General features: G+C 47.8%; 2 protein-coding genes across 7 annotated transcripts in view; both read left to right on the top strand.

The window, feature by feature from the left end:
- Positions 1-50,723: 50,723 nt before the first annotated feature.
- Positions 50,724-400,154, top strand: MYO18B (myosin XVIIIB). Of its 5 annotated transcripts, none has more exons than XR_014519475.1 (44): positions 50,724-51,481; positions 97,246-97,372; positions 98,169-98,318; positions 102,016-102,789; positions 103,284-103,350; positions 104,256-104,368; positions 105,084-105,260; positions 109,679-109,877; positions 110,152-110,294; positions 110,556-110,656; positions 121,784-121,847; positions 131,207-131,351; positions 168,808-168,981; positions 172,826-172,916; positions 193,208-193,400; positions 196,445-196,525; positions 199,168-199,315; positions 208,845-209,004; positions 211,570-211,753; positions 213,705-213,909; positions 216,551-216,660; positions 218,493-218,558; positions 218,693-218,821; positions 220,296-220,439; positions 222,690-222,779; positions 226,332-226,451; positions 234,992-235,100; positions 247,290-247,414; positions 252,825-252,979; positions 268,659-268,782; positions 269,542-269,742; positions 270,608-270,718; positions 272,366-272,470; positions 281,567-281,722; positions 305,268-305,381; positions 315,097-315,213; positions 316,020-316,103; positions 318,204-318,341; positions 320,042-320,227; positions 340,041-340,174; positions 366,414-366,554; positions 395,095-396,389; positions 399,709-399,762; positions 399,970-400,154. XR_014519475.1 is itself a non-coding variant. In XM_083476631.1 (43 exons), the coding sequence occupies exons 2-42, from the start codon at positions 97,334-97,336 to the stop codon at positions 396,386-396,388; spliced, it is 7,161 nt and encodes a 2,386-aa protein (XP_083332757.1). In that variant the 5' UTR covers positions 50,725-51,481; positions 97,246-97,333; the 3' UTR covers position 396,389; positions 399,970-400,154. The 5 variants fall into 5 exon arrangements, 3 of the variants coding, with proteins under 3 accessions (XP_083332757.1, XP_083332758.1, XP_083332759.1); XR_014519476.1 differs by having other exon boundaries at positions 50,725-51,481; positions 97,246-97,376; XM_083476631.1 differs by lacking the exon at positions 399,709-399,762 and having other exon boundaries at positions 50,725-51,481.
- Positions 400,155-468,042: 67,888 nt separating this feature from the next.
- SEZ6L (seizure related 6 homolog like) overlaps positions 468,043-534,481 on the top strand; it is a 148,786-nt gene continuing 82,347 nt past the window's right edge. Inside the window, exon 1 of one of the 2 annotated variants that reach the window (XM_083476679.1) lies at positions 468,043-468,256. In XM_083476679.1, the coding sequence (XP_083332805.1) occupies positions 468,172-468,256 (85 nt within the window). In that variant the 5' untranslated portion in view covers positions 468,043-468,171. The remainder of the gene's footprint in view (positions 468,257-534,481) is intronic. The other variant, XM_083476678.1, reaches the window with a different exon arrangement.

Raw genomic sequence — 534,481 nt, 5'->3', positions numbered from 1 at the left:
GCCGGCGGTTTGTGCACTGGTTTGGCCCTCTGGCAGGTGTCGCACCTCGCCACGTAGTCTGCGACCTCCCCTCTCATTCCAGGCCACCAGAAATCCCTGGCTACTAATTCCACCGTCTTCTCCTTGCCAAAGTGCCCGGCCGTGGGCGCGTCGTGCAGCTGCTGCAGCACCTTGGCTCGAAGTTCGTCTCCCGGCACGTAGATGGCCCCTTTTCGGATGAGCAATCCATCTCGTAGCCGGAAACCGTCGGCCGCTGCCTTGCCCCTTTGCACCTCTGCCATCTTTGCTTGTGCGAAGGAGTCCTCCTGCAACGCACGTCGCACCGCCTCTAGGTCCACGGTCGCCGCGGCGCACGCCCACACTGCTGGTGCGAAGATGTGCATGGCGGCCGCTGGCGTTGCGTCCTCCAGATACTGTGGCTTACGGGAGAGAGCGTCTGCCATGATGTTGGTGTCCCCCGGGACATACTCTATTCGGAAGTCGAAGTTTGCAAAGAACTCAGCCCAACGTATCTGCCTCTGGTTCAGGAACTGTGCCGTGCGCCAGTGCTCTAGATTCTTGTGGTCCGTGCAAACCTGCACCGTGTGCTTGGCGCCGATCAGAAAGTGCCTCCACGCCTTGAACGCTGCGTGAATGGCCAGCAACTCCCTGTCCCAGATGGTGTAGTTCTGTTCGGACTTGCTGAGCTTCCTGGAGTAAAACGCTCCCGGTCGCCACACCCCCTGCGGGTCTTTCTGCAACAGGACCGCCCCCACGGCTCTGTCCGAGGCGTCTGTCTCCACCCTCATCGGCTTGCTGGGGTTGACATGAAGCAGCTGCTCTTCCGACGCGAAGAGACGCTTGAGTGCCTGAAAGGACTGCTCCGCCTGCGCTGTCCAAACGAACTTCTTCTTCTTGGAGCTAAGCGTGTCAGTGATGGCCGCTGTCTGCATCGCGAAGCCCTTGATAAACTTGCGATAGAAGTTCGCAAAGCCGACAAACCGTTGGACCTCCTTCCGGTTGCGCGGACTCTTCCAATCCAACACCGCTCGAACCTTGGCGCTGTCCATGGCGAGCCCCTTGTCAGACAGCTTGTAGCCCAGAAAATCCACCTCCGGCACGTCAAATTGGCACTTCTCCAGCTTGGCGTAGAGCCTATGTTGCTTTAGCCTGCTCAGCACTTCCTTGACGTGTCCGTCATGCTCCTGCTGCGACTCCGAAAAGATCAGGATGTCATCTAAGAAACAGACGCACGTCTTGTAGAGAAGTCCCGCCAACACGTGATGCATAAACGCTTGAAAAACGTGGGAGCCATTTTGCAATCCAAAAGGCATAACTCTATATTCGTAGGTCCCCAGTGGCGTGAACATGGCTGTCTTCCACTCATCTCCTTCCCGCATGCGAATGAGGTTGTACGCCCCCCGCAGGTCCAACTTGGTGAACACTCTGCCCTTCCGTACCTTTGCGAGGAGGTCGTCAATACGGGGCATGGGGAAGTCCGATGGCCTAGTCAGACTGTTCAAAATCCTGTAATCCACTACCAGTCTTTTCTGGGGCGTGTCCCGCTTCTTAACAAAGAATACGGGACTGCCCCCCACTGCCCTGGACTCCCGGATGAAGCCGCGTTGCAAATTATGGTCAATGAACTCTTTGAGTTCCTGCAGTTCGTCCTCTGACATGGAATACAGTTTCCCTTTAGGCAGCGCCGCCCCCGGCAGCAGGTCAATTTTGCAGTCATATGGTCTGTGAGGGGGTAGCCTGTCTGCCTCCTTCTCGCAGAAAACTTCCAAAAATTCAGCGTACTTGTGTGGAATCGCTTGCAGCGTGCCTAGCAGCAGCTGTGACTCCTCTTCCTCTCCTTCCTGCCTGGGCACGATGCAGTGTTCAGCACAAAAGGAAGAGCCGAAGGTCAGCTGCCTCTGGTACCAAGCCATCGCTGGGCTGTGCTTGTCCAGCCAACTCATGCCCAATACAATGGGCGTGTCAGATAGTCGAGTGACGTTGAAGCTGATGATTTCTCTGTGATTCCCAAGTCGCATCACCATTGGTGGCGTCTGCTTCACCACTTGCCCCCCGAGCAGCTCCCTGCCATCCACCGTGACAACCTGCAGGGGCAGTGTGGCCGGCAGCAACTGCACAGCGTGCCTGTCGACAAAGTCCTGCCCTATAAAGTCCGCATTGCTGCCTGAGTCAATGGTGATTGGCACGTCCATGGTGATTCCATTGGGCAGTTGGAGAGACGCTGTGAGCCTCACTACTGGTTTGGGCGGGAGGGGGTTCACGGGCTGTAAAATCGCTGGGGACTGCGTCACTAACACGTCTGGCTGGGCCCCAGTGCCTCTTCCTCCAGCCAGACAGCCTCGTTTCCCTGCTGTGGTCCTCCTTGCTGTGTTGCTGCAGTCACCATTGCTGAGGCTGCAGTGAGCTTGTGGGGCCTCTGGGGACACTCTTTCGCCATATGCCCTGGCTCCTCACAGACGTAACACTTCCTGTTCCCTCTAGGAGGCTTCGCTTTCACTGCTGCTGGTGCTAGGGCTCTGGTTGCTGACTGAGCCCTTGCACCTCCCACCTCCATAGGTTCGGCTCCTCCTCCTGGCGGAGGCGTGGATTGCGCCCGCGCTGCTTCCCTGGGAAAGAAGGAGGGGCCCCCGGCTGGTTCGCGCCCTCCACGCCCTTCGTCCCTGTTCCACGGACGTCCTTCCAGCCTCACCCCCACTGCCAGTGCCCTCTGAACGACCTCCTGGGTGGTTCGGGGTCTCTCCCCCCTGGCGATCTCATCTTTAATCGAGTTATGCAGCCCCTCCCAAAAGAGGTCTCTTACAGGAGCCGAATCTCTGTCCCATTCCAGGGCACTGACCAAGGCGAAAAAGCGGGCATGGTACTGCCTGACGCTGGCCCTCCCTTGTCTCAGCCCATGCACCTCCTTCCGTGCAAGATCCACGTCAATACTTGATAAAAAACACCCATCCATTGCTTTAATAAAGGCATCTGCATTCTGTAGCGCCGGATCCTTATCTCTCCATAAATTGCGTAGCCATGCTCTCGCATCCCCATGCAGATGGGACATGATGAACCCCACTCTCTCTTGTTCATCTCTAAAGTCTTTATGCAGCAGTTGCAGTGCGCACAGTACGTCGGCTCTAAAGTTGGGATACTGTTGCAGGTTCCCATCGAAGTGAGAGACCAGCCCGCCTGTCCGTCTCGCCAACCCAATGCCCTCCTGCCGGGGTGTCTGCTTTGTCAGCACGTCTAACCTGACCTGGAGATCCCTGCAGGCTGCGGCTGCTTCCTCCTCCCTCTTCCTGGATGCTAGAGCCTCGGCGTTCAGTTGTGCCACCGCGTTTCTGAGTTCCTCTATCTGCTGCTCAGCCGTCATGTCGTCTGCCGTTCGTGAGCTTGCTAGTAGGCACCTGTGTCTCTCCCCTCCTCGAGGCTGTAGATGCCCACAAGTGGAGACGGAGCTTACTGTCAGAGCTGCTTGAAGATCCTAGCTCACAGAGGATCACGCTAGCCAGCGGTCATTAAGTAAAAGTCTTTATTGAATTACAGTTTCCATTCTCACGCTGCTGCGCGCAACTCTACGCCTAGTAGCTAGGTCGGCGAAGCTCCGTCTGAGTCTCCGCCCTGTGTGCACCAACTTAATATCCTAGCCTTGCTCCACCTTTTCCTCCTGACTGTCCTCCTCTGGGTCCCTCTACCCCCCGGGGCTTCTTCCTTCCGGGATTCTTCTGACGCTGACCCAGACCCTCCTGCCTCCTTGCGCCGGGCTTTAGGACCTGGCTCTCTTTCGGGGCTGCTTACTGCGCCGCCTTCCTCTGCATTTGAACTTGGCGCGCGCGCCCAACCTTCCACTTTCCTCTCAACCGTTTCTTCGCTCCCCGATGGAGGTGTGGCCATCCCCGACTCATGTCCTCCCTCCTGTGGAGGTGTGGCCACTCCTGACTCATGTCCTCCCTCCTGTGGTGAGCTGCCAGCGCTTCCCCCCTGGCTCCCTTCCTCTTCCCTGCTTCCTGGCGGTGACGCTGGTCCCGATTTCCAGCTGCTCCCCCCTGAGTCCTCTCTGGCTCTGTCTTCCTGGGGTGCCCCCCTAGACTCCCCCCTTGCCCTCGCCACTGGTGCTCCTTTCTGTGAATCCTCTGATTCACTGGAAAGACTAGGAGATCTCGGGTCGTCGTCGTCACTCATCTTTTCTTCTGCCTCCTCCCCTTCGCTCTCTGTTTCCTCCCTTGCCCGTGCTTCTGCTCCTAAACCCCTGACAATGTCATTCTGCGATTTTTGGTTGAATGTGCATTCTAACCCCAAAAACACCAACTTGAGCTTTATCACCAATCAGAGCTTTATCATCTTCTTTTTATGTAGATGGAACCTGTCAGGGCTGCCACCCAGTCCCAGCTCACATAGGACCAAGTCAGCCAGCGTTCAGTTTCAAAGAGTCTTTATTGGATTACAGGTTCCATTTCCAAACTGCAACGTGCAGCCCTACTTCTTCTAGGTCAGAACGACGAAGACCCGTCTGAGTCTCCGCCTCTAGCGCACCAGCTTAATACCCTAGCCTTGCTCCACCTCCTGCGCCTTTCCTTCCGTCTCTGGGTCCTCCTGCCCCCCTGGGTCTCTCCTTTCCTACTCTCTTCTGACGCGGACCCCCCTGACCCTTCCGCCTCCTTGCGGCGGGCTTTGGGACTCGGTTCACTCTCTGGGCTGCTGGCTGCGCCAGCTTCCGTTACATTTGAACTTGGCGCGCGCGCCCAACTCTCCACTTTCCTCTTGATCGTTTCCTCGCTCCCCGAGGTGGGCGTGACTACTCCTGACTCATGCCCTCCCTCCTTCTGAAAGTCTCCGGAGCCCGATATCTGGTCCCCTTTCTCCCCGCTGCTCCCGGCTGGGAACGTGGGTCCCGATCTCCAACTGCTGCTTTCTGATCCCTCTCTGGACCCTTCTTCCTGGGGTGTCCCCCTGCTCTCCCCCCTTGCTCTGGCTGCTGGCGCTCCCTTCTGGGAATCCTCGGACTCGCTAGACAGGCTCGGTGATCTCGGGTCGTCATCCCCACTCATCCTTCCTTCGTATTCCTCCCCCTCGCTCTCTGTCTCCTCCCTTCTCTGCGTCTCTGCTCCTGAACCCCTGACACATATGTTTACCTGTCCTTGATTTAGGCTGGTGTCAGAGCTGCTTAAAGATCCTAGCTCACAGAGGATCACGCTAGCCAGCGATCATTAAGTAAAAGTCTTTATTGAGTTACAGTTTCCATTCTCAAGCTGCTGCGTGCAACTCTACGTCTAGTGGCTAGATCGGCTAAGCTCCGTCTGAGTCTCCGCCCCTTGTGCACCAACTTAATATCCTAGCCCGGCTCCACCTTTTCCGCCTGACTGTCCTCCTCTGGGTCCCTCTACCCCCCGGGGGAGGAAACAGAGAGCGAAGGGGAATAGGCAGAAGAAAAGATGAGTGATGACGACGACCCGAGATCTCCGAGTCTTTCCAGTGAATCAGAGGATTCACAGAAAGGAGCACCAGTGGCCAGGGCAAGGGGGGAGTCTAGGGGGGCACCCCAGGAAGATAGAGCCAGAGGGGACTCAGAGGAGAGCAGTTGGAAATCGGGACCAGCGTCACCGCCAGAGAGCAGGGAAGAGGAAAGGAGCCAGGGGGCAAGCGCTGGCAGCTCACCACAGGAGGGAGGGCACGAGTCAGGAGTGGCCACACCTCCATCGGGGAGCGAAGAAACGGTTAAGCGGAAAGTGGAAGGTTGGGCGCGCGCGCCAAGTTCAAATGCAGAGGAAGGTGACGCAGTAAGCAGCCCAGAAAGGGAGCCAGGTCCTAAAGCCCGGCGCAAGGAGACAGGAGGGTCCGGGGGGTCAGCGTCAGAAGAATCCCGGAAGGAAGAGACCCCGGGGGGTAGAGGGACCCAGAGGAGGACAGTCAGGCGGAAAAGGTGGAGCCGGGCTAGGATATTAAGTTGGTGCACACGGGGCGGAGACTCAGACGGAGCTTCGCCGATCTAGCTACTAGACGTAGAGTTGCGCGCAGCAGCGTGAGAATGGAAACTGTAACTCAATAAAGACTTTTACTTAATGATCGCTGGCTAGCGTGATCCTCTGTGAGCTAGGATCTTCAAGCAGCTCTGACAGTAAGCTCCGTCTCGTAATTGTGGGCATCTACAGCCTCGAGGAGGGGAGAGAAGCAGGTGCCTACTAGCGAGCTCACGAACGGCAGACGACATGACGGCTGAGCAGCAGATAGAGGAACTCAGAAAAGCAGTGTCACAACTGAATGCCGAGGCTCTCGCATCCAGGAAGAGAGAGGAGGAGGCAGCTGCCGCCTGCAGGGATCTCCAGGTCAGGTTAGACGTGCTGACAAAGCAGACACCCAGGCAGGAGGGAATTGGGTTGGCGAGACGAACAGGCGGTCTGGTCTCTCACTTCGATGGGAACCTGCAACAGTATCCCAACTTTAGAGCAGACGTACTGTGCGCACTGCAACTGCTGAATAAAGACTTTAGAGATGAGCAAGAGAAAGTGGGATTCATCATGTCCCATTTGCATGGGGATGCTAAAGCATGGCTGCGCAATTTATGGAGAGATAAGGATCCGGCGCTCCAAAATGCGGATGCCTTTATTAAAGCGATGGATGGGTGTTTTTTATCAAGCATTGACGTGGATCTTGCCCTGAAGGAGGTGCATGGACTAAGGCAAGGGAGGGCCAGCGTGAGGCAGTACCATGCCCGCTTTTTCGCTTTGGTCAGTGCCCTGGAATGGGACAGAGATTCGGCCCCTGTAAGAGACCTCTTTTGGGAGGGGCTGCACAGCTCGATTAAAGATGAGATCGCGAGGGGGGAGAGACCCCGGACCACCCAGGAGGTCGTTCAGAGGGCACTGGCAGTGGGGGTGCGGCTGGAAGAATGTCCGGGGAGCAGGGACGAAGGGCGTGGAGGGCGCGAACCAGCCAGGGGCTCCTCCTTCCTTCCCAGAGAAGCAGCGCGTGCGCAATCCACGCCTCCGCCAGGAGGAGGAGTGGAACCTATGGAGGTTGGAGGTGCAAGGGCTCAGTCAGCAACCAGAGCCCTAGCACCGGCAGCAGTGAAAGCGAAGCCTCCTAGAGGGAACAGGAAGTGTTACGTCTGTGAGGAGCCAGGGCATATGGCGAAAGAGTGTCCCCAGAGGCTCCACAAGCTCACTGCAGCCTCAGCAATGGTGACTGCAGCAACGCAGCAAGGAGGACCACAGCAGGGAAACGACGCACTGGCTGGAGGAAGAGGCCCTGGGGCCCAGCCAGACGTGTTAGTGGCGCAGTCCCCAGAGATTTTACAGCCCGTGAACCCCCTCCCGCCCAAACCAGTAGTGAGGCTCACCGCATCTCTCCAGCTGCCCAATGGAATCACCATGGACGTGCCAATCACAGTTGACTCGGGCAGCAATGCGGACTTTATAGGGCAGGACTTTGTCGACAAACACGCTATACAGTTGCTGCCGGCCACACTGCCCCTGCAGGTTGTCACGGTGGATGGCAGGGAGTTGCTAGGGGGGCAAGTGGTGAAGCAGACGCCACCGATGGCGATGCGACTTGGGAATCACAAAGAAATCATCAGCTTCAATGTCGGATACGCCCATTGTATTGGGAATGAGTTGGCTGGACAAGCACAGCCCAACGCTGGCTTGGTACCAGAGGCAGCTGATCTTCGGCTCTTCCTTTTGTGCTGAACACTGTATCGTGCCCCGGCAGGAAGGAGAGGAAGAGGAGTCACAGCTGCTGCTAGGCACGCTGCAAGCGATTCCCCACAAGTACGCAGAATTTTTGGAAGTTTTCTGCGAGAAGGAGGCAGACAGGCTACCCCCTCACAGACCATATGACTGCAAAATTGACCTGCTGCCGGGGGCGGCGCTGCCTAAAGGGAAACTGTATTCCATGTCAGAGGACGAACTGCAGGAACTCAAAGAGTTCATAGATCATAATTTGGAGCGCGGTTTCATCCGAGAGTCCAAGGCAGCGGGGGGCAGTCCTGTATTCTTTGTTAAAAAGCGAGACACGCCCCAAAAAAGGCTGGTAGTGGACTATCGCATTTTAAACAATGGGACCAAGCCATCGGACTTTCCCATGCCCCGAATCGACGATCTCCTCGCAAAGGTACGCAAGGGAAAAGTGTTCACCAAGTTAGACCTGCGAGGGGCGTACAACCTCATTCGCATGCGGGAGGGAGATGAGTGGAAGACGGCCATGTTCACGCCACTGGGTACCTACGAATATAGAGTTATGCCTTTTGGATTGCAAAATGGCTCCCACGTTTTTCAAGCTTTCATGCATCACGTGTTGGCGGGACTTCTCTACAAGACGTGCGTCTGTTTCTTAGATGACATCCTGATCTTTTCAGAATCGCAGCAGGAGCATGACGGACACGTCAAGGAAGTGCTGAGCAGGCTAAAGCAGCATAGGCTCTACGCCAAGCTGGAGAAGTGCCAATTTGACGTGACGGAGGTGGATTTTCTGGGCTACAAGTTGTCTGACAAGGGGCTCGCCATGGACAGCGCCAAGGTTCGAGCGGTATTGGATTGGAAGAGTCCACGCAACCGGAAGGAGGTCCAGAGGTTTGTCAGCTTTGCGAACTTCTATCGCAAGTGTCAGGGGTTTAGGAGCAGAAGCACGGGCAAGGGAGGAAACAGAGAGCGAAGGGGAGGAGGCAGAAGAAAAGATGAGTGACGACGACGACCCGAGATCTCCTAGTCTTTCCAGTGAATCAGAGGATTCACAGAAAGGAGCACCAGTGGCGAGGGCAAGGGGGGAGTCTAGGGGGGCACCCCAGGAAGACAGAGCCAGAGAGGACTCAGGGGGGAGCAGCTGGAAATCAGGACCAGCGTCACCGCCAGGAAGCAGGGAAGAGGAAGGGAGCCAGGGGGGAAGCGCTGGCAGCTCACCACAGGAGGGAGGACATGAGTCAGGAGTGGCCACACCTCCACAGGAGGGAGGACATGAGTCGGGGATGGCCACACCTCCATCGGGGAGCGAAGAAACGGTTGAGAGGAAAGTGGAAGGTTGGGCGCGCGCGCCAAGTTCAAATGCAGAGGAAGGCGGCGCAGTAAGCAGCCCCGAAAGAGAGCCAGGTCCTAAAGCCCGGCGCAAGGAGGCAGGAGGGTCTGGGTCAGCGTCAGAAGAATCCCGGAAGGAAGAAGCCCCGGGGGGTAGAGGGACCCAGAGGAGGACAGTCAGGAGGAAAAGGTGGAGCAAGGCTAGGATATTAAGTTGGTGCACACAGGGCGGAGACTCAGACGGAGCTTCGCCGACCTAGCTACTAGGCGTAGAGTTGCGCGCAGCAGCGTGAGAATGGAAACTGTAATTCAATAAAGACTTTTACTTAATGACCGCTGGCTAGCGTGATCCTCTGTGAGCTAGGATCTTCAAGCAGCTCTGACAGTAAGCTCCGTCTCCACTTGTGGGCATCTACAGCCTCGAGGAGGGGAGGGACACAGGTGCCTACTAGCAAGCTCACGAACGGCAGACGACATGACGGCTGAGCAGCAGATAGAGGAACTCAGAAACGCGGTGGCACAACTGAACGCCGAGGCTCTAGCATCCAGGAAGAGGGAGGAGGAAGCAGCCGCAGCCTGCAGGGATCTCCAGGTCAGGTTAGACGTGCTGACAAAGCAGACACCCCGGCAGGAGGGCATTGGGTTGGCGAGACGGACAGGCGGGCTGGTCTCTCACTTCGATGGGAACCTGCAACAGTATCCCAACTTTAGAGCCGACGTACTGTGCGCACTGCAACTGCTGCATAAAGACTTTAGAGATGAACAAGAGAGAGTGGGGTTCATCATGTCCCATCTGCATGGGGATGCGAGAGCATGGCTACGCAATTTATGGAGAGATAAGGATCCGGCGCTACAGAATGCAGATGCCTTTATTAAAGCAATGGATGGGTGTTTTTTATCAAGTATTGACGTGGATCTTGCACGGAAGGAGGTGCATGGGCTGAGACAAGGGAGGGCCAGCGTCAGGCAGTACCATGCCCGCTTTTTCGCCTTGGTCAGTGCCCTGGAATGGGACAGAGATTCGGCTCCTGTAAGAGACCTCTTTTGGGAGGGGCTGCATAACTCGATTAAAGATGAGATCGCCAGGGGGGAGAGACCCCGAACCACCCAGGAGGTCGTTCAGAGGGCACTGGCAGTGGGGGTGAGGCTGGAAGGACGTCCGTGGAACAGGGACGAAGGGCGTGGAGGGCGCGAACCAGCCGGGGGCCCCTCCTTCTTTCCCAGGGAAGCAGCGCGGGCGCAATCCACGCCTCCGCCAGGAGGAGGAGCCGAACCTATGGAGGTGGGAGGTGCAAGGGCTCAGTCAGCAACCAGAGCCCTAGCACCAGCAGCAGTGAAAGCGAAGCCTCCTAGAGGGAACAGGAAGTGTTACGTCTGTGAGGAGCCAGGGCATATGGCGAAAGAGTGTCCCCAGAGGCCCCACAAGCTCACTGCAGCCTCAGCAATGGTGACTGCAGCAACACAGCAAGGAGGACCACAGCAGGGAAACGAGGCTGTCTGGCTGGAGGAAGAGGCACTGGGGCCCAGCCAGACGTGTTAGTGACGCAGTCCCCAGCGATTTTACAGCCCGTGAACCCCCTCCCGCCCAAACCAGTAGTGAGGCTCACAGCGTCTCTCCAACTGCCCAATGGAATCACCATGGACGTGCCAATCACCATTGACTCAGGCAGCAATGCGGACTTTATAGGGCAGGACTTTGTCGACAGGCACGCTGTGCAGTTGCTGCCGGCCACACTGCCCCTGCAGGTTGTCACGGTGGATGGCAGGGAGCTGCTCGGGGGGCAAGTGGTGAAGCAGACGCCACCAATGGTGATGCGACTTGGGAATCACAGAGAAATCATCAGCTTCAACGTCACTCGACTATCTGACACGCCCATTGTATTGGGCATGAGTTGGCTGGACAAGCACAGCCCAGCGATGGCTTGGTACCAGAGGCAGCTGACCTTCGGCTCTTCCTTTTGTGCTGAACACTGCATCGTGCCCAGGCAGGAAGGAGAGGAAGAGGAGTCACAGCTGCTGCTAGGCACGCTGCAAGCGATTCCACACAAGTACGCTGAATTTTTGGAAGTTTTCTGCGAGAAGGAGGCAGACAGGCTACCCCCTCACAGACCATATGACTGCAAAATTGACCTGCTGCCGGGGGCGGCGCTGCCTAAAGGGAAACTGTATTCCATGTCAGAGGACGAACTGCAGGAACTCAAAGAGTTCATTGACCATAATTTGCAACGCGGCTTCATCCGGGAGTCCAGGGCAGTGGGGGGCAGTCCCGTATTCTTTGTTAAGAAGCGGGACACGCCCCAGAAAAGACTGGTAGTGGATTACAGGATTTTGAACAGTCTGACTAGGCCATCGGACTTCCCCATGCCCCGTATTGACGACCTCCTCGCAAAGGTACGGAAGGGCAGAGTGTTCACCAAGTTGGACCTGCGGGGGGCGTACAACCTCATTCGCATGCGGGAAGGAGATGAGTGGAAGACAGCCATGTTCACGCCACTGGGGACCTACGAATATAGAGTTATGCCTTTTGGATTGCAAAATGGCTCCCACGTTTTTCAAGCGTTTATGCATCATGTGTTGGCGGGACTTCTCTACAAGACGTGCGTCTGTTTCTTAGATGACATCCTGATCTTTTCGGAGTCGCAGCAGGAGCATGACGGACACGTCAAGGAAGTGCTGAGCAGGCTAAAGCAACATAGGCTCTACGCCAAGCTGGAGAAGTGCCAATTTGACGTGCCGGAGGTGGATTTTCTGGGCTACAAGCTGTCTGACAAGGGGCTCGCCATGGACAGCGCCAAGGTTCGAGCGGTGTTGGATTGGAAGAGTCCGCGCAACCGGAAGGAGGTCCAACGGTTTGTCGGCTTTGCGAACTTCTATCGCAAGTTTATCAAGGGCTTCGCGATGCAGACAGCGGCCATCACTGACACGCTTAGCTCCAAGAAGAAGAAGTTCGTTTGGACAGCGCAGGCGGAGCAGTCCTTTCAGGCACTCAAGCGTCTCTTCGCGTCGGAAGAGCAGCTGCTTCATGTCAACCCCAGCAAGCCGATGAGGGTGGAGACAGACGCCTCGGACAGAGCCGTGGGGGCGGTCCTGTTGCAGAAAGACCCGCAGGGGGTGTGGCGACCGGGAGCGTTTTACTCCAGGAAGCTCAGCAAGTCCGAACAGAACTACACCATCTGGGACAGGGAGTTGCTGGCCATTCACGCAGCGTTCAAGGCGTGGAGGCACTTTCTGATCGGCGCCAAGCACACGGTGCAGGTTTGCACGGACCACAAGAATCTAGAGCACTGGCGCACGGCACAGTTCCTGAACCAGAGGCAGATACGTTGGGCTGAGTTCTTTGCAAACTTCGACTTCCGAATAGAGTATGTCCCGGGGGACACCAACATCATGGCAGACGCTCTCTCCCGTAAGCCACAGTATCTGGAGGACGCAACGCCAGCGGCCGCCATGCACATCTTCGCACCAGCAGTGTGGGCGTGCGCCGCGGCGACCGTGGACCTAGAGGCGGTGCGACGTGCATTGCAGGAGGACTCCTTCGCACAAGCAAAGATGGCAGAGGTGCAAAGGGGCAAGGCAGCGGCCGACGGTTTCCGGCTACGAGATGGATTGCTCATCCGAAAAGGGGCCATCTACGTGCCGGGAGACGAACTTCGAGCCAAGGTGCTGCAGCAGCTGCACGACGCGCCCACGGCCGGGCACTTTGGCAAGGAGAAGACGGTGGAATTAGTAGCCAGGGATTTCTGGTGGCCTGGAATGAGAGGGGAGGTCGCAGACTACGTGGCGAGGTGCGACACCTGCCAGAGGGCCAAACCAGTGCACAAACCGCCGGCCGGACTGTTGGAACCGCTGCAAACTCCGGTCGAACCTTGGGAAAGGGTGGCTCTGGACTTTGTCACGGATCTGCCCAGCTCAAGGGGCAAGACGGCAGTGCTGGTGGTGGTGGACCTGTTTTCCAAGATGGCGCATTTCATTCCGTGTGCGAAGGTGGCCACGGCGGAGCAAACCGCCAAACTGTTCATAGACCACGTGTTCAAGGTTCATGGTCTGCCACGGTCTATTCTGTCCGACCGGGGGCGGCAGTTCATCTCGAATTTCTGGCAGAAGCTGATGGGCTTCCTGAACGTCAAGATCAACCTGGCGTCGGCGAGACACCCGCAGACCAACGGGCAAGCGGAGCGGGTCAATGCCATCATGCAGCAGTACCTGAGATGTTATGCAAATCAACAGCCTGCGACGTGGGTGGATTACCTACCGCTTGCCGAGTTCGCCTACAACAACACGAAGCACGTGTCCACGGGGGTCACGCCGTTCTTCGCCAACAACGGGAGGCACCCCAGAACCTTCCCGGGACTGGAAAGAATGGGGGAGGGGGAGCCGCAGACAGCAGATGCGTTCGCGTCGGAGCTGCAGGAGGTCCACGATCAGCTGAGGCGCCACCTGGAGCTGGCCAAGCACGCATACAAGGTACAAGCGGACAAGCACAGAAGGGTTGGAGAAGAGCTCCACGTGGGAGACTGGGTTTGGTTAGCAGCCCACGCAGTGCCGGCCAGGTCGTTGGCCAAGAAGAAACTAGGGCATAAGCAACTGGGGCCCTACCAAGTCGAAGAGCAGGTCAACCCGGTAGCTTTCAGACTGGCACTTCCGGAGGGTTCCAGAATGCATCCGGTATTCCACAGATCGGTGCTCACTCCCTACAAGGCACCGCACAGGTTCCAGGAACCCGGAACAGCGCCGAGTCCGGTCAGAGACAGAACAGGGCACGCGGAAGTGGCACAGAAGGAGCGCATCAACGAAGTCACTGAGATTTTGGACTCCAGATGGGGGGAAGAGGGGGTAGAATACTTTCTCGCCAGGGAGGGCACCCCGGCCAGTGCGAACAGCTGGGTGCCGGGCTACGCCTTGGACGAACCTCTCCTCAAAGACGAGTTTCATGCCCTCTTTCCCCATAGACCTATGCCAGCAGAATATTTTGACGACTGGCTTTTCACGCCCACACTTTCGGCCAGCACTTTCCGGGGGTTCGACTCGGACGAGGACCCGACACAAGACGTCCGTTCCCCGGAGGGGTCACCCTCGGGATCTGCATCAGAACCCTCGTATTGGTGGGACGATAGGCCAGAGGAGCAGTGGCGCAGACGGTGGCTGGAAGGCCCAGGACGAGCAACACCGACAGGAGGAAGTGAGGGAGAGACGGACATGGACGTTTTCGGGGACGACCCTGGTTTCGAGCACGGCGGCACAGAGATGGAAGCGGAGGTGACTGTCGTCGACGAGAGCGGGGAGGAAGACCCGGGAGACTTCAGATGGAGGCCTGCCACGGGAAGCGACCGATACCCGACGTTCGTCCCTTTGCAACAGCAGCCCCCAGCTCCAGCACCGGAAGGAGGGGAGGGGGGAATGGGGGGCTTCGAGGGGGGATGGATGTCAGGGGTTTAGGAGCAGAAGCACGGGCAAGGGAGGAAACAGAGAGCGAAGGGGAGGAGGCAGAAGAAAAGATGAGTGACGACGACGACCCGAGATCTCCTAGTCTTTCCAGTGAATCAGAGGATTCACAGAAAGGAGCACCAGTGGCGAGGGCAAGGGGGGAGTCTAGGGGGGCACCCCAGGAAGACAGAGCCAGAGAGGACTCAGGGGGGAGCAGCTGGAAATCGGGACCAGCGTCACCGCCAGGAAGCAGGGAAGAGGAAGGGAGCCAGGGGGGAAGCGCTGGCAGCTCACCACAGGAGGGAGGACATGAGTCAGGAGTGGCCACACCTCCACAGGAGGGAGGACATGAGTCGGGGATGGCCACACCTCCATCGGGGAGCGAAGAAACGGTTGAGAGGAAAGTGGAAGGTTGGGCGCGCGCGCCAAGTTCAAATGCAGAGGAAGGCGGCGCAGTAAGCAGCCCCGAAAGAGAGCCAGGTCCTAAAGCCCGGCGCAAGGAGGCAGGAGGGTCTGGGTCAGCGTCAGAAGAATCCCGGAAGGAAGAAGCCCCGGGGGGTAGAGGGACCCAGAGGAGGACAGTCAGGAGGAAAAGGTGGAGCAAGGCTAGGATATTAAGTTGGTGCACACAGGGCGGAGACTCAGACGGAGCTTCGCCGACCTAGCTACTAGGCGTAGAGTTGCGCGCAGCAGCGTGAGAATGGAAACTGTAATTCAATAAAGACTTTTACTTAATGACCGCTGGCTAGCGTGATCCTCTGTGAGCTAGGATCTTCAAGCAGCTCTGACAGCAAGTTTATCAAGGGCTTCGCTATGCAGACAGCGGCCATCACAGACACGCTTAGCTCCAAGAAAAAGAAGTTCGTTTGGACAGAGCAGGCGGAGCAGTCCTTTCAGGCACTCAAGCGTCTCTTCGCGTCGGAAGAGCAGCTGCTTCACGTCAACCCCAGCAGGCCGATGAGGGTGGAGACAGACGCCTCGGACAGAGCCGTGGGGGCGGTCCTGCTGCAAAAGGACCCGCAGGGGGTGTGGCGACCGGGAGCGTTTTACTCCAGGAAGCTCAGCAAGTCCGAGCAGAACTACACCATCTGGGACAGGGAGTTGCTGGCCATTCATGCAGCGTTCAAAGCGTGGAGGCACTTCCTGATCGGCGCCAAGCACACGGTGCAGGTTTGCACGGACCACAAGAATCTGGAGCACTGGCGCACGGCACAGTTCCTAAACCAGAGGCAGATACGTTGGGCTGAGTTTTTTGCGAACTTCGACTTCCGCATAGAGTATGTCCCGGGGGACACCAACATCATGGCGGACGCTCTCTCCCGTAAGCCGCAGTATCTGGAGGACGCAACGCCAGCAGCCGCCATGCACATCTTCGCACCAACAGTGTGGGCGTGCGCCGCGGCAACCGTGGACCTGGAGGCGGTGCGACGAGCGTTGCAGGATGACTCCTTCGCGCAAGCAAAGATGTCAGAGGTGCAAAGGGGCAAGGCAGCGGCCGACGGTTTCCAGCTACGAGATGGTTTGCTCATCCGTAAAGGGGCCATCTACGTGCCGGGAGACGACCTTCGCGCCAAGGTGCTGCAGCAGCTGCACGACGCGCCCACTGCCGGGCACTTCGGCAAGGAGAAGACGGTGGAATTAGTAGCCAGGGATTTCTGGTGGCCTGGAATGAGAGGGGAGGTCGCAGACTACGTGGCGAGGTGTGACACCTGCCAGAGGGCCAAGCCAGTGCACAGACCGCCGGCCGGACTGTTGGAACCGCTGCAAACTCCGGTCGAACCTTGGGAAAGGGTGGCCCTGGACTTTGTCACGGATCTGCCCAGCTCGAGGGGCAAGACGGCAGTGCTGGTGGTGGTGGACCTGTTTTCCAAGATGGCACATTTCATTCCGTGTGATAAGGTGGCCACGGCGGAGCAAACCGCCAAACTGTTCATAGACCACGTGTTCAAGGTTCACGGTCTGCCACGGTCTATTCTGTCCGACCGGGGGCGGCAGTTCATCTCGAATTTCTGGCAGAAGCTGATGGGCTTCCTGAACGTCAAGATCAACCTGGCGTCAGCGAGACACCCGCAGACCAACGGGCAAGCGGAGCGGGTCAATGCCATCATGCAGCAGTACCTGAGATGTTATGCAAATCAACAGCCTGCGACGTGGGTGGATTACCTGCCGCTTGCCGAGTTCGCCTACAACAACACGAAGCACGTGTCCACGGGGGTCACGCCGTTCTTCGCCAACAACGGGAGGCACCCCAGAACCTTCCCGGGACTGGAAAGAATGGGGGAGGGGGAGCCGCAGACAGCAGATGCGTTCGCGTCGGAGCTGCAGGAAGTCCACGATCAGCTGAGGCGCCACCTGGAGCTGGCCAAGCACGCATACAAGGTACAAGCGGACAAACACAGAAGGGTTGGCGAAGAGCTCCACGTGGGAGACTGGGTCTGGTTAGCAGCCCACGCAGTGCCGGCCAGGTCGTTGGCCAAGAAGAAACTAGGGCATAAACAACTGGGGCCCTACCAAGTCGAAGAGCAGGTCAACCCGGTAGCTTTCAGACTGGCACTTCCGGAGGGTTCCAGAATGCATCCGTTGTTCCACAGATCGGTACTCACTCCCTACAAGGCACCGCACAGGTTCCAGGAACCCGGAACGGCGCCGAGTCCGGTCAGAGACAGAACAAGGCACGCGGGAGTGGCACAGAAGGAGCGCATCAACGAAATCACGGAGATTTTGGACTCCAGATGGGGGGAAGAGGGGGTAGAATACTTTCTCGCCAAGGAGGGCACCCCGGCCAGTGCGAACAGCTGGGTGCCGGGCTACGCCTTGGACGAACCTCTGCTCAAGGAAGAGTTTCATGCCCTCTTCCCACATAGACCTATGCCAGCAGACTTTTTCGACGACTGGCTTTTCACGCCCACGCTTTCGGCCAGCACGTTCCGGGGGTTCGACTCGGACGAGGACCCGACACGAGACGTCCGTTCCCCGGAGGGGTCACCCTCGGGATCTGCCTCAGAACCCTCGTATTGGTGGGACGATAGACCAGAGGAACAGTTCCGCAGAAAGTGGCTGGAATGCCCAGGACGAGCAACGCCGCCAGGAGGAAGTGAGGGAGAGATGGACATGGACTTTTTCGGGGACGACCCTGGTTTTGAGCACGGCGGCACAGAGATGGAAGCGGAGGTGACCGTCGTCGACGAGAGCAGGGAGGAAGACCCGCGAGACTTCAGATGGAGGCCCACCACGAGAAGCGAACGATATCCGACGTTCGTCCCTTTGCAACAGCAGCACCCAGCTCCAGCACCGGAAGGAGGGGAGGGGGGAATGGGGGGCTTCGAGGGGGGGATGGATGTCAGGGGTTTAGGAGCAGAGGCAAGGGCAAGGGAGGAAACAGAGAGCGAAGGGGAGGGGGCAGAAGAAAAGATGAGTGATGACGACGACCCGAGATCTCCGAGACTTTCCAGTGAATCAGAGGATTCACAGAAAGGAGCACCAGTGGCCAGGGCAAGGGGGGAGTCTAGGGGGGCACCCCAGGAAGATAGAGCCAGAGGGGACTCAGAGGAGAGCAGTTGGAAATCGGGACCAGCGTCACCGCCAGAGAGCAGGGAAGAGGAAGGGAGCCAGGGGGCAAGCACTGGCAGCTCACCACAGGAGGGAGGGCACGAGTCAGGAGTGGCCACACCTCCATCGGGGAGCGAAGAAACGGTTAAGCGGAAAGTGGAAGGTTGGGCGCGCGCGCCAAGTTCAAATGCAGAGGAAGGTGACGCAGTAAGCAGCCCGGAAAGGGAGCCAGGTCCTAAAGCCCGGCGCAAGGAGACAGGAGGGTCCGGGGGGTCAGCGTCAGAAGAATCCCGGAAGGAAGAGACCCCGGGGGGTAGAGGGACCCAGAGGAGGACAGTCAGGCGGAAAAGGTGGAGCCGGGCTAGGATATTAAGTTGGTGCACACGGGGCGGAGACTCAGACGGAGCTTCGCCGATCTAGCTACTAGACGTAGAGTTGCGCGCAGCAGCGTGAGAATGGAAACTGTAATTCAACAAAGACTTTTACTTAATGACCGCTGGCTAGCGTGATCCTCTGTGAGCTAGGATCTTCAAGCAGCTCTGACACGGTGTAACAAGACTAAACAAAGCCAAACAGGTTGTTTTCGTTTCGAACTACATAGATAAAAGAATCTTGGATTGCGCTTACTTCATGTCGTGTTCTTTGCTGTTAAGGCACATTGACACAGAAATCTCAAAGTGTGTGCAATGAGACCAAAATAACACAACACCATCTTTTCGCTTCCATATGCGTAGAAAGCAGACGAATAAGCTTTGATTGGGCTTTTTTCAATTCGCATGGTGTTATTTGGGTGTGCACCAGAATCACACCAAAACCAAAGCAAAAGATCTTTTGGGTTCCATCTACATAAAAAGAAGATGATAAAGCTCTGATTGGGCTTATTTCAAGATGGTGTTTTTGGTATTAGAATGTACATTCAACCAAAAATCGCAGACATGTTTGTTACCAGCCTAAATCAAGGACAGGTAAACATATGGTAACATCTCAATAAAAAAGGATGAAGAAGCTTCGATTGCTCTTTCGTTCTTCATGTGCATGGCGGCCGCTGGCGTTGCGTCCTCCAGATACTGTGGCTTACGGGAGAGGGCGTCCGCCATGATGTTAGTGTCCCCCGGGACATACTCTATGCGGAAGTCGAAGTTCGCAAAAAACTCAGCCCAACGTATCTGCCTCTGGTTTAGGAACTGTGCCGTGCGCCAGTGCTCCAGATTCTTGTGGTCCGTGCAAACCTGCACCGTGTGCTTGGCGCCGATCAGGAAGTGCCTCCACGCTTTGAACGCTGCATGAATGGCCAGCAACTCCCTGTCCCAGATGGTGTAGTTCTGCTCGGACTTGCTGAGCTTCCTGGAGTAAAACGCTCCCGGTCGCCACACCCCCTGCGGGTCCTTTTGCAGCAGGACCGCCCCCACGGCTCTGTCCGAGGCGTCTGTCTCCACCCTCATCGGCCTGCTGGGGTTGACGTGAAGCAGCTGCTCTTCCGACGCGAAGAGACGCTTGAGTGCCTGAAAGGACTGCTCCGCCTGCTCTGTCCAAACGAACTTCTTTTTCTTGGAGCTAAGCGTGTCTGTGATGGCCGCTGTCTGCATAGCGAAGCCCTTGATAAACTTGCTGTCAGAGCTGCTTGAAGATCCTAGCTCACAGAGGATCACGCTAGCCAGCGGTCATTAAGTAAAAGTCTTTATTGAATTACAGTTTCCATTCTCACGCTGCTGCGCGCAACTCTACGCCTAGTGGCTAGGTCGGCGAAGCTCCGTCTGAGTCTCCGCCCTGTGTGCACCAACTTAATATCCTAGCCTTGCTCCACCTTTTCCTCCTGACTGTCCTCCTCTGGGTCCCTCTACCCCCCGGGGCTTCTTCCTTCCGGGATTCTTCTGACGCTGACCCAGACCCTCCTGCCTCCTTGCGCCAGGCTTTAGGACCTGGCTCTCTTTCGGGGCTGCTTACTGCGCCGCCTTCCTCTGCATTTGAACTTGGCGCGCGCGCCCAACCTTCCACTTTCCTCTCAACCGTTTCTTCGCTCCCCGATGGAGGTGTGGCCATCCCCGACTCATGTCCTCCCTCCTGTGGAGGTGTGGCCACTCCTGACTCATGTCCTCCCTCCTGTGGTGAGCTGCCAGCGCTTCCCCCCTGGCTCCCTTCCTCTTCCCTGCTTCCTGGCGGTGACGCTGGTCCCGATTTCCAGCTGCTCCCCCCTGAGTCCTCTCTGGCTCTGTCTTCCTGGGGTGCCCCCCTAGACTCCCCCCTTGCCCTCGCCACTGGTGCTCCTTTCTGTGAATCCTCTGATTCACTGGAAAGACTAGGAGATCTCGGGTCGTCGTCGTCACTCATCTTTTCTTCTGCCTCCTCCCCTTCGCTCTCTGTTTCCTCCCTTGCCCGTGCTTCTGCTCCTAAACCCCTGACACACCGCCTTGCTATTTCTGGGTGAATGAACACCGAAAGAGAAATTGAAGCTTATTCATCCTTTTTCTACTGAGATGGAACCAAGACACCTTTACTTGATTTGGGCTGATAACAAACATGTCATTCTGCGATTTTTGGTTGAATGTGCATTCTAACCCCAAAAACACCAACTTGAAATAACCCCAATCAGAGCTTTATTATCTTCTTTTTATGTAGATGGAACCCAAAATACCTTTTTGCTTTGTTTTGGTGTGATTCTGGCGCACACCCAAATAACACCATGCGAATTGAAAAAAGCCCAATCAAAGCTTATTCTTCTGCTTTCTACGCATATGGAAGCGAAAAGATGGGCTTGTGTTATTTTGTTGTCATTGCGCACAATTTGCGATTTCTGTTTCAATGTGCATTAAGAGCGAAGAACACGACATGAAGTAAGCGCAATCCAAGATTATTCTTTCTATGTAGCTCGCAACCAAAACAACCTTTTTGACTTTCTTTAGGGTTCTTACACTTTACTTTGCTATGTGGCTGAACAAATGAAAGGGCAATCAAAGCTTATTGGTCTTTTTTCTACGCATATGGAAGCGAAAAGATGGTCTTGTGTTATTTTGGTCTCATTGCACACACTTTGAGATTTCTGTGTCAATGTGCCTTAACAGCAAAGAACACGACATAAAGTAAGCGCAATCCAAGATTCTTTTATCTATGTAGTTCGAAACGAAAACAACCTGTTTGGCTTTGTTTAGTCTTGTTACACCGCCTTGCTATTTCTGGGTGAATGAACACCGAAAGAGAAATTGAAGCTTATTCATCCTTTTTCTACTGAGATGGAACCAAGACACCTTTGCTTGATTTGGGCTGATAACAAACATGTCATTCTGCGATTTTTGGTTGAATGTGCATTCTAACCCCAAAAACACCAACTTGAAATAAGCCCAATCAGAGCTTTATTATCTTCTTTTTATGTAGATGGAACCCTAGAAACCTTTTTGCTTTCGTTTTGTTGTGATTCTGGCGCACACACAAATAACACGATGCGAATTGAAAAAAGCCCAATCAAAGCTTATTGGTCTTTTTTCTACGCATATAGGAGCGAAAAGATGGTCTTGTGCTATTTTGTTCTCATTGCGCACAATTTGCGATTTCTGTGTCAATGTGCATTAACAGCAAAGAACACATGAAGTAAGTGCAATCCAAGATTCTTCTTTCTACGTAGTTGAAAACCAAAACAAAGTTTCTGCCTTTTTTTAAGGTTTCGTACACTTCGCTTTCATATTTGTGGGTGAATGAACACCGAAAGAGCAATCGAAGCTTCTTCGTCCTTTTTTTATTGAGATGTTACCATATGTTTACCTGTCCTTGATTTAGGCTGGTAACAAACATGTCCGCGTGTCAGGGGTTTAGGAGCAGAGGCACGGGCAAGGGAGGAAACAGAGAGCGAAGGGGAGGAGGCAGAAGAAAAGATGAGTGATGACGACGACCCGAGATCTCCGAGTCTTTCCAGTGAATCAGAGGATTCACAGAAAGGAGCACCAGTGGCCAGGGCAAGGGGGGAGTCTAGGGGGGCACCCCAGGAAGATAGAGCCAGAGGGGACTCAGGGGGGAGCAGCTGGAAATCGGGACCAGCGTCACCGCCAGGAAGCAGGGAAGAGGAAGGGAGCCAGGGGGGAAGCGCTGGCAGCTCACCACAGGAGGGAGGGCATGAGTCAGGAGTGGCCACACCTCCATCGGGGAGCGAAGAAACGGTTAAGAGGAAAGTGGAAGGTTGGGCGCGCGCGCCAAGTTCAAATGCAGAGGAAGGCGGCGCAGTAAGCAGCCCCGAAAGGGAACCAGGTCCTAAAGCCCGGCGCAAGGAGGCAGGAGGGTCCGGGTCAGCGTCAGAAGAATCCCGGAAGGAAGAAGCCCCGGGGGGTAGAGGGACCCAGAGGAGGACAGTCAGGCGGAAAAGGTGGAGCAAGGCTAGGATATTAAGTTGGTGCACACGGGGCGGAGACTCAGACGGAGCTTCGCCGACCTAGCTACTAGGCGTAGAGTTGCGCGCAGCAGCGTGAGAATGGAAACTGTAATTCAATAAAGACTTTTACTTAATGATCGCTGGCTAGCGTGATCCTCCGTGAGCTAGGATCTTCAAGCAGCTCTGACAGTAAGCTCCGTCTGACTCTTGTGGGCATCTACAGCCTCGAGGAGGGGAGAGAAACAGGTGCCTACTAGCGAGCTCACGAACGGCAGACGACATGACGGCTGAGCAGCAGATAGAGGAACTCAGAAACGCAGTGGCACAACTGAACGCCGAGGCTCTCGCATCCAGGAAGAGAGAGGAGGAGGCAGCCGCCGCCTGCAGGGATCTCCAGGTCAGGTTAGACGTGCTGACAAAGCAGACACCCCGGCAGGAGGGAATTGGGTTGGCGAGACGGACAGGCGGGCTGGTCTCTCACTTCGATGGGAACCTGCAACAGTATCCCAACTTTAGAGCCGACGTACTGTGCGCACTGCAACTGCTGCATAAAGACTTTAGAGATGAACAAGAGAGAGTGGGGTTCATCATGTCCCATTTGCATGGGGATGCGAAAGCATGGCTACGCAATTTATGGAGAGATAAGGATCCGGCGCTCCAGAATGCAGATGCCTTTATTAAAGCGATGGATGGGTGTTTTTTATCAAGTATTGACGTGGATCTTGCACGGAAGGAGGTGCATGGGCTGAGACAAGGGAGGGCCAGCGTCAGGCAGTATCATGCCCGCTTTTTCGCCTTGGTCAGTGCCCTGGAATGGGACAGAGATTCGGCTCCTGTAAGAGACCTCTTTTGGGAGGGGCTGCACAACTCGATTAAAGATGAGTGCGAGGGGGGAGAGACCCCGAACCACCCAGGAGGTCGTTCAGAGGGCACTGGCAGTGGGGGTGAGGCTGGAAGGACGTCCGTGGAGCAGGGACGAAGGGCGTGGAGGGCGCGAACCAGCCGGGGGCCCCTCCTTCCTTCCCAGAGAAGCAGCGCGGGCGCAATCCACGCCTCCGCCAGGAGGAGGAGCCGAACCTATGGAGGTTGGAGGTGCAAGGGCTCAGTCAGCAACCAGAGCCCTAGCACCGGCAGCAGTGAAAGCGAAGCCTCCTAGAGGGAACAGGAAGTGTTACGTCTGTGAGGAGCCAGGGCATATGGCAAAAGAGTGTCCCCAGAGGCCCCACAAGCTCACTGCAGCCTCAGCAATGGTGACTGCAGCAACGCAGCAAGGAGGACCACAGCAGGGAAACGACGCTGTCTGGCTGGAGGAAGAGGCACTGGGGCCCAGCCAGACGTGTTAGTGACGCAGTCCCCAGAGATTTTACAGCCCGTGAACCCCCTCCCGCCCAAACCAGTAGTGAGGCTCACAGCATCTCTCCAGCTGCCCAATGGAATCACCATGGACGTGCCAATCACCATTGACTCAGGCAGCAATGCGGACTTTATAGGGCAGGACTTTGTCGACAGGCACGCTGTGCAGTTGCTGCCGGCCACACTGCCCCTGCAGGTTGTCACGGTGGATGGCAGGGAGCTGCTCGGGGGGCAAGTGGTGAAGCAGACGCCACCAATGGTGATGCGACTTGGGAATCACAGAGAAATCATCAGCTTCAACGTCACTCAACTATCTGACACGCCCATTGTATTGGGCATGAGTTGGCTGGACAAGCACAGCCCAACGATGGCTTGGTACCAGAGGCAGCTGACCTTCGGCTCTTCCTTTTGTGCTGAACACTGCATCGTGCCCAGGCAGGAAGGAGAGGAAGAGGAGTCGCAGCTGCTGCTAGGCACGCTGCAAGCGATTCCCCACAAGTACGCTGAATTTTTGGAAGTTTTCTGCGAGAAGGAGGCAGACAGGCTACCCCCTCACAGACCATATGACTGCAAAATTGACCTGCTGCCGGGGGCGGCGCTGCCTAAAGGGAAACTGTATTCCATGTCAGAGGACGAACTGCAAGAACTCAAGGAGTTCATTGATCATAATTTGCAGCGCGGCTTCATCCGGGAGTCCAGGGCAGTGGGGGGCAGTCCCGTATTCTTTGTTAAGAAGCGGGACACGCCCCAAAAGAGACTCGTAGTGGATTACAGGATTTTGAACAGTGTGACTAGGCCATCGGACTTCCCCATGCCCCGAATTGACGACCTCCTCGCAAAGGTACGGAAGGGCAGAGTGTTCACCAAGTTGGACCTGCGGGGGGCGTACAACCTCATTCGCATGCGGGAGGGTGATGAGTGGAAGACAGCCATGTTCACGCCACTGGGGACCTACGAATATAGAGTTATGCCTTTTGGATTGCAAAATGGCTCCCACGTTTTTCAAGCATTTATGCATCACGTGTTGGCGGGACTTCTCTACAAGACGTGCGTCTGTTTCTTAGATGACATCCTGATCTTTTCGGAGTCGCAGCAGGAGCATGACAAACACGTCAAGGAAGTGCTGAGCAGGCTAAAGCAACATAGGCTCTACGCCAAGCTGGAGAAGTGCCAATTTGACGTGCCGGAGGTGGATTTTCTGGGCTACAAGCTGTCTGACAAGGGGCTCGCCATGGACAGCGCCAAGGTTCGAGCGGTGTTGGATTGGAAGAGCCCGCGCAACCGGAAGGAGGTCCAACGGTTTGTCGGCTTTGCGAACTTCTATCGCAAGTTTATCAAGGGCTTCGCGATGCAGACGGCGGCCATCACTGACACGCTTAGCTCCAAGAAAAAGAAGTTCATTTGGACAGAGCAGGCGGAGCAGTCCTTTCAGGCACTCAAGCGTCTCTTCGCGTCGGAAGAGCAGCTGCTTCATGTCAACCCCAGCAAGCCGATGAGGGTGGAGACAGACGCCTCGGACAGAGCCGTGGGGGCGGTCCTGCTGCAGAAAGACCCGCAGGCGGTGTGGCGACCGGGAGCGTTTTACTCCAGGAAGCTCAGCAAGTCCGAGCAGAACTACACCATATGGGACAGGGAGTTGCTGGCCATTCACGCAGCGTTCAAGGCGTGGAGGCACTTTCTGATCGGCGCCAAGCACACGGTGCAGGTTTGCACGGACCACAAGAATCTAGAGCACTGGCGCACGGCACAGTTCCTGAACCAGAGGCAGATACGTTGGGCTGAGTTCTTTGCGAACTTCGACTTCCGAATAGAGTATGTCCCGGGGGACACCAACATCATGGCAGACGCTCTCTCCCGTAAGCCACAGTATCTGGAGGACGCAACACCAGCGGCCGCCATGCACATCTTCGCACCAACAGTGTGGGCGTGCGCCGCGGCGACCGTGGACCTAGAGGCGGTGCGACGAGCGTTGCAGGGGGACTCCTTCGCACAAGCAAAGATGGCAGAGGTGCAAAGGGGCAAGGCAGCGGCCGACGGTTTCCAGCTAAGAGATGGATTGCTCATCCGTAAAGGGGCCATCTACGTGCCGGGAGACGAACTTCGAGCCAAGGTGCTGCAGCAGCTGCACGACGCGCCCACGGCCGGGCACTTTGGCAAGGAGAAGACGGTGGAATTAGTAGCCAGGGATTTCTGGTGGCCTGGAATGAGAGGGGAGGTCGCAGACTACGTGGCGAGGTGTGACACCTGCCAGAGGGCCAAACCAGTGCACAAACCGCCGGCCGGACTGTTGGAACCGCTGCAAACTCCGGTCGAACCTTGGGAAAGGGTGGCCCTGGACTTTGTCACGGATCTGCCCAGCTCAAGGGGCAAGAAGGCAGTGCTGGTGGTGGTGGACCTGTTTTCCAAGATGGCGCATTTCATTCCATGTGCTAAGGTGGCCACGGCTCCCCCCTTGCCCTCGCCACTGGTGCTCCTTTCTGTGAATCCTCTGATTCACTGGAAAGACTAGGAGATCTCGGGTCGTCGTCATCACTCATCTTTTCTTCTGCCTCCTCCCCTTCACTCTCTGTTTCCTCCCTTGCCCGTGCTTCTGCTCCTAAACCCCTGACATCCATCCCCCCCTCGAAGCCCCCCATTCCCCCCTCCCCTCCTTCCGGTGCTGGAGCTGGGTGCTGCTGTTGCAAAGGGACGAACGTCGGATATCGGTCGCTTCCCGTGTCAGGCCTCCATCTGAAGTCTCCCGGGTCTTCCTCCCTGCTCTCGTCGACGACAGTCACCTCCGCTTCCATCTCTGTGCCGCCGTGCTCGAAACCAGGGTCGTCCCCGAAAACGTCCATGTCCGTCTCTCCCTCACTTCCTCCTGTCGGTGTTGCTCGTCCTGGGCCTTCCAGCCATCGTCTGCGCCACTGCTCCTCTGGTCTATCGTCCCACCAATACGAGGGTTCTGATGCAGATCCCGAGGGTGACCCCTCCGGGGAACGGGCGTCTCGCGTCGGTTCCTCGTCCGAGTCGAACCCCCGGAACGTGCTGGCCGAAAGCGTGGGCGTGAAAAGCCAGTCGTCGAAAAAGTCTGCTGGCATAGGTCTATGTGGGAAGAGGGCATGAAACTCGTCTTTGAGCAGAGGTTCGTCTAAGGCGTAGCCCGGCACCCAGCTGTTCACACTGGCCGGGGTGCCCTCCTTGGCGAGAAAGTATTCTACCCCCTCTTCCCCCCATGTGGAGTCCAAAATCTCAGTGACTTCGTTGATGCGCTCCTTCTGTGCCACTCCCGCGTGCCCTGTTCTGTCTCTGGCCGGACTCGGCGCCGTTCCGGGTTCCTGGAACCTGTGCGGTGCCTTGTAGGGAGTGAGCACCGATCTGTGGAATACCGGATGCATTCTGGAACCCTCCGGAAGTGCCAGTCTGAAAGCTACCGGGTTGACCTGCTCTTCGACTTGGTAGGGCCCCAGTTGTTTATGCCCTAGTTTCTTCTTGGCCAACGACCTGGCCGGCACTGCGTGGGCTGCTAACCAAACCCAGTCTCCCACGTGGAGCTCTTCTCCAACCCTCCTGTGCTTGTCTGCTTGTACCTTGTATGCGTGCTTGGCCAGCTCCAGGTGGCGCCTCAGCTGATCGTGGACTTCCTGCAGCTCCGACGCGAACGCATCTGCTGTCTGCGGCTCCCCCTCCCCCATTCTTTCCAGTCCCGGGAAGGTTCTGGGGTGCCTCCCGTTGTTGGCGAAGAACGGCGTGACCCCCGTGGACACGTGCTTCGTGTTGTTGTAGGCGAACTCGGCAAGCGGCAGGTAATCCACCCACGTCGCAGGCTGTTGATTTGCATAACATCTCAGGTACTGCTGCATGATGGCATTGACCCGCTCTGCTTGCCCGTTGGTCTGCGGGTGTCTCGCCGACGCCAGGTTGATCTTGACGTTCAGGAAGCCCATCAGCTTCTGCCAGAAATTCGAGATGAACTGCCGCCCCCGGTCGGACAGAATAGACCGTGGCAGACCGTGAACCTTGAACACGTGGTCTATGAACAGTTTGGCGGTTTGCTCCGCCGTGGCCACCTTAGCACACGGAATGAAATGCGCCATTTTGGAAAACAGGTCCACCACCACCAGCACTGCCGTCTTGCCCCTTGAGCTGGGCAGATCCGTGACAAAGTCCAGGGCCACCCTTTCCCAAGGTTCGACCGGAGTTTGCAGCGGTTCCAACAGTCCGGCCGGCGGTCTGTGCACTGGTTTGGCCCTCTGGCAGGTGTCACACCTCGCCACGTAGTCTGCGACCTCCCCTCTCATTCCAGGCCACCAGAAATCCCTGGCTACTAATTCCACCGTCTTCTCCTTGCCAAAGTGCCCGGCCGTGGGCGCGTCGTGCAGCTGCTGCAGCACCTTGGCTCGAAGTTCGTCTCCCGGCACGTAGATGGCCCCTTTACGGATGAGCAATCCATCTCTTAGCTGGAAACCGTCGGCCGCTGCCTTGCCCCTTTGCACCTCTGCCATCTTTGCTTGTGCGAAGGAGTCCCCCTGCAACGCTCGTCGCACCGCCTCTAGGTCCACGGTCGCCGCGGCGCACGCCCACACTGTTGGTGCGAAGATGTGCATGGCGGCCGCTGGTGTTGCGTCCTCCAGATACTGTGGCTTACGGGAGAGAGCGTCTGCCATGATGTTGGTGTCCCCCGGGACATACTCTATTCGGAAGTCGAAGTTTGCAAAGAACTCAGCCCAACGTATCTGCCTCTGGTTCAGGAACTGTGCCGTGCGCCAGTGCTCTAGATTCTTGTGGTCCGTGCAAACCTGCACCGTGTGCTTGGCGCCGATCAGAAAGTGCCTCCACGCCTTGAACGCTGCGTGAATGGCCAGCAACTCCCTGTCCCAGATGGTGTAGTTCTGTTCGGACTTGCTGAGCTTCCTGGAGTAAAACGCTCCCGGTCGCCACACCCCCTGCGGGTCTTTCTGCAGCAGGACCGCCCCCACGGCTCTGTCCGAGGCGTCTGTCTCCACCCTCATCGGCTTGCTGGGGTTGACATGAAGCAGCTGCTCTTCCGACGCGAAGAGACGCTTGAGTGCCTGAAAGGACTGCTCCGCCTGCTCTGTCCAAACGAACTTCTTTTTCTTGGAGCTAAGCGTGTCAGTGATGGCCGCTGTCTGCATAGCGAAGCCCTTGATAAACTTGCGATAGAAGTTCGCAAAGCCGACAAACCGTTGGACCTCCTTCCGGTTGCGCGGACTCTTCCAATCCAACACCGCTCGAACCTTGGCGCTGTCCATGGCGAGCCCCTTGTCAGACAGCTTGTAGCCCAGAAAATCCACCTCCGGCACGTCAAATTGGCACTTCTCCAGCTTGGCGTAGAGCCTATGTTGCTTTAGCCTGCTCAGCACTTCCTTGACGTGCCCGTCATGCTCCTGCCGCGACTCCGAAAAGATCAGGATGTCATCTAAGAAACAGACGCACGTCTTGTAGAGAAGTCCTGCCAACACGTGATGCATAAACGCTTGAAAAACGTGGGAGCCATTTTGCAATCCAAAAGGCATAACTCTATATTCGTAGGTCCCCAGTGGCGTGAACATGGCTGTCTTCCACTCATCTCCTTCCCGCATGCGAATGAGGTTGTACGCCCCCCGCAGGTCCAGCTTGGTGAACACTCTGCCCTTCCGTACCTTTGCGAGGAGGTCGTCAATACGGGGCATGGGGAAGTCCGATGGCCTAGTCAGACTGTTCAAAATCCTGTAATCCACTACCAGTCTTTTTTGGGGCGTGTCCCGCTTCTTAACAAAGAATACGGGACTGCCCCCCACTGCCCTGGACTCCCGGATGAAGCCGCGTTGCAAATTATGATCAATGAACGCCTTGAGTTCTTGCAGTTCGTCCTCTGACATGGAATACAGTTTCCCTTTAGGCAGCGCCGCCCCCGGCAGCAGGTCAATTTTGCAGTCATATGGTCTGTGAGGGGGTAGCCTGTCTGCCTCCTTCTCGCAGAAAACTTCCAAAAATTCAGCGTACTTGTGGGGAATCGCTTGCAGCGTGCCTAGCAGCAGCTGTGACTCCTCTTCCTCTCCTTCCTGCCTGGGCACGATGCAGTGTTCAGCACAAAAGGAAGAGCCGAAGGTCAGCTGCCTCTGGTACCAAGCCATCGCTGGGCTGTGCTTGTCCAGCCAACTCATGCCCAATACAATGGGCGTGTCAGATAGTTGAGTGACGTTGAAGCTGATGATTTCTCTGTGATTCCCAAGTCGCATCACCATTGGTGGCGTCTGCTTCACCACTTGCCCCCCGAGCAGCTCCCTGCCATCCACCGTGACAACCTGCAGGGGCAGTGTGGCCGGCAGCAACTGCACAGCGTGCCTGTCGACAAAGTCCTGCCCTATAAAGTCCGCATTGCTGCCTGAGTCAATGGTGATTGGTACGTCCATGGTGATTCCATTGGGCAGCTGGAGAGACGTTGTGAGCCTCACTACTGGTTTGGGCGGGAGGGGGTTCACGGGCTGTAAAATCTCTGGGGACTGCGTCACTAACACGTCTGGCTGGGCCCCAGTGCCTCTTCCTCCAGCCAGACAGCCTCGTTTCCCTGCTGTGGTCCTCCTTGCTGTGTTGCTGCAGTCACCATTGCTGAGGCTGCAGTGAACTTGTGGGGCCTCTGGGGACACTCTTTCGCCATATGCCCTGGCTCCTCACAGACGTAACACTTCCTGTTCCCTCTAGGAGGCTTCGCTTTCACTGCTGCCGGTGCTAGGGCTCTGGCTGCTGACTGAGCCCTTGCACCTCCAACCTCCATAGGCTCGGCTCCTCCTCCTGGCGGAGGCGTGGATTGCGCCCGCGCTGCTTCTCTGGGAAGGAAGGAGGGGCCCCTGGCTGGTTCGCGCCCTTCACGCCCTTCGTCCCTGCTCCACGGACGTCCTTCCAGCCTCACCCCCACTGCCAGTGCCCTCTGAACGACCTCCTGGGTGGTTCGGGGTCTCTCCCCCCTCGCGATCTCATCTTTAATCGAGTTGTGCAGCCCCTCCCAAAAGAGGTCTCTTACAGGAGCCGAATCTCTGTCCCATTCCAGGGCACTGACCAAGGCGAAAAAGCGGGCATGATACTGCCTGACGCTGGCCCTCCCTTGTCTCAGCCCATGCACCTCCTTCCGTGCAAGATCCACGTCAATACTTGATAAAAAACACCCATCCATTGCTTTAATAAAGGCATCTGCATTCTGTAGCGCCGGATCCTTATCTCTCCATAAATTGCGTAGCCATGCTCTCGCATCCCCATGCAGATGGGACATGATGAACCCCACTCTCTCTTGTTCATCTCTAAAGTCTTTATGCAGCAGTTGCAGTGCGCACAGTACGTCGGCTCTAAAATTGGGATACTGTTGCAGGTTCCCATCGAAGTGAGAGACCAGCCCGCCTGTCCGTCTCGCCAACCCAATTCCCTCCTGCCGGGGTGTCTGCTTTGTCAGCACGTCTAACCTGACCTGGAGATCCCTGCAGGCTGCGGCTGCCTCCTCCTCTCTCTTCCTGGATGCGAGAGCCTCGGCGTTCAGTTGTGCCACCGCGTTTCTGAGTTCCTCTATCTGCTGCTCAGCCGTCATGTCGTCTGCCGTTCGTGAGCTCGCTAGTAGGCACCTGTGTCTCTCCCCTCCTCGAGGCTGTAGATGCCCACAAGTGGAGACTGTCAGAGCTGCTTGAAGATCCTAGCTCACAGAGGATCACGCTAGCCAGCGGTCATTAAGTAAAAGTCTTTATTGAATTACAGTTTCCATTCTCACGCTGCTGCGCGCAACTCTACGCCTAGTGGCTAGGTCGGCGAAGCTCCGTCTGAGTCTCCGCCCTGTGTGCACCAACTTAATATCCTAGCCTTGCTCCACCTTTTCCTCCTGACTGTCCTCCTCTGGGTCCCTCTACCCCCCGGGGCTTCTTCCTTCCGGGATTCTTCTGACGCTGACCCAGACCCTCCTGCCTCCTTGCGCCGGGCTTTAGGACCTGGTTCCCTTTCGGGGCTGCTTACTGCGCCGCCTTCCTCTGCATTTGAACTTGGCGCGCGCGCCCAACCTTCCACTTTCCTCTCAACCGTTTCTTCGCTTCCCGATGGAGGTGTGGCCACTCCCGACTCATGTCCTCCCTCCTGTGGAGGTGTGGCCACTCCTGACTCATGTCCTCCCTCCTGTGGTGAGCTGCCAGCGCTTCCCCCCTGGCTCCCTTCCTCTTCCCTGCTTCCTGGCGGTGACGCTGGTCCTGATTTCCAGCTGCTCCCCCCTGAGTCCTCTCTGGCTCTGTCTTCCTGGGGTGCCCCCCTAGACTCCCCCCTTGCCCTCGCCACTGGTGCTCCTTTCTGTGAATCCTCTGATTCACTGGAAAGACTAGGAGATCTCGGGTCGTCGTCATCACTCATCTTTTCTTCTGCCTCCTCCCCTTCACTCTCTGTTTCCTCCCTTGCCCGTGCTTCTGCTCCTAAACCCCTGACACCAAGATTCTTCTTTCTATGTAGCTCGCAACCAAAACAACCTTTTTGGCTTTCTTTAGGGTTCTTACACTTTACTTTGCTATGTGGGTGAACAAATGAAAGGGCAATCAAAGCTTATTGGTCTTTTTTCTACGCATGTCAGAGCTGCTTGAAGATCCTAGCTCACAGAGGATCACGCTAGCCAGCGATCATTAAGTAAAAGTCTTTATTGAGTTACAGTTTCCATTCTCACGCTGCTGCGTGCAACTCTACGTATAGTAGCTAGATCGGCGAGGCTCCGTCTGAGTCTCCGCCCCGTGTGCACCCCGGACGCTCTCTCCCGTAAGCCACAGTATCGGGAGGACGCCACGCCAGCGGCTGCCATGCACATCTTCGCACCAACAGTGTGGGCGTGCGCTGCGGCAACAGTTGACCTGGATGCGGTGCGACGAGCGTTGCAGGATGACTCCTTCGCGCAAGCAAAGATGGCAGAGGTGCAAAGAGGCACGGCAGCGACCGACGGGATCCAGCTGAGAGATGGATTGCTCATCCGTAAAGGGGCCATCTACGTGCCGGGGGACGAACTTCGCGCCAAGGTACTGCAGCAGCTGCACGACGCGCCCACTGCCGGGCACTTTGGCAAGGAGAAGACGGTGGAATTAGTCGCCAGGGACTTCTGGTGGCCCGGAATGAGAGGGGAGGTCGCGGACTACGTGGCGAGGTGTGACACCTGCCAGAGGGCCAAACCAGTGCACAGACCGCCGGCCGGACTGTTGGAACCGCTGCAAACTCCGGTCGAACCATGGGAGAGAGTGGCCCTGGACTTTGTCACGGATCTGCCCAGCTCGAGGGGCAAGACGGCCGTGCTGGTGGTGGTGGACTTGTTCTCCAAGATGGCACATTTCATTCCGTGTGTGAAGGTGGCCACGGCGGAACAAACCGCCAAACTATTCATAGATCACGTGTTCAAGGTTCACGGTCTGCCGCGGTCTATTCTGTCCGACCGAGGGCGACAGTTCATCTCGAATTTCTGGCAGAAGCTGATGGGCTTCCTGAACGTCAAGATCAACCTGGCGTCGGCGAGACACCCGCAGACCAACGGGCAAGCGGAGCGGGTCAATGCCATCATGCACCAGTACCTGAGATGTTATGCGAATCAACAGCCTGCGACGTGGGTGGATTACCTGCCTCTCGCCGAGTTCGCCTACAACAACACGAAGCACGTGTCCACGGGGGTCACGCCGTTCTTCGCCAACAGCGGGAGGCACCCCAGAACCTTCCCGGGACTGGAAAGAATGGGGGAGGGGGAGCCGCAGACAGCAGATGCGTTCGCGTCGGAGTTGCAGGAGGTCCACGATCAGCTGCGGCGGCACCTGGAGCTGGCTAAACACGCATACAAGGTACAAGCAGACAAACACAGAAGGCTTGGCGAAGAGATCCATGTGGGAGACTGGGTCTGGTTAGCAGCCCACGCAGTGCCGGCCAGGTCATTGGCGAAGAAGAAACTAGGGCATAAACAACTAGGGCCCTACCAAGTCGAAGAGCAGGTCAACCCGGTGGCTTTCAGGCTGGCGCTTCCGGAGGGTTCCAGAATGCATCCGGTGTTCCACAGATCGGTGCTCACTCCCTACAAGGCACCTCACAGGTTTCAGGAACCAGGAACGGCACCGAGTCCGCTCCGAGAGAGAACCGGGCACGGGGGAGTGGCACAGGAGGAGCGCATCAACGAAGTCACGGAGATTTTGGACTCCAGATGGGGGGAAGAGGGGGTAGAATACCTTCTCGCCAAGGAGGGCACCCCGGCCAGTGCCAACAGCTGGGTGCCGGGCTACGCTTTAGACGAACCTCTGCTCAAGGAAGAGTTTCATGCCCTCTTCCCACATAGGCCAATGCCAGCAGACTTTTTCGACGACTGGCTTTTCACGCCCACGCTTTCAGCCAGCACGTTCCGGGGGTTCGACTCGGACGAGGAACCGACACGAGACGTCCGCTCTCAAGAGGGGTCACCCTCGGGATCTGCTTCAGAACCCTCGTATTGGTGGGATGATCGACCAGAGGAGCAGTGGCGCAGAAAGTGGCTGGAGGGTCCAGGATGAGCAACGTCTCCAGAAGGAAGCGAGGGAGAGACGGACAGGGACGTTTTCGGGGACGACCCGGATTTCGAGCACGGCGGCACAGAGATGGAAGCGGAGGTGACCGTCGTCGACGAGAGCAGGGAGGAAGAACCGGAAGACTTCAGATGGAGGCCCGCCACGGGAAGCGAACTGTACCCGACATTCGTCCCCTTGACACGGCAGCACCCAGCTCCCGCACCGGAAGTAGGGGAGGGGGGAAGAGGGGGCTTCGAGGGGGGGATGGATGTCAGGGGTTCAGGAGCAGAGGCGAGGGCTAGGGAGGAAACAGAGAGCGAGGGGGAGGAGGCAGAAGAAAAGATGAGTGATGACGACGACCCGAGATCTCCGAGTCTTTCCAGTGAATCAGAAGATTCACAGAAAGGAGCACCAGTAGACAGGGCAAGGGGGGAGACTAGGGGGACACCCCAGGAAGATAGAGCCAGAGGGGACTCAGAGGGGAGCAGTTGGAAATCGGGACCAGCGTCACCGCCAGAGAGCAGGGAAGAGGAAGGGCGCCAGGGATCAAGCGCTGGCAGCTCACAACAGGAGGGAGGGCACGAGTCAGGAGTGGCCACACCTCCATCGGGGAGTGAAGAGACGGTTAGACGGAAGGTGGAAGGTTGGGCGCGCGCGCCAAGTTCAAATACACAGGAAGGTGGCGCAGTAGGCAGCCCGGAAAGGGAGCCAGGTCCTAAAGCCCGGCGCAAGGAGACAGGAGGGTCCGGGGGGTCAGCGTCAGAAGAATCCCGGAAGGAAGAGACCCCGGGGGGCAGAGGGACCCAGAGAAGAACAGTCAGGCGGAAAAGGTGGAGCAGGGCTAGGATATTAAGTTGGTGCACAAGGGGCGGAGACTCAGACGGAGCTTCGCCGATCTAAGCATAAGACGTAGAGTTGCACGCAGCAGCTTGAGAATGGAAACTGTAACTCAATAAAGACTTTTATTTAATGATCGCTGGCTAGCGTGATCCTCTGTGAGCTAGGATCTAGAAGCAACTCTGACAGAAACGAAAACAACCTGTTTGGCTTTGTTTAGTCTTGTTCCACCGCCTTGCTATTTCTGGGTGAATGAACACCGAAAGAGAAATTGAAGCTTATTCATCCTTTTTCTACTGAGATGGAACCAAGACACCTTTGCTTGATTTGGGCTGATAACAAACATGTCATTCTGCGATTTTTGGTTGAATGTGCATTCTAACTCCAAAAACACCAACTTGAAAAAAGCCCAATCAGAGCTTTATTATCTTCTTTTTATGTAGATGGAACCCTAGAAACCTTTTTTCTTTCGTTTTGGTGTGATTCTGGCGCACACACAAATAACACGATGCGAATTGAAAAAAGCCCAATCAAAGCTTATTCTTCTGCTTTCTACGCATATGGAAGCGAAAAGATGGTGTTGTGTTATTTTGGTCTCATTGCACACACTTTGCAATTTCTGTTTCAATGTGCATTAAGAGCGAAGAACACGACATGAAGTAAGCGCAATCCAAGATTATTCTTTCTATGTAGCTCGCAACCAAAACAACCTTTTTGGCTTTCTTTAGGGTTCTTACACTTTACTTTGCTATGTGGGTGAACAAATGAAAGGGCAATCAAAGCTTATTGGTCTTTTTTCTACGCATATAGAAGCGAAAAGATGGTCTTGTTTTATTTTGTTCTCATTGCGCACAATTTGCTATTTCAGTGTCAATGTGCATTAACAGCAAAGAACACGACATGAAGTAAGTGCAATCCAAGATTCTTCTTTTTATGTAGTTGAAAACCAAAACAAAGTTTCTGCCTTTTTTTTAGGTTTCGTACACTTCGCTTTCATATTTGTGGGTGAATGAACACCGAAAGAGCAATCGAAGCTTCTTCGTCCTTTTTTTATTGAGATGTTACCATATGTTTACCTGTCCTTGATTTAGGCTGGTAACAAACATGTCTGCGATTTTTGGTTGAATGTACATACTAATACCAAAAACACCAATTTGAAATAAGCACAATCAGGGCTTTATCATCTTCTTTTTATGTAGATGGAACCCAAAATACCTTTTTGCTTTGTTTTGGTGTGATTCTGACGCACACCCAAATAACACCATGCGAATTGAAAAAAGCCCAATCAAAGCTTATTCGTCTGCTTTCTACGCATAAGGAAGCGAAAAGATGGTGTTGTGTTATTTTGGTCTCATTGCACACACTTTGAGATTTCTGTGTCAATGTGCATTAACAGCAAAGAACACGACATGAAGTAAGCGCAATCCAAGATTCTTTTATCTATGTAGTTCGAAACGAAAACAACCTGTTTGGCTTTGTTTAGTCTTGTTCCACCGCCTTGCTATTTCTGGGTGAATGAACACCGAAAGAGAAATCGAAGCTTATTCATCCTTTTTCTATTGAGATGGAACCAAGACACCTTTGCTTGATTTGGGCTGATAACAAACATGTCATTCTGCGATTTTTGGTTGAATGTGCATTCTAACCCCAAAAACACCAACTTGAAAAAAGCCCAATCAGAGCTTTATTATCTTCTTTTTATGTAGATGGAACCCTAGAAACCTTTTTGCTTTCGTTTTGGTGTGATTCTGGCGCACACACAAATAACACGATGCGAATTGAAAAAAGCCCAATCAAAGCTTATTGGTCTTTTTTCTACGCATATAGGAGCGAAAAGATGGTCTTGTGTTATTTTGTTCTCATGGCGCACAATTTGCTATTTCAGTGTCAATGTGCATTAATAGCAAAGAACACGACATGAAGTAAGTGCAATCCAAGATTCTTCTTTCTACGTAGTTGTCAGAGCTGCTTGAAGATCCTAGCTCACAGAGGATCACGCTAGCCAGCGATCATTAAGTAAAAGTCTTTATTGAATTACAGTTTCCATTCTCACGCTGCTGCGCGCAACTCTACGTCTAGTAGCTAGATCGGCGAAGCTCCGTCTGAGTCTCCGCCCCGTGTGCACCAACTTAATATCCTAGCCTTGCTCCACCTTTTCCGCCTGACTGTCCTCCTCTGGGTCCCTCTACCCCCCGGGGCTTCTTCCTTCCGGGATTCTTCTGACGCTGACCCGGACCCTCCTGCCTCCTTGCGCCGGGCTTTAGGACCTGGCTCCCTTTCGGGGCTGCTTACTGCGCCGCCTTCCTCTGCATTTGAACTTGGCGCGCGCGCCCAACCTTCCACTTTCCTCTTAACCGTTTCTTCGCTCCCCGATGGAGGTGTGGCCACTCCTGACTCATGTCCTCCCTCCTGTGGTGAGCTGCCAGCGCTTCCCCCCTGGCTCCCTTCCTCTTCCCTGCTTCCTGGCGGTGACGCTGGTCCCGATTTCCAGCTGCTCCCCCCTGAGTCCCCTCTGGCTCTATCTTCCTGGGGTGCCCCCCTAGACTCCCCCCTTGCCCTGGCCACTGGTGCTCCTTTCTGTGAATCCTCTGATTCACTGGAAAGACTAGGAGATCTCGGGTCGTCGTCATCACTCATCTTTTCTTCTGCCTCCTCCCCTTCGCTCTCTGTTTCCTCCCTTGCCCGTGCCTCTGCTCCTAAACCCCTGACATCCATCCCCCCCCTCGAAGCCCCCCATTCCCCCCCTCCTTCCGGTGCCGGAGCTGGGGGCTGCTGTTGCAAAGGGACGAACGTCGGATATCGGTCGCTTCCCGTGGCGGGCCTCCCTCTGAAGTCTCGCGGGTCTTCCTCCCTGCTCTCGTCGACAACGGTCACCTCCGCTTCCATCTCTGTGCCGCCGTGCTCGAAACCAGGGTCGTCCCCGAAAACGTCCATGTCCGTCTCTCCCTCACTTCCTCCTGGCGGTGTTGCCCGTCCCGGGCCTTCCAGCCACCGTCTGCGGAACTGCTCCTCTGGTCTATCGTCCCACCAATACGAGGGTTCTGATGCAGATCCCGAGGGTGACCCCTCCGGGGAACGGACGTCTTGTGTCGGGTCCTCGTCCGAGTCGAACCCCCGGAAAGTGCTGGCCGAAAGCGTGGGCGTGAAAAGCCAGTCGTCGAAAAAGTCTGCTGGCATAGGTCTATGGGGAAAGAGGGCATGAAACTCGTCTTTGAGGAGAGGTTCGTCCAAGGCGTAGCCCGGCACCCAGCTGTTCGCACTGGCCGGGGTGCCCTCCTTGGCGAGAAAGTATTCTACCCCCTCTTCCCCCCATCTGGAGTCCAAAATCTCCGTGACTTCGTTGATGCGCTCCTTCTGTGCCACTCCCGCGTGCCCTGTTCTGTCTCTGACCGGACTCGGTGCTGTTCCGGGTTCCTGGAACCTGTGCGGTGCCTTGTAGGGAGTGAGCACCGATCTGTGGAATACCGGATGCATTCTGGAACCCTCCGGAAGTGCCAGTCTGAAAGCTACCGGGTTGACCTGCTCTTCGACTTGGTAGGGCCCCAGTTGTTTATGCCCTAGTTTCTTCTTGGCCAACGACCTGGCCGGCACTGCGTGGGCTGCTAACCAAACCCAGTCTCCCACGTGGAGCTCTTCGCCAACCCTTCTGTGCTTGTCCGCCTGTACCTTGTATGCGTGTTTGGCCAGCTCCAGGTGGCGCCTCAGCTGATCGTGGACTTCCTGCAGCTCCGACGCGAACGCATCTGCTGTCTGCGGCTCCCCCTCCCCCATTCTTTCCAGTCCCGGGAAGGTTCTGGGGTGCCTCCCGTTGTTGGCGAAGAACGGCGTGACCCCCGTGGACACGTGCTTCGTGTTGTTGTAGGCGAACTCGGCAAGCGGCAGGTAATCCACCCACGTCGCAGGCTGTTGATTTGCATAACATCTCAGGTACTGCTGCATGATGGCATTGACCCGCTCTGCTTGCCCGTTGGTCTGCGGGTGTCTCGCCGACGCCAGGTTGATCTTGACGTTCAGGAAGCCCATCAGCTTCTGCCAGAAATTCGAGATGAACTGCCGCCCCCGGTCGGACAGAATAGACCGTGGCAGACCGTGAACCTTGAACACGTGGTCTATGAACAGTTTGGCGGTTTGCTCCGCCGTGGCCACCTTAGCACACGGAATGAAATGCGCCATCTTGGAAAACAGGTCCACCACCACCAGCACTGCCGTCTTGCCCCTCGAGCTGGGCAGATCCGTGACAAAGTCCAGGGCCACCCTCTCCCAAGGTTCGACCGGAGTTTGCAGCGGTTCCAACAGTCCGGCCGGCGGTTTGTGCACTGGTTTGGCCCTCTGGCAGGTGTCACACCTCGCCACGTAGTCTGCGACCTCCCCTCTCATTCCAGGCCACCAGAAATCCCTGGCTACTAATTCCACCGTCTTCTCCTTGCCAAAGTGCCCGGCCGTGGGCGCGTCGTGCAGCTGCTGCAGCACCTTGGCGCGAAGGTCGTCTCCCGGCACGTAGATGGCCCCCTTACGGATGAGCAAACCATCTCGTAGCTGGAAACCGTCGGCCGCAGCCGTGCCCCTTTGCACCTCTGCCATCTTTGCTTGCGCGAAGGAGTCATCCTGCAACGCTCGTCGCACCGCCTCCAGGTCCACAGTGGCCGCGGCGCACGCCCATACTGTTGGTGCGAAGATGTGCATGGCGGCCGCTGGCGTTGCATCCTCCAGATACTGTGGCTTACGGGAGAGGGCGTCCGCCATGATGTTAGTGTCCCCCGGGACATACTCTATACGGAAGTCGAAGTTCGCAAAAAACTCAGCCCAACGTATCTGCCTCTGGTTTAGGAACTGTGCCGTGCGCCAGTGCTCCAGATTCTTGTGGTCCGTGGAAACCTGCACCGTGTGCTTGGCGCCGATCAGGAAGTGCCTCCACGCTTTGAACGCTGCATGAATGGCCAGCAACTCCCTGTCCCAGATGGTGTAGTTCTGCTCGGACTTGCTGAGCTTCCTGGAGTAAAACGCTGCCGGTCGCCACACCCCCTGCTGGTCCTTTTGCAGCAGGACCGCCCCCACGGCTCTGTCCGAGGCGTCTGTCTCCACCCTCATCGGCCTGCTGGGGTTGACGTGAAGCAGCTGCTCTTCCGACGCGAAGAGACGCTTGAGTGCCTGAAAGGACTGCTCCGCCTCCTCTGTCCAAACGAACTTCTTTTTCTTGGAGCTAAGCGTGTCTGTGATGGCCGCTGTCTGCATCGCGAAGCCCTTGATAAACTTGCGATAGAAGTTCGCAAAGCCGACAAACCGTTGGACCTCCTTCCGGTTGCGTGGACTCTTCCAATCCAATACCGCGCGAACCTTGGCGCTGTCCATGGCGAGCCCCTTGTCAGACAACTTGTAGCCCAGAAAATCCACCTCCGTCACGTCAAATTGGCACTTCTCCAGCTTGGCGTAGAGCCTATGTTGCTTTAGTCTGGTCAGCACTTCCTTGACGTGTCTGTCATGCTCCTGCTGCGATTCCGAAAAGATCAGGATGTCATCTAAGAAACAGACGCACGTCTTGTAGAGAAGTCCCGCCAACACGTGATGCATGAAAGCTTGAAAAACGTGGGAGCCATTTTGCAATCCAAAGGGCATAACTCTGTATTCGTAGGTACCCAGGGGCGTGAACATGGCCGTCTTCCACTCATCTCCCTCCCGCATACGAATGAGGTTGTACGCCCCTCGCAGGTCTAACTTGGTGAACACTTTTCCCTTCCGCACCTTCGCCAGGAGGTCGTCGATTCGGGGCATGGGGAAGTCCAACGGCTTGGTCCCATTGTTTAAAATGCGATAGTCCACGACCAGTCTTTTTTGGGGCGTGTCTCGCTTCTTAACAAAGAATACTGGGCTGCCCCCCGCTGCCTTGGACTCTCGGATGAAACCGCGCTCCAAATTATGATCTATGAACTGTTTGAGTTCCTGCAGCTCGTCCTCTGACATGGAATACAGTTTCCCCTTAGGCAGCGCCACCCCCGGCAGCAGGTCAATCTTGCAGTCATATGGTCTGTGAGGGGGCAGCCTGTCCGCCTCCTTCTCGCAGAAAACTTCCAAAAATTCTGCGTACTTGTGGGGAATCGCTTGCAGCGTGCCTAGCAGCAGCTGTGACTCCTCTTCCTCTCCTTCCTGCCGGGGCACGATGCAGTGTTCAGCACAAAAGGAAGAGCCGAAGATCAGCTGCCTCTGGTACCAAGCCAGCGTTGGGCTGTGCTTGTCCAGCCAACTCATTCCCAATACAATGGGCGTATCCGATAGTTGAGTGACATTGAAGCTGATGATTTCTTTGTGATTTCCAAGTCGCATCGCCATGGGCGGCGTCTGCTTCACCACTTGCCCCCCTAGCAACTCCCTGCCATCCACCGTGACAACCTGCAGGGGCAGTGTGGCCGGCAGCAACTGTATAGCGTGTTTGTCGACAAAGTCCTGCCCTATAAAGTCCGCATTGCTGCCTGAGTCAATGGTGATTGGCACGTCAGTGGTGATTCCATTGGGCAGCTGGAGAGATGCGGTGAGCCTCACCACTGGTTTGGGCGGGAGGGGGTTCACGGGCTGTAACACCTCTGGGGACTGCGTCACTAACACGTCTGGCTGGGCCCCAGGGCCTCTTCCTCCAGCCAGACTGCGTCGTTTCCCTGCTGTGGTCCCCCTTGCTGCGGTGCTGCAGTCACCATTGCCGAGGCTGCAGTAAGCTTGTGGAGCCTCTGGGGACACTCTTTTGCCATATGCCCTGGCTCCTCACAGACGTAACACTTCCTGTTCCCTCTAGGAGGCTTCGCTTTCACTGCTGCCGGTGCTAGGGCTCTGGTTGCTGACTGAGCCCTTGCACCTCCAACCTCCATAGGTTCGGCTCCTCCTCCTGGCGGAGGCGTGGATTGCGCCCGCGCTGCTTCTCTGGGAAGGAAGGAGGGGCCCCTGGCTGGTTCGCGCCCTTCACGCCCTTCGTCCCTGCTCCACGGACGTCCTTCCAGCCTCACCCCCACTGCCAGTGCCCTCTGAACGACCTCCTGGGTGGTTCGGGGTCTCTCCCCCCTCGCGATCTCATCTTTAATCGAGTTGTGCAGCCCCTCCCAAAAGAGGTCTCTTACAGGAGCCGAATCTCTGTCCCATTCCAGGGCACTGACCAAGGCGAAAAAGCGGGCATGATACTGCCTGACGCTGGCCCTCCCTTGTCTCAGCCCATGCACCTCCTTCCGTGCAAGATCCACGTCAATACTTGATAAAAAACACCCATCCATCGCTTTAATAAAGGCATCTGCATTCTGGAGCGCCGGATCCTTATCTCTCCATAAATTGCGTAGCCATGCTTTCGCATCCCCATGCAAATGGGACATGATGAACCCCACTCTCTCTTGTTCATCTCTAAAGTCTTTATGCAGCAGTTGCAGTGCGCACAGTACGTCGGCTCTAAAGTTGGGATACTGTTGCAGGTTCCCATCGAAGTGAGAGACCAGCCCGCCTGTCCGTCTCGCCAACCCAATTCCCTCCTGCCGGGGTGTCTGCTTTGTCAGCACGTCTAACCTGACCTGGAGATCCCTGCAGGCGGCAGCTGCCTCCTCCTCTCTCTTCCTGGATGCGAGAGCCTCGGCGTTCAGTTGTGCCACTGCGTTTCTGAGTTCCTCTATCTGCTGCTCAGCCGTCATGTCGTCTGCCGTTCGTGAGCTCGCTAGTAGGCACCTGTTTATCTCCCCTCCTCGAGGCTGTAGATGCCCACAAGAGGGAGACGGAGCTTACTGTCAGAGCTGCTTGAAGATCCTAGCTCACAGAGGATCACGCTAGCCAGCGATCATTAAGTAAAAGTCTTTATTGAATTACAGTTTCCATTCTCACGCTGCTGCGCGCAACTCTACGTCTAGTAGCTAGATCGGCGAAGCTCCGTCTGAGTCTCCGCCCCGTGTGCACCAACTTAATATCCTAGCCTTGCTCCACCTTTTCCGCCTGACTGTCCTCCTCTGGGTCCCTCTACCCCCCGGGGCTTCTTCCTTCCGGGATTCTTCTGACGCTGACCCGGACCCTCCTGCCTCCTTGCGCCGGGCTTTAGGACCTGGCTCCCTTTCGGGGCTGCTTACTGCGCCGCCTTCCTCTGCATTTGAACTTGGCGCGCGCGCCCAACCTTCCACTTTCCTCTTAACCGTTTCTTCGCTCCCCGATGGAGGTGTGGCCACTCCTGACTCATGTCCTCCCTCCTGTGGTGAGCTGCCAGCGCTTCCCCCCTGGCTCCCTTCCTCTTCCCTGCTTCCTGGCGGTGACGCTGGTCCCGATTTCCAGCTGCTCCCCCCTGAGTCCCCTCTGGCTCTATCTTCCTGGGGTGCCCCCCTAGACTCCCCCCTTGCCCTGGCCACTGGTGCTCCTTTCTGTGAATCCTCTGATTCACTGGAAAGACTAGGAGATCTCGGGTCGTCGTCATCACTCATCTTTTCTTCTGCCTCCTCCCCTTCGCTCTCTGTTTCCTCCCTTGCCCGTGCCTCTGCTCCTAAACCCCTGACAGACACCCAGTCTCCTCCTACTCTCTCTGCACGGAAGCCTTTTGCACAGGGTGGGCGTGGGTAGCGGAGGACCCGTGCTCTCCCCGCTGGTGTCTGGTGAAGAGTCCTGGAGCCCTCTCACTGATTCCCCCATCAGCCCCTCTATATTCCTGGTGTTGCACTGATTTGCTTCCCCATCTGCGGAGCTGCCTCTCTTCCTGCTGGGCCCTTCTCCAGCATCATTTGAGAGCCTTCCCTCCGCCTCTAGCTCCGATTTCAGTTCCCTGACAGGATCCAAATGGTCCGCTTCTTCCAGGCATGCCTGGAGTTGTTCATCAACCACCCGCTCAATCACCTTGCCCAAGAATGGAAGATTTGAGACTGGGCGATAGTTGGCCATATTGGCAGCATCTAAAGATGGTTTTTAAATTTGAAGCTATACTATGAAGCCTCGTGCCTTTGCTGGGTTAAAGATTAGATTGTTATAAAAAACACAGACCTGTTGGACTTGGAAGGTTTCAACATCAGATTCGGCTGGCACGCATATTTGTGGCGCAATAAGGAAAAGGTCCACAAAGGATTTTCTAATCATATTATTAGAGGGCCACTGCTGGAAGTATGGGAGAGAAATAAAAAATTATTGGAAAGAAGCACTCCCTGGTGGTTATCGCCAATCGACATCTTAACAACAACAACAACAAAAATATTAAAGGAGAAAGATGGATTTATGAAGTTCTGTTAGTAAAAACAGAAAAAGGATGGAAGATCAAACCATATGAAGAGATAAAGAATAAACTAACAGGTTGGATTCAATTTCATCAAATTAATGCTTTGTGGACCGAAGACAAAAAGATTGGGATGAACGGGAAAAAAATAATCCAGATTCCAGGTAGAAATATTGGAAGGCAAATCAAAACTCCTATCCATAATGTACAACCAGCTACTAGAATGGGATACTAAGGATGAAGAAATAAAAGAAGTAATGGTGAAATGGGTGATAGACTTTGGATACAATCTAGAGTACGATAGTTGGAAGAAACTTTGGAATAAAGGCATGAAATTTTCAGCTTGTATAACACTTAGAGAGAACATGGAAAAAATGATGTACAGATCACACCTGTAAAATTAGAAAAAATATATAAAACAGTAGATAAAACATGCTGGAAATGTAAAATTAAGGAAGGCAATTTCTACCACATGTGGTGGACTTGTGAGGTAATTAAAAAGTTTTGGGAACTTATTTATAATGAATTAAAAAATATTTAAATATATTTTAAAAAATATTTAAATATTCTCAGAACCACTGGCAGTCATCTTTGAGAATTCCTGGAGAACAGGCGAAGTCCCGGCAGACTGGAGGAGGGCAAATGTTGTCCCTATTTTCAAAAAGGGGAAAAGAGAGGACCCAAATAATTACCGCCCAGTCAGTCTGACATCAATACCAGGGAAGATTCTGGAGCAGATCATTAAGCAAACAGTCTGTGAGCACCTAGAAAGGAATGCTGTGATCACCAATAGTCAGCATGGATTTCTGAAAAATAAGTCATGTCAGACTAACCTGATCTCGTTTTTGGCAGAATTACAAGCCTGGTAGATGAAGGGAACACAGTGGATGTAGCCTACCTTGATTTCAGCAAGGCATTTGACAAGGTGCCCCATGATATTCTTGTAAAGAAGCTGGTAAAATGCGGTCTTGACTATGCTACCACTCAGTGGATTTGTAACTGGCTGACTGACCGAACCCAAAGGGTGCTCATCAATGGTTCCTTTTCATCCTGGAGAAGAGTGGCTAGTGGGGTGCCACAGGGTTCTGTCTTGGGCCCAGTCTTATTCAACATCTTTATCAACGACTTGGATGATGGACTCAGTGGCATCCTGATCAAATTTGCAGATGACACCAAACTGGGAGGGGTGGCTAACACCCCAGAGGACAGGATCACACTTCAAAACGACCTTGACAGATTAGAGAACTGGGCAAAAGCAAACAAGATGAATTTTAACAGGGAGAAATGTAAAGTATTGCACTTGGGCAAAAAAAAAAAATGAGAGGCACAAATACAAGATGGGTGACACCTGGCTTGAGAGCAGTACATGTGAAAAGGATCTAGGAGTCTTGGTTGACCACAAACGTGACATGAGCCAACAGTGTGACGCGGCAGCTAAAAAAGCCAATGCAATTCTGGGCTGCATCAATAGGAGTATAGCATCTAGATCAAGGGAAGTAATAGTGCCACTGTATTCTGCTCTGGTCAGACCTCACCTGGAGTACTGTGTCCAGTTCTGGGTACCACAGTTCAAGAAGGACACTGACAAACTGGAACGTGTCCAGAGGAGGGCAACCAAAATGGTCAAAGGCCTGGAAACGATGCCTTATGAGGAACGGCTAAGGGAGCTGGGCATGTTTAGCCTGGAGAAGAGGAGGTTAAGGGGTGATATGATAGCCATGTTCAAATATATAAAAGGATGTCACATAGAGGAGGGAGAAAGGTTGTTTTCTGCTGCTCCAGAGAAGTGGACATGGAGCAATGGATCCAAACTACAAGAAAGAAGATTCCACCTAAACATTAGGAAGAACTTCCTGACAGTAAGAGCTGTTCGACAGTGGAATTTGCTGCCAAGGAGTGTGGTGGAGTCTCCTACTTTGGAGGTCTTTAAGCAGAGGCTTGACAACCATATGTCAGGAGTGCTCTGATGGTGTTTCCTGCTTGGCAGGGGGTTGGACTCGATGGCCCTTGTGGTCTCTTCCAACTCTATGATTCTATACCTTCACAAAAAAACCTGAGGCCTTCCTTTTGAGGATAATTGGAGAAGAAATTAAAAAGGAAGACCAAATATTATTCCAATATGCAACAGTAGCTGCTAGAATATTAATAGTACAAAATTGGAAGACACCAAAAACCCCAACTGTAAATGATTGCCAAATTAAATTATTTGAAACCGTATTTTTCGCCCTATAAGACGCACTTTTCCCCCTCCAAAAATGAAGGGGAAATGTGTGTACGTCTTATGGGGCGAATGCAGGCTCCTTGGCTTCAGCGACAGCAACGTGAAGCCTCCGAAGCCTGCGCTCCAGAGGCTTCGCGTTGCTTCCGCTGAAGCCAGGAGAGTCTGCTCTTTGAGGCTGGCAGTGGGGGAAAGCAACGCTTCCCCCATCGCCAGCCCCAGAGGATGGGGGGCAGCGGGAAGGCGCACGACGCCTTCCCGCTACTCTCCAACCCGGCTTTGAGGCTGGCAGTGGGGGAAAGCAGGCTTTTCCCCAAGGAGGGAGAAGGGACTGACGGTCTGAGTCCTTCCCTTCTCCCTCCTGTGGGCTTTTGTGGGAGATGGGGGAATTCTCCCACCTCCCGCAAAAGCAGGCAAAAGCCTTGCGCTCTTTAAAGGGGCAGCGCGGCTTCTGCTGGCTTTTCTAGGAGGTGGGGGAATTCCCCCACTTCGTAGAAAAGCCCGTAGGAGCCGCGCAGCCTTTAAAGAGTGCTCCGCTCTTTGGGGCTTTTCCCCAAGGAGGGAGAAGGGACTGACTGGCCATTTCAGTCCCTTCTCCCTCCTGGTCGAAAAGCCCGCAGGAGTCGCGTGTGGCTCCTGTGGGCTTTTGCGGGAGGTGGGGGAATTCCGCCACATCCCTCAAAAGGAGGAAGAAGGTCTTGAAATAGTGCACAGGCTGCGTGCAGCCTGTCCGCTCCTCCCAGAGCTGCGGGGGGGGGGGAATCATATTTCCCCCCTTGATTTCCCCCCCTGAAAACTAGGTGCATCCTATGGGCCGGTGCATCCTATAGGGCGAAAAATACGGTACATAGAATTGGCAAAAATGACACAAAAAATAAGAAACCAAAAAGGTACAAAGTTTAACAATGAATGGAATAAATTTTTGACATATATTGAAACAGATGTAAGAAATTTAAAAATCACAGTAGGCTCGATATAGCGCCTGCGACGTAAAGAGATTTAAGAAAGTGAAACTGCAGAAAGAAAACTTTTGTAACATAGTCCAAAACTGAGTTGAAGGGAAGTCAATTATTGTTGTGTTATTTAGTTATTGTATGTTTAATTTGTCGGTGTATTTTGTTATGTAATGTGTTTTCTTTTCCTTTTTGTTCTTTCGTTTTATCTTTTTTGTTTTATTAGTGTATTAAAAAAAAAGAAGATGGTTTTTTAAGAAGCGGTTTGATAACTGCCTCTTTCAGCGGGTCTGGGAAGGCTCCCTCACAGAGGGAAGCATTCACCACCCCACGAAGCCCATCACCTAGCCCTTCCCGGCTAGCTTTTATAAGCCAGGATGGGCAAAGATCAAGGAGACAGGTGGTTGGTTTCACTCGTCCAAGCAGCCTGTCCACATCCTAGGAAGTAACATCCACAGAGGATTGAGGCCTCTACTGCATCTGCAAGCTATGCCATGAAGCACACATTGCAATCAATTTTTATTGACTGGAAACAGAGCAATTGCTGCCCTGGGATCATTCCCCTCTCCTAAAATGGTGCTGGCGGCGCTTTGTGCCCTCTTCCAACATGGAGGCACTTCTGCTAGCTATTTCCCTCTCCTAAAATGGCGCTGGTGGTGCTTTGTGCCCTCTTCCAACATGGAGGCACTTCCGTTGGCTATTTCCCTCTCCTAATATGGTGCCCGCGGTGATTTCTGCCTAAGGTCCCATCCCTCGCCGCCGGGGCTCGAAGCAGGGGCTGTCTACCCACCGAGCGCGGAGCCCTGGCACTGGACTTCCTTCGATCTCCTCCCTGTCCGCGGGGACTCTCTTCAAAAACCTCTTTCCCCTTGCCCTGCCCCAGCCCCAACGAGGTCCAAAGGCAGGCACCTGCATTGGCCCTTTAAGGCACAGGGTCTGCCTTGGGACCCCCTGGAGCTGCCAGGTAGGACTGGCTCCAGGGAACCTTGGCTTCCTTTGAGGGTTTTTTTGGGGTGGAGTGGGGTGGGATTTTTGCAGTCGTCACCTTCTCTCCTCTCCTCTCCCCACCCTGCCCCCTGCAGCGCAGAGCAATCCTTTTTGTGTTTCACATCTCCCCAGAAGGTGGTACTTTTGTTGTGATACGATCGTATTTCTAGAGCAGATATTCAAAGTACAAATTCTTGAACCTGAGAAGATGAGTAACGTTATTGTGATAGTTGGCTGGAATGTAATGACACATCCCCCTTCCATATGATTTTATGGTTTTTACATAATTTGGGGAAGGTGTTAATCCTTAGAGGCCAATGCACACTGGACATTACTTCACAAATATCAATAGTAAATGTCTTCATGTCATGGTCTCTTTCTGGTAAAGGTAAAGGGACCCCTGACCATTAGGTCCAGTCGTGACCGACTCTGGGGTTGCGGCGCTCATCTCACTTTATTGGCCAAGGGAGCCGGCGTACAGCTTCCGGGTCATGGGGCCAGCATGACTAAGCCACTTCTGGTGAACCAGAGCAGTGCACGGAAATGCCGTTTACCTTCCCGCAGGAGCGGTACCTATTTATCTACTTGCACTTTGATGTGCTTTTGAACTGCTAGGTGGGCAGGAGCCAGGACCAAGCAACGGAACTCCTGCTGGGCTCCCCAGGCTTGAGTAGCACTCCCCGGGTTTCGGGCTGCAGGCTGCTGTCCGCAAGCCTTGGGAGCCCAGCGGGAACTCCCGAGGGCTCCCAAGGCTTGCGGATAGCTTCCTGAAGCCTGAAGAGCGAGAGGGGTCGGTGCACACCGACCCCTCTCGCTCTCCAGGCTTCAGCAAAAGCCTGCATTCGCCCCATAGGACACACACACATTTCCCCTTCATTTTTGGAGGGGAAAAAGTGCGTCCTATAGGGTGAAAAATACAGTAATTTGTATGTTATGTTACATAGTTTGCAGGTACATCATGTTTGTTTAATTTAGAGTATACATGGCTGACGAAGCCAGGTTGGGCGAAACAAGGTATTATCCCAGAATCCTTGTTGTGCCATACCTTCAAGTTTTCCATCTGATCTGATATCTACATACAATGCATGTTAGACTCCTCAAAGCAGCGATACGTGGAACATCATAAAATAAGCATACCATATTGTGGTTATTGCCAATATGCCAATTTTTTTTAATAAAATTTTTTATTGGTTTTTCACAGTTTTTATAAACACAAACAATACACAATACAAACAAACAAACACACAAACATGTATAATTTCATATCCCTTTTTCTTAAACCTTACTTCGCCGACTTCCCCATACCTCCCCTTTCTACATCCCCATTTCCAAAATTATTTCAGCAAATTCTAACACTTGGTTTTATCAAATTTTCCCTTATTTTTTTCTTTTACTTAAACTTTTACAGCTGTAGTCTCCTTCCCCCCCCTAAAACCACGACATTTTAGCATTCATTAATTTTACAATGTTTCTTAAGATAAACTTTAAATTTCTTCCAGTCTTCTTCCGCCGTCTCTTTCCCCTGATCACGGATTCTGCCGGTCATTTCAGCCAGTCCCATATAGTCTATCACCTTCATCTGCCATTCTTCCAAAGTGGGTAGATCTTGGGTCTTCCAATGCTTTGCGATAAGTACTCTTGCTGCTGTGGTGGCATACATTAAAAAAAATTCTATCTTTCTTTGACACCAATTGGCCGACAATGCCCAAGAGAAAGGCCTCCGGTTTCTTAGGAAAGGTGCATTTAAGTACCTTTTTCATTTCATTATATATCATTTCCCAGAAAGCCTTAATCTTCGGGCACGTCCACCAAAGGTGATAAAAAGTACCGTATTTTTTGCACCATAACACTCACTTTTTTCCTCCTAGAAAGTAAGGGGAAATGTCTGTGCGTGTTATGGAGGAAATGCCTACGGGTGGCATGCCTACGGATTTTCCTCCTCTAAAAACTACGTGCGTGTTATGGTCGGGTGCGTGTTATAGAGCGAAAAATACGGTACCTTCAGTTTCTTTACATTTCCAACACTTATTATCAGGCAAATGGTAAATTTTTGCTATCTTGTCTGGGGTCATGTACCACCTATAAATCATTTTCATAATATTTTCCTTTAAGGCATTATATGCCGTAAATTTCAAACCGGTGGTCCACAACTGTTCCCAGTCAGCAAACATAATATTATGACCAATGTCCTGTGTCCACTTGATCATAGCTGATTTAACTGTTTCATCTTGTGTATTCCATTTCAGCAACAAGTTATACATTCTAGACAAATTCTTAGCATTAGGTTCTGACAATTCTGTTTCTAATTTTGATTTCTCCACCTGGAAGCCAATTTTCCTGTCTGCCAATATGCCACTTTAGGAACCGAATGGACTTTATCTCCTGACCATTCATTGGACTTTAATTTCTCTTGATATGTTCTGTTTGCATGATGTGTTGGTCTATGGAATTACACTTTGTGAGATATTATATGTTGAATTGTGTTTGAAATAGAAGTTACATAGTAAAAAACAGCCTATTACGTTGTGTGTGTTGTAACCAGGATTGTATTTACGCAACCTAAGGTTTAGTAGTATGTTCCATTAGCTAGGCCATCATAAGTTTGGACAAGGAAACTCTTGAAAGTACAATAAGCTATAGTAGAGGGTCGGTTTGTGGTGCTCTTGTGTATGTTTGCATACGTCTCATTATCTGCATGCTTACTCATGAGTGAACTCCATTCTGTTTAATGAGTCATCCTTGTTTTTGGTGCTTGAGCAAGGGCTCGCTGTGTGCAGGCCTGGAGGATCAAGCTGACCCTTGAGATGTGCTCAGAGGGGAGGAGAGCAAGGGCTTGGCTCAGTCAGCTGGCTGGCTGGCTCTTCCTGGCCCTGTCACTCAGCCATCCCCCAGTCCTGATGCCTGGGCATATTTATAGCCATGACCTGTCCCCTCGACTCAGCTGCTGGTTCTCATCTGCGGTGGGAGGGAAGGGAGGGGCCCCCTTCTTAGCCTCTGCCCTCCTACTCTCCGCTTTTCCTGTGCTTGGTAGGAACCTGTAGCTGCTCCTAGAGCCTGGGAGGCTCTTTGTGTAGAAACTGTCCCCCTCCTGTTGCTGGCAGTGCTGAAAATAGAGAAGGTAGACAATGCCTGGGCTTGTTTGGTTGGGGAGGAAATTGGGGAGTGGGTTCTTGGGGAGTGATTGGGAAGGGGATTAATTGGGCAGGGGGCTGCTTTGGGATACAAAATGTCTTTCTTTCAGTGTGCTGCTTGCTGGGTGTGAGGGGCTATTTTTAGCCAGGTATGAAGAAGGCCTGGAGGAACACGAGGGGACATCAAAATGGCTGGAGCTGATCCCTTCAGCATATGGCTGTGTGTGCGCACACCATAGGATCATATATGTTGAGCAAGACATGATTTAAGTGGGCAGGAATGTTCATTTATTGATTCTCTGAATTATCCATTCATCAAAAGTGAGCTGCCAGGCACTGATGAAACTAGGAGCATCCTGTTAGGTAGGGATGGAAAATTCTTTTTCTGAATATTGATTGTTTTTGCAAAGGTGGCATTGAGGCCCCTTCTGGAACCAAGACGTTTTGAGAAGAGTGCCAGTGTGGTGTAGTTGCTTAGAGTGCCACCAGGGTTCAAATTGCCCTGGAGCTCACTGGGTGACCTTGAAGGTCAGCCACACTGAACTCTCTCAGTCCTAACCTACCTCACAGGGTTGTTGTGGAGATTAAATGAGGAGTTCCTTGGGGGGGGGGAGAGAAGGATAGAAATGCAATAAATACATAATCTAGGAACTGACAAAGATGAAGAGAGCAAGATCTAAAGTGTGAAAATGAAAAAGAAAAAATCCTGATTCAAGTTTTAATCTGCTTTTATTGTTAACATTGCTTTAATTTTTTGGAAGTCTTAAATTATTGTTGTTAATATTGTTCTTTTCATTGATATTTTTAAGTTGTCTTTTTTTGGAAACTGTTTTGAGGTTGTTGTTTTACAATCAAGCCATGTTTAAATTTTATGAAAATAAAATAAAAATAAAAATCCCAGAAGCCCAACTTGGTGGGATGAAGGAATGTTTCCTTTTAAATAAATCAAATGGGGGGACTGTAATGGTGGTGTTTACTTACTCATTGATAGGAAATGCAGAAATTTAGTCTTTGAGCTCTGAAATGCTATAGAGACTGCTAGCAAAGCAGGGTGTATCTCTGCACCCCATTCATATATTCAGCATATCCATTGGTGCATGAGAATTTAATCATAGCAAGGCATGTCTGAATGAGTTTGAATCTGCTGATCGGGAGTGTCTGGTTTTTGGTTTGCTGGGATGCAAGTGCTGGAGAAAATCCGGCATTAACGACTGTGATCCTGACAGCTGAACATTGTGAGATCCAAATTCCTCATTCCTTTCCTTTCTTTCACTTAATGCCACTCACACAGAGAGCTCTCAGCAGAGGGAAACGGCCGTGGATTTGTGTGGAGAAGGCCCTACCAGGAAATCCATGGTGTGAGGAAAACTAAGAATCTGAAAATTTGTAACCATTTTATGGAGAGAGCAAAAGAGGTCCCTTGTGCTTCAAACAGCTGCATAAGTCAGAAACTGAAAGGTGAAGCTATTCCTGGTATGGAGGTGCAATGGTGGGAAAAGCTTCATCTAGGTGCATGCACCTGTGTATATGTATGTGAAAGGCAAGGGGGCAAAGAGGCCATGACCCTGAAGGAGGGAGCCAAGTGGGTAGGGGGGTGGCGGGTGAAGTCATTGACTTAGAATAATAGAATTGTAGAGTTGGAAGGGACCCCAAGGTCACCTTACTAGGTGTAATGCAGGAATCTCAACTAAAGCATCCATGCCAGGTGGCCATCCAACCTCTGATTAAAAACCCCCAAGGAAGGAGAGTCCACAGCCTCTCCTTCCTTGAGGGAGATCGTTCAGCTGTTGACCAGAAGGTCTTTCTGATGTTTACTCAGAATCTCCTCTCTTGTAACTTGAAGCTATTAGTTTGAGTCCTACCCTATGAGTCTCCTTCAAGAGATCCTACTCTGCTTTCCTTGTTTTTCAGAAAGGACCCACCGTGGTGTAGGGCATGTGGAGATGTGCTTTGCTCAGGGTTAGATAGAAAGCCCTTTAAAGCAGGAGTCGGAAGCCTTTTTTAGCCCAATGGGCACCTTCCAAAGGGCACCCTCCAAAGGGCTGCATGCCAGCAGTGGTGGTGGGGCCCATAGGAAAAAAAGGGTGACTCCACTAGGTAACCACTCAAAAGCCAAAGGTTCCTAAACATAAACACCCTCCCCTATTTATTAATGTGATAAGAGGCAGTGTTGTGTAGTGGTTAGAGTATTGGATCAGGATCCAGGAGACCAGGGTTCAAATTCTCCCCCTTGACCATGAAGCTCACTGAGTGACCTTGGACCAGTCCTTGCTTCTCTCAGCCTAACCTACCTCGCATGGTTGTTATGAGGATAAAATGGGGAGGTGGGGAATGGTACAAGCCACCTAGGAGGAAAAAAGTGGGATATAAATGCAATAAATAAATATTATCCATCCAGGCATGATCAGAGCTTAAGGGGACATTCCGGCCAGCCAGAAGCAGGGGAGGGGATGGGCCTGAGGAAGGGCCAAGCCTGGGGAACAATCCTCCAGGCCTGAGCTTCCTCGTGCCTGCTTTTTGAGACAGCTTGGCTACTGGGAAAATGACTTGACCAAAATTTCAGAGAGTCTCTGGTGTTCAGGGTTAAGGCAAATAAATAATGGTCTTTCAAGTGTTGAAAGCATGTTGCCCTTCATGATCTTTAACAGCTTTAACATCTTTAACAGTATAAATATTATGGGAGAGGGGCCATAGCTCAGTGCTAGAGCACCTGCTTTGCACAGAAGCTCTCCAGTTCAATCCCTGACTGCTCCAGATGGGGCTGGGAATGTCCTCTGCCTGAAACCCTGGATTTCTATGGGGTTTAAGGCAGGGATTTTCCCTGGATCCTACCTGGAGCTGGCAGAGATTGAACTGCAGTCCTTCCTTCTGCATGCAAAGCAGATGCTCTGCCACTGAATGACTGCCCCATAGGAAAGAAGGATCTGCAAACCATGTCTTTCTTCACAGATTCCTGGTAAGGAAATATGCTTTTGATTTGCTCCCTGGCTAGACTTTGATCAAACTGACTTGTAGGCAGCAATTCTCCATGGTTGTTAGTCACCCATCTGCAAGAAGACAGTCCAGGTTGCTTTCTGGAAAAGGTGCTTGAGCTGACTGCAGTTTCTATAGCTAGGAGTCCCTGGAATGATCAGATTTCTCCTGAAAGTCCATCCCTGTGGAATCCAGCCAGCCAGCCAGCCAGGGCATGTCCAGGTGGCTCCAATTTCAGGGTCTCAGGCGCTTCTGATCCTTCCTGGCAAATGTGCTGAGCTCTGCAGCCCTGGGTGATTTTTACACTGGGCCACACAGATTGGATCAACAAAGGGTGCAATGGTGGTAATGGGGGTAGACTGCTTGGGGTAAGTGGAGGCAAAATATGCTGGCTTTTCTGTGGTTGTGTGATGCTATAGCACTGAGTTTGGCAATGTGTGGAGCCACTGGATAGCACATGCTTTTCTTCTCCTTGGACATTTTGCCAAAGACGCAGGTATGACTAACTCAAATGCACGTCGGAGCTGCTGTTCTTTTTTCATTATTATTAAATATTTATTAAAATTTTCAAAATTTTACAAAAAGAAAAAAGAGAAAATAGCAACAAAAGAAAATACAAAAAAACCCTTCCCCCCGTGTAAAAAAGAAGAAAAAAGAAAATTCCAAAAAAGTGACAAAATTGCAAAAATCCCAAACTTTAAAAGAAAACATTTAAAAACAAGTTTGTTATTCTCAGACCCTTAACTGTCATTACCTTCTTTCTTAGACCTCCTCCTCCTCCCTTCCTTTGTATCCTAGTTGTTAATTATCCTAGCAAATCCTTTCCTTTCCATGTTTCATAAAATTCTATCATTACATTACCCTAGACTATTTTAATCCTATCTTTCTATAATAAAATAAACCTTAAAAATTTAAAACTTAAGTCTTATCCTTGCTAGCTTCTTATAATCATAATATTCTTTCATAATTCTTTGAGCATCTTTGCTAAAGCCAGGTGATTTCTTCCAACATTTTTCTATCCTTCATCAGCCTTATAAAACAATCTAATAATGAGAAAAAAAGAAAAAGAAAGGTATAAACAAGTCCAATCTTTATCCAACGCCCCTTCCTCCTGGTTCCGGGATTTGTCAGTCCTTATTCCCATCAGTCTAGCCCGGTAACCTCAAGTCACTTCCATGGCCCTTCCGCGGCTCTTCTTCATATTTGTAGTTGTAATTTCCCTTATCTCCTGCTCGTGGTAACTCCAGCTTAACAATATCTCTTGCTCGTGGTAGCTCCAGCTTAACAATGTTTTTGACTCTTCTCGACAGATCAGACCCTTTTCCATGTTCATCGCTGCATTCCATGTGGTAATTAAAAGCATATTTCAAGGGCCCTCCAAAGTTGAGAGCCCCGACAGTCCCAAACATTTCGCAGCCCATTACCATATTTGAAGAGTCCAGACATCCCAACATAGACCCCCCTTTCCAAACCACACCAAACTTTTCCTTTCCAAATCTGGCTTTTTCCAAATTCATTTGTTCAATCCAAAAGATCATACTCCTGTTGGGTCTGTTCTGCCAAAACACACTCCTGATTAAATGCCACAAACTCCTGTTCTGTCAAAACACACTCCTGGTTTAAATCCTGAGTGTGCTCCACATATTTTCCCACTGTCTGGTCAAAACATTCCACTGCCTGTTTAAGATTTCCAGTCGAAATGACCATCCAGTTCACCTTTTCGTGTAATTCTTCCAGTAGAGCATTTGTTTTGTAAAAAGCACACACCAAGGCTGGATACATTGTCCTACAAGGTCAAATACTTTCCCACGGTTATTCTGTAACAGCTGTCAATTCCCTGGAGTTAGTTACAATTTCACAAGCTCCCCCTAGGGGGAAGACTTCTGTTTATTCTTGCTACAGAGTTTCCTTTTTTAAAGATGCTTTAGATACTTTGTCCATATATATTCCTTTAAAATGCGAAAGGGAACAGTGGAATCGCAAAGTTTCTCTTCTTTTAGCTATCTGTCAAAAAGCGATTGTCTTGGTAAACTTCCACGTCAGTCCTGACACCCCGATCCAGGATCAGGACGGAGGAAAGTTACTTCCCCTTAAAATCACTTTGAACAGTCCAAAAAAAAAAAAAGGTTCACAATTTAAAATGTTGAAATCCAATCTTTTAAAGACAGTTTTCTGAGCTCTAGTATAAATTGCCTTTGCTTTATTCTATTTACAAAAGAACGGAAGGGTGACTTCCTGTTTAGCCCTTCCCGCTCCGTACCCAATTCGATAGATTTTTTTTTTATAGTCCGATTCTGTCCTTCTCACAAAATCTTTGTTTAATATCCAATTGTTCAAATTCTAAGTACTCACGGGTGCTTATTTTTAAAGTCCAAATTGTCCCAGGAAAAAAGGCAGCGCTCTCCGGCAACAGCTGTGCGGCTTCGCTTCACGGAAATAGCGATTGACTCACAGCACCGCGCCACTTCCCCCTCCTCACTTCGTAGCCTGTTGGTGGGTTCCTTAGCGGATTGGGGGGGCGCTAAAGGTGCCCGCCGAGTCCCATGGTCACAGGCTTCATCCGCCTGTGATTTTAAAAGGGTCCCCGCTTCGCCGTAGCGGAGAAGACCCTGTTTACCACGGAGCCAGTCCCTCTAGTTCAGAGGGAGTCCGCCATTGCCGGTGGCGCCACCCCGGAAGTCCCCGGAGCTGCTGTTCTAGGTCTGTCTAGCTCAGCAACATGGCAGTCAAGGACAGTGGATTAATATCTTAAAGATAGTAAGCTGTGCTGGTTGGGACTTATAGCAGCTGTAGTCCAAAGCATCTGGCAAACAAAAGGCTGCTGTTGTTGACAATACTGAACTGGATGGGCATAAGACAGCTTCCTGCAAGAGACCTTTGGGGACAGAGGGATGGAGAACAGACAAAACAAGTTGCAGGAACTGTGGTGATACTTACAGGATCTGTACAGAGAAGGAGGCAACTTCCAAGCCTTCTCTTAGGGCTGGCTGGTTTTAGGAGGAAAGATCAGATGCTTTCCTCTAGTCCTAATTCCATTGTTAGGTGACACTCTCAATCTGCAGATCCTTAGTCCCAAAGCAGGGGCTGCATGGATGAAGCTGTGAGTAAGGAACGTTCTACATTTGCCTGTCAAAGCAATGATGGCTGTTAGTGGTTTGAACACGTTGGGGTGGGGAGATCAAGTGAAAGAGGGGGTCTGGGTCCAAAAGAGGTGGAAATATAGATCTGACCCATGGGTGGGTAATTAACAAAAGAATCAGCTGGGTGTCTAGATTCAAAAATGGGGATTTGCACACTCTTTAGTGGGAGAGAGCCTCCAGATTTAAAAACACTTTCAGAGTTAACAGCAGCTGCATAGTGCGGAATATAGGTTGTTAAACCCTTTTGCATATCCCATTTAGTCTGCCTTAAGATGCTTGCCCCTCCTCTCTACCCCTCTAGCAATAAACAGACCATACACTGTTAAGTAAGTTTAAAATTCTTTTCTTACTAAATCCAAAGGTCTGATTCATCCGTTATTCCATGCAGCAGCAAGGAGCACACAGATAGATTACTATTGGGTTTAAAATACAGCATAAAGTTTCAAACATGCAGGCTAAACTTTGGAGCAAGTTCAGACATGCCCATCCTACTTGGTTACATGAGGAAAGGAAATAGAAGACACTTCACTTCCTCCCTTGTGGGGGTGAGGGGCCATGACCTAGCTGAGTCTAGGAACAGAACTCTGCTGTTAACCCCTTCATGCACTAACTAGCGCTCATGCAATCTCTCACAACTCAGAAATACACTCTCTCTAGATTTGGGAAGGTCTGCTTCTGTTTATCATAGCAGGAGCCCAGCAGATCGGACTAGAGGCTCTCATCCTGTCCTCACAGGGACTAACCAGATCCCACTGGGAAAAAGGAAGCTGTGAGCACAACAGCATTCCCAGCACCTGTGATTTCCAGCAAGTGGGATTCAGAGACATGTTGCCCCTGTTTCTAGATGTAGTGCATAGCCATTGTGGCGAGTATGCATTGCCAGCTTTATCTTAATAAAAGCGAGCTGGGAAGGGCTGGGCAATGAGCTCTGCGGGGTGGTGAATGCTTCCCACTGTGAGGGAGCCTTCTCAGACCCACTGAAAGAGGCGAAAATTAAACCGCTTCTTAAAAAACCATCTTTGAACCCGGCCAATATGGCCAACTATTGCCCAGTCTCAAATCTTCCATTCTTGGGCAAGGTGATTGAGTGGGTGGTTGCTGAACAGCTCAAGGCACACCTGGAAGATGCAGACCATTTGGATCCCTTCCAATCCAGATTCAGGCCTCATCATGGGACTGAAACTGCCTTGGTGGTGCTGGTTGATGATCTCTGGCAGGCTAGGGACAAAGGTGAAAGCTGTTTCCTAGTTCTGCTGGATTTCTCAGGGGCCTTTGATACAATTGACCATGACATCCTTCTAGAGGAGCTGGAAGCTGGGGGCACTGTTATACAGTGGTTCTGCTCCTTCCTCCTGGGCTGTGTCCAGAAAGTGGTTTTGGGGGATGAGTGTATAGACCCCTGGACTCTCACTTGTGGGGTGCTTCAGGGTTCTGTCCTTCCCCCCTTGCTTTTTAACATCTGTATGAAGCCACTGAGAGAGATCATAAGGGGGTCTGGGCTGGGTGTTCATCAGTATGCGGATGATACCCAGCTCTATCTCTCTTCTAAATCAGAACCAGTGAAGGTGATGAAGGTCCTGTGTGAGTGTCTGGAGGCGGTTGGAAGATGGATGGTGGCTAACAGATTGAGGTTAAATCCTGACAAGACAGAAGTACTGTTTTGGGGGGACAGGGGGTGGACAGGTTTGGGGGATTCCCTGGCTCTGAATGGGGTAACTGTGTCCCTGAAGGACCAGGTGCGCAGCCTGGAAATCATTTTGGACTCACAGCTGTCCATGGAGGCACAGGTGAATTCTGTGTCCAGGGCAGCTGTCTATCTGTCTATCTGGTACGCAGGCTGAGACCCTATCTGCCTGCGGACTGTCTCGCAGTTATCTCCCACTTGGACTACTGCAATGCACTCTCTTCTACCTTTGAATGTGACCTGGAAATAACAACTAATCCAGAATGTGGCAGCTAGACTGGTGACTGGGAGTGACTGCCGAGATCATATACCACCGGTCCTGAAATACCTTCATTGGCTCCCACTACGTTTCTGAGCACAATTCAAAGTGTTGGTAAAAGGTAAAGGTAAAGAACCCCTGACAGTTAAGTCCAGTTGTGAACGACTCTGGGGTTGCGGCTCATCTCACTTTACTGGCTGAGGGAGCTGACGTTTGTCCATAGACAGTTTTTCCAGGTCATGTGGCCAGCATGACTAAGCCACTTCTGGCGAAACCAGAGCAGTGCACGGAAACGCTGTTTACCTTCCTGGTGCGGTACCTATTTATTTACTTGCACTTTGGCATGCTTTTGAAATGCTAGGTGGGTAGGAGCAGGGACAGAGCAACGGGAACTCACCCTGGCACAGGGATTCGAACCACTGACCTTCCAATCGGCAAGCCCTAGGCTCTGGTTTAGACCACAGCACGACCCACGTCCCATAAAGTGTTGGTGCTGACCTTTAAAGCCCTAAACAGAGCCTGTAAGACAGAGTTGTTCCGCCTGGCCTTTGGCTTGGAGTCAATTTGATCCCCTCCCCCTCTTTCTTTTTTCCTTTCACCTCCTGTGATGACGCTGCATTTTAACGTTTTAATGTTGTATTTTAATCTTGTTTTTAAGTTGTATTCGTTCAACTTGTTTTTATTATTGGTTGTTAGCTGCCCTGAGCCCGGCCTTGGCTAGGGAAGGCGAGGTATAAATAAAATTTATTATTATTATTATTATTATTAAATGGCCTCAGCTCGGTATACTTGAAGGAGCATATTCCCCCCCCCCCGTTGTTTTGCCTGGACACTGAGGTCCAGCTCCAAGGGCCTTCTGGTGGTTCCCTCACTGCAATAAGTGAAGCTACAGGGAACCAGGCAGAGGGCCTTCTTGGAATGCCCTCCCAACAGTTGTCCTGTGGAATGCTCTCCCAACAGCTGTCAAGGAAATAAACAACTATCTGACTTTTAGAAGACATCTGAGGGCAGCTCTGTTTAGGGAAGTTTTTAATGTTTGATGTTTTGCCACTTTATTATTATTATTATTAGCAGTATTATTATTAATTATTATTATTCTGTTGGGAGCTGCCAAGAGTGGCTGGGGAAACCCAGCCAGATAGGCGGGGTATAATATGATAATAATAAATAATAATAAATAATTATCATAATTATAATAATTAATATTATCTTCCATGACTTTATCAATAGGAGCCAACTCCTAGGGGCTTAGGGGGCTTCACTCCCCCAATAAAATATTTGAGCCCCTCCCCCCAAGTTGATAGCCATTGTCATTCAAAAGGCGTGTGTACACTGTGTCATGTGATCAATTACAGAGGGCAGGGCTTATCTATCCCCCCCATGGCACCCCTGAATTTGTCTAATCCTCTGTTAAAGCTATCCAGATTGGCAGTCCTCATTACAAGCTCATGAGAAGAAGCCACCCACATACTTGTGATAGTATGACTGATATAGGAAATTAAACACAAAGGCCCAAACTCCATTAACTAACTAACTAACTAACTAACTAACTAACTAACTAACTAACTTACTAACCAACCAACTAACTAACTAACTAACTAACTAACTAACTACCGTATTTTTCGCCCTATAGAACACACTTTTCCCCCTCCAAAAATGAAGGGGAAATGTGTGTGCGTCCTATGGGGCAAATGCAGGCTTTCGCTGAAGCCTGGAGAGCGAGAGGGGTCGGTGCGTACTGACCCCTCTCGCTCTCCAGGATTCAGGAAGCTCTGCGCAGCCCTCGGGAGCCCTGCGCGAAGTCGCGCTGGGCTCCCGACGGCTCCACGGAGGTGCCTGCAGTCCCGGGCTTCGCCCAACTCCGCGCAGCCCTCCAGAGCCCGGCGCAAAGTCGCGCCGGGCTCCCGACTGCTGCGCGGAGCTGCCTGCAGCCCCGGGCTTCGCGTAGCTCCGCGCAGACATCCGGAGCCCCGCGCCAGCCTTCCCCCGCCCCAGCCCCGCACCTGGGGGAAAAATAATTCCCCCCCCAAAAAACCTAGGTGCGTCCTATGGGGCGAAAAGTACGGTAACTAACTAACTAACCAACCAACCAACCAAGCAACCAGCCATCTCCATTAATTTCATTGGGCCAACATTGGCATACAGCACAATATTATTTAATTTTCTTGATATATTTCTTCCACTATAAAGTGTATTCAGTATTCTAAACAGAGCAAAAATAACCTAATATAGATTGCATAGAAAAGTTGCAATATTCCAAAATCCAAAAATCATGCCTGCCCATTTGTTTTTTTTTTCAAATGATATTTATTCAGAGTTTCATCAATACATATGAAAAAGCCCAACCCTAACCCAAAAAAGAAAACAGTAAAGAAAGAAATAGAAAAAGAAAAAGAATATATATATATATACAAGTCTCAAATTACAGTTTTCATTTGCTTAATTCTTGGACCTCCTCACACCTCCCTTTTTGTATTCTAATTTAGTTCGTTATTTCAGCAAATTCTTCCCATATTTCTCAATTTTAATTTAAATAGTTAATCTTCACGCTCTATCTTATTTATTAATCAACATAGCCTTTCCCTCTTTTAGCATAATCTATTATTCAATTTACCTTATTCCATTTATCCTTATCTTATATTGAAAGTCTTAAAATTTCAGAAACACATCACATTCCTACTTTTCTCCTTGAAAACATTTCTACTAAAGCCAATTTAGTTCCTTTCCGACAAAACCCTCAAATTTCAATAATTTTACACTGATTCCAAAGTTAACATTAAAAAAAATAAAATTCCTTCATATTTCTAATTTTCATCCAACGTCCCTTTGTCTGGTTTCGGGTCGTATCAGTCCTTTCTGTCATTTACTTAGTCCATCAATCTGGAGTTCTGATGTCCGAGGCCCTTAAGTCCCTTCTAGGCCCCTTCTGCAGATTTTTTTGTTCTTGTTTGTACTTACGCAGTTCCTTGTCTATTGTTGGATTATAAGGAAGTGGCTCTCCGGAGGGTTCCATCCAATAATAATTTCCATTTTTCTTTGTCTGGTTGTCTCCTTCCCCCCGGTTCCACTCCCAGTCTTCATCTTTGTAGTCCAAAAAGTATTTGTCCAAATAATTATTCTCCTGTTTCACAGTCCCACCAGAGTAAAGAGCTTCCTTAACTTCAAATACTTCCCAGCACTCTCCAAATTCAATCTTCCAAGGCAATAGCTTTTGTTCCTGTAGAACTTTGTGTCTTACCATTTGTATTGTGTAGGATATAGCTACCACCTCTTCCTTCTCCATCTGCCCTTGAACTTGCCTTGTCAAACCGGATTCCTGAGTTGATCGCAGTGTAACTTCTTTATCCTTGTTCCCTGGTAGATCATCTTCACTGGCCACCACACTCACAAAATCCAATTTTTCATTCATCAGGCTCATTTTCACAGACAGCTGCATCAACAGAGCGTTGATCCTATCAAGGGCAGACATAAAGCCTTCCTGCCAAAACATTTCTGTTCCAAAACAAGGTTGAACGGCTGTTCCGACGGTGCAGACCTCACATATGTACGCTGAAACCACAAACTGACAGGCTCCCTCTAGGGGACACAATTTCTATTTGTTTCCATTTTTCAGAAAAATATCAGACAAAGAAAGTTACTTTCGATTTCAAAGTCCTTTCAATTTCAAATACTTTGTTTCTTTAAAGAGCAGAAATGCAGAAGGTGGCATTGAAGTTAGTTTGTTTCTCTTTTCTTTTCTTTTTTCTATCTGTCAAAGTATTCCACTTTCAATCGATGGACGTCTCAAGCAGATTCTGTCCTGATACCCTGTCCCCAGGTTTGGGACGGTAGAAACTTATATTCCTTCTCTCACTTCCTGCAGGATTAAACAGTCAAATTCCCCCCCCCCTTTTCTCCTGCTTCCAAGGGGGGTTTTGTTGATTATGGGTGCAAGAAATTTCCAACTTTAAAAAGACTTTTTAAGCTATTAGGTTGCAAGGTCTTTGCTTCAATCTGTATACAAAAACGGGAGGCGGACTTCCTTTTTATACCTTCCCGCTTCGTGCCTAATTCATAAAATTTGCTAGTTCTTAGTCCGATTCTCCGTTTTACTCACGGGTACTTGATTTAGAGTCCAAATGTCATCAGGAAAAAGTCAGCGCTCTCCGGCGATGGCTACGCGGCTTCACTCCATGGAAATAGTGATCGGTTTGATGCACCGTGCTGCTCACCCCGCTTCACTCCGGACCCCCAAAAATGGGTTTCCTCGTGAGTAGGGGAGGCACTCTTGGTGCTCTGCTGAACCCCATGTTCCCAGGCTTCCTCTGCCTGGGATTTCTAGCAGGCCCCCACCTTCGCCGCGGTGGGAAGCCCTGATTTCCACGGAGCCCGTTCCTCCAGTCAGAGGAACTCCGCCATTCGCTGATGGCGCGAACCCGGAAGTCCCTGTTTTAATCTATTTGCATTTTTGTACCCCTGCCTTTTCTCAGATAGGGCTGAAAGCAGCATACATAAAGCAAAACACCCCTCCCCCAATTAATAATGAAATCAACAATTTTCAATATATGAAAAGCATAAGAGAAAACTATAGGGTTTTGCACAGATAAGATATTTACCTCCAAACTCACTTTCCTGAGTCAGGTGATGGGCAAAAACTTGGATGTCTTCCTCATTTACTACAAGGTGGAAATCAAGAGAAGCCTTTCATTTTTTGTGTGTATTTTTGCAGAATTGGATGAAATTTTCCAGCATAGCAGTCTGTTCAGAGGGGGCAGAGCCTGCAAAATTTCAGTCAAAGAGATGCATTTTCTTTTTGTACTAAGTACCGTTAAAGTTTGAGTGTTTAAAAGAACGATTTATTGCTCTTCTTTATGCGCAATTTGCCTGAATGTGACATCCCCCCATCTCCCCCCCCAAATGTCTCAACAAATGAAACTGATTTGTAAAAATGTTACATGGAAAAAATACGAGAGACATTACACATACTTCTGTAAAACAAGAAAATCTTTAATAAAAAGAAAGGGGAAAAAAAGAAATCTAGTCAAGTTCCCTGCAAAATTTCAGAAGCATAGAGAAAGGAGTTGGGGGAGGGTGCTATGGGGGAGAACCAATTCTCCCCCATTTTATTTTAATTATTTTGTTTTCTGCTCAGATTGCAGCAAAGCCACAGTCTTCCTGTCATTGTTGTGACTGGAAATTGAAAGAGAGACTGGGTCAAGTGGTTCTGTCTGGCAGCTTGAGGAATCAGTAACAGAATTGCACCCATTTCCTCTGCCTCTCTCCCTTCTATCTGCCTAGTGCTTTACATTCATGGAGACCTTTTTGGGAGGTTTCAATGCTGGTCTGTGTATCCTTGCATGGAAGCAAATACTTTTGGTGGAGCAGTTTTTAATCTGCACTGAGCTGGGCATTCCAAAGGCGTGGTGCCACCACCAGTATGCCCTCTTTCTGATCAATATCCTACAGTATTTGCAAAACCTATTGGTGTTTCGCAACTTTCTGACTAGTTGCAGGACCTTAGCCAGACCTAGCAAAGTAAACGCAGAATCCACGGAAGCAATTGGCAACTTGGCTGCAGACAGGATAGATGAAGCAGGAACCAGGAACTTGTAGTTAGGTGTTTATTATATACAGTGGACTATATACAGGAACGGGACGCGGGTGGCGCTGTGGGTAAAACCTCAGTGCCTAGGACTTGCTGTTTGTAAGGTCGACGGTTCGAATCCCCGCGATGGGGTGAGCTCCTGTCATTCGGTCCCAGCTCTTGCCAACCTAGCAGTTCGAAAGCACCCCTAAGTGCAAGTAGATAAATAGGAACCGCTTTATAGTGGGAAGGTAAACGGTGTTTTCGTGTGTGGTGCTGGTGCTGGCTCGCCAGATGCAGCTTTGTCACACTGGCCACATGACCCGAAAGCGTCTTCGGACAGCGCCGGCTCCCGGCCTCTTGAGCGAGATGAGCGCGCAACCCTAGAGTCGGTCACGACTGGCCCTGACGGGCAGGGGTACCTTTACCTTTATATATATGGATCTTTAGCTTGCTCTCTCATACACAACTCACAACTCACAACCTCCAACTCCTACACTGATACACAGAACACTGAACTATTCCAGTTAGTAGGCCATTAATTATCACTCCCTTGAGAGAGCTTGACCAATCATGGAGCTGTCTCCATGCCTCTGTATCACCAGGCAGACTTATTCCTTCAGATTGCCTTCTGGCTGTCTGCCAAACCTTAATTGACTCTGTGTGAGTAGCTGCACGTATTCAGATTCCCAACATATCCATTGTACCACAATTGGTAGAGGCACCAGGATCAGAGATCAGCTTTGGGCTTACCCGAGGCAGGCGCAGCCCAACCCGTTTTACCACCTGAGACGAAATGGGAATGTTCTCCCCTGCCTCCCAACCATGTGTATTGGTAGGCTGGTTTTGAAGACGTGAATCTACACCAGCCAGAAGCAATCAATCAATTGACGGACTAAACCAACTGACTGACTGATGAAGCTTCCATTTTTATTTTTATTTTAAATAATATTTATTAGAGTTTCAAAAAAGTTACAAAAAAAGAAAGAAAAAGAAAATAAAAAAATGAAAATAAAAAAGAGGAGCATCATGATGGCTGACTGGGAACAGTTATGGACCACAGGTATTAAGTTTACGGCATGTAATGCCTTAAGAGAGAATATAATGAAAATGATATGCAGGTGGTACATAACACCAGTCAAGCTTGCAAAAATCTATCATTTGCCCGATAATAAATGTTGGAAATGTAAAGTGACTGAAGGTACATTCTTTCACCTTTGGTGGACGTGCCCAAAGATTAAGGCTTTCTGGGAGATGATCTATAATGAAATGAAAAAGGTACTTAAATATACCTTCCAGAAGAAACCAGAGGCCTTTCTCCTGGGCATGGTTGGTCAATTGGTGCCAAAGAAGGATAGAACTTTTTTTATGTATGCAACAACAGCAGCAAGAATACTCATCACAAAATACTGGAAGACACAAGATTTACCCACTCGGGAAGAATGGCAGATGAAAGTAATGGACTATATGGAACTGGCAGAGATGACTGGCAGAATACGAGACCAAGGTGAAGAGTTGGTGGAAGAAGATTGGAAAAAATTTAAAATTTATTTACAGAAACATTGCAAGATCCAGGAATGTTAGAAGGATGTTGGAATGAAGCAATGTGGTTTTAGCAGAAATGATATAAAAGATTAGGTAAAAAATGATTTTTTAAGTGGTGAAATGAGAATGTAAAATTATAGTACACTAAGATAAATTATTAGGATAAAAACTAAGCGGAAAGGATTTGCTGGAATATTTAATTGAACTAGAATACAAAAAAGGGAGGTGTGAGGAGGTCAGGGAAACAAGTGAATGAAAGATAAGACATGGAAAGATGGAATTGTTTTTAATTGTTTATATTTTCTTGTATTTTGTCTTTTATGCTCTGATGAAGCTTCCAAATGACAGACGGGAAAGGGTAATGCAGACCCTCCCCCATGCCCTTTCTCCACTAAAAGTGGTAGGTGGGGAATCAGTGGGAGACAGCTCTTTCTTTCTTTCTTTCTTTCTTTCTTTCTTATATCACCTTATACCCATGGATCTCAGGGCAGTTTACAACATAAAATTACAATACAGAAAACACAAAATACATTATAAAAATAAAAGCAGAGGCAACCCAATAACCCTCCCCCCTTCTATAACAGCACTGACAGCTTCAGGGGTTTCAAGCAGGAAACCTAGGCTGCTTCTGTCCAGAATAGATCTAGATCTTTGGACAACCCAGAGATGATCCCTGCACCAGGTGCTTTTTCAATTGGCCAGAGATGGGGCATTTTTGGTGATGGCATTGCATCTTCAGAATGACCATTCCAGGGATTCCTGCTCTACTAATCAGTGGCAGAGGTCACCAAACTTTTTCAGCAGGGGGCCGGTCCACTGTCCCTCAGACCTTGTGGGGGGCCGGACTATATTTTGGAAAAAAATAATAATGAATGAATTCCTATGCCCCACAAATAACCCAGAGAGGCATTTTTTTTAAAAAGCACACATTCTACTAATGTAAAAACACCAGGCAGGCCCCACAAATAACCCAGAGATGCATTTAAATAAAAGGATACATTCTACTCATGTAAAAACATGCTGATTCCCAGACCATCTGCGGGCCAGATTTAGAAGACAATTGGGCCAAATCTGGTTCCCGGGCCTTAGCTTTCCTACCCATGGTGTAGAGCAGCCTTTTTGCAAACTGCTGTTAGAATCATAGAATCATAGAATCATAGAGTTGGAAGAGACCACAAGGGCCATCGAGTCCAACCCCCTGCCAAGCAGGGAACACCATCAGAGCACTCCTGACATATGATTGTCAAGCCTCTGCTTAAAGACCTCCAAAGAAGGAGACTCCACCACACTCCTTGGCAGCAAATTCCACTGTCAAACAGCTCTTACTGTCAGGAAGTTCCTTAAGAGAGAATATAATGAATATAATGTTCTCCAGATACTGTTCGACTCCAACTCCCATGAGTCCCCACCAACCTGGCCAGTGATCAGGGATATTGGGAATTGGAGACCAACAATTTATGGAAGACATCAGGTTGGGGAAGGCAGTTGCAGACTATGCTAAAATGAATGGAGCCAATGATCTTACTAATGCAGCTTCTTTTCTCCCTAAGATGGCAACAATTGAAAGTGGCAAGACAGAGGGTCTTTGAGGAATGGTTTACAACATCTCCATTCAATAGCTGAGCTACAGGATCTTTTTATCTAGCAGTATTTTTTTAAGTTCTTACAATTCATAGAGGATATGGCTATCATTGGCTATTAGCCAAGATGGCTCTGCCCTGCCTCTATGTTCAGAGGCAGTAAATGCTTCTGAATGTCAGTTGCTGGAAGCCACAGGAAGGAAGAGGGATCTTGTGCTCAGGTCCTGTTTGTGAGTTTCCTATTGGGGGATCTGGTTGTCCACTGTTGGCCATTGGCCTGATCCAGCAGGTTCCAGTGATGGTGGTGATGATGATCATGATGAGGATGAGCATGTTATTATTTCTACCCCCAGTTCTGAATGGGTTGCTCTAGCCACTCTGGGAGGCTTCAAGCATATACAAAAACATTTGTTGTTGTTTAGTCATTTAGTCGTGTCCGACTCTTCGTGACCCCATGGACCAGAGAACGCCAGGCGCTCCTGTCTCCCACTGCCACCTGCAGTTTGGTCAAACTCATGTTTGTAGCTTCGAGAACACTGTCCCACCATCTCGTCCTCTGTCGTCCCCTTCTCCTTGTGTCCTCAATCTTTCCCAACATCAGGGTCTTTTCCAAATAGTCTTCTCTTCTCATGAGGTGGCCAAAGAACTGGAGCCTCAGCTTCAGGATCTGTCCTTCCATTGAGCACTCAGGGCTGATTTCCTTCAGAATGGATAGGTTTGATCTTCTTGCAGTCCATGGCACCCACCCTGTGGAACGCCCTTCTTTCAGATATCAAGGAGATAATTAATTATACAACCTTTAGAAGACATCTGAAGGCAGTCCTGTATACAAAAACATAATTAAACATTAAAAACTTCCCTATAGAGGACTGCCTTCAGATGTCTTCTAAAGTTTATATAAGACTTATCTCCTTGATATCTGATAGAAGGGCATTCCACAGGGTGGGTGCCACTACTGAGAAGGTCCTCTGCCTTCTTAGATCATAAAGTGCATGCACATATGAACCCGTACGCCATGAGTTCACCTTTGGACTTGCAGCAAGTGGAATGGGAACTAGCACCTTGGGACAGGCTCTTCAGCAGAGAGGGCAGCTTGTTTTCTTCGCTCACACCTTGCTGCTCTCTTTGGACACTTTTAGGCTGCTAATGCTGACAGGTGGGTTGAATTGGATATAGCACAAACTGATCCCTATGAGTCAGATGTACTTTCTAATTAGGAAGAAGTGTTTTAGACATTTATCCAACTTTTACAAGAGCTTTCAAAGGTGTGTTTAACCTCTTTTTGTTTGTGTGCAAAACCTTCCTTTAATACCCTTTCAGCTCTAGAAGATGCCTGTGAAAAGAATACCAACTTTTAAAGCCCCTCCTTTCCCGCTAAATACAAATGCCTCTGAACCTCTGAACACCTCTGAATGATTTGAATTGCCTCTTAAAACTCTGCATCTTCTCCCTTACACCCCTTTTAACACAGGAAGTGGTGGTGAGCTGCATACCTTGACTATGCACTGTGTGAAGAAGCAATTCCTGCATTTGCAGGGGCTTGGGCTAGATGACCCTTGGGGTCCGTTCCAACTCTCCCATTCTATAATTCTGTGAGCATGAACACTAGAACTGTGTGAGCTATATTTGTCATAATATCACACAACATCACAATTTTGATGGCATTTAATTATCCTTTCGTTGTGGTTCTGAAGTGTGCAGGATGTTTGGAACTGACTTAAGTATTTTGCAAGACATTTGCTGATTCGGGATGCATGTGGCATTTGTGTGATAGAGAATGAGAGAGAGGCAGAGAATGGTGACCATTTTGATTCCATTCTTCCTGGGCCCCCTTCCCATGAACCTTGATAAAATCAGGCCTGCTTCTGGATGGACTTTGCCCGGATAAGTCTATAAGGACATATAGAAAATATTTGAGTGGTTCTCAGCTCTAGCTGTCTAGAAAACAACCAGAGCATGACTTTTTTTAATGAGGCAGCACAGGGTTGATGCCTTGGCATTCTGTGGAGGGAGGCCCAGTACCTGTACAAATCAAAGGACCCGCGTGAACAGCCTTTAGCTTCATGCAGGAATGGTTCATTGTGTTTCTTGGTCTGTGGGCTTCTCTTGCTCGGTGATTCTGTGACCTCAAGAGCTGGCGCTGATGTTCCTCTTACCCCCAAACTGCTGCTATGCACACAGGTGAGGGACTTGCCTGCAATCAGCATTGCTTGAGGGCTTCTGATTAGAGAGAGAGGCAAATATGCCAATTTTGGTTCCTCAGTTTGGTGAGCCAGTGTGGTGTAGTGGTTAAGAGTCTCGTAATCTGAAGACTTTGAGAGATTACTTTGAGATAAATCTGAAAACAGAGGTGGAAAAAAGAACAATTTGGGATGCAAGTAAAGCAGGGGGTTGGACTCGATGGCCCTTGTGGTCTCTTCCAACTCTATGATTCTATGATTCTATGATTCTATGAAAGCCGTGATGCGAGGTTTCCTAATACAACAGAATTCTATAAAGAGGAAGAAACAAAATGAGAAGAAGGAGAAAATTTTGGGAAAAATAAGAGAAGGGGGGGGGGGACTGAGGTCTAAACCAAAGTCCCAGGAGATTCTGAGAGAAATTAAGCTATATCAGACGCAATATTTGGAACTGATGAATCAAGAAATAGAATGGAAAATTAAACAAATGAGACAAAGGACTTTCGAATCTGCAGATAAATGTGGGAAACATCTTGCATGGCAATTGAAGAAAAGACAAAAATTAAATACAGTCACAAGTTTAGAGGTTGAAGGAAAGAATATCAATAAGCCAAATGAAATTAGAAACTGTTTTCAGAGCTTCTTCAGAAGATTATATTCACAAGGGCCGGTGAATGAAGGAGACATAGACGAGTTTCTCAAGAAACATGGATTACAAAAAATTTCACAACAAAGTAAAATAGATCTGAACCAGAAAATAACTGAGCAAGAAATAGAGGGTGCCATTCAAAATATGCAACTGGGAAAATCTCCAGGACCAGATGGACTGACTTCCAGATATTATAAAGCTTTGAAGGAGTGGTTGATACAACCTTTGAAGGAAGTCTGTAATGAAATATTAGAGGGGAAAAAGGCACCTGAATCGTGGAAAGAAGCGTATATTACACTTATACCAAAAACAGAGACTGAAAAGACTCAGATCAAGAACTACCGCCCTATATCACTACTTAATGTGGATTACAAAATTTTTGCAGACATTTTAGCAAAAAGACTGAAAAAAGTGTTGGTGGGTGAGATTCATAAGGACCAAGCTGGCTTTCTCCCAGGAAGACATTTGTCAGACAATGTGAGGAATATAATAGACATTATGGAATTATTAGAAGTGAATATAAACACTAAGGCAGTTTTGATATTTGTGGACGCAGAGAAAGCCTTTGACAATATCTCTTGGAGTTTTATGAAGAAGAATCTACAAGGGATGGGGGTAGGCCAAGGTTTTGAGAATGGTATAGGTGCAATATATTCTGAACAAAAGGCTAAGCTAATTGTAAATAATGTGGTCACTGAAGCAATTCAGATAGAAAAAGGGACACAACAGGGGTGCACAATATCTCCACTGCTTTTCATATCAGTCCTGGAGGTTCTGTTAAATATGATTAGAAAAGACCAGCTGGTCAAAGGGGTTCAGGTCGGAGCAAAACAATATAAATTGAAGGCTTTTGCAGATGATTTAGTACTCACTTTGCAAGAGCCAGACACTAGTACGAAAAGGGTTTTGGAATTAATTCAAGAATTTGGTGAAGTTGCAGGTTTTAAGTTAAATAAACAAAAAACTAAAGTGCTGGAGAAAAATAATTATGAGAAATGCTGGACAGAAGTAAAGAAAGATCTAGAAGTATGGTCAAATTTGAAGCTTTCCTTGTTAGGCCGAATTGCTGTTATCAAGATGAATGTCTTGCCTAGAATGTTGTTCTTATTTCAGGCTTTGCAGATTCTGGACAAAATGGACTGTTTCAAGAAGTGGCAGAAAGATATATCTAAATTTGTCTGGCAGGGCAAAAAGCCCAGAATAAAATTTAAGATACTAACGGATGCAAAAGAAAGAGGGGGGTTTGCCCTGCCGGACTTAAAGCTGTATTATGAATCAGCAGCCTTTTGCTGGTTAAAAGATTGGCTACTTCTTGAGAACACAGACATTTTAGATTTGGAAGGGTTTAATAATGTTTTCGGATGGCATGCATATATATGGTATGACAAGGTAAAAGCTCATAAAGGTTTTAAGAATCACATTGTTAGGAAAGCATTATATAATGTCTGGATTAGATACAAAGACTTGTTGGAAAACAAAACCCCAAGGTGGCTGTCGCCAATGGAAGCTAAGGGGGTGAAAAAGCTTAATATGGAATCGAAATGGCCAAAATATTGGGAAATTCTAGAGCAAGAGGGGGACAAGGTGAAACTAGAGAGCTATGAGAAATTGAAGTCTAAAGTTCGAGATTGGGAACTGGGAACAGTTATGGACCACCGGTATAAAGTTTACGGCATGTAATGCCTTAAGAGAGAATATTATGAAAATGATTTACAGGTGGTACATGACACCAGTGAAGCTTGCAAAGATCTACCATTTGCCTGATAATAAATGTTGGAAATGTAAGGAAACTGAAGGTACATTCTTTCACCTTTGGTGGACTTGCCCAAGGATTAAGGCCTTCTGGAAGATGATTTATAATGAAATGAAAAAGGTATTTAAGTATACCTTTCTTAAGAAACCAGAAGCTTTTCTCCTGGGCGTGGTCGGCCAATTGGTGTTAAAAAAAGACAGAACATTTTTTATGTACGCGACAACAGCAGCAAGAGTCCTTATAGCAAAGTATTGGAAGACACAAGAACTACCCACACTGGAAGAATGGCAGACGAAGGTGATTGACTACATGGGACTGGCTGAGATGACCGGCAGAATCCGAGACCAAGGAAAAGAGACGGTGGAGGAAGATTGGAAGAAATTCAAAGTCTATCTTAAGAACTATTATAAAATAAATGAATGCTATAACGCCAAGGCTAGGGAAATTAAGAGGTTACAGCTGTATTGATTTGGTAAAGACAGGAGGAGTAAAAGGTTAACTAGTTAAATTCTGAAGTGAGGATTTGCTAGAAGAAATTTGAAAATAGGGATGCAGAAAGGGAAGGTATGGGGAAGTCGGTGAAACAGGGTTCAAGAAAAGAAGGTCTTGAAATTTTACATGTTTGTTTGTTATTGTATTGTGTTTTGTTTGTGTTAAATATGTGTTAAAAAACCAATAAAAATTACTATTTTTTTTTAAAAAAAGAGTCTCGTAATCTGGGGAACCGGGTTCGCGTCTCCGCTGCTCCACATGCAGCTGCTGGGTGACCTTGGGCCAAGTCACACTTCTTTGAAGTCTCTCAGCCCCACTCTCCTCACAGAGTGTTTGTTGTGGGGGAGATAGGGAAACGAGAATGTTAGCCGCTTTGAGACTCCTGAAGGGGAGTGAAAGGCGAGGAAACACCAAGCAGGAAACACCATCAGAGCACTCCTGACATATGGTTGTCAAGCCTCTGCTTAAAGACCTCCAAAGTAGGAGACTCCACCACACTCCTTGGCAGCAAATTCCACTGTCGAACAGCTCTTACTGTCAGGAAGTTCTTCCTAATGTTTAGGTGGAATCTTCTTTCTTGTAGTTTGGCTCCATTGCTCCGTGTCCGCTTCTCTGGAGCAGCAGAAAACAACCTTTCTCCCTCCTCTATGTGACATCCTTTTATTTATTTGAACATGGCTATCATATCACCCCTTAACCTCCTCTTCTCCAGGCTAAACAGCCCAGCTCCCTTAGCCGTTCCTCATAAGGCATCGTTTCCAGGCCTTTGACCATTTTGGTTGCCCTCCTCTGGACATGTTCCAGTTTGTCAATGTCCTCCCTGAATTGTGGTGCCCAGAACTGGACACAGTACTCCAGGTGAGGTTTGACCAGAGCAGAATACAGTGGCACTATTACTTCCCTTGATCTAGATGCTATACTCCTATTGATGCAGCCCAGAATTGCATTGGCTTTTTTAGCCGCCGCGTCACACTGTTGGCTCATGTCAAGTTTGTGGTCAACCAAGACTCCTAGATCCTTTTCACATGTACTGCTCTCAAGCCAGGTGTCACCCATCTTGTATTTGTGCCTCTCATTTTTTTTGCCCAAGTGCAATACTTTACATTTCTCCCTGTTAAAATTCTTCTTGTTTGTTTTGGCCCAGTTCTCTAATCTGTCAAGGTCGTTTTGAAGTGTGATCCTGTCCTCTTGGGTGCTAGCCACCCCTCCCAGTTTGGTGTCATCTGCAAATTTGATCAGGATGCCCTTGAGTCCATCATCCAAGTTGTTGATAAAGATGTTGAATAAGACCGGGCCCAAGACAGACAGAACCTTGTGGCACCCCACTAGTCACTCTTCTCCAGGATGAAGAGGAACCATTGATGAGCACCCTTTGGTTTCGGTCAGTCAGCCAGTTACAAATCCACTGAGTGGTAGCATAGTCATGACCGCATTTTACCAGCTTCTTTACAAGAATATCATGGGGCACCTTGTCAAATGCCTTGCTGAAATCAAGGTAGGCTACGTGGCAAGTGTCCCCAAGGGGCGGTGCCACCGGTGGTGAGTGTCCTGAGCAAGTGTCCCAGGGGGGTGCCACCCGCAGCGCACCCCCCACACCCACCTTCCTCCGCCACTGAGTTCACCTTTAATGTGAACTGAATTGAATACCCCTCCCACTCCTAGTTCTGATTGTGTGCTTGTGTTCTACTTTACAGAGGATAACCCTCTGTTTGACGGAGTCTTCTGTCTGGAGTGCTGCCTGGTCCAAGCCCAGTGTGCTTTGTTTGTTTGTTTGTTAAATTTATATCCCACCTTTTCTTCCAAGGTACATGCTACTTCCCAAAGGCAGATCTAGGGGAGTGCAACTAGTTCAGTCATACTGGGTGTGGAGCTTCTAGGGTGCTACAGCAAGCGCCAAGGTCCACCACTGTTTTCTCACCCCTCATTTAATTCCCTGTGAGGTAGGTTAGGCTGGCAGGCAGTGACTAGCCCATGATCAGCCAGTGAGCTTCATAGCAGATTTGAACCCTGTTCTCTCCCAGCTCCTAGTTTGACACACTAAACATTGCATCACATTGCCTCTCTCTCTTTTTTAAAATTTTTTAATTGATTTTCCAATACAAATTTATAAAACCATACCAAATTTTTTATCACAAATATATTCTTTTAGACTTCCCTCAGTTCTCCTGCGAATCTTCAGTTTTGATTCTCTCTTTACGCATTTCCTAATTTAATATTGCCTTTTATCAAACCTTTCCCCTCCCTATTCCCTTTTTTACAATACTCCAGATATTTTCACAGAGCTTCTTGCAAACCCACAAGCGTTATTTGCTCATCGCATATACTTTTTAAATAATCTGTAAATTTACTCCAGTCCTCAGTGAACCTGTGATCCCGTAGATTTCGGATCTTTCCTGTTAATTTATCAAGTTCTGCATAATCCATGAACTTCATTCTCCATTCTTCCAGTAATTCTTCTTGTTTCCATTTTTGGGCCAGTAATATTCTTGCCGCTGTTATTGCATATTGAAAAAGTTTACAATCCTTTCTATTTATTTCATTTCCTACCATTCCTAACAAAAATGCCTCTGGTTTCTTAACAAATGTATATTTCAACATCTTTTTCAATTCATTATATATCATTTCCCAGAAGCCCTTCACCTTCTTACATTCCCACCACATATGGTAAAAAGTTCCTTCTTTTTCTTTACATTTCCAACACTTATTACACATTTTATACATTTTTGCTAACTTTACAGGGGTGATATACCACCTATATATCATTTTCATAACATTTTCCTTTATCGCAGTACAGGCCATAAATTTTAACCTTTCATTCCATAATTTTATCCATTCATTTAGCTGTATATTGTATCCAAAATCTCTGGCCCAATGTATCATAACCGATTTAACTTCTTCACCTTTAGTATACCTTTCTAGCAGCAGTTTATACATCTTTGATAAAATTTTGTAATCATTATTTAGCATTTCTGTTTGAAATTTTGATTCTTTTGCAGCCAGTCAGTTCTTTCTTTAACTCTTTTTACCACCAGTTGCTGCCAGAAAAGTTTTTTAACAAAATAAAAATGGAGAAGAAAAACTTACAATCCTGTTGTGCAGTTACTTTTAAAACCGAAACTAAAAAACTCCTAGCGACCCTTTTCCCACGGTCTCATCCGTTTCACCAAAAAGACTTCAAACTATATTAAACAGTATCTTTCCACTCCTCCTTTGCTCTCAGTATCCTTATTATTTAAGTATATGTTCAAATATTATAAAAACAGAAGAAAAACCGCTTGCGGTAACTCACACTCCACTCTCCTGCGTTCTGCAAATTCCCTTTGCGTATAAGTTTGATTTCAGATGAAGCTGACCTCCTTTTTCTTCACTTCATCTGTTCTGAATCCTTTCCCAATTAAAATTTTCGTTAAATACCTCAATTTAGGTCCAAAGTTCTTATTGATTGAGAATCGATCGCTTTTCCGTTCAAGCCTGGGGCTGCGCTTTCGGTGGGTAGAAAATGGCTTCCCTTAGCCTGCTTCTTCACTCCGCTGTACTCTTCACCCCTTTTAAGGGCTACCTGACGGCCGGGTGGTCCGCAAAAAGGCTTTGTCGGGAACCTGGCCCCCTGGATTTTCCTCCAAGGGGGAATAGGGGGCTGCGGCGCCCTTGCAGCACCCCCTTTTTCCTCCCGAAAGCTTGGAATTTCTCTCCGAGAGTATTCCTGCTTGCTTTTTGCTCCGTGATCGACCAGAAGTCGCATCACATTGCCTCTCAAAAGTGCATGTCTGGCCATCCTAGTTCAAGAACTCCAAATAAAAACTCCATTTTTTCTTGAAAAAATGTGCAGACCCCCTCCCATCTAATTTTTTAGTAGCAACTATCCAGACTCTGCCCCTTCCACCCTGGAGATGTTGCCTTCTATAGACGAAGGGGTGTTGTGGAGCTTTTAGAGACACCAAAGCTGTTCTTCCCCAGCAGGAGTTGGCAAAGTTTGCACCACCCAATATTAGCAGCAGTGCCCCCCCCCTAGTGCAGGGGGGGGGTGTCCTTTGCCATGCCTTCCCCTCCCTGTGTGATGTACAGTAGAGTGACTTTAACACAGAGGTATGTGAGCTGCCCAGCTCTGCCAGGTGGCTGCAAGAAGGAGGCCAGATTTCCAAAGTGTCAGCAGGAAAAGGTCACCCGCTTGTCTCCTGTGCTCCCCTGGGGCACATTTTTGCAGGCTGCAGGCAGAGGGGCTGCCTGAGCACCAGCGGCTGGGCAGGTGCGATGCCTTGTAACAGCCCAGAGACCTACTATTTAACTCAATTTCAATCCTGCTCTTCAGCCAAAAAAGTTTCCCAAGATGGTTTACAAATGCCACTGATAAAACAGTCCCTGCCCTTCAGCTTTTACAGTCTCGATGCAAAAGGAGAGTGGTTGGGGAGGGAGGAGGGAAGCAAAAATATTTATTAGCCGCAGAGTAATTGTGGTGATCTGCTGGAATGGGAAGATTTCAAGGACAAGAGGAGCCCAAAGTTTCTTCTCTTGCAGCAGAAGGGAAGGAGAGGCTCTGCAGACCCTCTTCCCTTCCCACCCCTCTGCCCATTGGTTGGAGTGGCTACTGCAGGTAACAGCAAACAGGGAAGCAATGCTTGGCCAGAGTTTGGGGTTTGAACAAAGGAGTGTTGCCACCAACAAAATGATTGGAGGGTATTCCTTGATGGTCAGTAAGGGCCTCTTTATGGGAGCTAAATGGAAAAGGAAAGGAATAGATTGTTTCTTGATAGTGATACCTCTGTGGGATATTATGGATGGAAAAAAGCGAAGAAGCTGTTCGACAGTGGAATTTGCTGCCGAGGAGTGTGGTGGAGTCTCCTTCTTTGGAGGTCTTTAAGCAGAGGCTTGACAACCATATGTCAGGAGTGCTCTGATGGTGTTTCCTGCTTGGCAGGGGGTTGGACTCGATGGCCCTTGTGGTCTCTTCCAGCTCTATGATTCTATGATTCTATGATTCTATGACTTATAGGGAAGAAGCTGACTAAAAGTATCTGTGTGTGTCTGTGTGTGAAGCGCACTGCTGTGGTCCTCATAATCACCCTGACTTGCAACATTAATTTTCTGCAGAAGCCTGGATGAAAAGAGAAGTCTTTACTTGACACCAGAAGGCCCCATAGCAAAAAGGGGTCCTCCACACCTCCAGCAGGAGGGAATTCTGTAGCCAGGGTGTCATTACCAGTGTTAATTTTCTAGAAAAAGGTGCCAGAACTCACCACAAACACCTCCCTTGTTCTCTTATAATGGTAATTGTGCTCACTTGAGTGTTGCTGGAACTGAGTTCTGGTGAGTTCCGGCTGAAAAAAAGATCTGGTCATTACCAAGAAGACTTGATCCTGTATTTCCACACAGCAGGCTCCACCTGTTTTATTTATATTTATTTATACGTTAAATTTGTATACCACCCTTCATCTGAGAATCACAGGGCAGTTTACAATATAAAAACACAGACATGCTTAATATAGCCCCTCCCAGCTCTACAATTCTATGATTCTATAGTAACACATAAACACAATAACACTCCCCCTAAAAGCACATAGATGGTTTAATTAGCCAAAGGTCAGGGAGATGAGAAATGTTTTTGCCGGGCACCTAAAAATATGTAATAAAGGTGCCAAGCAAGCCTCCCTGGGGAGAGCTGCTTTATTTATTAAATTACTTTAGAAATGGATTATAGCCTCCATTGATAGTCTTATGCTTCATGAATTTGTCATGGGAAGTCATTATAGAAGATATGTATTAGGAAATTATTATATTTAGATGTATTGTGTCAAAGGGTTTTTATTTATTTGTTGTATGTTTGTTTTTTTGTAGAAATTAATAAAGCAAATTATTTTATATATATATATACACACACACACACACACACACACACATACACACACGCACACAAACATACATACAGTGGTACCTCAGGTTAAGTACTTAATTCATTCCGAGGTCCGTTCTTAACTTGAAACTGTTCTTAACCTGAAGCACCACTTTAGCTAATGGGGCCTCCTCCTGCTGCCGCGCCGCCGGAGCACGATTTCTGTTCTTATCCTGAAGCAAAGTTCTTAACCTGAAGCATTATTTCTGGGTTAGCGGAGTCTGTAACCTGAAGCGTATGTAACCCAAGGTACCAGTGTGTGTGTGTGTGTGTGTGTGTGTGTGTGTGTGTGTATTCTCTTTTAAAGCCATCCGCCATCCAAATTGGTAGCCACCACTGCCCAATGCCTCCTGTAGGAACGAGTTACATAGGTCGGCATTGTGCCATGTGAAGAAATCCTATCTATGCCGAATAGGGCTATATCTTTTTTTACAACTGTCAGGGGTTCAGGAGCAGAGGCAAGGGCAAGGGAGGAAACAGAGAGCGAGGGGGAGGAGGCAGAAGAAAAGATGAGTGATGACGACGACCCGAGATCTCTGAGTCTTTCCAGTGAATCAGAAGATTCACAGAAAGGAGCACCAGTGGCCAGGGCAAGGGGGGAGCCTAGGGGGACACCCCAGGAAGAAAGGGCCAGAGGGGGCTCAGAGGGGAGCAGTTGGAAATCGGGACCAGCGTCACCAACAGAGAGCAGGGAAGAGGAAGGGCGCCAGGTATCAAGCGCTGGCAGCTCACAACAGGAGGGAGGGCACGAGTCAGGAGTGGCCACACCTCCATCGGGGAGCGTAGGAACGGTCAGACGGAAAGTGGAAGGTTGGGCACGCGCACCAAGTTCAAATGCACAGGAAGGTGGCGCAGTAAGCAGCCCGGAAAGGGAGCCAGGTCCTAAAGCCCGGCGCAAGGAGACAGGAGGGTCCGGGGGGTCAGCGTCAGAAGAATCCCGGAAGGAAGAGACCCCGGGGGGCAGAGGGACCCAGAGAAGAACAGTCAGGCGGAAAAGGTGGAGTAAGGCTAGGGTATTAAGTTGGTGTACAGGGGGCGGAGACTCAGACGGAGCTTCGCCGGTCTGACCCTTAAGACGTAGAGCTGCGCGCAGCAGCTTGAGAATGGAAACTGTAACTCGATAAAAGACTTTTACAAGTGACCGCTGGCTAGCGTGATCCTCTGTGAGCTAGGATCTGGAAGCAGCTCTGACAGTAAGCTCCGTCTCACGTTGTGGGCATCTACAGCCTCGCGGACAGAGGAGAAGGAGGGTGCCTACGACTCAGCTCACGAACGGCAGACAAGATGACGGCCGAACAGCAGATAGGAGAACTCAGAGAAGCAGTGACACGTCTGAATGCCGAAATACTTGCATCCAGGAAGAGAGAGGAGGACGCAGCTGCCGCCTACAGGGATCTCCAGGTCAGGTTGGAAGTGCTTACGAAGCAAGGGCAACTGACACCCAAACCGGAGGGGATTGGGTTGGGGAGAAGAACAGGCGGTCTAGTCTCTCACTTCGATGGGAATTTACAACTGTACCCCAACTTTAGAGCAGATGTACAGTGTGCACTGCAACTGCTGGACAAAGACTTTAGAGATGAGCAAGAGAAGGTGGGATTTATCATGTCCCATTTGCATGGAGATGCTAAAGCATGGCTGCGCAATTTGTGGAGAGATAAGGATCCAGCGCTCCAAACCGCGGATGCCTTTATTAAAGCGATGGATGGCTGCTTTTTATCTAGCATAGACGTGGATCTTGCCCGGAAGGAGGTGCATGGGCTGAAGCAAGGGAGGGCCAGCGTAAGGCAGTATCATGCCCGCTTTTTTGCATTAGTCAGTGCATTGGAATGGGACAGAGATTCAGCTCCAGTCAGAGATCTATTTTGGGAAGGCTTGAACAGTGCGGTTAAAGACGAAATTGCAAGGGGGGAGAGACCCCGGACCACGCAGGAGGTCGTTCAGAGGGCGCTGGCGGTGGGAGTGCGGCTGGAGGAACGTCCATGGAGCAGGGGCGAAGGGCGTGGAGGGCGCGAACCAGCGAGAGGGTTCTCCTTCGTTCCCAGGGAAGCTGCACGTGCGCAATCCACGCCTCCGCCAGGAGGGGGAGCGGAACCGATGGAGGTTGGCGGTGCCAGGGCTCAGTCAGCAACCAGAGCCACAGCACCGGGAGCAGTCAAAGCGAAGCCTCCTAGAGGGAACAGGAAGTGTTACATCTGCGAAAGTCTGCAGCACATGGCGAAAGAGTGTCCCCAGCGGCTCCACAAGCACACTGCAGCCTCAGCAATGGTAACTGCAGCAACTCAGCATGGGGAACCACAGCAGGGAAACGACGGAGTCTGGCTGGAGAGAGAGGCACTGAGGCCCAGCCAGACGTGTCAGTGAAGCAGTCCCCAGAGATTTTGCAGCCCACAGACCCCCTCCCACCCAAACCAGTGGTGAGGCTCACCGCATCGCTCCAGCTACCCAATGGACTCACTATGGACGTGCCAATCACCATTGACTCACGAAGCAATGCGGACTTTATAGGGCAGGACTTTGTCGATAAACACGCTGTACAGCTGCTGCCTGCCATGCTGCCCCTGCAGGTCGTCACGGTGGATGGCAGGGAGCTGCTAGGGGGGCAGGTGGTGAAGCAGACGCCACCAATGGTGATGCGACTTGGAAATCACAGGGAAATCATCAGTTTTAATGTCACCAGACTGTCGGACACGCCTATTGTCTTGGGCATGAGTTGGCTGGACAGACACAGTCCGACGTTGGCTTGGTACCAGCGGCAGCTAGTCTTTGGCTCATCATACTGCGCTGAACACTGCATTCTGCCCCGGCAGGAGGGAGAGGAGGAGGAAGCGCAGCTGCAGCTGGGGACGCTGCAAGCAATCCCCCACAAATACGCGGGATTTTTGGAGGTCTTCTGCGAGAAGGAAGCAGATAAGCTACCCCCCCACAGATCATATGACTGCAAGATTGACCTACTGCCAGGGGCGGCGCTGCCCAAAGGGAAGCTGTATTCCATGTCTGAGGACGAACTACAGGAACTCAGGGAGTTCATAGATCATAATTTGGAGCGCGGCTTCATCCGAGAGTCCAAGGCGGTGGGAGGCAGTCCTGTATTCTTTGTTAAGAAGAAGGACACGCCCCAAAAAAGACTTGTAGTGGACTACCGGATCTTGAACAGTGTGACCAAGCCATCGGACTTCCCCATGCCCAGGATTGACGACCTCCTCGCGACGGTACGCAAGGGCCGCGTGTTCACCAAGTTGGACCTGCGTGGGGCGTACAACCTCATTCGCATGCGGGAGGGTGATGAGTGGAAGACAGCCATGTTCACGCCCCTGGGCACCTACGAATACAGAGTTATGCCTTTTGGATTGCAAAATGGCTCCCACTGTTTTCAAGCTTTCATGCATCACGTGCTGGCGGGGCTCCTCTACAAGACGTGCGTCTGCTTCTTGGATGACATCCTGATATTTTCTGAGTCGCAGCAGGATCACGACAGACACGTCAAGGAAGTGCTGAGTAGACTACAGCAGCATAGGCTTTACGCCAAGCTGGAAAAGTGCCAGTTCGACGTGACGGAGGTGGATTTCCTGGGCTACAGGTTGTCAGACAAGGGGCTCGCCATGGACAGCGCCAAGGTTCGTGCCGTGTTGGACTGGAAGAGCCCGAGCAACCGGAAGGAGGTCCAGCGGTTTGTTGGCTTTGCGAACTTCTATCGCAAGTTTATCAAGGGGTTCGCGATGCAAACAGCGGCCATCACAGACACGCTCAGTTCCAAGAAGAAGAAGTTCATCTGGACGGAGCAGGCGGAGCAGTCTTTTCAGGCACTCAAGCGTCTCTTCGCGTCGGAAGAGCAGCTGTTGCATGTCAACCCCAGCAGGCCTATGAGGGTGGAGATGGACGCATCGGACAGAGCCGTGGGAGCAGTCCTGTTGCAGCAAGACCCGCAGGGGGCCTGGAGGCCGGGAGCGTTTTACTCCAGGAAGCTCAGCAAGTCTGAACAGAACTACACCATCTGGGACAGGGAGTTGCTTGCCATTCATGCAGCTTTCAAGGCGTGGAGGCACTTCCTGATCGGCGCCAAGCACACGGTGCAGGTCTGCACGGACCACAAGAATCTGGAGCACTGGCGCACGGTGCAGTTCCTGAACCAGAGGCAGATACGTTGGGCCGAATTCTTTGCGAACTTCGACTCCCGAATAGAGTATGTCCCGGGGGACACCAACGTCATGGCGGATGCCCTGTCCCGTAAACCACAGTACCTGGAGGAGGCGACGCCAGCGGCTGCCATGCACATCTTCGCACCGACGGTGTGGGTGTGCGCTTCGGCGACAGTTGACCTGGGTGCGGTGAGGAGAGCGCTGCAGGATGACACCTTCGCGCGAACCAAGATGGCAGAGGCACAAAGGGGCACGGCGGCGACCGGCGAGTTCCAAGTTCGCGATGGATTACTCCTCCGTAAAGGGGCCATCTACGTGCCGGGGGACGATCTTCGCGCCAAGGTACTGCAGCAGCTGCACGACGCACCCACGGCCGGGCACTTTGGCACAGAGAAGACGATAGAATTAGTCGCCAGGGACTTCTGGTGGCCCAGAATGAGAGGGGAGGTCGCGGACTACGTGGCGAGGTGCGACACCTGCCAAAGGGCCAAACCAGTACACAGACCGCCGGCGGGACTGCTGGAACCGCTGCAAACCCCGTTCGAACTGTGGGAGAGAGTGGCCCTGGACTTTGTCACGGATCTGCCCAGCTCGAGGGGCAAGACGGCAGTGCTAGTGGTGGTGGACTTGTTCTCCAAGATGGCACATTTCATTCCGTGTGCGAAGGTGGCCACGGCGGAACAAACCGCCAAACTGTTCATAGATCACGTGTTCAGGGTTCACGGTCTGCCGCGGTCTATACTGTCCGACCGGGGGCGGCAGTTCATCTCGAACTTCTGGCAGAAGCTGATGGGCTTCCTGAACGTCAAGATCAACCTGGCGTCGGCTAGACACCCGCAGACCAACGGGCAAGCGGAGCGGGTCAATGCCATCATGCAGCAGTACCTGAGATGTTATGCGAATCAACAGCCTGCGACGTGGGTGGATTACCTGCCTCTCGCCGAGTTCGCCTACAACAACACGAAGCACGTGTCCACGGGGGTCACGCCGTTCTTCGCCAACAACGGGAGGCACCCCAGAACCTTTCCGGGACTGGAAAGACTGGGGGAGGGGGAGCCGCAGGCAGCAGATGCGTTCGCGTCGGAGTTGCAGGAAGTCCACGATCAGCTGCGGCGGCACCTGGAGCTGGCTAAACACGCATACAAGGTACAAGCGGACAAACACAGAAGGGTTGGCGAAGAGATCCATGTGGGAGACTGGGTCTGGTTAGCAGTCCACGCAGTGCCGGCCAGGTCGTTGGCGAAGAAGAAACTAGGGCATAAACAACTGGGGCCCTACCAAGTCGAAGAGCAGGTCAACCCGGTGGCTTTCAGGCTGGCGCTTCCGGAGGGTTCCAGGATGCATCCGGTGTTCCACAGATCGGTGCTCACTCCCTACAAGGCACCTCACAGGTTTCAGGAACCAGGAACGGCACCGAGTCCGCTCCGAGAGAGAACCGAGCAAGGGGGAGTGGCACAGGAGGAGCACATCAACGAAGTCACAGAGATTTTGGACTCCAGATGGGGGGAAGAGGGGGTAGAATACCTTCTCGCCAAGGAGGGCACCCCGGCCAGTGCCAACAGCTGGGTGCCGGGCTACGCTTTAGACGAACCTCTGCTCAAAGAAGAGTTTCATGCCCTCTTCCCGCATAGGCCCATGCCAGCAGACTTTTTCGACGACTGGCTTTTCATGCCCACGCTTTCAGCCAGCACGTTCCAGGGGTTCGACTCGGACGAGGAAACGACACGAGACGCCCGTTCCCCGGAGGGGTCACCCTCGGGATCTGCCTCAGAACCCTCGTATTGGTGGGACGATAGACCAGAGGAGCAGTGGTGCAGAAAGTGGCTGGAGGGTCCAGGACGAGCAACGTCCCCAGAAGGAAACAAGGGAGAGACGGACATGGACGTATTCGGGGACGACCCGGGTTTCGAGCACGGCGGCACAGAGATGGAAGTGGAGGTGACCGTCGTCGACGAGAGCAGGGAGGAAGAACCGGAAGCTTTCAGATGGAGACCCGCCACGGGAAGCGAACTGTATCCGACATTCGTCCCCCTGACACGGCAGCACCCAGCTCCCGCACCGGAAGGAGGGGAGGGGGGAAGAGGGGGCTTCGAGGGGGGGATGGATGTCAGGGGTTCAGGAGCAGAGGCAAGGGCAAGGGAGGAAACAGAGAGCGAGGGGGAGGAGGCAGAAGAAAAGATGAGTGATGACGACGACCCGAGATCTCCGAGTCTTTCCAGTGAATCAGAAGATTCACAGAAAGGAGCACCAGTGGCCAGGGCAAGGGGGGAGCCTAGGGGGACACCCCAGGAAGAAAGGACCAGAGGGGGCTCAGAGGGGAGCAGTTGGAAATTGGGACCAGCGTCACCAACAGAGAGCAGGGGAGAGGAAGGGCGCCAGGTATCAAGCGCTGGCAGCTCACAACAGGAGGGAGGGCACGAGTCAGGAGTGGCCACACCTCCATCGGGGAGCGAAGGAACGGTCAGACGGAAAGTGGAAGGTTGGGCGCGCGCGCCAAGTTCAAATGCACAGGAAGGTGGCGCAGTAAGCAGCCCGGAAAGGGAGCCAGGTCCTAAAGCCCGGCGCAAGGAGACAGGAGGGTCCGGGGGGTCAGCGTCAGAAGAATCCCGGAAGGAAGAGACCCCGGGGGGCAGAGGGACCCAGAGAAGAACAGTCAGGCGGAAAAGGTGGAGTAAAGCTAGGGTATTAAGTTGGTGTACAGGGGGCGGAGACTCAGACGGAGCTTCGCCGGTCTGACCCTTAAGACGTAGAGCTGCGCGCAGCAGCTTGAGAATGGAAACTGTAACTCAATAAAAGACTTTTACAAGTGACCGCTGGCTAGCGTGATCCTCTGTGAGCTAGGATCTGGAAGCAGCTCTGACAACAACCAAATGTTCCTGCAGCTTAGTTAGATGAACCTTTGCCTAAAAACAAAGGAATGAACTGTCATTTCCAAATCTTTTAAAAAAGGTCACCCCAAAATCAATAAATCAATATTTGTATCTGTAACTGTATAATGTATTATGTAACGTTCATAGCATATACATGTATTATAATACAGTCATACCTTGGTGTCAGGGGTTTAGGAGCAGAGGCACGGGCAAGGGAGGAAACAGAGAGCGAAGGGGAGGAGGTAGAAGAAAAGATGAGTGATGACGACGACCCGAGATCTCCTAGTCTTTCCAGTGAATCAGAGGATTCACAGAAAGGAGCACCAGTGGCCAGGGCAAGGGGGGAGTCTAGGGGGGCACCCCAGGAAGATAGAGCCAGAGGGGACTCAGGGGGGAGCAGCTGGAAATCGGGACCAGCGTCACCGCCAGGAAGCAGGGAAGAGGAAGGGAGCCAGGGGGGAAGCGCTGGCAGCTCACCACAGGAGGGAGGGCATGAGTCAGGAGTGGCCACACCTCCATCGGGGAGCGAAGAAACGGTTAAGAGGAAAGTGGAAGGTTGGGCGCGCGCGCCAAGTTCAAATGCAGAGGAAGGCGGCGCAGTAAGCAGCCCCGAAAGGGAACCAGGTCCTAAAGCCCGGCGCAAGGAGGCAGGAGGGTCCGGGTCAGCGTCAGAAGAATCCCGGAAGGAAGAAGCCCCGGGGGGTAGAGGGACCCAGAGGAGGACAGTCAGGCGGAAAAGGTGGAGCAAGGCTAGAATATTAAGTTGGTGCACACGGGGCGGAGACTCAGACGGAGCTTCGCCGACCTAGCTACTAGGCGTAGAGTTGCGCGCAGCAGCGTGAGAATGGAAACTGTAATTCAATAAAGACTTTTACTTAATGATCGCTGGCTAGCGTGATCCTCTGTGAGCTAGGATCTTCAAGCAGCTCTGACAGTAAGCTCCGTCTCCCTCTTGTGGGCATCTACAGCCTCGAGGAGGGGAGAGAAACAGGTGCCTACTAGCGAGCTCACGAACGGCAGACGACATGACGGCTGAGCAGCAGATAGAGGAACTGAGAAACGCAGTGGCACAACTGAACGCCGAGGCTCTCGCATCCAGGAAGAGAGAGGAGGAGGCAGCTGCCGCCTGCAGGGATCTCCAGGTCAGGTTAGACGTGCTGACAAAGCAGACACCCCGGCAGGAGGGAATTGGGTTGGCGAGACGGACAGGCGGGCTGGTCTCTCACTTCGATGGGAACCTGCAACAGTATCCCAACTTTAGAGCCGACGTACTGTGCGCACTGCAACTGCTGCATAAAGACTTTAGAGATGAACAAGAGAGAGTGGGGTTCATCATGTCCCATTTGCATGGGGATGCGAAAGCATGGCTACGCAATTTATGGAGAGATAAGGATCCGGCGCTCCAGAATGCAGATGCCTTTATTAAAGCGATGGATGGGTGTTTTTTATCAAGTATTGACGTGGATCTTGCACGGAAGGAGGTGCATGGGCTGAGACAAGGGAGGGCCAGCGTCAGGCAGTATCATGCCCGCTTTTTCGCCTTGGTCAGTGCCCTGGAATGGGACAGAGATTCGGCTCCTGTAAGAGACCTCTTTTGGGAGGGGCTGCACAACTCGATTAAAGATGAGATCGCGAGGGGGGAGAGACCCCGAACCACCCAGGAGGTCGTTCAGAGGGCACTGGCAGTGTGGGTGAGGCTGGAAGGACGTCCGTGGAGCAGGGACGAAGGGCGTGGAGAGCGCGAACCAGCCAGGGGCCCCTCCTTCCTTCCCAGAGAAGCAGCGCGGGCGCAATCCACGCCTCCGCCAGGAGGAGGAGCCGAACCTATGGAGGTTGGAGGTGCAAGGGCTCAGTCAGCAACCAGAGCCCTAGCACCGGCAGCAGTGAAAGCGAAGCCTCCTAGAGGGAACAGGAAGTGTTACGTCTGTGAGGAGCCAGGGCATATGGCAAAAGAGTGTCCCCAGAGGCTCCACAAGCTTACTGCAGCCTCGGCAATGGTGACTGCAGCACCGCAGCAAGGGGGACCACAGCAGGGAAACGACGCAGTCTGGCTGGAGGAAGAGGCCCTGGGGCCCAGCCAGACGTGTTAGTGACGCAGTCCCCAGAGGTTTTACAGCCCGTGAACCCCCTCCCGCCCAAACCAGTGGTGAGGCTCACCGCATCTCTCCAGCTGCCCAATGGGATCACCACTGACGTGCCCATCACAATTGACTCGGGCAGCAACGCGGACTTTATAGGGCAGGACTTTGTCGACAAGCACGCTATACAGTTGCTGCCGGCCACACTGCCCCTGCAGGTTGTCACGGTGGATGGCAGGGAGTTGCTAGGGGGGCAAGTGGTGAAGCAGACGCCGCCCATGGCGATGCGACTTGGAAATCACAAAGAAATCATCAGCTTCAATGTCACTCAACTATCGGATACGCCCATTGTATTGGGAATGAGTTGGCTGGACAAGCACAGCCCAACGCTGGCTTGGTACCAGAGGCAGCTGATCTTCGGCTCTTCCTTTTGTGCTGAACACTGCATCGTGCCCCGGCAGGAAGGAGAGGAAGAGGAGTCACAGCTGCTGCTAGGCACGCTGCAAGCGATTCCCCACAAGTACGCAGAATTTTTGGAAGTTTTCTGCGAGAAGGAGGCGGACAGGCTACCCCCTCACAGACCATATGACTGCAAGATTGACCTGCTGCCGGGGGTGGCGCTGCCTAAGGGGAAACTGTATTCCATGTCAGAGGACGAGCTGCAGGAACTCAAACAGTTCATAGATCATAATTTGGAGCGCGGTTTCATCCGAGAGTCCAAGGCAGCGGGGGGCAGTCCAGTATTCTTTGTTAAAAAGCGAGACACGCCCCAAAAAAGATTGGTCGTGGACTATCGCATTTTAAACAATGGGACCAAGCCGTCGGACTTCCCATGCCCCGAATCGACGACCTCCTGGCGAAGGTGCGGAAGGGAAAAGTGTTCACCAAGTTAGACCTGCGAGGGGCGTACAACCTCATTCGTATGCGGGAGGGAGATGAGTGGAAGACGGCCATGTTCACGCCACTGGGTACCTACGAATACAGAGTTATGCCCTTTGGATTGCAAAATGGCTCCCACGTTTTTCAAGCTTTCATGCATCACGTGTTGGCGGGACTTCTCTACAAGACGTGCGTCTGTTTCTTAGATGACATCCTGATCTTTTCGGAATCGCAGCAGGAGCATGACAGACACGTCAAGGAAGTGCTGACCAGACTAAAGCAACATAGGCTCTACGCCAAGCTGGAGAAGTGCCAATTTGACGTGACGGAGGTGGATTTTCTGGGCTACAAGCTGTCTGACAAGGGGCTCGCCATGGACAGCGCCAAGGTTCGCGCGGTATTGGATTGGAAGAGTCCACGCAACCGGAAGGAGGTCCAGAGGTTTGTCGGCTTTGCGAACTTCTATCGCAAGTTTATCAAGGGCTTCGCGATGCAGACAGCGGCCATCACAGACACGCTTAGCTCCAAGAAAAAGAAGTTCGTTTGGACAGAGGAGGCGGAGCAGTCCTTTCAGGCACTCAAGCGTCTCTTCGCGTCGGAAGAGCAGCTGCTTCACGTCAACCCCAGCAGGCCGATGAGGGTGGAGACAGACGCCTCGGACAGAGCCGTGGGGGCGGTCCTGCTGCAAAAGGACCAGCAGGGGGTGTGGCGACCGGCAGCGTTTTACTCCAGGAAGCTCAGCAAGTCCGAGCAGAACTACACCATCTGGGACAGGGAGTTGCTGGCCATTCATGCAGCGTTCAAAGCGTGGAGGCACTTCCTGATCGGCGCCAAGCACACGGTGCAGGTTTGCACGGACCACAAGAATCTGGAGCACTGGCGCACGGCACAGTTCCTAAACCAGAGGCAGATACGTTGGGCTGAGTTTTTTGCGAACTTCGACTTCCGCATAGAGTATGTCCCGGGGGACACTAACATCATGGCGGACGCCCTCTCCCGTAAGCCACAGTATCTGGAGGACGCAACGCCAGCGGCCGCCATGCACATCTTCGCACCAACAGTATGGGCGTGCGCCGCGGCCACCGTGGACCTGGAGGCGGTGCGACGAGCGTTGCAGGATGACTCCTTCGCGCAAGCAAAGATGGCAGAGGTGCAAAGGGGCACGGCTGCGGCCGACGGTTTCCAGCTACGAGATGGCTTGCTCATCCGTAAAGGGGCCATCTACGTGCCGGGAGATGACCTTCGCGCCAAGGTGCTGCAGCAGCTGCACGACGCGCCCACGGCCGGGCACTTTGGCAAGGAGAAGACGGTGGAATTAGTAGCCAGGGATTTCTGGTGGCCTGGAATGAGAGGGGAGGTCGCAGACTACGTGGCGAGGTGTGACACCTGCCAGAGGGCCAAACCAGTGCACAAACCGCCGGCCGGACTGTTGGAACCGCTGCAAACTCCGGTCGAACCTTGGGAAAGGGTGGCCCTGGACTTTGTCACGGATCTGCCCAGCTCGAGGGGCAAGACGGCAGTGCTGGTGGTGGTGGACCTGTTTTCCAAGATGGCGCATTTCATTCCGTGTGCTAAGGTGGCCACGGCGGAGCAAACCGCCAAACTGTTCATAGACCACGTGTTCAAGGTTCACGGTCTGCCACGGTCTATTCTGTCCGACCGGGGGCGGCAGTTCATCTCGAATTTCTGGCAGAAGCTGATGGGCTTCCTGAACGTCAAGATCAACCTGGCGTCGGCGAGACACCCGCAGACCAACGGGCAAGCGGAGCGGGTCAATGCCATCATGCAGCAGTACCTGAGATGTTATGCAAATCAACAGCCTGCGACGTGGGTGGATTACCTGCCGCTTGCCGAGTTCGCCTACAACAACACGAAGCACGTGTCCACGGGGGTCACGCCGTTCTTCGCCAACAACGGGAGGCACCCCAGAACCTTCCCGGGACTGGAAAGAATGGGGGAGGGGGAGCCGCAGACAGCAGATGCGTTCGCGTCGGAGCTGCAGGAAGTCCACGATCAGCTGAGGCGCCACCTGGAGCTGGCCAAGCACGCATACAAGGTACAAGCAGACAAGCACAGAAGGGTTGGAGAAGAGCTCCACGTGGGAGACTGGGTTTGGTTAGCAGCCCACGCAGTGCCGGCCAGGTCGTTGGCCAAGAAGAAACTAGGGCATAAACAACTGGGGCCCTACCAAGTCGAAGAGCAGGTCAACCCGGTAGCTTTCAGACTGGCACTTCCGGAGGGTTCCAGAATGCATCCGGTATTCCACAGATCGGTGCTCACTCCCTACAAGGCACCGCACAGGTTCCAGGAACCCGGAACGGCGCCGAGTCCGGTCAGAGACAGAACGGGGCACGCGGGAGTGGCACAGAAGGAGCGCATCAACGAAGTCACGGAGATTTTGGACTCCAGATGGGGGGAAGAGGGGGTAGAATACTTTCTCGCCAAGGAGGGCACCCCGGCCACTGCGAACAGCTGGGTGCCGGGCTACGCCTTGGACGAACCTCTGCTCAAAGACGAGTTTCATGCCCTCTTCCCACATAGACCTATGCCAGCAGACTTTTTCGACGACTGGCTTTTCACGCCCACGCTTTCGGCCAGCACGTTCCGGGGGTTCGACTCGGACGAGGAACCGACACGAGACGTCCGTTCCCCGGAGGGGTCACCCTCGGGATCTGCCTCAGAACCCTCGTATTGGTGGGACGATAGGCCAGAGGAGCAGTTCCGCAGAAAGTGGCTGGGATGCTCAGGACGAGCAACGCCGCCAGGAGGAAGTGAGGGAGAGACGGACATGGACATTTTCGGGGACGACCCTGGTTTCGAGCACGGCGGCACAGAGATGGAAGCGGAGGTGACCGTCGTCGACGAGAGCAGGGAGGAAGACCCGGGAGAGTTCAGATGGAGGCCCGCCACGGGAAGCGACCGATATCCGACGTTCGTCCCTTTGCAACAGCAGCCCCCAGCTCCAGCACCGGAAGGAGGGGAGGGGGGAATGGGGGGCTTCGAGGGGGGGATGGATGTCAGGGGTTTAGGAGCAGAGGCACGGGCAAGGGAGGAAACAGAGAGCGAAGGGGAGGAGGTAGAAGAAAAGATGAGTGATGACGACGACCCGAGATCTCCTAGTCTTTCCAGTGAATCAGAGGATTCACAGAAAGGAGCACCAGTGGCCAGGGCAAGGGGGGAGTCTAGGGGGGCACCCCAGGAAGATAGAGCCAGAGGGGACTCAGGGGGGAGCAGCTGGAAATCGGGACCAGCGTCACCGCCAGGAAGCAGGGAAGAGGAAGGGAGCCAGGGGGGAAGCGCTGGCAGCTCACCACAGGAGGGAGGGCATGAGTCAGGAGTGGCCACACCTCCATCGGGGAGCGAAGAAACGGTTAAGAGGAAAGTGGAAGGTTGGGCGCGCGCGCCAAGTTCAAATGCAGAGGAAGGCGGCGCAGTAAGCAGCCCCGAAAGGGAACCAGGTCCTAAAGCCCGGCGCAAGGAGGCAGGAGGGTCCGGGTCAGCGTCAGAAGAATCCCGGAAGGAAGAAGCCCCGGGGGGTAGAGGGACCCAGAGGAGGACAGTCAGGCGGAAAAGGTGGAGCAAGGCTAGGATATTAAGTTGGTGCACACGGGGCGGAGACTCAGACGGAGCTTCGCCGACCTAGCTACTAGGCGTAGAGTTGCGCGCAGCAGCGTGAGAATGGAAACTGTAATTCAATAAAGACTTTTACTTAATGATCGCTGGCTAGCGTGATCCTCTGTGAGCTAGGATCTTCAAGCAGCTCTGACACTTGGGTTGAAATAGCTTCAGGTTAAGTATTTTTGGGTTGCGCTCCGCGGTGACCCACAAGTAACAGAGTGCGTTACTTCCGGGTTTCGCTGCTCGCGCATGCACAGACACTCAAAATGACGTCACGCGCATGTGCGGTAGCGGCGAAACATGACCTGCGCACGTGCAGATGCGCTGTCGCATCTTACGTTTACTTCAGGATGCAAACGGGGCTCCAGAACGGATCCCGTTCGTATCCAGAGGTAGCACTGTACAGGAAAAACAGAGCTTGCAAATTTTCTAATATTTGTACAGTGGTACCTCAGGTTAAGTACTTAATTCGTTCCGGAGGTCTGTTCTTAACCTGAAACTGTTCTTAACCTTAAGCACCACTTTAGCTAATGGGGCGTCCCGCTGCTGCTGCGCCACCAGAGCATGATTTCTGTTCTCATCCTGAAGCAAAATTCTTAACCCGAGGTACTATTTCTGGGTTAGCGGAGTCTGTAACCAGAAGTGTATGTAACCTGAAGCATGTGTAACCTGAGGTGCCACTGTACAATATTTTGTACATTGTACATCACTTCTTATTGCTTAGAATAAATCTTTGTTTATGCTGCAAGCACCATAAAGTTCCCCCATCACTTTGATTGTGTGATGTGCACTTATTACTTCTGAATATCTGGAATACGGATGGCTCCTGCTTCCAGGATTCTCCAATACAGTTTTAGGAGTTCAAGGTGGAAGCTACACACATAAAAAATGCTGTGAAAATGCTTAAAAAAAATTTTCAAATACATTGAATTTGGGATAGCTCACTGTTGCCATCTAGGGTCACATTTATATTTTGCACTACACAACACATTTAAAAAGTTTTATTTTCAGCTGTATAGCTGAGTCCCCAGACGCCTGTAAAAGTTCTAAACAGTTCCATAAAGTTTTTTAAAGTGCTATTACTTATGATTAGTCTCAGGGGACTGTCATCGGAACAGGGGAGAGGGGTAGGGAAATACAGAAAGCCTCCGACGCTGCTGAGGAGCAGCTCCTCGTCCAGCGGTGGGGAAAGGGGGTAGCCAGGCGAGGGGAGGGCTCGAAGATGCGACTGAGAGCCCAAGCCCTCACCTAGCCTGGCTGGCCAGGAAACAGACATGCCGTTTCCGTCGCCCAGCTTGTGCAGAGGGGTGAAATGTACGGAGGGGAGGCGGAGATTTGGGGTGTCTAAGTTCTTATGTTGGGGGGGGAAACTGGAAGGGGCCACTCCCAAATCTGCAAGTGACTAAGACGGACATGAACTTTGGGGTTCTGCGCTGTAAATAGTTTGCACCAATAAAACCTGTAAAAGACAGGTCAGAGTCCTGCCTGGTTACTCGCGAGCAACCACCACCAGCACCTGACAAGTAGCAACGTTACATATACGGTGATTCCAACTTTTCATTTCGGGGTGACCTTTTTTCAGAACTAAGAAGAATTAGTCCCTTTTACAATATTTCTAAGCAAAAGTTCATCCCGTTATGATACAGGAAAACGGGTGTTTTTTTTGGGGGGGGGGGAGGAGGAGGAAGTAAAAAAGTTACAACCCTAGTCCTGACTCTTCATTGGATGTCCAGCAATTCTACTGTTAGGAGAGATGGAGAAAATGTTTTCTCTATCTGCTTTCTCCATTCCATGCATAATTGTGGGATGTAAAAATGCAGTCAAGTACAACATTTCTACAGTGGACATTTTAGGGGATGTTTTGTCCCACTCAGGAGAAGACTTCCTATTTCCTCCTGAGCTGGGACAGACTTGAGGAGGGTGAGGTCTATTGTACTAGCATGGAGGAGCCCACGGCCTCCATGATCAGATCAGTTTGTCTTCTCCATTTTGTATGTTGCTGTGTGTTTGGAGAAGTGACTGCTTAGTCGCAGTCACTTGGGACTAACTTCTCTATGGAATAGTTCTAGTTGTTATGTAACCTAATTCTGCCTTCAGGAATATGTCTGTGAACCTGAATGAATCTGAGTAAACTACTTTTATATTAGCATTAATCAGATTCTTGTGTTTATTCCTTTTTAGAAGGGATTTTACCAGGAAGGAATCTTTAATAGTAAGACTCAGATGAGTCAGCAACAAGCTGATTGCTGCATAATTTAAAAAGGGGGATGTTTGGAACTCTGCTAGAATATGGAACTTGCTAGCGCAAGTTAGGAAGGATATCATTAAATAATATATCCTCTCATGCCTCCCTAATCATCCCCACAATAATTTTATAAGCTTCTATCCTGTTGTCTCTTACTTGCCTTTTCTCTAAATTAAAAAGTCCCAAACACTGCAAACTTTCCTCATATGAGAGTTGCCCCATCTCCTTTATAATTTTGTGTATGTAAAAAAATGGAAAAAGGGAGGGAAGCTCTATTTCCAAAAAGTTTACAATGGAAACTTAGAGCTGACTCTTCCCCATCCTTTATTATTTACGGAGTGAACTGAATAATGCTAAGAGGACTTGGAATTTAATTTAATTGGACGTATAATTGCTTATTTATCTTCAGTTGGACAGAAGAATGAAAGGAGTCTGCCAAGGAACTGATAAGGTTCATTACTGAGTCATCTGCAGCTTTATTTTCATCCATGAAAATCTGTTTTTTAAAAGTACATGTTGCCAGTGTGAGGGCCCTGATCCAGACTAGAACCCCAGTGAGAGGGACTCTTTACCCATCTCCCTATAGTCATAATTTGCCTGTCTTGCTTTTGGGTCTGGAAGCTGGGAATGGGTAAGACAGGAGAGCACTGTCAGTGTCCTTCTTTCAAAAACAAGGTACCGTATTTTTCTGTGTATAACATGCACCCGTGTATAAGATACAGCCACCAATCTCCCACCCAATCGCCGCTGCAGCAGTCAATCGCTAGCAGGCCTTGCTGCAACCACGACTTGCCACTTACAAACTCATGCTCGCGGCTAACACTAGTCGCTCGTACCCCCTCTGCACTATCCGTGTATAAGATGTGCCCCCATTTTTTAGATTTTTCTATAATAAAAAAACATTTTCTTATACATGGAAAAATATGGTATTTATTTGTATTTATAGCAAATGAAACATTTTTTTCATTATAAGGTTTGACACACATTATCGTGGCAGAGAGTCTTCACTATAATAATAGCATAGCATTGATATAATAAAGGGGATGCATCTTACCTGTTCAGAGCTTAGAATTTCCTATGTTCAAGTATAATGCAAACTAGGTTTACACTGTTTTCAGTATAACCTTCTCAATGTTTTTATATTGAGTTTTGGTATTCTAGTGTTCAGTGAATTTATATCAACATTCCATTGTGTCTGCAAATGGGTGGGAACAGGATAGCTCAGGATGGCGTTCGCTGCCTTGCAAGAGGCTGTTTTGCCCTGGCAGGTGGCGTATAACTTTATTAACTAAATAAATGTCTGTATAGTCCTGGTTCCATTCCAAATCACAGCCTTCACCAGCTGCTGCTTTCCATGATATCCAGGTTCTTCATTTGGTAATGGGATGAATGTCTCAGCTGAGCTGCATTAAAAAAATACCTGTCTTAAGAATAAGAGAGCAGAGTGCTACTGCTAGTTTTTGTCTTGTGCATGTGTTCTCTTAATAGTCAAAGCTAATGAGTATAGATTAAAGGTTTTGCATTGAAAACAGAGAGATCAACTTGGTTGCAGTGGTGAAGTGAAGACAAAGAAGGGTTGGGTTGCTTGCTTGGCTTATTTTCGTTCCCTCTTGGGGTGCAAGCTGCACCCTGTGTCATCACATAGATATGTAAAAGTCTTTTATTTTTTCAGTAAAAACATATTTATTTGCCCAGGCCCGCTACCTGATCACACACACGCACGCACACATGCACGCACGCACACACTTTTTGCCCTGAGCTTTCCCCATGAAAACCTGTTCTTTAAAGCTGAATCGGAACAAACATCAATTCAGGCTTGCTCTGACTGAGCTTTAAAGAGTGGGGTTTTGTGGGGAAAGCTCTGGAGCAAAAAACAAAAAGGGTGTTCAGACTGTGAGCTTTAAATCCTGAATTATGCCTGGAAAAAGCAAATGAAAAGTAAGTGTGGTCATACTGTTTTTATAATGACTGCATAGTATTATTTTGTTTGGTTTTATATTTTACTCTGTGCTGTATTGTGACTCACATTGTACTATGACCTGGGGCCATGGTAGGATGTAAAAACTGAACAATTCAGGTTCTACCCAGAGTCTCTCGCCTCACCCAAGAAAAAACAACAACCCTGTAGAGTGAATGAAATGGTTGTGTTTGCAGATGTCTGAAAAGTCTTTCTCTCTCTTTTTTTCCCTTGCACTATGTGTGTTTCTGGTCCTGAGGCAGGCCAGTGTCCTCATCTCCATAAAGCATCATTCCTTGTGTCTCATCTTTTGAAGCACCATAACCTCTGAGCCACCCTCACCACATCAGCATGGCCATCTCATCACGTCTGGCTCTGTGGGAACAAAAGGAAAGTGCCATTCCCCTACCACACTGTTAGCCCTTCTGCATGCAGAGAGATTGGAGCCTATGGCATGAGGGAGGAGCTTTGCCCTCTCCTTGAAATCCAGGCCTTTACAAACCCAATGAAAGCACTGCAAATGTCTCCTGGTTCCCTGTTGCTGTGGCTAACCCATGCCCAATACTAAATAGCTTATCACCAGCACAATTTAATTTAATTTTAGATTTTTGCTTTCCATATAGAATTCTGCTGCTTTTGGTTTCTTCTTCTGGGCTTCTCTGCTTAGAAGTCTTCTCCTGTATTTGCCGGGAGGCTGATTCTAGCCCTCCCTGCCTCCCCAGAATTGAAGGCAATTTGAAAAAGGAGATGTGCCCAGTCATCCCACATTACCTCTGGTCTAATGGGCTGGCAGGTCCTTGCATTGCTTTAAAATTTGCAACCTGTGTGCATGGGAGGAAAGAAATGGTTATGTGTGCAGCATGGAAAAGTATCCTTTTCACCATCCTTTTCCCTCTTGAACCCAAATGCCCACCTGCTGCCAAAGTTTCTTTACAGGGTTTGCATGTGCCAATTTCATCCCTGCGCTGCCACAGCTTGGTTTCCTTTGAGCATCTTTTCTGTCCTTGTAGCTCCTCTTAGGAAATCTTCAGTGAGAGCAGATTTTATTTCCCTTTTCAAAATCCTGACAGAGAAGCAGCAGATGGGTGTAATTGGCTAGTGTGGTCTGTGGCCCTTGTGGCAGAGGGTTCTGTGGAATGCCTTTGCCAACGCTGTACAATAACTCAATTTTTGCTTGTGTATACAGATTAGGGAAGAAGACCGCAGCCCGCCACCCACCTCGCCACCCCCACTTTTCTCGGTCATTCCCGGAGGCTTCATCAAGCAACTTGTGCGGGAAACAGAAAAGGAGTCCAAAGAAGCAAAATTAAAAGAGAAATTAATTTCCAAAGAAGATGTGAGTAAGAAAACAACACTGGGACTTCAAACATTCAGCTGCAGTCTCTGCACTGCTGAATCCTTGGGCCTGTCCATATTTATGCATTAGTTAGGTGATAATCTATTTCCCCCCCAAGGCAAATGGATAAATGGTAAATGAAAACAATTGAATAGATTTGGACAATTATTCCAAACCCAACACTTGAGAAGTAATACAGACTGACAATTGCTGTCTGAAATGTAAAGGTATTGGCACCTAAGGACAAAAATCAAAAGATATTGGGCCAATATTTTTATTATGCAGCCAACAGAAATGTCACAAAATGGTGTATAAGCTTTTGAGTCCCCCAAAATACTTCACCAAACTAGAAAGAAAAAAGGAAAAGGAAAATAAAGACGGGCATCTCACACCACCCCTGGGCTGACTGCACTGGCTACCATTTAGTTTCCAATTCAAAGTGCTAGTTTGACCTATAAAGCCTTAAATGGCTCGCCTGGCACCTTTGTTAAATATCTTTAGGTGTCAGGCGAAAACATTCCCCTTTTTCCAGGCCTTTGGCTGATTAAACAATCTATGGCCTTTTAAACTGTGTGGTGTGTGTGTGTGTGCGCGCGTGTGTGTGATTGTTTGTTATTATGGTATAAATGTTTGTGTTTTTATATTGTAAACTGCCCTGTGATCCTTGAGTGAAGGACAGTATAGAAATATTATTAATATTAGTAGTAATATTATCATCATCAAAGTCTGGGGGAGAGAAAAGTGCTTGAACAGCAGCCTTTTCTTTCTCTTCCTTTCCCTCCCCACTTTGCATTTTTGCCATCTTTAGGTGTCAGGCGAAAACATTCCCCTTTTTCCAGGCCTTTGGCTGATTAAACAATCTATGGCCTTTTAAACCAGTGTTTCCCAACCTTTTTTGGGCAAAGGCACACTTGTTTCATGAAAAAAATCTCGAGGCACACCACCATGCCAGATGGGGAAAGGTCACTTTTTACTTATGTAAAAAAAAAATAAAAAAATAGTAACAGCATAGAAGGTAATGGTTAGGTTAGCATCCCTCTTCCAAATATGCTAGGTTTTTATTTGCAGGGACTGTTCTACATGGGAAAGCATTCAGCACTGTCATTCTCCCATCTGCCATCTGAATTGGTACTATTCTGGGTCAACTTACTCTGCTGCATGTGTAGATGAAAATGGCACCAAGTGTGGGGGAGGGGGCAGAACAGGTTTCAGATACAGGATATTAAGCATACACGTACTTCAGATTGAACTGGTTGCTTGCTTTGCAAGTTTTCATTTCCCAAATGACTGCCTTGGCAAGCGCAATACCTACCAGGCTCAACGCCGGTCTCACGCTGCCGCTTCCCACGCTCTCAAGGACCCGGGAGGAGGAAGGCGTGAAGGGAATCCCGAAGGCGCGAAAACCTCGCGCATGCGCAGGCCTTCCGCCTGCAACAGCCCAGTAGGCCGGCCGAAGCGAGCGGCGATGGGATGTGGGAGGGAGCTCGCTCGCCGCCCCGCGTGTGCCTATGTGGGGCACGTTACAGCCCCGTGACGTCAGCGCCACGCAGGCAGCCAGGCAGGCAGACGGCGAGAGCCCCGCGCTGGGCGGCCTCTCCTCGTCGCCGCCGCCCCGCCTCTCGCCGCCCGACTTGCCCGCCTCCCTCCCACGGCACACCAGGCAACGTCTCGCGGAACACCGGTTGGGAAACACTGTTTTAAACTGTGTGGTGTGTGTGTGTGTGTGTGTGTGTGTGTGTGTGTGTGATTGTTTGTTATTATGGTATAAATGTTTGTGTTTTTATATTGTAAACTGTCCTGTGATCCTTGAGTGAAGGACAGTATAGAAATATTATTAATATTAGTAGTAATATTATCATCATCAAAGTCTGGGGGAGAGAAAAGTGCTTGAACAGCAGCCTTTTCTTTCTCTTCCTTTCCCTCCCCACTTTGCATTTTTGCCATCTAACCTGATGAAGAGTTCTGGGGAACTGCAAAGTTTGCACACTATTTTTTTTACATTTTCATTTGTCTAATAAAGGTATTGCCTTAATATGAAATTATAATGGGTTGGGAGTTACTCGTGCGTAATCCTGCTCCGTTTGAGCATTAGATTGCCTGGTTAAACCCTCCGGACTGCACAGCCCATCTCAGCGTGGCTGCCCTTAGTCACTCGTAGAATCTGTCTGTGGGCGTTTCTTAAAGCGTTGCCAACATAAGAGTTGTTTGACGCCCAATCGTCTCCGCTTCTCACTGCGCGGGAGTCTCCTGCGCAGGATGGGCGTGGGCAGCGGGGTGCTTGGGCTCTCCTCACTAACTTCCAACGAAGAGTCCTGGAGCCCCTGCACCTCCCTGTCCCGTTGCTCTCCTGGATCCCTGGTGTTACACTCATTCTCTTCCCCTTCTTCCCGGCTGAGTCTCCCTCTAGCGCTTGGACCTTCCCCTTCAGAATCAGAGACCCTCTCCTTCTCCCGTGCCTCTGATGGCAGTTCCCTGACAGAAATATATTCAGTTTTGCTATTGAATTAGATTTTGGCGCAATAGAGGAAATAATTACAGTAGAGTAGTGCTAACATCACATCACCTTGCATTAATTTTTAGGGGAATTAATGTCAATGGCTAAAATGTATATCCTACCCCCCCCCAGTCCAAATAGCTGCTATGGGTAGCTCACAGTGATAAAATCATAACCACCATATCAAATGATAAGTCAGCCAGTCGCTACAGTTACACTGGTTTGATGTTGAAACATCTATCAAGCAGAGAGGCAAGCAGGATCATGCCCTAAAAACCCTTTACAAGAGGGAAGCTTTTGCCAGACTTTGAGAAGGTCAGAAGGCATGCCTTAGTTTAGCCCCTGCCAATTCATGTCTTACTTTCCACTGAAACTCACAAATAAGATGTACACAAACTTTTAAAGGAGATGGCCTCCAGGTCCCTTCACACACCACCATTTTGGATGTGCATCTAAAAATGTAGAGAGAACACAATGGACCCACTATGGACATGAATTCTCAGCAGTGAACAGTGATTGGCCTCAGGGGCCTGTTAGGTGCCCACATTGGTTGGCAAATCCAGGTCTTCCCTGTGTAATGTGTGCAATACTTAATTTCTGGCAGGAGGACCCAGCTGAGTCCAAATACCAGGCTGATAATTATACAGTATACTGGAAGAATTCAGAGTGTGCTTCTTCGACAGACTGGTCCAATAAAATATGGGAATAGCACTTGTGGAAAAATTGGCACAAAATTTGAAGCTTAAAGACTCCTTTGTAACTGTTTGGTATAGCTTTATACAAAACAGTATAGACACACAGTAACAAAATGAAACTAGACGGCTCCCCTCACGTTATAAAATGTCTTGGTTGGCATAAACTGAATATTGCTTTCTGTACAAATGGTTGTCTGGGATAGGAACTCACAGTATGATGCAACCTCGATGTTATTTTGGATGTATGGCCTTAACGCCATCTTCTGGACTGGTATGGGATATTTTATTATTATGTGTGCATGATGTTGTAATATGTTGTAAGAATCTAATATAACCTATTTAAAGGCAACAAACCCTACCAGACACAAATACCTTTGAAAGGCCCTTGAGATGACTATGTCTCAACTGATGCTGCTGCACTCTAGGAAACACCCCTCTGCTTTGTTTGGAAATGGGCATGACTAACTCCTCTGGTGCTAATGTCTTTGAGTGTGTGTTTGTTTCCCAGCCTCCAGGGAAGCAGGTTGACGGGCCCGTGCAGCAGTTTGTAATCAGGGACACCAACATTTTGGAAGTGGGAGAGGACATGGCCAACAAGGGACAGCTGCTGCAAGGACAATTGAATGGTGAGAAGCATGGAGTGGAAGGTGAGTCTGAGATTCCAGAAAGGAAGCCTTTGCCTTTCAAGAGAACTGCCCAGAGGGGCCACACCCAGCAACCAGTACTGCCTGTGCCTGAATTAGCACCGGCCACTCCAAAATCAGCACCAGCAGTTCCAACACTGGGCGAGGAGGTCCACTTGGATGCATCTCAGCCTCCTAAAGTTCCTGAAGCTCCAGATCAAATCAAAAGCAGCAGTGCTAAGGATCTACCTGGGTCTGGAACAGAACATGAAAAGAAGGGCCATTTACTCTGGAACAAACACTTTGAAAGCCCAGGAAAGGATAATTGGAAAATGAGGACCAAGGAAGAGGCTGTGAGCAAGCCAGGAAATAAGGCAAAATTTACAGGGAAGGGGAAAGAGCTTGGAGAAAATAAAGAAAAGGCCACAGACAGTGGGAAGCAGCAAGGAGAACCCAAAGAGAGGCATGTAGAAACCGAGAAAGTATTAGCAGAATTGAAGGTGGAACAGGGAGAAATGGAAGAGGAACTGTCTCGGAAGGGAGGAAAAAGAAATCAAGAATCTCCAGTAGCAGAAATGAAGGAGAAACCAGAGGAAATTAAGGAAGTGTTGGCAGGAGAAAACAAAGAAGAACTTGGAGAAAGCACAGATTCGGACAAGGTGAGGTTGATGCTGAATTCAGTGTTATGGGCCCACTTCCTAGGGTTTCAGCTGTATATCCCTTTGCTGGGGAAGGGCTTCATCCTGCACCCTTGGTGGTTTTACCTAGTGCAGAGCACTCTGCATGTGTCCTGGACAAGGCCTCCCAAAGATTCCTAACTTCTCCTTGCATGGCTATTTTTTCTTCCCTGGAATTTGGAGTTCTGTCTCAGCTATGCTGGTTTTCAAAGTGGAACCTCTGCAGTAGAAATCCCGCTTGTTTCCTCTCCTTGGTTCATTCATTCCCTCACTGAGTGAAGATTCTTTCACTGAATGTCAAATCTTCAGCCATCTCAAATCTGAGATTGCTTTGAACATTTGGACCAAATCAGGAAGGAATAACTTTGACTGTGGGAGATCCCTGACAGATGAATGAATTTGGATGAAAAGCAAAAATGATCCACAACTATTGTGCACAATTATTCCCCTTCCTCACTCTTCCTTCCTTCACCCAGGTGTACCATGATGTCTGGTATGAAACAGAGAAAGTTTGGCTGTTACAAAAAGATGGATTCATTCTTGGTAAGGTGGCCGTAGTTTTCTCCAGCCTTTACACTTTGTAGCTACGAGGGTGTGAGAATGTCAAGGTGGGAAGCTGCTCTTTGTTGGTGGTGCATGTGCTCCAGATCACAATAGTGCACATGATCATGTGTGTGAATAGGGAGGGGTGCATTACAGCAGAGGCTTCTCCTTCAATTAAAGGGATAGTGGTGGCAGAAAAGGTGTGACCAAGGAGGAACAGGAAAGAATGGCTACAGAAATGGTCCCACTGGGTGCAGAATGTGTAGAGTTGCGTGAGATTATCCACGACCTGAGGATGGCAGGAGGGGAGAGTTTAGGAGCATGGGAAACTGCTTTATACCAAGTCAGACCCTTGGTCCAGCTAGCTCAGTATTCTGTACAGTGACCAGCAGTGACTCTCCAGGGTTTCAGGCATGAGCCTCTCCCAGCCCTCCCTGGATATGCCATTGGGAATTGAACTCAGGAACTTCTGCATGCAATGAAAGGCAGATGCTCTACCACTGGGCCTTGGGAGCCCCTGTGTTGAGAGATTGCCTTATACACAGCTGGTCAAACAGCTGGTCTATCTGGGTCTACACCAGCTTTCTGCAACCTGCTGTCTTCCAGAGAGCTTGAACTATAACTCCCATCAGCCCCAGCCAGCATCAGTGTGCTGGTTGGAGTTGATGGAGTTGGTGAAGGCTGGCCTTTGCTGGCTGGCAGCAGTGGCTCTCCCAGGTCAGGCAGGAGCATTTCCAGCCCAACCTGAAGACTCTGGGAACTGAACCTGAGGACTTTCTGTCTACAAGAAAGGCCCTTGGACTGCCACTGATCTGTGGCCAAGCCAAAGAGGAGAGAACAAAGAGCCTTCAAGTATTTGAAGAGTCATTTCCCTCTCACTACTCCATCCCCCCCCCCTTTGGCAGCTACTGAACTGAAGCCAGATGAGGGCACTCCTGAGCTGCCTCCAGGGACAGTCCGAGTCCGAGTGGAAGCTGATGGCTCGATCATGGAGGTGGATGAAGAAAAGGTCCAGAGAGTGAGTTGTTGTGCCTCTCCCTTCCTCAAGCTTCCAGCAGAGCCCATGGCTGCAGCAAACCATCCCTACTTGGTCTAGTTCTGAGGCACGTTCCTTGCCTACTTCAGATACATGGGCTGCCTCTGGACTGGGGAGGCTTTCTCCTCAGGAGTCCCCTTGCTTTCCTCACAGTCCCTGACTTTCAGGGCTAGCCCTGCTATGAAGCAGGGTAAGGTGATGGGGAGGTGCTGGGTGCCTCCAAGCAGTCTTCTTCCTAAACATGCCCTTAGGTGTGTGGTGGAGGACGCTATCCTGTTGCCCATTGTGATAGGGCAGTTTGAGGGCACATTCCACCATGCAAATGATGAGCAGAGGTTGTTTGCCACCCACCCACCCACCCACCCTTGCCAGCTGTTTTGAATGAAGCCCAGGCAGTCTGTAGGAGAGGGGGAGCTGGTCTGAAAGAATACAGGCAGAGGAGCAGGCCGGTTCTGCCACAAAGAAAGAAGAGCATAAGAAGAGTCTGCTGGCCCTTCTAGACCAGCTTCCTGTTCTCACAGTGGCCAACCAGATGCCCCAATGAGAAGCCCTCAAGCAGAATCTGAGCACAAGAATCCTCTCCCCTCCTAAAATTGTGGGGGTGGGGGAGGGAGTGGGAGCAAACTCATGTGAACAGCAATTTCACCATGGTTGGCAGGCAGCATTGTGTTGAGCTCTTATAACACTCATCCCCCAGACCAATCCTTCAAAATTTGACTACGCCGAAGACTTGGCCTCCCTAGTCAGCCTGAATGAGTCAAGCGTCATCCACACTCTGTACCGCCGGTACCAGTCTCAGCTGCTTTACACCCACAGTGGTCCTGATCTGATCGCCATCGAACCATCGTCTTCTGTTTCCACTTGTTCAATAAAGGTACGGGGTTGAGTCTGGGGTGGCATCGCTTAACAAGGACCTCTCTACCCAGTTGGGATAATTGCCTGGCAGAGGAGACCTGCCCTTTCCTCTGGCAACCAGTGATGTAATGACACTCAGAAGTGCAGAGACCCTTCATGGTGGTCATAGCCATGCCCCCTTCTAAGATTACACAATAGTGTTATAATTACACAATCATAAAAATAATTAGAGATGCATTGCAACAATGCATTGCCTTTCAGCTAGCTCTGCTATTTTCCAGACATGCACATGGGCAAATCATTTGGAATGCTCCATTATCTCCTTTCAGAGTGACTTAAATTGCATTTTCTTCAAGTTCCATTGAACGTAACACCATTCTCGTGAAAACGTTTTCTGTGTTCTAAACACTTAGCTTTTAAGCACATGGAACAACTCCTTCTCGGTGTTCTTCTGTTGCACCTTCTCCTTGGAGCCCATCCTCAGTGGTTGACTCATCACTCTGAGCAGCACAGAGGGTGAGAAGACTTTGTCTCTATGGACAAAAAGCTCCCCTTCCATGTTGATTGGGTGGCTCTAGGGTGCTGGAGAAAGGGACCCTGATGCAGAAATAAAAGCAAGTCTTTGATCCCCTATGACCCCAGACCCCTGTACTACTGGTGGTAAATAAAACCAAGGGCTTGTGGCACCTTAAATGACAGTTTTATTCTTACTCTGTGCACCTTTATGGCACCATAAGTGACTTTTTCGTGGCTTTTGCTGCTACAGCCACAACGTTCCTCCCTGCATTTCCAGATGCTTTTATGAGGAGGGCTGTCTGAGATGCTTGGCGGAGGATGTTCTTGCACTGCTTAGCACTGGGGTGAGGAAACCTTTATCAGCCTGTGGACTGCATTTCTTCAGGAGCCACCTGTCAGGGGCTGTATGCCGCTGATGAGCAGGAGCAGTGGATGTGACTTCTACACCCAGGTGACGAGGAGAGGTCAACACAAATAATTGCATAGCCCACCCTGGGCAACTGCCATACAGCAGAAAATGAGTCTTAAAAGCTGGATAATATTTGTGCAAAAGTTGGAGGCTACTTCCAATTTCTGCCAAGCTGTGACAAGATTCCAGAGGGTTGTAGACCCTCACCCAGGGCCCGTGATTCCAGTGAGAATCAAGGTGTGGCAGAGACTGTTGTACCTTTAGAAATGTGGATTAATTACATATATTCACACCTTTAATCTACATTGAGGGAGTACAGCATGGTCATCTTGAGAGGGGCTTGTTCCCCACAACAGGGCAGCACTGGAGTCAAAGCAATCTCTCCCAGGCAGCCTTCAGCCAGCCAGCCAAGATCATTCTGGCTTTTCTCAGCCATCCCAAAGGCTGTGATCTTCCAAATCACCAGTCTCTATTCAAACCTCAGGGCAACAGGGAAGGACAGTTCTCTTGCATTCCCAATGGCCCGCAAAGACCAGGCCATTGTTTCTTCAGGGCCCTAGCCTGGTGAGGTCATTTTGCTTCGATATTCCTCTGCACCTTGTATTTTCCAAATAATCAAAATCCTAACATTTATTAATTTCCAGGGTTTAGTGGGGAAACCTCTCCCCCAAACCTATAACACCATCTGGGCAGCAACACAACCAGTGGTCATCAGGTGGTGTGAAGAACGACCAGGAAGATGGATTTCTATCTGGACTAGTGAGGCCCAATTTATCTAGAGATTTAGGATCAATTTGCATGGATAGGTACTGTAAAGAGTGCCTACTTGCCTGTTGCCTTCTTTCTCTGTTGTGAAATTTAGGTGGGGATTAGGGGAGTGCAAAGCCTCTGTAAGAACTTCTAAGTTTTTGTTAAAGTTCTTTCAGTACAGAAGCATGCTTCCCCTTCATCTGCAATCTGCCATTTTTTGGGTGGGGGGAATCAAAGGAAGGGCAAAGGTGTTTGAAGTATTGCTGTACAACTGCACTCCCTCTTAATCCACTTAGACTGAGTATGCACCAGATTTTCTACCCTTATCATCTTAAAGCACATTCTTTGCCTCAAAGAATTCTGGGCACTGCAGTTTACACCCCCCCCCCCGAGAGACAATTGCCAGCAGCCCTCAATAAACAACAGTCCCGAAGAATTCCTGGAGGGGTGGAATGTGCTTCGAATGTGCTTTAAAACTGTAGTGTGTATGCAGCTTTAGGCCACATTCATACTAGGCATTTTTTTTGCAGTTATCATACTAACGTCATTTCCAGGGACAGTCCTGTAATTACAAAAGCCATCCCAGCTTCTGATTTGATCCTGGAATGGCCCTGTTTCCCTTGCCAGTACCACCACTGCTGAGCTTGGGGAGGAGGATGTGCTGCCTCAGTGACCACTGCGAGGGAGCATCCCATTGCCTCTCTCTGCTTCTTCATGGTCACTGCTGCCTGCCTCCTCCCTTGGCTGCTGGATAGCAGGCAAAGAGGAGGAGAAGCCACAGATGCCAAGGCCCAGCCCTGATGCGCTGACTCTGAGGAGCAGGGAGAGGGCAGGGTGGGAAGAAAGCGGGAGCAGAGAGCAAAAAGTCCTTTTTAAAAAAAATGCTTTGTGCTTCTGTGTCTAATCTTGGCCCTTTCTAAGATTTCTTTATTAGTGTGTGTTTTTCTTTTTGTAAATCTACCAAATAAAATAAAATAAATAGATTAAGTGGTTCTCTCAGGATGGTAGAGGGGGTGTGCTGTGTCCCACTGGTATAGTGGTGGTGGCACTTGCTCTTCTTCTGATAGGAAATGCTCGGGGGGGGGGCAGAATGGGGGGTTGAGGATGGTTAGTTAGGAGTGAGGGAGAAATGTCCCTATTTCCATCTAGGAGGGTATGGAATATATTGTACATATTTCATATCACTTGCAAACAACTCCTGCTCCAGCACCTTATCTGTAAAGCTACAGTGAAATGTTTTACCATCGTTCATTTATAATTTATGGTGTTGCCAAGGATCAGGGCCCAAATAAGATTACTTCAAGGAATGACTCTGCATCTGGAGCCACCACTTGGCCCTTCCTGGTCTAGTTGACTCCCTGCTCTGAAGGACAAGGACGAGAGCATGCAAGAATCTCAGTTCTTGCCCATGGGACCTGGACTGCCAGCTGGGCACTTGCATCTCCTGCTCCTACTTCCTCTGCCACCACCCACTGACCAGACATGCTCAGCACTCTGGCTGCAACCACGGTATTTTGGGGGGTGGCCCCTGAAAGGGCCACTCTTCCCGCCATAGGGAGGAGCCATCTCTGCTGGCTCACCTGCCTGTCCGTGCACTTCTGCTTGGCTGCTGCATGCCAAGCAACACAGAGGGAAAGAGCAAGCAAGCGGAGGAAGGAGGGATGCGCAGCAGTGGTGGCGGGCACAGGTGGGGTGGGAGAAGTATTGAGGGGGCCGGACTCTGAGAGGAAAATTACGGGGGGGAGATAGGAAAGGTACCCCAGCCCCCTAGAGTTGGTGCCTATGATTACAGATGGCCATGTAATCTCTGCTTAAAAGCCTCCAACGAAGCAAGAGTCCACAACCTCTTGAGAGAGACCATTTCACTGTTGAACTGCTCTTACTGTCAGATCATTCTTCCTGATGTTTAGTTGGAATCTTCTTCCAACTCCTTCCAAAGTTGAATCCATTGGTTTCCAAACCCTTGAGCTTCTTTGTTGTCCTCCTCTGCACATATTCTAGCTTTTCAACATCCTTCTTAAATTGAGGTGCCCAGAACTGGACACAGTATTCCAAGTGTGGTCTCACCAAGGCAGACTAGAGTAGTACTGTTGCTTCCCTTGACCTGGACACTATATTTTTGTGGATGCAGCCTACAATGGAATTAGCTTTTTTTTTTTTTTTTGCTGCTGCATCACACTGTTGACTCATGTTAAGCTCCTTTTCACATTTATTGCTAGTAAGCCAGGTGACCCCATCTTATATTTATGCATCTGGTTCTTCCTGCCTAAGTGCAGAACCTTACATTTGTTCCTGTTGAATTTCATTTTATTAGTTTGGGCCCAGTTTTCCAATCTGTCTTCTACAGCATTAGCTTCCCCTCTCAAATTTGATGAACATCTCCTCAATTCCTTTGTCCATAAAGGAATTCTAAAGACATTAAACAACAAAGGGCCCAGGACAGAATACTGTGGCATCTTACATGTAACATTTTTCCAGGATAATGAGGAACCATTAATGGGCTCTCTTTAGGTTCAGTCAGTCAACCAGCTACAGATGCACCTATCAGTTACCTCATTCAGCCCACATTTTACCAGCTTCCTTGCAATAATTTCATAGGAAACCTTGTCAAAAACCTTACAAATCAAGATATATTATGTCCACAGCATTCCCATGGTGTACCAAGCTTGTAAAAGAAATGAGTTTTGTCAGACATGACTTGTTCTGTGCTGGGTCTTTTCTAAGTTCTCACAGGCATACTGCTTCTGTTCACCTTTTCCCAGGCATTCAAGGGCAAGCGGGATGGACTGTCCCCACACATTTTTTCCGTGGCACAGAGGGCCTACTGGCGTATGCTTATGCAACGGCAGGATCAGACCATCATGCCCTTGGGCAGGAACAATTCTGGCAAGACCACCTGCTGCCAGAACACCCTGGAATACCTAGTGGCCACTGTGGGGAGCATGGACAACCGAGTCACAGGTAAGCCTTTGCTTGAGGCAGCAGGTGATGTGCTAAGGAGGCAGGGGCCTCCATGTGCAGGACATCTTTCTCTGGGCCTCCATCATCCCTGACCACTGGCCTTGCAGACAAAGCTGCTTGGTCCAGCATCACCTTAGAGGTTTCTAAGAAAGGCACATTCAGGGCATGGTGGGTGTTTCCTTGGGGGAAATTGCATGATGGTCTGCAGGCTGGAGGTGGGAGGGATGAGATGAAATTGTTTAGAAAACAGACAGTGAGTGCTTGATTTTTGCAGTGGAGAAAATCCAGGCCATGTTCAGGGTGCTGAGAGCCTTTGGGACAGTGACGACCAGCCACAACAAAGCTTCCACCCGCTTCTCCATGGTCATGGCACTGGATTTCAGCGCCACTGGCCACATCACAGCTGCTCATCTCCAGGTAATGCTTCTGTTGCCTCCCTTGGAAGTGGTGTGTCTCTCTCTCTGTGTGTGTTGACGAGATGGGGACACCAATGGCAGAAGGAAGCTGAGGAGTGGAAGGTTTGTGATCTTCTCCTTTGGTCTCTGTCTGCTTCCTGAACTCTAGAGTAGACCAAGGAAAGCTTGAAAGTCAATTGCACCACCACCATTGAGTGGCATCCTCTGAGTGGTGGCAAGCAGTGGGATGGATGCTGGCATTCTCTCTCTTTTCTCTGCCCAGACAATGCTGCTGGAAAGGATCCGTGTGGTGCAGCAGCCAGAGGGAGAGAGCACCTTCAATGTCTTTTCTCAGATGCTTGCAGGGCTGGATCTGGATCAGAGGTATTGCTCAAAGGGAAGGGGGAGAGGCTGGTCTCTGTCTGATGCTCTGGTGAGCATCCCTATTCAGATATGCCTGAAGTGGCTCACACTGTGATATTTTGGGCACTAAGAATGTGAGTGATGCTGTACTGGATGCAGTTCAAATGCCCATCTAGTCTATCCTCACCATGGCCACCCAGATGCCCCAAAGGGAAGCCCCAAAGCAAGACCTGCTGTTGCTCCTCAGCAACTTGGATTCAGTGATAGAATTCTAAGCATGGAAGATTCAGTTTCAGAAGGTACATAAAGATCTCCTTGTTGAATCAAAGGGTCCACCTAGTCCACTATCCCCCTTCTAACAGGGCCCAACCAGAATGGATGAAGAAAATGCAGGCAGTGGGGAGGGTTGCCCCCAACTTCTAATCCGCAGAGGAAGGCTGCCTCTGTGGCCATAGCTCAGTGGCAGAACACAAGCTCTGCACACACAAGGTTCTGGGTTCAATCTCCAGACAGATCAGTCTGAAAGAGCCTCTGCCAGTCCGTGTAGAGAGTCCAGAGCTAGATGAACCAATGATATATGCCAGCCTCCCCTGTTCTACAGAGGTGTCACTTGTGGGGGAATAGCTGACAATAGCTTTCTTTCTTTTTTCTTTTTTAAATGATATTTATTGAAAATTTTTGAATTACAGAGAAAAAACAAAGCAGAAAAAGAAAAAAGAAAAAAGAAAGAAAAAACAAACCACATCAAACAATACAAATTCAAAAAACAAAAATACACCGCAAACAGACAAAAATAAATCCATCATTCTCAAATCCTCAACTCTCATTACCTTCTTTCTTTGACCTCCTCCTTTTTTTTTTTATAAAATTTTTATTGGTTTTACAGCATTTTTAAGAAAAACAAACAAACATTAAAAAAGACAAACATACACGTATAGTTTCAAACATATTTTCATAAACCTCTTTTCTTGGACTTCCCCATACCCCCCCTCTCTGCATCCCAATGTCCGTAGTTCGACTAGCAACTCCCAATTGTTACTTTCCAATCTCTATCCTCTTAGTCCTCTTTTATAATCTAACCTTATATCCCTGTACCCCTTTGTTTCTGGTAACCACGGCATTTTAGCATTCATTAAGTTTATAGTAGTCCTTAAGGTAACTTTTAAATTTTCTCCATTCTTCTTCCACCGTCTCTTTTCGTTGGTCACGGATTCTGCCTGTCATCTCGGCCAGTGTCATATAGTCCATCACTTTCATCTGCCATTCTTCCAAAGTGGGTAAATCTTGTGTCTTCCAATATTTTGCGATGAGTATTCTTGCTGCTGTTGTGGCATACATAAAAAAAGCTCTATCTTTCTTTGTCACCAATTGGCCGACAATGCCCAAGAGAAAGGCCTCTGGTTTTTTAGGGAAGGTACATTTAAGTACCTTTTTCATTTCATTATAGATCATCTCCCAGAAGGTCTTAATCTTCGGGCATGTCCACCAAAGGTGATAAAAGGTACCTTCAGTCTCTTTACACTTCCAACATTTGTTATCAGGCAAATGATAGATTTTTGCCAGCTTGACTGGGGTCATGTACCACCTGTATACCATTTTCATAATGTTTTCCTTTAAGGCATTACATGCCGTAAATTTTATACCGGCGTTCCATAACCAATCCCAGTCAGCTGACATAATATTATGTCCAACATCCTGAGCCCACTTAATCATTGCCGATTTAACTGTTTCATCCTGTGTATTCCATTTCAACAACAAGTTGTACATTCTAGATAAATTCTTAGTATTGGGTTCTAACAGTTCAGTTTCTAATTTTGATTTTTCCACCTGGAAACCGACTTTCCTGTCCTGTTTAAAAAATTCCATTATTTGGCGGTATTGGAACCAATTTTCTACTTTATGCTTCAATTTCTCCTGACTTTGTAGTTTGAACTTATCTCCATCCTGTTCTAAGATTTCCCAATACTTCGGCCATCCGACCTCCATATTGAGTTTCTTCACTGCTTTAGCCTCCACTGGCGACACCCATCTAGGGGTTTTGTTTTCTAGTAGATCTTTATATCTTATCCAAACATTAAACAATGCTTTTCTGACAATGTGATTTTTAAAGGCACTGTTAACTTTACCATACCAAAGATATGCATGCCAACCAAAAGCGTTATTGAAACCTTCCAGATCCAAGATGTCCGTGTTCTCGAGGAGCATCCATTCTTTGAGCCAGCAAAAAGCTGCTGCCTCATAGTACAATTTTAGGTCCGGCAGGGCAAAACCCCCTCTTTCCTTAACATCTGTCAATATTTTAAATTTAATTCGGGGCTTTTTGCCCTGCCAGACAAATTTCGAGATATCTTTGTGCCACCTCTTAAAACATTCCATCTTATCAATAATCTGCAAGGTCTGAAACAAAAATAACATTCTAGGCAATACATTCATTTTAATTACTGCAATTCGGCCTAACATTGACAGTTTCAAATTTGACCATATCTCTAAATCTTTTTTAATTTCTGACCAGCATTTTTCATAGTTGTCCTTATACAAATTCTGATTCTTAGATGTTAAATAAACCCCTAGGTATTTAACCTTCTTGACCACAGTCAAACCTGTTTCCTCTTGAAATTTCTCCTTTTCCATATCTGTTAGGTTTTTCCCTAAAACTTTGGTTTTTTGCTTGTTCAACTTAAATCCAGCTACCTGGCCAAACTGTTGTATTATTTCTAAAACCCTTTTCGTACTAGTGTTTGGCTCTTGCAAAGTCAATACTAGGTCATCTGCGAACGCTCTTAACTTATAATGTTTAGCTCCGACCTGCACACCTTTGACCTGCTGGTCATTTCTTATCATATTCAGCAACACCTCCAGAACTGAAATAAAAAGTAATGGGGAAATCGGGCACCCCTGTCGTGTTCCTTTTTCTATCTTAAGCTCCTCAGTCACAACATTGTTTACAATCAGTTTAGCTTTTTGTTCAGAGTATATTGCAGCCATACCATTCTCAAAGCCCTGACCTACCCCCATCCCATGAAGATTCTTCCTCATAAAACTCCAAGAGATATTATCAAAGGCCTTCTCCGCATCCACAAAGATCAATACTGCCTTGGTGTTTATATTCACCTCTAACTTCTCTTCTTTGACCTCCTCCTCCTCCCTTTTTTTGTATCCTGGTTAATAATTATCGCAGCAAATCCTTTCCATATTTCATAGTATTCTGTCATTACATTACCTTAATCTATTTTCATCTTATCTTATAGAAAACCTTAAAAACTTAAAACTTAAATCTTATTTTTACTGACTTCTCACAACCATAATATTCTTACCTAATTCTTTAAACATTTTTGCTAGAACCTAGTAATTTCGTTCCAACATTTTTCTAACATTTCATCCATTTTATAAAACAGTCCTGGTAATAAGAAGAGAAATAAAAACAATCCAGTCTTCATCCAGCGTCCTTTCCTCCTGGTCCCGGGTTTTGTCAGTCCTTTTTGTCCCATCAATCTAGCGCATTAACCTGGTAACCTTATATCCGAGGCCCTTAAATCTCTTCCATGTCCCTTCCGCAGCTCTTCTTCATATTCTCCTTTCACTCGTGGGAACTCCAGCTTGGTGATGTTTTTGACCCTTTTCAACAAATCAGCCCCTTTTCCATAGTCCAGACTCAACTCCATGTGATATTTAAAAACATGTTTCAGAATCCCTCCAAAATTGAGAGCCCCCACAGCTCCAAACATCTCACGGCCCATTGCCAGACTCGGAAAGTCCAAAATCCCTGCATAGGGGGGTCTATCCAACCCCCCATTTCCAAACCAAACCAAACTTTATCTTTCCAAATCTGGCTTTTTCCAAGTTCATTTGTCAAATCCAAAAGCTCATGTTCCTCCCTCAGCTCCCTCCATCTCTGGCGCCCAAGATTCAGCAACATCCTCTTCTCTCATCTGCTCTGTCAGGACACACTCCTGATCTAATTCCTGGGTGGGCTCCACATAGTTTCCCACTGCCTGTTCAAAAATTCTGGCCGCATTAGTCATCAAATCCATCTTCTCACTTAACTGTTCCAGTAGGGCACTTGTTTTGCAGAGAGCAAGGTCACAAGTCCATTCCCACAATTGTAATCTGAGACAGCTGCAAGCTCCCTGGAATTAGTTACAGTTTCACGGTCTCCCTCTAGGGGGAGAACTTCTATTTGTTCTTGCAACAAAGTATCCTTTTTGAGATATTTTGTCAATATTTGTTCCTTTAAAGTGCGAAAGGAATCAGTGGAATCAATATGTTTCTCTTCCTTTAACTATCTGTCAAAAACGTTTGTCTCTGGTCAATGAGCTTCAAACGTCAGTCCTGACACCCCGCTCCAGGATCAGGACGGTGGAAAGTTACTTTACTTTAAACTCACTTCTGCAGGTTTAAACAGTCCAAAAAAGATCCCCCTTCTTCTCCTGCTACCGAAGGGGGGTTCAACAATTTTAAATGATGAAAGCCAATCCTTTAGAAGCGATTTTCTGAGCTCTAGTTTACGTTTTCTTTGCTTTATTCTGTCTACAAAGAAATGGAAGGCTGACTTCCTGTTTAGACCTTCCTGTTTCAGTACCAAATTGAAATAAATTTTTGAGTCCAATTCCTTTCTGCTCGCAAGTCCTTATTTAAAGTCCAATTGTTCAAAGTTTAAGTACTCACGGGTGCTTATTTTAGAAGCCAAATTGTCCCAGGAAAAAGGCAGCGCTCTCTAGCAACGGCTATGCGGCTTCACTCCATGGAAATAGCAGTTGACTCACAGCACCGCGCCACTTCCCTCTCTTCACTTCAGAGCCCGTTAGTGGGTTCCTTTGCGGGTTGGGGGGGCGCTAAGGGTGCCCGCCGAGTCCCATGGTCACAGGCTTCATCCGCCTGTGATTTTTAGCAGGGTCCGCCCTTCGGCGTAGCGGAAAGACCCGTTTCACGCAGAGCTAGTCCCTCCAGTTCAGAGGGAGTCCGCCATTGTCGATGGCGCCACCCCGGAAGTCCAGCTGACAATAGCTTTCTGCCCCTCTCAACCCCCTTTAAAGCCATGCAAGTTGGTGGCCATCGCTGCCTCCTGTGGGAGGGAGTTCCATAGTTTAAGTATGCACTGCATAAAGAGAACCGTGCTCTTCAATGCTGTTAAATTTCTGTGAGAGGCTTTAAAAATAATTGAATTGCAAACTATTTGGAAGTGTGGCAAACTGAATTTAAGACAGGAAAAGTGGAAAACCCCAAATCGACAAATTTGTCAATCCATAGTTGATGTAGGCAAAGGATTGGTCTGATTATGAAGGAACCTTATTTCACCTGTAGAGGGCACAAGATGACTGAGAAACCCTCCCAGGACTGGCCTAGGCTCACCATCATTTTGCTACCTGAAGCAGGTAATGAGACGCAAGCAGGGCCTGGTGGCATCCTGCCAATCTCTTTTGGAGGCCAGCTATCTTACTTTACTCTGCCCAGGAAGAGGAGAGGCAGTTATTGTTCCCAGTGCAAGATCTGGACACATTGTTCTAGTGACACATACACAATCCATTGTCTGATGACTAGGATTTGAAAGCAGCAGTTGGTAAACAAAAACAAATGCGTTGTTACTCAGGGAGGGAGATACATTTTGTTTTAACTCCTTGGTTTGTGCACCATTGGATTCCTGCTGTGTTTAATTTGAAGTAGCCCAAAGCCTTTCTCTAAGGTGTAAAAAGAATCCAAAATGGCAAGAAGTTGCTGGGGGACAATGGGGAGGGGCACTTCCTATGATCTCTTGAGGCAGCTCCTTCCAAAGACATTAGGATGTTTTTCACAACGTTTTGCCAAAATCTGCTTCCTTGCTGCAATTTGCACCCCGCAGTTCTGCCCCTGCCCTGCTCCTGGAGTAACAGAGAAAGCACGCCTGTTCGATCTTCTGCATAATTTTATTTTTTAAAGACCATATCATAAGGTTACCAGATTTTTTCCAATGAATCCGGGGACACTTATTGTTCACTATGTACATGTGAATGCTGAGAAAGCTGTAAATCTGGGGACTGTCCCCAGGAAACGGGGATGTCTGGCAACCTTACCATATCTAACCTACTACAAATATCTAAGTGGTGTACAGAAAAGGAAAGCAAAAGACAACTTGAACTACAATTACTTTTACAAGAATAAAGGTAAAGGGACCCCTGACCATTAGGTCCAGTCGTGGATGACTCTGGGGTTGCGGCGCTCATCTCGCTTTATTGGCCGAGGGAGCCGGCATCATGTGGCCAGTATGATTAAGCCGCTTCTGGTGAACCAGAGCAGCACACAGAAACGCCATTTACCTTCCCTCTGGATACCTATTTATCTACTTGCACTTTGACGTGCTTTCGACCTGCTAGGTTGGCAGGAGCAGGGACTGAGCAACAGGAGCTCACCCTGTCGTGGGGATTTGAACCGCTGACCTCCTGATTGGCAAGCCCTAGGCTTTGTGGTTTAGACCACAGCACCACCCGCGTCCCTTTACAAGAATACGTAGATGTAGATAAAAATGTTACAGTAAAGCAAAAAATTCTAAATACATGCAAGCCAATATCAGTTCCTCCTGCTCCTGGAATACCCCTCTCGGCCTCACCCAGGGCTCAACTTGCCCTGGCACCTGCACCCAGGGCCTAAACTAACTCACAGCTGTTCCTCGGAAAGCTCCCACAGAGAGGAAGGTTCCTAGAAGCTCCTGCCATCGCCCTAGTCTCTCCCTCCATGTATGCTTTTTATGGGCAGGCCCAAGGTGGAGGGAGCCTCATCAGGCTGCTGCCCACAGGTGTGTCCCACTCAGCAGCCAGCTGCCCTCTCCACACCCAATTCCAGGTGCAGCAGGTTTGGTGAGTTCCCCAGGGGGTCCCAATGATGGAAGAAGGGTGCCCCTCCACTCACAATTCATTTTCCAGCCCCCGCCCTCTCCTCCTCCAGCTACATGATGATCCTCCTGATACTTCCAGACAGCTATCGTAGAATGGGCTTCCAGAGTGAATCATAGAATCATAGAATCATAGAGTTGGAAGAGACCACAAGGGCCATCAAGTCCAACCCCCTGCCAAGCAGGAAACACCATCAGAGCACTCCTGACATATGGTTGTCAAGCCTCTGCTTAAAGACCTCCAAAGTAGGAGACTCCACCACACTCCTTGGCAGCAAATTCCACTGTCGAACAGCTCTTACTGTCAGGAAGTTCTTCCTAATGTTTAGGTGGAATCTTCTTTCTTGTAGTTTGGATCCATTGCTCCGTGTCCGCTTCTCTGGAGCAGCAGAAAACAACCTTTCTCCCTCCTCTATGTGACATCCTTTTATATATTTGAACATGGCTATCATATCACCCCTTAACCTCCTCTTCTCCAGGCTAAACATGCCCAGCTCCCTTAGCCGTTCCTCATAAGGCATCGTTTCCAGGCCTTTGACCATTTTGGTTGCCCTCCTCTGGACACGTTCCAGTTTGTCAGTGTCCTTCTTGAATTGTGGTGCCCAGAACTGGACACAGTACTCCAGGTGAGGTCTGACCAGAGCAGAATACAGTGGCACTATTACTTCCCTTGATCTAGATGCTATACTCCTATTGATGCAGCCCAGAATTGCATTGGCTTTTTTAGCTGCCGCGTCACATGTTGGCTCATGTCAAGTTTGTGGTCAACCAAGACTCCTAGATCCTTTTCACATGTACAGCTCTCAAGCCAGGTGTCATCCATCTTGTATTTGTGCCTCTCATTTTTTTTGCCCAAGTGCAATACTTTACATTTCTCCCTGTTAAAATTCATCTTGTTTGTTTTGGCCCAGTTTTCTAATCTGTCAAGGTCGTTTTGAAGTGTGATCCTGTCCTCTGGGGTGTTAGCCACCCCTCCCAGTTTGGTGTCATCTGCAAATTTGATCAGGATGCCCTTGAGTCCATCATCCAAGTCATTGATAAAGATGTTGAATAAGACCGGGCCCAAGACAGAACCCTGTGGCACCCCACTAGTCACTCTTCTCCAGGATGAAGAGGAACCATTGATGAGCACCCTTTGGGTTTGGTCAGTCAGCCAGTTACAAATCCACTGAGTGGTAGCATAGTCATGGCCGCATTTTACCAGCTTCTTTACAAGAATATCATGGGGCACCTTGTCAAATGCCTTACTGAAATCAAGGTAGGCTATATCCACTGAGTTCCCTTCATCTACCAGGCTTGTAATTCTGTCAAAAAACGAGATCAGTGGGGCTAATTCATTCCATACTGCATGTTCGTTTTGTACTGCATGTACTGCATGGCACACACATGGAGTGTGTGCCATCCACCTGCTCATTGCCTCTAGGCCAGGGGTCAGCAGACTTTTTCACCAGGGGGCCAGTCCACTGTCCCTCAGACCTTGTGGGGTACCGGAGTATATTTTGAAAAAAAATAAGAAAGAATTCCTATGCCCCACAAATAACCCAGAGATGCATTTTAAATAAAAGCACACATTCTACTCACGTAAAAACACCACACAGGCCCCACAAATATTCCAGAAATGCATTTTAAATAAAAGGACACATTCTACTCATGTAAAACACGCTGATTCCCAGACTGTCCGTGGGCCGGATTTAGAAGGCGATTGGGCCGGATCCAGGCCCCAGGCCTTAGTTTGTCTACCCATGCTCTAGGCCATCAGTGGGTTCATTGCCCATTGATAAAAAGACTCCGCCCCCTTTTAAAATAATGTTACCATATGTAGTTGTATAGAGATTATTTTTTAGGATGGGGTTGGAGTTCTAGACCTCCCATAGAGCATGGTTTTAGACTGCCTTTTATTTGTGAGTTATTAATGCACACATATTTCACACATGTTCCATAGGAAGCACAGAGAAGGGGAAGGATGCACCAACTCAGATGGCTTTAAAAGAGATCAAGGACTCAGCTACATTTGCAAAAAATAATGTTTTGAATGCATTATAAACATGCAATACCAGATGGCACCAGAGAGCAAAAAAAAACCTATGCAATTTTTCATAGCGGTTTTTTTCTTTTTTTATAATGATTTAATTTCTGACTTATAGCTCCCCCCCCCCCCCGTGAGTAGATCCACCCTCAGACAAATTCACCAAGGATAAAGCTACTCGAAGGCTACTAGCCACAGTCAGGGGCAGTTATACTTCTGAATAGCAGATGCTGGAAACCACAGTAGGGGAGAGGGTTCTTGTGCTTGGGTCCTGCTTGCTGGTTCCCCACAGGCATCTTGGGTGGTGAGTGTGACAACAGGATGCTGGACTAAATGAGCCCCCATTGGCCTGATCCAGCAAGAGTCTTCATATGTTCTTATGTTTTTAGTTGGCTGAGCAGGACCCCTTGTCCTGAATGCTCTCTGCCTCACTTGGCCTTGTGGCTGGGCTCTGCCTCCTTCCTGTGCAGCCTCACGCGCCTTGTGTGTGAGGACAGATTCTGAGCTGCAGCTTCAAATACCAAGGCCAGACTCTTCTTCTGTTCTTATGCAAATGAACTGGAGCTGTGCAAGATGATGCATGCTCTGGTTCTGGAATTCATTTTTCAAAATACTTCTACAGTGGTGCCTCGCAAGACGAAATTAATTCGTTCCGCAAGTCTCTTCGTCTTGCGAGTTTTTCGTCTTGCGATGCACGGTTTCCCATAGGAATGCATTGAAAATCAATTAATGCGTTCCTAGGGAAACCGCCTTCAGACCAGGTCCGGGGACAGTCTGTCCCCGGACCTCTTCTGAAGGCTGGGGGGGGGGGGACAAGGGCTTTTCTTCCCACCCCCAGCATTTTAAAAAACCCCGGGACAGCGGAGGACTTCTCCGCTGTCCGGGGCGATTTAAAAGCCCCTGGGAAGGCAGGCAGGGGGGACAAAGACTTTCGCCCCCCGGCCGCCTTCAGCAGGTGTTCCCGCCCCCCTTCCCCGCTTCGGAACAGCGTTCCGAAGCGGGGCGGCTGGGGCAGGTGTTCCCGCCCCCCCGCCCCGCTTCGGAACAGCGTTTTAAAATGCTGGGGGTCGGGAGAGAAGCGTTCGCTGCCGACCCCCAGCATTTTAAAATCTCCCCGGGAGATTTTAAAATGCTGGGGGTCGGCAGCGAACGCTTCGCTCCCGACCCCCAGCATTTTAAGATCGCCTGGGGCAGGCGGGGGGAAGGCAGGCGGGGGGGAGCAAAGACTTTTGCCCCCCGCCGGCCTTCAGAAGAGGTCCTCTTCTGAAGGCCGGCTGTGGGCGAAAGTCTTTGCTCTCGACCGCCAGCATTTCCCTATGGGCTTTCATCTTGCGATGCAAGCCCATAGGGAAATTCGTCTTGCGAAGCGCCTCCAAAACAGAAAACCCTTTTGTCTTGCGGGTTTTCCGTCTTGCGAGGCATTCGTCTTGCGGGGTACCACTGTAGTTAAATCCGAATTCAGGAGGAATGGAAGGCAGAGTCAAAAGTTCAACAGAGGAACAAAGCAAATGAAATTGTTCTTCTCTTCCTTGAACACTATGCAGGAGCAGACCACCCATTATCATTTAATTCGTGTTCCCTTAAGAAACTCTGGGAGGAAGGTCAACTTTGTGTGCCCATTTTACAAAGGGCAGAACTGAGCCCCCCAGAATAATGCCATGGCCGCCATGGGACTTGAATCCAGTGCTCTTATACCCAAGTGCCATTTTCAGTTATTTGGGTCACAATGACTCAGTCAGGGGCAGTGCCATGTATTCCATTCCCGGAGGTTTCTCCTTTGCTCTTGGAGTAAATGATGTTTGAGAGATCAGCAGAAATCACTGGCGAATAGACCCAAAGAGAGAAACCTCTGTTGGATAGAGCTATCCTCTTTGCCTAAAAGTAACACTCTTGGCTTTAATTTATCTGTGTTGTTATAGTTTGTGTAAGCTGCCTTGAGTCTCAGTCTGGGGAAAAGGTGGGGAAATAAATATTACAACAACAACAACAACCATGCCCAAAGTTTGAGGTCAATGGATGATCTGCCTTGATTTGTCCCTCCATCTGGGATCAGTTCTCCACCTCGGAAGCACCAGCTACTCCTGTCCTGCTTGTGGGTTTCCCAAAATTGACCACTGCTGGGAATGGGGTGCTGGACTCGAGAGGTCTTTGATCTGACCAAGCAGCCAGGTTTTTTGTGTTTTTTTAATTACTCTTTAGGCGGCTGCATCTGATGTGAGGGATTTATTTTTTAATGTGCGTGTGTTTCCCCCGCAACTAGGACTATGCTGCATTTGCATCAGATGGCAGAGAACAGCACCTTTGGCATCAGACCGTGTCAGAAGGTAGGCAGCTGAATTAGCCTTCCTCCTCCCCACCCTGTTGCTATATGAATCCTTGAGCACAAAGTATGGAGGTTAGTTTCAGTAGCATTGAGACCAGGTCTCTGCCCCAAGGAACTTGCTTTCCTTTGGGGGGGGGGGTAGAACTCCTTTGTTGTATTGCCTGTGTTTTGATGCAAAAAGTGAGGCATGCTGGTTAGCGTTTCTAATGAAAAAGCGATGAGGATTATGGGAGAGAAAGGAGGGCAGGACTGGTGGTGGGGTAGGATGGGAAAGAACAATGTGCTTGGGGGAATAGTACCAGCCAGGACTGGCTCAAGGCATATTATTATTTGTTTGTTTATTGCATTTATATTCCACTTGTTGCTCCAAGTAACTCAAGATGGCATACATGGTCCCCCCATTTTATCCTCACAACAGCCACCCTGTAGGGTAGGCTAGGCTGAGAGGCGGTGACTGGTCCAAGGATACCTAGTGAGCTTCATGGCTGAATCAGGATTTGATCCCTGGTCAGCTGGGTTCAGGGGCTTTGTCAGTGGGTACCTAGAGTCCCAGGCCTTTGCTCATGGGCCCTGAAGTGCCTGGTCCTTCCTAGAATCAAATCCTGCATGATATCTTTGCAGCATAATTTGATGTGCCTATTCATACAGTTATATGCATTGTCAAATGCATCTGTTTATGGGCTGGTTATCCAAGAAACCTGGAGTGTACATACCTATGCATACCCTGGAGAGGTGTTGCTGCCAGACAAGGGGCTCACTTCATATAAGGCGGCTTCCAATGTTCCCACTCCCAGCCAGTGGCATCCCTCTTTCTGTTGGTGGAAGACCAAATGCTTGGATCCAAGTAGCTGGCTTCTACAGGGTCAGGTTTTATTTAGTTAGAAAGGACTTTGTTCTCCCCAATTGCATGTGTGATGCAAAGAAAAAGTAAGATGACCTGACCTCCTGAGGCCGGGAGTTCCATAGGCAGCGCACCACCGTGGGAAAAAGCCCTCTCACCTCTTGCCGTCAATCTTGCCTCAGAAGTAGGGCTGTAGGATGGTCATTGTTTTCTATTCTGTCCTGTATTTGTCACAGTCAGTGACTCTCCAAGGATTCTGACAGAAGTCTTGTCCCTTCAGCAGCCCCACTGTCAGGGAGTCTTGATAACAAACAAGTGTAGTTATTTTTTTAAAAAAAGATTTACAGTGGTGCCCCGCAAGACAAATGCCTCGCAAGACGAAAAACTCGCTAGACGAAAGGGTTTTCCGTTTTTGCATTGCTTCGCTAGACAAATTTCCCTATGGTCTTGCTTCGCAAGACGAAAACGTCTTGCGCTTTTTTTTTTAAAGCCGCTTGAAGAGGCGCAGTTGCGATGGACTGTGCTTCGCAAGACGAAAAACATCGCAAGACGAAAAGACTCGCGGAACGAATTCTTTTCGTCTTGCGAGGCACCACTGTATTGCAAAAACAAAGTTCACCAGAGTGGTGATCACAGCCGTCTGTTCATAAATCAAAGATGTCCCTTTCTAAGGAGGGTGTTTCCGGTGAGACCAGAAACAGCTTAACTTCCTCTTGTGACGTATTCTGTCTTGAAGACCACCCCATATGCCTAGACCGTGGGCTAAGGGGGTCAGCTCCCACCCCTTCCTCATTCTCTGAGAGTATACTTCCGTGGTTTTTCCCGCTCTCTGAGCTGCTTCCGTTTCTAGCTCCTGCATTTTATCCTTCACTGGCGCACTGGCACTGCTGCCAACTTTCCGAAATGCTATCAGTTGGCATTCCTAAGGGAGGGGGAGTTCGCTATGGGCTATAATCCTCCTGTCTTGCAATTAATCCTCACTTTTCCTGGTTCCTTTCTTCACTAGGAGCTGCAAACTTCCCTTGAGGGCTGGCTCATTTATGACACCTACGAATTGAGACCCCCTTAAACTACAGACCCTTCTAGGGGGCAAACTTCTGCATGCAAATGGGAATTCCCACCCCCCTGCCCACTGTAATATTGGCTCCCACCTTGTAGACAAAGCCTAGGTCAGGGGTCTGCAACCCGCGGCTCCAGAGCCGCATGTGGCTCTTTTACACCTTTGCTGCGGCTCCGGGGCGGATACTAGCGAGGGGAGGAGGTGCATTGTGCGCCCCGACACTCCCCACTGTGGCGGGCGCTGTACTGGCTGTGACATCGCATGGGGCGGTGCATGCGTTAGTCACACACCGTCCCGATGTCACCTTCCCACCCGCTGTCAGATCGCGGCTCCGGAGATATATTTGTTTTAAATGTCGCAGTGGTTTTGCGGCTCCCAGGTTTTTTTCCCTTCGGAAACGGGTCCAAGTGGCTCTTTTTGTCTTAAAGGTTGCAGACCCCTGGCCTAGGTGCTCGCCACTGCCATCCTCAGAAGGTGAAGAAAGAGGGATATTTTTAAATCCTGGATCGGATTTGGTCCAGAGCACTCCTTGTCCCCAATTGCGCAGTATAACATTTCTCTAGTGTGCTGTGTTCTGTCCGGCTCTTTCGTTATATAAGCCAGGCCTGTTCGGGAGCAGTATTCTATGCTATGTAAGCATAGAAGCAAATGGGCATGCATTTCCATGCACTTAAATGTACTTACTCTTGCGTGTGAATGTGCTGAATCTACAGAGTGAAATCCTGCTCCCCTGTCAGCAGGAGATGGTGGTTGGAACATATGGAGAAACACCCATTTCCTCTCCAGGTCCTGGAAATGGTGCCACCAATTTAGGGAAGGGAACATTGGAAGCAGCCTTACATGGAGGGCTCATCCACACTTAGCTTTGCACTGCATTTCTCAGAAGTCAGAGCATTGGTCCACCAAGCTCAGTACTGTCTACACTGACTGGCAGCAGCTCTAGCAACTCTCTAAGGCAGGGGTCCCCAAACTTTTTAAACAGGGGGCCAGCTCACTGTCCCTCAGGGCTGGACTATAGTTTGAAAAAATATGAACAAATTCCTATGCACACTGCACATATTTTATTTGTAGTGCACAAAAAACAGGAAAAACAATACAATATTTGAAATGAAGAACAATTTTAATCAACATAAACTTATAAGTATTTCAATGGGAAGTATGGGCCTGCTTTTGGCTAATGAGATGGTCAATATCACCAATGTTCGTCCCTACAACCCAGCCTACACATGGATCTCCCTCACTCCCATGGCCCAGTCTATGTGCAGGCCTTTCATGCCCCCATGCACAGCGGAAGGCAAGCCAAACCTGCGGCTGAAGCTGGCGAGCTTCCCTGCAAGCATCCGTCCTCCAGCAACTCCGGGCATCTTCCTCTCCTGACCTCGGGCAGGCCGGATCCAGGACTGTGGCGGGACACATCCAGCCTGCGGGCTGTAGTTTGGGGATCCCTGCTCTAAGGTTTCAGGCAAGATTCTCTCCCAACCCTACCTGGAGATGCTGGGCATTGAACCTGGGAGCTTCTGTTTGCAATGCAGATACTCGGTCACGGAGCTATGGTGCTTCCTAATGGGAAGGTCTTCTGTGAACAGTAGCATCCTCCCACCACAACTGGTGCCCTCCAGATGTTTTTGACTGCAGCTCTCATCTGCCCCTGTCAGCATGGCCATATGATGCTGGGGCTGATGGGAATTCTATTCCAGAACACTTGGGCCAAAGCTTGGATCTTCAGTGGGTGGGTCTGCAGCCACAGCTGACAGAAGGTGGCTCACAACAACTGTCCTAGGACCAGCTAAGAGGAGAGTCCACAAATTCATGTTTGAATGAAAGCTATACCACATCAATTTCTAAAAATGAGTTGGTAGTTTAAAAATATTCTTATAAAGAAATAAGCGTGGGTTCCAGGTCTGAAAAAGTTTAAGGTGTTGTTTTCTGCATTTGAAGTTTGTGAGCTTGGGAAAAATGGATTGCAGATGGGTTTCATGTAAGGTCCAACATATTCCTCCATTATCTAGCTGACAATTTCATTTCCCAGAAGTTGGAAGAAGCAACAAGGGAATCATCTATCTTGGACCTGGTCCTCACCCACAGTCAGTGGTGGAGCAACATGCTGCAACCCCCGGACTGGAGAACAGGCGGGGGCGTGGCTGGCGCACGTCCCGAGGTTGCATGGCATGTGGCGCATGTCCCAGGGTGTGGCGGCCGTGATGGCACCCTTTCCCCAAATGGTACCTGGTGCAGTGCGCCCCCCCCGCCCCCCTCCGTACACCAGTACTGACCTAACCCAAAGAGAACTCGTTAATGGTTCCTCTTCATCCTGGAAAAATGTTACAAGTTGGGTGCTGCAGGGTTCTGTCTTGGGACTGTTGTTCAATGTCTTTATAAATGACTTGGATCATTAACTGTGTATTGACAAATGTACTTGTTTCTGACTGACGGTCGAATAAAAAGGTTGATGATGACTTGGATGAAGGAATTGAGGGGATGCTCATCAAATGTGCAGATTGCACATTTGATGAGCATCCCCTGAGAGGGGTGGCTAATGCCGTAGAAGAAAGAACTGGGATTCAAAATGACCTTAACAGATTGGAGAATGGGGCCCAGGCTAACAAAATGAATTTCAATAGGAACAAATGTAAGGTTCTCCACTTAGGCAGGAAGAACCAGATGCATAAATGGGGGGTCACCTGGCTTACTAGCAGTAAATGTGAAAGGAACTTAACATGAGTCAACAGTGTGATGCAGCTGCAAAAAAGAAAGAAAGCTAATGTCATCGTAGGCTGCATCAACAGTAGAGTGTCCCAATCAAGGGAAGTAATAGTCCCACTCTATTCTGCCTTGGTGAGACCACACCTGGAATACTGTGTCCAATTCTGAGCACCACAATTTAAGAAAGACATTGACAAGCTGGAAAGTGTGCAGAGGCGGGCAACCAAGATGATAAAGGGTCTGGAAACCAAGCCTTATGAGGAACGGTTGAAGGAGCTGAGTATTCTTAGCCTGGAAAAGAGGAGACAGAGATTTCATAGCCATCTTCAAATATCTCAAGGGCTGTCTCATGGAAGATGGAGCAAGCTTGTTTTCTCCTACTCTGGAGGGTAGGACTCAAACCAATGGCTTCAAGTTACATTAAAGGAGATTCCAACTAAACATCAGGAAGAACTTTCTGACAGAAGAGCTGTTCAACACTGGAATGTTCTTCCTTGGCAGGTAGTGGACTCTTCTTCCTTGGAGGTTTTTAAACAGAGGTTGGATGGTCATCTGTCATGGATGCTTTAGCTGAGATTCCTGCATTGCAGGGGGTTGCACTAGAGGACCCTTGGGGCTCCCTTCCAACTCTCCAGTTCTGTGATTCTATGTCTGAACAGGCCAGTGTCAGTTGCAGATTTGGAGAATTCAAGTTTCAGGTGGTGTCAGGCTGCCAGGCGAGGCTTACCTTCCCCCTCTCTGTGGATAACAGCATGAAGCGAAAGCAGTCTTTTGCCGCAGTAGAGAGGTTTATTGAACACAGCACAAACATAGCGTCCATTCTTATTGTGCAGGTGCTCCCAATTAAGTTTCTCCCACTTCCCTCTAGTTACTTCCATCTCCCTGTCTCCTCACCACGTGATCCCTTCACCACTGAGCCTTCTGAGAGGCTGCCCTATCTGGTGGCCTGGCTCTCGGGCTCATGGGAAGCACACTTTCTAGTAAGGGAGATTCAAACAGCTCTCTCTCTTCCCGTTCCTCTCCCCTTGGTTGCTCTTCTCCCAGCTCCGTTCAACTGTCAGTTCCCGAACTGTGTCCTTCCATGAACCATTGCTCTGGGTCGATAATATCCTCCTGCTCCAGAGGAGCTTCAGGATTAGGCCCTTGCGCAGAGGGAGAGGGGGCTCACACCATTCTTCCTCAGAGCAATACCCTTCAGTCTGGTTCCTGACATCTGGTTTGTTTTTTTTCACATGTGAAGATTTTAATTGTCTCCCTGGCACATTTGATGTCAGCGTCTGATTGTTCACAGGGAAGAAATAGGGAAGGTGAGAGATTAGTGATGCAAATATGCACTTTGGCCAATGTAGGCTCCAATCTGCATCCCATTTATGCCAGAGCTGCTTTGAGCTTCCCTGCGGAGTGAAATGACTGGCTTGTGCCAGGACTCCTTCAGTTTTTTTCTGTTATCATTGAGTCTGCTGTTGTCAACACCCTCTGTGTGTCTGGGCTGGGCGACCCACCTTGAACTTGTGCTGTTAGCACTTTCCACCAGAGCCCGATTCATTCTGCTGACTTGTGCAGAAACACTGAGTGGAGGATTTTGTGTGTCTGGAGGGACACTGCAGTGGGGGAGGCAGACTCTAAGCACCACTGCATGAAGAATCCCCCTGAAAGGCTGTGTCCTTGCACGTTTCCTTGCTTGGCTGTAGAGAAATGCGCAAGAATGGAAGGCAAACTACAAGGACACATAAAGAGGGTTACAGTGGCTCTCTTAGGCAGGCAGGGAAGATGGGGGAAGGGGTGAGCACTCCCAGCTATTGTAGGTCTCCCTTTCCCAGATACTGTCCTGACCCCCACCCCAACTGAAGTTTCCACAGGAGGCAGTGATGGGACATGGCCACAAATTTGGATGGCTTTAAAAGTGGATTCGACAAATTTATGGAGGAGAGGGTCTTGCTCTGCCCTCACAGTCAGAAGCAGCCATGCTTGTGGGTTTCCCATTGTCATCTGGTTGGCCACTGTGAGAACAGGATGCTGGACTAGGTGGGCCATGTTCCAGCAGGTGGGCCATGTTCCAGCAGACTATTCTTTGGTTCTTACATTATTATTCCTTGGAAGCCACCCAGTGGCAGAGATTTAGAGAGGAGCCTTGCTGCTTGTGTCTATGCCTCTACTGCCAAAGGCACACAGCCAACTAACCTGCAAATCTGGAGGAGTGAGGCATTGGGTCTTTCAGCAGGCAATGCTCTCAACCCCCAAAACAAAACAGAGGTGTGTCACTGAAAGTAGCTGGAGTGAGTGCCAAGCCAGGAATCATGCTTCTTTTCAAACCATGTTCTGAAGTTTGTTTCATGATCAGAACAATCCTCTCAAGTGATTGTTTTCACCCTGCTTTAAAAGCAACACTTCAAAGAACGGTTCAAAAAATAAATACACACAAAAAAACCTTAGCAAAACAGGATTCCCAATGAAATGGTCTGCCTCACAGCCAGAGGCTCTACTCCAAGGAAGCACTGAGGAGGACTGTGACAGATTGGAGCTTTGCTGTGTGTTCTCTGATCTGGTGACACATGCTGTCTGTTGAAGTTGAATGGGGAGGGGCCCTTAGATGTCTGAAAGAGTTCTGGGACTTGCTGGTTAATGGGATTTTCTGCTGTCCTCAGCGGATGCTCAGCCCTTCTGTCTATTCCAGCTGTAGTGTTTCAGAAAGTTGCTTTGAGCCAAACACACTCCCCTTTGAAAGCTTCAAGATCTCAAGTCTCAAATGTTTGGTAGCCAAGAGCATGGCTTAATTAGAACTGGAAACACTATTGAAAAGGTTTACTTTTCAAATACATTTAAGTAGGAATTACTCAGCCTTGGAGAAGCCCCTTCCTTGGGTCTCTGTCACTCACCTGTGACTGTCAGAGTCACTCACCTGTCGGTCACTCATCCATTCTGAATGGGTAGAAAGAAGCACAGAGCTATGACATACAGAGAGGCATCAGGCAACCTCACTGGAGGAGGACTGGTGATTCTGGCCATGTATCTGAGTCAGTAATCACAACGCAGAGAATTGCCAGAGTTAGAATTAATCATCCTAGCAGAGACTGCTTGGAAGTACGGAATTCAACAACAATCAATCATGCAGAGATGCAACGGAGAACCTTTTCTGAAATTAGAAAAAGCTGCCCAGTGCTGGGGAATGACCCCAGTCATGTCCAGTGTGGGAGAGACATGGCAGGATTAACCACCCTGTGCTCTTTCAGCAACTTTGTCTGTGGTCAAGAGCTGTAGGTGCTCATCAAATGGAAGCCCTACTTCCATCTACTGCTCTGAAGTAGGGTCATCTCTGCCTCCAGGTTTTCAACTTTTATGCATATCTTCTGAAAATGCACAAACCTTTTCTCTTGTATGAATGATGCCAGGTTTTAGCTCACTGGTTCCTTTATTTTATCCAGTTTTCTGTTTGGAATCTTAATGGCTCCCCCTTTGTAAAAGCCTTTCCTCAGAAAAGTGGATAAGGCAAAAGAGGAGACCCATATATTGTAGGTGCCTTGGAGGGGTCATGTTTGCCTCCACACAACCATGTGCAGAAGAGTCATGGTTGCTCCTGACAGGGGCGGCCTTTGACACCACCACCACCTCCCCAGGAGAACACAAAGCTAGCGTATTTAGTAATGAGAATATTTTGTCTCCCCAAATACTGGTAGTCTTGCCACTTGTAATGTTTTTATTGGGAGGAGGAATAAGGAATTGCACCTCCTGCCAACTGCTTAGCCCAGCCATACTGAATTCTGTCTGTTGATCACACTCAAACACAACAAGGGACTAGGGATGGAGGAGAAATGTGATTCAATTTGCATTTAAAGGCAAACCTACTTAATTTGCACTTCCCAAAACAAAATGAGTACTGAAGTGCAGCCATTGTTTGAAATCCACACTTGCTGAATTTTGCAAGGTTGTCCTCCAGTCAAGCCATGTGTCCAGAAATGCATGTATTAGGAAAATAACATACAGAAATGTATTACATTAATTTAAATTGTTTTACAAAAATACATTAGGCAAGTTTTACATACAAACTATGTGCATGTTATGAGAAATTTGCACTAAAAATGCTGGTGATTTTTTCTTTTAATTGCAAACTGATGTGGGAATGTGGCAAAATATTTTTAAGGTGACATGGAAATGAGGAGAGCTAAACTTAAGACATGGGTATAGCCAAGGAGGGGCAGATCCAAAAATATTATTGAAAAGCATTGAAAGTACTCAATTATCTGAGGTTCTGCTCCCCCTCAGCAGAAGCCTGGCCCCCACAATGTCTTATTTATGGTGTATTTTTGCCTGTGACTTAAGAAACTGAAACTGAAAGATTCTACTATCCTTACAAGGGAAGTAACCTAGGCACTATCTCTCATTCAGTTCTGTAGCTTGGGGGTTCCTTCTACTGGAACCTTCGCCAACCTGGGGCTGGAAGCTGCAGGAGGGGAGGAGAGGGCTCTTGAGCTTGGGTCCTGCTTATGGGTTTCCCTTTGGGGCATTCACTGTGGGAGCAGGATCCTGAATTAGATGGGTCATTGGCCTGACCCAGCAGGTTTTTCTTAGTTTCCTATGTTCACATGCTGGTTTAAGAATAATCAATGTAGGTGATGTATTTTGGAGAGGCTCTGGCCCTGTCGGGTTCTTTATAAGGGTGCTTTGTATGCTGCCATTCTTTCTGAAGGCACCTTGGTATCTCTGGTCCCAACCCATGCCCTCATGCCATAGACCTGGCTGTTCCTTTCTCTCCTTGCAGGCTGAAGAGAAGCAGAAGGCCTCAGCTGCATTTGCTCAGCTCCACACTGCCATGGAGATCCTGGGAATTGTGGTGGAGGAGCAGAAGGCCATCTGGCGAGTTTTGGCCGCTATCTACCACCTGGGTGCTGCAGGGGCTTGCAAAGGTAAAACTAATGGCTGGCAAAGGTGGCATTTTGGGCTGGGTGGTTCTACAAGGAGACTGCTGTGCTGGATCCATCTGCTGCAGCCTGAGAAAGGAGATGATGGAGATGTCCCTGTCTCTCATCTCTGCTTTGTAGGCTGCATGGTGCAGCATTTCAGAAAATCAAGCCATCTGCCTGGGCTCATTTGTCTGAATTCCCTGCCCCCTTTTAGCCTATCCTTCTAGGAGCATTACAGAAAGTCAATGGATCTCAGTTCAGCCTCTCTGCTTGAGAGGCTGCTGTTTTCATATAATGCTGGTCTTGCACAAGGCCTGCTCTTGGAGATCCCTGGAGTGGGAGGAGAGCCAGAGAAAGTGCAAGACCCTCCAATATGTGTTCTGTCTGAGCCAGCAAGCAGAGTGTGCCATCCACTGCAGAGTTGGCAAAATGTTAAGCCACTTGCTATCTTACATAGAACCATAGAATTGTAGAGGGCTGCCTCATGGAAACAAGCCTGTTTTTTGCTGCTCCAGAGAGTGGTACCCGAACCAACAGATTCAAATAACAAAAGAGGACATTCTGATTAAACTGGGAAGAACGTTCTGAAGATAAGAGCCATTTAACGGTGGAACAGACTCCTTGGAGGGTTTTAAACAGAGGTTGGATGGCCATCTGGCATGGATACTTCAGTTGAGATTCCTGCATTGCAGGGGGTTGGACTAAATGACCCTTGGGGAGGCCCTTCCAACTTTACAATGCTATGATTTCCTCAACACCCCTCAGCCTCCCGGGCTGCTCACACTTCCTGATCTGAATATGCCTCCTAGTAGGAGTTCCCTTATTGTGGCTTTCCCTGGGCTTTGAAGAGTGGTTGCCTAGGAAAGCTGCAGAATGCAAATCCATGGGGTGATAATTTTAGAATGAGAGAAGGGACTCTCACAGCCACCCCTTGGCTCACTTAAAATTAAAATGTGGGCTAAATATTCAGCACAACAGTAGTCCAAGAGGATAGCAAAATCATACAAGGATCATGAAAGTGTATTATCAGAGATGGCTACAAGCAATGCTTCTGTTCCAGAGGCAGAGTCATGTGCTGCCTATGCACTGGTGGAGGAAGAGGGGATGGAGGGAGTGCACCGCCCCCGGCAGAGCAATCCCAGTGGGGTTCCATCGTGGTTGCTCCCCCCGCCCACACTGGGCACCCCACCCCCACAGACGGCATACCGCGCCCCCAGGACGCGTGCCAGCCCTGCCCCCGCCTGCTCTCTGCCCTCAGTGCCGGAGCATGAATCTCTGCCACTGTGCCTATGCACTTGTTTATCCATCTGGCTCCATTTTGAATTTGCACCCTCAGCCTTCATTAACATTTTATTATGGTAATGAACAGAGTTGAGTCTGATACTGCTGGCTCCTCTATCAGCTCCTACCCATCAGTCTCCCAGGTGCCATCAACACTGCCTGGCCTTGCAACTGTCTTTTATTTTCTTCTGATTATGATTTGGTGTTGCTGTGTCTGAATTATAGCAAGAAGAATCTTCAGTGGAAGTTGTGCTTGTGAAGACTTTATTTAAATGCAGAGAAAGTGAGAGTGGGGAGGGCATTAAGGAGGGAGAAGGTGGTGCTCTTCATAATTTTTTTAAAGATGTGCTCTAACCTAAAGGCAGCTCCTGGTAATTTATGTACTTTGGATTCTAAGCACTTTGGGACTGCGGTGTTGCAAAATCAGCTGGGGGGGGGCATTTATATACATCTCTGTAGCATGTCACAGCACCATTAATCAACTATAATTATTTTAAAATTAGGAAAGTTCGCTGCTTAGGATGATGTCCTTCACCTGCCAAATGCTTAATACCAGAGTTTCCTGAAGATAGTATGAAATATCCAGGAATTTTTGTGAGGCTCTGGGTTCAGTTCTGGAATCAAGCCTTTGATACCCTGTCTAAGGCAACATTTGATAGCAGTGGCTTGTTGATTTCTAAACAGAGGATCACTTCATTGCTCTGTAATGCTTCATTCCAGATTTTTGAAGATTACTTGGGAATTGCAAAGAGTGTGATTGCATCCCCATGTTCCTGCTTTTTTATTGCTGCAATTGTCACATGATAGTTTGGTGATTATGGGTGACACACTGCATGGAGATTTCCCTTGCATTTTGAATAGTTGGAGCTTGGTTTCCAATAGTAAAATTACCACTAAAGTTCATGGGTTATTACTAAGGTGGTGGTTGCTGCTGTGGCTTCTGCTTCTTCTCCAGCTCATTGCACACAGCTCTTTACAACAAAAGGGAAAGGTCTTATCAGTGGCCATCAGTTGAATGCAACCTGCCCATTCTGTCCATGGCCAACGCTTAGGCCACATTCAAGTCATACCTTTAAAGCACTATGATACCTCTTTAAACAGTCATGTTTCACCCAAAGGATTATGGGAGCTGTAGTCTGTTAAGGGTGCTGAGCATTGTCAGGAGCCCCCTATACCCCTCCCAGAACTACAGTTCTCAGAGTTTCCTGGGAAGAGGGATTGATTGTATAGCTACTCTGGGAACTGTAGCTCTGGGAGGGTAGGGGAGGAAGTTTCAGACTTACGTAGGTGAGTTCATCTCTGTTATAATCTTATCCAGCAAGGTCACATCGGGGAAAGTTTGATTCTCACGAAAGTAGCTTGACTAGGCCAGATACTTCCTAGTTTATATCTTTACCATATTGCGGGCAACGGAAGGGTGTTGTCTCTGCAAAATAATGAAGTTCTGTGAGGGGATACGAATCTCCTGACAGCTCTCAGCATCCATAACAAACTACAGCTCCCAGGAAGCCATGACTGTCTGGAGTGGTGTCATAGTGCTTTAAGTGTATGCTGTGGGCACAGGAGCTGAGTAGACCTTTGCTCCCCAAAAGATGCCTTGTGATTGTGCCTTCTGGCAGCCAAGCAAGTACCTGTGTTGCAGCTCTGAGCTTCCCATCAGGGTCCACTGCCATCTCCTGAGGTCCGGAGAGGGAGCATCAGGGATCAAGAGAGGGCTCAGAATGTGGTCAGGGTGGTTTTCAGTGGTGGTAAGAACAGCCAAGGTGGTTCAGGCTGCCTTGTGGGGCTTCTGAAGGTTCTTCCAGGTCCTCATTTGTTCTCTGTGGGGTTTCTTGCCTCTTTCATACAGGAGGTCTCCATGAGATCTGGCCTAGGCAGAATCTTGGCTTGTTTGGAAGAACTGAATACCAGGCTGCTTCAAGACCAGCTATTTAGTGAGGCACATCCTGCTTCATTCAATCACTTTACAGGGCATCCACATGTCTGCACAAAATCTGACATTTTCAGGGGTTTGGGAGTGGAAAAATAAATAGCTCTTGTCTCTCTTCTTTCAGCAGCTCACCCTTTGCTCCAAAAATCGATTCTGCTGCCAAAGGGAATCAAAGGACTCACAGATTTTAAAATGGATCAAAGCAAAATAGAAGTGGACTGAGAGAGAAAAAGATGAATTAGTTCCTATAACTCCAGTCCTCCGCTCTTCCTGCATTCAGTGGTATTCTTGTCAGGGACTTTTTTATTGATGTATTTGTTTGTTTGTTTTTTTGTTTATTAAACTTATATCCCAAAGTTGCCCAAGGCAGCAAACGTGATAAATGATAAAAACCTCTTAAAAACAGACCATTCCAGTAGAGATGCAGACTGGGAAATATCTAATCTTAAAAGGCTTGTTGGAAGAGGAAGATCTTCAACTGGTACCTCTCCAGTCATAGAATCACAAAACTGTAGAGTCGTCTAGTCCAAGCTCCTGCAATGCAGGAATCACGGCTAAATGTAATATTCAAGGGAAGGGCATTCCAAAGGCCAGGTGCCACAAAACTAAAGGTCCGACTCCTGTATTTTGCAGAACAGACCTCTTAATAAGAGGGTATCTGCAGCAGGCCTTCTCCTGCAGAACACAGTTGTCAGGGGTTCAGGAGCAGAGACGCAGAGAAGGGAGGAGACAGAGAGCGAGGGGGAGGAATACGAAGGAAGGATGAGTGGGGATGACGACCCGAGATCACCGAGCCTGTCTAGCGAGTCCGAGGATTCCCAGAAGGGAGCGCCAGCAGCCAGAGCAAGGGGGGAGAGCAGGGGGACACCCCAGGAAGAAGGGTCCAGAGAGGGATCAGAAAGCAGCAGTTGGAGATCGGGACCCACGTTCCCAGCCGGGAGCAGCGGGGAGAAAGGGGACCAGATATCGGGCTCCGGAGACTTTCAGAAGGAGGGAGGGCATGAGTCAGGAGTAGTCACGCCCACCTCGGGGAGCGAGGAAACAATCAAGAGGAAAGTGGAGAGTTGGGCGCGCGCGCCAAGTTCAAATGTAACGGAAGCTGGCGCAGTCAGCAGCCCAGAGAGTGAACCGGGTCCCAAAGCCCGCCGCAAGGAGGCGGAAGGGTCAGGGGGGTCCGCGTCAGAAGAGAGTAGGAAGGGAGAGACCCAGGGGGGCAGGAGGACCCAGAGACGGAAGGAAAGGCGCAGGAGGTGGAGCAAGGCTAGGGTATTAAGCTGGTGCGCTAGAGGCGGAGACTCAGACGGGTCTTCGTCGTTCTGACCTAGAAGAAGTAGGGCTGCACGTTGCAGTTTGGAAATGGAACCTGTAATCCAATAAAGACTCTTTGAAACTGAACGCTGGCTGACTTGGTCCTATGTGAGCTGGGACTGGGCGGCAGCCCTGACAGTAAGACCCGTCTCTCAAGCTTCTGACACCTGATACCTCGCAGCGGAGACAGAAGCAGCTGGAGGAGGGGATCGGTGTGTGGGAGCAAGCTCACGACGGTTGGCAAAGATGACGGAAGCAGAGAAAGTTTCAGCGCTGCAACAGGCAGTTACCCAATTGAATGCGGAGGTACTGGCATCCAAGAAAAGGGAGGAGGATGCGGCAGCCGCCTACCGAGATCTCCACGCCAGGTTTGAAGCATGGGTTAAGCATGGGCAGCCAGGACCCAGACCGGAGGGGGTTGGGTTGGCACGGAGAGCAGGAGGGCTGGTGGCTCACTTCGATGGGAATTTACAACAGTACCCCAACTTTCGAGCAGATGTGATGTGCGCACTGCAACTGCTGGCAAAAGACTTTAGAGATGAGCAAGAGAAAGTGGGGTTTATACTGTCCCATTTGCATGGGGATGCGAAAGCGTGGCTGCGCAATTTGTGGAGGGATAAAGATCCGGCGCTTCAGAGTGCAGATGCCTTTATCAAAGCGATGGATGCATGTTTTTTGTCTACCATTGATGTGGATCTTGCCCGACGGGAGATTCATGGACTGAAACAAGGGAGGGCGAGCGTCCGGCAGTACCACGCCCGCTTTTTTGCGCTGGTCAGTGCATTGGAATGGGACCGGGACTCGCCCCCAGTCAGGGACCTGTTCTGGGAGGGTCTCAGCTCTGCTGTGAAGGATGAAATTGCGAGGGGGGAGAGGCCCCGAAGCACGCAGGAGGTGGTCCAAAGGGCGCTGACTGTGGGGGTGAGGCTGGAAGAACGTCCATGGTGCAGAGATGAAGGACGTGGAGGGCGCGAAGCAGCGAGAAGTTTCTCTTTCGTTCCAAGGGAAGCAGCGCGTGCGCAATCCACACCTCCGCCAGGAGGGGGAGTGGAACCTATGGAAGTGGGAGGCGCCAGGGCTCAGTCAGCTAGCAGAGCCTCTGCACCGACAGCAGTCAAGACTAAACCTCCTAGAGGGACCAGGAAGTGTTACTTATGCGAGAGCCCTCAACACTTGGCGAAAGAGTGTCCCCAGAGGAGCTCCAAGCACACTGCAGCCTCCGCAACGGTGAAAGTGGCCACGCAATGCAGCGAAGCTCAGCAGGGAAACGACGATGTCTGGCTGGAGACAGAGGCACTGGGGCCCAGCCAGACGCATCAGTGAAGCAGTCCCCAGCGATATTGCAACCCACGGACCCCCTCCCACCCAAACCAGTAGTGCAACTCACAGCGTCTCTCCAGCTACCCAATGGAGTCACCATCGAAGTGCCGCTTTCTGTGGATTCTGGAAGCAACGCAGACTTTATAGCACAGGATTTTGTGGAGCAGCACGCTATAAAGCTGCTGCCTGCCACTCTGCCCCTGCAAGTCGTCACAGTGGATGGCAGAGAGTTGCTAGGGGGGCAGGTGGTGAAGCAGACGCCACCAATGGTGATGCAACTTGGTAACCACAGGGAAGTCATCAGTTTTAATGTCACCCGACTGTCGGACACGCCCATTGTGTTGGGCATGAGTTGGCTGGACAGGCACAGTCCAACGCTGGCTTGGTACCAGAGACAGCTGATCTTCGGCTCCTCTTACTGCGCAGAACACTGCATCCTGCCCAGGCAGGAGGGGGAGGAGGAGGACTCACAACTGCAGTTGGGAACGTTGCAAGCAGTTCCCCACAAATACGCGGACTTTCTGGAGGTCTTCTGCGAGAAAGAGGCAGACAAGCTACCACCGCACAGGCAATATGACTGCAAGATTGACCTCCTGCCAGGGGCGACGCTGCCGAAGGGGAAGCTATATTCCATGTCTGAGGACGAACTACAGGAACTCAAACAGTTCATCGATCACAATTTGCAGCGCGGTTTCATCCGGGAGTCCAGCGCAGTAGGGGGCAGTCCTGTTTTCTTCGTGAAGAAAAAGGACACGCCCCAAAAAAGATTGGTCGTGGATTACCGCCTCTTAAACAGAATGACCAAGCCCTCCGATTTCCCTATGCCCAGGATTGACGACCTGCTGGCGACGGTGCGCAAGGGACGCGTGTTCACCAAGTTGGACCTGCGAGGAGCGTACAATCTCATCCGCATGAGGGAGGGCGATGAGTGGAAGACAGCCATGTTCACGCCTCTGGGCACCTACGAATACAGAGTGATGCCGTTTGGTTTGCAAAACGGTTCTCACTGTTTTCAAGCTTTTATGCATCACGTGTTGGCGGGACTCCTCTACAAGACGTGCGTCTGCTTTCTGGATGACATCCTGATATTCTCTGACTCGCAGCAAGCACACGACCAGGACGTTCGGGAGGTGCTGAAGAGGCTGCAGCAGCATAGACTGTACGCCAAACTGGAGAAGTGCCAGTTCGACACGACGGAGGTGGATTTCTTGGGTTACAAGCTGTCGGACAAGGGGCTAGCCATGGACAGCGCCAAGGTTCGTGCGGTGTTGGATTGGAAGAGCCCGCGCAACCGGAAAGAGGTCCAGAGGTTTGTCGGATTCGCCAATTTCTATCGCAAGTTTATCAAGGGGTTCGCGATGCAGACGGCAGCTATTACGGACACGCTAAGCTCCAAGAAAAAGAAATTCATCTGGACGGAGCAGGCGGAGCGGTCCTTTCAGACACTCAAGCGTCTCTTCGCGTCGGAAGAGCAACTGCTGCATATCGACCCCGGCAGACCGCTGAGGGTGGAGACAGACGCGTCCGATAGAGCAGTGGGAGCGGTACTGCTGCAGAAGGACCCGCAGGGGGTCTGGAGGCCGGGGGCGTTCTACTCCAGAAAGCTCAGCAAGTCGGAGCAGAACTACACCATCTGGGATAGGGAGCTGCTTGCCATTCATGCAGCTTTCAAGGCGTGGAGGCACTTCCTGATCGGCGCCAAGCACACGGTGCAGGTCTGCACGGACCACAAGAATCTGGAGCACTGGCGCACGGCTCGGTTCCTGAACCAGAGGCAGATCCGTTGGGCGGAGTTCTTTGCTGACTTCAATTTCCGAATTGAGTACGTCCCGGGCGACACCAACATCATGGCGGATGCCCTGTCCCGAAAACCGCAGTACCTCGAAGAGGCGACGCCAGCGGCGGCCATGCACATCTTCGCGCCAACAGCGTGGGCGTGCGCTTCAGCCACAGTAGACCTGGATGCGGTGCGACGGGCGTTGACGGACGACTCATTCGCGCAGGCGAAGATGGCAGAGGTGCACAAGGGCACGGCGAAGGGCGACGAGTTCCAGATACGAGACGGCTTGCTCTTACGTAAAGGGGCCGTCTACGTGCCGGGAGACGAACTTCGCGCCCGGGTACTGCAGCAGCTGCACAACGCACCCACGGCCGGGCACTTTGGCACAGAAAAAACGGTGGAATTGGTCGCAAGAGACTTTTGGTGGCCCAGACTGAGGGGGGAAGTCGCGGACTACGTCGCGAGGTGCGACACCTGCCAGAGGGCCAAGCCGGTGCACAAACCACCGGCGGGACTGCTGGAACCGCTGCAAACGCCGTTTGAACCATGGGAGAGAGTGGCCCTGGACTTTGTCACGGATCTCCCCAGCTCGAGAGGCAAGACAGCTGTACTAGTGGTGGTGGACTTGTTCACCAAGATGGCACATTTCATACCGTATGCGAAGGTGGCCACGGCAGAGCAAACGGCCAAATTGTTCATAGATCACGTGTTCAAAGTGCACGGGCTGCCGCGGTCTATACTGTCCGACCGCGGACGCCAGTTCATCTCGAATTTCTGGCAAAAGCTGATGGGCTTCCTGAACGTCAAGATCAACCTGACATCGGCAAGGCACCCGCAGACCAACGGGCAAGCGGAGAGGGTCAATGCCATCATGCAGCAGTACCTGAGATGCTATGCCAATCAACAGCCTGCGACGTGGGTGGATTACCTGCCGCTCGCCGAATTCGCCTACAACAACACGAAACACGTATCCACAGGGGTGACGCCGTTCTTCGCCAACAATGGGAGGAATCCCAGAACCTTCCCGGGACTGGACAGAGTGGGGGAAGGGGAACCACAGACGGCGGACGCTTTCGCATCTGAGTTGCAAGAGGTCCACGATCAACTCAGACGGCAGCTGGAGCTGGCGAAGCACGCATACAAGGTCCAAGCTGACAAGCACAGGCGAGTTGGCGAGGAGATCCGAGTGGGAGACTGGGTCTGGTTGGCAGCCCACACGGTGCCGACCCGATCGTTAGCCAAGAGGAAGCTAGGGCACAAGCAACTCGGTCCATACCGAGTCGAAGCGCAGATCAACCCGGTGGCTTTCCGGCTGGTGCTACCAGAGGGTTCCAGGATGCACCCGGTGTTCCACAGGTCGGTGCTCACTCCCTACAGGGCACCGCACAGGTTCCAGGAACCAGGAACGGCACCGAGTCAGTCTCCGGAGCGGACGGAGGTGGGGAGATTGCCACAGCAGGACCCCATCAACGAAGTCACGGAGATTTTGGACTCCAGATGGGGGGAAGACGGAGTAGAATATCTACTAGCAAGGGAGGGCACCCGGGCCAGTACTAATAGCTGGGTGCCGGACTATGCCTTGGAGGAACCCCTGCTCAAGGATGAGTTTCATGCCCTTTTCCCACACAGACCTATGCCAGCGGGCTTCTTCGACGACTGGTTGTTCACGCCCACGCTTTCCTCCAGCACGTTCCATGGCTTCGACTCGGAAGGGGAACCCGCACCGCGCACACGTTCCCCAGAGGGGTCACCGGAGGGTTCGGCGTCCGACAACTCGTATTGGTGGGACGATCGGCCAGAGGAGCAGTGGCGCCGGAAGTGGCAGGAGACACCAGGTCCAGCGACAGACGCAGAGACGGACATGGACGTTTGCGGGGAGGACCTTGGTTTCGAGCACGGCGGCACCGAAATGGAGGCGGAGGAGACCACCGTTGACGAACGCGAGGAGGAAGACTCGGAGGTCTTCAGTTGGCGGCCAGCAACGGGGAGCGAACTGTATCCGACATTCACTCCCGTGATGACGGAGCACCCACCAACCACCCTTGAAAGCGGGGAGGGGGGAAGGGGGGGCTTCGAGGGGGGGATGGATGTCAGGGGTTCAGGAGCAGAGACGCAGAGAAGGGAGGAGACAGAGAGCGAGGGGGAGGAATACGAAGGAAGGATGAGTGGGGATGACGACCCGAGATCACCGAGCCTGTCTAGCGAGTCCGAGGATTCCCAGAAGGGAGCGCCAGCAGCCAGAGCAAGGGGGGAGAGCAGGGGGACACCCCAGGAAGAAGGGTCCAGAGAGGGATCAGAAAGCAGCAGTTGGAGATCGGGACCCACGTTCCCAGCCGGGAGCAGCGGGGAGAAAGGGGACCAGATATCGGGCTCCGGAGACTTTCAGAAGGAGGGAGGGCATGAGTCAGGAGTAGTCACGCCCACCTCGGGGAGCGAGGAAACAATCAAGAGGAAAGTGGAGAGTTGGGCGCGCGCGCCAAGTTCAAATGTAACGGAAGCTGGCGCAGTCAGCAGCCCAGAGAGTGAACCGGGTCCCAAAGCCCGCCGCAAGGAGGCGGAAGGGTCAGGGGGGTCCGCGTCAGAAGAGAGTAGGAAGGGAGAGACCCAGGGGGGCAGGAGGACCCAGAGACGGAAGGAAAGGCGCAGGAGGTGGAGCAAGGCTAGGGTATTAAGCTGGTGCGCTAGAGGCGGAGACTCAGACGGGTCTTCGTCGTTCTGACCTAGAAGAAGTAGGGCTGCACGTTGCAGTTTGGAAATGGAACCTGTAATCCAATAAAGACTCTTTGAAACTGAACGCTGGCTGACTTGGTCCTATGTGAGCTGGGACTGGGCGGCAGCCCTGACAACAGTGATTGACAGTTGGGGGCGGGTCTAAAACCCTAGGTGCCTAGGGTCAAAACGATCCCTTTGAGTAGTTGTCGAAGCCAGCCTTCGACAATCTTTGGGGTTGGCTAATTTGGGTAGCCAACCCCAAAGATCGAAGTCTGAAAGTCCTTCATGTTGAATGTCACTGAGCCTCCCTGCCAATTTGTGTATGTTATTTAAGTGTCCGGTGATGTTCAAGGATTGGTCAGTCACATATGTGCAACATTCGGCGCCTATCAAAGCACAGGTCCCCTCTTGACTTGACAATAAAAAGTCTGTAGCAATCCTCGTTTGTAACCTACCTCAGAGAACTCAGATACCAAAGAATCTGTTATCTGAGTGGCTTCTTGCATGAACTTCAGGAGGATGTTGGTGAGTCTGAGAATATCAACGTAGTTAGATCCAGCTCCGTAAGCAGGGAACAGTGCCCGAGCCACAGTCTCTCCATTGGCAGCGATGTCGGAGAGATCTGACAGGTCCTTTGGTTCCCTTTTATTCCTCTGTCTCCCAGGGAGTAGATGCGGGGTGACCCTAATCCCAGGGACAATGTATCCGACAAAGCAGGACCCAGACATGTGTGGGCTTATTCAGGTGTATGCCCGGTGTCTGCACACCCAGAACAAGCCACTGAGGAACGATTCCATTCTGCTAGATGCAAAGGCCTGCAATAGCATAAGGTCTGAGTGTTGTGGCTTCCAAGTGGGTGGGTGGCCGATTGCGTTGGCCCAGGCGAGGGTGAGGTTTGGAAAGGTCTGGGAACGCGTTGGGTTAGTGACAGTCACTTGTCCTGTGGCTAGAATCTCGAGGTTGACATTGCAGGTGCTAGTTCCGATAGAGGTCCCTTCTCCGGTGAAGCGGCGACAGAGGGGTCCCTTGGTGGGACCTGTGAGGTACAGATATTGGTGGGTAAGGTTTAAAGCGGTTAAGTTCCAGGAGGCAACATCTCCAGAATGGTATTGTTCCAGTGTTATGGCTACTGGAACTAGCGGAAGACTTTGCTGGAGGTGGCTGGGTGTGTGGGCACAGATCCAACAGTTCAGGTAGGGAGTTTCTTTAGCCACCTGGCTAAGACGTTTGATGTAAGAGTTCTGCTCCCAGGATGAAAGGAGATCTTCTCCAGGGAAGGAGAGGTCTGTGCCAAGCTGCCGGGGCGCGATGCCAACTGGGTATAGTGGGTCAGTGGTATTCAGGAGCCGCCTGTCCTTAGCAATCCCGCCACATCTCAAAGGACCGGCGTTGTCCCACACAGGGGTGTGGGAGGGGTGTATAGGATGGTGCCAACCCTCCAGGTATTCTGCCCCTCTCCAGTCGTGAGTGAGTCCAAGGTTCCATAGGCAACAGAATCGCCTTAGGCGGAGACCTTGTAGTCAGGGTTTTCGTGGCTCAGGGGTCATAAAAAGGCATTGGAAACCAAAGATCAAATTTTCGGAAGGGTGGTGTGAGTCTGTGTACACGTGTGTAGCCCCTCCGGCTTCGATTTCGGTCCAGTTCGTATTTCTAGAGATCTCTCCTTGGCCATAAAGTAGGTAAGTCCCATTGTTGCATCTCAGGCAGTAATACTGATGGTTGAGAGTGAGGACGGCTGACCCTATACGTTGGAGATTTTGGTCTCGTATAAAGAGTTCCCAGTACTAGTTATTGGTAAGTCTGGGTACTAATGAATGGTGCAACAGAGTCAGTGACTCAGGGAGACAGAAGTCAAAGTCCCCCATTCAGTCAGGGTTGGATTTCCCCCCAGATTCGATACTGTGAAAGTCCAAGAAATGGTAGTTTGTTTGTAATCCAGTGCAGTGGCTCGACGCGAAACCGGAGATCCTGGTCAGGGAGGAGAGGATAAAAAGGGTGGGGAATAATTCCATGTTCAGCAACGGGGTAGTAAACCGGATGAACGGAGGGCTGGGTTGGCGCTCGGAAACAAGGAGTTGAGCGATGAAGCGGTGAGCTGTCAGTGGAGCTGTCAGCTGAGCTGTCAAACGGAGTGCTGAAGGAAAGCGACTAAGCGATGAGCTGTCAGTGGAGCTGTCAGTTGAGCTGTCAAATGGAGCACTGAAGGAAAATGATGAAGCGATGAGCTGTCAGTGGAGCTGTCAGTTGAGCTGTCAAATGGAGCACTGAAGGAAAATGATGAAGCAATGAGCTGTCAGTGGAGCTGTCAGTTGAGCTGTCAAACACGTTTGAGGCGTAGTTTAATGGCGGTTGTGTCCGGGACAACTTCGGAGGTCCAGATGGGCTTGGAGGTGGTATCTGGTCCGGTCTGTTGGGCTCAATCCTGACCCTGATCTGGTCCGGTCTGTTGGGCCCGATCCTGACCCCGATCTGGTCCGGTCTGTTGGGCCCGATCCTGACTCCGATCTGGTCTGGTCTGTTGTTCCTCATCCTCATTGATGTAGGAGGTTGCGGCGGGAGGCGGGGCATCAAAGATGTAGTCCTCTCCCTGGCTCTCCTGCGCCTCCTGGGGTGGTGGTGTTGCCTTGCACCTAGTGTGATGTAGTCAGGCGTTCTTTTCTCCCACCTTCACAGCTGTAGGCGAGGTTAGAAGTACTTGGTACGGGCCCTCCCAGGCAGGTTGAAGGGGCAGCTTCTGGTACACTTTAACCAGGATCCAGTCCCCCAGGTGGAAGGAGTGTGATGGGACGTTGATTGGTAGATTCTGTCCCTCTATGGCAGCATACTTGTGGAGATGTTGTAGCTGTTTTTGGAGCTGAATGACATAATTAGTAAGTTCTGCTTCCCCCACCTCAAGTTCCAAGAGGGGAAATAAAGTGTTATAAACAGAGGGAGGGGGGTCTCCCAAACAGAAGTTCAAAGGGGGACAGTTTTAACGGTCCAGTGGGGGCACTCTGAATATTATGGAGAACTAGTGGGAGCGCATTTACCCATTTTAGTCTGGTGGTACTACAAAGTTTCCCTAGTTGTACCTTTACCTCTTGATTCATGCGCTCTACTTGTCCTGATGAGGCTGGGTGGTAGGGTGTATGGAGTTCCCACTTTGGAGCTCGGGCCACCTGTTGGACTACCTCCGCAGTAAAGTGGGTTCCCCTGTCACTGTCCAGTCGACGGGGTACTCCATACCAGGGAATGATATCTTGTAAAAGGGCCCTGGCGAGTACTGAAGCGGTTGCCTTCTTGCAAGGGAATCCCTCCACCCAGGAGGAGAATTTGTCCACTATGATTAGGGCATGTTTGAACCCCTGACACTGGGGTAAGTCGATGAAATCCAGCTGTAAACTCTCAAAGGGAACAAAAGCCCAAGGCCTGGCTCCTGGGGTCTTTTAGGCTCCCGTTTGGGGTTGAAGTTTTGGCATGTTACGCAATTCTTTGAGGCTGCTGTGGCTGCAGCCGCTATCCCTGGAGCATTCCAGCACCTTTGGACTTGGTCTATTAGTCTTCCCTTTCCCCAATGAGTCTGTTGGTGGAGGACCCTCACAAATTTTGGAGTCCAGGCTTTTGGCATGACGGTTCTGCTGTCTGGGAGGAGCCAGACGCCATCCGTTTTGTTGGCTCCTGTCAGAGCTGCTTGAAGATCCTAGCTCACAGAGGATCACGCTAGCCAGCGATCATTAAGTAAAAGTCTTTATTGAGTTACAGTTTCCATTCTCAAGCTGCTGCGTGCAACTCTACGTCTAGTAGCTAGATCGGCGAAGCTCCGTCTGAGTCTCCGCCCCGTGTGCACCAACTTAATATCCTAGCCCGGCTCCACCTTTTCCGCCTGACTGTCCTCCTCTGGGTCCCTCTACCCCCCGGGGTCTCTTCCTTCCGGGATTCTTCTGACGCTGACCCCCCGGACCCTCCTGTCTCCTTGCGCCGGGCTTTAGGACCTGGCTCCCTTTCCGGGCTGCTTACTGCGCCGCCTTCCTCTGCATTTGAACTTGGCGCGCGCGCCCAACCTTCCACTTTCCGCTTAACCGTTTCTTCGCTCCCCGATGGAGGTGTGGCCACTCCTGACTCGTGCCCTCCCTCCTGTGGTGAGCTGCCAGCGCTTGCCCCCTGGCTCCCTTCCTCTTCCCTGCTCTCTGGCGGTGACGCTGGTCCCGATTTCCAACTGCTCTCCTCTGAGTCCCCTCTGGCTCTATCTTCCTGGGGTGCCCCCCTAGACTCCCCCCTTGCCCTGGCCACTGGTGCTCCTTTCTGTGAATCCTCTGATTCACTGGAAAGACTCGGAGATCTCAGGTCGTCGTCATCACTCATCCTTTCTTCTGCCTCCTCCCCTTCGCTCTCTGTTTCCTCCCTTGCCCTTGCCTCTGCTCCTAAACCCCTGACAGCTCCCATGGATTCCCACATTGTTTCTTCCTCTTCAGTGGCCGATTGGTACATTTGTTTGAAGTCAATGTCGGCAGGGAGTTGTATACCTTGGAACTCAGTCTCATCCTCTTGGGGATGTAGTGAGGCCATTTGGGCTGCCCTGTCGGCTTGCCTGTTACCCTTGGAGACTGAGTCCCTCCCCTTTGTATGTGCTTTGCAATGGACGATGGCTATTGCTTTGGGCATGTGGATGGCTGTTAGTAACCTTTCCACTAGGGCTGCGTGGGAGATCTGAGAACCAGCTTCGGTCAGGAAGCCCCTTCGGAGCCATATCTGACCAGTTGTGTGTACTAGTTGTATGTACTAGTCCGAAGCAATATTTGCTGTCAGTGTAAATGGTTGTCCTTCTTCCTTCACTAAGCTCACAAGCCCTTATGAGGGCAATTAACTCTGCCATCTGGGTACTATATTGAGGGTTTATAGGGTTGGCTTCTAAGACTTCGAAGTCAGAGACTACGGCATATCCAGTCTTCCTTTCCCCGTTTATGACTTTGGAATTGCCGTCTGTGTAGAGTATTAGATCAGGGTTTTCTAGAGGGAGGTGGTCTAAATCTTCTCGGGGTTTCTCAGCTTGGCAGACTATCTTTGTACAATCATGATGCAGGGTGCCATCATCTGGGAGGGGTAGTAGGGTTGCTGGGTTTAGGGAGTTGACCCGTTTAATAGTGACATTGGATGGAGTTAACAGGAGGGCTTCATAATGGTTTAGACGTGGGTTCAAGAAGTGGTGGCAGCCCCTTAGAGTTAGAAGGGTTGAGACCGCGTGGGGAACATGGATTGTGATCTTATGTCCCAACACTGTCTCTTGAGCCTTTTGAAGGAGGAGTGCAGCGGCAGCAATGGCTCTCAAGCAGCTCACTGCTCCCTCTGCAGTATTGAGTTGTAGACTGTAATATGCCACTGGCCTTTTTTTTCTTTTCTTTAAATAATCTTTATTAAATTTTCAAAAGGTTACAAATAACAAAACAAAGATAAAGAAAAGAAAAAAGAAAAAAGTAAGAAAACCAAAAGAACACACAAAAAGAAACAACAAGGAAAATTTCCACCTTTTAACACTCGTTTTCAATAACTTCTTTTCAAGACTTCCCCACGTCTCCCCTTATTGTATTCCAACTCCAGTTGTTAGTTCAAGCAAGTTTTTCCCTTAATGTCCTAAACATAGTTTATTAAAATCACTTAACCTTAATTTAGTAAAATGCTTTTTTTGTAGTAGATTTAAACCTTAATTCATTGTTATACCTTAGCAGTTTTTGAAATATATACCTTAACCCTATATAAAGAAAAAAAGAATAAAGATGTAAAAATAGAATTAAAAAAGATACTTTCCTAAGGTTGCCCCTATTTCCCCTCCACGGATTCCCCATTCTTATAATAATAAAAAACCTATAGTTTTTACACTGCAAAATCGAAAAAACAAACCCCCTTTGGACTTCTAGATCCCACCCTTCCCTCCCCGGTTTCAATCCCTAGCCAAAATCCAGTTAGTCCATCTTTTTAGCCTGGTGATCTTACGTCCGAGGCTCGCAAGTCTCTCTCAGTCCCTTTCCGCCGGCTTCTTCGAAAGTCTCTCATATTCAACACCCAGGATCGAATAAGTATTTTCCCAATGCTGACCATGGTTCTTCCAGCGAGGCCTACTTGTTTAAAGGTGGTGCTCCAACTCTGTTTCTTGATTCTATATGTCCCAAATAGTCCAACTTTCACCTTGGTCGAATTAAAATTCTTCTTAGCAGGTCTCCGGCTCTGTTTTATCTTCTGTAACGTTTTAGCCATCCCTTCTTTCAACTCCTCCTGTTTGGCAGATGTCTTTTCCTCCTCAATCTTTGGTTCCTTTTCTTGTCCAGCTGCCAGTGTTTTGAACATCGAGTCCCTTTCCAATTCGGTAGGTATATTTTCAATTAACTTCGGGCTTGAAGGGCTCTTAGACAAAACATGGCCTTTCTCATTCATCTCACGCAGCTTTCCCACGAGAAAGATAAACTCTTTCAAGCCAGCTTGTATTTCCTGTATTCCCTGTTTTAGTTCCATTCTTGTAATGTCCAAGAATCCCCTCTAGAGGGATTCTGGTTACTTAGTGTTCTTTTCCCTTCCGATCCAAAAGTCAAATTTATTTGTATCAGTCTTTCTTTGCTTTCGATATTTTGTAACAATATAGCCGGTTAGAGTTTCAGCTTTCGGCTTTTCCAACTTTGACAGCTAATTTGACAGCTGTCAAAGGTTCCTGTAAATCCTCAGCAGGCTCTTTACACGGGTTACTCCCGGGCTTGAGAAAAGTGGTAATTAATCCAAACAAAGTAAATTCCAGTCCTCCAGCACATTAACTTAGTCTTTTAAATCCGTGAAAATTATATCTTTATCCGATCACGACAATTCTTCCCGCGACCTTAGTTGACAGGTCCTTGCTTTAGACTGTTTACAATGGGGGGAGACGGACTTCCTTTTTTTTCACCTCCCCCGCTCGTGCCAAATCCAAAACCGAAATATTTGTAATCCAATTTCCAAATTACTCACGGGTTGTTCTTGATTTTGAGTCCGAATTTAATAGGAAGAAGTCAGCGCTGTCCGACAAATGGCATGCGGCTTTGCTTGGCAGGGGAAGCGGAGGACTCACAGCACCACGCCGCTCCCCGGCACCCGTTCCGTAGCCTTTAAAAAGGCTCCTTCACGAGTCGGGAGGGCGCTTACGGTGCCCGCCAAGTCACCATGTCCACGGGCTACGTGCCCGTGGTTTTTAAGGGTCCCCGTCTCGTCGGCACGGCAAGACCCTGCCCCCTGCCAAGCCGATTCCCTCCGGAGCTCGGAGGGAATCCGCCATTAGCCGGTCGCGCCAACCCGGAAGTCTGCCACTGGCCTTTCTTGATCTCGGAAGGGCTGGGTAAGAACTCCTGAGGCTACCCCCATTTGTTCATGAATGAATAGGTTGAAAGGGATGTGATAGTCCGGGAGGCCCAAGGCGGGGGCAGATCATAATTCCCTCTTAAGGCGTTCAAAGGTGTTATAGGCTTTCTCTCCCCAAACCAGTTCATCAGGATGATCTTGGCGGGTCATAGTGGACTGGGGTTTAGTTTTTTCACTGTAGCCGGCAATCCAAGCTCGGCAGAAGCCTGCCATACCAAGGAAGCCTGGCAATTGTCTCTTTGTTTTGGGGAGGGGAATTTGGTGACTGCCTCTATTCTGTCAGTTCTAGGCTTCGGGTGCCTATCCCCAGGATATGTCCGAGGTATTTTACTTCCTGCTTGCAGTATTGCAGCTTTTTAGGGGACACCTCATGTCCTTTATATGCTAGCTCGAGAAGGAGGTGTTCTGTGTCTAATTTACATGCCTCCTCGCTGGTAGAACATATTAAAATGTCATCTACATACAGCAGATAGGTAGACCAGGCAGATGTACATCCTGTAAATCCTGGTGTAATATTGCAGAAAATATAGCGAGCGATTCCGCATAACCCTGGGGTAGTCTGGTCCAGCTTAGTTGACTAGGTCTCCAGGTGAAAGCGAAGAGGAATTGACTCTCAGGGGCTAGAGGGATACTGAAGAATGCAGAGCATAGATCTGCAGCGCTGTACCATGTAGTTCCTGCCGGGATTGCATTTAGAAGGGAATTTGGGTTGCCCACCACTGGGTGGTGTGGTATCACAAATTGGTTGACGAATCTCAGGTCCTGAACAAAACGGTAACAAACTGGGGCCCCTTCCCCCAAAGGTTTTTTGATGGGGAGTACGGGGATGTACAGGGTGAGGCGCAAGGAACCAGAATCCCCTTTTCAATGAAATCCTCAATCATAGGTGTCAGAGCTGCTCCCAGATCCTAGCTCCCAGAGGATCACACTAGCCAGCTATCATTAAGTAAAAGTCTTTATTGAGTTACAGTTTCCATTCTCAAGCTGCTGCGTGCAACTCTACGTCTTATGCGTTAGATCAGCGAAGCTCCGTCTGAGTCTCCGCCCCTTGTACACCTTGTCTCCGCCCCTTGTACATCCTAGCCCTGCTCCACCTTTTCCGCCTGACTGTTCTCCTCTGGGTCCCTCTGCCCCCCGGGGTCTCTTCCTTCCGGGATTCCTCTGACGCCGACCCCCCGGACCCTCCTGTCTCCTTGCACCGGGCTTTAGGACCTGGCTCCCTTTCCGGGCTGCCTACTGCGTCACTTTCCTGTGCATTTGAACTTGGCGCGCGCGCCCAACCTTCCACTTTCCTTCTGACCGTTTCTTCGCTCCCCGATGGAGGTGTGGCCACTCCTGACTCGTGCCCTCCCCCCTGTTGTGAGCTGCCAGCGCTTGATCCCTGGCGCCCTTCCTCTTCCCTGCTCTCTGGCGGTGACGCTGGTCCCGATTTCCAACTGCTCCCCTCTGAGTCCCCTCTGGCTCTATCTTCCTGGGGTGTCCCCCTAGGCTCCCCCCTTGCCCTGGCCACTGGTGCTCCTTTCTGTGAATCTTCTGATTCACTGGAAAGACTCGGAGATCTCGGGTCGTCGTCATCACTCATCTTTTCTTCTGCCTCCTCCCCCTCGCTCTCTGTTTCCTCCCTTGCCCTTGCCTCTGCTCCTGAACCCCTGACATCCATCCCCCCTCGAAGCCCCCTCTTCCCCCCTCCCCTCCTTCCTCTGCGGGAGCTGGGTGCTGCCGTGTCAGGGGGACGAATGTCGGATACAGTTCGCTTCCCGTGGCGGGCCTCCATCTGAAGTCTTCCGGGTCTTCCTCCCTGCTCTCGTCGACGACGGTCACCTCCGCTTCCATCTCTGTGCCGCCGTGCTCGAAACCCGGGTCGTCCCTGAAAACGTCCATGTCCGTCTCTCCCTCGCTTCCTTCTGGAGACGTTGCTCGTCCTGGACTCTCCAGCCACTTTCTGCGGAACTGCTCCTCTGGTCGATCATCCCACCAATACGAGGGTTCTGAAGCCGATCCCGAGGGTGACCCCTCCGGGGAACAGGCGTCTCGTGTCGGTTCCTCGTCCGAGTCGAACCCCCGGAACGTGCTGGCTGAAAGCGTGGGCGTGAAAAGCCAGTCGTCGAAAAAGTCTGCTGGCATTGGCCTATGTGGGAAGAGGGCATGAAACTCTTCTTTGAGCAGAGGTTCCTCTAAAGCGTAGCCCGGCACCCAGCTGTTGGCACTGGCCGGGGTGCCCTCCTTGGCGAGAAGGTATTCTACCCCCTCTTCCCCCCATCTGGAGTCCAAAATCTCCGTGACTTCGTTGATGCGCTCCTCCTGTGCCACTCCCGCTTGCCGTGTTCTCTCTCGGAGCGGACTCGGTGCCGTTCCTGGTTCCTGAAACCTGTGAGGTGCCTTGTAGGGAGTGAGCACCGATCTGTGGAACACCGGATGCATCCTGGAACCCTCCGGAAGCGCCAGCCTGAAAGCCACCGGGTTGACCTGCTCTTCGACTTGGTAGGGCCCCAGTTGTTTATGCCCTAGTTTCTTCTTCGCCAATGACCTGGCCGGCACTGCGTGGGCTGCTAACCAGACCCAGTCTCCCACATGGATCTCTTCGCCAATCCTTCTGTGTTTGTCCGCTTGTACCTTGTATGCGTGTTTAGCCAGCTCCAGGTGCCGCCGCAGCTGATCGTGGACCTCCTGCAACTCCGACGCGAACGCATCTGCTGTCTGCGGCTCCCCCTGCCCCATTCTTTCCAGTCCTTTTTTTTTTTTTTTATAAAATTTTTATTGGTTTTACAACATTTTTAAGAAAAACAAACAAACATTAAAAAAGACAAACATACACGTATAATTTCAAACATATTTTCATAAACCTCTTTTCTTGGACTTCCCCATACCCCCCCTCTCTGCATCCCAATGTCCATAATTGAACTAGCAACTCCCAATTGTTACTTTCCAATCTCTATCATCTTAGTCCTCTTTTATAGTCTAACCTTATATCCCTGTACCCTTTTGCTTCTGGGAACCACAACATTTTAGCATTCATTAAGTTTATAGTAGTCCTTAAGGTAGCTTTTAAATTTTTTCCACTCCTCTTCCACCGTCTCTTTTCGTTGGTCACGGATTCTGCCTGTCATCTCGGCCAATGTCATATAGTCCATCACTTTCATCTGCCATTCTTCCACAGTGGGTAAATCTTGTGTCTTCCAATACTTTGCGATGAGTATTCTTGCTGCTGTTGTGGCATACATAAAAAAAGTTCTATCTTTCTTTGTCACCAATTGGCCGACAATGCCCAAGAGAAAGGCCTCTGGTTTTTTAGGAAAGGTACATTTAAGTACCTTTTTCATTTCATTGTAGATCATTTCCCAGAAGGCCTTAATCTTCGGGCATGTCCACCAAAGGTGATAAAAGGTACCTTCAGTCTCTTTACACTTCCAACATTTATTATCGGGCAAATGATAGATTTTTGCCAGCTTGACTGGGGTCATGTACCACCTGTATACCATTTTCATAATGTTTTCCTTTAAGGCATTACATGCCGTAAATTTAATACCGGTGTTCCATAACCATTCCCAGTCAGCTGACATAATGTTATGTCCAACATCCTGAGCCCACTTGATCATAGCCGATTTAACTGTTTCATCCTGTGTGTTCCATTTCAACAGCAAGTTGTACATTCTAGATAAATTCTTAGTATTGGGTTCTAACAGTTCGGTTTCTAATTTTGATTTTTCCACCTGGAAACCGATTTTCCTGTCCTGTTTAAAAAATTCCATTATTTGACGATATTGGAACCAATTTTCTACTTTATGCTTCAATTTCTCCTGACTTTGTAGTTTGAACTTATCTCCATCCTGTTCTAAAATTTCCCAATACTTCGGCCATCCGACCTCCATATTGAGTTTCTTCACTGCTTTAGCCTCCACTGGTGAGACCCATCTAGGGGTTTTGTTTTCCAATAGATCTTTATATCTTATCCAGACATTAAACAATGCTTTTCTAACAATGTGATTTTTAAAGGCACTGTTAACTTTATCATACCAAAGATATGCATGCCAACCAAAAGCATTATTAAAACCTTCCAGATCCAAGATGTCCGTGTTCTCGAGGAGCATCCATTCTTTCAGCCAGCAAAAAGCTGCTGCCTCGTAGTACAATTTTAGGTCCGGCAGGGCAAAACCCCCTCTTTCTTTAGCATCTGTCAATATCTTAAATTTAATTCGGGGCTTTTTGCCCTGCCAGACAAATTTCGAAATGTCTTTGTGCCACCTCTTAAAACATTCCATCTTGTCAAGAATCTGCAAGGTCTGAAACAAAAATAGCATTCTAGGCAATACATTCATTTTGATTACTGCAATTCGGCCTAACATTGACAATTTCAAATTTGACCATATTTCTAGATCTTTTTTAATTTCTGACCAACATTTTTCATAGTTGTCCTTATACAAATTCACATTCTTAGATGTTAAGTAAACCCCTAGATATTTCACCTTCTTTACCACAGTCAAACCTGTTTCCTCTTGAAATTTCTCCTTTTCCATATCTGTTAAGTTTTTCCCTAAAACTTTGGTTTTTTGCTTGTTCAACTTAAATCCAGCTACCTGGCCAAACTGTTGTATTATTTCTAAAACCTTTTTCGTACTAGTGTTTGGCTCTTGCAAAGTCAATACTAAGTCATCTGCAAACGCTCTTAACTTATAATGTTTAGCTCCGACCTGCACACCTTTGACCTGCTGGTCATTTCTTATCATATTCAGCAACACCTCCAGAACTGAAATAAAAAGTAATGGGGAAATCGGGCACCCCTGTCGTGTTCCTTTTTCTATCTTAAGTTCCTCAGTCACAACATTATTTACAATCAGTTTAGCTTTTTGTTCAGAATATATTGCAGCCATACCATTCTCAAAACCCTGGCCTACCCCCATCCCATGGAGATTCTTCCTCATAAAACTCCAAGAAATATTGTCAAAGGCTTTCTCCGCGTCCACAAAAATCAATACTGCTTTAGTGTTTATATTCACCTCTAGCTTTTCCAAAATGTCTATTACATTCCTTACATTGTCTGCCAGGTGTCTTTTAGGGAGAAAGCCTGCTTGGTCCTTATGAATCTTCTCCATCAAAACTCTTTTAAATCTTTTTGCCAAAATGTCTGCAAAAATTTTGTAATCCACATTAAGGAGTGATATTGGGCGGTAGTTCTTGAGTTGGGTCTTTTCAGTCTCTGACTTTGGTATGAGTGAAATATATGCCTCTTTCCACGATTCAGGTGCCCTTTTTCCCTCAAGGATCTCATTACAAACTTCTCTTAGTGGTTGAGTCAGCCATTCCTTCAGCGATTTGTAGTATCTGGAAGTCAGTCCATCTGGTCCCGGAGATTTGCCCAGTTGCATATTCTGAATGGCAGCCTCTATCTCTTGTTCTGAGATTCTCTGGTTCAAGTCCATCTTACTTTGATGAGAGATGTTTTGTAATCCATATTTTCCAAGGAATTTGTCTATATCTTCTTCATTTTGCGGGCCTTGAGTGTAGAGTTTTTTAAAATAACTTAAAAAGCAATTTCTAATTTCATTAGGTTTGGATATGTTCTTTCCATCCACCTCTAAGCTTGTAACTGTATTTAGTTTCTGCCTTTTCTTCAGTTGCCATGCCAAAAGTTTACCACATTTATTTGCTGATTCAAAAGTCTTTTGCTTCATTTGCTTTATCTTCCATTCAATCTCTTGGTTCATCAATTCCATATATTGTGTTTGATATAACTTAATCTCTCTTAAAATGTCCTGAGATTTTGGTTTTGTTCTTAATTTTCTCTCTCCTTCCTTTATCCTTTCCAAAATCCTCTCTTTTTTCTCATTTTGTTTTTTCCTCTTTATTGAATTTTGTTGAATCAAGAATCCTCTCATAACCGCTTTACTTGCGTCCCAGATCACTCTTTTCTCCACGTCGGTCCTCAAATTTATTTCAAAATAGTCTTTAAGGGTCTTTTGGGCCTTCGTGAGAATCTCCTTATCTCGAAAGAGGGTGTCATTCATTTTCCATCTAAATTGGCCAGTTATTGTGAGTTTCATCTCCATCTTCACGGCGTTATGGTCGGAGCAAGTTTTTGGGCAGATTTCCACTTTCTTGATCTTTGGGGCCATTCCACTAGTAACCCAGATTTGATCGATTCTGGTCCAGGTCATCATTGCTTGGGAGAAGAAAGTTCCCTCTCTCTCCAGAGGGTTCCTTGTTCTCCATATGTCTATCAAGTCCATATTTTCTGTCATTTCAAAAAAAGTCTTAGGGAGTCTCCCTTCCTTGCTAACTGTTAATCTTTGTGCCTTGTCCATGTTAGTGGAGACCACACCATTCATGTCTCCCATGATTATCATATTGTAGTCCAGATAGTCAGTGAGGGTTTCATGGAGTCTCTTAAAGAAGTCAGATTTGCCTTCATTTGGTGCATAAATCCCAACCACTAGAAGTTTTTCTCCTTGTATTTGTATCTCCACTGCCAGATATCTCCCTTGTTCGTCCTTAAATATCATTGAGGGCGATCTGGCTGCGACATCTGTCACCCCATTGATCGCCAGGGTTGATTCGGCTGATCTGGCTGGCTAGGCGGGTGTCCCCTTCCTCCCTCACCACTCCATGTGCGTCCCTCCCGAAGCTGCGCGCTCGGTGGAAGAGGACGACCATCCCAGATAGAAGGAGTGTACCGTTCTTCGGTCAAGGGTATACGATAGCTGCGCTCCCCTGCTAGAACCTCCAAACAAGCTCAAGGTCCATTCTTTCCAGTCCTGGGAAGGTTCTGGGGTGCCTCCCGTTGTTGGCGAAGAACGGCGTGACCCCCGTGGACACGTGCTTCGTGTTGTTGTAGGCGAACTCGGCGAGAGGCAGGTAATCCACCCACGTCGCAGGCTGTTGATTCGCATAACATCTCAGGTACTGCTGCATGATGGCATTGACCCGCTCCGCTTGCCCGTTGGTCTGCGGGTGTCTAGCCGACGCCAGGTTGATCTTGACGTTCAGGAAGCCCATCAGCTTCTGCCAGAAGTTCGAGATGAACTGTCGCCCTCGGTCGGACAGAATAGACCGCGGCAGACCGTGAACCTTGAACATGTGGTCTATGAACAGTTTGGCGGTTTGTTCCGCCGTGGCCACCTTCGCACACGGAATGAAATGTGCCATCTTGGAGAACAAGTCCACCACCACCAGCACAGCCGTCTTGCCCCTCGAGCTGGGCAGATCCGTGACAAAGTCCAGGGCCACTCTCTACCATGGTTCGAACGGAGTTTGCAGCGGTTCCAACAGTCCGGCCGGCGGTCTGTGCACTGGTTTGGCCCTCTGGCAGGTGTCACACCTCGCCACGTAGTCCGCGACTTCCCCTCTCATTCCGGGCCACCAGAAGTCTCTGGCGACTAATTCCACCGTCTTCTCCTTGCCAAAGTGCCCGGCAGTGGGCGCGTCGTGCAGCTTCTGCAGTACCTTGGCGCGAAGTTCGTCTCCCGGCACGTAGATGGCCCCTTTACGGATGAGCAATCCATCTCGCAGCTGGAACTCGTCGGTCGCTGCCGTGCCCCTGTGCACCTCTGCCATCTTTGCTTGCGCGAAGGAGTCATCCTGCAACGCTCGTCGCACCGCCTCCAGGTCAACTGTTGCCGCAGCGCACGCCCACACTGTCGGTGCGAAGATGTGCATGGCGGCCGCTGGCGTTGCCTCCTCCAGATACTGTGGCTTACGGGAGAGAGCATCCGCCATGACGTTGGTGTCCCCCGGGACATACTCTATTCGGAAGTCGAAGTTCGCAAAGAACTCAGCCCAACGTATCTGCCTCTGGTTCAGGAACTGTGCAGTGCGCCAGTGCTCCAGATTCTTGTGGTCCGTGCAAACCTGCACCGTGTGCTTGGCGCCGATCAGGAAGTGCCTCCACGCTTTGAATGCTGCATGACTGGCCAGCAACTCCCTGTCCCAGATGGTGTAGTTCTGTTCGGACTTGCTGAGCTTCCTGGAGTAAAACGCTCCCGGCCTCCAAACCCCCTGCGGGTCTTTCTGCAGCAGGACTGCTCCCACGGCTCTGTCCGAAGCGTCTGTCTCCACCCTCATCGGCCTGCTGGGGTTGACATGAAGCAGCTGCTCTTCCGATGCGAAGAGACGCTTGAGTGCCTGAAAGGACTGCTCCGCCTGCTCTGTCCAGATGAACTTCTTTTTCTTGGAGCTGAGCGTGTCCGTGATGGCCGCTGTCTGCATAGCAAAGCCTTTGATAAACTTGCGATAGAAGTTCGCGAAGCCGACAAACCGTTGGACCTCCTTCCGGTTGCGTGGGCTTTTCCAATCCAACACTTCTCGAACCTTGGCGCTGTCCATGGCGAGCCCCTTGTCAGACAACTTGTAGCCCAGGAAATCCACCTCTGTCACATCGAATTGGCACTTCTCCAGCTTGGCGTAAAGCCTATGCTGCTGCAGCCTGCTCAGCACTTCCTTGACGTGTCTGTCATGCTCCTGCTGTGATTCCGAAAAGATCAGGATGTCATCCAAGAAACAGACGCACGTCTTGTAGAGGAGCCCCGCCAACACGTGATGCATGAAAGCTTGAAAAACGTGGGAGCCATTTTGCAATCCAAAAGGCATAACTCTATATTCGTAGGTGCCCAGGGGCATGAACATGGCTGTCTTCCACTCATCTCCTTCCCGCATGCGAATGAGGTTGTACGCCCCTCGCAGGTCAAACTTGGTGAACACGCTGCCCTTCCGTACCTTTGCGAGGAGGTCGTCGATTCGGGGCATGGGGAAGTCCGATGGCTTGGTCACACTGTTCAAGATGCGATAGTCCACTACAAGTCTTTTTTGGGGCGTGTCCCGCTTCTTAACAAAGAATACAGGACTGCCCCCCGCTGCCTTGGACTCTCGTATGAAACCGCGCTCCAAATTATGATCTATGAACTCTTTGAGTTCCTGCAGTTCGTCCTCAGACATGGAATACAGCTTCCCTTTGGACAGCGCCGCCCCCGGCAGCAGGTCAATTTTGCAGTCATATGGTCTGTGGGGGGGTAGCCTGTCTGCCTCCTTCTCGCAGAAAACCTCCAAAAATTCTGCGTACTTGTGTGGAACCGCTTGCAGCGTGCCTAGCTGCAGCTGTGACTCCTCCTCCTCTCCTTCCTGCCGGGGCACGATGCAGTGTTCAGCACAAAAGGAAGAGCCGAAGGTCAGCTGCCTCTGGTACCAAGCCAGCGTCGGGCTGTGCTTGTCCAGCCAACTCATACCCAATACAATGGGCGTGTCCGATGGTTGAGTGACGTTGAAGCTGATGACTTCCCTGTGATTCCCAAGTCGCATCACCATTGGTGGCGTCTGCTTCACCACTTGCCCCCCTAGCAGCTCCCTGCCATCCACCGTGACAACCTGCAGGGGCAGCGTGGCAGGCAGCAACTGTATAGCGTGCCGGTCGACAAAGTCCTGCCCTATAAAGTCCGCATTGCTTCCTGAGTCAATGGTGATTGGCACGTCCATGGTGATTCCATTGGGCAGCTGGAGCGATGCGGTGAGCCTCACTACTGGTTTGGGCGGGAGGGGGTCCATGGGCTGTAAAATCTCTGGGGACTGCTTCACTGACACGTCTGGCTGGGCCCCAGTGCCTCTTTCTCCAGCCAGACTCCGTCGTTTCCCTGCTGTGGTTCTCCTTGCTGCGTTGCTGCAGTTACCATTGCTGAGGCTGCAGTGTGCTTGCGGAGCCTCTGGGGACACTCTTTCGCCATATGCTGTGGATCTTCGCAGATGTAACACTTCCTGTTCCCTCTAGGAGGCTTCGCTTTCACTGCTGCCGGTGCTAGGGCTCTGGCTGCTGACTGAGCCCTTGCACCTCCAACCTCCATAGGTTCCGCCCCTCCTCCTGGCGGAGGCGTGGATTGTACACGCGCTGCTTCTTTGGGAAGGAAGGAGTAGCCCCTGGCTTGTTCGCCCCCTCCACGCCCTTCGTCCCTGCTCCACGGACGTTCTTCCAGTCGCACCCCCACCGCCAGCGCCCTCTGAACGATCTCCTGCGTGGTCCGGGGTCTCTCCCCCCTCGCAATTTCATCTTTAACCGTGCTGTGCAATCCCTCCCAAAACAGGTCTCTTACTGGAGCCGAATCTCTGTCCCATTCCAGGGCACTGACCAAAGCGAAAAAGCGGGCATGGTACTGCCTCACGCTGGCCCTCCCTTGCTTCAGTCCATGTATCTGCTTCCGAGCAAGATCCACGTCTATGCTTGATAAAAAGCACCCATCCTTCGCTTTAATAAAGGCATCCGCATTTTGGAGCGCCGGATCCTTATCTCTCCACAAATTGCGCAGCCATGCTTTAGCATCTCCATGCAAATGGGACATGATGAATCCCACCTTCTCTTGCTCATCTCTAAAGTCTTTGTTCAGCAGTTGCAGTGCACACATTACATCTGCTCTAAAGTTGGGGTACTGTTGCAAATTCCCATCGAAGTGAGAGACCAGACCGCCTGTTCGTCTCCCCAACCCAATCCCCTCCGGTTTGGGTGTCAGTTGCCCTTGCTTCGTAAGCACTTCCAACCTGACTTGGAGATCCCTGTAGGTGGCAGCTGCGTCCTCCTCTCTCTTCCTGGATGCAAGAGCCTCGGTATTCAGTCGTGTCACTGCTTCTCTGAGTTCCGCTATCTGCTGTTCGGCCGTCATGTTGTCTGCCTTTCGTGAGCTCGCTAGTAGGCACCCGCTTTCTCTCCTCTCCGTGAGGCCGTGGATGCCCACAATTTATGGGACGGAGCTTACTGTCAGAGCTGCTCCCAGATCCTAGCTCACAGAGGATCACGCTAGCCAGCTATCATTAAGTAAAAGTCTCTATTGAGTTACAGTTTCCATTCTCAAGCTGCTGCGTGCAACTCTACGTCTTATGCGTTAGATCGGCGAAGCTCCGTCTGAGTCTCCGCCCCTTGTACACCAACTTAATATCCTAGCCCTGCTCCACCTTTTCTGCCTGACTGTTCTCCTCTGGGTCCCTCTGCCCCCCGGGGTCTCTTCCTTCCGGGATTCCTCTGACGCCGACCCCCCGGACCCTCCTGTCTCCTTGCGCCGGGCTTTAGGACCTGGCTACCTTTCCGGGCTGCCTACTGCGTCACTTTCCTGTGCATTTGAACTTGGCGCGCGCGCCCAACCTTCCACTTTCCTTCTGACCGTTTCTTCGCTCCCCGATGGAGGTGTGGCCACTCCTGACTCGTGCCCTCCCTCCTGTTGTGAGCTGCCAGCGCTTGATCCCTGGCGCCCTTCCTCTTCCCTGCTCTCTGGCGGTGACGCTGGTCCCGATTTCCAACTGCTCCCCTCTGAGTCCCCTCTGGCTCTATCTTCCTGGGGTGTCCCCCTAGGCTCCCCCCTTGCCCTGGCCACTGGTGCTCCTTTCTGTGAATCTTCTGATTCACTGGAAAGACTCGGAGATCTCGGGTCGTCGTCATCACTCATCTTTTCTTCTGCCTCCTCCCCCTCGCTCTGTTTCCTCCCTTGCCCTTGCCTCTGCTCCTGAACCCCTGACAATAGGCGTCAATCCTTCTATGGCTTTCTTTGGTAAAGGGTACAGGAAAGGAAGGTCTGTTCTGTAAGTAATCTTAACCAGGGTAGCCAATTTTAGAAGTCCTACTGAAGTGGACTCAGTACCCCATAGCCAAGGGGGCATTTCATTCTCTAGATCAGGAGGGAGGTCCGGAAATTGGCGTTCCAATTTAGCATCTTGCACTATTCCTTGGAAGGTGGGAACGGACTCTTCAGGCATGTATAGATATATGCCATCTCCCGAACTCTTTATTGTGGCATTTAATTTGCAAAGTAAGTCTCTGCCAAGGAGGTTTACTAGGCTGCTAGTTAAGAGTAAGGTGTGTTCCGCCAGCAAGGGACTGACCTTAGCTGGGTGGAAGAGCGGACAAGTGTGGGGTATGCCGTCCAGCCCCATGACCTTTCTGGTCTCTGACCCAGGTTCCAGGTGGCTATTTGCTAAAGTTGAATACGTGGCTCCCATATCTAGTAAATGTTCATAGGGATGCCCGTCGATTTCAATCGTGCAAATGGGGTCTTCCGGTGATAGCGCAAGGACGGGGCAGATGGCTTGGGTTTGGTCGGGATCCCATCTTAATTGTCAATAAGGTTCTCCATCTCACATCATTATGTCGTGAGGAGGTGGTGGGTATTCTGGTGGGTGCATGGGTGGAGCAGTAGCGTTGGTCCGATGGGAGTTGGGTGGATTTAAGGTGGCCATTTGAGATCTCATGTTCTGTTGGGGCCGGTGATTCTGGGGTGGTGGGAGTGGAGGTGGTTGCGGACCATAGGATGCAGTAGGTTGGCCCCCATATCCTTGGGTTGTATTAGTACAGGTTGGGAAAGGGGCATAGCTGTTATTTCTCTCATAAGGAGACCTGAATTCCTATCCTCCATAGGCTCCTGTGTTGAGGTATGGGCAGAACTTTTTAATGTGCCCTTCTTCTTGGCAATTATAGCATCCTCCTGTAGTGGGGTCCCATGGTCTGAGTGCGCTAGGGGGTCCTCCTCCCTGGGACCCTCTTCCTCTCCCGGTGCCCCTACCCCGGTAGGGGTTGGGTTCCATGCTCAGGGCCAGCACATGTTCGCTCTCTTGCCTAGATTCTTTCCACTTTCTCTCATCCTGGGTGTTATAGACAGACTTGGCTATCGACAGAATCTCGCTTATACTTTTCCCTTCATAGCCAATTTGGAGGTTGAGAGCTTTTCTAATATCTGGGTTGGCTTGATCTTTGAAGAAGCCCTTTACAATGACTTCATCCTGGGAGTTCTCCGGGTCTATTCCTCCCCATGTTTTAATAGCGGATACAAGCCTGGTATAATAGTCCGAGGGATGTTCGTTTGGTCCTTGTAGGACAGATTGGACTTTGGTCCAATTGACAATGTGGTGACCAGCAGCTTTTATTCCGCCTAATATGGCCTTTTTGAACAAATTTAAACACCAGATCCCGTCAGTGGTGTTGTAGTCCCAAGTTGACTCATTCCGTAAAACTTGGGTCGTGAGCGCTTCTGCCCCTGTGGGCTGGTTTGCCTGATAGTCTGGGAGTTCTAGCGCCTCTCCCGCTTTGGTTGGAATGTCTGCTTTCTCAGCTTCATTAAAGAGGGTGTTTAGAAGTACATGAACATCTGGCCAGGTGGGTTTGTGGGTTGAGAAGATGGCACTAACTTGATGGTGGCACTTGTCTGGGTCATCTCTCAAGGAGGGCATTTGGTTTGACCATGTGACTAGGTCTGCAGTATAAAAGGGTTGGTGCGTGTATACCATCGGGGGGGGGTGTCCATTGGGCTCTAGAGGTGGGATCGGTAGAGCCCTTAAAGGCATCTGAACCACTGCTTGGCTAGAGGTTCCCAGTGGCTCTACTGGTTCTTCTAATTGAATGAGGTTCTCTGGTGCGGCGCCCTTTTTCACCTTGGCTTGCTGGCGAGTAAGTATTTGGCTAGTGCCGCCCCCCCGCTCCTCCCCCCCTTGATTCCATGTCCGTATCTGAGTCATTATTTGGGGCAGATGGTGTTACCCCTTGGTAATAGAAGGGAATCAGGGCTTGTTCGATAGAATCATCTGTGGGGTGTCCCTCGTAGGGGGAGCAAGGGCTGTTTTCTGGGCTTTAGCAGGGGCACCTGAAAAGAGGGGGCTCCATGAGGAGCCCAAGGTAACCCCCTAACAGCCTTGAAAGCGGTTAGGTATTCTAGCTGACGGGGCTTCTCTTCCATCAAGTGCTTTCTTAGATTGTTTAAACGGTCTTCGTTAAAAGAACCCCCCCAGCGGCCAGCGCAACTCAGGTTTCACGGAGGCTGTACCGGTGGACCAGGATTCTCTGCAGAGGTCCTCCAACTTCTGTCTGGACAATACTTTATGGCCTGGTATTGACTTCCAGTAAGTTAAGACAAATTCAAGGAGAGGAGACAGGGTCCCTCTGGGACTGGGATGTCTTCCGTGAAGCCTTCCTCCCAGAGGAAGCCCGCTCGTTTTTGGAAGCCTGGGTACCCATTTTCTTAGTTCACGTGTGTCTGGGATAAAGAGGGGAGAAAGAAAAGGGGGTTGGTAAGGATTTCGGGTAACCTATACAGGGGTTTCTCTGATTCTTCTATCTTCCGTTGCCTAACAATTTAGTGGGTTTTTTTTTTTTTTTGAGCCCTAGCTATCTGGTTTCCTCCCCAGACCCTCGGCACTCGTTCTTTCCTTTTTCTTATTCCTCACTCTGCCAAATGTTTCCTCACTCTGCCAAATCCTGTTTCCTCAGTCTGCCAAATCCTCCCCAGTTCCTCCTAGGCTATCCCTCCTGGCAACCTCCTACCTATCGTCACAAACTTGAGGAAAAGGGATGTTATGCAGTGTGGTGACAGCTCAGGCGACCCCTGGATAGAGTTTTTGAACTGGAATATCCCCCTTGCTTTCAGAAGCGAGCTCACGCACGATACACGTGTTATGTGGCACGACTGGTGCAGCTGCGGTAAGGATAGAAAGATAGTCCCTTCCAGCCCCCTGGGTGGCTGGCTGGAAGATCGTAAAAAGAGCTCCAACCCCTTGCTTTCAATGAGATGCCTGTTGCGGTGAGGTGGGTGTTTAAGCCGGTCCTCTCCGTCTTACTTCCGGGCTCTCGATTGGTGCGGCTGGCTGGAGTGTTTAAGACAAAGAGATAGAGCTCAGAACCCCCGTTTTGGGTCAAGCATAGAATCATAGAAGCAGTGGTCCTCTGTCTCTCTCACTAACCGGACCAAGAGGAAGGTAAGAAAGAACGATAGATAAGAGGGCAGAGAATTAAGTTGCCAGGAGATTACCACCCCCCTTCCCACCAGTGCACTGGATTTTAACTTATACTCACATGCCTTCAGCTGTGATCCCGGGATTGTTGAATAAGCCGGCCGGATCTCTCTTTGCTCCCTGGCTGAACCCCTTGAGGCTGGTCAATTACCGCCCTGAAGATGGCCAGGGGTCCAGAGGGATCTTCCCAGGCAAAACGGCCCGGTGCCGGCTGAAGACTTCGGGGCTCCCGGTCAGCAACACGGGAGAACCGCAGCCCCACATTGGGTGCCAAACTGTTACAGAAAATCTAGGTGCGAGGCTGCTCTGCCACCTAGCTCGTCGGACTGAGTCTGCGGGTCCCTGTGGAACAAAAGGAGCGCAGCCAGAGACTGGAGCAATTTAGAGAAGATCCATGTTTATTGCGCAACAGGTTCAAGGTAAGATTGATGGAGTGTCAAGAACTTTTAAAACTTCCCACCATTATCCCAGATACAGTTCAAAAGCGTCATCACTACATCATTGCTACATCATGATTATATCAGGAAAGGGGTGGGTTATACAGGATTAACATATGGGCAAAGGAGGGGGGAAACATGCAGAGCGGAGCATGTATTGAAAGGCACATTTTATGTACCGATGATTAGAGAACAATAGGGTCTTAGTTTATATAGTCTAGGGGCGCAGGGAGAAAAGGGGCACTTTTATTTCAGGGCTTGAGTTTTGTGTGGTGCTTGGTGTGACACAATGGAGGGGTTGGAGGGTCTCTGCAGGGCAGAGTGCCCTTGAGGTCATCGCCTCGAACCCTCCACAGGCTTTATGGGAATGGGAATGGATTACAAACATGATCCCCCCTTTCTGCTCCGTAACAGTTGATCAAAGAGTTCACAATGATGTGTGAACAACTGACCTGTCACTGGCCAGTTTAAAGGACCCTAAGAAGGGAGAGTTGAGTGGTGGCAGTGACTTGTGGTTGAGCATCCATGACTGGCACTTAGAACTCCTTCCAGTAGCACCTTAAAGACCATCTAAGTTAGTTTTTGGTATGAGCTTTCGTGTGCATGCACACTTCTTCAGATGCCAGTGTATCTGAAGAAGTGTGCATGCACACGAAAGCTCATACCAAGAACTAACTTAGTTGGTCTTTAAGGTACTACTGGAAGGAATTTTTTTATTTTGACTATGGCAGACCAACACGGCTACCTATCTGTAACTGGCACTTAGAAGGCAGCCTGAGCAGGCACCCTGGTCCCCTGGGCACAGGCTCCTTGACCATGCTGAGATGTTTTGCATTTCTATTTCAATGATCATGGATTTTTAAAATCTGCATCTTTACTAGTGATGGGAAGATGTGCTACTTTTGGTTCTTTCAGTTTCTCATTTTTCCAAACTTAAATTCAGTCTTCCACATTTCCACAGCAATTTGTGATTTTCTTTTTGGAAAATTCTTTTTGAAAAATTCATCAGAATGTTCACATTAATGTTTCCCAATAAACACATTTTTGTATGCAGTTTTGACTAATACTATACAGTTTTGCAAGCAATTTCCCCAAACACAAGGCACATTTGTGTATTACTTTCACAAATATATTCATTTTTATACACATTTCCCCCCTAATATTTGCATTTTTGTTGTTGTAAATGTTGGTTGGCTGGAGAACTGCATCACAAAGTTTGGATAGGTGTAAATTTTGGTTGCCTTGAAATGTGAGCTGAGCTGACTTTCTCCTTGATCTATACATATAAATTAGCACATGAAAATTGTTTGCAATTCTGTGTCATCTTTTTTGTGGGTGGGTGTGTGTGCAAATAACCGCCCTAATGAAGAAAAAAAGTGGTACAGAAGTCAACATGAGGAACGTGCCCCTCTAGGCGCAAGATCCTTAGGTTGAAGGCTAAATCCCTGTTTATGCAACCAAATAGGAGGCCAGTTCCATGTGCATGCAGGTGGAGATGGGGACCTAGGAAGTGCATGGAAGCCTCTGCATGGATCAGGGCCTGGCTTCAGCTCCTCTATAAGCTCCTCTATAAGCGCCCTGGTCTGACTGGCTTCATTGATGGAGCAACACCACCTGTCTAGCTCCACGCTCCAGCCTACTAGGACAGTACCTGCCATTAAGAGCCCAGTGGTTTGAACATGTTCCAGTAAGGACTGTTGGAGTCAAGGAGCCTGCTGCTCCTGCTTGCATTGTTTGCCAGCCCCACCTACCCTGCACCCTTGCCAAACTCCCCACCCCGCTTGCCAACCCCCAATTTGCACTTCACCCATGGCCCCCATCCATAGCTACGGGGGGCTAGCTGGTTTTTTGTTTTCTTTTTTGCCCCAGAGGTACACCATTGAGGCTCCCAACCTGTGTACGCAAATGTTTGTGGAGGGGGCGCCAAACTGGGTTTTTGACCCAGGTGAAATGAAGCATAGTTTCACCCCTGCCCCCATCTCCTCATGCCTCCTTTAATGCCCCATATCCCTGTTGGAATATTCTAGAAAGAATAGAAAGAACTTGGTCTTAAACAGGTTGCTAGGCAATAGAAACATCTACCCAGCAACAGGAGCCTTTATAAAGGGCATGTGATCAATAAGGGTCAGAGTGTCAAGTGTCAGTATGTAAATGAACATGAGTCAGCATTAGGTCTCTGGCTGGATGGCTGGAAGAGGAAAGGACTACGTATGTTATTTTATATTTGTATTTGACCAGTGTAATTTGTTGTAAATAATAAAGATACTCAATTAAAACAAAACTCTGTTGCAAGTCTATTAAAAGAAGAAAACCCAAGAGTAGATGCTGCACACACATCAACAATCCCCACAGCTCCTTCAAGTCCCCCATATGTTCACAGTTCCTCTCTCTCTTTCCCTGCATTGTTCAAAAATCTGCTGTTGTTTAAAAATTGCCTTCTTTTTAGCTCCCTTGCCCTGAGTTCATGCAAATCCAGGACTGTGATGCAAATCCTTCCACAGATGAAAGACTTATGTTTTTATGCATAAAGGAGGACATACTTAAACTATCATGGTTCTCCCCCTCCAAAAAAAAGAATGAAAGGAATCTGAGGAATTCTGGTTTGGAATTGTAGGGTTTGAGGTTTTTGTTTTGCCTTGTTTAGCTAGAGATTGCTAATCCTGAGAAAAGGGGATTGACCATTTCAGACAGTTTGTCGGGTCAGCATGTGGGTGGCTCTTTCCCTTCTTGTCTTTTTTTCATCATGTCATAAGACTTAACCCAGTGAGAGACCTTGCTCCTTGCTCCATTGCCTTTCTATCCAGCTTCCAAGTTGCATATGTAGGACCTGGTTTCCTGCCAGCTTGTGGGTTCTGCAACTTATCAGTCTGAAGCTTTGCAGACTGGCTCATTCTGCAATTTGACTCTCTATTGATCCTTTTTGGGAAACATGAAGTTGAAGTGATTATCCCAGGGGATAAACGATTTCCTTGGAAATATATTCACCCAGTTGGTTTTGTGGGGGTGTGGCTGGGTGGCTGGGTGGCTGTAGCCTCATTTTTCCAGGATTGGCTGCTCCTTGCAGGAGGCCTTCCGGGCAATCCCACAAAGAGTCTTTCCAAAGGGGAGAGCAGTGGGCAGAGCTGGAGGCAGGGGAGTGGGCTCTTATTTTGTAGGTGCCCTTTCAAAGCCACCAGCAAATGCTGTGCTGCATTTCAGCGCATGGAAATATGACTCCTGCAGGGCAAAATCAAAGGCGGCGCTCAGAGGTGAAATGAAATCTAATTGCTACCATCAGTTTAATTCTGCTCTCTGTCTCGTTTATGAATGGCTGCCATCAAATTGCAGCTAATTACCACCAGCACTTTGTACGTGAACAGCCATTCATTTTCAGACCTGATTCATTTCCTTCTCTCCCCCTCTCTTTAAAAAAAGTCTGCCTCATGAACTTGCTTTGGTTTTCTTTTCCTCTGGCTACTGTGCTGTATTTCTTTGGCCACTCTTAACGGAAACATAGCCCACCCAGGATACATCAACACTACAAACTTGATCCCCTTAGCCACATAGGCCCATGTGCAGAACTGGCCTTGTTACAGGGGACACTTAAAACATGTACAGTGGTACCTCGGTTTAAGAACAGCCCTGTTTACGAACTATTTGTTTTACAAACTCCGCAATACCAGAAGTAGTGTCTCAGTTTGCGAACTTTACCTTGGTCTAAGAACGGAATCTGAACAGTAGAAGGGCCCCGGGCGGCGGAAGGCTCATTAGGGAAAGCGTCCCTTGGTTCAAGAATGGTTTCAGTTTAAAAACGTACTTCCAGAATGGATTAAGTTCGTAAACTGAGGTACCACTGTACCGCTGTGAGTAATCGATTTCTTAGTGTGGCAGCACCCACCCTAGGGAACTCACTGCCTCTTGACACCAGGCAGGCATCTTCACTGTGCTCTTCAGCACCTGCTAAAAGCAGTTTTGTTTCTACAAGCTTACATGGATATGTAGAATGCTGACATGTGTTTTTAATCTGTTGTTGGTTTATATTTGATCTTAAATACGATTTGAATGTTTTCAGTAGCTGTTCTTAACTGTTATTGATTTTGCTGTTTTATTCTTTTTGCAAACCACTCGGACATTTTTTCTTCTTACAATTGGGTTGTGTATATAAAAATGATATGAAATAAATAGAACCATAGAATTGTAGAGTTGGAAGGGACCCCGAGGGTTATCCAGTCCAACCCCCAGCAATGCAGGAATCTCAGCTAAGGCATCCATGGCAGATGGCCATCATCCAACATCATGAACAACTCTCACTGTCAGAAAGTTCTTCCTGATGTTTAGTCGGAATCTCCTTTCTTGAAACCTGAAGCCATTGTTTTGAGTCCTACCCTCAGGAGCAGTAGAAAACAAGCTTGTTCCCTTCTTCCATGTGACACCCTTGAGATATTTGAAGATGGCTATCATATGTGAATTATATCAGTATCATATTGTAAATTACAAATAAATAATTTGTCATTCACAAATCACAGAATTCACAAATTTAATCATTAAAAGTGAGCCAGAAGGAGTCGTCATGGAAAACAAAGGCTTCCTGAGCATAAGCCCCTTCCTCTCCTTTCTGTTCAGTTGGCAGGAAGCAGTTCATGCAGTTTGAGTGGGCCAACAAGGCAGCGGAAGTCCTTGGCTGTGATTTTGAGGAGCTCACAACAGCCGTCTTCAAGCACCACCTCCAGAGGATTATTGAGCAGGTCACGTCTGGAGCCGGAGGACAGCTCAGCCAGGACCAAGGCTGGTCGGATGGTAAGGGCCTTTCCTCATGCAAAGTTAGCAGGGGAAAGAGAGGCTCCGTTTTGACAATTCCCCTCCCTCCATCAACCTTGGGTTGAATATGCATGTTTGAATCCATCTTGGGAACAACTCAAACAGGTACAGATAGATTCCCCCCTACCCTCGGCCCATCTAGTGCAGCATCCTGTTTTCACAGTGGCCAGTCCACAAGCAGGATATGAGTGCAGTAGCAGCACTCTCCCTGCTCATGATTCCCATACTGGAAGCAACGTGTTGATGGTAAACTTATTTTCCATGAACTTGTCTAAACCACTTTCAAAGCTACCCAAGTTGGTGGCATCACTGTATCTTGTGGTAGTGAATCCCAAGGGTTAGCTATGTGCTCTGTAAAGAAGTGTTTCTGTTCTGAATCTCCCACCATTTAGCTTCACTAGATGACCCCTTTGGGTTCTGCTATTCAGAGAGAACAAGAAAAACTTTTTTTCTCCACTCTTTCTGCACAAGACATTGTTTGATACTCCCTGGGTTTTAGTTTTATGAGAGAGAGAAAAGCTTCTCTTTCACCGCACCATGCATAACATTATTAACCTCCGACCTGTACCCTCTTGCTCTCCTTTTCTTTAGAATAAAAATACCCAGTTGGTGTACCCTTTCTTTATAAGAGAGTTTATCATTTTGCTTGCCCTTTTCTGAACCTTTTTCAACTTTGCAATGTCCTTTTTGAGGTGAGGCAGCCAGAGTTGCACACAATATTTCAAGTGTGTTCACACCATAGATTTGTATAACAGCATTATAGTAAAAGCAGTTTTGCCCTTAATCCCTTTGCATATCATGAAATTCACCTTGTAACAGGGACCTGTGAAGCTGCCCTGCTCACCCGACCTCAGTATTGTCAGTGTAGTAAACAGAAAGAGGCAGCTGAGGCTCACAGAGGCCATTCTCAGCTCTACTGCAAAAAAGGTCCTCCTTAGAGATTCCAAGCCCTGAACCATGAGCAGATTCCCCACACTGAAGTCTAAGGAAGGGCTATGGCTCAGGGACAGAGAACTTGCTTAGCACATGAAAGGTGCTAGGGTCAATCCCTGCCAGCTTCACCACATAGGATTGGGAAATACCTCTGTGCCTGGTGAGCCAATGATCTGGCTCAGTACAGGCAGCTTCCTGTGTTCCTATGGAGAATGATGGCCCACCAAATCCAATGCAGTCTGCTTTGGTTGACAGCAGTGCTGTTTTTTTCCGAAAAAGAGGTGCCAGAACTCAATATGAATGTCTCCCTTGTTCTCTTATAATGGCAATGGCACCCACCGGAGAGGTGCCGGAATTAAGTTCTGGCCGAAAAAAAGCCCTGATTGACAGTAGCTGTCCTATGCCTGAGCTTAGGCCTGCTGACCAAGCACATTTCTTACCTGGAAGTTGCACCTGAGACCTTCTGTATGCAAAGCCAAGTGCTCTTTCACTGAGGTCTGGGTTCTTTCTGCGTATCACTTCTCTCTCTGCCTCTCTGTCACACACCTTATTGTTCTGCCTCTCTTAATTGTGGCACTCATGCAATGATTAGGTAAGTGTGGACACATTTGCAGGCAGTGATGCAGGAGGAGAGGAAGTGCTCACAACCCCGTATCCAAGGACCACTCCCCCCTCCCTACTAACTAGCACTCTGTGGGCCACAGCATGCAAAGCCACCTTGTCAGAGGCAAATTGCCTTCAAATTTTTGACTACAACAGGGGCAATCAGAGGTAACATATATTTTTTTTGCACTTGAGCACAAAACAATGAGATTGGTTATTTAAAAATAAAACCCTTTTGATTTTCAGCCCTTTAAAAAAAAGGTAGCTAAGCACAGCTGGCTTTCCAAACAGCTCTTTGAATTGTAAATCTGCCAGGTATTTGAAAGCAGGAAAAGCGGGTTGGAGAAGGAAGGCGTAACCAAGATATTAGCTGCCTACTGAGATCTGGGACAGGCAACAAGCTGTTTGCGGCCAGCTTTCTTGCTGTTTTTTGCCTTGACAACGCCCCCCCCCTGCTTTTCTGTAACTCTTTTCATCTACTGCCTCCCCCCCCCCACTGCTACCTCCTTTTGTGCACTAAGTAACAACCAGTGTTTATTCGTGGCTGAAATTTGCTAAGGAATGGACCTGAAAACAATTTAGAAAAGATGCCAGCTGTAGTTGGTTTCCTTAGCAATGGGCTCAAGTTCCAAGCATGTAAAACCCTCAAAGAGGCACCTGCTTCCCCTTCTTCCTTCCTTAAACTCTCCTCCAATCAGTATTTCAAAGTCCCCTACCCCAATTCAGGTTTTTTTGCACCAGGAAAAGATCTGCCCTCCCAAGAGGAACAGGAGCGACAGAGCCGCTCCTGGTGCTGAACCCTGCAGCTGTTGGCAACATTTAAGATCTCTCAGTGCATCTAACTAACATTCAGATCAGTTTGGAAAAGGGACAACTGCAAAAGGACATGACAGAAGTTTATAAAATTATGCACAGGATGGAAAATGGAATATATGTATTTATAGAGTGAGCAATTTTTATCCCTCTCCCATTATACTAGAATGGGGAAGGAGGTAGTCACCAAATTAAATGGATTCAGAATGGAGGAAAGTCATTCTGCACACAGATAATGTTTGAAACTGTTTTTCCAAATGCAAACAACTTAGTGGAAGAAGACTGAACTTTATTGAACAAAATAGGCTTCTATACCCACATACAACAGTGCAAAACCTCCCCAAACAGACACAGTCAATGAACCCCCTTCTCATTTAACACACACACACACACACACACACACACACAAATAATCAATCCCCAACAAACATTTACCCAAGCAACCAACACATAGTACCAGACCACTAACCCAAATCCCTCCTTAGGCCTAAGAAACAACAGCAGAGTGGCTCTTCTGTCTGGTTTGCAATGCAGCAACCTTGACCCACATCCAGGCACACTGCATTTAGGTTCAAGCCCTGTTATTTATACCCAGCCCAGATAGGCAAGGCTTAATGCCTCAACCGCCTCCACCTATACTGATTAGTGTCATGTCTACATACTCCCAGTCCCATGATCTGGGTAATCAAGCCCCAACTGGGCCTTCTTCAAGGGTAGAAGTGCTCCTGTAAGGACTTAAAGCGGCCTTAAATGAAGGGTTAATTGTGCAAGGCCACCAAGCCTCCTCATCCATCTTCCGTGTTTCCACTACAGGAACTCAGTGCCACAAGATGGATATGGACTTACATGGCTTTAAAACAAGCTGGGGGAGGTATGGGCCAATGGCAGTGGGCTGGGCTATTCCCTTCAAGCCTCTACCTGTCCATCATGATTTGGATTTTTAATTTTGATAGTTTGTGTCCCATGCTGATTCCCTGTTGAAAAGTTCCAACGTGATGCTGGTGGTTTGGGTGCAGGTTGTATTGGGACTGTGTGCCCCTCTCCTCGTTAGAATACGTCATGCATCTGATGGAGTGGCCTCCTGCATTACAGGGAGGAGTTGGACTAGTCCCTTCCAATGCTACAGTTCTATGATTCATGCCCTCCAGACATTTTGGATGACAGCTGCCATCAATCGCAACATCAGGCAGCCCTGCTGGCTGGTGTCCACAGGAGCTGTCACTCAAACATTTGGAGGGCACCAGGTTGGTGAAGACTGGCTTATGCCATAACAAATGGTTAGTTTTCTTCAGGTACAACAAACCTTTTGCTGTTTTTTTCCTGCAACAGACAGACACAGCAGTTGCCCTGGTTGGAAATTGCTTCTGGTTTGATCGCAAAGCTCTGAACTAACTGCATGTGGGGAGGACTGCTGAGCAGCCATGCCCAAAGGCACTGTCAGGAAAATTAAGCATTCTGTGTCTCTCTCCTTCAGGTCCCAAGATGACAGGTGTGGAGTGTGTGGAAGGGATGGCTGCGGGGCTCTATGAGGAGCTGTTTGCAGTTGTTGTGTCGCTCATCAACAGGTATGTTTGTCTTTGAATGCTGCAAACTCACTTTTGGAAAAGTAGGCCTTTCCTTGGCTAGATCACAAAGATGTGATGAACTATAGGAAGAGCTGAGGGGTTGTTGCATCTTTCTGGGTTTTCCACTGCCCATGACACCTACATTTTAAAAAAGACTTCAGTTGAAAGTTGGAGAATAAATGAGAGGCGGGTGTTTGGTATGGAGGGAATGCCATTTGTGAAAGATGCTTGCAGCGGAAGAAAGATGTGAAAGGGCCATAGCTCTGGGGCAGAACACCCACCTGGCATGCAGAAGGTCCCAGGTTCCATCTCTGACAGCATCTCCAGGGAGGACTGGGGAAGTCCCCTGTCTGATACTCTGGGAGCCACTGCCAGTCAGAGTAGACAACACTGAGCAAGGGGGACCAATGGTCTGACTCTGTCTAAGGCAACTTCCTGGGTTCCTGTGTGATCCTCCATCAGGGTGAGTGTCTTTAAATCATCTGCTGCTTTTGCTGTCCAAACACGTTGGAGAGAATATGTAGCATCTTAGTCTGGTTTTCTTGGATGTTGAACATAGAGAGCTAGGGAGACATCAGGGAAGAGCAGTGCCTTTTTATATGTGAAGTTTCATTTGCCTTCGAGATTCTCCTCCTCCTGCATGAGAACATAGTTCCACAATAGCTTTTAAATATGGTTTGCTGTACAGTTGTTGTCAATGTTAATGAATGGTGGTATTTAAATGTTTTTTAAATAAATAAGAAGATCATGTGTGTGCCTCAGTCATCAAGTAGCTGCCAGGGGTGGGGAGTTCAGACCTGCCACATGCCTTAACTGACTTTTAGCTCCACTAATGCTGACATCACTTTGTCCTCAGTTCTCCTCTTTGCAATCTAGATTCTTCTTGGACGGAATTCCCAAGGAGAATGTGGGGAGCTCTCAAGCACCCGGCAGGCCCGCAATCTAATTTTGGAAGCAAGTTCCAGCTTCAAGGTGCAACTACAGAGCTCATTGGCCCCTTGAAGCACCTGAAATTCCCAGCATGTTGGGCCTCTTGGTTGGTGGGCCTTGGAGTCAGGCTTCCTGGGATGGACCTTTCCCAATTAGTGCTCATTTCCACACATTGGTTCAGCCTCTTTCCCATTCAGCAGTTGGGTTAGTTCCTGCCATGTCCTTGCTTCCATTAAGTGGGACACCCTGTTGTTATCTGCATAGGTGTAAAGATGCATTTGTTTGTTTTGTTGTTGGTCTTTTTTATTTTAAAAAAGAGAGCATGTGGAGTGAAAACTGTGGTGTGCTGAGAGCAACACTTGTTTACTTATTAATAATGGATGTGACTTTGCAGGATTGACACGAAGGTTACCAGCATGTTGAGATTAATGCGCCCACTTGAGGGAGTCAAATAACAAGCTTCATATGGGACACGGAGAGGCTTGCTTCCTAATAAAAAGGCTTCATTAGACTGGATCCAAAGGTCAGGAGGGAGAGGCCTTGGTTGCCTCTTCTGTCCCAACAAGGTGGTGGTTGTAGTAATTACTAGATGTGCTGTCAATCTGCTGCTGTTGTTGCTGGGCTGGGGGTGGCTTTTCCTTGTGGCTTCACAGCTGCAGAAAATGCTGCTTAAAGCTTCATTGGGACCAGGCTTGGAAAGTGCTAGCAAATCCTCTTCCCAAATGCCACACCAGCCATTGATGTAGAGAGCACACCTCCTTGTGCAAAAATGCCATGTATCTAAGGATTACGGCTTGCAAAAACTGTGTACATTGGCTAAAATTGCATACGGAAATGTTTGTGTTAGGAGCAATGCAGCTAAAATGCTGGTGAGCATTTTTCAAAAAAAAAATCATAAATGCAAAAATGTGGTGAACTAAATTTAGGGTCCAGGGGGAAACCAAAATGGATAGATTCATCCTTCCTGTAAGGATATCAGGGGGTTACTCGAGAGCAATTAGGCAAATGCCTCCCTGGTAAGCTGTAAAGCCTCGTTATTGGTGCCAAAAAACCTTCACCATGCAGAGAGCCACTTTTCCGTGGCTCGCTCATTCACTGGCAGAATCTGAGAGTGAGCGGTCCTTAAACCTTCCCCAGCAGAGTAGTTTCTTGACGCCCAGTCTGCGCTTGCCCTCTCTGTGCGAAAGCCTACTGCGCAAGGAGGGCGTGGGTAACAGAGGACCTCTCTCCTCCCCGCTTTGCTCAGGCAAGGTGTCCTGGCACCGCCTCCAAGCCCTGAAGCTCCTCTCCACTGGAGGCGTGGTTACTCTCCTCCGCTGAGGAGGTGCTGCTTCCCACGATCTTTGGGGGCTCTCTGTAATCCATCCGGCTTTTCCCCTCTCTCCCCTGAGCCGATGGCAGTTCCCTGACACTTCCCTAGTTACATAGTTCTTAGATCAGAGAGATTTTCTTCTGCCTTCAAATCTTAGAGTGTTTATTCTCTGTCTTAGCACTCATCTTTGGGAGAATGTGGTATTTATGGCAACTTCTCTCTTGAATATCACCTTCACTGTGTGCTGCGCATGCATGCATTCTTCCTTTCCCAAATGCAAAAGAATCAACTTGGCCTTTTAAGTGACCCAAGTGGAAATGCAGCCTGTCATAACAACGTAAGAAGAGAGTCCTGTAGCTGGACCAGGCCAATGGGGACCCATCGAGTCCAGCATCCTCTCTTCACGGTGGCCAACCAGATGCCCATTGTGGGAAACCCACAAGCAGGACCCAAGCACAAGAACATTGTCCCACGCCCTGTGGTTTCTGGCATTCAGAAGCATTGCTGCCTCTCCCACTGTGGAGACAGAGCAGAGCCATCTTAGTCAATAGCCACTAAACCTCTTTTAAAGCCAAACATTGATGCTCCTTTTTGAGTTTAAAACAAACTTGAATAGCTTTTGGGTATCACTGCACTTTCAGAATTGCAGGGCACATCGTTAGCTATGACTTGAAATTCTCTGGAGTTAGGACTTCCGGGTTGGCGCCATCGATAATGGCGGATTCCCTCTGAGTTTCTGAGGGACCAGCTCTGCGGGATCGGGTCTGATCGCTGCGGCGAAGCGGGGACCCTTTAAAAATCACAGGCGGGTGAAGCCTGTGAACGTGGGGACTCGGCGGGCACCTTTTGCGCCCCCCAAGTTGCGAAGGGACCCTTTTAAGGGTTCCGGAGCGAGACGGGGTGAGTGGCGCGGTGCTGAGAGTCGACTGCTTCTTCCGCGGAGTGAAGCCGCATAGCCGTTATCGGAGAGCACTGACTTCTTCCTGGGAAAATTTGACTTTGAAAACAACTACCCGTGAGTAGGATTAAATTGGACTAAAAGAAAAAAAATAAGCTAATTTGGCACCAAAGCGGGAAGGTATAAACAGGAAGTCTGCCTTCCTTTCTTGTAAATAGATCAAAGCAAAGAGACTGTAAGCAGAAACTTGGAAAGACGTTTGAAAAAAAAAGACTTAAATCTTAACATCTGGAAAGCGATCTCCCCTCCAGATTGCAGGAGAGAAGGGGGGAAAGGTTTGAACTGTATTTATCTGCAAAAAAAGGGGGAAAAGGAAGCTAAAATCCACCGCCTAAAACCTGGGAACGGACTGCCCTGCTCTGTGGAAAGCCTATTGGTAAGCAGAGGACTTTTGACAGCTAACTCTGCAGAAGAGATACAGTGTTTCTGAACTTCTCCTGGTTTTAAAGTAACTGATTAAGTGCAACTGAAACTGTTGTTTTTTGTGAATTGGGGGACTTATAAGGACTATTTTCTTTTCTAAAAGTTGCAAGCTTTGGCTGTTACTGTGTCCCCCTAGAGGAGGCTTGACATTGCTACAATAACAACTGGGCTAGAGGAACTTTCCATTCCAAAACAAATTCCAGACGTGGGAACGACCTTGGATTCTCATGAGAGTGTTATGGCAGATGGGAGAGGAAAGATAGAGTTGGTGCAGGAAAAAACTACTAGGTCTGGCAGACCCTATCGGACAGATCCTGCGTTGCAGTGAAGGGCTTCAACATCTGGACCATCTGGAATACCAGGGGCTGCACCTCCACAGGTTAAACCAAAAGTTATGTCGTCCGAAGACGTTCTGGCACAGGCACTTGGAAAAATTAATGAATCTTTGGAAAATTTAGCTAAACAAGTAGCTGAAACAAATAAACAAGTAGCTGAAGCATGAGTTAAAATTGACCAGAATACTACAAGTATCAATAATTTGGGACAGAAGGTGAACACCAACACAGAGTCTATTGAAAAATTATTACAGGAATCTGCTTCGACCCAAAAGATAGCTGAAGAAGCAAAAGATATAGCAACTGCTACTCAAGAGAAGATACCGCCGGTATATAAGCAACTTGAGGACCACAGTTTGACATTGTCTATGATTGAATTGAAAGAGAAACAAAGAAATTTAAGAATCAGGGCTGTACCAGAACGTGAGAAAGACAATTTGGCTGATTTTCTTACGCAGGAATTTACAGATTTCTGGCAACAGGATTTGGGGAAGGAAGAATTTAAGATAGTGAGTGCATTTAGACTTGGAAGAGGAGGAAGGAGGAACAAGGTGAGAGACTGCTTGATTACCTTTCGAACAAAAGAGGAAAGAGACAAAATCTTGAATCTGCATTACCAAAAGACTTTGGAAATTTACGACTCAAGTGTGGAGATATTCAAGGACATTCCAAAACATCTTTTGGACTTAAGGCTCAATTACGGAGATCTGGTTGCCCTGCTGAGAAGAAATAGAATCCTCTTTAGGTGGGAATTCCCTCAAGGCCTGTCCTTTAAATATAAAGGAAGAAAGATAAAAATAAGATCAGTCAATGACAAAGATAGGTTTCTGAAGGATCACGGAGAAGATCTACAGAAAGAAGTGGAATCCAGAGAAGAGCCAAAAGCACTGGAAAAAGGAATACTAGATATAGCAAACTTATCTTTTGGATTGCATGGCCCAGAGAAAGAGACACCACTGACAGAACAAGAACAGACACTTGGCGCAGATGGAGGTAAAGCGAAGTAACCCCATCATGGCTCTGCAACTGTTAAGTTGGAATTGTAATGGTTTGAATTCTCCTCGGAAGAGAAAAAGTGTTTTTCATTTACTAAAAAAGGAACAATTGGACTTGATTTGTTTTCAAGAAACACATGTAACAAGGTTACACAGGAAACTACTGATTAATAAGAGATTGGGACAGGAGTTTATCTCATCTGACAAAGTTAAAAAGAGAGGAGTTGTGATATATGCAAAGGAGAGACTATCACCAAAATTAATTTTTAAAGATGACTGTCAGGGGTTTAGGAGCAGAGGCAAGGGCAAGGGAGGAAACAGAGAGCGAAGGGGAGGAGGCAGAAGAAAAGATGAGTGATGACGACGACCCGAGATCTCCGAGTCTTTCCAGTGAATCAGAGGATTCACAGAAAGGAGCACCAGTGGCCAGGGCAAGGGGGGAGTCTAGGGGGGCACCCCAGGAAGATAGAGCCAGAGGGGACTCAGAGGAGAGCAGTAGGAAATCGGGACCAGCGTCACCGCCAGAGAGCAGGGAAGAGGAAGGGAGCCAGGGGGCAAGCGCTGGCAGCTCACCACAGGAGGGAGGGCACGAGTCAGGAGTGGCCACACCTCCATCGGGGAGCGAAGAAACGGTTAAGTGGAAAGTGGAAGGTTGGGCGCGCGCGCCAAGTTCAAATGCAGAGGAAGGCGGCGCAGTAAGCAGCCCGGAAAGGGAGCCAGGTCCTAAAGCCTGGCGCAAGGAGACAGGAGGGTCCGGGGGGTCAGCGTCAGAAGAATCCCGGAAGGAAGAGACCCCGGGGGGTAGAGGGACCCAGAGGAGGACAGTCAGGCGGAAAAGGTGGAGCCGGGCTAGGATATTAAGTTGGTGCACACGGGGCGGAGACTCAGACGGAGCTTCGCCGATCTAGCTACTAGACATAGAGTTGCACGCAGCAGCTTGAGAATGGAAACTGTAACTCAATAAAGACTTTTACTTAATGATCGCTGGCTAGCGTGATCCTCTGTGAGCTAGGATTTTCAAGCAGCTCTGACAGTAAGCTCCGTCTCACAATTGTGGGCATCTACAGCCTCGAGGAGGGGAGAGAAGCAGGTGCCTACCAGCGAGCTCACGAACGGCAGCCGACATGACGGCTGAGCAGCAGATAGCGGAACTCAGAGAAGCAGTGTCACAACTGAATGCAGCGGCTCTCGCGTCCAGGAAGAGAGAGGAGGAGGCAGCTGCCGCCTGCAGGGATCTCCAGGTCAGGTTAGACGTGCTTACAAAGCAGACACCCAGGCAGGAGGGAATTGGGTTGGTGAGACGAACAGGCGGTCTGGTCTCTCACTTCGATGGGAACCTGCAACAGTATCCCAACTTTAGAGCAGACGTACTGTGCGCACTGCAACTGCTGAATAAAGACTTTAGAGATGAGCAAGAGAAAGTGGGATTCATCATGTCCCATTTGCATGGGGATGCTAAAGCATGGCTGCGCAATTTATGGAGAGATAAGGATCCGGCGCTCCAAAATGCGGATGCCTTTATTAAAGCGATGGATGGGTGTTTTTTATCAAGCATTGACGTGGATCTTGCCCGGAAGGAGGTGCATGGACTAAGGCAAGGGAGGGCCAGCGTGAGGCAGTACCATGCCCGCTTTTTCGCTTTGGTCAGTGCCCTGGAATGGGACAGAGATTCGGCCCCTGTAAGAGACCTCTTTTGGGAGGGGTTGCACAGCTCGATTAAAGATGAAATCGCGAGGGGGGAGAGACCCCGGACCACCCAGGAGGTCGTTCAGAGGGCACTGGCAGTGGGGGTGCGGCTGGAAGAACGTCCGTGGAGCAGGGACGAAGGGCGTGGAGGGCGCGAACCAGCCAGGGGCTCCTCCTTCCTTCCCAGAGAAGCAGCGCGTGCGCAATCCACGCCTCCGCCAGGAGGAGGAGCGGAACCTATGGAGGTTGGAGGTGCAAGGGCTCAGTCAGCAACCAGAGCCCTAGCACCGGCAGCAGTGAAAGCGAAGCCTCCTAGAGGGAACAGGAAGTGTTACGTCTGTGAGGAGCCAGGGCATATGGCGAAAGAGTGTCCCCAGAGGCTCCACAAGCTCACTGCAGCCTCAGCAATGGTGACTGCAGCAACGCAGCAAGGAGGACCACAGCAGGGAAACGACGCAGTCTGGCTGGAGGAAGAGGCCCTGGGGCCCAGCCGGACGTGTTAGTGACGCAGTCCCCAGAGATTTTACAGCCCGTGAACCCCCTCCCGCCCAAACCAGTAGTGAGGCTCACCGCATCTCTCCAGCTGCCCAATGGAATCACCATGGACGTGCCAATCACCGTTGACTCGGGCAGCAATGCGGACTTTATAGGGCAGGACTTTGTCGACAAACACGCTATACAGTTGCTGCCGGCCACACTGCCCCTGCAGGTTGTCACGGTGGATGGCAGGGAGCTGCTCGGGGGGCAAGTGGTGAAGCAGACGCCACCGATGGTGATGCGACTTGGGAATCACAAAGAAATCATCAGCTTCAATGTCACTCAACTATCGGATACGCCCATTGTATTGGGAATGAGTTGGCTGGACAAGCACAGCCCAACGCTGGCTTGGTACCAGAGGCAGCTGACCTTCGGCTCTTCCTTTTGTGCTGAACACTGCATCGTGCCCCGGCAGGAAGGAGAGGAAGAGGAGTCACAGCTGCTGCTAGGCACGCTGCAAGCGATTCCCCACAAGTACGCAGAATTTTTGGAAGTTTTCTGCGAGAAGGAGGCAGACAGGCTACCCCCTCACAGACCATATGACTGCAAAATTGACCTGCTGCCGGGGGCGGCGCTGCCTAAAGGGAAACTGTATTCCATGTCAGAGGACGAACTGCAAGAACTCAAAGAGTTCATAGATCATAATTTGGAGCGCGGTTTCATCCGAGAGTCCAAGGCAGCGGGGGGCAGTCCTGCATTCTTTGTTAAAAAGCGGGACACGCCCCAAAAAAGACTGGTAGTGGACTATCGCATTTTAAACAATGGGACCAAGCCATCGGACTTCCCCATGCCCCGAATCGACGACCTCCTAGCGAAGGTGCGGAAGGGAAAAGTGTTCACCAAGTTAGACCTGCGAGGGGCGTACAACCTCATTCGCATGCGGGAAGGAGATGAGTGGAAGACGGCCATGTTCACGCCACTGGGTACCTACGAATATAGAGTTATGCCTTTTGGATTGCAAAATGGCTCCCACGTTTTTCAAGCTTTCATGCATCACGTGTTGGCGGGACTTCTCTACAAGACGTGCGTCTGTTTCTTAGATGACATCCTGATCTTTTCGGAATCGCAGCAGGAGCATGACGGACACGTCAAGGAAGTGCTGAGCAGGCTAAAGCAACATAGGCTCTACGCCAAGCTGGAGAAGTGCCAATTTGACGTGACGGAGGTGGATTTTCTGGGCTACAAGCTGTCTGACAAGGGGCTCGCCATGGACAGCGCCAAGGTTCGAGCGGTGTTGGATTGGAAGAGCCCACGCAACCGGAAGGAGGTCCAACGGTTTGTCGGCTTTGCGAACTTCTATCGCAAGTTTATCAAGGGCTTCGCTATGCAGACAGCGGCCATCACAGACACGCTTAGCTCCAAGAAAAAGAAGTTCATTTGGACAGAGCAGGCGGAGCAGTCCTTTCAGGCACTCAAGCGTCTCTTCGCGTCGGAAGAGCAGCTGCTTCATGTCAACCCCAGCAGGCCGATGAGGGTGGAGACAGACGCCTCGGACAGAGCCGTGGGGGCGGTCCTGCTGCAGAAGGACCCGCAGGGGGTGTGGCGACCGGGAGCGTTTTACTCCAGGAAGCTCAGCAAGTCCGAGCAGAACTACACCATCTGGGACAGGGAGTTGCTGGCCATTCATGCAGCGTTCAAAGCGTGGAGGCACTTCCTGATCGGCGCCAAGCACACGGTGCAGGTTTGCACGGACCACAAGAATCTGGAGCACTGGCGCACGGCACAGTTCCTAAACCAGAGGCAGATACGTTGGGCTGAGTTCTTTGCGAACTTCGACTTCCGCATAGAGTATGTCCCGGGGGACACTAACATCATGGCGGACGCTCTCTCCCGTAAGCCACAGTATCTGGAGGACGCAACGCCAGCGGCCGCCATGCACATCTTCGCACCAACAGTGTGGGCGTGCGCGCGGCAACCGTGGACCTGGAGGCGGTGCGACGAGCGTTGCAGGATGACTCCTTCGCGCAAGCAAAGATGGCAGAGGTGCAAAGGGGCAAGGCAGCGGCCGACGGTTTCCAGCTACGAGATGGATTGCTCATCCGTAAAGGGGCCATCTACGTGCCGGGAGACGACCTTCGCGCCAAGGTGCTGCAGCAGCTGCACGACGCGCCCACTGCCGGGCACTTTGGCAAGGAGAAGACGGTGGAATTAGTAGCCAGGGATTTCTGGTGGCCTGGAATGAGAGGGGAGGTCGCAGACTACGTGGCGAGGTGTGACACCTGCCAGAGGGCCAAGCCAGTGCACAGACCGCCGGCCGGACTGTTGGAACCGCTGCAAACTCCGGTCGAACCTTGGGAAAGGGTGGCCCTGGACTTTGTCACGGATCTGCCCAGCTCGAGGGGCAAGACGGCAGTGCTGGTGGTGGTGGACCTGTTTTCCAAGATGGCACATTTCATTCCGTGTGCTAAGGTGGCCACGGCGGAGCAAACCGCCAAACTGTTCATAGACCACGTGTTCAAGGTTCACGGTCTGCCACGGTCTATTCTGTCCGACCGGGGGCGGCAGTTCATCTCGCATTTCTGGCAGAAGCTGATGGGCTTCCTGAACGTCAAGATCAACCTGGCGTCGGCGAGACACCCGCAGACCAACGGGCAAGCGGAGCGGGTCAATGCCATCATGCAGCAGTACCTGAGATGTTATGCAAATCAACAGCCTGCGACGTGGGTGGATTACCTGCCGCTTGCCGAGTTCGCCTACAACAACACGAAGCACGTGTCCACGGGGGTCACGCCGTTCTTCGCCAACAACGGGAGGCACCCCAGAACCTTCCCGGGACTGGAAAGAATGGGGGAGGGGGAGCCGCAGACAGCAGATGCGTTCGCGTCGGAGCTGCAGGAAGTCCACGATCAGCTGAGGCGCCACCTGGAGCTGGCCAAGCACGCATACAAGGTACAAGCGGACAAACACAGAAGGGTTGGCGAAGAACTCCACGTGGGAGACTGGGTCTGGTTAGCAGCCCACGCAGTGCCGGCCAGGTCGTTGGCCAAGAAGAAACTAGGGCATAAACAACTGGGGCCCTACCAAGTCGAAGAGCAGGTCAACCCGGTAGCTTTCAGACTGGCACTTCCGGAGGGTTCCAGAATGCATCCGGTGTTCCACAGATCGGTGCTCACTCCCTACAAGGCACCGCACAGGTTCCAGGAACCCGGAACGGCGCCGAGTCCGGTCAGAGACAGAACAGGGCACGCGGGAGTGGCACAGAAGGAGCGCATCAACGAAGTCACGGAGATTTTGGACTCCAGATGGGGGGAAGAGGGGGTAGAATACTTTCTCGCCAAGGAGGGCACCCCGGCCAGTGCAAACAGCTGGGTGCCGGGCTACGCCTTGGACGAACCTCTGCTCAAAGACGAGTTTCATGCCCTCTTCCCACATAGACCTATGCCAGCAGACTTTTTCGACGACTGGCTTTTCACGCCCACGCTTTCGGCCAGCACGTTCCGGGGGTTCGACTTGGACGAGGACCCGACACGAGACGTCCGTTCCCCGGAGGGGTCACCCTCGGGATCTGCCTCAGAACCCTCGTATTGGTGGGACGATAGACCAGAGGAGCATTTCCGCAGAAAGTGGCTGGAATGCCCAGGACGAGCAACGCCGCCAGGAGGAAGTGAGGGAGAGACGGACATGGACGTTTTCGGGGACGACCCTGGTTTCGAGCACGGCGGCACAGAGATGGAAGCGGAGGTGACCGTCGTCGACGAGAGCAGGGAGGAAGACCCGGGAGACTTCGGATGGAGGCCCGCCACGGGAAGCGAACGATATCCGACGTTCGTCCCTTTGCAACAGCAGCACCCAGCTCCAGCACCGGAAGGAGGGGAGGGGGGAATGGGGGGCTTCGAGGGGGGGATGGATGTCAGGGGTTTAGGAGCAGAGGCAAGGGCAAGGGAGGAAACAGAGAGCGAAGGGGAGGAGGCAGAAGAAAAGATGAGTGATGACGACGACCCGAGATCTCCGAGTCTTTCCAGTGAATCAGAGGATTCACAGAAAGGAGCACCAGTGGCCAGGGCAAGGGGGGAGTCTAGGGGGCACCCCAGGAAGATAGAGCCAGAGGGGACTCAGAGGAGAGCAGTTGGAAATCGGGACCAGCGTCACCGCCAGAGAGCAGGGAAGAGGAAGGGAGCCAGGGGGCAAGCGCTGGCAGCTCACCACAGGAGGGAGGGCACGAGTCAGGAGTGGCCACACCTCCATCGGGGAGCAAAGAAACGGTTAAGCGGAAAGTGGAAGGTTGGGCGCGCGCGCCAAGTTCAAATGCAGAGGAAGGCGGCGCAGTAAGCAGCCCGGAAAGGGAGCCAGGTCCTAAAGCAAGGAGACAGGAGGGTCCGGGGGGTCAGCGTCAGAAGAATCCCGGAAGGAAGAGACCCCGGGGGGTAGAGGGACCCAGAGGAGGACAGTCAGGCGGAAAAGGTGGAGCCGGGCTAGGATATTAAGTTGGTGCACACGGGGCGGAGACTCAGACGGAGCTTCGCCGATCTAGCTACTAGACGTAGAGTTGCACGCAGCAGCTTGAGAATGGAAACTGTAACTCAATAAAGACTTTTACTTAATGATCGCTGGCTAGCGTGATCCTCTGTGAGCTAGGATTTTCAAGCAGCTCTGACAATGACCAAGGAAGATTTTTGGCAATTGAAATTCAAGTTCAAGGAGAGAAATTTTTGATAGTAGGAATTTATGCACCGAATGAGGAGAAATCTGAATTCTTTAAAAAGTTGCATGAGACCTTATTGGATTATTTGGATTACAATCTGATTTTGATGGGGGATATGAATGGAGTAGTATCTACAAACATGGATAAGGCACAAAGAGAGGTAGTTACCAAGGATGGTAGACTACCGAAAACATTTTTTGAGATGACAGACAATTTTGATTTAGTGGACACTTGGAGAACAAAGAACCCCTTGGGAAGAGAGGGAACTTTCTTTTCTGAAGCTAAGATGACATAGACTAGAATTGACCAAATATGGGTAACTAGAGGAATGGCACCAAAGATAAAGAAAGTGGAAATCTGCCCAAAAACCTGCTCCGACCATAATGCGGTAAGGATGGAGTTGAAACTAACATCAACTGGCTCCTTTAGATGGAGGATGAATGACACCTTATTTAGAGATGAAGTGCTTAAGAAGGCCCCAAAAACCTTGAGAGATTATTTTGAGATAAATATGAGCACCAATGTGGAAAAAAGAGTAATCTGGGACGCAAGCAAAGCCATCATGAGAGGGTTCCTGATACAACAGAATGCAATAAAGAAGAGAAGCCAAAATAAGAAGAAAGACAAAATTTTTGGGAAAATAAAAGAAAGTGAGAAGAAATTGAGAGCAAAACCAAAGTCGCAGGAGATTTTGAGAGAAATAAAGTTATATCAAGTACAATATATGGAAATGATGAATCAGGAAATAGAATGGAAAATTAAACAAATGAGACAAAAAACATTTGAATCAGCTAATAAATGTGGGGAATTGCTGGCCTGGCAAATGAAAAAAAGACAAAAACTAAATACTATCATAAATTTAGAAGTGGAAGGAAAGAACATACACAATCCAACTGAGATTAGAAACTGTTTCCAGAGGTATTTCAAACAACTATACACACAAGGGCCACAGAAAGAAATGGACATAGACCGATTACTGAAGACAAATGGATTACAAAAAATCTCTCAAGAAAGTAAATTAATGTTGAATTATAAAATAACTGAACAGGAAGTAGAAGGTGCCATCCAAAACATGCAATTGGGCAAATCTCCAGGACCGGATGGGCTGACTTCTAGATATTATAGATCCTTGAAAGAGTGGTTAATACAGCCTTTAAAGGAAATCTGCAATGAAATACTGGAAGGGAAAAGGGCACCAGAGTCGTGGAAAGAGGCGTACATTACACTTATACCGAAAACAGAGACTGAAAAGACTCAGCTTAAGAACTACTGCCCCATATCACTACTTAATGTGGATTACAAAATCTTTGCAGACATTTTGGCCAAGAGATTGAAAAAAGTGTTGATGGAAGAGATTCATAAAGACCAAGCGGGCTTTCTCCCGGGAAGACATTTGTCTGACAATCTGAGGAATATAATTGATATTTTGGAAAAACTAGAAGTGAACATAAATACTAAAGCAGTTTTGATATTTGTGGACATGGAGAAACCCTTTGATAATATTTCTTGGAGTTTTATGAAGAAGAACCTACAGGGGATGGGGGTAGGCCAAGGCTTTGAAAACGGTATAAGTGCAATTTATTCAGAACAAAAGGCTAAACTAATTGTAAATAATGTAGTGACGGAAGAATTTAAGATAGAAAAAGGGACACGACAAGGTTGCCCAATTTCCCCATTGCTTTTTATATTGGTCCTGGAGGTTTTGCTGAATATGATAAGAAGGGACCGGTTGGTTAAAGGTATACAGGTCAGAGCCAAACAGTACAAATTGAGAGCGTTTGCAGATGATTTAGTATTGACGTTACAGGAGCCAGAATCTAGTACCAAAAGAGTTTTAGAACTGATTCAAGAATTTGGTCAAGTTGCAGGATTTAAGTTGAATAAGTCAAAGACCAAGGTTTTAGAGAAAAATTTAACACCAATGGAGAGAGAGAGGTTCCAGAACGAGACAGGTTTAACAGTGGTTAAGAAAGTTAAATATTTGGGGATCAACATGACAGCAAAAAATGGGAATTTATTCAAAGACAACTATGAAAAATGCTGGGTTGAAGTGAAAAAAGATTTAGAAATTTGGTCAAATTTGAAGCTTTCACTGCTGGGCCGTATTGCTGTGATAAAGATGAATGTATTGCCAAGAATGTTGTTTTTGTTTCAAACATTGCAAATTGTGGAGAAAACGGACTGTTTCAAGAGGTGGCAGAGAGATATTTCTAAATTTGTCTGGCAGGGCAAGAAGCCTAGAATAAAATTTAAAATACTAACAGATGCAAAGGAAAGAGGTGGATTTGCCCTACCAGACTTTAAACTTTACTATGAATCAGCAGCTTTTTGCTGGTTGAAAGAATGGTTGCTTCTTGAAAACACTGACATTTTGGATTTAGAAGGTTTTAACAATGTATTTGGATGACATGCATATCTGTGGTATGATAAGGTCAAAGCACATAAAGCATTTAAAAATCACATTGTCAGGAAAGCATTGTGTAATGTCTGGATAAGATACAAGGATTTATTGGAAAATAAAACTCCAAGGTGGTTGTCACCGATGGAAGCAAAAGCTCTGAAAAAGCTCAATATGGAGGCCAAATGGCCGAAATATTGGGAAATTTTGGAACAAGACGGAGATAGATTGAAATTGCAGAGTTTTGAGAAATTAAAAAACAATGTGCGAGACTGGCTTCATTATTATCAGATAATGGAGACATATAATTTGGATAAGAAAATTGGTTTCCAGGTGGAAAAATCAAAATTAGAAACGGAACTGTTAGAACCTAAAACTAAGATTTTGTCAAAAATGTATAACTTGCTGTTGAAATGGAATACTCAGGATGAAACGGTGAAATCTGCTATGATTAAATGGGCACAAGATGTTGGACGTAACATTATGTTTGCTGACTGGGAACAGTTGTGGACCACAGGTATGAAGTTTACAGCATGTACTGCCTTGAGAGAGAATATTATGAAAATGATTTACAGGTGGTACATGACCCCAGTCAAGCTTGCAAAAATCTATCATTTGCCCGATAATAAATGTTGGAAATGTAAAGAAACTGAAGGTACATTCTTTCACCTTTGGTGGACGTGCCCAAGGATTAAGGCTTTCTGGGAAATGATATATAATGAACTGAAAAAGGTATTTAAATAAACCTTCTTGAAGAAACCAGAGGCCTTCCTCCTGGGCATAGTCGGCCAATTGGTGCTAAAGAAGGATAGAACTTTTTTTATGTACGCTACAACAGCAGCAAGAATACTCATTGCAAAGTATTGGAAGACACAAGATTTACCCACTCTGGAAGAATGGCAGATGAAGCTGATGGACTACAGTGGTGCCTCGCAAGACGAAATTAATTCGTTCCGCAAGTTTTTTCTTCTTGCGAGTTTTTCATCTTGCGAAGCACGGTTTCCCGTAGGAATGCATTGAAAATCAATTAATGCGTTCCTAGGGAAACCGCCTTCAGACCAGGTCCGGGGACAGTCTGTCCCCCGACCTCTTCTGAAGGCTGGGGGGGGGGAACAAGGGCTTTTCTTCCCACCCCCAGCCTTCAGAAGGCTGTTCTGAAGGCTGGCGCTGGGAAGAAAAGCCCTTCTTCCCACCTCCCGCCCCGCAAGCACCGGGGACAGGAGGGCTTTGCTGCCGACCGCCAGCATTTTAAAAGCCCCTGCTGTCCCGGGGCGATTTTAAAATGCTGGCGGGCGGGAGCGAAGCCTCCGCTGTCCCGGGGAGATTTTAAAATGCTGGGGGTCGGGAGCGTTCGCTGCCGACCCCCAGCATTTTAAAATCTCCCCGTGTCCCGGGGAGATTTTAAAATGCTGGGGGTCGGCGTTCGCTGCTGACCCCCAGCATTTTAAAATCTCCCCGTGTCCCGGGGAGATTTTCGACCCCCAGCATTTTAAAATCTCCCCGGGACAGCAGAGACTGTGGGTGAAAGTCTTTGCTCCCGACCGCCAGCATTTCCCTATGGGCTTTCGTCTTGCGATGCAAGCCCATAGGGAAATTCGTCTTGCGAAGCGCCTCCAAAACAGAAAACCCTTTCGTCTTGCGGGTTTTCCGTCTTGCGAGGCATTCGTCTTGCGGGGTACCACTGTATATGGAACTGGCAGAAATGACTGGCAGAATCCGAGACCAGGGAGAAGAGTCGGTGGAAGAAGATTGGAAGAAATTTAAAGACTATCTACAGAAATATTGTAAAATTACTGAATGTTAGAATGATGTTGGATAGAAATTAAGTGGTTTCCAGCTGTAATGCTTTAAGGGAATATGAAAAATGGGTTGTTAAATAGGGAAAAATCTAATGTTACTATTTTAAGACCAAAGATTAGGATAAACAAAGAGGGTAAGGATTTGCTGAGCCAACAAATTGAACTGGAATACAAAAAAGGGAGGTATGAGGAGGTCCTGGAAACAAGCTAAGGAAAATAAGTAATAGAAAAATGGAGTGGTTTTTAATCATTTTTATTTTGTATTTTCTTTTCTCTTTCATTTTGTATTGTAATATCTTAAAAAATCTTAATAAATATCTTATAAAAAAAAGAAATTCTCTGGAATTAATCCTAAATAGAGATTTAGTTTGTTCCGGGAACTGGGCAGAGGTGATGCGGATAGCCACAAGCAGTGCTTTTTTTTCTGAGGGTATGGAGGGGTATGCATACCCCTAAACATTTTGTGAATCTAAGTTTGGCCTCATTGAGGGGCAGTATTTCAATATGAGTAGGAAAATTAGAGTACCCCAGCCTAAACATTTTTCTAGAAAAAAAGCACTGGCCACAGGTGCTCCTTCAGGGAGGAGGCTTCTAGCCATTGCAGGCAACATGTTTTGTTAACAGTCTCCATTTGAAACAAAGCAAACTTCCCTTCATACTTGTCATTGGCACACAGGTAGCCAGATGTTGCTTCTTGCCTTGTTCAGTCAGGCTGGAGAAGGTGGGGACACAATTTGATGTGGGGCCAAGTCTCCAGTACACTTTGCTGTGTTTCAGGCTGATATTTCCTGCCACATTTCCTATCAGTGTTTGTAAAAAGCAAAAAAAAAAGGTTCTGACCTCCCTTTGTTGCCTCAGCCTGGCCCTCGGACCCTTGTCGGCATAAAAGAGTCCACGAGAAAAGTATCCTTGCAGAGTACTTTCTGCTTTTATTTTTAAAAGTCTTTCTGCAAAAGCGACTGACCAACTGCACACACATCAACACTACCAGCTTTCACTAACCAGCCAATCAACACAACCCAAACTAACATTTCTCACACTATATATACAACCCGGTGCAGGCCGCTGACTCATGCTGACCCAGCTTTTTTAAGCATTAAAGAAGCAGCATCCAATTTTTAGCCCTGACATTTCCTACCATTCCTGCATAGTAAAGCTTGCAAAAGGGGAAGAATGTGGCTCTTTCAAAGCTGTTGTTTCATGGGTGCTCAATGATGTCTGGGCTATGAAGGTGATGTGCACAGGAAGCTGGAGTGATCTATCCTGCTCATATACAATTTTCTGAATGTTGCTTGTGTGCTTTGGCCCTGCTCATATGTGGGAGGAACCTGGAATAGACAAGGTGGGTGACACCTGGCTTGAGAGCAGTACATGTGAAAAGGATCTAGGTTGACCACAAACTTGACATGAGCCAACAGTGTGACACGGCAGCTAAAAAAGCCAATGCAATTCTGGGCTGCATCAATAGGAGTAGAGCATCTAGATCAAAGGAAGTAATAGTGCCACTGTATTCTGCTCTGGTCAGACCTCACCTGGAGTACTGTGTCCAGTTCTCGGCACCACAGTTCAAGAAGGACACTGACAAACTGGAACGTGTCCAGAGGAGGGCAACCAAAATGGTCAAAGGCCTGGAAACGATGCCTTATGAGGAACGGCTAAGGGAGCTGGGCATGTTTAGCCTGGAGAAGAGGAGGTTAAGGGGTGATATGATAGCCATGTTCAAATATATAAAAGGATGTCATATAGAGGAGGGAGAAAGGTTATTTTCTGCTGCTCCAGAGAAGCAGACACGGAGCAATGGATTCAAACTACAAGAAAGAAGATTCCACCTAAACATTAGGAAGAACTTCCTGACAGTAAGAGCTGTTTGACAATGGAATTTGCTGCCAAGGAGTGTGGTGGAGTCTCCTACTTTGGAGGTCTTTAAGCAGAGGCTTGACAACCATATGTCAGGAGTGCTCTGATGGTGTTTCCTGCTTGGCAGGGGGTTGGACTCGATGGCCCTTGTGGTCTCTTCCAACTCTATGATTCTATGATTCTAAGGTTACAAGGGACATTGGCATCAGCCTGTGATGACACGTTGGGTCCCTCCCAACTCTGGTTTCCCTTTTTGAAATATGGCAACCCTAATCCTTCATATTGTTCCAAAAGTTGTGTGCCACCCCCACCCCAACTCTGCAAGATTCCTGGGGGTTCCAGGCACTCACCCAGAGTCTGTGTTCCTTTAAAGTATTGAGAAACATCAGGGACCGTCATGGCCTTAAGAAATATGGTTTATTCACTTATTTACACCTTCAATCTGCATGGAGGGAGTCCAGCTCTTACAGCATGCCTTCAGCCAGCCTGTCCAAAATGAATCCCAGTCTTTCTTCTTCCCAGCAGCCCTTACTCAAAACTCCCTTTCCCAGTTACCCTGGCAGCCTTCCAAACCCCCAGTCTCTGTTCACCCCTCAGGGCAAAGGAAAGGACAGTTCTCTTGCATTGCCAATGGCTCTCCATGATCCTGTATTATTTCTTAATGACCCTAGCTTGACTGGGTCATTTTGCATAAGCTAGCCCAGGGGTTCCTCTGTGGCTTGTATTTCTCCCTTCACATCCCAAATAATCAAAATCCTACCATTTATAATTTTATAGGGTTTATGGGGGTCTCCCCCCAAAAAAACTATAACACCATGTTTAGACTATGACTCCCATAAACCCTGACTATTGGCTGTGCTGGACTGGAGCCGGTGGGAACAAGGAACCTGCTGATGGCAACATGTGAGGGGCACTGCTGGGCCCCTGAACCAGTTCATGTCTGCCTTTTCTTTCATGGGTGGTGGGAAGCTGAAAGTAGATGGTGCTGCTGAGCTGCAATCCTGCTTTCTGCTTTTTAAATTATTGCAAGGAAGGTTTTTACATGAGAGGGTGCCTGGGAAAGAGAGGAGGGGGCCAGAGAGAAGCCCAGACAGTCCTCGGATTAAGAGCCTCCATGACACCCTCTGGAGGCTTCACCCAGAGCAAAAGTCCTGGCAAACCCCCTTAGTTTCACCCCTGCAAGAACCTTTGGCCTGGTCTGGAAGCAGATGGGTAGCCTGTGCAGAGATTTTAACAATGGTGTTCCATGTTGCTGACCCCTTCAGCATTCTGGCCACTGGATTCTGCACCAGCTTCTGCACCAGGTGCAATGGCAGCCTCACACAGAGCACATTAGAATCATAGAATCATAGAGTTGGAAGAGACCACAAGGGCCATCGAGTCCAACCCCCTGCCAAGCAGGAAACACCATCAGAGCACTCCTGACATATGGTTGTCAAGCCTCTGCTTGCAGTAATCCAACCTTGAGGTTGCCAAGGCATGGATTACAGTGGTCGGGCTATCTCCATCCAGGAACAGCTGTAGCTGGTCAACCAGATGAAGCACTCCTTTTACCTTGCTCTGCTGAAACCAAAATGTGGCATCTATTCCAATGAAATATGTATCTGGCTTCTACCAGTCAGCAGGTTTTGACATCTGCTGCTAAACCTTGTAAGGAGTGAATGCTCTTTGTGCAAGCAAGGTCTTTTTAAAAGCCTTCCTTGGGTCCCAAACATTGAAAAGACTACCTGGAGTTCCATCCACAGCCAGAGGCCTTGAGATGATCTCTGCAGATATTGGACCACAAAGTCTTTGGATGTCTTGCCCGCCTTCTTAAACTAGAATGCAACAGACAGAGGTCAGACCCTGGGGCCATCTAGCCCATCATCTCTCCATGATTTCAGGCAGAAGTCTATGGCAGTCTTAACAAGAGATGTGGTACAGTGGTTAGAAGAAAGGAGATTCCGACTCAAAATCAGAAAGAACTTTCTAACAGTAACAGCTGTTTGACAGTGGAATGGTTTCTCCTTCATTGGAGGTTTTTAAGCAGAGGTTGGTTGGCCATCTGTCGTGGCTGCTTTAGTTGATATTCCTGCACTGCAGGGGGGTGGACAAGAGGACCCTTGGGGTCCCTTACAATTCTACAATTCTGTGATTCTATGATTTGAGGGTTGGACTACGATACGGCAAACTAGGGTTCAAATAATCCCACTGGGTGACCTTGGGCCCGTCACCGCCTTTCAGCCTAACCTACCTCAGAGGGTTGTTGTGGCGATGAAATGAGGAGGAGGGGGGAGAACCACGTATACCACCTTGAGCTCTTCGGAGAAAAGAAAGTAGGGGTATAAATGAAGTACACAAATAAATAAATGAACATCAAAGACCAGACCTGGATTTTGCATGGAAACAAGGCACTCTATCCTAACCACCCTTTCCCTAGGTCCTTCTCTTCAAGTTCCCTCTCCATGGCCTCGATCATGGTGGTGGACACGCCTGGCTTCCACAACCCCCGGCACCAGAAGAGAGAGCGTGCAGCGACTTTTGAGGAGTTCTGTCACAACTATACACAGGAGCGGCTGCAGGGCCTCTTCTACAAGAGAACCTTTGTGTCTACACTGGAGAGGTACCAGGAGGTGAGTCTCCACAATCTGGTAACTTCCAGGTTGGATTATTGCAACGCGCCCTACTTGGTGCTGCCCTTGAAGGCAACTTGGACACTCCAGCCGGTCCTAAATGCAGCAGCTAGATTACTGAATGGGGTTGCCTATAAAACAGCTGCATTGGCTGCCAACTCATTTCCAGGCCCAATTTAAGGTGCTCACATCAGTGTTCAAAGCCTTAAATGACTCAGGCCAACAATACCTAAAATACCACCCACAGACCCCGTTGGGTGCTGAGATTGGAAGAGGGGGCCTCTTGGTTGTTCCACTACTTTCAGAAGTTCAGGGGTCAGCAGCCCAGGAGAGGGCCTTCTCTGTGGCAGCCCTTAAGCTGTGGGAATCCCTCCCCACAGAGGGCACCTGGCACCTTCATTGTACAGCTTCTGGAAAATGCTGAAGATGCAGCTCTTTGCTCTGACCTTTGGCACTTGAGACACGTATTTTTAAAGACCCACTTAATCAATGTGAGTGTGAGTTGTTTAACCTGTTTTTAATGCTGTGTTTTAATTATTGCAAACAACTGTGCTGTTGTGGTAAGTAGGTGGCGCTGTGGTCTAAACCACTGAGCCTATGGCTTGCTAATCGAAGGTCGGCAGTTTGAACGACGAAGTGAGCTCCCGTTGCTCTGTCCCTGCTCCTGCCAACCTAGCAGTTCGAAAGTACATCAAAGTGCAAGTAGATAAATAGGTAGCGCTCCGGCAGGAAGATAAATGGTTTTTCTGTGTGCTGTTCTGGTTTCGCCAAAAGCGGCTTATTCATGCTGGTCACATGACCCGGAAAAACTGTCTGCGGACAAACGCTGGCTCCCTCGGCCAGTAAAGCGAGGTGAGTGCCGCAACCCCAGAGTCATTCGTGGCTGGACTTAACTGTCAGGGATCCTTTACCTTTTTTTACTGTGCTGTTGACCAAAAAAATTGAGTATGCCTCGTACAGCGCTCCCTGTCAGGCTCCAAGCAGTTGCTTTTCTCTCTCTCTTTGCATGTGTGTATTTGGGTCAGGATCAGGTGGACGTGGAAAAGCTGGGGATCACTAGACCAACAAATGAGAATAAGTTGGGATGCCCTGAGAGGGAAAAGCCAGTCAGGGGTTACGATCCAAAGCAGCCATAAAACGAAGGTAGCAGGAGCATCAGAGTGTTGTCCTAACAGCAGAGGTGAATCGGTTGGATGGAAGAGTGAGCTCTGAGGTTAAGCAGGCTGGTTCTGCAACCTAGAAAATGCCCTTGAAACATCAAGCTCAGCAGAAGCAGAGTGTGGGTGGATCAGGAGGTGAGGCATGGGATCAAACCACTCCAGGCACCTTCTGATAGTTCAGCTCAAAACCCAGAGTCCTCTCCCTGAGAATGGAACAAAAAGTTGCAGTATGGAGTACTGCTATTCATTGTTGTGCCTGCCAGCCAATCAGGCTCTTTCCATTCACACTTACTTACTTTTTATGTAAGTAATTCATTAGGAATTACAAATATAGGCCATCATAAAACATCCATATATAAAATTCTAAAATATATACAAATAATACTCCATCCTATTAACACCTTTTCCCACTTCCCCTTCCCCAGATAGACACTCAGCATTCTCTGGCCCCTGAGCATCCTCACTGGCCTGTTTCAGGGCTTGCTTTTCCCCCTCCTTAAGATTTGCCCCCAAATATTTTTCTGCTTCTGCAACCCTTGAAGCCCCCGTTTTTGTCCCATCTTGCGTGAACCCCATCTTCATTTTGGGGGAAAGTGACAAGCGGGGTGCCGCAGGGTTCTTTCCTGGGCCATTGTTGTTCATCATTTTTATAAATGAAGGAATTGAGGGGGTGCTTATGAAATGTGCAGATGACACCAAACTGGGAGTGGTAGCTAATGCCACAGAAGACAGAATTGAGTTTCAAAATGAGCTTAACAGAATTGGGAAATGGGCCCAGGTTAACAAAATGAATTTCAATAGGAACAAACTTAAGGTTCTGCACTTAGGCAGGAAGAACAAGATGCACAAATATAAGATGGGGGACACCTGGCTTACTAGCAGTAAATATGAAAAGGATCTAGGGGTCTTGGTGGACAACAAGCTTAACATGAGTGTGATACAGGAGCAAAAAACCCTAATACTATACTAGGCTACATCTAAAGAAGTCTAGTGTCCAGGACAAGGGAAGTAATAGTTCCACTCTATTCTGCCTTGGTGAGAAGAATATTGACAAGCTGGAAAAGTGTGCAAAGGTGGGCAGCCAAGATGATCAAGGATCTGGAAAGCAAGCCTTATGAGGAACAGTTGCTGGGTATGTTTAGCCTGGAAAAGAGGGCTGTCCCTCTTCTATGTAAGAGGGAACAAGCTTGTTTTCTCCTGCTCTGGCTTCAAGTTTCAAGAAAGGAGATTCCAGCTAAACATCAGGAAAAACCTTCTGACAGTAAGAGCTGTTTGAGAGAGGAACTGTCTCCCTAGGGAGCTTGTGAACCTTGAAGGTTTTTAAGTAGAAGCTGTATGGCCACCTGTCATGGATGCTTTAGTTGAGATTCCTGCATTGCGTGGGTTGGAGTAGATGATCCTCAGGGTCCCTTTCAACTCTACAGTTCTATGATTCTATGATCTTTACTCAGCACCTGGATTTGCAAAGAATATATGATGAATGGGGTGTAGAATCCACAACATTTTTGTGGGGAAGCTCCCCATTTCAAGGAAATGACTAGGTCTTGTGTGGTGCATTCTCCCGATGTCCTCTTATTGTCAGGGCACCCATTGCTTATGAAGCCTGCTTAATATTTACCCCACCCCCGCCATTGCGACAAGAATGACTTGGAAGATGGGAGACAACTCTGGCTCCAGAGGAGTTGGCACTTCAAAGAGGTTGCTTTGATCAGCAAGCTTCAGAGTGCCACCAAAGGCAGAGAGAAAAAGTAAAAATACACGACTATATATGTGTGTGTGTGTGTGTGTGTGTGAGAGAGAGAGAGAGAGAGAGAGAGAGAGAGATGGGTTCTTTTGTTCTATCACTCAAATATAAACTCTGTCTTTGTCCTTCATGTCTTCTAGGAAAATATTGAGGTGCCATTTGATCTCCCCGAAGTCTCCCCAGCAACCACAGTAGCCATTGCAGATCAAAACTCATCCCAGGTAATTAAGAAATGAAAGGGGTGCGTGGAATGGGAGGAAGGAGGTGAGTGCTGCCATTTTGCCACTGCCTTGGCCTGGCAGGAATTTAAGTGCAATGCAGAATACCCAGTTGAGGGGTCTTGTTTTTCTGTGAAGGATGCGGCTGTGTTTGCTGCTACATTAAGACTTTTCCTGTGGCAGAAAGTGAAGATGGAGAGCTTTGAAGTCTTTGTGGCAAGAGCAGAATGATCACCATAGGCCTGGAGGGATTGCTGGGAAATCAAAGGCAAAAATTCACAACCATACTTTAAAACATGCAAAATTAAAATACTGAAACAGAGTAAAATTACCTCAACTTTCTTAGCATCTGCGTAGGCTTGTTTAAACAATAACATTTTTGGCAGGTGCTGAAAAGTATACAGTGAATATGCTGGGAGCTGCCCTCTGAGTTTGCATGGAAATGGCATGTTTATGCATGAAGGGTGGAGGTGCCCAAGACCATGATGGTGCCAAGGCAGGAAATGCAGGCAGCATTAAGATAAATTCAACAGTGTAAATATGTTTTGATGGATGCAATAGAGGAAAACCGATTGGTATACTTTTGTAAAATATGCAGAGATTTAAGATATGAACCAAGGGAAATGAAGAAGGGAAATGAACCAAGGAAAGAGAAGAAGAGAAGTCATTAATATAATAAGGATGTAAAATGCTTATTTGAAATTGTAAAACAGAAAATTTAATAAAAATTATATATATATATTTAAAGGCAGGAAATGCAAACCACCCCACACCATAGGTGGTAAATGCAAAACATAACCTTAATCCTAACATTAAATTGGTCTGGTGACCCATCACAACTGACGTCACGGGCACTGTCCAATTGGAGGCTGGCACACTTGGTTCTCTCTCTCCAAGTGACAAAATTACAGTTTGGTTTCTGGGGGTGGCCTGTGGGTGGCAAATGATCTTTACTTGGAGTACTATCAACAGAAAAGTGTATATGGATTGTGTTATGTATCAAGATGGAGGACATATGTCCCTCAGTTGCTGCTGGACTCCCATCAGCCCCAGGCAGAATGGTGAAGGCAAGATAGGAATTCCACTTCAGCAGTATCTGTAGGACCACAGGACCCATTCCTGTCTTTCAGCCTAAGAGACTGCACATAAAGGTCCCAGGGCACCATGTAGCCCATGAGCACCCTTGGAATGTTGAGAGTGCACTGTGCACGCCACCTTTGGGTGCTTTTCCTGTCACCAGGGTCACCCCCAGACATAGAGAGAGAGAGAGGGAGACTCAGGATGCACACACAGACTATCTTTCTTTCTTTTCCAAGGGATGTGGATGAATATCTGATCCAGGAGAACCGAAATGCATTTTTCTGGCAGTTCCACGATTTTTACATGGAGCTCCTCTCAAAACACCCTCAAAGTAAAGCTTGCACTGGTCAAGCGCACAGTGAAAACCTCAGAAATGCAGAATAGTGAGGATTTTCATGATTTTTTACATAGGATCACATTCACAGCAAGCTTTCCAACAAATCACAGGACACATCTGTGGACATGCATAGAGGTGACCTATGATTTAGTAGGGATTTGGAGGGAATCCTTTGGTTTGTTTTTTTAAAAAAAATTATGAAGATCCAGAAGGTTCCATGTCTCAGATCCATGTTTTTGAACCATGGCAAGGCTGGATGATTTTTATGATTCTATCAGCAGTGACAGTTGTGATCTGTGATTTTGTGACAGTTTGGTGCCAGAGATTTGTAAACAGACTGTTAGGTTTCCAAGGGGTTGCTCGTGCGCAAGCAGGCAAATCTCTCCCTGGCTGGCTGCTAATGTAAACTTTATCTGTCCGGAGAGCCACTCACCCATGGCTGACTCAATCGCTGGCAGAATCTGTGAGTGGCCGTTTCTTAAACTTCCTCCAGCAAAGAAGCTCCTTGACGCCCAGTCTCCGCCTTCCCTCTCTGCGCGAAAGCCTTCTGCGCAGAGAGGGCGTGGGCAGCGGAGGAACCCTTCCCTCTCCGCTTGTCCCAGGCAAGGAGTCGTGGAACCGCCTCGCCGCTTCCGACTCCTGCACCCCCTCTCCCCTGGAGCTGCGTTTATTCTCTTCCCCAGAAGAGGAGCTGCTTCTCCCAATCCCTGGAGGCTCTCTATAATCCCTCTGGCTTTTGCTCTCTCCCTCCGGCACTGATGACAGTTCCCTGACACAGACTATGCACTTGCAAGGCTTACTGGATTTCATTTGTATGTGTCGGGGCACAAAGCTTCTCTCTCTCTCTCTCTCTCTTCCTCTCTCTGGCAGTGTTCCCCTCCCCCATGCCTTCAGCACCCCACTTTCTCCCTTCCAGTCACCCCACTTTCTTTCTCCCAGATCCCTTTCCTTCCAACCTTCATGGATGCTCTGCTATCTGTTTCAATGCTCACCTGAGCTGTGAAAAGCACATAGAACTGAAATCAGAAGCTGGAAAGAGCAGCACACTTCCAGCTTCTTCCTTTTCCTCTAGGGGCTTTTCAAGCAGGCGGGAAAGGCAACCACCCTCACCCCTCACAAGAAGTATGGGTGGGGAGGCTTCAGGTGCTACATGGGCGCCAGGGGAAGTCCAGTGACCTCAGCAATATATTCCCTTACAATAGCTGGTCTGTTTCTCCTGCCCCTCTAGGTCCATGCCACCCCTGGGGGCCAGGCAGAAGACCCCAAGGGCCTGTTCTGGATTCTGGATGAGGAGGCCTTGATGCAAGGCTCCAGTGACAGCACTGCGCTCAACCGTCTGTGCTCTTACTTTGTGAAGGAGGGTCCGATCAATGAAGGTAAAATGGAGGGGCCCTCAGCTCCTGTTGACATGGGGTTGGGGACATTATGTGGCTGGGTTGGTACAGGTCTGTCCACAGCCTGGCTCTTTAAGACTGCTCAGCCTCCATCCAAGGCAACACTGTCTGCAAATGGGACTGTCTCTGGCCCATTGACCCTTGGGTTGCCCATCTCCCACCTATTGGCATCAGGGCGTCTTCATGGTCACATGATTGGCTGGATACAACCGCCTGTCAGTCAAGACTCATGGGAGGGTGGGGTCAAGGCATTTCAAAGCTGGACTTGATGAAGTGCCCTTTGTCCTCCATTCACCACCTCTGCTGCTACACCCAAGGAGACCAGAGGCCTGTTTTATGTGTCCTGAATCTTCCAGCATTCAGCTTTGTTGGATGTCCTTGATTTCTAGAGTTATGAGAGAGGGTGGAAAGCTTTTCTGTATCCACTTTCTGCTTGCCAGGCATAATGTTATACACTTCTATCATGTTACCTTTTACTCCTCTTTTCTCGAAGCTAAAATGTTCCGAACACTGCAACCTTTCATAGAATCATAGAATCATAGAATCATAGAATCATAGAGTTGGAAGAGACCACAAGGGCCATCGAGTCCAACCCCCTGCCAAGCAGGAAACACCATCAGAGCACTCCTGACATATGGTTGTCAAGCCTCTGCTTAAAGACCTCCAAAGAAGGAGACTCCACCACACTCCTTGGCAGCAAATTCCACTGTCAAACAGCTCTTACTGTCAGGAAGTTCTTCCTAATGTTTAGGTGGAATCTTCTTTCTTGTAGTTTGGATCCATTGCTCCGTGTCCGCTTCTCTGGAGCAGCAGCAAACAACCTTTCTCCCTCCTCTATGTGACATCCTTTTATATATTTGAACATGGCTATCATATCACCCCTGAACCTCCTCTTCTCCAGGCTAAACATGCCCAGCTCCCTTAGCCGTTCCTCATAAGGCATCGTTTCCAGGCCTTTGACCATTTTGGTTGCCCTCCTCTGGACACGTTCCAGTTTGTCAGTGTCCTTCTTGAATTGTGGTGCCCAGAACTGGACACAGTACTCCAGGTGAGGTCTGACCAGAGCAGAATACAGAGGCACTATTACTGTTGTGCTTTTACTATCTCCCTCTTAACAAACTCCCAGCCATCATGAACTCCCTTTCCTTTTAGTATTGCTGTCCATGGGATCTCACCCAGCACTTCCCTAAGTTTTATGAAGTCGGCTTTCTTAAAGTCAAGAAATTGAGTCCTAGTATGCTTGGCTGCTCCTTTCCGCTGTATAGTAAACTTCAGAAGAGCATGATCACTCGCGCCTAATGATCCTTCCACTTCTACCCCACTAACCAGGTCATCAACATTTGTTAGGACCAGATCTAAAATGGCTGTTCCTCTTGTTGCTTCTCCCACTTTCTGGACAATGAAGTTGTCTGCAAGGCCAGTGAGGAATCTGTTTGACCTTATGCTCTTGGCTGAGTTTGACGTCCAACAAATATCCGGTGTCAGAGCTGCTTGAAGATCCTAGCTCACAGAGGATCACGCTAGCCAGCGATCATTAAGTAAAAGTCTTTATTGAGTTACAGTTTCCATTCTCAAGCTGCTGCGTGCAACTCTACGTCTAGTAGCTAGATCGGCGAAGCTCCGTCTGAGTCTCCGCCCCGTGTGCACCAACTTAATATCCTAGCCCGGCTCCACCTTTTCCGCCTGACTGTCCTCCTCTGGGTCCCTCTACCCCCCGGGGTCTCTTCCTTCCGGGATTCTTCTGACGCTGACCCCCCGGACCCTCCTGTCTCCTTGCGCCGGGCTTTAGGACCTGGCTCCCTTTCCGGGCTGCTTACTGCGCCGCCTTCCTCTGCATTTGAACTTGGCGCGCGCGCCCAACCTTCCACTTTCCGCTTAACCGTTTCTTCGCTCCCCGATGAAGGTGTGGCCACTCCTGACTCGTGCCCTCCCTCCTGTGGTGAGCTCCCAGCGCTTGCCCCCTGGCTCCCTTCCTCTTCCCTGCTCTCTGGCGGTGACGCTGGTCCCGATTTCCAACTGCTCTCCTCTGAGTCCCCTCTGGCTCTATCTTCCTGGGGTGCCCCCTAGACTCCCCCCTTGCCCTGGCCACTGGTGCTCCTTTCTGTGAATCCTCTGATTCACTGGAAAGACTCGGAGATCTCGGGTCATCGTCATCACTCATCTTTTCTTCTGCCTCCTCCCCTTCGCTCTCTGTTTCCTCCCTTGCCCTTGCCTCTGCTCCTAAACCCCTGACATCCATCCCCCCCTCGAGGCCCCCCATTCCCCCCTCCCCTCCTTCCGGTGCTGGAGCTGGGTGCTGCTGTTGCAAAGGGACGAACGTCGGATATCGTTCGCTTCCCGTGGCGGGCCTCCATCCGAAGTCTCCCGGGTCTTCCTCCCTGCTCTCGTCGACGACGGTCACCTCCGCTTCCATCTCTGTGCCGCCGTGCTCGAAACCAGGGTCGTCCCCGAAAACGTCCATGTCCGTCTCTCCCTCACTTCCTCCTGGCGGCGTTGCTCGTCCTGGGCATTCCAGCCACTTTCTGCGGAAATGCTCCTCTGGTCTATCGTCCCACCAATACGAGGGTTCTGAGGCAGATCCCGAGGGTGACCCCTCCGGGGAACGGACGTCTCGTGTCGGGTCCTCGTCCGAGTCGAACCCCCGGAACGTGCTGGCCGAAAGCGTGGGCGTGAAAAGCCAGTCGTCGAAAAAGTCTGCTGGCATTGGTCTATGTGGGAAGAGGGCATGAAACTCGTCTTTGAGCAGAGGTTCGTCCAAGGCGTAGCCCGGCACCCAGCTGTTCGCACTGGCCGGGGTGCCCTCCTTGGCGAGAAAGTATTCTACCCCCTCTTCCCCCCATCTGGAGTCCAAAATCTCCGTGACTTCGTTGATGCGCTCCTTCTGTGCCACTCCCGCGTGCCCTGTTCTGTCTCTGACCGGACTCGGCGCCGTTCCGGGTTCCTGGAACCTGTGCGGTGCCTTGTAGGGAGTGAGCACCGATCTGTGGAACACCGGATGCATTCTGGAACCCTCCGGAAGTGCCAGTCTGAAAGCTACCGGGTTGACCTGCTCTTCGACTTGGTAGGGCCCCAGTTGTTTATGCCCTAGTTTCTTCTTGGCCAACGACCTGGCCGGCACTGCGTGGGCTGCTAACCAGACCCAGTCTCCCACGTGGAGCTCTTCGCCAACCCTTCTGTGTTTGTCCGCTTGTACCTTGTATGCGTGCTTGGCCAGCTCCAGGTGGCGCCTCAGCTGATCGTGGACTTCCTGCAGCTCCGACGCGAACGCATCTGCTGTCTGCGGCTCCCCCTCCCCCATTCTTTCCAGTCCCGGGAAGGTTCTGGGGTGCCTCCCGTTGTTGGCGAAGAACGGCGTGACCCCCGTGGACACGTGCTTCGTGTTGTTGTAGGCGAACTCGGCAAGCGGCAGGTAATCCACCCACGTCGCAGGCTGTTGATTTGCATAACATCTCAGGTACTGCTGCATGATGGCATTGACCCGCTCCGCTTGCCCGTTGGTCTGCGGGTGTCTCACCGACGCCAGGTTGATCTTGACGTTCAGGAAGCCCATCAGCTTCTGCCAGAAATTCGAGATGAACTGCCACCCCCGGTCGGACAGAATAGACCGTGGCAGACCGTGAACCTTGAACACGTGGTCTATGAACAGTTTGGCGGTTTGCTCCGCCGTGGCCACCTTAGCACACGGAATGAAATGTGCCATCTTGGAAAACAGGTCCACCACCACCAGCACTGCCGTCTTGCCCCTCGAGCTGGGCAGATCCGTGACAAAGTCCAGGGCCACCCTTTCCCAAGGTTCGACCGGAGTTTGCAGCGGTTCCAACAGTCCGGCCGGCGGTCTGTGCACTGGCTTGGCCCTCTGGCAGGTGTCACACCTCGCCACGTAGTCTGCGACCTCCTCTCTCATTCCAGGCCACCAGAAATCCCTGGCGACTAATTCCACCGTCTTCTCCTTGCCAAAGTGCCCGGCAGTGGGCGCGTCGTGCAGCTGCTGCAGCACCTTGGCGCGAAGGTCGTCTCCCGGCACGTAGATGGCCCCTTTACGGATGAGCAATCCATCTCGTAGCTGGAAACCGTCGGCCGCTGCCTTGCCCCTTTGCACCTCTGCCATCTTTGCTTGCGCGAAGGAGTCATCCTGCAACGCTCGTCGCACCGCCTCCAGGTCCACGGTTGCCGCGGCGCACGCCCACACTGTTGGTGCGAAGATGTGCATGGCGGCCGCTGGCGTTGCGTCCTCCAGATACTGTGGCTTACGGGAGAGAGCGTCCGCCATGATGTTAGTGTCCCCCGGGACATACTCTATGCGGAAGTCGAAGTTCGCAAAGAACTCAGCCCAACGTATCTGCCTCTGGTTTAGGAACTGTGCCGTGCGCCAGTGCTCCAGATTCTTGTGGTCCGTGCAAACCTGCACCGTGTGCTTGGCGCCGATCAGGAAGTGCCTCCACGCTTTGAACGCTGCATGAATGGCCAGCAACTCCCTGTCCCAGATGGTGTAGTTCTGCTCGGACTTGCTGAGCTTCCTGGAGTAAAACGCTCCCGGTCGCCACACCCCCTGCGGGTCCTTCTGCAGCAGGACCGCCCCCACGGCTCTGTCCGAGGCGTCTGTCTCCACCCTCATCGGCCTGCTGGGGTTGACATGAAGCAGCTGCTCTTCCGACGCGAAGAGACGCTTGAGTGCCTGAAAGGACTGCTCCGCCTGCTCTGTCCAAATGAACTTCTTTTTCTTGGAGCTAAGTGTGTCTGTGATGGCCGCTGTCTGCATAGCGAAGCCCTTGATAAACTTGCGATAGAAGTTCGCAAAGCCGACAAACCGTTGGACCTCCTTCCGGTTGCGTGGGCTCTTCCAATCCAACACCGCTCGAACCTTGGCGCTGTCCATGGCGAGCCCCTTGTCAGACAGCTTGTAGCCCAGAAAATCCACCTCCGTCACGTCAAATTGGCACTTCTCCAGCTTGGCGTAGAGCCTATGTTGCTTTAGCCTGCTCAGCACTTCCTTGACGTGTCCGTCATGCTCCTGCTGCGATTCCGAAAAGATCAGGATGTCATCTAAGAAACAGACGCACGTCTTGTAGAGAAGTCCCGCCAACACGTGATGCATGAAAGCTTGAAAAACGTGGGAGCCATTTTGCAATCCAAAAGGCATAACTCTATATTCGTAGGTACCCAGTGGCGTGAACATGGCCGTCTTCCACTCATCTCCTTCCCGCATGCGAATGAGGTTGTACGCCCCTCGTAGGTCTAACTTGGTGAACACTTTTCCCTTCCGCACCTTCGCTAGGAGGTCGTCGATTCGGGGCATGGGGAAGTCCGATGGCTTGGTCCCATTGTTTAAAATGCGATAGTCCACTACCAGTCTTTTTTGGGGCGTGTCCCGCTTTTTAACAAAGAATACAGGACTGCCCCCCGCTGCCTTGGACTCTCGGATGAAACCGCGCTCCAAATTATGATCTATGAACTCTTTGAGTTCTTGCAGTTCGTCCTCTGACATGGAATACAGTTTCCCTTTAGGCAGCGCCGCCCCCGGCAGCAGGTCAATTTTGCAGTCATATGGTCTGTGAGGGGGTAGCCTGTCTGCCTCCTTCTCGCAGAAAACTTCCAAAAATTCTGCGTACTTGTGGGGAATCGCTTGCAGCGTGCCTAGCAGCAGCTGTGACTCCTCTTCCTCTCCTTCCTGCCGGGGCACGATGCAGTGTTCAGCACAAAAGGAAGAGCCGAAGGTCAGCTGCCTCTGGTACCAAGCCAGCGTTGGGCTGTGCTTGTCCAGCCAACTCATTCCCAATACACTGGGCGTATCCGATAGTTGAGTGACGTTGAAGCTGATGATTTCTTTGTGATTCCCAAGTCGCATCACCATTGGTGGCGTCTGCTTCACCACTTGCCCCCCGAGCAGCTCCCTGCCATCCACCGTGACAACCTGCAGGGGCAGTGTGGCCGGCAGCAACTGTATAGCGTGTTTGTCGACAAAGTCCTGCCCTATAAAGTCCGCATTGCTGCCTGAGTCAATGGTGATTGGCACGTCCATGGTGATTCCATTGGGCAGCTGGAGAGATGCGGTGAGCCTCACTACTGGTTTGGGCGGGAGGGGGTTCACGGGCTGTAAAATCTCTGGGGACTGCGTCACTAACACGTCTGGCTGGGCCCCAGGGCCTCTTCCTCCAGCCAGACTGCGTCGTTTCCCTGCTGTGGTCCTCCTTGCTGCGTTGCTGCAGTCACCATTGCTGAGGCTGCAGTGAGCTTGTGGAGCCTCTGGGGACACTCTTTCGCCATATGCCCTGGCTCCTCACAGACGTAACACTTCCTGTTCCCTCTAGGAGGCTTCGCTTTCACTGCTGCCGGTGCTAGGGCTCTGGTTGCTGACTGAGCCCTTGCACCTCCAACCTCCATAGGTTCCGCTCCTCCTCCTGGCGGAGGCGTGGATTGCGCACGCGCTGCTTCTCTGGGAAGGAAGGAGGAGCCCCTGACTGGTTCGCGCCCTCCACGCCCTTCGTCCCTGCTCCACGGACGTTCTTCCAGCCGCACCCCCACTGCCAGTGCCCTCTGAACGACCTCCTGGGTGGTCCGGGGTCTCTCCCCCCTCGCGATCTCATCTTTAATCGAGCTGTGCAACCCCTGCCAAAAGAGGTCTCTTACAGGGGCCGAATCTCTGTCCCATTCCAGGGCACTGACCAAAGCGAAAAAGCGGGCATGGTACTGCCTCACGCTGGCCCTCCCTTGCCTTAGTCCATGCACCTCCTTCCGGGCAAGATCCACGTCAATGCTTGATAAAAAACACCCATCCATCGCTTTAATAAAGGCATCCGCATTTTGGAGCGCCGGATCCTTATCTCTCCACAAATTGCGCAGCCATGCTTTAGCATCCCCATGCAAATGGGACATGATGAATCCCACTTTCTCTTGCTCATCTCTAAAGTCTTTATTCAGCAGTTGCAGTGCGCACAGTACGTCTGCTCTAAAGTTGGGATACTGTTGCAGGTTCCCATCGAAGTGAGAGACCAGACCGCCTGTTCGTCTCGCCAACCCAATTCCCTCCTGCCTGGGTGTCTGCTTTGTAAGCACGTCTAACCTGACCTGGAGATCCCTGCAGGCGGCAGCTGCCTCCTCCTCTCTCTTCCTGGATGCGAGAGCCGCTGCATTCAGTTGTGACACTGCTTCTCTGAGTTCCGCTATCTGCTGCTCAGCCGTCATGTCGGCTGCAGTTCGTGAGCTCGCTGGTAGGCACCTGCTTCTCTCCTCTCCTCGAGGCTGTAGATGCCCACAATTGTGAGACGGAGCTTACTGTCAGAGCTGCTTGAAGATCCTAGCTCACAGAGGATCACGCTAGCCAGCGATCATTAAGTAAAAGTCTTTATTGAGTTACAGTTTCCATTCTCAAGCTGCTGCGTGCAACTCTACGTCTAGTAGCTAGATCGGCGAAGCTCCGTCTGAGTCTCCGCCCCGTGTGCACCAACTTAATATCCTAGCCCGGCTCCACCTTTTCCGCCTGACTGTCCTCCTCTGGGTCCCTCTACCCCCCGGGGTCTCTTCCTTCCGGGATTCTTCTGACGCTGACCCCCCGGACCCTCCTGTCTCCTTGCGCCGGGCTTTAGGACCTGGCTCCCTTTCCGGGCTGCTTACTGCGCCGCCTTCCTCTGCATTTGAACTTGGCGCGCGCGCCCAACCTTCCACTTTCCGCTTAACCGTTTCTTCGCTCCCCGATGAAGGTGTGGCCACTCCTGACTCGTGCCCTCCCTCCTGTGGTGAGCTCCCAGCGCTTGCCCCCTGGCTCCCTTCCTCTTCCCTGCTCTCTGGCGGTGACGCTGGTCCCGATTTCCAACTGCTCTCCTCTGAGTCCCCTCTGGCTCTATCTTCCTGGGGTGCCCCCCTAGACTCCCCCCTTGCCCTGGCCACTGGTGCTCCTTTCTGTGAATCCTCTGATTCACTGGAAAGACTCGGAGATCTCGGGTCGTCGTCATCACTCATCTTTTCTTCTGCCTCCTCCCCTTTGCTCTCTGTTTCCTCCCTTGCCCTTGCCTCTGCTCCTAAACCCCTGACATCCGGGTAATTGAAGTCCCCCATTACTACTATCTCCCTTCCTTTTGCATGCTTGGCCATCTGTTCCAGGAAGGCATCATCTATGTCCTCCGTTTGGCTTGGGGATCTATAGTGAACTCCCACAATGAGGTCTCTGTTATTCTTCTCTCCCTTAATTTTGACCCAAATGCTCTCACTTTGGCTTTGAGGTTCTAAATCTTGGATCTCTTCACAGGTATACACATTCCTGACATATAACGCCACTCCTCCTCCTTTCTTGTCTGGTCTGTTTCTCTGAAATAGATTGTATCCCCCCATTATTACATTCCAATCGTGGGACTTATCCCACCAGGTTTCAGTGATGCCTATTATGTCATATTTAGTTTGCTGTACCAAGAGCTCAAGCTCATCTTGTTTATTTCCCATGCTTTGCGCATTAGTGTACAGACATTGAAGTCCATTAATCATTCCCCCGTGTCTCTTATTTAAGGATTTTTTCCTCCCACCACTAGGTCTGCGTGCTGTTTGCTCCATTTGGTCTATGACATTTGGATGATCATCTTCATCAATTGATAGACTCCTACCTTCAGGAGCACTGTCTCCCTCCCCCACATTAGTCAGTTTAAAGCCCTCCTGATGAGGTTTCTGAGATTTTTGGCAAAAACATTTCTCCCAACCGTTGTGAGGTGCAGCCCGAAGTCCATCTTCAAGAAACTGCAGTCCGTGATCTAAGAATCCAAACCGTTCCTGTTTACACCATTTGCGAAGCCAGCTGTTCACTTCCACTATTTTCCCCTCTCTCCCTGGGCCACGTCGTTCAACTGGGAGGACAGACGAGATGACAATTTGTGCATTTAGTTGCTTCAATTTCCTGCCGAGAGCCTCGTAGTCTCTTTTGATCTTCTGGAGGCTATTGCTTGCAGTGTCATTGGTTCCCACATGAACCAAGAGGAAAGGGTATTTGTCAGTGGGTTTTATGATTCCTTGCAGTCGTTCAGTTACATCTTGGATCTTAGCCCCGGGGAGACAGCACACTTCCCGAGACATCTTGTCAGGCCCACAGATCACTGCTTCTGTTCCCCTCAGTAGGGAATCCCCTATCACCACTACACGCCTCCTCTTGGGTTTGGTCGGGGTTCTTCCGTGAGCTGTCCGTTCCAAGGTCGCCTGCACATTCCCTGAGGACTGAGGACTGGTTTCCTTTCTTCATAGGGGAGTTGCTCTACCCCCTCAATCATTTTAGCTGACCTTTTCAGAAATGACCTTTCATGTTTTAAGGGACAATGTGGCTCCCTGTGTGGATTCTAACCCTTGCTGCGAGCTCCCAAATGGTGCAAGGCAAGATTTCACCCAGGTCACTCATTCACACCATTTTGGAGATTTCCCTTGCCATTCCTTGGAAAGTCCTTTTACCCCTCCCCTGGCCTGCACCTGCCATTTGCTCATTCCCTTTCCTCCCACTTAAGTAACCCTCTCCTATTTCGTCGATGTCTCTTCACTGCAGGACAGGGATCCCTGCGCAAGTGTGAGCAGGCCCTGCAGTTTGAGATCGCCCACCAGCTCGGCCAAGACCCCGTCCGCTATGATGCCACTGGCTGGGTGAACAAAGCCAAGTGGAACCTCTCAGTGCAGAATGCCATCCAAGTCCTGCAGGAGTCGAAAATGTAAGTTCTTCTGCATGCAGAATTCCATGCCAACCTCAGGGGGAAGTTTATCTGTTTAGTTTTCTTTCATGCAATTTATTTATCACTTGATATTGGAATTTGAACTCCTCAGCCAATAAAGCTAAGAGGGAGGAGATGCAGTCGTTCATATTGTGCTTCAGAATTAATTGATTAAATTCAATGCCCAGTGGTGTGCTGATGGCTGGTTTTAAAAGGGATCAGCATCGGGGAGAATTGAAGGCCCACACAAGGACAGGAACACAAGTGGAAACTGCTATTAAGTCATGATGACATGGCAGTCTCCCATCACCATGATTCAAAAATAAGTGGAACTTATTCAGCTATGTGTTGGAAATGCCCCAGAGCAAGAGGGAGAATGCTATCATGTGTGGTGGGGTTGTTAACTAGCAAAAAAGGTATTGGAATTTAATTTAAGTACCAAGTGGAAAATATATTAGGAGATGCAGTCCCACAAGACCCCAGTTTTTTGTTAAATTATATGAATGACTTGGTAAAAGCAAGCAGAAAAAATAGTCCTTTATTTACAAGTAATAATAATAATATAATAATAATAATTTATTATTTATACCCCACCCATCTGCCTGGGTTTCCCCAGCCACTCTGGGTGGCTCTCAGTTGAATATTAAAAACACAATACAGCACTGAATGTTAAAAACTTCCCTAAACAGGGCTGCCTTCAGATGTCTTTTAAAAGTAGGATAGTTGCTTATTTCCTTGACATCTGATGGGAGGGTTTCCACAGGGCGGGCGCCACCACCGAGAAGGCCCTCTGCCTTGTTCCCTGTAACTTTGCTTCTCGCAGCGAGGGAACTGCCAGAAGGCCCTTGGAGCTGGACCTCAGTGCCCGGATAGAACAATGGGGGTGGAGGCACTCCTTCAGGTATACTGGGTCGAGGCCGTTTAGGGCTTTAAAGGTCAGCACCAACACTTGGAATTGTGCTTGGAAACGTACTGGAAGCCAATGCAGGTCTCCTCAGGAGGCCACAGAGAATCCCATCTCTAAGGGAGCAGTCAGGAAAAATGAGGGAGGTGATGTTGCACCAGAGGGAGAAGAAGCACCTTTGCAAGGTAAACTGAGGCAGAGGCAGAGTCACCTAATTTTTGGAGGGTGGTGGGTAGGGCGAGGACACCTCAGCCAAACAGCTTAGAACATTTTAAAATTTAATTTAATTAATATCTGCAAAATTAGTTCTGCATCTCTGCCCATTTAGCACTTTCTCCCCTTTCTCTGCACTGGTTGCCTTCCTTCCCTTAATGAACAATAGAACTTTAATTGGAATTGGAACATCTCCTGGGGATTTGAAAGCTCCATGATTGGAGGGGAAAGTGATTTGCTTTCAGAAGGCAGGCTGTGGCCCCTGGTCCTCCTCCCATTAATCCCAAAAAAGGAGGAGGAGGAAGAGGAAGAGGAAGAGGAAGAGGAAGAGGAAGAGGAAGAGGAAGAGGAAGAGGAAGAGGAAGAGGAAGAAGAAGAAGAAGAAGAAGAAGAAGAAGAAGAAGAAGAAGAAGAAGAGGCTTAAAAATGTACATTTATGGTTGGCTGGGAACCAGCTAGGAATATTAATTCCATAAGGTGAAGATCTAAGGATGTTAATGTTTAAGTTAAATTTCATTTATGGTTGGCTTCCTCTTTAGCCCCATGCAGCCTCTCCCAACTGGAGAGGTTGCGCGCGGCTATGGCAGAAGCCTCTTCTGCCTGCGTGCCTTTCCGCTGCTCCCCGACCTGCTCTTTGGGGCTGGCGGGGGGGTTCCCCCCACCAGCCCCAAAGAGCAGGTCGAAAGGAACCCAAAGCCTCCAGAGCGCAGCGGGAACTCATGTCGCGCTCCAGAGGCTAAGGGTTGCCTTCACTGAAGCCTGGAGAGCGAGAGGGGTCGGTGTGCACCCGACCCCTCTCGCTCTCCAGGCTTCCAAGGTAGCCACCTGAAGGCGACTGAAGGCACCTTGAACGGCACCTTCTGTGCTGGGCAGAGAGGGGGAGATTTATTTTTTCTTGTTCTCCCCCTCTAAAACAAGGTGCGTCCTATGGTCGGGTGCGTCCTATAGAGTGAAAAATACGGTAAACCTTCTGACGGTAAGAGCTGTTTGACAGTGGAATGGGCAATGGAGGTTTTTAAGCAGAGGCTGGATGGCCAAGTGTCTGGGGTGCTTTAGCTGAGTTCCTGCATTTCAGGGGGTTGGACCAGATGACCCTTGGAATCTCTTCCAACTCTACAATTTGATTCTAAGTGACTGGGGCGTGTGGAGAGGAGCAGCAGGAGCTGAGCCCTGCTGCCTCTGCTGCCCACAGCAACTCCTGGACGGTCTTCTTAAATGATTAATGGGTCATGTATAATGACATCACTCTTGTGACATTGCTAGGGGCTGCCCCTTGGTCTCAGGTTTGGGCCCTGAAATCTCAGGCTCTGGGATGCTTCTGACCTTGCAATCCTATTTTGGAGATGCACAAGGATCTCCCTCCCTCCCTTGCACACACTAACCAAGGCCCATCTTATATCATACAAGGGCAGCTCTTAAGGTTGGGTGATGCATTTCCCTCTCCACAGAGACCCTCTGAAGAAACTGTTTCTGTTGCGGTCCAAAGTGCCCCTGATATGCCGGTCTGTTGCGGGGCTGGAGGGGAACTCCCAGCAAGCACTGCAGCGAGTTGGCTGCGTGAGGAAGACTTTCACTAGCAGCTTTGCAGCTGTGAAGAAGAAGTCTGTGTGTGCTCAGATCAAGCTTCAGCTGGTGAGCGAAAGGGTTGCCTAGAACTGGCAGAGGGGCCCAGGACTTTTTTATGCATCAAGTCCAGTTTTGCTTTAAGTTATTCAGTTATTATGCTGTTGTATGCCCCCCAGTCCCCAAGTGGCATGAGGCTCCAGGGGTGCCTGCACTTTCCCGGGGTTTGGTTTCCTTGGAATGAAGTTCAGCCATGTCAATGTGAAAGTCTTTAGGCTATAGGGCTTTATTTTCACATGTATACACCTGAGCACAGGATGCATGGGTTCATAGTGTTAACTCCCCACCAGATTTTGTTTCCCCATAGGGTTCCAGGGGACCCCCAAACTCACAGCTTTGAATCTCCAATTTCCAGCATGAGCCAAAACTCTTCCCCCCACCCCACAAGTCTTGGCTTATTGTTCTCCCCACAAGGATGATGTGGCATCCAGCCAAGTGAGGTGGGAAAGGCCTGCCCATTTTCCTCTATGGCAATAGAGCAATCACTTTGGGCAAGTACCGGTAAATGACAGTACTTAACTTGCCAGCCAAGGGCTTTACCTTAACCGAGGAACTACTACTGGTTCAGCAGGTTTCCTCTCATAGATTCTAACCCCACACACAGTGGATCACAGATTTGGGATCTGCAATCAAACCAATACATTTATCCTCCCCCAACCTGGGGCCTTCCATATTTTCTTACTCGAACTTCCATCAGCCTCAGCATCATACAGCTGTGCTGACAAACCTCTGGAGGGCCCCACGTGGTGAAAGTTGTTGTAAAGGTAAAGCGGACTGGACCATTAGGTCCAGTCGTGGCCGACTCTGGGGTTGCGGCGCTCATCTTGCTTTATTGGCCGAGGGAGCTGGCGTACCGCTTTCGGGTCATGTGGCCAGCATGACTAAGAGCAGCGCACGGAAACAGAAAGTTGTTGTACATACCATATTTAATCAAATCTAATGCTCACCTTTATTGGCCAAATTACACTGTGAAAATTAAGATGCCATTAGATTTGATGGCACATTGACATTCACTAGCAAATACTTCTTTTGATTTCAAGGTTCTGAAAATTGAGGTGCGCATTAGATTCGATGGCACATTAGACTCAAGTAAATACGGTATTTTGGATGTGATCCTTGGTATTTTTCCAGGGAGTGTTCAGTTTGTGAGCTTTTCCCATTCTATGATTTTTTTAAAGAGTATTATGCACAATGGTTTGTAAGAGAGGATGGAGGCAGCTTTTGAAACCCCAGCAAGGGAAAACCAAGTAACGCAAAGAGTGTTAGGTTTTTATTATTTCTCCAATGTTTTTTTTTAAAAAAAACAACAACAGCATTAGCAACTTGAGAGTCTGATTGACAAGGCAGAAAACAAATATTTTTCTATTTGAGTGTTTCTAGATGCTTAGCAGTTCCATTTACTTGATGCCGCTTTTTCTGTGAACAGACAGTGGCCTTAAGAATGTTATCTATGTGGTTTTTATTGCTGCTCTGGCTTATTTTATTATTATTTGTGTGGTTGGCTTTTATTTGAAACTTTTTTGCTACATTATGATGCTTTTTGTCCCTGTTTATTTTATTGATTGATTGCATTTATATCCCGCCTTCCTTCTTCCAAGGAGCTCAAGGCACATGTAATATACTTGCTTCTTCCCGCTGCATGTTATCCTCACAAAAACCCTGTGAGGTGGGTTAGGCTGTGAGTGAGTGACTGGCCCAGGGAGCTCCATGGCAGAGTGGGGATTCAAACCTGCACTTTGCAATCAGATGCAAAAAGTGGGTGGGTGGATGAGAGAGTAAGAGAGAGAAGTGAAAAAGAGGTTGACTGTCCAGAGTTCCCTGTGAAGAGGGATTGATCATTGACCCTCTCTGGAAATTGTAACTCTGGAATAACAACTTTTGTATGGTGTGAATGTGGTCTATAATCTTCAAGCAGAAGATCAGGAACTCAATTCCTTTGTGTTTTTCTCCACTTCCGTAGGATTCTCTCATCAACCTAGTGAAGAGATCCCAGATTCATTTTGTCCATTGCCTCATTGCGAGAACAGAAATGGACAGAGAAGGAGGCATCGTTCTGCAGTCCTGTCTGATGCCAGGGGGAACAGCAGCAGGATGGGACATCTCCGCCCTTCGAGCCCAGCTCTCCGGGGGCCAGATATTGGATGCATTACGGCTCAGCAGGATAGGTGCAGGAGGGTTTCTGTTGCATGGAATGGCTGGGCATCCTGCATCTACTCACTGGGTAGACATTTATAAAAAGAGGCATGGCATGGAAAAAGTGGATGAAGAATATTTTTCTCTCACTCTCTCATAACACTTGAACACATGGACATCCAAAGAAGCTGAATGTTGGAGGACTCAGGACAGATGAAAGAAAGTCCTTCTTCATGCAGCACATAGTTAAACTACGGAACTTCCTCCCACAGGAGGCAGTGATGGCGACCAATCCAGATGGCTTTAGAAGAGAATTAGTCAATTTCATGGAGGAGGAGAGGGCTATCGAGGGCTCCTAGCCAGGAGGGCTCTGCTCTGCCTCCACAGTTGGAGGTTGTAATGCTTCTGAATGCCAGTTTTTGGAAGCCACAGGAGGGGAGAGGGATGTTGTGCATGGATCCTGCTTACAGATTTCCCGTTGAGGCCACTGGTTGGCCACTGTGAGAACAGGATGCTGGACTAGATGGGCTGCCTTTTGCTTGACCTAGAAGCCAGACTCTGTTTATGTACTTAGGGTGCTTGACTCGGTGCAGGGAGTGTTACAGCTCCTCTGCAGCAGGGCAGGAGAACCTGCTGCCCTCTGGATGTTGTTAGACTCCCATCTCTCATCAGCCCCAACCAGCATGGCCTGTGGGCGGGAATGATGCAAGTTGTAGCATGAGTAGAGAATTGGATCCAGCCAGTGGGCTGGATTCCTAAGTACCCCATCTCCTTGTGGCCCAACCTTGGCAGGTGGGTGGGACTGATGACACTGGGTGATTGACACCTGTCAAAGTTCCAGGATCAGCTGAGTGGTGGTGAAGTCCACCTACTTTAAAGAGGTGCTTGCTGCACCAGTTTCATCACACTGCACTGCAGGGAAGAGAGAAGGAGCATGGAAAGGAGATGGTTCATCTTTGCTCTCAGTTTTATGTTTTCATCAGATGTGTGAGGTCTTTTCTTTTGTTTTCTTGTAATAAATTTCATTAAGGTTTATAGAGAAAAATAAAAAACTTAATATCTCCCCCCCCCCCTTTTAAACCAAACTAAGACTTTTATCTAGATACAGTGAAAACATAAAAAGGGGAGGAGAGAGAAAGAAAGAAAGAAAAGGAAAGGAAAAGAATAGAAAGGAGGTTAAAAGAAAAAGATAGAAAAAGAAGATTTAGAAAGTAAAGTACTTCTGCTATATAAAAACAGTATTCACTTTGTCCAATCCAATATAACACCCAACTAAGCCACTTTCTATACACAAACATTATGTTCAATCCTCAAATCCAAATATCATTATTTCTTTTTCTTTTTCATGCAAAAAGTCTATGACAGGTTTCCAGTCTTTAACAAACGTTAATAATGACTTTTCTCTGATTAAACATGTCATTTTCGTCATCTCAGCTAAGTCTCTTAGTTTTAACAGTCATTCTTCCATTGTTGGAAATGATGGGTCCTTCTAGCTTGGTGCCTGTAAAAAGTTTCACAGCTGTGATCATATATTGAAACAAAGTTCCATATTCCTTTTGTAACTGTATATCCATAAGTCCCAGCAGACAGAGTTCTGGCTCCAGTTGATAATTAATCTTCAATGTTCTCCATATCAGTGTACCGTGGTGCCTCGCAAGACGAAATTAATCGGTTCCGCGAGTCTCTTCGTCTTGCGGTTTTTTCGTCTTGCGAAGCGGCTTAGCGGCTATTAGTGGCTTAGTGGCTATTAACGGCTTAGCGGCTTTAAGAAAAAGGAAACAAACTCGTAAGAACTCGCAAGACGTTTCATCTTGCGAAGCAAGCCCATAGGGAAATTCGTCTTGCGGAACGACTCAAAAAACGGAAAACTCTTTCGTCTTGCGCGTTTTTCGTCTTGCGAGGCATTCGTCTTGCGAGGTACCACTGTATGTATTTCTTTTCTTTTCTTTTTGCTTTTTTATGTGTCCACCAAGCATGATAAAATGTCCCTTAATGTTCTTTACATTTCCAACAAATATTTTTATAATATAGTTTCTAAATAATTTCTTTTAAAAAGGATTTGTTATGTCTTGAGGATTTGCCAGGTTTCTGGTGGGTTGGTTTGGATAAGCAAGGCAGTCAGAGCACTAGTTGCTGGTGGCAGTGTGGAAGACCCACATTCAAATCCTTACTTAGTTGTGGAACTATTTGAGGCTGTTGGTGTTTGATCTGAGTGCATGTCACAGGCTCCTGGGGCTTCCCAGAAGGTTGCCAGGGGTTCCTGATAATGAAACATGAACATATTAGGGATACCTGTGCATAAAAAAATGAAAACCCTAGTGACAATAATGTAGAAAATGCATTATGCTGGGGAAAATTACTTGCAAAAATGTATATGAACAGAAGGCCAAACAGCATATGAAAATATGCACTTTAGGAAAGATACATTCTCAAATTTGGAGGGAGACTTTTTAAAAATTAAAATTGCAAACTGATGTGGGAATGTGGCAAACTGAATTTAAGATTATAAAAATGAGAAACTGAAAGAGAAACAGATGGATTTGCCCGTCTTTGGGAGGTGGCCTCAGTGGCTTCTTATCCTCTGGCAACTGAGTGAGCCTTGGGAGGAACCAGACTCTCCTTTGCCAAATCTGCTCAGCCCCTCAGCAAATGCCCCTTTTGCTTGCCTTGCAGGGTACGCGGATCGTATGGTGCGCATGCAGTTCCGACACCAGTTCCAGATCCTGGCTCAGCCAATGATGAAAAAATACAGCTCAGCCTATGAGATGACAGATGAAAATAAGGTGAGCCATGGGCGGAGGATGAGCAAAGACACCACAGGCAGCAGAGGCACTTTAGAAATATTAATATATTTCGGCTAAGTTGCTGCTGTTTTTGCTGCTGCTGCTGCTGCTTATAACAATAACAATAATAAACAAATATTGCTTGTTATATAAAGGTTCAGAAATGTGCTTCCATATCATCATTCACCTGAAATATTGTTATTTACCTGCTATTATAGGTGTAATAGCATTGGCTCATCATTGTGTTATGAAGGTGCCTATCTAATAAAAAAGAAAAAAGAAATGTGAAGAAAAAGAGATTGTTATATAAGGAAGACCATATAAACAGACATAATGAAACCATCTGTTAGAATATTAAGAACCTGTTAACATAAATCCCTTTAAAAAGGGGAGGGAGGAGAAATATATCTATACTCAAAAAAGAAAGTAATATATATTAATATGGGGGGATCACTGAAAAGATAACTGAAAAGGAGAATCAGAAAATACAAATTGCATAGTTAGATTAATTGCAGACAAATTACAAGCTAAAAATTTCATGTAAGATTAAAGTAATTCCAAATTCTATTAATTCAACTCCCTCCCCAATTATACTGATTAAAGCAGACAAAATGGATTAAATAAACGAGAATGAATTAACTTCTATCATTTTTATTATTTCTGTGTTAACTGATACTACTAGGTGACATTAATAATCAAGTGGCTGTCAAAAAATACATTTCTCCAGAGAGATCAGAGGCTATAATATAAGCAAACAGCCACTTACAAAGAAGAAGAGGAGGGATGAAGAACAGTGGCTAAATTCTTGAAAATTCAGCCCCCCCCCCCCCCCGCTTCTGAATAATGGAAGCCTCTGTGCAAAATTGATCTCCTTCTCCTAATTTTCTGAGGGATTTTGCAAGCTCCTTCACAGATTCTTCCCCCCCCTTACAAATCCCAATTGCAATGAGGCTGTGTGTGAACCAACTGCTCTTTCTGATGTGTATTCAGGGGGCATCACACAGCTGGGAGCTGAATTGCAGATGTGTGTGTGTGTGAGAGAGAGAGCATGAGAGAGCGCTGCATGGGGCAACAAAGGCTGTGCATGTGCATTTCAGTTAAGACTTCAGGTTTCAAAAAGAAAATCTTGACAGTCAGAAAAGGTCAATGTTGTTACTTGGTGCTGCGGGGAAATCAAGGGTATGGGTGGAGGAATGCAGCTTGTCCCTATTCTTAGTTTTATTCTTTCATTGGAAGTTTTGCCAGGCTGTTGGTGGGTTGGGCTAGTTACATAAGGCAGGCAAGATAGTCATGTTGGTCCCACGAATGTCAGAATTCCCTTGGTCCCATCACATCAGAGGCACGGTGAGAGCAAGCCTTTCCTGTGGCCGCTTCCATGCTGTGGAATCCCATCCCAAGAAAGGCTAGACAGGCTCCCAGTTTCTCATCCTTCTGCCAGCAGGCTAAGGCCTTCCTGTCCAGACAGGACTTTGGAAACTGAGGTGCAGACAGTCCTGAACACTGAGCATCTGTAAGGTCAAACTGCATTTTAATTGCTGATTCTAAATGTGTTTTGGCTGTGTTTTAACTATTATTTTTTAAGTGGTCTGTTCTTGAAGACCCATGTTCAATCCCTTTCTTACCTACAGAAATCTTTGGCTCTGTTGGTGTTTGATTTGACTTCTGTCACAGACTTCTGGGGCTCATTGGACGGTTGCAAGGGGTTTTGGATAATGCAGATATCAATAATGGGGGACAAGCCCCCATTCTCTCCCCCCCTCCAGCTTCTGCTTATTGGGTAGAAAAGGGGATGTGGAGAGTTTCATTCCTATGTCTTCTCCCTTTCTCTTCAGGCTCTGGAGGAGCTCATCCAGGCCCTCAACTTGGAGAAGAAGACCATTGCTGTGGGTCGCACTCAGGTACAGGGGAAGTCAACGGGGGTCCTGAGCTCACCCTGTGATGAATGACAGCTTTTGAGTTGTCCCTTTGGCATCCCCGACTTTTATCCTGCTCGGATCCTGTGGCTTGATTTTCTCTCTTTCTTTCTGGGCAGGTGTTCCTGAAAGCTGGAGTCCTCTCTAGGCTAGAAAAGCAGAGGGAAAAACTGGTGTCTCAGAATCTGATTTTCCTCCAAGCAGCTTGCAAGGGGTTTCTCTCTCGTCAGAAATATAAGAAATTAAAGGTAACCTCTTCTTTGAAGATTAGCAAAGCCAGGGGTTGTTGTCATGGTAAATGTTAACATCTCTTGGGATGCTGCTGAGCAAATCCACCACCACAGCTTCTTCATACAGTGGTGCCTCGCAAGACGAAAAGAATCCGTTCTGTGATTCTCTTCGTCTAGCGGTTTTTTCGTCTTGCGAAGCAAGCCCATTGACGGATTAGTGGATTAGCGCTATTAGCGCTATTAGCGCTATTAGCGCTATTAGCGGTTTTTAGCGGCTTTTAGCGGCTTATCTGCTGATCGGATCAGCTGATAAGCGGCTTAGCGGCTTAGAAAAAGGGGGGGAGGGGAAAAAACCAGCAGGAACTCGCAAGACATTGTCATCTTGTGAAGCAAGCCCATAGGAGATTCGTTTTGCAAAGCACCTCCAAAACAGAAAACTCTTTCGTCTAGCGAGTTTTCTGTCTTGCGAGGCATTCGTCTTGCGGGGCACCACTGTAGCTGTGATTCTGCTGTCGTAAACAACTTTGGGCAAAAAAAAAATTAAAAAATCTATTTTTGAAATACTGGAACCCTAGCTTAAGACTCCCTAATGAAATAGCACCCAGCACCTGTGAAGGCCCTCTGCTCCACTCTGAACCAGCTCTTTTCCTGCGTCAGTTACTTCAGGGGCTTCCCTTGCGCTTGCTTTGGAAGCTGCAGTTGGCTACAGCACGATTGCGGAGAGGAGCGAGGCCTTGTCAGCATATCATTCCTGTGCTCAGAGGTCTGCACTGGTTGCCCATTTGCTAGTGGGCCAAGTTCATGGTGTTACTGTTACTACATAAAGTCCTTAACAACTTGGGATCAGTTTAGCTGCCAGATGCACCCACTCAACTGCTTTCATCTGCGGAATTGGCATTGTTCTGGGTGCCCCATAATCCCTGTTCTGCATTTATAAGAACTCTGTCTTTTAGTGTGGCAGCAGCTACACTTTGGAACTCCCTGACTACCTAGTGCTACCAGGCAGACGCCTTTGCTCTGCTCTTTTTGGCACCTGCTAAAAACATATTTGTTTAGGAAAACCTACCCAGATGTTTACAAAGTCTACTGTTATTTTAACATTTTGAAAGTCTTAAATTATTGCTATTATTTTTTCTTATTGATAAGTTCATTGTTATCTCCTTTTCGTAAATCACTTCAAGCTTTTTATAAAAAGCAATCAAGCAGTGTATAAATGTTATGAAATAAATAATAGGGAGGAATTGTGCTGTTATGCTTGCTCCATCAGCACAAGCATTTCTGTTTCCCAGACAGAACAATCTCCCCTCTCTTCTCTGCCCCATGCAGTGTTGGGGGTGGGACTGGGTGGAGGGAATGCTTGCTGCCACTGTTTAGTAGTTGAACCTGAGCCCCAGTGCCCAGGCTAGCCCAGGGCAGAGTTCCCTCTCTCCACAGCTGCCTGGGATGGTTTGCTCCCTCTGGGCTCTGAGGGGGACTCCTGCTCTCCTTTCAGATTCAGCGTTTGGCTATTCGGTGCATCCAGAAGAACTTGGCCATCTTCCAAGCTGTGAAGGGCTGGCCCTGGTGGCAACTGATGTGTGGCATCCGGCCACTGTTGAGCACCAGCCTTGCAGAAGGTCAGCTCCGAGTCAGAGAGGTAGGTGACAACTGTGAAGGAAAGGTGAGGACAGACATGGTGAGGTAGACCTCTGAGGGGTTCTGCTGGGACTCCCATGAGCCACAGAGCAAAGCCACTGTCCATATCATTCTTTTCCATACTTTCGGCACCAACTCTATTGGGGAAATTGAATGAATAGAGATATGGAACTGGAAATTATAGAACCCCAAAGTCATCATGTTCAGTACTTCAGTAATTACTAGAACAGTGCTTAAAAGGTGCTGTCTCAGAGGGCCCATAGATCTGTGACAGGCAAGGGAACTTCCTTTGCATGCAGAAGTCCCAGGTTTGATCTGCAGCAACTTCAGTTAGAAGGATCAGGTCACAGGCTGATGCAAAAAAGACAATTTCTAAAGGATTAGACAAGTTCAAGAACATGAGGGCTGTCACTGGCTACTGCCCATTGCAGTTTTGCTTCCACAGCTGGAAGCAGCAATGCTTCTGGACACCCCAGGAGAGGAGAGGGCTCTTGTGCTTGGATCCTGCTTGGGGGTTTCCCATAATAGGCATCTGGGTGGCTACTCTGAGGTCAGGATGCTGGCCTCTTCCCGCAAACTGTTCTTATGTTCTGATGAAATACAAATAATCTGAGCCAGTACAAGGCATCTTTGCCTGCCTGCCTGTTTATATCTTACCTGTTGCCATTTGACCAACCAGCCAACTGCTGAACCTAAAACATTTTGTAAATGTCGCATTGTGGTGTGACCAAGCCTGACAGAACCCATGTGGCAAATGAATAGGTGGACTTGATTCTCACTGGCGAGTCCCCAGGGGCTAGTTTACATTTTGCCTCAGTGGTGTCCCCGAGTGCACCCCATTTAATTTCTCCCCTCTTAGCAGTAGGTGGCTGCCGCCCAGCACTTTGCCCTTCAGTGGGTGATGGCTTCCCACTTCCCAGCAGCCAAATGGGCTGGTTGTTGAGGATGAGCTGGGGCCCAGCCGCCCCTGGAGGGGCCCACAGGACTCTCACCCTTGCTATCCACCCATTGCAACCTCAGTTTTCCTTATGTAGCTAACATGACACCATGGAATGCTGACTCCTTGTGGAAAAGGAAATGGAAAATGGGAAGGGAAGTGAATGGAACAGTTGCTGGCTGGACACTTGAACAGGAGCATTCAATGCTGTGGGGTTTTGTCACAGTGCCAACTTCTGCTCACACTAATTGCAAAACCTCTCTGTCAAGGCTGATGCTTGGTGGTCCCATCACCTCCAAGAATCATTGCATGAAGTGGGGGTGCATTGGTGGTGCTGTTGAAGTATACTTTGTGGTTGTACCTGCACACACCCCAGACACACAACTAGGGATCATTGAAGCACACAACTGCGCTCTCTCTCTCTCTCTCTCTCTCTCTCTCTCTCCTCTTTCTCTTTCACACACACACACACACACACACACACACACACACACCTTCCATAATGTGATGGTGACTAGTAATCAGGGAATTATTCTGTGACCATCCTGTCACTATGTAGCATGTAGAGATCAAGCTGTTAGAAGGTTACAGAGCCTTCTGGGGCTGTAGAGACCAATGCAGGAGAGACATGTTTTGTTTCAGCTGGGGCAGATGAAGGCATCCAGTTGTGCTGCTGCAAATGCACCATGGCATTTCTTCTCTCTGCGGCTCCTCCCAGCAGTTATTCCACCTCTGGTCACCTGTTTGTGTGTCTCCTGGCACTTTCAGTTGTCTGCAAGGGATTCCCACATGGCATGGTTGATATTGCCAGCCTTCATGTCATGTTTGCAGACATCTTTGTAACACAAAGTTGGCCTGGTGCCTGAAGTCAGCTCCACATAGTGCACGTCCTTGGGGATCCTGACATCTTCCATTCTGTGGATATGACCAAGCTAGTGTAGACATCACTGAGACAGGAGTGTGAACATGCTGGGAATGTGGGCTTGTGAGAGCACATCCTTGTTTTGCACTTCCATAAAGCAACGTACTCAACACACAAGCCTGGTAGACCTTCATCCTGGTATTGGATGCTAGCATCACATTCTCCCATACCCTGTTGTGCTCATGTTTATGTATAGTTTCTATCCATACTGCACTATCAAAGTACATCATGAGGTACAGCAAAGCAAAAGGGGGGTATCTACCTAAAAGGAGCATACACTCAAAGATTTTACAGTTGAGAGGGGGAGAAGTACAGTATCAAAGCCTATAAACAAATGGAGGGCACAGGAAGGCTCAAAGAGGGTGTGTTTTCTTCTTTCTCCCCATTTTTAGGAGGAGTTGGCATTGCTGCGAAAGAAATTGGAAAATTCAGAACTTTCACGGCAGGAGCTTCGGCAGAGCACAGAACAGCTGGAAAGCAAGGTCAGAAATAGAAACCGTGTGAGGTTCTGTCCTTGCTTCTGGTTGCAAGATCATAGATTTGTAGAGTTGGAAGGGAGCTCAAGGGCCAATGCAGGAATCTCAGCTAAAACCTCGGCTTGAAAACCTCTAATGAAGGCAGTGGACTCTTCCTCACTGGAGGTGTTTAAACAAAGATTGCTTTTTTCTTAATTCACACAACAATAATTCAAGCTGGTCCTTATAAGAACAACTGTTTAAGAATTGGCGTTTGAGAGTTATTCTCCCCTGCCTTCCTTCCCTGTTCCTTTCTGTTTTTTAGTTTTGGGCCTGCAGGCAAGCACTGTCTTGTTTTTGCTGGTTGTGTGTAAGCTGCTCTGGAAGATTTTTTTGGGTGAACAGCCCAGTTCAAATGCTCTCATTAAATAAATAAAATGAAGAGACTTGCTGAATCAACCTGAAATGGCTCATCTGCAGCAGTGGCTCCCAACCTCCTTTGGGAGAACAAGTTGCAGCAGTGAAACTGTGCTTGACATGGTTGTATATCGAAATGTGACAGGCCTCTTGTTGAATGCAACATGCATAATAATTACTCCTCTGTTTTCCCAAACTTTGGATGGCAGAGCCTGCAGGGATGGATGGCCCTGGCAATTTCAGTTTCTGTCCATTCTGTGCTTTTCTCATCTTAAGTTCAGTTCTGCACAAAAAGGTAAAGATAAGGCACCCCTGACAGTTAAATCCAGTTTTGAACGACTCTGGGGTTCACATTACTGGCCGAGGGAGCAGTTTTTCTGGGTCATGTGGCCAGCATGACTAAGCCGCTTCTGGTGAAACCAGAGCAGTGCACAGTTCACATTAAAAAAAAGAGAAGTCCTAATGAAAATTCAGCAGCTTTTTAGTGTGCATTTCTCCATGGCAACCCTGGGCTGTGGAACTCCTTCCCACAGAGGTGCATCTAGCACCTTCATAATACAGGCTGGATTTACACTGATCTGGAAAATGCTATTTAAAACACACTATTAAAAAACTATAGGTCCCAATGCAATTTCTCATTGGCAACAGATCACTGCTCTGCAGCGCCCTCTGGTGTCACATTTTACCACACATTTTTAACATTTAACTCACCAGTATAGATTAGTCTACACTCAGCTTCTGGCAAATGCTCAAGATGCAACTTCGTGCCTCTGCCTCTGACACTTGGAAAACTACTGTATGTATGTTTCCAGGACCCACCTTATTTCTGTCATTTTACGTGATTTAAAACTGTTGACTGTTGTTAGCCGCTCTGAGCCCGGCTTCGGCTGGGGAGGGCGGGATATAAATATTTATTATTATTATTATTATTATTATTATTATTATTATTATTATTATTAACTCAGGAGGAAGTACTATTCCGCGATCACGCCTGAAACCGCTGATCTCCCTTTTGGCACAGTCAGAATTTTATCTACCCTCCCATTCCTGAAGCCATTGTGATGTCAGGGGGGCACATGAGGGCAGTTTGGCCAAATGGAGATGCCTAGCACACCCAATTCAGGCTGGGATCGAAGGGTGCAAGGCTGTTGCATCTTTCTCACACCTCCCTCCCTAAGCCGTTTGGGAGGTTGGGATCTGATCATAAAGTGGCACAGGGCTGGCTTGGGGAGGGTGGCATGAGCAGCACACCCCCCCATGGGCCTGGGGCGCTCACCCTAGCAGCCCCCATGCTATGCCCCCCTGGATACCAGGGACTGAACCAGGGACTTGCTGAAGACATGCTCTGCAGCTGAGTTATGGCCTTTCCTGTGCCCTATATGCTGTGTCCCCATGAAGGTGTGCTAGAGAAGGGAGCAGCTAGAATCCCAAAAGCAACTATGATGGGGCAGAAAAGAAAACCGACATGGATTGAACATTTCTAATGTAATCACTCCCTAGGGATGGTGAAGATATTTGGTTTGGCTTCCATTAAAATGTAAACCTTCCTAAATTTACGCTCCTGAAACAATATGCATACCAAGCACAGCTCTCTGTCAAAATACCAAATGCATATATTAATGCAAGTAATACTAAAAATCTCAGCGGAATGATTAGAGTGCTGGACTTGGACTTGGAAAAACAGGGTTCAAACAGCCCCTGCTCAGTCATGAAGCTCACTGGGTGACCTCGGGGCAGAGGATAAAATAGGGAGAGGGAGAATTGTGTGTGCCGCCTTGAGCTGCTTCAAGGGAAGGTGGAGTATAAAAGTAATCATAAACTTTAAAAATACGTTATATCAGAGAAAATTGCTTGAAAAGATTTGTAAAGGTAAAGGACTTTTACAACTAAACGACTAAACAACAACAAGGAGTCTCAAAGCAGCTAACATTCTCCTTTCCCTTCCTCCCCCACAACAAACACTCTGTGAGGTGAGTGGGGCTGAGAGACTTCCAAGAAGTGTGACTAGCCCAAGGTCACCCAGCAGCTGCAGGTGGAGGAGCGGAGACGCTCTTAACCATTCTCACTGATAACTCTTATGGGGATCACAGAAAGGGAGGGCAAATATTCACAGCAGTGGCTGCAACACTTTTCAGAGAGAACCCCGTGCTCCCCAAATGTCACAGGGGGACAAGAAAGCTCCAATAAATTGGCTGGCCATAATATCAAAGTGCAAAGCAGTGAATCTCATACCCCACCGCCTTCCAAGTCTGTCCAGAAACTTGGGAGAGAATGAGTTCTCACCAGGAAGCGGGGTGGTGCTCTAAAGAGTACGCACCCCACCTGATGGCAGCAACCCTGAAGTGAAGTTACAACTGGCTCTGTATTTATTATGCAGAAGTCTATGCTTTTGAATAACGTTTTTCCACTGTATTTATTTATTTTGCAGAAGGGATTTCTCCTAGTTCACTCCACCTCAACCCATCCAGACAGGTTCACTTAAGGTGTTCACTTAGGCATATCTCCCTCTGTCCCATGACACTCCCTCCCTCCCACCCTCTCACTCACACACACCACAGAAATTTGTGTAATATTTGCACAAGCTAACTTATAGAAATAGATGCTAATTTGTTTATTTACATAAAGGCCATTGTGGGCTAACCTGCCTTTCCCCAGTTTGCTCTAGGGATGTTGGGAACCATGGGAAATGTATTTTCACTTGTTCCCAGGGTCCCTAGATATTGTCAGCAGCATCTGGAGCCTAATGGAGACCCAGACGTGGGGCTTCCTCATTGTCATTGCTTCATTTGGGGTCCTTGAAAATGCATTGGGGAGAGAGTGGGACTTGCGTGAAGGGTTTGGCCTTGGGGAGGCTTTACTCTTTATGTCTGGAAAAAGAACATTTGCAGCCTTAGCTCATTCTGGATTCTGCTGGGGTCGAATGGAGAGCAATGAAAGACACTGAATCATAGAATTGTAGAGATGGAAGGGGCCAAAAGGGTCATCCAGTCCAATCTCCTGCAATACAACAAGAAGAAAGCAGCTTAAATTTTGGGTGCTTGTGAACACCAGGAATGCTTGAGAGAGCCCTTGACTGCACAACGCCCCCGCCCCCGCTTGCCTGATTGAAGCAAGTTCAGAGCTGCCTCATGCGACCTGTTGCATTTCTTCTCCCCACTTCAGATCATAGACCTCACGACGGAGCTGTCAGATGAACGCTTGAAAAGTGATGTTGCCTGTCAGGTCCTGGAAGGTGAACGAGCTGAAAGACTGAGAGGGTCAAGAGAGGTCAGAGAGCTGCAGGTATGTGCCCAATGGGAGGGCTGGGGGGGGGCAGTGAGATGGAACTTGTATGTTGGGTCTTTGCACAATTTCTCCACAGGACATGGAGGAAAAGCAACCTTTTCACCCAAACAGCCCTGCAGGGCCCGCCCAAGACATTTTGCAGACCCTCCCCTTGGGATGTCCATTTATACATTGTCGGAGAAAGAAGATATGTTTGCATGACATTTAAAAATCCAGAGTGGAAACCTGCTCTTTAATGCTGAATTGGAACAAACAGCAATTTTGGTTTTCTACAGATTGCCATTTGCTCTGATTCAGCGGTAAAGAACAGGTTTTTGCAAGGAAATCTCAGACATGGCACCTTAAAGCCCTGACCTTTGCCTAGAAACATGGCACAAAAGGAAGTCTGTATGAACCCTCAGTCATAATAATTTTAAAGTCCCATCACCTACTATTTCCAGCATCTGACAAGCCACTTGGAAACCAGGCTCCTCTCCTATATGCTGCTGGGGGCAGGGAATCATTTTATGCTTGATGTTCAAAGAGGGAGTAGAACTTCCCTGGGAATGGTGCTCTATAGTGCTGGTGCACTTCCAAGAAGTCTTGATCCAGATAAAGGTCAAAGCCTTATCTGCTGATCTTAGGGGCTCAACTGAGAAAGCCAGTGTAATGAGCTGGCAAGACACCAAGGAAAGGGAGGCGGATCCCAGTGAGGGGTGCAGCCATGTTTGGTGCACAGCTGAAGAGGGGAGATTGGGAACTTAGGAGGTACTCATGGGGCTTCAGAGGATGTTGAGTGGCTAGTGGACAATTCACAGGAGCCAGGGGATGAGACACATCACCAGAACCAGAGGTACCCCCATATTCACAGATACGGCAGGCTCTGGAAACAGCAGAAAGTGCACTCAAGGAAACTTAAGCAGGCAAGGGAACACAGCCCAACTCACTAGTGGACCAGATGAAGATCATGTTAGGTCTGGAAGGAGGTTGTGGGCACTCAGCTGGATGAGGCTCAGGGCAGGTGAGGATCATATTCTTTGTCAAGTGGAGAGGCACAGGGAAGCAATCCAGAGACTCTGTTTGCTCAGTTTTCTCTGTTTTCTCTGTTGATGAACCATGGCTTGGCTGCTTCAGGGAACTCCACTGGACGGTGACTTTGGGACTGACCTTGCATGTGTAATAGAGACTTGGTTGGATGAAGCAGATGGGTCTGTTCTTGCTGCTGCTTGTCCACCAGGTTTCTTTTACGCACAGCAACCCAGGTCATGTGAGCAGGGAGGGGGGATTACAGTGACTTTTAGGAAGTCATTATTTTACACCAGACATCCTATTGGGAAGACCCAGTTTTCTGAGTGCATGCTCTGGAAGTTGGGCAATAGGGGCAGTACAGGATTCCTTTTGGTGTAATGACCTCCCCACTGCACCAAGGATCCCCTGGCCGAGCTGCTTCAGGTCATTGCGTATGTTCTCCTGGAGACATCTAGTTTGGTTTTTCTAGGGGGTTTTAACATCCATGCCAACATGACCTTACAAGGGGCTGCTCGGGACTTCATGGAAAGCTTTCACTGCTGGGCCGTATTGCTGTGATAAAGATGAATGCATTGCCAAGAATGTTGTTTCTGTTTCAAACACTGCAAATTGTGGACAAAATTGATTGTTTCAAGAAGTGGCAGAGAGATATCTCTAGATTTGTCTGGCAGGGCAAGAAGCCCAGAATAAAAGTCAAGATATTAACAGATGCAAAGGAAAGGGGTGGATTTGCCCTGCCAGACCTTAAGCTTTACTATGAATCAGCAGCCTTTTGCTGGTTGAAAGAATGGCTACTTCTTGAAAACACAGACATTTTAGACTTAGAAGGCTTTAACAATGTATTTGGATGGCATGCATACTTATGGTATGATAAGGTCAAAGCACATAAAGCATTCAAAAACCATATTGTCAGGAAAGCATTGTTTAATGTCTGGGTAAGATATAAAGACTTATTGGAAAATAAAACCCCAAGGTGGTTGTCACCAATGGAAGCAAAAGCTCAGAAAAGGCTCAATATGGAGGCCAAATGGCCGACATATTGGGAAATTTTGGAACAAGAAGGAGACAAATTGAAATTGCAGAGTCTCAAAAAATTAAAAAACAAAGTGAGAGATTGGTTTCATTATTATCAGATAATGGAGGCATATCATTTGGACAAGAAAATCGGCTTCCAGGTGGAAAAGTCAAAACTAGAAACAGAACTGTTAGAACCCAAAACTAAGAATCTGTCAAGAATGTATAACTTGCTGTTGAAATGGAATACTCAGGATGAAACGGTGAAATCTGTTATGATTAAATGGGCACAAGATGTTGGACATAATGTTATGTTTGCTGACTGGGAACAGTTATGGACCACAGGTATGAAGTTTACGGCATGTAATGCCTTATGAGAGAATATTATGAAAATGATATACAGGTGGTACATGACCCCAGTCAAGCTTGCAAAAATCTATCATTTGCCCGATAATAAATGTTGGAAATGTAAAGAAACGGAAGGTACATTCTTTCACCTTTGGTGGACGTGCCCAAAGATTAAGGCTTTCTGGGAAATGATATATAATGAACTGAAAAAGGTATTTAAATATACCTTCCTGAAGAAACCAGAGGCCTTTCTCCTGGGCATTGTCGGCCAATTGGTGCCAAAGAAGGACAGAACTTTTTTCATGTATACTACAACAGCAGCAAGAATACTCATTGCAAAGTATTGGAAGACACAAGAGCTACCCACTCTGGAAGAATGGCAGATGAAGGTGATTGACTACATGGAATTGGCAGAAATGACTGGCAGAATCCGAGACCAGGGAGAAGAGTTGGTGAAAGAAGACTGGAAGAAATTTAAAGACTATTTACAGAAATATTGTAAAATTGATGAATGTTAGAAGAATGTTGGAAAGAAACTAAGGGGTTTCCAGCTGTAATGCAGATACGAAAGAAAAAAAGTTTACAAATGGGTTAAAGCTTAATGGTAAGGATTTGCTGAACTAACAAATTGAAGTGGAATACAAAGAAGGGAGGTATGAGGAGATCTGGGGACATAAGCGTAAGGAATATATGTTATGGAAAATTGTTGTTTTTTAATTATTTTTATATTGTATTTTGTATTATTTTATTTCTATTGTTATATTTTAAAAACTTTAATAAATATCTTTTTTTAAAAAAATGTAACGGAACCACCTTCGCCATTGGGGCCCAGTAAGGACCCCAAACTCTCCTACAATATTTTGCAAAGTTTTTTTGCAGATAAAGTCGCTCGGATTCAGAAAGAGATAGACTCTACCAGAGCTGTCTAGTCAAGTTGTACGGGATCAATTTCAATCTGTTACCCCTGAGGATGAGGACAGGCTGCTTGGACAAGAGAAACCGACCACCTGTCTCCTTGATCCTTGCCCATCCTGGCGCATAAAAGCGAGCTGGGAAGGGCTGGGCGATGGGCTCTGCGGAGTGGTGAATGCTTCCCTTTGTGAGGGAGCCCTCCCAGACCCACTGGAAGAGGCGGTCATTAAACCACTTCTTAAAAAAACATCTTTAGACTCAGCCAATATGGCCAACCCCCTTCATGGATCACTGCCTTGCTGTGGTGAAGGGGCTTGAATAACTCAGAGAAGCTATGAGGTATGCCATGTAGGGCCACCCAAGATGGACAGGTCATAGTGGAGAGTTTTGACCAAATGTCATCCACTTGGAGCAGGAACCGGCAAACCACTCCAGTATCCCTGCCAAGAAAACTCCATGGACAAAACAGGCATATAAAAGTTATGACGCTGGAAGATGAGCCCCTCAGGTCGGAAGGCATCCAACATGCTACTGCAGAAGAGCGGAGGACAAGTACAAGTAGATTCAGAGCTGATGAAGCGGCTGGGCCAAAGCCGAAAGGTCGCTCAGTTGTGGATATGCCTAGAAGCGAAAGGAAAGTCCAATGCTGTAAAGAAAAATATTGCATAGGAACTTAGAATGTAAGAACCATGAACCTTGGTAAGTTGGATGTGGTCAAAAATGAGATGGCAAGAATAAATATTGACATCCTGGGCATCAGTGAACTAAAACGGATGGGATTTCAGCTCAGATGACCATCATATCTACTACTGTGGGCAAGAATCCCGTAAAAGAAATGGAGTGGCCTACATAGTCAACAAAAGAGTGGCGAAAGCTGTACTGGGATGCAATCTCAAAAATGATAGAATGATCTCGATACGCATCCAAGGCAGACCTTTTAACAGCACAGTAATCCAAGTTTATGCACCAATTACTGGAGCTGAAGAAACTGAAATTGAACAATTCTATGAAGACTTACAACACCTTATAGAAGTGACACCAAAGAAGGATGTTCTTCTCATTATAAGGGGATTGGAATGCCAAAGTAGGGAGTCAATAGATAAAAGGAACAACTGGCAAGTTTGGCCTTCGTTCAAAACGAAGCAGGGCAAAGGCTAATAGAGTTCTGCCAAGAGAACAAGCTGGTCATCACAAACACTCTTTTCCAACAACACAAGAGATGACTCTACACATGGACATCACCAGATGGGATGGGCAGCATCGAAATCAGACTGATTATATTCTCTGCAGCCAAAGATGGAGAAGCTCTATACAGTCAGCAAAAACAAGATCTGGAGCTGACTGTGGCTCAGATCATCAGCTTCTTATAGCAAAATTCAAGCGTAAACTGAAGAGGCAGCAATGAAAACCATCCCAATGAAAAGCAAGAAAGCAAAGTGGCTGTCCAATGAGGCCTTACAAATAGCGGGGGAGAGAAGGCAAGCAAAATGTGAGGCAGATAGTGAAAGATACAGGAAATTGAATGCAGATTTCCAAAAAAGAGCAAGGAGAGACAAGAAGGCCTTCTTAAACGAGCAATGCAAAGAAATAGAGGAAAACAATAGAATGGGAAAAACCAGAGTTCTGTTCAAGAAAATTGGAGATATGAAAGGAACATTTCGTACAAAGATTACCATAATAAAAGACAAAAGTGGTAAGGACCTAACAGAAGCAGAAGACATCAAGAAGTGGTGGCAAGAATACACAGAGGAACTATACCAGAAAGAAATGGATGTCTCGTATACCCCAGGTAGTGTGGTTGCTGACCTTGAGCCAGACATCCTGGAGAGTGAAGTCAAATGGGCCTTAGAAAGCACTGCTAATAACAAGGCCAGTGGAAGTGATGATATTCCAGCTGAACTATTTAAAATTTTAAAAGATGATGCTGTTAAGGTGCTACACTCAATATGCCAGCAAATTTGGAAAACTCAGCAGTGGCCAGAGGATTGGGGAAGATCAGTCTACATCCCAATCCCAAAGAAGGGCAGTGCCAAAGAATGCTCCAACTACCGCACAATTGCACTCATTTCACACGCTAGCAAGGTTATGCTTAAAATTCTACAAGGCAGGCTTAAGCAGTATGTGGACTGAGAACTCCCAGAAGTGCAAGCTGGATTTCGAAGGGGCAGAGGAACCAGAGACCAAACTGCAAACATGTGCTGGATTATGGAGAAAGCTAGAGAGTTCCAGAAAGACATCTACTTCTGCTGCATTGACTTTGCAAAAACCTTTGACTGTGTAGGCCACAGCAAACTATGGCAAGTTCTTAAAGAAATGGGAGTGCCTGATCACCATATGCAGATGACACAACCTTGATGGCAGAACGTGAGGAGGAATTAAAGGACCTCTTAATGAGGGTGAAAGAGGAGAGCGCAAAATATGGTCTAAAGCTCAACATCAAAAAAACAAAAAACAAAGATCATGGCCACTTGGCCCATCACCTCCTGGCAAATAGAAGGGGAAGAAATGGAGGCAGTGAGAGATTTTACTTTCTTGGGCTCCATGATCACTGCAGATGGTGACAGCAGTCACGAAATTAAAAGACGCCTGCTTCTTGGGAGGAAAGCAATGACAAACCTAGACAGCATCTTAAAAAGCAGAGACATCACCTTGCCAACAAAGGTCCGTATAGTAAAAGCTATGGTTTTCCCAGTAGTGATGTATGGAAGTGAGAGCTGGACCATAAAGAAGGCCGCTCGCTGAAGAATTGATGCTTTTGAATTATGGTGTTGGAAGAGACTCTTGAGAGTCCCATGGACTGCAAGAAGATCAAACGTATCCATTCTGAAGGAAATCGGCCCTGAGTGCTCACTGGAAGAACAGATTGTGAAGCTGAGGCTCCAATATTTTGGCCACTTCATGAGAAGAGAAGACTCCATGGAAAAGACCCTGATGTTGGGAAAGATGGAGGGCACAAGGAGAAGGGGACAACAGAGGACAAGATGGTTGGACAGTGTTCTCGAAGCTACCAACATGAGTTTGACCAAACTGTGGGAGGCAGTGGAAGACAGGAGTGCCTGGCGTGCTCTGGTCCATGGGGTCATGAAGAGTCGGACACGACTAAATGACTAAACAACAACAATATGCCCAACTATTACCCGGTCTCAAATCTTCCATTCTTGGGCATGGTGATTGAGTGTGTGATTGCTGAACAACTCCAGGCACGCCTGGAAGAAGCGGACCATTTGGATCCCTTCCAGTCAGGATTCAGGCCTCATCATGGGACTGAAACTGCCTTGGTCGCAGTGGTTGATGATCTCTGGCAGGCTAGGGACAAAGGTGAAACCTGTTTCCTAGTTCTGCTGGATCTCTCAGTGGCCTTTGATACCATTGGCCATAGCATCCTTCTTGACCGTTTAGAGGAGCTGGGAGCTGGGGACACTATTATACAGTGGTTCTGTTCCTTCTTCCTGGGCACTGTTCTGAAAGTGGGGGGGGGATGAGTGTTCAGACCCCTGGGCTTTCACTTGTGGGGTGCCTCAGGGTCCTGTCCTCTCCCCCATGCTTTTTAACATCTATATAAAGCCGCTGGGAGAGATCATCAGGGGCTTTGGGCTGGGTGTTCATCAGTATGCGGATGATACCCAGCTCTATCTCTCTTCTAAATCAGAACCAGTGAAGGTGATGAAGGTCCTGTGTGAGTGTGATGGCCTGGGAATCTGATTCAGAGGCTGAACCGGAGGAATCCCATCCTGCACAGGAATCCCTGCCTACAGGGCCAGCAGAGCCGGGGCAGGGCCTTGAATCTGAAGCACCTGCACCTGTGCCAGATCCTCAGGAGCAGACACCAGATGAATCCACTCGGGCTCCGGAGGTGATTGAGGACCCATTGCCTACAGGTGCGCCTCTCCCAGCCCTGTCAGGGGAAGGTGAGCCACTCCCTGGGTCCAGTAACTCTCCAGCCTCTCCTGAGCTGCAGAGGCTCAGGGCAGAGAGGCGGAGGGAACTGGGTTCTCTCAGGAGGAGTGCTAGCCTTAAGGCCAGGAGAGGCGGGTCACCTGTGGGCCGGGACCACCCCTGGCCTCAGAGAAGATAAAGGCCAGTCAGCCTGGTCCCAGGCGGAAGCAACGTCGCTGGAAACCTGCTTCTGCCAGCACCCAGTCCTGTTCTTCCGGAGTTCCCGACCACGCCCGGCTTCTTGCTTTGGATCCCGCTTCGCCCTTTGTAGACTGTCTCTAGACCCTTGACCCAGGACCAGACTCTGACCACGCCTCACGGTAACCTCCCCCCGGGACCAGCACAGTGAGTGTCTGGAGGCGGTTGGAGGATGGATGGTGGCTAACAGATTGAGGCTGAATCCTGACAAGACAGAAGTACTGTTTTGGGGTGACATGGTGGGCAGGTTTGGGTGACTTCCTGGTCCTGAATGGGGTAACTGTGCCCCTGAAGGATCAGGTGCGTAGTCTGGGAGTCATTTTGGACTCACAGCTGTCCATGGAGGCACAGGTCAATTCTGTATCCAGGGCAGCTGCCTACCAGCTCCATCTAGTACACAGACTGAGACCCTACCTGCCCGGGGACTGTCTCGCCAGAGTGGTGCATACTCTGGTTATCTCTCACTTGGACTCCTGCAGTGCACTCTATGTGGGGCTACCTTTGAATGTGACCCGGAAACCACAACTAATCCAGAATGCAGCAGCTAGACTAGTGACTGGGAGTGGCCGCTGAGACCATATAACACCAGTCCTGAAAGACCTGCAGTGGCTCCTAGTATGTTTCTGAGCAGAATTCAAAGTGTTGGTGCTGCCCTCTAAAGCCCTAAACTGCCTCGTCCCAGTATACCTGAAGGAGTGCCTCCACCCCCATTGTTCTATCCGGACACTGAGGTCCAGCTCCGAGGGCCTTCTGGCAATTCCCTCACTGTGAGAAGCAAAGCTACAGGGAACAAGGCAGAGGGCCTTCTTGGTAGTGGTGCCCGCCCTGTGGAACGCCCTCCCATCAGATGTCAAGGAAATAAGATCCTTAACCTCTTGAGAGGCTCCGTGGGAGCAGCTGTGGGTGGTGAACATGAATGTGGGTTCAAATGTACCAGCCCTCCCTTTAACACCTGTGTATATTTTTGAGGGATTGACTGGAGCTCTCTTTTAAGGACACACACTTGGCACTTAGGCTCTTCTGGGATTGCTGTGGGAAACCCTGGTCTCTGAGAGCCTGCAAGGAGCACAATGGCTGTGCAGCATGTGGAGCAGGCCTTCTGAGTCACTCTTCTGTTTCAGACCAAGCATGACCAACTGCAGAAGAAGCTGGAGTCGGCAGAGAAGCAGCTGGAAGAGGCACAGCAGCAGCTTCATTTGCACGAAACTGGGGCAAGCAGCTCTGGCAAAGGTAGGGGGCATCCTTCAAATGGCAGGCTTTCTTACTTCATGGCATCTCCTTCCTCCAAGTCTAAGTTCACTCTCTGAAATTCTGGACCATATTTTAGGTAACCAAAAAGTTGTGTTTTGAGATGTCGTTTTCTTCCTTCCTTCCAAATCCAGTTCTGTGTCCAGTTCTGGGCACCACAATTCAAGAAGGACACTGACAAACTGGAACGTGTCCAGAGGAGGGCAACCAAAATGGTCAAAGGCCTGGAAATGATGCCTTATGAGGAACGGCTAAGGGAGCTGGGCATGTTTAGCCTGGAGAAGAGGAGGTTAAGGGGTGATATGATAGCCATGTTCAAATATATAAAAGGATGTCACATAGAGGAGGGAGAATCATAGAATCACAGAGTTGGAAGAGACCACAAGGGCCATCGAGTCCAACCCCCTGCCAAGCAGGAAACACCATCAGAGCACTCCTGACAAATGGTTGTCAAGCCTCTGCTTAAAGACTTCCAAAGAAGGAGACTCTACCACACTCCTTGGCAGCAAATTCCACTGTCAAACAGCTCTTACTGTCAGGAAGTTCTTCCTAATGTTTAGGTGGAATCTTCTTTCTTGTAGTTTGGATCCATCCCTTAAGCCTTAATTTCCAGCCTCCTTGTAACTTAGTCGCCTGCTTCCCTCCCCTGTTCTTTTCTCTCTGCCATCATTCCAGATTGCTCCATCCAACAGTTCTCAGGAGTGACATCTGTCTCTCCTCGTCATTCTGACTGGAGAGAGGCAGCAGGGTGGTGCTGAGAGTATGTCAGTTTGCGTAAAACCTCATCTTGGTTGCCCTGGAGAATTTGTGCTCCAGATATGTCAGGCAGATTTTGTAGCAGCAGATTGCTCAGAAAACCTTGCGAATTGGTGTTTCAGTGTCCGCACACAACAGCTAAGGTTATTGTGAAGGTTGAGAGAGAAAGGAGCTGAGTTTTATTTCCTCAACTCCCCCCCCCCCCGCAATCCCCGGTACCAAGACTGTGCGGAGATGTGCAAAGGCTCCTAATTTGTGGGGAAATTGCTTTAGGTGGCTGAAGTTATGGCAAATCCACTTCAAAATGGGAGCAAAGGCCTTCTTCCTGCATACAGAAGCCAACTGTGCTGGCACCTGAATCTTACATCAACAGCACAAGCAACAGGATTCATACCTGAAGCAGTGCACTAATTTAGGGGGTGCATAGCAAACTGTGTGACATGCATAGCTCTGTCTGCTGATGGAGATGAATGGCCGGGAAGTTCAGAAGGAACAGTTAAGGGATGCCACCACTGTCCCCCCACCACCTACCCCCTGAAGCACTTGCTCACTCTGCCTAATGACAGAGCTGGCCTGCGATATTTCAATCCAAACACTACTTCTGTGATACAGGTGGTACCATTCAGCAATTTGCACCAGCTTCTGAAGTCATACCATTTTAAGCCATTAGCTTTCAGTTGTGTTCCCACCACATGTGCTTAAGCCCTGCAACCATGTAGATCAAGGAACTCCATCAAACTATCTCACAAGTTTAGTGCAGCGGATTCTGATGTGTCAGCATCATTTAAGACAGATATTGACAAGCTGAAATTTGTGCAGAGGAAGGTGGCCAAGATGATGAAGGGTTTAGAAAGCAAACTTTATGAGGAACAGTTGAGGGAGTGTATGGGTAGCCTGGAAAAGAGGAGACTGAATACCTGGAGGGCTGTCGCCTGGAAGGTGGAAGAAGCTTGTTTTCTGTTGCTGCTGCTGCTTCAGAGGGAAAGATGAATTCAAATTGCAAGAAAGGAGAGTCCAACTCAACTGTAGGAAGAACTATCTGACAGTAAGAGCCATGTGTCAAGAGCTGGAGTCAAGCGTAGGTCAGCAATAAAAAACATGGTTTCAGTGAAAACTCTTTATTCAAAGAAACCAAAACTGTGCAGGCCTAGTGATCCCAGCACTCTTTCCATTAGGTATTGCCTCAGTGAGGCAGCACTCTTCCCACTGCTCTCTGAGGCTCCTGCTCTCCAGGGTCTTTCCCAAGCAGTCGCCAACTGCCTCTGAGCACAACCAATCTCTGCTCTGCTCTTTTCACTTCTCTGCACGTTCTAGGACAGTGTTCCCCAACCTTGGGCCTCCAGCTGTTTTTGGACTACAATTCCCATCATCCTTGACCCCTGGTCTTGCTAGCAAGGGATGATGGGAGTTGTAGTCCAAAAACAGCTGGAGGCCCAAGGTTGGGGAACACTGTTGTAGGGTTGTAGCAGGAGGGGGAGACTCCCTGGATTCTTCATCTGCCTGACTCAGCTCTGCTTCTTAGCCACCCTCCTTTCCAGCCTCCACTTCAGCCTCAGAGTCTGAACTGCTCACTACCGCAGCCACTTCCTGCTCACTAAACCCTGTTACGTCTTCTGCCTCTGACACCTCCTCCTCCCAGTCTGCTCCCTCTTCTTCTTCCAACCACTCATTGTCCCACCACCAACCCCCTGGCTCTGAGCCTTCTTCCCCTGGGGTTTCCCCAGTTGGTGCCTCCCACCACTTCTCTGCACCCCCCCCCCAGTCCATGACACCATGGAGTGGAATGGACTCCCTTGAATGGTGGTGGATTCTCCTTCCATGGAGGTTTTTAAACAGAGTGTGGAAGACCATCTGTTAGGGATTCTTTAGCTGTGATTTTTGCATTGCAGGGACTTGGACTAGATGACCCTTGGGGATACCTTCCAATTCTACCATTCTATGATTCTGTTACCTTTCAGCATCTCTGTTCAAGGCCATTTCAAATCAATGGGGCTATTTTGAAAGGAAAACAGGATGCCCCTTTAAGCCAGATATTGTTGGATCCCAATTCCCATCAGCCCCTTAGCTAGCATGCCCAGTGGTCAGTGTTGATGGGAGTTGTAGTTCAGCATCATCTTCAGGGGACCAGGCTGGGTACCCTGCCTTCAAGCAGAGTGCTCCATTTTATCAGAACCATTAAATAAAAATGTTAGAAAGTGTATAAGGACAATACCTTTACTGGGTTAACCAAGATGTCCCCCAAAAATTATTTCTTTTATCTGTCCTGAATTTTCCAGCATTCAGCTTCATTAGACATCCACACATTCTGGTGCTCTAAGAGGTGGAGAAATTTTTCCCCTCTATCCACTTTTTATCCACTTTTTGTGGCAATGTTAAGGATAGTAGGAAAGGACATATTGAATAACTATTATCCTTCCTTCACTCACACTAGTAAGTGCTGTAGCAGAGCAGATTCCTCTCAATATAGCTAAAAGCTGGTTTGGGGATTCCTTTGAATCTCTTAGTTAAGATTATTTCCTTGTGTCCCCTTTGTTTGTTTTTTTAAATGATATTTATTGAAAAAATTTTAGAATTAAAAAAGAAAACAAGGTAGAAAAAGAGGGGGGGGGGAACCAAGAAAAAACAAACCACATCAAACAATACAAAATAATCAAAATAAAAATAAAAAAATAACACAACACGATCAAAAAACAAAAATATACCACAAACATTTAAAAACAAATCCAATATTCTCAAATCCTTAACTGTCATTACCTTCTTTCTTTGACCTCCTCCTCCTCCCTTTTTTTGTATCCTAGTTGTTAATTGTCGCAGCAAATCCTTTCCATATTTCATAATATTCTGTCATTACATTACCTTAATCTATTTTAATCTTATCTTACTATAAAAAACCTTAAAGCTTAAAACTTAAGTCTTTTACCAATTTCTCATAACCATAATATTCTTACATAATTCTTTAAATATTTTTACTAAAGCCAAATAATTTCCAACATTTTTCTAACATTCATCAATTTTGTAAAACAATCCTAATAGAGGGGAAAAAAATCCAATCTTCATCCAGCGTCTCTTCCTCCTGGTACCGGGTTTTGTCAGTCCTTTCTATCCCATCAATCTAGCTCATTAACCTGGTAATCTTATATCCGAAGCCCTTAAGTCCCTTCCATGTCCCTTCCGCAGCTCTTCTTCATATTTATAGCTATATTTTCCTTTGTCTCCTGCTCCTTTCACTCGTGGGAACTCCAGCTTAACAATGTTTTTGACCCTTCTCGACAAATCAGCCCCTTTTCCATAGTCCAGACTGAACTCCATGTGGTATTTAAGAACCTGTTTCAAAGTCCCTCCAAAATTAAGAGCCCCCACAACCCCAAACATCTCACGGCCCATTACCAGACTTGAAAAGTCCAAACATCCCTGCATAGGGGGGGTCTATCCAACCCCCCATTTCCAAGCCAAACCAAACTTTATCTTTCCAAATCTGGCTTTTTCCAAGCTCATTTGTCAAATCCAAAAACTCATGTTCCTGCTGGGCCACAACTCCCTCCATCTCTGGCGCCCAAGATTCAGCAAAATCCTCTTCCCTCATCTGTTCTGTCAGGGCACACTCCTGATTTGATTTCTGGGTGGGCTCCATATAATTTCCCACTGCCTGTTCAAAATTTCTGATCGCATCAGTCATCAAGTCCGTCTTCTCATGTAGCTGTTCCAATAGGGCACTTGTTTTACAGAGAGCACACAACAGAGCTTCTGAATACATTGTCCCAAGGTCAGAAGTCTATTCCCACGATCGTAATCTGTAACAGCTCCAAGCTCCCCGATTCAGAATTGGTTACAGTTTCACAGGCTCCCTCTAGGGGAAAAACTCCTATTTGTTCTTTTCTTTTAAAAGCAGTTCTAACAACAAAGTTTCCTTTTTCAGTTATTTTGTCAATATTTGTTCCTTTAAAATGCGAAAGGGAACAATGGAATCACTATGTTTCTCTTCTTTTAGCTATCTGTCAAAAACGTTTGTCTCTGGTCAATGAGCTTCAAAAAACGTCAGTCCTGACACCCCGCTCCAGGATCAAGACGGTAGAAAATTACTTTGCTTTACACTCACTTCTGCAGGTTTAAACAGTCCAGATAAAATCCCCCCACTTCTCCTGCTTTCGAAGGGGGTTCAACAATCTTAAATGGTGAAAGTTAATCCTTTGCAAGCGATTTTCTGAACTCTAGTTTGCCATGTCTTTGCTTTAATCTATCTACAAAGAAACGGAAGGCTGACTTCCTGTTTAGACCTTCCCGTTTCAGTACCAAATTAAAATAAACTTTTAAGTCCAATTTTCCTTTCTACTCGCAAGTCCTTATTTAGAGTCCAATTGTCCGAAATTTAAGTACTCAAGGTGATTGTTTTAAAAGCCAAATTGTCCCAGGAAAAAGGCAGCGCTCTCCAGCAACGGCTGTGCGGCTTCACTCCACGGAAGAAGCAGTTGACTCTCAGCACCGCGCCACTTCCCCCTCTTTGCTCCAGAGCCCAGAAGTGGGTTTCTTTGCGGGTTGGGGGGGTGCTAAAGGTGCCCGCCGAGTCCCATGGTCACAGGCTTCATCCGCCTGTGATTTTTGAAAGGGTCCCCGCTTCGCCGTAGCGGAGAGGACCCATTTCCTGTGGAGCTGGTCCCTCCGGATCAGAGGGAGTCCGCCATTACCGATGGCGCCACCCCCTTGTGTCCCCTTTGATACCTCTTAAAAGAATAAAGACACAAGAGTCTGAGTAAAGTAACAAAAAGTTTACTCACATTTCAGTTCATGATTTGATCCCTGAAAGGCAGGTTTTACTTGGTACTTACACAAACAAAGTGTGAGTTCATCTCATATGGAGACTGAACTCATGCACTGTTGGCTGAGAGTCAGCAGACAGCAAAATTGCAGTGGTGCCTCGCAAGACGAAATTAATCCGTTCCGCGAGTCTCTTCGTCTTGCTTTTTTTCGTCTTGCGAAGCACGGCTATTAGTGGCTTTTAGCGGCTTAGCGGCTATTAACGGCTTAGCGGCTTTAAGAAAAAGGAAACAAACTCGCAAGAACTCGCAAGATGTTTTGTCTTGCGAAGCAAGCCCATAGGGAAATTCGTCTTGCGGAACGACTCAGTCTCAGTCTCAGTCAGTTTTATTGCACATAGCCAAAGGCTGCTGCAATGTACACAGAATTATTTGACAATTAAAAGAAAATATACTGAATTGGTAAAAAAAAGACTTAAAACATTTATATTATTAAAACATTACATACTCTAAACAAAGCTACAAAAGTACCCCAATGTACAAATAAAAACATTAAACGATAAAATTCATAAGCTAAAAACATCACATGGTCACTAATGTTAAAAACAATATCAATTAATACAGTGTGCAATTTATACTCAGAGTTTGGTGACAAAGATAGAGCATAGCCTGAGGTAGATAGATAGGATCAAATAAATTCATCTCCTTTACTACCTTGGCTATATAATTTGCTCTAATTTTCCTAGCAGCAGTTGCAAAGAGTGCTACCCGCCAGGTCAGATACTTATCTGTGTCTGCAAGGAGATATAACATCATGTCAAGGGGATTCTGGCCAGGGGACCCTGTCATTATAGGTACCAAAAATCTTTTTCTTGCATCATTATATAACGGACAGTGCAAGATATAACACATAAGGTCCTCTACTTCAGAACATCCCCTAATGCAAACACGTTCGTTTTTTGGTATGCCTCTATGTCTCCCATCTCTATAAGCAGAGCTTATCGTATTTAGTCATAGCTCTGTAAAAGCTTTTCGAAGCTGTGCAAAAGTCAATTCATTAAAATAAGATATGTGTTCATTGACCTCTCTAAGTTTAAAATACAATGGGGCGCATGTAGATGTGCACATAGAGTTTAGATCGTTTTTAGTTGCCACTGCCCTTATGGTTCATTTAAAAATATTTTTCTGTGAATATAAGGGGAGTTCTTTAATCTCAGTCACTGAGAGGTCATATTTGCCCATCAGTTGGGCAGCAGGATGTACCCAGTTTTTAAAGGGTAATCCATTTGAGAGCTCAATCAGGCATTTTTTTGGTAGCCTAGTGTTGTCCATCTGTTGAACTCTAAACCAATAACAGAGAATTATTTTATCTATTTGGCTCTCTATGCTCAACATGCGAGTTTCCAACCTGACCATGGCAGATTGCACATCTTTGGGTAAACCTAAAAGAACTCTTAAAAAATAATTCTGTGGGGGTTCCAGACTGGAGACCTTTGAGGTACCTCAAACCTCTGCACCATATAAAATCTGGGCCATTGTTTTTGCTTTATACACAGATAGAGCTGGGTTGACCAGATTTCCACCTTTACTTGCAGCGAATTTCAGAATGGCTTTTGCTGATTTAAAGGCTTGCAATTTAATATTGGATAGCTGTGTATTCCAAGATGCCGTTTCTGAATAAATCAAGCCCAGATATTTAAACATATTTACTTGGTTTATGATGTGTTCATCCAGGTGCCAAACATGCTTTTTAGAACGCTTCCCAAATACAGTGACCTGCGTCTTATCATAGTTTATAGATAAAGCATTCCTCATGCAATATGAACTTAATTTTGCAAGCAGCCGTCTCAGGCCCACCTGGGTTCTAGATACAAGTACTAGGTCATCAGCATACATTAAAACTGAGAGTTTTTGGTCAAGAATTGTGACAGGGGCAAACTGTAGGCCCTCCAGTTCTTTAACCATGTCATTAATATAAAAAATGAACAGGAAAAGTGCCAAAATGCATCCCTGTTTGACTCCAGTAGTGGTCTTGATTCTAGTGGTGAGATGGCCAGCCAGATCCACCTTTACTTGTATTGATGTGTCAGTATATAATGTTTTGATGAGAAATAATAGACGGAGGTCTATATTTGTCTTTTCCAATTTTTGCCACAATGCGTGTCTTGGGACCGTATCAAAAACTGTTTCCTGCTTGGCAGGGGGTTGGACTCGATGGCCCTTGTGGTCTCTTCCAACTCTATGATTCTATGATTCTATGATTCTATGATTCTAAAAACTGACTTTAGATCGATAAAAGCAACATATAATTTTTGCTTCAAATTATGGATGTATTTACATAGCAGAAAGTTCAGCACAAAGCACTGGTCCAATGTGGATTTATTTCCCTCTTTGGAAACCTGCCTGAACTTCAGATATCACCTTATTTGTATCTGCCCATTCTTCTAGTCTCCCAAGAAGGAGCCTGGCATATAGTTTGGAGGCTGCATCTAACAAACTAATGGGTCTATAATTGGCAGGGTTTTTCTTATCGCCCTTTTTATATATTGGGGCAATTATACTCAACTTCCACCCTTCAGGTATATGACCTGAGCTGTTAATGTATGAAAACAATTTTGCAAAAATGGGTGACCAGAAATCAGGTCTTATCTTATAGATCTCCATTGGGATCATGTCTTCTCCTGGAGCTTTATTAGCTAGTTGGCTTGCGATTAGCCTCTTAATCTGATTGGGCGTGACGTCTGGCCATTCTGGCAGTTCTGATAACTGAGTATAGTAAACCTGTGGGGGTAGGTCAGGACAGGGGCGATATATTTCTGTAAAATATGTCACCCAATCCTTTCCTTGGACAGATGCTTCTAATGAGTAGCCCAGCCCATTGGTACCTTGGGCAACCAGATGCCAAAATTTCCGTGAGTCCTTCTCCCAATTCTTTCCACTGTTGTTCACAATATATTTGTTTCTTGCTTTTAAGTAATAATTTATAGTTGTTTCGTAACTGGGCTACCTCAGCTTGTAGGGAAAATTGTGCTTATCCTGTTTTAACTTCAATTTTCTAAGTACCCTAGCTAGGAATTTTTTGCTATTCTGACATTCCTTATCAACCCAAGTCTGTCTCTTAAACTTTTTGTTTTTTATCACACTAGCTGTGGTCATCAGTGGGCGCATTCGGTTGATTATGTTCTCATAAAGTCCAATTACGTTTCCTGTTTCTAACAACATTTCCCCCTTTAATAGAGCAAATTCATGGGAATCCAGGATCTGAATAATTTTTTCTTGGATCTGTGCATTCCATTTTAACCTTCTATTTCCAATTGCAGATAGGTAGCCGTGTTGGTCTGCCATAGTCAAAATAAAAAAATTCCTTCCAGTAGCACCTTAAAGACCAACTAAGTTAGTTCTTGGTATGAGCTTTCGTGTGCATGCACACTTCTTCAGATATTCTGTTTCATCCAATAATTTAGGAAAGGCAGGAGAAAAGAATAATGTCAGAGATAACTCAAGTGGAAAGTGGTCACTTTCAGCTCTGGGAATTATCCTGAAGGTATCTCGGTTAACTGGCACATTATTAGATGTTAGGATATAATCTATGGTGCTAGTAAATCCTCTGGGGGAGATAAAAGTAAAATAACCCTCTTGATCCCCTTGACCGTGCCCATTGCATAACAAAAGGTTATGCTTTATTATAAGTTCACAAAGGTGTTTCCCAGTGTGATTAGGGATGGTATCCATTGCTGCCCTCTGACAGATTTCAGGTTCGTCCTCCAAGTTTAGACCAGATAATATTGCATTTTGTGGGGAAACAAGGCCGAACCGGGCATTGAAGTCACCTCCCAAGATAAACCAAGGGTTAGGTGACAGAGAGTCTATACTTTCGAGTAGTTGGTCAAGTTTATCCCAATATGATCTCAGTTCCCCACAAGACTTTACTGGAGGTATATACACGCATATGCAATAAGTATTTCTCAGGAGACTATCAGAAAGGGACAACACTAAAAAATTAGGAGTGGTCAACGAGGGACACTGTTGAATTGATACATTAAGAGAGGTTGACACCAGCACCGCCAGCCCCCCACTAGGCCTTCCATACTTTACAGTTTTAAGAGCTGGTTGAGTGTACTGTAACTTGTAAAACCCTGTAATTCAACCATAGTGCACTCTTTTGCCCAGGTTTCTTGAAGAAAAATGATATCATGTGTTTGTAGATAAGAACAGAAATCACTGTCTTGGATCTTGTTCGTCCACCCTGTTACATTCCATGAGAGAAGTTTAATTGTTTTACAATGATTTACTCTTAGTCAATTGTTGACCGATGTGCTCTCGGAGTTTACCAGTTTTTGAGGCAACAGGTTAATTGCTAATGCTAGTGGAATAATCCAGATGTTCGATTATTTCAGTCGTTGTACATAAAGTGCTCACATTTGTAATCACTGGGCCTTTTCTTTGCAAATTGTTTGCCAATGGGGATTTCTTGGGTGTATTTCCTGACTCCTCCTCTTCTAAATATCTCATCTTTGTCCAATACTCCGGTGGTTCTAGAGTTATCATTCTGTTGTGGCCATTGGATCTATTATCAATCTCTGCCTCCGGTTCTTTAATCTCTTTCAATGTCTGGCTCATAAGATCAAGCCTCTTGATAACTGTTTGTTGCTCTTCCTGAGGGAGATTCCTAAAGGAGCTGAGAAAATCCTCTTCCAAAAGATTTACAGAGTGCTCATATTCCTGAAGATGATTGTCTAGAGGAATCGGCTGTTCCTTTTGACTCACCTGGTTATTTTGTTGTTGGGCATGATCCTGTGGATTCAACTCAGGCATGTCTGTTTCCTCCCCACCTGCCAAGTTTTTGTGTGATGTCATTACTTCCATTGGGGATCCAGGCTTTGGTTTTGTGAGCCCCTCTGAAGCAGCAGTCCTCATCTTACATAAGGGTGCAACAATAGAATTGCGAAATACCCGGGTTGGAAAAACTCCTCTGCTTGACAATCTGAATTTCAGCTTGTGAATTAGTGAGGGCAGTCTAGTAGAGGAAAAAGTTAACATAATTTTTTGGCTTTGATTTGTGGTACTCAAGAGTTCAGTCTTAACGAGGTCGATCTCTGTAAGTCCCATGCCAAGTAAGTCTGATAGATGTCGTTTGGAACGCTGGGCACCTTTCCAGCTAGGAGTTTGATCTGGCCTTCCACAAATTGTCATGCAGATCTTTTTTGGTTGGAAGATTAAATAAGAAGAGTTTGTTCTAAGAGCCTCTGCACGTTCTATGTTGAGCTTAGGGGTCTGCTCTTGTCGCCAATTTCCTTTGGTACTATGGTGTTCTGTTGATGCCTGCTTGTTGTTAACTGATAAACTGTGGACCTCTTTGGATAACTGGGTTATCTGAGAGGCAATACCTCTAATTTGCTGGAAGATATGCTCAACCATTCTTGCAATTAGAGTTAATTGGGTGCTCTCCCTACTTGTTATTCCTTCCTCTCTGAGGAGCACAGGATCAGCTTGCCCCATTGCTGGATCCAGTTCCACGCTCTCACCTTGAATACTCTCCCCACACTCACAATCATCTTCAAGAGGAGAAAACCGGTTTTTTGTTGGAACTGTAAAAGCAGATTTGTTTAAAAAGTCCTCTATTTTAGATGGTTTGGGAACCGGTGAGGGAGCTACATCCTCTGGGTCCCTGTGGCGTTTACTAGCAGGCATAGTGTCACCGTGGGGAGTAAACAAGGAGAGGTTTCCCCAACCCAAAAAGAGAGAAAAGAATAGAAAGTGCTCAGTTTGTTCAATTTAAGAGCTTCTTCTGTGTGGAGGCTGCCAGGAGTTTCAGGAACAAGGTATAGGAGGGAGTTGGTGGTTGATAGCTAGCAGCTGGCAGCCTGCCCAGGATGCTTCACAGAACTTGCCCAGGATGTCTCCCACAGCATTGACAAGAAGGTGCTGCCAGAATCTCAGTAAGTTAAAAAGCAGAGAAGTAAAAAAGGGAAAAACTACTTCCCTGGGTGGCAGTCAACGCCAACTACAGTCCTGTTATCAGCGGAGCTCCGAAGCCTGCCTGCCAAGCCGACGCCATCTTGGACTGCTCAAAAAACAGAAAACTCTTTCGTCTTGCGCGTTTTTCGTCTTGCGAGGCATTCGTTTTGCGAGGTACCACTGTACATTACAAAATGTAATTAAATTACAAAATGGCTGCAGGACAGCAGCATGGCAGCAAAAGAGCAGCAAGACAATAGAAAGACAAAACAGACTGAGAAAATGGCTCCGTGACTCGGCTCTTTTATGGAGTCAGTCAGAGCCATGTCCATCTCCCAGGTCACATGCAGGAGGAGAAAGCTCCAGACGAGTGAGACAGGAAGTTACCCAGACTGGATGTCCCCCTGCCCGTGCCCACTCTAGGGAAACAAAGAACGTTGCATTTGACTGCACCAATGAATTGCATCCCACACTTTTCGTATCATGTTACCTCTTCTCACTTTTTCTCTAAACTAAACAGTTTCCTGTAAACAGCTGCCCTTTACAGCTGAGGACCCTGGTTAACACAGCACTTCACTAGGTCCCCTGAAAATCCTGTGACCACAAGCCATTTTGATGTGCCTGCTTGGGTGCAGCAGCGTCTGCGTGGCCTTTATTTGAGCAGTTTGGATGTGCAATGTAAATGTGTCTCTTTTGGCATTAACAGGAGATGAATGGCAGATGCGCCTGGACTGTGCACAGACTGAGATTGGATTTCTCCGGAAAAGAATCACACAGCTGGAGGAAAGGCTGGAGGCGGAGCAGACATCCAAAAAGGAGCTGGAACAAAAGGCAGGCCAAGGAGCATTGGCTGGGGTGGGGCCGTGTGTTTACATTTCCCCCCAGTGGGCTCCCATGTGCAGATCACTGAGCCTGTCATGAGAGTCTTCCTGAAGCTGCCCTTGGATGTCAGGCAGTGCATAGTTAGACTAGGGAACTCACTCCCACAGGAGGCAGTGATGACCATCAGCTTGGATGGCTTTAAAGGGGAATTGGACAAATTCATGGCTTTTGATAGCTATTACCCACAATGGCTATGCTCTGCCTTCAAAGTCAGAGGCAGCAATGCTTCTGAATACCAGTTGCTGGCAACCACAGGAAGGGAGAGGACTGCTCTTGTGCTCAGCTCCTGTTTGTGGACTTCCTACAGTGAGAAAAGGGCTATTCTCTCCCTGCTGGCTTGCTACTCCTTCTGGGTCTTAGTCCCTGTTGGCTTCATGCCTTTGACACAGTAGTTAATGGTGCCCACTGGCCTGGACTATTCTGTATACCACAGTTTATAGAAGCCCAGAGAAATGATTCAACTCCCAGTGCAAACAATTGGTATAGATCAACCTTCCCTAACCTTGTCTGTCTAGATGTTTTGGACTGCAACTCTCACCAGCCCCAGCGAGCACTTAATGAGAGCATATTTTATATTTTAGTTTTTATATTTAAGACCATTTCTCTAAGTGGTATACAAAAAACCAAAGCAACAACAGACAGCTTGAACCACAACGGGTTTTACAAAAATACAGAGTTACTTATAAAAATGTTACAGTAAAGCAAAAATTCTAAATACATGTAAGCCAATATCAGTTCCTCCTGCTCCTGGCATACCCATCCCTCTCGGCCTCACCCAGGACTCAACTTACCCACCCTGGTACCTGCATCCAGGGCTTAAACTAACTCACAGCTGTTCCTCGGAAAGCTCCCACAGAGGGGAAGGTTCCTAGAAGCTCCTGCCATCGCCCTAGTCTCTCCCTCCATGTATGCTTTTTATGGGCAGGCCCAAGGTGGAGGGAGCCTCATCAGGCTGCTGCCCACAGGTGTGTCCCACTCAGCAGCCAGCTGCCCTCTCCACACCCAATTCCAGGTGCAGCAGGTTTGGTGAGTTCCCCAGGGGGTCCCAATGATGGAAGAAGGGTGCCCCTCCACTCACAATTCATTTTCCAGCCTCTGCCCTCTCCTCCTCCAACTGCTCTATCTGTCATCCAAAACATTTGGAGGGACCTGGTGGGCTTCAAGATTGGATACGACTGGCTCATTCAGAAGTGCTTGATGCAGCAGAATCAATTTAATTTTAATTGGTCTTAATTAATTAGATGATGTTCTGCCCTGCCGTTCAACTTTAAATGTTTGCGAAGCAGTTAATGACAAAAAGGCATCAAAATACCAGTGAATACAAAGATCAATAAGCAGCAATAAAACAAGACTATTAACCCCTTTTAAAACAGCAGCAGGAAAGGAGTGGAAGAAGGGGATAATAAAAGCAGAGGCAGAGCAATCAAAGAGAGAGGAGCATCAATAAAAGCACACTGAGGAAAGCAGTAATACATTTATTATTATCATTTATTATTATCATTTTTTTCTGTCCCACCTTTGGGGTAGCTCCTCACAAGAGGGCCTCCCTACGCAAATGGCTAGGCAGCTATAATAAATGCACCAACAAGATTAAATGATTAATGATTAAAACAGCAATAAAAGGAAGTCCCTCTTCACGCAGCACAGAGTTAAACATGGGCACTCCCTCCCCCAGGAGGATGGGATGGCCACCAACTTGGATGACTTTAAAAGAGTCTTGGACGAGTTCATGGAGGAAAAGGCTGCCAGTGGCTGCTTGTCAGGATGTCAAGATGGCTCTGCTCTGCCTCCATGGTCAGAAACAGTGATGCTTCTGGATACCAGTTGCTGGAAAAGAGAGGAGGGGAGAGTTGCTTTTCTGCTCAAATCCTACTTGAGGGTTTCCTTTTGGGGCATCCAGTGAGGCACTGTGAGACAGGAAGGTGGACTGGATTGGCCCTTGACCTCATCCAGCAGGCTCTCCTTATGTTCTTAATATTACACAAAATATAAGCATTGCTGGCTCCTTTAGGTACTGTTTTAGAGGACTTTTAAGTGTGTGTGTTTAGGGCTGGGGCTTGCAGATTTCATTAAAGCCCCTCTCAAATAATGCAAGCATTGCCGTGAGATCACCTCAGGGCATCTGTGATGAAGAAGGCTGTAGCTCCATGGAAGAGCACTGGCTTTACATGCAGAAAGTAACAGGTTCCATCCCTGTCTCCATCTCCAGGAAGGACTGGGAGTGTCCCCTGCAGGAAACCCTGGAGAGCTGCTTCTGCCAGTCGTTGCAGACAAAGTGGAGGCAAATGGGCCAATTGCTGGACTCAGGAGAAGGCAGCTTCTGAGATCCCTTTTCAAATCAGCCTTTTATTTGGAACCATGAGCACTGGGATCTTTGCTTTTAGGGAAGGACTGTAGCTCAGAGTTTAGAGCACCTGCTTTGCATGCAAAGTGTCCCTGGTTCCTGCGGTTCCATCTGTGGCAGCATCTCCAGGGAGGTCTGGGAAAAGACCCCAGCCTGAGAGCCCAGGGAGCGGACAGCACAGAAGCAGAGCTAAATGGACTGATGCTCTGACTCTGTGTAGGGCAGATGCCTGCCTTCTAAAAATAAACCTGGGTGGACTTGCGGTTGCTTTCCAGCCCAAAGCCGCCTTGAAGAACTGCTGATGATCCCCAGGCTGAAGGAATGGGCAAGAATAACTACATAAATTCATGGCACATTAAAAAGTAATGAAGCTTCCGTCATTCTGGAGGGCTGTGGTGAAGGCAAACAACCCATTTGCATTCAGGCACTTGTCTGGAATTACAGGCTTCATTAATTCAACATTCAGCTTATTTAAAGGGACTCCTTAATAGCAATTGCTCTCTCTGTGTCACCTTCTTTGCAGAGGTTGGAGGACATGAGTTCTAGTGAAAAGGGGAGAATCATAGAATCATAGAATCATAGAATCATAGAGTTGGAAGAGACCACAAGGGCCATCGAGTCCAACCCCCTGCCAAGCAGGAAACACCATCAGAGCACTCCTGACATATGGTTGTCAAGCCTCTGCTTAAAGACCTCCAAAGTAGGAGACTCCACCACACTCCTTGGCAGCAAATTCCACTGTCGAACAGCTCTTACTGTCAGGAAGTTCTTCCTAATGTTTAGGTGGAATCTTCTTTCTTGTAGTTTGGATCCATTGCTCCGTGTCCGCTTCTCTGGAGCAGCAGAAAACAACCTTTCTCCCTCCTCTATGTGACATCCTTTTATATATTTGAACATGGCTATCATATCACCCCTTAACCTCCTCTTCTCCAGGCTAAACATGCCCAGCTCCCTTAGCCGTTCCTCATAAGGCACCTGACCTCCCTAAGGAACACTTGTTTCATTCTGGCCCACAAGTGAAGCACCAGGAAATGTGGCTTCCTACTCGAAGGAGATAGAGGCTGCTTGATAATCAGCCCAGACTATTTGCCCATCTAGCCTGGCATCCACTGTAACTGGCAGCAACTCTCCAGGGTCCCGTTGCATACGGACAGAAAATAGCCCGTCTAAGTTAGCTCAAAGGCTCATCTCGTCCAGCCACCTGTTTGAACCCCAGCAGCTGGTACTTGGGCAGGAAAGATTATAGCTCTCAGGACTAGTAGCTGTCCACAGTCTTCCCATCCATAAACTTGGTTAATTCTATTTTAAAGCCGTCCAGGTCAGTGACCATCACTACATCTTGTGGGAGCAAATCCACTGCATGAAGAAGTCCTTTCTTTTGTCTTCAACTCTTCAGCTTCATTGGATTATCACATTGGGCTCTAGTATTATGATGAGAGAGGGAGAAAGACTTATTTCTGTATACTTTCTCTATGATTTGCACCTGTCTGTCATGGGAGACAGTGGAGGGGTGCTTCTTTGGGGGTGACGTCAAACCGTTGGAAAGATACAGAGCCTGCTGGGGCTGTAGAGACCAATGCTGGAGAGGCATGCTTTGTTGCAGCCAGGGCAGATGAAGGTGTCCAGTTGTACTGCTGCAGATGCACCAGGATGTTTCTTCTCTCAGCGGTCATTCCTCCTCTGGTCACTGCTGTGGATACACAACCTGTCTGTCTGTTTCTCTCCAGGTACTACAGCCAACTGCAATATACACCTCTATAATGCCCTCCTTTTACTGGTCTTTCCCCTCTAAATTAAAAAGCCCCAAACAACTTTTCCTATTACCTGATCCTTTTCTATCTGAAGATGCCTTTGGGGTTTAAACCTGGAATCTTCTGCATGCCAAGCAGATGCTTTTGATGTGAGCTCTGAGACCTTCCCAGCACCTCAAATGTACAGACGCAATTTTTTATTTGGGTTGCCATGCTCAGGAAAGCATCTTACTCTTTTGTAAAAAGGGATTTGAGAAATGTATGGAGGGTTTTTTAAACTTGTGTTTTCAACCTAGATCTACAACCTGCACTTTCTGTTCCAAAGAAAACACTAGGCAGCTTACCAACATGATCTTAAAACAGCCATGGTTCAATAAATAGTCAGGAAACCTCCACCCACATGAAACAATCAATTATGGACTGTAATAACTATATGATGGACTGTAATACTGTAATAACTAGACAGAACCCTCCTGTTCAGGAGCAGTTTATCCCTGAGTATTACTCAGGGATCCTTCCTAAAAGAGGCTCCTGGGAGGCCAGAAGGACATTGCTGGAACAACTCTTGGAATGGGGCAACTGGCTAAAATGTTTTAAAATATTTTAAATGGTTCTAATTTTGATTCCTCTGTTTTTATCAGGTTGATGTTGGTTAAATGTTTAGTTGGAGTTGGCGGTTATTTTAATTTGGGTATAATTGTAAATTGTTTATAGTTGTTGTTGTTGTTGGTTTCTATTGGTTTATTGGTTTGTTTGTTGCTCGTATAGGATATTTAGTTTTTTAATGTTTGATGCTTTGTTGTGTTTTTATCTATGTTGTAAGCCCAGAGTAGCTGTGAAACCCAGCAAGATAGGTGGGATATAAATTTAAAAAAATATTATTGTTATTATACCAGGTGTTGGGAAAAAAGAGAAGAGTAAAGCCACTGGCTAAGTTCCCTGCTTATGGTTTTTCCCCAGCCACCTGGCCAGCCACTGTGGGAAGCAGAATGGCCTTTTAGCCTGATCTAGCGCAGTTCTAGTTTTGTCCCAATGGACCCTCCATGGTCTGAGGCAGCTACCACTGAATTCCAGCTGCTGTTGGCAAGCAGTGGGAGAGGGTAATACCAGCTGCTTGTGTTTTTTTCTGCAGGCATCTGCTTGGCAACTGGGCAAGTGGCAATGGGGTTTTACGGGGCCCACATCCATTGGGTGAGCATGTGACACTCCTGTGCGGGTCTCTCTTGTTTTCACTTCTCAACCCACCACACTCCCTGCCTTGCAGCTAGGTGAGGTCCAGAAGGCGTATGAAGGTGCCAGGCGGACAGCGCAGCGGCTGAAAAGAAAGTGTAAGCAGCTGACGTGTGATTTGGGAGATACACGAGTGTTGATGGAAAGCCAGCAAAGCCGGAACCATGAGCTGGAGAAGAAGCAGAAGAAGTAAGATGTGGGTGTTGGACTGGGGAGTTAGATCTTTTAAAGACTTTCTGAGATCTGCTATTTATTCAGCCCAACACAATTTGTTTGTTTGTTTTTAAAATATTTATTGAGAATTTTAAGATTACAAAGAAACAAAGAAAAAAAACAAGTAGCATTTAAACAATACGAATCAGTAAAAAGAAAACAAGGTCAAAAAGAGGGGAAAAACACACATCAAAATCAAAAAGCAAAAATAGACAAAAAAATTAAAAACAAATCCAATATTCCCAAATCCTTAACTGTCATTACCTTGTTTCATCGACCTCCTCACACCTCCCTTTTTTGTATTCTAGTTATTAATTATCTCAGCAAATCCTTTCCATCTTTTATAATATTCTGTCATTAAATTACCTTAATCTATTTTAACCTTATCTTAAATTACCTTAATCTATTTTAACCTTATCTTACCATAAAAAGCCCTAAAACTTAAAACTTAAATCTTATTTATACCAAATTCTCTTAACCATGACATATTCTTACATAATTCTTTCAGCCCAACACAATTTGAACATACCTGCAGCGGAGCAATGGGGAAGCTAAGGAAACACCACATTTCCTATGGGCCCTCTTTCAAAGGAAATAGTGTGGCTTTATTTCACCAACTAATGTCGTGCAGCAGTAAATTAATCAATGCAGAGTCTTCTTCATAAACAGTGTTGTTCAGAAATAGCATAGTTAAAGAGCATACACAGAGTGCTCATAGCAGCTACCTGACTCTTCACAAAGGCACAGTCTTAGTTACTGATTTACTAGAGTCCTGGAGCCACTCTGCCTGCAACAACACAACACACACACTGGCTGGGACACAAACACTGAGGCCCATAGAGAGGCTGGCTACTTTTATAGGGAGACTCAAGATGAGTCAAGAAGAATAAGAAGAGTTTGGATTTGATATCCCGCCTTTCACTCCCTTTAAGGAGTCTCAAAGCGGCTAACATTCCTCCTTTCCCTTCCTCCCCCACAACAAACACTCTTTGAGGTGAGTGGGGCTGAGAGACTTCAAAGAAGTTTGACTGGCCCAAGGTCACCCAGCAGCTGCATGTGGAGGAGCAGAGATGCGAACCCGGTTCCCCAGATTGCAAGACTACCGCTCTTAACCACTACACCACACTGGCTCTCACAGTGACTTAGCAGTTTGCTGTTAACAGCAGTTAGCAGGCTTGGATAATTGTGTAGGCCTTTTAGGCCTTACTGCTCTGCTCTCAAGAACCTTTGTCTCATGAACTAAGAGCATTAGAAGTGTGTTGGACGGAAGAAACAGTATTTGTGGGTGATATTAGACAGAGGTGGACAGACCAGGCTGGACAGATTTACTTGGGCTGGTAGATCTCAAGGTGTGAGTGAAAACACAATCAGATGTGTGTTGCAGCAAAAAAGATAATTCTCTTCTTGTTGCTGTTGTTTAGTCGTTTAGTCGTGTCCGACTCTTCATGACCCTATGGACCAGAGCACGCCAGGCACTTCTGTCTTCCACTGCCTCCCGCAGTTTGGTCAAACTCATGCTGGTAACTTCGAGAACACCATCCAACCATCTTGTCCTCTGTCGTCCCCTTTTCCTTGTGCCCTCCATCTTTCCCAACATCAGGGTTTTTTCCAGGGAGTCTTCTCTTCTCATGAGGTGGCCAAAGTATTGGAGCCTCAGCTTCACAATCTGCCCTTCCAGTGAGCACTCAGGGCAGATTTCCTTCAGAATGGATAGGTTTGATGTTCTTGCAGTCCATGGGACTCTCAAGAGTCTCCTCCAGCACCAGAATTCAAAAGCATCAATTCTTCAACGATCAGCCTTCTTTATGGTCCAGCTCTCACTTCTATACATCACTATTGGGAAAACCATAGCTTTTACTATACGGACCTTTGTTGGCAAGGTGATGTCTCTACTTTTTAAGATGCTGTCTAGGTTTGTCATTGCTTTTCTTCCAAGAAGCAGGCATCTTTTAATTTCGTGGCTGCTGTCACCATCTGCAGTGATCATGGAGCCCAAGAAAGTAAAATCTCTCACTGCCTCCATTTCTTCCCCTTCTATTTGCCAGGAGGTGATGGGCCAAGTGGCCATGATCTTTGTTTTTTGTTTTTTTGATGTTGAGCTTTAGACCATATTTTGCGCTCTCCTCTTTCACCCTCATTAAGAGGTCCTTTAATTCCTCCTCACTTTCTGCCATCAAGGTTGTGTCATCTACATATCTGAGGTTGTTGATATTTCTTCCGACAATCTTAATTCCGGCTAGGGATTCATCCAGCCCAGCCTTTCACATGATGAATTCTGCATATAAGTTAAATAAACAGGGAGACAATATACAGCCTTGTCATACTCCTTTCCCAATTTTGAACCAATCAGTTGTTCCATACCCAGTTCTAACTGTAGCTTCTTGTCCCACATAGAGATTTCTCAGGAGACAGATGAGGTGATCAGGCACTCCCATTTCTTTAAGAACTTGCCATAGTTTGCTGTGGTTGACACAGTTAAAGGCTTTTGCAAAGTCAATGCAGCAGAAGTAGATGTCTTTCTGGAACTCTCTAGCTTTCTCCATAATCCAGCGCATGTTTGCAATATGGTCTCTGGTTCCTCTGCCCCTTCAAAATCCAGCTTGCACTTCTGGGCGTTCTCAGTCCACATACTGCTTAAGCCTTCCTTGTAGAATTTTAAGCATAACCTTGCTAGCGTGTGAAATGAGTGCAATTGTGCGGTAGTTGGAGCAGTCTTTGGCACTGCCCTTCTTTGGGATTGGGATGTAAACTGATCTTCTTCAATTCTCTGGCCACTGCTGAGTTTTCCAAACTTGCTGGCATATTGAGTGTAGCACCTTAACAGCATCATCTTTTAAAATTTTAAATAGTTCAGCTGGAATACCATCACTTCCACTGGCCTTGTTATTAGCAGTGCTTTCTAAGACCCATCTAAGACTTCACTCTCCAGGATGTCTGGCTCAAGGTCAGCAACTACACTACCTGGGGTGTGCAAGCCATCTATATCTTTCTGGTATTTTTCCTCTGTGTATTCTTACCACCTCTTTTTGATGTCTTCTGCTTCTGTTAGGTCCTTACCACTTTTGTCCTTTATTATGGTAATCTTTGTACGAAATGTTCCTTTCACTTCTCCAATTTTCTTGAACAGATCTCTGGTTCTTCCCATTCTGTTGTTTTTCTCTATATCTTTGCATTGCTCATTTAAGAAGGCCTTCTTGTCTCTCCTTGCTCTTTTTTGGAAATCTGCATTCAATTTCCTGTATCTTTCACTATCTCCCTCGCATTTTGCTTGCCTTCTCTCCCCCGCTATTTGTAAGGCCTCATTGGATAGCCACTTTACTTTCTTGCATTTCCTTTTCATTGGGATGGTTTTAGTTGCTGCCTCCTGTATAATGTTGCGAGCCTCCATCCATAGTTCTTCAGGCACTCTGTCCACCAAATCTAAATCCTTAAAACTGTTCCTCACTTCCACTGTGTATTCATAAGGGATTTGATTTAAATTTGTATCTTACCTGCCCAGTGTTTTTTCCTACTTTCTTCAGTTTAAGCTTGAATTTTGCTATAAGAAGCTGATGATCTGAGCCACAGTCAGCTCCAGGTCTTGTTTTTGTTGACTGTATAGAGCTTCTCTATCTTTGGCTGCAGAGAATATAATCAATCTGATTTCGATACTGCCCATCTGGTGATGTCCATGTGTAGAGTCGTCTCTTGTGTTGTTGGAAAAGCATGTTTGTGATGACCAGCTTGTTCTCTTGACAGAACTCTATTAGCCTTTGCCCTGCTTCGTTTTGATCTCTAAGGCAAGATTTGCCCGTTGTTCCTTTTATCTCTTGATTCCCTACTTTAGCATTCCAATCCCCTATAATGAGAAGAACATCCTTCTTTGGTGTCACTTCTATAAGGTGTTGTAAGTCTTCATAGAATTGCTCAATTTCAGTTTCTTCAGCACCAGTAGTTGGTGCATAAACTTGGATTACTGTGATGTTAAAAGGTCTGCCTTGGATGCGTATCGAGATCATTCTATCATTTTTGAGATTGCATCCCAGAACAGCTTTTGCTACTCTTTTGTTGACTATGAAGGCCACTCCATTTCTTTTATGGGTTTCTTGCCCACAGTAGTAGATATGATGGTCATCCAAACTGAATTTGCCCATTCCTGTCCATTTTAGTTCACTGATGCCCAGGATGTCAATATTTATTCTTGCCATCTCATTTTTGACCACATCCAACTTACCAAGGTTCATGGTTCTTACATTCCAGTTTCCTATGCAATATATTTCTTTACAGCATTGGACTTTCCTTTCGCTTCCAGGCATATCTGCAACTGAGCGTCCTTTCAGCTTTCGCCCAGCCGCTTCATCAGCTCTGAATCTACTTGTACTTGTCCTCCGCTCTTCCCCAGTAGCATGGGGGGGGGCAGATGTTATAGGCGAAGGGGATTGAGATACGGATATGCTCGTACCCCTTCCAATCTGCGCCCCATCCCGAGAGACGAGGGTAGGGTGAGCAAGGATTACTCACCTCCTTCACTGGTGTTGTGCAATGCCAGGTCTATAGGCAACAAAACCGCTACCCTGCGAGATTTCTTTACCTCGCAGGGGGTCGACCTGGCTTGTGTGACGGAGACCTGGGTGTGCGAAGGGGTAACTGTTACCTTACGAGAGATGGCGCCCCCAGGTTTCTCCGTCCTCCACCAGTCACGGACTGTGGGCCGGGGGGAAGGGGTGGCAGTATTAATCCGGGAAGATTGTTCTTTCAGGGCTCTACCATCGCCATCGATCCCCAGCATTGAATGTGTTGGCCTAGTGTGGGGCTCCGAGGAGAGCTTGGCTGTCTGGCTGGTGTACCGGCCACCTAGCGCACCAGCAGCCACCCTGTCAGGCCTGCTGGAGGCGGTGGCCGGCTGGGCCTTGGAGTTCCCTAACCTATTTGTTATGTACTGAGTTGAATAGGATCCAAACTGCAGCAGTCTGATTGGTCCTAGAACAATAGGATCCAAATTGCAGCAGTCTGATTGGTCCTAGAACAATAGGATTCAGAATGCAGCAGTCTGATTGGTCCAAGAACAATGCAGCAGTATGATTGGTTGGCAGGAACCACCCAATCATGCTCCAGATATAAGTGAATCCACAACCTGATTGGCTTACAGTAGAATTCCAGAATTAACCAATCATGTGCAGCCCATTGTGTAAATAATGTATATAAAGCAGATACTTTGAGGGGACTTTCATTCATTCCTCCTCACCACTATGAGCTGAATAAAGAGCATGAAATCACTTTGCGACTCTGAGTATATTTCACTGGCGACGAAGGTGGGATCCCGCTGAGCTGACTGCCACACACAGCACCACAGCACCACCACCTGCCGCACCGCTGCCTCGCACCGTGTATCCAGGCTTCAGCTCTGGGACACAAGGAACTCAGAATGGCAACCGACAGCAGCTTCTCGCCGTTCAACCCAGCATCTGGAGACTGGGAAGCGTATGCCTTCAGTTTCACCTTCCTCCTAGAAGCCAAAGGGGTCACCGATGAAGAAGACGCCAAGAAGAGGGCGATATTCTTCAGCATCTGCGGAGAGGAGACATTTGAAATCGCCCGGGCTCTCCTTGCACCTGAAGACATCACTACTGTTCCATACAAAACAGTAATGGAACAGCTGAAGGGGCACTTTTCGCCGCAGCCCTCAGTGGTGGCTCATCGAAATGCCTTCTACGCAAAGCGGCAAGCCCCTGGAGAAACCATAACTGGGTTTGTGACCTCTCTCCGCCAAGCTGCCCGGTTCTGCAACTTCTCAGAGCTGGAGAACATGCTTCGTGACCGCCTCGTCAGTGGCCTGAAGGATGAGAAGCTGCAACGACGCCTCTACGCCAAGAAGGACCTAACGTTCCAGGTCGCTCTGGAGGAGGCCCTGGCAACGGAAACTGCCAAGAGGTCGATGCAAGAGGCACGGCTGAGCCTGCCACCCCAACCGAGGGTCCACCATGAAGACCTCACCGACGACTCAGGATCTGACAGGGAGGAGGTACACCGAGTACAGCAGCGCACTCAAGCAGCCCACATACCACAGCTGCCTCGACGAGAAGGAGGGAACTGCGCAAGCTGCGGGGAAAGTCACGAGAGGAGGACCTGCCGTTTCCGCAACGCAGAGTGCAGGCAGTGCAGAAAATTGGGACACATCGCCCGGGTGTGTCGAGCTCGGCCCACCCGACGCCAGGCATCAGATGACCAATCCAAGAGCCCCAGGTCCCGGGGCCCAACGCACCAAGGCAACTCTACAGAGCTCACGGACTTCCAGGTATACCAGTTGCCCCACCCCAACGTAGAGAAAATTTATGTAGAGGTACAGATAGAGGGGGCCCCATGCCGCATGGAGCTTGACACGGGCTCAACTCTATCCATAATCTCGGCAAGGACCTTAAGGAAACTGTGTCCTACTGGGGGTCCCAAACTCAGGCCGGCCCCATTCACCCTCCGGGACTTCCAGAAATGTAAGGTCCCCACAATGGGGGTGGGGACCTTCAGGGTGCAATACCGAGGGCGGACGCGGCAACTGGACTTGCTCGTGGTCAAGGGCCCCTACATTAGCTTACTGGGATTGGCATGGTTTGGACCACTGGGGCTAGCCATCACCGGGGTGAACCACACTACCTTACAAGTGGACGTGGACGCCATCTGCAAGGAATTTCCAGGGGTTTTCGATGGGAAATTGGGACAGTATACGGGCCCCCCCCCCATTGCTCTACAGCTTGACCCCGCAGTACGACTGGTCAGGCTCAAGGCCCGCCGGGTCCCGTTCGCCCTGAAACCCCGTATTGACGAGGAATTGGACCGGCTCGTGGAGCAAGGAGTGCTGGAGCCGGTGCCTAATGCCCCCTGGGAAACCCCAATCATCACACCCGTCAAGCCTAATGGTTCAGTCCGCATCTGTGCAGACTACAAATGTACCATCAACAAGGCCCTCACGGCCCACGCATACCCAGTGCCAGTGGTCAGCCATGTCCTTGCCACCCTGGCTGGGTCGAAAATTTTTGGCAAGCTGGACTTGGCCCAAGCATATCAACAGGTGCCAGTAGATGAGGCCACAGCAGAGGCACAGACAATTGTGACGCACAAAGGAGCGTTCAGGGTAAAGCGGCTGCAATTCGGTGTCAGTGTGGCACCAGGCATATTCCAGAATCTAATGGACTCGCTCCTTAAAGGGATTCCTGGCGTCACCCCCTTCTTCGATGATGTGTTGATTGCCGGGCCCACACCAGAGGAGTTTGAGGACCGCCTCCGCACCGTTCTGCACCGTTTCCAAACGGCGGGTCTCAAGGTGAAGCGGGAAAAATGTCTACTAGGAGTGCCTCAGGTAGACTTTCTGGGATTTATGGTGGACGCAGAAGGGGTCCACCCGACTGGGGAGAAGGTACGGGCCATTTGTGATGCCCCAGCACCCAAGAGCAAGACTGAACTTCGGGCCTTCTTGGGACTATTGAACTTTTACCATTCCTTCCTTCCCCACAAGGCGGCGGTAGCAGAGCCCCTACACAGACTCCTGGACAAGCGGGCCCCTTGGGTGTGGGGCCAGCACCAGGAGGCCGCATTCCAGGCAGTCAAGGACTTGCTTGTCTCAAACTCGGTCTTGGCACACTTCGACGAGAGGCTGCCGGTGGTGCTAGCATGCGACGCCTCACCCTATGGCATTGGCGCTGTCCTGGGACACCAACTCCCGGATGGAAGAGAGGTACCAGTGGCATACTTTTCCCAGACACTCAATGCAACCGAGCGGAACTACTCGCAAATAGACAAGGAGGGTCTGACAATCGTGAAGGGAGTAAAAATATTCCATGATTTCTTGAACGGGCGGCCCTTCACCGTGGTGACTGACCACAAGCCGTTGCTTGGCTTGTTTGCCCCCGAAAAGCAGACCCCCCAAGTGCTGTCTCCTCGCGTCCTCAGGTGGTCAATTTTCCTTGCCAGCTACCAGTATGCACTTGTCAGAGCTGCTCCCAGATCCTAGCTCACAGAGGATCACGCTAGCCAGCGTTCACTTTATAAAAGTCTTTATTGAGTTACAGTTTCCATTTCCAAGCTGCCGCGTGCAGCTCTACGTCTTATAAGCTAGACCGGCGAAGCTCCGTCTGAGTCCCCGCCTCCTGTACACCAACTTAATACCCTAGCCTTACTCCACCTTTTCCGCCTGACCGTTCTTCTCTGGGTCCCTCTGCCCCCCGTGGTCTCTTCCTTCCTGGACTCTTCTGACGCTGACCCCCCGGACCCTTCTGTTTCCTTGCGTCGGGCTTTAGGACCTGGCTCCCTTTCCGGGCTGCTTACTGCGCCGCCTTCCTGTGCATTTGAACTTGGCGCGCGCGCCCAACCTTCCACTTTCCGCTTGACCGTTTCTTCGCTCCCCGATGGAGGTGTGGCCACTCCTGACTCATGCCCTCCCCCCTGCGGCGAGCTGCCGGAGCTCGATACCTGGCGCCCTTCCTCTCCACTGCGCTCTGTTGGGGATGCTGGCCCCGATTTCCAACTGCTGCCCTCTGAACCCCCTCTGGACCCTTCTTCCTGGGGTGTCCCCCTAGGCTCCCCCCTTGCTCTGGCCACTGGCGCTCCTTTCTGTGAATCTTCTGATTCACTGGAAAGACTCGGAGATCTCGGGTCGTCGTCATCACTCATCTTTTCTTCGGACTCCTCCCCCTCGCTCTCTGTTTCCTCCCTTGCCCTCGCCTCTGCTCCTGAACCCCTGACAGCACTGATTCACCGCCCTGGGAAGGCGATGGGCCATGCGGACGCCCTCAGCAGTCTACCACTACCGGAAACAGGCCCCGACCCAGCACCTGCACAAGAGGTTATGAGCCTGGAGCTGCTTCCTGACCGCCCCATTCAGGCACAAGAAGTGGCACACCATTCCAAGAAAGATAGGGTCATCTCCCGGGTCCTGGACTGGGTGTGGAGGGGATGGCCCAGCAGCAGCCCTGGGCCAGAATTCGCTGGCTGCACAACCTGCAAACATGAACTGTCGGCCCACAAGGGGTGCCTGTTATGGGGAAGCAGGGTCATTGTTCCCCAGCCCCTCCGCAAAAGGGTCCTCACAGCCCTACATGAGACACACCCAGGGGTAGTAAGAATGAAGGCCCTTGCCAGGAGTTATGTGTGGTGGCCAGGGATTGACGGAGAGATAGAGGCCTGGGTCAAACACTGCCAGGCCTGCCAAGAATCCCGCCCAGATCCCCCAAGGGCCCCAGTCCAGTCCTGGGAGTCCGCCCGAGCACCATGGTCACGCCTGCATGTGGACTTCGCTGGCCCCTTTCAGGGGAAAACATTCTTCATAGTGGTGGACTCCTACACCAAATGGCTGGAAGTCGCACTGGTACCGTCCACTTCTACATCCGCAGCCATTCGGGTACTACGCAGGCTGTTTGCAACCCACGGGCTCCCTGACACTCTTGTCTCAGACAACGGGACTGCATTCACGTCAGGAGAATTCCAAACCTTCACAGCGCAGAACGCCATCCGCCACATCCGTTCGGCGCCATTCCACCCTGCCACCAATGGCCAAGCAGAACGCATGGTGCGGACCACCAAGGACACCCTTCGCCGCATGACGCAAGGGGATTGGGAGTACCGCCTTTCCACATTCCTCCTAGCACAGCACAGCACCCCCAGCTCAACGACTGGCCGGAGCCCCGCAGAACTACTAATGGGTCGGCGCCTTGCAATCAGATTGGACCACCTTCACCCCGATAGAGCTCAGGATGAGGTAGTGGTAGGGGAAGGCAGGAACCCCCGGACCTTCGAGGCCCAGGACCCAGTGTACGCAAAGAATTTTGGGGCAGGCCCAGCATGGGTACCCGCCACAGTCACCAGGGTCACTGGCCCCGTGTCGTACGAGGTGCTAAGGGATGGGGGGCAATGCTGGTGCCGCCACTGCGACCAGATACGGCGACGATTCCCGGGAGAAAACCAGGAGGAGAACAGGTCAGAGGAGTCCCAAGGGAACAGAGGGGCAGTGAGGCCCATAGAGCAGAAGGGGCCAGCAGGAGAGACAGAATCAGTAAATACAGAGAGGACCCGCGAGGCCAAAAGGACACCGGAACAAGAACCATGACTGAGCGAGCCGGTTGCGCCAGACCAAACAGGCCCATCACAGCCAGCATCCTTGGAACATGAGCCAGAACCTGAACCCCGGACCAGGGAACACCACAGGCCGCAACGCACACGTAGGCCGCCGGCGTACCTCGAGGACTATGAATGCGACCTCCCGGGCAGGACTGGAACTTAGAAGGGAGGGGTGTTATATACTGAGTTGAATAGGATCCAAACTGCAGCAGTCTGATTGGTCCTAGAACAATAGGATCCAAATTGCAGCAGTCTGATTGGTCCTAGAACAATAGGATTCAGAATGCAGCAGTCTGATTGGTCCAAGAACAATGCAGCAGTATGATTGGTTGGCAGGAACCACCCAATCATGCTCCAGATATAAGTGAATCCACAACCTGATTGGCTTACAGTAGAATTCCAGAATTAACCAATCATGTGCAGCCCATTGTGTAAATAATGTATATAAAGCAGATACTTTGAGGGGACTTTCATTCATTCCTCCTCACCACTATGAGCTGAATAAAGAGCATGAAATCACTTTGCGACTCCCTAACCTATTGGTATTGGGAGACTTCAACTTCCACGCTGATGCCACTCCCTCCTCACAGGCTCTGGACCTGGTGTCTTCCATGGCGACACTAGGGCTCTCCCAGTTTGTTTCGGGCCCCACACATCAAGCAGGCCACACGCTGGATTTGATCTTTGGCGCCGGTATAGATGTGATCATGTCTCCTTCGATGAAGGTGCCATGGTCTGATTACTACACTCTGAAAGTCAGGATTGACTTTCCACCCCCACCCTGCTTAGGTGGCGAGCCGATTTGGGCTCGCCCGCAGAGGCTGATGGACCCTGATAGATTCCGTCAAGCCTTGCGGGACCTTTCTCCCCCTGGCGACTCATTGACCGAGCTTGTTGAGGGCTGGAATACCCAGCTCCTGGCAGCCATCGATGAGATCGCACCTAAGTGCCCTCTGTGACCCCGCAGAAACCGGGCTCCCTGGTTTACCGAGGAGCTTCGGAAAATGAAGCGGGACCTCAGACGGCTAGAGCGAGTATGGCGGGGTGCCCATGACAGAGCCTCAAGAACATCTTATAGGGTTTTTATGAAAACCTATGAGATGGCAGTGAAGGCCGCTAAGAAGTCTTACTTCTCGGCCTCCATTGCATCCGCTAGCTCTCGCCCGGCGCAATTATTTAGTATAATTCGGTCTTTAAGGTCCCTTGAAGGACAGCCAAATTTAAATAACAATCTGACACACAGCTGTGAGGCATTTGCGAGCTTTTTTGCGGAGAAGGTCCTGTTGCTCCGCCATGACCTCCCTGCCAATTTGGATACAATAAAGGAACTGGAGGCCCCTCGACTGTCCTCGGATTTGACCGGATATCTCCAGCCGATGTGGACAGATTCCTCCAAGCTGGAAAGCCCACCACCTGTCCTCTTGACCTGTGCCCGTCATGGCTGATTAGATTGTGTCCAGACGAGGTGCGGGCCCCCCTGGGGGATATCATCAATCTGTCCCTTAGCACCGGGATATTCCCAGGGGAACTGAAGGAGGCGGTGGTGTGTCCGCTCTTAAAGAAAACATCATTAGATCCCTTAGATCTATCCAATTACCGCCCGGTCTTGAATCTTCCATTTCTGGGTAAGGTGATTGAGAGAGCTGTTGCTGAACAGCTTGGTAGGTTTCTGGATGAAACATCTGCTTTGGATCCATTCCAGTCCGGCTTCCGCGCTGGTCATGGGACCGAGACGGCTCTGGTTGCCCTAACAGATGATCTCCGCAGGCAGCTGGATCGAGGTGGGTCGGGGCTGCTGATTCTTCTAGATCTGTCAGCAGCCTTTGACATGGTCGATCACGAACTCCTGGACCACCGCCTTGCCGACGTGGGGATCCAGGGCACAGTCCTTCAATGGCTGCGCTCGTTTCTCTCTGGTCGGGGACAGAGGGTGGCGCTTGGGGGGGAATTGTCATCGCGGCACTCCATGGTGTGTGGAGTGCCTCAGGGTGCGATTCTCTCCCCGATGCTTTTTAACATCTTTATGCGCCCCCTCGCCCAGCTTGTCCGGAGTTTTGGGCTGGGTTGCCATCAGTATGCTGATGACACCCAACTCTATCTGTTGATGGATGGCCATCCTGACTTGGCCCCAGACACACTGACCAGATGTCTGGAAGCTGTGGCTGGATGGTTACATGGGAGCCGGTTGAAGTTAAATCCTTCGAAGACAGAGGTCCTCTGGCTGGGGCGGGACGATATGGGATCGAGGGGGCAACTCCCATCTCTTGCGGGGGTGCAATTAGTGCCAGCACTGTCCGTTAAGAGTTTGGGTGTAATCTTCGACACCTCCCTCTCTATGGAGGCGCAGATTACAGCTATAACAAAGGCGGCATTTTTTCATCTCCACCAAGCTAAGCAGTTGGCTCCTTACCTCTCTCGCCCTGACCTAGCCACTGTGATCCATGTGACGGTCACCTCCAGACTGGATTATTGTAACTCGCTCTACGTGGGGCTGCCCTTGAGACTGACCCAGAAACTCCAGCGGGTGCAGAATGCCGTGGTGAGACTCCTTATGGGGTCTTCGCTGCGAGATCACATTCATCCGGTACTATACCAGCTGCACTGGCTCCCGGTGGAGTACAGGATCAGGTTTAAGGTGCTGGTTTTAACCTTTAAAGCCCTATACGGCCTAGGACCCTCGTACCTATGGGACCGCCTCTCCTGGTATGCCCCACAGAGAAACCTACGGTCTGCAAATAATAACATCCTCAAGGTCCCAGGCCTCAGAGAGGTTAGGCTGGCCTCAACTAGAGCCAGGGCCTTCTCGGCTGCGGCTCCAATCTGGTGGAAAGCTCTGTCACAAGAGACTAGGGCCCTGCGGGACCTGACATCTTTCCGCAGGGCCTGCAAGACAGAGTTGTTCCGCCAGGCTTTTGGTCAGGGCGCAGCCTGACTCCCTCCTCTGGCAACCTGCACAGAATTTTGCTTAATTGGTTGCCATCAATTTGATTTTAATTAATTTTTATAATGAAATATTTTTAGATTGTGTGATTATTTGACTGTTTGATTATTTGATTGTTGCTAGCCGCCCTGAGCCTGGCTTCGGCTGGGGAGGGCGGGATATAAATAAAATTTATTTATTTATTTATTATGTTGGACGCCTTCTGACCCGAGCGGCTCATCTTCCAGCGTCATAACTTTTTGGTGCCTGTTGTCTTTGTCCATTGAGTTTTCTTGGCAGGGATACTGGAGTGGCTTGCTGGTTCCTCCTCCAGGTGGATCACGTTTGGTCAAAACTCTCCACTATTACCTGTTCATCTTGGGTGCCCTGCTCGGCATAGTTCATAGCTTCTCTGAGTTATTCAAGCCTCTTCGCCACGGCAAGGCAGTGATCCATGAAGGGGAATGCTCTTCTAGGCCTCATCAACTGAGATCTAGTGTCCCTATCAAGGGAATTCAAGGCAGTATTCTGCCTTGGCCTGGAATACTGTGTCTGGATGCCACGATTTAAGAAGGTCCCTTCCAGCTTTACAACTCTATTATGCTGTGCATTTAGAGCAGGATCAGGGTTCCACTGGGAACATGCTCAGCACAGCATGCTTTTCAGGAAGGAACTGGTGATAATAACACATTAAAACTATTTTGCAGTCTAGGCCATTTCATCAGATTTAACCTAAAGAGATTTAGCTTGACATCTAGTTTATTTTTTCAACTGGAGGTTTGTTTTCATTGGCTTTTCCTACACCTGGAAGTTTGATCGTTCAGCTGCATTATTTCATTGCTTATTCGCATGGCCAGGCAGGAGGTGACTTCTTTCACAACACAACATTCTATCCAGTGACACACACACACACACACACACACACACACACACACTGAAGTACAACTATGCTGGGAAGTAGCCAGAGATGAATCCCACTTCTTTCCACCCAAGAAACTGAGCACCAAAAGTGGGTTGAAATTTGCTCCCCTACACTCCACAGTTCTTCCAGGTGCAATGCTTCACAAGCCTGTCTTCTCACGTGCAGCTGCCCTGCCCTTTCCCCAGCATGCCCCTGACTTCAGTAATGCAGTTTTAAGTCTTTATAGCACACGCTTCATTGAAGACGCTGAAACTTCCAATCTATCTCTGAGTCTGTGGAAGTTTGGCACTGAATTCTAAATGGCAAAGCCATTAATTGTGAATGGGGGAGCTCGTGAATTGCTAATCTAATCAAACAATTCAAATCTCATACCATTTATTGGAAGATGCTCAACTTTTTTAGAAGAGCTCAGATATTGGATGCTTTAAGTTTTTTATCAGAGCATCCTTTTTTAAAATAAAAAGGGGGGGTGTATGGGAGGCTCAGTGTTGGCATCCATCCAGAAACCGATTCTCGGGTCTCAGGCAGAGATCGTTGCAGGCACTGCAAGTAGATCCTTTAACTCAAGGATTGAGGGTCTGCCACTGACCTTTGATCCCCGCTCCCCACCTCAAGGCCTACCTGCTTCATCTCTCCTCTGCTTGCACCCTGAGATACTGCTAGGGTGCTGGGGCCAGGCAGCAGGGTCCTCAGATCTCTTCCTGAGCACCCAATGTGTTACTGGGTAGGTAATGAATTTGGATTGTTGTATAGTTTTGGAGAAATAAATGCATTTAAGATGACCTTATCTAGAGGTTATTTGGGGGTGGGTAATGAAAAACTAATCAAATTGATTTGGAACAGGATCTGCTAGGAAATTCATTGGGGAAAACAGATTGAAGAGAAGCTTTTGGGGGGCGGTGATCTGAGGTGATTATATTTGGGCGAATTTGGACTGGAAATTAGTTGTTTCCTCCTACGACATTCACACTCTAAATCTACATCTATACCTATTAAGCTAGCAGCATATACACGTTTTATTCAAAGGTCAGTCTATGGGTCAGTGCCCCAAATCTTCTAAGTCCCCAGCAAAGCTTCTGCTTCAGCCTGCTGTAGTTGCCACCCAAATCCTGCAGTTGGTTAGGCTACATAAGGTGCTGTGGAAAGGTTTATGGCCTGGTCTAGGAGAGCCAATGCGGTCTAGTGGTTAAGAGTGTTAGAGAAGGACCTGGGAGACCCTGGTTCAAATCCCCTCTCGGCTGTGAAGCTCACTGGGTGACCTTGGGCCTGTATCTGCCTCTCTCAGCCTAACCTACCTCACCGGGTTGCTGTGAGGATAAAATGGGGGCGAGGAGGACTATGTACACCACTTTGAACTCCTTGGAGAAAAGGTGGGATATAAATGCTGCTGCTGCTGCTGCTAATAACAATAATACTCAGAAAGGTGGTATGTGTGTATATGTGTGTTTGTGTGTTTGTGTTCCTAAACCCACCTAATATATTTCATATTCATTTTAAAATATATGAAACAAAATTGCAATAAAGCTGGGCTTGCAAGCTGGTCCTGGCTCCAGCAACTGTCCTTAAGGACTTTGAGGCCACGATCGTCCTCTCCAGGTCAAGATTCATGTGTGGCCATCTACAGCTCTGGCCAAGACCCGGCAGCTCCTGGCCTGCATCTTTGCCCTGCTGTGGGACTTCCTTCTGGGAGTGATGGAGGGCCAACTCATGAGACCTTTTGCCTCTGTCAGATTTGACCTGCAGCTGGCTCAGGCCTTGGGAGAATCCGCCTTCGAGAAGAGCCTTCGGGAGAAAGTGTTACAAGAGAGCACCAGCCTTCAGTTTGAGCTGGGGAAGTTGCAACGGAGCTTAGAGGTAAGGCAAGGCAGGGCAGAAGGAAGAGGAGCAAAGGGCACAAGGGTTCTGTGGTGGGACTAGATGACCCTTGAGGTCCCCTCCAATTCTACAATCCTATGGTTCTGTGAAATGAGCCACGGCAAAATGCATCCAGATGTGCAACTGCTGGGGCACATACACAGGTCAGACAGCTGCACAAATCTTTCAGAATCTCAAAGTCTGAATTCGAAAGCCAACCTTCCCAAGTTTTTATTAATTGATTTAATTTCATGAAATTTATATACTACTTGGTTGTAAGAAAAACCTCCAGGTGGTTTGCAAAACAACGAAACATTAATATTATCAATAAAGACAATTCAAAAAACAGCTACATAAAAACCTTTGAAGAAAAAAATTCAAAAATGGCTTCAGAATTCAGGATCTCAAAATTTTTATTTTGAAATGTTTATTTTTGAGATGCACTTTAAAAAGAAAGCACATCTTGCCTAGTTTCTGATTTTAAATCCTATCAGCACCAAGAAATGGTACCTGTATTGTTTTCCAAGACCTTTTTCAAGGTACAGTATCTGAAATCGTTTAACTCTCCTGCCTTATGGATGCTGCATTTTAATGTTTTATTGATATTGTAAGTTGCCCAGAGAATGTTGTTGCCTGATGGCACATATATATAGATGGCAAATAAATAAATGATCCAGTTGACTAAACTGTGGATGTGTAAATTTTCCCCCTTTGTCTTCTATGTCACCCCACCTTCATTATCCCCCCTGCCGCCCCCAGCAAAAAGAATTGGACAATGCCAGCCTCAACCAGCGGCTTGTGCTGTTGAGCAGCCAGGTGCAGGAGCTCAGCGCCCCCAAGGACCTGGATGCCAACTCGCTGGCTGCCCTCCAGAAGAAACTTTGGGACCTGGAGTCAAGAGCCTCTGAGCAGCAGCAGGAGCTGAGCTCCCAAGCAAACACCATTGAACAGCTGGAACAGGTAAGGTGGCCTCCTGAGGAGGAAGTGATTTGGCTTTCATCAGCACTTTGGGTGCAACCTTGCCCTCCCTCTGTTCCAAGAGGACCAGCTAGGAAGTACTGAGCTAGGCACAAGAGCTTGGGAAGAAGAGGACCATGCAAAACTCTCTTCTCCACAGCCCTCAGTCTCCTACAAGAAACAAGATTCCACCTAAACATTAGGAAGAACTTCCTGACAGTAAGAGCTGTTCGACAGTGGAATTTGCTGCCAAGGAGTTTGGTGGAGTCTCCTTCTTTGGAGGTCTTTAAGCAGAGGCTTGACAACCATATGTCAGGAGTGCTCTGATGGTGTTTCCTGCTTGGCAGGGGGTTGGACTCGATGGCCCTTGTGGTCTCTTCCAACTCTATGATTCTATGATTCCTGCCCCCCATCTAGAGTCAACAGGACTGACCTCAATTACAGGGTTATTTTAAGGAGCACAGAAAGGTGATGCAGGGGGCAAGCAACCTACACCCCCCCCAGCCATGGACTACAAGGAGGAGAAAATAAGATGAGGGAGTAGCAGATAGAGAGGGGGGGAGGGTGCCTTCAGTGATGTTTGGCTCCACCCACTACAGATCAGTGGCTCCCAACAAATTTTCCATAAGTGAATGTGGCTCTCAACAGAAACCCTCAACAAGTCACCCTCCCCAACTGAAGGTGCTTGTGTTAGTGTTCAAAACCCTGAACAGCTCAGGTCCCAAATATCTGAAAGACACCCCCCCCTCCTTCCCTGCAGACCATCTTGAGTGCTCAGGTTGTTGTAACCCTGCCCCCCAGGACCTCACAGTGAAGGGTGGATAATTCATCACCTTCATCTTCATATTGTCCTGGTGCTTCCTTTCAGCTTCACCTGAGACTCGAACTGGAAATTGAGAGGATGAAACAGCTTCACCAGAAGGAGCTGGAGGACAAGGAGGAAGAGCTGGAGGATGTTCAGCAGTCCTGCCAGAAAAGGGTATGGCATGGGGAGGCAGCCACCTTTGTCCTTGTGTGTCCTTAGTCTGGCAGATTTCTGTAGCTCTGGGCATTCCAGCAGACAGAGCTCTCCACTCCTGCCCTTGAAGGCCGTCCTGTTCATTGCATGTAGGAAGCAGCTGCAGTGAATAATGGCTAAGTACCTATGTGTGGCATGGAGAAAGTACTGGACAGCGAGAAGTTATTCTCCCTGTCTCATAATACTCAAATCTCATGGACACCCAATGAAGCTGAATGTTAAAAGATTCAGGACAGACAAAAGAAAGGACTTCTTCACGCAGCACATATTAAACTATGTAACTCCCTCCCTCAGGAAGAAGTGGGATGGCTTTAAAAGAGGATTAGACAAATTCATGGAGGAGAAGGCCATCAATGACTACCAGGCATACTGGCAAAACTCTGCCTCCAGAGCTGACGCCAGTAATGCTTCTGAATCCCAGTTGCCACTGGAGGGAAGAGGGCTCTTGTGTTCAGGTCTTGTTTGCTGGGTGCTGTGCTGGATGAGCTGTTGGCCTGACCCAGCAGTCTCTTCGGATGGTCTTGTGTTCAGCTGATTTGTCCCACGGACCGTTCTGTCTTGTCGGATACAGAATGCGGAGCACACTGGACAGTGGAGCTTGACCGCTGTCATTGGAAGGCAGATCTCATTGATATATAGGTGGGATTAATTCTGCTTCTATAAATTAGAGAGAATTGTGGCTGATTATATATGCTTTCTGGTCCCACTGAGTAAAAGCAAGACTGGATTCAAATTAATTTCTTTTTAATTAACTATATAATTATTTCTGCCTATGATGCTTCAGAGGCACTAAAAATATTAGGCAAAGCTTGTTTTCAAAATTATAGTGATATATTAGAAATCTGAATCTAACACGTAATGTTAAGGTCTGCTGCTTGGTATGCATGAATCTTCATGGATTTCCATTTCCTTGGGCTGCTATTGATCTTTTCACAGAAAAGAGACATTATTTTAAAGAATTACAAATAAATCATGATATGGGTGAGTGGGGACAGCATCGGCATGCATGTTATGGGCTGGTATTAAGAGATAAAATGATGGGCCTCAGATTGTGGCCCTGATCTTGAAGGTGTCGGTTTTAATGACACCTTTGATGGTCGTCTCTGCAAGTGCCCCCTTGTTGGGACTTTAGTCTTATTTTAAATGCATCTGATGTTTTGTGTTTTAAAATGTTTTTAATTATCTTATATGCAAATCACATTGAGGCGTTGGTTTAGAAGATGATAATCAAAGATAATGATGGCAATAACAACAACATCAACAACATGCAAAGAATCCCAAATTAACCCAGAAACCGTAAGAGGATAGTTTCAATTCTTATAAATGACGCTTCCAATCCAATCAATCAAAAAGGGTCAAGCTGTATTTGTTTTTCTTTCTTGGGTCAGTTTTTCCCAGTCAGGAGCTGCCTTTGAAACATAAAACAAAGAGCAATTAAAAACAAAAATACCACCAGTGCAATTTCAGGTTTCTGGACATAAGGAAAGTTGTTCTGGTGAAGAAAGGATGGCATTAGCAATGGCTGCAGGCTGCTGCTACTCGCTGGCTCCCCTCTCAGTTCCGCTTAGTCCATTCAGACATCGCTCTGTTCCTTGGCCTCTTTTACAGCTACGTCAGCTGGAGATGCAGTGTGAGCAGGAGGGCGAAGAGAAGCAGGCAATTCTCTGTGAGAAGCGGGACCTGGAAGGGCTGATTGCCACACTCTGTGAACAGGTAAGGGAACTGCAATCTATCAGTGACTTGGAAGGATGTCACCGTTAGGCCCTGGGGAAACAATGTAGAACGCCAGCAGTGGAACAGGTGGCTTGTCTCTACCCTGCCATCTCCTTTCCTGGAGCCATATGCAGGGTGGCAAGGGGGTCACTTTGAGGAGCACAGCCTCCAATGCCTTCCTTTCACCCTTACAGAATAAAATAAATGTGTAAGCCAAGGCAGTAGCGCACAGGCAATTGTCGCCACACAATCTAAACAGTGCAGAATCACAAAGCCTTTTAAATGCCAAAGAGCTCCAAAGTGTCTAGAATCGATCTCATGCTCACAAGCTGATGGCAAACCAGCTGATTGTGCAATTTCAGGGTGTAGAAGGGAACTCACATAACTGAATGCTCTTCCTTTCCTAAAATAAAATGAAATCACAATCCTTGCCTATAGAAAATTGAAATTGAAATACTTTATTGTCACTTGTACAACTTGTATACAGTGAGATTACACAAGCACCCCCCACTCAGCTCTCTTAGTCTGAATTCCCCTCGTTTACTGACACACATCCACCAAACCCGAAAGTCAGTTGCCCTGTTGTTATATTTTCATTCAGTAGCCTAACAGCCCATGGATAGAAGCTGTTCTTTACCCTGTTGGTGTGACTAAGGATACTTCTATATCTACTGCCCAAGGGAAAGAGCATGTCAGGGCAAATGTGGACCTGGTCACTTTGCCCCTAAGACGTTAGCTTTCTCTGTGCAAGGATTTGTGTTTTGGGCAGTGCAATGCTATGACTGTCCTGCTCAGAAGTAAATCCTAGTGAGTTCATTGAGGCTTACTTCCAGGTAAGCATATAAGAGGATATCCTAACTCTATGTTACATACCCTTATCATGGCAAGCCACCCAGAGTGGCTGGGGCAATTCAGTCAGATGGGCGGGGTACAAATAATAAAATTATGATGATGATGATGATGATGATGATGATGATGATGATGATGATGATGATGTTTAGCCAGGCCCTCATAAAATACTCCAAAAATCCTCACCTTCTGACATATGTGCTGATGAGGTTATCATCCGTTAGTCTAAGCCTCACCAACTGAACCCAATTTCTCTCATCGTTCTTCTCCAACTTAAAAATAAATAAAAACCTTTCTAAGCTTGAAACCTCTAACAAGCCTACTCTAAGATTTCTTGGACCACATCTGTTTGGGGTTTATTTGGAAGAGGAGCTGCATGTCTGTTTCACAATAGGGCAGGATGGCACACAACTCCCCCCCCCCCCGGGAACTTTCTGAACACTTCCTTTCCACTTCCTGGGATGGGAGCAGTGCCAGATTTACGTATAAGCTAAACAAGCTGTAGCTTAGGGCCCCACTCTCTTGCCCCCCCCCCAAAAAAACCTAAAGGAAAAAAACCTGGATGTACATTTCCAAAATATAAGATAAAAAACAAATAAAATAAAACCTACATACAGCAACTGTGTTTGTGCTGTGTAGGCTCCTATGAATTACCATATTCAACACAAAAAAACAGTAACAATTTGTTGTTGACAAAGGACAGCTGGACATAGAAAGGGCCCCATTACCTTCAGGAGCTGAGGGCCTCATCAAACCTAAATCCAGCCCTTGATGGGAACCATGAGGGCAAGGTTCAGGCTACTCCTCGGGAAGAGAACCATCAGTACTTCATTTGGATCCCCTTCAGAGGGAGGACACAGTCCTGCCACCATCCTCTCACTTAGAGGATGAGTTCCCTCTCTCTATTCCCATCCTTCCAGAAGCCAAAGTCTTGAAAATAATGAGTGCCCATTAAGCAGCCAACCAGCTCTTCCAGGGAGGCAGAGGCTACCGCATGCCTGATCAGCCTACAGTTGACTCTGGCTCCTTTCAGATACAGCTTCTCTTGATGAACTTGACATCCACTGAAGCTGAATGCTGGAAGAGTCAGGACAGAGAAAAGAAAGTCGTGTGTGGAGGTAACAGAATGTCCCAGGATTTGGGCTGTCTTCCAGCTGCAAAGATTCACAATGTGACAGAGAAGTCACCAAATCTTATAAAGCCCACTGACCACTAACCCTTCCTTCTGATTCATGTGGGTAAAATAATACTGACACACACAGCCTTCAACATATAGCAAGGGAACATGAGACTCTGGGCAGGGAGCTGAAGTGTGCTGGTCCCGGGGGGGGGGGGGTTACCGTGCGGCATGGTCCATGTCCGGTCCAAGGCTGAAGTGGGGTCCAAGGCAGGGAGTCGGGCGTGGTCAGGAACTCTGGCAGAAAGCAGGACAGGGTGCCGGCAGGAACAGGTAACCAATGATGTTGCTCCCGCAACCTGGGTCTGGACGGGCTGGCCTTTATCTCCTCTGAGGCATAGGGTGGCCCCGGTCCACAGGTGACTCACCTTTCCTGGCCTGGAGGTGAGCACTCCTCCTGCGAGAACTTAGTTCCCTCCACCTCTCTGCCCTGAGCCTCTTCAGCTCAGGAGAGGCTGGAAGGTTACTGGACCCAGAGGCAACCTCACCTTCCCCTGACAGGGCTGAGAGAGGAGCACCTGCAGGCAATGGGTCCTCGATCACCTCCGGAGCCAGAGCAGATTCAGCTGTTGTCTGCTCCTGAGGATCCGGCACAGGTGAGGGCCCTTCAGGTTCAAGCCCCTGCCCCAGCTCAGCCGGCCCTGGAGGTGGCGACTCCTGTGCAGGCTGGGATTCCTCCGGTTCAGCATCTGAATCCGATTCCCAGGCCATCATGAAGAGACTTGGGGCACAGGTGGTATTTTCATCACTCCTTCCTGTTCTTGTTGAAGAAGAAGAAGGAGGAGGAGGAGGAGGAGGAGGAGGAGGAGGAGGAGTTTGGATTTGATATCCTGCTTTATCATTACCCTAAGGACTCTCAAAGCAGTTAACAATCTCCTTTCCCTTCCTCCCCCACAACAAACACTCTGTGAGGTGAGTGAGGCTGAGAGACTTCAGAGAAGTGTGACTAGCCCAAGGTCACCCAGCAGCTGCAGGTGGAGGAGCGGTGGTGGTCCAAGAAGACAGAGGAAAATACTGGAGATAAACCACTGGCTGCGCAGGTGGTGTAATGAGGAAGGGTTTGGCTTCTTGGATCATGGTCTTGAGGAAGGACTTCTGGCAAGAGATGGGCTGCACCTCACAGCAGTTGGCACAAATGTGTTTGCTAGGAGTCTTGCGAATCTGATCAGGAGAGCTTTAAACTAGAACTTCAGGGCGAGGGAGACAACATTACAGATGACAGAAGAACTCACAGTGCTAGGGATAATAGTTTCTTTGATGCACAGGAAACTAGCCCTAACCCTCACTGAAACCGAAACCTGCTAAAGGGCAAGAAACTACAAGAAAGAAGCAGCTGGAGGGAACAACTCATGGTTTCCATTGTCTCTACACAAATGCACAAAGTATGGGAAACAAGCAAGACGAATGGAGCTTTTAATGCAGGATGGCAAATATGACTCTGGTAGACATTATTGAAACCGGATGAGACCCATGACTGGAATGTAGGAATTGAGGGGTATAACCTGTTTAAAAAGAATAGACCAAACAGGAAGGGAGGAGGAGTAGCCATTATATATGAAGGATGTGTACACTTGTGAGTGTACGCCTCCAGCAGGAGTCTTCATATGTTCTTACATTTTTAGTTGGCTTTTCAGGACCCCTTGCCCTGAATGCTCCCTGCCTCACTTGACCTTGTAGCTGGGCTCTGCCTCCTTCCTGTGCAGCCTCAAACGTCTTGTGTGTGAGGACAGATTCTGGGTTGCAGCTTCAAATACCAAGCACAGTACAGTTAATGGCTGATAACTGTGTGCAGAATGCATAATTCAAGATGTGTTAGAAGTCACCTTAAGGGCAAGACGCGGCCCATGAAAGTAGATTTTGGAGAATTGGAATTTGCTTGCAAGAAGTGGAATTTATACCTTTGCTAATTTGTTAGTTTTATCTTCTTTGAGTCTGGCTGTGGTGTGTGGAGGGGGAGAAGGAACTAAATTTAAGATGCTTCTATTTAATAACAAGATATTGGTGTTTTTTAAAGGGTGCCTTACTGAAACAGATATCAAAAGCGAACTGACATTTTCAAAAATCAGAACTGCAGATTTGTGGAGTAACTCAGATTAATTTCCAGGTTCTTGCTTTGAACTTGCTGGCCCATTGAAGCTGAGAAAGGCAGCCCCTGTGCCAGCTGCTCCCCCTGGGGCACCAAGGGTGTTCTGCAGTGCTTTCTGTGGCTTCTGCTCTGTGCTCATGGCTCCTGAGGGCCGCTGGAGGCAGGCAGCCAAGAGATTGCTGCTGCTGCCAGTGCCACTGCCTTCCTCTGACCTCCACCACTTGTGATTCATTGGCTGTTTCTGCTAGCAGAAGGAAAGAGCTGCCAATTTGGCCATTGCTTGAAACGCTGCAGAAGAGAGTGACGTTTGCAGCCACTCTCTCAAGCCCTTGTTCGTTAGCGTGACACAAGGTTGGAGATGGCAGAGGCAAACATTGAGGTCTGAAAACAGCAGCAGTGACTATATTTGTATTTAGAGCATGGAATTAATTTATTGTGTCAGATGCATTCTGTGATAAGACCAGCGGAGCATTACAGTGACTGAGGAAGAGAGAGTCCAAGGGGGCTAAGTGGGGAAAGCAGAAGCCATGTTTTGCCCAAACGTTCCCCAGCCAGAGCCCATCTGTCAGAAAAGAGGGGAAGGCCACCGGCAGTGCTGATTTGTCCTGTTGCAAGGGGACTGTTGCAGGCTGTTTCCATGGGTGCCCAAATGGCAGGAATGAGTTCCCCAATCTGATTTCCTCAGATGTTTTGGAATGCAACTCCCATCAGCCTCCACCTCATCTGACTGGGGCTGATGGGAATCGTAGTCCAGAGCATCTGAAGGGTTCCAGATTGGGGAATGCTGGCATTCTGGCATCAAGCCTCCTGAGTTTTCAGCACCAGGTAGAAACCACAATCTTTGTCTTTTTCTCTCAGAGGAATGCTACCATCTCAGCTGCTGCTCAGCTTCTCTGTCTGCAGTGCCCTTATGCATCATATATATGCATTTATATATATATAAAGTTTTACATAACGAATTTATTTGGAGAAGTGGCAGGCTTTAAATTGAACCCCTCTAGAGTCGGACACGACTAAACAACAACAAAAAATGAAACTGTTGGTCAAAAATGTAACAGCACAGGAAAAGGAAGAATTGGAAAATACATCTGGCCTCAAGATCTGTCATAAAGCAAAATACCTTGGCATCTGAATCACTCCAAAAAACATCAAATTGGCAAAGATGTACCATAATTGTGACAATGTATGTTGGAAATGTAAAGAAAAAGAAGGTACCTTCTATCATATGTGGTGGACTTGTCCCAAGGTAAAGGACTTCTGGGGAAAAAATTATAATGAATTTTTTAAAAAATGATGAAATATACATTTATTAAGAAACCAGAGGCCTTTCTCCTTGGGATAGTTGGTACTGAACTGCCCCCAAAAGACATGAAAGTATTTTTGTATGCCACAACAGCTGCTAGGATTTTACTAGCCAGTAAATGGAAAACACAAGAATTACAAACGGTAGAAGAATGGCAGATGAAGATGATGGAATTTATGGAGCTGGCGGATCTCACCGGGAGAATCCGCGACCAGAAAGAAGAGGATTACCAAGAAGACTATTTCAATAAATACTCTTAACATTAAAGATATGTAACCACTTCAAAGAACCAATCAGGCCTAGGACAAAATTAGACCTAAATGTATAAATAAAAAATGTACTATAAGAAAGGTAAAGAAATTGGAATACGACTGTAATATTGTTTTATGAAATAATGATATTGGAAACTGCTACATTCAAATTAAGAGGAAATTCAGATGGAGGAGATTAGAGGAAGTCAACTAAAATGTTTATGAAAATGGATTTTAATTAATTAATGGAGTTTTTTTCTGTTTAGTTATGTTAAGTCTGTTATTCTTTTTTCTTATTTTTTACTTCTATATTGTGTTGTTGTTATGTTGTGTTGTTGTATATTCTCTGTTTTGTTATGTCTATTGAAAATTAATAAATATTATTGTGGGGGGGGGGGACATCAACTTGTTTCAGTATAATTATGTGAAAGTTTGGAAAGAGCTCAAAGGGAACCTCGAGATCTGAAGTAGGCTAAACCTCTAATTTTTAGGAAACATTTCCATCATCAAAATGACCGTGGTTCCCAAACTACTTTTTATTCCAAACAATTCCGATACTGGGTGGAACAGGCTACCTCAAAATCTGGCAAAAAGACATTTCCAAATTTTTATGGCAAGGAAAGATACATAGAATTAAACATCAATTTTTAATTGATACAAAGGAAAGAGGAGGCTTTCCCCTGCCAGATTTAAAATTATATTATGAGGAAGCCTATTTCACCTGGATAAAGGAATGGTGCATGCTTTAAGATCCCAACCTCTTAGAAGGGTATGAAAACAGGTACGGATGGCATGCATACCTGTGGTATGGGAAAGTTAAAATTCACAAGAACGTCTTGAATCACATTGTTAGAAAATCCCTGTATATGGTCTGGGAGAAATATAAAGATCTCTTAGAGCCAAAGGCACCTTGGTAGATCTCACCAGTTGAGGCATCTGCGGTAAAAAGGAAAAACACGGGAGGAAATTAGCCAACATATAAAATACTATTAAAGGAAGAAAAAAATGAATTAAAGCTGAAAAGCTTTGAAGAGATAAGAGAGAAAATAGCAGATTGGTTCCAATACTTTGGAAACAGATTTGGTCAATTCCAAAACAAAAGCTCTTTCTAAAGGATACCGACTCCTCCTTGACTGGGAAGTCAAGGAGGAGGAGGTGAAAGTGACCATGATTAAATGGGCCCAGGATTTTGGGTACAATATAGATCTGATAGAGTGGGAAAATCTATGGAAAGTAAATTGGAAATTTACGGCGTGTTATACGCTGAGGGAAAACTTTCAAAAAATGTAATATCATTGGTACCTGACTCTTTGGAAGCTTTCAAAAATGTATAAAAATGTATCTAGTACTATAAAGAAGTACTATAAAGAAGGAACCAGTACAATGTTCCATATGTTGTGGTTATGTAAAAAAATTAAGATCTTCTGGGATGACATTTACATAAAACTTTAAAAAATGCTCAGGATTTTATTTACAAAAAACCCCAACAGAAGCCTTTTTACTCGGAATTACAGGACCAGACATTCCTAAGAATGTAAGAGAAATATTTTTATACGCCACTGTCGCTGTGAGACTTTTAATAGCGACTAACTGTAAAAGTGATAAAATTGGTTGAATATGCAGAGTTAGCCAAATTAACCAAAAAAATTAAAGACAAGTCAAAGCAAGTATTTATTGCAAAATGAGAGGTTTTCAAAATATACCTTAAGAACAATTGTGGTAGTATGAAATTGGTCACTGCCTTTGAATAACCTCTGTAATTATATTAAGTAAGAAATAAGGACACAGGAGAAATAATACTTTATTATAAAATAATCAGATTGGTTTATGCAACAAGTCTGTAAATATAAAATGAAGTATGGAGATGATGAGAAGTTAAATGTACTTTAAGAAGATTAATTGTCAAAATATATCAATTTATTTTCTTTTTGTTAACTTTGTATCTATGGAACAAATGATGTAAATATATGTTTTACATAACAAATTTAAATTCAGACACACCATTCACCTCCTCATTTAGGATTCCCTGATTCCTTTGACTTCCCTCCCTCCTTCCATGGTTACCATTATCAATCTTTTTTTTAATCTGCTTATCTTATTTTCTCTATTTTGTTCAAAGAATAAGAATCCATTTTTCCATAGTTTTTCGTACATTACAAGCATTAATCAAATCCTGACAAAGCATCCTTCATGCTGTGTGGACTCTTCTTTGAGGCTCTTCTTTGGCTTAAACCTGGTTGTGTGTTGTCCAGGGGCCATGGTGTCCCATTGTGCAGCCTGAGGCAAAACAAGAAGCCACTTCTCCTTGCTTCTCTGGCACCCATGGTGGCTCTAGATGATGATGATGATGATGATGATGATAAAGATAAAGATAAAGATAAAGATAAAGATAAAGGTGATAAAGATAAAGATAAAGATAAAGATAAAGGTGATAAAGATAAAGATAAAGATAAAGATAAAGATAAAGGTGATAAAGATAAAGATAGATAAAGATAAAGATAAAGATAAAGATAAAGATAAAGATAAAGATAAAGATAAAGATAAAGATAAAGATAAAGATATAAAGATAAAGAGATAAAGATAAAGATAAAGATAAAGATAAAGATAAAGATAAAGATAAAGATAAAGATAAAGATAAAGATAAAGATAAAGATAAAGATAAAGATAAAGATATAAAGATAAAGATAAAGATAAATAATTTATTATTTATACCTGCCCATCTGACTGGGTTTCCCAGAAAAGTGAGGAGAAGTGACCGTGGCTTCTTGTGAGATCTTGCAAGATTCCACAAGATTCCTTAGGGCTCTCATGAGAGCTCACCAGTAGCTGCTGCCACAGCTTCTCTGCCAGCAGTGGAGGATGGGTGTGATGCCCATGATGGTGCTACCCCCTTCATACTCTGCCACCTGAGACTGCTGCCTCTGTTTTTAAAAATTGTTTTTGAATTTTAATTGTACTTGATTGGTGGCTGGCTGCCTTGAGGTCTTGTGAGAGGAAGCAGGAAATTAATTAACGACATTGATTGAAGGAAGGAAGGACCAGCTATTCTGTGGAGTCCCCAATCTTTTTTGGGGTTGAGGGGCACATCTAGAAATCTAGGAAAATACCTACATTTCCCCCTCAAATAGAAGAGAAGACAGATAAAATGAAAGCAGGCAACAGCCCCCAAAACAAAGCCATCCCCAACCAAGCAAGAAAAAAGAAACCCTTCATTTTAAGAAAAGCTGGGTGGGGTGGTGGAAGAGGCCTTGGCAAGTGCTGGGGGGCGTGTCTGTGCCTGAGGCACAGCCCAATGCTCCCCTCTGCACAAAAGTTGCATATGCTAATTTATACTTATGGGTGCAAAGGGGAAAGGGCATGAGATTTGGGGCTTGGTGTAAGTTGCCCACCCTAAGCCTGCCCCTGCTTTCTCTTCCCACCCCCTTTCCAGATTGGCCATCGAGATTTTGATGTGGAGAAGCGACTCCGGCGTGACCTGAAGAGGACTCATGCTCTGCTGGCTGACATGCAGCTCCTGCTGGAGACCTCAGGGGCAGATGCAGGGTCGTCCGGGGGCAGGGAGGAGCTGGAGAAGCTTCGTAGCAAGGTGAGAAGCTGGATGGATGGATGGATGGATGGATGGGTTGACTGCATTTATTATTATTTATTATTTATTGAATTTACATACCGCCCTATACTCAGAGGTCTCAGGGTGGTTCACAAAACAGATCACAATATATAAAATAAAAAGAAAAAACTATAACCCAATAATAGAAGTAAAAGAATTAATCTACATCCCCAACTCATTCTTTATTTTTTAAAGTTCCTTCAGTATAGACAGGCATCTTTCACAGGAAGCATTTAGAATTTAATTAAGGCAATTAGTTAAATAGATTGTTTCTGTCTTTAATTCCTTGGACCACACTAATTAGTCTCTCCTCTGTGTGTTTGCTTCTGCCTTTCTACTGCTTGCAATCGCCAAGCTGTGCTTTCAGCATCTGTTGTTGGAGGGGAAAAGGGATCCTGGAGGGGCCTGGTGTTGTGGACCAGAAGCTGCAGGGAGAGAATCCTGAGATGGATCTCCTTGGATTAGGAACGGGGTGGGGTGGGGGAGGAGAGAGAGTCAAAGGGGTGGGGTGGGGTGGGGGTGTAGAAATCATTCAGTTTAAACATGCAGAGCCCCACATGTGTTGCTAAATGCTTTTCGGGAAATGAGAAGAGTCACAATGTGTTCTTCCATTTATATGCTGCCTTTGCTTTTGCTGTTGTGGAACTCCTGGCGTCAAACACTGGAAGTTTTCTATCCAGGCTCCATCCCTCGCTGCCAGTTAAGAACATAAGGAGGGTCCTGATGGGTCAGGCCAATCCCTACCCCCCCCCCCCAGTGCAGCCTCCTCTCCTCACAGTGGCAAAGCAGATGTCTCTGGGAAACCCGCAAGCAGGATTCAGGCACAAGAGCCCCTCCTCCTTCAGTTTCTAGCAATGGGTATTCAGGGCTGCCCAAGATGTTTTGGCACCTGAGGGAAACTGCAAAATGCTGTGGCTCCTGCTGCCCAAGGCATTCGCCTCACCTTGCCTCATGGTTGGGCCGGCCCTACTGGTAGTCAGAAGTTTTGTTGCCACCACCATAGCCTGGATCAGAGCAAGAGGCGGGTGAGCAAGCAAGCCATGTTGCAATGGACAAGGGGAGGTGCAGACCCAAGGGAACACTAGATAGTGGACTTCTTTCTGGGGTGCAGGTCCCCCCTCCAGCAGGTGCTCAACCATGCTGGTTGATGGCATCCCCTAAATGGAAAAAACCCTGACAAGTTGTTGTAGAAAAGTTTGGCATGTGATGATAAAGTCAAGACTAGCTGCAGGTGTTGGTAAGGGCACAATTCAGGTAACGTAAATGCTGTACTTTGTAAATACCCAAGCAATAATGTTTGTGTGGAAGGCTCCTCAGCCAGCCAGCCAGGCGCAACAGATTGGAGGCGTGTGAGAATGGGATTAGCAGGTGGTGTGTGGGGAGAAGGGGTGATGGAGACTGCTCACAGCTACTCTGATTCAGTCCTGCAAAGCACATCCCTACGCCTGACAGAAGAATTGCATGGAGGGTAATGGCAATTTAGTGACACCAGTCTTCCAGAGCCATTAAATCAATAATCTGCTTTGCTTATTTCCATTGAAAACATGCCATTCTGGAGATGTAGGCAATTACAACTAGCACACATCTATAATTAGGATAATAATTCTGGGTAAATAGCATCTGTGAGCTGCAGCTGTTTCTACCTGGCTTGATGGGAGGAGGCAGCAGGAGGAAATAGATGGTCAAACCTTTTCTGGGCTGATGCCCTTGGCTGTGTGTTTGCAGCAAATGCTGTCCTCACAGCCAGTCTCTACTTGCCATGCCACTATGTGCAGGAAAGTCCAGGTGTCTGGCTCCTTTGCAGAAAAGCAGGGTTAGGGAGGGATGGTTAACAATGGAGAAAAATGTTGGGAGGAGGGAATCTAAGCCGTTTCCCTGCCTTCTGCATTTCCTGATAAAACTCTTTCCCCAAACTGAGCTGCAGGCATATATTTGAAAGTGGGAACTAAAAACACCTGACCCGCTATGAGATATATTCTCCCCATTCTGAAAATACTGTGAGGGTGGCAAGCATTGCCAAAATCTCACAGTTGTGGGTGAGTTTTCTCAATCCATGTATTTTTTAATGTGATTTTTATGTGATTATTTGATAAAACTAGAATACTGACTCCTGTTCATACATGCATCTGTATTGGACTACAGCATGGATTTTAACCTCATTTCTGTCTTGGTCGTTTGGATACTGAAGCTGTGGTTGCTAGACTTCCTCCTTTGCACTCAGCATGCAAAATAAGCTCTACATTTTAAAAAAAGTGTGTATCCCATCACTGGCAGAGGAAGGGGGTGCGGTGGGTGCGGGCCACCCTGGGTGTCATCTCTGAGGGGGGTGACATTGCCCCCGCCCCCCTGAGCCGCTTGTCACGGGTGGCACCCCCTGGGATGCTCGCCTCGCCCTGCCCTGTGGGTGGCTAGCCCTGCCCCTGGGTGAACAGCATGCGCGCCGTTCCGGGGGCCAGAGCAGCTAGCTCTGCTTCTGTTTCCCATAATAGATGACTGGAGGTATTAGTCTTCTCACCACAAGCCTTTAATCAAGGGAATGGAGCAGCTCCTTTACAAAGAAAGGAGAGAGAGAAAAGGTTTTCTCCCAATACTGTTACTTGTGGATATCGGATGAAGCTGAATGTTGAAAGATTCACTGCATCCTTCCTGAATCATCTGCAGCTCTGGCTTAAATATTTTGCACGGCAGAACTGTATATCAACAAATGCAAAAGCAAAACATAAGCAGAGCCTGTCAAAGAGACCCTCTCGTCCCTTCCAACTGTACAGTTCTATGATTCTCTGAAAGGGTTTCCCACATTTCCCTAAGATGAAGAGCATTGTTCTCCAGTGCTCCCTTTGCCAGCATTTGGCAGCTTCCCTCATCTGACATGATGGCTTTCACTTTTAATCTGGCCTGGGGAGAATTTCCCCCTATGTTTTTTCTGGGTGTTAATGCCACATTTAAAAATTAATCTCCACTGGTCTGCTGGGCTCTTCTTTGGCACCAAAGACAGATGATGTTCATTGACTTTCATTTTCCCTTCATCTCATTTGGGCTTAATTGGGCAATCTGTTATGATCTGACAAAGGCTTTTACGAAACACTGCTTGCTTTTTTTTAACACCCCCCAAAAAGAGTTTTTTCTGCAACATTGACCTTTCGGGGAGCTGTTGCCAGAATAAAACAGGCTTTCTCTCACCCGAGTCAAAGACTCAGTTTGGCCCACACAGCCCATGCGTGTTTGCACACACATACCTCAACAGATTTGTTTTAAAAGGCAAAAAAGTCAGCAATATATTATTTGAATACAAAGTTTTATTTTTTTTATTATGTTTATTGATTCCTTATGTCTTCTTTCAGCCCCTTTCTCTTACGTTAGGAAGGCAGGCATGGTTAATATGCACTGAGCCAACCATCCACCCTGCAAAAGCAATGCAGCAAAGCAGTAAATTGAGACTTACACTGCAAACCTTGGGTGGAGAAAAGGGAAGAAAGAAGTAAATAACTATGTTACTTATAATTCCTTATACTGGGGAAACACTTGCAGTGTGTAACAACTTTTAAAGATTTTTAAAATACATACACTTTTAAAGATTTTTAAAATACATATACAAAACTAATGTCTGAAAAATAATTGCTAATTTCCCGATCACCCTAGATATGCAACATAACCTTAGGAAAACAGGATAAGTTAGGCAAGAGACAGCCAGGTATTTTAAAGTGATTGTTAAATTCTTCCACGCCCACAAAGTCTTTCCAAACCAGTCTGCTATCGTACAAACACATGTATGCCTTCATCATACACTCATGCCTTCATCATACAGGCAGACACCCACCCCCAAGTAAAAAATATTATATGCAAGAATTTCACTCCATTCAGAACTTGGAATGCATTTCAAATAACTACGGTCGGTTGTTTCATTGAGCTACACACAGGAAAGTAAGGGGGTGAACAATTTCCCTGCCAAATGCAAGCTAGTCAGCCAGGTTGTGATAGGATTGCAATGGAAGGACATTTTCTACTTGAAATAAGACTTGCAAAAAGTATTTCTTCACCTTACCTGGAACCTAGCATGATTACAAAAGTATCATTTCGTGAAATGAGTAATCAAACCAAAATACAATTGAAGGAAGCTTACTCAATAATAAATTTACACGTCAAAACTCCTTGAAAGGGTTTGCACAGAGTTACCATCTATACATCCTTTTTTATAAATTCTCCATTAGGGTATAACATGCTGAAAAATTCACTGTTGCTGCACATGGAAGCTCTACTTTTGACAAACAATTTATTGCTCATTTTCCCTTTGGTTATACAGTTATAATACTTCTGGTGTATTATAAGCTGCTGCCCAGCTTGTTGGGGTGCCACTGCCCACAGGTCTCTCCTGGTCAGCAAAAGAAGGAATCTCCTGCCAAGTTAAAGAAGCAAAGAGCGGTCAGTAGACCTGATCTTTATTTGTTGCAACAAGGTTCAAACACACAAAGAGTAGGAACCCCTAGCATGGGCTTGCATGGGCTTTTAAGACCTCCCTCCCTTCCCATAATACATTTCCAGATATATCACCGTGTCACTAAGAAGAAGGGAATCTGCACAGTAACATGAGTCCATCATTCATCCCTGTTATCAGATTCAGTTCACCACCTAAGTATCCACCACCAAGAGAACAATAAAATACCCCTCCACGCAAGATGCTGTTAGTTGTCAGGGACTCCAGTGCTCCCACTCCCTCCCTGTCTGCTTCCTCCCTTCCCCTCCCCAAATGTTTGCCTTCAACACTCTGTGGCCTCTGAATGAGCACGCTCTGTCCTCCTTGGACTGTTTCTTCTCTTCTCTTTCTTTCTTTTTAAAAGTTGCAGGCTAACATATTTCTGCACTGATGATGATGGGGAAGGGAGCAGTTAACAATGGCGCTGGCTCCATCTGTGTCATCCTGCCTTCATAATAATAATAATTTAAGAATAATTTATGTTTTATACCCCGCCCATCTGGCTGGGTTTCCCCTGCCACTCTGCCTATTGGCTGGAGTGTGGCAGAATTTGCAGTTTTTAAGAGAGGATGGATGGAAACTAGGATCTGGCATGCAGGCATCTCATGTCTCTGTGTACAATGTATATTTGCCTGCTTTTCCAGTAAATATGTGAGCTGGCGAATTCCTGGCAGTGGAACTAAATGCTAATAGCAGAGGGTTAAACCTCGGAAATCTCCTAATGACAATAATGGCTTCTCAAGCCCCAGATGAGTAATAAAAAATAGAAAGCTGCAGTAACTTTAAAGGACAAGGTGTTTTTGCTGGATGAAATGGGTTTTAGCAGGCATGGTGCATTACCCCCCCCCCCCCCCGCAGCACAATAGCTCATGGCTGGGATTTGTTCATTAAGAGGCTTTTGGAGCTGGGTTTTGTATGGGAGTGAATCCTTTGCCAAATCCTTGGGTGGGCAGGGGGGTGGGGGTGTTCCAAAGTCACACTTTCTGCCAGAGGAAGATTCTCTTGCACCCTGTGACTGCGGGAGAGAGACCATGTGGGATAGTGGTTAGTGTTTCTGACTAGGACCTGGGAGCTCAGGGTTCAAATCCCCACTCAGCTATGAAACTTAGTGGATGTGACCTTGTGACTACACTGCCTCTCAGGCTGGTCTACTTCTCAGGGTTGTTGTGGGAATTACAGGAGGAGTGGGAGAACCCTGCATATGCCAGGGGGGCAGTGAGATATACGGTAAATGCCCTAGTTTTGTAATGCTGGTCAAGCTGGTCATAAGACCATAATTGTGGCTGCAGGAGAGTAGCAAATAAATGAGAAGCACCCAAGCTGCCCTCTTAAGTGGATATTATAGGTAAGACAATACAGGTAAATCCAGTAGGCATTATTATTATTATTATTATTATTATTATTATTATTATATTTAAAAAATAATGTTTGGTTTTATTATGGATCTTTATTGTTTTATTTTCTATATAGTTTATTCTTAGGCCCACTGCTTAGAAATCATAGAATCATAGAGTTGGAATAGACCACAAGGGCCATTGAGTCCAACCCCCTGCCAAGCAGGAAACACCATCAGAGCACTCCTGACATATGGTTGTCAAGCCTCTGCTTAAAGACCTCCAAAGGAGGAGACTCCACCACACCCCTTGGCAGCAAATTCCACTGTCGAACAGCTCTTACTGTCAGGAAGTTCTTCCGAATGTTTAGGTGGAATCTTCTTTCTTGTAGTTTGGATCCATTGCTCCATGTCCGCTTCTCTGGAGCAGCAGAAAACAACCTTTCTCCCTCCTCTATGTGACATCCTTTTATATATTTGAATATGGCTATCATATCACCCCTTAACCTCCTCTTCTCCAGGCTAAACATGCCCAGCTCCCTTAGCCATTCCTCATAAGGCATCGTTTCCAGGCCTTTGACCATTTTGGTTGCCCTCCTCTGGAAACGTTCCAGTTTGTCAGTGTCCTTCTTGAACTGTGGTGCCCAGAACTGGACACAGTACTCCAGGTGAGGTCTGACCAGAGCAGAATACAGTGGCACTATTACTTCCCTTGATCTAGATGCTATACTATTGATGCAGCCCAGAATTGCATTGGCTTTTTTAGCTGCCGCGTCACACTGTTGGCTCATGTCAAGTTTGTGGTCAACCAAGACTCCTAGATCCTTTTCACATGCATTGCTCTCAAGCCAGGTGTCCCCCATCTTGTATTTGTGCCTTTCATATTTTTTTTGCCCAAGTGCAATACTTTACATTTCTCCCTGTTAAAATTCATCTTGTTTGTTTTGGCCCAGTTCTCTAATCTGTCAAGGTCGTTTTGAAGTGTGATCCTGTCCTCTGGGGTGTTAGCCACCCCTCCCAGTTTGGTGTCATCTGCAAATTTGATCAGGATGCCCTTGAGTCCATCATCCAAGTAGTTGATAAATATGTTGAATAAGACCGGGCCCAAGACAGAACCCTGTGGCACCCCACTAGTCACTCTTCTCCAGGATGAAGAGGAACCATTGATGAGCACCCTTTGGGTTCGGTCAGTCAGCCAGTTACAAATCCACTGAGTGGTAGCATAGTCAAGACCGCATTTTACCAGCTTCTTTACAAGAATATCATGGGGCACCTTGTCAAATGCCTTGCTGAAATCAAGGTAGGCTACATCCACTGCGTTCCCTTCATCTACCAGGCTTGTAATTCTGTCAAAAAATGAGATCAGGTTAGTCTGACATGACTTATTTTTCAGAAATCCATGCTGACTATTGGTGATCACAGCATTCCTTTCTAGATGCTCACAGACTGTTTGCTTAATGATCTGCTCCAGAATCTTCCCTGGTATTGATGTCAGACTGACTGGGCGATAATTATTTGGGTCCTCTCTTTTCCCCTTTTTGAAAATAGGGACAACATTTGCCCTCCTCCAGTCTGCCGGGACTTCGCCTGTTCTCCAGGAATTCTCAAAGATGACTGCCAGTGGTTCTGAGATCACAAATGCTAATGACTGAGTGGTATATAAAGGCCTTAAAATATCATTATCATTATCATTATTATTTTAAATAAACTTACTAGTCATTCTTTTTGCTAGTGCAGCGTAAAGTGAATTAAAACAATATGTAAATAATATACATTTCGACCATCATAAAACAAAGCATAGAAAAATCTAAAATAAATTCATATTTTTAAAATGCAGGATTAAAACAACCTACCCACCCAAGGAGGCCGCAGATAATTAAAAGCAAAAGGCCTGGTGGAAAACAAATGTTTTTGCCTGGTGCCTAAAGATGCATTGCAAGGGACGCGGGTGGTGCTGTGGACTTGCCGATCAGAAGGTCGGCGGTTTGAATCCCCAAGATGTGGTGAGCTCCCGTCGCTCAGTCCCTGCTCCTGCCAACTTAGCAGTTCGAAAGCACGTCAAAGTGCAAGTAGATAAATAGGTACCGCTCCGGCGGGAAGGTAAACGGCATTTCTGTGTGCTGCTCTGGTTCGCCAGAAACGGCTTGTCATGCTGGCCACATGACCCGGAAGCTGTATGCCGGCTCCCTCGGCCAGTAAAGCGAGATGAGCGCCGCAACCCCAGAGTCATCCGCGACTGGACCTTTAAAGATGCATTGCACAAGTGGGGAGCCACTTCTGAAAAGGTCCCTGTTAAGTTGTGGGCGAACATATCAGACGACAGTGATTCTTCAAACAGCTCTTGTTTATTACGAGGCCAGAACAGAACAGAACTGAAGAGCTCAGTCAGCCTGCTTATATAGAGCTCCAGAACAGCGTAACTGTTGCAACTTTCTAAAACTATCCAATCACTGAATGTCACTTTCGATCCTTCATTTACATACAAACTATCCAATCACTGAACGTCACTTTCGATCCTTCATTTGCATAACTATCTACAGTATCCCCCTGCTGGCCCAGGGTGAGAACTTCAGTACATAACAGTCCCATTCCGTGTTGCCACCTTCTGGACCTCCCATGGAGAGGGCAGAAAGAGGGCGACTCTTATGATGACCACAGATTCCAGGAAGGGTCATATGGGGAGTGGTGGTCCTTGAGGTACTGTGGTCTTGAGCTGCAAATGGCTTTACTTTGAATTAGGCCCAGCGGCTAACTAGTAGCAGTTGAGCCAGGATTTGTGTTATATGCTGAGACTGTCTTGCCCCAGTGAGCAACCTGGCCTCTACACCAGCTACAGTTTCCGAACTGTCTTCAAAGGTAACCCCATATATAACACATTGCAGTAATCTAACCTCGAGGTTGCCAGGGCATAGGAGACTTTTTAGTTTAAGACCATCATGATTTCCAAGAGTGTTTCACAATCAGCTCTGCAAATTGCAATAACCAGGAGAATTCAACAAACAGGAGAAAGGGTGTTTTTTTCAGAGGAAGGGGAGAGAAATCCCCCAACTTTGATTTTTTTTTTTAAACCCACAATCTGTATGTTCATCAGAATCAAAATCTCTTTAGAGGTGTTTGGTAAGTCTGAGGCATTCATTTTAAACAGGTATCTAACAGATGGCAAGACACTGCCAACTTAACACTGTTGATCTGTTCATACATTATGCATCTTTTTTGATGGGAATTTCAATTTGTTTGTTCCCAAGTGGGAAAATTCCATTATGCAGATGTAAGAAGCAAAAAAGAAAAGAAAAGAGGAAAGAGCAACAGAGATGGGGGGTGGGACCAAGGGAGCACCTCTCTCTCTCTCTCTCTCTCTCTCTCTCTCTCTCTCTCTGTGTGTGTGTGTGTGTGTGAACAACCTTGCAGAAAGGGGAGGAAGCAAGAAACAGATAAACTATCTGTGTTTATAACCTGAATTAAGGATGAGGAAGGGTGGTACAGCTATAGCTGTTAAACAAAGCTTGGGTTTTTGGTTTTTTTTACAGCTAAATAGACTTTTTCAGTTGTTGCTGGTGACTAGAAGATGCTTACATAAGACTAATGGGCCCTGAAGTCTGGTGGCTACTAGTTATTGGATATGCCCCATCAGAACTAAAGAGTCCAAAATTCTGTTTTCAGTAATGGCAAAGCAGATGCCTCTGGAAAGCCCACAAACAAGACATACCAGGCAGGAAAGAACCTTCCCCCATTCTATTTTGTCATCAGTTATCCTTAAAGATACACTGCTTCTGTATCTTGGAGATACAGCATATGACAATCATAGCTAATAACCATCAAGAGGTCTCTCCTCCTCTGTGAACTTGTCTGCCACATTTCTAAGCTTTAGAAGTTGGTGCCCATCCCCATATCATGCAGCGGAGAGTTTTCTAAGTCAGCTCCATGTTGCATGAAGAAGACCTTTCTCTGGCCTGCCCTCAATCTCCTGGTCGGCCATTTCATTGTGTGGGACTGTCCAGCGAGAGAGAAGCAGTTTGGCCTTGGGGGTCCTTTCAAGAGGCATTTGGTCGTGGGAACCGGATGCTGGACTAGATGAACCTTTTGTCTGATCCAGCAGGGCTGCTTTTAGGTTCTTCTGGAAGGACCAATCATTCTGGGACTCCCCCCCCCTTCAGGGCTGGATTCAGCACAAGACACAGGCCAAACCGGGGGGGGGGGTGTCACCTCACCTGAGGCTCCAAGTTTCCCCTTGAATAACCAGCCACGGTTATTCCCACCCACATTATTTAATCCCACCTCATTCCCCAGGGTAGGAGAATTTAATTATCATCTGCAAAGTGTTCTGCATAAAAAGACAAGGCTGTTTTCAGCTCCTGTATGGAAAGGGATTCCTGCTTGCCATGAGTCTGCCTAAGCTATAATTCTCTCTTTTTAAAAAAAATAATTTTTATTTTCCAAACAATTTTATACAACCAACACCTAATTTATCACTCATTCTTCAGTTTTTTACTTTCCTCAGTTTCTCTGTCAATCTTTCGTAAAATTTCTATTTGTTAACGCATTTCTGAACATAATATTGCCTTTTAGAACTCCTTTTCCTCTTACTTTCTTTTTTGCGCTATTTCTTACTATTTTTGCACTATTTCTTCAAAACCAACAAGCGTTGTCTGTACATCACAGATGTTTTTCAGATATTCTGTAAATCTCCCCCAGTCCTCGATAAACTTTTGGTCTTTCTGATATCAGATCTTCCCAGTCAATTTATCCAATTCTGCATATTCAGTCAATTTCCTTCTCCATTCTTCCACTGTTGGAATTTCTTCCTGCTTCCATCTTTGGGCCAGAAGTATCCTTGCAGCAGTCACTGCGTATTGAAACAGTTTACAGTCTCTCTTATTGATTTCGTTTCCTACCATTCCTAATAAGAAGGCCTCTGGTTTTTTAACAAACATATATTTCAACATCTTTTTCAATTCATTGTATATCATTTCCCAGAAGCCTTTCACCTTTTTGCACTCCCACCACATATGATAGAAAGCTCCTTCTTTTTCTTTACATTTCCAACACTTATTGCATGTTTTGTACATTTTAGCCAGTATAACTGGCGTTATATACCATCTGTAAACCATTTTCATTACATTTTCTTTCAGCGCAGTACATGCCGTAAATTTTAACCTTTCATTCCATAATTTCATCCAGTCGTCATATTGTATATTATAACCAAAATCTCTTGCCCAATGTATCATTACTGATTTTACCTCTTCATCTTTTGTATGCCACTCCAGCAACATTTTATACATTTTGGACAGATTTTTATACTCATTATTCAATACCTCCGCTTGAAATTTTGATTCTTTACCTTCATACCCACACATTTTACAATCTTTTTTAAACATTTCATTAATCTGATAGTAATGTAACCAGTCATGAACAAATTCTTTCACCTCTTCATAAATTTTCATTTTCCATTTCCCCCCTCTTATTACCAATTCTCCATATGTTATCCACCTCCCCCTCATATTGATTTTTTTTCACGCTCATCACTTCTAATGGTGAAATCCAGTGGGGGAGTCTAGGTTCCAACAAATTTTTATACCTCTCCCACATCTCTATCAATGATCTTTGAAAGATGTGGCTTTCGAAACCTTTGTGAATTTTTTTCTTTTCATACCATAGATATGCATGCCAACCAAATCTGTTATCAAATCCTTCTAAATCTAACAACTCTCCATTCTCTAATTTAATCCATTCCTTTATCCAACAGAGGCATGATGCTTCGTAATATAATTTCAAGTCTGGCAGGGCGAAGCCACCTCTTTCTTTCGTGTCTGTTAATAACTTAAACTGAATCCTTGGCTTCTTGCCCTGCCAGATATATCTTGAAATTATTTTTTGCCATTCTTTAAAAATCGATGCCCCCTTGATTATCGGCAATGATTGGAAAAGGAATAACATCTTTGGCAGCACACTCATTTTTATCATAGATATTCTCCCCCAAAAGGACAATTTCAGACTTCCCCACACCTCCAAATCCCTTTTTATTTGGTTCCGAACAGGTAAATAGTTGTTTTGAAACAAATCAATGTTCTTGGGGGTTAACCATATTCCTAAATACTTCACTTTATTCACCACTTCTATCTCTGTCCTTTGTTGTATTTCCTCAATTAATTCTTGATTTATGTTTTTAGCAATAATTTTTGTCTTTTTTTTTATTGAGGTAGAATCCTGTGACTCAACCAAATTGCTCTATTTCTTCTAAGATTCTTTTGACACTTTCCACTGGTTCTTCTACCATCATTACCAGGTCATCCGCGAATGCTTTAACTTTGTATTCATTTTTCCCTATAGACACCCCTTTTATATCTTCATTTTTTCTTAATGATTTTAACAAAACTTCCAGCACCATAATGAATAATAATGGCGACAATGGGCATCCCTGCCTTGTACCCTTGGTTATTTTAATGTCTTCTGTAGTATAGTTGTTTACTATCAGCTTTGCTTTCTGTTCTGTATATATTGCCTTTATCCCATTATAAAATTCCTTGCCCACTTCCTTATACTCTAAGTTTTTTAACATGAAGTTCCATGATGTCAGGGCTGCCTCAGGTCCCAGCTCACAAAGGACCAATGCCAAGATGACTTTATATACAGAGATGTTTATTGCAGTTCATTTTCCGCTCCACAGCCGAGGCGCGCAGCCCCACGTCTGTTACGCTTAGACCGCTGAAGTCCCCTCTGAATCAGTCCCTCCCCTGCACCAGTTTAAGATGCTTGTGCTGCTCCACCTCTTCCTTTCTTTCCTTTTCCGCAGGGTCTTCCTGCCCGCTGGGGTTTCGCCCCTCCTGGATTCCCCTGACGCTGAATCCCCAGACTGCTCTCCCTCCCTCCTGCGGGCTTTGGGACCTGGCTCCTCCTCCGGGCTCTCTGTTCTTCCGCGCGCCTGCACATTTGAACTTGGCGCGCGCGCCCAACTTCTAACCTTCCTTTTGACAGTTACACTACTCCCTTCACTGTCCTCCGCGCCTTCCTGGAGGATGGCTTGTTCTGACCCCTCCTCCTTCTCTGCTGCCGGAGCTGCTTCCCCTGACACACTGGAACCTCCCCCCCCTTCGCTGCGTTCTGGTGGGGAAGCTGGTCCTGATTCCCAGCTGCCACTTTGGGGTCCCCTGCTGGCCCCCTGCTCCTGATGCGTCCTCCCTGGGACTCCCCTTGTCTTGACCACAGGCGCCCCCTTCTGGGAATCCTCTGATTCGCTGGAAAGACTCATGGAATCCCTTGAGTCATTGTCCTCCTCCTCCTCGCTGTCCTCGGACTCTTCCCAATCGTTGTCCATCTCCTGCCTGCTCTGTGCCTCTCTCCCTGAACCCCTGACATCCATCCCCCCCTCGAAGCCCCCCCTTCCCCCCTCCCGCTGCTCGGGCGCTGGTTCCGGGTGCTCCATTGCTGCGGGGGTGAGTGCTGGAAACTGTTCATTCCCCCCGGTCTGCCGCCCCCCAACTGGATCCGGCCAGTCCTTGACGACCTTGTCTACGTCGATCTCCTCTGCTTCCAGTTCAGTGTATGTGTGCTCGAACCCGGGTTCCTCCCCCATTACGTCCATGTCCGCCTCTCCCCCAGTTACCTCGGGCGATGCTGTTTGCCAAGGCCCCCTTAGCCACCTCCTGCTCCACCCCACTTCTGGATGATCGTCCCACCAGTAAGAGCGGTCCGTGTCCACCCCCGAGCACGATCCCCTTGGAGGGCTCGATTCCGGCGGCGTCTCCTCTGCGGAGGAGAACCCTTGGAACGTGCTGGCGGAAAGTGTGGGCGTAAAAAACCAGTCGTCGAAATAAGAAGCGGTTCCTCCAGCGCATAATCCGGCACCCAACTGTTGGTGCTGGCCGGGGTACCTTCCCTGGCGAGGAGATATTCTACTCCCTCCTCCCCCCATCTCGAGTCCAGAATTTCCGTGACCTCGTTGAGTGTCATGGCCCTCGGTGACTTCCCCCCCTCTGGTGACTTTCTGTGTGGGTCTGGTGCTGTCCCTGGCTCCTGAAACCTGTGTGGGGCCTTGTAGGGTGTGAGCACCGACCTATGAAAGACCGGGTGCATTCTGGAACCTTCTGGGAGGGTCAACCGAAAAACTACAGGATTGATCTTGGCCTCAACTTGGTATGGCCCTAGCTGTTTGTGTCCTAGCTTCTTCTTAGCTAATGACTTGGCCGGCACCGCCTGGGCCGCTAACCATACCCAGTCCCCCACCTGGATGTCTTCCCCTGCCCTCCTGTGCCTGTCTGCCTGCACTTTGTAGGCGTGTTTAGCTAGCTCCAAGTGCCGTCGGAGCTCCTCGTGGACCTCCTGCAATTCTGCTGCTAAGTGCTCAGCTCCCTGCGGCTCCCCCTGCGCCGTCGTCTCCAACCCCGGGAAGGTTCTGGGATGCTGCCCATTGTTGGTGAAGAACGGTGTCACCCCCGTTGAAGCGTGCTTCGTGTTGTTGTAGGCAAACTCGGCCATCGGTAGGTAGTCGACGCTAAGTTGATCTTGACGTTCAGGATACCCAGGAGCTTCTGCCAGAAACTGGAAATGAATTGGCGACCCCGGTCGGACAGGACGGACTGTGGTAAGCCGTGAACCCTGAACACGTGGTCTATGAACAGCTTGGCGGTCTGTTCCGCTGTAGCCACCTTCGCGCAAGGAATGAAATGCGCCATCTTGGTGAACAGGTCTACAACTACAAGTACCGCCATCTTGCCTCGCGAACTGGGTAGATCAGTAACAAAGTCGAGCGCCACCCTCTCCCACGGCTGTAGTGGCGTCTCCAGCGGTTCCAGCAGTCCCGCTGGCTTCTTGTGCACTGGCTTGGATCTCTGGCAAGTGTCACACCTGGCGACGTAATCCGCGACCTCTCCTCGCATCTGGGGCCACCAAAAGTCCCTGGCTACCAAGTCCGCCGTCTTTTCCTTGCCGAAGTGACCCGCGCTGGGTGCGTCGTGCAACTGCTGTAGAACCTTTGCGCGGAGATCGTCCCCCGGCACGTAGAGAGCACACCCTTGCGGGTTAGCAGGCCGTCGCGTATCTGGAAATCGTCGTCCTTCGCTGCGCCCCTCCGCAGTTCCTCCATCTTGGATTGTGCGAACAGATCCGTCCGCAGCGCGCGACGCACCGCGTCCAGGTCCACGGCGGCTGCAGCGCATGCCCATGCCTGCGGTGCGAAAATGTGCTTGGCTGCCACTGGTGCCGCTTCCTCGAGATATTGCGGTTTCCTGGAGAGCGCATCTGCTATGACATTGTTGTCTCCCGGGATGTATTCTATCCTGAAGTCGAAATCCGCAAAGAACTCCGCCCAGCGTATGTGCCTCTGGCTCTGGAGCTTCGCCGTGCGCCAATACTCTAGGTTTTTGTGGTCCGTGCGGACCTGCACAGTGTGATTGGCTCCAATGAGGAAGTGCCTCCACGCTTTGAAAGCCGCATGAATGGCCAACAACTCCCTGTCCCAGATGGTGTAGTTCTGTTCCGACTTGCTGAGCTTCCTGGAATAGAAAGCGCAGGGCCTCCAGTTCCCTTGCGGATCTTCCTGCAAGAGGACGGCCCCCACCGCTCTGTCTGATGTGTCAGTCTCAACCCGCATGGGCCTGCTGGGATTCACGTGTAGCAGCTGTTCTTCGGACGCGAAGAGGCTCTTAAGTCTCCGAAAGGACTGCTCCGCCTGGTCCGTCCAGGTGAACTTTTTCTTCTTTGAACTGAGGGTGTCCGTGATAGCCGCCGTCTCTTTCGCGAAACCCCTGATGGACTTGCGGTAACAGTTGGCGAAGCCGACGAACCTCTGGACCTCCTTCCGATTGCGCGGGCTCTTCCAGTCCAACACCACGCGGACCTTGGCGCTGTCCATGGCTAGTCCTTTGTCTGACAGCCTGTAGCCCAGAAAATCCACCTCCGTCACGTCGAACTGGCACTTCTCCAGTTTGGCGTAAAGTCTGTGCTCCCGTAGCCTCTGCAGGACCTCCTTCACGTCACTCTCGTGAGCCTCCTGCGATTCCGAGAAGACCAGGATGTTGTCGAGGAAGCATACGCACTTCTTGTAAAGGAGTCCCGCTAGCACGTGGTGCATGAATGCCTGGAAACAGTGGGAGCCATTTTGGAGACCAAACGGCATAACTCTGTATTCATAGGTGCCCAACGGCGTGAACATGGCCGTCTTCCACTCATCACCCTCCCGCATGCTTATGAGATTGTATGCGCCGCGTAGATCCAACTTGGTGAAGATCCTCCCCTTCCTCACCGTCGCGAGCAAATCGTCAATCTTGGGCATGGGAAAGGCCTTGGGCTTTGTCATCGAGTTTATGGCCCTATAGTCCACAATGAGCCTTTTTTGGGGCGTGTCCTTCTTCTTCACGAAAAAAAAGGACTGCCCCCCACTGCCTTGGATTCTTGGATGAATCCCCGCTTCAAATTGTGATCTATGAACTCCCTGAGTTCCTGCATCTCATCCTCGGACATGGAATACAGCTTCGCAGTCGGCAGCGTCGCCCCTGGTAAGAGGTCAATTGCGCAGTCGTAGGGCCGGTGGGGTGGCAACTGGTCAGCTTCCTTTTCGCAGAAGACCTCCAAAAACCCCTTGTACTTGTGGGGCACTGCCTGCACCATGCCGAGGTGCAACTGCTGCCCTTCCTCCTGGCCCTCCTCCTCCTGGCCGGTCTGGATGCAATGTTGTGCGCAGTAGGATGAGCCAAAGGTGAGTTGTCGCTGGTACCACGCTAATGATGACTTTATATACAGAGATCTTTATTGCAGTTCATTTTCCGCTCCACAGCCGAGGCGCGCAGCCCCACGTCTGTTACGCTTAGACCGCTGAAGTCCCCTCTGAATCAGTCCCTCCCCTGCACCAGTTTAAGATGCTTGTGCTGCTCCACCTCTTCCTTTCTTTCCTTTTCCGCAGGGTCTTCCTGCCCGCCGGGGTTTCGCCCCTCCTGGATTCCCCTGACGCTGAATCCCCAGACTGCTCTCCCTCCTTCCTGCGGGCTTTGGGACCTGGCTCCTCCTCCGGGCACTCTGTTCTTCCGCGCGCCTGCATATTTGAACTTGGCGCGCGCGCCCAACTTCTAACCTTCCTTTTGACAGTTACACTACTCCCTTCACTGTCCTCCTCCCCTTCCTGGAGGATGGCTTGTTCTGACCCCTCCTCCTTCTCTGCTGCCGGAGCTGCTTCCCTGACACACTGGAACCTCCCCCCCCCTCGCTGCACTCTGGTGGGGAAGCTGGTCCTGATTCCCAGCTGCCACTTTGGGGTCCCCTGCTGGCCCCCTGCTCCTGATGCGTCCCCCCTGGGACTCCCCTTGTCTTGACCACAGGCGCCCCCTTCTGGAAATCCTCTGATTCGCTGGAAAGACTCATGGAATCCCTTGAGTCATTGTCATCCTCCTCCTCGCTGTCCTCGGACTCTTCCCAATCGTTGTCCATCTCCTGCCTGCTCTGTGCCTCTCTCCCTGAACCCCTGACACATGATATATTGTCAAAGGCCTTTTCAGCATCCACAAAGATTAAGATAGCTTGTTTTTCATTCCTGGCATTCAGATATTCCAATATATTTATTATGTTTCTTATGTTATCTTTCATCTGTCTGCCAGGAAGAAAACCCGCTTGATCCTTATGTATAAATTCTTGCAGTACTTTTTTCATTCTCTTTGCTAATATACTCACTTAAATTTTATAATCAGTATTCAGCAACGAAATAGGCCTATAATTTTTGACCTGCGTCAAGTCCGAATCTTGTTTTGGGATAAATGTGATAAAGGCTTCTTTCCATGTTTCCGGGATTTCACTGTTCTTTAAGATGTTGTTTATGACTTCTTTCAATGGTACAAGTAGGATGCTTCTCATTTCCTTATAATATCTAGCTGTAAATCCATCTGGTCCTGGGGCTTTTCCTTTTTTCAGTTCCTTTATTACCTCTTTTATTTCTTCAGTTTCAATTGGGGCGTTCAAAAAATCTTTTTTCTCCGTCGGGATCTTCTGCACTTCTTTTTCCTTTAAGAATCTGTCTATCTTTCTCATATTATTCTTTTCCTTGCTTTTATACAATTGTCTATAAAAATCCAAGAATCCTTTTCTAATTTCTTTCGGGTTTTCTATTTCTGTGCCGTCAGTGATGATTTTATTTACTGTATTCTGTTCCTTTCTTTTCTTAATCTGCCACACCAGCCATTTTCCTGATTTATTCGTGAATTCAAAATTTCTTTGTCTCATTCTTTTTATATTCCCTTCTACTTCCTTATTTATTATCATTGCGAATTGTGTTTCTAGGGTCTTTGTCTTATCTTCTCATTATTTGGTTTCTTTATCAATTTTTGTTCGTTCTCCATTATCTGTTTTAGTATTTCCTTCTTATTCTTCTCTCTATTTTTATTTTTCAAAGCATTCTGCTGGATAAAAAAATCCCCTCATCACTGCTTTGCTGGCGTCCCATACCATGTTCATTTTTGTTCCCTTATTGCAATTATTCAAAAAATACTCCGAAAATACTTTTGAGAATTTTCTACTACTTTCTGATCGTCCAAAAGGTAGTCGTTCATTCTCCATCTAAACGTTCTTTCTTCAAAGCCTTTTAATTCGAATTTTATTGCACTATGATCCAAAATCACTCTTGGTTGAATTTCAACTTCCGATATTCTTGGAGTTAGTTCATTTGAGACCCAAATTTGGTCTATTCTTGACAGAGATTGATTTGGTTCTGAGTAGAACGTAAATTGTTTCTCCAGTGCGTGTCTGAGTCCCCAAATATTGATCAAATTACAATTCTTTATCATTGAAAAGAAAGCCTTAGGTAGTTTTCCATCTTTGCTCACCCCAATTGTTTTCAATCTGTCCATTTCCATTGACTCCACTCCATTCAGGTCTCCCATTTTTATAATTTTCTGATCCATATGTTTGAACAGTTTTTCTTCTAAATTTTTGTAAAAGTCTGTCTTATTTCCGTTTGGTGCATAGATCCCGACAATTATTATTTTTTCTCCTTGCCACTTTATTTGAACTGCCATAACTCTGCCTTCTTCATCTTTAAAAATTTGTTGAGCTTCAATATTTTTCCTGATATACAAAACTTTCTTGCCTTAGCTGATCTTGAAATGCACTTTGCACAGATTTTGTCACCTCTTCTATATCCATCTCCATCCATTGTGCAATTTCTTTTATTAATTTCTCTTTAATATTTTCTCCTTGCAGCTCTGGGACAAGTCTCAAATTTACTTCTCTCTGCCTGAGTTCATTCATAGAAATCGCGTCCCAGACCTCCTCTTGAGTTTTATTAATTTCTGACATTCCCGCCCATATTCTCTCTTCTTCCTTCTTCACCTCCCTCATTTACACTCTTGTCTTTTTCATTCCCTTTTCCAAGTTCTGTGTCCTCTTACTCACGTCCTTCAGTTGCCCTTTCAGTTCATTAACTGTAGCACCAATTTTTTTGTCCATTTGGCCCATGCTTTATCCATCTGTTCCAATTTTGCTTCTATATCCTTTTCACTCTGCTTAATGTTGAAGTTAACCTCTGCAAACATTTTCATAATCTCTCCTTTGAGGTCCGTTTCTTGTTTTGAACCTCTCCTCTCTGCCGGTGTTCCCCCATCACCCCCTTTCTTTTGTGTATGAGACATTATAATCAAAATCCAAGCGCCTAATATACAATCAATAGTAGTAAAATGTTCAATCAAGATATGCAATCATTAAGACATTTTTCCACAAATGATATATAAGATAAAAAGACATAAAAAGTTCCCCCTCCCAGATTCTCATACACTTAAATTTATATGTCAATTAACTTATACAAACAAATTTTTACTAAATAAATTTTCCAGATATAATTTCTACTTGTATGGCGGAACACCTTTTAACCTATGAATTTAAACTTTGAAGAGGCCAATCCCACACCAAAACTTTTCTTCCTTTCTTCCTTCTTCTTGCCACCACTTAGGCTAACTCCATATCGGTTTGTTATGAAAAAGTAGATCTCCCAATTATAATGTTGCCCAAATTATTGTAATCCGATAACTGTATATTAGCTGTATATTATACTCCAGTAAAATCCAATAGCTGTATCTTGTAATCCAATGAAAATAATCAAATTAAATGGCCAAAGTTACTGAAGGTATTAATAAGGGGATCCAAAGGTACCCAATATATCCGAAGAGAGGAAATAAGAAGAAATGTCCAGAGGAATCTATCCAAAAATAAACCCAAAAGTTACCAAGGGCTCCATATTTAAAAATATCAAATTCAAGTTCAGCTGTAAAAGACAAGTAGAGGGGAGAAAGAAGCAAAATGATTTTTAATAGTCCAGACTGTTCCCCTATCAAAATAATAATAAAAATAACAGGGAATAGTTTGTTAGTTCAAATCCTGTTTCACTTAACTCCAAATAAAAATAGGGTCCTTCATACAGCCTGCTAGGCAGCTCTTTCTCAGTTCATTCCGCGGATACCCATAAAGAAAAACCACTTACGAAGGTAAAGCCTTCATTCAAACACAATCCTTTCTCATTGTATTTAAACAGTCAAATTTGGTTGAAAGCAGGGGTAAAAAAATAGTGAGATAATAATTTATGCTGCCTGGTATTGACTTTCCGTACTTTGCTTATAGCTGGGTAACTCTATCTTTCTGTTAAAATGGAGGCACAAAAGTTCTACTTTGTTGCGCAGGTTTTTTTGAAAGTGAAAGTACCGAGAAGTATCCTTTCTTTTTACTTCCTTCAGCCCCTTCGTTATATCGAGAGCCTTTTAAAGTCATAAAATAGTTACCCTCTGCTCCCTCTTTTAGTTATTCCCTTCTTCTGCAACTCTTTGTTACTTTTTGCAACAGTTTATATCACTTTTAGCAAGTTTTTTAAGAGGGAGAAGTTCTAGCCGCTTGCTGTGTTACCAACCTCCTCTCCGCGCTCCGCTCGTAGTCTTGCGTCGTTCTCCGATTTCAGATAAAAACTGACCTCTTTTTCCACCTTCTTTTCCCAAAGCCTTCCTTTTGTATGCTCCAATTATATTCCAAAATCCAAATTTGGCTTAGATTCTTTGTTTTTGAGAATCGATCACTCGCCCTGCAAGCCTGGGGCTGCGTTCTCGAGGGTGAGACAATGGCTTCCCCGGTGCCTGCTTTCTCCACCCGCCGTTCTCTTCGCTCCTGTTACGGAGTTACCTGACGGCCGGGCGATCTGCAAATGGCTCTGCTGGGCTCCTGACCCTCTGGTTTCCCTCCAGATGGGATTTGGGGGGCTACCGTGCCCTGTAGCACCCCCGTTTACCCTTGAGAATCCGGACTTTCTCTCTCCCGAGAAAGTCCCACTTGTGTCGGGTCCGTGGCTCGACTGGAAGTCCCTAAGCTATAATTCTCCCCCAAGACCCGCCTGTGGATTGATGGTAAATTACAAGGTGTTTCATCAAAATATCACCAAAGGCACAGCAATATCATTGTAGTAATATCACAGCTCTCAGAAAAGCTAAATGCTTCTCTGGCCTGGTTGTTGATGTTTGTGTTGTATTTCACTATGACTTGCGGGGCCCAGAGGGGATCCTGGTGCTTGATGCCTCTGACGGAGATGGATTACCTGGGACTGATGTGATCAGAAGCCCAGCTGGCTTATCCTGTTCTGAAAAGTTCCAGCTATGTATTTTGAAGATGCTTCTTCTGAGAGCATGTTACACTCAAGACAGAAACTGCCGAGGGATGATGGAAGCTTGAAGCTTAGAAGCACTCCCCCCCCCCCAAGCAAGGTCCAAAATGGAAATCATGAGGCTGGTCTGCCTCACCATTTTCAGCCCCCCCTCAGCTCCCACCCAGCCACCTACTCACCCACCTGCCTACTTCGACCAGTCGGGGGGGGGGGGACGACACTCTGTTGACTTGCTCCTCCTTTCTCTCAGTGTTGTGCCATTCAGCAAAGATGAGAGAGGGGAGCCTTTATATAATAATAATAATAATAATAATAATAATAATAATAATAATAATAATTTATTATTTATACCCCGCCCATCTGGCTGGGCTTCCCTAGCCACTCTGGGCAGCTTCCAAAAGAATATTAAAATACTATAATACATCAAACATTAAAAGCTTCCCGAAACCATATGTCCTGCCGGGGTGCAAAGATCTGCCCAGCGCCCCCAAATTTAGTTTAGCCCCCAAATTAACTTTTGTTATGCTTATGTCAGACACCACACTGATGCCTTATCTCTTGTTTACGAAAGGAGGAAAAAGAAACAAACTTTTTTATTTGATCATTTATTTACAATACACTTATACTTGCTGAGTGCTGCCGTTGTGAATGACAAGCGCCGCCACTGGTGTGGTGCGTCTTTTGTAAATGAGTGTGCAAAGTTGAAAGTCCATGCACATTTCTCTCAATATATGCATTTTTGTACACAATTTTGCCATAGCCTATGCATTTTTAGAAACAATTCCAACACCCCAGTAAAATTATTTCTGTACTGATTCACAAAATTTGGAAAAGAGTGAATTTCAAAGGAGAAACTATTGATTTAGGAAGTGTGGGTGTGATAAATTCACATTTACCAAACAAATATCTCCTCTATCCCTACCTGCCCTCCCCTTGGAGCTGCAGACCATTTTTTGGATTGAGTAAACTGAGCAAGCAAAAGCCACTGCACCCTCTACCCCCTCCACCCAAATAAAGACCTTCTTTTTGGAGAGTAGCACAAACAAGAAGTAAGAAAGAAAGGACAGAGGTAGATGGGATCACTGTGGAGCAGTGCAGTGAGTTATATAGCTCACCCTCCCACCCACCCCGTTCCCCAATCTTGTAGTGTAGAGTACTGTTATGCACAGTCTTAAAGCCTTTCTTGCATTGTATCACTAGATTGCAGGCATGAACCCCCCCCCCATATGCATTTTTTAAAAGCCAAACCAACACCACAAACATTCCCTACACTTAGAAAACTAGGACAAAATGGCCTTCTACTGATTTGCTTATTTTCTACATGCATGGAGCTGCTTTTTTATGTATGTTAAAAAAATTAAAAGTAGTGTAAAAGCTTTTTAAAAAAATTGTTGTTGGAAGAAAGAAAGCAGCAGGAAGTACAACCACCAAACAATGCTGGAAGAGAGTGAGGATGTTGGAGTTAATTCTCTCTTGTTCTGCCCAGTTTGGCTGCTAGCAGTTGAAGAAACCACAAGCAGCCCCAGCAGCAAATTAACACTCGCAAAATGCTCCCTTTTGGGGTGGGGGGTGTCTGCAAAGTGCAATTAGAGCTGTTTGGTAAAAAATCATTTGTGAACCCCACTTGTAAATAACTCACATCTTTGCAAACTACATGCAATTTGCATATTTTGGCTAATTAATGAGCCTAGATTTACTGCAAGATTTGCCTGAAATAAAGTCAGGGGTTTGGCATAAGAAGTGGGCTCAGGCTTGCTGTGCAAAAGCATCAATTTCTCTTTGCCTTCCAACTATTGTCGCTGAGATGGGAAAGGAATGGGATTGCAAGAAAAGCAAGTTTTCCCGCTGTGAGATGCTTGGTACTCTTGTGTCTCTAGCTAGAGCTGTGTTTCGTGGGCTGCGTGTGTGTGAAATCAGTGTCGCCAGTCCTCAGAGGAACATAGCTGTAAGCAGGCAGAGTTGTGATGGGCTTCAAAATATAGAAACGCTCTTGGAGTGAAATGTAAATAAATGTTGCTTAAGGGCAGAGGGAGAAAGCTAAGCTAGCTAAATGGTTTCCCCGGCTGGTGGGAGGTGATGCATTGACTGCTTCTCGCTATGCATTTTGCAGCTGGAAGAGAGCACAGCCAGATGTGGAGAGGCTGAGAAGGCACAAAAGATGCTAGCTCTGGAGCTCGAGAACCTGCACCTTGAGCTGGAGACGTACAGCAGGAACAAGAACTTGGTAGGAGTCCGCAATGAAAGTTGCTGTGGCCCGTGGTTATACATAATCTTTATTGATTTTCAAATATTAAAATCCAATGACAGCCACATTTTATCAATATCAAATTACAATTCCCATCCAAATATAGATCATTTTAGTGACTTCCTGTGTGCTGGATTTCGGGGTGCAAAGTTCTTATTTCTTCCTGCTTCCAATATCTTGGTTAATCCAATTGCATTCAGTCCTGATCTTAGTCCCTTATCAACAGCTACTGATTTCTTGAGCTCCACACGTGTTGAGATATTTAAGAACAAAAAAACCCCCTTTTTTTAAAAAAAATTATCTTTATTAATTTAAAATAAATATGTTTATGAAAAACAGATGTACATACAAGTAAACAAACAAACAAACAAACATACAATCAAATAAACAAATAACGGAAATACAGTGGTGCCCTGCAAGACGAAATTAATTCGTTCCGCAAGTTTTGTCGTCTAGCGAATTTTTCTTAACTTTATAAACATGACAGAAAAACATTTAAAAATCAACAAAGTGTACAGTACATTTTCTAAGACTCTGGGGGACCACTCGAAGAAGGCTCCTCTTCCACTCTTTGCTTCTTGCTCAAGAACCTGTCCATAGTCTGCTGCTTCATCCGCCTTTTCAGCACCTCCCTGAAAGGCGACATAACCCTCGTATCAAAAGTGTTCGCAAGGTCACGTGCCACGTGCTTGTCAGGTGGTGCCGCTGTGCAAAAGCCTGCACATCCTTCCACTTCAGGCAAATGTTCCTCAGTTCTTTGGAGGACAGCCGTTCCTCAGTTGCTTCCTCCTGGAACTCCGCTGCAAAGTCTTCAGCCGCAGGAACATCAGAACTGGCAGCCTCTCCATGCCTGACCACGCTGTGGATGCCAGATCTTGTCTTGAACCGTTCAAACCAAGACTTCTGGCTCAGCTGAGGTTCCTGGCTGTTCCCGGATGAGGTCAGCGTGCAAGGCCTTGGCCTTCTCACAAATGACGGCCTCAGACACTGTGTCCCCTGCACGCTGATTCTTTTCTATCCAGATGAGCAGCAACTTCTCGACCTCCTCCAGAACAGCTGGGCGGTTCTTCACGATCCTGGTGACTCCCTTGGCTGCATCAGTCGCCAGGATCTTCTCCCTCATCTTCAGGATGGTCCCGATGGTTGATGGATTCCTCCCATACTCCCTGGCGATGTCCGTCACACGCATTCCGCCGTCGTGCTTCCGGATGATCTCCCTCTTCATTTCCAGCGTCACCTTCTCCTTCTTCCTCTCGCCGGCCACCGCAGCAGCAGTCTTCTTGGGTCCCATGGCAGCACAGCTCTTACCTTCGTAAACTCAGAAAAAGAAAAAAAAATAAGTGATGTGCTTCAAATCCAAAAAATACAAAAGCACCCAGCCACCCACCACACAGAAATTAAAACCCAGAACCAAGGCCTTGAATCCCAAGCACCCCAACCCAAAATCCAAAATCCAAAAACCCCCAAAAAAGTTTTAAAAGTTTAACTTACCAAATGGATGCAAGAGAAGTTCTGGAAAAGCTTCAACAATCAATCACCGAAGTCTTCAGAAACCTCAAATGGCTGCAAAATAAGTTTTGGAAAAGCTTCAAAAATCACCAATGTCTTCAAAAACCTCAACTGCTCCCACAGACACCCACCCACCCACAACACAGAAATTGCAAACCCCTCCCCAACTGCTCCCCCAGCCCCCCCCAACTGCTGCAAACCCCTCCCCAACTGTTCCCTCACCCAGACAAAAAAAAGTTTCAAAAAATAACAACATGGCCCAATGGTCCCAGATTCCTGCAGAAACCTCCCCAACTGTTCCTCCAGCCAGCCAGCACTCAGAAATTCAAACTCAGAAATTTTTTTTTGAAAAAAAAACAACCTTGCCCAATGGTCACAGAAAATCATAAAAAATCCCAAAAAACCCCACAAGCCCCCAGATTCCTGCAGAAACCTCCCCAACTGTTCCTCCAGCCAGCCAGCACTCAGAAATTCAAACTCAGAAAAAAAACTGGAAAAAAAACAACCTTGCCCAATGGTCACAGAAAATCATAAAAATTCCCAGAAAACCCCCACAAGCCCCCAGATTCCTGCAGAAACCTCCCCAACTGTTCCCCCAGCCAGCCAGCACTCAGAAATTCAAACTCAGAAAAATTTTCAAAAAAAAAACAACCTGGCCCAATGGTCACAGAAAATCATAAAAATTCCCAAAAAAGGCCCACAAGCTCCCAGATTATCGCAACCCCCCCCCCACAACACCAAGTCCTTGAATCCCAAACACCCCAACCCAAAATCCAAAATGCCCCAAAAAAGTTTTAAAAGTTTAACTTACCAAATGGATGCAAGAGAAGTTCTGGAAAAGTTTTGGAAAAGCTTCAAAAGTGAGCAAAGTCTGAGAAAAGGCTACCAAACCACGTGCTAACAGTTGCTCCTCGAAGTCACGTCGCAACTGCAGCTGTTCAAGCTAAGCACCCTTGGTTTTAACGGTTTTTAGACAAAGGAAACAAAGTCGCGAGACGTTTTCGTCTTGCGAAGCAAGCCCATAGGGAAATTCGTCTTGCGAGGCAAATCGAAAACGGAAAAACCTTTCGTCTAGCGAGTTTTTTGTCTTGCGAGGCATTCGTCTTGCGAGGTACCACTGTACCAAACAAACCACCACACTATAAGATGGTAGTGGTTTGGAGTTACTCGTGCGTAAACTGTCCCCTTTTGGAGCTTGGCTGCCTGGGTTAAACCGTCCTGACTGCACAGCCCATCTCAGTGTGGCTGCCTCAGTCGCTCGCAGAATCTGTCTGTGGGCGTTTCTTAAACCGTTGCCAGCATAAGAGTTGTTTGACTCCCAATCGTCTCCGCCTCTCATTGCGCGGGAGTCTCCTACTCAAGGAGGGCGTGGGTAGTGGAGGACCAGGGCTCTCCTCACTGACTTCCAAGGAAGAATCCCGGAGCCCTTCCACCTCTTCTCCCATTTGCTCTCCTGGATCCTTGGTGTTACGCTGATTTCCTTCCCCCTCCATCAAGCTGCGTCTCCCCCTAGTGCTTGTTCCTTCCCCTGCAGAATCGGAGAGCCTCTCCTTCGCCTGTTGCTCTGATGTCAGTTTCCTGACAAAGATATAAGAAGATTAATATAATTATCATCATCTATACTCCTGGTATTGAACACAATTATAAAATTTATAGAAAAGAAATTTAAAACTGACTTCCAATCAATCTCACTGTACTTTGACTATCCATTACTTTATACCGCACAGTTGCATATTTCTTATATCATTTCTTTTTACCTCCCTACAAACTTATATTTATACAATACAGGGATCAGTCTAATTCTGCCAATATGTTTCCTTTTATTCCATAGTTTTCTAAATATTCTTTAAAGATTCTCCAATCCTTATAGACTTTTTGTTTCAGTTGGCCTCTTACTCTTCCTGTCGCTTTCACTAATTTAAATTTTTTTTAAAGTTCTACATATATTTTTTCAAATAACACAAATATCTGTACATTTCCACTACATATGCAAATAAGACCCAATTTCTTTATTACATCTCCAACATATAGGTGATCTGTTCTTATACATTTTAGCAAGTTTTTCTGGAGTTTGGTGCCATCTATACATCATCTTCATTATGTTTTCCCTGAGACTGTAGCAGGCCATGAATTCCCGCCATAATTTTACCCATTGTTCCATGTAAATATTATAACCCAAATCTTGCGCTCATCTCACCATTACAGCTTTCACTTATTATTCCTTTACCTCCCATTGCAATAGGAGGTTGTATACCCTTGAGATATATTTTCCTTTACTTTGTATCAATTCTTTTTCAAGTTTTGATGTTTCTTTAGCAAGTCCTGCTTTTTTTATCAATGGTTAATCTTTGATTAATGCCTTGCCATGGCGAAGGGGCTTGAATAACTCAGAGAAGCTGAGTTTTCCATGCAGGGCCACCCAAGATGGACAGTTCATAGTGGAGAGTTTTGACCAAACGTGATCTACCTGGAGGAGGAACCTGCAAGCCACTCCAGTATCCCTGCCAAGAAAACTCCATGGACAAAGACAACAGGCATATAAAAGTTATGACGCTGGAAGATGAGCCCCTCAGGTCGGAAGGCATCCAACATGCTACTGAGGAAGAGCGAAGGACAAGTACAAGTAGATTCAGAGCTGATGAAGCGGCTGGGCCAAAGCCGGAAGGTCGCTCAGTTGTGGATATGCCTGGAAGTGAAAGGAAAGTCCAATGCTGTAAAGAAAAATATTGCATAGGAACCTGGAATGTAAGAACCATGAACCTTGGTAAGTTGGATGTGGTCAAAAATGAGATGGCAAGAATAAATATTGACATCCTGGGCATCAGTGAACTAAAATGGACAGAAATGGGTGAATTCAGCTTGGATGACCATCATATCTACTACTGTGGGCAAGAATCCCGTAAAAGAAATGGAGTGGCCTTCGTAGTCAACAAAAGAGTGGCAAAAGCTGTTCTGGGATGCAATCTCAAAAATGATAGAATGATCTTGATACGCATTCAAGGCAGACCTTTTAACATCACAGTAATCCAAGTTTATGCACCAACTACTGGTGCTGAAGAAACTGAAATTGACCAATTCTATGAAGACTTACAACACCTTATAGAAATGACACCAAAGAAGGATGTTCTTCTCATTATAGAGAATTGGAATGCTAAAGTAGGGAATCAAGAGATAAAAGGAACAACTGGCAAGTTTCGCCTTGGAGTTCAAAACGAAGCAGGGCAAAGGCTAATAGAGTTCTGCCAAGAGAACAAGCTGGTCATCACAAACACGCTTTTCCAGCAACACAAGAGACGACTCTACACATGGACATCACCAGATGGGCAGCATCGAAATCAGATTGATTATATTCTCTGCAGCCAAAGATAGAGAAGCTCTATACAGTCAGCAAAAGCAAGACCTGGAGCTGACTGTGGCCCAGATCATCAGCTTCTTATAGCAAAATTCAAGCTTAAACTGAAGAAAGTAGGAAAAACCACTGGGCTAGTAAGATGCAATATGAATACACAGTGGAAGTGAGGAACAGGTTTAAGGAGTTAGATTTGGTGGACAGAATGCCTGAAGAACTATGGATGGAGGCTCGTAACATTATACAGGAGGCAGCAATGAAAACCATCCCAATGAAAAGCAAGAAAGCAAAGTGGCTGTCCAGCGAGGCCTTACAAATAGCGGGGGAGAGAAGGCAAGTAAAATGCGAGGGAGATAGTGAAGGATACAGGAAATTGAATGCAGATTTCCAAAAAAAGAGCAAGGAGAGACAAGAAGGCCTTCTTAAACGAGCAATGCAAAGAAATAGAGGAAAACAATAGAATGGGATACACCAGAGATCTGTTAAGGAAATTGGAGATACGAAAGGAACATTTCATACAAAGATTACCATAATAAAGGACAAAAGTGGTAAGGACCTAACAGAAGCAGAAGACATCAAGAAGAGGTGGCAAGAATACACAGAGAAATTATACCAGAAAGATATGCAAATCTGAAAAACTCAGCAATGGCCAGAGGATTGAAGAAGGTCAGTCCACATCCCAATTCATAGAAGGGCAGTGCCAAAGAAGTGTAGTTGAACGCTCCAGCTACTGCACATTTGCACTCATTTCACATGCTAGCAAGGTTATGCTTAAAATTTTACAAGGAAGGCTTAAGCAGTATGTGGACCGAGAACTCCCAGAAGTGCAAGCTGGATTTTGAAGGGGCAGAGGAACCAGAGACCAAATTGCAAACATGCGCTGTATTATGGAGAAAGCTAGAGAGTTCCAGAAAGACATCTACTTCTGCTTCATTGACTATGCAAAAGCCTTTGACTGTGTCAACCACAGCAAACTATGGCAAGTTCTTAAAGAAATGGGAGTGCCTGATCACAACATCTGTCTCCTGAGAAATCTCTATGTGGGACAAGAAGCTACAGTTAGAACTGGGTATGGAACAACTGATTGGTTCAAAATTGGGAAAGGAGTACGATAAGGCTGTATATTGTCTGCCTGCTTATTTAACTTATATGCAGAATTCATCATGCGGAAGGCTGGGCTGGATGAATCCCAAACTGGAATTAAGATTACCGGAAGAAATATCAACAACCTCAGATGTGCAGATGACAGAACCTTGATGGCAGAAAGTGAGGAGGAATTAAAGGACCTCTTAATGAGGGTGAAGGAGGAGAGCGCAAAATATGGTCTGAAGCTCAACATCAAAAAAACAAAGATCATGGCCACTGGTCCCATCACCTCCTGGCAAATAGAAGGGGAAGAAATGGAGGCAGTGAGAGATTTTACTTTCTTGGGCTCCATGATCACTGCAGATGGTGACAGCAGCCACGAAATTAAAAGATGCCTGCTTCTTGGAAGAAAAGCAATGACAAACTGCGGGAGGCAGTGGAAGACAGAAGTGCCTGGCGTGCTCTGGTCCATGGGGTCATGAAGGGTCGGACATGACTAAACAACTAAACTACAACAACAACAATCTTTGGTGTATTTGAAAATATTGCAGCCAGTCTGTTAGGTGCCCTTTAGTTTCTTCATATTTTTTTCAGTATTACCGATTATTATTAGGACAACAGGATGAACCTATACTAAAAAATGTCCACAAAAAGAGTTCTGTTTCCTTTAAATTCCCTTTGTGATAGGTTTCCCCCCTCATTTGTTTCTTCATTGTTCTAATCCTGTCTTACATGGCATCTCTGCTCCCACTTTTCCAATCTTTCTTTCTACTGTTGAAATTCAAGCTACGTCATTACGCCATCTTTGTTGTTTATGTAAGGGAGTAATCTGGCGTCCCGCCATAGCTCCAGGCAATTTTCCAGTTCTCCCTCTCCTCTAATTCTTATGTCTAATGATCTGGCATCCCACCCAGAGATGGAGCAAGGTCGGTGCGGTCCGCCCCGGGTGTCATCCTGGGTGTGTGACAAAATCCTGGCTATGCCAGATCTCAACCCCCCCCCCCCGGCCGCACCAGAGCGCAACCCCCCAGCCTGGCCGCTGAGCCGGATCACACACCCTGGCTGTGCCACTGTGGTGAATTGCACCTCCCCCGGCTGGGCGTGATTGTCCCACCCCCTGGGTCAGGAGTTGCGCGGGGTGGCGCACCTTTACCCTGCACTCCTGGCTGGAGGAGGCAGGCAGGCAGGGGAGAGGATAGGAAGGAGGCAGGAGAGCAAACAACGGAGGGGGGCAGGAATGGGTGCCGCACTCCCCGTCCTGTCTCTCCCTATGGGTGGCTTGCACCATCCCAGGTGCCGGAGAGACTTCCTCCGCCACTGGTCCCACCAGAGCTACTGCACATCAAAGACCATAGTCCAAATTACTGTCCAATGGAAATTAGATGCTTTAAATCATTTCAGTGTTCTCACACAGTTCTATTTTCATGTTTATCCATAGATATAATTCTGTTCTCTTTTTCTCTTTTTGCTTTTTTAAAAATTTATTATAATTTATTTTTTATTCATTTTGCAATACAAAATATAAAAACACATAACACAATTTTTCACAAATACATTTTTTGGAGTTCCCGCCGCTCTTCTGCAAATCCTCCGTTTTAGTCCTTCTTCCACATTTCTTAATCTAATACTGCCTTTTATTAAAAACCTCCTCCCTCTGATTCCCTTTTTTACAATATTTCTAATATTTTCACAGAGCCTCTTGCAAATGTTAATTGTTCATCGCAAATACTTTTCAAATAGTCTACAAATTTACTCCAGTCTTCAGTGAATCTGTGGTCTCGTAGGCCTCGGATCCTTCCTGTTAATTTATCAAGTTCTGCGTATTCCATTAACTTCATTCTCCATTCTTCCATCGACGGTAATTCTTCTTGTTTCCATTTTTGGGCTAGCAGTATTCTTGCCGCTGTTACTGCGTATAAAAAAAGCTTATGATCTTTCCTGTTTATTTCATTTCCTACCATTCCTAACAAAAATGCCTCTGGTTTCTTAACAAATGTATATTTCAACATTTTTTTCAATTCATTATATATCATTTCCCAGAAGCCTTTCACCTTCTTACATTCCCACCACATATGATAAAAAGTCCCTTCCTTTTCTTTACATTTCCAACATTTATTTTCTCTTTTTGCTTTTTATCAGTTGTTATCCTAATATTAGGAGGTTTGCCAAGTCATTTATATAGCAAATATAGTATTAATTTTTTAAAAGGGTAAAGGCTCCCCTCCCCCCTGACATACCATATTCTTCAACGAAGGAAATTTTTCCGGTTTGAAATGTTGCAACCCAGTAGCTGATTCTCTTGGCAGTTTGTAATCTTGTCCCCTTCATCCTGTACACATCTGTAAATTAAAGCTAATTTCATCCTAATATACAGAAGAACCTCTGCTCTTAATGGCTGTGCCTGGGGGTTACCGATACGTGAAGCGCTTTTGCACTCAGCATCTCGTGCCTCTTGAGTTCCATACCAGAGTGAGAGTCAGTTATCAAGATGATCTGTGAGTGAAGCTCACTCCTCACGGGCCCTGGGGGGAGCTTGTAAGAACAATTACTCCCAAATCATCCTTGTTTTCCTCCACAAATGGTCTCCACTAGCGTGGGAGCTGCATCCATTTAAGGCAGGAAGTACCGGAAGTTGTTGCTGTGGCCCAAGGATTCAGTTATAAGCTCTTCAGGGGCAGACCCAAACAAAACAAGCATGGCACCCTCATGCACCAGCATGGGGCAAAGACCACTTGGAATTACTCTTGTGTGGACCGAGTTGAAATGAATGAGAGTTGTGCAATGGCATGATAGCCATCAATCGGAGAGTGTCTCTGAACATGTGCAGAGTCCCCTCACCTCTGGATAAGCAACCATTCCTCTGTATCTAGGGTTGCAGGGCATAGGCCAGGCCCTGAGAGAAAGGACAAGGTGGTATCCTTCCCATTTCCACACCTGAATCCAACTAGATTGGCAGCTGAGTCTTACTTCAAGAGTAAGTAACCATACCTCAAATGTTGAAGGAAAACACACCACTTTCTGAGGAAGTCCGATCTACTGTTGAACAGCTCTTACTATCAGAAAGTTCTGCCTAATTTTTGGTCAAAATATCCATTCTTGTCATTTGAATCCATTGGTTTGGGTCCTCTTCTCTGGAGCAGCAGAAAACCTTAGAATCTTAGAATTATAGAGTTGGAACAGACCCTGTGGCTTATCCCCCTGCAATGCATGACAGACAACCATCCAACCACTGCTTAAAAACCTCCAATGAAGGAATGGGAGGCCATTCCACTGTTGAACAGCTCTTGCCATCAGAATGTTCTTCTGTCACAATCTTCTTAGTTGTAACTTGATGTCATTGGTTCGGGTTCTGCCCTCCAACACAAGAGAAAACAAGCTTGTTACCTCTTCCATCCCTTTTGATACCTGAACACAGCTATCATATCTCCTCTCAGTCTTCTCTTTACCAGGCTAGACATATCCAGCGCCTTCAAGCGTTCCTCATAAGGCTTGGTTTCCAGACCCTTGATCATCTTGGTTGGCACATGTTCCAGTTTGTCAATGTCCTTCTTAAATTGTGGTGCCCAGAATTGGGCAGTCTTCCAGGTGTGATCTGGCCAAGGCAGAATACAGCAGTACTATTACTTCCCTTCATCTTTGCATTATACTTCTGTTGATGCAGCATAGAACCACATTGGTTTTTGGGGGGTTTTTTTGCTGCTGCCTCACACTATTGCACCCCAGGTTTTTTATTTTTCTGTTCTGCTGCAGGTTGATGAGCAGTTATACCAGCTCCAGCATGAGAAAGCTGATCTCCTCAAGCGCATTGATGAAGACCAGGAGGATCTGAATGAACTGATGGCCAAGCACAAGGCCTTAATTGCTCAGGTAAAGTGGGGGGGTGGAGAGGGAGGCCCACCCTTCAGAGTGGCCTTGCCTTATTTGGGGTGCTTGGACCAGGAGCCCTGGTTGAGCCCTGGTGGCACAATTTAGCTTTCCAGTTTTGTAAGGCTTGGAGCCCTGACTGGCTTCATTCCCCCCACCTTCTTTTGCTAGTCAGCACCCACAGAATCATAAAACTGTAGAGTTGGGTGGGACCCTGAGGGTCATCTAGTTCAACCCCCAGCAATGCAGGAATCTGAAGTAAAGCATCTGTGGCAGATAACCATCCAACTTCTGATTAAACATCTCCAAGGAAGGAGAATCCATCACCTTGTGAGGGAGTCCGTTCCACTGTTGAACAGCTCTTACTGTCACTCTGTTAGCTGTTATTCCATTTCTATCCCATCAGTTTCTCCAAACTGCTCAAGGTGGCACACAGTTTTCCTCTTTCCTAACTGTGAGGTAGGTAAGGCTGAGAAGCAACGACTGACCCAAGGCCACCCATTGAGCTTCATGGCTAAGTGAGGATTTGAATCTCAGCCTCCCAGGTCCTAGTCTGACACTCTGACTACTGTGCCACTAATTCAACAGCCAGCTGATTCAACCAAAATGGTTCCAGTAGCCTCTTTTCCCTTAGGGAGCTCCTCCCTTTCCAGTGATACCGTCTCAGCACCTCCTGTAAAGGTTTGCAAGGTTTGTGGGATACAGAAGGCAATTCCCAGTATGCACACACCTATATGACTTAGGTGCTCCAGTTTTCAAAGGAGCCCCTGCCTTGTCTGACTCTCTTCTGAGGCTCTTCCTTTTTGCAGTCTGCAACAGATATCACCCAGATCCGAGAGCTGCAGACCCAGTTGGAGGAGATGAAGAAGGAAAAGCATGGCCTGCAAGAAAAAGTGAGTCCTCCCCCCCTTTCCAGTACAAATGCAGAACTTAACTCTTCTAATGCTGAAGAATCTCAGGACATCCTGAGAGCCCTGACGCTGGATCAGAGGAATGCCCTTCCTGGCCCAGCATCTGGAAGCAGCAATTCTCTCCTGTTGTTTATGCTGAGTGACTGGTCTTCTGAGGCATGTGTTTGCCACTGCATGTCGATGCTCTAGATAGCTCTGGTGGCTAATATCCACTGATAGACTTCTCCTGAGTACATTTGTCTAATTTTCCTGTTCTGCTGAGGAAGTTGTAGCCAGAGCCAACACTTGAACTGGAAGAACATCCAATGAAGCTGAATGTTGAAAGATTCAGAACAGATAAAACAAGAAATTACTTCTTCATGCAGCACATGAGAGCCAGTGTGGTGTAGTGGTTAAGAGCGGCAGTCTTGTAATCTGGGGAACCAGGTTCGCGTCTCCGCTCCTCCACATGCAGCTGCTGGGTGACCTTGGGCCAGTCACACTTCTTTGAAGTCTCTCAGCCCCACTTACGTCAGAGGCAGCAGGAGGGGAGAGGCTCTTGTGCTCAGGTCCTGTTTTAGGGTTTCCCACTGAGGCATCTGCCTTTGAGAACAGGAGGCTGGATGGGCCATTGCCCTGATCCAGCAGGCTCTTCTTGTGTTCATTCCCAAAGCCTCTTTGAGGAAGGTGTGGCAAATCAGGACCCTGGACAACATCATGTGGGCTCAGTTCACGGAAGGGCAAGCCATCATTTGAGCTCAGAACCAGAGTTATGGAGGTGCCTGGCAGGGCCTTCCCTTCTAGTGACTCTGCCCCTGCCCCACACGAGCTGTCTGCAGTTCTTTAAGGGTCCTTAGTCAGTTCTGCAGGAGCACAAAGCTGCATGGCTGTGGAGCAGCAGAAGCTCCCAGGGAGTCTTCTTCCATCTCCAAGGCTGGTGGGAGAGCCACATGCTCAGGCCAGAGCCCTGTGGAATGGGGTGCTGAGGGATCTACCCCAAGTGGGTGACTTGCGAGCCATCTGGATCAGAGTCTGCCTTGTGGCAATGCTAGAGACATGGCTCTGATTATCTTTTCTGTAAGAACTTAAGGAGAACCCCACTGGATCAGTGATCAATGGCCCCTCTATCCCAGCCTCCAGCTTCTCACAGAGGTGAAACAGGGACTTCTGGGAGTCCCAACAGCAGAAAGTGAAGGTGACAGTCCCCTGTTGGCTGGCCCTCAGCATCACATGCCTTTTTTGTCTGTGCCCCCCGCAAGAAGTCTGAGGGCAGCAACCCGAGAACTGGCCTTTTTGTGGCGGCTCCCTGCTTGTGGAATGCTCTCCCCAGGGAAGCTTGCTTGGCACCTTCATTATACATCTTTAGGCACCAGGAGAAAACATTCCTCTTCAACCAGGCCTTTGGCTAACTGAACAATCTATGACCTTTTGAACTGTGTGTGTGGGGGGGGTTATTGTTCATGTTTGTTACTATGCTTTGTATTTTTGTGTTTTCGTATTGTAAACTGCCCTGTGATCCTTGGGTGAAGGGCAGTACAGAAATTTAATACATCACCATCATCATTTAATACTAAGAGGTACAGTGCCTTTGTAGGTGGAGGTTCTGCTTTAGCTGTTGCAGACAATATGTCTAATCCCATTGTGAAATCTTCTACCCAAAAAGCCATCTCCATTGTGGCAGAGTTGCTGGTGATCCACGAAGTAATTATTTTTGTCAGTGCTGACTCCTATGGTCAGTGAGTCATACTACATTGACTTTTGGGTGCTTGAGGGAAGTTGTGTTAATTGGATTGCAAGGTGCCAGGACTTGTGGAAAGAAATGGGCAAAGCGTGAGGGTTAGCATCAAACCTGGCTGAATTCTTCTTCAAATGTGTAAGTTGAGCAATTCCACCTGCGCCCAATGGGTTGCTGTTGATTATGGCCTTGCTGTGCTTTATCACCTTAGAGGTGGATTTGCATTCTTCCTATTGATTTCACTGTTGTAGCTTTTAACTGTGCACTGCTTGTGAGAGGCCCCTGGCCTGAATATAAACAGGATATAAATTGTGGAAATTAAATAAAATGGCAGGAATTGAGTTAAATGATCTCTTGTCTGGAAACAGCTGCAGGTGTCCCAGGCCCGGGTTGTCTATTTGGAGCAATCAATGGTGGAGAGGTCCATTGTCAGCCGCCAAGAGGCCCTGATTTGTGACCTGGAGAACAAGATGGAGTTCCAGAGTGTGCAGATCAAGCGCTTTGAGGTTTGGATGGCCTTGCCCTTGGCAGACTGGGGAGGATGTTGATCAAGACCCCCAGAGAACAAATCACAGGGCCATAGCCCAGGGGCAGAGCCACTGTCTTGCATGCCGGCTCGGTCCCAGGCTCAGTCCCCAAGGGAGGGCTCAGAGATACCCCTGCCTGAAACCTGGGAGAGCCATTGCTGCCAGTCAGTGCAGACAACACTGAGCTAGATGCACCATTGGTTCATTGGCAACTCCTCATTTGCACAGGGGTTACATTCTGAACCTGCGTGCATGTCAGGGAAATTGCATAAAATGAGGAGTCATCTGTCTGTTCCATAAAAGCCCCACTGATGGGTGAGGAAGAAGCTTCCCCATTAATCAGCTGAACCTGTCAACAAGACCCACTGCCCCTCTGGCTCACATGAGGCACAGGGGGCTTTCTGGCATGCAGGAAAGTGCAGCTTTTCTGTGTGTCAGCTGCTGTTAGCTGGGAGTCTCAGCAGAGCCCCGCTGCACCTCCAGCTCACGAGGAGACCCACCCTGGAGCCCAAAGAAAATGTCCCTTTTGAGCTCTGGGGAGGGTCTCCTCACCAGCTGGAGGCAAAGCAGAGCTTTGCTGAGGCTCATCAGGTCTCCCCACACACTTCCAAGTTTCTGGAGCCTCACATCCATGTGGTCACACATAAATTGAACACAGGTACATTGGGGGGGGGGGAATGCCTGTCAGGCAGCTTTGCGTGTTCCTAAACATTATGCTATGGGACGTGGGTGGCGCAGTGGTCTAAACCACTGAGCCTCTTGGGCTTGCCAATCAGAAGGTCGCGGTTTGAATCCCCGCGACAGGGTGCGCTCCCGTTTCTTGGTCCCTGCTACTGCCAACGTTGCAGTTGGAAAGCACACAAGTGCAAATAGATCAATAGGTATCGCTCTGGCGGGAAGGTAAGCGCCGTTTCTGTGCACTGCTCTGGTTTTGCCAGAAGTGGCTTAGTCATCCTGGCCACATGACCCAGAAAAACTGTCTGTGTCTGCGGACAAACACCGGCTACCTTGACCCAGAGTCATCTGCGACTGGACTTAACTGTCAGGGGTCCTTTACCTTTTTTAAAACACTATGCTACAGACTTTAACTTATTTAATTTTCATTCCAACCACCCAGAGAATCCTGGGAACTATTTTCTATAAGAAGAGCAATTGTGGCATTAATGGTTTTAGCATCTGAATAGGAATGGGAGACATGGGTTCAAATCCCTCTTGGACCATGAAGCTCATAAGGTGACCTTGGGCCAGTCACTGACTCTCAGCCTAACTGCCCCCCCCCCCCCGGCATATTGAGAGGCTAAAAGGAAGAAGGCTCTCCCGTCAGATGTCAAGGAAATAAAAAAAAATCTGACTTTTAGAAGACATCTGAAGGGAAGTTTTTAATGTTTGATGTTTTACTGTGATTTTATTGGAAGCCACCCAGAGTGGCTGGGGCAACCCAGTCAGATGGGCAGTAAGGTTCTTGGGGAGTACAAGTCCACAGCACAATTTTCACTTGTGCATCGCATCCTGCTGGTGTTGTATCTGTCATTGTAGAAGGCAGAAAAGAAAAGAAAGAAGGGTGGTTGGACTAGATGACTGTTGGGGTCACTTTCTACTCTCCAGTTCTGTGATTCTGTGACGGGTTTCTGTTCGACTCCCCCCCCCCCCACTGCCCCCTAACTCTTCTCTCTCCCCAGGTGCTGGTTCTCCGTCTTCGGGACAGTGTGATCAAGATGGGAGAGGAGCTGGAGAAGGCGAAGGAAGGGGAGGCGCGGGAAAGAGAGAAGACCTGCTACTACCAGATGAGGATGGAAGAGATGAAAGCAGACCTCAGTGAGCTGGCTCAGAGGGAGCTGGAGGCCAATCGCAGGCGGGTGGAACTGGTAAGAGGGCCAGGAATGGGGGTGGCGGGTGGGAGAATGGATTTATTTATTTTCAGTTGGCTCTTCATTGAATGTTTCCAATCCCAGAGCAGGGAACAAAGCAGTAAAAAAGAGGGGGGAAATATGCCAAAATTACTTATACAAACTCGCAACATATGAATGCATATAAAAACAGACTTGCCACGGCGAAATTCAATGATATTTGGAATGCATTTTTAGAAATACTGTAATAGGTTAAGATCTGGTGAAGTACAATAACAACCTTGTAAAGCATACAGTTTTGGGTTCCCCCCTCCTCCCTTTATTTTCCTTTCTACATGGGTTCTGTTTCTCTTTCTCTTTTTCTCTCTTTTGTTTACGTCTCACAGTGTTTATTGCACATATATTTATGTACTTTTTGAACTTTCAATAAAGATGTTAAAAACAAAAGAAAAATAATATGCCAAAATTACGGAATCTTATAAACAGGACCAATAAACAACTAAACAAATGCATCATCCGGTAAACAAGAGAAATTAAAGCAGGATGTGTAGGATGTGTATAGAGTCTACGAGACAAACGTGAAATCACACACACACACACACACACCGCATTGGGAAGGATAGAAAAGACCTGGGAGAAAATAAACAAGTGGAAAGCCTGGATTAAGGATAAATGAGATAAATTGAATCAAAATGCCACCAAAATACTCTTTGTAAAATTTTCAGAGAGCTAGCAAGGAGTGACAAAGAAGACACTGGGAGAAAGGTTTTAAAGAATTAGCTTTCCTCCGTGATTGGACGTGAAAACTGCCAGCATACTCCAGCACCTCCCCTTCCATTTCCCATTATGGTGCCGATTACATTATTTCTGTAATTTTTGAGATGGGCTACTTGGCTTAGATTAGATTCCCAAGAGCTTCTGCTTGGATCGCTTCAGAGAGTCCCCCACTGAGACACACTTGGGTTTAGCATGTTATCTGCATCCAACCTCATGCCTAGAGACCCTGCTTTTCCGTGTACCCTGTGTACGCTAGTGGTGGTGATAAGACTATGGAGTCACCTCGAAGGTCATGCTAGGATACAGGGATCAGTCGTGGCCAACAGGACTGGTGGGACAGAAAGCCAGGCTACTAATGGTAGGCAGAGCGAAGAGGAGGGTGCTGGCCTGTGCACACGGCGAGACTTAGGCTTAGGTCAAAGGAGGTCTCTAAGCCTGTAGAGAAGATCCAGGACACACAAAAGAAAGTCCTTCTTCATGCAGCACATTGTTAAAATGTAAAATGTGAAACTCCCTCCCAGAGGAGGCAGCAATGGCCGGCTGTAAAAGAGGACTGGACACTTTCCTGGAGGGGTAGAAGGCTACAATGGCTTTCAGCCACTATGGCTGCTCTGCCTCCATGGACAGAGCTGTGATGCTTCTAAAGAGCAGTTCCTGGAAAGCGCAGGAGAGGGAAATCCACAGCCGACAGATGCTTGGCCACTGTGAGAACTGGATGCTGGACTGGGTGTGCCATTAGTCAGCAGGCTCTTCTTACGCTCTTAGAGAAGGCATTAAAACAAAAAATTAACTGGAGAGCAAATGAAAGCTGGATTTATTTATTTTTTAAAAAAAATGAAATGCAAAATGCCCTCCTATCCCTTGTGTAATTTATTTTAGGCCTTTTAGTTCTGCGGCTCTGAATGCTGGTGCCACAGAGTCCCTTCTGACAGCAGACATCCTTCCTAATTGCAGAAGTTGTTATCACAAAGCCTTCCCCAGGCAGTCTTGCACTTCTCTGCCTTGGCGCTTGCAAAACTGTTCACGCTTTGCACGCCTTAATAGTTTCCCAGCTTTGGTTGTGACTTTGATGGAAGAAGGAGCTTAGTAATAATTTCATGACTCCCGAAAAGGTCTGATCCCCTCTGACTACAAGCTGTGACAGCAAGGTGGAAATTGAGAGATTTGGGCATTCTTTTCCTGCAAAAAAGGTGGGAGGAAACCACCCCATAAGATTCAGCCGGGAAATTTTCACTGAGGATACCTTGATAAAACTCTGTGGTTCTTTGTGGGGGAAAGTTATCTTACCCTACTTAGTAAATTCTGAGTTTTGTGGGAAATAAAAAGTATGGCGGCTTTCTATCAGCCCAACAGCAATTTATCAGCACTTAAGATCAGCTAATACCAATTACAGCCATTGCCTTTGCTTGATGGATTTGCAAGAGATTTCACCTGAGAGGTTTTGTGGAGGTTTTGTCACTTCAAAACTGGCAAGCAGCCCTGATGAATATTACTTAATATATTAACAGAGGGGTGCTAGTGTACAGTAAATTGCAGAAATAGAATCCACACTAATCTCAAACAACTTTAATTAGTTTATAGCAGGCATGTCCAAAGTCTGTTTTGGGGGCCTAATCTAGCCTTCGGGTCGATTTAAGACGGTCTCTGGGGTAAAATCCTCAAAAAAGCTCAGCAACTTAAATTTAAAAAAAAGCTCAAGAAGTTGTAAATCCTAAAAAAAAGCTCAAGAACTTTGGTCGGCCCTCACTCGTGTTCACTTCATCAAATCTGATCCTCTTTGAAAAAAGTTTGGGCACCCCTGGTTTATAGTGTAGTAAAGGGGGCAGGTGGGGAAGCTTGACAGTGCAGATGGGAATGATAAATAAGCAAGCCATGAAAGAAGCCATTTTGGCTAGCTGTTCATGCGAATATTTTATTATTGAGCCAGCCTCAATTGAGGCTGGAGCTCACTTGGTTTGGACTTCTCTGCCTTCTGCCTGGCCCTTGTGGTCTCTGCCTTCCCCTAGAGCTCCGTTTGGGGCACAGCTCCTCAGAAGGACATGGGCTCATGGGACAGAAGTGCTTTGGGAATCTATGCACAGATCAGAGAAGTAAATAGGGATGCAAAATCACAGTGAGAAATTGACTGGTTGTATCAAAGCTCCTCAGGTCAAGGGCTGTTGGGATAGAAGCAGTTCAGGTCACTTGATGCGATGCATGCGTATGCAAGGGGATGGCTGGGGAGAGGCCAAGGCGGCTGGTCTCTTGGCAGAGCCTGATCAAATAGCCCTACTCTCTGCAGCTTAATGGAATAGCCACAGACATTTCCTACTGAGCATTTGGGAAGTAGGAGGAAGAGAAACCCCCAGGACTGGTTGGATGCACTTCCCAGAAAGGTGCCACTTCCCACACAGAAGGGTCCTTGCCTCCTCTCTCAGCTCCTCTCCCCCAGGACAGTGGAGGGGCCCCTGACTGGGCCAGCTGTATTTATCATTGAGTCTGAGCCCAAGAGAAACAAAGCCAGAGGGCAAAGTGATGCTTTCCTCATTGGGCCAGGGAACAGCTGCTGACAGAGCCAGCAGACGCAGAAGGCGTAGCAGCAGAGGCCTGGAAATAACCGTCTTAAGCCACGGTCATTATCGGAAAGGCAGCTGCATTAGTACTCAGGAGTCTTTCTCCGAAAAGGGGTATTTTGCCTTGGCAACAATTACTTCACGGATCCTCATTCATCAGCCCAGGCCATTAGAGGGGTTTGCACTGAGGACGGAGGGAAAGACTCTGCCACCAATCAGAGGCGCCCACGGAGCTCTTCAGCACCATGCCAGCCTCAGCACAAAAGCGCCAAGATGTTGCTGTTAATGTGGAAGAAAGCAGGCAAAATTACTCACTGTTTGCCTCTTTAATCTCCTCTGGGCTTTGTGCTGCTGAGCCGCCCTCCAAATCATAGCCCATTTTCTTCCTCTCTCCACCCCCCACCCCTCAAACCCAGGTTCCAGACTCTGTCTCTTGCACATTAGAGGCAACGGAGCCACTTCTATTTTCATTTACAAGTGTGACTTGCTGAATATCACATGAATGAGTGATGGGGAAGAAACAGTGCTAAATTCAAGAACACAATAAGAGCCTGTGGAGTCCAGCATCCTGCTCTCATTGGGGCCAGCCGGATGCCCATTATGGAAAACCCTCAAGTAGAACTGGCTATTCAGAAGCACTGGAAGCTGCAGCTGTGGAAGCAGAGCAGAGCATCATGGCAAGTCGCCATTGGCTAGGACCCAGATTCTGTGGCCCAATGAGATCCCATTGGAGATTAATAATAATACTAATTTTATTATTTATATGCGGCCCATCTGACGGAGGTACCCCACCCACACAGATGGAGCTTGGAACCCTCTGCATGCAGACCTAAAAAGAGGCTGCTGCCTCTGGCCATTAGCCCACCTTCTGATGAGCTCTTTGGATGAAGGGCAGTGAATCTATCTATCATCTATCTATCTATCTATCTATCTATCATCTATCATCTATCATCTATCATCTATCATCTATCATCTATCTATCTATCTATCTATCTATCTATCTATCTATCTATCTATCATCTATCTATCTATCTATCATCTATCATCTATCTTTCTATCTATCATCTATCTATCTATCTATCTATCTATCTATCTATCTATCTATCATCTATCTATCATCATCATCATCTATCTAATAATACTCCAACATCCAGTTCTCACAATGGCCAACCAGATGCCTGTGGGAAACCTGTGAGCAGGACCCAAGTGCAAGAGCAGCCCTCCCCCCCCCCACTTGCGGTTTGAAGCAACTGGTATTCAGAAGCATCATGGTCTCCAGCTGTGGAGGCAAAGCAGAGCCATCCTGGCTAGGAGCCATCCATAATATTCTCCTTTGTGGATTTGTCCAATCCAAGTTGGTGACCATCAGCCCTCCTATGGGAGGGAGTTCCACAGTTTAACTAAGAAGGATTTTCTTTTATCTGTCCCAAATCTTGCAATGTTTAGCTTCATTGGATGCCCATGAGTTCTAGTTTTCTCTTGTCCACTTTCCCCATGCCATGCATAATTTTAATATTTCATGGTGCCATTTTCAAAAAGAGCTGGAGGTTCTGAATCCCCGATGTCTCCTGGCTTCTCCGTGCTGGGTGGGGGTGGCACTTTGTGCATGCTGAGCATCATTAGCTTTATTGCAACACTGTTGGTGTTGGAAGTTGGACTGGGGCTGAACCAGAGCTGTCCTTGGTCTCTGGAAGGGAGATGGTAAACTCTCTCTGGGGGAGGAAGACAGGCAGGACTTGTCACTAGGAGGACCTCACACCTAGGAAGAAGTGGCTTTGGTGGTCTTATGAGAATCCATCTGTTGCCCCTGTAGGGATGGAGAAGCTTGTTCAGCCTGGAGGCCAAATTTGTCGGCGGGCTGCACCCGCCCTGGGCACCTGCAGGATGGACATTTAATGAATATGAATAGTATGCTGCTGGTGGGTCGTGGATCCAAAGCCACAAGCAGGCAAAGCAGTTGATGTGGCTCTTATGGCTGTGCAGTAGAGTTTGTAGGCTACATTCTGGTAATGCAAAAGTCGGGTTCCTGTACATGTACACACACACACACACACACACACACACACACACACACACACACGAGCCTCCATGCAAGCTTGCAAGAGGCATTGCTGCAGTTCAGATATGCCTCCATGGCAGGCAAAACGACAATTCCCAGGCATGCTGTTATGCTCCCAGTGCTCTAGGGAAAAGGCAGGCTTGAGGTTCATTCCAACAACGTAGATTTTAGGTGGTATAGTCTTTGGGTAGGGATTATACCACCTCAGTTTTTATGTGGGACATTGCTTAAAAGAACACTCACCCCTTTGCAAAATTCACCTGCCTTCCATTTTTAAAAAGTAAAATTGAGTGAGTAGCCATTTTTTCTTTCAAGCAAACTCCCTGCAGGTGGAAAACAGGTGGAAGAGCATCTTGTGGGGACTGCAACATCTCATCCCCACATTTAAATGAAAGGCTGGCATTTATGAGGTGTGGAGCCCTTGATGGAGCTTGGACTGCATTTGTCAAAGCTGAGCCAATTAATCCAGTTCTTCTTTATTTCCTTCCTTGGGTGAAAAAATCACCAGCAAAGCCTATTTGTTAATCAGAACTCTTTGTTAATCCTTTTCAGGTAATAATTGCTGGGTGCTTTGGGCTTCTGTTCCCTGATTTTGGTTAGTCTTTAACTTTGCTGACTGATGGGATTGTAGAAATGCCTGAACGCCTTTTGATTTTAGGGTATTTTGCCAATAGACATCTGGGCTGGAGGAAAATATTGCAAGATACAGATTTACTAAAAGTGATCGTGGAGATATTTATTTTGAAAAATGTGCCACCAGCATTAAGGGGGGAGGGACCAATCCTGGTGGTGAACAGCATAAAATCTACAGTAAAACCACATTCATAAAACAAAGGGTGGATTCCAACATGGCACTATTGTAAATGTTCTGCCTGTTCAAGAGTATCAGCTTGTCAGATGGAACAGCCTCCCCTCGACACACATGCTCTTCTGGGGGTCAAACTCAGAGAGTGGAGGGAGGAGAGGAGGGAAAGCCCCATTGCATAAGGGCCTGAATCCCACCCAAAATACCCTCAGGGTCACTGAACCCATCTGCAGAGGTGAAGGGAGACCCAGAGGATTGAACTCAGGGAGGCACCATCACCTGCACTGGCATGAACAGACTCAGCAAAGCCCCCCCCCCATAGAAGCACTTCCTTGTGAGCTCTTTCTCCTTGCTCACACAGAATCATAACACTGGAAGGGATGCCAAGGGTCATCTAGTCCAACCCCCTGCAATGCAGGAATCTCAACTAATGCATCCACGACAGATGAGCATCTAATCTCTGCTTAAAAACCTCCAAGAAAGAGAGTCCAGAACCACCCAAGAGAGTCCGTTCCACAGCTGAACAGCTCTTACTGTCAGAAAGTTCTCCCTGATGCTTAGTTGGAATCTCCTTTCCTGTAACTTGAAGCCATTGCTCGAGTCATGCCCTCCAGAGCAGGAGAAAACTAGCTTGTGATAGCCCTTGATATATTTGAAGATGGTGATCATATCTCCTCTCGGTACCATTTTTTCCAGGCTAAACATACCCAGCTTCTTCAACCATTTCTCATAAGGCTTGGTTTCCAGACTCTTGACCATCTTGGTTGCCCTCCTCTGCAAACATCTCAGCTTGTCAACAGCCTTCCTAAATTGTGGTGCCCAGAATTGGATACAATATTGCAGGTGTGGTCTGATCAAGGCAGTATACAGTGGTACTATTACATCCTTTGATCTGGACACTATACTTCTCTGGTGCAGCCTAGAATAGTATTAGCTTTTTTTTTTTTTTACTGCAGCAGCACACTTTCGACAAATTAGCTTATGGTTCACCAAGATCCCTAGATCCTTTTCACATGTACTGCCAGTAAGCCATGTGTCCCCCATCATATTTGTGCATCAGGCTCTTCCTGCCTCAGTGCAAAACCTTACATTTGTCCCTGCTGAAATTGATTTTGTTCGTTTGGGCCCAGGTCTCCAATTTGTTAAGGTCATTTTGAATCCCGATTCTATTTTCTACATCATTGGCTCTTTAAAAGTGGAGCTCGGGTGTGTGTCAGGTGTTTGGACAACATATTTGCTTAGATCTAGCCCAGAGAATGCTCCAACTACCTCACAATTACACTCATTTCACACACTAGCAAGGTGATGCTCAAAATTCTACAAGGCAGGCTTAAGCAGTATGTGGACCGAGAACTCCCAGAAGTGCAAGCTGGATTTCGAAGGGCAGAAGAACCAGAGACCAAATTGCAAACATGTGCTGGATTATGGAGAAATATCAACAACCTCAGATATGCAGATGACACAACCTTGATGGCAGAAAGTGAGGAGGAATTAAAGAACCTTTTAATGAGGGTGAAAGAGGAGAGTGCAAAATATGGTCTGAAGCTCAGCATCAAAAAAACGAAGATCATGGCCACTGGGCCCATCACCTCCTGGCAAATATAAGGGGAAGAAATGGAGGCAGTGACAGATTTTACCTTCTTGGGCTCCATTATCACTGCAGATGGTAACAGCAGTCACGAAATTAAAAGACCAGAGGCGTAGGAAGGTCAGGTGGTACCCAGTGCGGAAAATTTCTTGTCACCCCCCCACACACACTGATTTTTTTAATTGATTTTTTTTGCCTGAAAAAATGGTTTTACGTTATTTCATAATTTCTTACAAAGGAATGTGGATTCGGAGCCTCTGATAACAAGTAGGCGACAGATACCTAAATCTACAGGATGGATTGTGTTTGGCTTGTGTTATTTTATTTATATTTATTGTTTATTTATTTAATAAAACTTATTTTAAAAAACCTGCAAAGTGGTTTACCAAAACAAAAGGAAAAAACACACCACAGCAGTAAAATCAAGAAAAATTAACAATCCTACTTTAAAACATACAAAAGCTAAAATATTAAGATTAAAATTACTTCAACTTCCTAAGCATCTAGGTATGCTTGCCTAAAGAAGAATGCTTTTAGCAGGTGCCCAAAAAGAGTCTAGCAAAGGGACATGCTTTGTTGAAATTTCAGCCTTCACGACATAGGAACACGGCCAAGAAAAAGCTATTTTCGTGGAGGAGGGTCAAGATATTAACTGATATGCATGAAATTTCATATGTAGCTATATAATCCCTAGTGTAGTAAGATAAGACCTTTGGAGCAGGCATTCTTTAAAAAAAGTTTTTTGTGAACCGCCCTAATAGGGCAGTAATTGTTCCTTGATAATTTTTCACCCCCTCCCCTCCATGATGGCACCTGGGGCGACCTGCCGCCCTCCTCCCTTTCCTAGTCCCCCTGTAAAAGACGCCTGCTTCTTGAGAGAAAAGCGATGACAAACCTAGACAGCATCTTAAAAAGCAGAGACATCACCTTGCCGACAAAAATCTGTATAGTTAAAGCTATGGTTTTCCCAGTACAGTGGTACCTCAGATTAAGAACTTAATTCATTCTGGTGGTCTGTTCTTAACCTGAAACTGTTTTTAACCTGAGGTACCACTTTAGCTAATGGGGCCCGCTGTCCCGGTGCCGCGCGGTTCCTCTTTTTTTTATATAAATATTTTTATTGGTTTTAAAATACAAAATTTTATTTATTTATTTTTATAAATATTTATTAAAGTTTTCACAATATTACATAATGAAAAATAAAAAATAAAAAATAAAAAACAGTTAAAAACAATTCCATCTTTCTGTCACTTATCTTTCATTTGCTTGTTTCCCGGACCTCCTCATACCTCCCTTTTTTGGGATTCTCTGGCCCTGCCAGGCGGTTCCTGTGTGTGTTGCTTTTGGAAAGACTACACCAGGGGACCTCTTGGGTCACTGCCAAGCTGCCCATGCCAGTCATCCTGAACAAAGACAGGTTTCTGTCTGCAGGTGAGAGGAAGAGAGCTTCCAGGCAATAGTCCTGTTAAATTGAAATGAAGAGAAGGCAGGAAGATCTGGGGCTGCAGCAACTGACCCCTGGCCCATGTCATGAGAAGGACTAAACAGGTTGTGGCGATGGGGCCAAGGGGCAGAGCACAGGGTCTTTGGCCAGTCTGTGGACCCCACCCGCTCCCTCCCTGTGCATTCTTGACTCTTTCAGAGTCTTAATTCTTCATCTGTACAGGAGGCCTAGTGTTTGGATTGTCCAGCACTGCACCCCCTGGGTGGTGAAGGTGTCTGGTTGAGGAAGCCATGTGGGTGTTTCAAGGCATTCATGGAAGAGGCTGTTGTGTGTGTGTTGAGGGCCGCTGGGCAGATGCCACCGTCACCCCCTTCTTTGCTCATTTTGGAAGGGGACTTGTGTGTTGCCTCCGGCTCTGAAGATCTCAGAGCGTTTGAAGCCAGTATTACTTCTCTTCCAGGCTGTTTAGAGAATCATAGAATTGTATATTTGGAAGGGACCCCCAATGGTCATATAGTCCAACCCCCTGCAGTGGAGGAATCTATTTTATATATATATAAATATTTATTAAAGTTTTCACAGTATTACATAATGAAAAAGAAAAAAAGAAAAAATGCAAAATAAAAAACAGTTAAAAATAATTCCATCTTTTCGTCACTTATCTTTCATTTACTTGTTTCCTGGACCTCCTCATACCTCCCTTTTTTGTATTCCAGTTCAATTTATTAGTTCAGCAATTCCTTTCCCTCCTTATTATCCTGATCTTTAATCTTAATATATTGTAACATTAAATTTTTACCTATTAAAAAACCAATTTTTCCATATTAATTTATACCATTACAGCTAGAAACCACTTAATTTCAATCCAACATCATTCTAACATTCATTAATTTTGCAATATTTCTGTAAATAGTCTTTAAATTTCTTCCAATCTTCTCCTACCGACTCTTCTCCCTGGTCTCGGATTCTGCCAGTCATTTCAGCCAATTCCATGCAATCCATCACCTTCATTCCAACAACGAAAAGGGGAATGGAAAAGGGGGGAAACCACCAAAGAGGAATTCAAACAAATAGCCAGCACGTGTAGACACAAAGTCAGAAAAACTAAAGCACAGAATGAACTCAGGCTTGCTAGAGAGGTTAAAAGCAACAAAAAAGGCTTTTATGGGTATGTTCGTAGCAAAAGGAAGAACAAAGAAACAGTGGGCTCACTCAGAGGAGAAGATGGTGAAATGCAAACAGGGGACACAGAAAGGGCTGAACTCCTCAATGCCTTCTTTGCCTCAGTATTCTCCGATAAAGAAAACAATGCCCGACCTGAAGAATTTGGAGCAAATGATTCAGCAAAGGAAACACAGCCCAGAATAACTAAGGAGATAGTACAAGAATACTTGGCTAGTTTAGATGTATTCAAGTCTTCAGGGCCAGATGAACTGCATCCAAGAGTATTAAAAGAACTGGCAGATGTGATCTCAGAACCACTGGCAGTCATCTTTGAGAATTCCTGGAGAACAGGCGAAGTCCCGGCAGACTGGAGGAGGGCAAATGTTGTCCCTATTTTCAAAAAGGGGAAAAGAGAGGACCCAAATAATTACCGCCCAGTCAGTCTGACATCAATACCAGGGAAGATTCTGGAGCAGATCATTAAGCAAACAGTCTGTGAGCACCTAGAAAGGAATGCTGTGATCACCAATAGTCAGCATGGATTTCTGAAAAATAAGTCATGCCAGACTAACCTGATCTCATTTTTTGACAGAATTACAAGCCTGGTAGATGAAGGGAATGCAGTGGATATAGCCTACCTTGATTTCAGCAAGGCATTTGACAAGATGCCCCATGATATTCTTGTAAAGAAGCTGGTAAAATGCAGTCTTGACTATGCTACCACTCAGTGGATTTGTAACTGGCTGACTGACCGAACCCAAAGGGTGCTCATCAATGGTTCCTCTTCATCCTGGAGAAGAGTGACTAGTGGGGTGCCACAGGGTTCTGTCTTGGGCCCGGTCTTATTCAACATCTTTATCAACGACTTGGATGATGGACTCAGTGGCATCCTGATCAAATTTGCAGATGACACCAAACGGGGAGGGGTGGCTAACACCCCAGAGGACAGGATCACACTTCAAAACGACCTTGACAGATTAGAGAACTGGGCCAAAACAAACAAGATGAATTTTAACAGGGAGAAATGTAAAGTATTGCACTTGGGCAAAAAAAATGAGAGGCACAAATACAAGATGGATGACACCTGGCTTGAGAGCTGTACATGTGAAAAGGATCTAGGAGTCTTAGTTGACCACAAACTTGACATGAGCCAACAGTGTGACGCGGCAGCTAAAAAAGCCAATGCAATTCTGGGCTGCATCAATAGGAGTATAGCATCTAGTTCAAGGGAAGTAATAGTGCCACTGTATTCTGCTCTGGTCAGACCTCACCTGGAGTACTGTGTCCAGTTCTGGGCACCACAGTTCAAAGCAAAGTTCTTAACCAAAGGTACTATTTCTGGGTTAGCGGAGTCTGTAACCTGAAGTGTCTGTAACCTGAAGCGTCTGTAACCCGAGGTACCACTATAGTGATGTATGGAAGTGAGAGCTGGACCATAAAGAAGGCTGGTCGCCGAAGAATTGATGCTTTTGAGTTATGGTGCTGGAGGAGACTCTTGAGAGTCCCACGGACTGCAAGAAGATCAAACCTCTCCATTCTGAAGGAAATCAGCCCTGAGTGCTCACTGGAAGGACAGGTCCTGAAGCTGAGGCGCCAATACTTTGGCCACCTCATGAGAAGAGAAGACTCCCTGGAAAAAACCCTGATGTTGGGAAAGATGGAGGGCACAAAAAGAAGGGGACGACGGAGGACGAGATGGTTGGACAGTGTTCTCGAAGCTACCAACATGAGTTTGACCAAACTGTGGTAGGCAGTGGAAGACAGGAGTGCCTGGAGTGCATGGGGTCACGAAGAGTCGGACACGACTAAACGACTAAACAACAACAACAAGCCATGTATACCAAAACTCTGCTTGTGGACATTTGAACCATGTATCCTGACTTCTTAAAATAAAGCTTTCATGTTTCCTTGAGGTGGGAGCCCACGCACTGTTTCCAAGGGAGGGGGCCAGGAGACAATGTTTCCTCTTAAGTTAACACTCTCTGGCAGTGGCAGAGCATAAAATGCAACTGCCCAGGGCGGGCAGGGTGGTCCCCCGAGAGGGCAGAGCACAGAGGAAGCCCTCTGCATCTTGCCTTGCAAAGCAGCGTGTGCAGTGCACTCGCATGCCACAGCCCAGCAGAGGAGAAGGACTGCAACTGCTGCCAACTCTCCTCCTCTTCACCCTGCAGGTTAGACCTGACCCAGCAACGGAGCTGCAGTTGGGAGCAAGGAAGCTGCCTAGCCAGCTCCCTCGCATGTGCAGCCCAGCAGAGAAGAGTTGCTGCAATGCTGCCAAGGACTATCCCACACTCTGCCCCGGGTCAGGCTTGACCCGGGAGTGGATCTGCTGAGGCTGGGTGTGAGAAAGCTGCCTTGGCCATTCCCTTGCACACCAGAGCCAGGCTCCAATGATTGAGCCTGTCATGGGGGCACCCAGGACCAGGGGGGGTCAGCACCTCCCACACTACACCACTGCTCTCTGGTTGTTTTTCTGCACAGGAAATCTCTGGATCAGAAAGGACAAATGTTGGCTTAGAATTTCAGTGTTTTTTAAATGAGCCACCCTACTTTCCAAGCAAGGCTTCAGCGTTAGAATCCCAGATGAAAAAGGAGCAGGATGTAGCCAATTCTTCTTTCGTGATGTCGGTTTCCTGTGAGATTGTGCCAAAATCTTCCTATATAAAAGCCCATTTCAATCATCATTCAATTTCTTGTAAATACCCAAGTTCTTTCATCAATAATCCTGATGCGGTTTTGAGCCAAATACTCAAGGTATGCTTAAAATATCAAGGGGGGAGCCAGAAATGTGGTACATTATACATCTTCAGAATAGTGCAATTATGTTGAACACCCCCCTTTATCTTTTAAAGCAGCATCTCTCGCTCACATACCATATAACCTTGTGTGACTCCCATCTTAGCGATGGCATTAAAATATCTTTTATACCCAAAATAACTGCTTTGACACTTAAAACTTCCCGGGTTTTCAAACAGACAGAGTAATAATCATCATCACTTGATGTCTCCTGAATGCAAAGCAGGGAGCTCTATGGCAGGCAACTCTTAACAATAGCTCCCTGTTTCAAAACCAAAATCCTATTCCCACCTAGGCCCTTAGAAAAGACTCAGTCTTTCCTTTGTCCCAAGGCCAGTCAGAGAGCTGAAGAAGTATCTGGGGCATGTTGGCCAGGATGAGTGTAAATATTTCAGCTACTGTCAAGAGTACCATATTGAAACCTACCAATCGAACTCTACACACACATGCTGCCCCCTTTGTCCTGCAATCAGCTTGTCTGAAGCTGGCATGGCAGGGCAGAGAGCCAGGATCTCGTTTTTTGACAGAATTACAAGCCTGGTAGATGAAGGGAACGCAGTGGGTGTAGCCTACCTTGATTTCAGCAAGGCATTCGACAACGTGCCCCATGATATTCTTGTAAAGAAGCTGGTAAAATGCGGTCTTGACTATGCTACCACTCAGTGGATTTGTAACTGGCTGACTGACCGAACCCAAAGGGTGCTCATCAATGGTTCCTCTTCATCCTGGAGAAGAGTTACTAGTGGGGTGCCACAGGGTTCTGTCTTGGGCCCGGTCTTATTCAACATCTTTATCAACGACTTGGATGATGGACTCAGTGGCATCCTGATCAAATTTGCAGATGACACCAAACTGGGAGGGGTGGCTAACACCCCAGAGGACAGGATCACACTTCAAAACGACCTTGACAGATTAGAGAACTGGGCCAAAACAAACAAGATGAATTTTAACAGGGAGAAATGTAAAGTATTGCACTTAGGCAAAAAAAATGAGAGGCACAAATACAAGATGGGGGACACCTGGCTTGAGAGCAGTACATGTGAAAAGGATGTGGCACTGTATTCTGCTCTGGTCAGACCTCACCTGGAGTACTGTGTCCAGTTCTGGGCACCACAGTTCAAGAAGGACACTGACAAACTGGAACGTGTCCAGAGGAGGGCAACCAAAATGGTCAAAGGCCTGGAAACAATGCCTTATGAGGAACGGCTAAGGGAGCTGGGCATGTTTAGCCTGGAGAAGAGGAGGTTAAGGGGTGATATGATAGCCATGTTCAAATATATTAAAAGGATGTCACATAGAGGAGGGAGAAAGGTTGTTTTCTGCTGCTCCAGAGAAGCGGACATGGAGCAATGGATCCAAGCTACAAGAAAGAAGATTCCACCTAAACATTAGGAAGAACTTCCTGACAGTAAGAGCTGTTTGACAGTGGAATTTGCTGCCAAGGAGTGTGGTGGAGTCTCCTCCTTTGGAAGTCTTTAAGCAGAGGCTTGACAACCATATGTCAGGAGTGCTCTGGTGGTGTTTCCTGCTTGGCAGGGGGTTGGACTTGATGGCCCTTGTGGTCTCTTCCAACTCTATGATTCTATGATTCTATAGGAATCAGGAGCTGGGAACCAGTAGGGGAGGGCAGCCAGAAAGGCAGCCAGGAGGGCAGGACCAGAGAGCAGTCAGGATCAGAGCGCCAGCCAGGAGTCAAGAGCAAGGCTAGAAATGCAAGCCAGGCAACCTCAAGGGAGGTTCACCTGGATGTCATAGAATCACAGAATTGTTGATTTGGAACATATACTGAGGGTCACCCAGTCCCCGAAATGTCATAAGTTCCTAGGAGACATCGTGAAAGTGCTGGCCGGCTCAGCATGAGGAGGGGGCCGTTGGAGGACCTATTCATTGACAACCCCAGGGAGGTTGGTGTTATTATTGTCACTGTCCAGCATGGTGAAATTCTGTAACTTATGTTGTCATTAGATTATTGCATCCCATTCATTTCAGTGCAAGGAAATACAAAGCAAATGGTGGGGGCATAATCAATTATGCATTGTTTCTGGACTGAAATAAACAACAGCAGATATCAGTTGTAATCACTGAACTGATTTTTGTTCCAGACACAGGGCAAATAAACACCTCTGGCAATTTCTGCTCCCGTTTCCATCAGAATTCTCTGACATCATGACCTAGGTGATTTGGCCAGGCCAAATCCACAACAGATTTTTATTTTTTAAAATTCTAAACTGCACTTCATCCAGACAGACCCCAGGGCTGTGTACACAAAGAACAATGGAGTAAAACCTGTTATCCAGCATAAAGTTGCAGAAATTGGAGCAAGCTGCAGACAGATGCAGCCCCCTGAAAATGCCTGGTGAAGGAAGGGGGCTCACAGACCCAGTTTCGCAGGACTTTCCATTCACCCTCCAAGTGCACCTATTTGGCTTCAAACTTTGCCTCTCAGTGATCCTAGTTCTTGACCCACACAAGGGATGTTAGGCCCAGGAGCAAATTAAAAGGGTGGGTTCCTGGGGTCTTTCTGGCTTAGCAGCCCTGGAGGCCAAGTTCTGTTTAAAACAAACATACAATCAAAGCCCAGCAGAAAAGACCCAGGACTTGGGAGTCCCAGGCCACCTGCTACCAACATGGCTTCTGCACTTGAGCTGAAACCTTTTGTTCTGCCTCACTCCAGAATGATTGCTCTGGGTCAGCCATGGCAGTGCCTTACACCTCAGTGGACCCATCCATTTTTCCACCCCCAGAGCTTCTAAATCCTTGTGACAGTTTGAAAATCTTTCAGCTTTCAAGTTCTACCAGAAGGCAATAACTCAACTGCCATGCACCCCTCCTCCCAGATAAAAAAGATGTGTGAGCACCATGCAAAGAAGGGGGGGCATATGCTGACATAGAGAGGCATCTGCTGTGGGGGAACTTGCATTGTTTGTTAATAATAATTTATAAAATCCAGATTGAGAAAACTGCTCGTGGGTCTTTTAAAAATACATTTTGAGCGCAGTCATGAGCAAAGGAGGCAGCAACATTTCCCAGATCTTGCCAAATAATTCCTGCTCATCGTTGTTGGCAGGCAGACACTCTTGGTTGTCAGGAAGAGAGAAAGAAAAGGGGTAGGGGGACTGAAAGAACAGAGCCAGGCAGTTGGGATGAACTGAGCTTCATCTTTGGGAGAGGGAGGAAAATTATTTTAATATATGTTGTCATCCAAATGTTGGAGGGGCTGAGTTTGTTCTGAATCAATAGGTTGTTTGCCTTCCTGATTCTCATTTACAAATTGCCAATTACAGCCACTGTTACCTGTCTGACATTGCATTTTTTCTCCCCGGGAGATGCAATCTTTCAGCGCCTGCCTCTGTCGCTATAAAAGTGGGTCATGCATTCCACAAAGGTGTCAGTTATAAAAAACATTTTTAACGCTTGCCTAGCCATTCTTCAGGTTGCACTCCAGTAAGGGAGTGACACAAAATAGAAACTCCAGCCCAATCCCAGTGTCTTAACGTTCCAGGTTCCATATGTCAGCATCATAGAATCATAGAATTGTAGAGTTGGAAGGGACCCTGAGGGTCATCTTGTCCAACCTCCTGCAGTGCAGGAATATCAACTAATGGACAGATGGCCATCCAAACTCTGATTAAAAACCTCCAAGGAAGGAGAGTCCACTTCTTCCCAAGGGAGACCGTTCCACTGTCAAACAGCTCTTACTGCCAGAAAGTTCTTTCTGATGTTTAGTCAAAATTTCCTTTCTTGTAACTTGAAGCCATGGGTTGGAGTCCTACCCTCCAGAGCAGGAGAAAACAAGCTTGTTCCTTCTTCCATGGGACAGCCCTTGAGGTATTTGAAGAATCCTATCTCCTCTCAGGGTCCTCTCTCCCAGGCTAAGCATACACAGCTCAGTGGCCAACTAGATGCCTCTGGGAAGCCCACAAGCCTGTGCAATGGTCAAGCTGATGGGAGCTGCAGTCCTAAAAGTCTCCTCTCCTGTCTTAGGACCGTGTGTGTGTGCGTGCGCGCGCATGTGCATGTGCACATAATTTATGTTATGGCGGTCAGCATATTGGATTGCAGTATATTGGATTGCAGTGCTGACTGTGCTTTGGGACAATAATCCAAGCAACAATGAAGAACATAAGAGCCAATGGCTCATCTAGTCCAGCATCATCCAGTTCTCACAGGGCCAGCCAGATGGCCCTGCAAAACCCGTGAGCCGGACCCGAGCACACATACTCTCCCTACCTGTAGCTTCCAGCAACTGGTTTTTTGGAAGCATTGCTGCCTCCAGCTGTGGAGGCAGAGTATAGTCATCATGGGTGGCAGCCACCGATCGCTTCCGAGTCCTTCAAGCACACTGCCTGGCCCTCCAATGTCAGCATGCCATGTGCACATGCCCCACGACTTGTGTGCATGTTGTGAGCACACCCTGCAGTGTGCGTGCATGGCCACTGGGGAATTTTGAGGGGCCCTGTCCCTGCTCCTTGAAATCCATCCTCCATGAATTTATCTTACCCTCTTTTAAAGCCATCCCAGTTGGAGGCCATCCCTGCCTCCTGGCAGAGCAAGTTCCATAGTTCAGCAATGCGTTGCATGGAGAAGTTCTTTTTTCCTTTTTTTACCTGTCCTGACAGGGGGCGTTCCATTAGAGAAGATTCCCACTTCAGCAAGTGAAGGGAACCATGCGAAGCAAACAGATCAAGGGCCTTCAAGGGTGAACCCCAGAAGGCCAAGCCTGCCCATCCTAGGAGCCTTTTGCAGCCGGCGTCTGCCTCCTGTCTGTTCAGCATACATCACTCCTTCCCTACAGGAAAGGTGGATGCAATATCAGAGAAATGTTAGGAGTTTAACCGAGGCCAATGTCTCATCTGCCCAGCAGGCAGCTCACCTTTCTCTGCTCCAGCCACCCTCCTCAGCACAGCCGAGTCTCATCAGATCAAGGCATTTAGGGAGGTGGAAAGAGCCACCCATGCGAATTTGCCTTCCAGTGCACTTTCAGTCAATTTCCTGCTGCTGTAATTCCTTCCTTCCAGCCTCCTGCCTGGCCGAACACTTACCTGATTTGACCCTCACTTTTAACTGTCCTTTAAAAAAAAAAAGAAATAATGATAGTAGAGATATCTTCATTTACCATAGTTTTCAGGAATAACAAAGAAACAATAAAACAAAGATCAATGAATGTATGAAGCAAATTATTGCAGTTGGAATAAAATGGACAGAACATTCAGGACACTTTGCAGACTGTAATAAAACAGATTCTGCAAAGGGACATTTCAGAAGTCATATAGAGTCATAGAACTGTAGAGTTGGAAGGGACCACAAGGGTCATCTAGTCCAACCCCCTGCAATGCAGGAATTTCAACTAAAGTATCTTAACTAAAGATGGCCATCCAACCTCTGCCTAAGAACTTCCAAGGAAGGTGAGTCCACCACCTTCTGATGGAATCCATTCCCCTGCAAAACAGCTCTTACTGCCAGAAAGTTCTTTGTGAGTCAGATTCTTGTAACTTTTCTTGTACCTTGAAGACATGTGTTGTTGAGGGCTGTGCAGTGCACTATTTTTATTTATAAATCATAGGAACAGAAACCATACAGCATCCAGATGGCCTCATTTCATAACCCTTGTGATGGGTTACATACTCAAGCAAGACAATGTCCCAAATCCTCTCAAACCACCCAGCCCTAGAGGGACCTCATGCAGACTTCCAATGTTTGGCAATTTTGAGTCTGGTTGCAGCAGAGCTAGCAACCCTTTGTGAGCAAGGGAAAGTCGCTTTCAACAGCCTGGCAGGAGAGCTAATTCTGTCTGGGTCCAGGGTTAGAGATTGTTTTGTTATTGCATAGAGGTCCTTGGGTAGATACCTATTCTTGGATGCCTCACGTTTTTATCTTTCCAGTGTTTTGCCACTATAACCCTTGCTGCTGCCGTTGCATACATAAATAGCCTAGTTTTGTTTTTGGGAATGCCTCACATTGCCACCTTCCTTTCTTCCTTCAAATCCATTTTCAAAACACACCTTTTTCTGGATGCTTTCAGAGCAAAGCCCAGGTCACAAAGCACAGCGTAAGGCAGCTATCCTGTGCCTTTTAAAGTTAGCCCTTTATGCCAGACCATGAAAATGGAATCTTGTTTCGCACTTAGCTCAGTGGCAAAGCATCTGTTTTGGATACAGGAGGTTGCAGGTGCAATCCCCAAGCTCTCCATGTGGGGCTGGGAAGGCACCTGGCCTGGAATCCTGGACAGCTGCTGCCAGTCAGTGCAGACAATACAGGGCAGAGCCTGACTTGGTGTGAGGCAGCTTTCTTTGCAGTGCTGGCACTGGGGAAAGTGGTTCCCTCCACATGTGGTTGAGCTGCAGTTCCCATCATTTCTGGCCATTGACTGCTAGCTAGGGCTGATGGGAGTTGTGGTCCAAGAGGAGGCCTGCAGGTTCTCCGTCCCTGGTTTAATGAGTGACCTGGGTTGTCACTCTAACCACTGCACTACATTGTCTTTTTTCAAACCACCTTCCACTTTCTAGAATAAAGCACAATACCTTAGCAAAAATGCATTGAGCAAATGATTTGCTGAGCTGACCTGTTCAGGACTGCCTTGCTTGCGTGTTGCTTCCTGGGCCACCACTAACCCTCCCCCCCTCACCCTGTGCTCATGTTTCTCCAGGAGAAGCAAGTGGACGAGCTCTCTGCAGTGAGGCAGACGTTGCAGGCAGACCTGGAGACCTCCATCCGCCGCATTGCGGACTTGCAGGTGGCTCTGGAAGAAGTGCAGTCGAGTGACGACAGTGATAGGGAGAGGTGAGTGTGCTGGCAGGACTGGGTCTCCGCCTCTCAAGCCAGCCTGCTGCTTCCCCCGGCCCTTCCCCTTCAGACTCCGGGCTCCTGGCAGGGCTGCCTGCGTGCGCTTTCGACTGGCACCATTCAAGAGGCCTGGTTGTCTGTGTGAAAAAAATCAAAACTTGTGAAATCAATATTATTATTATTTTGTAAAAAAACGTGCCTGGGGGTGGAGCCCCCAGTGCAGTGTGTGAAGAAAAGCCAGAAGGCACAACCCCAGAGAGCCTTCCCAGATCAAGGGGTGGGGTGGAGCAGAGCTGGCTGGAGTTGGGGCTTTGGAGCTGGGTGCTCTGGGTGGGTGCGCTTTCACATCTCAGTGCCCCTGTGAAGTAGTGCGGCTAGGAAATGGTGGCTGTGGCACATACTGTCTGGCCAGCTGTGTGTGGAAAGGCCCAAAACTCAGCAGGAGGCTATCTGCTTGGCCTGCAGAAGGCTCCCGGTCCAATCCCCGATGAAGAGCCTTGCAGGGACTGGACTAGGTGACCCTGGGCGTTCCCTTCCAGCTGTACGATTATGTGATGCCTGAAAACCTGGAGAACCGTTGTCAGTCAATGCAGACAGCACTGATCTGTCTCAGCAGAAGGCAGATTCCTATGGTGTGTTGTGTTCAGATACACATCCATACAGCTTCCATCTTTTAGGACAGGGGTTTCCTTTTAGAGCTTCCCCGCTGCCTGATCTAACTTGAGCATGGAACAAACCACACTCCATGAAATTATGCATTGCATGGAGAGAGTGGAAGAAGAGGTTTTTCCCCTGGTCACACTGGAACTCATGGATGTTATTGTTGTTGTTGTCCTGCCTTTTTCCCTGACAGACTCAAGTCAGCTTACAGATAAAATAGGAACAGCTAAAAACAAAGGCAGTGTGTGGGGGGATCACTTAAAAACAATTAAACATTAATAGAATTTAAACTATACACACACACACACACACATACAGAGTTATCCAGTGTAGCTAAATATTGGTAGAGTCCCTCATGCTGTGCATAGCTAAACTATGGTACTCTCTGCCACAGGAGGCAGTGATGGCCATCAAGTTAAATGGCTTTAAGAGAGGATTGGACTAATTCATGGCGAAGGGGGCTGCCAATGGCCGTGCTCTGCATCTACAGTTGAAGGCAGTGATGCTGCTGCAAAGCAGTTTCTAGACACCACAGGAAAGGAGAGGGCTTCCTATAATGGGCATCTGGCTGGCCCCTGAGAGAACAGGATGCTGGACTAGATGGGCCATTGGCCTGATCCAGGAGGCTTTTCTTGTGGCTTTTTGAGTGTAGGGCCAGGCAAGTTCTCTCAGTGAGGTTTCCCCTCCTAATTTGTCAAAGGCCAGAGCAGAGCAGCTCCTTGAGTCTCTGCTGAAAACCTTTCATCTTTGTGGCAGCATCACGTGATAGACTCACTTTGCAGAGGGATGACTCAGTGCACGAGGTGGAGAGAAACCAGTCTGGAGCCAGTGCATTTCCACGCTTCCTCCTGGTGGATGGGAACTCGACCTTTAATGTTTGACTCTGGGGTGAGGGTATTGAGCAGGAAAGGGAACTGGTCCCAGGAGCTGAAAACAACAAAAGAACCTTAAAAAAGCAAAACAAAAGCGGCGAGAGCAACTTGGCCTCAATCTGATGCCTCCTGGGGTTCCACTGTGCATAATCAGGAGCTGTGAGGTTGAGACATGTGCTGCATCGAGTCCACCTGAAGCTGCTCCTGCCCCCTGAAGGTCATAGATGTGCAAAGTTAGATGAGACTATGAAACTCACTGCCACAAGACATGTTCCTGGCCTTTGGCTAAGGTAGTTTTAAAAAAGGGTTAGAGTAATCCATGGCAGGTAGAGCAGGGATGAAGATGGGTCAATTCTCATGTTGATGTGAACCTGCCTGATTCCTGGTCTCTGAAACTGTGTGTGAACCAAAATGAAGCCATCTTTCTGTGTGAACTGAACTGTACAAACAGGCCATAAGGCATTGCTGGAAATCTCAGGGAGAAAGAAGAAGCTTGTGATGATCTCATCGCAACCTGTAGTGGGCGGGTGAGATGATGCTGAAATCTAAACTTTCCCAGCCATGCTCATAGCAAGAACTTTCTACAAACCACCCAGACAAACAGAGGATTCAGTGCCCAGAGGCAAGCTAAACCAGAGGGCTAATTCCTTCACTGATACACCATCATACACTGATACACTGATACACAGGTTGAGCTGTGGAATACACCAATTTTGGGGGGATGCAGAAGGATTATTGAGGGAAGCTTGAAGGAGGGGGCAATGCCCCACACCTTGTAGCTAAGACACTTTTTGTAGAATTTAAATTACAGTGGTACCTCGGGTTACATACGCTTCAGGTTACAGATGCTTCAGGTTACAGACTCCGCTAACCCAGAAATAGTACCTCGGGTTAAGAACTTTGCTTCAGGATGAGAACAGAAATCATGCAGTAGCGGTGTGGCAGCAGCAGGAGGCCCCATTAGCTAAAGTGGTGCTTCAGGTTAAGAACAGTTTCAGGTTAAGTACGGACCTCCAGAACGAATTAAGTACTTAACCCGAGGTACCACTGTATCTGAATTCCGTGCAGTTTTCCCACAAGGTATTATGTATAAAATGCATATATTTATTAAAATATCACACAAACATGCACTGTTGTGAGCTTTGTTTGAAGAAATGTGTGTATTGGGAGAAGTGCAAAGTAAAATGCCGACAAATTTTCATGAGGCCTTAAAAAAAGGCAGATGGAATGTGGAAACATGACTGTCAGGGGTTCAGGAGCAGAGGCGAGGGCAAGGGAGGAAACAGAGAGCGAGGGGGAGGAGTCCGAAGAAAAGATGAGTGACGACGACGACCCGAGATCTCCGAGCCTGTCCAGTGAATCAGAAGATTCACAGAAAGGAGCGCCAGTGGCCAGAGCAAGGGGGGAGACTAGGGGGACACCCCAGGAAGAAGGGTCCAGAGAGGGTTCAGAGGGCAGCAGTTGGAAATCGGGGCCAGCGTCACCAACAGAGCGCAGTGGAGAGGAAGGGCGCCAGGTATCGAGCTCTGGCAGCTCGCAGCAGGGGGGAGGGCATGAGTCAGGAGTGGCCACACCTCCATCGGAGAGCGAAGAAACGGTCAAGCGGAAAGTGGAAGGTTGGGCGCGCGCGCCAAGTTCAAATGCACCGGAAAGCGGCGCAGTGAGCAGCCCGGAGAGGGAGCCAGGTCCTAAAGCCCGACGCAAGGAGACAGGAGGGTCCGGGGGGTCAGTGTCAGAAGAGTCCAGGAAGGAAGAGACCACGGGGGGCAGAGGGACCCAGAGGAGAACAGTCAGGCGGAAAAGGTGGAGTAAGGCTAGGGTATTAAGTTGGTGTACAAGGGGCGGAGACTCAGACGGAGCTTCGCCGGTCTAGCTTATAAGACGTAGAGCTGCACGCAGCAGCTTGGAAATGGAAACTGTAACTCAATAAAGACTTTTATAAAGTGAACGCTGGCTAGCGTGATCCTCTGTGAGCTAGGATCTGAGAGCAGTTCTGACAGTAAGCTCCGTCTCAACGTTGTGGGCATCTAAAGCCTCGCGGAGAGGAGAGAAGGCTGGTGCCTACTAGCGAGCTCACGAACGGCAGACAAGATGACGGCTGAACAGCAGATAGCGGATCTCAGAGAAGCAGTGACACAACTGAATGCCGAGATACTTGCATCCAGGAAGAGAGAGGAGGAAACAGCTGCCACCTACAGAGATCTCCAGGTCAGGTTGGAAATGCTTACGAAGCAAGGGCAACTGACACCCAGACCGGAGGGGATTGGGTTGGGGAGACGAACAGGCGGTCTAGTCTCTCACTTCGATGGGAATTTACAACAGTACCCCAACTTTAGAGCAGATATAAAGTGTGCACTGCAACTGCTGGACAAGGACTTTAGAGATGAGCAAGAGAAGGTGGGGTTTATCATGTCCCATTTGCATGGAGATGCTAAAGCATGGCTGCGCAATTTGTGGAGAGATAAGGATCCGGCGCTCCAGAATGCGGATGCCTTTATTAAAGCGATGGATGGGTGCTTTTTATCAAGCATAGACGTGGATCTTGCCCGGAAGGAGGTACATGGACTGAAGCAGGGGAGGGCCAGTGTAAGACAGTATCATGCCCGCTTTTTTGCATTGGTCAGTGCCCTGGAATGGGACAGAGATTCGGCTCCAGTCAGAGACCTGTTTTGGGAAGGATTGAACGGAGCGGTTAAAGACGAAATTGCGAGGGTGGAGAGACCCCGGAGCACGCAGGAGATCGTTCAGAGGGCGCTGGCGGTTGGGGTGCGTCTGGAAGAACGTCCATGGAGCAGGGACGAAGGGCGTGGAGGGCGCGAACCTGCCAGAGGCTACTCCTTCGTTCCCAGAGAAGCAGCGCGTGCGCAATCCACACCTCCGCCAGGAGGAGGAGCGGAACCTATGGAGATTGGAGGTGCAAGGGCTCAGTCAACAAACAGAGCCCCAGCACCGGGAGCAGCGAAAGCGAAGCCTCCTAGAGGGAACCGGAAGTGTTACATCTGCGACGATCCCCAGCACATGGCGAAAGAGTGTCCCCAGAGGCTCCACAAGCACACTGCAGCCTCAGCAATGGTAACTGCAGCAATTCAGCAAGGGGAACCACAGCAGGGAAATGACGGAGTCTGGCTGGAGAGAGAGGCACTGGGGCCCAGCCAGACGTGTCAGTGAAGCAGTCCCCAGAGATTTTGCAGCCCACAGACCCCCTCCCACCCAAACCAGTGGTGAGGCTCACCGCATCGCTCCAGCTACCCAATGGACTCACCATGGACGTGCCAATCACCATTGACTCAGGAAGCAATGCGGACTTTATAGGGCAAGACTTTGTCGACCGGCACGCTATACAGCTGCTGCCTGCCACACTGCCCCTGCAGGTCGTCACGGTGGATGGCAGGGAGCTGCTAGGGGGGCAAGTGGTGAAGCAAACGCCACCAATGGTGATGCGACTTGGGAATCACAGGGAAGTTATTAGCTTCAATGTCACTCAACTTTCGGACACGCCTATTGTATTGGGCATGAGTTGGCTGGACAAGCACAGCCCGACGCTGGCTTGGTACCAGAGGCAGCTGACCTTCGGCTCTTCCTATTGTGCTGAACACTGCATCCTGCCCCGGCAGGAAGGGGGGGAAGAGGAGTCACAGCTGCAGCTAGGGACGCTGCAAGAAGTTCCCCACAAGTACGCAGAATTTTTGGAGGTTTTCTGCGAGAAGGAGGCGGACAAGCTACCCCCCCACAGACCATACGACTGCAAGATTGACCTCCTGCCAGGGGCGGCGTTGCCAAAAGGGAAGCTGTATTCCATGTCTGAGGACGAACTACAGGAACTCAAAGAGTTCATAGATCACAATTTGGAGCGCGGTTTCATCCGAGAGTCCAAGGCAGTGGGGGGCAGTCCTGTATTCTTTGTCAAGAAGAAAGACACGCCCCAAAAAAGGCTCGTAGTGGACTATCGGACCTTGAACGCTGTGACCAAGCCATCGGACTTCCCCATGCCCAGGATCGACGACCTCCTCGAGACGGTGCGCAAAGGACGCGTCTTCACCAAGTTGGACCTGCGAGGGGCATACAACCTCATTCGCATGCGGGAAGGCGATGAGTGGAAGACAGCCATGTTCACGCCCCTGGGCACCTACGAATACAGAGTTATGCCTTTTGGATTGCAAAATGGCTCCCACTGTTTTCAAGCTTTCATGCATCACGTGTTGGCGGGGCTCCTCTACAAGAAGTGTGTCTGTTTCCTGGATGACATCCTGATCTTTTCTGAATCGCAGCAGGATCACGACAGAGACGTCAAGGAAGTGCTGAGCAGACTGCGGCAGCATAGGCTCTACGCCAAGCTGGAAAAATGCCAGTTCGACGTGTTGGAGGTGGACTTCCTGGGCTACAGGTTGTCCGACAAGGGGCTCACCATGGACAGCGCCAAGGTTCGCGCGGTGTTGGATTGGAAAAGTCCGCGCAGCCGGAAGGAGGTCCAGCGGTTTGTCGGCTTTGCGAACTTCTATCGCAAGTTTATCAAGGGGTTTGCGATGCAGACGGCGGCCATCACAGACACGCTCAGCTCCAAGAAAAAGAAGTTCATCTGGACGGAGCAGGCGGAGCAGTCCTTTCAGGCACTCAAGCGTCTCTTCGCGTCGGAGGAGCAGTTACTACACGTCAACCCCAGCAGACCGATGAGGGTGGAGACGGACGCTTCGGACAGAGCCGTGGGAGCAGTTTTGTTGCAGCAAGACCCGCAGGGGGCTTGGAGACCGGGAGCGTTCTACTCCAGGAAGCTCACCAAGTCAGAACAGAACTACACCATCTGGGACAGGGAGTTGTTGGCCATTCATGCAGCCTTCAAGGCGTGGAGGCACTTCCTCATCGGAGCCAAGCACACAGTGCAGGTCCGCACGGACCACAAGAATCTGGAGCACAAGCGCACGGCGCAGTTCCTGAACCAGAGGCAGATATGTTGGGCAGAGTTCTTTGCGGACTTCGACTTCCGTATAGAGTATGTCCCGGGGGACACCAACATCATGGCGGACGCCCTCTCCCGTAAACCACAATCGAGGAGGCGACGCCAGCGGCGGCCATGCACATCTTCGCACCGACAGCGTGGGCGTGCGCTTCAGCGACTGTTGACTTGGAGGCGGTACGACGTGCGTTGCAGGACGACTCCTTCGCGCGAGCCAAAATGGCAGAGGCGCACAGAGGCACGGCGGCGACCGGCGAGTTCCAGGTTCGCGATGGATTACTCCTCCGTAAAGGGGCCATCTACGTGCCGGGGGACGATCTTCGCGCCAAGCTACTGCAGCAGTTGCACGACGCGCCCACTGCCGGGCACTTTGGCACAGAGAAGACGATAGAATTAGTTGCCAGAGACTTCTGGTGGCCCAGGATGAGAGGGGAAGTCGCGGACTACGTGGCGAGGTGCGACACCTGCCAGAGGGCCAAACCAGTACACAGACCGCCGGCGGGACTGCTGGAACTGCTGCAAACCCCGTTCGAACCATGGGAGAGAGTGGCCCTGGACTTTGTCACGGATCTGCCCAGCTCGAGGGGCAAGATGGCAGTGCTAGTGGTGGTGGACTTGTTCTCCAAGATGGCGCATTTCATTCCGTGTGCGAAGGTGGCCACGGCGGAACAAACCGCCAAACTGTTCATAGACCACGTGTTCAAGGTTCATGGTCTGCCGCGGTCTATACTGTCTGACCGGGGGCGGCAGTTCATCTCGAACTTCTGGCAGAAGCTGATGGGCTTCCTGAACGTCAAGATCAACCTGGCTTCGGCTAGACACCCGCAGACCAACGGGCAAGCGGAGCGGGTCAATGCCATCATGCAGCAGTACCTGAGATGTTATGCGAATCAACAGCCTGCGACGTAGGTGGATTACCTGCCTCTCGCCGAGTTCGCCTACAACAACACGAAGCACGTGTCAAAGGGGTGACGCCGTTCTTCGCCAACAACGGAAGGCACCCCAGAACATTCCCGGGACTGGAAAGAATGGGGGAGGGGGAGCCGCAGACAGCGGACGCGTTCACGTCGGAGTTGCAGGAGGTCCACGATCAGCTTCGGCGGCACCTGGAGCTGGCTAAACACGCATACAAGGTGCAAGCGGACAAACACAGGAGGGTTGGAGAAGAGATCCATGTGGGAGACTGGGTCTGGTTGGCAGCCCACGCAGTGCCGGCCAGGTCGTTAGCGAAGAAGAAACTAGGGCATAAACAACTAGGACCCTACCAAGTCGAAGAGCAGGTCAACCCGGTGGCCTTCAGGCTGACGCTTCCGGAGGGTTCCAGGATGCATCCGGTGTTCCACAGATCGGTGCTCACTCCCTACAAGACACCTCACAGATTTCAGGAACCAGGAACGGCACCGAGTCCGCTCCGAGAGGGAACCGAGCAAGGGGGAGTGCCACAGGAGGAGCCCATCAACGAGGTCACAGAGATTTTGGACTCTAGATGGGGAGAGGAGGGAGTTGAATACCTTCTCGCCAAGGAGGGCACCCTGGCCAGTGCCAACAGCTGGGTGCCGGGCTACGCTTTGGAGGAACCTCTGCTCAAAGACGAGTTTCATGCCCTCTTCCCACACAGACCCATGCCAGCGGACTTTTTCGACGATTGGCTTTTCACACCGACGCTTTCAGCCAGCACGTTCCACGGGTTTGACTCGGACGAGGAACCGACACTGGACACACGTTCCCCGGAGGGGTCACCCTCGGGATCTGCCTCAGAACCCTCGTATTGGTGGGATGATCGACCAGAGGAGCAGTGGCGCAGGAAGTGGCTGGAGGTTCCAGGTCGAGCGACGGACCCGGGAACGACTGAGGCGGAGACGGACGTGGACATGTACGGGGAGGATCTTGGGTTCGAGCACGGAGGCACAGAGATGGAAGCGGAGGTGACCTTTGTCGACGAGCGCAGGGAGGAAGAACCGGAAGTCTTCAGTTGGAGGCCCGCCCAGGGGAGCGAACTGTATCCGGCATTCGTCCCCATGACACTGCAGCACCCAGCTCCCGCACCAGAAGGAGGGGAGGGGGGAAGGGGGGGCTTCGAGGGGGGGATGGATGTCAGGGGTTCAGGAGCAGAGGCAAGGGCAAGGGAGGAAACAGAGAGCGAGGGGGAGGAGTCCGAAGAAAAGATGAGTGACAACGACGACCCGAGATCTCCGAGCCTGTCCAGTGAATCAGAAGATTCACAGAAAGGAGCGCCAGTGGCCAGAGCAAGGGGGGAGCTTAGGGGGACACCCCAGGAAGAAGGGTCCAGAGAGGGTTCAGAGGGCAGCAGTTGGAAATCGGGGCCAGCGTCACCAACAGAGCGCAGTGGAGAGGAAGGGCGCCAGGTATCGAGCTCTGGCAGCTCGCAGCAGGGGGGAGGGCATGAGTCAGGAGTGGCCACACCTCCATCGGAGAGCGAAGAAACGGTCAAGCGGAAAGTGGAAGGTTGGGCGCGCGCGCCAAGTTCAAATGCACCGGAAAGCGGCGCAGTGAGCAGCTCGGAGAGGGAGCCAGGTCCTAAAGCCCGACGCAAGGAGACAGGAGGGTCCGGGGGGTCAGCGTCAGAAGAGTCCAGGAAGGAAGAGACCACGGGGGGCAGAGGGACCCAGAGGAGAACGGTCAGGCGGAAAAGGTGGAGTAAGGCTAGGGTATTAAGTTGGTGTACAAGGGGCGGAGACTCAGACGGAGCTTCGCCGGTCTAGCTTATAAGACGTAGAGCTGCACGCAGCAGCTTGGAAATGGAAACTGTAACTCAATAAAGACTTGTATAAAGTGAACGCTGGCTAGCGTGATCCTCTGTGAGCTAGGATCTGAGAGCAGCTCTGACAATGACAAAGTGACCTTAATATTGGAAAAAAAGTGAAACGAAGACTGAACTTGACAGATTTGTCACGCACCCCAGGGAGGGCTGTCCAGTTGTTATTAGCAACTCCTGCAACTAAGCTGGTGCCAAATGTCTTGCTCTGCATTCCTTTGGACCACATCAGCAAGACTGAGAGGAGGTCTTGTCATTTGGGCAGCTCAGGACCTCCAGACACCCTACCTGGGTTTGTGCCCCAGGGAGGTCACCAGTGCTAACACAGCAGTTTGATTTCAACCCCAGAGGCTCAGTCCATTGTCTCTCAAGTCAGACAGATATAACAACAGTATATCAGCTCCTTTGCAAGGTAAGAGAATACTTTGGCTGAGCCTTGCAAGTGGCCGGCTGAGGAGCTCTCCTCAGCCGGCGAGAATTTATGGATGGAGGCCACTGCGTAAGTGATTTGGCTTGCAGCTGCCATAATTCACAGACTTCTATTCAGAAGCATATGCCTTGGCATGGTTTCAGAGCAGCCGGGCTTCAAAGGAAAAGCATTTTGTTTTGTGTGTCTCCCCCTCTCACTCCCAATTTGGTTGTGGTTTTTCCCTCTCTCTCCCTCTCTCATTGGCAGTTGGGTGCTTTCTTCTCTGTCAAATAAAAATGCATAAAACGAATGACATGAAGTGAAGGCAAACATGACAGCAGGGGCCACTCACAATGTAAACTTTCTTTGAGCAGCCAAACTATTCTGACCCTGCCCAGGAGCAGCCAGCAAATTCTTTTTTTAAAAAAAGATATTTATTAAAAGTTTAATAGTTACAGAAAAAAGAAGAAAGAAACAGTAAAAAGTTCACAATACATCAAAAATAAAGAGAAAAAAACAGAAAGAAAAAAACAATACAACAAAGCAACCAGAAAAGCAAAAACATTTAAAAAACACATCCAATATCTCTATATCTCTACCTTTCATTTACTTGTATCATCGACCTCCTCACACCTCCCTTTTTTGTATTCTTGTTCAATTAGCTATTTTAGCAAATCCTTTCCATCTTTCTCAATTTTTGTTCTATAATTTATCTTAACACAATCTGACCTTAAATTTTACACTTTGGCCCATTAACAATCTATTTGTACTTGTTGTTGTTTAGTCGTTTAGTCGTGTCCGACTCTTCGTGACCCCATGGACCAGAGCACGCCAGGCACTTCTGTCCTCCACTGCCTCCCGCAGTTTGATCAAACTCATGCTAGTAGCTTCAAGAACACCATCCAACCATCTCATTCTCTGTCGTCCCCTTCTCCTTGTGCCCTCCATCTTTCCCAACATCAGGGTCTTTTCCAGGGAGTCTTCTCTTCTCATGAGGTGGCCAAAGTATTGGAGCCTCAGCTTCACGATCTGTCCTTCCAGTGAGCGCTCAGGGCTGATTTCCTTCAGAATGGAGAGGTTTGATCTTCTTACAGTCCATGGGACTCTCAAGAGTCTCCTCCAGCACCATAATTCAAAAGCATCAATTCTTCGGCGATCAGCCTTCTTTATGGTCCAGCTCTCACTTCCATACATCACTACTGGGAATGGCTTTTACTATACGGACCTTTGTTGGCAAGGTGATGTCTCTGCTTTTTAAGATGTTGTCTAGGTTTGCCATCGCCTTTCTCCCAAGGAGCAGGCGTCTTTTAATTTCGTGACTGCTGTCACCATCTGCACTGATCATGGAGCCCAAGAAAGTAAAATCTCTCACTGCCTCCATTTCTTCCCCATCTATTTGCCAGGAGGTGATGGGCCCAGTGGCCATGATCTTCGTTTTTTTGATGTTCAGCTTCAGACCATATTTTGCGCTCTCCTCTTTCACCCTCATTAAAAGGTTCTTTAATTCCTCTTCACTTTTGGCCATCAAGGTTGTGTCATTTGCATATCTGAGGTTGTTGATATTTCTTCCGGCAATCTTAATTCCGGCTTGGGATTCATCCAGACCAGCCTTTCGCATGATGAATTCTGCATATAAGTTAAATAAGCAGGGAGACAATATACAGCCTTGCCGTACTCCTTTCCCAATTTGGAACCAATCAGTTGTTCCATATCCAGTTCTAACTGTAGCTTCTTGTCCCACATAGAGATTTCTCAGGAGACAGATGAGGTGATCAGGCACTCCCATTTCTTTAAGAACTTGCCATAGTTTGCTGTGGTCAACACAGTCAAAGGCTTTTGCATAGTCAATGAAGCAGAAGTAGATGTCTTTCTGGAACTCTCTAGCTTTCTCCATAATCCAGCGCATGTTTGCAATTTGGTCTCTGGTTCCTCTGCCTCTTCTAAATCCAGCTTGCACTTCTGGGAGTTCTCGGTCCACATACTGCTTGAGCCTTCCTTGTAGAATTTTAAGCATAACCTTGCTAGCCTGTGAAATGAGTGAAATTGTGCGGTAGTTGGAGCATTCTTTGGCACTGCCTTTCTTTGGGATTGGGATGTAGACTGATCTTCTCCAATCCTCTGGCCACTGCTGAGTTTTCCAAACTTGCTGGCATATTGAGTGTAGCACCTTAACAGCATCATCTTTTAAAATTTTAAACAGTTCAGCTGGAATACCATCACTTCCACTGGCCTTGTTATTTGCAGTGCTTTCTAAGGCCCATTTGACTTCACTCTCCAGGATGTCTGGCTCAAGGTCAGCAACCACACTACCTGGGGTGTACGAGACATCCATATCTTTCTGGTATAATTCCTCTGTGTATTCTTGCCACCTCTTCTTGATGTCTTCTGCTTCTGTTAGGTCCTTACCACTTTTGTCCTTTATTATGGTAATCTTTGTACGAAATGTTCCTTTCATATTTCCGATTTTCTTGAACAGATCTCTGGTTTTCCCCATTCTGTTGCTTTCCTCTATTTCTTTGCATTGTTCGTTTAAGAAGGCCTTCTTGTCTCTCCTTGCTATTCTTTGGAAATCTGCATTCAATTTCCTGTATCTTTCACTGTCTCCCTTGCATTTTGCTTGCCTTCTCTCCCCCGCTATTTGTAAGGCCTCGTTGGACAGCCACTTTGCTTTCTTGCATTTCTTTTTCATTGGGATGGTTTTAGTTGCTGCCTCCTGTATAATGTTGCGAGCCTCCACCCATAGTTCTTCAGGCACTCTGTCCAGCAAATCTAAATCCTTAAACCTGTTCCTCACTTCCACTGTGTATTCATAAGGGATTTGGTTTAGATTCTATCTTACCTGTCCAGTGGTTTTTCCTACTTTCTTCAGTTTAAGCTTGAATTTTGCTATAAGGAGCTGATGATCTGAGCCACAGTCAGCTCCAGGTCTTGTTTTTGCTGACTGTATAGAGCTTCTCCATCTTTGGCTGCAGAGAATATAATCAATCTGATTTCGATGTTGCCCATCTGGGGATGTCCATGTGTAGAGTCATCTCTTGTGTTGTTGGAAAAGCGTGTTTGTGATGACCAGCTTGTTCTCTTGACAGAACTCTATTAGCCTTTGCCCTGCTTCATTTTGATCTCCAAGGCCAAACTTGCCAGTTGTTCCTTTTATCTCTTGATTCCCTACTTTAGCATTCCAATCCCCTATAATGAGCAGAACATCCTTCTTTGGTGTCACTTCTATAAGGTGTTGTAAGTCTTCATAGAATTGGTCAATTTCAGTTTCTTCACCACCAGTAGTTGGTGCATAAACTTGGATTACTGTGATGTTAAAAGGTCTGCCTTGGATTCGTATCGAGATCATTCTATCATTTTTGAGACTGCATCCCAGTACAGCTGTCAGGGCTGCTGCCCAGTCCCAGCTCACATAGGACCAAGTCAGCCAGCGTTCAGTTTCAAAGAGTCTTTATTGGATTACAGGTTCCATTTCCAAACTGCAACGTGCAGCCCTACTTCTTCTAGGTCAGAACGACGAAGACCCGTCTGAGTCTCCGCCTCTAGCGCACCAGCTTAATACCCTAGCCTTGCTCCACCTCCTGCGCCTTTCCTTCCGTCTCTGGGTCCTCCTGCCCCCCTGGGTCTCTCCTTTCCTACTCTCTTCTGACGCGGACCCCCCTGACCCTTCCGCCTCCTTGCGGCGGGCTTTGGGACTCGGTTCACTCTCTGGGCTGCTGGCTGCGCCAGCTTCCGTTACATTTGAACTTGGCGCGCGCGCCCAACTCTCCACTTTCCTCTTGATCGTTTCCTCGCTCCCCGAGGTGGGCGTGACTACTCCTGACTCATGCCCTCCCTCCTTCTGAAAGTCTCCGGAGCCCGATATCTGGTCCCCTTTCTCCCCGCTGCTTCCGGCTGGGAACGTGGGTCCCGATCTCCAACTGCTGCTTTCTGATCCCTCTCTGGACCCTTCTTCCTGGGGTGTCCCCCTGCTCTCCCCCCTTGCTCTGGCTGCTGGCGCTCCCTTCTGGGAATCCTCGGACTCGCTAGACAGGCTCGGTGATCTCGGGTCGTCATCCCCACTCATCCTTCCTTCGTATTCCTCCCCCTCGCTCTCTGTCTCCTCCCTTCTCTGCGTCTCTGCTCCTGAACCCCTGACATCCATCCCCCCCTCGAAGCCCCCCCTTCCCCCCTCCCCGCTTTCAAGGGTGGTTGGTGGGTGCTCCGTCATCACGGGAGTGAATGTCGGATACAGTTCGCTCCCCGTTGCTGGCCGCCAACTGAAGACCTCCGAGTCTTCCTCCCCGCGTTCGTCAACGGTGGTCTCCTCCGCCTCCATCTCGGTGCCGCCGTGCTCGAAACCAAGGTCCTCCCCGCAAACGTCCATGTCCGTCTCTGCGTCTGTCGCTGGACCTGGTGTCTCCTGCCACTTCCGGCGCCACTGCTCCTCTGGCCGATCGTCCCACCAATACGAGTTGTCGGACGCCGAACCCTCCGGTGACCCCTCTGGGGAACGTGTGCGCGGTGCGGGTTCCCCTTCCGAGTCGAAGCCATGGAACGTGCTGGAGGAAAGCGTGGGCGTGAACAACCAGTCGTCGAAGAAGCCCGCTGGCATAGGTCTGTGTGGGAAAAGGGCATGAAACTCATCCTTGAGCAGGGGTTCCTCCAAGGCGTAGTCCGGCACCCAGCTATTAGTACTGGCCCGGGTGCCCTCCCTTGCTAGTAGATATTCTACTCCGTCTTCCCCCCATCTGGAGTCCAAAATCTCCGTGACTTCGTTGATGGGGTCCTGCTGTGGCAATCTTCCCACCTCCGTCCGCTCCGGAGACTGACTCGGTGCCGTTCCTGGTTCCTGGAACCTGTGCGGTGCCCTGTAGGGAGTGAGCACCGACCTGTGGAACACCGGATGCATCCTGGAACCCTCTGGTAGCACCAGCCGGAAAGCCACCGGGTTGATCTGCGCTTCGACTCGGTATGGACCGAGTTGCTTGTGCCCTAGCTTCCTCTTGGCTAACGATCGGGTCGGCACCGCGTGGGCTGCCAACCAGACCCAGTCTCCCACTCGGATCTCCTCGCCAACTCGCCTGTGCTTGTCAGCTTGGACCTTGTATGCGTGCTTCGCCAGCTCCAGCTGCCGTCTGAGTTGATCGTGGACCTCTTGCAACTCAGATGCGAAAGCGTCCGCCGTCTGTGGTTCCCCTTCCCCCACTCTGTCCAGTCCCGGGAAGGTTCTGGGATTCCTCCCATTGTTGGCGAAGAACGGCGTCACCCCTGTGGATACGTGTTTCGTGTTGTTGTAGGCGAATTCGGCGAGCGGCAGGTAATCCACCCACGTCGCCGGCTGTTGATTGGCATAGCATCTCAGGTACTGCTGCATGATGGCATTGACCCTCTCCGCTTGCCCGTTGGTCTGCGGGTGCCTTGCCGATGTCAGGTTGATCTTGACGTTCAGGAAGCCCATCAGCTTTTGCCAGAAATTCGAGATGAACTGGCGTCCGCGGTCGGACAGTATAGACCGCGGCAGCCCGTGCACTTTGAACACGTGATCTATGAACAATTTGGCTGTTTGTTCTGCCGTGGCCACCTTCGCACACGGTATGAAATGTGCCATCTTGGTGAACAAGTCCACCACCACTAGTACAGCTGTCTTGCCTCTCGAGCTGGGTAGATCCGTGACAAAGTCCAGGGCCACCCTCTCCCATGGTTCAAACGGCGTTTGCAGCGGTTCCAGCAGTCCCGCCGGTGGTTTGTGCACCGGCTTGGCCCTCTGGCAGGTGTCGCACCTCGCGACGTAGTCCGCGACTTCCCCCCTCAGTCTGGGCCACCAAAAGTCTCTTGCGACCAATTCCACCGTTTTTTCTGTGCCAAAGTGCCCGGCCGTGGGTGCGTCGTGCAGCTGCTGCAGTACCCGGGCGCGAAGTTCGTCTCCCGGCACGTAGACGGCCCCTTTACGTAAGAGCAAGCCGTCTCGTATCTGGAACTCGTCGCCCTTCGCCGTGCCCTTGTGCACCTCTGCCATCTTCGCCTGCGCGAATGAGTCGTCCGTCAACGCCCTTCGCACCGCATCCAGGTCTACTGTGGCTGAAGCGCACGCCCACGCTGTTGGCGCGAAGATGTGCATGGCCGCCGCTGGCGTCGCCTCTTCGAGGTATTGCAGTTTTCGGGACAGTGCATCCGCCATGATGTTGGTGTCGCCCGGGACGTACTCAATTCGGAAATTGAAGTCAGCAAAGAACTCCGCCCAACGTATCTGCCTCTGGTTCAGGAACCGAGCCGTGCGCCAGTGCTCCAGATTCTTGTGGTCCGTGCAGACCTGCACCGTGTGCTTGGCGCCGATCAGGAAGTGCCTCCACGCCTTGAAAGCTGCATGAATGGCAAGCAGCTCCCTATCCCAGATGGTGTAGTTCTGCTCCGACTTGCTGAGCTTTCTGGAGTAGAACGCCCCCGGCCTCCAGACCCCCTGCGGGTCCTTCTGCAGCAGTACCGCTCCCACTGCTCTATCGGACGCGTCTGTCTCCACCCTCAGCGGTCTGCTGGGGTCGATATGCAGCAGTTGCTCTTCCGACGCGAAGAGACGCTTGAGTGTCTGAAAGGACCGCTCCGCCTGCTCCGTCCAGATGAATTTCTTTTTCTCGGAGCTTAGCGTGTCCGTAATAGCTGCCGTCTGCATCGCGAACCCCTTGATGAACTTGCGATAGAAATTGGCGAATCCGACAAACCTCTGGACCTCTTTCCGGTTGCGCGGGCTCTTCCAATCCAACACCGCACGAACCTTGGCGCTGTCCATGGCTAGCCCCTTGTCCGACAGCTTGTAACCCAAGAAATCCACCTCCGTCGTGTCGAACTGGCACTTCTCCAGTTTGGCGTACAGTCTATGCTGCTGCAGCCTCTTCAGCACCTCCCGAACGTCCTGGTCGTGTGCTTGCTGCGAGTCAGAGAATATCAGGATGTCATCCAGAAAGCAGACGCACTTCTTGTAAAGGAGTCCCGCCAACACGTGATGCATAAAAGCTTGAAAAACGTGGGAGCCATTTTGCAATCCAAAAGGCATAACTCTATATTCGTAGGTGCCCAGAGGCGTGAACATGGCTGTCTTCCACTCATCGCCCTCCCTCATACGGATGAGATTGTACGCTCCTCGCAGGTCCAACTTGGTGAACACGCGTCCCTTGCGCACCGTCGCCAGCAGGTCGTCAATCCTGGGCATAGGGAAATCGGAGGGCTTGGTCATTCTGTTTAAGAGGCGGTAATCCACGACCAATCTTTTTTGGGGCGTGTCCTTTTTCTTCACGAAGAAAACAGGACTGCCCCCTACTGCGCTGGACTCCCGGATGAAACCGCGCTGCAAATTGTGATCGATGAACTGTTTGAGTTCCTGTAGTTCGTCCTCAGACATGGAATATAGCTTCCCCTTCGGCAGCGTCGCCCCTGGCAGGAGGTCAATCTTGCAGTCATATTGCCTGTGCGGTGGTAGCTTGTCTGCCTCTTTCTCGCAGAAGACCTCCAGAAAGTCCGCGTATTTGTGGGGAACTGCTTGCAACGTTCCCAACTGCAGTTGTGAGTCCTCCTCCTCCCCCTCCTGCCTGGGCAGGATGCAGTGTTCTGCGCAGTAAGAGGAGCCGAAGATCAGCTGTCTCTGGTACCAAGCCAGCGTTGGACTGTGCCTGTCCAGCCAACTCATGCCCAACACAATGGGCGTGTCCGACAGTCGGGTGACATTAAAACTGATGACTTCCCTGTGGTTACCAAGTTGCATCACCATTGGTGGCGTCTGCTTCACCACCTGCCCCCCTAGCAACTCTCTGCCATCCACTGTGACGACTTGCAGGGGCAGAGTGGCAGGCAGCAGCTTTATAGCGTGCTGCTCCACAAAATCCTGTGCTATAAAGTCTGCGTTGCTTCCAGAATCCACAGAAAGCGGCACTTCGATGGTGACTCCATTGGGTAGCTGGAGAGACGCTGTGAGTTGCACTACTGGTTTGGGTGGGAGGGGGTCCGTGGGTTGCAATATCGCTGGGGACTGCTTCACTGATGCGTCTGGCTGGGCCCCAGTGCCTCTGTCTCCAGCCAGACATCGTCGTTTCCCTGCTGGGCTTCGCTGCATTGTGTGGCCACTTTCACCGTTGCGGAGGCTGCAGTGTGCTTGGAGCTCCTCTGGGGACACTCTTTCGCCAAGTGTTGAGGGCTCTCGCATATGTAACACTTCCTGGTCCCTCTAGGAGGTTTAGTCTTGACTGCTGTCGGTGCAGAGGCTCTGCTAGCTGACTGAGCCCTGGCGCCTCCCACTTCCATAGGTTCCACTCCTCCTCCTGGCGGAGGTGTGGATTGCGCACGCGCTGCTTCCCTTGGAACGAAAGAGAAACTTCTCGCTGCTTCGCGCCCTCCACGTCCTTCATCTCTGCACCATGGACGTTCTTCCAGCCTCACCCCCACAGTCAGCGCCCTTTGGACCACCTCCTGCGTGCTTCGGGGCCTCTCCCCCCTCGCAATTTCATCCTTCACAGCAGAGCTGAGACCCTCCCAGAACAGGTCCCTGACTGGGGGCGAGTCCCGGTCCCATTCCAATGCACTGACCAGCGCAAAAAAGCGGGCGTGGTACTGTCGGACGCTCGCCCTCCCTTGTTTCAGTCCATGAATCTCCCGTCGGGCAAGATCCACATCAATGGTAGACAAAAAACATGCATCCATCGCTTTGATAAAGGCATCTGCACTCTGAAGCGCCGGATCTTTATCCCTCCACAAATTGCGCAGCCACGCCTTCGCATCCCCATGCAAATGGGACAGAATAAACCCCACTTTCTCTTGCTCATCTCTAAAGTCTTTTGCCAGCAGTTGCAGTGCGCACATCACATCTGCTCGAAAGTTGGGGTACTGTTGTAAATTCCCATCGAAGTGAGCCACCAGCCCTCCTGCTCTCCGTGCCAACCCAACCCCCTCCGGTCTGGGTCCTGGCTGCCCATGCTTAACCCATGCTTCAAACCTGGCGTGGAGATCTCGGTAGGCGGCTGCCACATCCTCCTCCCTTTTCTTGGATGCCAGTACCTCCGCATTCAATTGGGTAACTGCCTGTTGCAGCGCTGAAACTTTCTCTGCTTCCGTCATCTTTGCCAACCGTCGTGAGCTTGCTCCCACACACCGATCCCCTCCTCCAGCTGCTTCTGTCTCCGCTGCGAGGTATCAGGTGTCAGAAGCTTGTGAGACGGGTCTTACTGTCAGGGCTGCTGCCCAGTCCCAGCTCACATAGGACCAAGTCAGCCAGCGTTCAGTTTCAAAGAGTCTTTATTGGATTACAGGTTCCATTTCCAAACTGCAACGTGCAGCCCTACTTCTTCTAGGTCAGAACGACGAAGACCCGTCTGAGTCTCCGCCTCTAGCGCACCAGCTTAATACCCTAGCCTTGCTCCACCTCCTGCGCCTTTCCTTCCGTCTCTGGGTCCTCCTGCCCCCCTGGGTCTCTCCTTTCCTACTCTCTTCTGACGCGGACCCCCCTGACCCTTCCGCCTCCTTGCGGCGGGCTTTGGGACTCGGTTCACTCTCTGGGCTGCTGGCTGCGCCAGCTTCCGTTACATTTGAACTTGGCGCGCGCGCCCAACTCTCCACTTTCCTCTTGATCGTTTCCTCGCTCCCCGAGGTGGGCGTGACTACTCCTGACTCATGCCCTCCCTCCTTCTGAAAGTCTCCGGAGCCCGATATCTGGTCCCCTTTCTCCCCGCTGCTCCCGGCTGGGAACGTGGGTCCCGATCTCCAACTGCTGCTTTCTGATCCCTCTCTGGACCCTTCTTCCTGGGGTGTCCCCCTGCTCTCCCCCCTTGCTCTGGCTGCTGGCGCTCCCTTCTGGGAATCCTCGGACTCGCTAGACAGGCTCGGTGATCTCGGGTCGTCATCCCCACTCATCCTTCCTTCGTATTCCTCCCCCTCGCTCTCTGTCTCCTCCCTTCTCTGCGTCTCTGCTCCTGAACCCCTGACAACAGCTTTCGCCACTCTTTTGTTGACTATGAGGGCCACTCCATTTCTCTTACGGGTTTCTTGCCCACAGTAGTAGATATGATAGTCATCCGAACTGAATTCGCCCATTCCCGTCCATTTTAGCTCACTGATGCCCAGGATGTCAATATTTATTCTTGCCATCTCATTTTTGACCACATCCAACTTACCCAGGTTCATGGTTCTTACATTCCAGGTTCCTATGCAATATTTTTCTTTACAGCATTGGACTTTCCTTTCGCTTCCATGCATATCCACAACTGAGCGTCCTTTCGGCTTTGGCCCAGCTGCTTCATCAGCTCTGGATCTACTTGTACTTGTCCTCCGCTCTTCCCCAGTAGCATGTTGGACACCTTCCGACCTGAGGGGCTCATCTTCCAGCGTCATAACTTTTATAGGCCTGTTGTCTTTGTCCATGGAGTTTTCTTGGCAGGGATACTGGAGTGGCTCCTACTCCAGGTGGATCACGTTTGGTCAAAACTCTCCACTATGACCTGTTCATCTTGGGTGCCCTGCTCGGCGTAGTTCATAGCTTCTCTGAGTTCTTCAAGCCCCTTCGCCACGGCAAGGCAGTGATCCAAGAAGGGGATTTGTACTTAGTTCTTTATAACATTTCTGCTAAAACCATGAAACTTCATTCCAGCATCCTTCTAACATTTGTTAATTTTACAATATTTCTGTAAATATGCTTTAAATTGTTTCCAATCTTCTTCGACCAACTCTTCTCCCTGGTCTCGGATTCTGCCAGTCATTTCTGCCAATTCCATGTAGTCCATCAGCTTCATCTGCCATTCTTCCCGGGTGGGTAAATCTTGTGTCTTCCAGTGCTTTGCGATGAGTATTCTTGCTGCTGTTGTAGCGTACATAAAAAAAGTTCTATCCTTCTTTGGCACCAATTGGCCAACCATGCCCAGGAGAAAGGCCTCTGGTTTCTTCAGGAAGGTATATTTAAATACCTTTTTCATTTCATTATAAATCATCTCCCAGAAGTTCTTAATCCTTGGGCATGTCCACCAAAGGTGAAAGAATGTACCTTCAGTTTCATTACATTTCCAACATTTATTATCGGGCAAATGGTAAATTTTTGCAAGCTTGACTGGTGTCATGTACCACCTATAAATCATTTTCATTAAATTCTCTCTTAAGGCATTACATGCCGTAAACATCATACCTGTGGTCCATAACTGTTCCCAGTCAGCCATCATAATATTATGTCCAACATCTTGTGCCCATTTGATCATAGCAGATTTCACCGTTTCATCCTGAGTATTCCATTTCAACAGCAAGTTATACATTCTTGACAAATTCCTAACTTTGGGGTCTAACAATTCTGTTTCCAATTTTGATTTTTCCACCTGGAAGCCTAATTTTTTGTCCAAATTATATGCCTCCATTATTTGATAATAATGGAGCCAGTCTCACACTCTGTTTTTTAATTTTTCAAAGCTCTGCAGTTTTAATCTATCTCCCTCTTGCTCCAGAATTTCCCAATACTTCGGCCATTTGGCCTCCATATTGAGTTTTTTTCTGAGCCTTTGCTTCCATTGGTGACAACCATCTCGGGGTTTTATTTTCTAACAGGTGTTTGTATCTTACCCAAACATTAAACAGTGCTTTCCTGACAATATGATTTTTAAATGCTCTATGTGCTTTAACCTTGTTGTAATGAATATAGGGATTGCTCGTGCGTAAGTTGCCGCCACTCCTGGCTATGTTGCCTTGTTAAACCTTTTCTGTCTGGCCAGCCCTTCACTTCGTGGCTGCCTCAGTCGCTAGCAGAATCCGCCAGTGGGCATTTCTTAAACCTTTTCCAGCATAAAAGCTGTTTCACCCCAAGTCTCCTCCTACTCTCTCTGCGCGGAAGTCTTCTGCGCAGGGAGGGTGTGGGTAGTGAAGGACCCGTGCTCTCCCCGCTGGTCTCCGGTGAGGAGTCTTGGAGCCCCCTCGCCGATTCCCCCATCTGCCCCCCTTTATCCCTGGTGTTACGCTGATTTCCTTCCCCAGCTGATAAGCTGCCTCTCTACCTGCTGGGCCCTGTATTCTGCTCTGGTCAGACCACACCTGGAGTACTGTGTCCAGTTCTGGGCACCACAATTCAAGAAGGACACTGACAAACTGGAACGTGTCCAGAGGAGGGCAACCAAAATGGTCAAAGGCCTGGAAACAATGCCTTATGAGGAACGGCTAAGGGAGCTGGGCATGTTTAGCCTGGAGAAGAGTAGGTTAAGGGGTGATATGATAGCCATGTTCAAATATATAAAAGGATGTCACATAGAGGAGGGAGAAAGGTTGTTTTCTGCTGCTCCAGAGAAGCGGACACGGAGCAATGGATCCAAACTACAAGAAAGAAGATTCCACCTAAACATTAGGAAGAACTTCCTGACAGTAAGAGCTGTTTGACAGTGGAATTTGCTGCCAAGGAGTGTGGTGGAGTCTCCTCCTTTGGAGGTCTTTAAGCAGAGGCTTGACAACCATATGTCAGGAGTGCTCTGATGGTGTTTCCTGCTTGGCAGGGGGTTGGACTCAATGGCCCTTGTGGTCTCTTCCAACTCTATGATTCTATGATTCTATGATTCTATGATTCTATGATTCTATGATTCTATGATTCTATGATTCTATGATTCTATGATTCTCCAGCATCGCTTGAGAGCCTTGCCTCCGCCTCTGGCTCCGATGTCAGTTCCCTGACACTTGTCATACCACAGATATGCATGCCAACGAAATACATTGTTAAAACCTTCCAAATCCAAAACGTCAGTATTTTCAAGAAGCATCCATTCTCTCAGCCAACAAAAAGTGGCTGATTCATAATAAAGTTTAAGGTCTGGCAGGGCAAATCCACCTCTTTCTTTAGCATCAGTTAATATCTTAAATTTTTTACGAGGCTTCTTGCCCTGCCAGACAAATGTAGAGATATCTCTCTGCCACTTCTTGAAACAATCCATTTTGTCCAAAATTTGCAATGTTTGAAACAGAAACAGCATTCTTGGCAATACATTCATTTTTATCACAGCAATTCGACCTAACAATGATAACTTCAAATTTGACCATATTTCTAAGTCTTTTTTCACTTCAGTCCAACATTTTTCATAATTATCCTTAAATAAATTCACATTCTTAGCGGTCATATTAACCCCTAAATATTTCACTTTCTTAACCAGTGTTAATCCTGTCTCCTTCTGAAACTTATCTCTCTCAATCTCTGTTAGAGTTTTCTCTAAAACCTTAGTTTTCGTCTTGTTCAACTTAAAACCTGCTACCTGACCAAATTCTTGAATCAGATCCAGAACTCATTTAGATGCTTTCAGTTTGTACTGTTTGGCTCCCACTTGTATACATTTTACCAGTTGGTCCTTTCTAATCATATTTAGCAAAACCTCCAGGACCGATATAAAAAGCAATGGAGAAATTGGGCAACCTTGTCGTGTTCCTTTCTCAATCTTAAATTCTTCCGTCACTACGTTATTCACAATTAATTTAGCCTTCTGTTCTGAGTAAATTGCACCTATACCATTTCCAAACCCTTGACCAACCCCCATCCCCTGTAAATTCTTCTTCATAAAACTCCAAGAAAGTCAAAGGCTTTCTCGGCGTCCACAAATATCAAAACTGCTTTGGTATTGATTTTCACTTGTAGTTTTTCTAAGATATTAATTATATTCCTCGTATTGACAGACAAGTGTCTACCCGGGAGAAAACCCGCTTGATCTTTATGAATTTCTTCTCTTAACACCTTTTTTAATCTTCTAGCCAAAAAAACTGCAATAATTTTGTAATCCACATTAAGCAGTGATATGGGGCGGTAGTTCTTAAGCTGTGTCTTTTCAATCTCTGTTTTCGGTATAAGTGTAATATATGCTTCTTTCCACGACTCTGGTGCCTTTTTCCCTTCCAATATTTCATTACAGACTTCTTTTAGGGGTTGTATTAACCATTCTTTTAATGATCTGTAGTATCTTGAAGTCAATCCATCCGGTCCTGGGGATTTACCCAGTTTCATGTTCTGGATGGCCCAATCTACTTCCTGTTCTCTTATTTTATGATTCAGCATTAACTTATTTTCCTGGGAATTTTTTGTAGTCCATTAATTTTCAAAAATTTATCAATGTCCATTTCTTTCTGTGTCTCCTGTGTATATAGTTTTTTAAAATACCTCTGGAAACACTTTCTAATTTCCACCGGATTCTGTACATTCTTTCCTTCCACTTCTAAATTCATAATAGTGTTAAGTTTTTGTCTTTTTTTCATTTGCAAGCCAACAATTTTCCGCACTTGTTTGCCTATTCAAATGTCTTTTGTCTCATCTGTTTAATCTTCCATTCTATTTCCTGATTCATCATTTTCATATATTGTACTTGATATAACTTTATCTCTTTTAAAATCTCCTGCGACTTTGGTTTCACCCTCAGTTTCATAGAATCATAGAATAGAATCATAGAATCATAAAGTTGGAAGAGACCACAAGGGCCATCGAGTCCAACCTCCTGCCAAGCAGGAAACACCATCAGAGCACTCCTGACATATGGTTGTCAAGCCTCTTCTTAAAGACCTCCAAAGGAGGAGACTCCACCACACTCCTTGGCAGCAAATTCCACTGTCAAACAGCTCTTACTGTCAGGAAGTTCTTCCTAATGTTTAGGTGGAATCTTCTTTCTTGTAGTTTGGATCCATTGCTCCGTGTCCACTTCTCTGGAGCAGCAGAAAACAACCTTTCTCCCTCCTCTATGTGACATCCTTTTATATATTTGAACATGGCTATCATATCACCCCTTAACCTCCTCTTCTCCAGGCTAAACATGCCCAGGTCCCTTAGCCGTTCCTCATAAGGCATTGTTTCCAGGCCTTTGACCATTTTGGTTGCCCTCATGGGGCACCTTGTCAAATGCCTTGCTGAAATCAAGGTAGGCTATATCCACTGCGTTCCCTTCATCTACCAGGCTTGTAATTCTGTCAAAAAACGAGATCAGGTTAGTCTGACATGACTTATTTTTCAGAAATCCATGCTGACTATTGGTGATCACAGCATTCCTTTCTAGGTGCTCACAGACTGTTTGCTTAATGATCTGCTCCAGAATCTTCCCTGGTATTGATGTCAGACTGACTGGGCGGTAATTATTTGGGTCCTCTCTTTTCCCTTTTTTGAAAATAGGGACAACAAGAATTTTTCTCCTTGTGTTTGAATTTCAATTGCAACGAATCTTCCTTGATCATCTTTAAATATAAATTTTGGTGATAGGCTCTCCTTTGCGTAGATGACCACTCCTCTTTTTTTGACTTTATCCGATGAAATAAATTCTTGGCCTAATCTTTTATTATTCAATAACTTCCTGTGTAGCCTTGTCACATGTGTTTCTTGTAAACAAATCAAGCCCAAATGCTCTTTTTTCAATAAATGAAATACTCTCTGCCTCTTTTCGGGGGAGTTCAGTCCATTCACATTCCAACTCAAGACCTGCAGCACCATCATGTGGTTACTTTGGTACCCCCCCAACTGCCCCCAAAGCTTGTTCCTCTTCTGTTGGTTGTGGTGGTAGCACATTCACAGGGGGGTCCAATCCAAAGGATAATGTCGATATGTCCAACGTTCCCCTGTTTGGTGATCTTCTCTCCAATGCTCTTTGCTCTGATCCTCTATCTGGTGGACAGGGACTCTCCATTGAGCTATCCCCCCCCCCCCTTCCCAACAATGCAGATTTTACATCCACAAAGTGATTGGTGCAAGAACCACTTTTCTGTCCTATCTGTAAAAAGCCCTGTCTGTAAAAAGGCCCCCATAATTTGGCTTGGTTCAGACATAACATCTCCACTTTGCACTTGAAGGGAAGAGATTTCAAGCTTCACTTTCTGGTTTATAGCAAACTATACTTTGTTGTTATAGCCAGGGTGGAAGGGATGTGTCTCCAGCCCACAGCCTGCCCAAATTCATCTACAGTTACAATTAAAATTATTCCACCCCCATTGCAAATCAGGTTTATTATCAAAATTTACAGAATTTCAGCAGTTGGCAGTGAGCAAATCAAACAAAAGCAATTGAAATAGCTCAACACAACAGATGCTTCAAATGGTTTCCCCACATTCAGCTGAAAATGCAACTTTAACTGGTTTCTCCACTCTCACTATTCATCAACCCCCTGAATAGAATCCCTCACAAATACAACAGGTTTTGTCTCAGGCACACCTGATGCAACTAATCAAGGGCTTGAGACAACATAAACAATAATTGCATTACCTATCAATAATCATATATGGAAAAATCATATGAATATGTTATGATGCAAGACCACAAATGTTCAAAGCAAATGCACTTGCAAAGCACAGGAGCTGATTGTGCATAATTGTTGTGACCGTGGAAATAAATATTTGCAGTTTTCTTAAACAGCTTCTTGATTCTTAGATTCTTTCAAATTTGTTATGAACTTCCATTTGTGCCATCTCACCCTTCCTCCAGGCAATCCAGGGTGGCGTGCATGCACTGCCCCACAACCCATGGTGGCTACAACTGATGGGAGTTGTAGTCAAAAAACACCCAGAGGGCATCGGGTGGGCAAAGGCCTCTCTCCTTGCCCATTTAGCCTCACAACAACCCTTCTGTGTTCTTCTGCTTACAGCGAGAGTCAGCTGAGTCTGGGGTCAACCATGAGCTTGAACTTGGAACCTGAAGAAAGCGTCAAATCGTGGTCCAGTTTGGCATCGGCATGGTCCTCTCCATCCAGGCAAACTGTGGACAGCCGTGGTACCCAGAGCCTGAGGTGAGACTCATTCTTAAGTGTACGAAAAGGGGTGTCTTCTGAGCAATGCAACAGGTTTGTAGAAACTAGGGCTGTGCATGTCCACCTCCATTTCCTGGATCCAATTCAGATCAGCCCCAACTTGAGACAATCCAGACCTGACCTGACTCCTCCGACTGGAGCGTGATCTGGAAAATGGAGCCCATGTGAGCTTGCTGCATTTTGAGACGTTACCTTCCCTTCCCCCAAACACACTAATTAGGGAGATTCTAGCCCTGAATTGTAATCTAGATCTGTCAGTGAGCAAACCCCAGCTCCCCTCCTCCCCCTGGTGTTCACCTTATATAGTACTGTAATTAAAAGTTGCAACACTTTATGTGTGATCTTTTTAACTTGAGAGAGATTTAATTTTTTTTAGTTGCTGAAGAGTCAGTCCCCTGGTGTGCTGAGCAGGGCAACGGGGGCTGTGTAAATTCTGGCAATGCTATCCAGCCCCTCCCTCTGATACAAAGGCTGGACCTTCTCTCTGTGGGTTGGACCTGGCAACCATCCCTTCCACCCTGGCTAGCATAGAGGGGAGGGGCAGAGCCTCCAAAATCAGGGCCAATGTGCTGCTGGATCCCAGATCCTGGGAGCTGCTGTTGTGCTCTGGCCCTGCCTCTGTCTGACCCATTGTGTGAACTCAATTGTATTTCATCTGATCCATCTACTGCAGTTATTAAGTTTGCAGATGATGCTACCATAATGGGTCTAATTACAGGTGGAGATGAATCGGTGTATGGGGGGGAGGTTCAAAAAGTATCTACATGGTGCCTAAAGAATAACTTGCACCTAAATATTAGCAAAACAAAGGAGATGGTCATAGAATCATAGAATCATAGAGTTGGAAGAGACCACAAGGGCCATCGAGTCCAACCCCCTGCCAAGCAGGAAACACCATCAGAGCACTCCTGACATATGGTTGTCAAGCCTCTGCTTAAAGACCTCCAAAGTAGGAGACTCCACCACACTCCTTGGCAGCAAATTCCACTGTCGAACAGCTCTTACTGTCACGAAGTTCTTCCTAATGTTTAGGTGGAATCTTCTTTCTTGTAGTTTGGATCCATTGCTCCGTGTCCGCTTCTCTGGAGCAGCAGAAAACAACCTTTCTCCCTCTTCTATATGACATCCTTTTATATATTTGAACATGGCTATCATATCACCCCTTAACCTCCTCTTCTCCAGGCTAAACATGCCCAGCTCCCTTAGCCGTTCCTCATAAGGCATCGTTTCCAGGCCTTTGACCATTTTGGTTGCCCTCCTCTGGACACGTTCCAGTTTGTCAGTGTCCTTCTTGAACTGTGGTGCCCAGAACTGGACACAGTACTCCAGGTGAGGTCTGACCAGAGCAGAATACAGTGGCACTACCATCTCGTCCTCCGTCGTCCCCTTCTTTTTGTGCCCTCCATCTTTCCCAACATCAGGGGCTTTTCCAGGGAGTCTTCACTTCTCATGAGGTGGCCAAAGTATTGGCGCCTCAGCTTCAGGACCTGTCCTTCCAGTGAGCACTCAGGGCTGATTTCCTTCAGAATGGAGAGGTTTGATCTTCTTGCAGTCCGTGGGACTCTCAAGAGTCTCCTCCAGCACCATAACTCAAAAGCATCAATTCTTCGGCGACCAGCCTTCTTTATGGTCCAGCTCTCACTTCCATACATCACTATAGTGGTACCTCGGGTTACAGACGCTTCAGGTTACAGACACTTCAGGTTACAGACTCCGCTAACCCAGAAATAGTACCTTTGGTTAAGAACTTTGCTTTGAACTGTGGTGCCCAGAACTGGACACAGTACTCCAGGTGAGGTCTGACCAGAGCAGAATACAGTGGCACTATTACTTCCCTTGAACTAGATGCTATACTCCTATTGATGCAGCCCAGAATTGCATTGGCTTTTTTAGCTGCCGCGTCACACTGTTGGCTCATGTCAAGTTTGTGGTCAACTAAGACTCCTAGATCCTTTTCACATGTACAGCTCTCAAGCCAGGTGTCACCCATCTTGTATTTGTGCCTCTCATTTTTTTTGCCCAAGTGCAATACTTTACATTTCTCCCTGTTAAAATTCATCTTGTTTGTTTTTGCCCAGTTCTCTAATCTGTCAAGGTCGTTTTGAAGTGTGATCCTGTCCTCTGGGGTGTTAGCCACCCCTCCCAGTTTGGTGTCATCTGCAAATTTGATCAGGATGCCCTTGAGTCCATCATCCAAGTCGTTGATAAAGATGTTGAATAAGACCGGGCCCAAGACAGAACCCTGTGGCACCCCACTAGCCACTCTTCTCCAGGATGAAGAGGAACCATTGATGAGCACTCTTTGGGTTCGGTCAGTCAGCCAGTTACAAATCCACTGAGTGGTAGCATAGTCAAGACCGCATTTTACCAGTTTCTTTACAAGAATATCATGGGGCACCTTGTCAAATGCCTTGCTGAAATCAAGGTAGGCTACATCCACTGCGTTCCCTTCATCTACCAGGCTTGTAATTCTGTCAAAAAACGAGATCAGGTTAGTCTGACATGACTTATTTTTCAGAAATCCATGCTGACTATTGGTGATCACAGCATTCCTTTCTAGGTGCGCACAGACTGTTTGCTTAATGATCTGCTCCAGAATCTTCCCTGGTATTGATGTCAGACTGACTGGGCGGTAATTATTTGGGTCCTCTCTTTTCCCCTTTTTGAAAATAGGGACAACATTTGCCCTCCTCCAGTCTGCCGGGACTTCGCCTGTTCTCCAGGAATTCTCAAAGATGACTGCCAGTGGTTCTGAGATCACATCTGGTGTTGGACTTTCGGAGGAAGAGAGGGGAACTAGCCCCGTTGTATATCCGGGGGAGGGGGGTTGTGTGGAGATAGTCCATTTAAATTCCTGGGAGTTTACCTTAGTGAAGACATCACTTGGAAAAACAATATAACTCAGGTTGTTAGGAAGGCCCAACAGAGACTCCAATTCCTCAGGGTCTTGCGAAAGAACAATGTTAAATAACAACTGATGACCTCCTTCTACTGGTCCACAATAGAAAGTGTCCTCTCATATTGTATCACAGTGTGGTACGTTGGCTTGACAGCCACGGACAGAAAGTCTTTACAGAGGGTGATGAACACAGCACATGGGCTGTCCCCTGAGCCCGCTAGATGATATCGCAAGGGATAGATGCCTTAGGAGAGCAAGAAAAATTCTCAGGGATGATTCACACCCTGGCCAGCCCCTTTTTAATCTTCTACCCTCTGGCAGGATATATAGAAATATAATCAGTCGTACCAACAGGCTAAAAAACAGTTTTTATCCGTGGGCTGTTAGGCTGCTGAACGGAAAATGATATAGTGCAATTGACTTTTGGGGTTGGTGCGTTGTGCAACAAGCACACAGAGTGCAATGAGATTGAGTGTTTGCTGGGTGGCAGGTTTGGTTCATTTCATTGTACACAGGTTGTATATTGACAATAAAGGTATTATTATTATTATTATTATTATTATTATTATTATTATTATTGGCCTTTGGCCTGATCCAGCCAAGGGATCCAGCCAAGGCACATACTACCTCAGGCTGACATGGAAGGCTGCTCAGCAGCCAGTAGCTGCAGCTTTGAACGAAGTCTGTCTTGAGCTGACTTCATTTGCTTATTTTCTCCATGGATCATCTTCCTAATCCTTGCCATTCTGGAAGAGAAGCAAACCATATATAAAATCTCTCTCTCTCTCTCTCTCTCTCTCTCTCTCTCTCTCTCTCTCTCTCCTGCAAATGTCAAATATTTAGAGGTCTCTTCAACTTTAATTTTTCAAAGACCAGTTCCAAGCAATGGCATTTACTCACAACGTGGGTCGCTTGCTGATATTCAGCTCTAATAAAGGTCTGCAGGTCCTTTCAGGGAACAAACATCTTGAATCTACGCAGGCGTTTCTCCTCTGGGGATTTCTTCTCTCTGTTTCAAAGGCTCCAAAGCAGGAGAGTCACTTAGCAAGACCCCCAGTCCCCCAAAGCAGCAGCCCCTCAAATGCCATTTTTTAAACAGCACTGCTAATATGAGGTGGGGCGGAGATTGAGATTTTAACAGAGGAGTTGTTGCAGTAAGGCTGCGCTTAACCCCTGGCTGTTCTTGTGCTCCAGCTCATCCCCCTTCCAGATTATCTCTCCCTGCCCTCAGATTCCTAGGTGGGTATTTTCAGGACTAAACATGCCTTTGGAACATAAGTGGTGGCGGCGGCAGGAAATGAGCTTGAATGGAGGAAAGAGTTGCAGTTTAAAAACAATCAGCACCAGGTGAAAAGATGAATCCCACCTCTGCTCAACATTCACCTCTCTGTGAAAAACGGTCTTCATTTTTAAAGAATTGACCATTGGGAAAATATTGCCACAAAGATCTAGCCATGCATCTAAGCAGTGGTGTTGCATGAGCTTATGGTGCCCAGGGCAGGTGCATGCACTCCGGAGGGTGCGCATGCATGCGCCGGGTGTGTGTGCATGAAGGATGAAGGAGGCCACCATGGCACTCCAGCCCTCGCCACTGACATCGCTGGAACGATCCCACACAGCACTGGAGCCAAGCAGGGCCACGCTGTGCCACCTGCCTGCCTGCATAGGGGGGAGCCTAGCCAGCCAATGTGGCACTTGGCGGGCATGAACCAGCTGCCCCCACGCCAGTGCCCCCAGCACAGCCCGGCCCAATGCTCCTCTCTGTGTGCGTTAGTTTCTCTGATGCCAGGAGAGGAGCGCTAGGCTCTGCTGGGGGTGCCTGCACGGGGGGGGGGTGCTTGCTTTGTTGTTGTTTAGTCGTTTAGTTGTGTCCGACTCTTTGTGACCCCATGGACCAGAGCACGCCAGGCACTCCTGTCTTCCACTGCCTCCCACAGTTTGGTCAGACTCATGTTCGTAGCTTCAAGAACACTGTCCAGCCATCTCGTCCTCCGTCGTCCCCTTTTCCTTGTGCCCTCCATCTTTCCCAACATCAGGGTCTTTTCCAGGGAGTCTTCTCTTCTCATGAGGTGGCCAAAGTATTGGAGCCTCAGCTTCACGATCTGTCCTTCCAGTGAGTATTCAGGCCTGATTTCCTTTTTTTAAAAATAAATTTTTTATTAGAGTTTCCATAATTTTTATAACAACAAAAACAAAACAAGACAATACAATACAATAAACACAACAAACAAAAAACAGGTACAATTTCAAAATCTTATTTCCTTACAATTTACTTCCCCGACTTCCTCATAGCTCCCCTTTCTGTATTCCAATTTCTAATCAATTATTCAGCAAATCCTTCCCTTCTTTTAACTTGAATTTAATCTTACTTATTCTCCTTAGCTTATCCATTACCGCTAGTAACTGCTTATTTTCTAATCCAACATCATTTTAACACTCATTAATTTTGCAATACTTCTTTAAATAGTCCTTAAATTTTTTCCAATCTTCTTCCGCTGTTTCTCTTCCCTGGTTTCGGATTCTGCTCGTCATTTCTGCCAAACCCATGTAGTCAATCACCTTCATCTGCCATTCTTCCAAGGTGGGTAGATCTTGTGTCTTCCAGTACTTTGCGATGAGTATTCTTGCTGCTGTTGTAGCATACATAAAAAAAGTTTTATCCTTATTTAACACCCCCTGGTCGACAATACCCAAGAGAAAGGCCTCTGGTTTCTTCGGGAAGGTATATTTAAATACCTTTTTCAGTTCATTATATATCATTTCCCAGAAAGCCTTAATCTTTGGGCATGTCCACCAAAGGTGAAAAAAGGTACCTTCATTTTCTTTACATTTCCAACACTTATTGTCCGGCAAATGATAAATTTTTGCAAGCTTGACTGGGGTCATGTACCACCTGTAAATCATTTTCATAACATTTTCTCTTAAGGCATTACATGCTGTAAATTTCATCCCGGTGGTCCACAACTTTTCCCAGTCAGCAAACATGATATTATGACCAATGTCCTGAGCCCACTTAATCATTGCTGATTTAACCATTTCATCCTGTGTATTCCATTTCAGCAGCAAGTTATACATTTTTGACAAATTTTTAGTACTGGATTCTAACAACTCACTCTCCAATTTTGATTTTTCCACCTGGAAGCCAATTTTCCTGTCCATCTTAAAAAGCTCCATTATTTGATATTAGTGAAGCCAGTCTCTCACTCTCCCTTTTAATTTCTCAAAACTCTGCAATTTCAGTCTGTCCCCTTCATGTTCCAGAATTTCCCAGTATCTCGGCCATTTAGATTCCATATTAAGCTTCTTAACAGCTTTAGCTTCCATTGGCGACAACCACCTTGGAGTTTTATTTTCCAACAAATCTTTATATCTAGTCCAGACATTAAATAGTGCTTTCCTGACAATATGATTTTTAAAACCTTTATGAGCTTTAACCTTGTCATACCACAAATATGCGTGCCACCCAAAAGCGTTGTTAAAACCTCCTAAATCCAAAATGTCTGTATTCTCAAGAAGTAGCCAGTCCTTCAGCCAGCAGAATGCTGCCACTTCATAGTAAAGTTTAAAGTCTGGCAGGGCAAATCCCCCCCTTTCCTTTGCATCAGTTAAAATCTTAAATTTTATTCTGGGCTTTTTGCCCTGCCAGACAAATTTAGATATATCTTTCTGCCACTTCTTGAAACAGTCCATCTTGTCTATAATTTGCAGTGTTTGAAACAAGAACAACACTCTTGGCAATACATTCATCTTTATGACCGCAATCCGACCCAACAAGGAAAGCTTCAAATTTGACCAAGTTTCTAAATCTTTTTTCACTTCTGTCCAGATTTTCTCATAATTGTCTTTAAATAAGTTCACATTTTTAGCTGTCATGTTTATTCCCAAGTACTTCACTTTCTTGACCACAGTTAACCCTGTCTCATTCTGAAACCTTTCTTTTTCAAAAGATGTTAAATTTTTCTCCAATACCTTTGTTTTTAGTTTATTCAGTTTGAATCCTGCCACCTGATTTCCTTCAGAATGCATACGTTTGATCTTCTTGCAGTCCATGGGACTCTCAAGAGTCTCCTCCAGCACCATAATTCAAAAACATCAATTCTTCGGCGATCAGCCTTCTTTATGGTCCAGCTCTCACTTCCATACATCACTACTGGGAAAACCATGGCTTTTACAATACGGGCTTTTGTTGGCAAGGTGATGTCTCTGCTTTTTAAGATGCTGTCTAGGTTTGCCATCGCCTTTCTCCCAAGGAGCAGTCGTCTTTTAATTCCGTGACTGCTGTCACCATCTGCAGTGATCATGGAGCCCAAGAAAGTAAAATTTCTCACTGCCTCCATTTCTTCCCCTTCTATTTGCCAGGAGGTGATGGGACCAGTGGCCATGATCTTCGTTTTTTTGATGTTGAGCTTCAGACCATGTTTTGCTCTCTCCTCTTTCACCCTCATTAAAAGGCTCTTTAATTCCTCCTCACTTTCTGCCATCAAGGTTGTGTCATCTGCATATCTGAGGTTGTTGATATTTCTTCCGGCGATCTTAATTCCGGCTTGGGATTCATCCAGCCCAGCCTTTCGCATGATGAATTCTGCATATAAGTTAAATAAGCAGGGAGACAATATACAGCCTTGCCGTACTCCTTTCCCAATTTTGAACCAATCAGTTGTTCCATATCCAGTTCTAACTGTAGCTTCTTGTCCCACATAGAGATTTCTCAGGAGACAGATGAGGTGATCAGGCATTCCCATTTCTTTAAGAACTTGCCATAGTTTGCTGTGGCCTACACAGTCAAAGGCTTTTGCATAGTCAATGAAGCAGAAGTAGATGTCTTTCTGGAACTCTCTAGCTTTCTCCACAATCCAGCGCATGTTTGCAATTTGGTCTCTGGTTCCTCTGCCCCTTCGAAATCCAGCTTGCACTTCTGGGAGTTCTCGGTCCACATACTGCTTGAGCCTACCTTGTAGAATTTTAAGCATAACCTTGCTAGCGTGTGAAATGAGAGCAATTGTGCGGTAGTTGGAGCATTCTTTGGCACTGCCCTTTTTTGGGATTGGGATGTAGACTGATCTTCTCCAATCCTCTGGCCACTGCTGAGTTTTCCAAATTTGCTGGCATATTGAGTGTAGCACCTTGACAGCATCATCGTTTAAAATTTTAAATAGTTCAGACTTCCGGGGTGGCGCCACTGGCAATGGCGGACTCCCTCTGAACTGGAGGGACCAGCTCCGCATGAAACGGGTCTTTTCCACTGCGGCGTAGAGGGGACCCTTCTGGAAATCACAAGCGGATGAAGCCTGTGACCGTGGGACTCAGCGGGCACCCTTAGCGCCCCCCAACCCACAAAGGAACCCACAAACGGGCTCCAAAGTGAAGAGGGGAAAGTGGCGTGGTGCTGTGAGTTAATTGCTTTTTCTGTGGAGCGAAGCCGCATAGCCGTTGCCGGAGAGCGCTGCCTTTTTCCTGGGACAATTTGGCATCTAAAATAACCAACCGTGAGTACTGGAACATTAAATATTTGGACTTCAAATAAGAACTGGCGAAATAAAAAGGAATTTGGACTTTAAAATTAACCCTAATTTGGTACTGAAAAGGGAAGGTTTAAACAGGAAGTCACCCTTCCGTTTCCTTGTAGTCAGAACAAAGCAAAGACAACGCAAACTAGAGCCTTAAAAATCACTTTTAAAGGATCGACTTTCATCATTTAAAATCGCTGAACCCCCCTTCGGAAGCAGGAGAAGAAGGGGGACTTTTTCCTGAGCTGTTTAAACCTGCAGAAGTGAAGCTAAAACAAAGTAATTTTCCACCGTCCTGACCCTGGAGCGGGGTGTCAGAATTGATGTTTGAAGCTCATTGACCAGAAACAAATGTCTTTGACAGATAGTTAAAAGAAGAGAAACATTGTGATTTCATTGTTTCCTTTCGTCTTTTAAAAGAACAAATATGGACAAAATATCTTAAAAAAGAAACTTTGTTGCTATTGTTTTCAAGAAAAAGAACAACCAGAAGTTTTTCCCCCTAGAGGGGAACTGTGAAATTGTAACTAAATCCTGGGAACTTGCAGCTGTTACTGATTACAACTGTGGGAAAGGATTTGTGACCTTGTAGGACAATGCCTTCAGAAGCACTGTTGGGTGCTTTCTGTAAAATAAATGCCCTATTGGATCAGTTAAGTCAGAAGACGGATTTTATGACTAATGCGGCCAGAACCTTTGAACAGGTAGTGGGAAACTATATGGAGCCCACTCAGGAACCAAAACAGGAGCGTGCCATGACAGAACAACTGAAAGCAGGGGACCTTGCTGAATCTTGGGCGCCAGGGATGGAGAGACTTTTGGCCCAGCAGGAAAATGAGCCTTTGGATTTGACAAATGAACTTGGAAAAAACCAGATTTGGAAAGACAAAGTTTGGATTGATTTGGAAATGGGGGGTTGGACTGACCCCCCTATGCAGGGATGTTTGGACTTTCCGAGTCTGGCAATGGGCCGTCAGAGGTTTGGAGCTGCTGGGACTCCCAATCTTGGAGGGAATCTGAAATATGTTTTAAAATACCACATGGAGTCTAGTCTGGACTATGAGAAAGGGGCTGATTTGTTGAAATGGGTCAAAAACACTACCAAGCTGGAGTTCCCACGAGTGAAAGGAAAATATGAAGAAGAGCTGCGGAAGGGACATGGAAGAGATTTGAAGGCCTCAGATATAAGATCACCAGGTTAATGTGCCAGACTAATGGGTTAAAAAAAAAGGACTGACAATCCCGGGACCGGGAAGAGGGGACGCTGGAAGAAGATTGGATTGTTTTTATTCTTTTTTTCTTTTTATTATCAGAAATGTTTTATGAACGCTGGAAAAATGTTGAAATGAAATTACTTGGCTCTTGTAAAAATGTTTAAAGAATCAGGTAAAAAGGTTATGGTTATGAGAAGCTGGTAAAAATAAGACTTAAGTCTTAAGTTTTAAGGTTTTTTATAAGATAAGATGAAAATAGAGTAAGGTAATGTAAGGACAGAATACTATGAATTAGGGAAAGGATTTGCTGTGACAATTATTAATCAAGATACAAGAGATGGGAGGAGGAGGAGGTCATGGAAAGAAGGTAATGAAATTCGAGAATTTGAAAATGATGGTTTATTTTTTCTTTTTCTTTTTCTGTTTTTGTATTTTTTCTTTGTAACTTTGTCTTTTTATTTCTTTGTAATTTTTTAAAAAATCTTTTTTCAATAAATATCATTTTAAAAATAAAAATAAAATTTTAAATAGTTCAGCTGGAATATAATCACTTCCACTGGCCTTGTTATTAGCAGTGCTTTCTAAAGCCCATTTGACTTCACTCTCCAGGCACAAATACAAGATGGGTGACACCTGGCTTGAGAGCAGTACATGTGAAAAGGATCTAGGAGTCTTGACTGACCACAAACCTGACATGAGCCAACAGTGTGACGTGGCAGCTAAAACAGCAAATGCAATTCTGGGCTGCATCAATAGGAGTATAGCATCTAGATCAAGGGAAGTAATAGTGCCACTGTATTCTGCTCTGGTCAGACCTCACCTGGAGTACTGTGTCCAGTTCTGGGCACCACAATTCAAGAAGGACACTGACAAACTGGAACGTGTCCAGAGGAGGGCAACCAAAATGGTCAAAGGCCTGGAATCGATGCCTTATGAGGAACGGCTAAGGGAGCTGGGCATGTTTAGCCTGGAGAAGAGGAGGTTAAGGGGTGATATGGTAGCCATGTTCAAATATATAAAAGGATGTCACATAGAGGAGGGAGAAAGGTTGTTTTCTGCTGCTCCAGAGAAGCGGACACGGAGCAATGGATCCAAACTACAAGAAAGAAGATTCCACCTAAACATTAGGAAGAACTTCCTGACAGTAAGAGCTGTTTGACAGTGGAATTTGCTGCCAAGGAGTGTGGTGGAGTCTCCTCCTTTGGAGGTCTTTAAGCAGAGGCTTGACAACGATATGTCAGGAGTGCTCTGATGGTGTTTCCTGCTTGGCAGGGGGTTGGACTCGATGGCCCTTGTGGTCTCTTCCAACTCTATGATTCTATGATTCTATGTCTGGCTCAAGGTCAGCAACCACACTATCTGGGGTGTACGAGACATCCTTTTCTTTTTGGTATAGTTCCTCTGTGTATTCTTGCCACCTCTTCTTGATGTCTTCTGCTTCTGTTAGGTCCTTTCCACTTTTGTCTTTTATTATGGTAATCTTTGTACAAAATGTTCCTTTCATATCTCCTATTTTCTTGAACAGATCTCTGGTTTTTCCCATTCTGTTGTTTTCCTCTATTTCTTTACATTGCTCATTTAAGAAGGCCTTCTTGTCTCTCCTTGATATTTTTTGGAAATCTGCATTCAGTTTCCTGTATCTTTCACTATCTCCCTCGCATTTTGCTTGCCTTCTCTCCCTCGCTCTTTGTAAGGCCTTGTTGGACAGCCACTTTGCTTTCTTGCATTTCCTTTTTATTGGGATGGTTTTAGTTGCTGCTTCCTGTATAATGTTACGAGCCTCCATCCATAGTTCTTCAGGCACTCTGTCCACCAAATCTAAATCCTTAAACCTGTTCCTCACTTCCACTGAGGGATAAGGGATGTGACTTAGATTGTATCTTACCGGCCCAGTGGTTTTTCCTACTTTCTTCAGTTTAAGCTTCAATTTTGCTATAAGGAGCTGATGATCTGAGCCACAGTCAGGTCCAGGTCTTCTTTTTGCTGACTGTATAGAGCTTCTCCATCTTTGGCTGCAGAGAATATAATCAATCTGATTTCGATGCTGCCCATCTGGTGATGTCCATGTGTAGAGTCATCTCTTGTGTTGTTGGAAAAGAGTGTTTGTGATGACCAGCTTGTTCTCTTGACAGAACTCTATTAGCCTTTGCCCTGCTTCGTTTTGAGTTCCAAGGCCAAACTTGCCAGTTGTTCCTTTTATCTCTTGACTCCCTACTTTGGCATTCCAATCCCCTATAATGAGAAGAACATCCTTCTTTGGTGTAATTTCTATAAGGTGTTGTAAGTCTTCATAGAATTGGTCAATTTCAGTTTCTTCACCACCAGTGGTTGGTGCATAAACTTAGATTACTGTGATGTTAAAAGGTGTGCCTTGATTCGTATCGAGATCATTCTATCATTTTTGAGATTGCATCCCAGTACAGCTTTCGCCACTCTTTTGTTGACTATGAGAGCCACTCCATTTCTCTTACGGGTTTCTTGCCCACAGTAGTAGATATGATAGTCATCCGAACTGAATTCGCCCATTCCCGTCCATTTTAGTTCACTGATGCCCAGGATGTCAATATTTATTCTTGCCATCTCATTTTTGACCACATCCAACTTACCCAGGTTCATGGTTCTTACATTCCAGGTTCCTATGCAATATTTTTCTTTACAGCATTGGACTTTCCTTTCGCTTCCAGGGATATCCGCAACTGAGCATCCTTTCAGCTTTGGCCCAGCCGCTTCATCAGCTCTGGATCTACTTGTACTTGTCCTCCGCTCTTCCTCAGTAGCATGTTGGACGCCTTCTGACCTGAGGGGCTCATCTTCCAGTGTCATAACTTTTTGGTGCCTGTTGTCTTTGTCCATGGAGTTTTCTTGGCAGGAATACTGGAGTGGCTTGCCGGTTCCTGCTCCAGGTGGATCACGTTTGGTCTCCTTCTCTGGAGCCTGACCATTCTGAGTCTAGCTGAGCCAGTCCACGTTCATTGTCTTCTCACTAGGTGGCAGCATCAGGTATGCCATCCACATGCTACCAACCTGCCTTACAGGGTCGTTGTAAGGACTACTGAACCTAAGAAGCACTTTGTGCAATAAAGGAGAACACTGTTGGGAAGTGGGTGCTGGTGATATGAATGACTGCACTCCTGGTTATCAAGTTGTTATTTCAGTGACATGATAGGGAGGTGCCACATAGGACCAGTGTGGTCTACTCTGACTGGCAACAGTACTTCTATAAATGTGTTCCCGATAATGCTGTTGGGGATTGAACCTGGGACATTCCAGATGCACAGCTGTGCTCTGACACTGAGTGCCCGCTCCTCCCTTAACCTGGTTCCATTTCCCAGCTCTCCTTAAGCAGGGCTTGTGTAAGGCAAGGATAAGCAAACATCCATGTTGCATTACCTAAGACTTACCCATCCCTTTTGAGAACTACAGTGTTCATGACCCACCGGTGGACACTGTGAATTTACAAAGTAGATGTGCTTATTTAGGATCCAGTAAGGCTAATCCATCTCCTTTAATGATCCTGACAGCGCACTCATGCTTAACAACTTTTTCTCCATACAAAACAAGTCTTTTGCACACACACACCCAATTCCTCCCTTTTAAGTTCAAGCTAGATCTAATGGGAGAATGCAAAAACATCCTTAAGCCAAACAGAATTTTTGTAGTGAGCAATCTGCACCAAAGCAAATGACATACAACAGTAATTAACGAAGATTACACAGCAATTAGGGTGATTACGCTTATGCTAGACGAAATAATTTATGCAATAATATCTGTACTTAAATTGACGCACAGTGCATGTCCAGAGACAAAAGGAGATGAGCCATGATTCTGCATGGGGTGGGGACAGGATGTAATGACAATGTGCAGAAAGAGAGGGGGGAGAGGAGGTGTCACTCGGTTGAGCAGAGAAACATTTCCCCCTTCAATATAACATAGCTCCAATAGAAAGCAAGAATTCTTTCAGTTCTGGAGGCCTCAAGGATGCATTTATTTGAAATCAGCATAAACTCCCCTTGCCTCTGAAGTCCCTGGCTCTGTGCCCCTCTCCTTATCTCTGCCCGTTTCCACTCTCATTTCTCCCCTTCCTTTCTTTACTACTCCCTGGCCTAGGCTTCCTTCAGGGGGCGGATTTGTCCATTCCCCACTTCTTACTTTCTGAGGACAGGAGCAGCGTAGCCATCAGCAACTAGAAGGATAGAGCTCCCTCCCAGAGGAACCAGGGGTAGCCACCAGCTTGGATGGCTTTAAAAGAGGATTGGGCTGTTTTGTGGAGGCTCAGACTACTGGCCATGTTGGCCAAGCTCTGCCTCCATAGTTGGAGGCAGAAATGCTTCTCAGTCCCAATGGGTGGAAACCCTGGGAGAAGGGAGTGGACTTGTGCTAGATTCCTGCATGTCCATTTCCTGTGGGCATTTGGGTGGCCTCTGAGAACAGGATGCTGGACTCAATGGGCCACTGGTCTGATCCTGCAGGCTCTTCTTAAGTGACCTTTTACATGCCTCCACCTGCCAGCCCACCCAACCTTCTGTGTCACAATGGCAGTTCAGCCAGCTACCCCAGGGTCTCCATCAACCCCTCTCACGGCATCCTGTGAGGCAAAAGTGGGGAACCTTTCTTGGCCAGTGGGCCAGATAGTCATCTCCCCTCCCCTTGGTGGACCAAACTTAACATCAGGGTAGCCTCAGATGATACTGTGCTTCAAAGCGCAGAGCTGGGCTGATTGAAAGCCCTTTGGAGACAGCTTTGTGCCTTGATCAAGGAGGGGGGATCCATTTCAATTCAGTGGAAACCATGTCTCCCTCTCCACATTGCTCCTTAAATCTTCAATTTCAGAGGTTTAAAGGAGCAGCAGGAGGCAGCTTCCAAAGGGATTTGCAAGCACACTGACACCTCTCCCCCTCCCCCTCCCCCTCCCCCTCCCCCGCTGTTCCTTTAAACATTTGAAAGCAAGTATCCCACAGAGGAGCTGCAGAAAGAATGTAGTTGGTCAAAGGAGCACTGGACTCAAAAAGGTTGAAAATCTCTGGTCTACACTGACTGGCAGGAGCTCTCCAGGGTTTCAGACGGAACCTCTCCTACCCCTACCTGGAGATGCCAAGGATTGAATCTAGGACCATCTACATGCAAGGCAGATACTCTGCCACTGAGCTACGGTCCTTCCTTGACGGGTTAGGGAAGCCTGTTATAAGGGGAGAGCTTCAAACCACAGGTGGTCCACAAACTAATTCACCAGGAAGAGAAGCTGTTTCTGCAAAGAAGAGCTGCCAAGCTCTAGTGTCTCCCCCCTTTCGCCACAGTGCCTCCCTCCCTCCCTCCCTCCCTCCCTCTTCTGTCTCCCTATCAGATGAATCCACTAGCTGGCATCTACCTGGCAGCCCTCCTGTGCTACCTTGTTATGAGGGAGCTCTACAGGGTGGAGAGAAATGCAGTGAGCTCCATTTCATTGTTGCATCACAGTTTCACCCCAGCCACCCACGGATTTCAGGTGGAAGGATCGGATGGGCTCTGCAGGCATAATTCATTCCTTCTCCCCCACGGAGGCTTTTCAAAAGGGTATCCAGATACCACTGCTGAATACACAGCTTCACCATTCCAGCTTCTCGGAGCAGCACAACACTGCCTTCTCCCCTTCGGGGGCTTCCTACACCACCTGCCCAGCCACTCCTTGTCGCTCTTAGCAACTACTTGGAGATATTTCCAAGCACAGACCCTAGGAAGGCAGCTACTGAGGCACAGATTGGGGCAAACTGAAGTTTTCAGGGTGTAGGGGGGGGGAGTCCTGTCTGACCTGGAATCTTGTGCTTGCAAGAGAAGTGGGGAGCTTAAAGCCAGCCAGGAACCTGGACCAGGAAAGGAGCTGTCCAAGGGAGCTGTCCATGGTAGCCCTAACTCAGCCCACTGAAATGTTGGGTAGGCAACCTGGGGTCCTCCAGATGTTTCTGGTTTCCAACTTACATCATTCCTGACTATTGTCTATGCTGGTTGGGGCTGGTTGAAATTGGAGCCCAACTACAGCTAAACAACCAGCTGAACAAACCTATCCATCTTCTGGCAGGCCTTGTGGCTTCACCTTACCTTGCCCTTACCTGAGCACTGGAGGGGCCATGATCAGAGGCGGCGATGCTTCTGATTATCAGTTGCTGGAATCCACAGGAGGGGAGAGTGCTGCTCTTGTGCTCAGGTCCTGCCTGTGGGTCAGCCCCTGTGAGAACGGGATACTGAGCTAGATGATCCATTGACCTGATCCACCAGGGTTCTTCTTGGGTTCTGTCTCACCTTAAGGTGTGGGGCCCAAGGAATGGATGCTGCATGATGCTAGGCATGTAGCCCACTTTCTAATGGTGGCTTCTGTCTGGGTTCACCACTCTCTTCATTGGGTCCCAGAGGTGATCAAGGGAAGCAGGCTCTTGTCACAAGGGGTACAGAGGGCTGCTGTGCTCAAGGGTGTGTGTGGGTGTGGGTGTGCGTACCTCTCATAGTTTGTTTGTGTTGGTCTGAAGCAAACAGCCTGCCTTTGAGAGGTTTTTGAGATTACTTGTGAGCAGCAAAGAAGAGCATCTTTCTCTTTGCTTAGTGAAGTCTCCAGCTAGCTCTGAGAATACTATCATTGACAAGCTGAGTGGGGAGGAATAGACCCACTCATCCTCCTGCTCTGCCTTGGATCTGATGAGGCCTGAAATGGTTACTAAGGCAACAGAGGTGTAAAGGAGTCTGCAATGCATGCTTTGATGGGCAGAAGATGCACCGCACACACATGCCTTGCCCAGGCTCCAGAGCATGTGGAGTCCTTACATGACTGAACCTCTTGTCTGCAGCAAGATGGAAGTGGCCTGGGCACCTCTTGCAGAAACTCAGTGCCTATGATCACAACTGCTGGCACAGAAGGCAGGCGTTCTTCTTATGGGCGTTCCAAAAGTATTTCTCATTCTGGGCTGTTGCAAGGATCATGCCTGAGATGAGAGAAGTCCATAGGAGGCCTTATACCCATTTCCACACTGAGGAGACTATTTTTTTGGTGCTGGCTTTCAGCTAATCCTCTCCAACGGCTCTTTAAAATAGCATCACTGAGTCTGCTTAGCATTTGATGCTGGGCATGCTTTTATGCATATCTGAGATGCAGCATAGGTCATTCTCTAACTGCACCCCATAGATGCCCTCCTCCCAGGTTGCTCCACATATACCCTGACAAGCATGGTGGGATTTTTGAGCAAGGGGGTCTCTGGAGCATGCTCCAAATGCAAATATGACACCTGCACATCCAAGGATTGCAGCTCATCCATTTCTGCATGATAAAGAACTGCATGGCTTTTTAAGCCCACATCTGAAGAAGAAGGAGGAGGAGGAGGAGGAGGAGGAAGTTTTCATCCACCAAGTAATTTCAGCTTAATAACTGCTTTTGCAGTAACTTCCACTGCATGACAATGGGCTTCCCTGGTTTATGTGTTGCATGTGCGAAGATGGAAATAAATCTAGGTTTCCTTGCCTACAAGACATGAGCAGTGTGTGCAGATGGTCAAAGAGCTGGTGGAGCCTGGCAGGAAGAACCAACCATGAAGCCCCAACACAACCACAAAACCCATGGGGGGGGGGCTTTGCCCATTTGCCCTTCCTCAGCCCAGGGGTGAGATCTTTCTTTCTTTCTTTTTTAAATAATATTTTATTAGGTTTTATCCATAAAAAGTTTAGAAAAATACAAAGAACAAAAAAAGATACAAAATTACAAAATACAGAAATACAAACATTAAACATGAGGGGAAAAAACACATATAAAAAGACAAAAATTCCTTCTTTCTTAATTTCTCCTCTTTGATTAACTTATTTTCCTGACTCCCTCGCGTCTCCCATTTTTGTATCTCTTTTAAACATTAGTTCAGCAAATTCATATCCTGTTAGTCTATCTATTTTATTAATCCAATCTTACATTTTACCTTGTTGCTAAAACCCCTGCAATTCATTTCAATGTCCTCAACATTCAAAAATTTTACAATATTTCTGCAAATACATTTTAAATTTCCTCCAGTCTTCTTCCACCAACTCTTCTCAATCAATGGATGTTGATTGCCCTCTTAAAAGACAAAGTCCAGCAACTGGAGGAACGTGTAGCTACACTCCAAAGAATTAGAGAGCTGGAGCTCTTCTTGGAAGTAACAGAGCACACTGTCTCCACCAAGGAGGAGACAGGGGACTCCCCTGAGAAGGAGGCTAGTTCACCAACACAGGAGCCAGATATATGGAGAAACGTGACTCAAAGAAGTAGGAGGCCCAGGGTTCGCTCTGATTGTTTAGAAATACACAATCGCTTTGAGGTCCTCTCCCCTAGCATGGAAGACGAAGAGCAGACTCCATTTGAGGATCTCTCCCTCATTACAGTCGATCAGGTATATGAAGACGAGCAGCAAAGTCAGTCCTCAGGGAATGTGCAGGCAACCTTGGAACGGACAGCTCACGGAAGAACCCCGACCAAACCTAAGAGGAGGCGTGTAGTGGTGATAGGGGATTCCCTACTGAGGGGAACAGAAGCAGTGATCTGTGGGCCTGACAAGATGTCTCGGGAAGTGTGCTGTCTCCCCGGGGCTAAGATCCAAGATGTAACTGAACGACTGCAAGGAATCATAAAACCCACTGACAAATACCCCTTCCTCTTGGTTCATGTGGGAACCAATGACACTGCAAGCAATAGTCTCCAGAAGATCAAAAGAGACTACGAGGCTCTCGGCAGGAAATTGAAGCAACTAAATGCACAAATTGTCATCTCATCTGTCCTCCCAGTTGAACAACGTGGCCCAGGGAGAGAGGGAAAAATAGTGGAAGTGAACAGCTGGCTTCGCAAATGGTGTAAACAGGAACGGTTTGGATTCTTAGATCACGGACTGCAGTTTCTTGAAGATGGACTTCTGGCAAGTGATGGGCTGCACCTCACAACGGTTGGGAGAAATGTTTTTGCCAAAAATCTCAGAAACCTCATCAGGAGGGCTTTAAACTGACTAATGTGGGGGAGGGAGACAGTGCTCCTGAAGGTAGGAGTCTATCAATTGATGAAGATGATCATCCAAATGTCATAGACCAAATGGAGCAAACAGAATGCAGACCTAGTGGTGGGAGGAAAAAATCCTTAAATAAGAGACATGGGAGAATGATTAATGGACTTCAATGTCTGTACACTAATGCGCAAAGCATGGGAAATAAACAAGATGAGCTTGAGCTCTTGGTACAGCAAACTAAATATGACATAATAGGCATCACTGAAACCTGGTGGGATAAGTCCCACGATTGGAATGTAAAAATGGGGGGATACAATCTATTTCAGAGAAACAGACCAGACAAGAAAGGAGGAGGAGTGGCGTTATATGTCAGGGATGTGTATACCTGTGAAGAGATCCAAGATTTAGAACCTCAAAGCCAAAGTAAGAGCATTTGGGTCAAAATTAAGGGAGAATAACAGAGACCTCATTGTGGGAGTTTACTATAGATCCCCGAGCCAAACGGAGGACATAGATGATGCCTTCCTGGAACAGATGGCCAAGCATGCAAAAGGAAGGGAGATAGTAGTAATGGGGGACTTCAATTACCCGGATATTTGTTGGATGTCAAACTCAGCCAAGAGCATAAGGTCAAACAGATTCCTCACTGGCCTTGCAGACAACTTCATTGTCCAGAAAGTGGGAGAAGCAACAAGAGGAACAGCCATTTTAGATCTGGTCCTAACCAATGTTGATGACCGGGAAACCACCAAAGAGGAATTCAAACAAATAGCCAGCACATGTAGACACAAAGTCAGAAAAGCTAAAGCACAGAATGAACTCAGGCTTGCTAGAGAGGTTAAAAGCAACAAAAAAGGCTTTTATGGGTATGTTTGTAGCAAAAGGAAGAACAAAGAAACAGTGGGCTCACTCAGAGGAGAAGATGGTGAAATGCAAACAGGGGACACAGAAAGGGCTGAACTCCTCAATGCCTTCTTTGCCTCAGTCTTCTCCGATAAAGAAAACTATGCCTGACCTGAAGAATTTGGAGCAAATGATTCAGCAGAGGAAACACAGCCCAGAATAACTAAGGAGATAGTACAAGAATACTTGGCTAGTTTAGATGTATTCAAGTCTCCAGGGCCAGATGAACTGCATCCAAGAGTATTAAAAGAACTGGCAGATGTGATCTCAGAACTACTGACAGTCATCTTTGAGAATTCCTGGAGAACAGGCGAAGTCCCGGCAGACTGGAGGATGGCAAATGTTGTCCCTATTTTCAAAAAGGGGAAAAGAGAGGACCCAAATAATTATCGCCCAGTCAGTCTGACATCAATACCAGGGAAGATTCTGGAGCAGATCATTAAGCAAACAGTCTGTGAGCACCTAGAAAGGATTGCTGTGATCACCAATAGTCAGCATGGATTTCTGAAAAATAAGTCATGTCAGACTAACCTGATCTCGTTTTTTGACAGAATTACAAGCCTGGTAGATGAAGGGAACGCAGTGGATGTAGCCTACCTTGATTTCAGCAAGGCATTTGACAAGGTGCCCCATGATATTCTTGTAAAGAAGCCGGTAAAATGCGGTCTTGACTATGCTACCATTCAGTGGATTTGTAACTGGCTGACTGACCGAACCCAAAGGGTGCTCATCAATGGTTCCTGTTCATCCTGGAGAAGAGTGGCTAGTGGGGTGCCACAGGGTTCTGTCTTGGGCCCGGTCTTATTCAACATCTTTATCAACGACTTGGATGATGGACTCAGTGGCATCCTGATCAAATTTGCAGATGACACCAAACTGGGAGGGGTGGCTAACACCCCAGAGGACAGGATCACACTTCAAAACGACCTTGACAGATTAGAGAACTGGGCAAAAGCAAACAAGATGAATTTTAACAGGGAGAAATGTAAAGTATTGCACTTGGGCAAAAAAAATGAGAGGCACAAATACAAGATGGGTGACACCTGGCTTGAGAGCAGTACATGTGAAAAGGATCTAGGAGTCTTGGTTGACCACAAACTTGACATGAGCCAACAGTGTGACGCGGCAGCTAAAAAAGCCAATGCAATTCTGGGCTGCATCAATAGGAGTATAGCATCTAGATCAAGGGAAGTAATAGTGCCACTGTATTCTGCTCTGGTCAGACCTCACCTGGAGTACTGTGTCCAGTTCTGGGCACCACAGTTCAAGAAGGACACTGACAAACTGGAACGTGTCCCGAGGAGGGCAACCAAAATGGTCAAAGGCCTGGAAACGATGCCTTATGAGGAACGGCTAAGGGAGCTGGGCATGTTTAGCCTGGAGAAGAGGAGGTTAAGGGGTGATATGATAGCCATGTTCAAATATATAAAAGGATGTCACATAGAGGAGGGAGAAAGGTTGTTTTCTGCTGCTCCAGAGAAGCAGACACGGAGCAATGGATCCAAACTACAAGAAAGAAGATTCCACCTAAACATTAGGAAGAACTTCCTGACAGTAAGAGCTGTTTGACAGTGGAATTTGCTGCCAAGGAGTGTGGTGGAGTCTCCTTCTTTGGAGGTCTTTAAGCAGAGGCTTGACAACCATATGTCAGGAGTGCTCTGATGGTGTTTCCTGCTTGGCAGGGGGTTGGACTCAATGGCCCTTGTGGTCTCTTCCAACTCTATGATTCTATGATTCTATAATTCTCCCTGATCTCGGATTCTGCCAGTCATTTCTGCCATCTCCATGTAGTCTATTAGTTGCGTCTGCCATTCTTCCAAGGTGGGTAGGTCTTGTGTCTTCCAGTGCTTTGCAATGAGAATTCTTGCTGCTGCTGTAGCATACATGAAAAAAGTTCTATCCTTTTTTAACACCGATTGGCCAACTATGCCCAGGAGGAAGGCCTCTGGTTTCTTCGGGAAAGTATATTTAAATACCTTTTTCGGGGGGGGGGGTGAGATCTTTCTTCCCCCACCCACAACTGTGACCCTTAATCTGTTCCAGCATTCCCCAGCCTGGTGCCCTGCAGATGTGTTGGACTGCAACTCTCATTTGACGAGTGTTGTAGTCCAAAACATACACTGAGCAGCAAGGGGACAAGGGTAGATCTGATTCTGGATGTGCACAGACTGGGGGTGGTGGGACTTTAAGCTGAAAAGCAGCTTCCAGGGCTTTCAATCCTTGGCATGAGATCTTGGTTGTATGAAGCTATAGAGGCAGAGGGATTTCTACAGTGCCATGGTCATTTTGGGGAGATCAAACCTAGCAATTTGGAGATTTGCTTCCCAGAACTACTTTGTATTTTTTTAAAAATGTAACGTTTAAACCTTTCTGCTCAGCACTGGTCTTCATATTCCAAGGATGCTACTGCTTCTGCCTCCCACTCAAACAGAAATTATGTAGCACTGCTTGGTAACTGACCAAATTTGGGTGTGCAGTGCTATCACTGAGGGCTAGTGAGGGCATTTTAAGCAAAGGTGGTTCATTTGACACTCCTGGTGAAAATCGAAGGCATCGTTTGGCACTTTGAGAAAAAAATGTTCTTGAAAATCAGAGCATAAGTTTGGTTCAGCCACATCCACTTCTAGACAGTGAGCTCAGAACTTTCGTACATTTAACTTATGTACATTCAGTTTTATGTATGTGGCAAAAAATAAGAAAAATTAAAAAGAAGGCAGAAAAAGAGCAGGATTCTGGGAAATATGACTTTGGCAATCCCACCTGCCATTGAACCCAATGGGTTTTGACTATAAATGATGTTGGCTTTAGTCATGATCCCTGGAAGCTGCTGGCCTGCTGTACTGTGCATTTCTCCACTAGCCCAGAAAAGACTAGCCACCCACTCAAAACGTGTGCTGTGGGTTAGTTTAAAGAAAGGCAAGTTATGCCTTTCCTCCCTGAAGGATAGAGAAGGTACCTAGCATGGTGTCTGAACAAACAAAGAACAGGAAAGGAACGACAGGCTGATTTCATGATATGACAGGACATTTCTTGAAATGGCCTGGTGGGTATGTCCTGATTTGGCCCAGACTGCTCCAGAAATGCATCTTGCACAGTCATTAGGGTGGGGGTGGGGAGAGAGCATGCATCACTAGAGATGGGAGTGCAGGGGATTTGTTCAGCTCATATTTTAATTAGCAATTTTTAAAAACAACACTAAAAATATAGCCCTCCTTAGAAATTTGCACTTCTCCCAGTTTGACAGTGCAGTTCTCTAACCAAAAATTGTGCAAAAATGTGTGGATTAGGGGAAAGTGTGCCTGAAAATGCATGTATTCATGAAGGTATCCTTTTATTTTGTTTATGGGGGAATTACATGTGGAAATGTGTGTGTTCAAGGAAATGGCTTACAAAAATGTGTGTATTAGGGAAATGTGCATATGTGCATATGTGCATATGTGCATATGTGCATTGGGTGGGTAGCTGTGAGGGACCCACAGCTCTGGCTTTCTCAGAAGGTGTGGAGTTGGAGCAGGTACACCAGACAAGCTCATTCAGAGAAATTGCAGGGGGAAGGGATTGGGGTCACATTTTGGCTTATAGCCTCTCCCACCCCCTTACAACTTGGGTGAGTCCAGGGGACCTGCTGGCTTTGGGCACAGTCAAACTCGTGTGTTTTACCCAGCCCTGGTAAAGACTGGGTTCGTTTTCATCGTTGGGTGCTTCTTGCCACTATGGTGCCCAAGAAATGCCTCTTGTTTGCTGTGCATCCAGAGGGGAATTTCCCCATCTGTTTGCTTATTCTGCCCTTTGCTGAGCCAGATCTGTTTCCGTGTGTGTATGTCTTTGTGTTGTCTCAAGAGGTTTCCGCATGTAAATTTCCTTCCAGGTCAACCCTGCTGGGTCTCAATGTGCCCAGCATTGTCTGTGAGATTGTAGGGTGGCATAAGGTTGCTATGGCAACTACATCTCTTCTCCTTAGCTAGAAGTGTTGATTACTGTCAAGGCTAAATCTTGAACAACTGTATTTCTGGATCGAGGCTCGTCTCCAAAGCAGCAAAGTGCTTGTTCTGGGGAATGGGGGAATGGTTTCAGAGCATCTCCCATATTAAAAAGATGACACAAAGGAGAGGATAGGCCAGCCCACTTTCCTGCAAACACAGAAGACTGATTCTTTTATTGGGGGGGGGGCATGTTTTGGATTTAGCAAGAGGCAAAAGGCAGCAAAAATGTCCTTGTCAACAAAGCCCTTGGCCCAAACCTCTCTCAATGTGCAGAATTTGCAGGAGGAAATCTTCATCTCCTTACGCAGCTCAGCTGACCATAGGAGCCAGTTCCTAGGGGCCATGGGGGCTTTGGCACCAACAATAAAATATTTGAGGGGGCTGGGTCCCCACAAAGTTGATGGGCATTCCCATTCAAATGGTGTGTGCGCACTGCGTCATGTGTTTGATTATGCAGGGTGGGGCTTACCTCCCCCCCCCAATATTTTATTCAAGTTGGCACCCCTGCAGCTAACTGAACCTCCCCAATCGCCTCTGCCTTGCCTAAAGGTGTACTGTCTCCAGAAATTTTGAAGCAATGGTGTGGGGGGGGGGATACATTTTATCCTTTGTTTGGGGGAAAATGGAAATTGTCCTAAACATTGAAAAAATGCAATACTTTGTAAAAGTACTCTTACCTATTGAAAGTCACATTGTTACTTGTTATATTTTCCCTGTTTAGGGAAGCTTTTAATATTTCATGAATTAGTACATTTTAATGTTTTGTTGGAAGCTGCCCAGAGTGACTGGGGAAACCCAGCTAGATGGGCGGGGTATAAATAATATTTTATTTTATTTTGTTCAACATTCTAAATATTATCTAATATCTAATATTGTCTAATATCTAATAATATATAATAATATTATCTAATATCTAATAATATCTAATATTTCAAAATCCCACCCAAACAACAGTTTTTCAAAGGGGAAGCCCAAAAAACATGGGATGGGGATGAGAAAGTGGTTTCCCCCCTGAAATTTCATACCCACCCCCACACGGGGCCTTGACCTCTCTAGCCTGGCCTCATGTGGGAGAGAGATTCCCTGGGTATCCAGAGTCTCATGTATGCGCTGTGTGGACCTTTGGGCACATCAAGTATCAGGAAATGCTCCCTGTAAGATTCCAAGCCAGCCAGCACCCTAAATATCTCCAGCATACCGTTGAATGCTGAGAAGATTTCCACACACCCCAACCATACTTAGAATCATAGAATTGTAGAGTTGCAGAGACCTGGGTCTCATCTAGTCTGCAATGAAAGAATCCTGTCCACAGCCATGGCCATAGCCAGGATTTATTGGGGAGGCAGGCTTTATGTTAGCGGGGGGCAGCACCGAGTCACCTGTGATGCAATTGGTCAGATAGGTATTTGCCGCCCTGGCTACATCCATGTCTGTCCCTGGATGGGCTCAAACCACCAGCGTTCTGGTTAGCAGCCAGACAGACTGAAACCATTTGAGAAGAAGGGACAGAGAAGTCAGCTTGTTTTAGTTTCTCTCAATATTTCCAATCTGAAGTTCAGTTTGTCATATTTTTGCATCAGGTTGCATTAAAAAAAAGATGTCCAGAAAGAGAAAAATTTCCATACAAATAAAATAACAAAGAAGCACTAAAATCAGATGCAACATAAGACTCATCAAGAGAAGATGAAACAGTTACACAATTTTTCATAAATCTGAGGGGTTCACATACAGAATTGGCAAGTGGAAGGAAGGAATTGCTTCCTAATTACTAGCAGTCGGTTGCAATTTTTTTAAAAAGTCCTCTTGAAATTTGTTGTATGTTGTATGCAATTTTAAGACGGGAGGCTTTTTCTCCAACTCTGGCACTCTTTTTCATAGCTATTCTAATTGAAGATTAAGATTAAGGCAGGATATAAATATGTCAAATAAATAATTCAGCCATTTGTGATTAGCTTAATGATGTTAGAAATTACTTTCTACAACACAAGGAACAAACTGCAGACACCGAGAGCCATTTCCAATGTAAATATTAAATTTAAATATTAGGCTTCCTCTGAGAATTCTGTACATGTACTTGGATTGTGAGGATTCAAAGCACTGAAAGCATTCAGAGGTAGGATAGCCTCACCAAATGTAGCACTCGGCTATCAACCACAGTGCCGTTTGTTCAATGGTTTTTCATGTTCATCTCGGGTTCCCTCCCGTCTGGGCTGCAGCCACTACCAGAGAGTAAAGCCCGCTGGCAGCACTGCAGGGCTGTTGTGTTGCAGTTGGACAAAGGAAGGAGTGGGAGAGGCTCCTTTCAGCATATCCCCTTCAACCAGCCGAAGGGTCTCTGCCAGAGGCCAATGGAGGGTGTGGTCGCAGGGAAAAGTAGGTGGATCAGTGCATGTAACGCGGAGCTCTGTGCAGCGAGACACCTTCTGTCCACACAAAAAGCTGGAGGGTTTTGTGAAGACCCCACTCACACCTCTCTCCTTCCAGGCAAGCAAGTTCAAGGACACATCCCAGTGAGTCAAAGGTTCTGGAGGTGGATGCACCGCACAGCAGGGGGGGAGGCATGTGCCCTGCACAGTGGGCACCACTAAGCAAGAGTCCTGGAGGCTAGATAGACAGGCTGTGAAGGCTGAGGCTCCCCACTCCTGGGGCAGACATGCCATTCTCAGATTGGACGTGGGGCAGCCATCAGGAGTGTGGCGGAATTTGGAGAGATTGGAGAGATAGTTAGTAGCCAGAATTGACAAGACAGTCTTAGCCTCAGCCATCTCACTTCTAGCATCAGAAATAAATGGGTTTTCAGAGAGTGTGTGTGAGAGAAATTTTCAGTTGCTGGATAAGAGGAGATATTGCCAAATCTTTTTTAAAAGTTTATCTCAAAGTAAAATTCTATTATATGACCAAGTGATACAAAAGGGGTAGTGTTCATTACTTGCAGATCTCAAGGTATTTTGACGGACACCAACTTGGACAACCGTAGAATCATAGAATAACAGAACTGTAGAGTTGGAAGGGACCCCCAAGGGCCATCTAGTCCAACCCCTGCAATGCAGGAATCACAGCCAGTTATAAATCCACTGAGTGGTAGCATAGTCATCCTCGTGTTTAGTTGGAATTTCTTTCCTTGTAATGTGAATCCATTGGTTCAGGTTGTTTATAAAGACTCTGAACAACAGGCCCAGGTCAGGACTTGCTACTTTTTTCCAGGATAATGAGGAACCGCTACTAGTGAGTACTCTTTGGGTTCGGTCAGTCAACCAGGAACAAATCCACCCAACAGCTGCCTCATCCACCCTGCATTTTGCTAGCTTCTCCACAAGAATATCATGGGGGACTTTGTCAAAAGCCTTCAGGAAATCGAGATACAAGGTGCTGGACTAGATGAGGCGCTTTTGGCCTGATCCTGCTGCCGGGCTGTTCTGATTCTCAGCAGCTACATTCAAAGTCTTACAAGAGGAAGAGATATCAATGGGCTGCTGAGATCTTTCAAAAAGGTTGTCAGAAGGGGGAGTGGAGTATTTATGTAAAAAGTATAGAAAATATTAATAGCTACAATGAATATGTGAAACAAAGCTGGGAAAGGGAAGGTATGAACAAAACGACAGAAAAAGATTGGCTTATAATAACACACAAAACACAAAATAACTGGCTGTTGTTTGCCTTCAGGAGAATTGTTATTTTTTTGTACCTGAAGTGTCCAATTCAAAAGAGGAAGGGGAACATTTGCTGGGGGCATGCATCACTTATGAGTATCCCCAAATAATGAGTTATATTGGGGTGATATACTGAGTCGGATTGCACTGCTGCTGTTGAGGATGATCAGGACTTCCTGATGCCCAACCTTCTGAGTCTCTCTGTTGCCTCAGTTTCCCTTTAAAGTTATTTGTTTCCCCTTTTCTTTTTTGAGAAACCAAACCAAACTGACAGTTTTCTGAGAAGGTAGGAATAATTCTGCAGAAATCTTTCAGGAAAAACTGGAGTTTGTACAATTCTGAAACAGTTATACCCAGGTGGTGAAAGATTTCGAGCCTTTCAGGACTCTTCCCAGCCCAAACTCTTTTCTGTGCTCCTTGAGCAGTTTTTGTCTGCCTTGAATGTGTCCTTGAATAATGTTTGATTGTTTATAAGAGATTGTTTAAACCACCAACTTGTTTGAAAAAATATATTATGGGGGTATGCAGTGCGTTTTTCTGGGATTGCTCAAGGGTATGTAGTACCTCTCCTGCCCCCAAATGTTTAAAGTGTGACACTTACGGTAACAACTTAATGGAGAGTACCGGCACCTTTTTTCCTAAAAGAACAAAAGCACTGAGTAAAATCATTTACATATCATAGAATCATAAAACGCAGAACACATGACCAGCACTTAATCAAATTAATTCTCTAAAAAACACTTGGCAAAACCAGGATTTTGTGCCCACTTTCCACATGAACATTGTGGAAATGGCTAGCACTGCTTGGTTCATGTAGAAACTAAATTTATATGTCTCTTGGATGGAGGTGCAGGGAATGTCTTGCTGTGCTTAAAAACCTCTGGTTTTTGCATGCTTCTAATATCACCTACTGCATGAGATACATCTGCTGCCCACCCACTGCTTGCCATTGGCCCCACCCACTTTTGCCCTCCAGCCCTGCACATCACCAACACGTGGCTCCTGGGAGGAGCTAAAACCCTTGGGCTGACAAGGGCTCCACTTCACCCCTGGTCTATGGACCTTTTGAAAATCTAATGTGAAAGGTTAAATTGGGACACTATCCATAGGAATCAATTACTGTATTTGCATTCCTGTTTGCTTTTCTTGAAATCATAGGGTTGGATTCAGACTTACATAACTCAGAGTAGACCTACTGAAATCAGTAGGCCTTAAGTTACCGGACTAAGTCTGGATCACTCCATAGTGAATTTGTAAATGTGATATGAAGCCATTCAATAAAGACTTCTTTTCTTTTTTAGTTTTAAAAATAAATTATGGATGTTGAAGTCTGTTGTCCCATGTAATGCTTTGCTCAGTGGCTGTTGTTTCGCCTTTTGTCCCAGGATAAACAAGGATCAAGAAACAAGCCAGCAGCTGTCTCCCTTAGGTGCAGAACGAAGGGGATATGGAAAGAGTGCAGGGGGTGCTGATTTTGGCATAGCTAATCAAAGCCCTTCCTTCGGTACCCAAAGACCAGATTATGGGAAACCCATTTCAAATGAGGAGTTTTTCACTCTCCAAAAGTTAGGAGCTGTGTCTCCATCCATTACGAGAAGGATGTCCTCTCCAGCAGTGGCAGAAGAGATGTTATCAAGTCCTTTGTCCCCTTCTGTGCTCAAAAGGGTGTCTCCTTCAGCAGAAGACAAGTTGTCACGCTCCTCCTCTGCACTTTCTGAATATGTTGAAGAGCTGCGAAGAAAAAGACTGAAGGACAAAGAGCCAGGGAACTTAGTGTTAGATGATGCCTCCTCTTTGCCTATTTACCAAACAACAGGAGCCTCATCCCTTAGAAGATGCAAGACTTTGAAGGATGATGAAGATCTCCCAGTAACTCTGGAGGGAATTGGTGAAAGTTCTCGAGCTGGCCTGGTCCGCTCCTCTAGTTTGAGGAGCATATCATCTGAGAGCATGGCACGGCCAAACCTCTCCCCAGCTCTGAAAAGGGTCTCCAAGTTTGGGTCGTATGACTCTCTCATTCAGAACATAGATGACACCTACTCAAAGCTCAGCTCCCCAGCCCTGGGTGGAGAAATGTTCAGCACTTTGCGACTTAAACCTTGGAGAAGTTGCCTGGAGGCATCCCTGGAAGAAACGACAGACACAGATCTAGGAAAAGAACCTCTGGTCTTTCAGAACAGAAGATTTGGTGATGTTCCAAGTGAGGGAAAGGAAACTGATCCACTCTCTTGGAAAATACCAACTCTGAGCTATGAGAGGAAAACGAATGATGACTCAGATGACTTCCTTCCAGCCGTCCGGAAAGGCCAGTCAACCAGCAGCCTGGCCAGAGGTCCCAAAGAGAGGAGAGAAGGCCAGAAGCCCATGAGTGTCCGTTTTGAAGACCAAGTCTCGCCCAACCACACTTTCCTCTCTGAGATAAAGGCCACTTTATCACCAAGTCCAAAACCCCAAGAGGACCCTGGAAACCTCTCTGACTCGTCTTCGTCTTCTGGCTCAGTTGTATCTTTCAAAAGTGCTGACAGCATCAAGAGTCGGCCAAGGATCCCGAGGCTGGAAGGGGAAGGATGCGTTGGGAAAAGAAGTCCGGAGGGCGTGAAAGATGACTGGCGGTCTGAAGCAGAGGGGAAGGAAGATGATGTAAACAGTATCATGATGAAATACCTAGGAAAAGACTAAGGTAAAGTGCTGGCATCTTTCATTTCATTTTTTTCATTTCACTTTTAATTTCTTTCTATATTGCTATACACAAGGCAGTTTAGAGCAATATATAAGGAACACACCTTATAATAATCTGATCCAATACAAAAAGTCACAGTAAAACATAACTTTAAAATAGAATGACTTATATCAAATAAAGTAATATTCAACAATCTGTTAGAATAGTACACAATAAAATTAACTCTCAAACCACCAGCAAATAATAATTAAACAGAAATTCACTCTTAACCATTACAATAAATGATTACTAAACTATGATAAATAAAAATGACTGCAAGTCACAATGCATAAAATACCACAATGCATAAAATAGCACAAATTGAGCAACAAAGACCCACAAAACTATTTCCCCCTTTCCCCTTCCCAGCTGCTTCTGCTGTTCTTACAGTCCTGCCCTAGGAGAGGCTACTTGCTCAGCTGGGCTTGGTTGAGGTTGGGGAGGCAAGGCTCTTTCTCCCTTCTTTGCACTTCCTCACTGAGGAAGCAGACTTCTACTGGATTACTTTAGAGTCTTTCTATAGGTTTTCTTTTTGTAGACTTTTCCAAACAACTTCCAGCCAGGAGCCCTCTGGACAGCAGGTTTGCATTCCTCTGTCCTTTTAGTAAAGGAGAGATGAGTGGATTCTGGACACCAGTTTTCCTTCTAATAAGTGTTGACTTGTGCCAATACCAATATTGGTGCAACTATTGTGCGCTGCTCTGGTTCACCAGAAGCGGCTTAGTCATGTTGGCCACATGACCCAGAAGCTGTACGCCGGTTCCCTTGGCCAATAAAGCGAGATGAGCGCCGCAACCCCAGAGTCGGTCGCGACTGGACTTAATGGTCAGGGGTCCCTTTACCTTTACCTTTTACCAAATATATCCAGGTCCTTCATACTTAGGCAGGGGTTCATGTGCCCAATTGCATTCTTTACAGAGTGATTTTCTTGGCCTGCACCATCTGTGCAGCAAGGGGGCAACGGCTGCATCCACACGATACCATTATTCAAAGCACCTTCTTCCTTTCAAAGAATTATGGGCACTGTAATTTACCCCTCACATAGCTGCAATTCCCACAACCACACAACAAACTACAGTGCCTGGGATTCTTTGATAGAAAGAATGTGTTTTGAATGAGTGTGTACCCAGCCATAGTCTCAGTAGTTTCTCCACAGCTCCACAGCCAGAGCATTTTCTAAGAAGTGTTGCAAGATCTTCTGGTTTGGCCTGAATTTTTTAATGTTAATGAAGCTGAACGTTTGAAGATTAAGACAGGGAAAAGAAAGTACTTATTCACACGGTATATAGTTAAACTAGGAAACTCCCTCCCATAGGAGGCCGTGATGTCTCCCAACCTAGACGGCTTTAAAAGAGGATTGGACAAATGGATGGAGGAGGAGAGGACTATTGAAGGTCACAAAGGAGTCTATGCTCTTCCTCCACAGTTGAAGGCAGCGATGTTTCTGACTGCCGGTTGCTGGGGCCCCCAGGGTGGGAAAGGGCTCTTTTGCCTGTGAGAAGAGGATGTTGGGCCACATGGGCCCCCACTGGCCTGATCCAGCGGGCTCTACTTATGTTCTTATACTTTTATACTTTTTGTGTGGATGCAGTTCCATGGGAAGTTTTGACTTAGTTTCAAAATTTGCATTTTTATAGCTCTTCCCTGCAGGCCCAAAGACTGGGGTGGGGGTGGCCATATAAGTCAATGTGCACATAAATAGAAGTACAGTACTCTTCTGTACACACAAAGCTTTATATGGGAAAGCAAGCTCTAGAGGTGTCGCATCACACACATTGGAGTTGGTTTGTTTTTTTGCTCAAAGTGTCCACCAGCTCCAAATGTTTCCATTTCTTGGTCATGTCTGCCATGAGGATTTATTTCTCCAACTTCGGTTGGAGCTCCAGCTCCCAGATGGATGGACACCCCACTGCTGCAGTTAAGTGCTTAGAACACATTAGAAAACATTTTGCGAGGAGGCTGCCTTTGGAGGACATTTTCACAGGTCCTGCTGTGATCAAAACTGCTGAAGCAACACCAGGCAGCTTGGATGTGTTAATAAGACATTTCTTTATAGGAAACACCGTCTACATAACTCAAAGAGCCGTGTTTGTGTGTGTGTGACTTTTGTTTGAAGTCAGTTGCAGGGAACTGGGGTTTTAGTGAGGAGGCGATGGAAACTTACTCTCATCCCTGGAATCTGTTGCCCCAAAAGTGTAAAGATGGAAAGGGCAGCCCAAAGCAGTTGTGGAGGGATTTTTCTTTTTAAAAAAATGCAAAACAAAATATACAAGTGAAGTTGGAATGTACATTTTACAATGTCCCCCACCCCCTAACTATGGTGCTTCTGATCCTTGTTACAGAAGCTCTGAAGAATCTACAAATATTGGGGGGGGGGGCAGAACAGCAGGTCTTATGAGTGAGATAGCACAATACAGCACACAAAGCTGGCTTTAGGTAGTCATTCAAACCCACCAGCTACTGTAAGCTCCCTCCATTCTAGTCTGGACGATGCAGCCCCTGTGTCTTTTGCATTCACCCCGGATGAAATGTGAAAAACAAGGCAACTGGAGTGGGTATCTTTAAAATAGTTTCAGTCACCCGCCTCCATAGCATTTTGGAACTGGGTGGGACCTTAGGAGGTCATCCAGCTCAACCCGCTTGACAGATGGCTACTTGGCCTCTGCTTAAATGCATGTGAAGGTTCTTACTCTGCCAAGAAACTCCTCCTGTTAGCAAGTTTTCCTCATGCGTAGAAGAAATCAGCTTCCTTGCTGCAATTTCCACTCAGAACAAGCCTGCTCTCTCCTCCTTGTGACAGCCCTTCATATACTTAAGGCCACCTGCCATTGGCTCACACACTCTCCAGCTGCTCATACTATTAAGCAACCTGTACAGCTCTTTCATGGGACTTGGTTTCCAGACTCTCCACCTTCCTGGCATCCCACCTCTTGATACATCTGGGTTGGTCACTGTTCTTCTTGAAATGTGATGCCCAAAACTTGACAGGACAGGACTATGACTGCTAGTGATCTGGCCACTATGTCAAACTCATTGCTGGCTGGGGCTGATGTCAAAAACATCTGGAGGGCACCTGGTTGGTGAAGCTGGCATCCACTTTGCTGAGATGAGATGATTTGTTCCATCTGCCATGCTTTAATATTCCTAATATCAATTGTAGTTTCCTCTCCTTAGCTTGCTGGCAGATGAGCTCATTAAGAGCCAGTTAAGAAATTAAATCTGAGCAGCTCAGATTTTCACAAATGTTTTCATTTAAATGCAAGTTGTGTGATGTTTACAGGGGACCTGAGATGGCTTTGAACATTTGGCTTTTCTTGTGGAAGCGCACATCTTGGTAAGTTCACCTATGATGATGATTGCAACATTAGGGCTGAATCCCAATGAAGGTGGGAGATCAGATTTTCAAAATGAGATGGACAGAAACAGGGAGGAAACTGAGTCTTTAAATTAGAAAGAGGTCTGGCAAATGTGAATAAATTTCAATTCAGTATTTCTGGTATCTACATTCCCCCCTCCCTCCCCCTCTCCTTCCCCTCTCCAGGAGCCAAGCTTTTGTCTGAATCATCACCATCCAGGCATCCTTGTCGGTTCCAGGCTCTGGCTTCCCCACCTGCTTTGGAGGCACCTGAGTTTCCTAACCCAACAAGGCACAACAACACATGTGTAAGAGAAGCGGGCTGTGCTCTCTCTTTGATTTATACAAAATAAAACATTTTGCTTCTTGCATCTGAGTTTTTCCTCCTCCTTCTTTCCTGTCTGTGCTCAAGATGGCTTCAGGGAACCCTTCATGCTCTGAAAAATCCTATTGGGATTAGGAAGAGCCAACCATGGACATGACGTAATAGAAACCTAGGAAACTGCATTATACTGAGTCGGGCCACTGGTCCATCTAGCTCAGTATTGCCCACACTGACTGTCAGCAGCTGTGCAAGGTGCCAGGCAGGGTTCTTGCCCAGCTCTTCCTGGAAATGCTGGAGATTGAACCTGGGAGCTTCTGCAGGTAAAGCAGATGTTCTGCCAGTGAGCGACAGACCTGCATCACCAGCCAGTGCCCGCTACTGGAGCGGGTGGCGCTGTGGTCTAAACCACTGAGCTTCTGGGGCTTGCTGATCAGAAAGTCAGCAGTGCAAGTCCGTGCAACGGGGTGAGCTCCCGTTGCTCTGTCCCAGATCCTGCCAACCTAGCAGTTTGAAAACATGCCAGTGCAAGTAGATAAATAGGTTTCCATGCTCTCTGGCACTCGTCAAGGTGTCTCATTGCGTCAGAAGCACTTTAGTCATGCTGGCCACATGACCCAGAAAGCTGTTTGTGGACAAATGCCGGCTCCCTCGGGCTGAAGCGAGATGAGTTTGACTGGGCCTAACTGTCCAGAGGTCCTTTACCTTCTTTACCGACTGTCAGGGGCCCCAGAGAAATGCCCTTCCTATTCAGCGGGGCTTAGATCTACCTTACAGAGGAATCTTTCTGGTAGGAGTGGGGCAGGTCGGGATGGGGGTTGGGAGCTGGTTGGTTTCTCATAACAGAATGAAGAATGCCTGTACCTTTTGCCCCATATTTCAGGTCTTGCAACTGCTAGAATCCTACGTGTTTTTTTAAAATGAAAGCTTGTAATCGGAGGGTTATGGTTGATGGATGCTCATGATAGAAATATGGCAGTTAAGGGTGGGAGGGATGAAGTTGGTGGTGGCAGGGGTGGGGTGGGGTGGGGGGACAAGTGGCCAGAGAATGAAGGACTGGAGGAGTTCAAATACAGGAAGAAGATGGCAGAAGGGCTGCAGCTCACCTGCTTTACCTGCAGATGGGCACAGGTGAGATCCTTGGGCTGTCACCTTCAGGCATGGCTGGGAGAGGCCCCCTGCCTGAAACCTTTGGAGAGCTGCTGCCAGTCAGTGTTGATAATACTGAGTTAGATGGTTTTATTCAGTATAATGCTGCTTCCTCATTGGACCATCCTGATTTGTAGTCCTGCTGAAATGTTGCAACCTGTGTGTGTTTTTCATTGCTTACTGCGGCATTATAACACACACACACACACACACACAAGTGTGTTTGTCAGTAGATCAATCCATCACCCTGACTCGCTGGAGAATTCTGCTTCCCTTTCTTTTGCTTTTTCTCTCTGCAGAAGAACAATTGCCTGCTGATCCCATACACATCAGGCCAGAATATTGCTCCAGTTGGATTGAATAAAAAAATACATTGCAGCAGGGAGAGGCTTCCAGAAGTTCAGCTTGGCAGAACTGGCGGGGGTGGGGTGGGGGGTGGGATGGATGGATCTATCTTGCAGTGAAGGGTTTGCTAATGGCAGGGCTGCAGCAATTCTGCTGGTATTAGAGCAGCAGCAAAAGCATACCTGGGATTTCTCAAGAAGCTCACTAAATCCAGAGCACTGAGAAAAGCAGGGCATCTGTTCAGGCCCACCTTTGCTGCTGTTCCGATTCCAGGGACCAGGGGAGAGGCATCCTTTAGTTGAGCTTATGGACTGAGGTTGTGGATGCCCTAAAGCATTTCCCCTGGAAGCAAGACACCAGCAGCTGGAGCAAAAGCAAGAATCAGGCCAGGACACAAACAGTGACAGCAGCAGTCCCTGTGACACTTGTTTTCAGGACATATGGGCATTATGCAGATTAGGACTTTGCTGTACATCACTTGAGCAATTGGCTGAATAGTCTATTCATGGACAAGGACACAGAATGCATCATCTGATAATATGATGATGGTATTCTTAAACCTACAGCCTGAGTGAAACATATTTTTTGAATAAGCAGGAGATATTATTATTCTTATTATTTACATAGGCAGTGTATACAGGCCTACTCACAAGAAACTTACAGAATTAACCGTTCCATTACAAACTGAATGATCCCTGCTTTTGCACTTCTAAAACAATCATATACACTGAGACTCAGAAGAAGGTCTCTTTGTGTTCAGTGGGTTCTGCTCCCAGGAAAATGGATATAAGATTGCAGCCTAAGAAGATGTGTCAAGAGCTATGTGGAAAATGTGCCCCAGGGTGGGGTGCAGGGAGGAAGCAGGGGCCATTATGCCATCTCCTGAGGCAACTCTTTTCCCAACATGTATATGCTAAACCATCATCTTCACCTGTTGAAACATGAACAACAATTTTGAAATAATCCATGGATTGTGACTTGCCCATATAATCTAAAAAGAAATGTCCTTGATGCCTTGAGCACTTCCTTGATGCCAACTTGTGTGTTCTTCCCTGCCTTAGTTCCTAAGCAGAGGACAGGGCATCTGTTGTAGGATTTCCTGTTTGTGGGCATGTGCCTTGCTGCACCTCTAACGCCCTCAGGCCAATGACATTGACATCGTTAATATGGCTGTGAGCCAAACAAACTTCCTTTCCCTTGGCATTTGCTGTCTAGTAACCTCAAATGCTTTCACATCCATCTCCCCCTGTATATCTTTGCCAAATCAGTTGTCATTTGGGAGCAACAGGTTGGTTCCTGGTGTGCTCTGTGCTGTGCAAAGTTCTCTCAAAATATGAGCTGGTGCCAATGGCCAGGAATTTATTTTATTTTTATTTTTTTGCATGAGCACCCATCGCGAGAGCCCCTAGTGGTAGACCTTGTTAAGTTGATTGATCCATGGCCCTGAGCTGGGAAAGCCAATATAATCTGATTAAACTTTAAATAGTCTCTGCTCATTTCTCTGGCAACACAGAGGATGTTACATAAAACATCAAAGGACCTGATCAAAGCTCTGGGTGAGAGGGATAAATCAAGGCTGAGAGGGATGGCAATTGCCTGATGGGTAAACAGAGGCCAAGATATAAAAACAAAATAGGGTGAGGATGTTTAGTCAATGAGAATTGGTGAGAAGAACCAATTGCATTTTTTTATTTATTATAAAACGCTCCAGATTTATTGGTCAGCACATGTATTTTTTTAAAAGCAACCCATCATTGTAAGTACTTCAAATAAAAGAGGCAGTCAGCAGCTCAGAAGAGGCATCTCACCTTCCCTGTCACATCGATGGAACAGTGTCTTGTAAGATAACAGTCTCCAGGGATGCAGAAGCACCATTTCTTTAAAACTTCTGCATATTTAAGGATGTGTGTTTTGACGACAAAATCAGATGTCATTCCTGATTTTATATTATATTCATTTACATACATCATTACCACTAACAGTGTAGTTAGGTTTTTTTAAAAAATACCCCCAAGATAAGAGTATTGTATTTAAATATTCAGGGGGCTCCACAGGCTTGCAGAAATAAATAAGAAGAAAACATATTTTCTAAAATTTTCTGAAAACAGCCCAGAAAATATCTACAAGCTTTCAGGACCTACAGAATGTTTGTGGCAGCTGGTGACTGTTCTGGCTGGCACTGAAAAGTGCTTGAGTCCAAAAAGTATGTCGGGCACCCAGTTGGCAAAGGCTAGGCTAAAGGAACTGCATGCTGTGTAAACCAGGTGGCTTTGTCCACACTGGGGATTAATGTGGTTTGGAAGCTGTGTGTGCCTCAGTTTCCCCCTCCTGGCATCTACACTGACCTTCCATTCTGCTTCCATCAGTCCAAACAAAAGTATGCCAGCTGCCTTTTTAGATTGGTTTTTGCAAGAAGTGGCATTTGGCATTTTTATTTTTAATGCAGCTCTTCTGTATGGAGCTGGTCTTGCACATTGAGGATGTCACTCAAACTCAACCAATTAGGGATTTGACAGGAGGTGGCATTCTTAGATTTCTCCCCTTGTAGAAGGTGGGAACTGAGAAGGGCAGGGAAGGAAGATATGGCCTCTCAAGTTTGCTTGTTTAAAAATTGTCTGGAGAGACACTGCCAGTCACTGTTAACAGTAGAGAGTTAGTTAGACCAATGGACTGACTTGGCATCAGCCAGCATTCTGTGTTGTCGATGGACCAGACACTGGAGGAGGTCAGTTAGGCAAGAGGCTGCCCGCAGCCACCACAAGAGCTAATGGGGAGCATCTGGGAAGGGAGGAGTTAGGACTGAGAATGATGCTTGAAGTAAAGTTAAATAGATGGGTAGCTTAAGGTTACCAGATGTCCCTGTTTCCCGGGGACAGTCCCCGGATTTACAAATCAGTCCCCTGACAAAACCCATCTATTTAGTGGGAAGTTTGAAAGTGTCCCCAGATTCATTTAAAAATGTGGAAACCTTAGGGTAGCTCTTATAACCATCTGAGGCCTAGAACTTCATCTGTCTTCCCTTTCTGCCTGTAAAAGTGAGTTCATGCATTTGCCCTAACATCATCTGCTTGTGAAGAGCAAAACAAATAATTTATTCTGCTCCTCTGTAATCTCCGTTTCTTCCTTTAGCACATCTCTGACTCCCCTCCATCCAAAGGTCTCCCCAGCTGGTTTCCTGCTTCTAATGTATTTATTTTTTAACTGTTGGTCTTAAAGTTTTTAGCAATGTGCTCCTCAGTTTTGTGGTTCTGCATCCCTTCTTCTTTATCTGCTTTTCTTCCCCTAAAGTGTGCATGCATTTTTGTTTCTCATTTTGGCAAGACTTCCATTTTGCCTCCAGTCGCCTCCTTGCCTCTGCCCATTAACCACACTGCCCTCCTCTTGGCCCTGGGCTTCCTTCCCAGACCTGCAGTATGCATTCTAGCTGATCTCCTATGATTGTAGTTTAGAATAACTTTAGAATAACTTCAAAGCCTTTTGGAGAGGTTGGACCCTCTTGACTTTCAGCTTCCCTTTTATTAGTCCCCTCATTTCCTTTTTAAAAGTATCTTCTTTTGACATCAAATGTGACAGTGCTGGACTTTCTTAGCAATTGTCCAGGGTCAACAGTGCATTGCATAGCTGCATATGGGGATTTAAATCCACCTCTTCTGTAGTGTAAATTCAGCACTCTTAACTGCTACAATCCACTGCTCCAAACTTTTTTCAAAGAGGACCAGATTTGATGAAGTGAACATGCGTGAGGGCCGACCAAAGTTGTTGATTGAGCTTTTTTTAGAATTTTACCCCAGGACATTTACTGCCACGGGGGCTGAATTAGGCCCCCAAAACATACTTTGAACATGCCTGCCTTATGGGGTACCCAAGAGCCCGTATGAAGTCCTCTATCGGTAGGAGAAAATAACAGAGGCCAACCAGAGAATATTGAGAAGCAAAGCCTGATCTTTATTAAACAGTTGCAACAGGGGGCTCACACACACACCCCATGCAGAGGAACCCAGAACATTGGTGCGCAAGCCCTTATATAGACTTTTGAAATTGCCAGCCCCCCCAATACATCATACATACTTCACAGAAGAGGTGGTCTACAGCAGAAAACCTGTCTGCCTGGTACCTGATAATGGTCACTGATTGCATTACTTGGGCAGTCTGGCCATTCTTTTGTGATGGTAAATACTCAGTTCCTGAATCCAGCTCACCCTATTCCAGTGTTTCCCAACCGGTGTTCCGCGGCACACTACTGTGCCGTGAGACATTGGCTGGTGTGCCGTGGGAGGGAGGCGGGTGAGTCGGGCGGTGAGAGGCGGCGGCGGCGAGGATCCGCGTCGAGCCGGGGGCGGCTCCGCGGTGGTGGTGCCGAGCGGCGGGGCAGCGCATGCAAAAGGGAGGAGCGCGAGACAGCGGAGGAGGAGGAGGCCGGCATGTCCGGGCAGCAGCAGCAGCAACAGCAGCAGCAACTCCCGGCGACGGCTCCTCAAGCCCCGCCGCCGCCCCCTCCTCCGCCCGCTATCGCCGCCACCACCACAACAGCCGCCGCCGCCTCAGTTGCCGCCGTCCCTCAGTCCCTCGCTCTGCTGCCTCCTCCCACCCCCAAAGCTTGGAGGTTCCCCGGCAAGGGGGAGGGAAAAAACTTTCACTTTCGTGCGTCCCTCCCGGCGTGACGCTGCGCGCTGACGTCACGGGGCGGGGCTTTAATGGTGGTGTGCCGCGAGATTTTTTTTCAGTAAACAGGTGTGCCGTTGCCCAAAAAAGTTTGGGAAACACTGCCCTATTCATACACAAATAGGCCCTTAAGACAGCATTTGTGAGCTAAGAGACAATGGAGAGGTTTTCCCATTTCCTTTGTCCTTGCAGAGAAACATTTGAGGTCAATTTGAGAGAGTCAAAATGGTTTCAGGACTTTTTTCCTGTACTGTTTCAGACATGTGGTTTATATATTTATGTATATATTTGCTTTCGTATGTATATATTTATGTATATGTTTACCTGGTACATTTATGAACATTTATTTTATGTCTTAGACCTTAGAATTCTCATAACAATGGAAATACAGGGATTTTAATTTTTTTCTCTGTTTCTTTTAGGACCTTCATCTGTCTCCTTCATTATTTTTTAAATTTCCCCCATCTCATTTAGTACCTGCAAATCTGGTAGGTTAGTGAGTGGGTCTAGTATTATTTACACGTATTACTTGCTCTTCTTTATTTTTTATTTTTTAATGAAAATTAACCCAGAGTGACTTACAGAAGTCACAATATCCTGTCCCTACATTCATGGACGCTAATACTGTCAGCCAGTGTGGTATCTGGACCCAGTCAGAAAGAAGAAGAATTGCAGACAATAAATTCAAAAAAGAATGGGAAATGTTTATGTACAAAACCATTTGTACGGCGCTGTGGGTTAAACCACAGAGCCTAGGACTTGCCGATCAGAAGGTCAGAGGTTCAAATCCCCACGACGGGGTGAGCTCCCATTGCTCGGTCCCTGCTCCTGCCAACCTAGCAGTTTGAAAGCATGTCAAAGTGCAAGTAGATAAATAGGTACCACTCCAGCGGGAAGGTAAACAGCATTTCCGTGCACTGCTCTGATTCACCAGAAGCGGCTTAGTCATGCTGGCCACATGACCCAGAAGCTTTCTGCGGACAAACGCCGGCTCCCTCGGCCAATAAAGCGAGATGAGCGCCACAACCCCAGAGTCGGTCACGACTGGACCTAATGGTCAGGGGTCCCTTTACCTTTACCTTTACAAAATCATTGTAAACAGGTTAAAACATTAGCAGGATTCTAAATACACTTGTAATGCAACAGAAAGTTTAGATAATTTAGGAATATGAAAAATTAGAGAAGTATTGACATGCAGTTGAAAATAGAATCAATAGAACCCATGGATGGGATGGGGGAGGTCAGGAGATTCAGAGTAATCTTGACATGTGGAATTTTTATGATATTTTGCTGTAACTTTATTTCTTCTCTTATTTGTTCTTTTCTTTATTTTTGAAAATCAAATAAAAATATATAAAAAGAAGAAGGAAGAATGTAATTAATCACATAACAGCCTCCATCATGATTCACACTCCAGGTCCAGGAAGGCAGACACGTCAGAGATGTGAAATGTCACCCCCATCAGACTGAAAAATAAAAGGCCAGCTACTGGAGCCTGCCAAATTTCTAATTAATTAACACCATTAAGGACCATGCTTGTCTGCAATGGATTCACTTTCAGAGAATGTCCATCAGAGAACTGGTTTCTTCTTTGGAAAGCTCCCAGCTCTGCAGGATGTTCTATAAATTCCGTTGAAGCAGACGGTGGCTCATCCCAAAGGAGTCTTGCTGCTAACAGCAAATTTTACAAATGACCACTTGCATCCTCATAGTCAGTCGGCATCACCTGGCATCTGCCATGGCACCCACTCCTGCAGAGGTCCCACTGCCCAGTCTCTGGATCCTCTGGATCCTGCTCATGTCTTCCATTTTGTTGCCTGCCTTCTCCAAGGTACAGGTGAGGAGGATGGAGCCAGAGCTCCCTTGGAGAAGTCATGCAGACCTGGCCCAGAGGGAGAGGGAAACTTAGTGAGCAGCAGTACCTGGGAGTGAACATCCCCAGAACATGACCTTGTTTATTTATGCTTCTCAATACCAGCTGCTGGGGAGCCACAGTGAGAGAGAGCACTCAGAGCCTCATTGTTGGCTTCCCAGAGGAGGCATCTGGTTGGCCACAGGGAAGCAGGAGGAACTGCAGGTTCTTGTACTCAAATCCTGCCTGCAGGTTTCTCACAGGATACTGGACTAAATGGGCCATTGGCCAGATCCAGCAGGCTCTTCTAATCTTCTTACCAGTGCTGAAGTCAGATTCAACCACCAATCCAGTTAGCTTCTGTAAGTGGAGTTGGCTGGTGGGTGAGCAGGAGAGGCATCATCTTCAGGTTGGGAGCTACAAGATCCTGGGAGGCCCTCTACTCCAATATTGTCCACGTGATTTTTAAAGTTTCTTCAGCACAGCTTCTACACCACTTGCCTCTGCAAAAAAAAGCCCCTCCGGGTGGGGACCCTCCCCATCCTGTCAATAAGTGTCCTGCTGTACCAAGCATAGGAAAGGAAAGGTGGTCCAGAAATGACACCAATCCATTTGTGAATTTGCTTTGAAGCTTTTGTCCAGAAAGGTCTAAATGGTGGGTTTCTGGCTCACTTCTTCTTCTGTTTGCTTAGCTCCACTCCTGCTGCAAATCACTCTCAAGCTCCCAGCCAGAACCAGGCGGGGTCTAACTTTCTTATCTCTCTCTGCTCTGCCTTCACTGTCTGGCTCTTCTGGCTCCCTGTTTGCTGCAGTGGGGGGCTCTCCTTCAGCTCCTGCTTTTCTGGGTCTCAGCTGGCCAAAAGAGCTCCTTGAAATTTAGATTCCCTACCCTGCCATGTGCATCCTTTTACACTTGTTGCTGCTGAATTTCATTTTATTGCCCATATACTCAGCTAAAAAGATGTTTTCGCAGCTCTTCACAATCCCTTTTTGTCTTCATCACCCCAAACAATTGAACGTCCTCAGCAGACTTGGTCACCTACTGCTTACCCTTAACTCCGGCTCATTTGTGAACAAATACCCACTTCCATTGGGAGAACGGCCCATTTATTCCTGCTCTCTGCTCCCTGTTTCCTAACCAGTTACCAAATCACAGGTGGGTGGGGTATATAAATGATGATGATGATGCCTCTTTTCTTCTCCTGTGAGAAGCTGTTAAGCTTACTCAGGAGTCTTTGCTGAGGTACTTTGTGAAAAGCTAAGTAGGCAATCACAACTGGCTCAAGCACATCAGATGACATGGAAGGCCTGCTGCTTGATTAATTTTAAATTTATTTTTAATCAGTTTTTAAAATTAATTTAATCTAACCATTAAATAATTAAATATAATTAGGTGTGGTATTTACTTGTGAGTAGACATGTCTAGGCTTTTGCTGTGGCTGTCGCTGCCCTCACTGGAAATGATCTGGACAACTTTGCCCTCTCCCTTTCTTGCCATCCGCACACCCACAATCCGCTTGAGCCCAGCATCAAGCTGTCTGCAAGGGGACGGCAGCATCTAAGCCCCTCGCCATTCCCATCTGTGGTACAGAGACACAGACAAAGCCAGAGGGTATTAATGCCACAGATTTGAATAACAAATTAGTCCAGATGCGATATGACTTAAAAAATATAAATTAACCAAGCTCCTTGATCCAGCTAAATCCTCTGGAGTGATCTGCTCTGCCAATGTGGATTCTAAGGGAGTTTAGCCTGGGAGAAGGGCTTAAGCAAAAGACCTCTGGATCTTGCCATCCACCTTTTGGTTATATCTCTTTTTCCTTTGCTAGTAATCCGTCCAGCTGGTCCCCAATAAGTCTGACCGGACTGTTATGAAGTCATGGGGGCAGGTTTTCTCACCATCCTTTGGACACGTAAGCTTTTCAGTTATACAAATACTTGGCACCTAACTAAACTGAAAAGTACCTTCCTTTGGTTCATAAGGCAGGGGTGAAACGAGGCTCATTTTCACCCAGGTCAAAGGCCCAGTCAAAGTCCCACACCCATTGTGTACACACATGCAGGCTGGTAGCCTCAATGGCGCCCCTCTGGGTCAAAAAATCCCACGGCCAAAACTCTTGGGTCTAAGGCAGGAATGGGGAATTTCAATCCTGCAGCCCAAATTTTATAAGCAAAAGTGTTAAAATGAAAAGAGGCTGGCAAAGAGTTTCAAACGAATCTTTCCAAGCACAATGGCAAGCACAATTCCTTGTAAAGTGATGCACATCAGGAGAAAAAAATCTTAATTTCACATAAATGCTTGTGGGGTCTGTGGTCCCCTGTGTGCAACAGCTGTGAGGAAGGTAAATTCCATGCTAGGGATGATTATGAAAGGAATTGAGAATAAAATTGCCAATAGAATAATGTCATTAAATCTGTAGTGTTTGGAATACTGTGTGCAGCTCTGGTCACTTCATCTCAAAAAGGATATTGTGTAGCTGGAAAAGAGTCAAAAAAGAGCACCCAAAAGGATCAAGCGAATGGAGCAACTCTCCTATGAGGAAGAGTTTGGGGGGATTTTATTTAAGAGAAAAGGTAAGAGGAACATATGGGACAGGGGTGGGACTGTGGGTTAAACCACAAAGCCTAGGACTTGCCGATCAGAAGGTCAGCGGTTCGAATCCCCACGACAGGGTGAGCTCCCATTGCTCGGTCCCTGCTCCTGCCAACCTAGCAGTTCGAAAGCACCTCAAAGTGCAAGTAGATAAATAGGTACCACTCCGGCGGGAAGATAAACGGTATTTCCGTGCGCTGCTCTGGTTTTTCCAGAAGCGGCTTAGTCATGCTGGCCACATGACCCGGAAGCTGTACGCTGGCTCCCTTGGCCAATAAAGCGAGATGAGTGCCACAACCCCAGAGTCAGTCACGTCTGGACCTAATGGTCAGGGGTCCCTTAACTTTACCTTTAAGAAGAACATGGTAGAAGTGTATAAAATGATGCATGGTGGATAGAAGTGTATGGATAGATAGATGCATGGTGGATAGAAGTGTACATGGTAGAAGTGTATAAAATGATGCATGGTGGATACCATGGTGGTATAAAATGATGCACAACTGGATAGAGAAAAGTTTTTTTCCCCTTTCTGACGATGTGAGAATTCAGGGACACCTCAGGGAAGCTGTTGGAGTGTTGGACAATTCAGGACCGACAAATGAAAGAACTTCTTTGCACAGCACATAGTTAAACTTGCTCCCACAAGATACAGTTGTTGCCAACCATAGGATGGGACAATGCACAAAATTGGGTGTGCAGGGGAACATGAAATTGTCAGGTGCCCCTATCTGCCTCCATGGCTGGATCAAGACATATTGATATCTAAGGTGAACCACAAAATGGTACTGCCTACCTCGCCTTCCTACCCCTCCACCAGGGAAGAAGAGTGAAGGTGTACGTCAGGAGCAAGGGTGAGAAGAGCCAACAGCACCAAGAGGCCACTGTAGAGGCAGCATTGGGGGCAGGGCTGAGGAGCATTGCCAATATTAATATTTCACAGCATGCATCAGACTCCTTTTGGAACAAAAATTGTCCAGACCCATACATGTTTTTCAAAACTTTACTTCCTTCAAAACAGAACAAAAACAATAGTGATACATCCAAAACAGTCACATACAACATCTTGTGTGTGTCCAGCACAGGCTCAGCTTTTTGCAAATTATGAAATAATCTAAGAGACTGAAAAGCAGAGATCTCTCTCTCCACACACAGATGCCCTTAGCCTGCCTTCCAGACCAAGGCCATTTACTCCAAGAAAGGCTCATTGTCACATCCTTTGGGTTTGGTTGCTTGAGAAAAAAGACTTAACTCACACAAAATGGAGACCCACAGATTAACATGTGCATAGTGTGTGATCCTATCTCTTTCATGTGATCTGAGTCAGGCAACCAATGGAGCAGAGAGCAGCAACAACCTGTGCAAGCTCAGAGAGAGCTTCAGGATGCTATAATGGAAAAAACCCATGCCAATAAACATTCAATTGCGCAGAGCTACTTTCAATGTCAATTGAACAGTTGTATTTAATAAGGAGGAACCAGACCCGGCTTCCAAAGAGGTGACCACAGCTGGATCTGATGCCCCTGTGGATCCTGCTCCCCAAGGCAGTCACCTCACTTTGCCTCCTGAGTGGGCTGGCTCAGCCTGTCTCTGAATAGCAGCTTCTGTTGACAAACAAACCTGGCATGAGGGCATCCTAGACCTGCCTGGTCTCTGTGGGTGGACCTTTCATCTGATGGGCAGCACCAGGCTTGTATCTGTTTGGTGTGTTCAGGAGTCACTCTACCCAATTGTGAGCAGCACAAAGCCATTCTCCCAAGATGAAACTTCCCACTCCCTTTTTAAATGTGCGTATTTACATCCTCTTTATAGCTGGCTGTATTAAGATGCTGGCTGTGCTTTCAATTAATTGAATCACTTTTTGCTATTGTAAGCACATTTCTTCAGAATAAATAATGCAATTTGCAAGTGGAGAAACTGAGTGTATTGATTGCAGCTGGCATTGTTTAGGCCAACCCATTTCAGAGAGGTGGAGGCAGATTTGGCATTTCTCACCCCTCCCTTGAGGGAAATGAAATGAAATGAAATTTATCCTGGTAGGGGAATTTGCAAAAATGCTTCCTCTCCACATGCGGGATTTGGCATGACTGCTGTGGTTCAAGGTCTCCCTTGATGGATGGATCAAGTGACACAGAAACTTCCTTCAAGATAACTTGGCAGATGCCTGGAGGATGAGGGTTGGCTATCAGGAAAAAAAAAGTAGGACTTGGCGTATGCTCAGAGAAACTCTGTCCTGCATTGCTGCTTCATATCTTCTGTTATGTACTGAGTTGAATAGGATCCAAACTGCAGCAGTCCTATTGGTCCTAGAACAATGCAGCAGTATGATTGGTTGGCAGGAACCACCCAATCATGCTCCAGATAGAAGTGAATCCACAACCTGATTGGCTTACAATAGAATTCCAGAATTAGCCAATCATGTGCAGCCCAGAATCTATTCTGACTGAGAACATTCATTCATTCCTCCTCACCACTATGAGCTGAATAAAGAGCATGAAATCACTTTGCGACTCTGAGTATATTTCAATGTGCAAGCTTTAAAATCCCCCAGGTAAGCCAGGCAGTGAGTCTTCTGCTTCCTATGCTTCCTATGACCAGCCCCGGGCCAAGAGTCTGGCTGCAGCTCTTTGAGCCAGTCAAAATTTCTGAGCCCTTTTTAAAGGCAGTGCCATGTAAGGCAGGGACAGGTGCAGCCGGCACTCTAGCCTCACTTGTCCTCCTGGCCACTGCGGAAATCGGAGCATCCCCACTCAGGGCTGAGTCCAGGAGCACACCCAAACTGCAATCTTGTTTCTTCAGTACAGGCTGAATCTATTCTGACTGAGAACCTATGTCTTGTCTGGACTAATTTAAATGTCTCCACCCTCATTCAGTCAATTACTTTGGGTTAGAACTGGGACAGCTTCCTTGGATTTAGGCATGGCATGAAGAAGGACTTTATTGTATCTTCCAACATTCAGCTTCATTGGATGGCCATGAGTTCCAGTGTTATGAGAGAGAAAAAACATTTTCTCTGTCCACTTTCTCCATGCCTATGCACAGCATTTTATAAAATTCTACCATGCCAGCCAGAAAAGCTGTCTGAGGTGTGGATGGAAGCTGCTCTTCATCACAGACTTCAGACTAAATGTGAGGGGAGACAGAAGACATTCAAATGAGCTCCATCAGACGGCCAGTTTCATATGTTCAAAAAGACATGTCCCCATCCTTAGCCTAAAAACAAACAGGTTCCTTGACAGGTAGAAAGCAAGAATAAGGAGAAACGAGGTGGTTTTTCTGTTAACGGAGCTGGAGATTTGTTTTAGATGGTGTGCTCCGTAATTAAACAAAGCCGCTAGAAGCCCAGTTGTGCTGCTGGTGGGGTTGTCTGTGTTTAATGCCTGTGTTTGGGAAACAGGACTTGGTGTTCAGCTATTAAGGTGCTGTTGAAAATCAAACCTTACATTTCTTTGCTTTCAAGCATGAAACCTACTGCAATTAATTTAAAGAACTGAAATAATTTGGGGAGAGATGCAGGACAAGGAGAGAGATAGGCAAATTCTTCCCTGTCTTTCTCACAGGGGAAGAGTCCATCCCTCTGCATGCAGAAGGTTCCAGGGTCAATCTGTGGCACTTCTGGGTTTGTTTGTTTGTTTTAAAAAAAGAAAAAGAAAAAGGGCCAGGTAATGGGAAAGAGACTTCCGTTTGCCAGAAACCCCAAGAAACCACTCCTGATCAAAATAGATAGGCAAATACTGTAAAATAGCAGCTTATAGAATCCTAGAGTTGGAAGGGATCCCCCAAGGGTCATCTCCCCTCCAATCTCCTCTTCACCCTTCAGGGGAGTCCATCTTGCAGTTAAATGGCTCTTACCATCAGAAATTTCTTCCTAGAATTTAGTTGGAATCTCCTTTCTTTTAATTTGAATCCATTGGTTCAGGTCTCACACTCTGCAGCAGCAGAAAACAAGGCGGCTCCATTGTGACAGCTATTATCTCACCCCTCAGTCTTCTCTAGGCTAAGCATCCCTTGTTCCCTCACATGTTCCTACTAAGGCTTGCTTTCTAGACCCTTGATCAACTTGGTCGCTTTCCTTTGCATCCATTCCAGCTTGTCAATATCCAGTGCCCACAGGACTTCAGGTGGGGTATGACCAAGGGAGAAAAGTGTAGGACTATGACTTCCCTTGACACGGACACTGGACTTCTGTCTAGAATACCATTAGCTTTTCTTGCTGCTGTATTACACTCTTGAGTCATGTTAAGCTTATGGTCTACTGAGACCCCTAGATCCTTCCCAAATGGTCTGCTGTCAAGCTAGGGGTTCCCCATTAGGGGTTCCCCATTAGGGTTCAGGTTCGGGTTCGGGTAAGTCCTAGGAGAAGGGATAAATGACAGATATGATGTGTATAAAAATTGAAAAAAATGTATTTTAAAAGGAATATATGTAGGCACTGAGCCCACCAGGAGAGCATGATAGGAGCTAATCAGGGTCCATTAATGCATGCAGTAGACTTGGACAGCATCCGTCATATCAATATTTTCCAAGCTGGCTCAAGGGAACCTCAGCTCTAGATTTCGGGAGCCTGGAACCTGGTAGCATGTTACCTGAATTGAAATTGAAAGGACCGGAAATGTTCTCACTCCCACTAAGTACAGCCACATTTCATTTCCATTTTTCACCCCACTTTATCAATTGTGGCAGCACAGTTGCTAGGATCCAGGGGTAGCAGAAGAGTTCCCCCAAACAATCAAATCTAATAGACTGTGAACGAGGAGGCACTGTGTTGGGTGGGTCTCTCATATTACTGAGCAAGGAAGACTGCAGCCCTGGATGAAAGATGCTCCTGGAAGACAGGGAGACAGGAAGCTGCCTTCTGCTGAGTCAGAACATTGACCCACCTAGTTCAGTATTGTCTACACACACTGACTGGCAGCAACTTCCCGGTTTTCCAGGCAAGGGGCTCTGCTAGACCTACCTAGAGATGGCAGAAATTGAACCTGAGCATTAAGAACATAAAATCAGGAGAGCCTGCTGGATCAGGCCAATAGCCCATCTAGTCCAGCATCCCGCTCTCACAGTGACCAACTAGATGCTCCTATGGGAAACTTGCAAGCACAAGAGCACACTCTCTCCCCAGTCCTTTGGGTTTGCATCAGCTGATATCCAGAAGCATGGCTGCCTCCAACTGTGGAGGCAGAGAAGAGGACTCATGGCTAGTAGCCATCCATGGCCCTTTCCTCCTCCATGGATTTGTCTAATCCTCTTTTAAATCCATAAGGCTCCCATAGTAGAGCAGTAAGGCCCTTACTGGGATGCGGGTGGTGCTGTGGTCTAAACCACAGAGCCTAGGGCTTGCCGATCAGAAGGTTGGCGGTTCGAATCCCCATGACGGGGTGAGCTCCCGTTGCTCTGTCCCTGCTCCTGCTAACCTAGCAGTTCGAAAGTACGCCAAAGTGCAAGCAGTTAAATAGGTACCACTCCGATGGGAAGGTAAACCGCATTTCCATGCACTGCTCTGGTTTGCCAGAAGCAGCTTAGTCATGCTGGCCACATGACCTGGAAGGTGTCTGTGGACAAACGCCAGCTCCCTCGGCCTGTAAAGCGAGATGAGCGCCGCAACCCCAGAGTTGTCTGCAACTGGACTTAATGGTCAAGGGTCCCTTTTTTAAGGCCCTTATAGTAAGGGAAGGGTGGCGCTGTGGTCTAAAGATACCCTAAGTCAGGGGTACCTTTACCTTTAAGGCCCTTTTAATCTTCTCGCTTGGCTGCAGAGGGCTTCTGAAATGGACCTGGGCTGAGGTATCGGATCTTATTTTCAAGCTGTGGAAAGGTGACTAATTTCTTTGCTCTCTTGACTACGGTCCTTCCAATAACTATTGTGTGCAATTGCATTATATTGCAGTCATGCAGAAGTTGCCCACATGGAAGCCCTCTAGAGCCAGCCTGGCTAGGGCAATCCAGACACCTTCAGAAAGATTTCCACAGGCCATTCTGTATGCTGTGCAGTGCAGACAGCCATTCCTTAGATCCTTGCCGTATCAACTTAGTATGCAGATAGACTGCTTCTGAACATGGGGAACTATTCCTGGATATTTCAGCCACCAACCACTGTTATTTTACTTGGGACTGACTTACTGATGGGCTTATCAAAATGACAATAGAGCTGCAGCCCTAAAATTTGGTATAAAATCTTGTCTCAATGACTTTCCTTTCATGTGTGGACCAGCAGGCATTGAGTCTTTTCTTTTTCAGTCTTTCAGTTATGTTACCTGCCATGATGCTTCCTCCATACACCTCCATATTCACAGCTTTTAAGATTAGTTTGCTGCCACTATCTCCTAGTGGAGATAGTGATTAGAGTGTCAGACCCAGGGAGACCAGGGTTTGAATCCCACCTCAGCCATGAAGCTCACTGGGTGATTTCACTGTCTCACAGTGCAACCTACCTCACAGGGAGGTTGATTGTTTGGGGAATTTAATGATCAACTGGAGCAAATGGAAACTCGAGTTTTCTCTGAATTGATATTTGGTCTGAATGAGCACTAGAGAGCAGGTTTTCCTTGGTTTAGTGGGGTTGAGTGGGACAAGAAGTAAACAACTCAGACCCATGTCTAGAAAGCATGGGTCAAGTGGGAAACAGATTGGACCTGTGCTTTCTAGGCTCAGGACAAGTGTGGATGGGCCCAAAGCTCTGACTTCATATAAGGTACCTAGGGTGGGGGTGTGGGGAGAGTGTTGGAGACTAATCTCCACTCAGTCGTTGGGCCACTCACTGACTCTCAGCCTAACGTCCCTCACAGAAGCTGCAGGGTCTCCATGCTAACATGGCTTTATTCCATCGGAATACATGGCTGAATACATGGCTCAGGGTCATTTGTGGGTTTGACCCCCACATTGGGCAAAGGATTCCTGCACTGCAGGCTGATGGACTTGATGACCCTCGTCATCCCTTCCAAGTCTACAATCTATGATTCTAGGAATCATCTCTTGCCCAAGTCCTGCATATATTCATTTTCACTTTGTGGCCTTTCCTACCACATCTTTTGATCTGGCCTGCTGGGAGCCTGAGGGCCCCATTCTCTCTACCTGGCCCAGGGTGGGGCCTAACAGGCTTCATAAGAAGTGCTGCTGCTGCCCAGCAAGGACTGGGGTATTTTGGGGAAAGTTTTGTTGGGAGTTTTTGCTGTTATTGATATTAATTTTTTGTATCTTTATTTTTATGTGGAAATTGTTCAGTTTGGTTATGTAGCTTTTGATGTGTTTTATTTATTTTTATGACTACTTTGCTATGTTTGTAACTATGTACCGTAAATCTTTTAATATTGTAAGCCACCTTGAGCATTGTTTTAACTGTGGAAAGGCGGCAAACAAATAAAATGATGATGATGATCTTTACCATATACAAGCATTAGTTTTTCTGTCTTTTAACGCTATTCTTAACATTGCAAGCTCCATGACATGTTGTGTTGCTATTTGCACTTATGATGTTCCTGTTTCTCTGTTTCACAGTCCAGTTCTATGCTCCATGACACATCACAGGCAATATGCACATATTCAACACTTTAGCTTTCAAATACAGTGGTACCTCTGGTTACGAACTTAATTAGTTCTGGAGGTCCTTTCTTAACCTGAAACCGTTCTTAACCTGAGGTACCACTTTAGCTAATTGGGTCTCCCACTGCTGCTGCACCACTGGCACGTGATTTCTGTTCTCATCCTGGGGCAAAGTTCTTAACCCGAGGTACTACTTCCAGGTTAGCGGAGTTTGTAACCTGAGCTGTTTGTAACCTGAGGTACCACTGTATAAGGAAATATTGTTGTTTTTATTATGAAGCTGGGTTTTCCTAAGGCAATAAATAAATAATGAATGAAAAAGGTTTTTGTTGTAAAGGGGAAAACGCAACAGCAATGAATTTTTTTGGCTTTGTAAAGTGTTTCAAGCAACCACTCGCTGGCTGGAGCTCTGCCAACAGGCAGGCAGTGCTGCAGTCAGAAGCCAGGCACAGGACTAACTCTCTGTGATTTAAACAAAGCACATCACTGCTAAGCAAAGCCGGGCAATTTTTGTCTCCGTCAGAAATCCTTTGGTAAGAGGCCCTGGCTTGGCTCTGTTCCTCCCAGTGATGCTCATAGATACACACCGACCTTTCCCTTCACCTCATTGCTAAGCCCTGCTTTAATACATAGGACAGTGACAGATTACCTCATTAAGCCAGGTGTGTTGCATAGTGCAGGTACAAATGGCTTGGCAATTTCTTGCAGGCTTGGCAAGAATGATATAGGACGCATTTGCTTCTTGGAAAAGAACTGGGATTGTTCTGAGACATTGGTCATGGCTCATCCCCAGTCCTGGAGAGACAAAAATGGAAAACTCTCTTTCCAGCTGAACCATCTCCGCTTCCAGAGTTACATCCTAAGTGGTTGAGGGACGCGGGTGGCACTGTGGTCTAAACCATGAGCCTCTTGGGCTTGCCAATTGGAAGGTGGGCAGTTTAAATCCCCGCAACAGGGTGAGCTCCTGTTGCTCTGTCCCAGTTCCTGCCAACCTAGCAGTTCGAAAGCATACCAGTGCAAGTAGATAAATAGGTACCGCTGTGACGGGAAGGTAAACAGTGTTTCCATGAGCTCTGGCAGTGTTTCCATCATGGCACTGGCAGAGGAAGAGGAGTGCGGGGGGAGCGCAATCCTGGTGGGGTGCCATCGCAGATGCCCCCCCCCGCGCTGGGCGCCACACCCCCACAGCATGCCATGCCCCCAGGATGCGCGCCACCCCTGCACCAGCCCCGCCTGCTCTCCGCCCCCTGGAGCATGAAGCTCCGTCACTGTATCACGGTGTCCTGTTGTAGCAGAAGCGTCATGTTGGCCACATGACCCAGAAAGCTGTCTGCAGACAAATGCCAGCTCCCTCAGCCTGAAAAGCGAGATGAGCGCTGCACCGCATAGTTGCTCTTGACTGAACCATCCAGGGGTCCTTTACCTTTGCCTAAGTGGTTAGAGGTCTGAAATGATGAAATCACCTCCTCTTACCTTTAATGCACTTTCCAATAAGATGATCCCTGCTGGATCAGGCCTTCAAGTCCAGCACCCTGTACTCACAGTGGCCAACCAGCTGCCCATTATGGGAAGATCACAAGCAGGATCTATTCACAACATCCCTCCTCACTCCTGCAGTGAGTGAATCTGGGATTCAGAAGCATCACTGCCTCCGACTGGAGGAGGCAGAGCAGAGCCATTGTGGCTAGTGACCATTGATCACCCTCACCACCATTAATTGGTGGCATAGCTTGGGTTGCCAGCATCTGGGGCCATGTGGTGGGCAGGTGGGAGGGAGGGAAACAGACGGAGTACGCATGTGCACTCAACTGCCCAGGTGGCCACTGCCACATCATCCTTCTCAGAATCCGTCCAAAGTTTTTTGGTGTCTCTTCAGCGGCTAACGAGATCCTGCTTCTTTCTAATATCAATATTTGGAGAGTCTTTTATCTTCTTCCAAACGTTTCAAAAAACAAAAGCTTTAGTTATATAGTATTATAATTTCCATACAGTTTATATTTTCCCATTTCACTTGCTGTAAATATTGTAAACGGTTCTTCGGGGGGGGGCGTTGTTAGGTATTATCGTAGTAGGAAAAAAAAAGTTTTATTCCCCCTCCTTTCCATTCCGTTCCAACATACCGGCTTAGATGTTATTCTTAGATGTTATCTTTCTTCCTCTCTGTCACTCTTGCAACCTCAGTGGCTGGCTTAATTGGAAGATTAAATCCAATTTTTTATCTTAAGAAATGGAACTTGGTGCGGTCATGGAGACAGCGTCCAGGAGATCCGAACTCCCTTGGGGGCTTTCCATCCAGTGCCCCCACCCCCTCCTTCTTTACGAACTTGGGGGTGGTTTGTTGGGCCCTACAGATGCGACTGCATCTTCCCTTCCACCTGGAAGAATTTGGGAGGCTGATTACTCACATCTCAGCCTCTAAATTACCTCGTGGGAGCTGGAGAGATAGTATTGCCGGCCATCTCCCATGGCGCCCCTAGCGGAGCCACCGACCACTGGTGTTTTGTTGTTTTTGTTTTAATTATTTACTTGTGTTTTTATCTTGTATTTTATTCTGTGAACCACCCTGAGATCTTGTGATGAATAACAACAACAACAACAACAACAACAACAACAACAACAACAACAACAACAACTGGGTCCCTCTGGGGACAGTCTGAGCTCCCACTGGGCCACCATTTGCTTCAGGGTGACCAAGCTGAGAATTCAACAGAAAGTTATCTCGGGGCTCATCTACACCTCAGCTTAATGCAGAATATGTACTACCTAGTTATTTGTTTTATTACATTTACAGCTAACCTCCCAGCCCCTCCCAAGGAACTCAGGGCAGCCATCCTCAAATCTTGTGGCAGTGAGTTCCACAAATCTTGTGTTGCGTGAAGAAGGACCTGAGCGGTAAACTTTGGATAGGGAAACAATTTCCTTGCATAGCCTTGAGCTCCAGTATTATGGAGGGGAAGGGAGGTGGAAACAGAGCATCCCATGCACAACTTCTCCCACCCACCCACACCCCACCGGGGCTGACCCACCCACGAGGCAGGGTGAGGCAACTGCTCAAGCTGCAGGATCCACAGGGGCAGCAGATCTGGTCTCCCAGGAAGGCATCGCTTAGAATCATAGAGTTGGCAGAGACCACAAGGGCCATCGAGTCCAACCCCCTGCCAAGCAGGAAACACCATCAGAGCACTCCTGACATATGGTTGTCAAGCCTCTGCTTAAAGACCTCCAAAGTAGGAGACTCCACCACACTCCTTGGCAGCAAATTCCACTGCCGAACAGCTCTTACTGTCAGGAAGTTCTTCCTAATGTTTAGGTGGAATCTTCTTTCTTGTAGTTTGGATCCATTGCTCCGTGTCCGCTTCTCTGGAGCAGCAGAAAACAACCTTTCTCCCTCCTCTATGTGACATCCTTTTATATATTTGAACATGGCTACCATATCACCCCTTAACCTCCTCTTCTCCAGGCTAAACATGCCCAGCTCCCTTAGCCGTTCCTCATAAGGCATCGTTTCCAGGCCTTTGACCATTTTGGTTGCCCTCCTCTGGACACGTTCCAGTTTGTCAGTGTCCTTCTTGAATTGTGGTGCCCAGAACTGGACACAGTACTCCAGGTGAGGTCTGACCAGAGCAGAATACAGTGGCACTATTACTTCCCTTGATCTAGATGCTATACTCCTATTGATGCAGCCCAGAATTGCATTGGCTTTTTTAGCTGCCGCGTCACACTGTTGGCTCATGTCAAGTTTGTGGTCAACCAAGAATCCTAGATCCTTTTCACATGTACTGCTCTCAAGCCAGGTGTCCCCCATCTTGTATTTGTGCCTCTCATTTTTTTTGCCCAAGGGTAATACTTTACATTTCTCCCTGTTAAAATTCATCTTGTTTGTTTTTGCCCAGTTCTCTAATCTGTCAAGGTCGTTTTGAAGTGTGATCCTGTCCTCTGGGGTGTTAGCCACCCCTCCCAGTTTGGTGTCATCTGCAAATTTGATCAGGATGCCCTTGAGTCCATCATCCAAGTCGTTGATAAAGATGTTGAATAAGACCGGGCCCAAGACAGAACCCTGTGGCACCCCACTAGTCACTCTTCTCCAGGATGAAGAGGAACCATTGATGAGCACCCTTTGGGTTCGGTCAGTCAGCCAGTTACAGATCCACTGAGTGGTAGCATAGTCAAGACCGCATTTTACCAGCTTCTTTACAAGAATATCATGGGGCACCTTGTCAAATGCCTTGCTGAAATCAAGGTAGGCTACATCCACTGCGTTCCCTTCATCTACCAGGCTTGTAATTCTGTCAAAAAACGAGATCAGGTTAGTCTGACATGACTTATTTTTCAGAAATCCATGCTGACTATTGGTGATCACAGCATTCCTTTCTAGGTGCTCACATACTGTTTGCTTAATGATCTGCTCCAGAATCTTCCCTGGTATTGATGTCAGACTGACTGGGCGGTAATTATTTGGGTCCTCTCTTTTCCCCTTTTTGAAAATAGGGACGACATTTGCCCTCCTCCAGTCTGCCGGGACTTCACCTGTTCTCCAGGAATTCTCAAAGATGACTGCCAGTGGTTCTGAGATCACATCTGCCAGTTCTTTTAATACTCTTGGATGCAGTTCATCTGGCCCTGGAGACTTGAATACATCTAAACTAGCCAAATATTCTTGTACTATCTCCTTAGTTATTCTGGGCTGTGTTTCCTTTGCTGAATCATTTGCTCCAAATTCTTCAGGTCGGGCATTGTTTTCTTTATCGGAGAAGACTGAGGCAAAGAAGGCATTGAGGAGTTCAGCCCTTTCTGTGTCCCCTGTTTGCATTTCACCATCTTCTCCTCTGAGTGACCCCACTGTTTCTTTGTTCTTCCTTTTGCTACGAACATACCCATAAAAGCCTTTTTTGTTGCTTTTAACCTCTCTAGCAAGCCTGAGTTCATTCTGTGCTTTAGCTTTTCTGACTTTGTGTCTACACGTGCTGGCTATTTGTTTGAATTCCTCTTTGGTGGTTTCCCCCCTTTTCCATTTTTTGTACACATCCTTTTTTAATTTTAATTCAGTTAAAAGTTCTTTAGATAGCCACTCTGGCTTCTTTAGGCACCTTCCATGTTTCCGTCTCAATGGTATTGCCTGACGTTGTGCTTTTACTATCTCCCTCTTAACAAACTCCCAGCCATCATGAACTCCATTTCCTTTTAGTATTGCTGTCCATGGGATCTCACCCAGCACTTCCCTAAGTTTTATGAAGTCGGCTTTCTTAAAGTCAAGAAATTGAGTCCTAGTATGCTTGGCTCCTCCTTTCCGCTGTATAGTAAACTTCAGAAGAGCATGATCACTCGCGCCTAATGATCCTTCCACATCTACCCCACTAACCAAGTCATCAACATTGGTTAGGACCAGATCTAAAACGGCTGTTCCTCTTGTTGCATCTCCCACTTTCTGGACAATGAAGTTGTCTGCAAGGCCAGTGAGGAATCTGTTTGACCTTATGCTCTTGGCTGAGTTTGACGTCCAACAAATATCCGGGTAATTGAAGTCCCCCATTACTACTATCTCCCTTCCTTTTGCATGCTTGGCCATCTGTTCCAGGAAGGCATCATCTATGTCCTCCGTTTGGCTTGGGGATCTATAGTAAACTCCCACAATGAGGTCTCTGTTATTCTTCTCTCCCTTAATTTTGACCCAAATGCTCTCACTTTGGCTTTGAGGTTCTAAATCTTGGATCTCTTCACAGGTATACACATCCCTGACATATAACGCCACTCCTCCTCCTTTCTTGTCTGGTCTGTTTCTCTGAAATAGATTGTATCCCCCCATTTTTACATTCCAATCGTGGGACTTATCCCACCAGGTTTCAGTGATGCCTATTATGTCATATTTAGTTTGCTGTACCAAAAGCTCAAGCTCATCTTTGCGCATTAGTGTACAGACATTGAAGTCCATTAATCATTCCCCCGTGTCTCTTATTTAAGGATTTTTTCCTCCCACCACTAGGTCCGCGTGCTGTTTGCTCCATTTGGTCTATGACATTTGGATGATCATCTTCATTAATTGATAGACTCCTACCTTCAGGAGCACTGTCTCCCTCCCCCACATTAGTCAGTTTAAAGCCCTCCTGATGAGGTTTCTGAGATTTTTGGCAAAAACATTTCTCCCAACCGTTGTGAGGTGCAGCCCATCACTTGCCAGAAGTCCATCTTCAAGAAACTGCAGTCCGTGATCTAAGAATCCAAACCGTTCCTGTTTACACCATTTGCGAAGCCAGCTGTTCACTTCCACTATTTTTCCCTCTCTCCCTGGGCCACGTCGTTCAACTGGGAGGACAGACAAGATGACAATTTGTGCATTTAGTTGCTTCAATTTCCTGCCGAGAGCCTCGTAGTCTCTTTTGATCTTCTGGAGGCTATTGCTTGCAGTGTCATTGGTTCCCACATGAACCAAGAGGAAGGGGTATTTGTCAGTGGGTTTTATGATTCCTTGCAGTCGTTCAGTTACATCTTGGATCTTAGCCCCGGGGAGACAGCACACTTCCCGAGACATCTTGTCAGGCCCACAGATCACTGCTTCTGTTCCCCTCAGTAGGGAATCCCCTATCACCACTACACGCCTCCTCTTGGGTTTGGTCAGGGTTCTTCCGTGAGCTGTCCGTTCCAAGGTCGCCTGCACATTCCCTGAGGACTGACTTTGCTGCTCGTCTTCATATACCTGATCGACTGTAATGAGGGAGAGATCCTCAAATGGAGTCTGCTCTTCATCTTCCATGCTAGGGGAGAGGACCTCAAAGCGATTGTGTATTTCTAAACAATCAGAGTGAACCCTGGGCCTCCTACTTCTTTGAGTCACGTTTCTCCATATATCTGGCTCCTGGGGTGGTGAACTAGGCTTGCTGTTCCTTGGAAGCTTCCTTCCTCTGCAGTGGCCTCTTGGCAAATAGGAGTCACTGCTGATCTCCTCCCACCCTTCATCCCCATGTAGATCTTTATTCCTCCCTTGTTCCGTATGTAGACCTTCTCTCACCCCTTCTTCCAGGGTGGCAGCGAGGCCCCATTTTGTGGTTTGCCTCGGGTGCCACAATATATGGGGCTGTCCCTATGCACCATACAATCCACATGCAATGGAGGTTCCTGGATGTGGGGATCCCTCCCGTGTCCTCTTCTGTTCACGCTGGTCCAACAGCCTTTGTGTTTTGGGATAGTGACAGCAAACAGCCCCTGCAATCCTATACAGTACCCACTTCCCTGAGAAAGCCCCGTTGAACTCAATGATTCTTCCTTCCTCCAAGTAGATCTGCTCTGTTGATTTGCCTTTATTGTTGGAAAGATAAACTCAACAGGCATTGAGTTCCAGAAAGTGTCCTATATCTGCAAAAGTAGCTTTGCAATATTGTACTTCTGGAGCTGTTACTTGACCAACATTCTGTATTTTAAAGCCCATTCAATCCAATTATCTTATAAAAGTGGCTTTTGGTGTTCTGACTGCATTTTGGAACTAGATTAAACAGTTTGCCCTGAGGGCTTCTGCGGACTTAATTGCCTTGGCATCTCAAACTGCTTGCACTTACCCTGTAGTATCCAGGTGAGACTCTACAAGATCCTTGGTGGGAGGCAGGGGAGTGGAGAGAATGCTTTCTGTTTCCTGTCTTAGGGCTGCCAGTTGGCCTGATGATAGAATATTCCTTCCAGTTTGTTTGCAGGGAGATTATACAGTGGTGCCCCGCAAGACGAAATTAATTCGTTCCGCAATTTTTGTCGTCTAGCGAATTTTTCGTCTTGCGAAGCACGAAATCCCATAGGAATGCATTGAAAATCAATTAATGCGTTCCTATGGTCAAAAAAAGTCCAAACAAAGCCAAATTTGGTACAACAACAGTTTATTAACTGCTCTTTAAAGTCACACATACTGTAAAGAGCAGTTCAAAAATTGAAGGGAAAATAAATTAACTTTATAAACATGACAGAAAAACATTTAAAAATCAACAAAGTGTACAGTACATTTTCTAAGACTCTGGGGGACCACTCGAAGAAGGCTCCTCTTCCACTCTTTGCTTCTTGGTCAAGAACCTGTCCATAGTCTGCTGCTTTATCCGCCTTTTCAGCAGCTCCCTGAAAGACGGCATGACCCTCGTATCATAAAAGTTCCCAGCGTCATGTGCCACGTGCTTCTCATGGTGGTGTAGATCTGCAAAAGTCTGCACCTCCTTCCACTTCTGGCAAATGTCCCTCAGTCTTTCGGAGGACAGCCGTTCCTCAGTTGCTTCCTCCTCTTCCAGTGAGGCCTGCTCCTGCGCAACCTCTGCCTGCAGTTCGACCAGCTCCACGGTGGTCAGCTCGTCGTCATGCCCCTCCACCAGCTCGCAGATGTCCTCCTCCGTGACCTCCAGGCCCATGGTCCTCCCCAAGGCAACAATGTCCTGCACCACTGTTGACTCTGGTGCATCAGAGTCACTTGGTGCCACACAGTCCGGCCACAGGCTGCGCCAAGCGCAATTCAAATTTCTCTGGCTGATCCCTTTCCAGGCCGTGTTGACCATCTTCAAGCAGGTGACGATGTCGAAGTGGTCCTTCCAGAATTCCCGCAGGGTGATGGTGGTGCAGTCAGTCACCTCGAAGCATCGCCTGAAAAGCTCCTTGGTGTAGAGTTTTTTGAAATTGGCGATGACCTGCTGATCCATCGGCTGGAGCAGTGGTGTGGTGTTAGGAGGCAGGAACATGATGTTGATGAAGCTGAACTCCTCCAACAAGTCCACCTCAAGGCCTTTAGGATGGGCAGGAGCATTGTCCATCAGAAGCAAAGCCTTCAGCGGCAGGTCGTTGTCCAGCAGGTACTGCTTGACAGCAGGGCCAAAAGCAAGATTGACCCAGTCCACAAACAGCACACGTGTGACCCAAGCCTTGCTGTTGGATCGCCACATGACACTCAGCCGCTCCTTGTCGATCTTGTGTCTCTTGAAGGCCCGTGGGTTCTCCGAGTGGTACACCAGCAGGGGCTTGATCTTCAGGTCGCCGCTTGCGTTGGCACAGAAGAGCAGGGTCAGACGGTCCTTCATGGGCTTGTGGCCAGGCAACCTGGACTCCTCCTGAGTGATGAAAGTCCTTTTGGGCATCCTCTTCCAAAACAGCCCGGTCTTGTCGCAGTTGAAGACCTGCTGCGGAACGTAGCCCTCCGTCTTCACAAGCTCCAGGAACTCCGCTGCAAACTCTTCAGCCGCAGGAACATCAGAACTGGCAGCCTCTCCATGCCTGACCACGCTGTGGATGCCAGATCTTGTCTTGAACCGGTCAAACCAACCTCTGCTAGCCTTGAAGACTTCTGGCTCGGCTGAGGTTCCTGGCTGTTCCCGGATGAGGTCAGCGTGCAAGGCCTTGGCCTTCTCACAAATGACGGCCTCAGACACTGTGTCCCCTGCACGCTGCTTCTCTTCTATCCAGATGAGCAGCAACTTCTCGACCTCCTCCAGGACAGCTGGGTGGTTCTTCACGATCCTGGTGACTCCCTTGGCTGCATCAGTCGCCAGGATCTTCTCCCTCATCTTCAGGATGGTCCCGATGGTCGATGGGTTCCTGCCGTACTCCCTGGCGATGTCCGTCACACGCATTCCGCCGTCGTGCTTCCGGATGATCTCCTTCTTCATTTCCAGCGTCACCTTCTCCTTCTTCCTCTCGCCGGCCACCGCAGCAGCAGTCTTCTTGGGTCCCATGGCAGCACAGGTCCTACCTTCATAAACTCAGAAAAAGAAAAAAAAATCAGTGATGTGCTTCAAATCCAAAAAATACAAAAGCACCCAGCCACCCACCACGCAGAAATTAAAACCCAGAACCAAGGCCTTGAATCACAAGCACCCCAACCCCAAATCCAAAATCCAAAACCCCCCCAAAAAAGTTTTAAAAGTTTAGCTTACCAAATGGATGAAAGAGAAGTTCTGGAAAAGCTTCAGCAATCAACCACCAATCAAAGCACTCAGAAATTCAAACTCAGAAAAATTTTCAAAAAAAAACAACCTTGCCCAGTGGTCACAGAAAATCATAAAAATTCCCAAAAAAGGCCCACAAGCCCCCAGATTCTTGCAAACCCCTTCCCAACACCAAGTCCTTGAATCCCAAACACCCCAACCCAAAATCCAAAACCCCCCAAAAAAGTTTTAAAAGTTTAACTTACCAAATGGATGCAAGAGAAGTTCCGGAAAAGTTTTGGAAAAGCTTCAAAAGTGAGCAAAGTCTGAGAAAAGGCTACCAAACCACGTGCTAACAGTTGCTCCTCGAAGTCAAGTCGCAACTGCAGCTGTTCAAGCTAAGCACCCTTGGTTTTAACGGTTTTTAGACAAAGGAAACAAAGTCGCGAGACGTTTTCGTCTTGCGAAGCAAGCCCATAGGGAAATTTGTCTTGCGAGGCAAATCGAAAACGGAAAAACCTTTCGTCTAGCGAGTTTTTTGGCTTGCGAGGCATTCGTCTTGCGAGGTACCACTGTACACAGATCTGTAGATCTAAGAGCGGTGGTTAGGGTAAATCCAGGAAAAGGTGTTAAGAGGATATTGCAGCCTTCTCTTAGCCATCCACTGGGGTCTTACAAAGTGACTCCTAGTGAAGATGCTTCAGAGTATCTTACCAGGCTGTGCCTCCTGGCCAAACCACAGAGAGGTCTGTGAATGCGCCCCATTGATTTCCAATCTGGTCCCCTCTGGATCATAAGGCTGTGCTGCCTTGGGCTGATGGAGTTGTCCTTGCTCCAAACCTCTGGGAGGCACCAGCACCGGAGGCTTAATTTTAGTTCACAGCAATTCTTCATGTTCCCCTTAGGCTTCGGAACAAACCTTTCCAATGTGACCACCAGGGCATCTGTGCTTCTGGATGCAGATGCCACACCAATGCCAATGGCTTTCTGCCAGCTTTCTGAGTTGATTACAGATGTGGGCAAATAAGAGTGCAAATCTACTCCCCCCTGCTTCCGTGCTTTGGATTGGGCCCCTGATTGAGTCGCTTCAGTGAGGGAGGGGCTCGCCTCATCCAAAGCAATAACTGGAAAAACAGTTCTTCTGTTGATGCACTGGGAAAGAAAGCAGGGAGCAAGGGAGGGAGGGAGGGAGGTAGAATCTTGCCTAGGCCAGAAATTCCGTTGTTCCACTCCCCTCCTACAAGTAGGATCCTTCTCCTGCTGGAACATCCACAGGCCTGTGTGACAGAATAACAATACATAAACTTCCCAGGCTGTTTCTCCTACACACTGCTGACAGGAAAGAGAGCAAGTGCAATTATTTCTATTTTTAAAAGCACAGGAGGCATCAGGGAGTATCTTGAACAAGTTCCTATAAACAAGGGAGTGTGCGGGTGGGACAGAGAGAAGAGTGGCAACTTGCTTTTGTTCGTGTGTCTTCCTTAATTGTGTAAGTGGATCCAGAGGGTCTGGAACACTATGAAAGGGAAGTCAGAAAAAAGACCGCAGCTGGTAGCTGTGTCAGCAGTGGTGAACCCATGAACCTCTCTAGTCTGGAACCCTGAATGCAGCTCTCTGAGCCTCTTCATCTGGCTCTCAGACTCTTCCCAGTCTCATGGCTTGAAAGGCCGTCTAGAAGAAGGAACATGGAGCCCTGTTCTTTTGTATCACCCAAACAGGCGCCTCTCTCAGAATCCCTGTTTTCGCACAGGGGGTGGGGATCTCACTTGGCAGTAGAGGCCAAGTGCATCATCTTGAATTGTAGAGTTGAAGTCATCATCCAGCTCCCTGCAATGCAGAAACACAGCTAAATAATCTTGGAAGTGATTTCATGCTCTTTATTCAGCTCATAGTGGTAAGGAGGAATGAATGAATGTCCCCTCAAAGTATCTGCTTTATATACATTATTTACACAATGGGCTGCACATGATTGGCTAATTCCGGAATTCTACTGTAAGCCAATCAGGTTGTGGATTCACTTCTATCTGGAGCATGATTGGGTGGTTCCTGCCAACCAATCATACTGCTGCATTGTTCTAGGACCAATCAGTCTGCTGCAGTTTGGATCCTATTCAACTCAGTACATAACACCCCTCCCCTCTAAGTTCCAGTCCTGCCCGGGAGGTCGCATTCATAGTCCTCGAGGTACGCCGGCGGCCTACATGTGCGTTGCGGCCTGGGGTGTTCCCTGGTCCGGGGTTCAGGTTCTGGCTCATTTTCCAAGGATGCTGGCTGTGATGGGGCTGTTTGGTCTGGCGCAACCGGCTTGCTCAGTCGTGGTTCTGGTTCCGGTGTCCTTTCGGCCTCGCGGGTCCTCTCTGTATTTACTGATTCTGCCTCTCCTGCTGGCCCCTGCTGCTCTATGGGCCTCACTGCCCCACTGTTCCCTTGGGACTCCTCTGACCTGTCTTCCTCCTGGTTTTCTCCTGGGAATCGTCACCGTATCTGGTCGCAGTGGCGGCGCCAGCATTGCCCCCCATCCGTTATCACCTCGTACGACACGGGGCCAGTGACCCTGGTGACTGTGGCGGGTACCCATGCAGGGCCTGCCCCAAAATTCTTTGCGTACACTGGGTCCTGGGCCTCGAAGGTCCGGGGGTTCCTGTCTTCCCCCACCACTACCTCCGCCTGAGCTCTATCGTGGTGAAGATGGTCCAACCTGATTGCAAGGCGCCGACCCATTAGTAGTTCAGCGGGGCTCTGGCCAGTCGTTGAGCTGGGGGTGCTGTGCTGTGCTAGAAGGAATGTGGCAAGGCGGTACTCCCAATCCCCTTGCATCATGCAGCGAAGGGTGTCCTTGGTGGTCCGCACCATGCGTTCTGCTTGGCCATTGGTGGCAGGGTGGAATGGCGCTGAACGGATGTGGCGGATGGCGTTCTGCGCTGTGAAGGTTTGGAATTCTCCTGACGTAAATGCAGTCCCGTTGTCTGAGATGAGAGTGTCAGGGAGCCCGTGGGTTGCAAACAGCCTGCATAGTACCCGGATGGCTTCGGACGTAGAAGTGGACGGTACCAGTGCGACTTCCAGCCATTTGGTGTAGGAGTCCACCACTATGAAGAATGTTTTCCCCTGAAAGGGGCCAGTGAAGTCCACATGCAGGCGTGATCATGATGCTCGGGCGGGCTCCCAGGACTGGACTGGGGCCCTTGGGGGATCTGGGCGGGATTCTTGGCAGGCCTGGCAGTGTTTGACCCAGGCCTCTATCACTCCGTCGATCCCTGGCCACCACACATAACTCCTGGCAAGGGCCTTCATTCTTACTACCCCAGGGTGTGTTTCGTGTAGGGCTGTGAGGACCCTTTTGCAGAGGGGCTGGGGAACAACGACCCTGCTTCCCCATAACAGGCACCCCTTGTGGGCCGACAGTTCATGTTTGCGGGTTGTGTAGCTGGCGAATTCTGACCCGGGGCTGCTGCTGGGCCATCCCCTCCACACCCAGTCCAGGACCCGGGAGATGACCCTATCTTTCTTGGAATGGTGTGCAACTTCTTGTGCCTGGATGGGGCGGTTGGGAAGCAGCTCCAGGCTCATAACCTCTTGTGCAAATGCTGGGTCAGGGCCTGTTTCTGGTAGTGGTAGCCTGCTGAGAGCATCCGCATGGCCCATCGCCTTCCCAGGGCAGTGAATCAGTGCATACTGGTAGCTGGCAAGGAAAATTGACCACCTGAGGACGTGAGGAGACAGCACTTGGGGGGTTTGCCTTTCGGGGGCAAAAAAGCCAAGCAACATCTTGTGGTCAGTCACCACGGTGAAGGGCCGCCCGTACAAGAAATCATGGAATTTTTTTACTCCCTTCACGATTGCCAGACCCTCCTTGTCGATTTGCGAGTATTTCCGCTTGGTTGCGTTGAGTGTCTGGGAAAAGTATGCCACCGGTACCTCTCTTCCATCCGGGAGTTGGTGTCCCAGGACAGCGCCGATGTCATAGGGCGAGGCGTCGCACGCTAGCACCACCGGCAGCCTCTCGTCGAAGTGTGCCAAGACCAAGTTTGAGACAAGCAAGTCCTTGACTGCCTGGAATGCGGCCTCCTGGCACTGGCCCCACACCCAAGGGGCCCGCTTGTCCAGGAGTCTGTGTAGGGGCTCCGCTACTGCCACCTTGTAGGGAAGGAAGGAATGGTAAAGGTTCAATAGTCCCAAGAAGGCCTGAAGTTCAGTCTTGCGCTTGGGCGCTGGGGCATCACAAATGGCCCGTACCTTGTCCCCAGTCGGGTGGACCCCTTCTGCGTCCACCATAAATCCCAGAAAGTCCACCTAAGGCACTCCTAGTAGACATTTTTCCCGCTTCCCCTTGAGACCTGCCGTCTGGAAACGGTGCAGAACGGTGCAGAGGCGGTCCTCAAACTCCTCTGGTGTGGGCCCGGCAATCAACACATCATCGAAGAAGGGGGTGACGCCAGGAATCCCTTTAAGGAGAGAGTCCATTAGATTCTGGGATATGCCCAGTGCCACGCTGACACCGAATTGCAGCCGCTTTACCCTGAACGCTCCTCTGTGCGTCACAATCGTCTGTGCCTCTGCTGTGGCCTCATCTACTGGCAGCTGTTGATATGCTTGGGCCAAGTCCAGCTTGCCAAAAATTTTCGACCCAGCCAGGGTGGCAAGGACATGGCTGACCACTGGCACTGGGTATGCATGGGCCGTGAGGGCCTTGTTTATGGTACATTTGTAGTCTGCGCAGATGCGGACTGAACCATTAGGCTTGACGGGTGTGACGATTGGGGTTTCCCAGGGGGCATTAGGCACCGGCTCCAGCACTCCTTGCTCCACGAGCCTGTCCAATTCCTCGTCTATACGGGGTTTCAGGGCGAACAGGACCCGGCAGGCCTTGAGCCTGACCGGTCGTACTGCGGGGTCAAGCTGTAGAGCAATGGGGGTGGCCTGTATACTGTCCCAATTTTCCATCGAAACCCCCGGAAATTCCTTGCATATGGCGTCCCCGTCCTCTAGTAAGCTAGTGTGGTTCACCCCGGTGACGGCTAGCCCCAGTGGTCCAAACCATGCCAATCCCAGTAAGCTAATGTAGGGGCCCTTGACCACGAGCAAGTCCAGTTGCCGCGTCCGCCCTCGGTATTGCACCCTGAAGGTCCCCACCCCCATTGTGGGGGCCTTACGTTTCTGGAAGTCCCGGAGGGTGAATGGGGCCGGCCTGAGTTTGGGACCCCCAGTAGGACACAGTTTCCTTAAGGTCCTTGCCGAGATTATTGAAAGAGTTGAACCTGTGTCAAGCTCCATGCGGCATGGGGCCCCCTCTATCTGTACCTCTACATAAATGTTCTCTACGTTGGGGTGGGGCAACTGGTATACCTGGAAGTCCGTGAGCTCCGTCGAGTTGCCTTGGTGCGTTGGGCCCCAGGACCTGGGGCTCTTGGATTGGTCATCTGATGCCTGGCTTCGGGTGGGCTCAGCCCGACACACCCGGGCGATGTGCCCCGATTTTCTGCACTGCCTGCAGTCTGCGTTGCGGAAACGGCAGGTCCTCTTCACACATAGTATGGCTGGCCTAATAAAGGCCTCCTTTGGATTTCTTACTGCTGCTGGCCCTCATCCGATCAGCACTCCTAGCAAGAAAGGCGAAAGGATGTTGCATCCTCCCAAGAGTCTTGGTCAAACCAAAAGCAGAGATAAGACACACATCACTTTTGCAGGGGCGTCTTTAGCATATGTGGTGCCGGGGTGCAAAGATCCGCCCAGTGCCCCCAAATTTAGTTGTTGATGATGACTGCATTGATCGCCCGGGCGGGCGCGAGGAGAAGTCCGCGTTCAGGTTGCTGCTGGCACCTCCTCCTCCTCCTGAGCACTATATACTGGAGCCACCGCCGCCATCTGCCATGGCTAACAGCGGGCAAGCCGGGGCTCCAGGGAGCTCCCCCTGCTGCCGCCACTGCCAGTGCCTCGGCCAAGCCCATCCCCAGCCATAGCGCTGCTCTTCAGTGGGGAGACGCGCAAGCCGAGTCTCAGCAGGTGGCTGCCTCTCGGCCCCTCTCGCTCTGGCGCCCTTGCCGCCGCCGCTGCGGCTGCCTTTCCTTCCAAGATTCTGGAGGGAAAGAAAGGCAGCGGTGCCTCCTCCTCCTCCCGGTGGCCAAATCAGAGGCTCCCCCAAAATGAAGCCAGCAGCCCCCCCTTGTGCCGGCACCTCATGACACCTGCCCCGAATGGGAGAAGGTAGGCAGGCAGGCGGCGCGAGATCAGTCGTGTCAAAGGTGCCGCTGACCCCGCGGCCGCATAGCAGCTTCATACAATACACTTTGGCAGCTTCAGCGGCAGGCGCCCCATGCGCCCCAGAATTTGGCGTTGGGGTGCCCTGCACCCCTTGCACCCCCGGGTAAAGACAGCCCTGCACTTTTGTCAGCATATGTGAAAACCATAAATCAATAAAACATAGAGTGATGACACCTGCCATCAACTTTTAAGTGCAAAGACTTTATGCTGAAATCTCCTGGCTTTCAAACATATTATCATTAATAATAATATTAAAAACCAAGGAGCTCGAGGTGGCATCCATGATGGTCCCTCCCCTCCTTTTATCCCCACAACAACCCTGTGAGGGAGGTTAGGCTGAGAGGCAGTGACTGTCCGAGCCATAGGTGCCAGGTCCCAGGGGCCCTGTGTGCTGTGGCTCCCACAACATTTTGAATGAGGGGGCAAGGCATTCTCAAAGTGTGTCACGGCCTGAGGCATGCAACCCTGGGCACCCACAGTCATGGGGGCAAGCTGGCGCCGCTGGTCCCAGCCACCCAGTGAGCTTCTTGGCTGAGGGGAAATTTGAACCCTGGTCTGTCCTGGGTACTTGTTCAACACTCTAACGTTGTATCCATTGCCACCTTCAACCCCACTAATTATTTGTGGGCAGAGCTTGGTTTCCATTTTCCTCTGGTGTCATGATTGACAAGACCGCCCCTCCCTGCACATACTTAGACTTGGGGGGCCTGGCTAGTGTCCCCTCACCCCCCACAGGGATGGGCAACCTGTGGCTACAGAGGTTGTGAACCATGACTCCTAGAATCTCTTGACCATTGGCACTGCTGGGGCTGCTGGGAGGGGAAGCCCTGAGCCAAGTTCCTGAGCTAAGCACACCCACCCCGGGTGTGCTATTGGGAGCCCCCAACCTGTTGGGAGCACCTGCTGAAGCTTCAGGTTCCCTGCCCTCCCCCACTGCTTCCGTGGTCATTCCAACCTTTTGCTTCTCCCTCTGCAGCACATAAAGGGACACTTGGATGACGGCATCCTGCTTGGAGCAACTATATTTTTAGAAAAGAGGAGGAGGAGGAGGAGGATTGTTTTACAGACAATTACCACAGAGGTTTTGGAAGCAGCTCACTTGCCAGAACAATTAAGCTGATAATGCAAGTGATTAAATTCTCTGCTTGGGTCTGTGGTTGTTCCTCCTGGTGTGTTCTGCAGCCTGCATTTCTCAATCAATTCCCAGATGTAGAAGATGCCGCAAAGTCCAGAGTGGCTGACATTCCATGGCTGCAGAAACTGGTGGAAGTTATAGTCCCAGGAAGGCGCCCTGTTTGGCAAAGGGTACCTTGAACAGGGCTCTTCAAGGAGGGAGGCTCTGCGTGCAGCAGTGAATCCAAAGGCCTCTCTTCTGTCTCGGACAAATGTACTCCAGGAAGCAGAGTGTGGCCTCAGAACTCAGGTTGCCAGGTCAGAAACAGAACAGACCCTGAGATTTCAGGGCCCAATCCTTAGACCTTGGTGTGGTCCCTGTTGATATCATTAAGCATGTCAGTCAAACAGAAAGGACATAGTATAGCAAGTGAGCTGATGTGTCAGAGACCCTCCAAATATCCGTATTTTCCAGGGATGTCCTTGATTTAGAGATGCTGTCCTGGTTTCTGATTTGATCCCAGAATGTCCCGCTTTTCCTTAGAATGTCCCTATTTTCATTGGAGAAATGTGGAAGGGTATGGAGTTATTCAGCTCCCAAGCTGTCTGAAGTCAATCCCGTATAGGGATGTTTTTTTTAATGTTTAATTGTGTTTTTATATACAGTGGTACCTTGGTTGTCACCCCTTCATGGATCACTGCCTTGCCGTGGCGAAGGGGCTTGAAGAACTCAGAGAAGCTATGAACTACGCCGAGCAGGGCACCCAAGATGAACAGGTCATAGTGGAGAGTTTTGACCAAACGTGATCCACCTGGAGTAGGAACCGGCAAGCCACTCCAGTATCCCTGCCAAGAAAACTCCATGGACAAAGACAACAGGCATATAAAAGTTATGACGCTGGAAGATGAGCCCCTCAGGTCGGAAGGTGTCCAACATGCTATTGGGGAAGAGCAGAGGACAAGTACAAGTAGATCCAGAGCTGATGAAGCGGCTGGGCCAAAGCCGAAAGGACGCTCAGTTGTGGATATGCATGGAAGCGAAAGGAAAGTCCAATGCTGTAAAGAAAAATATTGCATAGGAACCTGGAATGTAAGAACCATGAACCTGGGTAAGTTGGATGTGGTCAAAAATGAGATGGCAAGAATAAATATTGACATCCTGGGCATCAGTGAACTAAAATGGACGGGAATGGGCAAATTCAGTTTGGATGACTATCATATCTACTACTGTGGGCAAGAAACCCGTAAGAGAAATGGAGTGGCCTTTGTAGTCAACAAAAGAGTGACAAAAGCTGTACTGGGATGCAATCTCAAAAATGATAGAATGATCTCAATATGAATCCAAGGCAGACCTTTTAACATCACAGTAATGCAAGTTTATGCACCAACTACTGGTGCTGAAGAAACTGAAATTGACCAATTCTATGAAGACTTACAACACCTTATAGAAGTGACACCAAAGAAGGATGTTCTGCTCATTATAGGGGATTGGAATACTAAAGTAGGGAATCAAGAGATAAAAGGAACAACTGGCAAGTTTGGCCTTGGAGATCAAAACGAAGCAGGGCAAAGGCTAATAGAGTTCTGTCAAGAGAACAAGCTGGTCATCACAAACACGCTTTTCCAACAACACAAGAGACGACTCTACACATGGACATCCCCAGATGGGCAACATCGAAATCAGATTGATTATATTCTCTGCAGCCAAAGATGGAGAAGCTCTATACAGTCAGCAAAAACAAGACCTGGAGCTGACTGTGGCTCAGATCATCAGCTCCTTATAGCAAAATTCAAGCTTAAACTGAAGAAAGTAGGAAAAACCACTGGACAGGTAAGATACAATCTAAACCAAATCCCTTATGAATACACAGTGGAAGTGAGGAACAGGTTTAAGGATTTAGATTTGCTGGACAGAGTGCCTGAAGAACTATGGGTGGAGGTTCGCAACATTATACAGGAGGCAGCAACTAAAACCATCCCAATGAAAAAGAAATGCAAGAAAGCAAAGTGGCTGTCCAACGAGGCCTTACAAATAGCGGGGGAGAGAAGGCAAGCAAAATGCGAGGGAGATAGTGAAAGATACAGGAAATTGAATGCAGATTTCCAAAGAATAGCAAGGAGAGACAAGAAGGCCTTCTTAAACGAGCAATGCAAAGAAATAGAGGAAAGCAACAGAATGGGAAGAACCAGAGATCTGTTCAAGAAAATCGGAAATATGAAAGGAACATTTCGTACAAAGATTACCATAATAAAGGACAAAAGTGGTAAGGACCTAACAGAAGCAGAAGACATCAAGAAGAGGTGGCAAGAATACACAGAGGAATTATACCAGAAAGATATGGATGTCTCGTACACCCCAGGTAGTGTGGTTGCTGACCTTGAGCCAGACATCCTGGAGAGTGAAGTCAAATGGGCCTTAGAAAGCACTGCAAATAACAAGGCCAGTGGAAGTGATGGTATTCCAGCTGAACTGTTTAAAATTTTAAAAGATGATGAAGTTAAGGTGCTACACTCAATATGCCAGCAAGTTTGGAAAACTCAGCAGTGGCCAGAGGATTGGAGAAGATCAGTCTACATCCCAATCCCAAAGAAAGGCAGTGCCAAAGAATGCTCCAACTACCGCACAATTTCACTCATTTCACAGGCTAGCAAGGTTATGCTTAAAATTCTACAAGGAAGGCTCAAGCAGTATGTGGACCGAGAACTCCCAGAAGTGCAAGCTGGATTTAGAAGAGGCAGAGGAACCAGAGACCAAATTGCAAACATGCGCTGGATTATGGAGAAAGCTAGAGAGTTCCAGAAAGACATCTACTTCTGCTTCATTGACTATGCAAAAGCCTTTGACTGTGTTGACCGCAGCAAACTATGGCAAGTTCTTAAAGAAATGGGAGTGCCTGATCACCTCATCTGTCTCCTGTGAAATCTCTATGTGAGACAAGAAGCTACAGTTAGAACTGGATATGGAACAACTGATTGGTTCCAAATTGGGAAAGGAGTACGGCAAGGCTGTATATTGTCTCCCTGCTTATTTAACTTATATGCAGAATTCATCATGCGAAAGGCTGGGCTGGATGAATCCCAAGCCGGAATTAAGATCGCCGGAAGAAATATCAACAACCTCAGATATGCAGATGACACAACCTTGATGGCAGAAAGTGAAGAGGAATTAAAGAAGCTTTTAATGAGGGTGAAAGAGGAGAGCGCAAAATATGGTCTGAAGCTCAACATCAAAAAAACGAAGATCATGGCCACTGGGCCCATCACCTCCTGGCAAATAGATGGGGAAGAAATGGAGGCAGTGAGAGATTTTACTTTCTTGGGCTCCATGATCAGTGCAGATGGTGACAGCAGTCACGAAATTAAAAGACGCCTGCTCCTTGGGAGAAAGGCGATGGCAAACCTAGACAACATCTTAAAAAGCAGAGACATCACCTTGCCAACAAAGGTCCGTATAGTAAAAGCCATGGTTTTCCCAGTAGTGATGTATGGAAGTGAGAGCTGGACCATAAAGAAGGCTGATCGCCGAAGAATTGATGCTTTTGAATTATGGTGCTGGAGGAGACTCTTGAGAGTCCCATGGACTGCAAGAAGATCAAACCTCTCCATTCTTAAGGAAATCAGCCCTGAGTGCTCACTGGAAGGACAGATCGTGAAGCTGAGGCTCCAATACTTTGGCCACCTCATGAGAAGAGAAGACTCCCTGGAAAAGACCCTGATGTTGGGAAAGATGGAGGGCACAAGGAGAAGGGGACGACAGAGAATGAGATGGTTGGATGGTGTTCTTGAAGCTACTAGCATGAGTTTGATCAAACTGCGGGAGGCAGTGGAGGACAGAAGTGCCTGGCGTGCTCTGGTCCATGGGGTCACGAAGAGTCGGACACGACTAAACGACTAAACAACAACAACCTTGGTTGTCAAACTTAATCCATTCCAGGAGTCCATTCGACTTCTGGAGTGGTTTGAAAACCAAAGCGCGGCTTCCGATTGGCTGCATGAGCTTCCTGCAGTCAACCAGAAGCCGCAAAAGCTGTGTTGGATGCTTGGCTTCTGAAAAATGTTCGCAAACCGGAACACTCACTTCCAGGTTTGCGACGTTCAGAAACCGATTTGTTCAGGAGACAAGCTGTTTGACAACCAAGGTGTGTTGGAATCTGCCCAGAGTGGCTGGGGCAACCCAGTAACATGATGATGATGATGATGATGATGATGATGGAATAGGACGTCCCTATTTTTATCAGAGAAATGTTGGAAGGTATGGTGTCACTGGCTGGAAATTAAGAGAGAAACCTTGGCCAAAGGGTGTGCTCCCAGTTCCTGCTGAAGTAACGAGATTCTAACCTGCTTAGGGAGCCTGGGTGGGGAAGGAGCTCTCATTCCTAGGGTTCCCAGTTGGAAGAGTGAGGGGGGCTGCCTGGAGGCAGAATGAGGGAAGTGCTGGAAGGCGATTGGGAAATGTCCAAATTCAGCATTTCTTCCCTTTCTGCCACCGAGGCAACCTCCCCCACTCCCCCCTGAAATGACCCTTCCAATCTCCACTCCACTTCAAAAGATTGTTAGGCTGAAGCTCAGAAGTTGTGCACATTCTTTCTTTTTAAAAAATGAATGAATGAATAAGATGCTACCACCCACCTGGAGATTCAAGCACTCTCCCTGCCCCCTTGGGGAGGCCAGGCAAACTTGGAGACTTCAGGTCAACCCTGCATGAGAAACACTCCACTGAAGCCCTCCTTCCCTTCCACAATTCCATTTGCTGGCACAGGCTGACTCGTGCCATGGTTCTCCTGCTCTGGGTTGAGGCTGCCTTTTCCTTTTTGACAGAAAGTCTGGTGCAGGTGAGGCCTGGCAAAGTGGTCACTTCTGGCTGCTGCTCCCTCCTGTTCCCTCTGCTGACTCCTAGGGTGACTGCCTGGATCCTTGGTGTAGCTTGGCTCTGTTTGAGCAAACCATGCTGGTGCATGCCTGGGAAGCAGAGTATCAGTGTGCTCTGATATTAGACTCTTAATCTAGGGGTCATGGGTTCAAGCCCAACATTAGGCAAAAGATCCCTGCATTGCAAGCGGTTGGGTTCAGAATACAGTGGCACTATTACTTCCCTTGATCTAGATGCTATACTCCTATTGATGCAGCCCAGAATTGCATTGGCTTTTTTAGCTGCCGCGTCACTCTGTTGGCTCATGTCAAGTTTGTGGTCAACCAAGACTCCTAGATCCTTTTCACATGTACTGCTCTCAAGCCAGGTGTCACCCATCTTGTATTTGTGCCTCTCATTTTTTTTGCCCAAGTGCAATACTTTACATTTCTCCCTGTTAAAATTCATCTTGTTTGTTTTGGCCCAGTTCTCTAATCTGTCAAGGTCGTTTTGAAGTGTGATCCTGTCCTCTGGGGTGTTAGCCACCCCTCCCAATTTGGTGTCATCTGCAAATTTGATCCGGATGCCCTTGAGTCCATCATCCAAGTCGTTGATAAAGATGTTGAATAAGACTGGGCCCAAGACAGAACCCTGTGGCACCCCACTCGTCACTCTTCTCCAGGATGAAGAGGAACCATTGATGAGCACCCTTTGGGTTCGGTCAGTCAGCCAGTTACAAATCCACTGAGTGGTAGCATAGTCAAGACCGCATTTTACCAGCTTCTTTACAAGAATATCATGGGGCACCTTGTCAAATGCCTTGCTGAAATCAAGGTAGGCTACATCCACTGCTTGTATCATCTACCAGGCTTGTAATTCTGTCAAAAAATGAGATCAGGTTAGTCTGACATGACTTATTTTTCAGAAATCCATGCTGACTATTGGTGATCACAGCATTCCTTTCTAGGTGCTCACAGACTGTTTGCTTAATGATCTGCTCCAGAATCTTCCCTGGTATTGATGTCAGACTGACTGGGCGGTAATTATTTGGGTCCTCTCTTTTCCCCTTTTTGAAAATAGGGACAACATTTGCCCTCCTCCAGTCTGCCGGGACTTCGCCTGTTCTCCAGGAATTCTCAAAGATGACTGCCAGTGGTTCTGAGATCACATCTGCCAGTTCTTTTAATACTCTTGGATGCAGTTCATCTGGCCCTGGAGACTTGAATACATCTAAACTAGCCAAGTATTCTTGTACTATCTCCTTAGTTATTCTGGGCTGTGTTTCCTTTGCTGAATCATTTGCTCCAAATTCTTCAGGTCGGGCATTGTTTTCTTTATCGGAGAAGACTGAGGCAAAGAAGGCATTGAGGAGTTCAGCCCTTTCTGTGTCCCCTGTTTGCATTTCACCATCTTCTCCTCTGAGTGACCCCACTGTTTCTTTGTTCTTCATTTTGCTACGAACATACCCATAAAAGCCTTTTTTGTTGCTTTTAACCTCTCTAGCAAGCCTGAGTTCATTCTGTGCTTTAGCTTTTCTGACTTTGTGTCTACACGTGCTGGCTATTTGTTTGAATTCCTCTTTGGTGGTTTCCCCCCTTTTCCATTTTTTGTACACATCCTTTTTTAATCTTAACTCAGTTAAAAGTTCTTTAGATAGCCACCCTAGCTTCTTTAGGCACCTTCCATGTTTCCGTCTCATTGGTATTGCCTGACGTTGTGCTTTTACTATCTCCCTCTTAACAAACTCCCAGCCACCATGAACTCCATTTCCTTTTAGTATTACTGTCCATGGGATCTCACCCAGCACTTCCCTAAGTTTTATGAAGTCGGCTTTCTTAAAGTCAAGAAATTGAGTCCTAGTATGCTTGGCTGCTCCTTTCCACTGTATAGTAAACTTCAGAAGAGCATGATCACTCGCGCCTAATGATCCTTCCACTTCTACCCCACTAACCAGGTCATCAACATTGGCTAGGACCAGATCTAAAATGGCTGTTCCTCTTGTTGCTTCTCCCACTTTCTGGACAATGAAGTTGTCTGCAAGGCCAGTGAGGAATCTGTTTGACCTTATGCTCTTGGCTGAGTTTGACATGCAACAAATATCCGGGTAATTGAAGTCCCCCATTACTACTATCTCCCTTCCTTTTGCATGCTTGGCCATCTGTTCCAGGAAGGCATCATCTATGCCCTCCGTTTGGCTTGGGGATCTATAGTAAACTCCCACAATGAGGTCTCTGTTATTCTTCTCTCCCTTAATTTTGACCCAAATGCTCTCACTTTGGCTTTGAGGTTCTAAATCTTGGATCTCTTCACAGATATACACATCCCTGACATATAACGCCACTCCTCCTCCTTTCTTGTCTGGTCTATTTCTCTGAAATAGATTGTATCCCCCCATTATTACATTCCAATCGTGGGACTTATCGCACCAGGTTTCAGTGATGCCTATTATGTCATATTTAGTTTGCTATACCAAGAGCTCAAGCTCATCTTGTTTATTTCCCATGCTTTGCACATTAGTGTACAGACATTGAAGTCCATTAATCATTCCCCCGTGTCTCTTTTTTAAGGATTTTTTCCTCCCACCACTACGTCTGCGTGCTGTTTGCTCCATTTGGTCTATGACATTTGGATGATCATCTTCATGAATTGATAGACTCCTACCTTCAGGAGCACTGTCTCCCTCCCCCACATTAGTCAGTTTAAAGCCCTCCTGATGAGGTTTCTGAGATTTTTGGCAAAAACATTTCTCCCAACCGTTGTGAGGTGCAGCCCATCGCTTGCCAGAAGTCCATCTTCAAGAAACTGCAGTCCGTGATCTAAGAATCCAAACCGTTCCTGTTTACACCATTTGCGAAGCCAGCTGTTCACTTACAATATTTTTCCCTCTCTCCCTGGGCCACGTCGTTCAACTGGGAGGACAGAGGAGATGACAATTTGTGCATTTAGTTGCTTCAGTTTCCTGCCGAGAGCCTCGTAGTCTCTTTTGATCTTCTGGAGGCTATCGCTTGCAGTGTCATTGGTTCCCACATGAACCAAGAGGAAGGGGTATTTGTCAGTGGGTTTTATGATTCCTTGCAGTCGTTCAGTTACATCTTGGATCTTAGCCCCGGGGAGACAGCACACTTCCCGAGACATCTTGTCAGGCCCACAGATCACTGTTTCTGTTCCCCTCAGTAGGGAATCTCCTATCACCACTACACGCCTCCTCTTAGGTTTGGTCGGGGTTCTTCCGTGAGCTGTCCGTTCCAAGGTCACCTGCACATTCCCTGAGGACTGACTTTGCTGCTCGTCTTCATATACCTGATCGACTGTAATGAGGGAGAGATCCTCAAATGGAGTCTGCTCTTCGTCTTCCATGCTAGGGGAGAGGACCTCAAAGCGATTGTGTATTTCTAAACAATCAGAGCGAACCCTGGGCCTCCTACTTCTTTGAGTCATGTTTCTCCATATATCTGGCTCCTGTGTTGGTGAACTAGCCTCCTTCTCAGGGGAGTCCCCTGTCTCCTCCTTGGTGGAGACGGTGTGCTCTGTTGCTTCCAAGAAGAGCTCCAGCTCTCTAATTCTTTGGAGCATAGCTACACGTTCCTCCAGTTGCTGGACTTTGTCTTTTAAGAGGGAAATCAACATGCAATTGCTGCAGGTAAAGCTGCCTGCAACCTTTGGCAAGATGGTAAACATTGCGCAGGAACCGCAGACGACTGCAGCTGTTCCCTCCCCCTCCATCATTTCCATCTCACCCTTTTCTCCAAGGAGCTCAAGGTGGCGCACATGGCTCTCCCCCTCATCATTTAATCCCCACAACATCCCTGTGAGGTAGGTTAGGTTGAAAGGCAGTGACAGGCCCAAGGTCACCCAGGAACTTCATGGCTGAGTGGAAATTGGAACCCTGGTTTCTCCCAGGTCCGAGTCTGACACTCTGACTGCTATGCAACACTGCCTCTCTTCCAATAGGGTTGAGAATGTGGCATGTCTGAAACCCTGGAGAGCCAGTGAAGTCATGGCTTTGCTGGTTGTGGCTGATGAGAACTGTAGTCCAAAGCATCTGCAGTTTGGTGATGGTTCATGTAGATAATGAATATAATGAACTCTGTGGAAGATGGACTCACAGCCCCCACCTCTCTCCACCCAAGGATGAGGATGAGGACTCACAACCAGGATTAATTGCCCACATCTGAAAGTGTCATATTTGATTGGGAAAGAGACTTTGAAATCAGGAGGCAGAGTCAAAGCAATTTTATGTTGACAATATTCCCAATTACAGTGTCTGTTGTCTGGAAGTGGGAGTTTAGAAGTGGGCTGAGAAGGTGTGTGGAATATGACTGCTTATTTTTAAAAACAAAAGCGAATGAGATGTCAATATATTTAGTTATTTGAAAAGTGTCTCTCCAAATAAATAAATAAATAAATAGTCAATACCTACTGTCTTCACCACCCTTTTGGATCCCCACCCATCTGTGCAACCATGGGAAGGTGGGGGGATTATTGCAGGATGAAGCCAGGGGCTGCCCCACCACTGGGTTTGGTTCTCAGGATGCCCTGCGGTTCTAGGGTCAGGTCTTTTTCTCCTTTCCACCATCAAGGAACCCTGAAGGAAAAGAGAAAGCCAAATCCCCTCCCTTGTTTGATTCTTCTGAACAATAACACATCCCTCTTCTCTTTCCCCTCCTCCAATTGAAGAGACCCTGCTTCTGTCTCAATTCCTATGTGGTGGTTGTTTTCTTAGTGCTATGAAAGAGATAACAGTGATAGCAGTGAGGGGGGCCTGGGGAGATGGGGGAAGGTGCCCTAGTTTTAACAACAGAGATGGCTTGTTTGCATCGCAATGCCAAGACAGGTGCATGTCCTCTTAATTGCCATTTCGCCTAGTGATGGGGTTGCCATGGGAACAGTGGGACTGCTGAGTGGTCCTCTTGCATTTGCAGCCCCAGACACAAGGCAGCATTCAAAAGCAGCCTGCTGGTGCTGCCTGTGTGCGTCACACCTAGAGAGAGACAGTCATTTTTTGTGAGAAACCCCCCATCACTACCACGGCCACTGCCTCCATTCTTACCACTGAAGACTCAGTCAAGTGGAAGGGTCAGGGAAATGTTATTTACTGAGATGTCAATGGAAAGGGGAGCAGGGAACATGCACATTTCTACAAGAGCTTTCTTGAAGTGATGAAACAAACCCAAATTTAGAATTCCATAAAGATAATAGTATCTTGCTGCAGTAATTGATAGATTTGCCAGTTTCACTTGAAAACAATGTATTCTTTTTTTTCCCTCCCCCCTTTCTCATTTTACTAAAAGGAATTGATGCTTTCAGACTCCTTCATATAGGCACTTCGCCTCAAATTGGCACTACAACACACTTTTTTATTAAACAGGGAGATTTACAACCCATGATAATAGGAACAGACATCAGCCAAGACTTTGTGGGTCGGCTGCCAGTTTGTGTTTGAAAATTGAGGAGGAGAAAGAGAAGAGGAGAGCAAAAGCCCAGCTTGTCCCAGTTTCAAACCATGGATGCAGCACAGAGCCTGCTGTTTTCGCACCTCCAAAACCACACACACACACACACACACACACACGCACACACACACACCTTATACATAAACAAATAAAGTTGCAAGAGCCTGAATTTGCCTGAAAGAAGCAGCACTAAACCTCTAGCCTAGTTGTAAGAGGGGGCGGGGAATGTCTCACCCTTAATTTGCTTTCTGTTCAGTGTGTTCAGGGATGTACTGCTAATGTTGGCTTTCAGGGGGTGGGCTCAGCCAACCATAGAAAGTCACGCTTCAGGAGAGGAGGCTGCTTTCACCATGGACCTGGCTGAAAAGCCCACAGAGGGAGGCGGTGGTTCTCAGCCGGAGGTTGCATGACTCTCTTGCAGGGCTTAGCTATGCATCAGAGCAATCATCTGCTAGCAGGCTACATGGGGTCAATACTTGTGCACCAAAGGGCACACTTGATCATGGAGGCAGTTCCGTGTTTTGCAGGCAGAACTCTCCATTGTGCAAATTCAACATGCATCAGAATGAGTGTTAAATTAATTGCTCCCAATCTGCAGAAATGTTATCCTCAGTGTGGAATATCTGGATTTTGGCCTGCTGAATTTGGGATACAGGAATAGGGGAGATTGAGAGGACAAATGCAGAGCCCTGAGAAGAAGATTATTCTTCCTGGATGCTTTGCTGCATTTCATAGAATCATAGATTTGTAGAGTTGGAAAGTATCCCAAGGGGTCATCTAGTCCAACGCCCTGCAATGCAGGAATCACCAGCTTATGGACAGGCAGGCAGGAGCATAGATAGTTACACCTCTTTCTTACACGTGAGGAAAGGGATCTCACAGAGTTCTCTCTAGCAAGTTCTGTGAGCCTCAGCCCCTTCATGTGCCTGTCTGGCAATACATGAACTGTTGGTTTGATGGTGATAAACATCCCAGATTTCTAAAATCCTCTTCCAGGGCAGGTCACAGTGGGCGCCAAGCACCCATGTCTCCTTCCAGGGACATGTGCAGGTTAGGAAGATGCGCTGCTAATGGGACTGGTGCTTCTGTGTGCCTCTGTTGGCCCAACTCCCTAACGAAACTTGCATTACACACACACACACACAACCTCTTCTTAACAAACTCCATATGCAAATTGACACTAGAACACCCTGACAGGCAACAATTTTGCTGTCCTTCAGCAAAAAAGCAGGAGGAAGAATCCTGACATGTAGCCATTTTCCAACAACCAAGCCAGCACACAGACCTTGTCTTGTTTGGTAGCCTGTTAGACAGTGATGGAGGTGATCCAGCAAGATGTCCTCAACATGCATTTGCAGCAGATGGGGTCACTCCAAACTTGTTCATATGTTTTCTTTCCCTATGTTTTCTTTCTTTCTTTTTTTTATTGGGTTTTTCACAAACAAACAACAGATAATAAAGCAATCTTTTACAATCAATATTTTAAGTCATCATATTTACACTGCGTGTCCTCACGCCTCGACTTCCTTCCTTCCCTGCTTCGGTTTTCTTGAGATATATCCCCTCCTGTAGGTTCTTATTCCCCTTCTATGCACATCACAGGAATTATGTTAACCCTGCCATAGTTTTTAAGCTTCTACAGTTTGTTCTTATATATGCCATAAATTTACCCCATTCTTCATCAAACATTGTCCCTTTTTGGTCTCTTATTCTATATGTCATTTTAGTTAATTCTGTATATTCAAAAAATTTAGCCTGCCATTCCATTACCGTGGGAGTCTCCTTTAGTTTCCATTTTTGAGCCACGAGTATTCTCGCTGCTGCAGTAGCGTATTGAAATAATTTATGATCTTCCTTTTTTACTTCCTTCCCTATTATCCCCAATAAAAAGATTACAGGTTTTTTAGGAAATGTATACTTCAGAAGGTTTTTTAATTCATTATATATTGACTCCCATTTTTTTTTCATCTTTTCACACTCCCACCACATATGATAGAGATTCCCCTCTTTGGATTTACATTTCCAGCAGGCTTTATTATTCAATTTATACATTTTGGCCAGTTTGACCGGGGTAATATACCACTGGTATACCATTTTTTCTAGATTTTCTCTTAAGGTGGAGCATGCTGTAAATTTCACCCCTTTGTTCCACAATTTAACCCATTTATCGTAATCGATATTGTAGCCAAAATCGATTGCCCACTTTATCATAACTTCTTTAACCATCTCATCCTTAGTGTCCCATTCCAGCAAGAAATTGTACATTTTGGATAAAAGTTTTGATCTACTTTCCAAAATATCTGTTTGAAATTTAGATTTTTCCTCGCTAAATCCCTTTTTTTGTGTCTTCTTTTAATAAACCGTTTATTTGATGGTACTGTAACCATCCTATGAGCCCATCTTTTATTTCCTCATATGGTTTAATTTTCCACCCTTGTTCTGTTTTCACTAATATATATTCATATATATTCATATATATCCCTCCATATTTAATTTTTTTATTGTTAACACATCTATCGGGGATAGCCACCAGGGTGTGGTTCTTTCTAGCAGAGATTTGTTTTTGTCCCATACATCATATAAGGGACCCCTAAAGATGTGATTTGTAAAACCTTTATGTATTTTCACCTTGTTTTGCCACAGATAGGAATGCCAACCCTATCTATTATTGTATCCTTCGAGATCTAGCAAGTCAGTATTCTTTAAGATTATCCATTCTTTTATCCAGCACAGACAGGATGCCTCATAGTATAATCTCAAGTTTGGAACTGAAAGTTTGTGTCCCTATGTTTTCATCTCATGTCTTTCTTTCCTTTTCCTTTTCCTTTTCCTTTTTTTTTTTTTTTTTTTTGGCCAGGTCTGCTAGTTCATGTTGTAATGAGCTGCATGGGAAAAAGAACTGAGGGGCAGTCACAATGAGATAAGTGATAATAAAACAAAACAAAATAAAACAAAATAAAAAGCTATAGATTGGTGCAAGCCAATTTCCAGTATCTTGTAATGTCATTCTATTGGGTACAGTCACCCTCCAACATCCTCAGGCTGTGGAAACTGTTTAATTGTGCTTTAGCTGCTCTGCAGTGTCCCTTGAGCAGTACGGAGAAATGTCAGCTTTTCAAAGGTTTGGCAGGAACTTTCTTTTCATTTTCTTTTTTACAAATGTAATGCCCTTGTTAGTATGGCAAAGCAGCATAGCAGCATTTTGAAAAGACTGACATGAGTAATACAGGATGGGGGTGGGGTGAGGTGCTGGGTGGTAGTACCAGATCAGGAAGCAGAACTTCTGAGGACAGTTTAAAGAAAAGAACCAAGTGGTGTAGTGGTTAAGAGCAGTGGACTCGTAAACTGGTGAACCAGGTTTGTGTCTCTGCTCCTTCACATGCAGCTGCTGGGTGACCTTGGGCTAGTCACACTTCTCTGAAGTCTCTCCCCTCAAAGAGTGTTTGTTGTGGGGGAGGAAGGGAAGGAGATTGTTAGCCGCTTTGAGACTTAGGGTAGTGATAAAGCGGGATATCAAATCCAAACTCCTCCTCCTCCTCCTATTCTTCTTCTTCTTCTTCTTGTCAACAGCAAGTGACATCAGAAGAGCCTGGCTGGTGGATCAGGCCAGTGGCCCATCTAGTCCAGGCAGCCCCCTGTTTTCTCATGGTGGCCCAGCAGAAGTGCATGGTGGGAAACCAGCAAGCAAGACCTGATCACAAGAGCAGTCTCCCATCTTCCTGTGGTTTCCAGCAACTAGTGTTCAGAAGCATTGCTTCCTGTGATCCTTGAGGCAGAGCTCAGCCAGCCTGGCTAGTAGCCACTGACTGCCTTCTCCTGCATGTGTTTGCCCAATCCTCTTTGAAAGCCATCCAGGTGGGGGGCCATCCCTGCCTCCTGTGGGAGCACAAAGATTGTAGACTATAGAGAGTTCCACAGTTGTCTGAAGAAGGGTTTTGTTTTCTCTGTCCTGAGTCCTCCAACATTCAGCTGAAGCTCAGGGAAATGGATGCTGATTAAGAACAGAAGGGAGAGTTCATGTGGGAGAGATGACAGAGCAGGTGGCACACTTTCCAATTCTTATCCTTTTCCATGTCAGGTTGCTGTTAAAGGAGGCAGTGGAAGGAGGGATGTGGCTCCATGAAATTCCCCACCCTTTCCTTCAGCTGAAGCCCCAGTTCCAAAGGCCACGTCAAACCAGTAGGCTTTGCAACAATAAAAATAATTAATATTATTTATGATGTTGTGGTGGGCTCCAGATTGCGTGCCCTCCTTCCTTTTTTGAAACATAAATTCTTTTTAAAAAAAAAACACAACACCCTATCCTTATAAAGCAACTGGATGCAAAACACAGAGCAAGTCAGACCTTAGACACGTGCCATCTGAATTTCTGAGAGACATCTATGCATATAAATTCACACATGCAAACTTTTTGCAAATTTGTAGCACGGCCCTGTCACAAAACAACCTAGAAATGTCCCTGAACCCTATAATCCCCCCTTTTTTAAAAAACCCCAACCCCCAAAAAATATTTCTTCCTAGCTTCCTATCAGTTCCTGGGAATTTCAGGAGGGGAAAAGGCTCATGTTCTTGGGTCCTGCTTGCAGGTTTTCCACTGAGGCATCTGGCTGGCTGCTGTGAGAACAGGATGCTGGACCAGGCTATTATATTTTTGTTTCTTCTTCTTCTTTTTTAAATATGCTATTTTTTGTGGGGGAGGGGATAAAGCCTGATCCTGTAAGAACAGGCCCTGCACACAAGCTCAGAAGCAGACCCTCCAATTGGCCGACAATGCCCAAGAGAAAGGCCTCTGGTTTCTTAGGGAAAGTACATTTAAGTACCTTTTTCATTTCATTATATATCATTTCCCAGAAAACCTTAATCTTCGGGCACGTCCACCAAAGGTGATAGAAAGTACCTTCAATTTATTTACATTTCCAACACTTATTGTCAGGCAAATGGTAGGTTTTTGCTAGCTTGACTGGGGTCATGTACCACCTATAGATCATTTTCATAATATTTTCTTTTAGGGCATTACATGCCGTAAATTTTAAACCGGTGGTCCACAACTGTTCCCAGTCAGCAAACATGATGTTATGACCAATATCCTGTGCCCACTTAATCATAGCTGATTTAACTGTTTCATCTTGTGTATTCCATTTCAGCAACAAGTTATACATTCTTGACAAATTCTTAGCATTGGGTTCTAGCAATTCTGTTTCTAATTTTGATTTCTCCACCTGGAAGCCAATTTTCCTGTCTTGTTTGTAAACCTCCATTATTTGATAGTAGTGGAGCCAGTCTCGTACTTTAGCCTTCAATTTCTCATAACTCTGTAATTTCAATTTATCACCCTCTTCTTCCAAAATTTCCCAATATCTTGGCCATTTAGCCTCCATATTAAGTTTTTTCACAGCTTTAGCCTCCATTGGCGACAACCACCTTGGGGTTTTATTTTCCAACAAATCTTTATATCTGATCCAGACTGTCAGGGGTTCAGGAACAGAGGCACAGGGGAGAGAGGAAATGGAGAGTGAAGGGGAAGAATCTGAGGGCAGCGTAGGGGAGTATGACAGTGACCCGAGAGATTCCATGAGCTTCTCCAGCGAATCAGAAGATTCCCAGAAGGAGGCACCGATGGTCAGGGCAAGGGGGGTCCCAGGGGGGACACACCAGAAACAAGGGGCCAGCGGGGACTCCCAAAGCAGCAGCTGGAGATCAGGACCAGCTTCCCCACCAGAGCGTAGTGGGGGGGAAGGGTCCCATGTGTCAGGGCCAGTGTCTCCTCCAGCAGGGAGAGAAGATGAGTCAGGGCTGACCACGCCTCTATCGGAGAGTGGGGGAACGGAGGGGAGGTCAGGTCCAGCTAGCCCCCCCCGAAGGGGGAAGCAGTGACAGGAGCAGTGTAACGGTCAGGAGGAAGGTTGCCGGCTGGGCGCGCGCGCCAAGTTCGAATGTACAGGCGTGTGGGACACCAGAAAACCCGGATTGGGAACCAGGTCCTAAAGCCCGCCGGAGGCAGGGGGAAGACTCAGGGGACTCAGCGTCAGAAGAGTCTAGGAAGGGGGAGACCCCAGCTGACAGGCGGAGGAGGAAAGAGCAAAGGAAGAGGTGGAGCAAGGCTAGAGTCTTAAACTGGTGTCTGGGGGGAGGAGATTCAGACGGAGCTTCAGCGGTCTAGAGTTTCAGACGTAGAGCTGCACGCTGCGGCTGTGAAAGCGAAACTGAACTTCAATAAAGACTTTTGTATATAACAACGAACTGGCGTTGGTCCTTTGTGAACTGGGACCTCGGGCAGCTCTGACACAGACATTGTATAATGCTTTCCTAACGATGTGATTTTTAAAAGCTTTGTGCGCTTTAACCTTATCATACCATAGATATGCATGCCATCCAAATACATTATTAAAACCTTCCAAGTCCAAGATATCTGTGTTCTCGAGGAGCAACCACTCTTTCATCCAGCAAAAGGCTGCTGATTCATAATACAGTTTTAAGTCCGGCAGGGCAAATCCCCCTCTTTCCTTTGCATCCATTAAAATCTTAAATTTTATCCTGGGTTTTTTGCCCTGCCAGACAAATTTCGAAATGTCCTTCTGCCACCTCTTGAAACCGTCCATCTTGTCAAGAATTTGCAATGCTTGAAACAAAAATAACATTCTAGGCAATACATTCATCTTAATAACTGCAACTCGGCCTAACAAGGAAAGCTTCAAATTTGACCATATTTCTAGATCCTTTTTAACTTCTGACCAACATTTCTCATAATTATCTTTAAACAAATTCACATTCTTAGATGTCATATTGACCCCTAAATATTTCACCTTCTTAACCACTGTCAAACCTGTTTCATTCTGAAACCTCTCCCTTTCCATGACTGTTAAGTTTTTCTCCAAAACTTTAGTTTTTTGTTTATTCAGCTTAAATCCGGCAACTTGACCAAATTCTTGAATTAGCTCTAAAACCCTTTTCGTACTAGTGTCTGGCTGTTGTAAAGTAAGTACCAAGTCATCTGCGAAGGCCCTTAACTTATACTGTTTGGCTCTGACCTGAACCCCTTTAACCAGCTGGTCACTTCTAATCATGTTTAGCAAAACCTCCAGGACTGATATAAAAAGTAATGGGGAAATTGGGCACCCCTGTCGTGTTCCTTTTTCTATTTTAAATTCTTCCGTTACCACATTATTTACAATTAACTTGGCCTTCTGTTCAGAATATATTGCACCCATACCATTCTCAAATTCTTGCCCTACCCCCATCCCATGTAGATTCTTCTTCATAAAACTCCAAGAAATATTGTCAAAGGCTTTCTCCGCATCCACAAATATCAGAACTGCTTTAGAGTTTATATTCACCTCTAATAATTCCAAAATGTCTATTATGTTCCTCACATTGTCTGACAAATGTCTTCTTGGGAGAAAGCCTGCTTGGTCCTTATGAATCTCTTCCACCAATACTTTTTTCAATCTTTTTGCCAAAATGTCTGCAAAAATTTTGTAATCCACATTAAGTAATGATATGGGGCGGTAGTTCTTAAGCTGAGTCTTTTCAGTCTCTGTTTTCGGTATGTGTAATATACGCTTCTTTCCACGATTCTGGTGCCTTTTTCCCCTCCAAAATTTCATTACAGACTTCCTTCAAAGGTTGTAACAGCCACTCCTTCAAAGTTTTATAGTATTTGGAAGTTGCCAATTGTCGGCCAATTGGTGCCAAAGAAAGACAGAACTTTTTTTATGTACGCTACCACAGCAGCAAGAGTACTCATCGCAAAGCATTGGAAGACTCAAGATCTACCCACTCTGGAAGAATGGCAGATGAAGGTGATAGACTATATGGGACTGGCTGAAATGACCGGCAGAATCCGCGACCAGGGGAAAGAGACGGCGGAGGAAGATTGGAAGAAATTCAAAATTTATCTTAAGAAATATTGTAAAATCGATGAATGCTAAAATGTTGAGGTTTTAGGGGGGGGAGGGGATTACAGCTGTAAAAGATTAAGTAAAAGAATAGAATAAGGGGAAAATTTGATAAAACCAAGGGTTAGGATTTGCTGAAACAAATCTGGAAATTGGGATGTAGAAGGGGGAGGTATGGGGAAGTCGGTGAAGTAAGGTTTAAGAAAAAAGGATATGAAACTATACATGTTTGTTTGTGTGCTTGTTTGTTTGTGTTGTGTATTGTTTGTGTTTATAAAAACTGTGAAAAACCAATAAAAAAATTCTATAAAAAAAAAAACAGAAGCAGACCCTCCAAATGTTCCTATTTTCCAGGGGCAGTCCTGGATTTACAGCAAAATGACAATATAAACAGGCAGCAAATCTTACAACAGAAACATGCTTTGACCTGAAAAGTAAAATAGTTCCTAACTATTCCCCAAAGCCTAAAGAAAGTGCATGTGGCAATATTGGCACAGAATCCAAACTAACAACAAAGTGAGAAAGAGAGGGAGGGGGAACCTGCCCTGTGTGGTAAATGTGTGTTGGTCCCCTGAGGGACTTGAGTAAATGAAATTTCTTGCTGGAGGAGCCATTGGGGAGTGTACTCATTTCAGCCCCCCCCCCCATTTGAGGTGACAATTCCTCCCCACTTGATGGGCATTGGTATTCAAATGGTGTTTCTATGCCATGTCATGTGATCAATTTTATGGAACGGGGCTTATTGCCCCCCCCCTCCAATATTTTATTCAAGTTGGCATCCCCGGCCTTTGGGATGAGTAAGTAGTTTATAATATGACATCACCTGGAGTACTGTGTCCAGTTCTGGGCACCACAGTTCAAGAAGGACACTGACAAACTGGAACGTGTCCAGAGGAGGGCAACCAAAATGGTCAAAAGCCTGGAAACGATGCCTTATGAGGAACGGCTAAGGGAGCTGGGCATGTTTAGCCTGGAGAAGAGGAGGTTAAGGGGTGATATGATAGCCATGTTCAAATATATAAAAGGATGTCACATAGAGGAGGGAGAAAGGTTGTTTTCTGCTGCTCCAGAGAAGCGGACACGGAGCAATGCATCCAAACTACAAGAAAGAAGATTCCACCTAAACAATAGGAAGAACTTCCTGACAGTAAGAGCTGTTCGACAGTGGAATTTGCTGCCAAGGAGTGTGGTGGAGTCTCCTTCTTTGGAGGTCTTTAAGCATATGTCAGGAGTGCTCTGATGGTGTTTCCTGCTTGGCAGGGGGTTGGACTCGATGGCCCCTGTGGTCTCTTCCAACTCTATGATTCTCTATGTACCATCTGTAAATCATTTTCATTAAATTCTCTTTTAAGGCATTACATGCCGTGAACTTCATGCCAGTGGTCCATAACTGTTCCCAGTCAGCCATCATGATATTATGTCCAACATCTTGTGCCCATTTAATCATAGCAGATTTCACCGTTTCATCTTGAGTATTCCACCTCAACAGCAAGTTATACATTCTTGACAAATTCTTAACTTTAGGGTCTAACAAATCTGTTTCCAGTTTTGATTTTTCCACCTGGAAGCCTATTTTTTTATCCAAATTATATGCCTCCATTATTTGATAATAATGGAGCCAATCTCGTACTCTATTTTTTAGTTTTTCAAAACTCTGCAATTTTAATCTGTCTCCCTCTTGTTCCAGAATTTCCCAATACTTCGGCCATTTGGCCTCCATATTGAGTTTTTTCTGTGCCTTTGCTTCCATTGGTGACAACCATCTTGGGTTTTATTTTCTAACAAGTCCTTATATCTTATCCAAACATTAAACAATGCTTTTCTGACAATATGGTTTTTAAACGCTTTGTGTGCTTTAACCTTATCATACCACAAATATGCATGCCAACCAAATACATTGTTGAAACCTTCCAAATCCAGCACATCCGTGTTTTCAAGTATCATCCATTCTCTCAGCCAGCAAAATGCGGCTGATTCATAATAAAATTTAAGGTCTGGCAGGGCAAATCCACCTCTTTCTTTGGCATCTGTTAATATCTTAAATTTTATTCGAGGTTTCTTGCCCTGCCAGACAAATCTAGAGATATCTCTCTGCCACTTCTTGAAACAATCCATTTTATCTAGAATTTGCAAAGTTTGAAACAAAAACAGCATTCTTGGCAATACGTTCATTTTTATCGCAGCAATTCGTCCTAATGTAGCAGGAACCCCCCCACCCCAATCATTCTGTTTGCACAAACTTCACACACACTCACACTCACACACTACATACGCCACTTTTCTGTTATAAATTCATAGAAAATCAACCATACATCGGATTTGCACTGTTCCATTTTTTTACTCCATGTGACAAGGACTATCAAAGGGGGGTGGCTTGGTTTCTGGTCAGCCATAATCCCTTCACCATCCCAGCACATCCACAGGAGCCCTGCCCAGTTGCTATGTCAACCCTGATAATCCCAGACAGAAGACAATCAAAATCACAAAGAACAGTGGATTCACCACAGACTGAAACAAAGGACAATGATCAGATCTTCCCTCTGGGGGCAGGAAACTGCAAACTCCCCATTGTCACCTGGAAAGTACTCATGGGGAGGGGGAAAGGAGGAACCAGCTGGGTGACAGGACACTCAGGTTACCACCACAACTCCTCCCTCAACCCCCCCTTTGTGTAATGTATGCATGATGTCAACCCCTCCTTTCTGTAATGTATGCATGATGTTTCTGGGGGTGGGCTTGACCTAGAGGAGGGGAATTTCAAAAGTTTTTATAAGGTCTTGCAGCCCATTGTTCTGGGTCTTTCCTCTCTCTTGCAAGTGAAGGGAATACCCTGTTGCAACAGTTCAATAAAGGCCAAGCCTACATGCTGCTGTTTTGCTCCAAGTTATCCTGGTTGGTGTCTTTACTTTTTGTCCAAGGGAGCCCTCAGATTTTTCCTTTAACACTAACAATGATAACTTCAAATTTGACCATATTTCTAGATCCTTTTTCACTTCAACCCAGCATTTTTCATAATTATCCTTAAATAAATTCACATTCTCGGCAGTCATGTTAACCCCTAGGTATTTTACTTTCTTAACCAGTGATAATCTTGTCTCTTTCTGAAACTTATCTCTCTCCATTTCAGTTAAATTTTTCTCTAAGACTTTAGTTTTCATCTTATTCAGCTTAAATCCTGCTACCTGACCAAATTCTTGAATCAGTTCTAATATTCTTTTAGTGCTTGATTCTGGTTCCTGTAAAGTCAATACCAAGTCATCAGCAAATGCTTTCAATTTATACTGTTTGAACTGTCCTGACTCTGGCCTAGTTCTTATCTCACTGGAAGGCCTGGGAAAGACTTCCTGAGCTCCAAAGACTTTATGTAAAGATCAGCACAAGTAATCTGTTACCAGCAAGGTTTAATTAACACCTCCTGTAAAACAGTGGGTTCCATATATACAATATAGTGGTGCCCCGCAAGACGAATGCCTCGCAAGACGAAAAACTCGCTAGACGAAAGGGTTTTGCATTTTTTGAGCTGCTTCGCAAGACGAATTTCCCTATGGGCTTGCTTCGCAAGCCGAAAACGTCTTGCAAGTTTGTTTCCTTTTTCTTAAAACCGTTAATACCCAGGGTGCATTGCTTGAAGAGGTGCAGTTGCGACTTGACTTCGAGGAGCAACTCATAGCACGCGGTGTGGTAGCCTTTTTTGAGGTTTTTGAAGACTTTGGTGATTTTTGAAGCTTTTCCAAAACTTCTTTTGCAGCCATTTGGTAAGTTAAACTTTTAAAACTTTTTTGGGGGTTTTTGGATTTTGGGTTGGGGTGTTTGGAATTCAAGGACTTGGTGTTGGGGAGGGGTTTGCAAGAATCTGGAAGCTTGTGTTTTTTTCTGCATTTTTATGATTTTTTGTGACCATTGGGCCACTCTGCTGTTTTTTTTTTTTTAAAAAAAATATGGATTTGAATTTCTGTGTGGTGGGTGGCTGGGGGAACAGTTGGGGAGGGGTTTGCAACAGTTGGGGAGGGGCTGGGGGAACAGTTGGGGAGGGGTTTGCAACAGTTGGGGAGGGGCTGGGGGAACAGTTGGGGAGGGGTTTGCAATTTCTGTGTGGTGGGTGACTGGGGGAATAGTTGAGGTTTTTGAAGACTTTGGTGATTTTTGAAGCTTTTCCAAAACTTCTTTTACAGCCATTCGGTAAGTTAAACTTTTAAAACTTTTTTGGAGGTTTTTGGATTTTGGGTTGGGGTGTTTGGAATTCAAGGACTTGGTTCTGGGTTTTAATTTCTGTGTGGTGGGTGGCTGGGTGCTTTTGAATTTTTTGGATGTGAAGCACTGATTTTTTTGGGGGGGGGGGTTGCGAAGGTAGGAGCTGTGCTGCCATGGGACCCAAGAAGACTGCTGCTGCAGAGGCCGGCGAGGGGAAGAAGGCGAAGGAGATCATCCGGAAGCACGACGGTGGAATGCGTGTGACAGACCTCGCCAGGGAGTACGGGAGGAATCCATCGACCATCGGGACCATCCTGAAGATGAGGGAGAAGATCCTTGCGACTGATGCAGCCAAGGGAGTCACCAGGATCGTGAAGAACCGCCCAGCTGTTCTGGAGGAGGTGGAGAAGTTGCTGCTCATCTGGTTAGAAGAGAAGCAGCGTGCAGGGGACACAGTGACTGAGGCCGTCATTTGTGAGAAGGCCAAGGCCTTGCACGCTGACCTCATCCGGGAACAGCCAGGAACCTCAGGCGAGCCAGAAGTCTTCAAGGCAAGCAGAGGCTGGTTTGACCGGTTCAAGACAAGATCTGGAATCCACAGCGTGGTCAGGCATGGAGAGGCTGCCAGTTCTGATGTTTCTGCGGCTGAAGACTTTGCAGCGGAGTTCCTGGAGGTTGTGAAGATGGAGGGCTACGTTCCACAGCAGGTCTTCAACTGCGACGAGACCGGGCTGTTTTGGAAGAGGATGCCCAAAAGGACTTTCATCACACAGGAGGAGGCCAAGTTGCCTGGCCACAAGCCCATGAAGGACCGTCTGACCCTGCTCTTCTGTGCCAATGCAAGCGGCGACCTGAAGATCAAGCCCCTGCTGGTGTACCACTCGGAGAACCCACGGGCCTTCAAGAAACACAAGGTTGACAAGGAGCAGCTGAGTGTCATGTGGTGATCCAACAGTAAGGCTTGGGTCACACGTGTGCTGTTTGTGGACTGGGTCAATCTTGCTTTTGGCCCTGCTGTCAAACAGTACCTGCTGGACAACGACCTGCCGCTGAAGGCTTTGCTTCTGATGGACAATGCTCCTGCTCATCATAAAGGCCTTGAGGAGGACTTGTTGAAGGAGTTCAGCTTCATCAGCATCATGTTCCTGCCACCTAACACCACACCACTGCTCCAGCCGATGGATCAGCAGGTCATCGCCAATTTCAAAAAACTCTACACCAAGGAGCTTTTCAGACGATGCTTCGAGGTGACTGATTGCACCACCATCACCCTGCGGGAATTCTGGAAGGACTACTTCGACATCGTCACCTGCTTGAAGATGATCACCACAGCCTGGAACGGGATCAGCCAGAGAAATTTGAATTGCGCTTGGCGCAGCCTGTGGCCGGACTGTGTGGCACCAAGTGACTCTGATGCACCAGAGTCAACAGTGGTGCAGGACATTGTTGCCTTGGGGAGGACCATGGGCCTGGAGGTCACGGAGGAGGACGTCTGCAAGCTGGTGGAGGAGCACAACCACGAGCTGACCACCCAGGAGCTGGTCGAACTGCAGGCAAAGGCTGCGCAGGAGCAGGCCTCGCTGGAAGAGGAGGAAGCAACTGAGGAACGGCTGTCCTCCAAAGAACTGAGGGACATTTGCCTGAAGTGGAAGGATGTGCAGGCTTTTGCACAGCGGCACCACCCTGACAAGCACGTGGCACATGACCTTGTGAACACTTTTGATACGAGGGTCATGTCAGCAGCAAGAATACTTATTGCAAAGCACTGGAAGACACAAGATCTACCCACCAGGGAAGAGTAGCAGATGAAGCTGATGGACTACATGGAACTGGTGGAAATGACTGGCAGAATCCGAGACCAGAGAGAAGAGTTGGTGGAAGAAGATTGGAAAAAATTTAAAGTATATTTACAAAAACATTGCAAAATTAATGAATGTTAGAAGGATGTTGGAATGAAGCTATATGGTTTTAGCAGAAATGTAATAAAGAATTAAGTAAAAGCTGATTGATAATGGGCCAAAATGAAAAAAATTAAGGTTAGACCATTGAGATAAACTATAGAACAAAAATTGAGAAAGATGGAAAGAATTTGCTGAAATAGTTAATTGAACTAGAATACAAAAAGGGAGGTGTGAGGAGGTCGATGAAACAAGTAAATGAAAGGTAAAGATATGGAATATCGGATGTGTTTTAATGTTTTTTCTTTTTTGATGTATTGTTGTATTGTTTTTATTTTATGTTTTTTCTTTTTTATGTATTGTAATGTATGTTTTGTTAATTTTTTATTGTTTTTCCTTTTTCTGCTTTCTGTAATTCTTAAACTCTTAATAAATATCTTTTTTTTAAAAAAAAGGACAGTTCATTTAAGGGTACATTTTATATTGAATGATCCTAACTGTACCAATGCCATGGTCTGCTGTAATAAGCCATGCAAAAGGTTCAGATTGGCCCCCTGTATTTCATGGACTCTTGTCCCCTCTCAGGTGCCTGAACCAGTGAGGCTCCAACTGCCAGACCCAAAGAGCTTTTGCTTGTGAGCTCTTCCCCGAATCTTCTCTTCCAAACATTTACTTACTGCAGCTTCCGAACCTCATCTAGCATTTTCTCAGCTAAGGGCAATTAAAGAGTTAAAGGCACACATTAACCAGCCAATGAGGCAGTAAAAGATTTACATTTGGTGGGAGTGGAAAGACATTTTCCTTGGGAGATGGCTGGCATCCTTTTCAGTACATTAGCTGAGCCCATCTTGCTTTTCCAGGGCATTTCCCTGGCTCCGTCACTCGTGTGTTTTCCCCGCTCCAGCCCCCACTACCTCCTGGTCTGAGGACTTTGTTGCAATTCTGGTCTGGATTTTTAGAAGAGACACCACTGCTATAAATTCCTTTGTTTTGTTTTTTAAAATGTATTTTTATTAAAGATTCCTTTGTGACCCACTGAGCATTTTAACAAGTCCATCTGCACCGGAAAAGGTTTGAGAGTGTATGGGGGGGTGGAGTGCTCTCCTCCTGGCTCTGGGACAGGATACTGGGGTTCGTGGATTAAAGCGCAACACATCTCCTCCCCCATGGCACTGCCATCTGTGACTCCCTCCCCCCATTATTCCTTCTAGAACTTTAAGTCACCCAAAAATGAAGCTGGCTAGCACCTGAATGGCTAGACCAACACACACCTGCAGGCTCCGCCTCCCTCCTCGGTTGCCCTTCTGTGGGATGGGGGTGAGAGCTGTCCATAAGCATCCATGGAGAAGAAATCCAAAATTCTAGCTCAGCTATGGGCACTAAGTATCCTCACAAAACAACAAATCTAGCATCAAAAACAGGTTTTCTAACACAGGTCCTTAGACTCTGCCTGTGTGTAGGTGTTAATATTTCACATAAAATATCAGGATAGACCTGGACAAGGCAGCTCACCTGTTTCTCCTCTGGCTTTGTTTGTTTTTTTATAAGATATTTATTAAAGTTTCAAAAATAAAAAAGAAGTCACAATAGCAATAATAAGAAGGGGGAAAAACAAAAGAAGAAGAAAAAAAGAAAGAAGAAAATACAAAATACAAAAAAGTAAAAACAATTAAAAACAAATCAATCTTTCCATATCTTGTCTTTCATTCACTTGTTTCCTTGACCTCCTCACACCTCCCCTTTTTTGTATTCCAGTTCAGTAAGTTAATTCAGCAAATCCTTTCCCTCTTTGTTTTTATCTTATCTCCTCTGGCTTTGCACTGTGAGCCAGGGATGCATCTCCAGCGCTTGGTTGGTGCATTGAGCTAGTGGCAGTGGCTAAAAGGCGGATAGAAGGCAGTTACTTTTTTGCACTGGGATAGTATATCTAGATAGATAGGTTGCTGTTGTAATTATTTGTATGTTTTAAACAGATATATCTAGTTTTAATTCTATTAATGTTTGATTGTTCTTTAATGGTTTTAAAAAATGTTTTTAATGATTCTTGTTGTTTTCTGTAAGCTGCCTTGAATCCCATCAAGGGGGAAAATGAGGGCAAATAAATATAATATACCCTACCATTTTCCTGACAGGGATTCAAGGCAGCTTACAGATAAAATAAGAACAACTAAAAACACCGGGGGAAATCATTAAAAAAACAATTAAACATTAATAGATAGATATATAATCTGCTTAAAAGATACAGGTAATCACAGCAAAAACAGCACTGCAGCAGCCCTTTCCTGAAAAGCAGTTGATTCCCCAAAGCCTGTTGGAACAAGAAGGTCTTCCCCTGCCAGCAGAAGGACAGCAAAGAGGGAAGGAAGGAGCAGCTCACTAAGAAGGTCCTCCCCTGTGAGCATCCCTGAGAGAGTGGCAGAGCTAAAAGAAGAGGGCCTCCCCCCCAAAAAAAAACACACAACAAATCTCAGTGCCTAGGCAGGTTTGTGTGAGGGAATACGGTCTTTCAGATAGCCTTGGCCTAAGCTGGATGGATAGATAGATAAATGATAGAGATAGATAGATAGATAGATAGATAGATAGATAGATAGATAGATAGATAGATAGATAGATAGATAGATGATAGATAGATAGATAGAGATAGATAGATAGATAGATAGATAGATAGATAGATAGATAGATAGATAGATAGATGATAGATAGATAGATAGATATAGATAGATGATAGATGATGATAGAGACAGATCTGTGGAAAGGCCTTCCCCACATGCAAAGTCTTTTTCATCTTATTTGCATTTGTCACAAAGGGCAGGGCCATGGATGTTCACCCATGGAGTTCATTTGTTTATCCAGGTGGAGAAAACAAGGATGGGAGACCTCATGGCAGAGTTTGGTGGCTGAACACCTGCCTGTCTGCAGACAGGGCTGTGCCCAGCAGCATATCCTAGAGGGGTTGGAGAGCTGCTGCCAGTCCGTGCAGAATAGACTGAGCTACAGGAACCTACATTGTCATTGGGGATCCCGCAGAAAGAAGATGGGAACACTGAGAACAGGGGTACAGACTCTGTCCAGAGCTGCCTGGTGGATGAGACCTATTGGGTTGAGTCCTGCAAAATTCTTGGAGGCTGCTGTGCAGTTGCAGAGTTCTTGGACTGGCTTCTGCATCCATTGCAAAGGAATAGTTCAGAAGCTTTAAGTTAGAAACAAAAGGAAAGAGGAGTCAAGTGCACTCTGCCTGCTTCATGCACATTTTGGTGGGGAAAGGAGAGGGAGGGCTTAAAGGATTTCTTAAAGCAAGGTGGTGATCTAGAGGCAGTCCTGCTAAAAACTTACAAGCACCATGTTTGATTTCTTGTCAGGCCTTTTACAAGTGAATCAATTGAGTCATCAGGAGCTCTGAAAATATGCAGTCACAGAGCAGAGAGCCAGGAAACATGTGTTCAAGACTATGGATTTCTTCAGGAGAGGAAAAACAAAATGGCATCACTACTTAAAACAAGAGAAAAAACAAAGCAAGATGTTCTTAAAAAGAAAAGTGTAACTCACACAATGCCAGAGAGAAGATAATAAAGAGTGGGGAGGGAAAACCATAGTGAAATCTGATGGAAAATGGTCACAAGCTGGGCCCAGAGGTGAGCAAGCATCCTCAGTGAGTGGGGTTGGAGTCTAGTGACTCAGTTCTAACCTAGCCTAGATCATGTTGGAGAAAACATGGGGAACTCGCAGGGACATGCACAGCACAAAATGGAAATTGCAGAATGCACAAAAAGTATACATTTCCTGCAAAAGTGGCACAAACCTGTCAAGGCACAGCCTGGTGTACAAGGCAGGTCTCAGAAGCTCCAGTTGGAGGTATGGAGCACGCAAGGCATCTCTTGGGCAAACTGGGCAAATGAGAGAGAACTAGATTTATCAGTGCATGTTGCATCATTCCCTGAACCGCAACCTGGTCATATGAATTTACTCTGAGATCCTGCTCCCACCTGAGGCCACAATGCTCCTCAAGAGAGAAATTCCTCCATCTTCTCACTTTGAAGGCAAGCCTGTGGGCCAATCAAGTGAAGCTAAGATACAGGCCAATGGCAAGAGACTCATTCTGGCAGCAAAAACCATCAGGCGTATTGTTGCACTTTAAAGATTAGCACATTTATTATGGCATCAGCTTCCGTGGACTACAGTCTACTTCATCAGATGCAGATTTATTATCAGGTCCCCAAACTTGGCATACCCCTCCCCCCACCAGGTGTTAAGGTATTCTTTGATGCTTTTGCTGCAGTAGACTAACACAGATGTAAGTTCTCTGAAAAACTTTAGCAGGCTTCTTTGATGATGTTGGGGCTCTTTATTGGCTTGATGGAAAACTTAACTGTGCCCCCATTTCTATCTGGCTCACGACTCTTCCTAAGCTAGACCCCTCCCTGGCCTTGCTCTATGTACTCTCCTGAGAGTTGCTGCTTGGCTAGAATAGGAACACAGGAAGCTGTCTGTCCCAAGTCAGACCATAGGGCTCTTTTGCTCTGTCCTGTCTACTCTGACTGGTATAATCTTTCCAGGGTTTCCAACAGGAGCTTTCCCCAGCCCTACCTGGAGACACCAGGGATTAAACCCTAGACCTTCAGCATGCAAGGCAGACACTCTGCCACTAGGACACATGCATAAATGGGTCCTGGAACTCGGATTGTGCTTCTTGCTGGGTGGAGGCTAGAAAGGGATGCCACCGTGTGTGTAGAAATGAGCATACTTCTTTCCTCCACCCACTTTTGCCTCTGGCCCCTCCCACTGCCAGCATGTGGCCCTTAAAAAGTCACCTAGAAGGGAAGGTGGCCCTCAGGTTGGAAAAGGTTCCCCGTCCCTAGCTTAAGAGATGCAATGTGCCTCTGCTACAGTGACATTAATGTTTTCTGCTCTTAAAACAAAATAAAATACTGTTACCTGTATTATTTTACTTGTTTACAGGATATGAATGAGCAACATAAGAAGTACTGGAGTGAAAGGAGAGGTTTTATTTCATTTTATTTTACAGTGTGTTAACAAAAAAGAGATGTTGATATGGCAGCAGTGACTCTGGCAGGATGTCTGCATCCCTCCTTGGCAAATCCCAAGCGCTTTCCTCAGCAAGACAATTTGGCCTACAAAAAATGGGACAACAAAGCCCATCTTTTGCTGCATCCCAGCTATTGATTGCCTCTCTCTGTGTGTTGCTCTGTCCTCCCAGTTGAGTCAGCAGGGATTTTAGCGAAGGACACGCAGAGGCCCTGCAGCTCAGAGAAGAGCTGCTGCTTGATGAAGGCATGACGTGTCTCCAAGAGCAGGCAGAGGCTGGTGTGTGTATAGGAACTGGGCTGCCTGGGCTCTGCACACAACTGGCCAGCTGCTGAGGCCTCACTGGAAATTTATTTGCAGCATTTACTTATTTCATTAAAAAAAAAAATTTTTAAAGCCCCAAGGAGGTTGACACAGAGAATGAAATAATAATAATAATAATAATAATAATAATAATAATAATAATAATAATGCTTTTTTCACCAGATTAGGGCTCAATGTGGCTTACAGATAAAATAAAAACAGCTAAACATAGAGGGGGGGGGGGAAACAAGCAATTAAGCACAAATTACACACACACACACACATATGGATAATTACAACAAAAACAGCATGGCAGCAGGAGCCTCACTAAATGCAATCAGTTATCCAAGGTCTCTTGAAAGAGGAATATATTGATGTCACCTGCCAGTGGAAGCACAGCAAGAAGGGGGCCAGTAGCTTCTGTTGGGAGGGAGTTCCCAAGTTGCCTGGGAGCAGCCACCAAGAAGGCCGTCTCCCGCTTCCCCACCAAATGTGCCCAAGAGCACCCTAGACCAAGAGAAGGGCCTTCCCCAAGATCTCAGAACCTGAGCAGGTTCACATGAATGGAAACAAACTTTCAGAGAGCGTGTGCCTAAGCAAGGCAATGAAAACAATGAAATGATCAGTAACTCTTTAAAACATTCAAAGGGTAAAATCAACAACAGGCTAAAAACATCAGCCTTCTCCATGTCTGTATGGGCTTGTCTAAACAAAAATGTTTTTAGCTGGTGCCAAAGAGTACAGTGAAGGTGCCTGCCTGGTGTCAATATGCAGGGAGTTCCAAAGAGCTGGTGCTGCCACACTAAAATATTGATTTCTTCCAAATGCAGAATAAGTATTATGTGGCACCTGTAACAGGGCCAGTTTCTCAGCTCAAAGCAGTCAAATAGGCATATATCAGATAAAGCGATATCACAGGAAATTACCAGAGAGGTGATTCGATCTTTGCAACCTGGGACTTTCCCCCACCAGCAGCTATTAGATGCCAGGGATTTCAGTTTGGGTGTAGCCAGGTGTCCAGCAGATCATGGGGCCTGCCCTGATCTTATGTTTTTAAAAAACCAACATTTTGGGATGCAAAGAGTGATGCTGTTGAATCCCCAGTCACAGCCCCATTAACTTTGCCCAGCGGCACCTACACATACAAATCAGCACATGCAAATTAGATACAAATATGCACCATGGGCCTGCTCCCTAAGTCCTTCATATACCTAGCAATGCACCTGATTTTGAGCATGTAGACATGCGGCCTTACTTCTTCCTCCGCCATTTGCAGAGTGCAAGAGCCACACACTTTTGCTGAAACCCAAGAACAGGGAATCCCTTCCTGCCTGGGAAACAGCTCAGCTGTATCTTCTCTTGACTCATCTTTTATATTGATATCCTGGGTGATACTGCTTTGTGATGACTGTTGCTGAGGTAACCAAAGTCAGCATAATTGCTGCTGCTTCTTTTTAATCCAGTAGGTTTATTAGACAGCAGTGCCAACATAGCTACCAATACGTGTCAGATCACATTGTTGAGGGATTTGCTTTCACACCTATTATCATAGTGTAGGATCCAACACAGCCCAGAAACAGACAGGGCAGAATCTGTGCCAGTCTTCCCCAACCTGGTACCCTCCAGATCTCTTGGACACAGCTTCTATCAGCCCCAACCAGCTGAGTCCAGTGCTGGCTGGACTGATGGGATCTGCAGTCCCACTTTGGAGCACCATCTTGGAGAAAGCAGATTCCATAGGAACATAAGCAGAGCCTGGCTGCTGGATCAGGCCAATGGTGCCCCACCTAGTCTAGCCTCCTCTTCTCACAGTGGCCAACCAGGTGCCCCTAGGAAGCCCACAAGCAGGATCCAGGCACAAGAGCAGCCTCCTCCCCTCCTGTGACTTCCAGCAACTGGGATTCAGAAGCATCCCTGCCTGGGGAGGCAGGTGCAGAGCCATCCTGGTTTGGAGCCACCAATAGTCCTCTCCTCCTCCATGAATTTGCCTACCTAGATAACATCAATCGAACAGTTGGGGTAATACATGAGTTGTAAAAGACCTGCAGCATTTATCCTGGACTCTCAGGACCACCACCACCACCACACCCCCCCCCCTGTGTGTGTGGAGTGTCATTAGGATACTTCGCAAAAGGGGCTTCTGGTCGGTAGAGCATTAGACTCATCTCAGGGTCCTGGGTTCGCCCCCCACCGTTCGAGGCCTTTGAAGGGTTCAACCTGGTTGCAGAGTAAGCGCTCTGCGGCGGTGGCGAGGGAGGCTAGGCGGGGTCACGGGGGGCTAGGCTAAGTTTGGGTGGCTAGGTGGGGTCAGAGGATTGCTCTTCGGGCAGAGGACATTCGCCGCGCAGAGGACATTCGGGAGTTTTAGCAGCGCCTCGATGTTGACTGAATGCTCTGGACAGGGATATGGCGGCGGGGAAGCGAGTGGGTTGGGTGGGACCGAGGCTGGATTTCCCTGAGTGGCGGGTGGCCGGAGAGGGTCTCCGCTGAAGGTCCTTGGAGCTCACGCGTCCTTTCTTGAGATGTACGGAGCTTGGCATGGTCTGGCGATCAATAGGACGGAAGGATTTGTGGACATGGTGTGCGGGTCTTACGAGGTTTCAGAGACGCTTCGGACTGACAAAAGAAAACTTCGTGGAGGACTTAAGTCTCCTGCCATGATTCACGAGGGAAAGGCACTCTGCACGTGCTCAGAGGCGCTCCTCGGCTTCTGCTTCCCCTGCTCCTCAACTGTGCGCCCTGGCACTGGGAGAAAGAGGGTCGTGGGTTGGAATTAAATCCTGGAGCCTCTCATCCAGCGGCGGATGAGGTATTTTCCTGTTTTGGTGGCAAAAGGCGGGGCAGATCGACAGCCCTGATAATCCCCTCCTTCCCTCCCTCCCTCCTTCTCTCCCTCCCTCCTTCCCCCCTCCCCTCGCAGCTCCAGCGCCGATTTGCAAAGGAGGGACTTCGTCGCTGCCGCCGCCACTACCGAGCCAGGCTGGGAAGAGAGGGAGCGGTCCGCTGGGCTGGGCAGCAGCTCGAACCGGACCGGGACCGGGACCCAGCACCATGCCGGCCCCCCGAGGGCTCGCCCTGCTCCTCCTCCTCTTCCTCTTCCTCCTGCTGGGCACCCACGCGGCCAGGCGCCCCCAAGGTAGGACCTGCGAACCAGGAAGAAGGGCGGCTTGGAAGGGGGGGGGGTCCCGTTTCTCTGCTCGGTCTTTGTCCCCGAGGAAGGGGGACGTGCCGTTGCCATTGGGGACCAGCGCTGTGCTGGGAGGGGTGTTCAGGAGTCACTCGCCGCTTACCTGTCCGCTGGAGCTTCGCCCCCCCCCCCCCCGCCTTGCAAGCCGGCGCTCAAACTTCCAACACGGTGCAATGGGGGTGGGTGGGGGTGTTATTGCGCCCCACCCCCTATCTGCCTTTTGAACTGGGACAAGCGAAGGCTAAACTGGGGGAAGAGGCGGAGTGCTGGCGCTGCGCCCGCGTTTGCGTCTGTGTGTGCGGACGTGTGTCCGCTGCCCGTGGCGGGACTGAGGCCGGACAGAAGCCTGAGCAGCTTCTGGGAACAACTTTGCTGGGGGTCCCGTCAGGAGGAGGGGGAGGGGAGGCGTGCAGTGGGCGCAGCAACCCCCCTCCCTCCATCACTTCTGCACTTGGCTCTTAAAAGTGGGGATGCCTCTGGTCTGAAGTCCCTTCCTACCTTATACCTCAAAAGCAGCTGGAGACGGAACATCGGAACCTGACTTTTACCCAGACAGACCGTGGGTCCATCTAGCTCAGTACTGCCTACACTGACTGGCAGCGGCTCTCCAGGATTTCAGGCAGGAGCCTTTCCCAACTGAGCCCGTAGGTGCTGGGGATTGAAACGCAGACCTGCTTGCAAGGCGGACTATCTACCGCTGAGCAGAAGCAGCGCTGGGGACGGGTCCAAGTCTCGCCCCCGCTTTCCGCTCCATCCATCGCAGGTTGACTTTGATTTCAATGGGGCTGCCTGCCTCCCGCGGAAGTGTGGGCAGAGAGGCGGGGGAGTGGAGTCCGCCGAGTCGCCGATTGCCTCCTTGCTGCCCCTCCGAGCCCTGGGCTCTCGCTCTCTCCTCTGCCGCCCGCGGGACTCCAGGCCACATAATGCTTGGAGGGCCGCGCTCGCCGCCGCACGAGAAACGCACGAAGCCGCCCTCAGCCAGGAAACTTCCTGAGATGTGGCCTCCAAGCTCAAGGCTCCGGCCAGGCGCTTCTTCTGCTCTCCCGCCTCCATCACTGACACGCTGGAGATCAATGGCTCGCGCGATGCCCTCTCGGAACAACCCGCTCGGGGCTTCCATGAGACGCGGGGCGCCGCCAGGAAGGAGAACAGATCAGCGGCGACTAGGCAGGCAAGCGCCTGGCGGCTTCTTTCCTTCCTTCCTTCTCTCCATCCCAGGCTCGCTCCCGCCCGGCGCCCCCACGCTTGGTCCGCTGCCCATCCTCGTCGGTCGGTCCCATCTCATGCCACGGAAGGCTGGCGAGGACGGGGGCGCCTCGCTCCTGGGCCTGCTCTTCACTTGAGTACACTCGGAATTCCCGGCAGCCCCTTTTTTGCTTTTTCGCTTTTTTAATCAGACTAGTTTGTGGGTGTTTTCCAAAAAAGGAGAGCGGCCTGCCTTTTGAGAGAGGTTCTCTGGGGGCTGTCCCAGTTGGGCTGCTGGAGGGGAGGCTCCTCAAGCCGGAGCATCTTCCTTGCAGGCAGGAGGTCCTCGGTCCAATCCCTGGCAGTATCTGCAGGTAAGGCTGGGAGAGAGCGAGCCCTGCCTGAAAAGCGGGAGAGGCCCTGCCAGTCAGTATACACAATACAGAGCGAGAAAGACCAATGGTCTGGGCAGGGTAGGCAACCTAAGGTCCGGGGGCTGGATGCGGCCCAATCGCCTTCTCAATGTGGCCAGCGGATGGTCCAGGAATCAGTGTGTTTTTACATGAGTAGAATGTGTCCTTTTGTTTAAAATGCATCTCTGGGTTATTTGTGGGGCCTGCCTGGTGTTTCTACACGAGTATAATGTGTGCTTTAATTTAAAATGCATCTCTGGGTTATTTGTGGGGCATAGGAATGCACTCATTTTTTTCTAAAATATAGTCCCGTCCCCCACATTGTCTGAGGGACTGTGAACCGGCCCACAGCTGAAAAAGGTTGCTGACCCCTGGTCTAGGGTCCCAAGGCAGGGCTTATGTTAAGGTTATATTGTTTTTCTTCCTTCCTACATGTGCCCCCTTGGGGAGAGAGGGGTTCAGGACTGTGTATATGTTTAGAAACTGACCTTCCTATGCACACTTACTTGGAAGTAAGCCTTCACAGAAATAAATAGGATTTTCTTCTGAGTAGACATAGGGTCATGCCATCAGTATTCCAGAGTGCTACTCCTTTCCTTTAGAAAGGTTTAACTGAGCCCAATTTCAGAATTAAATAAGTAAAACCGTCTTCTGTCCTGCCAAGCTCTCTGAAGTGTGTCAACCACAATGATTTCCACTCTCCCCATCATTTTCTGGCGAAATAGAGAAAGACAGAGGAAGCAGATATTCCTAACAAGATGAAAAGCAAAGGTGGCCCATGAAGGAGGTGAGGGAATTCAAAATCCATAATAGGGCAATGACCTTTGTTAGAGTACTGCTCTCAAGCCAGGTGTCACCCATCTTGTATTTGTGCCTCTCATTTTTTTTGCCCAAGTGCAATACTTTACATTTCTCCCTGTTAGGTCACTGCCTGCTGTGGACACACAGCATGTTTCTTGTGGCTTTTCTCCCAGCTTCTGCATGTTGCTTGTGTCACTTCTGTTGTACATCTGACATTCTATCTTCCATGGACACTCTCACTCCACCATGGCAAAATAGGGTTTGGGGTTTCATGGGACATTCTGAGGTATGACACTTTCATTTGCAATATCCTCAAAAAGAATATTGTGGCGCTGGAAGAGGTTCAAGAAAGGGCAACTAAAATGATTAAGAGGATAGAGATACTCCATCATCATCATCATCCTCTGCTCTTCATCAGTAGTAGAAGTAGTAGTAGAAGTAATTTATTTGTACCCCACCCTGGGTAGCCCCAGCCACTCTGGGCAACTTCCAGCATATGTAAAAACATAATAAAATGTTAAACCTTAAAAAGCTTCCCTATACAGGGCTGCCTTTAGATATCTTCTAAAGGTTGTTTAGTTACTCATCTCCTTGACATCTGATGGAAGGGCATTCCACAGGGAGGGTGCACTAACTACCAAGAATACCCTCTGCCTGGTTCCCTGTAACCTCACTTCTCACACTGAGAGAACTGCCAGAAGACCCTCAGTGTTTGATCTCAGTGTCCGGGCTGAATGATAGGGGTGGAGACGCTCCTTCAGGCATACAGGGCTGAGGCCGTTTAGACCTCAGGGCAGTTCACCACATAAAAATGCAAGATAAAAACACAAAATACATACTAAAAACAAGAGCAAAACAAACCCCAAGAACCTCTTTTCTCCGTTTAGGGCTTTTTAGTTTAGAGAAGAGATGAGAAAGAGGTGACATGTTAGTCCATAAAATTATGCATGGGATGGAGAATGCAGAGAGAGAGAAAAGTTTTCCTCCCTCTCGTCTAATACTAGAACCTGTGGGCATCCCATGAAGCTGAATGCTGGAAGGTTCAGGACAGAGAAAAGAAAGGATTTATTCAGGCAGCACAGTTGGAACTTGCCCCCACAAGAAGCTGTGAGGGCCACCAGCCCAGATGGCTTTGAAAGAGAATTGGATAAATTCATGGCTACTAGCCAGGATGGTCATGCTCAGTGATGCTTCTGACTATCAGTTACTGGAAATTAAAGGAGGGGAGAGGGCTGCTCTGGTGCTCAGGTGCTGCTTGCTGGTTTCCTACAGATATCTGGTTGGCCACTGTGAGAAGAGGATGCTGAACTTGATGGGGACCCATTGGTCTGCTCTGGGATTGGAAAACTGCAATGAGGATTCCCCCATCTAGCTTCACATCTTATTTCTGCACCTGGATTCTCTTTGGGACTTAACACTTTAAGTAAACCACTGTACAGTGGTACCTTGGGTTAAGTATTTAATTCATTCCGGAGGTCCATACTTAACCTGAAACTGTTCTTAACCTGAAGAACACTTTAGCTAATGGGGCCTCCTGCTGCTGCCGCTACTGCATGATTTCTGTTCTCATCCTGAAGCAAAGTTCTTAACCCGAGGTACTATTTCTGGGTTAGCGGAGTCTGTAACCTGAAGCATATGTAACCTGAAGCATATGTAACCCGAGGTACCACTGTAATTTAAATTCTACAAAAAGTGTCTTAGCTACAAGGTGAGGGGCATTGCCCCCTCCTTCAGGCTTCCCTCAATAATAATAATAATAATAATAATAATAATAATAATTTATTTATACCCCGCCCTCCCCACCCAAGGCCGGGCTCAGAGCGGCTTACAAGCAATAATAAAAACAAGATGAATGATTACAACTTAAAAACAAAAATAAAATACAACATTAAAATAATGGAACATTAAAATATTAAAATGTAGCCTCATCGTAGGAGGAGAAAGGAAAAGAAAAAAGAAAGAGAGGGAATCAAATTGGCTCCAAGCCAAAGGCCAGGCGGAACAACTCTGTCTTACAGGCCCTGCGGAAAGAAATCAGATCCTGCAGGGCCCTGGTCTCATGAGGCAGAGCGTTCCACCAGGCCGGAGCCAGTGTTGAAAAGGCCCTGGCTCTGGTTGAAGCCAATCTAACTTCCTTAGGGCCCGGGACCACTAGGGTGTTGCTATTTATGGACCTTGAGGCTCTCCGTGGGGCATACCAGGAGAGGCGGTCCTGTAGATACGAGGGTCCTAGGCCGTGAAGGGCTTTAAAGGTCAAAAGCAGCACCTTAAATCTGACCCTGTCCTCCACCGGGAGCCAGTGTAGCTGGTAGAGCACTGGGTGAATATGCTCCCATGACAGAGACCCCGTGAGGAGCCTCGCTGCAGCATTCTGTACCCGCTGGAGTTTCTGGGACAGCTTCAAGGGCAGCCCCACGTAGAGCAAATTACAGTAGTCAAGCCTGGAGATGACCGTCGCATGGATCACTGTGGCCAGGTCGGGGCGGGAAAGGTAAGGGACCAACTGCTTGATGCAGCGAAGGTGGAAAAATGTCGCCTTGGCTGTTGCTGTAACTTGCGCCTCCATGGAAAGGGAGACGTCAGGGATTACACCCAAACTCTTAACGGAAGGCAAAGGCACTAATTGGGCCCCCGCAAGAGAAGGGAGTTGGTCCCTCATCCCCATGCCATCCTGACCTAGCCATAGGACCTCTGTCTTCAAAGGATTTAGTTTCAATTGGCTCCCACGAAACCATCCAGCCACAGCTTCCAAGCATCTGGTCAGTGTGTTCGGGGCCAAGTCGGTGTGGCCATCCATCAGCAGATAGAGCTGAGTGTCATCAGCATATTGGTGACAGCCCAGCATAGCTGCCTTCCAAAGCTCCGGATAATCTGGGCAAGGGGGCGCATAAAGATGTTAAAAAGCATCAGGGAGAGAATTGCGCCCTGCAGCACTCCACACACCAAGGAGTGGCGCAACGACATCTCCCTCCCTAGTGCCACCCTCTGTCCCCGACCAGAGATAAAAGAGCACAACCAGTTACGGGCTATGCCCTGTATCCCCACATCGGCGAAGCGGTGGTCCAGAAGATCATGATCGACCATGTCAAAGGCTGCTGACAAATCTAAAAGGATCAGCAGTCCTGACCCACCTCGATCCAGTTGTCTACGGAGATCATCTGTTAGGGCAACCAGAGCCGTCTCCGTCCCAAAACCAGGACGGAAACCGGACTGAAATGGATCTAATGCCGATGTTTCCTCCAGAAACCTACCAAGCTGTTCAGCAACCGCTCTCTCAATTACCTTATCCAGGTATGGAAGATTTGAAACTGGGCGGTAATGGGATAGGTCTAAGGGATCTAGTGAAGTTTTCTTTAAGAGTGGACACACCACTGCTTCCTTCAGTTCCCCTGGGAATGTCCCCATGTCAAGAGACAAATTGATAATTTCAACCAGGGGGGTCCGCGCAACATCTGGACACACCCTAATCAGCCAAGACGGGCATGGATCAAGGAGACAGGTGGTGGGCCTACCAACTTGGAGGAATCTATCCACATCAGTAGAGAGTATCTGATCGAAATGGTCCAACACTGGACCTGAAGTCAGTTGAGGGGCCTCCAGTTAAGTCACTGTATCTAAATTGGCAGGGAGGTCACGGCGGAGCAACAGGACTTTCTCCGCAAAAAAGCTCGCGAATGCCTCACAGCTGTGGGTCGAATTTGTGCTTAAATTTGGTTGTCCTCCTAAGGACATTATTGACCTAATTATTCTAAAAAGTTGTGCCGGGAGAGAGCTAGCGGATGCAATGGAAGCTGCAAAGTAAGATTTCTTAGCGGCTTTCATAGCCATCTCATAGGCTTTCATAAGCGTCCTATAAGATGTTCTTGAGGCTCTGTCACGAGTCCGTCGCCATGCTCGCTCTAGCCATCTGAGATCCCGCTTCATTTTCTGGAGCTCCTCAGTAAACCAAGGGGTCCAGTTTCGACGGGGTCACAGAGGGCACTTAGGCGCGATCTCATCAATGGCTGCCAAGAGCCGGTTATTCCAGTCCTCAACAAGGTCATCTAATGAGTCACCAGGAGGAGCAGGGTTCCGCAAGGCGTGTCAGAATCTATCAGGATCCATCAGTTTTCGCGGACGAGCCCAAATAGGTTCGCCACCCGAGCCAGGGAGGAGCGGGAAGTCAATCTTGGCTTTCAGAGCGTAGTGATCAGACCATAGCACTTCCACAGCGGGGAGCATGATCACATCTATGCCAGCCCCAAAGATCAGATCCAGCGTGTGGTGGCCTGCTTGATGAGTGGGGCCCAAAACAAACTGGGAGAGCCCTAGTGTTGCCATGGAAATCACTAGGTCCAGAGCCTGTGAGGAGGGAGCGGCATTGGCATGGACGTTGAAGTCTCCCAAAACCAGTAGGTTTGGGAACTCCAAGGCCCAGCCCGCCACCACCGCCAGCAGGTCTGACAGGGTGGCTGCAGGTGTGCTGGGTGGTCGGTACACCAGCCAGACAGCCAAGCTCTCCTTGATGCCCCACACAAAACCAACACATTCAATGCCAGAGATTGCCGGTGATGGCAGAGCTTTGAAAGAGCAATCCTCCCCGAATAACAACACTACTCCTCCCCCCCGACCCACAGTCCGCGATTGATGGAGGACAGAGAAACCTGGGAGTGTTATCTCATGTAGGGAGACTACTTCGCCTTCCCATACCCAGGTCTCCGTCATGCAAGCCAGGTCAATCCCCTGTGAGACAAAAAAGGCACGCATGGTGGTGGTTTTGTTGCCTATGGACCTGGCATTGCACAGCACCAATGACGGAGGTGTGTAATCCTTGCTCTCCCTACCCTCATCCCTTGGGATGGGGCATAGATTGGAAGGGGTTCGAGGATCACTGCATCTCAAAACCCTTCTCCAATAGAGATATCTAGCCCCACCACCATTCCTCCCTAGCCCTTCAATTGTGGAAATCCCAGATCCCATACTAGCCTCCCCAATGGATGGGTAACATCCCCTCAATAACAAGTCATCCTTGGGCTAGGACTCCTGGGTCAAAATGGTATGGGAAAGAGGTGGAGGTCTGATAGGGTAAGTATCCCTAGAAGATAAAACCCAACCAACCTCACCCCAAACGGGGGGGACAGTCCCATGGTGTTTCGTTAACTGTCAATCCCTCTCTCCCTCATGGGTTAATTGGAGGATTGTTGGTTCTATCTGTGGCTGTGGAAGTATTAATGAGGTATGTGTTATAAAATGTGGATCACTGGCCAACAAAGAGCCAGATTCGAATTTGGAAGATCTGTCCATCCTGTCTCGCCAGGAGTACAGTAGAGAAGGCTGATAATTCTGATAAGTTTTTGGAACATTAGGCAAAGGTCCAGATGTAGATTTGGTGCTGGATATCTCCAGATTGTCAGCAACATAGAGTTCTTTAGGTGTTGTTGCCATAGAAATGTCGGAGGCGCCAAATTCCTCATCTAATTTGGTGTCGTTTGAAAAGGGAACAGGGAGTTGTACTGATGTCTTTCTGTGGGATAAAGAGCTGTTGGACGTCTTTAAATATTGTGCTCTAGGCTCTACTGTCCTTATATTTTGGGTAGAAATCTCAGTCTTTATAATCATTAGCCTCTTCTTCAGGTCTTGTAATTCTATGCTTACAAAGTTCTTTTCTTCCTTCGGGCAATTAGTATTTCTAGTGTTGAGCTTGGTTTCCTTTATCTGCATTAACTTTGACTCTATGCAAGGGACCAATTGCCTCCTAGTTTTGTCCTTAAATACTCTCACTGGGCGGAGAGAGTGGAACCACCATAGGGTATCCTTTATCTCCATGAGTCGAGATGGGAGGGTTGATGACCTAAAGGTCTTAAATAGGCGCATGGTGTTTCTCAAGGTAGGCAGGAAGTGGAAATTTTCTAGATCTACATTTCGGTAATGGTAATTCAGGAGCTGAGACAAGGACATAGTAATTTGTCTGCGGTTCATCCACCTATGAGTGTATTGGTGAATCTCAAGCATTATCTGGTTCGTTTGCAAGACTTGACAGGACCTCACTTCATCCATAGTTTGAGTTGGTGAGTTGTTAACAGAGTCATTTCTTATCATCCCTTTAAGCCCTTGGGCATTTAAAGGGGAGGAACTAGTATCCAATTGTTTCTCAATGTTAACTATTCTAGTGAGGATTTCATCCAGTCTTTGGAGAACCAGAACCATAGTTTCTGCAGACAGCATGCAAATCTCTTGGTAGGGGTGCGTATCCCGAATTGGTTGAAAGCAGGCTCCTCTGATATCTTGTTCTAGAGGCCTGGGTGGGTCAGCGTTGGGAGTGGGAGGAATCCCTCCTGTTCCTGCTCTTGCCCTCTTGGATGGATTAGCTTTTTCTGGGAGGAGGGGGGTCGGGTCATTGTCATCCTCCCTAAGGGGGGGGTCAGGTTCCCCCAACATTGTTACTCACTGTTTGTTCTATTTGCTCCGTTTTCTCAGTTTCCTCAACCCGCTCTGTTTCTGAGCCAGGGCAGATGGCGTTGGCTCTCTGCCGATTCTTTGTTTTAGAGGAATTGTGAGTCTCAATAATGGTCTTCTGGCTCTTTGCACCTCGTTTTCTCCTTCCGGCAGGCATTCTCAATAAGGAATAATAATTAATAATAATAATCCTTCTGCATCCCCCCAAAATTGGTGTATTCCACAGCTCAACCTGTGACGATGGTGTATCAGTGAAGGAATTAGCCCTCTGGTTTAACTTGCCTCTGGGCACTGAATCCTTTGTTTGTCTGGGTGGTTTGTAGAAAGTTCTTGCTATGAGCATGGCTGGGACAGTTTAGATTTCAGCATCATCTCACCTGCCCACTACAGGTTGCGATGAGATCATCATAAGCCTCTTCTTTCTCCCTGAGATTTCCAGCAATGCCTTTAAATCAGAAGCAGTGATTTCCTTTTGTTTATGGCCTGTTTGTACAGGTCAGTTCACCTTGCTTTCCAGAAAGTGTTCAGAAAGTGGTGTTGGGGGATGAGTGTTCAGACCCCTGGGCTCTCACTTGTAGGGTGCCTCAGGGTTCTGTTCTCCCCACCCCATGCATTTTAACATATATATGAACCCACTGGGAGAGATCACTTGATGTTCATCAATATGCAGATGATAACCAGCTCTACCTCTCTTTTAAATCAGAACCAGTGAAGCTGGTGAAATGTCCTGTGTGAGTGTCTGGAGGTGGTTGGAGGATGGATGGCGGCTAACAGATTGAGGTTGAATCCTGACAGGACAGAAGTACTGTTTTGGGGGGGCAGGAGGCGGGTAGGTGTGGAGGACTCCATGGTCCTGAATGGGGTAACTGCACCCCTGAAGACCAGGTGCGCAGCCTGGAAGTCATTTTGGACTCACAGCTGTCCATAGAGGCACAGGTCAATTCTGTGTCCGGGGCAGCTGTCTACCAGCTCCATCTGGTACACAGGCTGAGACCCTACCTGCCCGCAGACTGTCTCGCCAGAGTGGTGCATGCTCTGGTTATCTCTCACTTGGATTCCTGCAATGCACTCTACATGGGGCTACCTTTGAAGGTGACCCGGAAACTACAACTAATCCAGAATGCAGCAGCTACACTGGTGACTGGGAGTGGCTGCTGAGACCACATAACACCGGTCTTGAAAGACCTACATTGGCTCCCAGTACATTTCCGAGCACAATTCAAAGTGTTGGTGCTGACCTTTAAAGCCCTAAACGGCCTCAGTCCAATATACCTGGAGTGTCTCCACCCCCATAGTTCTGCCCAGACACTGAGGTCCAGCTCCGAGGGCCTTCTGGCGGTTCCCTCCCTGCGAGAAGCAAAGTTACAGGGAACCAGGCAGAGGGCCAAGAAGTGTTCTACAGTGGCACCTGCCGTGTAGAACACCCTCCCATCAGATGTCAAAGAAATAAACAACTACCCGACTTTTAGAAGACATCTGTTTAGGGAAGTTTTTAATGTTTGAGGTTTTATTCTGTTTTTAATGTTCTGTTGAAAGCCGCCCAGCATGGGTGGGGAAACCCAGCTAGATAAGTGGGGTATAAATAAATTATTATTATTATTATTATTATTATTATTATTATTATTATTATTATTATTTCAAATCTGCTAGAAATGATTTCCAAAGCAAAATTTGATAAATTAAAAAGCACAGAATTTAACTTAAAAAATTAGAACATAATAAAAAAAGATTAAGAACAAGAACAAGAATTTTTTTTATCAAAGGAGACTAGGATTAATTGCAGAATAGAAAAGGTTTTGACAGCCTGTCTAAAGCTGTGCTGACTTTACTGTGGGGTAGCTGGTCCTAAGAAGCAGGTTACACCTAAAGGCAGACCTTTTGTGAAATAAAGCAGAAGAGCCATAGAACCTCACCTGTTCACAGGTGTGAAGCTGGGAAAGATGTGGCAGACACAGGTGCCAGGGGTACACTGGAGGTAGCTTTGTTTAATCGGCATGAAATTCCAAAAACCTACAGTAATTACATTATCACAATAAAATAAAAGTTGAATGTAGATAAGTGCTCAGTCATCCCCAGGAACTTTACCTCTTCCATCAATGTGCAAAAGACAGTAAAAGCTTGTTCTGGGGGCGGGGGGGGGGAGTAATTGGTTTTCTCAAAACCAGTCAGAATCTGCCAGGTTTGTCAATTAATTAATCTTTCCAGAACCTACCAGTTTTACCCCTGCCCCCTTTCTGAGTGCCAGAAATAAATCTGTCTGCCCAAATAAATAAGGAGGACTAGAGCTGTGATTCCTGCACTGCAGAGGATTGGTCTAGATGTCCCTCAGGGTCCCTTCCAGCTCTATGATAATATGACTTTTCTGAAAGAAATGCAAATTGAAAACGTTGGGCAGGAACTTGGATAGTCCTGAGAGGGTGGTCCCCAGGTGGGCTTGGCAGTTGCTGTGGCCTGGCCAATGGGGGAGTGGGTCTCCATGGTGCCCGGGGTGGGCATGGGCTGGCGGGGGGGGGGGAGCAAGACACTCTTGCCACCAACGCAAAGCCAGGCCCAATCTGCTTTGCGAGGCTGGGGTCAAAGGGTGTGTGGCTGTTGCATCCTCCTCATGCTGCCCTGCCAGCGCCCCCTAAATGTGCCATGGGTCATCACCCTGGCAGCCCTACTCCCATGCTACCCTTCCCCCACACTCTCCAAATAAATAAGGAGCATTCATTCAAACTTACAATGGCTGCTTCTCCTAGCATATTTCTATCTACAGCCATGCAATCCAATTCCCCCAACAATCCCACCATTCTCTCACAGTCTTAGTGTGACGAAGAAACAGGAAAAGTATTAGGCCAACCCTCGCAAATATTTTTAAATCATTTTCATTTATCTTTTGTGAGTACAGTATTGGCTAATGTACGGTAACTGAAGCAGACAGATCTCCAAGTTATACTTTTCCTTGTCTCACCACACAACACCCTCCTAAGTGATGAGCATTTTGCTACGAATGCATACAGTATTCTTTAAAAGTAAGAGCATGGCTCTCGTCTTTTGAAAACACCCTCGACGGCAGAGGTGAGGTTTAGGTTCAGCTGGTCCGTCTGAAAGACCTTTCTTTCACTGCTTGCTCATCTCCAGGAGCTGGACTCTGGAGTGTCATTTGACCCACTGAAACCCAGTCCTCTGCCTCCAAGAGAGATCTGATATGGAGCTTTGAAGCATCTGAAGCAATTAACACAAAAAAGAGGTCTCTGCGTGGCCAAGAGGGAATTGGCAGCGCCCCTGACATGCAGTCAGTGAGGCGAGGGATGAGTTTTGCTCTCCAATACATCTGGCTGGCCTCCTCCCCATTATGGGGCAGCCTATGCAAGAGCAAATGCCATGGAGTCTATTAAAGCAAGCACTCAAGACAGAGGCCCACAGAGAATCTCGCTCTGCAGTTAATAAGCAGGAAGATGAGAGGAGAAATAGAAAACGCGCTCAGAATTGAATCTGGATGGTTTTTGCCTTGTGGGTTAATGAACCTTGTTTCCAAGGGCTCCTAGTGCTGCCTGGGAAGGGGAGGGGTGTGTGGAGTGCCCTGGAAGCTGCATTGCTTCTCGTGTTCGATCGGGGTTAAGCTGCTGTTAAAGAAAGGAAGGGCCAATAAAGCAAGATGAGCGCCGCAACCCCAGAGTCGTCCGCGATTGGACCTAATGGTCAGGGGTCCCTTTACCTTTAAGATGAAGATTTTGCATGTCCCAAGAGTGACTCTTCTGAAAGTCAGTCATGGAGGTCTTGGCCCCAGAGATTATGAAGCACTAGCTTCTTGCTGTTGCAAGTGCTGCATCTCAGCATTTCTCTATGTCTCTGAGAGTTTTATCACCGCCTCCTATCCGCAGCTGCCAGGGAGAATCAAGAGCGGCTGAGCCCTGTTGCAAAAAAAAAAAAAGCTCTTGAAAGTCCAAGATCTTGGCATTTCAGATAGACTGCTCCTGTTCCAAAGCTGCTGTGCAAAAAACAAAAAGACAAAAACAGAAAAGTTCCCCCTTGCAGCCCCATGCAATGCCATGTGCTTCTGGTTTTCCTCCTCCTTCTCCTCCACCACCACCAGGATTTAATAGCTGGATGAGGTGTAATTGTTAGGCTGCAAGCATGGGACCAAAGAGAGGAGCCTTGCCTTTCTGCCAGGCTGGTTGCTCTCTCAAAGCCTCAGAGCATGGTGACACCTTGAAACAGTGCTGAAAAAAATAAAATTATGTTAAATTATGTAATGTTTCTTTAACTGTCCAAACATTATATGATTCTATATTTCTCACACCACCCTAGTTGCCCTCCAGATAGTTTGAAATACAAACTCCATCAGCTCCAGGTAACAGAATCATGCTATCTGGGGATGATGGGATTTGTAGTCCAAAACTCCTAGTTGGTAAATGCTGGCTTAGATCTGGGAAGTTGCTTTTAAACAGACTAATACAGAACTTGCCCTTCCTTGTCCTTCCATGCCTCTTTCTTCCCATCAGGCACACCAGCCCCCCTGGCTTGGCCTTTGGAACTTCCAGAGGAGGAACATGGGAAGTTGCCTTATGCAGAGTTAGGCCAATGGGCCATCTAGCTCAGGGTTATTTGCACTGCCTGGTCACGGCTCTTCAGGGTTTCAGAGAGGGGACCTTCAGCATGCAAAGCAGATTATATACCACTGAGATGCAGCCCTTCCCTTCAAAAAAAAGTCAGATTCCACTCCTTGTTTCTGAAGAAAGGGCTGATAGAAATCGGAACTTAAGAGGCTACCTCATTTGCCCATCTAGCTCAGTATTGTCTCTACACTGAGTGGCAGCGGCTTACCAGGGTTTCATGTAGTCTCTTTCAGAGCTATGTGGGGATGGCAGGCATTGAACCTGGCACATTCTACATGCAGAGCAGATGCCCTACCACTCAGATGTGCCCCTTCCCTGCTGGCTCTTGCATTGCTCCGTCCTCCCACCCCACCCTTCTGCAGCACAGAAGTTCTCTCCCATCCTCAGACCCTGTGAAATAGTTTCCATTGCCTTCCTCCTAGCTTCCACTCACCCATGCAGCTCCTCCTGCCTCTGTCCCAGAGAAGTTCTCCCATAGCCAAAATACTTGATTCACTTTTCTTACAGCAGTGGCACCAACTTTTGACATCCTATGCTCCATTCCCGCCCCCACCAATCTCTCAAAGTAATTAGAATGCTTGTGGCATCTCTGTGAGATCACAGAAGCCCCCTCAATAGGGGAGGAGGCAGCAGGTGATTGCAAACAGAAAAGGTTTGTTACCTAGCTTAAACCCATGTCTCTCTGGCCCTAGTCCAACACTCTAACCACTAGGCAATGCAAGCAGAGAATCCCTTAACTAGCAAGCAGTCCCAGACAACTCTATCTTGTCCCCATTTTACTCTGGGTAGGTCTCCAGGACCTTTGAAGGTGAAGATGGCTTCTTGCCACCAGCTGCCTTGGCTTTCTGCCAGAGCTGCTCTCTTGCCTAATCAGGTCTACGGGAAGGCGGCTGAACAAATTGCAAATCCAGACAGGCTAAATTAGATCTAATGGATGAAATAAGCCTCTTAACAAGGAGACATTCCATTTTTAAAACCACCACCACCAAGCCTCATGGAAAGGCAAGCATAGAACCTTGAGGCTTTGGCCAAAGAGCATTGGGTGCCCATGGGCAGAGAGATGCTTTTTCTGTGCTGCTGAGTCCCCCCCCCCCAATTCTAAGAGGGCCTGGCAAAGGAGAGAGATGTGCCTGCGTAGGGTCCAAGATTCCATTCCCAGCTAAAAGGTCTTCTATAACAAGGAAACTTGCTGGATCAGACCAATGGCCCATCTGGTCCAGCACCCTGTTTTCACACTGTTCACCCCAGATGCCCCCATGGGAAATCCACAAGCAGGATCCAACCCCAAGAACACTCTTCCCTCCTGGTTTCCCTGCAACTGGTACTTATAAGCATTACTGCTGCTGATCATAGCCATTTATAGCCTTGTCTAAGTTGATGGAAGAGGAAGTTGCTTTAAGCTGCATTAAATCCTTGGGCCATCTAACTCAGTCTAGTCTACTCTGACTGGCAGCAGCTCAGCAGGTGTCCTCTTGCAGAAAAGGCAGATCTTTCCAGAAAGCCACAGTTTTCCCTGCAGTGAGTCATTGCCAGGTCAGGCAGGTAGACTGCCTCTAGTCAGAATGCACCACATGCCCATCTTCCCAACCTGTTAGGTGTTAGTTAGCATTTAAAACCACCACCTTAATGAAGCAGAGTTGCATGAGCAGAGGCCTTCAGCTCTTTAGGGCTTTGTGGAAATGATGGAGCCCATGAATGATCATGGAGCATGGCTGCACCATGTTGGAAATGTGTTGGTTCGTGTATAGCTTTTAATTATTTTAAATATTGTGAATGGCCCAAACATTAATAAACTACATCACATTATTTTTAATATTTGTATTTCCTTTTTTTTTAAGGGAAGAGGGTTGCTTTGCATCCTGCCTTGGGATGCTTTAGTATAAAGAGCATTCTAGAAATAAACATAATATAAAAGAAAGTCATTCTCTTCACACATCATGGTCAAACTATGGAATCTGCTCCCTCAGGAGGCAGTAATGGCCTCCAACTTGGGTGGCTTTCAAAGAGGACTGAACAAATTTATGAAGGAACAGGCAATCAACGGCTACTCATCATGCTGGTTCTGCTCTGCCTATATGACTGGAGGCAGTAAATGCTTCTGAGTCCCAGTTGCTGGAAACCACAGGAGGGCGAGTGCTGCTCTGGTGCTCAGGTCATGCTTGTGAGTTTCCCCTTGGGAGAACAGGAGGTTGGGCAAGATGGGCCACAGGCTTAGTTCAGCAAGTTCTTCTTATGTTCTGATAGGGTTGCCATATTTTGAAGAGCAAAAACAGGACACATTTGCCAACTTCTACTTTTAAGGCAGGTGGTGCTGTGCTATAAACCACTGAGCCTTGGGCTTGCTGATCGGAAGATCAACGGTTCAAATCCCCGCGAAGGGGTGAGTGCCCGTTGTTCGGTCCTAGCACATCAAAGTGCAAGTAGATAAATACCGTATTTTTCTTTTTTAAAATAATAATATTTATTGCATTTTACAACAATTTAAACACTTACAAAATACCGTATTTTTCGCCCTATAGGATGCACCGGCCCATAGGACGCACCTAGATTTGGGGGGGGGAATAAAGAGGGGAAAATTATTATTTTTCCCAGGCGCGGGGCGGGGGAGGGGGAAGCCCAAGCTTCCGCCGACCCCAGCCCCCAGAACAGGCAGCTCTGGGAGCTTGCTGGGCTGGGGTCGGGGGAAGCCCGAGCTTCCCCCTCCCCCAGAACGGGTCCCAGAGCGATGCCGAAGCTGCGTGCAGCTTCGGCATCGCTCTGGCAGCTTGCGTGGCTGGGGTCAGGGGAAGCCCGAGCTTCCCCCTCCCCCAGCCCCCAGAACGGGTCCCAGAGCGATGCTGAAGCTGCACGCAGCTTCGGCATCGCTCTGGCAGCTTGCAGAGCTGGGGGAAGCCCGCCGCCAGCCTCCAAACCGGTTCGGGAGACAGCGGGATGGCACGCTCCGCCTCCCCACTGTCCCCCGAGCTTGCAGGGCTGGCGGCAGGGAGAAGCACACTTCTCCCCACCGCCAGCCTGCAAACCAGGTCGGGGGACAGCGGGATGGCGGCGTTCCGCCTCCCCGCTGTCCCCCGAGCTTGTGGGGCTGGCGGTGGGGCTCTCCTGAAGCCTGGAGAGCGAGAGGGATCGGTGCGCACCGACGCCTGTCGCTCTCCAGGCTTCAGTGAAAGCCTGCATTCGCCCCATAGGACGCACACACATTTCCCCTTCATTTTTGGAGGGGGAAAAGTGCGTCCTATAGGGCAAAAAATATGGTAGGTACCGCTCCGACGGGAAGGTAAGCGACGTTTCCATGCACTGCTCTGGTTTCGCCAGAAGAGACTTAGTCATGCTGGCCACATGACCCGGAAAAACTGTCTGTGGACAAATGCCGGCTCCCTCGGCAAGTAAAGCGAGATGAGCGCCCCAACCCCAGAGTGGTTCGTGACTGGACTTAACTGTCAGGGGTCCTTTACCTTTACCTTTTTTACTTTTCACTATGGTTTGCTATGATGATTCTATCCATGAAAAGAGGGAATATGACAACCCTACAACAACATGGGGAAAACCTTGTCCAGCCTCAGCATGGAAATTGTCCTGGAAGACATAGCTGTTCTCAGCAGGCGGAGTGATTTGTCTGGCTAATTCCAGGAACCAACAGCTCTTTCCTCTTTCCCATGCTAATTGATTGTGTGACCTCAAGTCTTTTCCTTCAAGCATTTGATGAAGCCTGAGCAAAAGAACTGCTCTCTGCTGCTGCTGCTGCTGCTGCTGCCGCCGCTGGATTGCCATGTTATTATATTTATCAGTTTATTCTTTTGTTTTATTTGAATGCAGGTTTTATTTGAATGCATATATTAATTTTTTTAAAATTCAGTTCAGCTGGGTATTGTCCTGCAAACCTTATAAATGGAATTAAATGACATATGTAGTTTATTATTTAGTTATTAAATGTATATTCCTCCCTTCCTCCTTAAGAAGCTGAGGGCAGCAAACGCATTGGCAGATGAAGAGATGCTCTCAGAGGCCCTTGTTGCCATTTGATCTTGATGATAGATGAACCTAGACAAGGCCGTCTTGTGGAATTAGAGCTCATGGATACAGATTTTTTTTGGGGGGGAGGGGAGCATTCATGTGACACCAGTGGCATCAAAAAATATTTTTATAACCCGTATTTGCCTTTTAAATCTAGAGTTACCCTTTCTATGGAAAATCCAACAATAATAAAAACACCTCTTGCCAATAGCTCATTTACGATATCTCAGATGACCCACTTGCAAATTAAAGTCCTGTCCAGAAGCATCTTGTATCCGAGAGCTGGTGGCCTCTTGGGTGGTGCTAGACTCCAGATCCCATCATCTCTGGCAACTGCTCACCCTGGCACAGGGGGTGGGAGCTGGACAACAGCTGGAGGGTCTTTCTCACCCATGCCCAAAAGCTTTTCTCTAATCATTTTAATGCTATTTAGGTTTTTAATGGTCTGAAAGCTGCCCAGAGAACTCAATTGCATCACTCGTATACAAATGTGAAAATAACCCTCTCTCTTATGGAGATCTGAATTAAGTGATTAGCTATGGTTCCTGCATTATGTGGGTTTGGACTAGATGTCCCTTGGGTCCCTTCCAGCTCTACAAGTCAATTATTCTAAGTGGCCCCTTAGTTTGGGGATCTGGCACTAATTTGCTTCAGGATGCCTTTGTCTCTTTGCTGCTCCTTCCCTCTTTGGTGGTTTCCAGTCCCACAAAGCTCACAGTATGGGGAATGAAGTGGGCATTTTGGCACTTTCAGTTCCTTGAGGAAGAGCTTTTGCACCCCACCATCACCAGCCTTCCCTTTCTTTTGGCTTTCCTTCCTTCACTGCAGACTTGCCTGTGTTTGTAGAACAAGCAGCAAAGAACAGAATCCCCAAACCAAGCTGGAAATGCTCTGCCTCCTTCCATTTATGGCAGCCCCGGGAACATCTAACCTTGAGTCATCCCTCTTGCTGAATTAGAGAGCAGACAGTGTTGCCTTTCAGCGAAGAACAAACCCGGGAGCTCTACCTACAAATTCAAAAAGGAAGACTGACATGGAATGAGGATTTGGCGTTCCTCTCAAAGTGTCCCCTAGGCCTAGATGCGGGAAACTCTGCCAAATGCAAACCTGCACATGCATTCCCCTGCCAGATTCGTTCAGATCTGTCCATCCACTTTCCTTTCTTCTCATCCTCCTCCCAGGCTATTTATCACCCACTTTTTAAATGGCTGGAGGACTGAAAGCCCAGTACGTTCTAATCAGTACGTTCTAGATTGTGGGAAGAGGGTTTTGATTAAATGCAGTAGGCATATGAATCGCTCAAGCACAATTTATTCTTTCACAGACCTGTCAAAATGCAAATCAGCAGTTTGGAAGGGTTCGCTCCTGGGCATCCCCACTCCCCACTAACACTTTGCAATGCCAAATCAATGGCAGCAAAATCTGATGTGGCAGCAGCTTTGAGTGGCATGGGAAAGTAGTTAACTGAAGGACTTTGGTCACCTGGTGTCCCCCTGCTAGTGTGATGTAGCACAACTTCCCTCCACCTGATGACCTTCAGGTGCTTCAGACTACAACTCCCATCAGCCCTGATGGCATAGAACCATGCTGGCATGCTGGCTGGGACATAGGGGAGTTGTCCAAAAGGGAACCAGCATGGGGTGTGAGGGTTAGAGCAGGATCTGGGAGAGGTCAGGATTTAAATCCCCACTTAGCCATGAAACTCCCTAGGTGACCTGAGGCCAGTCATTGCCTTCTTTGAGCCCCTTGGGGAAAAGAGCAGGCTGCAGATGCAATAAATCACTCAACAGAAACTGCTGGAATGGAGTAATGGTTCATCTAGTCCAATATCCTGGTTTCACCATGGGTTGTGGGAAAGCAGGAAGCAGGAGCCAGGCACAAGAGTCCTCAGCCGCCCTGTGGCTCCCAGCAACTGGGATTCAGAAGCATTGCTGCCTCAGACCAAGGTGGGAGACCAGAGCCATTGTGGCTCATAGCCATTAAGAGACTGATCCTCCCTAAGTTTGCCCAATCCTCTTTTAAAGCTACCCATGTTGGTGGCCATCCCTGCCTCCAGTGGCAGGGAGTTCTATAGTTTATGTGCTTGCATTCTAGGCAACTGCTTCCATTCTTAAGCAGCTTTTATAGTCAAGATGTTTCTCCAAATGTTCAACCAAAATCTATACCCTCTTGTAACTAAAGTTCATTTGACGGCCCTTTAGGCATCTGAAGTGAGCAGTATCCAAACTACACATGACCGATTCATCCTTCATCCTTGTCCATATCCCTGACCATCTTTCCTGTCCTCCCTTGAACCCATTGCAATCTATCTACTTTCTTCTTGCAATGCAGACAACACAACAGTCCAGCTGAGAACATCTGAGTGCAGCAAAATAACATTCTGTTTTAAAATTCTGAACAAATCATTAAAGCCCAGTTTTCACCTGAAACTTTCAACTCTAGAGCTGAGCCGTGGAACAGATGAAGGAATAATTAAGAGTGGAGCATGTCAGAGCATGTGCCATGTACCATTCACAAGATGGATGCATGGAGGGTAGTCCAAAATAGCAAGGGATTCAAATGACAAGAAAGGCGATTCTAAGGAGGAACTTTCTGACAGTCTCTTTTGGAAGGTGGTGAGCTCTTCTTCCTTGGAGGTTTTTTAAGCAGAGGTTGTGTGTCCCTCTGTCAGGGCTGCCCTTTGGAGACCATGAGACTGTTCATCTCAGCTGTCAGGAGCCCAGGTCTTGGTAACACACAAGTCGTAATTAGCTTGAAGATTTATTGCAATACAAACAGCCTCGGATCATCTGGGCCTTATGAGTCAGTTGAACCCTTCTGGGGAATGTTTCCGGGTTCTGCAGAATATCCTGAACCTATGACCCTTACGCTTCCGGGTTTGTTTTCTGTCTAAGACCTTTCCCATACATCTACTCTTTGGGCTCAGGGGATTTATTGCCTTCTCTTCCGGTGAGGAACAGGTACCCCGCCTGCTTCCCAAGGCTGTCTGTGCTTCTTGAGCGAGCTGACTTCTCTCCCTCTCCCTCTCTGTTGACACCATATCTACATTCCATTCTGGTGCAGGAGAAGGGAGAGGGGGACTGCTTGAAGCTGTCTGACTGCTTCCAAACTCATGCTGTGTTTCTATACTTGGGGCAGATGTGTTCATTACATCAGGGCTGTGGGTCTGAGTCCCACGTTGGGCAAAGGACTCCTGCATTGCTGAGGGTTGGGATTCTAGCCCAACTCTACAATCCTATGATTCCTGCATTGCAAGAGGTTGGACTAGATGACCCTAGAGGTCCCTTCCAACTCTACAAGCCTAGGGTTATATGATTGCCAGGGCAGAGAGAACCGCAAGAACTACCTTTATTGGGATATCCAGCCTCATATATTTATGGGAAAGATGGAGTGGGTGTGACACGGGTGCTGGTGGAAAGGTGTGGGCAGTTGTCAGAAGATTTCAGAAGATGTCCGGAAGGCAAGGGGGCATTGTGGGTCACTGGGAGGTAGGAAATAAAGTGCAGAAGGATCACTCTGAACACAAGAAAGAGGCTGGGACTGAAGGAGGCAAGAGCCACTGGCACATTGCTCAGAAAAGAGGGAAGGTGTCCCAAAAAAACCAAGACACAGATTTGCATGAAATCTGCATATGCTCATTAATATGTATAGGTGCAAATTGAGAAGCAATTGCCACAATTCAAACAGAAATGCAATGTTACATCTCACCATTCCAGAGAGCAGGAGCAAAACCCCGGCAAGCCTGCCAGAAACCCTGGAGACACTGCAACCATTTAATATATTGTTTTTTTATGACAGGCCTTGTTCCCCCCTGAGGCAAGATCCTTTATTTAGCTCTTTCCAGTTGATTTACAACTGTGGGATTCAGAATCATTTTCAGAATCTCTTTGATCAGGGCTACCCAGGGTGAAATGCAAACATTTCCAAAAGCATCTATAAAAATGGCCTGTGTCAAAAGTGGGAACTCGGTTCTCCACCCCAATGGAGCTATAATTCCCAGCACCCTTAACAGACTGCAGTTCCCAAGGATTTGGAGGGGAGAAGCCATTAGCTTTAAATGTGTTTTATAGTGTGGATGTGGTCAAACACCTGTGTCTGCTGACTCCAGCTAATGGGTTTCATAACTATGTTAAAAGACACACACACACACACACACACACACACACACACACACACACGGCCTGGAAGGACAAAATAGCCTCACCCCCCCACAATTCCCCATGGAGAGGACAACTGGACCGACATGCACGGCCAATGGGACAGACAAAAGAATCTCAGAAGAGCCCTCAGCTGAGTCAAGCCAATGACCCATCTAGGCCAGTGTCATGGACACGACAGCCCAAAACCAAGAAGGGCAGCCTCAGCTAGAAAGCAGGCAGGCAGCAGCAGATCAGAGAGTATTGCAGAGTTCTCAGACAGCTGGAAATGGGGGGCTGACATCTCCTCCCCTCTCTGAAGCTGGCAGAAATGTGGCTTATCAACATAGGGAAGGCGGGCTGGATGGGAGCCAGCTCTCTGAGGAGTTATAGTCCCTCACGGCACAAGGGAGGGAGGGAATTTCGTCACTGGAAGAGGAAGTAGCTGACCGCATCAGTCCCAGAACTAGGTGAATGGAGAAAGTCCAAGACAGACGACGAACCCAGAAATGTAAGGCGAGGAGGTTCAGGATATTCTGCAGTAGCCGGATTAGTTCTTCAGAATAGTCAACTTGATTGTAATAGATGGTCACTCAGAGAGAGCGGTCAGAGGCTAATTGCTTGTCTGCAATAAATCTTCTGTAATTACCTCTTGAGTGCTGTTTTCTCAAGCCGGCCAGCTCCTGACAGCCAGCATCCTGTTCTCCCAGTGACCCATCAGATGCCTCTTTTGGAAAGCCATCAAAAAGGACCAATCATAAGACCACCCCCTGCATCTACATAGTTTCCAGAAACTGGGATACAGAAGCATTGCTACTTAGAACCATGGAGGCAGAGCATAGCCAGCATGGCTGGTAGCCATTGGTCACCCTCTCCTGCGCCACAAATTTGTCTAATCCTCTTTTAAAGCCATATAGGTTGGTAAACATCACTTCCTCCTGTGGGAGGGAGTTCCACAGCTTACCTCCCTGCTGCAGTCACACCTCAGGGCAGCAGGCTAGAGTGGGAACAGGGTGCTGGTTGGCCACCACAAAAACACTGGACCATGTGTCCCATTGGCCTGATTCAGCTGAAGGGTCTTCTCGTGTTTCCTTCCTGGCTGTGGGGTTCCAGAGGAGTGCAGCAGTGCTGCTGCTTCCCAGCACCTTCCAGGAGAGCACCAGCCAACGCCAGCCCACTCATGAGGTAAAGTGAGGCAGCTGCCTCTGGTGGCAGGATCCACAGGGGCAGCAGATGTGGCCTCCATGCAATGCTCCATGCAATGCATCAGAGGCTTGACAACCATATGTCAGGAGTGCTCTGATGGTGTTTCCTGCTTGGCAGGGGGTTGGACTCGATGGCCCTTGTGGTCTCTTCCAACTCTATGATTCTATGATTCTATGATTCTATGATTCTATATGGTTGTCAAGCCTCTGCTTAAAGACCTCCAAAGGAGGAGACTCCACCACACTCCTTGGCAGCAAATTCCACTGTTGAACAGCTCTTATTGTCAGGAAGTTCTTCCTAATGTTTAGGTGGAATCTTCTTTCTTGTAGTTTGGATCCATTGCTCCATGTCCGCTTCTCTGGAGCAGCAGAAAACAACCTTTCTCCCTCCTCTATGTGACATCATTTTATATATTCGAATATGGCTATCATATCACCCCTTAACCTCCTCTTCTCCAGGCTAAACATGCCCAGCTCCCTTAGCCGTTCCTCATAAGGCATCGTTTCCAGGCCTTTGACCATTTTGGTTGCCCTCCTCTGGACACGTTCCAGTTTGTCAGTGTCCTTCTTGAACTGTGGTGCCCAGAACTGGACACAGTACTCCAGGTGAGGTCTGACCAGAGCAGAATACAGTGGCACTATTACTTCCCTTGATCTAGATGCTATACTCCTATTGATGCAGCCCAGAATTGCATTGGCTTTTTTAGCTGCCGCGTCACACTGTTGGCTCATGTCAAGTTTGTGGTCAACCAAGACTCCTAGATCCTTTTCACATGTACTGCTCTCAAGCCAGGTGTCACCCATCTTGTATTTGTGCCTCTCATATTTTTTTTTGCCCAAGTGCAATACTTTACATTTCTCCCTGTTAAAATTCATCGTTTGTTTTGGCCCAGTTCTCTAATCTGTCAAGGTCGTTTTGAAGTGTGATCCTGTCCTCTGTGGTGTTAGTCACACCCCCCCCCCCCAGTTTGGTGTCATCTGCAAATTTAATCAGGATGCCCTTGAGTCCATCATCCAAGTCGTTGATAAAGATGTTGAATAAGACTGGGCCCAAGACAGAACCCTGTGGCACCCCACTAGTCACTCTTCTCCAGGATGAAGAGGAACCATTGATGAGCACCCTTTGGGTTCGGTCAGTCAGCCAGCTACAAATCCACTGAGTGGTAGCATAGTCAAGACCGCATTTTACCAGCTTCTTTACAAGAATATCATGGGGCACCTTGTCAAATGCCTTGCTGAAATCAAGGTAGGCTACATCCACTGCGTTCCCTTCATCTACCAGGCTTGTAATTCTGTCAAAAAATGAGATCAGGTTAGTCTGACATGACTTATTTTTCAGAAATCCATGCTGACTATTGGTGATCACAGCATTCCTTTCTAGGTGCTCACAGACTGTTTGCTTAATGATCTGCTCCAGAATCTTCCCTGGTATTGATGTCAGACTGACTGGGCGGTAATTATTTGGGTCCTCTCTTTTCCCCTTTTTGAAAATAGGGACAACATTTGCCCTCCTCCAGTCTGCCGGGACTTCGCCTGTTCTCCAGGAATTCTCAAAGATGACTGCCAGTGGTTCTGAGATCACATCTGCCAGTTCTTTTAATACTCTTGGATGCAGTTCATCTGGCCCTGGAGACTTGAATACATCTAAACTAGCCAAGTATTCTTGTACTATCTCCTTAGTTATTCTGGGCTGTGTTTCCTTTGCTGAATCATTTGCTCCAAATTCTTCAGGTCGGGCATTGTTTTCTTTATCAGAGAAGACTGAGGCAAAGAAGGCATTGAGGAGTTCGGCCCTTTCTGTGTCCCCTGTTTGCATTTCACCATCTTCTCCTCTGAGTGACCCCACTGTTTCTTTGTTCTTCCTATTGCTACGAACATACCCACAAAAGCCTTTTTTGTTGCTTTTAAGAGGTTAGCAAGCCTGAGCTCATTCTGTGCTTTAGCTTTTCTGACTTTGTGTCTACATGTGCTGGCTATTTGTTTGAATTCCTCTTTGGTGGTTTCCCCCCTTTTCCATTTTTTGTACACATCCTTTTTTAATCTTAACTCAGTTAAAAGTTCTTTAGATAGCCACCCTGGCTTCTTTAGGCACCTTCCATGTTTCTGTCTCATTGGTATTGCCTGACGTTGTGCTTTTACTATCTCCCTCTTAACAAACTCCCAGCCATCATGAACTCCCTTTCCTTTTAGCATTACTGTCCATGGGATCTCACCCAGCACTTCCCTAAGTTTTATGAAGTCGGCTTTCTTAAAGTCAAGAAATTGAGTCCTAGTATGCTTGGCTGCTCCTTTCCGCTGTATAGTAAACTTCAGAAGAGCATGATCACTCGCGCCTAATGATCCTTCCACTTCTACCCCACTAACCAGGTCATCAACATTGGTTAGGACCAGATCTAAAATGATAACCATCTTCAGATACCTGAAGGGGTTGTGAAATTGAAGATGGAGTAAGCTTGCTTTCTGCTGCTCCAGAGGATTCAAATGACAAAAACAGAGATTCCAACTAAACATTAGGAATAACTTTTTGAGGGTAAGAGCTGTTTGACAGTAGAAGGGGGCTCTCTCCGAATAATAGAATCAGGAAGGTGGTGGATTATCCCTTCCTTGGAGGTTTTTAAGCAGAGATTGATGGCCACCAGCCAGGGGTTGTTTAGCTGTGATTCCTGCATTTCTGGGGGTTGAACTAGATGGACTTAACAGATTGTGTGAATCTGTGAAATCCCAAGCAAGGGAGGTAGGAGGCTATAGACTGGGATCCTTGGGAAAGAACGGAGAAGGATCTCTTCATTGTCATCTTTCTTTGAGGATAAAGGCTGTCTGGGAAGATAAAGTACTGAGACATTCTCATACCCAGTGAGCTTCCCATCTACTCCTTGAGTGACGGATGATCAGCTCCGCTTGATTTCACTCTGCATATTATTTCTAATTTTATGCTGCCAAGAAAGACTCCCATGTCAAAATGCATTCAGCAACGGAGGGGGGGTTTTTTGGACAAGGCATGTTGGCAAAGAGAGAGGGATGCCGGCAGTTTTCTCTGGATGTGCTTGTAAAATGATGAATGTGCTGTTCATTACTTCTGCTACACTAGAGCTGGGGGCTAACAATCTGAAGTTGTTTTTGTTTTATTAATATGAAGCAGTTTGCAACGGTTACGTTTGGTGGGTTTTAAAATTTTAAGGAGAATTTTAAACACGTTGTGGCTAGGAATGAACAGACTCCTCCACTGCTGTTTTGTACCCATATGACTGGGTATGACTAGGGAAGCTGTGGGCCTTCAGAGGATGCCTGAGCCCAGTCCAAGGGGAAATTGAGAGTATAAGGGTCCAAACAGCAAATAATTGGGATGCAGCAGTTTCACACATGTTTGTAGAAGCCTGCCCTGTTTCTTTAGTAATCTGCAATCTACACAAAACTTTGAATATAAACATATGTTTAAGGTGTTTGCTCTCAAATTTCTTAAACATATTTTATCCTAAAGTGAATCTTTTTAACATGCACTTTGGTATTTATTTCTTGGGACAAGAACTGCATAGCAAAATTCAAATAAATCCCAGGTCAGTTCATCTTGGGATTTGTAAGGAATGGATTTGCTAAACATCACTAAGTAATAGTCTTTTGTAGACACACCTCTCTTCTATGAATTACAGTCCTTTAAAAAAACAACTCTTGTGGCTGTGAGTTTCACATGCTAAAGGGGTTTTGGTCCACAAAGCATTTCAGCCACCATCTGTCCATTTCATTGGGCAACCCTCTAGGCCTAGGATTATAAGAGAGGCAGAAGACACCCCCCTCCCATGCTCTGTTCAGTCTTTTCACATGCTGATTATAATTTTAATGTAACAACTCTAATTAAAATTGATTTAAAGAACTCCTGTGAAAGAGGAATAGTTTCAGAGAAAAATCAGCTCTCAAAGTTACCTGCAGCAGCAGTGATGAAGAGCGTCTCTTTGCTGCCACAGAGCACAAACCGTTCCAGTTCTGGAGGGGCCCAACTGGGACCCCCCACAAGTCTTTCTAATTCACTGGCTTGTTACCTGCTGAAACACTTGGAAAGCAATCCTCCCCCTTCCTTTCTCTCTGTAAGCCAGCTCTGCTGGAAATTGCAGACTGGTAAAACCTGGGCTGCTGAAGGGAGCAGGAAGTGTGCAAGCCAAGTGTGGGAGGGAGGGAGGGAGGGAGCTCTCCCTTGGAGAGAAAAAGGACATGCAGATGGATCAGGATGCTTAGTCTTACTTTCTTTCAAGAGCTCCCTTGTGATGAGAGTGATTATGGATACCAATAATAATAAAATGAAATACTGTATTGATTATGCCAAGCTAGCGTTAAAGACCCACTGCAAGATGCTGCACAAGGACAAGATGCAACATTTTTAAAAAATTGACACCACAAACTTGCTATTTATAGGGAGTCAGTGGCATTTTGGGTTGCAACACAGACTTGCAAATCTACTTCCATCTAAGTTGATTTTACTGTGTCTGCTTGCTTTAAAGCCCCAACATATTATTCAGTTAGGCTGGAGGTTTTCAACCTTTTTGGGTCCACGGCTCCCTTGACCAACCACATTCTTTCTGCGGCCCCCCTGTGGGGCTCAGGAGCCCAGTTAGGTCACCCCTTGTTTGCAGAGCTGGCAGCCCCTCACCCCTTTTTGAACACCCTCCTTTGTGGAGTGTTTCCTCAGCCCCTTCTCTGCTCTCCTCTTTTTGGGAGTCCTTTGGGCAGCTGCTGATGCCATCCGTGGTGTCTGAGCTGCCACCCCCTGCCTCAAAAGAGAGGGGCCTGGGAAGCACCCCCTAGCCAGCCCCAGAGGCACTATTTGCTTGGGGGGCTTGTAGCCAGAACTGCTGCAAGAAACAGCTATGCAACCCTTTGGGAGGCAGAGACGTGAAAGGGCATCAGAGGAGGAAGGGAAGAGGAACAGAGGCCAATGTTGCTCACGGCACCCCTGACCATCCTTCAAGGCACCCCAGGGTGCCATGACACACTGGTTGAAAACCACTGAGTTAGGCTTTCTCTGGGTAACACTGCATAGTATGGCAGCCTTGAGCTAAGAACTAATAGAATCCAAGGGAAATAGTTTCACAGGCTATTTGACCCCAGCATTATTTTTGCACATCACTTTTTGAAACATTTGAAACATTTAAAGTGAACCATCCCGTTTAACTTTGCAAAAACCTGCAAAGTTGGCCCCTAAAAGACTGAAAAACTGAGAACTGTGGTGGAAGGTTTGAACTTGGGTCCATCAAACACAGTTCTCAGATGTCAGTTAAGATTGAGAGTCAAATTAGACATGACTTAATTAGGGTTCCCTGAATATGTTGTGTTGCTTGTTAGGGTTCCCTGGGTCTGCTTTGAAGACGGGGAAGTGGCTTTCTGGAAAAGTGTGCAGAACCATTCCCCTTGTGAATTGTCCCCTCCCCTTGAAGATAATGTAGCATCACAGGGAGGGGAGAAGAAGAAGAAGAAGAGTTTGGATTTGATATCCTGCCTTTCACTCCCCTTCAGGAGTCTCAAAGCGGCTAACATTCTCCTTTCCCTTCCTCCCCCACAACAAACACTCTGTGAGGTGAGTGGGGCTGAGAGACTTCAAAGAAGTGTGACTGGCCCAAGGTCACCCAGCAGCTGCATGTGGAGGAGCGGAGACGCGAACCCGGTTCCCCAGATTACGAGACTACCGCTCTTAACCACTATACCACACTAGGGAGGAGACAGATAAAGGAGCAATGACAAGGAGCAATGGATTCAAACTACAAGAAAGAAGATTCCACCTAAACATTAGGAAGAACTTCCTGACAGTAAGAGCTGTTCGACAGTGGAATTTGCTGCCAAGGAGTGTGGTGGAGTCTCCTACTTTGGAGGTCTTTAAGCAGAGGCTTGACAACCATATGCCAGGAGTGCTCTGATGGTGTTTCCTGCTTGGCAGGGGGTTGGACTCGATGGCCCTTGTGGCCTCTTCCAACTCTATGATTCTATGATTCTAAAGATGCCACACCGGAATTCATGCCTAATAGGATCTTTATGGTTGAGGATCAGGCACATACAGTAGCCAGGCTTCATGGTGCAGATATAGGAATAAAGATAGCAAAGCAACTACTACATCCAGTTTTGGGTTGGCCAATAATCTCTAATCTGATATCAAGATTGTGTTGGGTATTTATTTCTAATGCCTTTCTATAAAGCGAAATGAGGGATGTCTTGAGTAGAACTATAGCAGTCCTGTGAGCATGTCCAATCTGAGCAGCAAGGAACATGTCCTAGTCCTGTTGAGGAGAAAGTTATCCCCCATTTGTTCTGTGGTCATTTTACAAGGAAAAACTCATGTGCTTACATGAGTCGGCTGCTTTGAGGAGGGAGCCAAGTCAGAAAATGGAGCTGGATATTCTAGAACAGGAAAATATTAAATCTAATCAAGCAATGACCTAGATGTACCAGGCCTGATATTAATGATCATGAGCCAAAGGTTGGACTTCCGGGGTGGCGCCATCGGTAATGGCGGACTCCCTCTGAACTGGAGGGACTAGCTCTGCGTGAAACGGGTCTTTTCTGCTACGGCGAAGCGGGGACCCAGCTAAAAATCACAGGCGGATGAAGCCTGTGACCATGGGACTCAGCAGGCACCCTTAGCGCGCCCCCAACCCGCAGAGGAACCCACTAACGGGCTCCGAAGTGAAGAGGGGGAAGTGGCGCGGTGCTGTGAGTCAACTGCTATTTCCGTGGAGCGAAGCCGCACAGCCGTTGCCGGAGAGCGCTGCCTTTTTCCTGGGACAATTTGGCTTCTAAAATAAGCACCCGTGAGTACTTAAACTTTGAACAATCGGACTTTAAATAAGGACTTGCGAGAAGAAAAGAATTGGACTTAATAATTTATTTTAATTTGGTACTGAAACGGGAAGGTCTAAACAGGAAGTCAGCCTTCCGTTTCTTTGTAGACAGATGTCAGGGAACTGACATCAGAGGCACGGGAGAAGGAGAGGGTCTCTGATTCTGCAGGGGAAGGTCCCAGCACTAGGGGGAGACTCAGCTGGGAAGAAGGGGAAGAGAATGAGTGTAACACCAGGGATCCAGGAGAGCAACGGGACAGGGAGGTGCAGGGGCTCCAGGACTCTTCGTTGGAAGTTAGTGAGGAGAGCCCAAGCACCCCGCTGCCCACGCCCACCCTGCGCAGCAGACTCCCACGCAGTGAGAGGCGGAGATGATTGGGCGTCAAACAACTCTTATGTTGGCAACGCTTTAAGAAACGCCCACACACAGATTCTACGAGTGACTAAGGGCAGCCACGCTGAGATGGGCTGTGCAGTCTGGAGGGTTTAACCAGGCAATCCAATGCTCAAACGGGGCAGGATTACACACGAGTAACTCCCAACCACTACAGCAATCTGTCTGACTCTGAAAGTTGCTCGTGCGCAACAAGCAGAAAGGGGCATCATGAGTAAGACCGCAGAAGTCGGAGCCACGAGAGGGGCGGCTGGAGGCCAATCGCTGGAGGAGAGAAACCGTGACTTGGAAGAGCACATAGCCATCCTGACGGCGAGGCTGGATGAACGACGGTCTCTGGATGCTCAGGGGAAACCCATCCCCATAGCGAGGAAGGTACTGGGACTGGTGCATAAGTTTGGGGGGAAGCCTCAGGAGTATGGGGCGTTTAGAACAGAAATAGAATATGCCTTGAAGCTGCAGCAAAACGATTTTGAAAATGACGCAGCCAAAGTTGCTTATATTGTGGGGCACTTGCAGGACGGGGCGAGAGAGTGGATTCGACCGCTTATGGCGACGCAGAATGACGCCATGGAGGATCTACCGAAATTCTTCGAGGCGATGGACGCGATGTTCAGTAGCGATGTGCAACAGAGTGTGACCAAACGGGAACTGCTGAGCTGTAAGCAGGGAGAAGGGTCAGTTAGAGACTATTGGTCACGTTTTGCCATGATCGTTCACCGCCTGGGGTGGCAGCTGGACTCGGAGCCCATACAAATGCTATTTGAGGAGGGGTTGTCACCAACGGTCAAAGATGAGCTTTCGCGCGCACCCCGCCCACAGTCTATGGATCAGCTGACCAAGGCAGTCCTTGCGATTGGCGTAAGACAGGAAGCGCGGGCTCAAGAGAGGCGGGAAGGGAGAGAGCAGCGTTGTCATGACTACCACATTCCTAGAATACTTAGGCAGCCTTCCCCGCCAGCGGAGCCAATGGAAATAGGCGGTGCGCGCGCCCAGGAAGTTTCAAACTCCAGCGAGAGTCGCAAAAAGGAGGGAAAGGGTGTAAAAACGACCAAGAAATGTTTCCTTTGCCAACGGCCAGGACATTTTGCCAGAGTCTGCCCACAAAGAAAGGCCTGGCAAGGAATGGTGGGGGCCGTGGGAGGCGAGGAGGAGGAACCCCAGACTCTGGAGCAGGGAAACGGAAACGCTTGGCTGCCAATCAGCGGGCACAGCAGCCAAGCCAACAACCAATGAATGTGCCCAAACTAGATTCTCCAAGAGCCACAATTGCCATTGAGGTGGTGCTTGAACTCCCAAATGGGCACCCAGTGAAGGTTCAGGGTATGCTGGACTCAGGAAGCTCATGCAACTTTTTTAGCAGGGACTTTGCCTTAGAGCATCAGCTTCACCTGCTACCTTTGGATGCACCTCTGCAAGTCACCACCATTGATGGGAGGGAACTGATTGGGGGGGAAGTTACACACCAGACCCCACCGATGAGAATGAGAGTGTCTAGGCACTCAGAGACAATTGCCTTCCATGTTGCCTCATTAGCGGGCCCCCCCAATAATATTAGGGATGAGCTGGCTAGCGCAACATGATCCGGTGGTGGCGTGGCATCAGAGGACTGTCAGCTTTGGGTCTGACTACTGCCTGCAGCACTGCTTAGGCGGGGAAACGCCAAGGATGAGCGTAGCTAGAGTGGCTAGCACTGCAGTGGACGGTAAAGGGAAGGTGCCACCACAATATGCTGATCTGAAGGAGGTTTTTAGTGAAAAGGAGGCAGATAGACTGCCACCCCACAGGCCGTTCGATTGCCAGATCAATTTGCTCCCTGGGGCGCAGCTGCCTGTGGGTAAGCTGTATGCCATGTCAGACAGGGAGATGAAGGAGTTACGGGACTTTATTGACAAGAACCTAAAGAGAGGGTTCATAAGAGAGTCAAAGGCAGTGGGGGGTAGTCCAGTATTTTTTGTGGACAAAAAAGGCACTGATAAACCGAGGCTTGTAGTGGACTTCAGGGGGGTAAATTTGGTGTCAGAACCTGTGACTTTCCCTATGCCCAGAATTGACGACATTCTGACGAGAGTGAGGAAGGGAAAGATTTTCACCAAGCTAGACCTTAGGGGGGCTTACAACTTAATCCGAATGAGAGAGGGAGATGAATGGAAGACCACCATGTTCACACCCCTGGGGGCCTTTGAATATCTCGTTATGCCTTTTGGATTACAGTCAGGCTCCGCCTGTTTTCAAGCGTTCATGCACCACATGTTGGGGTCTCTGCTTTACAAGAACTGTGTAGCATTCCTGGACAACGTCTTGATATATTCAGAAAATGAGGAGCAACATATGAGAGATGTCAGGGAAGTGCTACAACAATTGCAGAAACACCAGTTGTGGGTCAAGCTAGAGAAATGTCAGTTTCATGCCCGAGAGGTGGAGTTCCTGGGGTACAAGTTATCTGACAAAGGCTTAGCGATGGAACCAAGCAAGGTGCAAGCAGTATTGGAGTGGAAAACCCCTAAGACACGAAAGGATGTGCAGAGGTTCCTAGGTTTTGGCAATTTCTACAGGAAGTTCATCAAGAACTTTGCACACTTGACAGCCCCAATCACGGACTGTCTCAGTAGTAAAAAAAAGTTTGTGTGGACGGAGGAAGCCCAGCGATCCTTTGAAAGATTGAAGAAGGCGTTCACGTCGGAAGAACAATTATTACATGTGGATTTGGAGAAACCACTGCGGTTGGAGACGGATGCGTCAGACAGAGCTATTGGGGCGGTTCTGTTGCAGCCAGGACTGAACAAGCAAGAATGGAAACCGTGTGCTTTTTTTCTCGAGGAAGCTGAGCAAGTCGGAACAAAACTACACTGTGTACGACCGAGAACTGCTAGCAATTTATGCCGCCTTTCGTCGGTGGCGCCATTTTTTGATAGGGGCGCAGCACAAGATCCAGGTCTGTACAGATCATAAGAACTTGGAATATTGGCGGACAGCACGGGTGCTCAACCAGAGACAGATTCGCTGGGCGCAGGAGTTTTCCAAGTTTTCATTCGAAATCCAGTATGTGCCAGGCGAGCAAAACGCGAGAGCAGACGCTCTCTTGCGGAAACCAGAGTACTTCGAAGGAGAGGGGCCGCCGGAGACCCGACACGTCATACCTGAGGACCGATGGGTGTGGGGGGGAACTCTAGTGGGCACGAGAGAACTGGCAGGACTCACTAGGGATGATGAATTCGCACGAACAAAAATCAGGGAACTCCAAGAGGGGAGGGGAGCACCAGAGGGTTTTGAAGAGAAGGAAGGGGTGTTGTACTACAGGGGGGCGATGTACGTACCGGGGGAGGCTCTAAGAAGAAGGGTACTCAAACAACTACATGACACCCCCACAGCGGGGCACTTTGGGCAACACAAAACCATGATGCTGGTGACCCGACAATTTTGGTGGCCACGGGTGAGGGAAGATGTACGAGGGTGTGACCGCTGCCAGAGGACCAAAGGGGAACGCAGCGGGTACCAGCGGGTTTGCTGGAAGCCTTACCCACACCAAACAAACCCTGGGAGGTGGTGTCAATTGATTTCATGACGGATATGCCCAAATTGAGGGGAAAAACAGCAGTGATGGTAGTAGTCGACTTGCTAACCAAAATGTGCCATTTTATCGCCTGCTCACATGCGGTGACGGCGGAAGAAACGGCACGGTTGTTTGTAGAACACATTTTCAGGCTGCATTGCGCCCCCTTGAGGGTTCTCTCAGACCGCGGAAAACAATTTACTTCCCGGTTCTGGAGGAAGCTCATGAGCCTACTGCAAGTCGAGGTCAGCTTCTCGACAGCGAGACACCCAGAAACCAATGGGCAAGCGGAAAGGGCAAACAGCGTACTCCAGCAATACTTACACTGCTACGTAAGCGAGAGGCAGAATGATTGGGTAGAGAAACTAGCGTTAGCAGAATTTGCGTACAATAACGCTGAACATGTGTCCACCGGAATGAGTCCATTCTTGGCCAATTATGGGTGTCATCCCAGGGCATTCCCGGGTAATGAGGAACAGAGCTGGAGTGTGCCCACGGCTGAACAGTTTGATTCCCTACTTTAGCATTCCAATCCCCTATAATGAGAAGAACATCCTTCTTTGGTGTCACTTCTATAAGGTGTTGTAAGTCTTCATAGAATTGGTCAATTTCAGTTTCTTCAGCACCAGTAGTTGGTGCATAAACTTGGATTACTGGGATGTTAAAAGGTCTGCCTTGGATTCGTATAGAGATCATTCTATCATTTTTGAGATTGCATCCCAGTACAGCTTTCACCACTCTTTTGTTGACTATGAGGGCCACCCCATTTCTTTTACGGGTTTCTTGCTCACAGTAGTAGATATGATAGTCATCCGAACTGAATTTGCCCATTCCCGTCCATTTTAGTTCACTGATGCCCAGGATGTCAATATTTATTCTTGCCATCTCATTTTTGACCACATCCAACTTACCCAGGTTCATGGTTCTTACATTCCAGGTTCCTATGTGTCAGGGGTACAGGGACAGAGGCACAGGGAAGGGAGGAAATGGAGAGCGATGGAGAGGAATCCCAGAACAGCGAGGAAGAGGATGGCAATAACGCAAGGGATTCTATGAGCCTCTCCAGCGAATCAGAAGATTCCCAGAAGGGGGCGTCCGTGGTCAGGGCAAGGGGAGCCCCAGGGGGAAAGTGTCAGGAGCGGGGGGCCAGCAGGGGACCCCAAAGCGGCAGCTGGGAATCAGGGCCAGCTTCCCCACCAGAGCGCAGCGAGGGGGGGGAGTTTCCAGTGTGTCAGGGGAAACAGCTCCAGCAGCAGAGAAGGAGGAGGGGTCAGAGCAAGCCATCCTCCCGGAAGGGGAGGAGGGCAGTGAAGGGAGCAGCATAACTGTCAAAAGGAAGGTTAGAGGTTGGGCGCGCGCGCCAAGTTCAAATGAGGAGGCGCGCGGAAGAACAGGGAGCCCGGAGGAGGAGCCAGGTCCCAAAGCCCGCAGGAGGGGGGAAGAGCACTCTGGGGATTCCGCGTCAGGGGAATCCAGGAGGGGCGGAACCCCAGCGGGCAGAAAGACCCTGCGGAAAAGGAAGGAGAGAAAGAGGTGGAGCAGCGTAAGCCTCTTAAACTGGTGCAGGAGAGGGACTGATTCAGAGCGGACTTCAACGGTCTAAGGCAAACAGACCCGGGGCTGCATGCCTCGGTTGTGGAACCAATAATGAACTGCAATAAACATCCTTGTATATAAGAAGAACTTGGCATTGGTCTTTGGTGAGCTGAGACCTGAGGCAGCTCTGACACTATGCAATATTTTTCTTTACAGCATTGGACTTTCCTTTTGCTTCCATGCATATCCACAACTGAGTGTCCTTTCAGCTTTGGCCCAGCCGCTTCATCAGCTATGAATCTACTTGTACTTGTCCTCCGCTCTTCTCCGTTCGGGGAATAGGGCAGAGCAAAGCACAACTGAGGATGGATCAGAGAATTGCCATCACTGTCCTCCAGTTGAGCAAAAATTGGCTCTTCCAGCTCTCTGAAATGGCCACTGCCTAATCTGGCATCCAAAAAGCATGCCACTTTCCATAAGAAATCAGAGTGGAAGGCTTTGGACTTTCTGGCTATTTACCTCCTCTGCCTGGGTATTTGGAAACCCTGTAATTTGGCGGAAAGCAAACACATTTCCTTCCCTTGAATTTTCCTTGATGTGTTACTTTAAACCATGGGTCAGCAAACTAAGGCCCATGGGCCGGATCAGGCCCAATTGCCTTCTGGATCCAGCCCACAGACTGTCCGGGAATCGCCACATGGATCGGCGTGGATCTGATTCTGATCGTTCAGGCTGAGCCCCCTCCCTCACACACACCCCGGCAACACCTCCTCCCTCCCTCCCTGCTCCTGGCTTCCCCCCGCCCTGGCTTTGATTGGTGCCAGCAGCATTGCTTCCCTCTCATTGGGGCCAGCAGATTTCTTTCCTCCTCCCTCCCTCCTCCAACCTCCAACGCTGCTGCCGCACTCCCTTGCTCGCGAGCGCTGTCCCGCAAATAAAGTCCGGCGCATGCAGGCAGCTCCGAGCCGGTCCCTGAGGCAGAAGGCTCATCTCGCCAGGGAGCCGTGCCTGGCCTGGGACCCTGGCGGCGGTGCGAGGAGGCAGCAACGACCCAAGCTCTCCCATGTGCCTCTTGCCCGATCGGCCGCCGGCTTCCCCGGTGCCTGCTCCCCGTGCGCCCAGGGCGCCGTTGGTTGCAACTGCTCTAGCTTGATGAGGTACAAAGGAGCCCCAGGAGCAGCGAGGCTGTTCTGGACTGAACCCCGAGGTTTTCTCTCACTTCACACTCCTTTCTTCCCACCGCCTCGCTAAGCGGCCTCTTTTCCCTGGTTCACTTGGCTCTTCCCGCCCTCCCCCCTTTGCTTCCTGGCAGTTTCAACCGAAAAGCTGCTCCTCTCGCTTCCCTTTCTTTCCGCGGTTTCCTTTCCTTTGTCTTCCATGTGCAAAGGCAGTTTCTTACTCAACTATTCCCTCGACAGTCATTTGGCTTCGAGCGCCACATTTTGCTTTTCATCCTCCCGTTCCCCGTCATCTGTATACACTTCTTCTTTTTTTGATATGATATTTATTGAAAATTTTTGAAATCACAAAGAAAAAACAAAGCAGAAAAAGAAAATAGAAAAAACAAAGAAAAAACAAACAACATCCAACAATACAAATTCAAAAAACAAAAATACACCGCAAACAAACAAAAATAAATCCATCATTCTCAAATCCTCAACTGTCATTACCTTCTTTCTTTGACCTCCTCCTCCTCCCTTTTTTTGTATCCTGGTTAATAATTATGCAGCAAATCCTTTCCATATTTCATAGTATTCTGTCATTACATTAGCTTGATCTATTTTCATCTTATCTTAAGGAAAACCTTAAAAACTTAAAACTTAAATCTTATTTTTACCGACTTCTCACAACCATAATATTCTTACCTAATTCTTTAAACATTTTTGCTAGAGCCAAGTAATTTCGTTCCAACATTTTTATAACATTCATCAATTTTATAAAACAATCCTGATAATAAAAGGAGAAATAAAAACAATCCAATCTTCATCCAGCGTCCCTTCCTCCTGGTCCCGGGTTTTGTCAGTCCTTTTTATCCCATCAATCTAGTGCATTAACCTGGTAACCTTATATCTGAGGCCCTTAAATCTCTTCCATGTCCCTTCCACAGCTCTTCTTCATATTCTCCTTTCACTCATGGGAGCTCCAGCTTGGTGATGTTTTTGACCCTTTTCAACAAATCAGCCCCCTTTCCATAGTCCAGACTCAACTCCATGTGGTATTTAAGAATATGTTTCAGAATCCCTCCAAAATTGAGAGCCCCCACAACTCCAAACATCTCGCGGCCCATTGCCAGACTCAGAAAGTCCAAACATCCCTGAATAGGGTGGTCTATCCAACCCCCCATTTCCAAACCAATCCAAACTTTATCTTTCCAAATCTGGCTTTTTCCAAGTTCATTTGTCAAATCCAAAAGCTCTTGTTCCTGCAAGGCCGCAGCTCCCTCCATCTCTGGTGCCCAAGATTCAGCAACATGCTCTTCTCTCATCTGCTCTGTCAGGACACACTCCTGATCTAATTCCTGGGTGGGCTCCACATAGTTTCCCACTGCCTGTTCAAAAATTCTGGCCGCATTAGTCATCAAATCCATCTTCTCACTTAACTGTTCCAGTAGGGCACTTGTTTTACAGAGAGCACACAACAGAGCCTCTGAATACATTGTCCTACAAGGTCACAAGTCCATTCCCACGACTGTAATCTGAGACAGCTGCAAGCTCCCTGGAATTAGTTACAGTTTCACAGTCTCCCTCCAGGGGGAGAACTTCTATTTGTTCTTGCAACAAAGTCTCCTTTTTGAGATATTTTGTCAATATTTGTTCCTTTAAAGTGCGAAAGGAACCAATGGAATCACTATGTTTCTCTTCCTTTAACTATCTGTCAAAAACGTTTGTCTCTGGTCAATGAGCTTCAAAACGTCAGTCCTGACACTCCGCTCCAGGATCAGGACGGTGAAAAGTTACTTTACTTTAAACTCATTTCTGCAGGTTTAAACAGTCCAAAAAAGATCCCCCTTCTTCTCCTGCTACCGAAGGGGGGTTCAACAATAAATGATGAAAGCCAATCTGTCAGGGGTTCAGGAGCAGAGGCGAGGGCAAGGGAGGAAACAGAGAGCGAGGGGGAGGAGTCCGAAGAAAAGATGAGTGATGACGACGACCCGAGATCTCCGAGTCTTTCCAGTGAATCAGAAGATTCACAGAAAGGAGCGCCAGTGGCCAGAGCAAGGGGGGAGCCTAGGGGGACACCCCAGGAGGAAGGGTCCAGAGGGGGTTCAGAGGGCAGCAGTTGGAAATCGGGGCCAGCATCCCCAACAGAGCGCAGTGGAGAGGAAGGGCGCCAGGTATCGAGCTCCGGCAGCCCGCCGCAGGGGGGAGGGCATGAGTCAGGAGTGGCCACACCTCCATCGGGGAGCGAAGAAACGGTCAAGCGGAAAGTGGAAGGTTGGGCGCGCGCGCCAAGTTCAAATGCACAGGAAGGCGGCGCAGTAAGCAGCCCGGAAAGGGAGCCAGGTCCTAAAGCCCGACGAAAGGAGACAGAAGGGTCCGGGGGGTCAGCGTCAGAAGAGTCCAGGAAGGAAGAGACCACGGGGGGCAGAGGGACCCAGAGAAGAACGGTCAGGCGGAAAAGGTGGAGTAAGGCTAGGGTATTAAGTTGGTGTACAGGGGGCGGAGACTCAGACGGAGCTTTGCCGGTCTAGCTTGTAAGACGTAGAGCTGCACGCGGCCGCTTGGAAATGGAAACTGTAACTCAATAAAGACTTTTATAAAGTGAACGCTGGCTAGCGTGATCCTCTGGGAGCTAGGATCTGGGAGCAGCTCTGACACAATCCTTTAGAAGCAATTTTCTGAGCTCTAGTTTACGTTGTCTTTGCTTTATTCTGTCTACAAAGAAACGGAAGGCTGACTTCCTGTTTAGACCTTCCCGTTTCAGTACCAAATTAAAATAAAATTTTAAGTCCAATTCCTTTCTGCTCGCAAGTCCTTATTTAAAGTCCAATTGTTCAAAGTTTAAGTACTCACGGGTGCTTAGTTTAGAAGCCAAATTGTCCCAGGAAAAAGGCACCGCTCTCCGGCAACGGCTGTGCGGCTTCGCTCCACGGAAATAGCAGTTGACTCACAGCACCGCGCCACTTCCCCCTCTTCACTTCGGAGCCCATTAGTGGGTTCCTTTGCGGGTTGGGGGGGCACTAAGGGTGCCCCGTCATCTGTATACCCACCCACCCAGCCCGCCTCCCTTCCTTTTGCTTCGCTTCATCCTTCACAACTTCAGATTTCTGGTAACTCGGATTCTTGGTAACTCCAAAGCGGCTTTAATGGTGCTGTCTGCTGCTGCTTGCAAGCGCTGGGTCCCTGGACCCTGAAACTGAGGACGTAAATTCTCTTTAAGGACTTTTGGGCAGGTGAGACTTTAAAGGGCTTTAGTCTGGGCCACCTGTGCCTGTTGTTCATCCTTAAATGTCTCTTAGCTCCGCTGACAATTTTGGGCACTGTAGTCCCCCCCCTCAAAAAAATATAGTCCCGCCCCCCACAAGGTCTGAGGGACAGTGGACCGGCCCCCTGCTGAAAAAGTTTGCCGACCCCTGCCCTAGGCCAACCCCAACTTCTCTTACCACCAAAGGAACACAAGCGAATAGAAAAGAGAACCTGCACAAGCGTCGCTAACACAAAACCCCACACATACATTAAGTCAGGGGTTGGTGGTGGGTGCGGGAGTAAGGGGGTTAGAATTAGATTTGGGTTAAAGAGTGGGGATAGATTGTAGAAAGTATCTTATATGTAGTCATGTATGTGTTCGTTTGGGGTATCTTGGGCCATCTGGCGTTTAGCTGGTTGGTCCTAGGTCTCAGCTGGTGTGGATGGCTTTGTTCAGGGACAGGCTTTCCTCTATGTCATTTGCGATAGGGGGTGTTCAGTGAGACAGTGTTAAGCGTCTTTGTGACGCCAGTGTTGGGTATAGGGTTCATAAGTAATCTTGCCAAGGTTATTAGCAACATCATTGGTATGTTGGGGTGGGGATGTGGGTGTCAGATTTTAGCATGTTTGTGGGTTGTTTTATTGAGGTTGGAGGAGTTATTTTACTTAGTATGGAGTAGGGGGATGCTGAAAGTGTGGGTTGTGGGTTGTTGGGTGATGGGGAATGTGATTTGAAATTGTCTGGACTGGTGCTGGGATGGGGATCTCTGTGGAGGTGTGGGGCTGGGGGGGTATTGGAGGTGTTAGCTATATTTATGGCCTAGCAGGAGAGAAAAGGGGGGGGTGTTCACCAGTCCATCAGTTTGAGGTCTTTTCCGGTTGCTTTGTTCAGTTGTGGTTGTTGTTACCGGGTTATCCATCCATGATGTGTTGGATTGGTGGATCCGGTTGAGGACATAAGGACATCAAGGCACACGTCTGGTGTCTTGTGGTATGTGTTCGGTGTGACTATTCTGTGTGCGGTGCTTGACTGTGCTGCTTTGCATTGTCAGGTAGCTTCTGTGATTTCTTTTTCCTCTTTACTGTTGTCCAGTCGCTTGTTGTTGTTTCTTCGTGGTCATGGCTGTCATTTGGTGGGTCTGTCGGTTGCCATTCCGGTGGAGGGTCAAGTTCGAGGTTCTTCAGTAGTTGCAGGGCTTCAGGTATGTTGGTAGCCATGTGCTGTGTTGTGTTGTGTTGTGTTGTGTTGTGTTGGTTGTTACAATGAGGCAGAAGGGGAAGCCCCATCGGTACTTGAGCCCTGCTTGTTGGAGACGCTGGATGCATGGACATAGGCTTTTCCTCCAATTTAGGGGGTCCTGAGATAGATCCTGTAAGGCCAATATGGGGTTGTCTCCGTATCGAAGGCTGGTTGAGTTTTGGAGGTTGTTCCATACCTCTTCTTTCTTTTTGTAGCAAGTGAAGCACACGGTGATATCTCTTGGGGGGGTGCTGGGTTTCGGCATGGGTTTTAGGGCTCTATGAGCCCTCTCCAGGTTGTCTACCTTGAGTGTCAGGTTTGGGATTGTATTTTTCAGCCTGCGTACAATTAGGTCTGCTAGGCTCTTCTCCTCCACTTTTTCAGGAAAGGTAGCCGTGTTGGTCTGCCATAGTCAAAATAAAAAAATTCCTTCCAGTAGCACCTTAAAGACCAACTAAGTTAGTTCTTGGTATGAGCTTTCGTGTGCATGCACACTTCTTCAGATACACTGGCATCTGAAGAAGTGTGCATGCACACGAAAGCTCATACCAAGAACTAACTTAGATGGTCTTTAAGGATGCTGTGTATCTGAAGAAGTGTGCATGCACACGAAAGCTCATACCAAGAACTAACTTAGTTGGTCTTTAAGGTGCTACTGGAAGGAATTTTTTTATTTTTCAGGAAAGTTGTGGAAACGAATGTTGCAGCATCTACTTCGATCTACAAGGTCTGCTTGTTTGATTTTCCTTTCTGTTTTTTTCTGCTTCTATTCTTTCCAGGTGGCTTTCCAGTTCAGCCAATTTATTATTCACACATGTGTTTTCTTCTCGGTACTGCTCTATTATTTTTTCTTGTATTTGGTTCTTGTTCTTTAGAGTTTCCACTTTGGAGGTCAGGTCATTGTACACTTTCAGTAGTTCTGTTGTATCGTTTTCATTTTATTATTGAATTTAGGTCACAGGTCACAGGCTCACCCTATTCATATCTTAACTGTGCCCTTGAGACAGGATTTGTGAGCAAAGAGAAAATGGAGAGGCTCCCCATTTCCTTCGACCTTGCAGAGAAATATTTGAGGTCAATTTGGAACAGACAAATGGTTTCAGGACTTTTTCTGTGGGTTTCAGACATGTGGTCTATACATTTATGTATGTGTTTGCTTGGTACATTTACTTTCTATATATAAGACCTTAAAATTCTTATAACAGTGTGTATGTATGTGTTCTCTTTAAAGAGAATAAGAAAGGGGGGAAAGGAGAGGGGGGAAGGAGAGAAGGAGGGGATGAAGAAAGAGAGAAGGGGGGAAAGGAGGGGGGAAGGGAAAGGTATCAATAGCAATGATATGGAGAAAAGTTTTGTTTTAAAGGTGGATGGTGATAGTAGTGGGATGGTGGGGGAGGGAGGAAGGATTGCCCTGACTGATCCAAGCTTTACCAACTGAAATTCACCCTGCACACGGGGAGTTTATCATTGTAGTCTTGTCACGTAGAAGCTAAAGGGATATATATGTTTAAAAGTAATGTAGCTAAATATATTCTATTCCAGAAGCTAAAGGTCCAATCTAGAGGGCTGCTCCAAAAGACCATTCAAGCAGTAAAATGTCCTGGCTGTCCCCAACTCCATTTGTCTCCAAAGATCCCGCAAAAATATTAAATTTCTTGCATCAAAGCACATGCTGAGATTTTTGATAGAGGCAGAGGAAAAAACAAGCCAGGAGCTCAGAATGAAAAGCCAGCTGAGCGGAAACACAGAGAACAGGGAGTTCTTGGATCTGCTAAGGCTGCTTTATGCAAGAGAAACTTCTGACACCCACAACATCACTCCTGTGCAGGAAACTGTGGGCACCCTGGGCCCCTGCACAAGTCATCCATACATGATGAGATACATTTAATTGCAAGATTCCCTGACCCCAAACACACCCTCTCAACCGCTTGTGATTTGAGGAACTGGCTCTGTTACAGGTGCCACATAATACTTGTTCCACATTGGTAAGAAATTAAACTGTTAGTGTATAGAACCATGGATTCCTTAGGATACTGCTGCTGCCGCTTTGCTGTGAGTTTGTGGGGAGGACTGTTCCCCCTGCAAGCCCATTCCATCAGGCCCAGGGGGCGGGGCCCACACTCACCACCACCACAACTTTAAGGACACTGGTGCTGCTGCAGCAAATGTTAAAAATGTTTGTATATATTTTAAAGTGTTTTTAAAGTGTTTTTACTTTTTACTTTGTTGTACCACCATAAACGGTGGTTTTTATTCATGTATTTTTATTTTGTTTTGTTTTATTTTGGGTTGGGGTGGGATGGTTGTTGAGTGGGGTGGGGATTGGTTTTGTTTTGATATAATTATTTTTTGTTTGTTTTGCTTTTATATTTTGTAAATGGAGGCTAGTATGAGGCTTGGGATTCCTACCGTGGGGGGGGCGAGGGAGGGATGGCGGTGGGGGCAGATGTCATAGGCGAAGGGGATCGAGATACGTATATGCTCGTACCCCTTCCAGTCTGCGCCCCATCCCGAGGGACGAGGGTAGGGTGAGCAAGGATTACTCACGTCCGTCACTGGTGTTGTGCAATGCCAGGTCTATAGGCAACAAAACCACCACCCTCCGAGATTTCTTCACCTCGCAGGGTGTCGACCTGGCTTGTGTGACGGAGACCTGGGTGCGCGAAGGGGAAACAGTTACCTTACGAGAGATGGCGCCCCCGGGCTTCTCCGTCCTCCACCAGTCGCGGACTGTGGGCCGGGGGGGAGGGGTGGCATTATTAATCCGGGAAGATTGTTCTTTCAGGGCTCTACCATCTCCATCGATCCCCGGCATTGAATGTGTTGGCCTAGTGTGGGGCTCCGAGGAGAGCTTGGCTGTCTGGCTGGTGTACCGGTCACCTAGCGCACCAGCAGCCACCCTGTCAGGCCTGCTGGCGCCGGTGGCTGGCTGGGCCTTAGAGTTCCCTAACCTATTGGTATTGGGGGACTTCAACATCCATACTGATGCCACTCCCTCCTCACAGGCTCTGGACCTGGTGTCTTCCATGGCGACACTAGGGCTCTCCCAGTTTGTTTCGGGCCCCACACATCAAGCAGGCCACATGCTGGATTTGATCTTTGGCGTCGGTATAGATGTGATCATGTCTCCTTCGATGAAGGTACCATGGTCTGATCACTACGCTCTGAAAGCCAGGATTGATGTTCCACCCCCACCCTGCTTAGGTGGTGAGCCGATTTGGGCTCGCCCGCAGAGGCTGATGGACCCTGATAGATTCCGCCAAGCCTTGCCGGACCTTTCTCCCCCTGGCAACACATTGACTGAGCTTGTTGAGGGCTGGAATACCCAGCTCCTGGCAGCCATCGATGAGATCGCATCTAAGCGCCCTCTGCAACCCCGCAGAAACCGGGCTCCCTGGTTTACCGAGGAGCTCCGGAAAATGAAGCGGGACCTCAGATGGCTAGAGCGAGTATGGTGGGGTGCCCGTGACGGAGCTTTTTTTTTTAAAAAAATAAATATTACTTTTCCAACAATTTAAACACTACAAAAAAAGAAGAAAAACAATACAATACAAAAAAGAAAAACAATACAATACAATACAAAAACGCTATATAACACTAACACATAAAACTAACAAAACAAAACAAAAACCATTTAAGACACATCAAACAATTTCAATATCTTATCTTTCATTCACTTATTTCAACGACCTCCTCACACCTCCCCTTTCGTATTCCACTTCTGTTAATTGTTTCAGCAATTCCTTTCCATCTTCCTCTGTTTTCTATCCTATAATTATCTTAACACATTCTAACCTTATTTTTTCCTTTAATACTCTATTAATCTATTTGTACTTAATTCCTTATAACATTTCTACTAAAGCCATATAACTTCATTCCAACATTTTTCTAACATTCATTAATTTTACAATATTTCTGTAAATAGTCTTTAAACTTTTTCCAGTCTTCTTCCACCTACTCTTCTCCCTGGTCTCGGATTCTGCCAGTCATTTCTGCCAGTTCCATATAGTCCATCAACTTCATCTGCCATTCTTCCCTGGTGGGTTGGAGCTTCAAGAACATCTTATAGGGTTTTTATGAAAACCTACGAGATGGCAGTGAAGGCCGCTAAGAGTTCCTACTTCTCAGCCTCCATTGCATCCGCTAGCTCTCGCCCGGCGCAATTATTTAGTATAATTAGGTCTTTAACGTCCCTCGAAGGACAGCCAAATTTACCGTATTTTTTGCTCTATTGGACGCAGTTTTTCCCCTCCAAAAATTGAGGGGAAATGTGTGTGCGTCCTATGGAGCGAATGCAGGCTTGTGCCATAGTCGCGCGCAACCCCTCCGGCAGGGAGAGGCTGCACGGGGTTATGGCTTCTTTAGCCCTGCGCAGCGTTTCCTGGCAAGGAGAGGCTGCACGGGGCTAAAGGGGAAGCCAAAACAGTGAGCGGGATCCATCCCGCTCGCTGCCTTGCCTTCTTCCATAGCTGCGCGCAACCCCTCCGGCAAGGAGAGGCTGCACAGGGCTATGGATTCTTTAGCCCCACGCAGCCTCTCCCAGGAGGTAGAGGCTGCACGGGGCTAAAGGGGAAGCCAAAACAGCGAGTGGGATCCATCCCACTCGCTGCCTTGGCTTGTTCCATAGCTGCGCGCAACCCCTCTGGCTGGGAGTGGTTGTGTGCAGCCTGTACGCTGCTCTTTGGGGCTGGGGGGGGGAATATTTTTTTCTTGATTTCCCCCCCTAAAAACTGGATGCACCCTATGGTCCGGTGCGCCCTATGGTGCGAAAAATACGGTAAATAACAATTTGACACACAGCTGTGAGGCATTTGCGAGCTTTTTTGCGGAGAAGGTCCTGTTGCTCCGCCATGACCTCCCTGCCAATTTGGATACAATAAAGGAACTGGAGGCCCCTCGACTGTCCTCAGGTCCAGTATTGGACCACTTTGACCGGATATCCCCAGCCAATGTGGACAGACTCCTCTGAGCTGGAAAGCCCACCACTTGTCCTCTCGACCCGTGCCCGTCTTGGCTGATTAGAGTGTGTCCAGACGAGGTGCGGGCCCCCATGGGGGATATCATCAATTTGTCCCTTGGCACAGGGACATTCCCAGGGGAACTGAAGGAGGCAGTGGTGCGCCTGCTCTTAAAGAAAACATCATTAGATCCCTTAGATCTATCCAATTATCGCCCGGTTTCGAATCTTCCATTCCTGGGTAAGGTGATTGAGAGAGCGGTTGCTGAACAGCTTGGTAGGTTTCTGGATGAAACATCGGCTCTGGATCCATTCCAGTCCGGCTTCCACGCTGGTCATGGGACCGAGACGGCTCTGGTCGCCCTAACAGATGATCTCCGTAGGCAGCTGGATCGAGGCGGGTCGGGGCTGCTGATTCTTCTAGATCTGTCAGCAGCCTTTGACATGGTCGATCACGAACTCCTGGACCACCGCCTTGCCGACGTGGGGATCCAGGGCACAGTTCTTCAATGGCTGCGCTCGTTTCTCTCTGGTCGGGGACAAAGGGTGGCACTTGGGGGGGAACTGTCATCGCGCCACTCCCTGGTGTGTGGAGTCCCTCCGGGTGCGATACTCTCCCCAATGCTTTTCAACATCTTTATGCGCCCCCTCGCCCAGCTTGTCCGGAGTTTTGGGTTGGGCTGCCATCGGTATGCCGATGACACCCAACTCTATCTGTTGATGGATAGCCATCCTGACTCGGCCCCAGACACACTGATCAGATGCTTGGAAGCTGTGGCTGGATGGTTACGTGGGAGCTGGTTGAAGTTAAATCCTTCGAAGACAGAGGTCCTCTGGCTGGGACAGGACGATATGGGATTGGGGGGGGCAACTCCCATCTCTTGCGGGGGTGCAATTAGTGCCAGCACCGTCCGTTAAAAGTTTGGGTGTATTCTTCGACATCTCCCTCTCCATGGAGGCGCAGATTGCAGCTATAACAAAGGCAGCATTTTTCCATCTCCGCCAAGCTAAGCAGTTGGCTCCTTACCTCTCTCGCCCTGACCTAGCCACTGTGATCCACGCGACGGTCACCTCCAGACTGGATTATTGTAACTCGCTTTACGTGGGGCTGCCCTTGAGACTGACCCAGAAACTCCAGCGGGTGCAGAATGCCGCGGCGAGACTCTTTACGGGATCCTCGCTGCGAGATCACATTCATCTGGTGCTATACCAGCTGCACTGGCTCCCGGTGGAGTACAGGATCAGGTTTAAGGTGCTGGTTTTAACCTTCAAAGCCCTATACGGCCTAGGACCCTCATACCTACGGGACCGCCTCTCCTGGTATGCCCCACAGAATTACTTACGGTCTTCAAATAAAAACATCTTGAAGGTCCCAGGCCACAAAGAGGTTAGGCTGGCCTCAACTAGAGGCAGGGCTTTTTCAGCTGCGGCTCCAACCTGGTGGAACGCTCTGTCAAAAGAGACTAGGGCCTTGACATCTTTCCGCAGGGCCTGCAAGACAGAACTGTTCCACCAGGCCTTTGGTCAGGGCGCAGCCTGACTCCCTTCTTTGGCAATCTTTACAGAACTTTAGTTTATGGTTGCCTTCAATTTTGATTATAATTAATTTTTATAATGTTTTTAGAATGCTGCACTATTTTAGTGTTGTTAGCCCCCCTGAGCCCGGCTTCAGCTGGGGAGGGCGGGATATAAATAAAAATTTTTATTATTATTATTATTATTATTATTATTATTATTATTATTATTATACCAGTTTCTGGACTTCATAAACAAAAATAATAAAATAATAGAATAGTGGAGTTGGAAGGGACCCAAGGGTCATCTGGTCCAACCCCTTCAATGCAGGAATCTCAGCTAAAACATCCATGACAGAGGAACATCCAGAATTTGCTTGAAAAACCATTGGTTTAGGTCCTCTTTTCCAGGCTGAACATACCCAGCTCCCTCAACCCTTCCTCATAAGACTTGGTTGCCCTCCTCTGCACACCTTCCAGCTTCTCAACATCCTTAATTTTTTCAAATGTTTAACATAGTTGTTTTTCATTGTTTGTATCAATAATATTATTTTATTCTTTTTTGTAAACTCCTTTGTGGTGTATAAATAATTTATACAGTGGTGTATAAATTTTATGAAATAAATAAGTATGTGAGGAGCTGATGTCATACAGCACAGGGTGAAGGAGGGGTGTGTCTGAATCTTGCATAGCCGTGGGGCTCCCTGGGCATCTTCAGATCAGTCACTGAAATGGCCCCTGCCTACCTCACAGGGCTAAAGTTGAAGGGGTTCTGGGCTGCCCAGATGACAAGACTGCTTTGCTGATGTGGCCCAAGGGAAAGCAGAGCAATGTGTTGGGCACCAGCTTGGCTGCAGGAGTTGCGAGAAGGAAGTGTACAAGGCGCCATCCAACTGTCTCAGATAGATAGATAGATAGATAGATAGATAGATAGATAGATAATACTTTATTCGGCTATAAGCCCACAAGGTAAAAACCAATCAATAAATAAAATAGCATTTTAAATTCTAAAATATCAACTAAAATATTTCAACGCATACTCTCCTTCACCTTACATACACTCTCTAGATGTACCATATTGTGGCCTTGATTATAAAGATGGTGGATAGAGTTTACTAGATTTTAATAGTCATGCAGCATTCCATGAAGTCTTTTATATGAAAGAACTGAATTCAGGAATCTGGCAACCTGTAATGTTCTATAAGAATCAATGTCCTGGAGTAGATAGGCTAGATGCGATTCAGGTGGTTTTGCAAGAGTTTCCAAAATGATTGAACTCAGAATCCTTGATCGGGGCACAATATATAAAGGACAATTAAACAAGATATGATGAAGGGATTCTATTGATTTGTTGTCACATGCGCATAAAACAGAGGTTTTACCATTAGAAAATCTATTGCTAAGCACATTTGAGGGGAACACATTAAATCTGGCTCTAACAAAAGCGAATCTATGCGATGCAACGGATAAGGTAGACAAATATCGAGGTATCTGGGGCATAAATGTAATGCCCTGGTTTATCGGGGAACATGTACCTCCACCTGTAGTAAGATTTTGTTGCAAATCAACCTCTTCCAATCTTTGTTTCATGACCTTTTTTGCTGTAATTAGATCTAAATTTAGTATATCGGAAGGAGAGATTCCATATGTCAACAGTTTGGAATGGATTTTTGTTGCCCATGGGCTGGTAAATTCATCTCTCCAAAGACACTGAATAAGATGGTAATTGGGCAATTTATGCCAAAGGGACAGCCAGTAATTAAAAGCATGTCTCCACATCAGGATCTCTAAGGAGGGGGTCTTAAGTTCTAAGCGAATAGCAGAATTGCATACACAGGAGGGTAGCTTCAAAAGGCGTCTGAGAAAAAGATTTTGCAATGTCACCAGAGGCATGAGGTTTACAAAAGCGCCCCATAAAGGGACCGCATAGGCCATAGTTGTCTGAACCACTTTTGCACTATAAACTTTTAAGGCAGATGGAACACGCATAGCCCCCTCCGTAAAGAAAAAACGCAATAGAGCGTAGAGAAGGGCTTTGCCCTTATTTTGTAAGTATGTGATATGCGCCTTCCATCCCATATTTTGCTGGAAGTAAATTCCTAGATAATTGAAATTTGTAGACTTGTTCAATTGGCTTCCCCTCGAGTTCCCACCTATACAATTTACGACTCCTGGAAAAAATTAGGACTTTAGATTTAGAATGGTTAATAGTAAGTAAATTTGTTTGGCAATATAACGAGAAGATCTTAAAGGCCCTCCTCAAACCGATTCTTGAATATGAGAGGATCACCGCATCGTCCGCTTACAATAGTAAGGGGCAGCGATAGTCTGCAAGCCTGGGTGCATGGATGGTGGTTTGGGCCTCAACTAGGGGAGTTCTCATATCACTAATATAGAGGTTAAAGAGATAGGGGACAAGGATGCACCCTTGTCGTACCCCCCTATTTATTGGTACAGAGTTTGTGAGATCGCCCTCGGGTGTTAACCTCACCCTCGCGGCCGTCCCTTCATGTAATTTGATCATAAGCCACAACAGCCTTTTATCTATGCCCCACTTTGCTAATTTTTCCCATAGCAGCTCTCTAGGGATACTGTCAAAGATCTATAAAAGCGGCACATAAAAGACCATGCAGGGGGGAAGAATACTTCCACGCCAAATGATATAAAATTAGTGCTTGGTCAATAGAAGCACGATTTGGTCTAAACCCGGCCTGTTCATTGCCTATCAGATTGGAATCTTCAGCCCATTGGGTTAGTCTGGTTAGCAAGAAGCGAGTGTAGATTTTTCCGATGAGTGATAATAAACTGATATTACGATAGTTTCCTGGGTCCTCTGGTGGTCCTTTTTTATATATAGGAATTATGATGGACTCCTTCCATGATCTTGGTATCTGGCCCGTGGCATTAATTGCATCAAAAACTTTTGCAAGAATTTTGGCCCACCATGCTGGGTGTTGTTTAATAGCTTCCGCCTGGATCAGATCGGGCCCTGGTGCTTTATCAGTTTTCAGTTTGGCAATTAAATGTACTATTTCCTCCGGGTCCGTATCTGGCCATATGGGCAAATGACATGAAAGAGTATCAGAATGAATGTTAGGGATAGCTGTCTGGGAGAAATATTTTCTTAAAAATTGTTCCCATGTCAGGGCTGGTATAACCGTCAATGGGTATTTCCTTGATCTTTTGTTGATTAAATTCCAAAAACCACGAGAGCTGTGAAGCTTAGAGGCAATCAACGCTTGCCAACGTCTTTGGTGCCATTCATGCTTGGCTGACTTCTGCGCCTGTTTGTAAGCAACTGTCTCAGGGACTCCACTCCGGCTCTGTGTAGGGTTTGTTCCTAAGCCTTTTCTTCCCCCAAAGATATCCCACAAGGCAGCAGAGGTTTAGAATCAGTTTCCCTTCTGCTTGATGGGCTCCTGCCAAGTGCGGGAGTTCCCCTCTCTCTTCTGGAAGCTCACCGATAAGAATTAATGAACATCTGGTAGATTTATAGTCTTTTTATTACAGTATCATGTTGCGAACACAGATTGGCATCTCTCTGCAAGGATAGACGTTGCTCACTCTGACTCCTCCCCCCCCCCCCCACTTCCGAGCAAGAAGCGCACCAACGGGATGTCCCTCCTCCCCTGCATATCTTTTGTTCTCTGACACGCTCATACCTCCGAGTTTGGGGGAGGGAAGGGTTTCACCCAGCTGCTCCCTCCCTTCTGGCTGCTCAGCAACTATCTCAAAGCTGGGTAGATCTGTGTCTGCCTGTCTCTCTGCTTCTGGAAACGCTGAAAGCAAGGGGGGTGAATAGCTCCCCTTCTCTTCTGTTAGAAGCTGATCTCCCTGCCTTTCCCAATCCTCATCTTCAGAGTACAGTGGACGCTTGGGTTGTGAACGTGATCCATGCGGGATGCCTGTTCGCAACCCGCAGTGTTTGCAACCCGCAGCGGCGCATCTGCACACACGCAGGTTGCAATTTGGTGCTTCTGCGCATGCGCAAAGCTCGATTTAGCACTTCTGCGCATGCATGACCTCCGAAACCCGGAAGTAACCCGTTCCGGTACTTCCAGGGTTCGGCGGGTCCATAACCCAAAAAAACCGCAACCTGAAGCGTCTGTAAACCGAGGTATGGCTGTATTCTCTGACAGCTCCCTTCCCACGTGGATGAGCCCCACCTGCCCCTCACTTCTCTTAAAAGCATGGACAGAAACCTCCTTCTAGACCAGGGGTAGGCAACCTAAGACCCGGGGGCCGGATGTGGGCCAATCATCTTCTCTATCCGGCCCATGGACGGTCCGGGAATCAGTGTGTTTTTACATGAGTAGAATGTGTCCTTTTGTTTAAAATGCATCTCTGGGTTATTTGTGGGGCATAGGAATTCTTTCATTTCTCCCCACCACATAGTCCAGCCCACCACATGGTCTGAGGGATGGTGGACCGGCTCATTGATGAAAAAGGTTGCTGACCCCTGTTCTAGACTGTTGGACCCACTTTTGTCCCATCCGCTCCATCCATCAGAGCCTGTCTTCATTTGCAGGGGAAGTCCCAATCACTCAGCAGAGGTATAGCTGGCGGGGGGGGGGGGACACCGCGAAGAGCGGCATTTGCCAGGGGGCTGCAGCGCGCCCGAGCCACACTTTTCTCCTGGGACTCTTGAAATGGCAGTGTGGGGCTTGCATCTCTCCACCGCCTTCCCCTCAGCCGCCCTACTGCTGAAGGGGAGGCAGCAGGTGGACTCCATGGAGGCTCTGTGCAGCAGGCCCTGCCCTGGCTCGCTCTGCCCCCATGGGCAGCTCACCCTGCCCAAGCGACTAGCTACGCTGCTGTCACTGAGGGTTTGAGGCTCCCCTCCCCTGGTTTAGCCAGCCAGTCAAAGCCGTTCCCAGTGTTATAGGAAAAAACTGCTCCTATATCCCTTATGCGTCCATTTAGAGTCCTTACATAGGTTCCCTATTGGTAGGAGAAAATAACAGAGGCCAACCAGAGAATATTGAGAAGCAAAGCAGCTAGTAAGCCTGATCTTTATTAAACTGTTGCAACAGGGTGCTCACTCACCACAAGCAGAAGGGAGGAGGAACCCAGAACAATGGTGCGCAAGCCCTTATATAGATTTTTGAAACTGTCCACGCTGTAGCTCGTGACCACCCTCCAAAACGTCATACATACATCACAGAAGGAGGTGGGCTACAGCAGAAATACATCACAGGAGGGGGCAGTCTACAACAGAAATCCTGCCTGGTAGGATACTGATAATGGTCACTTGATTGCTTTACCTGGGGGCCTGGCCATTCCTTTTGAGATGCTAAATATTTAGTTCTCGAATCCAGTTCACAGGCTCACCCTATTCATGCACAAATACACCCTTAAGACAAAATTTGTGAGCAAAGAGACAATGGGGAGGCTTTTCCCATTTTCTTCCTCACTGCAGAGAATATTTGAGGTCACTGGAAGAGTCAAAATGGCTTCAGGATTGCTCTCTTGTACTATTTAAGACATATGGTTTATATACTTATGTATGTATTTGCCTTGTAGATTTATGAACATATGATTTATATATATGTGAGATCTTAGAATTCCTATAGCACCAGGATTGTGGCTGCTGTTGCATGTTGGCAGCTTCTAGGAGCCACAGGTGGCAGCTGAGTGCAGAGTGGGGTGCAAAGGCGGGCAAACAATCCCAGAAGGAGTATGGCATGTCCCCCCTGTTGTTTACTGAAGTTCTCACCCTGGGCCAGCAGGGGGATACTGTAGATAGTTTTCACTCAAGTCCACATATGCAAATAAGGGATTGAAAGTGATGTTCAGTGATTGGATAAATAAAAAAATTCCTTCCAGTAGCACCTTAAAGACCAACTAAGTTAGTTCTTGGTATGAGCTTTCGTGTGCATGCACACTTCTTCAGATACACAGTGATTGGATAGTTACAGAAAGTGGTTACTGTTGTATTGTAGTGGAGCTCTATATAAGCAGGCTGGCTGAAGCCTTCAGTTCAGTTCTGTTCTGGCCTGTGAATAAACAAGTGCTGTTTGAAGAATCACTGTGCCTTCTGGTATGTTCACCCACAACTTAACTCCCCCCCAAGTATTGCCTCTCCTCTAACGCCCTGAACACCGTATGTATGTATGTATGTATGTATGTATGTATGTATGTATGTATACACAAAACATAGTGTGTTATTTGGCTTTTTAAAAGTTGTTTTCATGTTGAATCACATATGGGGAGGACACCACCATCTTTTCAGTGCTTAGAACCTCTAAAGTTCGTAATTTATCCTTGGTTGCAGTTCAACCTCATCCTGGAGGGCACCAAGATGGGGAAGGCTGGGCAGGGGAAATGAGAGAGAGAGAGAGAGAGAGAGAGAGAGAGAGAGAGAGAGAGAGAGAAGAGCACTTTTCAGAAACTGTTAGTTTGTAAAACAAAACAAAAATCCCCAGTCATTAAGATATCTTAAAGACTTCTTTGTTTTAAATTGAATGTCTGCTAATCTGCCCTGCTATTAATTTGGCTGCTGTTGTCTGCTTTCCTTGCTGCTTTTAGAATTGTTGTTCATTGTTGTCCATCTAAGTCTTCATTCTGCATTTCAACTTCTGTGTGTTTGTTAAATAGACAAGGTATTTGTCTATTTTGTTAAATAGACAAGGTAAACAAGAAACCCAGGGAGAAAGCAGCAGATGCGTTTTGAAGACTGTGAGCCCAGAGGATGATCTGATCTTAGCTGGGGTCTCATTAGTGCCTGGATGGGAGATAGATGTCCTCTTCAAGGCTCTGTCAACAGCTAAATGGAACATCCATGCTCAGAAGTAGTATATCTTCAAGTGGCATCTGCTGGGACAAAGCAGTAGCAGTGGGAGGGAGGTTCTCTCTCTTTCTTTCATGTTTATTTTAAGAGGCATTTGACTGGCTCCAGTTGAAAACTCAGGGCTAGTCTAGGTATGATCCAACAAGGATAATACTCTACTATTTGGTATCTGAAGAAGTGTGCATGCACACGAAAGCTCATACCAAGAACTAACTTAGTTGGTCTTTAAGGTGCTACTGGAAGGAATTTTTTTATTTTGACTATGGCAGACCAACACGGCTACCTATCTACTACTCTACTATTAGATTCCTAATTACAGGGCTGCGGGTTCAATCCACGTTGGGCTAAAAGATTCCTGCATTGCAGAGGGCTGGACTAGATGACCCCTTCCACCTCTACAATTCTATGATTTTAAGGCAGTTCTAGTTTTTGTTTATCCTTCCTTAACCTGGTCCTTCCCTCTTTCTCAATTTTATCCTCACCCTAAGGTTGCCATATATTCTCTTTTTCATAGGTAGAGTCGTCCTAGTGATCCATACAGGGACGCGGACTTATAAAAAATATTGGGGGGCCCCGGGAAAGCTCATGAATAATAAATAAGCTCATGAATATGCAAATAAAGTGGCGCCGCCGCCTCGTGAGCGAATAGGGGAGAGCGTGCTGCGCCTATTAATCAGCTCCGGAGCGGAAATTGGGTGGAGCTTTTGCTCGGGAGGGCAGGAGGCATGCAGCCCGACCCTGTGCATTTTGGGCTGGGGGAGGGGCGGCGATGGCGCTCTGCTGGAGGGGCGCCGGAGATTATTGGGGGGGCAGAGCCCCCCCAAACGAATTTTTGAGGGGGCTCGGGCCCCCTCAAGCCCCATGGAGTCGACGCCTATGGATCCATAGTTAAAAGTAGTAGGGGACAGGCACTTTGGTTTCCACCTGGAAATGTCCACTTGCTTCCAACTACTTGCTTCCAAATGATCTCTGTGTTGTCTTTGAGTGCCAGAAACTTAGATTCCCAGGAAGTGAAATTCTATGCCCAGAATCCAAATGTAGAAATCCCAGAGACTGAGGTCAGTCTTCCCTGAATTTAATCTCCATGAAGACTTGTGCTTTAGTGGGTCCCTTGAAACCTATGAGGGGTACAAAGCCAAACTCTGTTGTGGTGCTTACAAACTGGTTTTTGCTCAGTCTGAATGCAGTGGGAAGATAACATAGTTAAAAGATAACATATTTTCTGACCATGTCTTTCCTCTCGTGGCTTGGAGTCTCAGTCTCGCCAGCAGAGAAAGATACAAGACTGAAGCCATAGAGTTGCTTTCAAGAGATAACTGACAAGGTTAAAGCCAATATTCGATGTTGCTACAACCACAAGCAGGGTCCAGCATAATCATCTCAGTGCATGATAAATGTACAGTGTTTTGTCAGGGGAAACAGTGGAAGAAAACTGATCAGAGGCAGTAGCTAGAATTTGAGGGGTGTTTACAAGTTCTCAGCAGTAGCCCTGCAGCCAGTCCAAGACATTTTGCATCCTGAGAGGACAGCCTTTCCCCGCTCCATGGAAGGGACCCAGCTGGGTGGCTGCTGTGACCATATGAGGCAGGTGGGATGAAACAAATACATGGAGAAGATGTCTGCTGACCACTGCTGACCATTCAGTGGCTTTATCACTCTGAAGACCGTTCACTGAAGAACACGAGGAAGAGATGGCCTCTGAAGGAAAGAAGAAACAGGGTCAGGTCTTCTGTTTTGCCCACCAAGGATGTTGGTGGTGGAGTTGATGAGTCTGGTGCTGATGTTTCTTTCTCCTTCCCCAGGAGCCATTTTAGGCCAGCTCAGGTTGTTGGTGCTCAGTATAACCTATGGCAGTGGCTCTCCAGGTTCCCAGGCAGAGCAGGGCCTTTCCCAATCCTGCTTTCCAGTTTTCCTTTTTCACCTGGTGGCATTGTGGAGCAGGGGTGAAGCACCACGACTTATTTCATAGCAGGGCAACCCTGTTCTGCCAGGGTGCTCTTCGCCAGTCCTTGGCATGCCAGATGAAGAAGCTTTCCCTAGAGGGAAATGCCCCAAACAAGCCAAGAAGATTAAAGGTTCCACTGCCGGCTCAGGGCTGAGCTGCCACTTTTATTTTGGGGAAATGCCAAAATCTCTACCAGAAAGTCACGTGATGGGGAGCAAACATTTGAGTGCACCAGAATTCTTCATCAGGCTGGATGTTAAACATCTAGATTGAAGCTGAAGTCATATGTCTGTATTGGCCAAAAGTGCCTCCCTGAGGTGTAATCTTCAAAGGGGTGAGGCTACAGGGGGTTGTCATGGAGAGTGCCTGAACTTCAGAATTTCCCATACTGCTTTTCATTGGGGATGCAAAAAATGGAGCCCAGGAACATCTGCAGCAAAGCCTGAGCTCTGTGTGCCTGTTCCACTTCCTAACAGGAAACAATGACATCTCAAGGCCCACCCTGCCACAGACCCACAAATATTTATCCCAGATTTAAAAGTAAAGGTAAAGGTACCCCTGCCCGTACAGGCCAGTCTTGCTAGACTCTAGGGTTGTGCGCTCATCTCACTCTATAGGCCGGGAGCCAGCGCTGTCTGCAGACACTTCCGGGTCACGTGGCCAGCGTGACAAGCTGCATCTGGCGAGCCAGCGCAGCACATGGAACGCCGTTTACCTTCCCGCTGGTAAGCGGTCCCTATTTATCTACTTGCACTTTGACGTGCTTTCGAACTGCTAGGTGGGCAGGCGCTGGGACCGAACGACGGGAGCGCACCCCGCCACGGGGATTCAAACCGCTGACCTGACGATCGGCAAGTCCTAGTCCCCTCTTTCCTCCTGTCAGGAGATAAGTCAGGTAAGTCAGACAGCTGAATCAACAGTGCAACCTGCAGAGATAATCACACCCAGGGGCAAAATCTGAAGATGGGGGAGATCTATCTGCAGTCCACAACAGTCCCAACCGAGAGACAGCACATTATGTGCACTAATGACTGGGGAAGCAGGGTCACCTTGGGGAATCATTAGGTGCTTTAAAAATCACTCTGGGAGGCTGCCAAGAGACAGTGAGGAAGTTTTTCATCACAAAATGCCCTTGAGGAACCAAGGAGTCGAGCAGTTGTGATATTGGTGTCACTGTTAAAAGACAACAACAACACAAGCCCCAAATGAGTAAAGAAAGACAAAATAAGACTCTGGAAGATTTCAGGTTGTTAATGCAAGAGCTGAACCACCTTAATGAGCATTTGCCACACCACCCTGCAGAATTAGCCCTCTGTAAAACATGAAAATATAATCTGCCTTATACTGAGTGAGACCATTGGTGCCATGTACACCAACTGGCAGTGACTTTCCTTTTTAAAAAATAATTAAACCATTATTTGACATTCAACAATTACTATAACAATCAACAATAACTAACACAAAAATTTACCATTCACTACAGTTAACCATCCTTAACAATGCATGTTACATTGACTAGATCAACATTCCATTTTTTTATCTGTATCTGGTTGCATAACAAAGAAAAGAAAAAAGAAAAATAAGAAGAAAGAAAGAAAATAGAAAAGAAGGAGGGAATCGAGAGAAAAATAAATTTGACTTCCGATTAGACTCATTGTACTGTTGTTCCTATTATTGTTTTATGCACAGTTTCAAATTACCATGTTATTTTCTTTGTTCTTATCAAGAAAAGAGTTGTTATCTGTACTATTTATTTTACAAGAGTCATCTGAATTCTGCCAGAAGATTTTTGTTGTTGCAATAATTTTTCAAATACTCCTTAAAAATTTTCCATTCTTGATTTTGGACTTCCGGTTTTTACCATGACCAGGACGGGCATTCTCCATGGGCTCTCCAGAGAAGGAGCGGTTGTTGAAGGGGGTTTGGGGGCAACACGGAGGCTACGCGACCCAAAAAAAAAGCTCAGGGGGTGACTCTGAGTTGAAGCAGTTCCAGCAGCGTCAAAGGGATTTCCCTTTCTCTGTCGTTAAGTGATAGAGGGGGAAGCCCAGACACAAGGAGAGGGCCTCCCCCACAACAAGAGGCCTCAGACCTGAAATGGCACAGAGTGTGGTAAAAAATTCCAGACTCTACTTTACAACTGTAACTAATTGGTGACTGAAAATAACTCCCCGAGGTAGAAGGAAACAAATGGCTAAAAAAGAGTAAAGTGCGTAAAGGGGAGTACGATATTCAATGTGAACAACCTAAAACAGTGAAGTCATAACAAGAGCTGAATGCAAAGCCAATTAGACAACTTATGTAAACGGCAAAACAACAAAAAGCAACCCCCAACAGGAAATATAAACAGAGTTTATTCTCATTGTATTTGAACTTTAGCACAGCTACTTAATGCAAGGCTCAGTAAAAAAGCGGAGTGAAACTTTAGAAAATCTGCCATAATTGACTTTACCTCACAAAGGAGAGAGTAAGCAAAGAGAAAGAGCGGCATACTGACTAAAAGAACTGGCTGAAGGGATTTAAATACCAAGAGGAAACCAGCAGTAAGCCACAAAAGGGACAAAATAGGGAAAAAATAAACCCACCAGTTCATTTGTATTCCTTTTTATTGCTTTGTGGTATTGTTTAGTCATTTAGTTGTGTCCGACGCTTCGTGACCCCCTGGACCAGAGCACGCCAGGCACTCCTGTCTTCCACTGCCTCCCCCAGTTTGGTCACACTCATGCTGGTAGCTTCGAGAACACTGTCCAACCATCTAATCCTCTGTTGTCCCCTTCTCCTTCTGCCCTCCATCTTTCCCAACATCAGGGCCTTTTACAGGGAGTCTTCTCTTCTCATGAGGTGGCCAAAGTATTGGAGCCTCAGCTTCACGATCTGTCCTTCCAGTGAGCACTCAGGGCTGATTTCCTTAAGAATGGAGAGGTTTGATCTTCTTGCAGTCCATGGGACTCTCAAGAGTCTCCTCCAGCACCATAATTCAAAAGCATCAATTTTTGGACAATCACCCTTCTTTATGGTCCAGCTCTCACTTTGTATTGCTTTGTATAAATGGTTAAATGTTGGCTTTTTGGACCTGCGCCCTTGGCGATGATGGAAAGCACAGGAGGAGGTTGAATAAAAGAGGCAACCCAGAGAAAACAGGAAAGAAAAGAGCTTCTGGTTGAACTGGAAGAAGAGAAAATAGGGACACCAAGTGGCAGAAAATATAATTGCAACCAGAGAGAGAGAGAGAGAGAGAGAGAGAGAGAGAGAGACTTCAAATGGGACTGAGACAGCAATAATATAAGAATAAGAAGAAGCGAACGAGAATAGCCATTGATGGAGGACAATAAGAAAACCAATTAATGAATTAAGTGGTAATAACATAAAGTGACAATAATACAAGTTGATTGTAAGATAGGTAACAAAGATGAGCTTCAGCTCTTGGTATAGCAAACTAAATATGACATAATAGGCATCACTGAAACCTGGTGGGATAAGTCCCACGATTGGAATGTAATAATGGAGGGATACAATCTATTTCAGAGAAACAGACCAGACAAGAAAGGAGGAGGAGTGGCGTTATATGTCAGGGATGTGTATACCTGTGAAGAGATCCAAGTTTTAGAACCTCAAAGCCAAAGTGAGAGCATTTGGGTCAAAATTAAGGGAGAGAAGAATAACAGAGACCTCATTGTGGGAGTTTACTATAGATCCCCAAGCCAAACGGAGGACATAGATGATGCCTTCCTGGAACAGATGGCCAAGCATGCAAAAGGAAGGGAAATAGTAGTAATGGGGGACTTCAATTACCCGGATATTTGTTGGATGTCAAACTCAGCCAAGAGCATAAGGTCAAACAGATTCCTCACTGGCCTTGCAGACAACTTCATTGTCCAGAAAGTGGGAGAAGCAACAAGAGGAACAGGCATTTTAGATCTGGTCCTAACCAATGTTGATGACCTGGTTAGTGGGGTAGAAGTGGAAGGATCATTAGGCACGTGTGACCATGCTCTTCTGAAGTTTACTATACAGCGGAAAGGAGCAGCCAAGCATACTAGGATTCTATGATTCTATGATTCAATTTCTTGACTTTAAGAAAGCCGACTTCATAAAACTTAGGGAAGTGCTGGGTGAGATCCCATGGACAGTAATACTAAAAGGAAAGGGAGTTCATGATGGCTGGGAGTTTGTTAAGAGGGAGATAGTAAAAGAATCATAGAATCATAGAGTTGGAAGAGACCACAAGGGCCATCAAGTCCAACCCCCTGCCAAGCAGGAAACACCATCAGAGCATTCCTGACATATGGTTGTCAAGCCTCTGCTTAAAGACCTCCAAAGTAGGAGACTCCACCACACTCCTTGGCAGCAAATTCCACTGTCGAACAGCTCTTACTGTCAGGAAGTTCTTCCTAATGTTTAGGTGGAATCTTCTTTCTTGTAGTTTGGATCCATTGCTCCGTGTCTGCTTCTCTGGAGCAGCAGAAAACAACCTTTCTCCCTCCTCTATGTGGCATCCTTTTATATATTTGAACATGGCTATCATATCACCCCTTAATCTCCTCTTCTCCAGGCTAAACATGCCCAGCTCCCTTAGCCGTTCCTCATAAGGCATCGTTTCCAGGCCTTTGACCATTGGTTGCCCTCCTCTGGACACGTTCCAGTTTGTCAGTGTCCTTCTTGAATTGTGGTGCCCAGAACTGGACACAGTACTCCAGGTGAGGTCTGACCAGAGCAGAATACAGTGGCACTATTACTTCCCTTGATCTAGATGCTATACTCCTATTGATGCAGCCCAGAATTGCATTGGCTTGTTTAGCTGCCACGTCACACTGTTGGGAAACAAAGGATGAACTGGTTAAAGCATCAATGATTAAATGGGCGCAAGACATTGGGAAAAATATTATGTTTGAACAATGGGAAAAATTGTGGAAAGAAGATATGAAATTCACCATGTGTTATATACTGAAAGAAAATTACCTTAAAATGCAACATAGATGGTATTTAACACCTGAAAGAATAGCAAAAATGAATAAAAATTGTAGCGATATCTGCTGGCGATGCAACACGGAAAAAGGTACTATGATACATATATGGTGGAATTGTTTAAACATCAAACAATTTTGGGAAATAATATATAATGAAATGAAAAAAATGTTTAGATACTCATTTAGGAAAACACCAGAAGGTTTTTTATTGGGAATAGTACCAGGAAGCCTAAAGGAAGAAGATAAGACCTTATATTTATACGCAACAGTAGCAGCAAGGCTATTGATTGCGAAAAACTGGAAAAGTGGTATAATACCGACAAAAACAGAGTGGCTTGCCAAATTATTGGAGTATTACAATATATCCAAAACAATGGAAGAAATTGGAAGGATTTCAAAAGAAAAGATAGATAGGGACTGGAAGGTATTTAAAAGATACTTGCAAAATCATATCAAAAAATCAGAACTCCTATTAGAATAAACAAGTTCCGTTTCAAATACTGAAATATCAAAATAAGATGGAAAACAACGTGTAATAGAAAAAGAAGTATGAAATTAGGGTAAAGGTGTGTGAAAGAAAGTAATAGAAGTGGAAAGATATTGTAATTGAGTAGATTGGAAGTCAACACAAAGGTGGGGTGAAGGGTCGGTGGATGGTGATGGGGAAAGGAACTATTTGTGGGATTGAGTGTAAGTATGTTTGAATATTTTTAAAGATTGTATGAAATGTATGTTTGTAAATTAATAAAAAATGTTTGTAAAAAAAAAAAGAGGGAGTTTTGGTTTTTTTTCTTTTATGTGTTTTTCATTTTTCTTCTTTTTTGTGTTTAATGTTTGTATTTTTGTATTTTGACTTTGTATTTTTCTGTTTTTGTACTTTTTTCTTCTGTTTTTGTATTCTTTTTGAACTTCTATATTGAGGAAACTTAATAAAATATTAATAATAATAATAAAAAGGAAAAAAAAACAAACTACAAGAAAGAAGATTCCACCTAAACATTAGGAAGAACTTCCTGACAGTAAGAGCTGTTCGACAGTGGAATTTGCTGCCAAGGAGTGTGGTGGAGTCTCCTCCTTTGGAGGTCTTTAAGCAGAGGCTTGACAACCATATGTCAGAAGTGCTCTGATGGTGTTTCCTGCTTGGTAGGGGGTTGGACTCGATGGCCCTTGTGGTCTATTCCAACTCTATGATTCTATGAATTGTCTATAAAGAATTTTTGGAACTTTTGGAAAAGAATTTAGAAGGCAATAGATAAAAGTTTTAAAAGTAATGAATTTATAATATACAGTGGTACCTCGGGTTAAGAACTTAATTCGTTCTGGAGGTCCGTTCTTAACCTGAGGTAACACTTTAGCTAATGGGGCTTCCCGCTGCCGCCACGCCACCACAGCACGATTTCTGTTCTCATCCTGGAGCAAAGTTCTTAACCTGAGGTACTATTTCTGGGTTAGTGGAGTCTGTAACCTGAAGCGTCTGTAACCCGAGGTACCACTGTATTAGCAGAAAGAGGTCAAATTTGGGAACTGGGAATATTAAAGTGAATTATATAATTTATTGTGGGAGGAAATACAATTAATTATTTATAATTTTAATTCTCACTGTTTATTTTTCAACTGTTAATTTGAAATGAGACTGGGTGGACTGTAAGAAGGGTATAAGAAGCATCAAGAAGTGTCAAGAGAAATAGTTCAGCCTCAAATTTAATGGTGTTAAAAGGGACTCAGAAGGTGACAATAAGGTAATGTAATGGGAATTGGGGTTGCTTGTGCGTAAACTGCAAACTGCTCCAAGCTAGTCGTATAGCTAAACCTTTCCCTGGTTTCAGTTACAGATAGGTAGCCGTGTTGGTCTGCCATAGTCAAAATAAAAAATTCCTTCCAGTAGCACCTTAAAGACCAACTAAGTTAGTTCTTGGTATGAGCTTTCGTGTGCATGCACACTTCTTCAGATACATGAAAGCTCATACCAAGAACTAACTTAGTTGGTCTTTAAGGTGCTACTGGAAGGAATTTTTTATTTTGACTTCCCCTGGTTTGACAGCCCTTACAACGCGACTGTCTTAGTCACTGGCAGAATCCGTGAGTGGGCTTCTCCTAAACTTCCTCCAACATAGAAATTCTTTGACGCCAAGTCTCCTCCTAGATTCTCTGCGCGGAAGCCTTCTGCGCAGCGTGGGCGTGCCAAGCGGAGGTCCTGTGCTCTCTCCGCTGATTTCACTGGAAGAGTCTCGGAGCCTCCCCTCCGCAGTACTCTCAGCCTCCCCTTTCTCCCTGGTGTCCCCTGGATTTCCTTCCCCAGCGGAAGCTCTCTCTCTCTCCTTGCTAGTTCCCTCCCCTGCATCATTGGAGCGTCTTACCTCTCCTCTTGCCTCTGATGGCAGTTCCCTGACATCCACCTCCCTCCCAGGGCCCTCCCCCTCCTCTGTCCGTTCCTTGGACGGCGATGCGGGAAACCCCGGGAAGGAGCTATCCCCTTCCTCAGAAGATTCAAACACCGCTCCCCATCTGCTGCTGTCTCTTTCCGCTGCCCAATCTCCCCAGTTGGATTCCTCTGCCTCGGATACCCCTCCTTCCTCCTCTTCGGAGGCTGGCCACCCCTCAAACTCTTCTTCATCATCCGTGGTGCCAAATTGCTCTTCCCAGAACCTTCCTAGGGGTTTCGGCTTCCTTGGGAACCTGCTATGAAACTCCTCCTGCAGATACTCATCCCTGATCTCTTCTGCAGGAACCCAAGTGTTTTCCGACTCTGGTTCCCCTTCCCAAGCCACCAAATATTCCACCCTTCTCCCTCTCCACCTTGAATCGAGAATTTCCGCTGTGTGACCACTAAGTTCCCTTTCCTCCACCAGTGGATGCATGGGGATTTCTCTTTCTCGCCCCTGAAATTCCCTCCCTTCCCGGTACGGTGAGAGCAAGGACCTGTGGAACACCGGGTGTAGTTTCATGTTGGTGGGCATTTTGAGTCTAAAGGTCACAGAATTCACCTGTTGGGTTACCTTGAAGGGTCCCAGTCGCCTTGGCCGTAATTGCTTACACCCCCCTTTGAACGGTAACCCTTGGGTTGACAACCACACCTGGTCCCCAACCCTTATTGTCTCCCCTTCTCTGTGGTGCTTGTCTGCCTGCCTCTTGTACACTTCCTTAGCCCTCTCCAGGTTAACCTTAAGTTGTTGGTGAAAAGCTTCCATTTCTTCCACAAATTGTTCGGCCGCCGGCACACTCCACCTCCCCTCCCCCTCCCCTGGGAAGGCCCTGGGGTGACACCCGTAATTGGCCATGAAGGGACTCATCCCCGTGGACACATGTTCGGCGTTATTGTATGCAAATTCGGCCAGCGCTAGCTTTTCCACCCAATCGTTCTCCCTTTTGTTGATGTAGCAGCGTAGGTACTGTTGAAGTACGCTATTAGCTCTTTCTGCTTGTCCGTTGGTCTCCGGGTGTCTGGCTGTCGAGAAGCTCACTTCGACGTCCAGCAGGCTCATGAGCTTCTTCCAGAATCTGGAAGTAAATTGCCTGCCTCTGTCGGACAAAACCCTCAAGGGGGTGCCATGCAACCTGAAAACGTGATCTATAAACAGCCTAGCTGTCTCCTCTGCTGTCACTGCATGCGAGCAAGCAATAAAATGGCACATTTTGATCATCAAGTCCACTACCACCATGACTGCTGTTTTCCCCCTGGACTTGGGTAAATCGGTCATAAAATCTATGGATACCACCTCCCATGGCCTTTCCGGGGTGGGTAAGGGCTCCAGTAACCCTCCAGTGCTGCCTTCTCCCCTTTAGCCCTCTGGCAGCGCTCGCACCCCCGTACGTATTCCCGCACATCTTCCCTCACTCTTGGCCACCAGAACTGCCTGGTGACAAGCAACATGGTTTTGTGTTGACCAAAATGGCCCGCTGTGTGGTTATCATGTAGTTGTTTGAGTACTCTTCTCCTCAGGTCCCCTTCTGGTATGTACAATGCTCCCTTATAGTACAGAGCCCCCTCCTTTCCTCAAAACCCCCCTGATTTTCTTCTGCGTCTCGTATCTCCCTGATTTTAGTTTGTGCATACTCGTCATTCCTCGTCAACCCGGCTAGTTCTTGTCTCCCTACCAACACTCCCCCACACACCCATCGGTCCTCGGGTATAACATGTCGTACTTCCGGCGCTCCCTCTCTTTCCAAGTACTCTGGTTTACGGGACAGGGCATCTGCCCTGACGTTTTCCTTTCCCGGCACATACTGAATTTCAAAGAAGAACTTGGAAAACCCCTGTGCCCATCGCACCTGTCTTTGGTTGAGAACTCGTGCAGTCCTCCAATATTCCAGGTTCTTATGGTCCATGCACACCTGGATCTTGTGCTGCGCGCCTATTAGAAAATGTCTCCAACGTCGAAAGGCTTCATGAATTGCAAGCAGTTCCCGGTCATACACCGTGTAGTTCTGTTCTGACTTGTTCAGCTTCCTTGAAAAAAAAGCACACGGCTTCCACTCTGATCGATTTCCCGGCTGGAGCAACACAGCTCCCACCGCTCTGTCTGACGCGTCTGTTTCCAATCTCATAGGCTTCTGCAGATCCACGTGTAAGAGTTGCTCTTCCGAAGCGAACGCCCTCTTTAGCTTTTCAAAAGACTGCTGAGCCGCTTCTGTCCATTCAAACTTCTTCTTGCTACTGAGACAATCAGTTATGGGTGCCGTTAAGTGGGCAAAGTTCTTGATAAACTTTCTATAGAAGTTTCCAAACCCCAGAAAACTCTGCATGTCCTTCCGGGTCTTGGGAGTCTTCCATTCTAGTACCGCCTGCACCTTGCCTGGGTCCATTGCTAAGCCTTTGTCCGACAACCTGTAGCCCAGGAACTCAACCTCTCGGGCGTGGAATTGGCATTTCTCCAGTTTGACCCACAGCTGGTGCTCCTGCAGCCTCTTCAGCACTTCCCTGACATCCTTAACATGCTGCTCCTTCTTCTCCGAGTAGATTAGCACGTCGTCTAGGAAAGCCACGCAATTCTTGTACAGCAGGGACCCCAACACGTGGTGCATGAAAGCTTGAAAGCAGGACGAACCAGATTGTAATCCGAAGGGCATAACTAGGTACTCAAAGGCCCCCAGAGGGGTGAACATAGTGGTTTTCCATTCGTCCCCCTCTCTCATCCTTATCAAATTGTACGCCCCCCGAAGGTCCAGCTTGGTAAAGACCTTCCCTTTCCATACCGACCAAAATGTCATCAATTCTGGGCATAGGGAAGGTCACTGGTTCTGATACCCGGTTCACCGCCCGGTAATCT

Source organism: Podarcis liolepis, assembly GCF_965112155.1.
Source record: "Podarcis liolepis genome assembly, chromosome: 15".
Taxonomy (NCBI): domain Eukaryota; kingdom Metazoa; phylum Chordata; class Lepidosauria; order Squamata; family Lacertidae; genus Podarcis; species Podarcis liolepis.
The sequence above is the reverse complement of the archived record's forward strand: the minus strand, read 5'-3'. Positions and strand labels throughout refer to the sequence as shown.

What these genes read in the sequence shown, in the direction of transcription:
- MYO18B (XM_083476631.1), top strand. Translation starts at nt 97,334, where the DNA reads ATGGCCATCTCATCACGTCTGGCTCTGTGGGAACAAAAG. An exon ending in TGGCTCTGTGGGAACAAAAG is followed by an intron (nt 97,373 to 98,168) that starts GAAAGTGCCATT and finishes TTGTGTATACAG; the next exon opens with ATTAGGGAAGAAGACCGCAG. An exon ending in AATTAATTTCCAAAGAAGAT is followed by an intron (nt 98,319 to 102,015) that starts GTGAGTAAGAAA and finishes TTTGTTTCCCAG; the next exon opens with CCTCCAGGGAAGCAGGTTGA.